The sequence below is a fragment of the Microtus pennsylvanicus genome, chromosome 17, assembly GCF_037038515.1.
Source record: "Microtus pennsylvanicus isolate mMicPen1 chromosome 17, mMicPen1.hap1, whole genome shotgun sequence".
NCBI lineage: Eukaryota > Metazoa > Chordata > Mammalia > Rodentia > Cricetidae > Microtus > Microtus pennsylvanicus.
In genome coordinates, this window is record NC_134595.1 from 43,304,614 (window position 1) to 43,881,329 (window position 576,716).

General features: G+C 38.3%; 1 protein-coding gene across 2 annotated transcripts; it reads left to right on the forward strand.

Moving 5' to 3' along the window:
- Positions 1–83,104: 83,104 nt before the first annotated feature.
- Positions 83,105–324,314, forward strand: Nyap2 (neuronal tyrosine-phosphorylated phosphoinositide-3-kinase adaptor 2). Of its 2 annotated transcripts, none has more exons than XM_075951508.1 (8): positions 83,105–83,321; positions 83,680–84,162; positions 91,783–92,019; positions 185,724–186,025; positions 234,011–235,096; positions 260,094–260,303; positions 287,389–287,492; positions 319,122–324,314. In XM_075951508.1, the coding sequence occupies exons 3-8, from the start codon at positions 91,799–91,801 to the stop codon at positions 319,347–319,349; spliced, it is 2,151 nt and encodes a 716-aa protein (XP_075807623.1). In that variant the 5' UTR covers positions 83,105–83,321; positions 83,680–84,162; positions 91,783–91,798; the 3' UTR covers positions 319,350–324,314. The 2 variants fall into 2 exon arrangements, with proteins under 2 accessions (XP_075807623.1, XP_075807624.1); XM_075951509.1 differs by lacking the exon at positions 83,105–83,321 and adding an exon at positions 83,475–83,579.
- Positions 324,315–576,716: the final 252,402 nt, after the last annotated feature.

Sequence of the window (576,716 nt, forward strand, 5' to 3'; positions counted from 1 at the left end):
GAGTATCATAAAACAACAAAATCAATCTCCTGATTAATCATGGATCATTGAGTAATTTCTGTGACAAATGGAGCACAGCTTCTGGGCCAGACATAAAAAGCCACAGAGAAATAGGAGCTACCTATGATCTGAATATCTCCTCTGGAGAGTCAACAGTCTATATGGCTTGAGTAAATTCTTGTGAATTTAGGACCTAAATATTGTGTGTTGCTACAAGCCACAACATTATAGAGCAATTGCTCAGCCATCTTTTCACGAGCGACTTATCAGAATGCTAGGATCTGGTAAAGGCTAAACTATTTTATCTCTCTGACCTGACCGTCATGATGTTTACTTGTTACTATGACTTCTCACTGGGAAAAACCACCATTCATTTTTTTCCTACTTGTAAGAAAGTTGCCCTTGTTAATAAAGTATTTACATTAAGGTAGCAATTCCATAAACCAATTTACTTCCAAGAATAAAGCATAATTTTCAGCTAGTCAAATATTCTAACTTGTGATAGAAAAACACACATTGTATATCACTTTTGCATTCTGAGTTTCATACATTCTCTGAATATTGGAAGAGTCATTAGCAATCGATTGATACCTTTTACTGCAGCACTTGTCGTGGTAAAGGGATGCTTTAGTGGAATAGCTAACACACATACAGGCATCATTGGTATTGGCTTCTCCTTCCTCTTAATGTGGAATAGCTTAGAGAAGAGCACGGCCAGACGTCTTGTCTCCCACAATTCCTTGCTTCTCTTTCTGTTCTAACCAGATGCGATGATTTCCTTGCAGTTTTATGTTTCTCATTCTACTTGACTATTCTGACCACTCTATTGGATGTTCCTTTTTTATCAGTCTCTATTTTGAAAATAAAATAAATTTCTCCATAAAAGCCAAATTCAATAGAATTCCCGATAGAACATCCCCATTGTCTCAGTGTGTGGGTGCACCCCTCGCGGTCCTGAGTTCCTTGCTCGTGCTCCGTCTCCTTCTGCTCCTGATTTGGACCTTACTGGCTTTGGGGGAACCTAGGCAGTTTGGATGCTCACCTTAGGAGACCTGGATAGAGGTGGGCAGTCCTTGGGCTTCCCACAGGTCAGGGAACCCTGATTGCTCTTCGAGCAGATTAGGGAGGGTGACTTGATCGGGGGAGGGGGAGGGAAATGGGAGGCGGTTGCGGGGAGGAGGAAGAAATCCTTAATAAATAAATAAATAAATAAATAAATAAATAAATAAATAAATAAATAAAAAAAGGAAAAAAAAAAAAAAAAAGCCAAATTCAAACATATTTCTTCTATGCAAGCTGGTATTTTTCATAAATTCTTTTCCTGAAACTTTTAAACACTCATGTTTTTTATTTAATATTTCAAAGTAGTCAAGCTCAGTGTCTCTTCCACCAACTTTGAGCCGATTAGTGGACAGACACATGTATGCATCTCACTATTTCCTGGTAGCAAGCACACTATTGAGATTCCAAGCCACTCCTTAGTAGGTAGCCCAGCTTTCTGAAATGATGTAAAGAACTGAAAGGATAGACCAAATCTTCACAAGACCCAATCTGACAGAAGCAGAAAAGAAGGATAGGATCAAGGCCTTATTAAATCTTTAATTCATACTGACATTGAATTAGGGACTTAATACACAGTGTAAAATAAGGTTTTGAATTATTCACACTAAGAATAACAGCATAGAAATTGCCTCGGTTCAAGCAGAAATAGTGAAGAAGAAGGTGGAAGATCTTTGCACAGATTCTATGACCCAAACCCCAGGGATATCATGGAGAAGAGATGGTCCAGTTTCGGCCTAATTCTCAGCTCATTTGCACCGGGAATGAGAGCTCTTTAGGCTTTTCAGCAGAAATGGTTCTCAACTGTGACTTGGAATTTCTTTTTCTCTCTCTCCTTTTTTTGTTTGTTTGTTTTTGTTTTTCTAGACAGGGTTTCTTTATAGCTTTGGAACCTGTCCTGGAACTAGCTTTCGTAGACCCGGCTTCCTGGAACTCACAGAGTGTAGTAGGAGCTGCGGCGGGGCTGCATTCAGCCACCCAACTCCCGCCACCAGCTAATTTTACCCGAAATAATAACATACAAACTGTATTCATTTAAATACTGCTTGGCCCACTAGCTCTAGCCCTTACTGGCTAATTCTGATATCCCGATCAACCCATCTCTAATAAACTGTGTAGCACCGGTCTTACCGGGAAAGATTCAGCATGTCTGACCTGGCGGCTTGCTTCATCGTGTCTGCCCCAGAGAGGGGAGCGTGGCCTCTGAGCTCACTTCCTCTTCCTCCCAGCAATCTGTTCTCTTTACTCCTCCCACCTATGTTTTAACCTGTGAGGGCCAAGCAGTTTCTTTATTATAATTAACCAATGACCTTCTTCCATCAACAGAGATCTGCCTCCTGAGTGCCGGGATTAATGATGTGTGCCACCTCCGCCTGGTTAATTTCTTATTTTTTATGTTAACTTTTGGATAGGTAATGCCTACTTTGAAAACCTTTGTTGTGATCCCAGAACTGACAGAGAAATCTCTGCTCTCCAGGACGTTGGCTACAAAATCAGGAACGTCTTTAGTACCTATTGTTGGACAGGACTAGACGTGTGGCAAAGCTGTCCTTCTTTGCATGAGACAGCATTTCTTTAAACATTTTTAATAGTGCGATGTGGATGGAGTTATAGTAATTTCTGATGATCAAATATAAATAAATTGAATTTAAACAACTTAAATAACTGGTCCAAGTATTGAGATGATTAAACTAACAGGTTTTTTTTGTGTCATTTTGTGTGTGGAGGGGAGTGGGGAAGGGAGGAGGGCAAGATGGAGAGGACATGGTTAAGTGTGTTTGTGATGCTTACAGCCCATCTTCCAAAGCAGTGCCAGACTGACTCATGGCTGTCTTCGCCACGCTGCACACACATATAAAATGTAGTGCACAGCTGACCTCCATCTGTCTTCTTTATCATTCTCCTTCCCTTATTTCTCCCTCCCTCCTCTCTCTTCCCACTGTCTAGGGTAACAGTTCATTGAAGCCAAGGAGAGCAATGTATTTAGAGCAACACTAATGATTTTGGCCACTAACTGGGAATTTGATCTTCTGGGCTTTTCTTCCAGCTCTCCCGCCATGTTATTTTAAGCTTGATTGAGTTCCTGTTTATCCAACTGTAAAATATAGGTGATATATTCCGGCCTCGTGAGGACTGAGAGAGGACACTGCTAGATACAATGTCGTTTGGCCACATGTGAAGGCATAATTAGGAGCAGCTTCATTATTTTAGAAGTGTTTTAAAACTCATCTTGTCCCTTCTTCACATGACACCTGCACAGTGCTGTAGGAGAAAGTGTGAGATTGTTCCTTCCCAGAATATTTCAAGAAACTTGTAATTCTTTTGGAAAATGGTGAAATGCAGGGTATCACTATGAAGCACTGCCAAGCTGTGAATTCACTATATAAATCAGGGTGGCTTCCAATTCATAGGGGTCTACATTCCTAGGACTCCCAAGATAAACACTACCATACCCAGCTAACACATACATTTAAAATTTTTTAAAAATATATTTATTACTTATTTGAGAATTTCATTTAATGTATTTTGATCATGTTTATTTCTCTCTACCAGATCTACTTCCACCTCCCTGTCAACCTAATATGGAGTTCTCTTTTTCTATACCTCTCTCTCCTCGCACATCTCTCTCAAACCCATGGAGTCTTGTTTGTGTTGGTCAAGTATTCTTGGGTAAGGGGCCTTCCCTGGAGTATGGCAATATATCAGGGTTCATACCATTAAAGAAAACTGGCTCTCCCTCTTTTTCAGCTATCAAATGTCAACAGTTCCTTAGCTAAAGGTGGGACTCTGCTCTCTTCATATTGATATTTTTATCTTGCATGAGCCTGTACATGTCTTGTAACACATGCATTTTTAAAAATTAATTTTTAAGTGTTTAATAATTTTCTACATTTATATAGTTATTTTAACTCCCAATTCTGCTTTCCCTGCCCCCTTCCTCTCTGACTGGAACTCTTATTCTCTTCAGATTTTCCTCCTACTTTGATACTTGTATGTGGCCCAAAGAGTATTATACATGTATTATTAATTTGATTGTCTATATTAAATATGTTAGGTAATTTGCTTTCCCTGGAGAATTGTGTAGTATGTTTTAAAGCATTGTAGTCATAGAAGATGCAAATTCCACATGCTAATCTTTGCCAAACAAGCTACTGATTCTTAAGAAATTCTGGGCTATGTCCCTTAATGTACCCAAATCAAAACTGCATGTTGATTAAGTAAATGTAACTATTTATTTTAGGTGAACTTGAGCCGCCACCCTGTTTTAAAAACAGACTAGAAAAAAAATCAACTGAGAGGCAAATCTGGGCACAATACACATCTAGAGTAAAATGAATGCCGATAACTTTGCCAGCGTGCTGACTTCTGTCATTTTCATGTTCAGTGACAAGGGCCATATGCATGACTTCACCCCATTGATTCTGGAGCATACCAAAATGAACAGATTGTCAGAGCTAACCCTCCCCTGGCATGTGACTGCAACGCACCAGAGTGTCAGCGATCACTAGGAAGAACAGCGTACTTATTTATTCCTGAAAATGTGCTTGCTGGCCAGAATTTCTATTTCAGCTATTTCATAGCCAGTAAATCTGAACATTAGTGTGTGTAATTGTTTTCCTGTTCTATTTTGGTCACAAGAGGCTTGGGTTGTGAAACACGTATTTTTGAAATCTAATTTTTGGTAGAGATTAAAAAAAATAGCAGTGTTTCCATTAAGGGGAAAATTAGGAAATAAATACTATTAAAAATTAGTCTTCAGGCTATTCATATATTTGCATTAACTTATCATCATTTCATAGGGTCAAATCTTGATTGCAAATGCTTGAAGTCTGAGCGTTAACTTTAGGTTGCTATCTCATCACACATAGATTCTAGTGTTTGGTAACAGTTGACTCTGCTTTCAGCATTACTCAGTTCCAGTTCTTCTCCACACCCACAGGGCCATCATGATCCCTGCGACTATGCACCATCTTATTTTGTCTTTGCTCCCTTCTTTGCCCCCATGCTTGTCTTCATAAAACTTTGCCTCTTCCCTAAAGCATTCTAAATTTGCTTCCAAAGAACGGCTGATGGCCTTAGTGCGTCATTGAAATCCTCTTTTAGTCTCATGTCAGTAAACTACTAGACTTGTCTTTACTTTGTGCACATTCCACTGTCACATAACTAAACTAACCTTTGTATCCTCAACAATGCCACATGCTTAGCTGGTCGCTTGCTGAACGCATTGAGTCCTCCACAGGTTGCCAAGAGACTCCAGTCTCAGTATCAGGCTCAGGGATCATAGACTACATGAATAGGAAGCAAAACACTGATCAGGAGACTAGCAAAAGACAGGCCTCGGGAAGTATGGGAGAAAGATAGCATTCAAATTCAAAGACAAGACCTCCTGAGGAAATTGTGAGCATGGGGACCTTGGGAGAGGGTTGAAGGTGGGAGAGGACACACAGGGAGGAGAGCAGAGAAAAATGTAGCACTCAATAAAAATCACTAAAAAAAAATTCAAAGACAACATTTGCCTAGTTTACATTATGTAAGATAGGAGTGTTGGTTGTGTTTAAAAGGCCAATGATCACATGACCTCAAGCAGCCCTTTAATTTGGCAGCTGGCTACTTTCATGAACCATGAACATATTCATATGTATTAGGTTTCAAGGAAAAAACATGTAAAGTCTGTACAGGGCAGAGAACCTTACCAAACTGACAATCAACTTACTAAAGGGATAAATATGCCTTTAATACTGTTCCCTGCACCTTATCAATGCCTGCAAAACAGAATGATTCGCAGAACTTCAGACTTGGGGCGAAAAGCCTTGCCCATGGAGGCATCCTCCAGGCAAGTAAAGAAATAAAAACATTCTGATCAGCACAGCTGCTGAGATGCAATTTGGTGACATTAATTAGGCTTTTTAAATGGATAAAATACAAGAGAACACCAAACAGTAGTGTGCTGCAGTCAGGTCCAATGTTTTAGTCATTGTGACTAAACAGAAACCACAGACCACAAGACAAAGACATATAAATAATGCATTCGTTGAGTTTCTTAAGCTACCCGATACAAAGGAAAATAAATGCCTAGCTTTTAAAACACGGGACAATTTTTGTGAAAATGCTAGTGGGTCTGTCTTTGTGGAAGAGTTAAAATTGAGTTTCTATTGATACTTCTGTATTTGTTTCCCTCCCTCTGACTGAGGGGGCTATGAAACAATTCTTCAAAAGCCGGTGTTTCTAGGTGAGTCAATGTGACATAGATATTCAGAGACTTGTCGTGTCTAACTCTGTTTGTGCTAATAGTCAATGGAATTAAAGAGAAAGCTCAATTTTTGTAATCACTGGCTCAAACTAAAACCCATTTCATTTTATTCTTGCTGAATTCATCTGATTTCAACAAAGACATTGTTTTACACTACACAGTCTTCCCATGATAGTTATGTTCCATTTTTCCACAGAGATAACATTTACAATATCCAGGAACGGATCCTGAAGTGTGCAGCCTTTGACTACGTTAGGCTGGTGTCTTCTGGAAGAGTGTCACAGACTGCTGACTGCTTTGCTTTCCCCATCTGGTCTCTGCATCACTCACAGCAGTACCTCCTGCCTGCCATGGTCTTCCAGGCTGATGTATAGCCTTCCTGGGAAGAGTAAATGAGATGCCTGAGCTAATGCAGTGCAGTCTGAGAGTAAGAGAGCACCAGAAGGAAGAGGAGTGAACTCCTCTGCCTTCACTCTCATCAACAAAGAATTCTGCGTGTAATGTTTTGACCTATTACTAAAAGAGTAGTTATATTTTGTCTCAAAGAGTCAAATATATTTGCTTGATAACTTGAGTCTGGCCTATCTACATGTAGAACATTGCGTTTAATTTTATATAAATAAGGTGGGAGCATATGTTTATCTTTGACTCATAAAAAGACTTAAAACAGAGATGTAATGAATTAAGACATTATTTCTCACATTTTTGTTAATATTAAACATGCTATTTAGTGAAGAGTTCTGCTTTCCTCAAAGAATTAAGAAAGCATTTAGGACCCAGAACAATTATTTAGTATTCCATTGATGTGTTTTCCTTCCAATATCTGTTTCTTTCTAGTTCTTTACTATTCTAAATTAGAAGAAAATTTTAAAATAATTTCATTAGGGGTGGGGCAGCAGGTTAGTGGTAAAGTCATAAGCTCTATCCCAAGATCCCAAATTGCTCCTCCTCTTCCTCCTCCTTTTCTTACTACTAGTAATTTTATTCACACCATTCAAACCCATGATTTTTTAAATTTAATCTATCTTATTCTTTTATTTTATATACCAATCCCAGTTTCCAGTCCCTTCCCCCTCCCATTCCCTCCATATTCTCCCCCACTCCAACCCCCATCCACTCCGCAGAAAGGGTAAGGAACATTGCTTTGGGGAAGGTCTAAGGTCCTCCTTACTATATCTAGGCTGAACAGGGTATCCATTTGAAGAGGATGGATTCTCAAAAAGCCAGTAGAAGCTCTAGGGATAAATCTTGGTGCCACTGCCAGTGGCCCTACAGTCTGCCCCAGGCATATATCAAGTCACCCACATTCAGAGGGTCTACTTTGGTCCTATGCTGGTCCCTTCCCTCCCTGTCCAGACAGAGTTAGTGAGCTCCCATTTGCTCAGGTAAATTGTTTCAGTGTGTGTCTCCATCATGATCTTGGCCTCTTTGCTCATATTCTCACTCCTCCTTCTCTTCAACTGGACTTTAGCAGCTCAGCTCAGTGCTCCACTGCAGGTCTCTTCCTGTTTCCATCAGTTGCTGGATGAAGGTTCTATGGTGACATTTAAGATATTCATCAATCTGACTATAGGACAAGGCCAGTTCGGGCACCTTTCCTCTATTGTTTAGGGTCTTAGCTGGGGTCATCCTAGTGGATTCCTGGGAATTTCTCTAGTGCCAGGTTTCTTGGTAGCCCCCATAATAGCTCCCTCAATCTAGATATTTCTTCCCATGCTCTCATCTATGTCCTTCTTCCATCTTAACTATGCTGTTCCCTCAAATTCTTCTCCCCCTCCCTTTCTTCCCTCTTCTTTTTCTGCCCTCCCTTCTTGCCCAACCCCCATGTTCCCAATTTTGTTAGTCGATCTTGTCTATTTCCTGTTTCCATACGAGCTTGGTATTGGCATAAATACAGACTAGTTGACCAATGAAATTGAATTGAAGATGCAGATATTAATTCACATTTCTATGAACACCTGATTTTTGATAAATAGGCTAAAATTGTAGAAGGGAAAAATAAAGCATCTTCAACAAATGGTGCTGGCATAACTGGATGTCAACATGTAGAAGAATGCAAATAGATCTATATCTTTCACATGCATAAAACTCAAATCCAAACGGATTAAAGACCTCAATATAAATCTGAACACACTGAACCTTATAGAAGAGAAAGTGGGAAGTAGCTTTAAATGCACAGGCACAGGAGACTACTTCCTAAATATAAACCCAGTAGCACAGACATTGAGAGCAATAATCAATAAATGGGACCTCCTGAAACTTAGAAGCTTCTGTAAAGCAAGGGACACAGTCAATAAGACAAAAAGGCAACCAACTGAATAGGAAAAGTTCTTCACAAACTCCCCATCAGACAGAGGACAGATTCTCAAAATATATACAGAACTCAAGAAATTAGACATCAAAATCCTAAATAATCCAATTAAAAAATTAAATCCAATTAAAAATACATATTTAAGTAATAAACCCATAGTTTTTATAGCTTTAAATTCTGATCAGGAGCTTTTTTACAAATTTTCTCTTAAATCTATAATATAATTAAACTGCATGAAACAAATTAACATCCTAGAAGTTTATAGAAAGGGAGAGAATTTAGGGTGAAGTGGTAAGGATCAAATCAGACAGCACAGAAGACATTCTTAACATACTTTTACAGTATCTATCTTAATTGTCTTGTAAATAATAGTTATGATAAAATAAGTTCTATGTAACGAGGATCTAAAATTTTTAATTTTTGTCTTTATTACAAAATACTGTAACAGATGTAAATTCTGAGAGGCTACATGTATATGAAATAATCCTGAAGTTGTGTTTAATTCCTGTGGAAAAATTATATCTCTCAAGAATATCTATTTTCCAATCTCAGAAACCCATGAACATTACCTTTTATTGAAAATGGGGATTTGAATATGTGATAAGTATGTATATAATATATGTTGGGTCTGACCTTGTAATCCTACTCTGAGCAATATAAAAAAGTGGCCTTGCTCATATAATGGAATAACATGAATAGGACACGATGAAAAGAAGCCATGGAGGAGGGATGAGGTGTAAATCACAGATGACCCTTCTTGTTGTCATTTGTGGCTGAGAAACTCAAAGCAGAGTTTATGGTTGAAGCATGTGTGCACACTGAAGCTTGAGTTCAGCATGTGCTGAGAATGAGAAAGATGTTTCTTATGCGAAAAAGGATGTAACAAGTAGCAGCATTTGGATAGTGGCCTCAATATGGGAGAGGTTGCGAACCAGCCTGTACCCAAAGGTATGTGACTGCACAGACTGAAAGTATTTTCTCTGCTAAAGCATTTTTAACTTCATAGAGTAAGCACAAAGGGATGCTAGCACACCTTAATAAAAGATTAAAGTTAAGTCATGTAGGCTGTATTTGAAGTGAAAGAGTAAGAGGAACTCACTGAGAAGTCACTGCAACAAACTTGATAGGGATGAGAAATACTGGTGATTGTAATAGTACCTGGGAAATAAGAAAAGATACCTACAAAAATGCTATGCTCTGTTCCACAGTAGAACAGGGAGGGCTATGGGTCCCAGACGTAACCTGTCCCAGGAACTAGGTTTTTATTAGTTGGCCTATAGCATCTAATACAAGTATTTTTACACCATTGCAGGATAACTTCATTTAAATGCCTTTTTATTTTTTTTGAGATTATTATGTAATTACTACTGTAGAAGCTTCCTGACATATGTACTCATATATATATATATATATATATATATATATATATATATATATATATATATATATATATATTGCTGCTGACAACATGAGTGGAACAGGGACATCACCAATATATATGATAATGTGAAAATGGGAAACCTCACCCAAAGAACTACAGGCAACCAAGGGATACTGAGAGTGGGAGAAATGGTCTGTAGGGAAGAACACACCCCACTTGGTTATCTAATATCAAATAAGTTATTTCTGGGGACACACAAATACAGGTAACATTGCATAGACTGAGTAAATTATACTTACATATTTAGGAATACACACACACACACACACACACACTCACCTATATATAACAACAAGTAAAGAAACAGGCTAGTAATTTAAAATGGAAAAGTGTGAAGGGAGGAAACAACAGGAGGAAACGATGTAATTACATAATAATCTCAAAAAGCCAAAGAAGCATTTAAGTGGAATTACCCTACCTTGGGGCAAAAGTCCTTGTTTTAGATATTACAGGCCAGCAAATAAAAAGCTTAATATCTGGGACAGTTACCTCTTTTGGAATTACTGATCAGTGGGGTTCCCATAGACTTCCATACATTACATGTTACTGCCATTGCTTTTACTTGCCTTCCAGAACTTGGTAGTAAGGTTCTCCTACTGAGGGCATGGCGCACTTGAGGATATTGCACGCCTGAATTATAAAACATGGAAAAATTAAGCTGGTAGTTTCTGGAAGCTTCATCCCTACTGGCTAATTTTCATAGTGGTTGAAGGTTCTTGGTGCACTACTGCAGAAGAAAAGTGATCATCAGCCTTACCTGGCTGTACATCCTGCGGACTACACTAATGAATGGCTCAACAAGATATGCCCACTGGGGTAATAGTGGCACAGATGTCAGTTACTTTCTGATTGTACTAAGGCTTGATTTACCAGTTAGAACCTATATATTGCATTGCGATCAAGTCCAAGAACCTGTGTGTACACTTGAACTCATATATGCTCCCATGTACATGCAAACATGCACACACATGTATGCACAATCCCTCTAGCACACACACACACACACACACACACAATACATTGGTAGAAAAATATTGGTCTTTATTTTAACCCATTTAGAGTCATTTTGTGTGATTTCACAAACTATAAAATAATACATTTCTGTTGGGTTGAGTCACTGTGTCTATGGTAATTTGTTGCACTAGTAATAGAAAATGAATAAAAAGTAACATCAGAATAAACAGGTAAGACCACTTTGCCAAATGAGTATATACTAGAAATGGTACTATATGGATAAAATAACAAAGGGATGATTTTTAAATGTGTATAAAACGAATGTCACACAAATGGCTACCATTAGAGACAGATTGTTAAAGAAAGTAGAAAAGTAAAATAAATTAGAAACAAAAATAGAATAGAAAGAAAAACTCAACTTGTCATAAAAATAAAACAAGGTTAATAGGAAGAAAGACTTTGACCTGTTTCTACATTGAAATCAAAGAATAGAAGTTTAATAATCACACTAGGATAAAATATTTACTTATAAATATATGTATAATGATTAATTAGTTAATTGCCATATGCCCAGCTTTACTCTCTGAAGTGTGTACTGTAATTCAAGAAAGGAGAGAGTTGTGCAAAATTACTGAGGAAAAGTAGAGCAAAGGGCTCATGGCTTGTAAGTTCACTCAGTAGTGTTTTTAATAGTGGGGGAAAGTGTTCATCCTCTAACTGAGGAACAATGTCCATCTGATGGTTTTTGTGGGAGACACAGTTTTCTTGAAAGGTATCGACATTTGTAGGTTGACCACTGTCTGGGGGATGGCCCAACACTCAGGAGTAAATGACCAGGTGTATATAATCAGCACAAGTTAAACTGGATGGATTATTTTTTAAAAATCAAACAAACAGGAAGTTGGGGACAGTAAGGTAAATTTCAGAGGAAGTATGGGGAAGAAAAGGGATGAATATGCTCAAAACACATTCCATGAATTTCTCAAAGAATTACTAAAATATTTTAAAAATAAAAATACAATATCGGATAAATATTAAAACAGTTGAAACAAAAAAAGGTATAGATCCATTGAAAGACACAAAGATGAATTGTTAAAATTTAGAACATGAAAAGAATAAAGGAGAAGTACTTAAGTTAATGATGGGGCCAAACCTCTAAGAAAGGAGGATGGATACATGACACGGACTGGTGGGATTGACAGGCAGAGCACCCGGAAAAATAAATATGTGAAATAACAGAGTTGGGTGGAATGGGTACAGTTTGCAAGAGGTTCTTTCACTGGATGCGGTTCTGATAATTAATATTGACTGTTAAGTTGACAGGAACTGGGATCACCCTGGAAACATTTCTGAGGGATAGTCCAGATCAGATTTATTGATGTGGTGGGAATCTCCGTGACTGCAGAGAGCAGCATTCTATGGTCTGGTGATGTAGAAGGGTCTTTATCTATCTGTTGTTTCACTGGTTAATTAACAGAGAAACTGCTTGGCCTGATAGGTCAGAACATAGGTGGGTGGAGTAGGCAGAACAGAATGCTGGGAAGAATGGAAGTGAGGTCAGACGCGATGAAGTTCCAACCTAAGATGGACGTAGGCTAGAATCTTGCCGGTAAGACACCATCTCGTGTTGCTACACAGATTATTAGAAATGGGTTAAGCAAGGTATGAGAGTTAGCCAAGAAGGGGCTAGATATAATGAGCCAGGCAGTGTTTAAATGAATACAATTTGTGTGTTGTTATTTCAGGGCATAAATTAGCCAGGCGACCGGGAGCCGGGCGGCAGGAACGCGGCCCGCAGCTCCATCTACAATCTGGAATTGTGGATTCAAAAATAAAAAGAAAGTAAGCTAAGAACTAGCATTTATCCCTCTCTACTTCCTTCCTATGGACACAACGTGACTAGCCATCTTACTTTACCCTGAATTCCTTTTCTGGATAGCACAAACAATGAGCCAGAAGAACCCATCCCTTCTCTAAGTGGCTTTTGTTGGTGTTTGGTACCAATGATATAAGTAACAAACTTTTCCGACTCTAAGGTGAGGCAGATACCCTGAAAGCAGTGTCCCCTCTTCCTCACCCCCTCTGTGGTATGATCTTTAATGAAGGATGTCAACACTGGAGGCAATGGCCAGTATCAGGAAAAATCAAGACATAGAGTTCAGCAACAAGGCTCATGGGGAATAAAGAACCAGCAAATTACAGATGTGTAAGATTTTTGACTGCTCTGTAGAAGAGAAGATAAATGGTCAGTTTACACAAGATATATTGTCCCTTGTTTCACCTGTGCTAGCACAGGTCAGAAGTAAACCTTGTCCTCTGATTGACCCACTACTTAGGTGTCAATTTTCACGAAATTTTCTTTAACTTTAGTGATTTTTAACTATTTAAAGTAAATGTTTATATAGAAAAGGGAGAGCTCTTGATATTTTAAATTTAAGTTTTGTTTGACAAGCTTATACTTTTAAAGAATAGTCTAAAACTTCAACACATACCTATAAAAATAATTTGTGCAATAGCATATTATGCTAGCTAGCATAGTCATATTAATTTCAAATGTTTACCATTCCTTTGTGGTGATGAGGACATTAGAAATCGTCTTTTACAATATTGAGAGAATGAGAGATCTTGCAACATTTATTCATAAAGGGGATGTCTTCATTTAGTCCCTCACCTCAGGGTTCAGGAAGCTATGTGAAAGAGGAGGCAGAAAGTTTGTAAGAGCCAGAAAGGGTAGGTGGCACCAAGACAATGGTGCCTTCCAGACACAGCAGGGAAACTCATCTATGATGCACATACAAGTTCAAAGACTGTGGTTGTATGGCCAAGACGTTCACAGGTTTCTCAGTGCTGGGAGGGTAAAGTGAGCACAAGTTTCCATCCCTAACCAAGAAGATATCTCAAATTGGCAAGCATTTGCACAAGAAAAATTGGTTTTCTCCCGTGGAACATCATTAGGTATACAAAACACAGTTAAGGACCAGCCCCATGCTCAATGGCTCTAGTTGAGCATTATTTACCTCATATTGCCTCGTGTGGGCATATTTTTGATCTTATTGGTCTTCTGCTTGTATATTATGATTTCTGATTTTATATTTTAAAGGATTTTGTGTACGTGTGTGTGCACACATATGTGTGTCTTCATGGGTATGTGTTTTTGTGTCTTTTCTTTTTTTTTATTTTAGTACGTTGTTGTTGTTTTTATTTACCAGCTTGTTTTCCAAAGAGAGAGAGAGAAGGTGTGGAGTTGAATGGGTGAGAAAGCGTGGAGAATGTGGGAGGAAACGAGAGCAGGGAAACATTATTTTCAATAAACACTAAAAATCTCCTTCTACCACTGTTTTGAGCTATAAATTTATTGTTGTTAACCACCCTCAATTTTAATCATCTAATTTCAAAACTGAAAATAAAACATTTGTGTGTTGATTACTTCTTGAAAGTATATGCAACATTTTCTACTTCTAAATTATTTTTTACATGATGTAACTATGTAGCTATGAAATTAGAATGATAAATGGGATTAGTTTTCCTATGATAAACAAGGAAGTCATTAGGTATAAAGTCTATCTATTTCATTCCATTCATACAAGTCCACAATACATCTCATTTTTTTTCTATTTGTTATGAACACAATTCTCCCTACTTTGGAAATAAGTATAAACATTTTTTTGTCAACTATCTGGATGCTTATGTACATGTATGGGGCATGTGCACACCAATGCAGTTGCCTGCAAAGGCCATAAGAGAGCACCAGATACTTTGGAGCTAGAACTGAAGGTTGTAAAACATCTGGTATGGATGCTGAGAACTAAACCCAGTCTCTCAAGTGCATGCCATTAAGCACTTGGCTATCTTTCTAGCCTCTCTTCAAAGATCCTCGTGCAGGAAACTTGGATATTTCTGAAGCTGCTGTTGGGTAGAGGTTTGAGAATGTGACATTAGGCCTGTTTACATATCATTCTACTTCTTAGCAATATGAAGCAAATAACCTGTTAGCTTTTAAATGACAGTGTGTGTGTGTGTGTGTGCACGCGCGCATGCATTCTGTGTATGTAAAGGTCCTAAGACAACTCTTTACAATTAGTTCTCTCCTTCTATCATGTGGGTCCCTGGTATTGAATGCATGTCATCACTCCAAGTGAGTAATGCCTTTCCCCACAGAGTCATCTTGCCAGCCCCAAAACCTATTCTTGAGTGATTTCTAGTTTAGTTCTAAATTGAAACTCTTTCTATAGAAAAAGGAATAAAGATGCATGGTACACAAGCTGAGATTGGGCTCATAGAAAAAAGCATTTGTGGCAACAATGAACGAGCTAAGGTTTAAATTAAGGCTAGCATTAAACAAAGGTTCAGAAAAAAATATTTCAGGAGGAAGAAGGACATTCTAACCTGGATTTGAGAAGGGTGGATATGAGGGGAACAACACAAGCCAAAGAGGAACCAAGTACTTTGGCAAATGTTATTTTTATGAATAATTTTTTCTAAAATAATTTTTTCCTGAACCTTTGTTTAATGCTAGTCTTGTAGAGCTCAATAAAAATCAATAAAAAGAAAAAACAAAACAAAACAAAAAACTAAAGGTGCAAAGGAATGGGTGTAAAAAAAGAGGAAACCATCAAAAGCTTTTATGAAGGAAAAGAGGTAAGGGGATCAGTATGGGGGGCTTGAATGCCAATGTATGAGGTTTTCTGTCCCCCAGAAACTGCTAGAGAGCAGCAGAAGGAAGAGGGAGGACTGGACCAAATCCATCAAGTGTGAGTTCACAACGCCCCGCATCTAACACGAGCTCAAAGCAACATCTGAAACGTATAACTTCAGGCTCAAGAAGACTGTCAACTTCTCCCAACTCTATTTCTTCAAAATTCAGCAAATCCACCACCCTTTCTGTTACCTAAATCCCTCTGTTAATAACATCCACAGTCTTTGCTTATAGATCTGCTATAACAATCCCCATCCACACAAAAGCAGAGGGATTTCTCAAATGACGGTTTTTGCTATGCTTGTGTTCTAAAATGCCTTCACATCCCACTCCTAGAAGAGAGGCAGAGCTCTCCTTTTCTCTAAGGCTTTGTGTGTGCAGTTCCATGCTGGTCACGTCTGTTCTGGGCCCTGCTTTCATAGACTCTATGTTGGCAAAGCCTTACTGTCTCCCACCAGGGTCTCCTGCAATATATTGGTCTTTTGATTGCATTGGGGGTGGCGTTATCCTGTTCCTTGCCTAGGTCACTCCCATTTGCTGATTAGCCCTCAGCCGAAACAGGATTTCTCAAAGATAATTTCCTGTTTTAAGGGCTCAGCTCAACCCTACCTACTTTAGCACCTTTCCGAATCTCACTCCCTTTTCTTTAATTATGGGTTTCTCTTGCCTGACACTAATCAAGTTACTAATGGCATTTTTGTATGTAATTCGATTGATTCTGTTCTGCAAGCTTCCTAGTACATCAGCAGGACCCCGTGCTTGTTAGCCAACATAATGACATAAAAATAGGAAAAAAAAACAAACAAGGAAGGGATAGCATGGACAAAAATGAGTGTCATGTTTGGCGGTCGATGATTTCAGGTAAGACTGTAAAAGGTAATACTGGGTTTTTTAAAGCATATTTTTATAACTTCGTAAAATGTTGATTTGCAAACAAAACTCTGTAAAGACAAGTATGCAGTTCTACAAGACTGTGGCTGTTAGTGAAAACATGTGAGCCCACAGACTTAACAGTCATTTTAAGACTGGCCACCCTTTCAGGTATTTATAAGAAAAGCTTAATTTAAACAGCCTTCAGGGAGGGAATGAACTATGAAAGGAGAGCATCTTTCCAGATCCTCATGAGGCCTTGTGGTGGAGAGAGGAAGAAATTGGATGCATATTAACTACAACATTCAGAAAAAAATTCAGAGATTTTCACCCCGGACCTTGATTATAGAAGAATGATGGGCAGCCCTCTGGCCCGCTCTTCACCGCTCCAGATGATGCCTCTACTTGGCTGAGGTGCTAGGATAAAAGACTCTTATCTCAGCCATCTAATCAGGTCTGGGATGGTTATCAAATATAATATTCCAAGGATCTCTAGAGCCATAGAAAATCAGTAGTGACAAGTAATCCCCCGAGATCGCTGCTGAGAAGAGACGGTGAAGGAGGGAGAGGTGATTATGATAGCTACAAATTAAGCCCTACATTTTATTGATGAATAATTTTCTGAGAAATAGGTCAGACGACCTCAGTCACAACTGAGGGTTTTTTTTTTTAAAAAGTAACTTGAAGGGATGGATTCATTTAAAGCAACTAAAATCACTCTACATGGACAATATTTTCAAACCAGCATTAGATAATGAAAATGCAGACTTGAATCTGACAGGCAAATTTACTAAATTATAATTTGCTTATGATTTACAGGAAAAATATATAAAGAGTGGTAATCACTCCTAAGAGGAGAAAAATAGTATTATCCCATTATCATCTCCATGTTCAGGTCATCTGGGGCTTACTCGGTGTTCAGATCATTTATATGTCTCCTGTAAAACGGACCCGCAAAAGCTTTTGGGTTCTGTTTTAGCTCTGTGGTGGAGCGTAGATTTACTGAAGCTGCCAGGTATGTAGGCAAACTTTCCATTTTCACTTATAAGATGCCCACTTCCTAGTTAACTACACACAGGGTGGACTTTGGGCCAGTCTTAATTGTGTTACATTGAGAGTGACAGGGGATGCTCTCAAATCTGCTTCTCCTGATCACATGTCACCACTCTCAGTCATAATTCAAGGTATAGAACCATGGTATCTCAGATTTTATATCTAGTTCCAAAGCTCTACTGAAAAAATAAGTTCATGTTGTTTGAGAGAATTTAATCTTTCCTCAAATGATGGGTATTTCACCATCTTTGTCCTTAGCATTATTTAACTTTTTGCTTGAGAAACAATTAGAGGCAATCATATTTTGAAGTCCAAAATAAGGTCATGACACTTGCTGATACAGGGACTGTATAAAACCCTCTTTGTACCCTTTTGTTTTTAGTTGGCCAGACTGACTTTAAAACACCAGGAAAGGGGTCATCACATCAACAGTTTTGTACTACAGTACACTGAAGATTAACAAACAACATCATCTTTATTACTGAATGGATTTGCTACTCACAAAATGCAAATTAGTCACTTTTCCACAATCTAAGTTTTGATAAACTAAGAAGGTTTTAAATGATCAACTAAGATGGTTAAGGACCTAGCCATGAGAAGTAATCAGAATTCAAACTAGTCTCTCCCGTCAGGTTTATTATCCTGATATGAGTAAGATCTCCATCTGAGAATTAATGTTCACTAAAATGTAATGTTATATATACATATATATTTATAATTGCATATGTCATATGGATAATTATAAAAAGCAAAACTTAACTATTTCAAAGTTGCCCTAGAAATTTTCTGTCTCTTTTATTGCCATTTTATTTGAAAGATGCAAGTTTTAAAGCCGTGCATACATCCACTCACATTTGCATTTAAAATATACTTTTCAATGTTGCTCTCTTGTCCTGTTTCCATCATTATGACTGACAGGAAAACAAACTGAACCCGTGTTTAAGGTGCTACACTGCATCTGAGAATCTGTCCAGAGTCTCCCATCTAATGAATAGTGGATAATGGCTGAAGTCTGCACACCTCCCTGATCTCCAGTTCACTTCTAGATGGGGTTCAATGTCATTGCTCCACCATTAATAAAATTAGGAGGCACTCGACCACTTGTCAAATGCAGATTGCAGTTCGCCCAGTCTGGGGAGTTGCCCAAGATTCTGCTTCCTAATGAGTTCCTAAGGCTGCTGCTGCTGTTTCATGCATCACCCCGAGCCAGAGGGGGCAACCCTGGTTTCCTCCATGTTTTTAACCTTACAAGTCAGGATTAGCTTGGTAATATTTGCAAAATCCCTTTGAGCAATCTCTAAGTAAGTTTTCATTATAGAGGGTATCAGTCTCTGCCACTGTTCTCATCTAAGTCCTTGCTATTTTCTCATTCTGAGCTGGTTTCTGTTTCTTACCTAATCATCGAATCATGAAGAAGTTAGATTAAATCATCATCATCTTCATCTTCATCTTCATCGTCACCACCACCACCACCACCATTGTCATCAGTTTACTGAATATTTATGAGCCATGGATCAGATCTGGTACTTTTCATTGATTTTATCCTCACAGTAATTTCATGCTGTAAATTGAAACACTGTAAAGGTTGAATTCTAGAAATGCCTGTAATTCTAAATGATGCTTCAAAGAACCGTCATGCCTGAAAGAACTAAGCCAAACTTATAATTATAAAATCAAGATGCTTTGGAGATAATTTCCAGGCTGTGGCTATCAGGAAAGTTACAGAAAGGTTAAATCAGGCTCTACAACCTGATTCTCCGTTTGCGTAATTTGGGAAAATAGGAAAGTGTTTGAAGCTTTAGTTAGGGTCTGACGCTGTAGAGAAAGAACAGACATCCATAATGTATGTTTGTAAGACCTATATAAGAAAATCCTCCTAGTACTTGATTAGCAAAAATTCAGTCTTAAATGTTGCAGTTAAGTTAATGATAGAATTAATACATTAAAATTGTGTTCCTGCACAGTTATATTTGATGTTTGAAGGGAATAAGATATTGCCTATGGCTTTTTGTCTGTCTTTTGTTTTTTCCTTCCTCAAAATTTGAACAAAGTATTGCAGCCTTGGCTCTTAGGTTTCTGCATAGAATGTCACTACTGCCGCTTTGGGGTCTGCTTCAGTGGATAAAAGAGTGAGCCACATGTTGTCTCAGTAACAGTTTTGTTACTGTGATAATACATTTCGAGAAAAGCAAATTGAGGGAGAAAGAGGTTGTTTTTCTTCATTTCTTTCTTTCTTTCTTTCTTTCTTTCTTTCTTTCTTTCTTTCTTTCTTTCTTTCTTTCTTTCGGCTAGTAATTTAAAGGTACCATACATCACAAATGGAAGTCAAGGCATGAGGGACATTAAACATCTGGTCACAACACACCCACAATCAGGAAGCAGTGAGTAGTGGCCTCATGTTGGTGGTGGCTCCCATTCTCCATGAATACAGATCAGTATCCTAGCCAGAGGACAGTCCCTTTCACAGTGGTCTGTCTTCCTACCTTAATCCATACAATCATGATACTTCCCAACAGCATATTCAAAGGCGTGTCTTCTGGATTTCTTCTATATTCTACCAAGTTGACAGTACTAAGCATTATGTGCATTCTAAAAATATTAATATCTACAATTACTATTATCTAAATTACACAAACTTTAAGCATGTTTTAAAAAAATGTTTAATGTTTAGATACAGCACAAACACTATATGCAAAAGCAAGATTTAAATGGATTACCTGTAAAAATATCTTTTTAGAAGTAAATTACAGTGCTTACTGGAACAGATATTCTAAGTGAACTAAAATGGCCTATTTGTTTAAAGTATTATAATCAAAAAACACCCACACGTGTTATTGACAGACAGAGGCTTTTGGCTATAGATAATTAAAAATATTCAGTGTCTAACTTGATTTCTGATGAAGTTCAGAGAAAAGATTCTGAAGTTATAATATGGCAGGACATTACCATTTCATTCATAGCTACACACACATTCACTGCACAAGTTCCTAGCTTCCTATACACAGTCAGTTCTCTGCCAAGGGCATGGAAGAGAAAGGCCGACAGGATGTTGTGAAGGGCTTATAGTGTTCTTTTCGGCTGACAGGCAGATTTACAACAGGAGAATTAATGTACGACTTGTAGAAGAGAGGCCACGCTGTGGTGCTAATGCACGATTTGGCAGCACATCAGCATCTATATCTTCTTCATTTTCGTGAAGCATAGGGCGGAAACAGCATGTTGCTTATACCAGCGAATCTCCAAGGTAAGTAAGTTGCCAATCCCTGTGTCCTTCCAAAAGGCATTCTTCTACCGAGCCCTCAGAGATTTGGAGCTTGCCTGCACAGGACTTATGCCGAATAATAGTTCATTCTTCTGTCTGAGAAACTTGGAGAAGATCTGATGTCTGAAGTAAGATTTGAACACCAAAAGGGAGAGCACTTTTAAGAAGAAGATTTCACTGGCTGGCTATAGAGACAGGTAGATGGTTTAGAGCGCTTCCTGCTCTTGCAGATGACCTGAGTTCCTTTCCTAGCACCCAAATTAGGTAAATTACATCTGCCTGTAACTCAAGCTCCTTGGGGATGCCTCTGACCTCCGCAGAAACCTGCCTCATGTGCAGATACCCATACATAAATACATAATTAAAAACAAGATAAACCTCTTAAAAAGTAGAATCTGTTGTAGGGAATTCTGCACTAGAGAAGGATACGTAGGCAATACAAAAGATCATGGTTACATATCAGGATACACAACCTTCTCAGTTTCTCATCCTATACAGCAAACAACGGTGGGAAGATGTGGGCTTCTTGAAAATAAAGCAGATGTTGCAAGTGAGAAAGGATGGCTGAGATGACATCCTGAGATCAGAATTGTACAAAGCCATCTACTTTGGACCAAGAATTTGTTTATTGGCTTATTATACCAAGAAACAATGGAAATATGTTTGTATGTTTACCTTTCCATGTTCATGTGTGCAAATGAGTGTGTATCTGAGTATTTGATTGAAAGTCAGATGTCAGCCATGAGTTGACCTGAAGCTTTCTACTTTGTTTTGGTAGACTTTGTTCACTTGCCTTTTCTTTGTTGTATTTTTCACTGGGGTTGGGGCTCTCTAATTCAACCAGGTTGAACCAGGAAGCTCCAAGGATCTTTTTGTCTCATGTCTCCAGTGCTAAGATTACAAAAATGCACTATCACACTAGTTTTCTTTGTAGTGAGGAGCGGTGGGCTGTGTTCTGCCCAGCTCCCAGCCGCCTGGCTAGCTTATGCTCTGAAATAATTACACGGAAACTGTATTCTTTTAAACACTGCCTGGCCCATTAGTTCCAGCCTCTTAATGGCTAATTCTCACATCTTGCTTTAACCCATATTTAATAATCTGTGTAGCACCTCGAGGGGTGTCTTACCAGGAAAGATCTTAACCTGCGTCTGTGTTGGTTGGGAGAATCATGGTGACTGCCTGACTTGGGTTCTTTCTCCCAGCATTCTGTTCTGTCTACTCCACCTATCTAAGCTTCTGTCCTATCAAAAGGGCTAAGGAAGTTTCTTTATTAACCAATGAAATCAACACAAAAAAGATGACTCTCCTCCATCATTTCTTTTTTCCTCTGATAATTCTAGAGATCTAATTCAGGCTCTCATGCATGTGTGACAAACTATTTACTGACTGAGCTATTCCAAAGCTCTTGTATCCATACATTTTATAGAAGAATAATTAGATGATCAAATGTATAGACTTAGACAAGTCATGTACAAGTCATGCTGGCCCCAGTGTGTATAATCAACAGCATTAGAATCAAGGCTTTAGCAAGAACATCAGAAACCTCTGGTGCAAATCCCTGAGTGCTAGACATTAAGTAAGGTGATCCAAGGGACAGATGGACACTCTCAGTAGATTTGGTGAACTCATGTTTGGTAAATTGGTACCACATTGTCAGGTCTAAAAATGAGACTACCAGGGAGGAAAGAGAAAAGCATGAACTAAATATAAAAATATTACACAAAGAAAGAATTGATAACTACCAAAGCATGATGGTCTTTGAGTTTAAATGGCATTATTATAGGCCATGTTTTCTTTTTCCAAACTTTTTCTCTAAAGAGTAACATTCATGGAAGCAAGTTTGTAAGTAGACTGGGAATATAACAGGCAAAAGGTTATAACTCAAGCTAATGCATCTAAAGAAAAATAATACATTATCTTGGTGATTAAATAACACCAATTGTCATATGCTGATAATGTTGACCATGATAAAAAAGACAGAAGAGGGAGTGGAGGAGGTCGGCTCACTTCATTGTGCCCTATGTAAGAACTATTGCTGGGTGCCTACCATAGACAGTGTGGTAGCTACTGTTTACATTGCCATGGCCACGACACCTGACAACAGGAACTAATGTAGAATTGTCTGAGCAAATGGTAGATCAGAGATTTAAGTCAGTCATACTGCAAAGCATGAGAGTGGGGAAGCCTCATCTACAATGGTGGGAGCGTATCTCAGAGCTCACACCCAGAGATCACACGCCAGCACTGGAAAGGCATGCAACCTTCTAAAGCTGTCCACAAGTGATGCACTCCTGATTGCTAGGGCTCATTTCTGAGAAGCTCTACAATGTTCCAGGACAGGGAAACTATTGAATCTACTGAGAGCTTACACTTGAGCCTATGGGAGACATTTTACATCCAAACCAGAACACTTATTGGGACGAATTGGAGATCTCAACCAACTAGCACATGGAATTAAAAGTCAACAGGCCACAATTTTAAACCTCAGGTAAACTTTAAAGCTGTTTCTCCTTTGAAAGGGTAGGAAAAGGACTGTTTAAGGTGAATACATTGTGTGTTCACAGCATTATTGAATCAAGTATGCATAAGCTTTTAAGCATGAATGTCACCTCCAAGGGTCATTCTTTTAAGTGATAAAGATACAAGTAAAAACAAAAGAACTGTTCATTCTCATTCTGTTTCCTAAAATGTCATTTAGTCACCCTCTTCTGGAGTAGCTGTTTTTACAACTTACAATTCATTAAGGAAGTCACGTTGGTACTGATGATTCTGCATTGATTCCTTTTCCCCAAATGATCTTGTTTACCTGAGTCAACACGGGGATCATGTTTTCTGTGAGGTTGATAAGGGGCTATGGTTGAGGTGTTCTGATTCTCTTATTTGTCATTTGCTTGCTTTTTATAAAAGCTCACACTGTGAAGACAGTAGCCTCACAGTAGAAGCCTGTGTGTCATCTAAAGACCAGTCTTGATGGCTTCCATTTAGATATCAGTGGCATGGGCTTTGGTACAAACTATTCTAATTCAGGTAGTGTGCTTCAGGAAAGAATCCATCCCTTATTCTAGTAGCATGTATTTTGGTTTAAACTACTCCGATTTCAAGTAGTATTCTTCAGATATGAATTCATTTCTGACTCCAACGAGAGGGCTTGGGAAACTGAACTAACTTTAAACTCCAAATATCCCTGTGTATCGTAACTGTCTGAGGGACAACTTCAGGAATACGAGATAAACCAACTAAAATATGTGCCAAAGAATTGATACAACCTTCCTGAAGAGACCCACTCTACTGTTTAACTTGTAGTTAGACTAGTGTTAGCCTGCAACTCAAGGGAGCCTAAATATGGGATCTGAGAACAAAATCAACATCACAGAAGGCAGAGGCACGAGATGGAGGAAGGGAAAAGTCTATGGTCATCATGTGGATGGTGAAATAAAACCACCATTTTCCAGCTCCATGCTTATGTTTTTATTATGTGATCATGTAAATTGGCCATTTTCCTTAATGTAGTCTGTGCTGGAGGAGTCTGCCACACTCTGAAGAAAAATGACAATGACATCCTAGTCAGAAAGTCTTCCCTTCTCTCATTCCCCAGAGTACAAGGTAGAATGTTAAGTGGAGGTAATTAGAAAAAAATGCTAGACTGAACACAAATATCATAACATAGTTTCTGTGTTAAATGCAAGTCACACTGGTCCAGTTTAACTTTCGTCAGAAGACCAGAGATTTGAAAATATCCCATAATTGATTGGGTACTTCTGACAAGAGTCTGATAAGATATTGCACATTCTTCTACGATCGTTCTCAGTCTTGGATACTTATCAGGCACTCCGGGGTAGTTTTGGAAAAGTATTTCTATCTGGGTCCTAAAGCCAGAAATTCTGTTTTAATTACTTGATGTAGGGCATGGGCACTGAATAGAAAATAAAAAAGGCAAAGGCTGCCAGGGTTATTTCAATTGTTAGCTAAGGGTCATAAACAGTACTTCAAAGAAATGACTGTGTAATAAGGCAAAGCTGTAGATAAGAAGCACATAATGATTACCCTTGTCCTGAAAATCAGGCATCCGGGACATTTTATAAATCACCAAAAAGCAATTTATTTGTGTTGCCACCAACCATGCTCCATTGAAACACATGGAAAAAGTGTATCCAGGAGGCAGGATTAGCAGGAAGGGGTAACAACAATCCAAAGGTCAAATTCAATATCCCACAGGAAAAATTGCACAAGCCTGACTGACCTTTCAAAGAAGCAGTTAATGAAACACACTGAAGAGTTTGCTCTGTATTGATGGAGCAAGTTTCTGAAAACCAGTGGAAATCTTTTGTCTGTAACTATCACACAGAAAGATCATTTAGACAGAGTGTCTATCAACACGCTTGCCCTGTGTATAAGGTGGTATATTCCCAAACTAGATCTTGGTCAGTGCTGGAGAAGTGCTCAGATAAACTCATTACGAAGCTGTGAGTTTTAGCAAAAATTTGATTCAATCTAGTTGAGCACCAGACGTTGCCTGTTGGCTCAACCACATCCTATATGCATGGTCTTTTAAATTACATGATGCAGAACAGTCTAGAAGAAGAATATGACACAGATGATTCTAATAGATGTGAAATGAATAATTATTTTTTGTTTGTGTACTCTTGGTACTACACAGTAATGGCAAGAGGAAACCCACTTGTTATTCCTTTGGGAAAAGTACCTCGCTAAGAAGCTATCTTACAAAACAGCATAACATCTAGCTTACTGTACTATATTTCTTTATTAGTTAATGTATTTATATTGGGATGTGTTGTTAATTATGTTGTCAATTATAGGAAAAATGTTGATGTGAATAAGAGTACACATTTCTAGAATTTTGGTATGTTTGTTTAGCTTGCTTACATTAAATAATAACAACCACTACTGTAAACTAAATCAGTGCCGCATACACATGTTACACGAGCTTACATGGGGTTAAGTTTGTTCCACGATTTAGCAAAGGATGTGAAGACTATTACCTTCTATTAAAGTATTCATTTAGTTAGAGATATTCTATCCGAAATAAAAATTTAAAATATTTCTCATGAAAAAAGATAGTAAAGGGAAGGACTCCTACCGTGGCTAGTATAATGCTCTAATCATTAGAATCTAATGAGATGCTATCAGTGGGTTGCAGAGAGTTGTCAATAACCTTAGCTTTGAATGAAAACACTTTCTGATGACATCAGGTCTGAAAACGTCTAGAAACCAGTTTCTTAGAAAGCCTGCCAATTGAATTACCTGATTATTCTCTGGAAGAGCATCATTTCAAGTAACCCAGTCTGTTCTTCCTCATTTCTAGTTTTCTCCATATTATGAGTCTTTCCTGGAATGCTGTTCAGGATCTATTTTTTGTATGTAAAATATGTCTATACACTGTTTAAAATCATGAGAAGATTTATTTCCTTTATTGAACATTTTTGGATTTATGTTATCCTTGGACTTTTCTTTCATTATAGTTAATTTTGGGAATTCCATATTAGACCTGTGTTTACATCTTTTCAATCCCCTCACTCTCTTAGAGACAACTCCTCTGATGTCCCATTCCCCCCATCTCAGCAGTATTCTTCTATAATTATTACATTCATATGCATATATGTGTGTAACCCACTGAGTCCATTTAATGTTGCTTTAATGGACACATTTTAAAGGACTAACTACTTGGGATTGGACAACCTATCAGGGAACTTATGACTGGAGAAGAATAGTTCTCCTTTTCTTTTCAGCCACTGGTAGCCTGCAGCTCTCTGTTCTTGAGTGTAGAGACTTTGCTATTTGTCATAAGGCTTCACTGGTTAGTTACTAATAATGGTATTTGAGCAATCAGAGTCTTAATAGCATAAACAAGGGACTTAAGTGTGGAGGTTTTCAAAACTATTAAATTTGATGTTAATCAATTATAGGAAACTGTAGTTTTTAGTTATTCAATTGTTTCTTCTGTATTCAGTCACTTTTAAAATCATTTAATCATTATAATTTAATCCAAAGGGTTTGCCATTTTGAACTCAATATTTTTCACATAGGTAAAAATGTTGAACATTCACAGGCAATAATGATTCAAAAAACATTTTAGGTATATATCTTCCCCCAAAGTATACTGGTCTGTTGCAAACTGTTTTGAATTTTGTATTAATAATACAGTGTCATCTCGTTAATTATAAATGCACAACCATTTGGTCGTGAAAAGAAAAGAAGGTGTAAGGAACAAATAAAGTGTTCACTGATGAAGCAATGTCTTCGAGAGCAGCCTCTATTTGTCTGGTCTGCTATGTAACTTTAATAACCAGCAGCTTATGGTCTGGAGTGCTGCTAGGCAAGAGTTCTTTCTCTTTTCAATGTTTGCCTTCCTTTTCATTGTTGCATTAAGGGTATCTGCAATCTTTAACATACACACACACACACACACACACACACACACACACTGCCCCCCCCTCCGCCCACTGTAACAAAAGCTCTCTCTTTAGGATACCATATGGTAAGGGCTTTGCACCTGAAACCCAAACAAAGCCAACAGCAATAGATTCAGTGTTTGTCGTTGGCTGTTGCCTGAGAATTTGAGCTGCCATCAATTATGCTTTTGAGCCTGGACTGGATTCAATGAAAGCCTGTAAGCTGGCACTTCAGAAGAATGAATTAAACTATGCCCGTGTTTCCTTATCACTGTGTGTACCAGCCAAACTGTGCATGGGTTTGAAATTTTAATTAGAGGAACTAAGTGGCCTTCTTTCCAAGTTTGTGTAGGCTAGGTAAACATAATGTGTATGATTTTCTACATATATTGCTTGAATAGGTCTAACAGCTTTGACAGAGATCCATGCCATATGATGGTTGATAAGCTAATTTGTAAAGGAACTATTAAAGCTTAGTCATTTAAATTATAAATATTTGTGTTTCTCAGTTTGCCTTACTACATCAAGTGTCCCGTATGATGGAACACACTGAGTACATCTTGCAGATTCAGCAATCGTATGTTATTAGATGCGCATGCACAGCAGCTGATTTAGAATATGTAGTCCATGATTGGGGATTTTAAGGAAAGCTGCGTGCAATCAGGTGGTCCTGGTAGTTTTCTGCAGTATCTGTCAGTCGTAAATCTGCATAAGCAATTGATTAATAATGGTTTAATGATGATGCATGACATGTCCATAAGTCGGAACCCATTGTCCTACAAAATTACAAAATGCCAGTTCCTTATTTTATCATGAGTAATTAAAAACAGACTCAATTCCTATGCTGCAAGGTTTTCCTGTTCTTTGATAAATGAAAATTGTGTTTAGATGTGCATTCTATAAATAGTTTATATGATTAAATGTTTCATGCGTTTTCTCCAACTGTCTCAGTACAAACTAATAAATGCTTATTGCTTGATGACATGATTCATAGTGAAAGAATTCATAGAAAACTGCAAGCTGTTCTGAATGCAGCCCATTCCATATGGAGGCTCAAGGACCAGAGATCTTTGCTTGCTAAGTATTTAAATAAGGTAAGGACAGGTTACTCAGCTCTGTATGTTTCACAGATGCAGAACTTCTCCTGTGACCCCCAGAGTCCTACCTCTTACCACAGAGATCATTTTACCTGACTAAAGTTAGCAGTGTCCCGGGGGGGGGTGTTTTAGACCAATCTGTTGGAAGAGAAGTACCCTGGCTTGACAAGATAGACTGTTAGCATCCCTTTACACATTTGCATTTGACAATATCATGTGGCTTGTCAGAGAAACTCCATAATGAGAACATTTATACCATCAAAACCTATATCCCTGTCACAGAATGATGGCTTTCTTTTTCTAACTGAAATCTTCTCAGGAATAAACACGGATTGTGATTACCCATTCTGAGCCTCTGATCCCACTCTATAATATTGTATGGTTATGTTTTAAGTATCAATACATTAAAAGCAGAAAGAAGGAAACAAAGAGAAACCACTTTTGAGGACCTATCTTACAGAACCAAATATAGAGGTTGCTGAGGATGCCTCCATGAAGATCACCATGACAGCATTGTTTGGACAGCAATTCTAGAAATATTATGAGTTTTCATCTGCAAGGGGTGACTAATCATAGTTTTAAATATTCTTATGTGAAATATCATTTAATTATGTAAAGTAGTGAATTAGATACAGTTCATTGTTTTATACATATAACACCCATGTGTCACAAATTCAACGAGCATAATTCTGGAAAATATGTATTTGACAATAACATCTCTACAAAATAAATGAGCTTAAAGACACAAAAAAGCAGGTTCAAAAAAAATCATTGTGTGTTTAACTGACTAACCAAATTCATCTGCATTCTGTATTCCCTCTATAATATATGTAAGAGGTCCGGTTGCTGCTCGAAGGCTGACTTTCAAGAGGAATTCTACCCAACTAAGTGTCTATCACTATTCACTCCCACATTAAGTTGTTTCGTTGTTAAGTGCCTTTGCAGGGTTTTATTTCTGCAACAGTGACATGTAATAAAAGTAAAAACGTGTGGTAAATAGTTGAGATCAGAAAAGGTGCTATCACTTATATTGAAACCAAAATTTGAAACATTGGAGACACCACGAAGCTGAGGGCCATAAGCATAGATGTGAAGCTTGGATGTGGGCAGAAAAGTTATGACAAGAGCAGATTAGTCAGTCTGAACGAGCACAGAATCGCAACTCTTCACAAACAGTATCATAGTTGGTTCTGCTCTAGGAAAACCAAGCAAAACTGATTTCCAGTTTGATTCCTCCAATCCCATGTCTAAAGTGTGTGGTGTGTTCAGCAATAGGCTCTTACCATCAAGCTCTGGGAAGCAGTCAGGGACAACAATAATCACCTATATTGTTTTGGGAGTCTCTTGAGCTCCCTGGGTCAACAACTCAATGCATGTCATTGGAGTTTTTGTTATATGATCTACAGATCTTAGGGGGTGCAATATCACCCCAAGTACTACAACTTTATTAAACTATCTCTGCATGTATGAACATATACTCATATATATTACATATGCATTTCTAAGTAAACACAAAACGAGGTTTCCTTAAGGGGTTTTAGTATCCTTGGTGTCATTTATCTCTTCACTCTGCTCCGTCTGTAGGGATCTTCCCAAGATTGACCTCAGTTTAAGTCCCACCCCTGTTTGCACATTTCCCCTTCATAGTTCCTGTTCCCCATTATCCCCCTCTCTAGAGCTCACTCCCCTTTGGTCCCTTTCAATTTTCCTGGTTTCCACAGTTACATCTGGTAATATATGTGAAAATGTCATGATAAACCCATTATAATGTGTATGTGCTAATAATTGACTAAATATTGTAACTGTGGTTCTTGCTTAATACCTGTTTTGTTGTATGTACTTTTGACATGCTAAAGTTAAAACCTTCCTTTTCATTTAGATAGAAAGGGGGAAATGATGTGGTATGCTCCTCTGTATGCTGTGAATGTTTTATTATCTTTGGTTAATAAAGTAGGTGCTTTGGCCTTTGGCAGGGCAGAATATAGTAAGACAGGAAATCCAAGCAGAGTTAGAAGAGGAAAGAAGGTGAAGTCAGGAAGACGCCATGCAGCTGCCAAAGGAGAAAGACACCAGAGCCTTTCAGGTGAACCATGAGCCTCGTGGTTAAATATAAAATTGTAGGTAAGGGTTAATTTAACATGTAAGAACTAGTTAATAAGAAGCCTGAGCAAATAGTCCAAAGAGTACACAATAATATCAAGCCTTAGAATGGTTATTTCATAAGCGGCTTCAGGAGCTAGTGAGAGTGACCCTGTGGGTGGAGAGAAACTGGTCCATGGGAACCAGCGGAACGTAAAGTATTTGTAGCTACATAAGCTAGAAAACGTAAAATTATATGACTTACTTCATCTAAGGTTTTGAAGTTTTAAAACAGTTTCTTTTTCATAGTGTTTTTGAGGAAGAATACAACACCACTGATAAGCCACCTAACCTTGTGGATGAGAGAAAAAATGTATAAAATTTCCTAAGGACAGAAATTAAACAGAATGGCTTTTAAAAACGGAGACTTAAAGCAGAATGCACGCTCATTCTGTGCTGTGACATTAATGGGCAAAAAGGAGAAAATGACAGTGTCAAATTGCTGAATTAGAATCACGAGCTAAATAAAATAGTCTGCACGTGGCTTTCATTTTCACATCAAAACTAAATCAAAGGCCTGAGTCATTTAGCCAAAAATTACCTGAACGTTGAAAGGAAATGCTGTGGCTGGGAAATCATGCCTGTGACATTTGTTTCCTTAATTTCTTCCTCAGTAGAATACTAAAATAATTTAAATACAGTTTTAGTCACAGCAGAAACTTATTTTAATGTGATTTTATCACAGCCAAACTTCTGCCAGGTTTAAATTTCAAGTTCGATATTTCCTTCTGTATAGCCTCTTAATTGTTTTTCTGATATTTTTAAAAGACATATTTAGCTCAGTGGTTATGTGCATGCCTTTATCCCCAGCACTTGGGAGTAGAGGCAGGTGGATCTCTGTGAGTTCAAGGTCAGCAAGTTCCAGGACAGGCTCCAAAAGGAATAGGGAAACCCTTTCTATTTAAAATGTTAAACTATGCCAATTTAGGTAAACAAATATAGCTTTGTCCTAGGATCTGGAACATCCCTCTGATTAGGTTTCAACAAGTTCATAGTTCAAAAATGAGTTCTATCCTGTGGAATGGTCACTATAGCTATCAGAGCTATTCATTAACCATGCACCGACAGTGCTACTATTGTACACATTGAACATACCTTATCTAAAGTTGCTCTCATAGTTTATAGGATCAAATATGGGTAATGCCATTTCTGTCTTTTCTCCTTCAGCAGCCTGCATATTACTATCCCAAACATGAATGCTAACTGACAGATAATAAGACTCCACACCAGCTCCAACTTGATTTCTCTGTATCATGCAGTCAAGACGTGTAATGATGTTTTTAGAAATAGGGTTTTAAAATCCAGTTCTGTTGGATAACCAAGAGGATGGCAGAATCCAGTATTGTTTGTGGAGTCACAACGGTTTACCTGACCAACAACTTATAAACAAGTATTCCATTCCTGGTACTTGGGTATTGTTTAACAACCCACAGCTTCCAGTAGAAACTTTTGCCATTCTGGCAAAGGTTTAATGATTTTTATAAATTACACTTTTAATTGGGTTTTAAAATTACAGATTCCCTTCTGTATTTTTAACGTGCCACCAACTGTGTTAACTCTATCCAGCACAGGCTTCTCTCCTCTATCTCCCATCTTCTACTCTGTTTAAATCTTTCTACCCCCAGCATTTCCTACCCTGTATTTATTCATATCGCCTATGTTCTTGCACTCTACATATTTTAAGAAATTCCTTTCATAACGGACCCTTTCTAGTTTCTTGGTTTCTACTTGGTTCAAGTTGAACATACTGAACTAAATATTCAAGGTTTGGGTCCACATTTGAGGGAGACTATGTAGTGGTATCCTCTTTCCCACCCCTGACTGTGTTAGCTCCCTCATATTTTTGGCAGTATCTTCCATGTACCTCTATTTTTCATGTTTATTCTCATGGGGATAGAATTCTTTTTTATTATATGTACCATGCTTCATTATTCACCATTACTCCATGATCATCTAGGATGCTTCCATATTTTAGCTCTTGTTAAGAAATGTAGAGTCTCATGACTGCATAAGGAGCTAAAATAAGTGACTAACGAGGTTAAGACATTTATACCTCCACTGTAAAGATAAGAGGACATTGAAGAAATAGGTATAAAGAATCTAAGACTCCATTTGTAGGGGAAAGGCTATGGAATATCAGGCTTGGGAATAAGACTCAGCCATTGCAATCACAAACTCATAAGAGTTTCAGATTCTTATACTGGGTCTTCCCAAGAACAGGTTTATCAACAGCACACATGGTTGGAGCAGGAACTCAGGAGACCTCACCCGTCACTGATGAATTATTCCTTACTGATAAATTCAGGTAGAGATGGAGTTACACTCATCAATTACATACCCATCATTAACTCAGGCTCTGATGGAAAGTTCCAACCCAGCGGTCACATGCATAGCCCTGATTAAACCATACAGGTCACAAGACAAACCAGAAATCATGAATCTGGCAAAGGGATTGGCAGGGATTGAAGGTGTGACTGGAGGGACAGAGAGATAGGACAGAGTGTGTGAGGGGAGAGTAACCAGTGTATGTTTTATACATGTATAAAATTGTCAAAGAATAAACTAACATATAAACTGGGAAGCAGAGAAAGAAGTGTGCAGTTTTGTTCTTAACCTCTGTAACTCTAAAAGAGCATAGAACAAAATTATTTATTTATAATAAAATTAATATTTTATACCTCCTGTATGATTGCAAACTTACAGAAAGAAAAGGATTCACAAATCACGAAAAAGGGGCAGTAAAATGACTAAGTGGGTAAAAACTTGCTGCCAGTCTTGAGGATGAGTTTGCTTCCTGGGACCCACATGGTATAAGGAGATAAGGACTCAGAAAGTTATCTTCTGACTTTCACATGTGGGCCATGGCAGACAGACAGACAGACACACATAAATAGATAAACATAAAATAACATTTTCAGAAAACAGCTATATAAAGACCTCACATTCTCTATTTTTTTGAGAAAAGGAAAAAAAAATGTTTCCCCCTCCTCCCAGCCTCCCATTTCCCTCCCCCTCCTCCCACCCTTCTCCCACCCTCCCACCCTTCTCCCCCTCCTCCACTCCTCTCCCCCTCCCTCTCCAGTCCAAAGAGCAGTCAGGGTTCCCTGCCCTGTGGAAAGTCCAAGGTCCTCCCCCCCTCCATCCAGGTCTAGGAAGGTGAATATCCAAACTGGCTAGGCTCCCACAAAGCCAGAACATGAAGTAGGATCAAAACCCCGTGCCATTGTCCTTGGCTTCTCATCAGCCCTCATTGTTCACCATGTTCAGAGAGTCCGGTTTTATCCCATGCTTTTTCAGTCATAGTCCAGCTGGCCTTGGTGAGCTCCCAATAGATCAGCCCCACTGTCTCAGTGGGTGAGTGCACCCCTCGTGGTCCTGACTTCCTTGCTCATCTTTTCCCTTCTTCCGCTCCTCATTGGGACCTTGGGAGCTCAGTTCAGTGCTCCAGTGTGGGTCTCTGTCTCTATCTCCATCCATCACCAGATGAAGGTTCTATGGTGATATGCAAGATATTCGTCAGTATTGCTATAGGATAGGGTCGTTTCAGGTTCCCTATCCTCATCTGCCCAAGGAACTAACTGGGGACCTCGGCTTGGGCTCCTGGGAGCCACTCTAGGTTCAAGTCTCTTGCCAGCCCTAAGGTGGCTCCCTTAACTAAGAACTGTGCTTCCGTGCTCCCCTATCCAGCCTTCCTTTATCCCAATCATCCTGTTTCCCCAAGTTCCCCCCATTGGTGGTATAGTGGTGAGCATAGCTGCTTTCCTCACATGCTCTTTAAATAAGTTTAGAAAATTTAAAGATTTAATAGAACTCGTCGACACACTGTTCTTTGTCTATCATCTATTATCTATATGTCAACTATCTACCATCGATATATCATCTATCATCTATCTATTATCTATGTCAACTATCTACCATCGATATATCATCTATCATCTATCTATTATCTATGTCAACTATCTACCATCGATATATCATCTATCATCTATCTATTATCTATGTCAACTATCTACCATCGATATATCCACTATCATCTATCTATTATCTATCTGTCAACTATCTACCACATATATATCATCTATCATCTATCCATTATCTATATGTCAACTATCTACCATCTATAAGTCATCTATCAGCTATTGATATCTATATCTATCATCTGTCATATTTCCACTTACAATATCTCTATGTCTTTCATATGTTTACTACATAATTTATTCTCAAATCATTAGTGATCAAATAGCAGGCTTTTTGTAATATTGCAATCCTTGTACCCTAAGAGCACTCGCTATTACATAACCAAAGAGTTGTATCTTTTCTTTCTTCCAATTGCCTGCAGATCTGGATGTAGAACTCTAAACATCTTCACAGCCATGTCTACCTCCATGCCTCCATACTCCATGCCATGAGATAGACTAAATCTTTGAAATTATAAATAAGACATAATTGAATGCTTCCTTTCGTAAGAGCTGCTTTGGTCATGGGATCTCTACACTGGGACAGAGCACTGACTAAGACAGTCGTCTTTTTAAAAATATTTCTCTTCAGCTCTTGATATGACTTGAGATACTTTGTTGTTTTTTGTTTTCAAGTCCTCTTTTTTCCTCTGAGAATATCATTTTAACATCATGAAAAAAAGAATTAATTACATTTTAAAATTTAAAGAAATAATGATTTCAACAAAATTATAGATAATTCTAGCAGTCAAATAGAAATCTCAAAAATATGAAAATTTTCCAACTGAAAGTGCAAAATGTACTGAATTTGTCTAAAATCATATTGAAGACACCAAAAGAAAGAGTAAATGAGCTATATCTATGGAATATATGATCTAAATCAGAAAATGGAAAATTTCTTGAAAACATAAAGTCAGAAAGATACAAAACTTAGCAGAGCTTCTAATATTTGTTCCACAGTATCAAATAAGCTAATATATCTTTAGCTGGAACTACAGAGGAGATACATGGAAAGCACTTGGTGGGAGGAGATCATCCCTACAATTTCAGGGTTTTCTGGAACCCATGCTTGTAGGTTAGGAAACAAAGCAGCAAATATATAAAGCAATAGTTGGCACATGGCTTTAAAGATATATAAAAGCAATGGTAAGGGAAAAAGTCTTGGCAGCCAGCATTTCAACTATATGAGCAAGAATAATGGCATACATTTTTATTATCTAAAGGAACAAACTAAAAAGGTAACAGATAACCTTTCAAACATAAAAGTAAAAGAAATCTTTAAAGTCACAACCCTATATGCAAAAGATACTCTTTAAAATAAAGTTGGATTGGTCTGCAAATGGAAAGAACAGCCAGGTAGATAAGCAAGGAAATGGTAAAGTTTGAAGGCACTCTAAATTTTAAATCAGACATAAGAATTCACCTTTTCATGTACTCTGGAAAGGACCATATTAAAGTCTGTAGACTAAGTCTGCAGCATTCAACCTAGATATGAAACATGTGGAAATCAACTAAAATGTATGAGACTAGGTTTGGAGGAGGAAAAGTTACTACTGGCCCAAAAGAGTAAAAATTCTTATAATTAAATCTGTGCTAATTATTTCACCGGACTTGGTAACCTAGAACGATAGGCACCCTGGATAGAAACATGCAAATGTCAAAAAAATAAAATCGAGAATATTTTATGTTCTAGTCCCAAAATTTATAAGTAAAGAGGTTGAAATTATTCCCACAAATTAAAGTCCCAGGCCACATGGCTTCATCTCCCATGTGCATCTTTGTGTATATGTATGTCTGTGTGGAGTCTGGAGGTCGGCCTTGTGTATCCTTCCTCCAAAACTGTCCACCTTACTGTTTGAGACAGACTTTCTCATGGAGACTGGGGAGCTCTCTGATTTGACAAGAATGGCCATCCATCAGTCTCCAGAGATCCCACCTCCTCTGCCTTCCTGCACTGGCATCTCCCTGCATTGCCTTCCCTACAATTGCACTCTTTGCCTGGTTCTTTGTTTCCATGGATTTGCTTGGAAAGAAAGCCCTTTCAAACTACAGCCTGTATGTGAAAACAAAAAACACTTTACCAACAGCGATGGAAACCATTGTATTAATAAACATCCTAAGATCAGGAACACTAAAATGTGATTCTCTCCATTTTTGTTGAGTATTGTCCTATTTTATTGAAGGTCCTGGCTTGTGACCATTAAGCAGTAAGGAATAAAAAGCATTTTCAGTTAGGCAACCAAACAATGCATATGACATGATCTTTATAGAGAAAATTCTAAGGCGTATAGGAACATACATACATAAACTCATACAACACACAAATTAGGATGATTGAATGAGTTTATTTCCTGTAGTAAATACAACCAGTAAACCCATATTAGTACTACTCTATATACTCCAGTAAACAATGTGAAAATGAAGTTTAAGACAGAGTTTTGCTGACAAGAGCATGAAGAGATAGGACACATAGGAATAAACTTAATGAATAAAGTAAAAATCCATATACTGAAAATAAAAACATTTATTTGATCATAAGCTTAAAATTTGAATCTAAGTCCATACATTTCTATATGAGTTTGAAGTATTAGTTTTCTTCTCTAAGAAAATCTAAATGTTTATTCACTACACAAAAATTATCAGAGAACAAAATAATTACCTTAAGCATAAATATTAGTTTAAATTAAACTTCTGACAAATCTTTAAATTAATAAGCAGGTACGGCTGAGAGAGAATATTGCAAAACCATGTATCTGCTCAAGGGAGTGAATCCAAAAATACATAATTACTGCAATTAAGAAGACAATAAATCAATTTATAAAACAGACAAAACCTTAAATAATGATTTTCAAAAGATATTTATAACTGTCCAATAAGCACACGGCCAGGTAATTAATACAGTTAACAGGAAGTTGAGAAAAAAAATGAAGTGTCAGCAGTCTTATTAGAGGAATAAAAGTAAAAATACCAAGAGCACCCCAATATTGGGGAGATTTCTCAGCAGTTTAGACTGGCAGGGATGTAAGGCAATATGTGGCTTTGTAAATGGTTAAGCATTTCTGTTGTGTGATGAAGCCATACAGATGCTCACTTGTGAAAGAGAAATTGCAATCCTCAGTCTTTAATCAAGAGGAATGAAATAACATGTCTGCAAAACCTTTATGCGAGATTGTTCACAGCAGCTGTATTCAAGAGAGTCAGAAACTGGAAACGCCCCAAGTATCCATCAATATAAGAATAGATAAACAAATTGCTGTATAACCATTCAAGGGAATAATACCCAGCAACTAGTAGAACTCAAGTTTAGATACAAAAATATCTTCAATGGATCTTTAGATTATTGTGTTGAACAAAATAGGCTAGGCACAAAGTGGTTTGCATCATATTTATATAACATTTCATAACTGACAGAATAATGTGATGAATACATGAGCACAGACACATCCACAAACACATGTGCACACAATTGCTAGCACATGTTGCACACACATATATGTACACAGTTGTGCATATGCATATATACATATATATGTATATATATACCCATACACTTTCTCTCCTCTCTCTCTCTCTCTCTCTCTCTCTCTCTCTCTCTCTCTCTCTCTCTCTCTCTCTCTCTCTCTCCCTCTCTTTATCTCTGTCTATGTCTGTCTCTTCCATTAGAAGTCTCCTCTAGAATTTTTCACTATGGATCTATATTCTGAGAGATTCCATTAGCACACAGTGATGTGCACTGGGGTCCTAGAACTGTGTTATATATTACAGGTGGCTTTGGAGTTATGTACATATGACAGACATTGAACCAAAAGCTAGGAATAACTGTAGTGGTGGAATGTTGGAAAGAACTTTGTTTCTACATTTTTATCAAGCAGTTGATTGGCTCATGTTGTGTTTCTGGTCTCTACACTATAGAAAGAAGGCAAATCCTTGAAACCTTTCAGCGTTTGTCTTTTATAAGGCTATCTGACTCTTTAATCATATTTTTGAGGTTTGGTAATATAACTAAAGTAGTTGAAATATTTTCAGAAGCTCTTTGGAGTGTACCATCTTTAGGTATTTTATCAGAATTTTTCTGAGGTTCTGTTCATCCCACCACTGTGGTTATATTCCCAAAGGAAGCTGCCATCTTGCAAATCTGGATTCTTATACTTTAGTCATGGAACTGAAACCCAGCCAAAGACAGCAAAAGGAATATTCTCTCGAATTTTAAATCTCTTGTTGTATATATCTTTGGAGTGCATAAAAGTGTGTGTGTGTGTGTGTGTGTGTGTGTGTGTCAGTGTGGGCATACACCTGCTGCAGCTTTTGTGGAACTCAGAGGACCTTTTTCAATAATTTGTGCTCTCTTTCCTTAGTGGGTTCTGGGTATTATGCTGAGGTCACTATGCTTGTGTGGCAAATGATTTTACTCACTGTGATATCTTGTCAGCTCAGGTTTATTAACTTATTTTTAATTTTGAAAACCTGAGAGGCCAAGGAAAAATGAGATCTATTATTCCTTCTGCCCTAGTTTCATTTCTGTTACAAAATACCATGAAAAAAGAACTTAAGGGAAAAAGTATTTATTTCAGCTCACAGTTTCTTTTTAGATGACATTGTTCCCCAGTTCTATTGAGTCAACTATGGCTTTGTCTTTCTTTCTTTCTAGAAATGACAAGTTTATCTTCCAATGTTGCTATGTCAAAATTTCGTGAATAAGTTGTCAGTATCATGTTTGAACTATTGTCTATACCACCCATCACTTCATCTCTATTTCTAAAGACTTCATTTCATATATAAGAGGAAATAGAGAATAGAAGACCTTCATAAAATTAATCAATACTCTAGTTTACATAAACTCAAAATTCTTTAGTAATTTAAAAATGGACTTTAGCTGAAGTTTCAGAAGTCAGAAAAGAATATACAGGGAAACAAAATTTCAAATTTTTATGCAAAATTTTAGTGGAAAATTGTTAAAAATCTATAAGGATCAAAACAAAAAAGGAAAATGATGTGAAAAATAACTAGCATTTTTTGTCAGGGAATCATCTAGTACAGAATAAATAACTAGCATTTTTATGTCAGGGAATCATCTAGTACAGAATAGGAATTAAGATAGTAGAAATTTGAGGATGGTGGAAGTATAGAAAATTTAGCTTTAAACATGGTACTATACTACTTCTCTCTTAACTTGATGTGGTTCTAATTCAAATTCGGAGATAACAAGACCATGATCCATTTGGCTTACTGAGCTGATGCTAATGATGCTGTTTTATTTGCTCCTAGTTGAAACAACTTGACTCCAGGGTGAAATCAAAACTCCAAAGTTAATAAAAGGAACAGAGGTGATGAAATAGAAAAGTCTGATCAGTTTTAGCACGAGTCTTGGAATTTCAGTACTGGGAATGGATTAGAGTTGAGTAGTTGGAATTCCCCTAAAAGAGTTGCTTTGTTCCAAAATATAATACAGAAAATGGGAAGCCTACGTAAAGAGCTTTGAAGAAGTTTGGAGAGTGACAAATGAGAGATAAGAAAGAAAAGAGAGCTGAGGATGAACCAGTGGTTGAATTATGAGGGCATGATTGGCAACCGAAGAGATTTCAGTCTTTGAGAATTTCCACTGCTTTTAGTGATCAGACTACTCTTTATGTTAGTCCTACAAGACCTGGAAGGAGGTGGGAGGTCCTTGGACTTCCCACAGGGCAGGGAACCCTGACTGCTCTTTGGGGTGATGAGGGAGGGGGAGTTGGCTGGGGGAGGGGGAGGGAAATGGGAGGCGGTGGCGGGGAGGAGACAGAAATCTTTAATAAATAAATAAATAAATAGATAGATAAATAGATAAATAAATAAATAAATTCTGTGGGGAAAAAAAATTTGGACTACTGTGACCCAAAGTTTATTAGGCCAAGTTGGTCATTGGGGTATTCTTTGATCTACTACCATTTCTTTTATTAATTTTATTAGTTTCTTTGAATTAAACTAAGCATTCAATGTGAAATCAATTTGGATTTGCAAACTAGAGATGAATAGAAATATAATAAATTTAGGAAAAGCAATGCACATACTGTTAACAACATTGAGTTTGGATTAGAACCAAATCAATTTGAGAAGTGTTCTGGGAAAACAAAGGCCAGGCTTAGAAATTCTCTTGCAGTTGTGCAAGCAGAACAGCTCCCATGCACGGGGTAGCTTGTCATTTCACCTCATTTCAGTTTTTATTTTATTTCTACTGCTAGGGTTATTATATAGTTTTGGTTGTTTTAAGTTATCTAAATTTTGTTAGATTTTTGTAATCCTCTCTTAAAAACTAGTCATTTCTTCTTTTTGGTCATTTTGAAAACGATGAAAGCAAGCCAATCATAAAATGCCTACATTTTTCTAACAGTTACTTAAGGGTAGCACAATACATTTAAAGCAGCATTTATGTACTTCTATTTGTACAAGAAGAAAGAGGATTTTTTTTTCTAGTGTTCCTTAGTGAAGTGCTCTGCTTGCCCTCTCTAAGCATATTGTTTGAGTAAGAGCACAGTTTGTTTCAGAGCAATTTGAAGCAAAGATGAAGCAGGAAAGCAAGTACAGAAGAAGCAACATGCACAGACTGGGGGGGGAGGCACTCTGGGGTGGGGCTTCTCTAAGGCAGTGGATGCGAAGAGCAAATACATGTTTTGCCTGCACTTTGGGTAATTGAATGCAGGTGTGTAATTAAAAATGTGTTTCAATAAAGCTTGTGTGCGAGGTACATCTGATGTAGACTCTTAAAGCTCAGCTTGCAAAGCCTTTTTCCCTTTATGTTGTCTAAGAGAAATAAGTAAACTGAATTTTGTAAACAGTCAAATATGATAACTCAAGACAGAACTGTGCCACTCTGGCTGTTATCTGGTGAAATCTCACAGAAACAGAATATTAGAGATTTTATCAACTTCATCTGATACACCTGTCGTATAATATAACTTACCATTTGAAAGGGTATTAACAATGAACTATGTTATGCTCACAGGGTTACATCACTACCAAATTTAGACTATTTTAAACATCTTTTTATAATTTCATTTTGTTGCTGTTACAAACACTGATCTAAAGTGACTAAGTTTTAGCTTACAGGATACAGTAGATCAATGAAGGTTGTCAGGGTAGGAACTCAAGCAGGAAGCTGAAGTAGGAACTATTGAAAAATGTTGCCTGTGGATAACAGACTCATACTTACCTAGCTTTACAAAGGTCTCCTTTGTAAAGTCATCAATTTATCCCAGAGTTGATCACTGTCATTGGCTGCAAGAGACCCTGTTGGTGGAGTTTTTTGAGGCTCTTTAGTACCTTTGTGATAATCTCAAGGGTGCCCAGAGCTGTGACTTGCATGAGTGGATGCCCAATAAAGGTTACTGCCTGACTGTCAGATAGCCCTGGATGCCCATTTTGAGAGACTTGCAAAGTGTTTTATTGTGTAGCTTCTTCAGTAATGAAAACAGAGCGGAAAGGAAAGTGGCTTTTGCTGTTTCCATTGAGGTTAGCCAGCCTTCAGTTGCTGTAATTAGCCAGGGATCACAACAGGAAAAGGAAAGTAGTGAGTTTGTCCATAATGACAAGTGGGGAAGGTCCAGCACCCATACATCACTCGTGACTGTTATATACAGCCAATGCAGGGCTGGCATGGGGCTCAGTTCTCAGGCTTGCAGGTTGGAAGCCCTAACACTGCATAAACATGGAAGGCTAGTGAAAGCTTGTAATTCCCAGGTGGAAGAAATCTGTAGTTCAAGGCCACCTTTGGCCATAATAAGTTTAAGGTCAGGGTGGGCTACCCTGTCTCAAAAATGGAGATGGATGGCTGGAGAGATGGTTCTGTGGTTAAGAGCACTTATTGTTCTTGTAGAGGACATAGATTGGATTTCTAGATCCTTCATGGTAGTTACAACCTTCTGTAACTTCAGTTCTAGGGAATCCAACCCTGTCTTTCGAGCTCTTGGGGCATCATGCAGGCAAGTAGTACATACCACGTTTTCAGTCAAAATACTCGTACATGTAAGATAAATAAAAACAAATAAATCTATTTTTTGTTACAGAAAAAGTGCCAACCACTTTTCCCAATGCAATGGTATAGAGCTGGGATCATAATTAAAACCAGCATTGAGACAAAATTTGTTTCATGGCCAACATGGGGAAATTAAATATCCTGTATAATCATTTTGTCCTCTGTTATATCCCAAGTAACTATAATTAAGCCATTGTTAAGTATCAGAGACATCAAAGGAAAGAGGAATGATAATGTGGCTGGAAAATGACATGAGGCACACGAATCACAAAATGTAGCAGATAAGGATTAATAGTGTCACCTTCATTTAATTTGATTTTTCATAGACAGAAAACGTGCCTCACCCTCCACACACATCATTTCTTCTAGAAGTTAGCAGTTAGGCTCCAAATTCTGATTGATAAAAGAGCTACATGAACTTTACTCCTTGGATCTGTGTTAAAGTAAGGAAACATTATGCTTTTCATTTCCAAACTGGCTTAACTGTCAAAACACTGTAAAATTGGATGCAGAAAAATTAACACAAATCATGCTTAGGAAAATGGAATAGAAGAAATTGTTCAGATAATTTATTATGTTCATCTCTAAAATAGATTGTTTCTGTGTTATTTTAAAAATAAAGTCTTAGTTAAAAGCCCCATGCTATCAATCTAACGTCTCTGCAGTAAATGAAATATTTGCAATCACTTTGATGGCTATTCTCAGCTTCATCTGGATAGCCTTGGCTATCAAACTGATTGACTTTGGGGGAATGAACAAATGAGTGCAAAGGCTCAGCACTAAGCCACCAAAATAAGTAACTGGGGCAAAACTAAACAAACTACAAGTAATTAGGTCTTTATTTAACTCCCTAAATTAACCTCAGGCCTGCACCATTGAATTCACACCAGCTTTACTTTTCTAATTCTCTTACATTTTTAATTGGCTGTTTAATGTCCCCCTCTAAATAGACTATAATTTCAATGAAGACAAAATTCACAGGACTCTCCTTTTGCTTCCTTCTTTTTTGCTATACATCCACATGTGAAGTATGGAGATTGACTCCAGGCACACAATAAAACTAGAAATGATGGTTGACTGAGTCTATAATACTTTTTCCTGAGTGGAGGAGCCTTTATATCTTAGTGTGGTCATTTAATATGAAGTATAGGTGATGTCCGGGCAGCAGGCAGAGCTCTGGAGTAAGGACCCTTAGTGCACAGGTGTGTTCAATGCCTATATTTTTTAAAATTATCAATAAGTATTGAAAACAGTCAACTGTAAGCTCCAGGGAAGTAGCTAACAGCTGTAAGTAAAATACATTTGATCAATTTACATTGCTAGTTGTTTGACTAAGACCCATTTATTCATTGAACAAACCTACAAACACACACACACACACACAAACACACACACGATATAACTTTTTTAACTATGAGTGTAGTAGAAATTCCCTTTAGTCCACCAGCCAGCTCCCAAATAAAGACACGGAGACTTATTATTTCTGAATGTTTGACTTTAGCCTATCCCACTAACTCTTTTAACTTAATGTAAACTGTTTCTATTCATACATGTTTTGCCTCAGGGCATTTTACTTTTCTTTTATTCTGTATGTCCTACTTTCCTGCTTCCTCCTTGTCTGTCTGTCTGTCTGTCTGACCTCTGGTGCCTCCCCACATCTCTTTTTATTTCTTTCCTGAGGCTAAATTCCTCCTCCTACTTGCTCTTCCTGCCCACAGTCCCACCTATTCCTCCTCCCTCACTATTGGCGGTTCAGCTTTTTCTCAGCCCATTAAGGTGCCCCAGGCATGCGAGGTGTAAGAGCAGCACATCTTTACAAGATTAAACAAATGCAACACATCTTTGTATAGTTAAACAAATATTCCACAGCAATGTATGAATAGAACAGACACGTTGTTCTCATGTAGTATGCTAGATGGTTTTAAATGTTTTCATAATATCTTGGTTATTTCAAAAAAAACCCTGCTATTTTAAAAAATTTATATTATATTTTTATTTATTTATTTGTGTGGGAGCTCACACAGATGTGAGAGTTGTGTGTGTATGTGTGTGTGTGTGTGTGTTGTGCACCTTTGGAAGTTAAAGAAAAAAATTTTAGGAGTATAGTTGATAGCAAGTATCTTTATTGGCTGAAGCAACTTACTAGCCACAGAAATTACTTTTATAGTGTTTTCATTTAGGTGTTTATTACAATATAAAAGAGAATTTATATTTAGCTTACCAATCTTACTAAAAATTTTCAAGTGAGCACTATCTATTAATTATTTTAATTAGGTTAGAAAGTATATTGATGTGGTTTTAAAATGTTTTGTTGACAGTAAAGATTAAAACTCAAAGGCATCATTAACTACTGTTTACATTAATGGCAAGTTAGGTAAGTATGCTATATATATATTAAAAATATTTTCAAATATTTTTATAAATATTTGAAAAAATAGCAACACTTAAAAGGAGACTAATTAATTCTAAAATAGGAAAAAGTAAACATGCTCATTAATTCTAAAATAGGAAAAACAAAAAATGATATTCTCCTACTTTGCAGTAAGTAATATCTTTGCTGTGCAGACAAATATTATATATTATTACTTTAAATAAGGCATTATATCTTAGTGTAAGGATTATCAGAGGTCTGGGAGAAGTAAATAGTCAAACTCAAGTGCCCAAGAACTTGTGGGGAGGTTTTCTTATATGTCCACTAATTGAAAGTGCAGAGCATAGCACTATTAAAATTGTTTGATAGACATAAAAATTTGAAATGAATTCAATTATTGATATTATCACACCAATCCAGTTAACAAAACATTGGTATATAATAATCATAGCATTCCCCCAACTTTAAATTTATGCCACAAATCTCCACAGCATTGCATAGTCCAGGACCAAGCTCAAAACTTCTCAAGGCATAGGCTAGCCAAACACATGCTTCTAAGCCTCATCCTGCCACCTCCTCCATTCAACACTATCAAAGTATCCCGTTACAACCATACTAGTACAGCAGCATGCTGAATTCACAAAACTCCAGCATTCTCATGTATCTCTACTAGATGAAGTTTGTCCATTCTTTTTCTTTAAAAACTGGGTTCAGATAATCAAGAGGAGCTCTGGGGGTGAAATGTTTGCCATGCTTACTGTGGAGACCTAAGTTCAGACCCCCGGCACTCATAGGGAAATAAAAGTGCTTGGTTTTGATAAACACACTTGCAATCCCTGTGCTAGGGAGATAGAACAGGTGATCTGGTGTTTCTGAGGATCAGTGGTCACCAAGTCAAACCAGTACCACGAGTTTCAGATTCAGTGTGAGATTCTGAATCTTAAATAAAGGTGAATGAATAAAGTTATTTAGAAAATCATCCTGATGTCATATCACCCTCTGATCTCTACACATGCCTGCAGAGATGAGCACCCACTCTCACATGCACACATTCAAATGCCATACACCTACATACACAAACACACATACGGAAACACAAAACACAGACCTTCGCTTAAGATGTCAATAATATTTCTAGTTCTCTCAAAGTCAATCTGCTCATTCATTGGTCTGCATTCCCTAGTCTATTTGTATTTTCCAGTTGGATTGATTATAATTATACTTCCTTAAAGATGAATGCTCCTTAGAATCAAACATAGTGCCCATCCGATCTTTCTTTGATCCACATTGGTAATTGTCATCATCTGAACCCTCGGGGGTTCAGAACTTGAAGAGTTTGCCTAAATAATATAGTCAGTTTCCTAAGGTTGATCTCAAGCAACCAAAGAAATAATTATTATTTAATTTTATTGCTTCTAATATTCTGACTGGATTCCAGAGTCTCAGTGTGAACTATAATGGCAAATATTCAATTTCTTCTCAACTTGCTACATCTTACTCTCTTAAAAATACTTTTTGTGTGGTTTTATATGTCTATTTGTGTGTTTGGTTTTTAACATGTGTGTGTGTGTGTGTGTGTGTGTGTGTGTGTGTGTGTGTATGTACCCTTGTGTGTTTATGTGCACCAAGTGCATGCAGATGCCCTGATAATAGAGAGGGATGGATCTTCCATTCCAGGAGGTTGTCACATACCTGACATATCTTCTAGGAACTGAATCTGGTTATTCTCCAAGAGGCTAAGTACTTGCACTTAATTTTTGAACTATTTTTCCAGTCCCTGTTATGTGCTTTTCATGGCAATTTCTCACGTTTCTTCTTGTATTGCTATCCTCCCCTACCCACAACAATTATTTTGATTTTGTTTTCATAATAACAACACATAGGGTTTTATATTAAAACTGTTACTAACCATCTTAAAATATATTAATGAAAAAATTCCTAATGATAATATATTGGACATTTCAGACTTGAAAATATGGGTGAAAAGACAATATAGAAAGATCTTCAGAAGTTAAAGATATGATTAGGATGAAAAAGACATATATTGGACCAATAAAAATCAGGTTCTATGGAAGAAATGAAACAGAAGCTCATGTGTTCTATGTGCTAATGTGAAGGGTAATTTTCTACTTATTTGAGTTGGTATATATATAAAGTTATTACTAGCTTTTATCAAAATAATAATGATTTAAATTTGTACAACAATTCTAGGAAGACCCTAGAATATGTAATGAAGATTATTAGCTATCATTGTTCAGGCCAGTAATGGAAAAATAGTATCTGCATTCAGAGGGGGAAACTTTAAATGTAAAGAATTATCCTATTTGTTCAAGGTCACAGGGAGAGCTATCAAATCCTATTCTTAACAGATAATTACTAAGTTTGAGTTTAAATATAGCCCCTAATTATAATGCACATTTGCTGGGTTTACTCCTTCCGTTTACTCCATTCTAATTTGACCCCATCAATGTCTTTTCCTAAGATCTAATTGGAATTTAGCATTCCTATAGCTTAATTTACCTCATATAACTTGTTGCTGGACCCATTTTAACTAGGAACCTATTTCACATAAACTAGAAGATAAGGTCATGAAGAGGATATTAGGTTTGAGGCACTGGGTATAACTTTGTTCTTACTAAGAATATGTGCTCAGTTAACCCCTGTGTTACACATATGCACTGATGTTCTTTGAAACTGGCTTAGAGATTTCACACAGGAAGAACATGTGAGTATAGAAGAAAGTTCATTTAATTAATTCTGCATCATATTGGATGAAAGCCAAATGTGTTAGAAAATATAAAACTCTTACCACCTGTATTAGTCAGTTTTATGTCATAGTGATCACGTACCCAAGTCGGCTTATCTAACATCGAAAGTCATTACTGTGGCTTACAGTTGTAAAGGTTACAGGCCATGGCCATCTTGTTCCAGGCCAGTGATGAGGCAGAAGATTGTGGTAACCTATCTCACGGCAGATAGACGTAGTGAGACTGGTAATAGAGATGAGTTCAGACCAAAACACAAACTTCAAAGTCACACCTTCGGCGTCAAACTTCTTCCAGCCAGAGAGAGAGAGAGAGAGAGAGAGAGAGAGAGAGAGAGAGAGAGAGAGAGAGAGAGGAGAGAAGAGAGAGTCACTGTAGGCAGAGAGAAGCTGTGTAGCTGCCTGCAGGAGACAGACGCTTCCCCGGTGCCCATGGGAACCTTCTGGTAAGCCACAGCCATGTGGTGATGCACAGATTAATAGAAATGGGTTGATTTAAGATACAAGAGTTAGTCAGAAATACACTTAAGCTATTGGTCAAACAGTATTGCATTTAATACAGATTTCTGTGTGATTATTTCGGTTCGGGGCTGATGGGAATGAACAAGCAGACTCCCCTAACAGCCTTTTGAGCTGGATATTCTAAATGGATGCTTCAGCACACATGACAAGTGGAGTAAGATGCAATTGTGGTAGGAGGACAGTGTGTTGAGAGCAGAGTTGTCTTTGGGATGCAGGATGGGGCGCTCAAATAAATGGTATTTCCTAGATATGCTTGGTTTTATATGGCAGCTAGTGTAAAAACTCATAACTCCCTACTTTGACTTTTTTGAGACCGAGGTAGCTGTTTATATGCCTGTTTTATTTAAATATGTTATTTTATCTTTTCAAATTCATTTTACATTCCAGCCACAGTTCCTCCTTGATCCCCTCTTTCCTCTACCCCCCATCTCCCCCAACCCAAGTCCATCCACTCCTCAGAAATGGTAAGGCCTCCCATGGAGAGTTAACAAAGCCTGGCACATTTAGTTGAGACAGGACCAGACCCACCCACTCCCCACAGCCCCAGCATCATTTAGCTCAATAGAGATAAACAGGGTTTCAAGCAGAATGGCTTAAGAAACTATTTATACCCTATATTTTATGCTTTTAATATTTTATGTTTGAATCATCAGCTTTCTTTCAGATTTTCTTCAATTAATGCTTTTCTTTACTTCCTGCTAATGGTGTGATAATATATTTATAATAGGTATTTGCAGAAATGCTATTAACAAGTATTACAATGTAAACTCAAAAGAAATAAAATGTTATTAATAAAATAAGTGATTTTTATGAAACCCATAACACTTTTATATATCTATCCAAGAATTCCTACAATAACTTTGAGACATCCCTGTCTCTCTAGGGATTTAGAAGCACACATCCACATCTTTGAGGTAGATTAGCAATTCAAAAGCAGTGTTATCACATTCTAAGAAAAGGTCCTAGTAATATGCAGATATTAACTTATCTGTGCCCAAGCAATTTTCTTCCAAAGATAGCATTAGAAAAATCCATTCATTTGACTATGTTATAAGAGGGAATTTCACACCCAGAAAACATCTGTCCAGGAATTAGTTCTTCTGAGATCACATTACCCTATCCACCTTGATGCCTACTGCTTTCTTTAAATTAACATGCCATGTTTAATAGCAATACTATGAAGCCCAGTTAATTCCATTGAAGCATAGTTGATGTGGTGGGAGAAAAATCGATGTTAAGCAACCACTCTATCTCTGTCTTCCATGACAGGCTTACACATCAGGAAACAAGGTTTTGAGTTATGGTCTTTTTGGAGTCACTTAGATGGTTAGTGTGAGACTAGACTGCAATTAGCAGGAATGTCTGATTACACAACAATTGTACTATACTCTCAAGGCTCTGGACAGTCTCTAAGTTGGATGCCATTTTCCTGATAGACGGAGTAAGAATTTGCAAAGGATTGCATTTAAAAATTTTTTATCTTATAAAAGGTACTTTGAAAAATTTCATGAACAAAGAATTAAGCACAGTGAATCTGACCTCAGTAACTTGCATGCAACTATGTCACCACGCTCTCGTTTCACAAGGTATTTATTTATATTTAGTTCTTTTCCTTTACAGGAGAAAAATGGATTTTGAATCTTTATAGAAAATCCTGGGTGACATTTTAGTAAGGAAGTTACTTCATTGCATTTGGAGGCAACTTTTATTCTCAACTTCCTGTTAAGTCAGCAAATAGAATAACATTTATTAGAAATTATCTTTGTGTAATAACGTAACTGGATAAACAGTCATCACACATTCCTATGATATTTAATTATATTTATTTTCTTATCAAAATACTAAAACAGGAGAAAATACAGATCTTTAACAGAAAGAAAAAATTTTTTCCTAAACTTAAATATGTTAAATCCAAGATATACTCTCATGCATTCATTGTCTTGACATATATGTGTGTGTGTGTGTAATCATCAACTATTTTCTAAGCCTTAACATTCTATGTTGAAAGACTGTTAAGAGATACTGAGTGTAGTCCTCTTCCCATGAAGCCAATCGAGAAGGAGTTAGAATAATATAAATTGATCTCAGAGTGTTAGGAATAATTTTTGTAGGTATTATAAGAACAATATATAGATAATTATTGTATTTTATTTTTTTTTTTTTTTATTTTTTTTATTTTTTTTTTTTTATTTTTTTTTTTTTATTTATTTTTATTTATTTATTAAGGATTTCTGCCTCCTCCCCGCAACCGCCTCCCCTTTCCCTCCCCCTCCCCCGATCAAGTCACCCTCCCTAATCTGCTCGAAGAGCAATCATATTTAGGTTTTCCAGACAGTATTTTTTGCTCTTCCTTGTGGAAAATTTTAAGTCAGGTTTTAGCAGAAATTTTAGAACGTGGATATTTTATGAAGCCAAAACAAACCATCCCTCAAAGTTCCAAGCAGAATTAATTAAAGATTTTATCATTATTTGGGCAGGACTAAACAGTATTTTATTAAAGACTATTTCATTAGATGAGTATTAAAGAGACAGGGAGAAGGACATAAGCTATTATTCAGACAAGTTGCTGTGGTATAAGTCCAGTGGAAGGATCTGCTTTGTATTAAACTCTCAGTAGGTTATCATTGACCTAAAATTTGACGTTTTACTTTTGAACACAGTCTTCTGGATGTGGGCAGTTTGCTGAGATAACTCATGACAATCAGCTGTTTGATATAACTGGATCTCAAAGGTTTGTATTGATAATTTCTGCATTGGCAATATACTCATTTCTATAACATCAGGATGAGACTTTTTTTTTAGTAGATCTGTCCTTTTTAAAAATAAAGTATACTGATATTAATAGTCTCCAAGTTAGAGTAAACATGTGTTCAGGGATATTGAGTTTTAAATCTGTTCAGTTTTACATATTTTTTTTAGAAGAGGGTTTTCAAAATATCACATCGGCCCTCTTCATTCTTCAGGTCAGAGAACCCCAGTGAATTTAACTGACCTGCCTGTGGTGACATAGATCTGGTGTTAAGTACAGAAACACAACATGCACTATGAGGCTCTATTATTCTTTTCACTTCAAAACACTGCCTCATTTGGAGCCTTTCAAGAGTAATTTTGAGTTATTTACTGATTCATGAATTTCTGGACTCAATCTGACTCTAAAATTACATAGAATAAAAGCCTAGCTAAATCTTCCATAATTAAGCAAGTGAATATTTTGGAATGCCATTCAGTAATGCCAAGTTTCAAAGGGGGGTTTAAGACAATTGCACCCCAAGATATTCTGAAGTGTGAATAGAATCATCCAACAAGCTATAACTTTAAATTTTACAAGCCATAGTTCTATCACTTTCTACTAAGAATGCTATTTTCATTCTACACTAAATATCCAAATTACAATAGAAATGTGTTTTGGGCCTGTTTCTTCAGATATTAGCCTCATTTATAGAAATATTAGGAGTTTATATATTTAGTAGGAATTATATGTATTGCCTCTCTATAGTTCAATTTAATACATAGTCCAGGTTTTATACCATTTCAAAGTAATTTCTAATAAAAAAGAATGGGAAAATTGTCAAAAACTAAAAACCACTAAAGGAAGAATTTGCACAAAAGTTTCTACCACAAAAAATACAAGTAAGAAGACAAACCACAATCTCTTTATATTAAACCTAAGAGATAGCACTGTGGGAATGGAATTGCAGGAGCCATAGTTGTGATTTGTTATATTCCACCTGATAATAAGAGGTCCCCAGTGTTCTTTTGGAATATCATTATTCAGCCCTCAGGCAGTGTTAAGCCTCGTCCTGGCTCTAAGAATCGCACATGACCTAAAAGTGGACAAGTACCATATTACATTCTATGCTCTCCATCCCATTACTCAACGTGGTTTATAATGGTGCCAATATTGGCTCCCTTATATTTCTTCTGCATGGGCAAAGAAAAAGGGAGAGGTCTTCCATGATAACTGCAAGTGGAGTCACGTGTCACTGTGGAACTGCATTGAAAGGACATTCCAAGAACAAATCTAACAGAGAATTGAGTGCAACCCAGAGTTGTGGCTGATGGCAGGGGTGTTCCTGATTCTCTGAGATTGAGCTGTGCACAGACTCTGATACTATATTTGTTTCCAACATCACCAAATATTTCCTTCCTAGGTTTATGACATTTTGAGCTGAATTCCCCAACACACCCTTTGTTGCAACTGTGGTCTGAGTAGCCTAGCAATAGTGACAATTTATAAAGTTGTCTCATCTCCAGCATAGCATGGATTAATGTGTAGAACCTCCACTATTTTCATTTGTATTTCACTTATTCATGGTGTGGTGGTTTGAATGAGCTGTCCCACACAGTCCTGGGAATATGAATATTTGGTCTCTACCTAGTGGCACAGTTTGGGAAACTTAGCTCGTGTAGCTATGTGTTGGGGGAAGTAAGTCCCTGGAGGAGAGTTTTCAGAGTAAAACCCTTCCTGCTGCTAGTTTGCTCACTCTGCTTTTTGCTTGTGGTTTAAGATGTTAATGCTCAGCTTCCTGCTTCTGCCATAATGTCTTCATTCTGACATCATAGACTCCAACCATCTAGAACTGTTAGCCTAAATAAACTCTCTTTTCTATAACTTGTCTCAATTGTAGTGTTTTATCCCAGCAAGAGAAAGTAATTAGTATTTATGGGCTTAAGAGTCATGATTATTAGTTACTAATTAAACTTCCATCAATCTCTTACTCTTTGTTATTCATTTTTTTATTCACCAATTATTTTCAGAGTCTAGTTAAAGACATACTAGTAGTTTTTATTGTTTTAAGTCTTTAGACTTGAAGGTTTGAAGGTTAATATAGCCTAAACATGATTCCCGTTCCTCAGAATTTATTACAACAGAGATACAAATTTGCAGTTGGGTAAACATAGAGAGTGAGCGACATGCCAGGAAAGTATAAAAGGATAGTATTTGTCTGGACAGAAGAAACAGACAAGTACTACTACAAGTGGATATGCTGGTCAGCTGAGAAGAGAATGTGAGCTTCTCTATTGGGACTTTCCAGCTCCTTCTCATGAGAGCATGTATCAGATGCAAAAGCTTGAGGGGCAGAGATAATGAAGGAATTATGGATTAAGGAGCACTTCATACTAAAGCATAGAATGCATAATGATCAGTGGGTAGACATGAAACTAACCAAGCCCACACTTTACTTTCTCATAAATAGCTTTACAAATTCCAACTTTGTGTCTTAAGTCATTCTCTTTCTTTATCTTGCCCATTTTTTCTGCAGATAGACATGTTATAATTTTATTTATAAAAAGACTAATTTTTGATTCTGCTCACAAATCAATAATGCTTCACTCCTTCATATTTTCCTTCATATTTGTGATTGATTTTCAATCATAAGTTCATGAAGATTGCAGGAAGAACCTACTTATGACAAATGGGATTGAGTAGCTGCTATAGTTTTATTCTTTTTTATTTAAACAGAAAAGGGGAGGAGATGTAGGATTTTCCTCTGTATGCTGTGAATACCATTGGTTAGTAAAAGAGCTGTTTTGGACCACTGATAGATAGAGCAGAACTAGGCAGGGAAAACTAAGCTGAATGCTGGGAAAAGGAGGCAGAGTCAAAGAAAGAAGCTATGAAGCTGCCACCAGAGACAGACATGCCAAATCTTTACTGGTATGCCACAGCTATGTGGTGATATACAGATTAATAGAAATGGGTTAAATTAAGATGTAAGAGCTAGCTAAAATTATGCATAAGTTGTTGGCCAAGCAGTGATTCAAATAATATGGTTTCTGTGTGGTATTTTAGGGCTGAGCAGCTGGGAACTAACAAGCAGCTCTTCAAACAACAAATTGGCACCCAAATTACCTAAATGATTGTATATAAAGAAAGGGTTTCTCTGTAGCTTTGGAGCCAATCCTGGAACTAGCTCTTGTAGACCAGGTTGGCTTTCAACTCACAGAAATCCACATGTCTCTGCCTCCCAAGTGCTGGGTTTAAAGGCATGTGTCACCACTGTGGATTTTGGTTTATTGATACAAAGTTAAGGTCAGTTTTGTTATACTGTGTATATGTATTTCAGATGGACAGAAATTCTTCAAACCTTTCTAAGACTATAGAATATGGCATTTGAAATGTTTAAAAACTTAGGACTTTTCATGACAATAAGACACATCTGCTCCTGGCAGCACCAATCTACTTCAAGAGGATGGCAGGCATTGAAGATGCTCCTTATAGAGTTAGTTAGCCATTTGGGAAAGAAACTGCTCTTGCCTGGACTGCTTAATGGTATACTGTGTGAACTAGACATGCAGGACTCATGGAAAAATGACTACAAAAGTTGCCTAAAGAAGGTAAGACAGTCCTTTAAGGGTTCTTGCTTCATGAAAAAGTCTGCTAGACATCTGCAGGACACAGAAGAAAGTTAATGACACACTGCCAATATAGGCAGAATTGTCTTTGAAATTTTCTGCTTTGTGGAAAAGTCTGCTGAACACTATGGGCCTGTATGCTCAAGATGGATGCCCCAATGGTACAGAAGAACTTTGGGTGACTGTTCAGGCAGCAAGATCACTCTGTCATTGGTAGAGTTTTGGAAGTTGCTTACAATACACTTTCTGTTTACTTAAGTAATATTATATCCTTCTGGAGTCTTCGATGGAGTTGAAGAATAGAGAAAAAGTAGATAAAAATATTGTATCTGTAATCTTTGCTTGATACCTGCTTTATTATATGTATTTTTACTATGTTAATGTAAAGCCTTTCTTTTTATTTAAGCAGAAAAAGGGAGGTGATGTGGGATTCTTCTCTGTATGCTGTGAATACCAATAGTTAATAAAGAAACTGGTTTAGCCTGATAAGGCAGAACAGAGATAGGCAGGAAAAACTAAAACTGAATTCTGGGAGAAAAAGGGTGGAGGCCAGAGAAGCCATAAAGCCACCACCAGAAACAGACATGCTGAAACTTTGCCGGGAGGCCACAAGCCTTATGGTAAAACAAAATAATGGAGATGAGTTAATTCTAGATGTAAGAGCATGCTAGCAATACACATAAGTAATTGGCCAAGTAGTGGTTTAATTAATACAGTTTCTATGTGATTATTTCAGGAGTCTGAGAGACTGGGAAATGAACAAGTGGAGGACATCCAGGAACACACAAGCAGCCTCTTATGAAAGCTATTTGTTCAATAGATTTTTTCCTTCTTCTCCTCTTCCGTATGCTCTAGCTCCTCTTGCTTTTGCTTCTCCTCCTTCTGTTTCTCTTCCTTCTCATCTTCATCCTCTTCCTCTTTCCTTCCCTTTCCTAAGTTTCCTTCTTTTCCTCTTTCAGCCTTTTCCCTTCCTCTTCCTTTTTCTTCTTCCTCTCTCTCATCATTATAAGAAATTGGGTCAGGCAATTATGTATTTGAGGAATTTCCAAGAGTTACAGTTAGGAAGCTGGAGATACACAGGAGCAAATGTATCATTTCCAGCAGGTTCTATCCTGAGTGCCAAGGCTCTGAACTTCAGGAATCCCAAAATCCAAGTGGTTAGAGCCACACAAAGAGTTCATGCTTGAGTTTGAATCTGATGACTAAGTCTGATCCTGATGGTGAGAAAAGACCAAAACTTGAGCTTAGATAATCAGAAGAGCTTATTTTTTTTTAAAAAAATGACATTATAAGTACATTTATCTCTTTCCTCTCTCCCCCACAATATACCCCTCTTCCTTCTAGTCCAATTATATGGTCTCCTTTTTCTTTAATTGTTTCCTTACCTAACCTTTTTTTTTGATTCATTTATCCTTGATTAGTTAAGACCTTCTCTCCTAGCCACGACAATTTTGTGTAGCTTACTTATTAAAATAGTAATCTCATCCAGAAGGACTCTCTACTAACATGCAAAATGATACTTGACCAAGTATCTGCATATGGCTTAATCATGTTCACACATAAACCATTACAAAGCACTTGCTCTTCAGACTTACAAAACATGTGAATTCAAAAATGTAGACTAAACCAAGATTTAAAAAAAAATAAAGTTCATTTGTAACTTACTAGTCCTATAAAAGGAAAAATGCAAGGATTCAGTGCAAGGAAACCACTACTATATAATAGTTCATCTAAATCCCTTAACTGCTACATGACCTCCCACACTTTTTTGAGCTGGATAAATGAAATGATCCAGTTGAAAACAAAATATTAGTCTGAGCATGTTTTTCGTCACTATTGTATCATTATTTATTATTTACATTAAACTGCTTTGTCCTTTGTTTCAATGAGTTGCTAATTTAAATATCATCTCTAGAAACCCATAAATTCCAGTCTATAGGAAATAACAGTTAAAGAAACTATATACCAGTATCAAAAATAAAACCAATTCATATTTAGTATTCTAGATACTGAGAGCAAGGAGAGACAGAAATTCATTATTAATTTACCCCATAAGAAAAAACTCACCTTTAAAATATATGCCACAACACTTAATCTGCAGAGAGTGTATTTACTCCTTGTCTTAGTCAATTTTCTGTTGGGGTGATAAATGCCCTGACAAAAGCAATTTAAACAAGGAATGGCTGTACTTCACAGTTAATTTAATCAGAAAATACACATTGAGGCTAGTCTCCATGTCATACTCTATCTTGTCAGGGTCATAATTAACAGTAACTCCACTCTTCACAAGACTGCTCTCTCTATTCTTAAGTGCCAGCCACATAGTTCTCCCAGACTAGCTTACTTCACACTATTCTACCATCTCTCTCTGTTGGCTCACAGGTAATCAGAAATGACTCCTTCCCATGTGGGTCCATGTTCTACTGTTTCCTACTGTTTCCTCTTTTGTTTATGAACAGACTTGTTAGCATGTTCTGGCCAACAGATAGGAATGTCACAGGAAGGCCTCCTAGGTCAATGTCATGGGGAGAAAGTCACACTTATGTGCTTACTCCAGATCCACTGGGTGTCACGTGGAGAGGTCTTCATGCTTTACTCATTGTGGTGGTTTGGATAAGGATGGCTCTAGTAAACTCATATATTTGAATATGTGATTTCCAGTTGCTGGAAATGTTTGGAAAATGTTGTGAGTTGTGTCATAAAAGTTCTAAAAAATTTCAAAGTTCCACAGCATTCCTGGTTACTTCTCTCTCTGCCTTGTGCTTGTTGATGAGGTGCAAGCTATCAGCTATGGCTTCAGCACCTTGCCTCTATCCATGCTGCCCGCTAGTATGGCCATGAATTCTAATGCGCTGGAACTAAGAGTCCCAATTAAATGCTTTCTTTTGTAAGTTGTTCTGGTCATGGCATTTTATCAGAACCAAAGAAAATTAACCAAGACACTCATTAAGAGTAAATTTGAATATTTTTTTTCTTCTCCTGGGAGTGTTGTCACAAACACCTCAGACCAGCTGAACCTGATTTGCATGGTGGCGTTCATATATCGTGTTTTCTTCTCAACTCAGGTCTTAGACTAACATGTGAGAAGAGAATGAACAACAAAGTTGAAAGGAGTCTTAATTTCTTTCATTCAGGCTTTTCTCTGTAATAGTCAGAAATTGGGGGATAAAGAATGAAATGAAAGAATCAGAGGAGATGATGTAACTTTAACATACTTGCTAAAATGAGTACTTGTCTCCATAATGTCTGAATCAATAGAAACTGTGCTTGTCCATGAAGTTGCCTTTTCATACTGGCTTCTGAGATGAACTTTTTATATTCCCCTAGAAAACTAAATGAAGTGTTCAAGAGCCCAATGCCTATGTAAAAGTTAAGTTGCTACAGAGTGAATGACGCTGTAAATCAAAGACAAATGATCATCATGGGAAATACCTTAGATAAGCAACAGCTGTATTTTTCAGCATCGTTCTGTGTTTTCTTGGTTAAGGAGAAAATGATCTTGTGAGTTTTGTCACTGAACATGGGTTATTTACTTTTAATGAATAAAAAACTGCTAAGCATGATGAACATGTTAAAGTTTAATGAATCCCACACTCGGCTTTAATGAAAATAACATGAGGATTTGAATAGCAAATAACTAGACATACATGTGTGATGTTTTATATTTCCCTAGTATGGTGATGAGATTGTATTTGTCTAGATTAAAACAATGATGGAACAAGTAGACTAAACTAATATCCAGACTACCTTCTCAATCTTATAGTTTTTAGATATCTTTAAGTCAAAATCAAATAAATAGAGTGATTCATTTACATGAGCTTACTTAGTTAACCAACACCTTTTTCACTTCTTTTTAAAGTTTATTAAAACTTTATTGTAAAGAAGTTGCAAATATTATCACACGTACCCAAGTTACAGTACTCTAAGTCTGTACATTTCAAGGAAGTGTTAGAATAGCTATTTGGAAGTTGTAGTACCTCACAACATTTTTTACAATTATTATGAAATATATTTTATTCACCTATCCCCAAACAACTTTCCCAAAACTCCAGGACAGCCACTTTTTTTATAAATATATTATTTTAGGACTGGAGAGATGGCTTAATGGTTAAGAGTATTTGATATGATAGCAGAAAACCAGAGTTCTTTTTCTCTGAGCACTGAAGTCTAGTCATCCACACATGCCTGGAACTCCAGCTCCAACAAAGGTCATGCCTTCATCTGGACTCGAAAGACACCTGAACACACATACACAGAGACACAACACTCTGCCCCCACATATAGATACTCACACGTACATACACAAAATCTGAAAATGTATTTTAAAAATTGTCCATTCTTTTACCACTTCATATACATAACTTTGATAACATTCTACCATTATAATTTCTTTTTCTATCTCTCTTCCATTGAATCCCTGCTTCTCCACATGAAGTCTCCTTTGTATTTTCACTATTTTAATGATTGTGTGTGTGTGTGTGTGTGTCATTGTGCTTCCTTCTATACCCCAAAATTTACAGCATTATTCTGGTCCCTGTATTCAATTATGTTGCAAATAAAAAGACATTGGCTCTTTATTTTCCACTGCTAGGAAGCAAATTACCCTTTCTAGTGTCATAGCAGCTGTTCTTCTCTTTCAAGTTCTTGCTGTGATATTAAAGAGTAATGAGTATGTTTGGGTAAATATTGAAAATATGGCAGATATTTAGGCTGAAAATCTCATCAAGGGCCTGTTCCTGCACTAGTGAAGTATAGAGAAAAAGAGAAGTTGAAGACTGTACTACATTTTCCCTTGGTCTTGGAAAAAGACTAGAGATGTGTTTTGAAATGACATCATACTTTGTCATCTTTTCAACAATGCTTATAAAGTTAATCTATCATCAAATGCTATCTTATGTATCAATAGCAGCAGGTCAAGCCTCTGCATTTCAGCTATATTAGACTACTCTGTAGAACACAGTTGAAGCCAATCTAACCTATAGAAATGAATAGTATCAGAGATGTAATAGCCACTGTCAGCATATAGGCATTTACAGCACCCAACATCAGAGACCAGAATCATGGGGCACCCTAAAGTGTGAACAGATAAGGTAAACCAAATGGGACTATACTGAACCATTTCTACCATGAGATGTTGGAACTCACACACACTTGGGCTCCAATTCGTCTTCTGTTGACTGTGTGAGCCATATCACATGTTATGTTCACTCAAATGTTAGATAATAAATTCAAGAGAAAGATTTTAGCCAATAGTGAGGAAACTCTGGTGTCAATTTCATATTGTATAGGAACAGAATATTTTGATATTCATGAATATTTATTACACCAGGCCTTTTTTACTGTGTAGACTGCTGTTTTTCTATCTTAAGTCTTTGATGGAAATTTTATAATATAAAACAGATCCATTAGGTTATTGCCTAAATTTGTAGGAATGCAGGTATCACTAGGTGCTTGAGAAAAGGACAGTGGAAATACTGATAGACCTTTGCTCCAAACGTTTTCCAGAGTCCAGCAGTTTAGAATTAAAATATTTTAAAAATAGCTTTATTATTATATTTTATTTTTATAATTTTTGTATTTTATACTTATCAGTGTTAAAAATTTACAGTGCATATAGGTAAATTAAGAATTATGATAGGTATTCATGTATGTAGAAACATAGCAACCTGGGTATAACATTTTTAATACTATCTCTTTGATACTTTATCTTTTCTGGGTTCCAGGATGGCAAGATATCACTGAAAACGATACATGTTTTAATGTATATGTTTCATCAATGTTGCACTATAATGTAAGATATTAGAGTGTATTCCTGTTGTTCTTGTGACATATTTATATCATGGACATTATTGATCAAGAACACCACTACACTAGAAACATACACACCCACCCACGCACAATTATTTCTTTACTAAGTGACAGATGAAGGCTTAGTTCTAGTTAAGATATTTATATCATGCCTGCTAAGGCTTAGAGAACATTGTAAAATAGGGAAGAAAGAATGGAAAAGTAAAATTGTGGAGAGAAAAGCTTACTATTATCAGCATTCTCTACAAAAATAGACCCGTGATGGTAAACAGGCAAAGAACAAAGTTTCATTCTTCCATGTCCTTCCACCTGGGCTTTGACCAGGTGCCACACACAATAAGGGTGAATTTTCCTACATCTAATAGTCTGATCAAGAACATCCTCCATAGGAGTGCCTAACAACTTGTAATTTAGTTGGTTCCAGATACAATGAAGTTGACGATCAAGATTAGTCACCATAACCATCTTCTGGACAAGATACACAGACATCACAATTAATAGATTCACAGTAGCTTCAAATGCAAGGACTGGGTCTGCACAAGAATAGACCTGATTTCAGTTATGGATGGTGAAGGGGCTTAGGGCTCAGGAGCTCATGGGCTCAGGGGCTCAGTTACTCAATGGCTGATGGGTTCAGGGCCTCAGGGGATCAGGAGCTTTTGGGCTCAGGATTTCAGGATTTCAGGAGCTCAGGAGCTCAGGAGCTCTCACTGTTAAAGTTTTGCTACTTAAAGACCCCAAGAGAGATATCACCATTGCCACAGTTGTACTGACCTGACTAGGCTGCAAAGCAATGATCTGATCCAATGCAGTGTTCCAATCCAATAATCATACACATGGCCCTGGTTAAGTTAAAGAGAGACAAGACAAAATAGAGTAACGAATCCAGAAAAAAGACTGTGGACAGAGAGGAGCTTGACTAGGAAGGAGAGAAGAGGAAGCAGAGTATAATATATAGAGATATGAACTTGTCAAAGGACAAAACTAATTACAACTACTTTCAAAAAGTTGTCAGTGCTTACTTAGGGTCTGAACATGTGAAGTCTCATGGTAAAATACCACAAAGTCACTGAATTAACAGTTTTGGAAATGATTTTTTTTTAATTTTTATTTGTTCTTAATCAAAGTGCTGCTGGCCACCAGTTTTTGCATGTCCTTGTTTGGGTTGCAGTTTTGCTTTTATCCTAGGATAATGACGTGGTGTTTTTTTTTAATTTATTTATTTATTAAGGATTTCTGCCTCCTCCCCGCCACCGCCTCCCATTTCCCTCCCCCTCCCCCTATCAAGTCCCCCTTCCTCATCTGCTCGAAGAGCAATCAGGGTTCCCTGACCTGTGGGAAGCCCAAGGACCGCCCACCTCTATCCAGGTCTAGATTTAAGTTGACTTCCCTGTCTATGGAACTGGGGCTGCACCTATCTGCTTGTCAGAACTGTTAGAGAGCTGAGCAGATCTGTACAACCTCTCATGTGGCTCTCAGCCATTATACATGCTCCCTATAGTATAAGCCTCATTGGTATATATTCCCTGTTAACTTTGTAATAAATCTCTCTCCAAATGCTGGTCCATTAGCTTTGCTACTGTAAGATCAGACACATGGGCTTTTCATGAAAAACCCTTATGAAAATATATCATTAAACATTTTTATGGTGTGTGTGATTGTAAAAGAGCCAATCCTACCTTGCTCTGTCCTTGAAGGAGACTTCGGCATACACGTTTTCCATAGCCCTGCCCTGTCCACTGAGCCCAACAATTTTGACAGACTTTGTAAGTGCAGTCGTATGTGCTTCTATTCAGGACTCCCAATCAGAGCTGCCCAGGCTCAAGTTTGTTGTTAAACCAAAACTTTCTGAAAGCGATGCATAACCCTGGTTTGTATTCGAGGGGATGGAGATATTTGAGTTGAAAGCATACTGTACTTATTATCATGTTCCAACTTACCAGAAAAGGGAGAAAGAAGAATCAAAGTCAGAAAATAAAGAAGAAAAATATAACAATCTGAGGTTGCATACAGAAAAGGCAGCAGCTAGGGTGAGTGAGGATGTGAAACCTCCTGTCGCTTGAGCAGTGGGTCCTAGAAGCCACCATTTCAAGGAATACAAGCTCTCATGGATATGAGGCTTACTGTGGGTCGTAGCTTCCCATTTCTCTTGCACGAGACCTTCACATAGTTTTTTCACACTAACTTTATTTTGACAGTTCTCTAAGAACTACAGGTCTCATTGTTTTACGATGCATTTTTGACTGAAAAAATATTCAAGTATGTCAAAAGCAATCATTTGCCGCAAAATGGATGGAACTGGTATATATCAAGTTAAACTTAATAAGCCAGAAACAGAAAGGCGAATAGAATGTATGTCCTTCACATGTTAAAATAAGAACAAAAGAGAGAAAAAGATGGGGTTTGGCGAGATGGTTCCATGATTAAGAAGAGCTTGCTTGAGCAGTCAGCACGGAGGGAGGGTGAAATGGTACCACAGAACTAGACTGCTCCATGGATGGGAGGAATAGTTATTGTAAATATGTAATTGCCATGAGGCTATCTCTCTGCTGTTAGAGAGAGAACAGTCATAAGCATTTGGGGAGTCCAAAGTTGTCATGGTTTACAGACTCTGATGGTGATGGGTGGAGGGCAGAATAAGGAGCCAAAAAAGCAGAGAAAGCCTTGCCGGTTATAAAGAGCAGAGGTAGTTATGGCAGGGAAGGGGCTTAGGCTGGGACAGCCTGGAAGTTTAAGGTTAGAAGAACTGGCGACTTTGACAGGTATTTGTGGTAGTTGTTAATAGGGACATAATGGCCTGGAGGTTAGTGTGGGGCTTTGATGTGTGTGTGTGTGTGTGTGTGTGTGTGTGTGTGTGTGTGTCTGTGTGTGTGCCCCGTTTGCTGGAAGTAAGGGACAATCAGGGAAGTAACTTTTCTGAGCAGACACACACCGTTTCCTAGGTCTCTGGAGAATGCTAAGAACTATCAGTCACCTCCCTGCCAGCAGTCCTTCTGAGTCCTGGCCTGAGCTGAACCCAGACTGTCGCTTAGGCCATTATCCGTGGCACCGTCATTTCCGGGGTTTGGAACTGAACAAACATGATATCATGGTGACGCTTCCCCATCGGCTGTATACAGCTCTCGTCAAGTTCCAACAAGTCTGTTCAATTTTAAGGCTCCACACAAGCCTTGCCTCTGTTGATGACCCCAGGGCAACATATGCTATGATTGTTCTTATTTGTCCCTGCAACTTTCTAGGGTCACACTCACTCTGAGCTTCCATCCCCAGCGTCAGCAGATTTCTGAGGTCTTGTTCACTCTAGATTCAGTATTAAGCATCAATCCAGTGTTTGTTGGAGATTGTGTGAGTGATCTAAAAAGCTAAAAAAAAAAATGACAGTATCAAGACCAAGTGATATGTGAATGCCTCCTTCCTCCAATTGAAGTCATTAGAGAGAAGTGGATGCAAGGATTCAGAGATTCTGATTCCTGTAAACTGCTTTTCTCTGTTCTGGATGAAACTAATACATTGCCAAACATAAATGAGTGGCTGACTCATTTTGTTTATTTCTCTTAAAATGTGATTAATGTCATTCTCTGCACTCATGGTGCTATGAGCGTCCTGGGGAAACAATGAAGAACGAGGGCAACCAAACTGCACTGTAGTACTCCTGAGTAGCGGACAAACTCATGGGAAGTTTTGTATTGATGTCCACTATCTTCATACAACACTTAATTGCTCAGAATACTTTAGAATAAATAAAACGACTTGTTAATGTTGTGTGTGCTGCATTTTCCAGTGGTCACTAAGTTGATATGCATACCATATGCATATTTGAACATTTGTAGCTGACCGATTAATAAAGGCAATTGTTTGGGATTGCCTTTGCAGTGTGCACACCATTGAACTGTGACTGACATAGGGAGATCTTCATTAGCTGAGAATGTTTAAATATTTTGCCCATCATCATTACTGTTGTGACAATCCAATGATATTAGCTATTTTGTAGAAACAACACAAGATAGCAATTTGATTTTTTTTATACTTTTTCTATTTTTTCACTTATCCTTATTCTTTTTCCAAACATGTTTTCTTTGCGCTTTCAGTTTTATGACTGCAGAGGAGTTTTGCATGGTAGAGAAAAGCTTTATGCAGATGACTTCCCAGGATGTCCCTAAAGGCCCTTGATGGTGCCAGTTTTCTTAGAAAAGAAGCAAGGAGAGAAGCATGCTTCATGGGAACAGATTGAGGGAGGCTCAGTCCTGTCATAGAATCAAGGGGGCACTCAGAGCTCCTTAAGTAGTAAAGGCCTACACAACCCAGCCTTGTTGCTGTGCTGAAGGAACACATATGATGAAAATTCCTCAGAATTTATTAAAGGCGACCTGGCATGTCTTGATATAAACAGAGCCTAAGAACAAGTGGCCTAAAGAGAAGAGACTCTGCATAACTCATATTATCCCTGCCAGGGCTGTGTTGCTGTACGCTAGTACATCCTGCTTACTTCCCATGGAGACCTCTAAATCTTTACTTCTCCTCATGAGGTACTGAGGAGTGAACCTTAGCCCTCATGCATACTAAGGAAGTGCTATCCCACAGAGCTGTGGCCCCACCCCTCACCATTCTCCCTTGTTCCTCTGTTTTAATGATGAGACAGGCCTTGTTAACCTTTCCGGTGTCTGTCTTCTCAAACTTGGATTCCTGCATCTGATTCCCAAGTAGCTGAGACCACAGAGCTGCTCCACCAGGCCTGGCCAAGTTTGTGGGGAATATTCTGGTGGGACAGCTGGAGACTGTTCTCTGGTCTTCAAGGTCCTCCATATCCACATCTTGCGGTGGGGGTTCTTCTGTTGTTTGGGCTATGGCTGACTAGTCTTGGTTGGCTTTGAGGGGTTTTCCACTTCCATGGCTGCCTTTTTGTTCAGGACAAGGCAAATCTGATGCAGGGGTTGTCTGAACTTTTTTCCAAACAGAGTAATTTTGGAAAGTGCCCTGGGTGCTTGCTTCTTGAGGCGGGGCCTCATGGTGTTCAGTTCTTCATTTTCATGAGGCCCTGACCACTTGATGATTTGTTCACTGATTCCTGTTTACTCCCTCTCATTCTTGAACAGCTTCTTTGTTCACCTCTATCGGGGCATGTTTGTTTTTTCCTCTAAGAGCCCAAAAGATTTAATGATAGATTTGCACTTGGTGGGTTGGTGGCCTACATGTTTGTCTCATTGACCTGTATTCCCCTGTTAAGCTTCTCTCTAGAAAGTTTTATCTACTGTTGTGGAACGTTATTCTAAGATGTGTTGCATTTGTTTATGCTGTGGAACATTTGTTTAATGAAGCAAAGATGCATTGCCTTCTTTTATGTTATATTTACTTAACTCTGTGAGACTGTGTTACTTTGCCTATCTAAAACACCTGATTGGTCTAATAAAGGGCTGAACAGCCTATAATAAGGAAGTAGAAAGGAGAGGCGGGGCTGGCAGGCAGAGAGAATAAACAGGAGGAGAAATCTGAGAGGAGAAGATTGAGGAGCGAGAAAAGACAGAGAGGAGGACATCAGTAGCCTGTTTCCAGCCATGGAGTAAGAAGTAAAGGAAGGTATATATAATATATAAGTCTGGGTGGTAGTGGCACCTGTCTTTAATCCTAGCACTCAGGAGGCAGAGGCAGGCAGATCTCTGTGAGTTAGAGGCCAGCCTGGTCTAAAAGAGCTAGTTCCAGGACAGGCTCCAAAAGCTACAGAGAAACCCTGTCTCAAAAAATAAAACAAAAAAAGTATATATAATATATAGGATAGAGAAAGATAAAAACCCAGAGGCAAAAGGCAGATGAGATAATTTAAGTTATGAAAAACTGGCTAGAAATAAACCAAGCTAAGACTGGGCATTCCTAAGTAGAAATAAGACTCAGTGTGATTTATTTGGGCCTGAGTGGTGGGCCTCCAAAGAGAAAAAGTTCCAAAAGAGTGTATATGTATATGTTGTGTGTGTGTGTGTGTGTGTGTGTGTGTGTGTGTGTGTGTGTATAATATTCCAACTACAATCTACAAAAGAAAAGGTAGCCACCATATTCTGGTTAGATTCCACTAAGCCAGAGCAGCAGAGAGGGTCCTCTCTTCCTAAATTTCTGAAAGAATCTAGGAAGGAGTCTCTTTGTCAGTTTGCTTAAGCCTATTGTCGTCTTGGTGTTACTGTGGTAAAAGCATATAAAACTCACTGTGTATCAGTTACTTAGCCTTCCTTCACACAGATTGGACATTGCACTTGAATAAAACTGCTATTAATTTTTGAAAAGAGAGAAACAATGCAGACAAATAAAACATAATAATTGCCCAATATAAAGTGTATGTAAGTTTTACTTTTTTTTAACAAGAATGAATCTCGAGGTGTCAGACAAATGTCACAGATCAGTGGATTGTGTTTCCATTTCCAGAATCATCTTTTGGACATCCCAGTGTTGCTAGCAATCATATGTATGTGTTCTCATTTTCACAGTGAGAAAAAAAAATAGGAGCTGAAACTTGTCAAACCAAGCCCTGGTAACCATCACTCACGAACCTCACAGGAACTAGCTACATCTTCATCTTCAGTCCTATTCATTTACCAGGAGATGTCCTTGTGCCACAGGTGAGTGTTTATCTGCTTGTGTCTAGGTGTTCTTTTTGGCTGGGTCGATTTGAAACACTCACAAGATCTCCGCTGCATGGTAACTAACTCCACAAGGATTCAGTTGCCATGCAACTGCATGGTATTCTCCAGAGTACTGCCGTTCTTATGATTACAGAGTGAGGAGCTTTTAGAGTCGTAATAATACCTTACGCTCATGCCAGGCCTTTTACATAAGAAGATCCCAGTAGACTGAATAGAGCTGTTCTTTATGTAAGTCTTTTCACCAAGCACTAAAAATACCCAGGCTTCCAATTTAGCTACATGGCAGCCATCCTCTCCCAGTTAAAATATACAATAGATATTTTGGTAGGAGGTGAAACCAAGGATTGTTCATCAGATTTAAAATGCAAAGATATTTAGGAGGACATAATAAAAAAAGTCTCTGTTACAATGTATCTTTGGCACCACATTAAGGAGGCATATCTATTGATAAGCATTGTGAGGGTACCTTGGGTACTTTTTGGTCAACAGGACACAAACTAGAATTTTCTGGGAAGAGGGAATCTCAATGGACTGGCCTGTTGGGAATGATGGTTGGGAACATTTTCTTAATTAATGATTGATGTGGAAAAGCCTTGCCCAGTTTGGTTGATGTCAACCCTAGACAGGTCCTTCTGTGGTCTCTGCTTCAATTCCTCCAGGTTCCTATTTGGGCTTCTTCCCTGGCTTCCTTCCATGGCGAAGTGTTAGTTGTAAGCAGAACAAACCCTGTTCTCCCTGAGTTGGTTTTAGTCACTATTTCTTCATAGCAACCGAAAACCTAGTTAGCACCTGGATTATCTTTGCCTTTAGAAACCCAGAAGGAGACTTCTTTCGGCTTTTGTGTGGAATGGGGCAGTGATTGCAAAGAAAAGAAGGTTGGCCATGTCTGAAAGACTCAGGTGTGTAGAAGAAGGCAGTCAACAGAGCTTCATAGACAAAATTTCCTCTCGATATTTGTTCCCGAAACTTTTTCTGTGTCAAATGCCCTGCTTTTCACCCTGTTGAGGATAAGTACACATTCTGTTTTATTGAGTAAGCAGACATTTTGAAAAAAATCGGGTGTTTTAAGAAGTTATTTTATTTCTTTGTTTATTTGTTGGGTTTCTTTGAGTCAGGGTTTCTCTTTGCCTTTCTGGCTGAATTGGAACTCACTCTGCAGACCAAGCTGGGCTTGAACTCAGCGATCTGCCTATCTCTGCCTCCTGAGTGCCTCATCACCACCTCCTGGCTAAGAGGCTATTCTTAAATTTTTAATTATGTATATTTCTGAGGTGAGTTGTGCTTATGGGTATATGAGTAAAGGTCCTCAAAGAGGCCAGAACCCTGAGTTACTCCTGGGGCTGGAGGTACAAGTGAGCCAGAAGACATGGATGTTGGAAGTTCAACCTGGGTCCCCTGTAAGATCTTTAAATGCTATTACCTCCCAACCCTTAACAGCTGACCCATTTTTAGAACTTAAGGTTTTATTTGTTTGCTTGTCTGTTTTTTTAATCAAGAGAACAAAGTTTTCTCTGAATGTAAATAAGCTGATGGTTTCCCTGCAAAGTACACTGCTTAGTCTTTTGAAGTAAAATAAAAAACATTTAAGAGAACAGAACAGAAAAGGGTCTTGGTTATTTTAATTATCCAGCTAATTAAAAAAGATTTGAAAGTAAAAGCATTATCTGTAATAACAAAATTGCTTCTTTTCTTGACAGCATGTCTTCTAATGTTCTCCGTCTTCTTTCGAAACCCACTCAGTTTTGGTCCTTCTGTTTCTACTTTGGTTGCTGCAATCTATCAGCACCAGAATTATCCCTATCATGTCTGTTCTGCAGTAATTGTCTAGCATTCGTGGTTCTTAGAAATTCATATGGCTCTTCAAATGTATGGCTGTCCTGCTTAAGACAACTTTTTAAGCCTTTTGTGCAGCTAAATTTGACCATGAGTCTAAATTCTGACTGGTAAGATTTGGGGAGTGATGATTCATGCAAGCCTCAGGTTGTGATTTCTCCTTTCTTTCTTGAAGTAAAAAAAAGGGGGGGCAGTTCCTTTTAGTAGCAAAGACCATGATCATTTAGAGGTATTGAGTGAAATGTACTTCTATGCCCAGAGACTTCTCATTTAGTCTATACTGAAAGGAATTTAAGCCAAAATGACAGAGAGAGAGAGAGAGAGAGAGAGAGAGAGAGAGAGAGAGAGAGAGAGAGAGAGAGAGAGATTGAGCATTCAAAGCTTTGCTTTCTGCACTTGAGCCTTGTACTTAGTTTTCTATGATGTGCACCCCTCCAGCCCTCTTACTATTGATTGTTCAGACCATCAATGAACGATAAAGGAATTATGAAATGAGCTTCCCAGAAAAAAAAAAGCTGGATCTCTACTAAAGACTTTATAGAACTTATGACCTCGTTAGGAGTTTTGTAAGTGAAGAGAGATGAAATGCTTCAGGTCCAGAGCCAAATTATCTTTGGCTGTCTTAGATATTTTTTGCTAACTTCAGTATCTGAAGGACATCTATCCTTGGAACTATCGGTAAGTCCTTTTGAAACCTGAGTCAGTTATCTTCAGGGTTCTGGCCCTCAGACACGAGCATTCTCCAGTAGACGGTCCCACACTTGCATGCACATGCAGTGATAAAATGAGACAGTGGTTCTATAACAATTTTTTTAATTAATTAATTTATTTATTAAAGAATTCTGCCTCTTCCCCGCCACCGTCTCCCATTTCCCTCCCCCGGTCAAGTCCCCCTCCCTCATCAGCTCAAAGAGCAATCAGGGTTCCCTGACCTGTGGGAAGTCCAAGGACCACCCACCTCCATCCAGGTCTAGTAAGGTGAGCATCCAAACTGCCCAGGCTCCCACAAAGCCAGTACGTGCAGTAGGATAAAAAACCCATTGCCATTGTTCTTGAGTTCTCAGTAGTCCTCATTGTCTGCTATGTTCAGCAAGTCCGGTTTTATCCCATGCTTTTTCAGACCCAGGCCAGCTGGCCTTAGTGGGTTCCCGATAGAACATCCCATTGTCTCAGTGTGTGGGTACACCCCTCGCGGTCCTGAGTTCCTTGCTCGTGCTCTCTCTCCTTCTGCTCCTGATTTGGACCTTGAGATTTCAGTCCGGTGCTCCAAAGTGGGTCTCTGTCTCTGTCTCCTTTCATCGCCTAATGAAGGTTAATATTCAGGAGGATGCCTATATGTTTGTCTTTGGATTCACCTTCCTATTTTGCTTCTCTAGGATCTCGAATTATAGGCTCGATGTCCTTTATTTATGGCTAGAAACCAAATATGAGTGAGTACATCCCATGTTCCTCTTTTTGGGTCTGGCTTATCTTTATAACAATTTAAAAATAAGAATACATGAAATTTGGAGATGATGTGGTAGAAGGGATTGATGGGAACTGGAAGAGAGGGGATGGGGAGTATATTTTTGTTCAAAAACCATTATGAGCATATATAAATATTAAATAAAATATGTTAATGAATGTGCTAACAGATTTCTAGCTGGTAACAACCCAAAGTCTGAGAATGTCATCAGGTATCATTTAATACCTGTATTAGAGATATCTCTACTTTGATTTAACCTACTTGCTTCATATTCACACCAACATAATAAAAGTATCTTGAATTATGGCTTTCTTTATTCTATTCTTGTAAAACCTTCATGAAAGTGTTACCACACTGGAATATAATATTTAGGGTAACCTGAGCTTGTTACTCCAAGCCCCAGTCACTCATATTTGACACCAGAATAAAATCTGTCTTATTCCCTTTGTCACGAGAGCTATGTCTTAGCCTGGATTCAGTCTACAACAGTATTTTTCAATAGCTCAGCTTTATATCTTCAAGTTGACCTAGTTCCGGTTTCTACCATGAAGTTGTCTGATTCATAAATCAAGAAAGACTGTATGACAAGAATGATTGACTTTGGGAACACAGAACTGGCCCCTTATATTATATACATGGGTTTTGGTTTCTACTTATTGTAAGAACCAACCATTTGTATGTTGTCTTTAAAAACATTTAGAAAATTATTATAGATAATGGTTTAAGTATTTTATTTAACAGTCTCCATTTGGAATAAGTATGGTGACATACACAGTTCTAATACATAGGCCCCGTATTTTCAATTCACTAATAAGATTGCTACACTGTGTTCCCCACACAAAATATGATTGTTGAATGAGGAAATGTGATTGCTGCTCAAATCTGATGAACTGAGTTCCCTACTTGGAACCCTTCCGAAGGGAAGAGGAGAAAACTAGACACCAAAGTTGTCTTCTGCCCTCCACAGTCATGCTTTGACACGAACACCCATACAAAGTATGTCTTCTTTCTCCCTTCTCCTCTCCCCTCCCTGCTCAGCTCCTCTCTCTCTCCTCTTACACACACACACACACACACACACACACACACACACACACACACACACAAAGACACAGACATTATCATGTTAAAGACCTGAATACATTTTACCCAAATTCAAGTTGATGAAGTTGACAAACTGGAAAAAAGGAGAATTATGGCGATGCATTGACTATTTCATACACATGTAGGCTTCAGTGTGTATATATTTGTAAATTTACGTATTTCCCAGGTTGCAATTAGGAATTTAATGGAGTTGAATCTTCGTAGTACCCTTTTATATTTTCCTGTTGGTTGTCTTATTTTAACTGCACCATTAGTGAGTTGAAAACAGTTTCAGATGGTAACTCACCAACAGGGATCCATGGGAACTAGAATTCCATGAAACCCATTTTCTCTCAGGCCAGTTCCATACACTTTGCAGCAATGGTTCACTAAGTGATTTTTCCAGAAGAACATACCTAGAAACGCATTCCAGCACAACATACTCTTTCCTAGAGGAAGAGCTCCAAAACTAGCCATATCCCATTTCAACTTGTCCCATGGGTGCCTAGCAGGAGGAAGAACGCCACACAGGATTCCGACAATGGATTCTAACGTCATTATCATTCATATGTCATTTCAATCACACTTTACATGTTCCTTTATTATATACAAAATAGATATTTAAAAATTAATTTTATTTTTGTTTGGGAGTCCAGCCTTTAATGGCTGAGCCATCTCTTTGGCCGGTGTCCCCTCATGGGACCATCCATGGTAACCATGTGTGATGTTGAGCCCACTCTGCCTTTTGCTGATTCTTGGGATAGCTGGCCCTGGCTTATACTGGGTGCTACAGTGAGAGACCTGGCCCTCACTGTCAAGGGAGATCATTCCCCAACCCTCCATACACATACTCAGGAGAGATGGTCCCATTTCTCACCATGGCCTTGGGAGAGTTGACATTGATAGCATGGGCATAGGGGAGTTGGCTCTGCCCCTTGCCTGAGTGGGGCAGATGGCCCTAGTGGCCTGTATTGACCAGTTCAACTACCACTTATACCCACAACCTGAGTCTGGACCATCATAACATCTGCCCCATCCAAGAACTGTTGGAGCTTGTGAAGAACCCTGTAAAAAGACAACGACAAGATCTCCATGGTTGGGGCAACTGCAGGATGTCCCTAGAGGAGTCCCAGTGAGGATCCAGTGATGTTTTGTACCAGAAGTCAGAGACCTTGAATCAGACCAGTGACTCATTGCAATGAACATTTGAAAGTAAAACTGACTGGGCAGAAGGTATACTTTTAAAAACACCCGGTTCCCAATGCCACCGGAATTGGGAAAGATAGTGGAGAGATGGAAAGAGGGAAGAATGAAGAAGTTTGTTGTTCTGTTTTGTTTTTGTTATTTTGGTTTTTTTTTTACTCTTTGTGTTTTTGTTTTTGTTTGATTTTTTCAAAAATTTTTATTTGTGGGGCCTCTGGAAGGAGGAGAGGAAGATAATGTAAGGACTGGAGGTGAGCAGAATTGGGACACTTGACATGAAATTCCCATAGATTCAATTAAGAAATTGTTTAAAAATTAATTTTAAATGCTTTTCTCATGTTGTGCTATCTAATGTAGTATGATGCCTTTATAGCAATGTACCTATTATTTTGATAAGACTGTGGTCTTTTAATACAGTCAGAGTGGGCTATAACTCCTATTTTACTATCCTGGATTACAAATATAAATTTACTGAAATATCTCATTCTAGTATCAATATATTGCTGAAAATTTAGCAGAAGTCTCAAAATGCAACCTGTTTTAGTCCATTTGGTCCATGTAATGGGCTTGAAGATGTCACTTTCTATATTCCATTTACCTCACTCAAAACCTGCACATTATATGTCTGTGTGGGATTCTTCTACCAAAAGTGTTTTCTTAAATATATTCCTTCTTCTGTTATACTGTTTGAGTCATTAAAAACTATGCTTGGTAGCAACAGAAAAAGTATAGAGGAGGAGTGGAGAGAGGAGAATAAGGGAAGAGGAAAAGAGGATAATAGGGAGGAAGGAGGTCTGTTGGTCCCCTTTCAAGCATTTTTCCTTAAGTGACACTTGCCAATGCCTGTCATTCATAGCCCCTTGCTTTCACCCTAGAATTTTATTATAATCGCAGAAACAGACAATAAACACACCATTAAGTGTATTATCAAGTAAATGATATATAATAGAATGCATGAAAGATAATAAACTGGGGTTTATCTGTTTTGGAGATTCTCAATTATTTAATTTTCACAACACTGTCAGGCAGATACTATTACATCTATATGAGTGAGGAAGCTGAGCCACACAGGAGGCAAACAATGGATCAAATTTCTGTAGACAGAGACTACAGTGGAACTATACATCCAGGTGATTGCAGCCCTCAATGCTACCTTTTTAGAGTGAAGGCAATGGCGACTTTAACATGTAGGTGGAAGGTTTGAGGGAGCAAGTGAATTTGAGGACTTGGAAACTCTGTCCATGTATATGTAGCATTCTAACCTAGATTCAGGAGAATATTAAATTACTTCTGTTTATGGTCAAGTTTCGTGAATGCGCTGAGGTTTCCCGTCTTGATTCAATGAGCAACCTTTATAGTCTCCTTTATTTGCCTTGAACTTCCCTCAGATAACTATAATTAGATGAAATGATCTAAGTGGGGTAAAGAAACAAGACTCTCAAGGACTCTGTTGTACACTCGAGCTTTCACTGGTTCTTCTGTCTCTTTAATTACTGATGGATGTTTTCAAATACTTTCTCACTCTGTGTGAAAGCAAGCAATACTACAATGTCCCCATTCTCCTGAGATATTCAGAGCATTTGATGCTGCAGAAGTTGAAAGGGAGGCCAAGAGGCCAGTCTGTATCATGTAAAACTGATATAGAAAACCAACCCTTCAGCAGCTCAGCAGAGACTGAACTGAGTTTTCAATATTTTCCTTAGACAAGTTGTGTTTTCACTTGAAGTAAACTTCTTTATTATTATCTCTATGATTCTATATGATCAGTGTGCCCAGGCTTACTTGGGTTACCTCTTTACTGCAGACAATGTCAGCTTAATTACACAATGTAAGTTTTCCATCCTATAAAACCTCCTATTCCAGCTTTCTCACTGCAGAAATAAAAGAAAATCCAGTTTCCAAAGGGGACAGTTTCAGGGGGACACTGTGGAAGTTAGAATTTTGCATTTTGCTTCAAATTGCCTTGTCAAATTATTTAAAACTAGTGTATACTTGTAAAAAATGAAATATTTCCTAAATCCATTTTTAAGAAATATAAATATACCAAAACCTAGTATTAAAAAATTAGGCCTTACCATTTTTCTGCATTAAACATTTCCCTGTGCATATAATAGTTGTATAACCTCTAGTAAATCAATTTAATTCTCTTTGCCTCGAGATTCCAATTTGTAAAATGAGAGGAATTAGAGCGCCCATCTCATGAGATCAGTATGGTTATGGAATGGGTGAGTTAATGGAAGCACAGCACACAGTGAACATTGCAAATGTGTTTGCTGACAGTGTTGTTATCATGAATGTTATTCTTGTACATAATTACTGTTATTATTATATGCTATGCACTGGTATGTTATTTTTCATAGAAATTAGTTTTTCAATTACTTTGTTTAATGTCTCCTATCCATAGGTATTGAAGTGTGAAAAGGGATGGAAAGGAAGCAAATGCATGCAAATCTCCTGTCTCCATGGGGCTTCCATCTTAGAAAAAAAAATTCAAAAGTAAAAATAACTATAAAACTTACAGTCAAGGTGGTAGCTTGAATATAATCGCCTACATAAGCTCATAGGGTGTGGCACTATTAGGAGGTGTTGGAATAGATACAGCCTTTCTGGAGAAAGTATGTAACTGTGGAGGTGGGCTCTGAGGTTTCATGTATGCTCAAACCATGTCCAGTGATTCAGTTCACTTCCTGTTGCCCTCAGATCAGGACATAGAATTATCATTTTTTTCTCCAGCACCACATCTGCATGCACTCCGCCATGTCCTGCCATGATGATAATGGACTAAACCACTGAAAATGTAAAGTCACCCCAATTTAATGTTTTCCTTCAAAAGATTTGCTGTGGTTATGATGTCTCTTCACAGCAATAAAAACCATAAATAAGACTATATATATACATATATATATATATAAATGGTAAAATGTATTTTTGAAAAATTAGTGTGGTTGGTATGATGAGTGACTGTGTTGGTTTTCTTTTTCAGAATAAAAAAATCAGGAAGAGAAATCAGAATGAGAAAATATAAAGACCGGGAGTGAGATCTGAGGCTTTCCAAATTTTAGAACTCAAAAATTTAAAAAAAGTCAAAAATATCAAAAATAGGAGAGCCCTGAAGAAAACCAAGAATGCTAGGTTATAGAAGATTAGGTAAAGTAATATTTCAAGTGAGATAATAAAAGAAAAATGCTGGTTGAATTTTGTAACATAACCAAATGGTAACTTGTCAAAGACATATTTAATATATTAGCTGTCTTTTTTGTTATGTTTCCTGTTACTGTTATGAAATGTGTTAGACAGGAAGGTGCTGTTTGGAGGGAGGCACGGGAGAAGGTAATGAGATTGAGTACAGCCAACGTGCATCATATACTGGAATGAAATTTTTACTAATCTTTATAATAAACAGGTTTTATACTCTCATCCCTGCCAAGGCAAGGAGAGGCTCCATGTCTTGTGCATTGCCACATGAATACGGATAAGGCAAGCAGTTCAGGCATGTGGCATTTGTAAGGACAGTGCCCGTGCCCCACTCCTCGTAATTCAGGGAAGCTCAAGTATTTCTACAGGTTCTGGCACAATTAAACTTTGCATCTTCTAGGATATATAAGCAGAAAGCTTTCAATTTGTTGCTATTATTAAACACAAAATGCCTTAACCGTAGAGCGCTGCACTTATTTCATACTTAAAGTAGAAGTAATGTTTTACTGCCTGTGCCCATTGCAACACTAAAACGCTATCAGATTGACGTGCATTTTAACCGAGTATGTTCACATAACTGTCCATTCTTCCTCCTCTACATCAGTATGACAGTTATTAAAACCTGACTCATTGCTGATTTAATTTACTTTTTAGTCTTATTAAAATTAATCATCATTTCCTCTACTTATTTCCCATCTTATTTTCTTATTTAATGATTGATGCATTTCTGGTATTTACATTGTCTACTACTTCAAGGATTGCTTGTTGTATATAATGATTTTTAAAAATATTATAGACATGTATAACTGGTAGATCTCATATATATTGTACTACAAATAATTTTACAGGTTTTAGTTAAATTTACCCTGTATTATTTCTTCCTTAATTGTATTGAATATTTATGGATTATTTTTCTTGATTTTCATTCAGGTTTTTTTGTCTTTTATGTTATAATTTGATCGACCATTTCTAGGTTTTCTTTCTTTCCTTCTTTCCCTATTTCCTTTCTCTATTCTCTTTATTTCCCTCTATCTTTTCTTTCTATTATCTATCTATCTTGAATATATCAGCTATAAATGTCTATCAATTATCCTCATCATGAATCTGCACACCATTTATCAACCATGAATCTATTTTATCATCTACCTATCATCTATCTAACATCTATAATACATCTGTTTGTCTGCCTGCCTATCAGCCTGCCTGTCCGTCATCTTTTTGTCTCTTCCTCTCCATAGTCACTTCTTCCCTTACATGAGTCCAATGAAGAGTGCCATCATCTGAGCCTGACATTATTGGCGACCTGATATTTGGCACCTATTCTCTGAAACTTGGAGAAATCACTTTCTGTTGTTTAAGACAGTCAATCTATGGTGTTAATTCTATGGGTTCTATTGATAGCATACCAAACTGTCTAAAGAGTCTGTGAAGTGACCTAGACATCTGTATATTTAACAAGACCCCAAATAATATTCACAGGGAGGTTTTGTATATACTACACTTTGAGTTAAAAGTGTCTAGATTAATTTTTTTTCTACTGTGAGGTTGAATTTTCTTTCTTTTTTTTTATTGAAAAATAAAAAAAAGTTTCTGCCTCCTCCCAGCCTCCCATTTTCCTCCCCCTCCTCCCATCCTTCTCCCCCTCCCCCCACTCCTCTCCCCCTCCCTCTCCAATCTGAAGAGCAGTCAGGGTTCCCTGCCCTGTGGAAAGTCCAAGGTCCTCCCCTCTCCATCTAGGTCTAGGAAGGTGAGCATCCAAACTGGCTAGGCTCCCACAAAGCCAGAACATGAAGTAGGGTCAAACCCCAGTGCCATTGACTTTGGCTTCTCATCAGTCCTCATTGTTCAGAGAGTCCGGTTTTATCCCATGCTTTTTCAGTTCCAGTCCAGCTGGCCTTGGTGAGCTCCCAATAGATCAGCCCCTCTGTCTCAGTGGGTGGGTGCACCCCTCAAGGTCCCGACTTCCTTGCTCATGTTCTCCCTCCTTCTGCTCCTCATTGGAACCTTGGGAGCTTATTCCGGTGCTCCAATGTGGGTCTCTGTCTTTATCTCCATCCACCGCCCGATGAAGATTCTATGGTGTTATGCAAGAAATTCATCAGTGTGGTTATAGGATAGGGCCATTTCAGGTTCCTTATCCTCAGCTGCCCAAGCACTAACTGGGGACATCCCCCTGGGCACCTGGGAGCCCCTTTAGGTTCAGGTCTCTTGCCTACCCTAAGCTGGATCCCTTAACTAAGAATTGTGCTTCCCTGCTCCCATAACCATCCTTCCTTTATCCCAACCATCCCAATTCCCCAAGTTCCCCCCATCCTCCCCTTCTCACATTTCTCTCCCCATCTCCCCTTACCCCTATCCCACCCCTCCCCCAAGATCCCAATTTTTGCTCAGCAAACTTGTCTACTTCCCATATCCAGGAGGATAACTTTATGTTTTTCTTTGGGTTCACCTTCTTATTTAGCTTCTTTAGGATCACAAATTATAGACTCAATGTCGTTTATTTATGGCTAGAAACCAATCATGAGTGAGTACATCCCATTTCATCTTTTAGGGTCTGGGACACCTCACTCAGGATAGTGTTTTCTATTTCCATCCATTTGCAGGCAAAATTCGAGCAGTCATTGTTTTTTACCGCTGAGTAGTACTCTAATGTGTACATATTCCACACTTTCTTCATCCATTCTTCCATTGAAGGTCATCTAGGTTGTTTCCAGGTTCTGGCTATTACAAATAATGCTGCTATTAACATAGTTTAACAAATGCTTTTGTCATATGACAGGGCATCTCTTGGGTATATTCCCAAGAGTGGTATTGCTGGGTCCTGGGGTAGGTTGATCCTGGATTTCCTGAGAAACCACCACACTGATTTCCAAAGTGGTTGGACAAGTTTGCATTCCCACCAGCAATGGATGAGGGTACCCCTTCCTCCACAACTTCTCCAGCAAAGGCTATCATTGGTGTTTTTGATTTTAGCCATTCTGACAGGTGTAAGATGATATCTCAAAGTTGTTTTGATTTGCATTTCCCTGATGGCTAAGGAGGTTGAGCATGACCTTAAGTGTCTTTTGGCCATTTGAACTTCCAGAGATACAAAAAAATATTAGTAACCACCTGTGTCTTATCGATCACCATGGATTAAAGTTAGAATTCAACAACAATGCTACCCCCAGAAAGCCTACAAACTCATGGAAACTGAACAGTCAACTGCTGAACCACACCTGGATCAAGGAAGAAATAAAGAAAGAAATTAAAGCCTTCCTTGAATTTAATGAAAATAAAGAAACAACATACTCAAACCTATGGGACACGATGAAAGCAGTGCTATGAGGAAATTTCATAGCACTAAGTTCCCACTTAAAGAAAACAGAGAAAGCACACGTTGAAGACTTAACAGCCCACCTGAAAGCTCTAGAAAAAAAAGAAGCAGACTCACCTAAGAGGAGTAGAAGACTGGAAATAATCAAACTGAGGGCTGAAATCAACAAAATAGAAACACAGAAAACAATCCAAAGAATCAATGAAACAAAAAGCTGGTTCCTGGAGAAAAATCAACAAAATTGATAAACCCCTATCCAAACTAATCAAACGGCAGAGAGAGAATATGCAAATTAATAAGATCAGAAATGAAAAGGGGGACATAACCACAGACACAGAGGAAATTCAGAGAATCATTAGATCTTACTACAAAAGCCTGTATGTCACAAAACTGGAAAATGTAGCCGGGCAATGGTGGCGCACGCCTTTAATCCCAGCACTCGGGAGGCAGAGGCAGGCGGATCTCTGTGAGTTCGAGACCAGCCTGCTCTACAGAGCTAGTTCCAGGACAGGCTCCAAAAAAGCCACAGAGAAACCCTGTCTCGAAAAACAAAACAAAAAAAAAAAAAAAAGAAAGAAAGAAAAAGAAAAAAAAACTGGAAAATGTAAAAGAAATAGACACTTTTTAAGATAAATACCATATACCAAAGTTAAACCAGGAACAGTTGAACAATCTAAATAGACCTGTTAGTCGCAAAGAATTAGAAGCTGTTATCAAAAACCTCCCTACCAAAAGAAGCCCAGGACTAGATTAATTTTTATAACATGAATTAGGAAGCATCTCTCTCTCTCTCTCTCTCTCTCTCTCTCTCTCTCTATATATATATATATATATATATATATATGTATCCATTTGCATTTCTGTTTAGTTTCATTCTGAAAATGCTTGCTAGTCATGTAATATAACACCTATCATGTTTTTCTTAGACTTTTTAACCCTTTCTATGTCTTACCCTGTACAAGTAAATCAATGTAGTTTTGTAAGGTATTTTAATACTCAGTTAAGGACTTATGTGCCAATAGTTATCAAATTCCCTCATTATCAATTTTATTCAAATTTAAGTCACCTTGACTATAATGAATTTATAAAAGCATAACTGTTTATAAATTGATTCTACCTATTGCAGAAGAGGCATCTCTATCTCCACAATACCTCCATTATACACTGCACCAGAACTCTCCTCTCCTCCAGAGTTTATTGAAGTAATCTATTTAAATCACAAAACACCAAATCCTTTTAGCAGTACAACAAAAAGTGGTGACTTTACCCTGACTTAAGAACTTTTAGAAAATTTTCATTCACAAGACATCCAATATCTAGATTCCTAGAAATACCAGAGACACTTAGCCACTCTGTAAAAATAGGAAAAAAAATCACACAGCTAAACATTGAGATTTGGGTTCTTTATGTATTTTTATCCTTATAAAGATTTTCAAATTTAATTTTTCTTGATGTGTATTTCCCTGACATGAAGCTGTATTTGGTTCTAAGATTATTTGAATACTATCAACAGGTTATTTTTGTTTTACTCATCGTCCATTTGAAGAAATCATTCTAGGAACCAAACCTCAAAGGTGACACAAAATCCTACACACTAATACATCTCCAGATACATAGTTGACCAGTGAATACACATTGGCTAGATGAAGGCCATGTGGGATTGAGCATAAGAGCAATGGTGGAACATATTATGGAAGGACAAGGAAAAAGGGAAATAAATAATCATTGGAAAGAATGGAGAAAGGAAAGAAAAGAGGTGGAAGAAGAAATGGAAGGAAGGGAGGTACGAAGAGAGAAAAGAAGAAAAAATGAAGGAAAGGAGGGAGGGAATAAGGAAGGAGATAGAAAAGAAAAAAGTAAGGTCCTGCCAATATCATACAATTTCCCAACACTGGAAATGTACACTTTTAAGATCTATGTGCTATGTTTATCACTTATCTTCTTTTGATATTAAAACCAACCTTTCCTTTTATGCTTGGCAATCATCAACCACTACACACACACACACACACATCATTGTGTGGGGATTTATTTCTGGCATGGAGTCAAAGTGACAAACTCACTGTACTAGACAGTGACAATAAGAATCAGTGACTTGGTTTCTACTCCTGATTAGCTGGCGGTACTCGTGGCAAGTCATTTCATTTGGCTGAGTACTGTTTATCCATACACGTAGAGGGATTTCACCTTTTTTTTTTTTTTAGCACTCTCTATAGTTCAAAGTATATCCATCTAAACCTTCTTAAATTATCAGTCATGATAAAAATATTTCCACTCCCCAAAAAATCTGTCATATTAAAAAATCTGTCCTTATTAAAAAAAGACAACTTTTCACCTTTGGCTCTGTGATGAAAGACACCTTTTATGAGAGCACTTTACTACCAAAAATAATGACTCTTGATTGCGGAATGGGCGCTGTTGACAGGTTGTAAGTGGTACGTGAGTCTGTTTACTGAGATGTGCTAAGGTTTTAACACAAGAAAGGGGACTGGCTGGGAAAGGGAGGGGAAATATTTGACAAAGACACATCTGATCTGGTCTTTTTTCTTTCCCACCTATACTCCCCTGTCTTTTTTGCATATATCTAGTCTTCCAGGACACCTCATTTCATTTACTGGAATCCTGTTCCATTCAAAAGCTAGATTCGCAGAGACCTTAAAATCCATGGTGAGCCGTAAAATGTATATTAGAGAATGTCAAGTTACATAGAGAAATATATATTAAGGATATACACTGCAATATAATGTGTTGGTTTTATTTCTCTCCAGATACTTGTAAGTTAAAGTCAAAAAGCAAACCATATGAAATCATGGCACAGCCCTACTTGTCGTCTAAGTATGAGGAAGGTGACCTCAAGAATAGTGCTTTTATGGTTTATTGGAACATAAGAATGTTTTATGGAATTGCTTATGAATCGGAATGTTTAATTAGAAGGAGAGCAGCCCGCAAGCAGCAGCCATTTACAACAAAAGTTGCTGGGGGAGAGTGACTTTAAAGAAAATATAGAGAGGTCTGTGCAATAGTGTGGACACATTTTCTCATGCAAAAATCCTTTTAGCCCATATGAAGCATAAACTGATCTCTTATTATTTGTTTTACCAGAGTACTCATTTATTTATCCCTTCCCTCTCATGATCATTTCCTACTTTCTTCCTTCATTCCTTTATCTTTCTTCTTGTCTTGTCAATATGCAGAATAAGACCCAGGAATTGTCATGTTACACCGTACACAAACTTAACATATTTTTAAAATCTATTTTCATCATTTATTCTGGGGAAAAACAAGCTTGAAAATTTGTATTTGTCACATATATATGTATATGTATATATATAGACACACACACGAGTATATAAATATATTGTGCATGTGTGGACACAAGTATATACACATCTGTCAATCATAGCACGTAACATAAATTATACACACAGCTTCAGTGGAGTATTAAGAAAAGAATCCAGAAGCACTTTGGGAAAGGCAAGAAATAGAATGACTTTAAAGCATGTCTGCAGGAGTCTGAAGGAGTGAGGAGTCCATATGCCATAATCACTGTGCATTTTACTTTGGTTAAAACATTGCGGTCCCAGGGAGACCTTTGTTCTGTGTACGTGCGCTGTGCACGTTCTTTCCAAGTGGGCTAGTTTTGTTCTCATGCCATGGGAGCAGGTGGCATCAAGCTGTTTTGATGAGGTTAAAAGGCTCCTCCCCCCTCTCCGAAAGCAGCAGCCTGAAGTACGTCAGCAGTAATTGTGTGCATGGCTCTGCTGTGCAGGGTGGGTGGAGGAAAAAATTGATATCAAATAAGGGCATCAAACTGGGATCCGAGAGTTCCGTTTAAGTTGTTGCTCATTTTTATTAGCCCCACTGGGAGGAAAGCCTCATAACTTAAATATTCTCCATACAAGAACAGTAATTCTGATGGATTTAAAATTTCCTTTCCAAAAGGATGGATTTAGAGCTAAATAGTGTATATAAATGGAAAGGTTTCTTTATCCTCTTTTGATTTTGTTATTGACATATCAGACTTTAGCTCAGTTAGATAAAAGAGACGCGTTCTGTTGCTTGGATGGGAGGCCTTTAATGAGGATGGGAGCCCCCGGGGAGCCGAAATCGGTGCAGCTTTCGGGTTTCTTGCTGTTTCTTCAGTCTTTCTGTCTCCCTTTGCAGAGGGCCTAGGGTGTGGGAACTATCCAAGGTGCTAGTATGCTGGCAGCGTTGCCCTTCAATGCAGGCGGATTGCAGAAGCAGAGGAGAGAGATTACTGCTTATTTCAGAAGGTAGGTTCTTTGTTCCAGAATCCCTGATTAATCAGCAGCAGCAGCATCAACAGACTAAGGCAGCTGGAGAGAAGAGAGAAGCAGGAAGGGAGGGAGTCCGGGGACGGGAGGGAGGGGGGGAGAGAGAGAGAGAGAGAGAGAGAGAGAGAGAGAGAGAGAGAGAGAGAGAGAGAGAGAGAACACATACACCAGAGCCAGAGCAAGCTGGTTGTCATGGGGGAGGGATGATGCTACAAGCTAGGCTTCTCCAAACCTTCTGTATGTATGCAACGGGAAAAAGCATCTTCTTTGGGGCTGGAAGGAGACATTTAGAGAGGATGTGTCTGATTTTTGTTTCCATTTATTTTTGTCTTTGCAGAACATGATCAAATGAGTTACCTTAGCCAGCTTGGTGACTGCTTCGGGTCTGGTAGTCATCTGTGTAGCAAAGTGGGTAAAATCATTCAATTTCTTCCCTGCTGGCCCTGGAAGGAGAGGGGCTGTGCGCTCATCCCCACCCATTAGCTATGCCCTCTTTTCTCCGAATGTCGATTTAAGGCGGCAAGCAGCTGTCTTCTCCACAGCATCTTCCTAGCAAACTTTAAAGGGCATTTTATCCAATAGAAAGAACATCGAAAATGCTCTGGTCTCTAGTGATGAAGAATCTCGGATTCGACAGTTTTCCCATCCAGATATAATGCACTTTAAATGAAGAAAAGCCGAACTGACCTACAAGTCTGTTTCTTATGGTGCTGGATCACTCCTACCGAACTGCCCCGAGACCAGCCTTGAGAGAGGGCTCTGACAGACCCAAGTCACCTCCTGACTATTGCACTTAGCTTTCCCTGGGGACTTAAATTTGGTATGTATCTCATTTTTTTTCAGACTCTATAAGCATGCTAATTGAATCTAGAACTAAATAGAGGAAGCAATTGGTTATGAAATGGGATGGATTTTAGTTAGGGATACTTAATGCTGAAGTTTGCATGTTTTATTAGGTGGAGCAGAAATAAAGATATAGCACGGGCATTCACAGTGTTCGTGAGCCCCCGGCTATTTTTAATCCCTTACCCACTTAGTGATTACCATGGAAATGTTGAATAGATCTTCATTAGTATAATAAGCTGTGTTGAAATACAACAAGAATTTGAAGTATTTCCATGTCACTAATTGCTATTCAAGTTGTGCATGCTGCTATTTGTCTTAATTCCATACCATAAATATTTTACTACAGGCTCAGTTCATTGGTGTCATCAGTGAGAGCCTGCTTTGCGTTTTCAGAAAGAGGAGATATGCTTTACCACAAAATATCCAAATTGATAGACATACTTAGAGGCTGAAGCTGCTTGTTTTGTGGATGACTCCAGATAGACATTTTCCTGAAAAAGGTGTTTTATTATCAGTCACTATTAGGAAGATTTCACTAGTCTTACCGAAATGTACATCTTCTGGAGAACTTTAGGTGGACTGGTTTTACTTGGGACATGTACTTATTTCATTGGAGTGTCTCCATTCTGATTTTCCAAACTACCCAGGAATACTTTCAATACTTGAAATATAGGTATTGCGTGTCTGAGAAAACATTGCGTTAAAAAAATTTTATCTGTCTTGAAAAATACTAAAGTTGTTTTGGTACTAAAGGAGTACATTTTAAAATTTTTATCAACATGGTGAAAAATATAAAGGCATTTAATGGAAGAGGTTAAGTGGTATAATTTTGATAATTTTAATAGCCACAAATGTATAACTAATTAGTATGGAATGATGAATAGAGAGCAAGAACAAAATTAATCTCCCAACATTTCATGTTCTGGACATAAAATTTATTTGATATATTGTTCAGTGTTAACTTCAAAATTAGTGAACAAACAAGAACCAGATATGCACAAATGCTTTGTTTTTGAAAGTAGAACATATTTTGTCCAGCTCAGTGAAGGAGGGACTTCTGTAAAAGGCAGTTAATATTTAGGAAACTGTGAATACAGACCTGTGGAAAATGCTGCAACTTTATAGGGGACAAGCAGAGATATAAAACTTGATTGGTTTGTAAAGTTGTGAGCAAGTGTCAAATCTCAGGGAAAAGAATGGTGGCTATTCTTGAAAATCGATCAATCAGTCATAGACTATCAACTCAATTAGATGGCTTCCATTGTAGCTCCAGTCAGCAATTTATTAAACTGACCCCGTATGCTTTGCAAATACTGCCTTGTAAGCGTCTGGAACCAATTGGCCCAAGGCTCCACAAAGTCCCTTAGCCACTTTTAGAGTGTCAAATTTTAATAACTCAAATTCCAAAACTTTATATAGCATTAAGACAAATGTCCTTTGAAAGCCTCAAAAAATATATAAAGAAAAGAAACGAGGAATCCGGAAACATAAGTATAAAGTAAGGGTCAAGAATCCAGCCTTCATCAAGGCATTTGTTCTCTTCTGTGTATTAGGTTGCTTCAGCAGATCACAAATCACACCATGATAACAGCCTAAAATGAACCTTATCTCATTCTGGTCATATAACTATCTTTCAGTATGCATTGTGGACCGATATTTAGATGTTCTTATGAAACTTTAAATATGCGGAAACAATTCATTCCCAAATTAGATTTGTTTTCCATTCTTGATCACTCAATATAGGTGACAAAATCAAGACTAAAGAAGTTGACACCAATCTGTACCTTTGAAAAGCCAAATCTCAAATAGAAAACAAATTAATTTTAGAAATGTGGGGAAAACCATTTAGGAAGAAAAACAACAGAATACCAGTGCCCAAGAGGCTAGCGGACTGGTTCACTCAAAGGATGTTGGTACATATGAGACTCTTACCTGGGTAAGTGGAATTATAAGATTTATCACAGGGCTCAGTCTTATTGAGGGAGCGTTCATATCCATCAGGTCCACCCTAACAGAGCTAGAGTGGTGAATTAACAATGCAGGAGATTACCCTAACTGAGGAATTAGTTCAGAATTTTAAACAAAGGGGGGACAGATGAGAGATGCTTAGACGTAGATGAGAAAGAGCCAGGCAGCCTAAATATTCATTTGACTCTTTCTGTGTGACTTCTCTCACACAGCAGCCTGTGTCTTTGAGGAACTGAATCTCACCATGAACTGGTGCTATAATAAATACACTCTGTGAACTGACAGTTCACACAGTGGGTGTCTTCATTGGTGGAGGGAAGACTCTACATAAACACATGATCCTGGGGAAATTTGTATGCATTTATTTTTCAAAAATGCTCCTTTATTTTTAAATTTCTCTTTAACACTCAGCATTACAGAATGGCTTCGCACTCAAGTTTCCTTGATTAAAGTATCAGCTCTAAAAAGGAAAAAAAAAGAAAGTAGGAATTTTATAATTTTATGTTTCCATTGATTTTATTTGGACCTACATGACTTTGCTGTGTGTTTGGTAATGGAGAGTTTTATTTCTATGTGAACATTTGTGACAAATTAATATTACTATCAGCTTTTCATTCAGCACTGCTCAGGAACAATGATGCTTGTGTAAAATATACATGGAGAAAACTCAATTCAAAGTTAAATCCTCAGTTTATATTTCTTGTCCATGCTAAGAATTTAATTAGTACATTTTAGTTAAGTCAATTCTCAAATTTAAAAAGTGTCATAATATTGTACAATGAAATCCTTGTGAAGGGTGTGGTCAACAGGTTATAAGTAACAAAAAGTGAAATGTAAAATGAAAAGCTGAAAAATAGTCACTTTAATATTTAATCCAATATCTTTAGCTTTGGTAAGATCAGGCATGATTGTAGGCACAGTAACATAAATACTAAATTAACAGAATCGCTGGAAAATACAAAGCATAGAAGTATCAGAAGTCATAAAATAAAGACCCAAATTTTACTGTGTATTGCATGGGATTCTGATTTTGTCATTTAACCTACTATCCCAGGAGAATTCCTGACATGATTTTCAAATTTAGCCATAAATTCCAATAAACACATACATAGCCCTGCACTGTTTGGATCAGTGCTGGGGCTTCCAAAGAAAGCCTACTATCTACTCTTAGAGTGAAGACACATTGCGCCAAGAGCATAGACAGGCAGCAAAATCTCTTGTTTATTTTAACCAAAAAATTGGTGCACAAAATTGTTGGTGGCCATAAGAAGGCAGAGATTCTCCTTCAGTCTTATGCATTCTATTGCTTCTATATCTAATTAGAAGTCAAGTAAGGGAGGTGGTCGCTTATTGAGAAAACTCTAAAGATGCTATATAGCACATAAGAACCCGGTTGTATCTTAATATTACTTCCTAAGAAACACACTGTGAAATTCTGTGTCTGTTTAAACAGAATTACAATTTAAGAGGCAGGAACTACATCTAAGTCTTAGATGGGCTAAATGGAACATATCTAACTCATTATTTATCTTATATAAGTGCATTCTAAAAACACATTTGTGATGTACTGGATTTTCTTATTACAGTAAATGGTAGCAGTTATAAAAATGTAGATGATTAAAATGTTTCAATTTTCTATAAGGGAACTGTGATGCATTCATCTTTCAGCTTGGAAGGGCAAAGTTGGAAGGTTTAAGATGGAATGAGCACACTGTAGTCTATACATCCCAGTGCTATTGTTTTCTAGATTTAGACCCTGGAAAGTGGCATGCATAAGGGTCTCGATAAATTATTTTGTTAATGAAGGAATATGTTGTCTCCTAACTTTGCCATAATATGAACATCTGTGATGATGGAAGTAATATTGTCTTAAATATTCTATCCGTGTGTTTCAAAGTAAAATTAGTTTATCAGGGAGCCATGTTGTTAAATATAATAATTTCCAGAGTTGTTAACTGGTAGAACCAGCAGGATGGTCCAAAGGTAGAGGCTCTTGTGTGCAGCTTTATGACATGAGTTCCAACATCAGATCCCACAGGTGGTAGGAGAGAATTGAATACTGAGAGTGATTTTTGACTTTTAAATTAATGCTTTGGAAAACATGCCTGAATGCAAACACACATACCTACCTACACACACACACACACACAAATAAACATATATATATATATATATATATATATATATATATAATAAAATAAATTAATAATGATTTTTAAAACAAGTATATTTTAAACACCAATGGGGGTGGGTGACTGATGTTTTATGATAAAGGCAGTTGCCACCAAGCCTGACAACCTGAATTAGACTCCCATGACCCCCCACATGATTGGGCAGATAAGCCAATCACTTCAAACTGTCCTCTGTTCTTTACATAGAAGTTATGGCATCATAGTCCCATCTATTAAAAAATCCACAGCTTAATGTAATAAAATATTTGATTTAAAAGAAGTTTGTGAAAGGCTTTCATAGCAATATTGCTACAGGGCTTACTGAACACATACATTTTAAACCAAATCCTTATGACATGGTCTGTTCCAACTTCCATGTTTTTTTAATGTAAAGAGAAGCTTAAAGATATTAGTTAATGCAAAACCCTGGACATAGAAATAATGCATTTGAGACTTTTAGAGCACATGGAATAACTTGTACCTCTGCCCTATAGGACTTTGTCAAAGTCCCTGTACATTACAAACTAATTCCCGTGAAGACCAGCAGACAAGATACTATGAGCTCAATAAACAGGCTGCTAATCTTATTTTAAAGACTGCGTGTCAATGTTGAGATGCTATACATGTTTATTCTCAAAAATGGTGGCAATAAGAATTCACGGCCAGCTAATGATGTAAACAGTATGAGAGTCAGATGAGATGTAATTATTATTCTAGTCTCCTTCTGCCATATGACATCTAGATGATTATACTTTGCCATTCCTCAGTGCCTTGTTTGTAGCAGGTGCCCAACATATTCTTAAATAGATGGGTGATCATATGACCAACTTACCTTCCTGCAGATGGGTATAGGCACATACATAAACATGTAACCCATTTTCATAATATAGAGTTTTACTTGACGATTCAGTTGATTTTCATCTAAAAAAAATCCATGCAAGTTAAAAAGTACTTTTTCCATGTATAAATATTTTGCAATAATATAATTTCACATTTTCTCAGAAAAACAGCAATTTAAACCCCATGTAACTTGAAACGCCATTGGTAACGATAATTAATGATCAAAAACAGTCAACTATTTTGTTAAAGAGTATAATATGTAAATTGTATAAGAATCACTAAAGTTGGTGGAAAAACTCTACAAAATAAATAAAATATAACCTTTTGAGTAAGCGTGCTTTTTGCATCTGGGAAAAGTAGAGTTTTGCTGGAGGGCAGAGAGGAAGGAATCATTCTAGCCTGAGGTGTTACCTCTAGCACGCTTATAACATGAGTCGACCTGCTTGACTTAGGCAAGATTAACTGCCACAAAGTTAGATGGTCTTTTTTTAGCCTAGAGTTCTTACTGCAGATGTTCTTGATGTAGGTGAATTCCTGATAATATTAATGCTTCAGATAGCTGGATGAGACTTTCCTGAACCTTCCTACCAACATGGAACTTTCTTCTTTTCTAAGTGCCCAGGTGCCTGCCACTAAAGTATGTGTTATTAATACAATTGAATTATATAATTCAATATACTATGAAGTTAGAATGATAAGACTACTCAGTTCTAAGCTATTGGAGTTAAGATATTAAGCAAAAAATAATAAAATTTTAATACAAAGTCAACAAACAACTTCCAGATTCTAAAATATTAGAGACTGAAAAAGACATATTTAAGTTTAACATGATATTTAAATTTGGGTTAACTGATAGCTAAAAGGCTAATTAATTCTAATATGAATTGAGATTTAGAATAACTTTGATGTATACTTAAACAAAGAAACTTCTTGATGTTTTCACTAAATGGATGGATTGATCAACATTTCTATGATTTTTAAAGGAAGAAAAAAAGCTGTAAAATACTTTATAAATTTCTGTGTATTTGGAGAAAGGGTCTCTAAATATGATAGACATGTGCCGTACTTCACTCATTTGTATCACTTTTGTATGCTACAGCAAATAGGAAATTAAAGAAGCCTTAATAATATAGAAGATTAAGTTTTTGTTTTTATGTAATTTTGTTCTTTATTTTTGTTCACGCAGTTTGCCTACCTCTTCTTGAATACTTGGAAATACAGTGATTCCTAAAACTTGCCTGTCTGACCATCCATCGACCTACCCATCCATCATGCATCCATCCACCAACTCACACATTCACTTCACATAGACATTGTTGCCAAGTATCTTCACTAACATTATCATGATATTAGACTGCTTTATTGTGCATACTACATTTGAGTTCTATTCTAAACCCTTCACAGCCATCTCTTCTACAAATCACAGCAGGTAGTGGGAGTTTTGTCATTCCCTTGTAGCTGAGAGCTAAATACACCAGGTCAAAGTACCATGTTTTAAACTATGGCTTGATTTGGGTTTGATTTGTCAAGCCATTGCACCTGGAACGTAAGTTGTTTAAAGTCTGTAGACTTTTAATTAGCAGTACTACAATAATATCAAAGCAAGTATTTCCAAAATGCTGAGGATGTGTGGGCTTGACAATGCACATATCATAGAAAATTATGATATTAAGTGATTATAGAGAACCATTTTGAAAATAACACAGAATCACAAAAGTATACCGATTAGATAGACAATATGTTTTTTTTTTGATTGCTATTACCTTTTGTATGGCCAATGTAGATGTATACATTTTCACTTACATATTTAGGGAAAATGTAATTCATTTTTTTCCAACATAACATAATTTTAATTTATATATGCATGGAAATGTCATTATGATAATGAAAATACAAAATTTGGATTATGGTGTTATAGCAACATATTTTGAGAAACAAAATTATGAGTGTAATGATGCAAACCAGATATTTACCTTCAGAAGCAATGCTTATACATTATCAGGTGGCAGGGCAGAACTGTGGTCCTTTGTCCTGCTGATGCTGATGGTTTGATGGAACATCTGACACTCAAGTAACACAAGTTTCATGTTATTTCAAATACTCATGGAATGTGTAATTTATAATGAGGCATTTTCTTTACTGGAAAACGTGAAATGTATAAATCTGAATTATTTATAGAAAATTCAGCTTCATTTAAGGGAACACGGTGGTCTAATATAATATGAATGGGATATAATCCTTTTTAGTACTATGATTTTCCTTAATGGTATTCTATAACAACTTTATACTAACTCACCATAGCTTAAATACATTTGAAATACATCAATTTATTTACAGTGCGGGAGTACACGTGTGCTATGGTGCATTTGTGAAGATCAGAGGTCAACTTAGCAAGTCAATTATGCTCATCTACGATAGGGATTCTGGAGCTGGAGCTTGGGCCCATAGCCCTGCCAGCAAGCACCTTTACCCATGGAGACATCTCAGTAATCATTAACTTAAGAGTCATAACTCACCAGAGCCGCACATATCCTGAGGGGTCTGATAACTCACTTGAGATTTGGGACAATAAAATCTTAGGAACGAACCTTAACAACCTTGTTGTCCATTTTCAGGAAGTATCCCGTTTCCATGATACCCTCCAAGATGATGAGTGCTAATCCCGAAGAAGACCCTTTGGACAGTTTTCTCCAGTATATTGAGGATATGGGAATGAAAGCATATGATGGGCTGGTTATTCAAAATGCATCTGACATTGCTCGTGAGAACGATCGCTTGAGAAATGAAACAAATCTGGCTTACCTGAAAGAGAAGAATGAGAAACGGCGAAGACAGGAAGAAACAATCAAACGGTAAGAATAGATCACTGCATTGCATGAGGGAGTTTACAATTCCTATTCGTATTGTGTTACCGACACCTGGCCCAGAAGGGGCTGGTCAGAGTCTTGGCAGGGAACATAGTAAAAGGGATACCTGGATGCTACCAAAAGCTCATCCCTCCTGCTGTCAGATCCTGACCTGAGTTAACAACAGTTACTTGCTTGCATTTTGTGCATATGGAGGTACAGATGGGCTGGGGAGAGAATTCAGTTTTCTCTCTTAAAAGCTTGTGTTGAACAACTCCTTGGTAAAAACACCAAGGAGCTCAGACATGTTTTAACAGCCAAAGTTTTATGAGAATGTCCACCTTTAATGGCCAATGTTTATAGTTCTTACCTTAAAATAGAGTTCATCTTCTTCCTAGAATATGACCAAAACCAGTGACTAATTAGACATGTATGTGGCTCTGAAGAACTGGGAATCCTTGATGTATACTCCTGAGCAAATTTTATGGAGATTACATCTCTTGGTTTGATACCAAGGGTTCCAAGTTTGTTCAGACGAAATTGTTTTCAGGATACAGCACCTAGAGGGCCAAAGTAATGAGGCACAGACGGCAACCCTGCAAATAGAGGTTAAGCTCCTCGTGGGTGCACACAAAGGGCACACAACTTCTGCTTTTTACGGTTGTTTTCTGATGTGCTACTCTGTCCAGCTTTGTGGAATTCTGTTTTATTATTGTGGTTCATTTTTTTTTAATTGAAAAATTGAAAATGTAGAAAATGCTCCTCTCAGTTATCTGCATGGTGGACTAGTGATGGAATACTGGGATAGTTCATAAGGGAGTTTCATCTAATATTTTAGTCACATGTTCTCTGGGAAGAGTAGGATATTAAGAAAATGAAAATGATTTATTTCAAGTTCAGTTATTTGGATTGCACAAGGCAATGTTACACAAAATGAATAATGCAAAGAAAACATTTTACATGTAAAAAACGATGGAAAGAGGGAAGAGGAGGGGTAGGGTGAAAGAGTAGCAAGGAGAAATAAAACTAGAAAGAGATGTTTTAGAAGAATATACTATTTTAGTTCTGAACTATTAAAATTTTACCCAGTTTAACTTAAAATTGATTCCTTCCTGTAGTATGCTAGGTATCTTTTAATATTTTTTCTTATCTACCATTTCTGACAGACTTCTACTTATGTATGAGTGTCTTACTTTAATTTTGAATGTTGAGTTTTTAGAAATTCAAAGCAGAGGATCGGTTACATGATTTCTAGAGCATAATAGTACTGCAATTTAAAGTTTTGCAACCTTGCATTTGCAAATCGACAATTAATTGCTTTTTCTAAGTGCACGACTAGACTTATTTATGGTAACATCTGTTGGCTCTTTCTAGCATCACAGCATACACATCCGTCCCACTGGCTTCCAGGTTTTATTATTAACCTTAGTAGGATTCTGCATAACTATCTAAGCACAGAGACAACAGAAGTGGCTAAGTTTCCAGGGCTTTACTGGCACATGTTTAGAGAGGCATGAACAGTGGGGTGGAGATCTGAAGTCTAAGGCACTTGGGAGCAATATCCAGATAGGTAGAGATACATCAAAACCATGCCAATCAATGATGAGGAATGTGACAGTGGTTTGAATATGTGAACTTGTGCTCATTCTGTTGAATTAATCAAACTGCCTTCTACTACTGTGTTACAAAGCACAGAATGTAGCTCAGATCACTTACTGGAAAAAAAAAAAACCTAAAATGCTCTCCATTGACTTCCACCTTGCACATTGGACTTAAGCATATTAATACATTAGACTCTAGCGTAGCTTGAGGATAGAATTAGCACCGAATGTGCGTCGATTCTCCTGTTTTCTTGTAACTTATTAGAACTGATTGTGGTAAAACTGGGTAAAGTGGGTGCATTTTGGAAACCATATGAACTTTTGGATTGATGAGACTTAGGCATTGAGTATGGAGAATGAAAGGCAAGGAGCTTCTTGTGGCCTTCTGGTGTACCCTCTGTGTGCTGCTGTTGTTCGAACTAGCAAAATGGCATTTCTATTTAATGAAATGGCAAAGACCAAAAGTGAAGCAAGTTTAAGGCAAATAACAGGGAATGGGAGCCGATTTTGATATGCAAATGTTAAAAGGCTTTGAGCTGCTCAGGTAGAGATTCTGGATGGAACTTGGATAAAAGACCCAGGACTTCGGGTAGACTTCTATGTGATAAGAGGGAGAAACATCTTAGTCTTCCATGGGCTTTTAAATCATGTACTTACAGGACAACAAAGATAGCTAGGACTTAAAATTTAAAATGATCAAAAACCCAGGACAATTATCCAGGGCACCTCAAACCTCACAAGATAAAGACAGTGGAAGAACTCAATAAGTGCAGTCCGGGAGCCCCAAAAGAAGAATGAACAGCATTGGAGGAGAGCCAGCAGGGAAAGAAAAAGAGCAGACTTACTTACACGCCCTTCTTCTGCCAGAAGCTTCATTGTAGCTGCAGGGGCAGGGCAGGACCAGCAGCCTGGGACAGCTCTCAGTGTAACACATTATACCAGCGAAAATATCAAGGTGCAGGTCTGGCCCACTCTAAGATCAAAAGGGGAAGTCACAAAAGACTTAGAGAAGTAAGCCATCTTAGAGTCCCTCATACCCAGAAGAGAGTCATTGGTAATGTAAAAATGACCAAGCTGGCATTCTAGTAAGAACGATGGGGGATGGGGCCTCCTCTAATCTTAGGTAAAGACGATCATTTTCAAAATAACATTTAACTCTTGCCCAATAACGGTTGAATGTTTTAGGAATGAAAATAAATGGTTTATGCCTTGCTATTTATAACTCAGTTCTTTATTCAACCCTACCCCAAATCCTTTTTCTGGGATTCTAATTTAATGTGTAAATATCTTGGAAGTATAAGGATCCGATGAGAGCCCAAAATTGTTGAAACTTCTCCAAATCACTTTTCTTTTCCAAAAGCAAAACCCATGTGAAGCAAAATGGCTTAGATGCCTTTGAATGTGATTGGGGAGGTGCTTAGAGAGGGAGAAAATATGAACAAAGCCAGACCAGCAATGCCTCTGTTTGAGAAGTCCAAAAGCCTTTTTCACTGCCTTGGGAGAGGACTGGCTGAGGCACCTCCTTGAGCAGTACAGTCTATGTATCATTTTAATGTCTGTATTCAGTTTAATTTTGTTCATGTAAGAAACAGTATCCCAGAGGTTTGGCATTTTCAAATAATGATAATTTCTCCTTGTTGTGTGCTTTTTCTTTTCTTTTCTTATTTATCATATCACTTCAATATTCCCAATGAGAAATGTCTGCTTTTTTGGAAAGTCCATCAACTAGGTTTCTGTTCAAACATACCTTTGTGGGATGCTGCAACCCTGAAAAACACAGAACACCACATTCAAAGTGAACATATATTTCAGGGTTGTTTTTTTTTACCTTGCAATTAATATCAAATAGAAAAAAATCAGTAAGTTTTTAAAAACACCATCTAATTAATTAAAATTACTTCATCTGTCCGCTGAATGCCTTCAAAATATATTCTGTGATTTAATATATGGGACATAAATGCCAGAAATTCTAAAAGGCAGCACATTTGACCTTGAAAAGGCATTGATGGTAATTCTCTGTGAAATGCGCCAGTTGCAATTTCAAAAATGTGCCGACTGCCAAGGCATGCTTAAAACATGGAAATAGGATTTCATGTGCTTGGCTTTCTGGACCACATACTGCTGAAACGCCTTTTGTGTTCAAGCTGGGAAGCTTTAACACAGAGCCCTTAGACAAACAATTTCCCCCCTCACTTCTTCTATGATCTAAGTCACTGAGGTTTTTCTAAGCCCGGTTCCTTATTTTTAAACTAACTTGATCCCTTGTCACTATTAAGTTCCTTGTATCTTCCCTTCTATCTGTCATACGGGCTTTACTGAAAAGACTTTGCTGGTAAAAACGAAATACTAAATAAAGAGAAGAATGACATTCTTAGTGCATCTCGTAGCAGTTTAAAGTCACGTTTGGTAAGAAAAAAAGAAACACATAGAGGAGAAAATTAACAGATAATGAAAACAATCATTTCAGTGGCTCATTGTCTCTGCTATTTTAAATCCCAATGGTTTTGTACTGGCATGAGTAAATGAGACTTATTTTTATCAAGTAGCCCACAAGAAAAACAAGCATGCAAAATTACCTTTCAACGAGATATTTCATTTAAGATGGTTTGGAATGCACTAGTTATTCATAAATATGGAGAAAGGTGAGAAACAATCTTTGGTGGTTAGTGTGTTTGATTGTGGCCAATAAGAAGAAAAGAAGTGATGAATGACAGGTGACCTGAAGGGCAGTATCTGCAAGCAGCTCTGAGAACAGGCTTTCTTGGAGGTCCTGTCTTTATAGGTAACCCCTTGTTAGGTCATCAAATGAGGACAGTCACTGAAGAAGATGAACAATCTGAGGGCCATCTTCTATATCAGAGGTACAACTGGTTTCTGGGATTCCTTTAGAGCAAAATTCACTTTAAATTCTGGAATTAGTCCTCATGTTTGGTTATCCTAAAAACAATGTAAGACATATTGCTAAGTAAAAAGCAACAAGAAAATAAATATTCACATCTTTTCAAGTATAGTCTTCTCTGTAGGAAGCAGTTGGTTGTTTTTCTCCTAATGAAAGAAATGCTGCATTAGTGAAATTTCTCCAAACATTGTGAGTCTGGAAGACAGCTCTTGACTTCAGCAAAGTGCTTCTGACACAAAGGACTACTTAGGCTGATTACCAGTGTCTCTATTCCCCACGGATGCCCTCAGGGGATCTATATGAGGTTATATTTCCTCTTTAAAAGTGACAGTCTGAAATAGAATTAGATTACATATGGCTCCTTTTAAAAAGGCATGCAGTGGTATATTTGTGTATACACTTGAAAACTGTGTGGATTGCAGAGTTTCAGATTTCCTGTTTTGCATAGGGAATCAGAGTACCACTATAGTCTCTCTTGGACTTTTAGGGAGAAAGCTACAATAAGAAATAAGAATTTTAAGTTTATTTTTCATGTACTGATTTACTACTGCCACAAAAGGACATGGACATGATACCAAATTTGTAAATCAGTTTGTTTTGTTGAAATAAAATCATAGTGACACTGAGAATGCTTATCCACAGACATATGGTCATTTATACAAATAATTTAGTAAGTTTGGGCTTTTTGAATTATACTCTCAACATGATGCAAAACATTGTGGTAACAGAGAAAATGCATTGATGTGCATTTTGTGAATGGTAAACCTACTCAGTGTGGCATGAGGATCCACTCTGGTCACATATAGCTCTCCCGAGGCATTTGTTTTCAATATTTGTTCTCCTATATTTGCATTAGAATGGATACTTAAAAACATCATTCCATGAGCAAAGTGAAGACAGCTAAATGAACAAAGGTTCAGAAACACAGTGCCCTACAGCTAGCCGTCCAGTGTCTACTTTATCTACAGGTAGCACAGGGGTAGCCCCTAGCTGGCCATTGCTTCTAGGCTTGGATGAGCATTGGAGTGAAGCCCTTGGCCAGCAGCTTGCCAGTGTCTGGGCTGCCATGAATCTGTTTATCTGATCTGATGTGAGTTTCTGACCTAATTTTACTGTAGGACTTAGTGTGCAGGCCGAGAAAACAAGGTTAATGTGTTGATCTAGGGTGAGATTAAGCAGCAGAATCTCCTAATGACGCTCTCTAATTTTGGCTTCCTCTTGTCCTTGTGATTAATCCAAACCACTTTCCTATTAAGCCTTGCTAAGTACCACAAACTGTTTTGCTTGGTTTGGGTGTTATAAACCATATATCCAGTCTTTTTTTCTGAGTTGAATGAGATAGCCACGCATTAACAGTTACAAAATGCATAAGAATTTCATTTTAATTCATAGAGCCCCAGAATTAGAGGAAAAACTTCAGCAAGCTGCCTTGAACAACCCTTGGTGGTTATTCTTTGCTGAGCCAGAAAGAATGTATACAAGGATGGCTATGCGTACAGCAGCTTACTAAAGGTTTTCCAGGGATGACGACAGAAGTTAAGGTTGTTGAATACTTAAGAACACCCTTGTGGTAGGCAAATGGTGTTGGTGTGCTGTCCCAGTCTTCAGCAAGGGTCACCCCTGTCCTAAAATGATTAATACATATTTTACAAACCATCAACTTGCAATTTACACAATGCTAATACTTGCAATATTATTATGATGGTGACTGTTTTTTTTTAATTCTCTTGGCAGTAGAGATTAGAGCCCACAAGAATGGGGTTTACAATACCCTTGTGAATGTTTTGCCTACAGAATGTTTTCAAAACAACTAGGCTTTCTGCTGCATGGTCCTAGACTGCTTTAAGGCAATCAGTATCTGTTCTGTATCTGAAATAAATAGACAGATGCTAGTAAGAGGAGGGGCTCTTTTGAACAGAGCCACATCCAGACAGGGCAGTTCCCAGGCTGAGTCCTCTGATGCTGGGGAAGCAGCAGACTTCTGGACAACTAACTCAGAGACAACTGGGAAGCTTAAAAGAACCTCTGCAAAAGTGAAGGTACCCTTTCCTGAATACACAGTGCTAAATTGTTTACAGATTCTTAGGGAGACTTTGGTTACCATTTCCTATATACGGTTATTTTAACACACAATTTAAATTATGATAGAATACTTTCAACCTTTTATGTAAATATGGCATTTATAAAAAATGTTGAAGAATAACAAATGCAGAAAAGGATATTGGGGAACTAGAATATAAATCAGTGAATATTTTTATTTTTTTCCTACTAAATGTGAAATAGCTCCTGGAGAATGTGTCTAATGTAATGAAATGGCCAGAGTAGCCCCTGAGCATGCCAATAAAATGGCCTCTGAGGCTTCCGTCCAACTTTGAGCTTGCCTGAAGAAAATGTATGCATTGCAAATGTGTGGGTTACCTTGAAATTAATTATAATCGAAAGTTGATAGAAAGAAAATCAAACCTTTCCCTGTGAATTTCTGCTGGGGACATATGCCCCTAATTGAAAGGTGTTCCCGCTGATTCTCATACCTGAAAATATTCATGCCTCTGATGGAATATGGACATGGTCCGTCTGCTAAGCTGAGGGAGGGGAGGGGAATCTCCTTTGCTTTGTCTTAAAGAACAAGCACCTTCAGCATGATGTACCAGGTAGCTGTTTTAAAAATACAAAAAGTAGACCAATATTTAGAATCCATTATTTTAATTAGTAAATTACATTTTAGTCTTTGATCGTAGGGTAACTAAAGTGCTCAATATATTTTTTGTTAGGCTAAGAAATGAAGTGGCTCAGTGAAATGAAAATGAACATGACAAAGGAAAGGGGATTTTCTATCAGGCTAATGTACTACATAACTTTGATGTCTATATTGCTTTTTTCATTACTCCTTTACTGAGCAGCTTTTATGTCAAGCATTACTCTCCATGCCTAGGTTAAGGAAGTGACAGAGTTGTCCAAAAAGAGGGAAATGAATTTTAGAACATCAAGAGAGGATAGTTTAAACCAAGTTGCTCAGGCTATCTTAGATGGCACATCGCATGTGAACCAAGAGCTGAGAGGGAAGGAGGGAGACATGCTGTCTGGAGCAGGAGACTTATGGGAAGACAGGACACCAGGAAAACAGGTCAGAAGGGCACATTTGTGGAAAAAAAGAAAAGCAAGATCAAGGGTGTGATTAGAACAGGGCTGAGTAGGTGAGGTAGAGAAGGCGAGCCAATCACGCTAAGAGAGGTGGTGAATGGACTTTTAGAGAGCTTGGGGTTACTGATATGACTTGATTTCAGAGAAACTGGCATAAGATGGATAGCTACTGAGGTCTATTGAGGTGAAGAATGAGAAATCTGATTACTATACCTGAAAAAAGGTCTTTTATCTGCTCTCTGGTTCAAAAAGGACGGAGACAGGTCCTCCAGCTGTAGAATGACTCTGAGCTGAGGGTAGACTGTGGCCTGGAGGTAAGGTGTCATAATATGGTTTCAGATGCCTACTGGGCATCCAGTGATTTAATAATATTTGTATTGTTTATGGTTTATTTTCAACAATTTATAGGTATAAAGCTGAAGAGTTTTGTAGACATTCAAATAGTTATACAATGCTAACAGGTGCATGAATACATGCATACATAGTTAAACTCAAAGAAATATTTTATTATTATTATGATGCTGATGATAAAATTATTGGGCATAGAATCTCCTAACATTTTTGTCAATGTATAATACAGTAGTTTCACTCAGCAAATCTGAAACTTATATCATTGGAGAGCAAATGAGGAAAAGCATCTACATTAACTAGAACAAATGGATAATTGCTCAGAGGAATTGATTTTGTGTGTTTATTGGAGTCACTATTCTTGGCTTCTCAGAGCTATGCATTGGGAGACTTTTCATATACGTTAAAACTAACAATCCTAATGCTGTAATATAAGAAGCAAGATGAAACACAAACGGAGGCCTGTATGACACTTGACACTCTCAAGTGGAAGCAATGCCTTTATAAATGAATAGACTCAATCATTATTACTATTGGTAATATTCATGTACAGTCTTTTGACAACTGTGGAGAATGGAATAATTACTCTGCTAATTGATGTGTATAGGACACATTCCCTGTTTTAAGGTCATTTGATAAACCTGTAATTTCTGCCTCATTGTAAGGAGGAAATTTGGAGTCCTGCTGGGTATGAAATCAGAGTGAAGCACAGCCTAACAGTGTTGAAATTTGAGTGTCTAAATACAAGATGAGATTGGAGTCTTTACTTGCTAGATTGAGTAAGAGCCATATGAAGACATTTGACTTCTTTTAAACTTACTTATTTGTTCTTTATCAAGAAAAAATAATTATTTTGCTCAGTGTTTAAATCACAGAATAGGTACATGCACCATGTGGGGCTCACTGGCTTATAGACCAGCTACCATATAACTGCCCATGGCTGGTAGCCTCTGTTACTGCAAGCATTGTTGTTGATGTTGCAATGATTGCTTCTGTGCAGATGGAGATTGCTCATTCATTTCCCAGCCGCCTAGACCTGAATAATCACATAAAAACTATATTAACTACAACACTGTTTGGCCAATAGCTTAGGCGTATTCCTAGCTACCTCTTATAACTTAACCCATATCTTTTCATCTGTGTATCACTATGAGGCTGTGACCTAATGGTAAATTTCTGGAGTCCTTCTCCTTTGGCAGCAACACAGCATCGAATTGACTCCACCTACTTTCTCTCTATATCTCTGTTCTGCTTTTCCCCCTAGCTTCACTCTGCTAAGCCACTGGCTGAAACAGCTTATTTGTTAACCAATAAAAGCAACACATATACAAAAGGACATCCCACATCACCTCTGTACCCACCATTTGCCCTTTTTTACCATATAAGACTGCTCCATTACTCATTGTACATAGTTCCATGTTCAGACTTGTTATACTTCCATCAAGGCTAAAGAACCAATATAGAGCCAGGCGGTGGTGGCACACGCCTTTAATCCCAGCACTCAGGAGGCAGAGGCAAGCGGATCTCTGGGTGTTTGAGGCCAGCCTGGTCTACAAGAGCTAGTTCCGGTCCCCATGCTTTTCTTTGGTGCTGTAATTGTAACTCAGGCATGTCCAGCTTTTTGACAAAGTGTACAAGCTATATATGGGGAGAATTGAGCTTCTTAAAATTTTCCTGGGGAAATGCTTAATTTCCAAGGATGCCTGTTGTCATTTTTTATATATATTTAAAAAATAATGTTGGTGTATACATTAATAGTTGAATATATAAATATCTAAAAATGCTATATTTTATTTGGAGGGTGAACAATATTTTGTGATTTACAAGAAGTGTAATAGAGGCCGGCAATAAAAAAATTAAAAGAATGGAGTAACTGTAATGGCCCAAGAACATGTAGAGAACTCAGGACAAGTCCTTTTCCTTGGACTCCCCTCCCATTCCAGCTATGAAGCAGTGGTCTTTCAGGTGACACTATGTTCTGAGACGATCCATCCTTACATTTTTGGAAAGGTATCAGTATTTTAAAAGGACATATTCAATGAAGATTATTCTTTCTGCCCCATTGCCTCTGGTTGATTAAGCAAACAGAGAAGAGATATGTAGTTGATGCTTCTTGTCTAAATGATTACTCTCTTTTTTTGAAGTCCATAGAGCCTAACATGTCTTAGCACATCAATGAAAAGTATTTTTTATTTATAAAGAATTCTGATGATGTGTTTATAAGCCTTGCTAGTATAAACATTCATTTTGAGAAATTAATTAACCTAGATGTCAAATATTTTTCTTAGACTGGTTCATCATTTTCTTATAATTATACTTTTATAACTTCTTAATCACTCATTGGGGTTTAAATTTATTTTTTAGGTTTCTATTTTATAATCCATTCCAATTTCATATTTCTTTTTAAATTTTGTAATTGTTCTATTCAGTTATTTAAAAAGCTTTGGCACTTCAAACAAAAATCTAGCAGAACACATCTGAAAACATGGTATGTGGTCCAACAGATTAAATGGGATAAAGAGACATGGGGGAGGGGATAAAAGTTACTGCCCAGTAAAAGGCTTTTTAGCAAATCATACTGAATCTCATTAATAAAGAATACATCCACTAAAGCTACACAATCAATCTGCCGTGTGCATTAGTGATGTCTAGCCCAATTCAGGTAGATAAATTGTTCTCTCGGTGTTGGTCAGCTGCCACTCAATCACAATACCCACAATATATGCCTTGCTGAATTTTTTCTGATTCATGACAATGTTTTCTCCCCACAGTGTTAGACTAGACTATACAGGTGTAACAGAAGAGTGTAAAAGACAAAGGATATCTAGCTGGAGGGAAATTTAATAACATAAAGGATGGTGTGTGTAAGCAATCTACCAAAAATAAGCTGCAGGGTATAGTCTGGCTAAACACTATTGTCAAGTGTCTGCTAAAAAGAAATGAGGAAAAGTGAAGTCAACATAGAGCTAGAGGACTCCACCGAGACTATTACCTCAGTGTAGACTTCCACCCACCGCCAGGTACCATTAAGTTACAGAGGACGAGAAAGGAGGAGAAGGAAAACGGAGTAACCATTTGCTTCCTTGAGTTTTCGAATTACATAGTTGTAGCCTGTTTTCTAACTGTGAATGATGCATTTAATGATGAGGCCTGTGACTAATACCTTTTCCAATGAGCGCCTGTCAGGAGCACTCATTGTTATAAACAGATACTTCTTACAAGCCCAATACAATGTGTTTTTGTGAGACTCTGGCTTGAATTGATACCATGGGATTTTTCTAAAGGAGCCAATCAATTTCACATGTGCCCTGAAAACACAAGCACCTGCTTTTGAACCCACAGTCAAAGGGAAATGGTTCTGTCACTTTGCAAAAGATTAAAAGTCTCCAAGGAGATGTTGTGAATGTAAGAAAGTGTTTTGGAATGAGGTGGAAAAACTAAGCTTGCACAGTTATACGATTGTATTAAAGAAGAGGAGTGAAAGCGTAGAGTGGGATTGGGTGTTAGGCAGGAACACTGCTTGGGGATTTGCCCTTAATGCACTGACCTTATCTGCCCAAGCCTTTCCATTTCAGTGTGACTTAGAATTGTAAAAAGAAGTCAGCTTAAAGGTATCAACAGGGCCCCTTGTGTAAGTTCCCTCTAGCAAAGAGCCTCTTTAGCTCAATGCAATTGGCAATCTTGGTTTGAAGCAGACTCTGATTTAGTTAACACGAGAGCTGAATGACCTCTGCCACCTCAGAGCTGAATGAAGAGTTCAATGCAGGTTTGATGGCATGTATGAATTAATGTGTCAGGGTGAACCTGGGAACACAATGCAGAGGCCATTGTGAGCATACAGAGGCAGACAGAGACCCACACACAGTGACACAAGGCTGTCATATACAAGCATGTGAGTGTTCAGTTTGAAATGATAAATGCATGGATGTGATATCAGTACCCATTTGTAATGATCAGGCTCATGAGGATCAACCTCAAGCAATGATTAACCATGTAGCTTTAGTCTCTTGCTTAATGATAGTTGGGATGCGCTGTGCTTGGGCAGGCAACAAGACAACATGTTGTAGATATAATAGTTAGTCTCAACTCCTTGATGGGGTACATTAGTTACTGAAAAAACACATTAGTCATGAATGCATTATCAGATGTAATATATGTTGACTTATAAGACTACGTCAGGTGGATACGTGGAGTCATTTTAATCTGTATGTACCTGATATCACTCTTAAGATTAACACTGAAATTCACTACCAGGAATTTAAGGTCAAATTGAAACTGTTCAATGTTTAAGTTCACCTGCATTCATTTCTAGACTTTGGGTATAAGCCTACCGCCTTCATGCTTTTTAAACTCATTACAAAATGATGAAGTATTTGCACTAAAAATGTTACTCTATGTTAAAAATGTACACAGGACAACAATCATTAAAATTCAGGTTTTATCAAATTATTTTTCTGATCCTGTGCAAGTAATTTGAATTAAATAACTCATTTTTACATATCCTCTAAATATTTTCTAGTCTTAGTTTATATCATTCAAACCCCAACTATTATCTCTGTCAAAAGCACATGACTACATAATAATACAACAGTTATAAGCACAGTGAAGGATTCTCCCACATCTCGTGGTTTGAAAACGAACACAGATATTAAAAATGTTTCTTCTTTACTTTGGAATTCAAGAGTTTGCTATGTACTTACATGTCAAGTCCTTACCATTAAATGTCTGTAATCATTATAGATACCCAAATATACAATGCAATTACTAGCATTCTCCTGTCTAAGCCATAAACAATCTATCTAAACATTTAAGATTATATCAATTTACAATGTAATCTTTTTATGTTAAGCTCATTTTTATTTAATTATCTTCTATCACTCTTACTGCCTTGATTTTCATAAACTTAAAGCAATAGATGGAAATACATCTATTAAAAGAAAACAGAAGTTTTTATAAATAAATTTATTAAAGAGCAGAGAAGTCAAGGAATTTTATTCAGTTTTCTAAAAGGACATGTCCACACCCTTGCTTCAATTTCTGAATATATAGGCTTGCAACATGCTTATAAAGGCATGGTTATGGAAGGCAATTCATGCAACTTTGCAAAATTATAGAATAGCTGTTAGTAACTCCACTTAATATTTAACTGGTATTCCTTATCTTATAGTAGCTATAGTATAGAAGCTAAACCTTTTGCAACTAGAACTATAGAAAATGATTTTTATTTAGTTTTTCATACATTACAGTGATTTTCTTTCCCCTCCCTCCTCCCAGGTGCATTCCACTTCCCTTCTCAGCTAAGACAATGGATTATTTTTTCAGAGAGAGAACTTTTATAAAAAGGAGACGGGAACATATTGGGTTCATGTTTGTTGGGTAGTCATTTTCATCCAACTACTAAGTCAGTAAAGCATATCTACACTCCTGCTAAAAGATCGGCAGCTCACACATTCACACAAAAGGAACAGTCACCAGCCAGACAGATTGACTTCAAACTTAACAGTTTGCTATGTCAAAGTGTATATTTATATTTTAGTTTCTGTGAATGTGATTATGGTGTGTTGTGGGGGTAGAATTAGTGTGCGTATGTGTGTATATATGTGTATGTGTACATTTATGCGTATGCATGTTTATATGTGAGTATGTGTATGTTTATATTTACATATGTATGAATGTATACTGTGTTTGTGTCTTTTGTGTGTATGTATGTGGCATAATGCATAAATGTGTGTTTAGGCATGTGTGCATGTATATGTTTGTATTTGTGCTTGTATATATGCATATTGTGTAAGTGCATGTGTATGTGTGGATATATAAATATATGTAGGTGCTTTTGTTTGTGCATGTGTGTATTTATATATGTATCTTTCTGTGTGTATGTATGTATATTTGTTAGTGAGTGGGCACCTTTATGGGTATGCATATTTAGATTTGTGTCATTGGTTACACGTGTGTAGATTCGTGTGTGTGTTTGATCCATTAGTGTTTTGATGGATTCCACACAGAGCACTTCTCACCAGGAATTCATCCAATGAGTAAGGGCACTTTAGTTATTAAATTGAGGTCCCAAGTTAGAGGCCATTAAGCAAATTATTTAGTGCTTTCTGCTTTAGAAGGCAAGGGCATAAGTGCAGCATTTTATAACTGGTTAATTTCATGCTACAATTAAATTCTTGACACACACTGGAATGAGAAACAATACGAAAGGGGGAAATTAAAGGAGACTTTCTATTGTCAGGTTTGTGAATGAAAATGAATTTTTCTAGGATAATTGTGTAATATATTTAAGACATACATTTTTGCTTTATGCCATAGTAAGCTACCTGTTGTATAAAGAACCATCAAAGGAGAAATACATTTTATTTTTGGATTTTTTTTATTTTATTCAACTAGCAAGAGGTTTTTTAATACCATAGATATTAACTGACACTTTGATGAAGATAACTTCAAAGGCAAATCATTTATAATGTAGTAGCATTACACTAATAACTTAGGTATGCTTAATATATGTCTAATTCCTGTTTGATGACAAGATTATGAGAAAGTATAATCACATCTTTGTGTGTGTGTGTGTTTGTGTGTGTGTGTGTGTGTGTGAAAGAGAGAAAGAGAGAGAGAGAGAGAGAGAGAGAGAGAGAGAGAGAGAGAGAGAGATTGAAGTACTTGTTTTAATTTATTTTAGTTGGATGATTAATATAAAGCAAAAATCAAATAGTTTTCCAGGAATAAGTTAATAATGAAACATAAAATAGTTCTAGCCTCTCCTATGGAATTATCCATACATCACAATTCCATTTCTCATGAATCTCCTTTCCTCTCTATACTTATTTTGCGTCTTCATAGTGTGGTAATGTGGTCTACAGTGTCAGGTTTCCTTTGGAGCCAGAGCTCGACCTGAATTTGGGGCTGTGCTTGTGAACAAGTTACTGGATCTCTGGGTTGCACATTCTTCTTAGTAACGTAAGTCTGGGGCTCATCATAGTGCAGACCAGTGAGAAGGTTGTGAGATAACAATGGCATCCAACAGCGAGAGAATTGAACGCAAGAGCCCAGAGTAACTATTGGCTCTACTGCATCAAACCACGCCCCTTTGCAAAAGCAGGGCCCTGGACCTGTGCTATCCTCCACACCTATAACAGTGAAAATTTAATATTTTTTTTGACAATTTACCAAATGTTCTTATCATGAATTTTACATATGCATGTATTACCTATTAACATGGTAAACAAAAGAAAAGAAAAGAAAAAAGAGGAAATACTTATAATTCTTCCCCATGGGAAGAGCTCCTTTAATTAATATGCCACAAATAACAAAATTACAAAACTATTCATTTGGCTTGAATATTGTCTGTCTCTTTTAAGAGAACCCACAGAAGGAACATCGTATCATAGCCCTGATGATGATAGCCGTTTCTGCCTTACAGCAAATTATTTTATAAAATCTCTTCCTGATAGCAGTTATGTAAGTAAATACATCAATAAGAAAGAGATTATGGCCTGAAATGAATGATACCTATATTTTATACTGTTTTTAATCCAATTTTGATTAATATAGAATGCCAAGAAGCTGGAAAGGCAAACTTTTCTCTGTAGTCATACAGGGAATCCTTATGCTTTAAAACTGAGAGTGGCTGGTTCCCAATATTACCGATTTAAATGAGTCTGATCATTTTAACTTTTGGTTGGGCATAGAAAGCAGGTGATAAATATAAAATGTAAACTTAAGAACTTTCAAAAGACCATAGAACAAAATCTTTCTCTCTTCAGACATCATTTCTTATCTTTTTGTGCTTATGGAACTTCCTGAATAACTTTTTTCATGTCTAATAAAACTTCTTTAGAGTTTCTTTTCCAGACATGAAATCAAAGCTGAACCAAATTATGATCAGACTCTGTCTTAGAAACCCAATCAACTTTTGAGAGACAACAATCTGGCAATTTTTTAAGTGAGTCAGATAAGAGCCAAATAAGTTTTTCACCCAGCAACCCAACACTATGACCCTCCTTCTCACTGAAAACTGTACAACAGATGATTACAGTTCTCTCTCTAGTCTACTCTTTGGTTAGAGGTCTTTTTACACACACACACACACACACACACACACACACACACACACACCTGCTCCAGTTTCCTCTTGGTCATGTGAATTAACATATAACCAGCAGGTTTGTCCAGGCAAATGTGTCAGTGTAAGCTCAGACACTGGGTGATTCTGACTTCCATAGCTCTCTGGTTTCTTCTGATTTGTTTTCTCCTCTCCCCACTCCTCTGTTTTTCCTTCTCTCCATGAATCTTTGTTGCCGATACTTTTACCCTTGTGTAGGATAAGAAACGTGATCATTAAAGGCTTATTCATTAACTTAGGTCTTTTCAAAATAAGGTTTTCTATTGAAATGTCTACAATTGGGAAAAAAGGCATTTTACAATGCTTAAGACTTTATTAATGTCACTGTTGATGTGGAGGATCATGACTCACACGTGGTCTTTGCAAAGTACTGAGAAAAATAACTATCCACAGAATGTGTCAGAGTTTTTGAGATTTCTTTTTTCAATTTTACAAAGAGAGATTATTTTCTTAGTTATTATTTCTTTTCATCGAAGTTATCTATAAAGTGGAAACATATTTTTGCATTTATCGACTGTTCACTCTATTGCTTCCTTAAGAAGCTTTACTTGGGGATGAGCATACATGTATTGATCTATATCACACTGAGAGTAAGCCTGATACCACACAGTGAATTGCACTAAGAACTCATGCACCAAGACACTACAAATTAAATGTGATTATTACTCTGCTCTACAGATAAGGTAAATGAGACCCAGTTTCTCAATAATCAACATGTCAGTGATGGGAACCCAACAGGCAGTGAACCATACATGATACAGAAACACACATAGAAAATAAAGAAGTCAAACATGCTTCAAAGTCTACAGTGCTTTTGTATTCTATCCCTTCACAATGATGGTTGTGTTTTACAAAAGTTATTTCAAATATCTGTCTAGTGTTGTAATCCACTTAGGTTAAGCATACCACAATTTCTTGATGTCCATATGCCACTATTACAGAGAAATCATACTTCATCAACAAATAGTAGACTTTTGGCATTATTTCAGACTTTCTATTTGCATAATTTTTAATTAACAAAATTCAATTTTCTAGTTACTTGCTAGGACTCTGCTTTTCTAGGTCGATTGTAAGGACATAAAGGCAGTAGACTTTACAAACGAGCAACTCCCTAGCTCCTGTGTAGAGTAATTAATGATTTTGTGATTTGTGATAAAGCTTTGAACTTCAAGGGAGTCCTTTTTCAATTTCCAGTGTCAGTCAATCAGACTCCAATGCTTTTCCCCAAGTAATCAAATTTATGTGAAATATTTTTAGTTAACAGCCATTGAATAATTGTCTGTCTCCTAGTTTCTCTTTCTTATCTCTCTGTCTCTGTCTCTGTCTCTCTCTCTCATTAGCTTGTTAGCATGAAATAATTTTGGAAATGGTTCAGAACAAAATGTCATTAGCATGTTCCAGGAACTCATTTGCAAATGCATTTATGCATTAAGAAATTCACTTATAATATACTAAGAATACAGACATGTTGAGGAGTCCAACAGGAAGGATTGAAGGATGGTTCCATCAGTGAGCAAATTCATTGAATTTGCATAAACTTGGGACGATGATAAATATTTATAATGATTGATTTTAAATCTTTTGAGAATTTTAAAGAAAGGCAACAGTCGGTAATATTTCATATATTTTTACATATTATTGTGCAGCTGATAATTTGTTTGATATTAAAGGCAACACAAATAATATCACACACACGCACATATATTTTCCACCTTTTGAAAATCCTCTTATTAGCCAATTTAATGTTGTAATAAAGGGCAAGATAATCTTGAACTTAGAATTCAGAAGCATGATGCTTGTGTAATTTAATATGTAATTTTGAGATCAAAATGTTTTTAAAGTTGCATAAAACAACTTTTTTATTTTACAGATGTTCATGTATTCTGCCAATACCAACTGGTTGTCCCTCCTCCACCTGTGCTATTATTAATAGACCCTAGCACAATGTTTTCTCCACCTTCTAATATTGTAGCCCTTTAATACAGTTCTTTGTGTCATGGTGAGCCATAACCATAAAATTGTTTTGTTGCTATTTTCATAACTATAATTTTGCTACTGTTCTAATTACAAGGTAAATATCTGATATACAGGTTATCTGATGAAACCCTATAGTAGGAGCTGTGGAAAGGCCTTCTGTTCATCCTACCTGGCTCCCACATGGCTAGCTTAGCCCCAGAAGTAATAAAAAAGAAATAGTATTCTTTTAAACACTTACTAGAAACATAGATTTCTAGTAAGAACTCGGTAATTCTGTACAGATGAGTTTATTTACTGTTTTTTTCTGCTCATCAATATTTAATGTCATTTTTAAATTAAATTTTACTGTTGTTTTGGTTCACTTAGAGGCTTATTTTTTTATGTGAACTTGGGGAAAACAGTGATCATTTTGATATCTCGTTTCATCACTAAAATGAATAAGGTCAAAATAAAAAAAAATAAATGGAAAGTACAGATATAAAAAATAAATAAATAAATAAATAAATAAATAAATAAATAAATAAACACTGTCTGGACCATTATCTCTAGCCTCTTACTGGCTAACTTCACATCTTGACTAACCCATTTATAATAATCTGTGTAGCACCATGAGGCGGTGGATTACCGGGAAAGATTCAGCATGTCTGACCTGGCAGCTGGCTCCATGGCTGCTGCCTCACTGCCTTCTACCCAGCATCCTGTTCTGTTTACTCCGCCTACCTAATTTTCTGTCCTATCAAAGGGCCAAGACAGTTTCTTTATTAACCAATGAAAGTAACACATAGACAGATGATCCTCCTCCATCACAAACCCAAAGGGGTCTCAACCCACAGATTGAAAACCCCTGTGTTATAGTGTCTAATATGAATATGGATGTGTATTATCACACTAGTTGATGTTCTTAATAAACATGGATGAAGATGGATGATTATGAATAAGCAGGCTCCTCCTACAAATGGACTTTAAGAATCTTCTCCTTTACACACAGACTGCTAATTCATAATAGAGACAGTGCCATTGTTATAGATGTTGCACATAGAAAATATATATATATATATATATATATATATATATATATATATATATATCTCCAATACATTGATCTACGAAACTGAGATTCTTCAAATACAGCCACACTTGTGTACCTGCATGAGATAGCAATCATGCATAAATTTTTCCTTGGATAAAGCATTGCTGTTTTCTGAAGCTCTTATGGAGCTACCTAAGAGATTCTCTGAGATGATATTGAAGTGTATCCTGGTATACGACAGGACTCTTTGTCTCATGCTTGTTATCTTTGTGTATCTTGATACATGGCTGTGCATGGTGTAGGACTTAATTATCTTTTATGAGTGTGGTCTTTTGCATTGTGTTCTTTTGTTTTATCTTTTCTTTTTCCTGAATTTGCTTGTGGCCGAGGGACTATTGGTCCTCAATAATCTTCCATAATCTAATAAACACTGAAAGTCGATTAACCCAGTCATCACTAAATGAGAGCATTTCTTCATTTTATTTACTATCTAAGACAAGTCTAATGACACTGCTAGTTTTGTGATCACCAATGAGAGTTGGCTGAGATGGAGACCCCTATGGATCAAATAATGTTCTACATCAGTCTCAGACTTCAGAACAAGTAGTGCAAATGACTCTAAATAAGTTTATGTGCTAAATTTCATTTGACTGGTCAAGAATTCAAATTTCAAATGTTATGTCTGTTAGCTACTGCCTGTTTATTGGATTAGTCTTACTTAAACAGAATGAATTTTATATTATTCCAAATTACTCAAATGCTTGTATGTTTTCTGCATCCAAGTCCTTTTAGTTAATTTCCTTGTAAAATATGTATCTCAACTCAATATCTTAAAGGGAGGAAATTGTATCCTAGCAATAAATCTTCCTTGCTTTATTTTTCTCTCTTATTTATATGAACACAAAAGTACAACCATATGTACATTTAATCAAATATATATAATATATACTATAACATATATGGCGTATCATGCATATATCAAGATTGTATATTATATATTGATATTATATATTAAATGTAATATGCAATATACAAATTAATATATAGGACTGTATACACTAGTGAGAAAAAAAGCTCTGGTTTGAACCAGATATCAGTTTAATTTCAAACTGCATTACTTGCCTTCTTTGATGGTCATTTTGGTTATTTGTAAACAGATGTACTGATGCTATCCCCATCAATGAACAGAAACAAATAAAAATAAATAAGAAGTGGGGTGTGGTAGATAGTAGGCACTTCTAATTTTAATATGTAATTGTTTATGTATTACTTTCTAAGCATTAGATGCTGTGGCTTATGTTATATTGTTTACTGTTTCCATTCTCCAGCCTCCGCATCTCACGTTTTGTTCATCTAACACTTGTGGCCAAAGTAAATTTTGTGATTGTATTTCTTCCCTGATAGTGTTTATTTTTTCTGTTTTCCTATAAAATCAAAGCCATGGGAAGTTTTGTATGGCATTCAGAATATATAATATTCTAAGATTAACAAAATAAAGGCCTGAAGACTGGTTGACTTAATAAATGGAGGTGTATTAACACTCGATTTTGGAGATGAAACACAGTAATTTCCTTCTGAGGACTATAGAGACCCATTGTATTAATTGTTCTTAGGTATCTGTGGTTTATCTGGCAATCCCTGGCATTTCCTGGATTTCAGAAGCATCATCCTGACCTTCAACTTCATTTTTGCATAGTGTTATTCTCTGCGGGCTCCTGTCTAAACCTCCCTTTGTATAAAGACATCAGTCATATTCATTTAGGAGTCTATCTTGTTCTACTGTGAAAACTTAAAGTCAGAACTTCCCCATATAAATTTGAGGACAGAATTATTTATTTTACAGTGATGTAATAGCATGACTAAGACAAGTTATGGAAGCAGGGCTTCCTCTTGGCTGATGGTTCCAGAGAGTTGGATACTATGAGGCAGACTGAAGGTAGCAAGTACAGGCATGGAGGCTAGAGCCAAAGCTGAAGACTCACATCTGGAACTGTGAACACCAAGGAGAAAGAGCAAACTGAGAGTTGATTGAGTCCTTAAACTCTCAAAGCCCACCCTCAGTGATGCACTTCCTCCAAAAGGCTACTTCCTAAGCCCCTTCAAGCAGCACAACCAACTGGGAACAAATTATTCAAAGGTCAAAGCATTTATGAAGAGAAGCTCTTATTGAAAACACCACAGGGATACACAATTCAATCCGTAACAGTTTAGAGTCAACTTACTTGAATTCATATGAATGGGGTGTTGGTGGTCGAGACAGGAAATCCACTGTGGAGTCAATAACACAATTGTAAGGCAAAGTTCTTTTCCATACTTGTCTATATAACAGATTCATATTGTTTTCTTTTGTACAGCAAATTGCATGCTTGCCCCTGCACATACTGTGCTTACTTGTTTGTACACTTTTTATAAATATATATGGGATATTACTAGTTCTCAAATCAAAATATACTTGCACTGTGAGTGCTTCCTGTCCCCTTGCACTATTCTTCCCTCTTTCTTCAACTGCTCATAGCATCAAAGCATAATCCCCTGAGCTCCCTCCTCATCAGATCTTCATTTATTCACCCACGGTCTTTTAGCTGGGCTGAGGGAACAGACATAATTGCCAAGACAGCATACGACTTGAGAAGACACAGGAGTTATCTTGAGAGACCTTATAAATGGAGTGAGCCATGCAAAGGAAAATTGAGCTTTGAAATAGACAATGAAATTCAGCTAATGTGACTGCACACAGGAAATATAAAATAGAGTAATCACATCATTTGGTGTTTATCTATAAAGCTAAGTAGCTGTAGCTTTAAGATGAGACGTAGTGGAGTGGAGTGTTTGCCCTTCAATAGCTTTCCCTTCCAATGCCACTTAAAAAGACTATATGAAAAGAACAAACAGGTGTATAATTTATGGAGGACTCAATATGTGATCGTATAAGGGCTTCTGCTTCTTATCTTCAATCATCTACAGAAAACAAGAACCTGTATTTTTAAAATGGTGTATATCAGACTGAGCCAAGAGATTGTCAAAATGTCCTTTCCTACAAAAAAAGTTGCTCACATCTGACTCTCATACCCTGGGTGACCTTCTCTGCTTTGAGAGCACACTGTTAGTGATCACAGTGTTCCATCTCATTTCCCCTGCCTGCTTGCTAATCAAAGTAAAAGCCACACTGTGAAAATTGTTTGTCCTTTTTCAGAAAAATAAACAGGGTACTTTTATACCGTGCTACATGAATTCAATCAATAAAAATTGAGATCTTTTATTTTCTTTAGATATGGGGCTATGTATTCGTGCTTGATGCATGTATAAGATTTAAACAACTTTGCACCCAAGGATGTCAGGGATTGTGCGGGCTAGGTAAGGAATGCCATCAATATACTTGGAAGTTTTTGAAAGCATTCCAAATTAAGCTCTATTAGATTTTAGACTCTCTGGTTCTAAACATTTTGGTTCTGAGTGTATAAGCAAATTAAAATTATGGACAGCAATTTAAATAATTATTGACGACATAATTGTAAGACTTCACTAGCTTCTCTGTAACGGAATCTCCTTCTGTCTCTCTCTGTCTCTCTCTCTCTCTCTCTCTCTCTCTCTCCTCCTTCTGTCCTGCCCCAGCCTTTTCTTTCCTAGTCACTCTGCTTCTTCTTTTTCTCTGATTTACTCTTACCACAGAAAATGTATATATGGTGGAAGTATAACACTGTAGGTTTTGTTATCTTGTTTTTTTCATAACGTTCAAATGAAGATTCATATCTCATTTTCACTCACATCTCCTAGAAACTTTACATTGCCTAATCTAGCATTCAATGTCCTTTTGATAAAATACCTAATGCCTTGGTCTTATTATTTAATGGTATTTGGGATACGTGACTCTCACCCTAAAACCCAAAATATTAAATAAGGCTATAATAACTTTGGATATATTTATAATATTGTTGTCATGGCCTAAAGAGACAAATTTATAAAAAAATGTTCTATTATATAACTTAGTATCATCAAAAGTAGACAGAACCTCTAGTTCTTCACACTACACAGCCTCTGATACAACATTATAGCTACAGCCTCATTTACCAATCAAATGTTGGCAAATATTGCAAGTTCATGAATAGATGTATGTTGTTTTAATATAGGGTTTTTCAATGGCTTCATTTATAAACAAAATAACCAGGACATAAGATAATAGCTTATATTTTTCCATATTTCAGATAAAAGATTTATACTTCAACATGACAATTATATTTAGATCAATCAATATTAAAATAATACCACCCGGGACAAGGGAGGTAGCAGAGTTGGTAAGCTACCTTCCTTTCAAGCATGGCTATCTGACTTCTATCCCATGTACCTATGTAAATAGCTGGATGAGGTAGTGCAAATGTATAATCCTAGAAATGAGATGGCAAAAATAAGAGGGTCTCTGGTGCTTTCTGGGAAGCTAACCTACCTAACCAGCAAGTTTAAAGTGAGTGATCCTGTGTCAAAAACAAGGAAGGACAGCTTCCGAATAGTGTCTCCTGTGGTTATTTCTCCGGTCTCTACAAGCACATGCATATGCAATGTATAAGACATCAAGTAAGTAATAATGCCATCAGAAGAACAGGATGAAGCACACACCATGCAAATGATATATCCATCCCTTTATTGTATTGCAAGTAAAGTTTAATTACTTTTCTGTACCAAGAATTATGATCTAGGAATGTACATGCTATGGAAATATATACCTTACACATCCAAATCTGAAAGTGTTCTGGTGGAAACAAAGTTAGGAACAATCTGACCAATAAAAGTTATTCTTGAGGACCAGAATATTGTAAAACTTATGCAAGGATCCATAAGCATATCATGTTTAGAAACACAAAGAAATTCAACGTAAATGAAGAATGGTATACGAGGAGAGTGAGATTTGCTGAGGGAGAAGGCAGCTGCTAAGTGATGTGGTATGGGCATGAGTGTGAGTATAATAAGTTGACACAGGGAGGTCAAGATCATGATGGAGAAATTTACAGAGACAGCTGAACCAAGCTCGTGAAAACTCAGCAACTTCAGGCTGATGGCTCTGGAGCCTTCATAGGACCAATTAGGCACTCCAAATATGGGAGACAGTGGTGAAACTTGGATTATATGAGGGGCCCCCAACAGCAGGACCAGCATCTATCCCTGGTGCATGAGCTAACTTGGTGGAGCCCATTCCCTATGCTGGGATGCCATGCTCACCCTTAATGCTGGGAGGAGGGACTTGGTCTTGCCCCAACTTAACGTACCATGGGGGCATGGCTGGGGTGGGGAGGTGAGGGAGACCAGGAGAAAGAGGGAGAGGGAGAACTGTGATTGGGATATAAAATGAAATTAAAACAAACAAATAAATAAATATTTTTTTTATAAAAAGTTAGCACAGGTGCTACAGGGAAAGAATACCAGCTGATTGTTTGGGGATTGCAAGGAAGGTTGGCATCCTGGTGTCCAGCACCAAAGGCAGATGTGGGTAAAGATGCAAAGGTGTAGTAGCACCTTGTGCCAAGCACAATAAGAGATCATGAACATAAAATACTAACATATTGTTCCAGTATGGTCTGTTTTCTACCAGTGCATGAGATATCGTGTTAGGCTAGGAAAGGATAGATGCACAATACTCATTTAACTTTTGGAAAAATAGCGGGGAAAGTGATAGAGCCTAGAATCTCAGACAAATTAAGAGAACTAAGTCAGTAAGGGTTTCACAGCTAGGGAGAAAATCAGAGATCCATTCATGTTACAGCACAGATAAAGAGGATAAGCTAGTGGAATGCCTGGGAGAACTAGAAGTCTGGAGTTTATGATCACTGAATAAAATATCTGATGATCTATCAGTGTGGAGTATGCTGGATCACTAAAGGGCTGTAAGTTTTGGTTTTGAAAGTAAGTCACCAGAGTTAAATAGAAGCAGATACCTTTTACAAGGAAGATGGGAAGAGAAACAAGAATCTTGTATGAACCTATTTCCATTGGACATCAAAGACATTCAGGATGATGGCAAGACACAGAGTAGAGTGGAACTCACTGTCCTACAGTCAGTTAATGATGAAGGGAGACTGTCATGATGCTGTGGCACTCCGGAGTCCAGCTGTTATTTTCTTTGATGCTGTCTCACCAAGTCCATGGACATAGCATCATGAAGATGTCAAGGAGCTGATTCCATTTTCAGATCTAGAGATTCCATTGGTCTCTAAAAGCAAATGAAAGAATGAGGAAAGGAAACATGTCTGCAAACATGCTTGTGGGGATAACTGATGGAGAGTCGTGTGCTTTGACTATGGAGTATGATGACTTCGTCACAGCGATTAACATACATGGAAACAAAACATATCACCTTCCTTCATGGCTTGTGGTTCACTTAAGCTAAGATATATTTATTAACACTCCAAAAATATATTTCAATACACATAGGATTATTAATGTAGGACAGGGGTTATGGAGTGCTAGGTAGAATGACTTAGGAGAAAAAGAAATGATGTGAATTTAGAAAAAGAGTTCTCTGGAATAAAGAATGCAGCATAAGGCACAGACCATTGAAGTGACAAAAGTTTGGAAATGGGGAAAAATGGTTTCATTTAGGTGAGGCATTGTTACATCTGAGGCAGTAACTGGGGATACTGAATTATAAAGCATGAGAGGCTGAATTTACCCAACCCAGAGTCTCCCAAAGTATTTGATTTTTCTGATGGATATAGACAAGATCTGTCCAGAATTCTCAGAATTGCTCTCTATGAGTGATTTGACTTTCTGATTGATGGGAGACTCTTTTTAGGAATGTCAATCAAAATCTGGCTGCTTATCATAGAGATGTAAGGGTCTGAGATTTGAAGTGATCTCAGTGGTCAGTGCTACCCTCTATAAATTGATTTCAACATAGTGAGCAGTATATCTATGTTAAATTCCAAATGCAAATCATTTCTAATGCAGCTATATTATTGTTATACTCTATGGCAATAAGAATATCTGGGTCTCGGAAATTGAAATACGAACTCTTGTGCCCCAGGTTGATTGCCTTGTTTTGTAGCGCCATATTCTGAAATAGAAAGTTGTTCACATGAGGGAATCATCCTTCAGGGCTAACAGCAGACAGCTCCTCTACTTTCCCATGCTTGTGCTCACTCTGAATGATCTCCAGTGTTCAACTTGATGAAGTAGATGCTTTTCCTAGAATAAATCGAGTCTAACCAATAATGAGGCCAGGTCTCAGCAGGATGTTGGTTGATCCTTTCATGCAAAGCAGAGGGTACAGTTTCAGTAAGATGATATGTGAGTTTTGGAATCTGATGGTTTTGTTTCAGAGAACTATTAAGCTATTAACCAGATAATAATCTTGGACCATATTCGTAACCTTTCTAAGTCTCAGATGAGTTGACTATACATTGGAAAAGCCATTAATACCTGCCATCAAACTTATATGCACTTTGTTCAGTGTCTAGTTCTCTACATTGTCATCAAGACCAGAAACTAAAAATGTGTAACTAGTTGAATGGCACCTGCAGCATAAGCTTCCAATAGAAAATACAGGAGAAGACTCATGGTCTTGACCTTGGTGAACTCACCAAGCATTGCCATGACATCCTGTCAGAATATATCTGGTTTTCATTGGGTCTTTCTGAATAAAATCCTCTGGACTTCTGTGTGTTCAATAGAAGATTTTTACCCTTGTAGTTTCTATGTTTGAAATATACGTGTGTTCTATTCTATCAGGTCTTTGCTGTGATATTTAGAGTCAAACTATGAACTGTGGCTTGACACAGAATAAGATACTTCCCTCATATGTCCCCTTTGCTCCTGCCCTACTTCTGTCTCTTCAAATTGGCATCCAAACGGCCTGTTCCTGCCAAATGAATTACTTAAAAGACGAACATCCATTTATTTGAGTGGGTTTGAGTGAGCGTTGTTCTGGGAAAGGTGTGAGCACACCACTTTGGGACTGAGCCAAACTGAAAGGCTGTCTTTGCAGGTGAAGGACAGTTTTCACAGAAGAGGCTCCATTTTTCTCTAAGAACAGACCTCTAGTCCTACAACTGCCACAGACAACTTCCATGCTGCTGGATCCTAATAGTGGCATTGGTTAGCAATGACTTTTTTTAAAAAAAGGAATATAAAACTATTTATTGACCACAGTTCACCACTATTTATAATAAAGTAAGTATACAGTTGGATGACATTCTGATACTACAAAGTTACTTTTCTGGCTCATTGAACCAGAACCCAAATACTGAAAAGATTGATCCTACCAGTAAGGAATTAGACAGCGTAAAAAAAAAAAAAACATGCAAGTCATTAGTTTATATTACCAAATTTTGTTTATTTATGTCTGATATTACGAGCGTCATCTCTAACCACGATTCTATTTCTATAACAAACAGATATTCCGCCCACGCATCATAACCTTTTAGTACATTTCAACTGTCTACAAAGGAATGGTTCACCAGAGGAACCTTCCATGCCCATTTAAGACTTTTTGTTTGGTTTCAGTGTCAGGGATTCTCTGTATAGCCCTGGCTGACCTGGAACTCAGTAGACCTGGCTGACCTAGTCTAAAGCAGAGGCCATCTGCCTCCAAAGTGCTGGGATTCAAGGCACATGCCAGCACACCCAGCATAAGTCTTGTTATTATTAAATAATACTGCTACTTTGTCTAATTCCATTTTCTGAAGCAGGGGTTGTAAGGACAAAATTTTTCAAACAAACTACTATATGTGATAATAGAAAAATTCTAGTGTGGTTGCTTTAAAACTATTCAGTAAATTACAGAATCGTCTACTGTATCTGAAAGGTTAGGGTTTCAGGGAAATGTTCACAAGGGCTGAATCTGAACACAGTTAAGTCACTTATGAAAGTATTTTTCATTTTGTCTTGTTTTTAATACTCAAAAACTGTAGCTGAAAACATGTATAGAGTCATGACTTTTTAAAAAACAATTTATGTTTTCTTTTGTGTGCGTTTTTGTTAGTTGTTGCATGCTCACATGTCTGAGCATGCACAGAGGTGACTCAAGGGTATCAAATCCTTCAGAGTCAGGGCCACAGGTATTTTGGGGACACTGGCATATTACATGTGTTCTTGGGTCTGAGCTCTTTTCCTCATAATGGCACAGCAAGTGCTCTTAACCATTGAACAGTCTTTCCAGCTTCGTAATTGACTTTTATCATAAGTGATACTTTTAAAAGTAGCTATAATGGTTTCAATATAGATTACTTTTATAAAGAAAAATCAAAAATTTTAATGAACCATTTACCGTTAGTAGACTGAATAATAATGAACATATCTGAATTAGTGAAAAGTATTAAAAAAGTCACGTGCATAATATTTGCTTAAGCACCATAAAGCATAATGAATTGGTGGCACAAGGCAAGGAGCCAAGGTCCTAAAACTAAGCTAAGGCTAATGTAAAAAGTATAACATGAATGAGGAATGGGCACTTAGCCAGATTTGATCAGAACTCATACTGTATGCCAGATTTTTGGAGCCTAAAGATTTGAGAAAGATCATAAATAACTAAACATAAAGGGCAATACTTGATTAAAGGTAGATAACAATCTAAAAACCATAACTACTGAAGAAGCATTAAAGTTAATGTTGAGAAGACAAGCCAGAGACCAGACATCAATAGAAGCAATCAAAACAAAAAATAAAATGAAATAGGGTTCAGGACCGAGTATCCGAGACACATAAGGTGTTAAATGAAAGGACAGGTTTTATTTTTTTTAATCTTTTTTTTTTATTGAGAAAAAGAGAAAAAGAGAAAAAAAAACAAAAAACAAGTTTCCACCTCCTCCCAGCCTCCCATTTCCCTCCCCCTCCTCCCACCCTTCTCCCCCTCCCCCCACTCCTTTCCCCCTCCCTCTCCAGTCCAAAGAGCAGTCAGGGTTCCCTGCCCTGTGGTAAGTCCTAGGTCCTCCCCCCTCCGTCCATATCTAGGAAGGTGAACATCCAAACTGGCTAGGCTGCCACAAAGCCAGCACATTACATAGGATCAAAACCCCTTGCCATTGTCCTTGGCGTCTCATCAGCTCTCATTGTTCGCCATGTTCAGAGAGTCCGGTTTTATCCCATGCTTTTCCAGTCACAGTCCAGCTGGCCTTGGTGAGCTCCAATAGATCAGCTCCACTGTCTCAGTGGGTGGGTGCACCCCTCGTGGTCCCGACTTCTTTGCTCATGTTCTCCCTCCTTCTGCTCCTCATTGGGACCTTGGGAGCTCAGTCCAGTGCTCCAGTGTGGGTCTCTGTCTCTATCTCCATCCATCACCAGATGAAGGTTCTATGATTATATGCAAGATATTCGTCAGTATTGCTATAGGATAGGGTCATTTCAGGTTCCCTATCCCCAGCTGCCCAAGGAATTAACTGGGGACCTCGGCTTGGGCACCTGGGAGCCACTCTAGGTTCAAGTCTCTTGCCAACCCTAAGGTGGCTCCCTTAACTAAGAATTGTGCTTCCATGCTCCCCTATCCAACCTTCCTTTATCCCCAAGTTCCCCCCTTCCTCCCCTTCTCCCTTTTCTCTCCCCATCTCCTCTTACCCCCATCCCACCCCACCCCCAAGATCTCAATTTTCTCCCCGGCAACTTTGTCTATTTCCCATAGCCAAGAGGATAACTATATGTTTTTCCTTTGGTTCACCTTCTTACTTAGCTTCTTTAGGATCACCAATTGTAGGCTCCGTGTCCCTTATTTATGGCCAGAAACCAATTATGAGTGAGTACATCCCATATTCATCTTTTTGGGTCTGGGTTACCTCACTCAGCATAGTGTTTTCTATTTCCATCCATTTGCATGCAAAATTCGAGAAGTCATTGTTTTTTACCGCAGCGTAGTACTCTAATGTGTAGATATTCCACACTTTCTTCATCTATTCTTCCATTGAAGGGCATCTAGGTTGTTTCCAGGTTCTGGCTATTAGGTTTTAATGAGGTGGAGGGGTTACACGCACCTGTAGGGATTACACAAAGGAGTCAGCTTTGAAAACCTGATGAAGACAAAAGAGAGTATGCAGGAAATAAGAACTCATGAGGGAATCGGATAAGCTTATACTGTAAGGGAAGTACGTATCTACGCAGAGGACTCTAAGCAGGAGATGGAGCAGCAGGTAAAGTTAGTAATTGCCTGGCTCAAATACAGTGTAAATCTAAGATCATTAGTGTGGTATCTAACTCGTAAGGCAATCACCTGTATTTTCACAGGTTTAGTTGCTGTGAGGTTTATCTAGTTTGATTTAACAAAAATAAATAACATTTTCAACAATGTGTCCTGGGGAGTTCTAGTCCTTTGGAGATGGTCTGTGTTTGTAAAAGCTTGCTGACTATTTTACAGTTGGAAAGTGTACCATGTTTGATGCTCAGGTTGTGTGTTTTTATATTTGATACTCGGGGAGGTTGTCCAGCAAATACAGATTTTTGTTCTGTATTTTTAGCATCTCCAAGAAGTAGTCCTTGTTAGCCAACCAGCTTTATAGTGATGTTGCTGTATCTATCCTGTTTTCTATCAGTTACTCTATAAGGCTTGGAATTTTGACTTCACAGATTTGAAATAAACAGGAAATGGCTTCTTGTTTTTGATAAACTGAAACTCTGTTAACATAATAAAATTTTGACAGGTGGTAGTGGCACACACCTTCATTCCGAGCACATGGGAGGCAGAGTCAGGCAAACCTCTGTGAGTCTGAGGCCAGCCTATTCTACAGAGGGAGTTCCAGGACAGCCAGAGCTGCACACAGAGAAATTTTGTCTTGAACAACCAAAAATAAATAAATAGATAAATAAATAGGTGAATAAATAAATAAAATAAAAAATAAAGGCTTTCTCTTAGGGATTTGTATAGAAGATACATATCCTAAAATTAATGAGTTAATTTAGTTTGTACATACACACAGTAATACCAAAATCTAGCAAACAAAAGTTAAAGGAAATTTTCCCTACAGATCACTTCCTGAGAGCTATAATTCTTCGTTTAGCTAGTTCACATATGTGTTCTATGGTGATAAAGGTTGTAGTCAGCTAGTTCAATGGAGTCACAGAGTAGGATTACTAACATGAACTATATCAGAAATGGGAAGAACCCTTATTGTGGTGCCCCAAACGAGAAGTTTTCATTTGAAAGCTTTCAATTCATTATGACATGTAGTTGTGTGTTACTGATGTACACATGTATCATATGTGTCAAAGAAATTGAAATTTCCTTGTTGGGTGTTAAAGAGTCTATGTACAATAGCAGGGTACTTAATAGGGTTACAGTATTAGTATGGTAACTGTCAACTTTGGGTATTAAGGAGACCAAAGAGACAAATGGATTCAGAGGCTTATTACTTACACAGACAATAGTAGCAACCTCAAAGTGATGTTCACTCTCAGTGTCCCTAGTTCAACAAGATAAGTCTACCAAGGAGGCCAAGGGATTGGCAGTGCACTGCTCTTACACTGAGAAGTCCATACCAATCCAAAGGAAAGCTATTTCATAGACCTCCAGTGGATTGTGAATCTATCTCCCAAGGTAGAATGGGGAGGGCAAGATACCTCATGGTTACTCCTTACCAGACTGGTTACCACTCACCACACTCCAGCGGAATTTAGAGGATGTTCTACAAAGAGTCCAGCAAGACAGCAAACTATCCTCATGCACATGGGGGCACCTTGAAAATCATCTGTACAACTGGTATTTTCTGAGCTGTTTGCTGACCCCTATAAACTGGACCCTAGTGTCCTTTGATTCTAATTACAAATACTTCAATTTTATTCAGGTTATTTTCTGTAAATTGTATTTTTGATGTGATTATGTTTTCCTCCATCTATTTAACTATATTAATCACTCAAATTTTGTATCTGATTAATTTATCTTAAAAGACTATGGCATTTCATACTAATGCATAGATATAGAGAGTTCTGCAAAGGCATTATGAATTGCCTATGAGCCAAAGAGTTTGTTACAATCCAGGCAAATCTAATGCAGGACTGAACAGGGAATGTAAAGAAAATAGAAACAAGATGGAGGGGGGAGGACCTTGGACTTTCCACAGGGCAGGGAACCCTGACTGCTCTTTGGACTGGAGAGGGAGGGGGAGAAGGGTGGGAGGAGGGGGAGGGAAATGGGAGGCTGGGAGGAGGCAGAAACTTTTTTTCCCTTTTTTTCAATAAAAAAAAAGAAATAACAAAAAAAGAGTAAGATAATTATATTCCAAAGCTGATGGTTAAATCCTCAATTCTGTTGGCAATTCTTTAAATATGCAAAGAATATATCAAGGAATCTAACAAAATGGGTGGAAAAAAGAGGTTGAAAGATCAAATATATCTCTGTGGTACTCAGCACTGAAGCCCAAGCAACTTAGCAATGACTGGGGAATGGCAAAATCAATGGATTCTACATCCCACTGCATAATTTATGCTTAATTCAATGTAAGCAATATGAACTTATAGCTCCCTGACCGAAAGATTATAGCAGAAGATCCAGACAGCAGTGAGAGCAGTTCCAAGCAGCTGTTCAAACAGACCAAGTCAACGTATGCTCTCGGTGTTCTTGTGCCTGACCTTTAGTGTAAGAAGAGTGCCGGTGTGGATTCCATTCGAAGAGAAATCTCGGAGGATAGAACCTATGATGGGAAAAACAAAGGGACCTGAGAAGATGCCCTGGTTTGTCCCCACACAAAACTGGCCTCTCCAGCTTTGCTGACACAGTTATACTGCACAGCTAGAGCTGGTGCCAGAGATCCAGCATGGTAGGATGCAAAGCAAGAAAATATGTCTACAGCGAGAAGTAGAGAGAGCGGATCGAGTGCAGAGGGCCTGGATTTGCTCAAACAAATTACCATGCCACCTACTGCTTTTGTGGACAGGAGCCATTCAGTGATAGTCACAAATGATCGCAATAAATCAGAGGCATAAAAGGGACTGAGGATAATTAAGGGATTAGAGGAACACAGGGCGATCATTTAAACCTAAAAAAGAGAGTGGGTATGGAAGTTTGCCTGTTTTTTTTTTTTAGCAGATATCTTTAAGGTTTTTGTTGTTGTCATTTGTTCATTTTGTGTGGGTTGTGTTGTCTGCATATGTGTGTACCCACATGCATCCAGTGTCCTTGGAAACCAGAAGAAGGCACTGTACACCTTAGAACTGGAGTTACAGATTGTTGCTAGCTATCAAACGGATGCTGGAATCCAAACCTGAAACCTCTGCAATGGCAATAACTGCTCGAAGTCACTGCACCATCTTCCCATCCCCAGATAGCTTTTTTTTTAATGGAACACTTGAATACTGTATTCATTCTTTGCATTGAAAGTATAAATGAGATATGCAGAGCAAATAGATCTAAAACAAACCTCTTAGAGTGAAGTTATAGATCACAATGCCTCAGAATGATTGACTTGTGTAGCTTAATCAATGGTTACTCGGCCTCCTATGGATGTATATACCCATTCAGGCTTAAAGCCCCTAGCAGTGGTAGAGCCCTTCCTATTCCAAAAAACCCCCCATTTAAGAAGCAGTTTCTACGCTTTCAAATTATCCTCACTACTTAGACGCACTGAGCGGTGACAAAGCATTGTTCCCATCACGCTCCAGAGTCGGCATGAGCCAGTGGGGATTCAGTGATGGAGTTCTAAGTTTAGGCTGTTAATTTTCAAATCAGTTTGCAAACTGTGAGCTTTGTTTCTCCTTCATTACTCCCCTGGTTGGTGTATACTCAAATCTACACCCACTCTGAGAAGTAAAAGGATACAGTTGTGTTTATTGCAAGGAATTTCTGGAGCCAGTGAAGATGTCTTTGCTGTAATACCTCATGGAATCATGTTGAATTCAACATGACAGCTAAAATACATTTTTTAATAATTAAGAAATAAGAAATATAGGTTTCAAACTCATCAAGTATGGATGGTGCTGCCCATACACTCTCGAATATATGACCTTCCATGAGAACATCGTCGTCTTCTGCTCTGAAAGAACAAACCAACTTTCCTTCTTCTCAGTTGGGCTTCCATAAGACATGCCCATATCTCAACTACTGTGAATCTGTATTTGTAACTGCCCTGCTGTGTCTGGAAAATGTTTTCATGTAGTCATTTACCACCTTTGGTTCTTATAATCTTTCCACCCCCACTTCCAGAAAAATCCCTGAGTCCTGGGAGGAAGATGTAATCTAGATGTCCCTTTTAGGATTAAGAAAAAAAGGAGAAGGAGAAAAAGGAGGAGGAGAAGGCAGAAAAATTGAGTGGGTAGGGAAATGGCCATGGACCTGTGGAGAGCTGGAAGAGGACAGTGATTATGACAAGAATATATGACACACAATTCTCAAAGAACTAATAAAGTGAGGAAGGTATATGCAAAAAGTAATAGGTGCAGAAATCAATACTTATTTGTGTACCTATCAAATAACAGAAAATCTCCTGCTCATGAAATAATAAATCAGAAATGGGTAAAGCCCAAGAATAATGTAAAAGAGCTGCATTGAAATATTTGATGTTCACTTACTGGCAGTCAGTTAGCTTGGAATCGAAATTTCCTTATATATACTGTAGACGTTCATTGCACAAGGACATTAGGAGACTTGACTGAAGCCATGTATTCTACACACAGTCCGTCTAATAAGCTGAGTGAATAAGAAGACCTCGTATTATTGGACGGATCACACACCATTTAAGAACTCACGCTTTTCTTTTGAAACAAGGTCTCACAATTAATTGCCCAGGCTGTAAATTGATAATTTTCTCTCCTCAGCATTCTGAATGCTAAAATCATAACTGTGAATCACTCTGTCCAGCTGTAAGGCTCTTTCTTGATATGTCACAAAGCACAATATAAGCACTATTGCAAGATCATTAAATTTATATAATATAAAATAAAAATTCAACATAATAGGCTTTAATTTTGAAGCATGAACCCTTTTTAATGTGATGCCTATACAAAGCACTTAAGCTGCAAACAGGATGTGTGTGTTTGCATATGTGTTTTAATTATTCTTTGAGAATTAAATACAGCATATTTTTTATCATATTTTCCCTTTCCCGGTCTCCTCACCAATCCTTGCTCCCCAACGACCCAAATTCATATTATTGTTCTCTCTTAAAAAAGAAAATAATGCCAATAAAAACAAAAGGAGTCCAATTGTTGTGTGTCAACCATTCCTGAGTATGGGGCTTGACTTGAAGACACAGTCTTCATGTGGCATAATTAATATAAGTTTCTAACATTTCATAAATAAGCATTAGACAGTACTTTTTAGCATGGGGTATGAGAAACAAAAGGAAGACAACACATTTCCTTGATCCCTACCTTAAGAACATGCATAATTTCTGGGAGATGGTGGTGCATGCTTTTAAATCCAGCACTTGGGAGGTAGAGGCAGAAGGATCTCTGTTGAGTTTGTGGCCAGCCTGGTCTACGGAGCTTGTTCTAGGACAGCTAAGGCTGTCACACAGAGAAACCCTGTTTTGAAAAACAAAACACAAAAAAGAACATAAAATTTTAGGAAAAATTAGAAAGGGAATTTAAAATCCATAGGAGGATGATCCATGACACGCCTTGGTGTTGGTAAGTCAGATGTGGATCAGAAAGCAGCCTCGCGCTGGAGTCAGGAACGGTGGCCTTAGGCTGAGAACACAGCATCAGTAGAAAATTAAATTTCTCAGTTAAAATTCTTAGAATTGAATTTAGTGGATGTTTCTAAAGATCTAGAGACTCAAAAGTGCTTTTCTTTCTGAAAATATGGGATAAAGCTTTAGCAAGAATGGGAAACCCAAGTTAAAATTTCTTAGTGGGATGTTTTAGCTCAGTGAAAAGAGACTCATGGAAATATGAGCTGGAAGGATAGCTCAGTGGATTAAAGTGCTTCCTGTGGAAGCCTGACAATGTGAGTCTGGGTCCATGTAAAGTCATACACAATAGCATACATTTGTAATCCCAGCACTTCTCTTTTGAGATGGGAGGACTAAAAAGCTCTTAACATTCGCAGACCATCTACCCTGGGGGTCACAGAGGTGAACAACAGAACCTTAGTCTTAAGCAAGATAAAATCAAGGACTGGCAGCCGAGAGGGTTCTCCAGCCTCTACAGGCAGCATGCACATACTTGCAGACATGAACACACACACACACACACACACACACACACACACACACACACACACACACACACATCATACACACATCATACACATGCCTGTAGATGCATCTTTAAAAAAAAACAACAGCAACAGGAGCATGTTCAGGTTCAAAGGAAGTCATTTAGAGAAACGACACATAATATAAGAAAACAGTGATAGCGATGCCACTTGGCACCCCTTAATAAGACTGCTGAGGCAAATGAGTTAGTGTAATTGTACACATGTACACACATGATGCTCATAAATATGCGAATACCCCGAATGTGGAGACAGTTAACCTTGTGTGTATATGTTTGTGTGTGTGAGAGTGTGTGTGCAGATGTGTGTGTGCAGATGTTCATGCAAGATCATGTGTGTAGGTACATTATATTACATATGAGTTCTGGGGAGTAAACCTGGGTGCTTGCCCTTACAGAGCCAGCCACAAGCACTTTACCAGCTAAACTATTTCCTCAGCCCCCAGTAGCATTAATCTTGCATTTGTTAAACCTCTAAATGCACCTATCTTCTGCCTCTTCACATCTCTCAGGACCTATGGGGTATCTAACATCTCCCAGGTTGAGGGCCAGGAGAAATGAATCTTTTCTTAGTCATGCCTCTTGCTGATTCATTTTGTCAGACGTTTGTTATGGCCAGAAATCTCGCATACGTGACCAAACCTGAAGGCTCTTTATGGGAATATCTACGGGCGTGTGAGATAATAGCACTTAAGACCTGGAAAGGGAAACATTCAAAAAGCAGGACATAGGTACCAGGGCCATGTAAAAGGACGGGAGAGTGGGTAGCAAATAAATAAATAATGTGGTCCCTAATAAGAGTGATTTGAAAAAAAAAATATAATGAATGAAGCTACAACGGAAGCAGGAACTAGCTTATGGTAGCCTCTTGTGAGGCATGGAGGGAATGGGAGGGCAAAATGAGGCAGGCTTGGGGCAGAAGAGTCAATTATACCCACCAGGTGGCCACGGTACGGTAAGAGCTCCGTCTGTCCCTGTCCACAGAGAACGACGAAAGCCTTTATGTACTTGATCTTTCAATATTTGTATTTGTCTTGTATAGTAAACATACAAGGGGGAACATAAACCTAATGCTTTTATATAGAAATATTTTTTGTAGCTAAGGAAGATGATAAGGTTTTTCTTCTACTCTGATGATTTAGACTTGGCAAAGCTCCATCATGACCTGTAAGAGTTATTCAGAGGCTGGGAATTACTGTGCTGCCTTTTAAAAGCACGTGCATTTAATAAGACCTAGCAGATGATGTATTCTTTACGGAAACCATTACTAAGATTGTAATTTAAAGTAACAGGTGGAACACTTTAGAGCAGATTGGAGCCTCTGGCTAACTCTATTTCAAATCGCACGTCACCTCCATTACTCATTTTTACTCAGGTTCTAATTTGGCAGCATTTAAGATATATTAAATAAAAGTAATGGATCAAATATTGTGTTTCTTTGTTTCCAAACTCTTTTATCAAATATGCTCATAAGAATGAAATGCCCACTCATTTGTACATTTATTCATCAATCACATCATAACATTCTCCTAAGCCAAGTTCACTTAACTTACTTTATATTAATTTGTTTAATCCTGTCAATGACTGAAGACTGTAGCCAACCTCTTACCTCCTTTCCTCTGACAAAGACACACATACAACACAACATACTTACATAGAAAATAACCACACATGCACAGCAGCCACAACAGTCTCTCTCTCTACACACATACGCACATAAGTACATATATACATACTTGCACATGAAGCACACACATATACCACACATATTACCAACACAATACACTACACACAGAAACACATCACATACTACAATATACATACACATACACATAGCAGATTCCCATACATCACATCCACACATAACATATACCGCACATAAACATAAGATATAAACATCCTATTCACACACACAATATGCACATATATTGTATGTAATTCCTACTGATAACTATTAAACTTGGAGCAGGTAAATGTTAACTCTCATTTTTATTTTATTTATTTACTTCTAATTTGCTTCATTTTATTTCTTTTTTGTTTTTCAAGACAGTGTTTCTCTGTAGCTTTGGAGCCTGTCCTAGAACCAGCTCTTATAGACTACATTGACTTTGAACTCAGAGATATCTGCCTGCCTCTGCTTCCTGAAAAGCATGCACCACCACTGCCTGGTTTAAATTCTCATTTCTAAAAGCTGTGGAAATATGCCATTTCTCACACATTGCTATGTACCAAATTTGACATCTAGATGAGAGATCAAATTTATTTACAACTCTATAATCTAAAATAGATTAAGGAGTGGTTGTGAATCAGTAAGACAGGGCAAATATTGCCAGTGACATGTGGCATATGCCAGAGGTGTTCAATAACTGCTATCTACATATAGAATGTGCACCCTTCTGCAGTGTGCATCAATGTTGGTCTCTCGACCTATAGTTGGACACCTGAAGGGGGTGAGGTGAGGATGGCATTCTAGCTTCCAGGGTACCTCAATGAATGTTTGGGCATTTTCCTAGAAGACTGGAAATATTCCATAAGATGAATAACTTCTTTCTCTATAATATCATTGCATAGACATCAGGTTTCCCTTTATAGCTCATATTCCTCTTTCCTCTGTTATCCCCTAAATACTCAAAGATAAGTGGAATGTCCCCCTCACTTTGATTTGTTATAAGCTAAGCAGCACAAAAGAACATAATGATTTACTTTGATCAGTCTCTTGTTATTTTTTATTCTGGTTTATTTCTTCTTCAAATCAAGTTCAAAATCAATAAAATTGGGGCATGGAGAGATAACCCAGCTGCTAAGAGCATTTGCTGCACTTCCAGAGGACCTGAGTGTAGTTCCCCTAACCATGTCTGTGTGCTCACACAACCCTATGATTCCAGTTCCAAGGGATTCAGTGCCCTTGCTCTGACTTCCATGGCTATCTGCGTGTAGATGGTTGTCTTTCACACATATACATAAATTAAAAAAAAATCTTTTTAAAAGTCATAAAATCTAAACTGAGAGAAGAGACAGGAAGGCAGGTAGAGAGCCTGGTCATTAGCTTCGGCGTTATTTTTGGCCTTGGAAGGCTGTTACAAAATGACTGTTTCAATATATTGCCTAACTTCACTCATAACTAACCATTATGAATTATTTTAGGAGACTTTCAAATTCAATTAGCACACCCTGCTCAGAGATGAAAGGAGGCATGTAATTCAGCTGTATGCTGTGTCTGAATTTCATTTCCAAATATAGGCAGATTCGAGCTGAAACTCGGAATGCAAAGCTTCTGGTTTTACAGATTAAATTCTACCAGTGATTTGAAACATAAATGTTGATTCATTGTTGATCGTGAAAGCTGTGAATTTCATACCCCAAACACTAATGAGGGCCTTTCAGACAGTGAAACAAACAGGGTAGCATATTGACAGCCGATACAAATGTTTATATTAAGTGAAAGACTAGTGCTTGTGTAAATGCTTCTCAGACTGTAATCTTGCTCCCAAACTGGTATGTGTGTTGCTGGGGGAGGATGACTAGAAGCTCATATTCTGATTCAGTGAGCTTGGCCCTGGGATTCTGTTATGTCTTATCAGTTCTCAGGTAGAGACTATGCTGGAAAATATTAAGTCTGAACTGTGAAAGTGCATAAGCAATATGACTCCTCAAAAATTTAGAATTTAATCCTGTAGCCTCAAAGCTGTTAATTTTAGAGAATGGTTATTATTTTTTATGTCATAATACATAGCTTAAAACTTGACTAATAGGTTTTTTTAGGAATAAATATCAAAGAAAGCGTCATTTTTAATTAAAAAAGTAGATTTATTTTTATCGTGTAGAAAGTCAGTTCTTTTCTTTTTGGAGGAAGGGTCTCAGGTAGCTCAGGTTAGCATCAAAACTGCTATGCAGTGCCCTTGAGCTCTTAATTTTCTGACTTCTACTTTCTCTGTGCCACCTGCCTGGCTTGGGAATTCAAGTCTTAATGATGTTATTGCCTTCTTTGTAGATTGAAGAATAGCTTCTAGGAATGACCGCATCACATTTCTCAGAATGTGCTTGCAGATATATTTTACATTATGAAATAAAAAGAAATTGATACTAACCATAAGGCTGAAGCCTTCTAAATTTCTGACTGCAAACTAAGAGGATTATTTGGAAATTCCAGGGTGGACTTGTTTTAGCTCTAAGTTACTTAACTGGGAAGGACAGCCTTGAGTCAGCCTGGGGGCCTCTGAGAGGACTCACCTTGCCACTGCTGGCTTTGAAGATGGTGGGAGGATTAGGGAACCAACACATAAGCAGGCTTTAGAAGTGGAAATAGCAAATGTCAGATTTTTCCTGAACGTGCCTGAAAGATACGCTGATGTCTTAATTTTAGTCAGCGGTGCCTCATTTCAGACTCTAAAGCTTCCAAACTCTAAGAAATATACTTTGTGTTGATTTAAGCCTCCAAATTTGTGGTCACTTATTACAGTGGCTTTAGAAAACCATGATAGTTGTCATTCACTGAATACCTTTTAATTTGTGGCCATGTCCCATACCCTCAGAATGCACGCTGCTGATCTAGCACCATGTTCATAAACATGTTCTTAGTGATGCATCACCCACTCAGCAGAAAAAACCATTTAATGCCCCCACATGAGAAGGACTGGCTGCAGCCTTTTAATATAACCGATGTTGCCTCACAATTAATCATGACATTTATTTTATTTTATTTCTTTGGGCCAGATTAATAACCATCAATGTCTTAAGACTTTACCCACAGGGAAACTAGAGTATGTATGTGAGAATAACATGCTGTTTTCCGTTTATTATGTTTATATTTTTAAATGGATTTATATAAGGATGATAAAAGAGTAACACAGATCTTAAATAGGACGACAGAAAACACTGGCAGGTCAGGGGATCTTCATACCCACTTCCTTCTACAGAATAATACTCTCACCCTTTTATGGTGATAAGAATACCCATGGAAATGTTTGAGATGCTAAGTGCTGAGTGATTTAAAAGTTTAACCATCACTAAACTTGATTCACTGAACAAGATCTTAGGATGTTAGCACTTGCTAAAAGTGAAACAAAGACCTATCATTAGAAAATAAAATTTAGAGTCATGTGATGCGTCCATTCTCATCCTCAGGAGCCAAATGAGTGGTTTTAGGATTTCAAGAAACACTGTTTCATATATGACAATCAATAAATCCATCCACTGTCAGTCTGGACTCTAGAAGATACACCAATCTTAATTATTGTTTCTGTGGAGAGCTCAAATGAAAGACATTGGCCACATATTACACATCTCCCATTTACCCTGGAATAATTGGAAATGGTTTGCCTTACTCTTTGGGCAATTCTCTGAACCAATGGTCATATCAATATGGCTCATCTTTGCACACACTTGAGTTCATGAGACTGTATCTTCTGATGGATTGCTTGTCATTAATTGTTACTCATGTTGTCTGTTTCACAGACCAAAAGTCTGACCCTTGTCCTGCTGACTGGCACAGGGGTTTTTCTACTCTAAGGCTGAGAAACTGAATTGGACTGCCTTTGTCTTCTATTTGCTTCTTCCTTTTTTATTGACTTATAATGCTTTTACAGGGGCACTATTGTGTTCCAGACCCTGATCCACTACTGTTCCAAAGGGATGTCAGCGCACACACTTTGCTTGACTTATATTACCCCTTTCAAGTTGGATGCTACTCAGATATAGAAGTGGTGTAGGTTAGAATATAATACAGTGACTAACCGTCCTTTCAAACAATAGACATGCTAATGTGCTTTCAGGAAATGCTAGGGGGTGCAGCCCTGCACAGGCAGCTAAAGAGTGCTGAAAGCGGGAGAAATAGTCTACCCCTGGGCAAAGCACACAAACTGGTTAGCCAGTTCCAAATGATCAGCACCAAAACATGCATACAAGTGATGTGATACAGATGGGGCATTTTATCTTTGGAGAAAACATACATGCAATTAATGAAGAAAGAAGTCATGAATTTAAAAAAGAGAAAGAATGGGTATACGGGTATTTAAAGCTTGGATGGAAGAAAAGGAAGGAGATAAGATTTAATTTATTATATTATTAAAAGAAATATTTTAAAAATATTATACTAAAAAATTATTGGTGCTGGAAAGATAGCTCAGTAGTTCCTTATTACTTTTTACAGAGAACCAAAGTATGGTTTCTCAGCATCCATGTCTGGTGGCTTACAACCACATGTAACTCCAGCTCCAGGGCATCAACCTCAGGGGCAAAGATTCTTTTTCTAGAACTGTAGAAAGCACTTCTGCACATCCTGTTTAAAATTCAATGTAATTAAACCCCAAACAAGGAAAAACAGAGACATCTTAACCCAGAGGTCTGCCAAACAAGATGGACTCTTGTCAATTTCCACAAGCATGAGTGTGCTTAGCTAATAATAATTATGACGGAACATATGACTTAATTATGCCATGTGCCATTTCATTGGCCCCAAGAGTGCATTTTTAAATACACAGAGATAAATTCGATCCATTTTCATGTTAATGAAGACCAAAGGTCATGTGCCAGGCAGGTAGAAATAAGATAATGCTTAATGAAACACTTGCTTTCCCGCATTAAAAAGCATAAGGGGAAAACAAGTCTTTCATAACCAGATGCGTCCACTGTGGAGACGCTACTCATATAATTTTTTTGTTTTGTACAAGAAAAGATTTTGGTGACTTCTTTGCTCTTGTTCTCCCTCCTTCTGCTCCTCATTGGGACCTTGGGAGCTCAGTCCAGTGCTCCAGTGTGGGTCTCTGTCTCTATCTCCATCCATCACCAGATGAAGGTTCTATGATGATATGCAAGATATTCGTCAGTATTGCTATAGGATAGGGTCATTTCAGGACAGAGATAATGTGGAATCATTTGTAAGAGAATTTTGACAATTAATTTGACCCTAAAGTCCTTCTTTTTCCTTAGTTACCTGAAAATTAGTACAACAGAGTTAATTTTCACTGATATTAAGGAAAAATGAAAGCAATACACAAATGTCAAAGTAAATTCAGTGATAGGTGTATTTAGAAAGTCTATGTAAATTAAGGATTTTCTGTAGCTTGTTTTCAGAATGCATGTCAGAATCTAGAGTTCAGATTACTCTGTTGTTTTTTATAAAGTCAGTGTGACGAGGCATCTAATGGCTTTTATTTTCAAAAGACTAAAGAATTTTAATTTTAATATAATATAACAAGGCTTAGTTTTGTTTGATTAGGAGTAGAAATAATGGGAACTTTCAAAAACTTTTTATTCATTTTACATTCTGACCACAGTTCCCCCCCCTCTTCCCTCCTCCTGCTCTTCCCACTCCCCCCCTCCACAACCCACCTCAGAAAATGTAAGGCCTCTCCTGGGAATCCTGGGAAGTCAAGAAAGGCTGGCACATTAATTGCAGCAGAACCAAGTCCCTCTCCCCAAGTCAAGGCTGAGCAAGGCATTCCACCATAGGGAATGGGCTCCAATAATGGAACTTCAGTTTAAAAAGTAGATTTCTGAGTGCTGATTCCCACCCCGAAACATTCTAGTAGATTCTGTGTCTTGCTAGAGCATGTATGTTACCTGTTCTATTGAAGTTGTGCTAAGCAGGTGCTCAAAGGAGTGCTTCAATTCACTTTGTTCCACCTTTAGCATCTGCAAATTAAAATTCATGAAATATATTTTAGTTCACTGAAATACAAATGTCTAATTCCTTATTACTATTTTAGTCAAGAATCTTTAACATTTTTATTGGCTCATACTGATCCTTAAATCTATTTCTTTTCCTCAAGACCAGCACACGGAGAGAAAACAGCTGCGCATTTCCCAAATATAAATGCCACACTCTGATTGAGTCCTAATATCAAGTGTTTTGCTGATATTCTTTGCTTCTAGCACACAAGCCTATACTTAGTCTCTTTCAGGTTCTCTCTATATGGCCCAGACATATCCATATTCTCTGGTATTATTCTCCATAAATAGAACAAAAGGAAAGTGTGGAATATTTTGTAGTACCTTCTGCTTTGTCCCATAACCACCAAAATTCAAACAATTATAGCTTACCATTTTAACTTGTTGCTAATACTAGTATCAAAATATGTTCATTTCAAACATCTGTTTCATATTTGAATAGTCAATTGTAGTCTTATTGCTATATAACTGTCTTTATCTTACCTAGCATGCTGCTGTTCTTGGAGTTGGGGTTACAATTGTAGATAGGGTGAATTATCCATCTTTACATTCCCCAATTGCTTGCAGAGAAGATTACTTCTATCAAGTGCTTAGAAAGTACTTTTTAGCATCTGCTGAGAAAAATGAAATGGCTCCTTCTATCAACAGATGAGACATGTCTACAAAATGAGCAAGAAATGGAAAAGTACATATGTACATCCAAAAGTGAAAATAAAAAAAAAACATGCTTTAATCTTATGAGTTTTTCATTCCCTACTAATGCCTTGGGGAATTGTGAATATGGTTTGTAGAAGGTGATTATAATTGCAGAGAGCTAACAGTGCATGTAAGTATAGAGATTTAGGATGGCGCTGTCTCATTCGTGTCCTTTAGGTTGTGAAATAGATCTCAATATATCAAACAACTGAATATGTAGAATACTATCTGCCACTTGCACTAGCTTTCGATACATTCCAAGTGGCTGGGCCATCACCTCTACAAATAATCTTAATTTCATAAAATAGCTTTGATATATTGGTGATCAGAGTGTTCTAGCAGTTTTAGTGGCTTGTGTTTCAACCAATAATTTACTTCAATGACAAAAAGTTCTCAAAGATCAGAAATTGGTCAGCTTTCTAATGTGTAGAATTCTTAGATTTCATTCATTGAAAGGATTACCCCCAAAAAAATCTATATTCAGTTATATGTTGATAGTTTTATAATGTTAAGAAGTAGAAGCAAATTCTTTTATAGCTTTGGTATTTTCCCCATACATACGAAGTTAAGAATGAACATTTTTAGGTTTTCTGGCTGTTGCCCTGGAAGGAACTACATGGATATGTTTATTTCAGCTTGCTTATTTTCTTTCTGGAGTAAGACAGCCAGAGGGAAAAAGTATTTGCCTATGCTGCCCCACCTTTTTGAAATTCAAAGTTGGCCTTTAGAAAATAAAGCATGAACAGGTAGCTTCTGTATTATGAATTCACTGTGCATATGGATGTGACTAAGACCTGTTCTGGTAAATTGAAGAGAGATTACTTTATCCACTAATTAGACAAGTAAACAAAACTTATTTTCTTAAAGGAAAGATCAGTATTCATTTACCGGGAAGTATAGTGGGGGCTGCTCACACATCTACTGAATCCTTTCCACTTATAGATCATTCTGCTTAAAGCTAAATGGTGGCTTTCCCTGAAACAAATGCCATACCAAGTCGCCCATTTGTTTTGCAATGTAGGGCTCTAGATAGCCTGTGGTAGTTTCTGACTCACAAAAGCCTATATTGTAATTTTCTGGTACCATTGAAACATATTGTGATAACTTCCTATAAGAATGTAGCAGCACTGAAATCTTTACCTATTTTATAGTGACTTTAATTCATACAAATACTTCCTTAATTTTCAATCGGTCCTTATAAAGTATCATTTGAACATCGTGCAGAAAACGAGAACCACTGTATAAAGAGAATCAATGGTCAAATATGGTGAGAGGGGAGCAGTGGAGAAAAATCAGTTCTTAGGAATAAATTGTAGAAGACGTCTTAAAGAATAAAGCATGAAATTAGAAAGGGAATGCTCCCCATAGGCTCAGCTATTTGAATACTTGAGTTCCAGTTGGAGAAGCTATTTTGGTAAATTTCGGAGGTATAGCCTTGAGGAAAAAATTATGCCACTGGCAGATGATGATTGAAGTTCTCAAAGCTCTTGCCATAGCAGTGTGCTCTCACCTTGGATTTGAGATTTAAGATGTTCTCCAAGCCTTGCTCCAGCCACTATTCCTGCTGCTTCCCCATGTTGGATTCCCATCTCTTCAGAACCGTGCACCCTTCCTTTCAAACATTGTTTTGGTCATAGTGTTTTATCACAGTGAAAGAACAGTAACTAATACAAAGGCCTGGTGAATAGGTCAGTTGGTCTTTTTCTATATTTGGGAGAAGGAGAGCCTTGTCACCTTTAATTGTTATCATTAGTCCCAGATATCTAGGTCTTGCTTTTTGTCTTGTAGCTTCTATTGTGTTTTTACTTTGAAGAGTACCATGGATAAGTTACAAATCCATGTATTCTTCTACCTACCAAGTATAGGTCCCAAAATTCCAGCCTTTTTTAGTATAGAAGACAGTATATTGATAAAATCAATGAACCATGTGTTTTTTATAAAGAGTTCATGTTATGTATATTTATTGATATTTTAGTAGGCTCGGATTGATCACTTATTCTATACTTAAAACATTTTCTTTTTGTATTGAAAAAAATTTTCATGAAATATATTCTGATCACACTTCTTCCTCCTCCAACTCCTCATTAAAAATTTTCAAGTTTTGTGTTCTGGCTAACTAAGAAGTTAAGAAGAGTCAATTATAAACTTTGTATGTGTGTACTTGCATATGTCTGTGCATTTAGGACCAGAGAATGATTTTATATGCCTGTTCTTTTTTTACTCAGTATTTTATTCTTTTCTACTGAGTCTTTTATTGAACATGGAAATGGGCTGGAGTCTAGCAAGTGCTAGCAATTCTCTTAGCTCTGTGTCCTATAATGTTGGTGTGACAGGTGAACATGCTATTACACTCACCTTTGTATGTGAACGCTTAAGTCCAAACTTAAATCCTCATATTTATATAGCAATCATTCTTACCCACTAGGTCCCTTCCATACGTTTATTACTTACTTTATCTAATTAAAAATATGGGACTTATTTTCTGCCCTGTATTATGGCAAAATGATGTGATTCAATATCAACATTAATTAATTAGAAATACATATTTTCAGCACTGTTAAATCCAATTAGAAGTCTGAATTTATGTCATGGAAATTATAATACCTAGTGAAACTTGTGAATATTAATGTGCGTTATGTACATACTTGATATATATATATACTATGAACTTAGTTTTAAAAATTATTTCCTTTTATTTTCTATTGCACATATGTTTCTATAGATATTTCAGAGTAAATAAACAAGAAAGCAGTTAACAGTAAACTTGGGGAGAAGCTGTTTAAAGATGTAAGTCATGGCAGGTTTAAAATTTAGATTTGAAAAATTAAACACTCTGTCTTCAGGTTTTACTCTTTTGCTGTGCATTCTTTTACAGCCTCCCCCTGGCTTCCAGCATCATCCCGACAACTTATTCCATCTTTCTTTTGTGTCATGATAAGTTTTAGCTATTTCATGATGACATATACCCACCCAGACTTGAAGACTCCAGCCTCTGATTTTAGTGTCTAAATAAATGTTTCTGTAACGAGTGATGTTGTGTGCAGGTCAAAGGAGACGCATGTCTGCCATCCATCTTCCTGATCTCATTAGGTCGTATTTTTCCAGACCATGTCTAAAGAAATGTGATTCCCATAAGCCACTCTGAATTCCCCGATTTTGCAAATATAAATGACCTGAATCAGAGCACGATCAGAATACAAGACAGAAGAAGTATTGTCAGTAATTGTTGAATTCAGTCAGATCAGAATCTCATTTAGTAACTGCTTAAATGGATTCAGCTAGTACATATATTTTTTTAAGAATTATTTTCTGAGTGAGTACATCCCATGTTCCTCTTTTTGGGTCTGGTTTACCTCACTCAGGATAACTCTCCAGCAAAGCCTATCATTGGTGTTTTTATTTTAGCCATTCTGACAGGTGTAAGATGGTGTCTTAATGTTGTCTTGATTTGCATTTCCCTGATCGCTAAGGAAGTTGAGCATGACCTTAAGTGTCTTTTAGCCATTTGAACTTCTGTTGAGAATTCTCTGTTCAGCTCAGGGCCCCATTTTATAAATGGGTTGATTAGCATTTTAAGTCTAGTTTCTTGAGTTCTTTATATATTTTGGAGATCAGACCTTTGTCAGTTGCGGGGTTGGTGAAGATCTTCTCCCATTCAGTAGGTTGCCTTTTTGTCTTAGTGACAGCCATAAATAAAGGACATTGAGCCTATAATTCGTGATCCTAGAGAAGCTAAATAAGAAGGTGAACCCAAAGAAAAACATATAGTCATCCTCCTGAATATTAACCTTCATCAGGCGATGAAAGGAGATACAGACAGAGTCCCACACTGGAGCACCGGACTGAAATCCCAAGGTCCAAATCAGAAGCAGAAGGAGAGAGAACACGAGCAAGGAACTCAGGATCGCGAGGGGTGCAACCACACAGGGAGACAATGGGGATGTTCTATCGGGAACTCACCAAGGCCAGCTGGACTGGGTCTGAAAAAGCATGGGATAAAACCGGACGAGCTGAACATAGCAGACAATGAGGACCACTGAGAACTCAAGAACAATGGCAATGGGTTTTTTATCCTACTGCACGTACTGGCTTTGTGGGAGCCTAGGCAGTTTGGTTGCTCACCTTACTAGACCTGGATGGAGGTGGGTGGTCCTTGGACTTCCCACAGGGCAGGGAACCCTGATTGCTCTTTGGGCTGACGAGGTAGGGGGACTTGACCGGGGGAACTCAAGAAACTAGACCGTAAAAGGAATTTCATTTTTTTTTGGTTTTTCGAGACAGGGTTTCTCCGTAGCTTTTGGTTCCTGTCCTGGTACTAGCTCCTGTAGACCAGGCTGGCCTCGAACTCACAGAGATCTGCCTGCCTCTGCCTCCCGAGTGCTGGGATTAAAGGCGTGCGCCACCACCGCCCCGCCCAGGCCTCATCTTCTATAAATTCATCAGTGAAATGACACACTATACGGTTAGGCCTCTTGATTTAATTACATATCTCAATAGGATTAGCAAATGGGCCCCAAACTTTAACACTCGAGCTTTTGGGAACATTTTGTTTTCTACTGTTCGTGTGTGTGCAAGTGTGTATGTGTGGCATAGGTATGTCTATGTGTGCTCATGTGGATAGAGATATTTGTGCATGAAGAGATAAGAAGTTGATGTTAGGGATCTCTCCGGCACTCTCTATGTTGTTTTATGGGCTAGGATCTCATGCTAAACTTGCAGCATGCTGATTGACTAGACTAGCTAGCCAGGAAAGCATCAGCAATCTGTCTTCCCGACACTGGTATTATGGGAGTATGCTCCTCAGTTTTTCCTTCCGTGTAGCTGCTGGGAATCTGAACTCAAGTCTTTCATATGCGATCTCTAAATAAACCCAGCAGCCTCACGCCTGCAGCTCACATGCTTTGACTTGAATTTAGCTACCGGCACAAGGTGCAAGCTGGTAAAGTCTGCTTTCACTTGTCGGAGTATAAGATAAAACTCCGACTCACTGCCATTGCTGGAATTTGGGATGATTTTTCAGAAGACTATTTAGTGGCACACAAGTTGTAGAAGTAATTCTGTCAAACTGAATAGGTTATCCATCAATCAATCATGTATTTTCACATATTTGTAATGTTGAAATATTGCTGATGGACATTTTAACTATGAATGATTTGGTTTCTTATTCGGAGTTGTTTCTTTAAAAAAAAAAACAACGCCATGTTCAGCTTTGTCTGTATAGCAGTGAACCTGCTCCAGGAAATTCAGAGCTTCCTTGCTGAAATGGCTTAGCTGATTTTATTGTCAACCAATGTTAAACTGTGCTGTTTGGGCAAAGTATACCATAGGGATAAAATCTCTTCAATCAAATTGTTTGGAGGATTTTCTTACACAACATCTCACTTTTTCCTAAAAATCTTCCACCGAGGTCTTTCTCAGGACACCCAGAACACACTCAGATGAAAAAGAACAGGAATCTATAGCTAGTTAAGCAAATGGGTGGTCTGACTATGGATTGTGAGCAGGTCACATTTCAAGAAAGCTGGGGATGCTGTTTGAGGGGAGCAACAACTAGCTCCATCCTAGTGACTCTGAAACTAAGAAGCATGGAGTCCTCAGATCCTGAGCACCAATATATCTGGTATTTAACAAAGATAAAGTCCTTCACTGTCTCGTGTATTTGAATATTTGGTCTGGTGCATAGTTGGCAGAAGTAATCGAGAGGGATTAGGAGGCACAGCTTTCCTGGAGTTGTGTCTCTTGCTGTGGACTTCGAAGTTGACAAATAATTTCCCTATTCTCCAGTTTCTCCTCTCTCTCTCTCTCTCTCTCTCTCTCTCTCTCTCTCTCTCTCTCTCTCTCTCATGTCGCCCTCCCCCATCTCTTCCTCCCTCCAACTTGCATATCAAGATGCAAACTCTCAGCTATTCCTGACCTTCTTCTGCCTTTGCCAGGCGTCATGGACTCTAACCCTCTGAACCCGAAGTTAAATGTTCTCTTTTGTAAGTCACCTTTGTCGTGATGTTCTATCACAGCACCAGATAAATAACCAAGAGAGATACTATAAGTGGCTGATCTGTTTGTATCTGGGACAAGGGGACAGAACACACTGGTTCCTAAAATGTGGTATAAGCAAAGGTACTATTTCATGGATGACTTATTCTCTTTTATTCCTTGAAAATGGGATATCCACATGGGCTCATGTATTTGAACTCTTGGTCCCATCACCAACACATCACTGCTTCCTTTCCACCCCTTCTGCTCATGGAGGTATTCTCTGACCAACATTTCATTTCCCTTCCAAACTTTGCTTTGTGAGTTGATGTCACAACTTACCATCATCCATCTTTGGAGATACGAAGAAAGACTGTAAGAGAACTAGCAGAGAAGAAGGAAAGAATCCTATCATCTGATCTGCTTTCATCATCTGATGAAAAATCATCTGATGTTTGAGGATAGAAATATTTTGAAGGCTGGGAAAGAAAGAGTTAGTAATACAAGAGTCCTGATGACAAGCTGATAAGGAAACAGTACAACTTCAGTTAAGTTGGACAGCAGTGAGTCATCAAGTGCCTTCACCAAAATCCAATTTTGACTGCATTCTTGTTATAAAGGCTTCTGCATCCACTGTTGCTGGTCCTTTTGAATTGAGAACAAGGCAAATATTTATTAATGAAGAGTTTCTAACTCTGGTCAATGAGCAGACTATGAGAAAGAGGACTCTGTGCTAGAGTAAACTGCCTGCTTCTTTTCTTAAGAGATTCTGGCATGTTAGGGGTAGTGTGGAGAGCATATATAGATGTGTCGTGGCGTACAAAGCAAACAGGTGGCCAATGAGAATGCATAAAGAATTGGGGACCTTGACCTCTGTCATGCATGTTACATGCCATGTCTTCTCTTGGCTGATAACTCATCGAAATGCTGTGTACTATTCCTTGAGGTGAGTATTTGTGTGCTTATAAAAGAAATTGGGAGCCTAGCCTGTTTGGATGCTCACCTTCCTAGACCTGTATGGAGGGGGGAGGACCTTGGACTTCCCACAGGACAGGGAACCCTGACTGCTCTTCGGACTGGAGAAGAAGGGAGAGGGGAGTGGGGGTAGAGAGTGGGGGGAGTGGGAGGGAAAAGGGAGGCAGGGAGGAGGTGGAAATTTTTAATAATAATAATAAAAAGAAATTGGCATAGGATGAATTGTTTAAACATTATCGATTTTGCTTTTTATTTTGTGTGTATGCACACATGTGTATGTGCAATGCTGGTAATATTCACATGTGTGTATATATGCTTGCCTGTGTGCAGGTCATAGGATAGCATCTGGCATTTTCCAGCATTACTCTCTGCCGTATTTGTTGAGTTAGGATTTCTTGCAGGACCTAGAGATTTCCATTTCAGCTCTACTAGCTGGTCATCAACAACAGGGAACCTTCTCCCCTGCATTGGAGCTGCAGAAGCTCAGACAGTCCCATCTTTTATGTGGGTGCTGGGGATCTGAACTCAGTTCCTCAAGCTTTCCTGGCAAACTCATTACCCACTCATCCATCCCTTCAATCTCCCTTTTATGACAGTAGCTTACTGTGTAGCTCACACTGGCCTTGAATGACTCTTCACAGTAATCCAGGTAGCACTTTCAAACTTCATTCCCTGGCCTCAGCCTTACTGAATGCAAGAATTTCTCTCTTGTGTAAGACTTGTGAATTAACTGATAATTCCTGTTGTTTTCTGAGTCTAAATATATACTACAATGACTTTCTCTGTCATGGAGTACATAACTCAAAAAAAGGAATCATGTCTGATGTTCCATGAGTGCCTTAGAAAGGACAAATTCTGAACACTTCCCAGTCATGATCAGTGGGTTCGCTCCACTTTTCCACATTCCGACATTCCTGCCTTTTGTTGAGTTCCTATAATGTTCTGTTCTCTAACGTTCACTAGTTCTTTAAGCACAAACAACTACACTCTTGAGAAGCAATCAGCAGGCTTATTAAAACTTATCTACAATGGAAGGAATCAAATTGTCCATTAATCTATATTGCAAATAGAGTCTTGGTGTCCTAAAGTACCTTGTTCTTTGGCTAGCACACAACACTAAACTAAACAAAATGCTCTACATGCAATCCCCAGGTATTCCTCCCAAATATACTGCTTCTTCAAAACATTGTGTCTTTCAACATTTGCAGAAGATTTATGTTTCTTGATAAATACTGTAGTTTTATGTCCTTGTTTTTTTTAACAGGGCTAGGAATAGATTTTTAATTTTGCTCATCGTATGTGTATGCATGTGTGTTGGGGGTAGCTTGAAAACCAGGTGAAAATCACTCCTCCACCTTTTTTTTTTAATTTTTAAGATTAAGAAAATGAGAATTTGGCAACCACATAGGGGATAAAGTGATAACTTGGGTAAAAATGCTACTAGGGAGCAGGAAATGCTTCAGTTCTCTTATTTCCAGCATCCTGTGTTATGCTTCAAACCCTAGGAGTGAGTCCTGCTCTGCTCCCCATTGTGAAACTGATTAGGAGTTATGCCAAGTGAGGATGGAGGCGGCAGGAGTTCCTTTTAGGATTTTCCTGTTTAAAATGGCATTTAGCACTCACATATATATTTAAACATAAAGCAGAGCTAGTGTCTCATTAATTCTAATTCCTTCAGATAGTCTAATCTTTCATATTATGGAAATAGTTTTTGTTTGGTACAAAGCATTGCCCAAACAACTACTTGGCTCATTTGTTATCTCTGTTGCCCCTTTTCTTGTCTGAAATAAACTTCCACTAATTTTTATACCTCGGAAGAGACTGTCAAAGACTCCTTTTTACCCTTCAATCAGATATTTTTTATGGACCAATCAGCTCTCAAGGCATTTATTGGCTTTCCCTTCATGTGTTCATACCATGCTGGGCTCCGTGACTCTGGGATATAAAATAATGTTATTCAAATTTTCTTAGGATAGTAATTAAAGAAAAAAATAACACTATGCTGTTTCACACACACACACACACACACGCACGCACGCACACACACACACACACACACACACAGAAACCCACAGCTAAATTACATGGAAAATGTTCATTTGTTGAAATCATTTGCTCAGGAAATCCATTTTTGCTGAGTTCCTGCTGTATGCTTAGCTGTTACTCTGACCCTAGGGAGACACAAGGATTTAAACAAACTAATGAATTATTCAGAAATTTAGACGTGGATTTGGTCAAATGATTTTGAAATTCGGTATGTTGGGTTGTGTTCAAGCTAGTGAGATGGGAAGAATAAAGGAAGGAATAAACAAAGGGAGAAACAACAGAAAAAGTACACAGGAGAAAAAATGATTATTCAAACCACTTCTTTAATTGAAATGGCTCATTTATTCTAGGAGGGTTTGGGAGTCCACTCAAGGTTGTGGTTGACTGATTAATAAAGAAACTTATACCTAGAGCACAAAAGATCAACGAGAAAATGAAAGGTATGTTAAAAGAAGTATTGTGGGAGATTCAAAAGCAAGAAACTAATTCAGTTATCCTACTAAAATATTGGCGAACATATCTGTTTGGTGAGAGATGAAGAATAAGAAGGATGGGACATGTAAGGACTTGAAGAGGGCAGTCACTCCTAGTGATGACACTCCTTCCATGACATATCACTGTTCTTAACATCTGCTTCAAGTCATTTAGCTTATCTAATCTGGGGAGGACAGTAAACTAGGCACATATTGACATATAAGTGGAACAGTCTTACATGGATGCTTCCTGCAGTCACCTGTTCTGTTGCATTGGCTGAGCAAGCATTTGCAGTGCATTGCTGCTGGCTTCCAGGTCGTGGGAGAAGTGCTTTATGGAGGCATTATGTTATGTGCGCCCACTAGCCCCATGTGAAACTAATTGCCCCATTTCACATACAGAAGTGGCCAAAGGCATATAAATCCAATTGTCCCTAAAACATTCGTTTATTTTCCAACTCCGTTCAGAACTGGCAGTTTTATTACAGTCAAAGCAGTCAAATTGGAAGGGGTGCTAAATTATCAAGATGTGTAAAAGTCTAACTTTCTAATTTTCAAAAGTATTAATATCTAAATAGAAATTACATATTTTAGATTTAAATTCTAAGTCATGAATTGCTTGGTAATCTCTTTGGAAATAAGTAAATGAAACATCTCTATCCTTGATGGTAATAGATAAATATAACATTATTCCTTTTTCCTCCAAAATATCATTTTTGTGACATTTTCTGAATGTACTTGTGTGAGTCTATATAGCTAGAGGCATTTGACATTCTTGGTGTGATTCTTGAATTCCAAGTAGATCAGTAGTCTGTTTTCCAGAAGAGCCCTTTACTGATTTTTTTTTAAAAAGTATTATCTTTGTTCCTGCTTATGGTAGACATTTCAGAAAGAAGATTAAAACTGCACCTAAAGTATGGAAAAAAGAAGATAGAGATAAGTCAATCAAATATAGTAACCATATGCATTTGACGACATTTCCCTTCCCTGAGGACAATAAGCGTGTACAAACTGACAGTTGTGGGGATTTTTTTATAAATAGCCTAGTTCTTCTGAACACCACTCACAGTGCAGTGCCAATGAGGCTCGTTCTCCCTAGGGACACTGGCCCTTCTTTGTTCCACTGTCCCCTCTGTGGGATTTGACATTTGCTGTGTAATGTTAGCTAGTGACAATGCTGCTATTGAAAACATAAACAAAAACAAAGAGAAAATCAAGGCTATTTTATTTTATTAATTTTTTGTGAGTAGAATTTCCAAATCATATAATAAAAGGAACCCACATGCTCTTAAAAGTGAGGTTATTTATGTTGACATCTCCTTGTGTATTGTAATCTCACCAATCTTAGGCTGAGAAACCACTTAAACTCTCAAATGTGAGATCTGATGTTTGAAGTGATATAAGGCACATATCTGACTTTAATGAGCTCTTTCTGATACTGTCCAACTATTTCTCTGTTGACCGACAGAAGTACAGTGAAGCCAGTATTTTGCATAAAATGCTTATGCCATATTACATATTTGGGATTTTTTTTTTCAATTCTGAACTTGTTTCTCTTTGAGAAACCACAAGGCACTTGTCTCTGCATTTAAGGAAGCTATGTGTTTAGAATATTCCTCTGTTGTAATGATTCCAAGTTCTTCATGCTTCAGTCAAACAAACAAGCAAGAGCCGCCAGACCAGAGAAGCTAAGTGACTTTCTAATACTCACGTGGGGCAGAACACACATGCTAGAATGGCTCACGATTTGATGGCACTAGAGAACATCAATATAGTTTTGAAGGAAACTCAGTATAAACTAAGAGTCAATAAAGACCTGCAAAGCAGATTAGCTTCAGTAGATGGATGAAAACCACTCTATACAAAGATTATGGAAGATTTCTATTTGTTGTTTATTGTTCTATTTGAAGTTGCTCTTCCCAGTATTGTCACGACAAACATATAACAGATATTTTAAGATTCTCTCTCTTTCTATCCCTCTCCCTCTCTCTTTCTCCCTAAAACAATGTATGCCATCATGTTTAGAACCTATTTCTCTATCACTTTTCTGAATCCAGACATTCAAAACAATAAAGTGAGCATTGATTTGTGAATGTCTGTAGATTAACGTTGTATAAAAAAAATAATGAAAGTTGATTTCAAAGTATCCACTAGTGGTCACAGAACATAGGGTGGAAAGCAATCTCCAGGCAGTGGTGTCACACACATTTAATCCCAGCACTTGGTAGGACAAAGAAAAAGGAGGAGTTCAAGGCCACCCTGGGGTACAGAAGACTGAATCTGTCCAAAAGAGAAACCCAGCCATTTGGTGGAGTCACACGCCTTTAATCTCAGCAGTAGGAAGGTGGAGACAAAAAGGAATATGGCTATGCAGAGAGAGGAATGTAAGGCTGGAGGAGACAGGAAGGAGCTCAGCTCATTCAGTCTGAGAATTTGTGAAGACAGGATCTTGCCCCCTTCAGTCTGAGAAATCAGTAGAGGTAAATGGTCTCTCTAGTGGCTGACTCCTTTACTTCTCTGATCTTTCAGCATTTACCCCAATGCTGAAATGACTCTGGGGTTTTATTATTAAGAGCAATTATAATTTGTGCTCCAGTCTCTATACCATTACATAGCATTATAACAAGCAAATAAAATTGCCCTAAAATGATGTTGGATTCCCCTCTGTATGCTATGAATGTGTAGCTTTTTTTTTGTTTTGTTTTGTTTTAACCATTGGTTAATAAGAAGTTGCTTTGGCCTATGACAGGGCAGACTAGAGCTAGATTGGAAAACTAAACTGAATGCTGGGTAAAAGAAGGCAGAGTAAGGAAAATGGCATGTGGCTACCAAAGAAGACAGGCCCTGGAACCTTACTGGTAGGCCACAGCCTCGTGGTGATACAAAGATTAATAGAAATCAGTTAATTTAAGATGTAAGAGCTAGCTGAAATATGCCCAAATCATTGGCCAAGCAGTGTTGTAATTAATATGGTTACTGTGTGATTATTCTGATCTGGGTGGTCGGGAAATGAATATGCAGTCTCCTTTTACACATTAAGATGCAATAAATAGTGGGATAACTACAGTAGTCAGAGTACATTATATCATAATTTGTTTTCCCCCAGGAGTCATCAAATTATGAATTGAAGTACTATGTTTAAAAAAGTTAGCTATGTTTAACAAACCCCAGAAATGTACTAAAAATTTAAATATCTTTAGCTTATTTGAACTCTCTGTTGTTTTTTACTGCCTATGATTTGAGAAAAATAAGGAACCATGTAAAGAAATATTACATAATGCATGTAATATATTATATGTAATTCAAATCATACTTTGCAATGTAAGTTGCACATTTTGTATATGTTTGATGTTTCTCAAACTTAAAAATGCAAGTAAATGTCTTGAGCACCTTATTAAGATGAAAAATTTGATTTTGTAAACATAAAAGGTTATATTACTTAGAATTTCTTAAATGTTGTAACATGAGGGCCTGCTTATTGGGGTTTCTGTCCTGCCCAGTTCCCACAGCCAGTAAATCCCAAAGAAAATCACACACAGGCCTACATAAGTTATAAACTGATTGGCCCATTAGTTCAGGCTTTGTATTAGCTCTTATAACTTATATTAACCCATTATTCTTATCTATGTTAGCCGCATGGCTTGGTACCTTTTCCAGCCAGGCAGGTCACATCCTGCTTTTTCAGTGTCTGGACAGGACTGTGGGGAGAGCTTCCTTCTTCCCAGATACTCCTGTTCTCATTGTCCCACCTCTACTTCCTGTCTGGTTGTCCCACCTCTACATTCTGCCTGGCTACTGGCCAGTCAGCGTTTATTTAAAACGTAATTGACAGATTACAGAACTGTCCCACACCAAAATGTCGTTTTATACGCTACACATAGTATGTGAAATGCCTTCACTAATTTCCTTAGAGGCATACTATATACATCTATCTATCTATCTATCTATCTATCTATCTATCTATCTATCTATCTATAATCTATCTATCATCTATCTATATCTATCTATCATCTATTTCTCTATCTATCTATCAATCATCTATCTATCTATCTATCCATCTATCATCTCATTAACAAAAAAAATTGGGGTTGGGAAGACAGGTCAGCTGATAACATGTTGCTGTACAAACTTGAAGACCTAAATTTGAGCCCCAGAACCCATATGAAAAGACTGATGTAGGGACAGTACAATGACTCATTGAGTAATGGTGTTTACTGACAATCTTGTTAACCTGATTTCAATCCCTGAGAACAACATTATGGAAGGAGAGAATCAATTCCTACATATCATCTTTTGACATTTGCACATCTGCACATGTACTATAGCATGTACACTCCCCCCTCCCCCCTCCTCTTTCTCAACAATAAAAAAGAATTTAACTTCAGTTTTAAAATTCAATTGGAATGGCTTATTCATTTCTCTTTATTCCCAGTTGGAGAAATAGAGACAGGTGATCACTCCAGCTTTGCGACCAGGAAGATTAGCCTCATAATCAAATACCAGTACCAGGTCACTGTAAGATACTCTATCTCTAAGAAACAAGACGGATGGGGCTCTCAAGTAGTAATGCTTAACATTCAACTCTGGTCTCCACATCTATGTGTACCTACACATATGGCACAGCCACATGTAAATGAATATATACAAAAGTGTAAATTTTATTAATCCCTTTTTTCCAAGTTGAGGTGACTCCAAGACAAAACTGCTGATGACCCATTTACTAATGTGATAATAAGGTGATCCACTTTATAAGTTTGTAAAGTTAGTGAAAAAAATACACTGTGTGTGTCTTTATGTAAGTGTGTGTTTGTGTGTGTGTGTTTCCGCACAGACATATTTATTAGAAAGAAATCCAAAAAGTTACATGTTGTAGCCTAAAAATAGAATACTTATTTCTAATAAGTCCATTGATCTTGTTGCATTTTATTCCTAGCAGTATACCCTTAACTCTCAAACTTTGGAGAAAATCCAAGTTTTAAAAATGTTGACTGTGTGGTATAGTAAGATCAGTACTTGGGAGTCTGAGGCAGGGAAATTTCAAGTTCAAGGCCAGCTTGAGTTACAGAATGAATTCAGAGCTACCCTAAGCAATTTAGTGAAAACTTGTCTGATGAGAAATATTAAAAAATGACTGGTGATGTGCATTATGGGTAGAGTTGGAGGAAGGAGTAGAAGAAGAGAAGGAGAAAGTGTTGGGGGGGGATGAGGAGGAGAGCTTTTTTCATGAAAAGTATAAGATCTAAAAGCTAGATATGACCTGTGTAATTGGAGTAATTAAAGAAAATTAATCAAAATCCTTTTTGAGGGAAGAAAAAAATGGAGGGGACAAAGGATGGATAGATACAGGCAGATGGCACAGAAGGAGACATACAGAAAGACAGAAAAAGGAAATTTCAAAGTATTTCTTTTCACCTGTTAGTATAGTAATATGGTTAATAAATAGTTGTGATAGAAGATCGTTTTCATGGCCAATTCACAAGAACATTGTACAGTAGAGGAAAAGAGTAAAGAAATGTGGCTTACTGCCAGGCATGGCAGTGTATGGCTATAATCCCAGCAAACAAAATAAGTCTTGGGACTGGAGAATCATTAGTTTAGCGGTATCCTGGACTGTAAAGTAAATTTTATCTCTAGAAAGAAAAAAAATGATATGGATCCAGATATCTATCACTGGGGTGGAATATGTTTTAAAATTTCAATAAGATGTGATTGAAAGTCAAGGGAGATAAATAGATTTATAATTGATTCATAGAATATCCAAGGAAGAAAAGTGTTATGGGGGGGGATTCCAAATGGTAGTATTTCTCTTTACCCTTCAGCCAGAAAATGAACCAGTTAAACAAATTTACTCTCATCAAACCCATCACTTTGAATTTTCTATCATTTGCAGGAGAGTCTCTTATTCATTTTTTTTTTCCGAGACAGGGTTTCTCTGTAGCTTTGGAGCCTGTCCTGGCACTAGCTCTTGTAGACCAGGCTGGCCTCGAACTCACAGAGATCCGCCTGTCTCTGCCTCCCGAGGGCTGGGATTAAAGGTGTGTGCCACCAGGCCCGGCTGAGTCTCTTATTCTTATAAACTCAGGCCAGTTGTTTCCAATTTAACGTACAAGTTTTTCTAAATTAGAACACGTCAATATATCACAGGTCTACCAATATGATCTAGTTATTTAACAAATAACTACATGAAAAAATTTCAGGCAATTTGAACAACCCTAAATGATCCATGGGGAGAGTTAAAAGATAGTTTCGTTATGCATATCAATGGTTCTTAATTAAACAGTGTAGTTTGCCAAAGACTCAACTTTTGGCTGGTACTCATAGTCCAGCCAAAATAATAACTCATAATAGCTTTGCTGAATGTCTTCCAGTACACTGTGGAAATGCCTAGAATTTCAAAATACTATGGCTCTATTTTTTTTTCTGAATTTATTGATAATTACCAAATGTGTTTGCTTGTGCAACCACCTTGAATGTCACATAGTGTAACTACTGTTTCCTTAAGAACATCTTTCACAGTATTTAGAAGTTAAAATGAGCTCTTAAGATATGGAAAGCAAGCAGGGCAGTGGTAGCACATGCTTTTAATCCCAGCACTCAGAAAAAAGAGGTAAGTGTATCTCTGTGAGTTTGAGGCCAGCCTGCTATACAAGAGCTAGTTCCAGAGCTAGCTCAGATAAACCCTGTCTCAAAAAAAAAAAAACAAACAAAAAACCAAAGCAAAGATATGGAAAGCATCTAATTTCTTTTCAGAATGAATAATTTCACCAAAAATTAGCCCATTGTGGTTTCCTTTCCCTCAGCCCTGTTTTTGTATTAAAGAACTTTCCTAATGCAAATACTATTCTATTTCCATTTCCATATTCCTCTCTTCAATTACCAACCACTCCCAAAGGGAAATATATATTGAGAAATTCTAATTCTTTAACTTTCTACTGATGAACCTTGGACTTCAAGCATGTAACCTTGATAAAAGTTAAATCAAGATAGATATTAATTTTTACACATTCTAAACTGTTCTGAAATGGTAAATGCTTATAATAATCTAAGACATATTTAACTTTTAGAGAATAATTTTATAAGATTTACAAATTTGTTAATTTTATGTTTGGATTCAATAGATATTATTTACGGAAGTTAATGGAAAGGGTAGGGTTGGCTAAGCACATACTTTAGAAACCAAGATTTCCTCTGTGATTCATAACTCTTCAAATGAAAAAAAATGAATCTGAAAATAGATGCTATAATAGAACATAGAATATTCCAATAATAACTGAAAGCACAGTGTGGGCATACAGGAGAAGAAGATAGCTACCTTAGTAGGTGGGCATAAGAAATATTTCATGCATGGGGAATTATTTAGAGGAACAATGTAGTTCTTGCAAAGGGAAAACTAAATAATATGATGCATTAAGGCAGAAGGATGCAGGTTTTATAGGAGAGGAGGCGTTTTTGTCTGACACAAAGAAGACTATGCAAAGATAACTGAAGGAGTATCAAGGAGACACCTGAACAGAAGATCAAAAGGACTGGCTAGACAAGCCCACTGAAGATTTTAAGGACCACACAGAATCCCATATATAACTATGTCTGTAAAGGTGACTTAAACCTTGTTTGGCCTGAGTTTCCAGGAGCTTAGTTCAGCTGACTCTGTAGATTCCTCCATCTGATCTTGACTTCCTCGGTCATATGTTTCCTCCTCCCTCTCTTCCACTGGATTCCTGGAACTTGGCCTGGTGCTTAGCTGTGAATCAATGCATCTGGTTCCATCAGTTGCTGGATGAAAGTTCCATGATGGTAATTGAGATATTCACCACTCTGCTTACAGGGGAGACCAGTTCAGGGTCCCTCTTCCCTATTGCTAGGAGTCTTAGCTGGGGTCATTGTTGTGGATTCTTGGGAATTTCCCTAGCAACAGGTTTCTTCCTAATTCCATAGTGGCCCTCTCTATCAAGATGTGTGAGACAATGGTGAAGCTTGGACCATCTCTAAGGCACCTGGCAGTAGGACCAGGATCTATTCCTGGTGCATGAGCTTGCTTATTGAAGCCTAGTCCCAATGATGGAATGTCATGCTCAGCGTTAATGCAGGGGAGGGAGTTTGGTCCTGCCCCAACTTAATGTGCCAGACTTTGTTGACCTCCCATGGGAACCCTTATCCACTGGAAGGAGTGAATGGAGGGTGAACTGGGAGAAGGGGGGGGTATGTGTGTAAGGGACGACTGTAGATGGAATGTAAAATGAAATTAAAAAATAAATTAAAAATTTAAAAAGTCAACACAGTTAAAAAATACTTGTTTGGCATCATTGGGGCAATGTGTGATCAGGTTTTTGTTTTTATGTGTTTCATTTATTACTTTTGAACAGAGATTTTAAATTTTAGTTGGGATAGCATGTAACAAGTGTTACCTGCTTCAGCATTTACTCTCTTAGCTAGCTTTGGGCTGAACACTCCTTCTGGTTCACAATGTCTTTGGTATGTTTAATGAAATGTTGCAAAACAGAACTTTCTCTTTTTCTTCCCATTTCTCCCTGAAGTTGACTCGTCTTTTAAATTTCAGAATCACTCTTAATTTTTATGACATAATGTCTGGGGAATTTTGGTTGAAGGCTACTGATCCTGGTTCCTCTTTCTTTAAAGTGTCTTTTCCTCAGAAATCATTATCAAGTTATATATAACCCATGTTTCAAGAGATAGTCAGGGTATCCTTGTTTCTCTGGTGGCTTTGACTTATCAGTGCTTTCTTCAATGATCAGTTATTTTCACAAAAATGAGGAAGTTATGGTGAGTACTATTTCCTTTCCTCATTAGTTGTCAATTAATTTAATGAACTTTCTACTCATTTTCAAATGCTTTATAATAAAAAAATACTATCCTAAGTTCAGTTAATCAATAACTTCAGTGGATTTATGTTTTTGTTCCAAGGTTTGATGCAAAGTTTGCACAGGTTTTTTGTTATTGTTGTTTAATAAAGAAATGAACAAGTTAGAAAACAACAGTATGAGAAATAGAGCCATGGTGCCAATTACCAGTTAATTACCAGTTAATTACTACTGTAACCTCAGCTGACTGCAGCTGCGATCACTTCGGAGTCACCACTCTTCTTCATTCAATAATATGAAGCAATGTTTCTGAAAATTCAAAAGAAAAAGCTAAATGCGTTATGCTTTTGAAGACTAACACATAAAATAGATAAAGTTTATAACATTCTTGGTCCAAATGGGACTCTGAGAGCCCTATATCTATTCTCTCTCCCTCTGTCTCTTTTTCTTTCTTTCCCTCTTCCTCCCTACCCCTCCTCTCTCTCTTTGACAACCATTTGTCACTAATTCAATAAATTCTTTTAATTTTGAGTTTAGCCAAGCTTTTGCCAAGTGCTAGATTTAAAAATGACAAGTTAAATCCAGAGCCTTTAAACTTCGTGATTTCATGTAGCATGACTAATAAAAACACAGAGATATATATTGTGGTTCAAGCTGAAGATCAGAAAAGCAAAGCAGCCAAGCCAATAGAAAGTTCTTGCCTCTACCAACACTCAGATAAACAAAGGGGTGATCCTGTCCTCAACATGACTATAGACTACAGTGCTCTCCACCAACCCTTAAACTGAAGCTTGAGACTTCACTGAACTCCTGCCTTATATTCCTCTCTAGTGCTAGGATGAAAGGCCTGTAATCCCAAATGCTGCAATCAAAGGTGTGAGCTCTGTTTTTCTTTTAGAAGGATTCAATCTCAGGTAGCCCATGGTGGCCTTGAGTCCTGGAATTAAAGGTGTATGCCACAACTGCCTAGCCTGTATGGCTGACTAGTGTGACTGGCTTTGCTCTCTGATCTTCAGGCAAGCTTCATTTATTAAAACACAAATAAAAATCACTGTATTTTTATCTATAAAAGTAGAGATATTATAATAGCAAACAATGAACACAAATAAACATACTCAAAGACACACACAGAGGCATACATATGCAGATATACACAAAGACACACATACCTACCATGCACACACAGTCACAGATACATACATACAGACACAGATAAACATACAAATACACAAGGACACATTGAACACATGCATGCAGTGTCCAGTGTGATCATTGATGAAATGCAATAATTAGTATTCATATAGAAGATTGTAATGAAAATAAAATTGCAAAGCAGATAGATACAAAAGATCTCTTTCCTATACACAGAAAGCATGGTGAGAATCCTCATTTCATCCCACTCCGTCCCTTTAAAGTGAGATTCTGGCAGTAACTTGCTAAATTGATTTGAAACCCTTTAAGCCTCACTGCCTGCCATTTTACAGTAAAGGATACAGTAAGGATCAAAGCATCCTTCTGTCTGTTTTATTCCCTTATAAAAGTATGAATTGTTTGCTTCACCTCCTTATGCTCTGTATTCATGAATGTCTGTGATGTTTGCTAAAGCAAAGGATTAAATATAGGACACCCCAAACTAGCATGGTGGTGTTTCTTGTTTCAACCTCTTCTGCCTTCTTCTGTAGATTTTCCTAGCTTTACCTTGCTAGCAAATATTAAGCATCACACCAATAAGATACTGTTTAATATCCTTAATATTAAATATTCTTAACATCTGCTTTAGTATGCCAGAGACTATTAAAGAGGAAAGGATCGCCAAACAATGAGTAGGGTAATCATTTCAATTGAAAGACGCTGCTGAGATCCCACGACGGTTTACTGTTTCTTTACTTAGATGTAACACGAAGCCAAGCCTTCCAGAGTGTTATTTTATTTTTTTGCTGCTTAGCTGCCATCTCTTTCTCCACATCTAGGATCATCAAATTCCCTCCTCTATGTCTCCTAGCTGCATTCCCTAGGTGGCTTTTTCCCCAGACAAATCTACCCTGAACAACTGGCTTAGGTAAACAAATGTGCAGTCTTCCTGAAAATGGGGAAACCAAGAGATTAGAAGAAATGGAGAAAATGCTCCATTGCAGAAGGGTGAAGCCGGAGGATCCATTATTTCAGGGATTCTGTGGACTGTTCAGGACCTCCTCGGACAGCTGGTAAATTCTTTACCCTTCTCTAAGGAGAGCTGGGGGGTTGTTTATTGAATGCCTGCGTTGCTATAGTGTACCTGTGTGGTTTTATGCATTAGTACTTTATATGTAGACAATGAAAACTACAAAATTCATCCATGGTACATGTTTAAAAACCAAGGAATAGCACTGTTCTACAGTGAACAGCGCAGTATTGTGTACTTGAAAGCTAACTAAGGACGGTGACTTTATGTTAGATGTCACAAGCACAAGTATAATAAACGATAATTCAGAGGCTTGGGGAGGGGCCATGGATAGCTTTGTGATTCACCTTTTATGGATAGCCCCATTGCTATAGGTGTCCAAATTCATTGAGTTATATATGTGCTCAGCTTTTGTGGTTAAAAACATATTTTAAAATTGTGAGGAAATTGAACTAATCTACCACAATACACAGTCCTTATGTCCCTACCTTAGTTTGAAAGGAGATTATAAGCGTGGAAATGCTAACTTCTTACCCATCCTGGAGCTACTTTGAAATGTCATATGCTCAGCTAAAGCAATGGCTAAGGTGCCTTTGTTTATAATCATTTGTAATGCTTGTATACAAAGTATTATATACCTGTACAGAGGGCATAAAGTTAATTTGTAAATATATATAAACACAATCTAAATGAATAGTGCTAAAGATATACCACAAAGGAAATTTCTACTAAGTCAATTTTTAATGTAGTTCTCAAAATAGTAGCTATTTTTTAGTTTTATGTAGGTAATTGAAATAATTTTGAATATATTTTATTTCCCAGAATAAGAAAACAAGAAAATATTTTGGTGAAATAACTTTTAACCTAGAAAAATGGTTTATCCTGTCACCAAATTTCAGACACAGAAAATTATTCTTTTGAAAAGTGAATTTTTGATTAAATGAAATTAGAACAGGGTAAATATCTCACTTTTTCATAAAGATTAAGAAAAATGATAAATAAGTGCAGCCAACCTGGTTGTAATTTTTATATAATTATTCAATAATTCCATATTTTTTGTATGAAGAACTTACATTTGTCAAGCTGTGTTTTGGAGTTGTGGTTTGCAATGTGCTGTTTTTCTTGACCACTATAGTAATTAATCCCTTAGATATTTATAAAAATTCCTTTTTTAACTTGGTGCTTCATAGGGAATCCACTTGTCTGTGATATGGATATGTTTCTCTTTTTTTATACTTTATTTAATTCATATATACATATGTTCTTGTGGTGTGTGTGTCGCGGAGGAGGGGGATGGAGCCCATATGAAGGTTAGAGGAACGATGGTGGAGTTAGCTCTTTCTTTGTATGTGAGTACCTGGGATGAAATTCACGGTGTCAAGCTTAGTAGCAAGCACCTTTACTCAGCCATCTCAACCACATTTCTGATGATTTTAAAGAGTCAGCAGTAATTACAAAGCTTTTGTCCAACTCAGTCTTTTCTTTTGCTAGCTCTATTCAGAGGCTCCATCCTTTTGAATGCTTAGAATGATAGTTTTTCTCTTCAGCTTATAAATCCCATGAGAAACAGTACTTAGGTAGGAACACAACATTTCATTAGCACTTGGCGACTTGGTACGGACATTTGTGGCTTCCATGTGGTCCAGTTTTACTGATTCAGAAACTAAAGGATCATTGTTTTCTGTTTTAGCAAACCTTCTGCATGAGTTTTGGTTCTCTGGAGCATAGCATAACCACTCTGTTTTTGACCTATACTGACGTTCTAATTCTAAATGGTCAGTGTCACTTCAAACAATCTAGTAATTTCTGTTGCTGTCAGGTTTCTGTTTACCTTGACTAGACAGCCTTTTGTATTGACAAATGATTTAAGAAGGAAGCAGAATAAATGGCCTGGAAGATTGAGTTGTTCTCAGACTTGAAGGGAAAAGTATAATGAGCATATTTGCTCTCACATCCCTCTTTGGGAACAGCACAACCTGACTGTAATGGAAACAAGCAAAGGACTTTAGCGCAGCAGAAGAGAGAGAGACATTATCACCATGCCAGCCTATGCTGGAGGCTTCTCATTAGAAACATGACTAACAGTTGGGGCTTGATAATCCTTTGTGTAGCTATGGTTTTGTATATTTTAGGATGTTTTACACAATCTGTGACCTGTCTTCAGTAAATATAAGTAGCATCCTTTGGTACAAAGTATGACAATCTAAAACACCCCCAGCCATTGCCAAATGTTACCTGGAGGTAAGGACTCCCCATGTTTTAGCTATGAACTACCACTCTGGTTATTCCTTTCCTTGATTCCCCTTTGCATGTCAACTTTTGGGTTAGTTGATGAGGCTGGAGTTGGAGCAATCATTACTGTCTGCACCTTCATTCTCCTGCTAATCTTCTTTCATGACCAGAGCACTGAGAAGATCCCTAGATTCTTGAGAAGCTTTATTGCTTTTCTGGTCTAGAAAGAAGAAGTGAAAGATAGCCAGTGATGTCTGGAGGAGGTTCAGTGCTCTCATTCTGGCAGTAGCTCACTTTGGAAAAATAACCAAGGGTGGGAGTTATGGAAGTAGATGAGCTGAAAAGAAAACTGCCAACTATTAACATGTCTGGAGGTGGTAGATGTGGCAAGCTTTGATGCTGCTGAGAATTCTCTGAAGGTCTGTGTGAGCAAAGGAATGGTAGGTAGTATTTGCTCTTAGTCTGTTAGGCACTTTGAAGGTGGGATCATGGTATCAGGTAAGTATGACCTCTGCTTGCAAATGCCACTGACTCTCTCCATGGAGACATTTGCTTCTCATAAAGGACTTCTAAAATAACCTCTGGGTGTGTTTCTGGGCATCATTTGTCTAAACTCATCATCTGATATCAAAGCATTCATAGTTACTTTAACATAGGAAATTAAAGGACACATTAAAGGAGGCTGAAGAGAAGCTCTAATATGAATTTCTCTTGTTTCTCACTTATGCTCATCCTTTTGAAATTCAGTCTGTCATGTCATTTTCTTTGGATAGAATATCTCAATTTAATGATTATCTATTTCTCTATGTATTCTAACCTTCAATGGTTCCCTAGATACAAAAGAATTCTAACACAAGGAATTTTGCCCTTTAAAAAATGTTAGCCAAATATAGAATAACAACCCTGGAAGAGGGAAAGAATGAATAGCAATTCTGAAATCACTGATAGAGCAAAACCCAAAGAGCTATCTACTCACCAATGCCAGATTCGAACGTCTTCTGCTTCCTGTGGTTTCCATACCCCTGGACTCCCTACATAATGCATGGGCTTTGTATGTCTTGACTTCTTTCTCACTCTGAGAAGAGTGATGTTTTCTCTCTTTGTCCTGGGATAAACTCTGAAAATGCACTGCCCCCCCCACTCCAATTTTGGTCAAAAGTAAAGGGAGTGAACAATACATGCACAAGGGACCCTTCTGAGATGCAGATCCTAGGCTCAGGGTGCTTTTCACAGATCCCCATGACTTGTACTTTAGCCTGCAGTTTCCTTTCTGCTCTCCATACAGAAAAATTCGAACTTAGCAGACCCTATTAAATAATCCCAAACAATGAAGCCCTGTGATCAAGTGGGTAAAACATCCACATTTTTATACTTTAAGTCATATCAAACAGATAATCAACTACTTTTCTCTATGCACAACTGTGCATCTCTTTGTTCTAGTGTTTTATTTGGGGTTTCTATTGCCATCAAGAGACACCTTGACCTGGCAACTCTTTTTAAACAACATTTAACTGGGAATGGCCTACAGTTCAGAAGATTAGGCCATTTCCAGCATGGACGGAAGCATGGTGGTATGTAGGCAATTGTAGTGTGGAGAGGTAGCTGAGAGTTCTACATCTGGATCCACAGGCAGCAGGAAGAAAACTGCCATGTTGGGCTTGGCTTGAGCATCTGAGCCCTCAAAGCCTGTCTCCAGTGACATAGGTATCAATTGTAGTCAGAAAAGCAAGCTTAGACAAGATCTCCTGTGTAAATTGGGAGCATGGGGACCTTGGGGGAGAGCTGGGGGGGAGGGGAGAGGCAGGGAGGGGAGCAGAGAAAATGTAGAGCTCAATAAGAATCAATATAAACAAAACAAAACAACAAAAAGAAAAGAAAAGAAAGCTTAGACTTGGCACTGATAATGTTTTCTCTTTAGTCTCCTTGGAAGTTTCTTCCAACCAACCCATTGGCCATTGTAGTAATTAAATAAAAATTTATTGATTTCCATTTTATAATGCACTGGTGCTTCAAAAAAAAAGAACAACAGAGGAAAATCTTGTTCTCCACAGCTCAAAGGAAAGAGAGAGAGAGAAAAACAATAAAAGCTTGGCAGCATGTGTCTAATGAAGGCATAAATGTCAGGAAATGATGATAATCCTTGGCCTTAAAAAATACAATAAGCAGATTTTGTTTATTTAATTTAGAGGAAAAAGTTAGGTTGCTCACTTTGTAAGTCAATCATAGAAACTTAATGGAATTTTAATTTCATTCCTCTGATAGAATTTTTATTTCTCAAACTTTCTAAGCAGGCAACAGCGTTTTTGTTTCTCTCTAGCGGGGCTGATTTGCGAGGGTCTTTTGAGTCTACAGAACTAAAGGATTTAACTGTCATAGATCAATTCCACCCCTATGGCCCCTAAATATGCTGCTATCAGTAAAAACAAAACTAGGACTTCCTCGCAGGAACATTCTAGCTCAGAACCATACAGTAGACAAGGAAGTGTGCCTCTCAAGCAACAAAATGAATGTTTGCTGGCTCTGCCTTGTTGAGAAACCATGGGGAAGAGCTGTCACACCTATTTCTATACAGTGCATGGTGACTGACAATTTTTTCTCTCAGTAGAAGCTCTTGGCCATGTTTCCTGTCTTGCAAACCCTACCACAAGTCCATATCTTCACAGGACAATTGGGTCTTTGTAGATTATATTCTCATCTCTTATAAGTTGCTTGAATTCTTTCTGGGGTTTTCAAGTCACTAATAGTGCTACATCAAATAAGATAATGTATTCTTATTTGTCCCCTAAAAGGATGACAAATAACCTCTTTACCTTTTAATAAATAAGTACTAGCTTGTGTCTTGCTCAGAAATTCCCATGTTTTTTTTTTTTTTTTTTTTTTTTTTTACCTAGAAACAGAGTCCTCCAGTGAAATCAGATGTTCAGTAAAACAAGGAAGGTGCCATGCTCTTAAAATCACGAGGCTTGGACACACAAGATTAAGTTTTTTAACCCTGGCTGTCCTGAAACAAAGCCCTGAACATTAGTACCTTAGAATCCTGACATAGACCAAATGATAGAACCCTCTGGAAATGTATCTTAAAGGAAATCCTTTTAAAGTCAGCCTGTATTGATACAATGTACAGCCATTGGTAAGAACCACTGAATAGTCTTTTCCCAGAGGATGAATATTCTTCTATGAGATTCCTGCCAAAACACAATAAGAAATACAGAGAACTGTGACAGGCTCTTGGCTATTCACACCGTATTTCTGTACACTGTTAATCCATGTGACTTACAGCCAAGAAACCTGCTGACTTGACCATGAAGCTGCTGTATTTCATGACTCCACCAATACGGGAGTTTCTGCTTGCCAGAATACTTCGGAGAGTCATCAAACCAAATGCTCCAGAGATTCTCGGCAGTGTCTAATTTGGAGACTTCATTTCCATTCCATCCTGTTCTGTTATTTTGCCTTCAGCATGCAGTGATATCCCAAAGGTAGTTTTTTGATTACTTACAACATAAAGGCTCCTGCTCGGCTCCATTAGCAAGGATGCATGAGACTCATAATCATTATCCTTTGAAGAAAAATTCGAGACTTCTCTGTGGATGATGATCAGAATCATTGGTCCAAAACACATACTGCTAATTGAGCAGATAGACCAGCTTTGGAGAAAACTGGATTTTTCTTGTAGCTGTAAATGCATCTGTCTGACTTTTTAAATTCTATTTCACCAGTTGTGCTTACTGTTCTTCAGATATGCCTCCTGGTTGGAAGAAATGGTGAACAGGCTAAAGTCAAGGTGTTACTAGTCCAGAAAAAGTGCCTCACTGATGGATCAGCACCCATCAACTAAAACGGGGTCTGGGCTGGCCTAACTCTGAGCAGAGGTCGAGAGGAATGGGTCCAGTAGATGGAGGTAACTAATGTAAATAACCAGTTAGATGCAGCCTTTTTTTTTTCAAATCTGGAATTTCAAAACGTTGTCCAAAGCATTGACAGTAATTGACACCACCTTGAGTGGGGTTGAGTACCTGCAGGTTGGATGGATGGAGATGTTGTGTCTTCTTGGGTTTTCCCTCCTGGAAGGAGTATAACATTCTTGACAGATATTAGGAAATCATTCATATGATCCATTGCCTACCCAGTAATTTCTGAAAGAGGTTATTTTCCTAGCATAGCATTAGATGTGGAGACAGAGTATAAATCATGATGGATACAATTTAGAGTCTCCTAAATATTATCTAACCTATACAATGTACTTTCTTTTTTTTGTTTTTTTAACAGTAAAATATGTTTATTGGATCAAAATCTTTATCTTTTAAGCAAATAGATATATTTCTGCAAAGTCATAATGAAAGGTTACAACATTAGCTTACTAATCTTCCTTTATAAAATAATAAAGGAATAATTGAGGAATGGAGAGAAAGGGAGAGATAAACTCATACACAGAGGAGGGGAGAATATAAACAAGAAAGAAATAACTAGGCAGTGGTGCACATCTTTAATCCCAGCATACTTTCTTAATGATAGCTAAAGAATTCTTACTATAGAATTTAAAAAAATGAAAAAGAATTATATAAAATTTCTACTGGAAAAAGGGTATTACATATAACAATTTATCTTTAAGTTAATTTTAAAACAATGACTGGCACATTTTGTGAAATATAGGAAGCAGTTTTGAAGAACTTACTCCTTAAAGAGATAATGAAAGACATAACATCTCTTGGAGTGTGCTAACAGAGAAGCCAACAGTGGAAACTAGTTTACTAACAAATTCAGATATCCAAGAAGTGGCTAGACCAACAAGGATGGACTATGAAGACTGGCCATGGTTTGACAAAGTTTCTCAGAAGCATCCAGTAGTTGTCTTCTAGGAAAAGAATTCTTGGGCCCTTGATGATACACCTTTATTGCTATGCATACTTCAGGAAGAACCTATGTATGTTAGGCTATACAGGTATTAATATCATTAGTATGGTAGTATGCTCTGCCTTATATGACAAGGATGGGTGTCTTAGTATGTTTTCAGGGAACAATCCCCATCTGAAAATAATACTAGTGTGTCTAGTTCCCATTGTACTTGGAAAAAGATAATCTCATTTGTACTTTTGCTCTTAGCCTGCCTAGTCCTTTTCTACTTTCTGGGAGATTGACCGTGGGTGTTTGGGGGACAAAGGATTGGGTCCCTACTCTGGTTAGCAGTCATATAGGTTGACTGTATTGAATAAAGTATCCTATAGCTAGTGGATCATCTATCTTCTTTCTGGACTTCTGAGTCTATCATTCTGTGTTATCCACTGTCACATTTTGTGCTGAACTCTGCCCACTCACTCTGGGTTTGCTGACCTTTTTCTTTCATTTTAAATCAGACCATAGGTAGTTATACCTTGACAATCTCTCAAAAATTTGGAAAATTCAGGAAAAGATAATGCATTTATGAAAAATGTTCTTCATAGTTTTAACCTGCAGCAAACTGTATTTGAAAAGAATTAGCTGTCTTCTTCTCAAACTTGCATTCCAGATCTGTCTGCTACAGTTGACTGATAGATATATTGTCCCCATGTTTAGTGCTATTTCAGGCCATGAGAGATGTTTGCCATGAATCTTAGTAGCAAATACTTGTAGGCTGGCTACCAAAGTGACTATTCTTATCCCCTGTAAAATGATTGGTTATAGGATATTTCCTATAAGGAAATGAGCTATTTCCTAAGCTGTGAAGAGTTCATGCTTTGGCCATTTATTATCTTTATTTTTTTGCCATATTCTCTCTCTCTCTCTTTCTCATCCAACAGTACAAGTCTGGAACTTTACTCCCTATATTACTCTGGAACTATTTCATGTTAAGCTGGAATAAAGGAGGTGGAATGGATCAAAGGGGTATGACCTGAGTCTACAACCCAGGTAGAAGAGGTCAAGAGAAAAGGCATATCTCTGAGAAACTTAGTTCAGGAGCACATTCAGTGTCACCGTACACCCAACATGCCATAGTACTGCATCCATGTTAAATAACTGGATGATCTGAACCATGTCTGTCAGAGGTAACATTGTCCTAACAGGTTATCATATTGAACTAGAAACTTTCTGGCATCTAATACTATATTTATATTTTGAGATTCTATCCCCAGAGTATTGTGTTTTTTAAAAATTCTTTTATGTCCAACCATAAAGCTGTTGGTTTAGCAAATGTGATTCAGAAAATACCCAATTGTGAGCTGTGAGATTTTGGGACAGGTGACTGGATCTTTATAATTCATCTCTTCATTTGAGATAAATGGGATAATTATAATTGCTTGCTTGTAGACCTGTGCAGAGTTTGTTCATACATCCAGGTAGTGCTTTAACTATAGAGAATTTTTGTATTTTTATCACTATTATTACTTCTATGAATAATTTAATCTCTACATTATTTTACACAATGAAATCAATTATAGGGGATCATTGTTTCTGAATTCCAAACAGATATATGACAGGAATCTCTCTAAAGACATAGATTATCCAAGAGGTACGGTATCCCAACATTGACACCTTCAATTAACTTATAAACCAGAGCACCTTTTATCCTTTATAAGTGGGTAAAATAATACTATACATGATATTCATAAGGACATTGTAACAAACAAATCACACAAAGAATAAGTGTATTTCATATACATATAAGTTGTTTTCTTTAGGTATTAGTTACATGGTGAATCATGTCAAAGTTTATTTCACAAAGAATAGTTTCAGGAGAAATAAGGACTTGTCTTTAATGCAAATGACTTTAAATACACCCTGCCTACACATCGTTACAGTAAAGAACAACACCTATCCCCACTGTCTCAGTGTCAAGTCTGAGCTGGTGCAGGACCATCATTTTATATCTGAGAAGGGAGATTTACCTACAGCCTGGTTTGTCTTTGTGTGCACAGTGCAAACAGCCTGAACAACAAACTATATAAAACATAAGAATTTTTATACTTTCCTAAAACAGCAGGTGAAAATGTCTACCTCGGTCAAAACTTCCAAAGGAACCCCCTGTTGTCTCTCCCAGTGCTCTCCAGGAATATGTCTTCACTTGTGCTAATTAGCCCTTCAGCCTCCCCATTGCACTCCCTGCCGGTGGTCTCACTGTCTGCTTCCATTATCCATTTGGAAATCAGGTTGCATGATGTTACTGTTTGTTAAAAGCTAGCAAAGCATTTAGCAATGACTTTTATACAGACAGAAGGAAAGACTTGATTAGTGGACTTTGCTGGAGTCTGTGGTATAATTATCTCCACAGCAGCTTTTTTCAAGGTCTCACTGCAGTTGGTTAGGAAGAGGCACCCAGACTTCCTTCCATGTCAGTGCGATCCAGCTCAGGCAAACTTTGGGAAATCTTCCTAATGACCTTTCAAGTCACTCCAACTCAAGTCTTTGCATTCTCATGAATCAAACTCCCATTTTCAGTTCCCTCCAAGCTACTCTCCTTGCTAGCGTCACTTCTGCAACACTTACTTTCTTCTTTGCTATTGGGTGGTTTGATTTGTAAAGGGGTCAAGAATCAGTTGCGACACATCATATAAGATGCTTGACAGCATTCGGCACTCTGAAGGAAAGGATTTTACAAATCCAAGTTGGTGGGAACACTGGCGGTTCCTTCAGTGTGAGAAAATGTGACACGCAGTCAGTCTTCCAATGACTCTCAATTTCTCAATGACTCTGTCTTCCCCACAAAGCCGAATGTGAACCAAAGTTTCTGTCACCTGATGTGCCTCGAACGGCCACTATACTGAAGGGAAATGGGAAGTGCCGCTTCCCTTGACTTTGAAAATGACTTGCAAGGGCAAGAATGAGTCAGTTGCCTTGATGCAATTAATCACATCCAGCCCTCTGAACTGACCCGGATCAGTCATTCAAACAGTACTCCGAAGTGACCACTGGCTCTGCAAGGATCACACTCTTGTCCCAAATACCATTCATTTTAGCTCCATGGCAGATCTCCTGTTTTATTAAGGAAAGATAGCAGGCATCCAGGTATGTTATTCTATTTCTTCCAGAAATTTATTTTTAGAGTTTGAGAAATATTTGGAAAAACTGGCTTGCAAACAGATCTTTCATATGCATTTGCTGTGTCAAGGTAGAATGTAATGGTTTCATATTGTGTTCTGAACTTGGTGGCATCATTTTGGGGAATGTTACTATTAATGATGTTTGGGAGTTGGGGTTAGGTGGGGAGGGGTGGAACAGACTGGTGCTTGCTGGCAAAACTTGTGTGTCCAACTCTGTAGGATTTTCATCTTTATTTTTGGGGATGATCTTATTTTTAATTTCCTTGGTCTTCTCAAAAATGTGATAGGTAAGACAAGAGAAGACACAAGATATTATTTATGTATATTGTCCATTATATTCTTAGTACAAAAGAAATAATACTAAAAACTATAACATTAATTGCATGTACTCTTACTTTATTTAATATAGTCAAAACAATAGGATTGAATATCATGCTAAGTAAAATTAGTAGAGTTTATATAGATTCTTTATTGCAAAAATTTACATATGGGCGTAACTTAGTAATTAGTGACTAAATATTAACAGGTCAGTTAGTGATGCTGTTTCAATCATGTTTCCCATGATCAAGAGCTAAACAATTGTAAGGAAAACAGCCACTGAGTCTTTCCCAGCTTCAATAGTGATTATTTAAATTGGATGTAGGTGGCATTCCAGTAATGGCAAAACTAGGAAATTGAGGCAGAAGATTTTCCTTGAGGCTGGAAGTTAAAGGCCAAGTTTGATAATATCTCAACAACCAAATGAAAACAAAATCAAAAAATTTACTTTGGGATCCAAAAGTTAATATTTTGCAGTGCAATGAAGGACTCAGGGGACAATCTGTTTTCTTTACAGGTCTAAAAGCTAGGGAAGTAGGAAGCATTTATAGAATAGCTATCCTCACATAGGCTGAGCCCCATAGGCAGAAGAATGCATTCTGTGTCCTAAAAAGAAGAGTTAAAAAAACTGGAAAGATACCTATCACCCGAAGAATGTATCATTTATTTATTCCCATCATTCCCCTATCTAGAGGAGAAACTCATGTTTTTTTTTTTCTTGGTACTGTTTCCTTCACTATGGCAACCTTATTCACCTCATTTCTAAGCTTTTGAGATAGTATATCCGGTACACTGCTGCTGAATAGCAATGGCCTAGGATGCTATCTAGCACAGGTAATCCAAATTAAAGTACCTAACCAGGTATTCAGTCATCAGTCACGTATTATCTTTCAAGAGCACCATTAGAGATTGGAAACAAACATATGTAGCATTGTCATGTAATGAAACAGTTTCAATTACAGGGACTGCTTTATTTTAGGGGTATCCAGTATTTCGGCTTCTTTAGGCAATTTTTTACAGAGAAAAAGATTGGCTGATCTTGACCTCTGCAGCTGACATCACTGTGCTCATCCCTTGGCACTGGAGCACACAGAACAGCATACTAAGAGGACATGCCAGGCAGGGACAATAGCAATTGACTGGAAAACATAAGCTGTACCCAGAAAGACATGTGTTGCCGTATTTGAGGAACACAGAGGAGATGGGAATTCCAAATGAGTTGCAAAGATGAGTTGACAAAGGGAGGAAGTGAGTGGGAAAGACAAGCATTGGGAATCAACCCTGCAGATTCTGAAAGCTGAAGTTTTGGGATGGTAACGTTTTGGTAGTCACAAGGGTCACCTTAGGACCACAGTGCTGAGGGCAGCGTAGGAAGCAAATGCTGTCCTCTGTAGAGAGAGTTGTTTTTCAGAAATTGTGTTCCCAGAGATCACAATTACCTTAAACTTATCTCTTTTCTTTTAGGTAAGATACATTACAAAGATAATTTCTTTTGGTCATTCCTTACTAGATTCAGTCCCTATATTTCCAGATTTGTGAATGCTATTTAAGAGAAAATTGAAACGATTATCTACAAATGACAATTATACATGCTAAAGCAAACCAAAAACCCCTTTTCTGGGGACTCAGTTAATTAATTGTACTTCTTCAGTTGAACCATGCTTTAGTCAGTGAGAAATTTCCTTTTCAATTAGGTAGCCATAAATTCATATTTATGATCCTTTTTGATGTCCATAGGAAGGTTTTATTTAATAGGCTAGATCTTAAATTTAGATTTGTTCTTCACTACACTGTAAAGCCTGAGGGGTTTGTACCTAAACAAACAAGAGGCCTCCTACTATTTGTATCTTTCTCTATTGTTTAGCATTGGCTTGTTGTACTGTTGGGTGTAACATATACCAGATGGTAAATATAAAGAGAACGACTAAGGTAGTGCACCCACTGTATTAGGGAATTTTTTCCTGTTATTTTTAGAAGCATCATGGGCATTAAAACTGCGGCTAATATGCTGTGATAATAGCTTTTAATTTGGTATGTATAAAGATGTATGGGGCAAGATAGGTTTAATCAAAGGCAAGTTTTAACACCAGACCCTGGAGCCCCTAGGGGCTACCGCATAAAGCAGATTATCCAAGTGCTTTCATTGACACAAGAGCATTAGATTCAATTATTTTGTCTAAGGAAAACTAATCATGGAGAGTGCAGTGTTCCCGGAAAGCCATTCCAGTAAAGTCGGCCGCCAGACTTCTGGCCCCTGAGTAGGCAGCCTATGACATCTATATTTCAGCCTATTCCATTACTCCATTTGGGAGCATTAAGCAGATGTGAACCTGTTGTGCATAAAGATAGGTCACTGGTCCATTTACAGGAACTAAGCATCCATGAATAAATGTTTGACACTTAAAGCAGTATCTCCTGCCATTCATATTTACATGTCATTGATTGTAAGGGTGAAGGGTAGAGTTTTGTTTTTACAGTTACACGAATAACTTTTTAATCAACTTCAAAAGTGCCAGGAAGTATGGCTTCTCAACCCATGTGTTTACCATGGCAATGTGCACAATAAAAATATTTGCAAAATACTCTTTGTTCTTAAATAGGAAAAATGCTTCATGAATAAAGTCTGACCTTTATTTACATTTTCATTTGAATACCACAAGTATCCTGAAGGATCACTGAGTAAGACGTTACTATCCTTATTTGATAAATGCAATGAATTGGAAATAAATTTACTAATCATCACTCATAGTTCAGGAACAGAATTAGAAACAAAATTTCCTAACTAGGATGGAGAGAAAATGCATGTTATAGAAGGGGTATGGTACCATGAGCTAGTGTGTGTGTGTGTGTGTGTGTGTGTGTGTGTGTGTGCGTGTGTGTGTGTGTGCGTGTGTGTGTGTGTGTGATCAATAGTCTCTTCTCTGCAGACACAGGTCACCAACGATTTACTTGCCATTTCCATTTTGAAGCTTCTTCCTGGAAAGGGAGTGGCTTTACTGTTCTCTCTAAAAGTTGGGGATTTTAGGATGACATACAATTCTCTGTATTTTGGCTTGTTGCTTTCTTCCAAGCTATATTTCCATTTTTACAATATTTTGGCTTGTTATATTTATCCTAATGAAGATACATTTTAGACAGTTGAAACCCTATAATATAACATATGTCTGGAAACTAGTCATAATAATTATAAACTTGTTTTAATGTGGGCCTGAATTTCATTTATATACCTGATCATGTAAAAGTTCTTTTTTACATTAAAGAAGCATTTTGGATATGTAAGAGATAAAGGGTTATATTTGATCTTCTTCCTATAGAATTGTAGAATTTTAAATTTGCATAGGATAGCTATAATAAAAACACAAAGTGACAATAGATAAGACATTCAGACTAAAGAAGAAAGAAATAATTGATAGAAGATTCGGAGGTGGGGTGGAATTCAACCTAGGCTTTGATGAATCAGAGACACTTTTTTTTTCTAAAGTGGAGATGTAGTCTGAAGGAAATAAGACTCCAGGGCAGTGGGATCATTTGTGTTGAGAATAAAATGAAAAAGACGACTGAGTTGGGTCACACCAAGCTTCAGTTGCCTTACAGAAGAACTGCGCAGTCTCAAGTATAAGCCCAAAGGCACTAAAGACGGAGGAAGATTTTATCCTATTTTTTCTTAGGAATATTTTACCATTGCTGGGGAAAACTGAGAGAGTCCACGTGCTTAGCTACAATGGTTAGCATTGTTTGTCAGCCTGACAGAGTCTAGAATGCCTGAAGACACTAGTCCCTGGGCACCTCTGGGCAGGATCATCTAAATCAGATGAGTTGAGACAGGAAGAATTACCCTAATGTGGGAAATATTTACCATTCCTGGGGCTGTGGCCATCAGCTGAATAAAAAGGAAAAGCCGAGTTAAGCTCAAGAATTACTCACTTTCTGTGTCCTGACTGTAGATATGATGTGAAGAGCCGTATCTTACACCTGCAGCCATGCATACCCTGCTATGATGAGCTGTGAACCTTTAAATTATAAGGTAAAATAACGTCTCCTTCCCTTAAGTGGCCACCTGTCCTGAATTCGGTCACAGCAATGATAAAAGTAACCAATACATTCTTCACAGACAGACAAATACAGTGCCTTGGTGACAGTTTGGAGAACAGGCCACATGTGTGAATGCTTGAGAGAAGAGTAAAGAATTATTATATGGTCGTGATGGTTATATAGCTACAGTACGGGCAAAAAATTCTTGGAACTGAACAAAAACATGGAAGTTTTTAGTCTCCATGAATGAGAGCAACGTGGTGATGCAAGACACAGTTACAATAGGAGGAATCGGGGACTGGGATGATGAAAATCACCGGAACACAATACGTTCTCAGTGGCATCAATTTTGAAGTGCTCATGCTTCAAAGGAATGAAACGTAGGGAGTTTTAATATTTCAGTCATCATAAAGTGTGTCCATTTGGGTCTAAAGCAATACCTTAACTGCAAGCGAGGTGATCCTTTAAGAAGACATTGGATTAGTTTTTATGAAAATTGTATTTTTTTTAGCCCTCAACAGTTTTTTTTTTAATACATGTCCATGACTTTCTTAATTTTGAGGTACATTTTTCCCTCCCCAATATAATTTCATCTAAACTTTAAAAATATTTCTGAGCTCTGAGAAATGATTTTTTCAAGAAACGTTTCACCATGCTCAAGTACACTAAATCTTCTGGTACCTTCTATGTAGTCTTTAAGCTTTTCACCCAAGAAATTTAAAGTGTTCATTAAATCGCGAATCTCCATGGGCCTACAAATGTTTGAGGAGGAGAGATATCTTATGTATAAGACAGAGCTGACATTAAATCCAGTCCTGTGATTTTATTTGGCAAATTATACCATTTCTCTGCTAGAAGGTCAATGAATGTCTGGCAGTATAATTGGGAGCTTTACAAATTCCAAGATAACTCATTTTTCTGGCTGTGAAATTTGAAGCCAGAAATAACTTTGGGTCATGCTGATCCTTTTTCGGCCAAGATTATGGAAAATCCAGATTCTGCAAATAGAGTAGACATTTTACTTGTTTTTCTCATAAAGCAATCAGAGAAGAAGAACAACAATAATAATGATGAAAATGTTTGTTTATGTGTGTCAAATGCTGTGTCACAAATGATGATCTAAGCTTGGAAAGTCATGAGATACTTATTGACTGGTGGCGACAGACACTACTTTGGAAAAGTGAATAGCGAAACTGTTGAAGATCATGACATCTGCTACTTTCATATTTTTTTTTCAAATCCACCACATTGCTTTGTATGTTACCACTATTAGCAAACTATATTCTTCCACCAAGGATCTTGTACAAGCTGTGTTGAGGTTTGAGTGCAAATGTAACTCCCTCTCATAAGCATACAATTTCATCTTGAGAGCATAAGTGTGTGGGCATAACAAAGAGCAGACACTTGGCTGCTGTTCTCAGAATGCCATGGCTGTCAATTAATCTACTTTACAAAGTTGAAGGAGAATGAGATCCACTCCAGAGATTGGCTCAGAGATTTGTTTAAAGCTTTCACTGTGTTATCGTAGGTATCTTTATTATCTATAAAAACCATATGACAGTCATATAGTGACAATCTTCATTTCCAGATAAGGAAAGTAACACTGAAAAAAAAAAAAAAAACAAATGGCCCTGAGGACACAGATATAGTTTGTAGCAGAGCTTGAATTTTAGGTGCGTTAAGTTTGCAAATTTGCCACTGGGATATGGGAAGCAGCCTTTGAAGATACAACTTTTGCAGTGATAAAATAATGATTGACTAATCCTGCGTGCCTCACAGAGCAGAGCCATCGCTGCTCCTTTTCAATGACAGTTGGAGAGTGCCAATACCAGTGAATTTTAAACCAGGATGGTTCTGAAAATAGCTAGTATGTTTCTTGGATGACACTAGTCCCCTTTGCCTCTGGAATTGTATCTTCCTGCCTATTTGCTGAAATAATGCTCGCAGAGGGCTTGATGATGAGTGGAGGACACCAGCTAAAGAGGTGATAAAGTGGAGTTGTGTGCTGACATTTAAGACCCAGAGAACTTGAGAAATGAAACAAGGATAGTTGGGTTGTTTCTGTCTCCAAACAGGAGAAGCAGAATCTTCTGGCAGAGCAGGGAGTAGGTACAGAGTTTAGCTTTGATTAAACCCTTCTGAAGATGGAAAGGTTCCTCAAAGAAACTACATTGGGACAAAATCCTACAAATAATTTAGTCAAAAGGAGCATCGGAGCGGGTTTTGCAACTGCTAGCTGAGGTCATAAATGACCTGATCTTTTGTGTTTTAGGCTCAAACTTTGACAACTGGTTGAGCCTGGATGTTCTTTCTGTTAACTGGCTGAAACAGTGGTCGAGTGGGAATACATTATGTTAGAAGATTCTTAGGGGCAAGATGGGGGAAATGATGGGTTCCATCTCTTAAGAGGCCTCAGATATTACAGAAAAGTGTGAGTTTTTATGCCAAAGAAAGAGAAAAGCCCTCCAAGGCTTCTTACTTAGAGTGACATGAACAAATTTACCTTTGGAAGTAGGAATCTGGCATCACTGAGGGGAAGATCAGCTACGTGGCAATGACATTAATTTTGTCCTGGAGTGATGAGTGCTGTAAACCCAAAGCAGGTCAAGAGGGATGAGGAGGAAGGGATTATGCTTATCTCTGCGGTGAAGTCACTGGTCCTAAGAGAAGATGAACAGCAAGTGAGCACTCAAAGATCTTTCTCTCTTCTCTGTCATTAATGGAGAAAGTGACAACTGAGGGACAGGGAGGAATAAAGAATATTGTTAAGTAAAAACAACACATAACTCATTGGTTATGACTCCTATGACTTGTTTTTGACTATTCCAAAATAGGTATCTACTCATTCATCCATTTAGTGTATACTTAATGATTGTCCATTTTAGCCCAGCTCTGTGCTAGCAACAGAACGACAAGGCAGCAAGGTCTCATGAAGTTCTCCTGACTAGCCCTGCCACAGTTTGCGAGCTCCCTTGATTCCAATGCCTGTGTCTGAGAAGTCTCATTCATGTTCTGCATGAGCCGAAAAGCCACTTCCTGTCATGGGATTTCCTGGATTCGCAGTGGCGGTTGAGGCCTCAAGGCTTGCTTTCCTTGTATGTACATGTTCCTTCATCTAAGAGCACGCCTGGCCACATGATGCTGAGTTCATGCTGGCTCTGTAGTCTGTTGTTCCCTGAGGTTATTGACCAATCACCTTTATTTGTTGCCCAGCCAAATGTGATGTGGATTCGTATCTTCCTTTGGTAAATAGTTAACAACTGAAAAAAGTTACCCAATGGAGTTGTCCCATTTGATTAAAAATTATACTCTAGCAAGTCTAACCAATTATTATAGCACTTCAAATATGCCTTAAATTAGCTACTTCTGCAGAGGAAGTTCAAGGCCATTACATTAACATTCTCTTTCTAGTTTCTGCTTCTAGAATGGAAAAGAAAGCTACATATGGCCAGCCAAGCTTATTTCTAGAAAATTGGCAGGCTCTCAAACAATATTTGAAGTTTATGTTGGTTTTTATTACACAAAACAACAATTTTCAGAACTTCCTCATTTTGCTGGTCAAATTGCTGGAAAAGATCTCCCATGGTGTGAACTTTTAAACTGAATACACAAATCATTTTCCATGTATCGTCTCTTCAGCACTTTAAGAAGCATGGAGATCTTATTTGTGTATGGAAATTAGTAATGTTTTAATTTTAGATTCTGAAGTGGCATAGGTGATTACATATGTTAATCTTAAAAGCACTTGTCATGTTTTCAGTAAGTCTTAAAGACGATCAGTGGAATTTTCTCTGCCTTAAATAAGAACCGTATCATAGGCCTGACTCTTCAGAAGTTCTGAATGAGTGAGAGAAATGTTAGAGACTTGTATAACATATGCATAGACTCTCAGTCTTCCTGAGGTACTAAGAAAAGCGAGAAAAGAAGGAGGGAAGGAAGGAAGAAGAGAAAAGAATAAACAGGTTTATTTTGCACAGGACTGAAGGCTGGGAAACCCAGCATCATGTCTCTAGTAGATTCAGTGTTCATAAAGAGCTCCCTGGATCACAGAGGGGGCCTGCATCCTGGTCCACAGAAGTCTTGGTCCACAGAGATCCTGTTTCCTGGTTCACAGAGATCCTGTTTCTTGGTCCACAGAAAGCTTATATATTACTACATGTTCACATGGCAGAAGCATTGAGGGAGAGATATTCGGGTCTCTTTAACTAGAACATTAATCCCACATAAGAGATCTCCATTCTCTGGACCCAGTTATCCACCAGTTTCAAATGCTTCAATCTGGAGGTTAGCATCAGATTATGAGTTTTGGCAGACTGAGATCGGCACAGCATTCATTTGCTAGCCCCTATACCAGATACCTTGGTAGGTAATTCATAATTGTCTTGTGCCATTTAAATGTATCATAACAACCCTGGAAAATATCTAGTCATTATATAAATATTAATAATTGAGAATTGAGAAATACATACCTCTTACCTAAATTTAGATATGTATTAAATAGACAGATGAATGCATATTCTTTATTCTTTCTAAGATACAAAATTTTTGCATGTAGTTGAAATGTTCTAGCAAGGAGAAAGAAATTTCATGCTTGATAATGTTAAATAATACACATGGAACTAATGGTAACAGTTTCCTATCTTCGTGACATTTTTTTCTGTTTTATTTTGTGTTTTTTTCCCTTGATTTATCTTATCTTTTCTGTAATAGTTTATTACGACAGTGAATGAAATGATATATAAAAACCTCATTTTAACACCTGGCTTAAGCTTTCAAGAAGCATCAACAAACAGCCAGACACAGGAAATTGCTGTCTGGAAAAGAACCTAGGAGAGTAAAGATATTAGAAGCAAAAAAAGCAGAAAACAGATATCATAGAGGATATGAACATTTGAGCCTAAGGCAAGAAAGCCACGGAGTATACCTTTGAATGAGCAAGTGGGTCTCAGGGAAGATGTTATGGGTAATGGTGAGTGAATAATTTGGAAGAAAATATGAGCACAACTTAATTTTACAGGAGTCAGGTTTCCACATCAAAGCAGACTGCGTGATTAAAAAACATATACAGGGCAAATGTACCAGGCAGTTAATTATTTTTATGCTTAGTGTTAAAACAGCAAGAATGCTTCTGGACAATGCATTAGTAGCTGTTTTGTTTTTCTGCTTCTTCTCATTCTGGCTCATGTATGATACCAGTTGCCTTTTTTGTTATCAGCCTTTCCTTAGTGACAAGTGTCTGGAAAAAGTCATCTTGGGTCAGTTAGGACTTCCTGGAACACAGACACTAGGAAACTTCAACATGATTGCTTCAACGAAAAAAAAATTAGCAGATGGCATGCCTAAAGAGTCTTAGGTTTGATCTAGCCTCCAGCAGAGCTAGATTCAGGATCCGTAGAATGCTGGAATATGGGATCCCATTAATTTCCTTCCAGATGCAAAACAAAGTTCATGACTTTCAACACAGTGATTGGGGTCCACCATGATTTGCCCAAGATGAAGCATTTGCCAAGCCCTAGTCCGGTTGTGGTGACTAGAAGATCTACTATCAACCTGGCCTGAGGGGAAAATACTAAATAAATGGCATATGTTAACTCTAGAAGCTCTCCATTTGGCTATTTTTTAGGTAAACTTTCTTGCATTGTTTCTTTTCTCTTCATTGAGCAAGGATTTACTAATATGGTGGCTACTTGTTGTGAACTTTTTGTGATCTAAAATAGCCTAGGAATTAGCTTCTGGGTATATCTTTGGCTTTGTCCGGATTCTATTGAGTGTCATGGGAAGACTATCTCACTGTGGGTCTTGCTGTTCTCTATGGGGATCCTGAATATGCATTCATTTTTCACTGTTTCCTAATTACAGACACAAGCTCAAGTTCCTACTCCCTTAGCTCCTCCACAAAAATGGGCCATACTTGGAGTTGTAAGCCAGAATGAACCCTTTTTCCCTGAAGCTGCTTCCCTCACAGTAGCCTATCAGGGCAATGGGAAAAGCAACTAAGACAGCTAGTTACTGCAGCTATGAATGAGAAGGGGTTCTCACAAAGCTGTAGGTGAGTGATTGGGAGCAGCCACCAGGCTTACCAGTCCTGTCTGGGTACACAGACTATGGAGATATGAGTTTACCCAATTATCAGTTGCCAAACATTGAGGCAGAAATGATTAACCATTTCTGTTTTTGTCTGACTTTGGTTTGAGGCATTACCCATCTGTATATGAGGTATTAGCCTCATGGCTCTACCCATGTCCAATTTTCCTAAACACAGACCAGTGCAGCTGTAGATCACACAAGGAGGAGGCCCAGTTCTTGATCAGGTTAGACTGGGCAAGGTAGTGACTCAGAAAAAAAAAAAAACTAGGGTTAGCCTTTAGTCTTGTATATACAGAGAGAAGGCAAGAGGAAGAATGAATCAAATGCAAACTCTCTAGGATCCTTACCTAAATGAAGTCAGAGAATTGGTACCTTAGCATTCATGACTCATTCACAGTGAAATACCTAATGGGAAAGAAGCCCTTTCAAACTAGGGCAGTGAACAACTTACCCACCAGGCAAACTTGTCTTTTATAGAGCTGTTGCTTCTTTCCCTTCAAATGCATTTATTTTCTTTCTGGTCAGAAGGGTGCTAGTGCTGTTACCAGAGACACACATAGAAAACAATGTCCCAGTGGCTCAGGTGTTCACAAAGGTAGAAATACATTAGATTTGGAATCAGTCTCAAAAATGGCCTTCCAAGCCTGGCTCTACAGAATCCTTGCAGAAAGCATCTTCTAAAGTAAGCAAATACCTCACTAGCCCCTCCGCTTGCTTACCGGTTTTCTAGATAGACTAAAAACAATGCATGGATGCATGGGCAAAGAGACTAGGATTCCTTTCTTTCCTTTTTCCCAGTTGTTACTAAATAAGTTTTTATTGCAACATACTGGTAATGTTTGCTTCAAAATTATTATGCACAGAAGCCATACGCTTGTCACTTTTAAAGTTGACTTCTGATCTAAGGAACTCACCTTTCTGAAGACTTTGCTTCTATCTGAAAACCAGCCTTTCTCAAACATAGCAATCATGACAGGCAGGCAGATGAACACCCTGGTGGTCCCGTGTATCAGAACATTTTTAAAGTTCCTGTTTCTCAAGTTCTTTTTTCAATCCTGATCAACAAGTGATTTGGGAAAATGAAGCAAACATTTGGGGATGTTCTGCACAGAAGTGCTCTATTTACCTAGATAGTCTTGCTACTTGCAGTTAAATATAGGACTTTGTTTCAATTTTCTTTTCATGAAGGTTTTTTTTTTTGCATTCTGTGGTACCATATGCTGCACTTTATACATGTGGATTTACCAAGCAAGCGATGACCTTATAAGATAATTCAGTAGGATAGGGCTTAAAAGAAAGTACTTTAAAGCTAAGATTATAGACTATGTACTATACATCAGATTGTTGCTGCTGGTACTTCATAGGTGCAAACAGGCATGGGTGAACAAATACTAGTATTTAATAAATTTTAAAAAGTGGTTTTGTAAAAATTCAGGACCTAAAGATATGCCGTTACTGAGTGAGACATCTTAGGATATATAATGAACACTTACACACATAATGTATATATGTTTATATATGTGCACACACACGTGTGTGTGTTTGTGTATATCTATATATCACTCAGATGTCTAGGTTTGTCCGTCAGTCAATAGCTCCTTCATTGTGTGTGTGTTAGTCACTTATCATATAATTGTAAGAAAATATTCGGTTACTTAAGGAAGTATTGGCTCATAATTCCAGAGTACAGTGCATGATGGGAAGGAAGTCATGGTCATGGTGGCCATAGCATGAGGCAGCTGCTTTTTCTTTATTGGGGAATTCCAACACAAGGAATGGTGTTGCCCACATGAGGGACTTCCCACCTCAATCAGCATAGTCAAGAAACACTCCCCTAAATACATGCCCAGAGATTTGTTTCCACGGTGATTATAAGTCCTGTGAAGCTGACAATTAAAATTAACTGGTACAGGGTAGAAGTTTAAATGCATGTGACCCATTATTTATGGAAAAATCTGCTACATTTTATAAATAAAGTCACATTTTATTCTCCATGTTTTATAGTGGTCATACTGATGAAAGACAACTTGATCCTCTTCCCTCACTTCCACTGTGTGAGAAGAAACAGACTTGTTTAAATTCAAGATTATGAAACTTGTTTTTTATTTTTATAACATGAGATGTGTCAGGCTTAGTCTATCTTGAGTGCTGGTGTCTTACTGCAAATGACTTTTTGCTTCAGCCCACGTTGCTTTCACTTGGAGAAAGAAGTCCTACAGGAGAGCCGGCTCCTCACCCACCCAACATCGTTTATCTGTTCAGTTTGAAACAGGGGAGTGACCTGTTTGCACAAGCATTTCTCCTTTCTGAGCCTCACATTTGTTTGTAGGTTTTCTCTTTGTTCCTCATTTGGCTTCCGAGTTTCACAGGTTGTACTAGCAGTGATAGACATTGGGGTTCAGTAGATCTCTCCGAGGGGCTCCAGGTTCTTGTGTCCCCTAGTTGAGAGACTGAATAATCACTCAGCTGCGTCAGAAGTAGAAAGGTTATTAGGAAAAAGTATGCCTCCAAGAAAGAGGAGGAGCAGCACAAAGAAAGTTTACTGGTTCTAATAGTAACGCTGTAACAAAGTGCCAGTGCTTTTAGGTTGCAGTATGAAGGCTTTAAGGTTCATCTGTCTAGTGTATGCTTTTCTGCCCAAATTCTGTTACTCGTAGTTCTATAGATGACTTTATATGTCATATGTATCAGTAGCATCTTAAATATCCATTCAGGGATGTGCACATTAGTATTATAATGAGTGCTGCACCTTCTACTTATGGGTAGAGTCCCGACTTTGCATAAACAAAGCCTTACAGTTAATCCCTAATATAGCAAAATTGGAATTGATCAAAGTCTTTATTTCTTTTTAATTATTTTATAACGAGCCATAGGTCACTTTCAAACACCCCAGAGTGTCTTTGTGCTTCTGTCATTGGCCTGATTTAGTGGAGGCACAGTTGTTTCCAGTCTTTTAACTTTCCAAACTGTCTTTTTCTTTCCAATACGGTAATTTTGTAAAGTTTTGTGTAAAACCTGAAGATGGTTTGGCTTCACTATGTCATATCAGATCAGAGTCCCCAAGGAAGCCTATATTGAGTTTTAATGAGGAGCCTGTCTGAGAGAGATGGAGATACAGGGGTGGAGAGGCAAGGCTTGGCCTTGGTAGCCTTCTGTTATCTACAAAAGAATAGGAAGGAGAGACAATCGGACAGAAAGAACCTGAGATGGTGCTGTAGCTATGGGAACCCAGGGACACGGATTTCCCCATATGGGGCAGAAGCAAGCTCTCACATCTTACGTGTCACTGTGGTTTGAATATTATAGCCGGATGTTTGGAAGGAGCTGCTCACCTCTAAGAATTCCTATTGAAGCCAATCTGAGCTATACACCTGCAAAGCTGCCTTTTCTTTTCCCCAAGATGCAGCCCAAGTGACCCAACAGAACTTTGCTAGTTCCCATCTGACTCCTCCTGCGGGACAATAAAAAAGGATGCAGTCAGTGTGATAAATTGTGTTCACAGTCACTGCAGCAAGCATGAAGGCTGCAGCTTACATGCAGCCAATCCCTCGTGCATAGTCGTTAATTAACCAGACCCTCGTGAATACATTTTCTGGGCTTGGTGGTCACAAGATTAGTCTCTTTCAGAAGTTGGAACGTCTTGTGACAGCAACCTCTGTGAGCCAAGGTTGCTGCATGTGACATCTCAAAGTCACATGTGAGCAAGGGAGTATCAAGAGACACCCAAAGGGCTGGAAAGATAGCTCAGGTATTAAAGGAAGAGACTCACAACCAAAACTCTAAGGAACACCAAAAACTATCGGTTACCCATGTTCCAAGTATATTTTTCTCTGCTTGGTTGGAAAAGCCATCTTCTTTATTTTCGGTGCTCAAGGTCAATGGCTTTGTCCACTACATGGATGCTTCCTGTATGATTTATTTGTGTGGCATTATGTGTATGTGGACTCACCAAGGCCTGCATCTGTGAAGACTGTAAGTCAATATCTGGGGTCCTCCTCTATCACTGCATCTCTCTCTCTCTCTCTCTCTCTCTCTCTCTCTCTCTCTCTCTCTCTCTGTGTGTGTGTGTGTGTGTGTGTGTGTGTGTGTGTGTGTGTCTTTCTTTTTCCTTTTTTTGGACACAGAGTCTCCCATTAATGCTGGAGTTGACACAGACTGGCTCATGGTTGTAAAGACTGGAAAGTCCAAAATCAAAGGGCTGCATATGGTGAGGGCTTTCTGGTTTCTTTATAACTTTGACTAACGCATCATGAGAAAAACGATCAAAGATCATAAGACGTTAAACTGCAAACCTTCAGCCCTTTTATAATCAGCATAAATCCTTTCATATGAATGAATACATTCTGATGAAATATCTATGACTGGTCTTTACTTACCAACATGGTTAAATTGGAGATTGTATTTCCAACATCTGTGTGTTTTCGAGAACACAGCCAATCAACAGCAAATTGGAAACACACCCCAAACTTCTAGGGACCAGTGGTTATTTCCCCAACACACTTCACCCACCATGGTACGTTTTCTCATCAAGAAGATCTCAACCACACACTACTGTAGCTATCACATGAGGTGCTTAATTTCCTACTTAAGAGAGAGGCATGCATACCACACAATGCAATATCACTTGCAGCATCTTCCTGTTGCAGAATGTATCTCTTGTTGTAATTAGCAGAATGTAAACCAAAGCTTACACACCACATATGAACAACAGTCTTGGCGGGGAGGGGTCTTTATGTTTTAGTCATGGCTGCTTTTTCTATGTCAGAAGAACATCATAACCCAAAGTGACTGATTGTAGAATGAAGACAGAATGTGAGCTGAAGCTACAACTAATGAACCATTTACTACTTCATGATGACCCAAATAGATCTGCCTAAGTCTGCGGCATTTTTGCCTTTCATTTATTTCTTCTGACACTTTGTAACAGCTATTCTATGAGGGATACCTCTTTTTTAGGGTTCTGGATTGACAGCATTAGAAATAAATGAATGAAGTTATAAAGGCCCAAACTCATAGATTGTATTGACAGACACTGATGTAATTCTACTGTTGTGATTCTGTTACCCTTAGGATGGGATATTTTACAATAGGCATGGAAAAAAAATGAGATATGCAGCAGATTCTGAAACTAATTAAAAGCTTCAATGCATGATCTGCAGTGTCCTTTGGACTCAACACCCTGCTAAATCTCTTGCAAGAAGCTGTGTCATTCTGCTTAATGCTTGCCCTTAACCTTGACTTGAACAAAGGCCTATGTACATGTAACTCACGCTCAGCCGTGTTCTCATTAGGTATGCACTGCCAGGTGAAACTAAACTCGCATCTTTATACCTGCTATTGTTTGAAGCACACATTGTATTTCACTTGGAAGAAGTGTTACTGTGCATAACAGGATATTTATGAGCAAAAGCAGCATTACACAAAATTGTTTCATGCCGATAAATAGGTAATCCTGACACTAAGCAGCAGGGCTAATTATCTGTCTGGGAAAAGGTGCAGGCTCTATTTAGGTCAAAGGTAAGAGATAAATTGCTGCTGCAATTATTTCTAGTAACTGTCTCATAAATGCCTGTGTGCATTAACACATGCATAGATCTCCCTAGGTGAGCATGTTCCTGGCAAAGAAGCAGCTGTCTAAATAAATCTTTAAAGCAGCTTTTGTTCAGTGATACAACGGAAATGAGGAAGAGACACGCAGATGAAAATAATTTAAGGCAAAGCTAGAGAAAATCAAATATCTCATCTTCAAAGACATGTCATCACCAAGTGAAATCTTCCCATATGCTCTCCTCTCCCCACCACTAAGCCCATTTTCCCAGAAATTCTTAATGGTTTTTTCCACAAAACACTCTCTGCAAGTGTCTCATTTGTGTCTTGATTGATGGTCCTGAAGCAGACACAAAATTAAAATGCACAGAAACATTAAACCGGTTGTTTCCTGTCTCTATATGAAAATCCACTTAGCTGACATGCTGAAACCTCCTGAGTCTAGCATGTCCATGACCCTGCTTTATCCTTGCTATCCATGTTACTAAGATGCCATATGCACTCTCTAAACATTAAATCCAAGTATTAATCAAGAAATGACAGAGGTAAGAGTTGTGTTTGAGTAGCAAATTATTGTTGTGAGTAAGTGGTAGACTCAAACTGTAAGGATCTTGTTGGGTCTTCTGGCTTTTCCCACAGTGTACATGTATGTCTCAAAAGTCAGGAGTTCAGCAGTTCAGATATTTATATCATGATTCATAACAGTAGCAAAATTACAGCTATGAAGTAGCAATGAGAATAATTTTATGGTTGGGGTCACCATATGAGGAACTGTATTAAGGGGTCACAGCATGAAGAAGGGTAAGGACCACTGCCCTAGCTGAAGATGGAAAACATTTAAGTTCTCAATATTGTTCCTATTGGAATTTGTTTTTCAAAAATTAATTTATTCATTTGTTTACATTATTTATTGGGGTTTGAAGTTGAAGTTCCATGTAAAAGAAGTGCTCTACTGTGGAGATACACTCCCCAGCCTGAAATCTTAAATTTATGATGAATATCATAATGGTATGAAAGACACAATAATAGAATTCAAATCTTACTTTAAGTTGCATCAAAAATCAAGATAAAATCAAAGTTTACTATTTCTAAATAATTCTGTATACTAGAATGGCAGATTCAACAGGCTGAGTTTCTCTTCATAAGTTCACATGTTTCAGTGAAATACAAATACTACATACATGATTTTCTTTTAGCTGTTCCTTTTAGTGGATGAGCTTGGTAGATAGAGAAAGCTCTAGGAAACTCTCTCCTCTAAAAGTCCACATACATATTCATGGTGTTTTCTTCATAAAGAGTCACCATTGTGCACACTATAAATACCCTAAGAAGTATTTCCTTTGTAGTTAACTGAACTTCAAACTACATTTTACTAAATCTTTATATTTTCCCTAGTGAAACCTAAAACATATTAAATTTGAAAAGTCTTTACATCCTCAATACTTAGGATGTAGAGCCACATCAGAATGAAGTCTTTTTATACTTCGTTAAATGCTTCTTCTCTGTGAGGTGGCGCTTGCTGCTTGTTGGTACCACATTTTTAACATCATGTGATGGGGGATGTTTCTAGAAAACAAAGGACAAACAGTTCAGTCCTCAGTTTGGAAGTTGTTTCCTCATCCCTTCTTCTACTGCCCTTGTTCTCCTGTCTTCCTCTATCCAACTGTCTTCCCGTCTCGCTTCTTAGATGTTTCTTTCCTTCTTCCTTCCTCCTTTCCTTTCTTCCTCCTGCGCTCCCTTCCTCTCATCTTGCTCTATCTTCGGGTTTCATTTCTAGTCTTTTCCCTCCTTCCACTCTGCCTTCCTTTGTTCCTCTCTCCACTGTTCTCTCTTCCTTCCTGCAGCATTATTGATCCTCCCTGTCTTTGCCTTTGTTTTTTTTTTTTATTCTCTCTTTCCAGTCCTTAATAACAGAACCTTTCCTGCTCGTGTTTATTCCATTTTTCTCAACATATTAAGCAGACAATTTAGGGATGGTTTTGATGAAAAGAATGGTGACCATTCACTCAACAGGAACTGGTCTAGGGAATATGGTCACCAATTTTTTGTCTACTGTTCATGCCATGAGACAAGGTTCAACTTCAAGTTCTTAAAAAAAAATGAGTGGTTGAAGATAAAATCTGTTATGTAGGATTTTCTCCCACAGGATAGTAAGTCCATCGTGAAGTGAAGGTGTCTGTAGATGCACGCTAAACTTTCTGCTTCTAATCAAACTGCTTTGGCTTTACTTTCAGAATTTGACTTAAAAGTATAGACTGTTTTCATGTCAATTAAGACTGGTTAAGCATCAACCCCTTGCAAAATGGTGTACTTCTTCACCAGTGAGAATGTTCACCTCTGAAAATTCTGGTAAAAAGGCTGGTGGTGTCTGTGCTTTCAAGTATTTCCTGGCTGTTTTTTTCCTCACCAGTGGTCTCTGGTTTTTCTTACAGCATAGGGGGAGAAGTAGGGCGAGGCCAGGACGCCAGCTACGCGGGCAAGCATTTCCGCATGGGGTTCATGACGATGCCTGCTCCACAGGACAGACTCCCGCATCCCTGCTCCAGCGGATTCACTGTGAGATCTCAGTCCCTGCACTCCGTCGGGGGCACCGAGGACGACAGTAGCTGTGGATCCCGGAGACAGCCACCTCCCAAGCCCAAGCGAGACCCCAGCACCAAGCTTAGCACTTCATCTGAGACAGTCAACAGCACTGCAGCCAGTAAAAGTGGGAGACCTCTGGAGAGGCCAGAAGGTAAACTCACCACACCCACTTCCCAGTCATCTCCAAGGGCTTCAGCTTCTGGGAACCTGTTTCCTTCTCCTGAGTCCCAGGAAAGAAACATTAAGGGTTGGAGGCATTATGGTGTAGTGTCAAATGACACCTGATCGTACTTAACATGCTCAACGAGAAACCCAGATAGTTCAGGTGATGCAGTTCAGTAGCGGAGGGCGCGCAGTTGCATGAGTAGGGCACCAAATTCAGTCCTCAGTTAAAAACAAAACAAAAATGGACAAGGTAATGTGTCATCACTATGGCCCCTTTAAGGCTTTCAATCATTCAAAAATTAGTTCTGCCTAGATGTAGATCTACTTTTTATATTTTCTTACTTGTATTAGTTTGCTATTTACATAGTTAAAAGACATGCTGGGTGGTTATTGGAATATTTTATGGTGGAGATTTTAATGTGGGAAATATACGAGGTAAAATTTATGATGATACCTTTTAGAAATAACCAATTTTTACATCATTTCCTTCCTTGTGTATAAGTAGCAGCTAAGTAGTTCACTCTCTGCTTTGTAAATCTTATTTCTTCCTTTATAGTAATTTTTCCCTCAGCTATGAGATACACAAATCAAACATAGCTACTGTGGATATATGAATACAAATTTGGCCTAATATCTCACAAACCCTTTAGTTCTTCTTGAATAAGGAAGCCAGTGGTTTACTTGAGCATTTCCCCAAGGCTTCTTGGTTGAAGTGCCATACAAAGTGAGGTTTGACACAGCTGTCAAACTGCCTTTGGCTGGCTGGTTTACAAAGAGTGGCAATTCATTTCTCCAGCTCTGCTTAAAAGCTCAGGAGCCAATGTGATCTTTTTTTTATTATTATTCTAATTTCTTACTTTTATTGGTTTCACTGTTTTAGTTTTTATGTTTATGTATTTTTTAATATATAGTTTTTTATTATTAATTATTTATTAAAGATTTCTGCTTCCTCCCTGCCACCGCCTCCCATTTCCCTCCCCCTCCCCCGGTCAAGTCCCCTTCCCTAGGTCAAGTCCCCCTACCTCATCAGCCCAAAGAGCAATCAGGGTTCCCTGCCCTGTGGGAAGTCCAAGGACCACCCACCTCCATCCAGGTCTAGTAAGGTGAGCATCCAAACTGCCTAGGCTCCCACAAAGCCAGTACGTGCAGTAGGATCAAAAACCCATTGCCATTGTTCTTGAGTTCTCAGTAGTCCTCATTGTCCGCTATGTTCAGCGAGTCTGGTTTTATCCCATGCTTTTTCAGACCCGGGCCAGCTGGCCTTGGTGAGTTCCCGATAGAACATCCCCATTGTCTCAGTGTGAGGGTGCACCCCTCACGGTCCTGAGTTCCTTGTTCGTGCAAGACCAGGTGAACGATCCAATGTGATCTTGAAATAGAGCTCCCCTCAAGGCTTTGTAATCGTGTCCTTGGATATTCTTGCCTTGTATGACATGGCACTGAGTCTAAGAATATTAAATAATCTTGTCTATGAAAGCTCTGACCTTGGAGCCTTGTTACCTTCCCAAGTCACCATATTACCTCCCCAAAACCATTATACTGAGCTTATGTTTTTAACACATTAATTTTGGGGAACACAACATTGCGCCCCTTGCTTCAAACCATTTGAGAGTTTATGTGTCAGCTGTGAGGAATACTTCAAGGTCTCCAATGCAGCCAATGGTGAGTCAACAGCAGACATCTGCCTAGCCCTGTGGTCTTTCTTCTACCCTGCCCATGCCTGAGTTTGTAGCTTCCCTGAATGGCAGAGTACCACATTTTAGGTCTGTTTACAATGAGAGGAAACAGTGGCATCTTTTTCTCATCTGATAATTCTTTGCCACATGAGACTTCCAGTTCTTCCCAAAGGTTCTGGCATGTCTCTTGGCCCAGGAGCTCACATGCGGTCTGAGAGATAGGATACCTGTGGGTAGCATGTCATCTTTTCCTCCACTCTGTTCAAAGCTTTCTCCTTCTCGCTGCCCAAACATAATCTCAGTGAATTGTTAAATCGTGTAGATCAATGCCTGGAAAAAGAACAAATCCTTTAATTTTAAAAAGACAGTTTCCCTCTTTAATATAATATTCTGTTTGTTCACTCCCAGAGTTTGTATCCCTTTTCTCATGATTCTGAGCAAGAAGTGTGTCCCGCACCTTGTGCACAGCACGTTTATGCTTTTAGAAGCAACAGATATTTAGTTTCTTTATTAATACAAGCTGGGGGATGGGACTTTTGCAAATTTTAAACATTGTTCCTAAGTTTCATCAAATATTTAAACACAGTGTCTTTCATTTCTCTTTATTCTGTGTGATCCTATGTCTACATTCAACTATCCTGTGTTTCTACTTTCAGAACTACATAATCGATTATACTAGGTTGCTTGCCAAAGAAAATTAAAGAGTCAAGACAGGAATCTCTGAGTGACAAGGCCTAAACATAGTCCAGAGATATTCAAAAATTAACTAAAGGTATACATGATGGGGCATGTGCACTCATAGCATTTTGGAGACTTAGATGGGGAGATCACAAGTTCAAGCCAAGCCTTGAAAATAGAAAATTCCAAGACAATTTAGGCTGCAGAGAAGGAAAGGGCTGTGCCACACATTCAACTACAAAAGGACCGCAGTACACATACATTGGAGAAGCCCTGCTAAGAGAAGGGGAAGGTGGCATACACAGAGTAAAACTAGGAGCACAGTCGTGAGCACCTGCTCTTAGAAGCAATACTTGTATGACTGTCAATCACCTTGAAATGGAACACATCCACATCCACTTGTAACGCATTGAGTGACCAGATCCTGAAAACCAACATTCTCTCTCAGGTAGCTTCACTGACTCAGCATCAAGGTTTCCTCGGGGATAGTTATCAAGCAGAGAATAGCCCATTAGTAACTGTTTTTGCTTCTTAAAACAGACATGAGAAAGTGACTCAGTGTCTCTGGTAAGGACTTAAGTTAGAAAGTTAGACATACAAGTTACTTGAGAGTGTCTGTGACTTACAGATCACTAAGCCCAAATTCAATATTTCTCTTCAGAAAGGATCTCTCAGGATGGACTGGAAAACCCTCAGCTGTGTGGGTGATGACGCTTTAAATCCAATAAATGGCAAAACAGCATTTGCTATGCAAATTTACCTTTCTCTTTGGAGCTCATAAGAAAGGAACAATTGCAAAGCCATACGCACCCAATGGTCTTCTATAAGTTACTAGAATAATAAGGGCAGGGTTGAATGAGGGCCAAGTTGAGAGATGGAAGGAAAACTCTTGAGTCCAAGAGCATGTGCACATATATCCATACTCAAATTCCACATTATTTATATACGTAGGCTGATATTTTATGAATCCTCAGTTCTTTATTATCAGGATCTCATTGGGGCTTATTGTAGAGCCCATGTTTTCTTTACCAACTCTGTGTTGTCAACATTCTAACAGAAGAAAATGTGACTTTTATACATCTTAGCCTGTATTTTCTTCTTACCTGAAATGTCAGCAAAATCACAATATTGATTCAGGGGCCTTAGAATGATTTCCATGGTAACCAGCTGCTATTTAAAGAGAGGATTATGACTTCCCCGTGAATAAAAGTAAAAGGAAGTGGACTCGAGCAAAAATAGCTCTTCAGAATTAAGAAAAGGAAAGAAATTTGAACACACACAAATCACAGAATGCAAAGAGTAAGCTTTGGTGTTTAAATGTTGTTCTATCACATTCAAATATACATTAGCCATTTGAGAAGGCTCTTCTACCATCGTAATGCCTCTAGAATTTTTCCACTGGCTACCATAAACTGGCAATTATCCAACGACAAATATTTAGATGGTTGGGGTTTTTGTTTGTTTGCTTGCTTGCTTGCTTGCTTGTTTTTGTCTCTGGGGAGTTTGTTTTTGTCACGGAATAAAAGAAAAAGAGTTCTCTAGGAAGAACAACAGGTCATATGAGCTGCTTCTTGTGAGTCATTCAACCAAAGAAGCAGCGATTCACTTTTCCCCTCTGTCATTATCCTGTCTTTAGAGAACGAACTCCTCTTTAAATACAGTAAGAGAAACACTGCCTGGAAACAGTCAAGAGTTTGCTCACAAAATCAAGGGACAAGTGCCAAACAAGATTTCTTGTTGTAAACTTTGAGATAACATCTATGGTACCAAAATATAAATGGTAACTTTCCTCCCTCATAGCTTTGTGATGACTTGATGTGTCAATGTTTGTGGTGTATATGATGAAAATAAATTGCTAAAGGAATATAAGCTTAATACAATATTAAATGTCATTAATAATTTTTCCATCCTAGATATCCAAAACAAGTATGGAAGGGAAAGACAGGATGCATTCCCTGGAGATGAGGATGGTTGTGAGTGAATTTGTGGGTGCAAGACACTAAACCTGGCTTCTCAGCAAGAGCAGCGCATGCTCTTAAACACTGAGCCATATCTCCAGCCCAGAGTTAATGTTTTCACCATAAAAAGCTATGTTAAGTCATCCAAATTCGTCATTTCAATGTAGCTATCATACAATATATGCATATTAAAAACCTGCACAGTAAAGGTGACAAAGTGGAAATCTTTTTATTCGTTCAATTTTCATTTTATGAGTATAAGTTTTTTTGCCTGCCTGTATGTGTGTATAGCATGTGCGTGCCCAGTGCCATAGAGGTCAGAAGACAGCACTGGAAAACTCGGACCTGGAGCTATTGACACTCATGAGTTGCCATGTGGATGCTGGGAAGAAACCTGGAGCTTTTGCAAGAGCAACCAGTACTCCTAACTACTGATTCATCTCTCCAATCCCAGGCCTAAAATAATTTGAATGTTAAAATAATAATAATAAAAATAATACACACACACACACATATATATATAACATATATATATATATATATATATGATATATATATATATATATATATATATATATGGATGATAATCTATTTGTAATACTACTCAGGTATTAATACACATCCCCCAGGACTATTTTTTACAAAACAATGAGAAACTATTTTTTTGAATTATTATAATCATACTAGTTTCTGATGCCCTCTTTCAGAAATGATTGGTGGAATTTAATTTATTTAATTTTTGTCAATGTCTAATATAACCTGAGCAGGCCTAGAGCTCCCTTTGTAACCACAGCTACATCTGGAATTAAAGGCATGGCCTTCTATACCCAGTGTGGAATTCTTATTTTTTTTTTTTGACCCACACATGGCAATGGGAATACTTTCTGCAATGTTTGCAAGTTATCTCTAATGATCTGGAAGGTATCACTGATTCAGAATCAATGAGTAAGAACTTCTGTGTACATCAGTGTCGTAAAAACCAAAACAAGACGCTTCATTTAGGCTGTCAGAGAAGGAAAACTCGACTCTGTCATAATGTTATTTTTTTTAACACCTTCATGTATTCAGTAAAGACTTTGAGTATGTCTACTATGCTGTATTTGGGATTTCACTAACAAAAGTAATCCTGTTACTTGTAATCAACCTTGTGTATAATTCTTCATCTTAGTCTCTTTGACTTGATTCAGATCACAGAGCAAGCAATGATTTAAGGAAGGATTCTGGATACTAGAAAACCTGCCTTGACAGCCGTAGAAGTTATTTATTTTTCTATGCAGTTAATTGTTTATCTAAGAAAGAAAGTATCTCACATTTTAATCCATGTGTTTGTTTTTCTTTAGCTGCTGGCAATTTCAAGATCCCTGTTTGTGAGCTGGCAGGCTAGCCTTTTGGTTTCTAAATGTCCCCAGGGTTCGGATTTGTAACAGGGTGAGTTAAGAAATAATATTGATTTAAAAAAAAAAAAAAGAACAGACAAATCTGTGACTTGTTAATTAGCCACAGAAAAGCAGGTATCCTGCAAACCTGTTGGCAGAAAGCATGAGGTGGATTCATTCAAGGAGCGCCAGGCTCATGTATAGCACATCTTATGTGCTCCATATCCTTGCGTCTCTGCTTTTCTCAGAATGAGCTTGTTCATACCAAGTCTTCTTGGGCTTTCCCTGTAAATGGAGACAGTGCTTGAGTTTCCCTGTCGACTAGACCCAAACAATCACACAGAAACTATATTAATTACAACACTGTTTGGCAAAAGACTCAGGTATATTACTAGCTATTTCTTATATCTTAAATTAACCCATTTCTATTATTTTATATTTTACCACGAGGCTCATGGTTTGTTACCTCACATCTTGCTCTTTGGGCAGCTGTATGGCGTCTCTCTGAATCCAACTTTTTTTCTCTTTGCTTGAATTTCCTACCTTGTTATATTCTTTCCCACCATAGGCCAAAGGAGCTTCTTTATTAAACAATAGTAATAAAACATATTCCCAGCATACAGAGGGGAATCCCACATCATTTCCCAATGAAGATTTCAGAGGAAATGAGATAGACTCAGAAAATATGGAAGAGTAAGTTTGGATTTACAGGTGTTTTTTTTTCCTCCCAACTTAATATCTTTCCATCCATTTATCTACCTACCTACCTACCTACCTACCTACCTACCTACCTACCTACCTACCTATATATCCTTCATTAGGGAGTGGGCTAGCCAAAACTAAAAATGTGTGTAAAAGCCTATAGAATTCCCAAGGATGTTTGCTCCTGTAAAGGATACAGCTGTGACTTGATAAAGTTCTCGGGATGATTGACACTGACCTTCTTACTGTCTTTTTGCTCATAATGAGAAGCCCCTGTTCTTCGCAGCATGCTTTTAAGAAGGGCACTAAGTCCCACTTAGCCTTTAGTAATAAAACAGAAAGAAACCTGTAGAGAACTCTCCATCCTGTTAGCATAAGAGGGTTCTTCGTGAAAGGTCTCCCTTCCTGGTTTTCTCTTTCCAGGTTGCCAGAATTACATGCTTCTTGGATTCCTGGAGTAAAAGCCATCTGTCAGTCAGGCACTGTTCAGATGGAGATGGGACTGTACAACTACTGTGTGTGATTGCTCTCTAAATGAACCCCAAAGCTCATGAATGAAACCGTTTGTAAGTCAAATCCTTGTGCATTGTGTGTTTCTCTCTGTTCTTGGATGCCTGGGGCTCTAACACAAAACACTAGCTGCCTTATTAATGGTCTACTCCACTATCTTCTACTGAGTATGCCACTGACAACATTTCCCAGTGCCCAGACTCATAGAAGAGTTCTTGATCTGTGCTCTTGACACAAATAGCTTCTTCTTCCATGCGTCAACAAGCTCAAATGATGAGGGTTTATTGTGATGAGGGGATGGATTTTTAAGGATTTTCTATTGCTGGGAACAAATCACCCAAATATCATGGCTTAATAAAGCCCAGTGTTATTACTTTGCATTATACATTAGACAAATCTGCTCAGGGTCCCTCAGTACTGTCATTAAGTATACCAACACGATTAGGGGTTTCATCTTAGGCTTAGGATTCCTGGGGAAGTTTATGTTACAAATTATATTGATGCAATTTTAAAACATGCAGTCACTTGCATGTTCAAGAGAACAGATAAATCCAAACCAGCTGATTCTTTTTTTTCAGGGACACCTGATCTTTTTTGTTTTTAAGTTTATGTATTGTGGTATGTGCATGTATAATGTGCTATGTGTGTGTGTGTTTCTGGTTTTCTCCTTATTTGAGGAAGAATCTCTTCTGTTTCCCAGGTTATCTGACCTATGTCCTTCTAAGATTTCCATGTCTGTCTAACAGCCTCACAAAGGAGTAGGCAGATTACAAACACATGCCACTGCACTGGGTTTTATGCAGACTCTGAGGATCTAAATTTAGGTCATCGCACCTTAATTTCATCCCCAAGACCTGACTCTTTGGAAGATCTCACCTGAAATAGTAGAGGCGCATCTAGATTTATTCAAGGCTGGTTAAATCAGTCCACTTGTTGAAAACCTTTGCTACAAGTGAAAAATCAATTTGTTGATGTGCATATCCTGTAGCTTAATCATAGGCATAAAGTACCATCACAGGCACAGTCCAGCTTCTTCTTAGAGAGGAAATCATACAAGGTGTATGCCCCTGAGGGTGGGAATCTTGAGAGGCAGCAGAGAACCCTGAGAGCTCAGTGATGCAGGGGACAGTAGATGTGTTTTGCAGGGTATATCAGATGTGTATTACGTGGGATATTAGATGTGGGTTACAGGGAATAGTAAATGTGTATTGCTTTCACACATAATGTCCAATTATTGGATACTAAAAGTCAATATTTGGAAAGTAGATTTGAAGACAATAAATAAACCACAAGTCTACAGAATGGCCATAGAAGTTAAAGGGTTGCTGAGAAAATTCCTTCCTTTTATCCACATAATACACAGCATCTCCATCTGGCAAAACAACTGGAACTCCCACTGCTGACATCGCTAATCTGTAAAATCTCTTGAGCAAGTATATTACCTGACGAAATAGTCATTTCCCACTAAAAACTAAACACACCAGATGGTTACAGACCAGGTAAGGCTGACCCAGCATCAACTTTAAATGCAGGAACTGTCTTCCCTACTGCTTTGGTCCATGGGTTACTCCATACTACTGAATTTTGGAACTGCGTCTTGTAAGCAATGCTCTGTGACGTCTGATCTATGTGTGACTGCCAATAGCATCTTGATAATTATGAAAGTTTGTGATCTTGTTATATGACTTTTCAATTGCAATGATTGCACCATTTTTCTTAATTTTTGACAATTACTTACATATGTAGAATGTGCTATGATCATGCTGATCCCCATAACCCACTATTATCTCTCTCCAAATATCAGTTCTCAATCAGGGCTAAATGAAGATCAGACCCATGCAGCATGAAGGGAATGGAGAGGGCTCTAACTCTCCTCATGGTCTCTGTATTTTTCTGTCATTAGACTTGGATAACACTTTACATCTTCTTTGCATTTACATGAAAGCAAATGAGTTGTTAATTAATATCATTTTCATAAGAAAAGTGGAGGGATGATGGTAACTACTTCCTGCCTTCCACTGAGATCCACTTCTTTACACCATCATCTCTGCAAAACCATCACTTTCCCTCTACTCCTTCCGATTTCCGTGTGGTGCCTGAGTCTTAAGAGGAACTGAAACCACTTTTGTAATAGGAGCAGCTACTCTGTAGTAGTGTGGAGTGGCGGGCTGTGTCCCGCCCGGCTCCCAGCCGCACGGAAACTGTATTCTTTTAAACACTGCTTGGCCCATTAGTTTTAGCCTCTTATTGGCTAACTGTCACATCTTGCTTTAACCCATTTTTAATAGTCTGTGTAGCCCCACGAGGTGTGGCTTACCAGGGAAGATCTTAACTTGTGTCTGTGTCGGGTGGGAGAATCATGGTGACTTACTGACTCGGCTTCTTTCTCCCAGCATTCTTTCTGTCTACTCCGCCTACCTAATTTTCTGTCCTATTAAATGGCCAAGGTAGTTTCTTAATTAACCAATGAAATCAACACAAAACAGAAGACTCTTCCCACATCAAACCACCATTGTTAGAAGCTGGCTTTTGAGTCTGCTAGTGCCCTCAATCTTGTGTCTATAGTCTACCGTAATGAGATGGAATCTTTCTAATGGTTGGGAATGCATTTCTCCTCCAACTCATTGGGACTGGGCTGACTTATTAACCAGGAGGTCTCTGCTAACTGTGATGCTATATCTCTTCCTTCTTCCTTGCTCAGATGACTGTGAAAAGACTTTCTGTGTATGCTTACTCCAAGCTCTTACCTGTTACATCACTACATCCAAATTCCTGCTCCACAATATTGCCTTCACTGTGCTTTCTCGGTGGTGATCCTCCATCTGTACCCTTTGCTATTTCCCTTTAGCATTGAAGATTGTAATTCACCATTCACCCAAACACATTTCTCCATGGTACTTCATTCATGGTCTTATACTGGCTTCTTCCTATTGCTGTTGTCTCAGACCATTTTAAAAATATTATCTCTTCTTGAGGTTAAATAGTTAAATCATTTTTCCTTTCTCTTTCCTTACTCCAAACTGTACCATATACCTTTCCTACTCTCTTTCAAATTCATGGTTTCTTTTTTCATTAATTATCATTGTGTGTGTGTGCATGTGTGTGTGTGATAGAGAAAGTGTATGTGTGTTTCTGTTACACTGAGGCTCTTTTGTCCTCTTTGTCCCCCCATTCCTCGTTCTAATTGTGTTGAATGCATAAGCCATGGATTACACTTGCCCTCCAAATGCTTGACTGAATATCCATATGCATCTCTTCAGAGGTACCATCAAGGATTCCTAGTGCCCATGAATACACTGACCCCAAGATTTTTTCCATGTTGTTCATCTTGATGCTCAAATGATAAAGCTTTATTAAATTGTTCTGTTTGCCTCAACCCTGACGTTTGTCTGGCCTCTGTCTGAGTCTCATCATCCCCATTCACTTACATCTCTACTAATCTCTGGTTGACACCATTTTCACAGGGACATTTGTAGGGCAGACTGTCTTCCCACAGTCTGACCCTCTTAAGTGAACCCTCCTTGCTTTTTCCAGGCATTCCTCGCTTGACATGCAATTCCCATGATGTTATTAGATCACGTCACTGTGCTCTTCACCCAGAGGTGAATTTAAAAGCACGGACCTTTGTAATCTGATTCTAGTGTACCTTCAAAACATAATCATGATGCTCACAGCAGATGTAAACTATGGGCTTCTCTAGATAAGCCAATTCTACTCCTACCTTACTTATGAGGAAAATTCCCCCTTCTTAGAGTTTTTTTTTTAAATAAATTACTCTGTATGGGAAATTTTTATTTCTAAAATGTCTAAACCCAACTCCTACTTTCTCTGTAATGATTTATATAGGATTTTTTCTGTGATTAAACTCGATTTTGTGTATTTTTCCATTGGATCTAATATTCAGTTTATTTAAAATATTTGATTACCTTTTATAGTCTATTGAGTGTAAACAGCCTATAGAGCCTGAGTTCCTGTTTCTTTCTCTTTGCATCTTTCATGCCCACCACAGAGTATGGCTTCACAGAGAATTCCGATGGTATTATTTTTTTATTCTTTTCTGTTTCACAAATACCTCTTCCAGGAGACTAACTGTTCTGAAGAAAAAAGCCTTTTCTCAGGCATCTTTACTACAGAAAGAAGGTCAAGCACTTAAGGTACACAGAGAACAGGCATGGTGAGGAAAGGCACAGGAGTCCTGATCTTCTGACAGCTAGTTCGCTGTGCCTCCATCAGTTTCTTGCCCCAGCTTTGTTTATGAAGTACTAACCATTCAGAATGATTTAAAAGAGGAGACTGTTTTGCTCATTCTTAAGAAGACCTTTGTATTTCTTGGGTGTTTTGAATCTCGATTAAACACAAATTCAAGATGGGCAGCAAGAAATGATTCAATTGACAGACTATAACATGTTATTTCGCCCTGTACCTGCTAATTTAACTGAATAATACAAATCAAAAAATTTTAAACTTGTACCATTACAATCTCACAAAAGAAAAGTGTGTTTCTCAATTAACATGCAACACAGAATTGATATTTCTTTCCCTTAGATGCCAATTAGATGCTAATATTAATTTTTGTAACTTATATTTCAGAGTTTTAATGAGTTATTTTAGCTCCATTACAGTATATTTTTTATTCATTTTAATATTTTTTCTTTTATTGAAAATTGATTTTTTTTCTCACATAATATATCCTGATGATTATGGTTCTCCTCCTTCTGTTCCTCCCAGCTCTTCTTTCCCTTCCCTGCCCCATCTGGATCCATTCCCTTTCTCATTCTCATTAGAAAACAAACAGGCTCGTAAGGGGTAATAATAAAATAAAACTAAATATGAGATAAAACTAAAATTAACACATCAAAATAGGACAAAACAAATATAGAAAAGGAAAACTTCAAGGAGACACAAGAAACAGTTATTGTTTCAGAGATCCACTCAATGGCACCCTCAGAAATTCCATAAAAACACTAAATGGAAGCTATAATGTGTACTTAAAAAACTGTAGGGTAAACAGAGATAAAAGTTTATCAATAAAATAAGATAAAAAGAAAAGAAAAAATAAATGAATCATTAATTCCTTATAGGACATGATTTTTAGGCAACAAGAAGCATCTTACCATTGAGTTTATTTTCTCTTGGCCACCTACCTTTCATGCAGCCTACCTTTCAGAGTAGTTTTGTTTCCATAGTGATACTTACTCCCTTAGAGAAAACTAAATTTTCATTTCAAGTGGTTATTAATATGACATAACTTCTGGACAAAGAATGGTGTTGTAAAAAGAGCGGCGGTGCTGTGTCCCCAGCACCTGGCCACCCGCACGGTTAGCTTTACCCGAAATAATTACATGGAAACTGTATTCTTTTAAACACTGCTTGGCCCAGCCTGTTCCAGCCTCTTATTGGCTAGCTCTTACATATTGACCTAACCCATTTCCAATAATCTGTGTAGCCCACGAGCTGGCTTACCAGGAATGATCCTAACCTGCGTCAGCCTGGAGTGGGAGAATCATGGCAACTCCTTGACTCAGCTTCTTTCTTCCAGCATTCTGTTCTGTTTACTCCTCCCACCTATATTTTAACCTTTGAGGCCAAGCAGTTTTCTTTATTACTTAACCAATGAAATTAACACAAAACAGAAGACTCTCCCCCCATCAGAATGGGACCACATGGCCACTTCTTTCAGCTTTGGGACCTCATCAGTTACAGACACATGAAGATCTTTTGCATGTTTCCCAGTCTCTTGAGTTCGTGTGTATGTCCATCCTGTTGTGTCCCCATCCCTCCATGTCCTACACTTTTCTGCCTCCTCTTCCAGAAGGTTCTCTGAGCCCTGAGGGGGGGAGGGGAACTTGATGGAAGCATCCCATTTAGTGCTGAACGTTCCAAGGTTTCTCATTCTCTGTGTTTTGTCTGGCTGAGGATGTCTGTGTTTGTTCTTATCTGTTTCAGGAGGAAGCTTTTCTGATGATGGCTGAGCAACAAACAGATCTATGAATAAAACAGAATGTCATTTGTATTTAATTTATTGCTGTTTTATTTTAATAGAAAAAGTTCTATCTTGTGGAATAGGATATTTACTCCTACACCCTTGTGGCATTCTTGCTCTAGCATATCTGGAAAGTAGGCTACCAATGTAGATCAGAGAGTTTGTAGCTGTATTGTTGTTGATAATATTCCATTAGTAATGGGAAAAATACTTTTGTGTGCTGAACATTCTAGCATGTAGGAGTTAAGGCTCAATGTGGGCACTAGTTTGACTTGTTCATGTTTAATGAGTTCTGTTAGGTGTTGTCTTCAGCAAAAGAGTTTGGCTATTGTTTTGTGGAGAACAACCTATAATAACATTCCTGGTATGGGAAGCTTCATTTTATGACCAGATATGCCCAACTGGGGCTCTCTCTCACCCATTATTTGGCAATTTCTTTTACATTGCTTTCATATAGGTATATATTTTTGGGAGCTTCTAATATATTTGATTTCATACTGCCCCTGAAAGGGCCATTAATTTTAAGTGTATTTATCCAAATTTCCTCCTCTATTCCCATCTTCCCTCCCATTCCCCACTGGATTCTCCTATCCCATCTCATCGCTGTCCATATATAACCAGCTATTCTATTACCCTTTTCCAGGGAAATATATCTTTCCTCCCTTGCCCTTTACACTAAGCCTAACCTCTATGGTTCTAGCTTTTTACCATTGACATAGCAGCTAAAAATCTGCATATAATCAAATACACACCATATTTTAATTTCTGAGTCCAGGGTACCTCACTTGCAATGATTTTTTTCTAGTTTTGTCCATTTACTGTTAATTTCAGGGTTTCATTCTTGTTAATGGGTGAGTATGCTGTATAAATATACCACATTTTCTTTTATCTATTCATCTGTTGAGGAAATTCTAGGTTGTTTCATTTTTTAGCCATTATGAATAGAGCAGCAATGAACACGAATGAGCGAATGTCTTTGTGGTAAGAATAAACATCCTCTGGATATATGCCCAAGAGTGCTGGATCTTGTAGATCGATTCACTTTTCTTGAGGTACTACCACAGTGAATTTGCAGAGTGGATGTACCAGTTTGGAATTCCACCATCGATGGTTGAGTGGTACCCTTACTCCACATCCTTGCCAGCATGAGAAGTCATTTATACTAAATATTTATTTTAGTGATTCTGACAGGTATAAGATGAAAGCTCAAAGTAGTTTTGATTTACATTTTCCTGACAACTAAGGATATTGAATATCTCTTTTAGTATTCCTCAACCAGCTATCTGAGTTTCCTCTTTTGACAATTCTATGATCAGATCTATACCCCATTTTAATTGGGTTATTTGATACATATTTTCTTGAGTTCTTTATGTGATTCAGAGATTAGCCCTTCTATTGGATGTGTAATTGGTACAAACCTCTTCCCATTCTGTAGACCACCATTTTTTTTTTTTTACAAATAACATCATCCTTGAAGTTCCCAATTAGTCATTTAGTTGATCTTAGTGCCTTCGCTAACAGTTCTCCTATATTATGTTTAGTGCGTCTAGTTTTGTGTTGAGGTCTTCCATTCATTTGAGTTTTTTGCGGGGTGATAATTGTGGGTCTATTTGCATTTCTTCTACATGCAGCCATCAGTATGCACAGCACCATTTATTGAAGATACTCTATTTTGTTTCCAGTGTATATTTCTGGATTCTTTACCAAAATTCAGGTGTCCATGGATGTGTGGATTTATATCTGAGTCTTCAATTTGATTCTGTATATCAATGGTGTCTGCTTTTGTGCCAATGGCATGGTTTTTGTTTTATTAATATGTTCTGCAGTACAATATGAAGATGGGGATGGTGATACCTGCAGCAGTTCTTTTCTTATTCATAATTGTTTTAGCTAGCCTGGGTTTTTTCATTTCCATACGAAACTGAAGATTGTCCTTTCAAAACCTATGAAAAATAATATTGGAATTTTGATGGAGATTGCACTGAATCTGTAGACAGCTTTTGGTAGCCTGGCGAGTTTTACTATATTAATCCTATAGATCCATGAGCACCGGAGAGCTTTCCATCTTCTGATAGCATCTAATCTTCTTCAATATCTTAAAGTTTTTGTTATGCAAGTTTTTTACTTGCTTAATTAGAGTTATCCCAAGATATTTATATTATTTGTGAAAGGTATTGTTTTCCTGAATTATTTCTCAGTCATTTGTCATTTGTAAATAAGAAAGTTACTGATTGTACATGTATTTGTGTGTGAATGTTGCATACTGATATTTGGCTGAAAGTACTTATAAGCTGTCAGAGTTAACTCATGGAGTTTTTGGAGTCTTCAACGCATAACATCATATAGCTTGCAAATAAAGACACTTTGACTTCTTCCTTTGAAATTTGTTTCCCTTTGCTTTCCAGTTGTCCTATTGTTCTAGGTAAGACCTCAAGGTCTGTATTAAATAGGTTTGGGAAAAGTAGACATTCTGTCTTGTCCTGATTTCAGTGGAAGGACTTTGAGTTTCTCTGCATTTAAGTTGATGTTGGCTATGGGCTTGCTGTAAACTGACATTATTATGCTGAAGAATGTTCCTTGTATACCTAATCTTTCCAAGAGTTTTTATCATGAATGGGTGTAAGATTTTGATAAAGGCTTCTTCTAAGTCTAATGATTATATTTTTTCTTTCTGGTTGTTTATATAGTTGATTCTATATATTATTTACATATGTTAAGCCATCCCTGCATATCTGGAATGAAACCTACTTGTTCATGGTGAATGATCTCTCTCTCTCTCTCTCTCTCTCTCTCTTTTTTTTTTTGGTGAATGATCTTTTTGATGTGTTTTTGGATTTGGTTTGCTAGTACTATTCAGATTTTTTTGTCTATATTTATGAGGGAAACTGGTTTTAAATTCCCTTTCCTTGATGTTGTGTTTTTATGTAGTTTGAGTATCAGGGTAACTGTGGCTTTATAAAAGAAATTGAGCAATGAATGCTCCCTCTTTTTCTATTTTGACGAGTACTGAGGTTAACCCTTCTTTGAAAGTCTGGTAGATGTCTACACTAAAACCATCTGACCCATGGTTTTTCTCTTTCTTTCTTTCTTTCTTTCTTTCTTTCTTTCTTTCTTTCTTTCTTTCTTTCTTTCTTTTTCTTTTTAGTTAGTAGACTGTAAAGGCTGCTTTTATTTTACTAGGGGTTATAGGCCTGTTTAAATTGCTTGTCTTTTTTTAAATTTGACCTTGGTAAGTTCTACATTTTTTTTTGTTTTATTGAGCTATACATTTTTTCTCTGCTCTCCTCCCTTTCTCCCTCTCTCCTTCTGCTCTCATTCTTAGAGTTTGTAAAACATCTTTCCAGGGCCTTCCAGTTTTTAGAGTCTCCATTTAGAATATTAAGTGTTATTCTAATAGTTTTGCCTTTAATATATCTTGATATTTTTCCCTTGAAGGTTTTAATGTTATTCCTTTGTTCTGCTCATTTAGTGTTTTGATTGCTATTTGCAGATGGAAATTTCCTTTCTGATTCAATCTGTGTGGCATTCTGCAAACTTTGTGTACCTTTCTAGTCATCTACTTCTCTAGGTTAGAGGAATTTTCTTCTGTGATTTTGTTAAAAATATTTTCTATGCCTTTAATCTGGGTTTCTTCTCCTTCCTCTAGTCCTATTGTTCTTCAATTGTGTCTTCTTACAATGTCCCAGGTTTCCAGGATGTTTTGTGCCAGGATAGTCTTAGATTTAACATAGGTATCTATTTCTTCTATCCTGTCTTAAAGGCCTGAGATTCTCTCTTGTACTCTGTTGGTAAAGTTTAAATACTGTCGTTCCTGTTTAAGTTTCTTATTTTTTTTTTATTTCCAGATTTCCTTCGGTTTGGGTTTTCTTTGTTCATTCTATTTCCACTTTCAGGTCTTGAACTCTTTTATTTCTCCCCTTCCACTCTTTGTTTGTATTTCAGTGGTTTTCTTTAAGGAATTCACTAATTTCTTCTTTAAGGACCTCTAGCATATCCATACAGGCTATTTTAAATCCTTTGTCTTGTGCTTCTGCTGTGTTGTGAATCTCAGAGCCTATTGTGGTAGAGTTGCTGGCCTCTAGTAGAGACATATTCTCCTGAATATTCTAATTCTCTTTTAACACTAAGGTCTAGGCATCTGGATTTGGGGGTGATTGTAGTTCTAAATACTGATATCTAGTCTTAACTTTTGGTTGGGTTTTGTTTCTCCTTTCTGCTGCTCTCTCTGCTTGTATGAGTGTGTTGGCTAGCTGTTGCTTGGTAGGAAATTCTGGGATTCTGCTTGATATACCCACTGGAGGTTCTGCATAAATGAAACTTGGAATAGGGATGGACTAGTGAGGTGGAGGTCCTAAAAGGTTCTACAGGAGGGAAGAAAGCAAGATGTTCTAGCAGGACCTGTAAGTTCCCTGGGAATGAGGACAGAGGTAGAGGAGTAGTCACAACAGGCAGTCTGCTGTAGAGCTGGTAACGAGACCAAGGCGTTAGGTTTGGAGAAGAGGGAGAAATGTAAGGAAATGCAGTTCTCAAACCTCCTTAGCTGGCCTACTAGCTTCTCTGGCAGGCTTGGCTGGTGGAGTCCCAGGGAATGTGTGCTGGAGTTTGGGGCTCTGATAACAGGATGAGTAGGGATCTGTGTATTAGTTTGGAGATGATGACTGGGGGAGTGGTGGGCTGGGCTGCAGCAGGTGGTCTGCCACACAGATGGTGGTGAGACAGGGAGATAGTAGTTAGGGAAGAAGTGAGGATCCACAGTCAGGCTACCTGCATTAGGGATGGGAGCATGCGTTCACTTGTTTCAGCTCTAGCACTCCATCTGGTGCAGATCCTTGCAGGCCCTGTGCATGCTGCCTCTATCTCTGTGATTTAAATTTGCTTAGAGGGCCTTGTTTCTTTGGTATCATCCATCCACTCTGGCTCTTACACTTTTTCTGCCTCTTCTTCCAAAGGGTACCTTGAACCCTGAGAATAGGAATCTGATGGATAAATTCCACTTAGGGTTGAGTGTTCCAAGGTCTCTTATTCTCTGCATATTGTCTGGCTGTGGGTCTTTATGTCTGTTCCCATCTACTGCAGGAGGAAGCTTCTCTGATTACTCTTAGAGACAGGATTAATATGTATATTTAAGTATCTTTTCTATTCTATGGGCATCCAGATTTTGAGCAGTTTTAAGTCCTACTTCAGGAGAGTAAAGCCAGTGGCTAAGGCAGAATAACTACATACAGGCACACATCTTCCCTGTAACTGACCTCAATGGAGAAAACACTTAATGTAGAATGAGTGCTTTTACTTTATGACCCCTGGACTGAGAGTTTCTAGACTATGAATTGCTTTCTATAAATTTTTGGAATGTGAGGAAGCTAATTTAATAATAGCTCCTTTTAAGTTTATTCTTTGCTATTAATACATATTAACTTTTCACATGATGAGGAACATGGAAATAGATAATCCTTCACAAATTTCTGCTTTCTGATGACTTCATCTAACTCAGCAGCTAAAAGCTAGTAGTGGGGGAGTTGCTTAGGGAAGTCAGACTTATTCTTGCATTCAAGTGTATTGATTTTAGTTTCTTTATGTGATATTATTTTTCTTAGTAAAAGTTTAGTCTCAAGTCTATAATATTTGCATTGATGTCCTTGGAAGTATTGTTATTCAATAAGCAATAAGGGTCTGATATGTATAAGGCACAACGGTAGGCAGTGAAAAAAAATCCCCTCATCTCAAAGTTATCAGAAGCTATCTAAGCACAAAGATACACTGACAATTAACAGGGTCCAGAGTTCTGGAATGGGAAGAAAGGCATATTCAAAGTACAGATGGAAGACATCCAGCCCTGACTAGGAGAATCAAAACTCAGTTCTTAAAGAAAGTGTTTAAAATATTAAAAATAAAAAGGCAAAATGCTTCAGAAATAGCTTTTAGGAAAATACTTAAGAGGAAAAAACCTAGTGTGACTGCATGGAAGGCTTGTGTTCTAGGACATCTGGCCAGCCTAATTGGGTTATAGCCCTGTTTTTACAAATCGACAAAGTTCTGTTCTCAGCATATGATCTTTACCTGAAGAGTTCAGTTACTTTTTTTATCTCTTGTGTCCTTTCACCTGCAAGAAATGTATGGAGATAGACTATATTGAAAGAAAATTGAACTCACAAACATGAGACACAGAGATGATTCCAAAAAGTAAACATATTCACAAAGTGTAAGTGTTACCAAGAGAAGTGGAAACTAGACTTGTGTGTGTGTGTGTGTGAGTGTGTGTGTGTGTGTGGTGTGTGTGTGTGTGTGGTGTGTGTGTGTGCTAGTATAAGAACATGCACATACATGTGTATTAGCATCTGTGCACCCACACTATTGAAAATGAGAGATCAAATTGAATAATTCTTTGATTTCCCTTCATTTACATTTTGAGATAATTTTTTACCACACTTGGGACTCACTGATTTTAGTAGACTAGCTAGATGGTGAGTTCCATGGTTATGCCTGTCTCCACCCTCCACCCCAGCACTAGGGATACAGTTGTTTTCAGGATCACCTGGGTTTCACATGGTTGCTAAGCACCTGAAGTGAGGTCTTCACACATGAGCAGCAGGCTTTTTACCCATGAGCCATCTTTCAGGCCGTGTGTGTGTGTGTGTGTGTGTGTGTGTGTGTGTGTGTGTGTATGTGTGTGTATTTCAATTAAATATTTCCCCAAATTGTGCCTGGCCATGGAATTCAGCCAAGATAATTTACACACAATATAAAATCTGGAAAAGAAAACATATACCATCTATACTTGCTTTCAAATCAAAGAAGCTAACAGAATACAGATTTGTTTCTTAATTGAGATGCTACCCTATTTCAGTGTTTGTAAAAATCATTGCTTTAACAACATGTGCAAACTAGCTTGACAATGAATACAATTAGATTGCATATAAAATTAATTGCAACATTACCAAAACAACAGAGTACAAAATTACTTATTTTGATGGAATAGTCAACTGAATTTGGAAGTGTCATTTGACAGGAGAGGAAAAGGTTGTGTCTTAAAGGTTTCTTGAATCAGTCTAGGACAAGCAAAAGGGAGTTAGCTTCCTTCTCAGTCACAAGGGTCATAAAAATACCGATGCTCCTAAGAACAAGTCCAAGTTACTTTTGGAACAAAGACGTCATTTATTTGAGAATCAGCTACTACGATCCATGTGATTGTCTTTCCACTAGCTATTTTATTGAGCATATTTTATGAGAGGTGAAACAGTGACTAAATAAAAAAAAAACATTAAACCTATAAATGTGTTTGGATGTTGGAAGGTGATACATGCTCCATATGTAGAAAAGAAGAATCCAGAACAAGAAAAATTGATTCACAAGTAGAGAGGGCAGAATTTGACTAAAGACATTGCATCAGATAAGGCCAAATCAGGAGATGAGAATAAGAAAGTAAGATGAAAATGGGAATTTTTCTGTAGAGAATCTACAACTGAGGATTGAGTAGCAGAATAGGATTAGCATAAAGTCGAACAAAATATAATGAAAGTGGGGAATAAAGACATAAGGAGCATCTATTATTCCATGACTGAAATAGAAGAGCCTCCAGTTCAGGGCTCAGGACCAGATCATCTTGGGAGGGCACAAATATCAATCCTAGATTGTAAAGGCATCTGCCATGGGGGAGCTATGCAGGTATAACTTGTGGGAAATCCATTCTCAGTGTTGGAGAAGACTTTGGAAATCCAGTCTCCCTGCTGGAGAAGGCTGTTACCAGAAGTTTCAAACTAGATACACTCCACTATAAGATGACTTTGGGTCAGTGGGTATCTAAGGCCTTTGTGGTATTTCAGAAATTCAAAGAACTTACAGGTAGACATGGGGAAGCTGCCTGTAAGTCCTTAGGTGCCTAGCCAATGAGATGCTGGGACTGTGAAAAAAAAATAAAGCCTCTTTTTAATAGTTATCTGTGGTGCCCTTTACTGATAAACCATAACATTGGTCCAGTCATCCCAGAAGAAAACAGGCAAAGGTCCTATATCCCTTGTCACAGAGGCCTGCCAAAATGACCCTGATCTCATATCTCTATCTTTAGAACTGAGAGAAATCAGTCTCTGCTGTTTACGATGCACCCAGCCAGCAGTTCTGTATTACAGCAGGTCAAGCTAAAGTATTGTTTCAAAGCAAAGGATTATGCTTATTTAACCATAAAAGCCCGGAGGAAGTTTCAGGCATAGGTATCTCAAGAGAAGGGGACTTCACTGATGCTAATGCTGCCACTGTCCGTCAAGCCTGACGAAACATGTTTGAAGATTGACAGAAGATCCTGGAAAACAGAAGCAGGTGTTTCTGTTGGTAAATAAGAAATACAGCCTAGAGAAATGAGAATCTCCTTTCTCTTAACTATTTGACAACTAGAGACAAGCAGGTGCATAATGTTCAAGGAGCCAACCCAGTCTCAGGGTCCAGTACAGGAAGGAAAGACAGGACCTCAGTAATAAACTTTTAAAAACAAACCTGGTCAAGTCTTTATAACCATTGTATTTTATGTCTCTTTAGTCACATCAAGAGGAACGGAAAAGAAAGGGAAGTCTTGATGACTTTATATGACATATTCCTAGCTATAACACCACTGCCTATGAAAGTCTACACGTTTGTTTATCACTTTTCATATTTATTATTAGAGCCATTGTTTTCAAAGTTCCAATGCCAAAGAGTACGTATGCCTTCCATTTCTGGGTTATGAAGATTTGAAGAAGAAAACCAATGCTTAGCCAAAATTTAGGACCCAAAAAGTACCTCCTAGAATCAAAATTTTTTAAATATTTTTGACATTGTATTAACCCATGATTATTTTATTTCTTGTTTTCATGATTAATTTGTTTTGTGTTCCATATTTTTATTTCAAAGTGACATTACAAATAATAAGCTTAATAATATATTTTAAAGTAGCTCAAGCATTTCTTTCTTGCTTTCAACTATGACATTAATATGAACTATTGGAATTATATAAAAAAAAGTCCCCAATCCAAAGAAAATTCTAAAACTGTCACCAAAAAACATTTACCTTGATAACAGCTAGTGCTCAGATCAGAAGAATTCTGATCTCCATTTGTGAGATAATCAGCTCTCTAAACCCAACATCAAAGCGGAATACAGAAACTGGAGGCATTTTTTTTTCAGTTTTCTTCTCTATCTTTCATCTTGAGCTACTTCCCATAGAAAATAGGCTAATACTTTTGGAATCCACTTAAGCATTTTTACCTTTATAGATTAATTATTATGTTTATTTGTATATCTTTTTGTGAGTGGATGTGTGCATGCCACAGCACAGACGTGCAAGTCAGAGGCAACTCACCATGCCCTCTTTATATCACCTGGGTCCTAGGAATTATACTTCAGTTATCAGGATTGGTGCTAGGTACCCTTACCTCCAAGCCACAGTGCTGGCCTTGAGATCATTTCTGCAGGATAATTTCTGGTTCTAAGTAATCATATTCAAATTGTATCCCCAAAGAACTTGTGTTTTTACCAGACATTTGGAAGGTGATATAAGCAGCCAAAATAAATATAGCATAGGGTGGGAGTAGAAAGACAGACATGTTGTTTCTCATGTTTTAAATATATATTATGCACACCTGAGTTAAATTTGCATCCTTTCCTTTTTTTGAAACTTACGTGTGGAAAAGGTAAAGTCAAATTCAAGCTAATCAATGAACCAAAGAGCCTCTCCTAGATTTGCCCTCACAGGCGTGGATTCCATGCTGTCAAACCTTTGAGTCATGGACTCAGTCACATCCTAATTGTTTAATAGTGATAACTACACTCTCCAGACTTGTGCTCTCTGCTGACTGCTCAGGATGCGTGTTAAACCGGAAAATACGGCCCGTGTGCCAGTGAGCACCGGAAAGGCGTTCCTGAGCATCCAGAACCATGCCCTTCCGAACTTCACCAAGATGCATAAAAATGCTTCTATGTTTGCCATCCTCAGTGCAGAAAACTAAGCTTGAGTAGTATTCCTCCTCTTCTTCTCTCTAGGAGTACAGGCTAAAGCATTTAAAGTCTGTGTGGCAACAGAAATCCTAGAGATAGAATTTCAAAATGAGCTTTCTTGATTGCTGGTAAGAAATATGAATGGAAGGGGTGGGTGAGGATGCTACTCCCTCCTTTTCCTGTAACTATGGGCAAAAGTCAAGTGAGTAATAGCACAAGTGTGTCTCCACCACCCTAGACACCCTTAGGCTTGTTTTTGTGTTTCTGTGCACAGCCATTACTTTAGAATGAGTCACATAATCCACTTTTTAAATCTAATGGCTTATTGTTTAAATCTCTTGTCAGATTCATTTATTTTAGTTTTGCCTGTGTATGTATGTATGTATGTATGTATATGTGAGTCTTGCTGAAATAAAATAAAGATGTCAGCATGGCTGGCTAAGTCTGGAGACAGCAGGGAGAATCCTTATCATGCCTTTGGCTTCTGCCCACCACACATAACCATTGACGTATGGCCTCCATCTTTCTAGCTTGGCAATGTTGGATGACATACCCATGTCAATTCTCTCTGGCCCCACTTCTGTTGTGCCATCTCCTAATGGGTCTATTACCAAGAAATGGATTATCTGTCTTAAATATTCTTGTTGTTAGGCTGGATTCAACTAGGTAATTAAGGCTACTTTCCTTTCTTGAACTACTGAACTCTTTTCACATCTTCCAAGTTCCATTTTTCCATGGAAATCAGTATGTTCACATAGTCTAGGTTATAGGATATGAATATCTCTTTTGTCAGTATTTTACCTACCATAGCTTCTATTAAATATGAGCACAGGTCCCACTGATGCAGAAAGCATCATCAAGGTAAAACCATTTTTCATGAGAGTAAGGATATTATTGAGAATAGCAGAAAGAACAAAAATATTGGAGTGTGACATTATCAGTCAGCTTCCAAGCATGAAATTGGTCAATGTGGGGGTGGGTGCTTCTTGAAAACTCCATCTGAATGGAACCTATGACAGTTCTTGTGGACACTTTAGGATAAACTGGAGAATTTTTTTTCATTATGGGAGGTATAAACCTGATTCAAAATTTCTCTCTCTGTTTCTGTCTCTGTCTCTGTCTCTCTCTGTCTCTCTCTCTTTCTCTCTGTGGGAAGTGTGTTTCAGTATTATGTATTTCTATGCTTTGAATCTATTCAAAATGGTTCCTGGGAGGAAACTCCGGCAATATTCTAATTTCAGCTGCCTTTGCTCCAGGGACTGATCTGGACCTTGTCTTTGATATAGTGCTTCTCAAAGCACCATCCTGACTTTCTGAAGTATGAGAGCCACGGAAGAAAGATGTGCCAAGCCCAGCTCTCATTATCACTGAGCAGGCGCTCTTAAGGAAAGTCTGGAAACATTGTACCAGTGCCAAAAAGGCAAAGACAATGTTATGTCTGGGGACTGGGAACAGCTTCCCATTGTCTGACCTCAATTAGAAAACACCAGAAGTATTTCTAAGGATTGCTTTTGAGGAGGGCTGAAGTAGCTTACTGGATGGTGAAACTAACCCTTCCTTAAACTGAAGTTCTTGCCTCTTGCCATTTGTGGTCCGCTGACCTCCTTTTTCACATATTTTCAGAAACATTTATGCATATAACAAGGCTTGCTTACTCTCTGGATTCTCTGGTTGAAACTGAGCTTGTGCTTACCAGAAATGAGGAAGATAATTGAATGAAAAATAAATGGAAGAAAATTTAGTATTGTAAAAAAAAAAACTTTAAAAATTCCATAAGCATAAGATTAAAATATTTTAACGGAAAATAAAAAGACTCCCCAGAAGTTTGTCATTAATTTTCCCATGGGGAGCCTTTTAAGATCTATTCAATCCAATAACCATCTATGTGTTATATGTATATTTATGTTTGACACATAAAATAATATTTCACTACTCCCTCTAGAACCAATATTGATGTGCAATACTCTTCCTAATTAAGAAAGTATGGCATGAATTCCAGGGCCATGCCTCACCCGCTATCTAGTGTTTTATATTAACATAATCCTACATTTTAAAAATAGAGGGTTCTCATGTTATAAAGATTACAGTATGAATATAAAGAACAACCAATACCCACTGTCTGTTATGGAAACTTGTCAGTATTCCCCAGTACCTCTCTGTCCATCCTTACACACACACACACACACACGTTTATAATTCATGGCCACTTTTCTATGTGAGCTGACATATTATAATGATAGTATTTGTATTGCAAAATACATCATTATCTAGTTATAAATGTTTCATAATTTAAGTGCACAATACTTGTGGTTTTCTAATTTATTTTTGAAAGAATGAAGTTCACTAAGATATAGGGCCTTGGACATCATTTCACACACAGCTGAGTCTCTCCTTGAGACACATGCCTGCAGGTACAATTTGTACGCAAACACAATGTACTTTGTCAGAAATTTGAAATGTGAGGCTGAATGGTACGTTAACATTTGTAGTCTCTTTCAAAAGCCCACTATCATAGTAAAGCATGGCTCTGGGAAACTGAGTAACATCCTCATCCAGATGACTGGCATATTTTTTAGAGGGGGTAATTGTTCAATTGGGAGCAAACATCACTTAGAAAGAGATTTGTCATATGCTCAGAAATTTGCAAGTATAATGACTCAGCAAAAATATAGGGATCATGTGTGTGTGCGTGTGTGTGTGTGTGCGTGTGTGTAGATAAAGAAGTGGAGGATATGGTTTTCATACACATCATTTTTGTTTGTTCCATTCTAATTTCCCTTTTTTGTGCGATTTGTAAGTTGGCCACATATTTCAAGCTAGCTTCTGTACATGAATATCTGTACGTGTCAGAGATACCGGCAACAACATATCTTTCAAAATCATTTTTATGTATTGTTCCTCATGAATTTATCAACAATGTTTTATTGAGCAATTAGTAGGTGACGGCGCTACTGCCAGCCCGGGGGAGATAGTCATGCTTAAAAGCTAGTCCTCACCACTGGGAAATTTATGTTTCAGTGGAGGGGAGCCGGTTAACATAAATAAATAAGAAGGCAATTAGAGATGGATTCTATAAAAGCCAGTGTAGCTGTGAGAAAGCAGCATGGTAAACAGGCAGAGTAGTGGCCAGTTTTTGATAAGATGATCAGGAAAACAAAATCCCTTCAATAATTATGTGACATCTAATCAGAATTTCAAAAGAAGTAAAGGAAGATACTATGTAGATGTCAGGAGTAAGAAACTACAGGCAGAGGGAGTGCTTCCTTCAAGTGTAAAGATTCTGAGGCCAGAACAGGGCTGACAGTTCAAGACTTGGAGAAGCCCAGTGTGGCTGGGACATAGTGAATTTGGAAGAGAAAACTGGACTGATAAATGGGGTTTAATTCATGCCCAGTAACATAAGACTTTGAATCACGAATTATGAGTCACTATACCCATCCATTCAACAGTTTATTAGATCACTGAAATGTCACAGTCCACAGGCTAGACTCTGGGAATAGAAGAAAGAGGAAGTCAGGCAGACTATTCCAGAGGAGACCCCAAAAAGATCAGGGAAGATTACAGTTTATTATACTAGTGCGGTTCTAGAGGAAACAGAGGACTTTAGATGGGGCTCAGGGGGTAAAAATTTATCTCCGTGAGTATAATGGAAAAATCACTCTCTTTTAAGACTAAGATTGTTTTTCTTTCAGCAGCCTGTCAATGGCATCCTGTTGTTGCAAATATGGTGTTATTTTGAAATTAATCAGCCTCTTGCATTAGTGCATTGCTCCTGGAATTCAGTACCACAGCTTCCACCATCCCCAGAAATGCACAACAGTGAACCTTTGTTGAAAACTCCATCACTTGACATAGGTCCGACTTCCTGCCTTCTGTAAAGTTCTGAACTTACTTGTATGTTAGAGGATTAGAACATTAAGAGAAGCTTGTCAGCAATCTTGGGACACAGTAGGTTAGAGGGGGTGGGGGGACTTTTCATACTCATATTGTCAGTTTTGAATTTCACTTGTTGGTGAATCACAAACAATTGTAAGTGTTCCGTTTCTCCTCTAAATGGCAAATTCAGTGTGAGAAAAAGAACAATTGCTGGTATTTGTCTCCTATGGATGTATGACCAATTATACACAAATGAGCAGAATCAAATGTTCCCAGTGGAATCTGTTCACAACAGTGCACAGAAAATTCAGACATCCAGAGGCGGCGGCTTCCTGTCAGGTCCCCATCTGTGCCCAGTGTCTCCATTATCTCTTACCATCAGGATGTCCTGTGACTGTTCCAAGCCACTTGCTGGGCTGTGTCTTTGGAATGCTCTTATTCTCGGCTCCAAATTGTGTGTTCTTTGGGGGGTGATTGTGAAAGAATTTGAAGACAAAGACTTGATTGCCAAGGAAGCCTATCTCCAAGGTAACACTAAATTCTTATTGGCTGAGAACAGTTTGTCTTCCTTCTGTGAGTCTTTCTGGTATTTGGAAAACATGATTGGGGCAAATTTGCTTGAGAACATTCAGAGTCGCCAGAATGGAAGAGGCAGCACAGATGCCAACTACCTCCCGTGTTCGTTTGTTCTGTGGAGCTTGTACCTGCAGAGCAGCCCAAGGCATCACCCATACCCTGTTCCTGCTCAGACAAATTTCCTCTCAAGCAGTACTTTTCCAACACTGCACACCTTTGTTTAGTTTGTGCCTAAGAAGCAGGCTTAGCTTCTATGCACTTTTATTGGATATTTTCTCTTATTTCGGTTGTAACAAAAACTCCTTAGCTTTTTGCACCACAGAGAATCATTGTTTGTATCAGAACCTGATGACTATATAAGATACTCAATCTACTCCTTAAACCATACTGTTGAATTGAAATTTATTTCAGGATGTTCAGAAAGAACGGGTAACATGAAAGTTTCTATCTTGCAATTTGTCGCTTTATAAAATTTCCATTCCTATTTTAAAGCATACATCAAGCAAGATGGTAGGGATCTAGAGATATGGAAGAGATGGTTTATCTAAAGAACAACAAGGCCACTACATAAGCAGTAACACAATGCATGTGTCTCTAAATATGGTGACCAAAAGAAGAAAGGAATCTCGATGAGCATTATTCTTCTATGACCTTTAGGAAGCAATCCTTGGCTAAAAATCAACATGGAATTTGAAGGCTAAGAGAGAAAGGCGGCAGAGGAGCACATGATTTCAGAAGAGCACTTGACAGGAGATCCCTGAATGGGAGGGTTTCTGGGGTCTGACTTCCTGAAATAGAAGCTTCAGTCTGATGAGGGGTTACCATGGAAGCAAGCTCTGGGATGCTTGGCTTAGGAAGGCAGTGGAAACCCTTCTTCATCCTATTATGCAAAGGTGTTCCAGTCAGATGCCATCACCATGACAGAGTACTTGAAAAGGAAGAAATATTTATCACCACCGTCATTTGCAGAGATTTAAGTCTATAATCCTGTGGCAGCAGGGTGGATCAAAGTGGCAGCATGTGGCTGAGAAGATCATTTGATTAGTGCTAGTCAAGAAACAAAAGAGCAAGGGAGAGCAGTGTCCTGATACCTCCTTCAAGGGCATGTTCTGAGTAATCTAACTTCCTTTTTTTTTTGCTTATTTATTTATTTATTTATTTACTTACTTATTTATTTATTTATTTATTTATTTATTTAGGATTTCTGCCTCCTCCCCGCAACTGCCTCCCATTTCCCTCCCCCTCCCCCGATCAAGTCACCCTCCCTCATTTGCTCGAAGAGCAATCAGGGTTCCCTGACCTGTGGGAAACCCAAGGACCGCCCACCTCTATCCAGGTGTAGTAAGGTGAGCATCCAAACTGCCTAGGCTCCCCCAAAGCCAGTACGTGCAGTAGGATCAAAAACCCACTGCGATTGTTCTTGAGTTCTCAGTATTCCTCATTGTCCTCTATGTTCAGCTAGTCCGGATTTACCCCATGCTTTTTCAGACCCAGGCCAGCTGGCCTTGGTGAGTTCCCGATAGAACATCCCCATTGTCTCAGTGTGTGGGTGCACCCCTCGCGGTCCTGAGTTCCATGCTCGTGCTCTCTCTCCTTCTGCTCCTGATTTGGACCTTGAGATTTCTGTCCCGTGCTCCTCTGTCTCTGTCTCCTTTCATCGCCTGATGAAGGTTAATCAATCCAATTATAAAATGGGGCACTGAGCTGAACAGAGAATTCTCAACAGAAGAACTTCAAATGGCCAAAAGACACTTAAGGTCATGCTCAACTTCCCTAGCGATCAGGGAAATGCAAATCAAGACAACTTTAAGATACCATCTTACACCTGTCAGAATGGCTAAAATAAAAAACACCAATGATAGCCTTTGCTGGAGAGGTTGTGGAGAAAGGGGTACACTCACCCATTCCTGGTGGGAATGCAAACTTGTGCAACCACTCTGGAAAGCAGTGTTTCGGTTTCTCAGGAAATTCGGAATCAACCCAACTTCCTTTTTTTATATCTCAGTTCCTAACAGTACTATCCCCTCAAAATGGAGCCATGGTCTATAACTAGACCTTTAACACATAGGTTTTTAGAGGTCCAAAACTGAGCCCAAGATGTTGCCAAGAGTGAAACAGAGAAGTATGTTCCTGACAGAGTCAGAGTTAACTTAATGGGACAATTAAAATCTTATAAAGGTTCTCTATATCTAAATGAAAACAAAGAAAAATGTTTCTGCATATATATGATATAGATATATTCACATATATGACTTAGAAATTATATGTTCAGATTAAGCTTATCTCTATATTTTCACCTTTGATTAAAATGTCTATACGGTGAAGTTTAAGTTTTGTGATAATAGTTAAACCTGACATAGAGTTAGAAGTCCAAGATGTGAACAAGGACTCAGGAAATCCCTGCAAAGAATACATTATTGTAGACTAAGTGTGTGATAGTTTGAATGCATTGGCCCCCATAAGCTCATAGGTGGTGGTACTATTAGGAGTCAGGCTTTGTTTGTTGGAGCAGGTGTGGCCTTGTTGGAAGAAGTGTGTCATTGTGAGGGTGGGCTTTGAGGTCTCATATATGCTCAAGCCATGGCCAATGTTTCAGTCTACTTCCTGTTGCCTGTGAATCAGAAATATAGCAGCTCCTTCTCCAGTACCATGTCTACCTATAAACCACCATGATCACTTCCCTGATGATAACTAAACTTCTAAAACTTCAAGCCTCTACTTCAATTAAATGTTTCCTTTATAAGAGTTGCTGTGGTCATGGTGTCTCTTCACAGCAATAGAAACCCCAACTAACCAAGAAGTATCCTAGTTTTTTTTTATTTATGATTTAGATTCAGTATCCATGTCATCTTCCTGGTCTTTTTATATAAGGTATCCTTTGAAAATTCATGCATATAACCATGTATCTTCATCATATCCACTGCTTACTCCCTCTTCCTTCTCTCCCCAGAAATTGCTCATCACTGTCCCTCCTAACTTCATGTTCTCTTTTTATACTTATTTAAGTTTATTTTTAACACAACGAGCTCAATTAATACTTCTGAAATGTACATGGGAAACTCAATTGGGCACACTCCTAAAGAAAAGAGACTCTCCCTCCTCCATGAACTACCAGAGGTCTTCATCTAGGGAGGGAGTCTCAGGATCCAATCCTCTTCTTTTCCACTGCATGCTGGAACTTTTACATGACTTAATCCTATATGTGATCAATGCATTTACATTCTTTTATTTCCCTCTTCCAAGTTGTTTCATTAGTCATGGTTGGGATGTGTTGATATAGATGTTCTAGTATTGCCGAGCACTCACAGTTGCTTAGTCTCAGCGCTTTGAATAGAAATGCTAATTCTCTGAATTAAATACTATCCACTGCAATTAGAAGCATCAATGAACAAGGTTATGGGAATCACCAATGTATATAAATTTAATAGCATGACCATTAAGAAAACCAACATCAATTGGTTCTTCCCTTTGACCCATGACTATCCTAGCCCTGTATTTTGCCCATGTTTACGGTTTTAGGGACAAATTCTCTACTATGAAGGAAACTTCAAATCTAGTGAGGAGACCAATCGCCTCTTCATAGTCATGTTATTATTGTACCAACAAGCACATCTTGCCTGGCAGACTGTATTGTAATATGCAGGGTTTATTGTAGGATATGATCACCATTGTTTTGTTCTCTGGTAGCTGCTTGCACCGCACCTTAAAGCACTATAAAATCTAGTCAGCAGGGAAAGCTCCCTGGTCAGTTGAACATTGATTTCTTTGTGCGCTGAAAGCAAAATGTGTGGTGTCTTTAGCAATAAGGCCTTAGGATCTTATAATTGTCAACCAAAAGCAATGGCAATAGCCAGTAGTGTTTTGAGTACCTCTGGGACTTCTATGTCCAATAACTATTAGGAAGTATTTTTGCCTAGAACTGATATTTTTATTTAATATGTGTCTCATGTGAATATTATTATTCACTAATATGGGATGTTTATCTTCAAAATTATTTTTATTTTAAATACACTATACTTTAATTAGCTTATAAAGTAATAGGGTTTCATAAGGCTTCTTCATGTATCTTTAGTTTTGATCAATCAAACCTATACTTCTCTTTTCTCCCAACCCCGTCCCCATTTCTTCTTAAACCTTTAGGTCCCACTATTATCCCCCATTTCTTTTATATTACATATGATCTGCTATACCTTCTTACTTGAATTGTGAGATCATAGATTTGAAAGCAGCTTCTTCAGGGACAGTTCGTAGTCACCAAGTTCCCTTGTCCCCACTTTTCACCATCTTTATCCCCTTCCTTAAAACCTGAATTTAAACTCATAACAAATAATAACTTGTTCAACTATCATAACTATTTGAGTAAAGACTACATTACACTGTAGGGATAAGTCCTGCCCCTTAGGGGGCGTGTTCGCCTCGGGCTAATGTCTACCTATAAATTTGGCGAGTGTGCTCCGAGCTGTCTCTTCTACTTTCCTGGTCTCCGAGGGAACGGTGGTTCTGTAAGTCTATTTCTACATTAAAACTATATATTTTTACAAACTGTCTACATTCGTTTACGCCGCTACATTACACATAATTGGGTGACACCACCCAGATTCCATAAGTAGTCCTAATCCAGTGACAACACAGATGCCCCTGGTTAAACTACATTGGTCACAAAACAGAACCAAAGTCATGAATACGGGAAAGGTACTGGCCAGGAAGGAGACTGGGAGATGTTGGGGATTGGGGAAGATAAGAGAGGAAAGAAGTTAGTAGTCAGAATATATTCTATACATATATAAAATTGTCAAAGAATTGTTCTATGTGAATTTTTGTTGCTATATCCTGTTCTATAAATCTTTACCAAGAATCTGTGCTTCAGTGTCTATGAAAATATTTAACTCTAATTTTCATTTTATTAAAAGAACATTAAGATGAAAAAAACTAAGAATCGGAACACTGACATCACTCTGATAGTAAATGGTCTCTAAAGAACATTCCAAACTGACTTCTAAAATATGGATGCTCACAGGATTGAAACCTATTGTATGAAGAAAGTGGAATATTGATCCGCCTGATCAATGAACATAAAATCTATGCTTAGCTAGGTACTCACTCATTTTACAATTTCCTGGAGCTGGTGGGTTTTTTTGATACTGGCACCATTGATTTTATAGCTCCATGTTAAACAAATGTGCAGTGTATGTAAGAGCACATGCTCTCATTATACAGTTATGCAACCAGAATGAGTTTTATAGGGAAAGTGGCGATGGTTGGAAATGGTGCTGCTTCTGTGTTTTCAGTCTTTTCTATATCCCAGACAGTATGACAGACACCTCCGATATAGAATCTTTTAACAGCATCACTTGGTCATGTGAAGAAACATTGCTAGCTCTTTTGACAGTTGAGTTCAATGAGGCTCAATGAATTTATTTTTTTGCTTTTCCTAGGTTCTAAACTGCCAAAATTGATTCTAATTAAGACTAATTGAACTCATGAAAGAGTAATGTTAACTGTGGCTAAAACCTTCCTGCTGTGTGGCTTTTCTTAGGGAGTTGCAGACAAATGTCTGTTAATCACAGATTATAGACCAAAGAAATAGTTTCGTCTTGGTCAACCGGTGAGTATCCTGGGGTAACTTATAGGAACATGAAGGTAAAAAAATTCTTACAGGACACAAACAACTTGGAAGCAGCCACCTCACAGCAAAGCCTAAGGCAGCATGCATGACAACTCACAAAAATGGCATCCTTGATGTGCTCTGCCCAACTTACAGGCTCTTGGAGACTGTCCTTTATCACAGCACTTCTTTACGGTTATTACAACGCTGGAGATGATCCTTCTGAATCTTGGAACTTTTAAGCTTCTCAGATCTTCAAAGTTGCATGAGTTTTATTTCTAAGTATTACGTCTCCATTTATCCTGTAGGAGGGAATGTTTTAATTGGAAAGAAATATCTACATAACAACTCTTAACGCTGCATTTATAAAACTAATATGAAACATCATCCTTATAGGCAAGTTATTATTTGACCATATGACAAGTTGAATTTGACAACCTGGATTTAAAAGTAGATTCTGAACTTGGGCAAGTGAGTCAATTTTTTAGAACTGAATTTTAATTCAGAAAAGAAAATAGTTTGCAGTAGTGTCTGCTGCACCAGGATGGGATGAGGATTACAAGAAATAGCCCCTGAAAGGGCATTGTATGATAGATATGAGGCACCAAATAGATGATGTCTGTAATGATAGCAATATTAATGATATTGCCATAATCTTTGAAGTTATAATTCCTTTACAGATGTTAGCAAACATCAGCACAGATTCAGTGAAGTTGAAAAATGCTTTGCAGCTTTGGAAATTCAAGCTGCTTTCCCTGTGATCTCACATACTTACGGAGATCACAAACATTTCTATCTTTATATCCCAACCAGGATGAACCTACAAAGAGTAATCCGCAGGGGACCCTATCTGTGGAACTTCAGGGACTTGGCTTTTACAGGGTTGGCCACCCCAGGGACAGGAGAAATGTTCTCATCGTTAATCGGGTTTATCTTCCATCTTTCGTTCCCTTAACATAATATCCTCCTGGGTGAAATCCAAATTAACTGAGCGTCTATTGGGTGCTCAGCACCATGCATTTCCCAAGGGCACTTTGATGTTATTCCATTTTCCCCCTCAAAACAGGAAATCAACTTATTTGGTGACTTTCTTTCACTGATGGCAGAGATGCAGCAAATGACAGCTACTGTTGATTTATAGAGATAACTAATACATAGCTTAAAGTATTTGTTCAAAGCAAAAAATATAAATAAATAAATGGATTTAATAACTCAGATGCTCCTAAATTTTCACTGTGTGCTGTTTTGCCTAACTTGAGGTTTCTGGTACTGGGTTGGCTCCTGGACATAGGTGATTAGTATTAAGAGCAAAAACTGTTTACAGCACTCATAGTTGGGAAAGCTGTAGCAATGTGTCTCAATATTTATTTAAATAATATTTCTAAATATATATCATGGTTAAGATTGTTTCCAAAAACTGCTGGAAGATTAAATTTCATTTATAAAACTGAAGATTGAAGAGAAGCAGAAAAAACACATATTTATAACAAAAGGGAATTGAAAACTTTAAATAATACATTTGTGGATTACTGTCTGGTGAACTACTATTGGTTAGTAGTTATTGACCGACTGCCTATTGGGAGCAAGTCTAAGTTAAGTTTAGAGGATTCTTAAAACTGAATTTATTTTGGGAAGCATGGAGCAGGAGAGTAACAAAAGATATATATTGATAGAGGGGGCCATCTTGGGGCTAGGGAAAAAGCTGGTGCCAAAGAAACTCCCAGGAATCTTCCAGGATGACCCCAGCTAAGACTCCTAGCAATAGTGGAGAGGGTGCCTGAACTGACCTTCCCCTGTAATCACATTGGTGACTACCCCAATTGTCATCAGAGAGCCTTCATCTTGTAACTGATGGAAGCAGATGCAGAGATCCACAGCCAAGCACTGTGTGGAGTTTGGGGGGTTCCTGCTGCAGAGGGAGGAGAGATTGTATGAGCCAGGCTTGGGAGTCAAGATCATGATGGGGGAACCCACAGAGACTAACGGGAGCTAATGGGAGCACAAAGACTCTATACCTACAGCTAGAGAGCTTGCATGGAATCCATCTAGGCCCTCTGCATGCTGGTGGCAGTTGTGTAGCTTGGTTTGTTTGCGGGGCTCCTTGCTGTCTTATCAGGACCTGTCCCTGGTATGAGCTTGGTTTTTGGAACCAATTTTCCATGCTGGGTTTCCTTACCACCCATGATGCAGGGGGAGAAGCTTGGTCTTGCCTCCGCTATGTGTCATGCTTTGTGGACTCCCATGGGAGGTCTGCCCCTTTCTGAATGGAGACAGGAGTGGATGGGGAGGTAGATGGGAGGTGGGGGAGGGAATAGAAAGAGAGGAGGTAGGGGAAACTGTCGTTGATATATAAAATAAGTGAAAAAATTAATTTAAAAAGGGAGCTAATTCTGCTCTCAGAAATCTCATAAGGCCTAAGAGAGAGAAGCTGATATTCCAGTATAGGATAGGGAAGGGAAATTTCAAAATAAAGAAGCAGTAATTCTAATAGTAAGTAGTATTAGGAGAAAAGGAAGAGGTTGTGTCCTTTCGATTGTACCTTAGAGAGGGAAAGGGTTTCATCGCAGGAAGACAGTAGAAAAGAAAATGGCTGAGAGGAGCATGGACATAGACAGCTGAGAAACTTGAGAAAGTGGCTGCCTACTTGAGCTCATGTGAGGGACACAAGAAGAATGAAAAATATCAGTGGGAAGGACAAAGATATTAATTCAGCGTAGGGGTGAGTTTGTAGTCTGGCATACTATTGGATAAGTAAAGATCAAGTTGGTTGTCTTATGTTCTGTATTATTCTTCCCACTATACAGAGATCCTAGTAAAATGTCACTGTCACACATGGGATGGTAGCTATAAAAGAATAGATAGTACACTGGTGTCCTTGTTTATAGTAACTTTGATATATTAAATTTTATACCAACAAAGAAAGTTTTCTCCAGGAAATGGTCACTTGAATTCCTGATTCCTGGCCGGGGACAAGGCTTAACAAACCCACAGACACTACAGAATCCAACTTGATCTCCCTTTTACTGTTTCTTCATGCTGCAGACTTTTCCTCAGAGTCTGATGTGATAGAAAAAGGAACATTTTCATTTTGTCAGTCTTCCTTTTCAGCAGATAAAATATTTAATTCCTTTTATTCTGCTACGTGCATAATCTGAGTATTTCTTCACAAGCACCCCCCTAAATTACACCAATCCTTTGCAAATGTTACTGTCCTTCATTGGTCTCAGCATCTCCTTGTTTATAGAATCAAATAATCTCTAAAGAAATGGTAAGCTCTAGGGTCATGAATGGCTTTTCTAAGATCAGTAGAGAATACATGAATTCATTTTTTTTTCTTTCTTTATTTTTTTTTTAGTTGTTGAAAAAAAAAATTCTGCCTCCTCCCCATTTCCCATTTCCCTCCCCCTCCTCCCACACATTGCCCCTCCCCTCACTTCCCTCCCCCTCTCCCTCTCCCCACCACTCCATTCCCCCTTCCTCTCGAGAATGAAGAGCAGTCCAGATTCCCTGCCCTGCAGGAAGTCTAAGGTCCTCCCACTTCTATCCAGGTCCAGGAGGGTGAGCATCCAAACAGGCTAGGCTCCCACAAAGCCAGTTCATGTATTAGGATCGAAACCTAGTGCCATTGTCCTTGGCTTCTCATCAGCCTTCATTGTCCGCCATGTTCAGAAAGTTTGGTTTCATCCCATGCCTATTCAGTCCCAGTCCCGCTGGCCTTGGTGAGCTCCCAATAGATCAGTTCCACTGTCACAGTGGATGGGTAATGTCAAAGGTCTCACACTCACTCAACAGTGAAAAAATATTTACCGCAGACTGCTTGTAATTATTCCAGAATACTTATCTTAATGATTAGACCAGATTAATCTACACACTCACGATCCTATAGAGAGTAGAACTTAGTGTAATGAAGGGAATATTTACACAGTCACCCCTACCTCACTTGAACTAACCACAAAAGCAAAAGAAGGAGCTCACATTGGTAGCTAGTGGGGTGCTCCTGAAGAAGTGACTATAAGCTGAGGTCTGAGTAACACAAAGGAGCCAGTCATGTTCAGATACAATAGTTTCACTTACAGTATTTTGACTTAATGATGGGGGGAAAGTCATACACAGTCAGTGGGAACCATGGTAACCAAGCTCAAAAAAAAAAAGGCTACATGAAGTCAGTATTCAGCTATGCTGGTTTCTAAATCAAAAGCATCTGCATACACTTTAGAAATGCAAATCTCAAGTTAAGGAATAAATGCCCCATAGAATTATGAAGATACCAACTTAAGTCTAAATCAGCATGTTGTGCCCATAGCAGAGATATAGTTGATATATCCAGAGCTGCTGGGAACTTCTGTTGGACCACCAGACTATGCTCTGTGAGTCTTTTGCTTTTCGTTATTTTTTTTTGGTAGTTCTTTTTTATTCTTTTTCTTTTTTTTATTGAGAAAAGGAAGAAAAAATGTTTCCCCCTCCTCCCAGCCTCCCATTTCCCTCCCCCTCCTCCCACCCTTCTCCCCCTCCCTCCACTCCTCTCCCCCTCCCTCTTTGCTTTTCATTATTTATGGAGAACTAGCTCCATTCTCATTTGCTTTTCACTTTTATGTTAATATCCTTACTCTGATTTTAATCTAGGCTTTCGGTCCAGAAAGTTTGTAACCTCTTTTAATATTGCTTCTCTAAATCAACCTGTGGTGATGTGATAATATTCAGGAAGCAATATTACTTCCTTAATTTCTATATTCTGGAAGAATGCTTTCTGCATCCTCAGAGGACAGTATGTACCTTAGTTCTTTGAAAATGGAAATAGCGTTTTTTAGAGATATCTACATGCACACATGATATTAGTTTTAAATTATTTTATTTATCAAAGGCTGTAAGGTGAGCAGACCCAAAATGTCATAGATGATAAGACAATAATGAATTATCTCTCATTATTATGAAATTTGATTTAGCTTATAAGAATGGTTCTTCTGATCTCTGTGGCATTACTTAGGGTCTTTTATTTGGTCACACTTATGTGTCACTGAATATAAGTCGGAAGTATGAAAAGTGCTTGAGGCTGAGACCCCATACGTCACTTTTGCCACGTTCTATTGGAAGTGCAAGTCCAGCCTGATTCAGGAAGAGATAGCCTATACATACCGACAAATGGGCTACATCATGGGAAGGAAGGAATTCAGAATGTCTATCATTGAAGACTGTTTGTTTCCCACAATTTTCTTTCTATATTAAAAAGGGCTACCTGATTAAATATCCTCAAGCCTTTTCTGGGATATTTGTTTTATTATAACATTGACTTGAAATGAGTTTCCTTTGTCATGGCTTCTTTGGGAGAGCTCCTCGGCTATATTTACTACACTGGCGTTTAAGAATTCAGGAACCTACCATGTATACTCTTGAACAAAAACAACAAAGGAAAATGATAAGTCAAGATAGCTAAAATTCAAAGATCCCCAGAATCTCAAAAGTAACCTGTAGCTATCTATTGTCTATACTCTGAAGGCAGACGATATTTGTTGGTTAGGGTCTATTATCTCTATGCTTTTTATTTGCCTCCTGGTTTCTAAAGTTCTTTCCCCAAGTTACCTTCTATTATCCACAAGAGGTGGTCTGGTACCTACAGTGAGGAGTTTTCTGTTGTCTTTATAAATTTTTATTCACAAAGTATTCATTTATTTCAGCTTTCAATTACTTCCAGCAAATATGGGTTGTAAACTACATTTATACTTCTAAAGACCTTTCAATGAATCAAATAAGCCTTCACTTCATTAAATGAAAAGCAAAGTAACAGATTGAGCTATGTCCCTCTCTACATGAAGATAAGATTGAGTTATTGTAGATTACTTAAAGTCTTTATATCCCTGTATTTGTGACCTAATATATTTTAGAGTTTTCAGCACTGGCTTGTATAGCCCTAATTTTGATTTTTAACCCTTCATGGTCAGATTTTTCTGGTATGGCTCTCAATTTGACTTTAGCATCAACCCACTTTTCTTTTAGAATGTTTAGCTGTCTGGAGAAGGATTCCAGACAAATTACAGTACTAGAAACAATTCCTTTCAATTCTGCATAAAGATATAGCAACTCCTTTTTCAATATCTTCAGCACTGTTGTTCTTTATCCTGTGTCACTAAAACAAGCCCATTCACACCTCTGTATCTTTTTGAATCTCTCAGTTTTATGATGTATATTTTGTATTTCTATGTGCTGGCAAACAACAATGATCCTAATTTTTCCCATCCTGCAGCAAATTTCCCAGTTTTTCACCTTCTGTAGCAATTTCCTCAATGATTATATGGCTTTCCAACACACTGTCCCTCAACCCTCTGCAGTTTCTGTGTCCCAAAGCTAGTTTAGGCTGGGCCAGCATCACTTGATATTCATATTTGGAGATGCAAGTTTTTGTACTGCCCAGTCTCACAACTGTTCAGTTCCAACAAAACACACAGAGGATTATTACATATAAATTATTGGATCTATTAGCTCAGAGTTAATAATAACTAGCTCTTACAACTTAAATTAACCCATAATTCTTTTCTATGTTTAGTCACGTGGTTTGGTACCTGACTCAGTGAAGCAATCTTACCTTGATTTCTCTGTGTCTGTCTGGTGACTTCAGACTGAGCCATTCCTCTTCCCAGAATTCTCCTATTCTGGTTGCTCTACCTATACTTCCTGCCTGTCTACTGGCCAACCAGCACTTTATTAATCCAATACAAGTGACAAATCTTTACAGGGTACAAGAGCATTGTATCACAGCACTTACCCTTTTTTTCTTTTCAAAACAGAAACTCCTTTGTTTAGATTTTTTTCCCGATCATTATCCATAACAACCTGTAACCAACACTCTAAACAAAGACAAACATCCATAATTCATTTTTTTTAGGAATGTGAGTGTAGTTTTCTAGGATACTTCCCACAGATTGGGGCACTGATAATTTTATGAGGACTCAATGAAAATTTAGGATTATGCTCAAGTAATGACTGGAGTATTCTGTGAGGTTTGATCATCTCAGCTAGCAGCCTTAAAGCTATTTTGGACACAGAACTCAGAAGAAACTGCAACAGAGGAGATCTGAAACTTTGGATCAACTGGGCCATTCATTCCCAACAGAGATTTTTCAGGGGGTCTTCCTTGATAAAACCTTATTTTTCTTAACCAAGAATGAATCCACAGCCTCTCATTTCCTGTAGAAACAAAAGCAAAACCTCTTCTCCAAAGTAACATATCTTTTGACTTAAATTTTAAGTCAAAGCATTTTCAAAATATGTAAATTGGATTAATCTAGCAACATTTATAATCAAATGTCTTTTAGCAGCTATTCTTCCTCCTCAGAAGTCAAACAATTCAAAGGCAACAAAATAATATATAGTATCCATATTCTCTGTTTGTTTTTTATCTTTGTATAGCTTTAATTTTTTACTCTATTTCTTTAATTTTTATTTTTAATTTTTGTTTTTTTGAGACAGAGTTTCTCTATGTATCTTTGGCTGTCCTGAAACTCTCTCTGTAGACAATGCTGCTCTTGAACTCACAGAGATCCACCTGCCTCTGCCTCCTAACTGCTGGGATTAAAGGCGTATGCCACTATACCCAACTTAACTATTCTATTTATTTCTTTTTTAAGGACTTTCTCTATTCTTTTTCTTTTCTCTCTCAAACCTACACATATTTTTAAATACACTGTAAACCATTTAGAGGTATTTTATCTGAATCTGTCTTTACTGTTTATCTCTATCTTTTTCTGACCACATGAGTGTTTAATTTACTAAGCTATATTATAGCTTTGGTTTTGTCAGCTGGATCCACCCTATTTCTTAACTTTTTGGGAGTTTAGCTTCATGGTGGAGGTACTGGTAGGAGTCACATTAATTGACAAAAGTCTGGGAACTTTCTACATCCGTGCTACCACTAAGAAGTCTGCCACTGGCTCCTCATAAACATCATTTAAGTGTTTGGTGGCAGAGTCTTTTAAAAGAGCTCTGAGGTTTTGGCTGCTAATACTGAGTAAAGAAGCCTCTCTTAAAAGAGCTGTGCCTTTGCTTGCCTATAACACACAGAGCCCACCTGAGACAATGCTGCTACCAAGAAGTCATACTTTACTCTAATCTTTTCTCTCTAGAATCCTTTTTTTTAAGTTTTCTCAGGTTTTATATGGAAATTCTTGCCAAATGTTTGAGTGCCATTATATAAATAAAGAATGTACTTTCATTTCGTGGCCACTGAGACCTGAATAATCTCACAAGAATTATATTAATTCCAACACTGCTTGGCCAATTGCTCAGACCTATTTCTAGTTAGCTCTTATATTTAAATTAACCCATTTCTATTCATCTGTGTATGAGCACATGGCTGTGGCTTACCGGTAAGATTCTGATGATCTTCTCCTTTGGCAGCTACATAGAATCTTCCTGACTTCACCTTCTTTCTCCCAGTATTCAGTTTATTTTTCCTGTCTATCAATATCTTGCCCTGTCATAGGCTAAACAACTTATTTATTAAGAAATGGTACTAAAACATTCACTGCACAGAGAGGGAATCCCACATCACATTTTGACTGTACAATATTGCACAATGAACCATTCTCACCAGTGTATCCAACCTTTTGACATCGTCCCCAAAAGCTTTTGTCATCGACAAAGCTCACAAAACTGCAGAACTGTGCAACTGAGTCAGAATGCTGTAAGCTTATACATTGCTATTGGACTCCATTCATGGCTACCCTCTGATATCTACAGCTCATGGACCACAGGCTGGATATGCCTGATAAAATAATATTATTGTATTATTTTAATAGTAATACAACTATGATCATATTTATTCATGGTTTTTTGGTAAAATTCACCAGGGCACAGTGGAAGCAGTTTTTCCATGGCTGAATGCTTTTTTGTCTTATATTGGATAATTCAGATGTGGAGGGAGAAGAGCAGGCCAATTTTACTGGGCTTATTTAACTGGATTTTTATTATTGGTACTGTTATTTTCTCTTTTCTCTAAGTCAACCTGGGCTTTACTCCAGCATAGTGATCTCAGAGAGGTTAGAGGTCATGTTACATGGTGGGTGGATTTCCCAGGAGAGGGGAGGAAATAGACTTTACTGACTAAGAAACAACAACCTGTGCACACAGAACTAAAGCAAACTCTTACTGGAGGCCTTTAGAATTTATTTCTGACTTAAGATTCTTTAAATATTTCTTACCACAACCTGTAAGAATTATGTGTGATATAGGGAAGGCCTATATACCTCAGAATAAGTATGATTTCAAGAAACAACCTTGACCCTCACCATGTAAAGTGAACACACATCATCGAACCTATTCTAATTTTTTAAAATGAAAACTGTAAGTTTCACTTATAGTTTATTGTCCAACCAATAGATTGAAGCATGAAGCAAAAATTAGCAATTTTTGCAAAAGTAATCATAAACACACGTTTTGAGTAAGTGTGTTGCAGGGAAAGAGAAGGGAAATGTGAGTGTAAGAAAAAACAGTCTTAAAGCTTGCATGCCTGGTGTCATGGATCACAGCTAGGTTACGATTCTGTCTTTAATGTTAAGCAAAAGTTCCCTCAGGCCTCCCTAAGCTGCCAGTCTTTCAAAGTCAGAATGCATTGCTAAGCCGGTAGGCAGCCTCGGTTTCCTTGGATTCACTCGAACATTAGTTTGAGTTCTCGGCTTGCTTTGTCACCTGTCTGGAGCTGTAACACGCATCCTGTAAGTTCAGTCTGATGTGCCCTGTATCTTTATCATGCTTTCTTTTTCCTCCTATAAGTAGACCAAAAACATTGCAGCTTCCATCCCTTAACAAACATCTTTTAAAAATGGTTGATAGTATTTTAGAGCTTGTGACTGTGAGAATAAAAATATCTCTCAAAGCTGTGGCATTGTGAGTTGTGAAAAGAGTTATTGTGAGCACAATTCCCCCCTCAAGTGGGAAATGTGTCTCTCACCTTCAAAAGCAACCTGTTCCAGAATCACACAGTGAGTGGACATTATTTCCCAGGTTGAATTATTGCTTGAATAAATCTGTACAATGAGATTTAAAGTACTTTGGTTCTGCCTGTTCTATGGATGAATACCATTTCAAACGATATATTACAGCACACCAAAGATAAAATGATGAATTATATAGCTTTCCACTATTGATTTGCTTGTCTCAAAAGGTATAGAATGCTTAATTCTACTTGGAATATTCTTTTCTAAAAACATACACGGTAAGCAAAATTCATATTTACTTACCAGTCACATAGAGTTTAACAACTCTGGATATCTCCACCAGATCTACAGAAGACTGACCCCACTGACAATCAGATATGGAAGGTGGAGGGGTTCAGAAGACTCTACCTCTACTATTGAGCTAGTGGTTATTGATAGATTCTTGGAGACAAAGAAAAATTGACTTAGGTTGTATACCCACTGCCAGGCTCTAAAAGATAGTTCAAAACTCATGGTCAAGGGAAGCCCCTGGATCAACTCAGTGGGTCATGTAAAATAATAGACACAAACGTGAGAGGTTAGTGGGGATGAGGTGGTTGAACAGAGAGAGAGTAGAGTAAGAATGGCCACTATGCATTATGTAGACCTGTGAGACTTTCTAAAATCAAACTGTAGAAACATACACACGAACACACACACACATACACATACACACACACACACACACACACACACACAGAGAGAGAGAGAGAGAGAGAGAGAGAGAGAGAGAGAGAGAGAGAGAGAGAGAGAGAATTTAAATGAATTAATGCCTGGAATGAATAGTCTCTAACTGTCCTTCAACCTCTGGAATTCGGTGACCACAGGGTACTTCCATGAGAAGGAATGCCAACCTGTTCTGTGTTACTTTTTTATCTCACAGGTTATGCACCCTGACAGACACTAAAGCATATTTTTATATTACTCTTTTACAAAATGTGTTTCTGAAGGATAAGTTGACAAAGGACATGGTGAATTTCCAAAATTAACTGTGAAAGATAGATCATCTGAAAGCCATGCATAACCTTTGTGTTCAGGTACTTCATTTCAAAAATGCCACTTTCTGCTCGTTCAATGAGACTGTCATTATACTATTTTAAGCCTTAAAATTTGTGTTCTCAAGTTGAACAGGAATTATTGCTTCTATCTTTGGGCTTATTAGAAATAATTTAAAATTCATTTAAAATGATAAAATCACCTTTTCTAAAATGGTTGGTTTCAGTTAAATGTTGAAAATTGCAGTGCAGTTCTTTTTGTTTTTTGTATGTGTGACTTTAATTAGCAACAATTCAACATCTGTATATGGAGCACAGGACTATTTTAAGGGCCTCAGAAAAAATTATACTAAGAAATAATTTTCTTTACTTTTAGATTCACCAGAAATAGATTAAACGTGAAATAAATTGGGGATAATGTTACCTATAATTTAAGACTTTTCCATATATAGAGAAACTTTAAAAATATGACAGTGGAAATATATCATCATTGATCTATCCTGTGATATGTGTGCAAATAAAAAGCTACCTCCCTAGGAAATATGTTTATCTCTGATCTTACTTCCCAAAATGAATTATGAGACTTTGGAAGGTAATGAAATAAAGATATAGGAATCCCCTTCCCCCCAGTCTCGAGGGAATGAATTCATTTATTTGTAATTTATTTAACAATTTACTCTCTACATAATCTTTATTCTCCCAATTCAAACTTTGCACAGTACTAATTCAGAGGGCCAGGGAAAGAACTACTAGAGTTAGATAAACCTGCTAGCCTTGGGCAGTCTCCACCAAACAGGGAAGGGAAGAGAAAGAGGCTTGCCTGCTGGTTTGCAAGGGTTTCCCAGGAAAGATCAGCTAGGAGAACTGCTTCATCTGGCCATGAGCCTAGGATCTAGGTGTTTTGCAACAAGTGTCAATCCAAGCAGCAAACCTCCAGTAAGTGTGTGAGAGTTAGGCAGTCTATGTGTGGTCAGAAAGTAGAGGTTGGAAAATTGTATCACAAGGAACCATGATGACCGTCCTGGTGGTAGAAGCCTGATCCTGGGTGGATATTTGTTCTGAATAGTGTTTTGTGGAACAAAAGCATGCTCTCTTGAAGAAGATGAGATGGTGTGAGGCAGGGGATGAAAAAAATTTTAAACGATACCTTGGGATGTACTGTATTACATTTTAAAATAATAAAAGTACTCATACAATCCTGATACCAGAGGATGGAATTCAAATAGGTACCTATCATTTAACGATAAAGTGTTCTTACATATTTACATAGTGATCAATAAATACATACTTTATCTTAGCTGCCTCAGGGTGACACTGCAAAATGGGGGCATGATTTAAATTACAGAAGTCCCTTTCTCCATAGTCTTTAACATCAGCAGTCTAAGATCAAGACATGGCATATTTAGCTTCTACTGAGGCATTCCTGCCTGCCTTGTAGAAGGATGACTTTCCTCTGCGTTCTGATATGACAGGTAAGGAGAAGGGAAGAGACTCTTTCAATTCTATAAAGGCCGTTTGTTCTCAAGACTTCTGCCAAGCTTACATGTCAACCACAGTTCTGTCTCCCAGTACCATGATACTTGTTGTGGTCTTTAGTAGAATATATGGGTGTCCTAGGGGATCACAGATCAATGGAATCTGCCAGGTTTGATCATCTCACTGATACCAGGAGACTCATGTATCATATTTGGTTTTCCTTGTACAAATTCTCTGTAATTAGTTCAAAATTAAACTGTCTCCATGAACTTCATATCATGAGCTTGTCCATATTTCTTAAGATTAACTATTCTAGTTTAGTTATACTATAATACATTCTTCTGAAATAGGAAATTTCTCCATTAATTTCATGAGTGTAAAAGATCTTTATTTCATTTTTGTGCCTTTTTGCAAATAAAACAGTCATTTGTTCACAATTTGAGGAAAATACAGGCATTGATCCCACTTATTCCAAAGGTTATCTTCTCATCTGTGTGGGAAAGAAGGACATTGTCTCAAGGTTTCTCTGTCCACTCAGGTACTTTGGACAATATACGAATCCTGTTTCCCCAATTATCTGCATAGAATTTAAGAGAGAAGAATGAAAACCTTAATCTGAGTGTGATTGTTCCTATGCAGGGAAGTTACCCACATCACAACACCATCCTAACTGTAGGTTCAGATCAATCAATTCCCCACAGGGCCCCTCACTCTTACACTCTCTTTTTTGAGCCCAACAGCCAAAAGAAATTTATTTCCAGCATGATTAGTTTAGGTAATGCCCTGTGGTTGAAAGTAACAAGAAGAATTTCAAAGAATATTCTGGATAGATTTTCCTACTTTAAGGTTTCCATTCTTTCAAAAATCCTTCCAGCATGAAATCAGCATTGTTCATGGGTAGCTTTGCTAGACCGCCAGTCTTCACTCAGCCTTGTTCATAGATAGCTTTACTTTATCTTAATTTGTAAGTGTTGTATGTACATAAACTGATTTTATTTTTTAATATAATAAAATTCATGCCAAGTTGGGTGATGGAAAGAAGAGCTTGTGGTTCTTTGATTCCTTCTAGAGAGGAATTAGCTAACTAGTTTACACTTAATTATGTCTATAGACTTTTAATGTTTGGAAATAAACGGTTTCACTAAGCTAGTCTTTTGGGAAATGATGCTAGTTTTTAGTAGTAAGGTTTAAAGAAAAAAATCTAGATGCCATACAAAAAAAACTGTTTGATTGCAATGAGTACAGTTATCATCATGGACAAGTGGAAGAGAGTACCTGAAATTATAAACCCAGCCAAATGAAGTGTGTAGTAGAATACTTGATTGTTTTTGTCTTAAAGACACAATAGATGCACAGAGCAGCCACATAGCCAGAACTCAGAAGAATTCCATTCTTTAGTAAATTTTAGAAAGGCTTTTGTGTCATAAGCTATGAGATTTGAAAATAGCAAAGGAGAAAATCAAAGTTTCCTTATTGGTATCTTGACACCCCTCTTAGTCTGCAAATCATAGAGTAGCCTGGCTAGCTTTGTCCAAGTTTGGAGACGGTAAACTCTGATGTCAGCTGACTCGTGTACTGGCATCTACGTAAGCCACTAGGTCTGCCACGCTGTGTCATGAGATAATCCATATAAGTATTAATCAACACAACAAGGTAACAAATCCATAACAAGAATCCAGAATCTTGCTTCATAAAACAAATTTTAGTTGCAGACATTTTTCACCCAGATCTACCTTTCAATATGGTGTCAATAAATTTGTTTTCTATCAAAATTTGTAGAACAGCGATAGGACTTCCAGCCCAGAGGGAGGTGGTTCCTTGTTCTACACATCTGTCACAAGTTCCCAGTTCCCATCAGTTATTCATTACCCTTTTATTATTTTCCTTTAAAACTCTCCAGGGAATTTAGAATCGAGAATAGACCATCACTAATAAATTTACACAAAGGTAGCATTGGGCATGCCTTAAGATATCTGCTGGAAAAAGTAGATGAATGCACCCTAAACCACAGCAGGATCTAGAGATTAACCTGTCTAGACTCATAAGACTTTCATAGCAGTGTCTCTGAAGTCTTGGATCCATCTTCATTGGAACTATTTATTTGTATCGGCACAGAGATTAAACTCAACAAACTGTGATGTTTTTATTTTTATCCCAAAAAGGTGAAAGCATTTGTTACAGCCACACCAGTAAAATATTTCAATTTCTGTTAGTTTTGTGAGCATTTATGTGAACATACATCATATTCTCCCTACCGTCGTCTATTTCAGTCTCACTTTTCCAAATTTATTTTTACGTGTTATTATCCAAGAAACTTCACCCTTAAGTTTTCCATTGATAATCCCAAGGCACAGTAGTAACTACCACCCTGGTCTAATGCCTTTATCAGAGTTGAACGAGTAGCTAGATAATAATTAGTCCGAAATTAAGAGTCGGTATAATTCTACCACCACGATATTCTATGGGACATGTTAGACCATGAGTTTGCGGTTTAATCAAAGACTCAAACTAACTAATAATGAAGTTGACTACTCTTTGCCTCAAAGAATTACAGAAGACCCAAGCACAGGTCAAATATGAAATCTTTCCAATATATTCATGTTTTACTCCTCATTCCCTTTTACTTTTCTTTCAGTGTCTGCCAAGCCAAGACCCCACAGTGACGAATATTCAAAGAAAATCCCTCCACCAAAACCAAAACGGAATCCCAACACTCAGCTTAGCACGTCATTCGATGAAACCTACATCAAAAAACATGTGCCAAGAAGGACCTCGCTTCCACGAGATTCATCTCTGTCCCAGGTCTGCAGCCCTGCAGCGGACCCAGAAGAAGAGGAGCCCGTGTACATCGAGATGGTGGGGAACATTCTGCGAGACTTCAGGAAGGAAGAAGATGACCAGAGTGAGGCTGTGTACGAGGAGATGAAATACCCCATTTTCGACGACCTCGGTCATGATTCCAAATGTGACTTCGACCATCACAGCTGTTCTTCGCAGTGTGCTACTCCCACGGTGCCTGACTTGGACTTCCTCAAGTCTTCAGGACCATGTACTCCTAAGGGTCTGCTCTGTGACATACCCCCACCCTTCCCCAACTTACTTTCTCATAGACCACCCCTGCTGGTGTTCCCACCTGCCCCAGCGCACTGCTCCCCCAATTCTGATGAGTCTCCGCTGACCCCTCTGGAGGTCACAAAGCTTCCTGTATTGGAAAACGTGTCTTACATGAAGCAGCCACCTGGAGCATGTCCATCCTCCCTGCCATCGCACACCTCCAGCCACACTAAAGACCAGGCCGGAGCCCTGGGCCCGGCGCCTGCAGCGTCTGTCCTCTCCTCGTCTCCTCCGCCTCCATCCACTCTGTACAGAACCCAATCTCCTCATGGCTATCCAAAAAGTCATTCTACCTCCCCGTCCCCTGTCAGCATGGGGAGGTCCCTGACGCCCTTGAGTCTCAAGAGGCCTCCCCCCTATGACGCTGTGCATTCCGGCAGCCTCTCAAGAAGTTCTCCCTCAGTGCCTCACTCGACTCCCAGACCCGTGTCGCAAGATGGGGCAAAGATGGTCAATGCCGCAGTGAACACCTACAGCGCTGCCCAGAGCGGTTCCAGGTCCCGGACACCAACCAGTCCTTTGGAGGAGCTCACCAGCCTTTTTACCTCAGGGCGTAGCCTGCTGAGGAAGTCATCCAGCGGCCGAAGGTCCAAAGAGCCTGCAGAGAGTAAGTTGAGCAACCTCATCTGGTACAGGCCTCAAAACCAAAATGAGGCTCCATTGGTGCATGCATGCAAAGCTCAGGGGACTTGCTTCTGAGTCTTTTTGATTCCGATATCAAAATGTAACGACATTTTTAAATTTCTGGCACTCACAAAAAAAAAAATTGCTGCGTTCTGAGTGGGCACTCACCACAAAGATTAAAAATGGCAATCTGCCCAGTTGTAATATATTCTACTCCCCAAAAGATGTGAGTTTCTTAAGGCTATAATTGAAATTATTACAGTTGCCCCAAAAGGTCTAGTGAGGAACACTATGCATTTTTTAGGTAAAGGGTTTGATTTGGAGGAACCTAAACATGTACATCCAGAATAGTTAAAGACAAAATTTATTAAGATTACAACAACTCAGTTGTTGAAGACTTTCTGCAGGAAATCCTGCAGGAAAGACAGCAAATTGGACAAAGTTTGAGGTTTCTTTCCCTTTCATATAAAGAATAGTTCTGTCTACACGCTTCATATGATCACAGGCTCCCCTCCACTGTCAAAGAGAACACTCGATTCTCTGCTACACACCATGGGAGGGGATGGAGAGAGAGCTCAGCAGCTAAAAGCACTTGCACATGGCTTGGTTCACAGCTACTTCTAATTCCCGATGGAGGGACTCTGGCGTCTTCACACATTTTGGAAAACAGGCAGCACACACACACACACACACACACACACACACACACACACACATTCCAATAGCACCACCAGCACCGCCACCATACCACAAACCACACAGACACACATACAGACACACACACACACTTATACATTCCAACACCACCATACCACATACCACACTAACACACATACAGCCACACACACACACACACACACACACATACACACACACATACTTAGACATTCCAACACCACCATACCACGTACCACACAGACACACATACAGCCACACGCAGGCGCACATACATAGACTCACACATACATATAGACATACAGACACACACAGAGATACACATACATACACCACCACCACACCACACACACACACACAATGAATCTTTAATAAAATCTAAATCTTATGTTTAAGTTATTCTTCCTATATATATTATTGTGTATATTATATGAAATATTGAAGGTATAATAATAATAATAATATATTGTTGTGTTTATTATATGAAATAATGAAGGTATAAAAAACTGTTGCCAGGGAGTTTTAAAGACCAGAAATTTCAGTTTCTGAGTGACTAGCTCTTTCGTGAGTCCTACATAGCTCACACCATAAGTCTGTTAAAAGTCCTATGCAGTTCCGGGTCAGTTGGCTACATGTCCAGATAATTAAGTCACACTAATTTTTGTTTGTTTTGATTTAATCGTGATTTAGTCATTTAAACTGATTTAATCATCATATGTCAAATGAGTCCACCATGCAATCTGGTTGTCTACTTATGTAGTTGTACTGTTTAAATGGGGAAGAAAAGAAGTCCCTGTCACTTTTTATGCTGGGGATGACCATGGCATTCTCAAGTAACCCATAATCATTGGTAGCCTTTTCCTTTCTTTACCAGGAAATAATTATAAATGTGCTAGTTGATCAAATAATACTCTCCCACATTTTTATGAGCCTAAGCAGTAGTTTTAATGCCTTCAATATTCTTGAGTTACATCTATCTATCTATCTATCTATCTATCTCTTTAAATTATTTTAAGAATTGAATTTAAAAATTAAGAGGATTCTATATTTCATGTTAGATGCATGAAACAAAACTATATATGTATATAACATCTCAACATCTCAGATCACTCAAGCACACACTCAAAATTCTTAGGAGGAGTCTATCTATAGAACAGTTGTTCCGAATTCAAACAGTTTTTGCCTGCAGGGATGTTTGACAATGTCAGTGTCTAGTAAAATCATTGGTTGGCACTCTGGAATGATACTGTGTTTACAATGCAGAAGTTGGGATTATAGAGAATAATTAAAACTACTCACTAAAAGGCAGGTCCATTGTGAGTAAAATTTTTAGAAAAAAGAGAAAAATGTGAAGGAATTACTTATTCTAAAATATACAATTCCCCCGTGACATTATCAGGCATTTCACTTTGAATTGGTGAAACTCTTGGGCTTCCTCCCTAACTATCAGCTTCCTTGGCGAACCCTTAACACCTTCAGCTGGCAGGTGGACAATTAGCTAGAAAAACTGTATATAAAGGAACAATTAACTAATGAAGTTATTTCAGGGGAAAAAGTCCATCTGCTAGTATCAATCTATGTGACGTATATCAGAGACACAACTCTCTGACATTGAAAGGGCTTTGCATTCTTCAAGATCAAAGCTTGTGCAAGGAAGAGTGACCTGGGACCTTTGCAGGCTTTTGGAACCAAGGACTGGATTCTTTTCCGTCATCTATTGGCTGTGTTACAACACTTCAGAGAAAGTCATGCTGAGTTTCATTAGACCTGACATTTTATTCTACATGAATGAGAGGGAAGAGAAATGAAGAGTAGGAATGAATAATTAAAACTTTAATTGTCCTTGGCTATAGAGAAAAATAGAAACATATTACTTTATGCTAAAAAAATAGAACTCTTAGAAATATTATATGATGCACAGAAACCAAATTGCTAATAAATACAAGTTAGCTACTAAACGTTGCTTCACTACCTTCCATGACATCTTCTTTCCTTTATCCCAGTCAGACAGGGTTGGTAGGCATCTGCTGACATCATAAACACAGAACAAGTGACATGAAGTAGTGAAAGATTCATGACTCGAGTGTCGTTAATGGTTTTTTCTTATATAATATTTCAGGATTATTTTACATCAGGGATATTTGTATCTGTTTTCCCTCCCGCTTTATGCATTTGAAAAGTAAATTCCCTGGTTAGAGGTAAGGCTGTGACTCCTGCCTTCAGTCCAACGAGCTACACTAGAAATTGGGGAGAAACAGTGTTTGCCGGGCTCACTTCCTAGTTCTCGTGCTTACAGGTTCATGCTTAGCTAGCTTTCTTATACACCCAGGAACAATTCCTAAGGACTGGTACCACTCATAGTGAACTGTTCCCTGATGAATCAATTAACGACCAAGAAAATCCCTCATGGGAGCTGGAAAGATGGCTCAGTTCTGCTTCTTTCTTTCACAGAGTACAAGAGTTCAGTTTCCATCATTCATTACAAGCATCCCTAATTCTAGTTCCAGCAGTCCTCTTTTGACCTTCATGAACACCAGGTGGACAGGTGGCACACAATATACGTGCAGGCAAAACACACTCAAAAAAAAAATCTTTAAAAAAATATTCTCTCCAGAGACCTGCTCACAAACTAACCTGATAGCGGTAGTCAAGTTTCCAGTCCTAAGCATGAACCTCAGAAATCTAGAATTCGTATATTTGACTGCAGATATCACGAACACCATTGTGCTGACCTCCTGGTCACCACTATCCAGTAGCGTCAGAGTCCATGACTACCTCTAGGGAAATTAAGACACTGATCCAAAACCCCAGCTATGGATAGGGAAGTGGCTCAGCAGGTATGAGAGCTTGTAACACAAGCATGACATTCTGAATTCAGATCCCAGCGCCCATATAACATGCTGGAAACAGGGGCTCTGTGCCTTTTATACTAATGCTCTAGCAGAAGTGACAGGAGGATCTCCAGAGCCTCCCTCCTGGTTCAGTGATGGACCCTGTCGCAGGGGAATAAAGCAGAGTGCTAAAAGAGGAACCCAGTCTCCTCCTCTGGCCTCTGTGCACACACACACACACACATATGTACCACACATATATCAAACACATGCAAACGATGACAACAAGAAAACGGTTGACGGCAATGACACTCTCACAACAGAAGACCAGGCACTGACACAGGTGACCACAGGAAGAACAACAGACCCTCAGTAAATGCTCTCAGCCCCACCGTCTTTATCCCCTAGACCCATGAGTCTGTCCATGCAGATATTTGCTTTTAAAATGAAAGAAAATATATAGTTCTTTAAGAATGAGCTGGTCTGTTTAATCAGTCTTCTTTTAAAGCTAAACTATCCTGTATTCAGGGTGGTAAGGTTAAGTGAAAAATAACTAACATTCCTTGATTTTGAACATTCATGGGACTCCTAATTAATTGGGATAGCGACTTTGTCTGTTTTCCTTGTTCAGTTTATCCTAGAACTGCAGCTCAGAATCACTGAAGAAAACATAATTTCATAAATAATTGCTCACCTTTCTGGGGGTACGCTGCAGCTGTCTTTGATTGATTGATTCAAGCAGACATGTTTATCCCCAGTGTTTATATTCACTGGCTGCTGAATCTTTAAGTGCAGTTTCCTGTCAGCAATTTAAGCAGCAATTCTGTTTGTTAAAAAGAACCCGTGCTGCTTTAGACTCTAAAATCCAGTCACATTGTCAATTCAGAAACAAACTACAGTGGTCTATTTAAAAAGAGACTCTCTCAGTCATACCTAAGTCACACCAGTGGAATATACAACTGATTTCTTTTGCTCCTCCTCAGTTAGATGAAACAGAATATTTATTATTGGTGTTTTATTTACTTTCATGGATTTTGAAATTTTAAAAAATATAAAATATAAAATAAAATAAAAAATATAAACTCCTATGTTTAAGTAAGAAGGTAAGTTCCTTCTGCCATATTATAGTGCCTGGTGTGTGGCCTCTACTTGACTAAATGATCTAGGGATTTAGAACAAGACTAGATGCCATAAGAAGTACTTTCCATCTTTGACTAACCACAAAGTGTTAGGACTTTGGATAGGCTTTTATGCCATACTTTTCCAACCTACAATAGAAAATACTAGGTGGTAAAACTCAGCTTTCTACTGCTTATGGGTTTTTTGCTTCTATGGACTTATGGATGGCCTGACAAACCCCAGACACACCTCTGAGTCTTTGTGTTAGAAGTCTTCACTTGCTCCAGGGATTCCTATAAATTCCATAAAACAGTGTCAGTTTTACCCTGGAGTCTCTACCCAGAATCTGTCAACTTATAATTTTACATAGATAGCTTTTGTGTGCTTTGCTTGTACTTCTGTAACGATCTGTAACCTAGTCTAATGTCTCATAATTTTAAAAAAAATCATTATTAAGACAAAAGGTAGGTAGGGAAAGAGCTAATCTTACAGGTATTTTAATTCTTGTAACACCTTGGTCTGCTGTGTTTCTCAGAGTCAAAGCAATATATATATATATATATATATATATATATATATATATATATATATATATATTCTCACACACATATGTGTGTGTGTTGAACTTGAGTGAACATGCATTATAACTTGAAAAGACTATTGAACTTGAACTTGAGCAGGAGAAATCATATAAGAAGTATTTGACCATGAAGTTTAAAAAATAATAGACTTCTGTGACCTAGAAAATTTCACATTGAAATCAATATAGTCATTCAACAAGAGAAGTGATGCTGAATACTGAATCCATTGCTTACACTCTTAAGTGGCATGATTTAAAGAACCATTCTATTCCAGGCATATTTAACTGGAATAAAAAAATATAAAGACTATAACCATGAAGCATTTAAATGTAAGCCATTCTGTAGATGTCAAATCACCCTCAGCTCCTGTACCAACGAAAGAGCTGTGAAAATTGATCCCTTTTGGATGCCTAGAATTAAAAAGGTGCATTTATAAAAGTAAGTAAGCCATTTAACACTTTAAAGAAGGAATTCCAATCAGCTCAACATTATGCATTATTGAGCCCAAGCAGAAAGAAGAACGCAAACCTCTTCAAGCAAGCCATTTAATCTCTCTGAAAAGAAGCCATGTGGAAACCCAGGGAACTATTAAGATGCCACTAGCTGGTTGAATGTGTGTGCATTCTCGGAGGAAACTGAGTTCATTTATAAAATATTTTGAAAGCTTTTCATATTTTTTGAAAAACATTATTTCCTCCAGAAGTTTGTAAATGAGTAACAACTTCAAATTTAATAAGGTGTATGGAAGAGTGCATGGTGATTCGTGGTTGAAGCAAGCTCATTATTGTAGCTTGCTGATGGGAGTTAGGTTAATTAAACATTCCACTCCTGGTAGAAAAGCCAATCAGCTGGAGAATCTGGGCCATCGCTATTCCCAAAGGAAAGAAATGAAAGTCCTAACGAGCACTTGAGAGGAGAGGGAGGGGTGTAGATGACATGGATTTTGAATTCATGCATACTATCTAGCTAGGTATACAATTGACCTGGTTGTGGGGGGCAATGTTTCAATTGAGACAGCTAAGCTTTACTTCTGACCATGAATAACAGAGAAAAAACTTAACCTACATTTTCTCCTGATCCAATTTTAGTTGTATTCAGTGAAATGACATTTTTCTATTTTCTATGTGCATCTTCCTGTTTATAAATGGGATTAATATTACTAAGCAGGGCAGAGAAAGAAGAGAGAATCAACAGCCTTAAAGAGCTTCAGGTAGTTAAGCATTGGATAGGAAGGGGGATTGGATAGGAAGGAATTCATATTCCATCATGGTAGCCTCTTCAAGTTCACCTTGCTCAAATAAAAATAACCCTCATTCATGGACATCCAAGTAGCATTTATTATATGTAATGGGACACATATATACTACAATGATTATAAGGGCATTTGTTGGAAAAAAAGAAGGAATTTGGGAGGAGTAAAGATGAGAGAGGATAATATAATCAATGTGCACAACATATATGTGTATGTTAATGTGAAACAATAAATAATAGTAGTTTGAAGCAATTATAGACCAGTTCAGGACAGTCATTTATTACCTAACACAGACATGGTGCTGTGAATGAATACTTCTATCATGTCTTTTTGTTCTCATGACACAACTAAGCTATCCAAATGGCTAGAAGGGTATAGTTGATAGCATCCCCCAAGAGAATGATCAGAACTGAGGTGAAGCGTTGCTTTATTCGAGTATCACATTCTGGATGTCAAATTTGCCTTTAGAGCTGCATACTAATTTTAATGTTTTGACTGATTGGTTATTAGCCATTTATTAGTGATTATCACCCAGAGAGAGCTGTCAGAAGATGAACGCTTGTCAGTGGCACAACGTCCTGAGACATTGAAAACCTAGGAAATTTAAATAAATCACCTCACACTTCTCTCTTTTTAGTTTATTGATTTACTAGTTTATGAATAATCTTCCTTTAATGTTGAAGAATTCATTTTGGTTTAGTATTGACTAGCAAAAGGTCCCATTGATGTTTCAGGAAGAAAACAATAAAAGAAAAGACTCACTACATCTAGGTAATGATCCTCACTTAAGGGCACGTTCTGTATGTGGTATCTACAACTTCCTCTCCCATTCAGGGTTTCTATCTGTAACACCTCTGGCTGTCCTGAAACTAGCTCTTGTAGTCCAAACTGGCCTCGAACTCACAGAGATCCACCTGCCTGTCTCTCAAGTGCTGGGATTAAAGGTGTGCGCCACCACCGTCTGGCTCTCCTATTCTTTTTTTTTTTTTTCATGATTCATTTTTAAGATAGTTTTTCACTATGTAACTCAGCCTAGCCTTGACCCCTGGATCCTCTTGCTTCAACCTCCATAAGTTCCGGGCTGACAGGCATGGACTTTCACCCTCGTTCTTGATGAGTACTTTTGAGTGGCTCTCAGGTTGACAGTTATTTTCTTTCCTCATACAATAAAGGAAGTTCTTTTGTGGCTTCTTTCTCATGATCTAGAACCCTGGTTGACTTCCCAGCTTCTTGGTTTCCCATGGTTTAGTACAATGTGCTCAGCTGTGGTTTTTCTTTTGGTTTATTCTACTCAGAGTCACAGGAAACATCAAGTGACCACAGCCACTCCCTTGATGACACCTTAAAAAGACTGTGAGCCCAATGGGATCAAGCAGTCTATCTGTCAATGAAATCTCTTGCCTTTTGTCCTATTCTATCTTAACCTCAAGCTAAAATCATATAAGCTTTCCTGCTTGTCTGCTTGTTCACTGACTCTAGTTTATTTTCCATCTTGATTCCCTCAAGGCTTGCATTGGTTAGTTTTTCTGAACTTGACACTAACTAGAGTCACTGAGAAAGCAAGAATGTTGAGAAATTGCCTCCATCACATTGGCCTGAAAGTATGTCTGTGGGCATTTTCTTAGCTGTTAATTGATATAAGGGGGCCCTGCTCACTATTGTTAGCATTGTCTCTAGGAAGATGGGTGTGGGCACTATTTTTTAAAGTAGCAGAGCAAGCTGAAGGAAATGAACCAATAAGTAGCCTTCTTTTGTGATCGTTGCTTGTGTTCCTGCCCTGATTTTCATCAGTGATTGACTGTGACACACAGCACTGTGAGCTGAATAAATTCTTTCCTAACTTAAAATGGTTTGGGTCAGTGCAATAGAAAGTAAGTTAATACGCTTCTCGTGACATAGCTGACCTTGTGACATCTTCCTTGTAATGGCTTTTCTGTCACCACTGTACCACAGAGCATCTTCTGTAGGGCTGGATCCTTTGTGAGCTCCTTCCCTCTTCTTTTGTTGGAGCTATCTTCCTTTATGTACTACAAGTTCTTCCGGCCAGGGCTGACGGTGTTGTCACTGTCCTGTGTACATTGTACATGTGTAAAGGCATGATCAGGGCATGTGATGTGAGTGGGTTTTGTTGTAAGAGCTGGTATGCTTACAGGCAGGAGCATCTTTAAAATGCGCATTGGCCCTGATGACTGAGTGAATGACTGGGTATCTCACCTTCTAATTACACGGCAGCTTTGGAGGACAAGAATCATATGCTGTCCTCATTCTGTGTCTATAGTCCTCATGAGTGCATTTTGCTCCATCGGTGGACAACGGTGGAGCTATTGATTTTTTTCAAACCTAAACTTTTTAATAGCCACCTAAAATATCATGATTATGAAGTACTGATAACCTGAGTTACTAGATGAACACTAGTTAAGATAGTTAAGAACCAAATGTTCCAAGGAAAACCCATTGAAGACTCAGGTTTACATATTTAAATATGAAGATATGCATTAGCCAAAAGAAGAATCAGTACAATTACAGATTGAGAGATGAAGACAGTCAATCAACAATAAGAATAAAAACAAATACTTGTTGTCTCTGCACAAATAAGTATTGATATAAGTTCTATGAAAAGAAAATAGCACAGATCTTCACCAGTGAGTTCTGGAAGCAGTCGTTACAGTTGGTGAGTTTAGCTGGGCTGCAGGTGGCTTAATTATGACCTGCTTACAGCTGAGTTTTTAGAAAACTGGAAAAAAAAGGTAAATATGGCTATTTATTTTCACAGTTTGGTTTAAAATGGATTTGTTCAACCAGATTTAAGACTTCCTTAATATACTATAAAATAGTTTGGGGACTCAAACTGTGTATGTGTCTGTATGTATGTGTGTGTCAGTGTGTGTGTGTGTGTGTGTGAAAGATCACTAGTCCAATGTCCTAGGGCAATGGATAAATTTTGTTATTTTAGGGAAGACAAACTTCCACAATGACAAACTTTTATTACGCCCAAATTTACCTTAAAAATTGTTGCAATTTATATATATATATATATATATATATATATATATATATATATACTTGGAAGCATCCTATAAAACATTTATTTTTACATACTATAGAAGTATAGAAGGGTGATCACAAGACCCCAGATATACCCAGAAAGAATGTGCAGTTCATTAGAAAAGATGGAAATGGGAAGGGGTGAAGATGCCAGAGCTCCTTGCTATTGTCTGTGTGTCTTCCTCTTCAGTGAGAGCTGGATGAAGAATCTGACATCTTAAGTGAATAATTCTGGTACCTGACTTCTAGAGCATAAAGAACTGCAGACAACTAAGCCATTCCCTGCCCCTATTGGAACAGTGCAGTTTTCAGGATTCTGAATGAAATCTAAACCTTGAACATGGAGGGAGTAGAAAGAGGTGTAGAAAGTGGAGAGGATGGAGGGAGGTGGAGAGAGTAGAGGGAGTATGGAGAGGTGGAGGGTGGAGGGGGTATAGGGAGGTGGAGATGGTGGAGGGGATATAGGGAGGTAGAGAGGGGGAGGTAGAGAGGGGGAAGGGGGTACAGGGAGGTGGAGAGAGTAGAAGGGGTATAGGGAGGATAGAGAGAGGTGGAAAGAGATGAAGAGAGAAGAAGAACTTGAAGAAACGGGGAAGGAGGTGGGGGAAATGGAGGGCTATCACATAGACAGAACTTCCTTATAAATAGCACCTCCGAGACAATCAGGCTGTCCTCATTATATAAAGGTACAAACCTCATGCTGCCAGGAGTATCACAGTCTCTAAACCCCACCCGTTTATATGTTTTTCAAATATCATGAATATTGTTATTTCCTTTGAATGTGATTATATTAAATCTCCCCTACTCCAATGTTAAGTTTGGAATTTGAAAACAAACAAACAAACAAAAAACCTCTCAGAAAAACTAGCAAACATATTTTGTTTTAAAATATGTGTGCCACCACAAAGGCATAGGGATAACACTAAACTCCAACAGAGAGTCTAACTGGCACAGACAGCTTGGATGCCGACTGGCCTTCCAGAATAATGTTTATTAGGGCATAGCTGCAGATGCAAAAGCAGTTGGGGAAACACTTGTCCATTACTTGTTCTATTAACTATCACGGCTTTCCTTGCTAAGTCTTTATCCAAATGCCAATTAAGCAGAGGCTTGCATTACACATCAATTTTTAATACCCATTCCTCACAGGGAAACGAAACCTGCATCATGCGGCTTCCCCAGTTAAAAGCAGCCCTGACCTAGTTCCCTGTGAAATCAATGATGGGTTTCAAAAGACTGTGAGGAGCTGACATTTAAGGAAGGCAGTTCACACTCTGGGTTGGTGTGAAATATGTTTCTCTGGGCTTCAGTTATCATTTCTTCTCTCCTTCCTATCTTCTTCTTCATTACCCCCTCTTCCTTTTTTATCTCTTCCTTTTCCTCTCCCTCTGTCTTCCCTTCTTTCTTGTTAGTCTAACACCAGAGATCTAGTAGATTTGGAGACAGAGAGGTGAAGCCACACCACAGATCTGGGTACCCAGGAGTCTGTTAGTTCAGCTACATATGAAGTGGTTTCTGGTTAACAAGTGTAGGTCTTCAGAGTAGGAACAAGATCAGTACCAGCTAGATGGAGAAGTCTTGGTTCTTCCTGAACTGAGGAGTATAGAGATCTGCTTCTGAACAGGGGCTCCCCCATGGGGGAGCATGAAGGCACCCCTCAAGAGTTAATGTGCGTCCACATAGAGGGTTAGTGTGAACTCTTGGCCCTAGATCCTGGAAATACAGCCTCCTGCTAAATGTTACAGTCATTAATCTCAACTGAGAGACTGAAGGGGAAAAGAGGATAAATTCAGTCACTAGGCACATTCATCATGAGAGCCCTTAAAAGGCCCAGAAATTTCTATTAAAGGTGAAAGACAAACTTCAATGTCAGAAATCAGCATTCCTACTTCCATTGGTTCATGCCAATCCTACGAACCATATAAATACATGTACAAGTGTTTATTTACTATGGAAAAGTTTGTATAACATTCTACTTAGGATTTTAGTGTTTTAAGTATGTAGTTGGATAATAGTAAACTATACCATGGTATGTAACCATCACCATTGAACATCTTATGAGTTATCTTCTTCTTCTTCTTCTTCTTCTTCTTCTTCTTCTTCTTCTTCTTCTTCTTCTTCTTCTTCTTCTTCTTCTTCCTCCTCCTCCTCCTCCTCCTCCTCCTCCTCCTCCTCTTCTTCTTCTTCTTCTTCTTCTTCTTCTTCTTCTTCTTCTTCTTCTCCGTTCTTTCTTCTTCTTCTTCCCAAACTGAAACTCCCTTCCACAGAACAATAATTCCTAATCTTGTCTTGATGGCATTCCAATTGCTGTTGTGTTTCTTGGACTACTTAGCTAACTCACATAAAAGCAAGCATACAGTAGTTTCCTTCTATGCCTGGAACACTTTGTCCAGTTCAATGCCTTTAAGACTCAACCCTGCAGAGGTTCATTGTTTTAAGGACCATGCATATAGCACTGCTCTCTATGCATTCACCAGTAGTCCTTTGGAATGCTTCCACCTCTTCATTGTGTTACCAATATTATGAGGAACATGGGTATATAATGAGCTGATTGAACCTGGGATTTCTGTTCTTGAGTATGGAAGTAGTTACTGGGTCTGTAGAAATTCTGTGTTTCACTTTTGAGGACCTCCCAGATTTTTCTAAAGTGCCTAATATTTTTTATTCTCACCAGCAATGCACAATAGTTTTGCATCCCCCACACTCCTGCTTACACTCTTTTTATTTTTTTTAAAATAGAAGTCTTAATGGCCCTGAAGTTTTATATTTCGGGTTTGACTTATATTTCCATATGATCAATAATGTTGATCATTTCTAGGCATTTGTTAGTCATCGACATATCATCCTTAGAGGAATACATATCCAAAATATTACCCATAAAATGTTGTATGGTTTGAGCCCTTGAGCTTACTATTGAGTTATGGAGGTTCTATACACAATCCAGGTATACATGCAGAAGGCAGAGCACATAGAGTATTTTTCTTTTCTACTCTCTTCTTTATTCCCTCAAAATAGCATCTTTCATTGAAACAGAACCTCTGTTTTAGCTAAATTGGTTGTCCAGCTTCCAAAGTCCCTTGTCTCTGCTTCACAGCACTGGACTTTTTTTTTCTTTTTTTTGGTTTTTGGAGACAGGGTTTCTCTGTAGCTTTGGTGCCTGTCCCGGAACTAGCTCTTGTAGACCAGGTTGGCCTCGAACTCCCAGAGATCCGCCTACCTCTGCCTCCCGAGTGCTGGGATTAAAGGCGTGCGCCACCACCGCCCGGCCACAGCACTGGACTTATAGACATCTATGGTCATGTAAATTTCTTAGAGGAGTGCTAGAGATTTGAACTCATGTCCTGTAAGTTGCACAGCTCATGTTCTTATTCCCTGAGTCATCTCCCCAGCTCCTAGTATGGTTTTAATACATTCCTAGACACAAGGCCTGTAGCTATTGCCTCCCATTCCGTAGACTGCACAATCACTCTGCTTATTGCACCCATTGATTCCTACGTTTTTCGGTTTCAATCTATTCTAATTTGTTTACTTTTACTTTTGTCGCCTGTGCTTTGTTGTTAAATTCAAAACTCATTTTCTGCTGCCATTTAGAGTTTTCTCTTATGTTTTCTTTGAATGTGACAATTTTAAAAAATGAAATGAAGATTGGAGTTATATTTTTAAGAGAGATGTCACTTTTCTGAGGGAAAACCTGGCAGACAACATTACTGTTATACAAACAGGCAGAGGAAAGGGGACAGGTAGAGTTAAGACTGAACACCTTAGAAAGGAGGCTGATTCTCTTTCTCCCAATGCATCTCTCTGGTTTTAGGGGCACATTTATCAATTTCATTTAAAATATCCTTTTGTGGAGAAACACACAAGCCAGTTCACATACATCCTATTTGAATTTACATGTACATTCCTATCTGTAGATGCTCTGACATATTTTATATTGTCTTGCAATGGTTCCAAAACACCCTGACTCTCTCCAACTGTTTTTTCTAGAAAATCAGTACATTGAAATGAGAAAAACAAAACAAAACAAATGAACAACAACAAAAAACTGTTCTATATACATTCAGTCCTGCACGCATCAGTTGTGTGGTCCTTGGAGGAGTCATTGTTTATTTTTGGTGAAATTTTTCATATGCATGTCACTGCCATCTTCCTCAACTGTGGCCATACATCTGTGATAGTAATTGTGTCCCAGTAACACCCAGTTTTTTCTTGCTTTGACAGATATTAAATGCTCCTCTTACCGGTTATGGTGGGGTGCCATTTTTCTTACCATTTAATGGTTCTTCCAGAAACATTCATGGATGTGTCTTCAGGGTCACATCTTTCAGGAATAATGGAAATGGTATTTTCTTCTCATAAATTAATATTTTTCGTGCTCAAATGTTTCTAATCCTTCTAGGTTGGAGGGTTTTGCCATCTGTCTGTTAAAATGATGTGATTCTTAATTAAATTTGATTGCACCTGTGCTTCCATTCAACTGCCCACACACTTCCCACTTCACAGTGGAAAATCTTTCTTTTCCGTCAAAAATTAAAAGAAATTAAACTATGACCTTTCTTTTTTTAAAAAAAATATACATAGGCATACAAGATCGAAAACATTAAGAAAAGTTAAGTGACATTTTTCATGGCTGTCTTATGTCAGCTAAATATTTTATCTTGTGATGATTGTCATTGTTGTAATGGTGTTGTCTTCCTTTTTTTTGATGAGAGAACATAGATGAAGCAGCCAATGAAATATCAGAAACCATCCTCACAGTCTGTGCCTTTGCATGCTCTTAGATATGTCATCTAATCTTTCCTTATATTAGAATTTGAGGGCTAATCATAACAGAAAGTAAACAAATTATAGAGATTATCTTCAATTTTGAAGTATTCATTTTTTCTTTTCCTATACCATTTTTTCAAAATATTCTTAAAAACCTAAAATATATAAGTCTCTGTGGTTATTTTTTTACTTTTTCCCTTCGCTTGTGAAAAAGAGAATAATTTCATCTAAAAATGGGTAAAACTATAAAAGAAAAGGAATTTAGCCAAGTGAACAATCCAAATTATTTTAAGCAGTGATAAAAAGTTCTATAATATTAAGCAAGGGTACTGAATCTTCATACTAGAAATAATGAAAGTGATTAAAATACACCATACTGAGGACAAAGTCTAGAAATTAAAAAAAAAAACTATCCTCCAAGCCTTCGACACCTGGTTTTGAAGACCCTCGAGTCTAAATGTCTCCTTGACAGATAAGAACATGGGTGTTCAGAAGAGGACAGTGTTGTCCAAGGCCTGAGAATTAATTAAGGACTAATTCTTACCTGGTACTCAAGTGCTTTTAACTCCAAAGACAATTCTGCAACACTGTTACTTTACCATGCTGTGGCTGGGACTCCCCACATCAAAATACCCAAAGGGGTATGAACTCTTGGCATCCTGTTCCCAGATTACAGGTATTAACCCATGCTCTGCATAGTTAATACCAGTTTTATATCTTCTAAGAGTATTTGGGCCTTTTCTACATTATATGGTAACAGTTTCTGGAACAGAAACATTGATTTTGATTTATAAATACTTACTAGCAATTTCCAATACAGAGAAACTCAGTCTGGGTGATATGTAAAATCATTCTCCATTACCAAAGTCCTTTTAGCTTTAAAAATACCCTCTGATAGAGTCCTTCCTTCTTTCCCCTAGTCATTTTCTTTTGTCTCATACTGTTCAAAGGATTCTTCTGCTTTAATCACTTAAAAGTAGACAAAAACAGAGAAGGTAGCTGCGTCAATAGAATTCTACAATTTTCCTTATCAAAAAATATCAGTCTGTTTGAATTCCTTTTAATTATATTTATTGTATTGTTTTCTTGTGACATTATTGAGTATAAATTATTCAAATGAAGATGAATATGTTTTAATTTCTTACTGAAGAGTAAACAAAATTATAACCATTAAAAAAGTCTGTTCATGACTATTTTTCCAGGGTTTTGCTTCATTTCTCCTAGACACTGGGTGTGGGATTTTTTTGGCTTCAGGGAGGAGAGACATTCTGTTTATAAAAGCGCTCATCTTCCATTGATGACAAGATAGTATTTAATTGTTTTAAAACCTCTTTAGAACAGGCTTAGCTTTGTAGTTTGGAAAACAATGGACATTATTAGTAAGAGATATGTTCATAAAACACGACTTCTGTAAAGGACTTAGGTTCCCATGAATCCTCATTCCAAATAGAAATTCTTCTTTTTGCAGAGAGTCACAAGTTCACCTGCATTAAACACAAACACTTTTAAAAGTTGAAAGACCAATAACTATTTCATAGTTCAGCCTCGGCATCAGGACTGCATAACCCTTCGCAAAGGCTGTGTTAGAACTTGGTGGCACACTCATGTCAGTGCGGGGACACCTAGAGTTCTGTGGGTATTTTTTTTTAATTTATTTATTTATTAAGGATTTCTGCCTCCTCCCCGCCACCGCCTCCCATTTCCCTCCCCCTCCCCCGATCAAGTCCCTCCCCCTCATCAGCTTGAAGAGCAATCAGGGTTCCCTGACCTGTGGGAAGTCCAAGGACCGCCCACCTCTATCCAGGTTTAGTAAGGTGAGCATCCAAATTGCCTAGGCTCCCCCAAAGCCAGTACGTGCAGTAGGATCAAAAACCCATTGCCATTGTTCTTGAGTTCTCAGTAGTCCTCATTGTCCGCTATGTTCAGCACGTCCGGTTTTATCCCATGCTTTTTCAGACCCAGTTCTGTGGGTATTTTGAGAGCAGATATAAAGCAGGCATTATCAAGAACCTCTGGCTTGGGTAACTCCACATGTCTTCATTTTGATTGACTTTTGCATCCTGTAGCTTCTTTATATTTCAGTTTAGCTATCCCTCGGTCCCACATGAACCTTATTTGCAGCAAGAAGTGTAAATATTGTGAATCCCGAACCTTTGCACTTCTACCTGGCTGTTGAAAGTCTGGCCTGTGCAGTTTGATGTGGCGGGATAGTTCCCTATTTTGACTTTCCTACTTTCTGTACATCTGAGTATTGATTCTCCTACAGCATTGTCTTTCTAGCACAAAGATAGCCAAAGATCTGGTAGTCCTCTGAGAACTATTCATGCAGGAAGTTATGGGTTCAGGCAAGATCAGGAGTAGCGTAGAAAAGAGCATGGACGTTAGTGTGACGGACAGATTCCTGGCGGGACAGACTTCTCTCTTCGTTATGAAGGTGCACTAGAAAAGGAGTCTCATAAGGCAGCACTGAGGGTGGAAGGGCAAAACTGCCTCAAATTAAGTAATAAAACCAAGGAATAGGAAAGTGGAAATAAGTGTGATAGTACTTGAGATTTGGAAAGTGGTCCAGTGTGGTATGACCCAGCACAGACACAAGTCAAGGAATGCAATCCCAGAAAGAAAAGCTGGTACACCCGAGTTAGCACAACGTTTGCGGTCAACCCCATTGGAGATAATCTAAGCCTGATTGCTCAGCGGTCAGTTTCTTGGAAACATACCAGAGTGGGCTTTGGTGTCCTCATCATTAAAATGAGGATGATGTAGTCACATTGCAGTGACCATCCCTGCTTAGGAGTGTAATCAGAACTTGACTTCTGCCTTACTTCCTATAACTAACTGTTTCTTTCTATCTTAGAAACCCTTTAAGCATAGTGGCCACGGTATCAGTTCATTGTCTTATTACTTAAAATCAGAGTGCCTGGCTTGAAAATGTTCAGACAGATGGAGCAAGGCATGTACATTTTAGAAGTGTATTTTAAAGCAGATTTATGGCAGGAAGCCTTGCCCGTTGTACTTTTCTCGAGAACTGAGATAGAGGTCCAGGCATGTGGTACTTAGAAGGATCATTAGAAACATTTTGCTTCAAGCCTGTCATTTTATTTGGGAAATCTAAAATAAGGTCAGTGTTACTTTCTTAGAGTCCTGGGGGTTACAGAATGGAGCAGAGTATCAACTGATCATCTCAAACCCACACCGGCATTGGGGAAAAACTGGCTTATCAAATTATCTTTAATATGTAACTTACGTCTAAACTATTTTCATGTTGAAATGTTCAGTTTTTCTTTTGAGTATTTTCTAAGAATCTTATATTGACCTTTGATACCACAGAAAAGCCATTTTTAACTTTTTACTGATGTGATTCTTTGTTGTTAGTCTGAATAGAAAACTATAAAAAATTGGGTGTGTGGTAACACTTTTATTCATGTGAATAATATATGTTAAACATATAGGTGATCATTCCAGTATACCCATTGTATATTTTTTATAAATTTTCTACAACCACGGAATTTAAATTATTTCTTAAATATTCACTAAAGATCATCCATTTCATAGAAGAGTTTTACTAGAACTAAAGTAATGAGGAAAACAATGTTGAAAAATTGAGCTTTCTGTTTGTTGGGGGAAGGGCATGTATGAGTGCCTGTGCATATGTGCCGTGTCATGTGTGTAGAGGAAGAGGATACCATTTGGGAGTTAGTTTCCTCCATTACTTTGGGTTTCAGAGCTCTAACCAGCCTTCAGGCTGGTTCTGCCAGTGTCATCTTGCTAGCCAAAACCTTTGAGATTTATTTGGCAACCTACCTAACATCTTTGTTCCTTAATTTTTCTGTCACTATATGTATAAAACCTCTTCTTTCATTATAAATTCAACAATCTTACATTTAGACTGCTTTTTATAGAGGGAGAAAATGTGAACTACTTAATATATTAAAAATCTGTACTTGGATAGTTCAAATGCTGCAAAAATAGCAACCTCCTAATTTATGGTTTAATACAATGCAGCAGGTCCTTAGGTCATGCATGTTTGAGACCAAGATTTTATCACAGAAGAGGAGACAATCAATTAATGGATTGAAAGACGAGCCTCTGTTAATGGGGGGTTTCCATGTGCAGGAGCTGCCAGCTTTTAAGACCTCAACAAATTCCATTATGCAGGAGAAGCGAAAACCTGAATATGCACAGCTGGAAGGAGCAGTCGCCAGTCCCCCACCTAGTGCTGACTAGAGTGTGGTTATAGCATTCTCTCTTACTGCAAGGAGTAATGGAGAGGTGGATTCAGTGGATGGCCATGGAGAGAGGCAAGTGGATTTTGTGAGTAGCCTCTATCCAGAGATCATTTCAGCTATCATGCTGTGACCACAAAGGCAATTGTAACCGGCATTCTTTGAGTAAATTGTCTCTCTGCCGAACACAATTAGACTTTCCTGATGCAAGCTTTCCTATAACAGTTCGATCCTTCCGTGCTACTTGGTGAACTTAGTCTATGGTATTTTGATACAAATAATATGGTGCTGATTGCCCTATATCTGTTACAGGCTTAAATCATCTGCTTGTACAGCTAAGAATTTTTCAGGACAAATGTGGCCCTAAGTAGAAGGATAAGTAAAATTTCCTCGGAAAGTAAACATGGTGGTTAAACGGATTTCATTGTACCCACGAGAAAAGAACAATTGGCTCCTCCATGCGTGACAGAGTTCCAGTGTGCTGAGCTCAGTGGTGCCGCCAGCACCCTGGTTCTCTATGAGAATCTTCCCAGTTTCCATTTGTGAGCTTGGGCAAGTGGCAGAAGGACGTTGAGGTGTTTTTGCTGCTTCAGCCGGTTAGAGCTGGGCTGGGAGTGGAGCTCTGCTGGTGGAGTGCTGCCATAGCACGAAGCTGCAAGTTCTTTCTTTCTCCTGCATCTCCTAAGTCCTGACATTGTGCACACCTGTAAGTCAGCATCTGCGAGGCAGAGGTGAGGCATCGCGAATACCAGGTCTGTGGCTATATGGCAAGTTGGTGAGCAGCTCTGGGATGCATTAGGCCCAATCTTTAAAAACCAATCCATCAGATTTTGGGGCCCACTAAACTCTGCTTCAGTGGTCCTCTTCTTGTATACCGACGTTTTATACTGTGTACCCTCTTAAAACAAACTTGGAGTTTCCAATTTATCTAAAATCATCAGATCCACTTAGGACCGATCTGGTATTCTTCATAAACATATATAAATACATCAAACTTACATTTAGACTGCTTTTTATAGAAGGGGAATTGTGCTCTAATATATTTAAAAAATCTGTGCTTGGATAGTTCAAATGCTGCAAATATATATGTACGTTTGAAGAGAAGGCCTCTCCGGGATGTCAAAACTGACCCCAAATGACAGGGTTCACACAAGAGTGAAGGAACAATGGGAAATAAAAATTTGCCCCTCACTCCACTGCCCCTTGATTGTGGAAACTGGAATGTGGTTGCCTGTCCCTCTAGAGATTCAGGAAATGAACTGACAGATGGTCACAAAAGGACCCCGTGCTTGTCTAGACTTGGAGGTAAACTGTCTCTGTCTGGCAGTGATCAGCTCCACACAGCACTGTTTGGAAAGACACAATAACATGCAATTAGAGTTCAGATTAGGGTCACAGAGAGAACGAGAGTTCATTTGTGTCATAACGAAGACATGACCAAGGTGAGATAGGTGAACTCATTGTGGATTCACCAGGGTGTTTATCTAAATAAACAGAAAGAAGCTGGTTCTGAATGCTTCAGAAACAAGCACACTGCTGTGATTGGCATGTGTCCCCTTCTGAACCCTCTGTCAGTAGGAATGATAGGGAGGTGAGGCACTGAGAACTTCTCCTTCGTGAATAGATTAACGCTCTGTCACAGGAATGGATTAAGTTTCATGTGAGTGTGTTTTCTACAAAAGATGAGTTTGCTTCTCTTTACTTCTCTATTCCTCTTTGTCCTTCGCTCTTCTCTCATTGTGCTCTCTCCCTCCCTCCTTTCACTCCCCCCCACCCTCTTTCTTGCTTTCTCTCTTTCCCTTCAACCTTCTGCGAAGGGAGGGTGACATATTGAAGGCTGTCGCTAGTTGTGTTCTTCCTGTCATGAACTTCCAGGATGTAGAAATATAAGAAATAAGTATCTATTTTTAATCAGTCACACAATCACCATTAGCACGGTCATCCATTGGATGAACTGGGTGTGCAGAACACAGACATTGCTTTTGTACAAATGGGAGCGGCTACACAGGGCACTGAGACACCATAACTCTATAGACGGTGTCCACACAGTGTATAAGAAGAATCTCTCACACACACACTTTTTCTTTTTCTTTTTTTCAAGACAGGGTTTCTTTGTGTAATAGCCCTAACTGTCCTAGAACTAGATTTTGTAGACCAGGTTGGCCTCAAACTCACAGAAATCTTCCTGCCTCTGCCTCCTAAGTGCTAACATTAAAGCTGTGCACTACCACCAACCGGATCTTGTGGATAGTTTATGTTATTAGATTCAAAATTGGTTTCACACAAGTGACTCTTGCACATATACTCAAGTGGCTTTTCAGCTGCAACCTCCTTGGGGTATAGACTATTTACCAAACGTGAATTCTTTTAACATTGTGTGAAGTTATGTAGAAACTGACTGTGAAATGTCAAAGGGAAAAAATAAAAGTCAATTACTTGAAAACAAAACAAAAAACCAAACCAAAAAAAAAAAAAAGCAAATGGTTCCAACTGATTTTAAACAACATCAAAATATTTGAATATGGGTAATTGTATTTGCTTCCTGAATAGATATCTTTGAACCCACAGTATTTCTTAATTGAGTAGTTTTTAATTCAATTGTCTAAATCCAGTTAGTTCTTAGTTCAGTTGTCCACTTACCACATATATCTTGACAGTTATTTTGAAGAGTTCTATCATTATTTTAATGAGAAAAATTACTTGGTTTTGAAAGCAATTATTTTTTACTTTTACATATTTTTAATTGATTTTTATTGAGCTCTACATTTTTCTCTGCTCCCCTCTTAACCTCTCCCCATTCAACCCTCCCCCAATGTTTCCATGCTCAAAATTTACTCAGGAGATCTTGTCTTTTTCTAATTCCCATGTAGATTAGATCCATGTAAGTCTCTCTTAGTGTCCTCATTGTTGTCTAAATTTTCTGGGATTGTGGTTTGTAGGCTGGTTTTCTTTGCTTTATGTTTAAAAACCACCTATGAGTGAGTACATGTGATAATTGTCTGAAAGCAATTCTTAAATATGTACACGGGGAAAAAACATTTTCTAAACAGAAGCTCCAGAATATGCCTATAATTTTCTTTTTCTTTTTTCTTTTTGGTTTTTCAAGACAGGTGTTCTCTGTAGCTTTGGAGCCTTTCCTGGAACTAGCTCTTGTAGACCAGGCTGGCTTCGAACTCACAAAGTTTCTCTTGCCTCTGCCTCCCGAGTGCTGAGATTAAAGGTGTGTGTCACCACCACACTGCTAATTTTTTTTTTACTAATATATTGTCTCTGCTTTCTAATTGAACCTGAATAGTGAAGACTCTTCACTTTTTTGTTGTTGTTGTTGTTCAAGTTTCTCAAAATACACTTGCCAAAATTCACTGAAACTAACCCTTGGAACATACAGGAAACACACAAAGAAGAAAAATACTGTTCCTTCTTGTTCCCAAAGCTGTATTGGGCTTTTAAATAGCTGAGACTTAAGGCCTAAGTAGTGTACCCTGATATTTGTGAGAGAGTAATGTGACTAAGAAGGAAGAAACCGACTTTGGTGGAGATGACTTTCCACAAATCTTCTCCCTCTGTATCTAACATATCTGAGAGAAGCAGTATTGGACGCAGCTTTGTGTTTGAACTCTCTGTCTTTTTATTGATATTCGCGCAAGTTCCAACTCCAGAGGCTCTTTTATATGTGTCGAACTATTAAAAATAAGGTGTCAGAAGGAGACAGGAAGGACAGAAGAGACAGAGGGGAGGTGGGGAGTCTTACTCCATAAGGAGATAACAGCACAGGTACCCAAGCACTTGAATTAGATTGTGGAAGAGAAATTTGGGGGAAACATACAGGCCCCTAGATTTGAGGCAGTGGCATTTAGAAGCCAAGATGCATTTTCTTTGAGACTGTGAGTAAACTGCATGGGAATGGCCTATGTTTATCATGTATGGTCCTGATTTAATTGTCTCAGGACACTCAATAGCAAGTTTTGGTTAAATGTTCTTGTCCTAATAATTATGATTAAGTATGTTATCATTAAAATATTTTGACTCGTCATTTTGAGTTCAGTGTAACTAAATTTATAGCAGGTTTCTTTGGAGGCCTGAACTCTTTCTGATATTGCAGTTGGATTGGACTAGCTTCCTGATTTATTCATTGCATAAAGTGTGATTTTAGTATTTATATAGCTGCAGGGCTTCTTGGAGCTGCAAGGGGCTAGAGCAGTGTGAAAATAAAAGACGACCAGACCAGTGAGAACAGAAAGGCTGTTTATTCAGGGCTTTCATTTGGCAGAGATTCACAGCAGGCAGAGGAATCGGAGAGCAAAACAGCTAAAATGAGAAATTAAATCTGACCCACAGGTGCTTCTCTATAATCTAACTGCATAAACAAACTGCACTCTTACTTAAAAGCATCCCCGTGTAACAAATAGCAGAGTGTTGACCAATCATTGCTGCCAATCATAGGCCCAATAACCAACTGGGCTATTTCTGTCTACCACTTCCCTTTTCTGTCTATAATTACTGCTTGCTAACACTGCCAAGTGGAGCCCTGTGAGGCCCTCAGAACCCTGACCATTGCTGCTCAATACACAGAAGGCTGTTCTTTTTCACATACAGCAAGATAATGAGAAATCAAACATGACATTTGTGTTTAACCCTGTTGAAAGCCGAGAAACAATTGAAGCTAAATTAAAAGACAAGAAAACAAAAATACAGTCTTTTCAATTATTTCTATTTATTTATCAAAAAATCTTTATATGGATTAGACTTCTAATTCGATGAATTTTATATATTATTGTTACCAAATGATCAGATATTTTTTTAAAAAAATTACCAAGCTCATGCCACTTTAGTACATTTATCATCAGTTGGTTCTCTGTTTCCATTACAATTTTTGTATTGCCTATACATAGCAGAGAGATGGTTGAAGAGTTGACAAACAGGCTAAGTAATTAGGTAAAAAAGTAATTAATCAAGATGTTTGCTTATAGAGGAACCAGTCCTAAGAAAAGAAAAACCAAAGCATGTGGCTTTCAAGAATTTGGAGTTTGGCAGGGAAATAAGTATGTGGAAAGCCAATATGCTATGTTCCAGTACAGCTGACCAGGAGGCATGACCCGGGCAGTGGTGACACTTCAGAAGTCACTGACGTCACTGAGCATCAGTTGATTTGCCCAACTAGAGCGAAGACAAGATTTAGAGTAGTCAGAGCAGAGAGCTTGAAGTCGTAGCAGGCAATGTTGTTTTGCTCAGGAGTGGAAGAGGGTGACAGAAGCTATGACCATTTTGGCACTGTTCCTTGGGTACAATGATTAAGAGAGAAAGGGAAGGCTAATAAGGCAGGATCTAATAAGGAACTCAGCTATTGTGTTGTGAACTGGACACTCTTCAAAGTATTCCTGTCAAAAGTACATTATGGTCACATGTGTATTTTAAATGGCTGTTGTGACTCTACCTTGGATATCAAAGTCAAGGAAGCCAGCTGTGACCAATAAAGAGACACAATTCAGTTCAAGAGTCTGAACTAGGGTTGTTGAGGTAGACATGATATCAAATAGAGAAGGGAAGGGAAAAGGCTCAGAAAGACAGTATACACTTTTACCTAATGGATTTGAGTTTGGGCTTTACTAGTAAGCGAGAAGAACAGACAATCTCTTAGCATGGATAAATGAATGGCCAGGAAGAGCCATTTAGTTAAGTGAGAAATGTCTATCCAGTATCTGAAATGTTAAATTTGTGCATTCATTAGATAACGAACGTGAAACTGTGGAGAAAGGTCTTATCTTTTGATGAAAAGTTTGGAAAATCATTAAAGATTAGATGAGATTTTATTGAAATCAGAAGGATAAAAATAATATAAAGAATCTGCTGTGAGTGAGGGCAGTGTATCAGCTATTACCTTAGAGATGACCAGCGTGCAAAGGATGTATTGAAAAAGAAAATTACAGATGGCGTGGGAAAGGGGTTTGATGCAGAGCAAACGCAGGAAAAGGAAGGATCTGTGAAACGGAAAGAATTAAAAACATAAAAATGATGGTAGAAGATTGGCCAGTCACTATAAATTGTGGTAAATATTTCATCTAATGAAACCCACTGTATTTGCTTAGCAAAAGCGGGACTAGAGGATAGATGGTTTGTATTCATGACACAGCACAGTAAAGGAGAGGAGAGGGAGTAGAAAGGAGGAAGAAAGGGAACACACTCCTTAGGAGAGTTCCTTAAAGATGAAACCAAAGGGAGATTCAAAAAGAAGAGTCAAGATTCATTGAGATTTTGTATATCAAAAGAGAAAATGATTTTCATTCTGGTGATGCTAACATACCCACATCTTGGAGAAGAAAATCCCCCAAGGGACCCATTTCCCTGTTATAGTTTAAAACCAAGGTCTACAGTACAACCCTGTTTTCAATAGTATCTTAGAAGCACATTAAAACAACATTCAAGTTTCTAAAAACTATTTCAGGAAGGATTTAATTCTCAAATAACAATTAATTTTGTTAATACACAGAATCCACTGAAGAGCTCAAAGTCCGAAGCCACAGCACGGAGCCATTACCAAAGTTGGACAGCAAAGAGAGAGGTCATTATGGATCAGCTTCTTCCAGAGAGCCAATGAAAGCTCAAGAATGGGATGGAACCCCAGGTCCACCCGTGGTCACCAGCAGAATGGGCAGATGCTCCGTGAGCCCTACATTGTTGGCAGGAAGCCACAGTTCAGGTAAGCAGAACACCAGCCTTCCAGATGACGCTGTGAATGCAGAGGCTGTTCATAAGTAGGTATAGTTAGGCAATCATCACCTCACATCAGTCTGCTTCCATTCAGACTCCAAACACAAACACGTAAATAAAGCATACCACAGGACAGCTACTCACAGGGATGGCAAGGGAAAAAGTGCTACTTGAACCTCTGCCATGTGGCGTTGTACAGCGAGAAAACTCTGCCTGAACTAAAGCCACATCAGTTTGTAGAATTGAGGGAATTCGTGTTTGTGGCACTTTTACTTACAAAGCTATTTTGCAGCAAGTAGTGAGATTTGATCAGAAGTAAGACTCAGGACAGAAATATACCAATAGCTACTTGAAGACACTAGAGGGAGAAGCAGTTTTGAGTTACACAGTCACTTTACACGTGACATGGCATGAAGTTCACAAACCCAAACCAAACGAGAAAACGTTAATGTACGTCTCGATTTCAAGTCTCGAGATTAAAACAGGCAATGCCATTCTGCATGGTTAACAGCCTAAATATTACGAAACATTGATTTTGTAAAGCAGCATATGTTTGCTTTGATCTGAATCATCTACATGTTGGACTCACAGAGAGCTGTCAATTAAAATAAACAGTGAATAATCAAGGAACCTCCCGCAGCTTTCAGTTTCTGTTCCGAAAGAGTGCTGGGTCTCTAAAGAAAAGACCAATTCTTTCATGTTCTTTTCGACTTGGATATTTGTCAAGGAAAGCAATTTACATGAAGTTAACCTATGTGCTCTCTGATATGGGTAAGTTGCAATAGAGGAGGCCAGTGATCTCTGGGCTTGGGGAGGAATGTTTCTTGAAAAAGACCCGGCCATAGCTTCCCAGATTTAGAACTATGTAAAGCTAGATGGTAGAGCCATCCCATGTACAGAGTGAAGAACTCATCTTACAGAACAAATTTAAAACCAAGAGAAGAAAAGTTCTACACATCTACAAAAATTCCGAATGATTCCTATATTAACGTAGGAATATTGGTAGTTATACATGCTGACTAGTCTTACAAGCCAACTGGATAGATTCTAGAATCACAGAGAAAGGATGTCACTGAGATATTGTCTAGATCAGGTTAGTTTGTGGTCATGCCTTCCAGGGATTATACTGACTACATTAATTGATATGGGAAGATTCAACCCACTACAGGTAGAACCATTCCTTGATTTGGGCCCAAGAAGTTCTTGGGTAGATCAAGTGAGATGATTAGTCAGCATGCAAGCATTAAAATTCTCTTAACTGGTTGTCACTGACTGCCTATCGTTCTTGCAAACCAGGTATTCTGAGCTAAAATAAACTTTTTCCCCTTCAAGTGACTTTTGTCAAGGCATTTACAACTAGAAGTAAATTAGGACTCTCTATGCATTCTGTAAAAAGCAAAATATATAAATAAAAATAATAGGCAACAAAACCAAAAGAAAAAAAAAGAACAAGCCAGGCGTTGGTGGCACATGACTTTGATCCCAACACTTGGGAGGTAGAAACAGGTGGATTTCTATGAATTTGAAGCCAGACTGGTTTACAGAGCAAGTTCCAAAGCTACAGAAAAACCCTGACTTAAAAAAACAAATAATAATAATAATAGACAAAATTTACCGGCTAAGATTATACATTCTTTCAAAAACAAAATATATAAATAAACATAGTAGACAATGCTTATCAGCTAGGACTAATAACTAATTTATCGAGATTATCACTATTTTCATAGACTCATCTAAAACTGTACAACTTCTAAATAAAGCATATAAATACTATATTTAGAACCCAGATATATTTAATAAAAACAAAATTGTGATCTAAGTGTCTGTGATGCAACTGCCAACACCCTAGGGCCAGAGATCATAATGGTTAATCAAGTATCTTTATATCTGTTCTTAATAGTCTATTGACAGACAAGTATATCATTGTGCTATAATGTTTATTTTAGTCAACAGTGTTAAAAGGGAAAACATGAATAGATGTGCATGTACTGAAAGAGATTTATTATGAGAGATATCTTCAAATCATCATGTATGTTTTAAAGATCCAGACCTGCACATTGCAAGCTGGTGGTTCAGGAAATCCCATGGCCCAATGCAGTTCAAACACGGTGTCAATGGTATAACACCATCTGAACTGAGAGGATTAAAAACCACAATGCCACAATGTCCAAGCATGGTAGAAGTTGTAAGTTTAGGCTCAAGAAGAGAGAAGGGATCTGTCCTTCTTTTAAGACCCTCACTGGATGACATTATGCTTACTCACGTTGGTGGGGCTCATGTTCTGTTGATTCAACTATTCACACCTTGCAGAAATTCCCTTCCAGAATTCAAAGGAACATTTTACCAATTATCTGCAGATCCCTTAGTTCAGATGATGTATAAAATAAGATGTGAAAGAGAGACAAGTGAATTCTCCTGGGAGACATTGACTTTGGGAAGAAAAACTAGATGCTTTGGTATACAAGACAGTAATTTCTAGAGGCTCACCAGGATGGGGGAAAGAGACTGGCATACATTCTGGTGAAACCTGAAAATCTACCGGACACACACACACACACACACGATGTATTTACTGTGAAGATCTGAGGTCAGTTTACTGGGAATCAACTAATGTAGATGAACATCTATCTAAAAGACCCCCTGTATTAACCGGAAACATTGAACCATAAATCACAAGTTAACCGTTGTCCACGTGGTAGATATTATTGGTGCCTTTGGTGCTGCGTCTGCAGGTGTGTAGCTACAGGTTTTCTACAACTGCTCCTGGATGCCACCCTGTCCTTAGAGCTATCAATCCTGCTCATGACTCTGCTCTGCTTTCTTCAAAGATTATTTTTTTTTCACAGCCATGGACTGAAAACTGAAGGTTGACATTTTCATTTCATTCGGTTGGTCAGAATTGAGATCAGAAGATCACCTCTGAGATCAACTCCTGTCTGAAGTGGAAAGGGCCTTCCCTGGAGGGAGCAAGACCTTTCTTTCCCTTAGTAAAGGAGGGAAATTATACCTACTAGACACAATGGGCAAATAAACTTGCATACCTATAGGCACTTAACTGCCACACCAGGGTTAGATTTTGAACATTATATAGAAAATATTTGCTAGTCTTTATTTTAAGTTACAAATAATGTAGTTTGTCTTATACTATGGAACATTCAATGATGAATTTAAGTTTGAGTGACAGGAGGGCCATTACCTAAAGAAATAGATAGTGTGTGTGAGATATGGAGCAAGGAATAATTGAGAGTTGGGTATTGAAGTCTGACTGTTAATATGAAACATTCTGGGATATCTAAGCAAGGGGCCAGCAGACAGTGTGAATTGCAGTTTTGGAACTAATGAGATTCAGCAGCACTGCAATCCTGGACTGGAGATCTTAGAAATGGTTGCGAGCATAGACTGGATGAGATATCCATGAAGAACAGAGGAGACGTGAGAGAGAGGGAAATTGAGATGAGATCCAGGGAATCTACAATTTAGAACTTTAGAAAACAATTTAGGCTGTTGTGAATGAAGATGATAGAATTGTGTGGTGAATGACTAGACTCTCACTAAAGAGTAAGCTACAGAAATGTAGTGATCTTTCACTTGTATTTTAATAAACAAACCTTGCCTGGGGACCAGAAAAACAAAGTAGCCAGCCACAGGTTCTTATCTCTCCTTCAATCTGAAAATGGAGATCCTGCCTCCAAGAATCTTTGGGATGAGACTGCACCTGAGAGCTGCCTCCTTCCATTTTATATTCCTCTCTAGTGGTGGGATTAAAGGTATGCATCACTACTGCCTGGTTTCTATGGCAAACTAGTGTGGCTACTGGGATTAAAGGTGTGTGTCATTACTGCCTGGTCTGTAAGGCTGACCAGGGAGGCTGCTTTACTCTCTGATCTATGGAGGATTATAAGATAAGAGGAGACAACTCCCAAACTCAGTCTCATTCTGAGGATTCCTGGAAGCAGGAATTACCCTTTTCAGACTGAAGAAGTAAGAGCCAGTGACTGGCTGCTTGCTCTTCTAGTCATCAGGTAAGCTTTATTTATTAAATTATAAATAAAATATCGCTACACCCAGAAATTGGCAATCACATTCCTTATGTTCGTTAGTACTATGGCATGCACTTTCTAACAAGTTCAGAGTTTAATAAAATATGTGTACAAAGCTTCTACATTCCACTCTTCAACCTCAAGCTTCTGCAGCATCTATTTTGGTTTGCAACATTCCAAGCCTCTTCTTCTGACTATAGAGCCACAAACCATCTACTGACCAGAGGGAATAGGAAACTTATTTTTGGTCCCTTATGCCCTTTCTGGGTTCTGAAACAGTTAGACATAGATAGGAGAAAAAAGGGAGGGGTGTCAAAATTTGATTTTGTAGTTTAGAAAACACAAAATGTAGCTGGTGATGGTACAAGATTTTAATCTCAGCATTTGGTGAGACATAAGCAGGTGAGGTCTCTGTTAGTTCAGTGCCAGGTTGGTCTGTGAAACAACTCTGGGCCAAGCAGGGCCACATAGAAAGAGTCTGTCTTAAGAAGAAAAACAAAATGCAAACAACAAAAACCCACAGTGTAGAATCAAACGCAGAGGCATGAATTCAGTGTCAGCTCTCATCCGAGTTTTGTGTCTGAATGTGTGATCCCAAACAGCTGCTGCTATTGCTATTACTCAAGAACTTGGTCTTTCCTTCTACTGGTTTGTTTGCTTTTGGTTGTTCTTGAGAAAGAAATGGAAAAGAGTAAATGGTGTTTCTTATGCTTTAAGCTTTACTTTTATGAACCGTAAGAGTTTCAAATGTGCCAGATATGTTCTAGAAAACACATTTGCATTAGTGAATTCATGCAGAGAAACCAAAGCCCATTCACCTGTGGCATTTTAAACAAATCAGACTACACCTGACACCCATGGACCTACAAGATGGCCTGAGTCTGTAACAGGAAACTGGCTGTGCGAGTTTGGGAGACTTGCTGTTTTGGGAGAGAAGAGAACGAGCCAATCCTACCTGCCTCTCCTTCTGCACACTTCGATATTTTCTTTGGGTTTCTGGGAAGTTGAGCCACTACTACCTTGCTAGAAATGCTGAGGTAGTCGGTCGCAACCTTCTGCCTTGAGTTGCATAGTGATACCATACCTCACAGGGGAGGAAGGATTACACGCTCCTCTCCCACATCAGTTTCCTTCCTCTGGTGTTCTGATGTGCCTGTTACAGGCACACACACACACACACACACACACACACACACACACACCTTGGCAAGTGTGCTTGCACATACACACATTAACATGAACTATTACTTTACCCAAAGTAGTTTAGCTCCTCGGAATGGCTCTTTTTAACAACCCCGCTGAGGAATGGAGGAATTGCTGAAGTAGAGGAAACATGTCAGGAGATCCCCATTCTAATTAACATTGCCACTGGTTGCCACAGTAGTTTATTAAACTACTGTTGTTTAGTCAGTCAGAAAATCCCCAAAGGGTGATTTTTGAAAGCAGTGGAGAACTGGGACTCACATACTCATGAATATAATAGGGGTTGTGGGGGTGAAGTTATACAAGTAAATACCTTATTAACAAAATATCAGACTTCAATCAGTTACAGTTTCTATAGCTTCTGGCTTCTGTCTAATGCTGTTTCTGGGGACACATCCACATATTCATACATATGCACAACAGGCTGTGTGCTATAGTCTCTGTGTTCCAGGATCTTCCTCTGTCTCGTTATGGCACAGAATTGTTGATCATACGTTAATTTTATTGAAATACATTATTTTCATGATTATCTAATGTGGAACGGACACTTAAAAGAAATCTCACACTAGCTCAGAATTGAAAAATAGATGGTTTTTTATTAGGGGTAAACTCACAAATCAGAATCCTCTGCTGAAGCAGAGATCAGAAACTGATATCTGCAACCAGAACAGAGAGAGAGGCAGGAAAAGAGGCTGGAAGCATGCTCTGCATCAGCATATATAGCATAAGAGGCCACGCCCCATTGGGCAGGTAACCACTACCTGTAAGACTTCCTATAGAACCTCCCCTTTTGTTTAAATAAGAGAGTTCTAAGTCTAATACAAAATTATATACAATAATAACAAATATATTCAATAGTTATCCTATCCTAACTAGTTTAAGTCTTGTATAGTAAAAAAAAAAATCTAAGAATGTAAAGAGATGCAGACTTCGCAAATGATGAAGGGCTAAATAGGATTCACATGCACAGAGATCTCGGTTCTTCCCGAGAGCCACTGTCATCAACAGTTGAGTGAAGGACAATGTTGCACGTAAGACAAAGATGAACCAAAGCATGAACTGACGCTTGCAATATTTTTGGCCTCTTGCTGTTGGTCTGACCTGACTTGAGCATTTTTAGAAGTAAAAACAGAAAACTTTGGGTTGGAAGCAAAAATCTCTCTCTCACATACACACACACATACGCGCATACACACACACACACACAGAGTGAGAGAGGGAGAGAGAATTATTAGAATATAACTTATGCCTAAACAAGAATAAAATATCTACAAATGAGAGGAGCAATGGTCTTTTAAAAAACACCCCGGATTCTTTGTCCTCACCTTTCAGAGTTTATAGTCCTAGGGAGTCATGAGGGATAGGTCAGTGACAGAATGTGTCAGTGATTGGCTAAGGGATGGGTCAGATGTGGGCTAAGTCAGGGATGGGATAGGTCAGTGACTGGATGGTCCGTATGGAATGTGTCAGTAGTGTGATAGGTCAGTAACAGGTTGGGTCAGAGATAGCTGGGCTCTGTGATGAGATACGTCAGTGATAGAAGGGGCCAGGGGGTGATAGTAGCTAAGATGTTCTCAGAAAAAAAAAAACAGGCAAATCAGCAATTGTAGCAGGAAAGGCTCCTTCCTTGAAACCAGACGTGATTTTGCTCACATAGGAAGCATGCCAAAAAACATATGTATCACTCTCACAGGCAAAATCATTTTATGATTTTTCTTGCAGTATGAAGCCAATTAGTCTTGAGATATGTATTTCCACATTTCTTAGAAACACAGAAATGGAAGCACACTTCTCGGGGAGAAGGAAAAGTCATTACAAGTTGAGGAATCTCAGGACTCAGATAGGCATGTGGGTGTCTTAGAGATCATGAAAAATGTCCAGAGCACAGAAGCCAAGCTGATTTTGCCAATGAACATCCAAAATTTCCAGATTCAGTTGTGATTCTGTGAAAACTCCCGAGTTTTAACCATAGCATAGTAGTCAGAAGTCTCTGAGTCAGATGGCTCTCTTCCTCCAGTTTTGTAGAATCTGAGTGTTGTCAGTTCAATGAACTTTCTGGTTGACTGCTGGATGGAGTCATGGGTCTGACCATCCAGAAGAGACAGTTCCAAAGAACCAGAAAGGCCAACCGACAGTTCACCTTCTGAGTCTACATTCTTCAGAAGTCACAGAGATTTAGGAGAGCCATCATAGGAAGAATAGGGATGAGAGAGACGTGGCACTAGAGAATGTAATAGAAGACAGCAGGTAAGGATTTATGTGACTAGTGAACACCGACAGTTAAATCTTTCACAGAATCCTGCCGAAGTACCGAGACCTTTGAATAGACAGGGAGAATGGATGGGGGAATTTTTGACTCCAGCTTTCATTAGGACTTTCCTTTACACATTATTGTTCTCCCAGCCTTCCAGACATAGAATTCTGATCTTCAATTTGCTCTTTGTTCTGGCTAACGGACTCTGCTGTGGTAAACAGAGTGAACCAGGAATTAGAGAGGCAATATTGTATATTCTCCTCTGCAGGACAGGTGGTACCATTTTTAAACTCGTTGTCAGGATGTGTGGTCTACCTCCACTAGTGAATCTGCACTCTGTACCCAAAAAGAGTTCACATTTCAGAGAAATGAAACTAGACAGATAACTAATTTTATTTAAAGAAAGATAATGTGTTATTTTTTGTAAGCCACATTTGTATGATGAATTTTGTATGAATTTTAAATACATATGTACTTACAATAGTAGTTGCTCACAGAACTTAGGATTTAAGTCCTCAATCTGTTTTGTATTGGTGATGAAACTGCAGACTTTCATCTTCCTGAAATTTATTTATAAAAGATGTATGATAACTACATAAAACAAATGATTTTGAGAATTAAAGACAATGACTGTAAAGATATCTCAGATGTTAAAGGCTTGGATCACAATCAAATAATCATGATAATGATAATTAATAATAAAATAATAATAAATTTTAAAAAATTAAATTCAAGGGTTGATAGGGTTAATTGAGGCAAATATGTAACACACTGAGTATAGCTCCTGGAACACAATAAATTTTATATAAATACTAAAAATAAAAAGTAAAAAGAAGCCGGGCAATGGTGGCGCATGCCTTTAATCCCAGCACTCGGGAGGCAGAAGCAGGCGGATCTCTGTGAGTTCGAGACCAGCCTGGTCTACAGAGCTAGTTCCAGGACAGGCTCCAAAGCCACAGAGAAACCCTGTCTCGAAAAACCAATAAATAAATAAATAAATAAATAAATAAATAAATACATACATACATACATACATACATAAATAAATACATAAATAAATAAATTTTATATAAATACTACAATTACCCATGTGGATCCTTGGACATAACAGCAGTCCTCCTTCCAAGGCAAAGAAAACCACCAGCCTAGAACAGTGGAGGAAAGTTTTCTGTAAGAAGTCCAATGAGACACGGGACTTAAACTGACCAGAATTTTGATTGGAAGAGAAAGGCAGCAAGAGAAGAGTTGCTAGGCAGGGGCAATGTGCTGTCCTCAGGGAGACAGAGTGCCACAGCAGCAACACTGCATACCAAAGTCATGGCTCAGAGCTGTCTGCAGCTGTCAATTGCATTCCAATCACCTTCTTGGAAATTGGAGAGACTGCCCAGATACTAGATAGAGTTGTTCAAGAAGCTCAGAAAAGTGAGAAGGAGGTCTAGGACAATGGAGTCATGTTCATCTGAGCAATAAGAAACTGGGATTCCACACTAGAATCATAATACCTCCAAGAGAATGACCTTTGGACATGGAATTTGCATCCATCAATTTGTAAGGAAGAGGTGCTTTTTTTCTTGAAAGTGATGATGTGTTTGTCACTGTTGGTGGTACTAGAAGGTTTGTGAAGTCTCTTGATGAATATCCTGATATTGTAACTCAAAGATTGCACTGATTCTCCCCTTTATATACAGAAAGACTCCCAAGTGCACAAGTGGAGACAAGCAGCAAACAGGTCCATATCTTAAAATCCTGGGGCTGAGGACTGTAGCAGTACTTGTGATAATAATTCCTGCTTTCCATTTTCAGTCAAGAAAATAATGTGGGGCAACAATATTAATAAAATATTTTGTTGCTGGTAATGATTTGAAGGAAACATGGACTTCTGCTCTCAACGCTAAGATAAAGGAAATTTCATTGTCTATGTCATTAAGGACTTTAAAAATGCATGGAAATATGTGACGTGAAGCCTGTGTGAAGTTACTCCTAGACCCATGCTGTCTGAGTCCCTTTCAACTTGACTTGAAAGCTCTGTGCATTTTCTCCCTAGCATTAAGACAGATTATTTTCTTTGGAGAGAACAGCACATAGAATTCAAGAGATTTTCTAAACCACATATGTACTCACTGATTACAGGACTCCAAGGTGTGTGTGTGTGTGTGTGTGTGTGTGTGTGTGTGTGTGTGTGTTTGTGTGTGTGTGTGTTTGTGTGTGTGTGTGTGTGTGTATGCTTCAGAAAAAATATAGACCATGTGCATAGCCATTTTTCATTCAACTGAGTTCGCATCAGTAGAAGAGATTCAAAGACATAATCACAGACAAGCAAGCCTTATAGTTTGTTCTTACATTATATATTATACAGAGCTGTCAAAAAGTAATCTTGCACTGTCAGTTTGGCTCAGGAGTTAAAAGAACTTGTATTTGATCTTTAGGTCCAAAAAGCTTTCAGGAGAGAATAGACTGCCAGAATTGTCTTTGACCTCCATACCTATGGCATAGCATGCACATTCCTGCAACCATGCATTACACATGCATACACACACACACACACACACACAGAGAGAGAGAGAGAGAGAGAGAGAGAGAGAGAGAGAGAGAGAGAGAGAGAGAGAGAAAGAGAGATATTCACATACTCACACAAATACTCACATGCTCATACACAAAATAAATTTTTAAAAAGTTAAGAAAAAATAATCTTACTTTATCACACTACTTCTATTCTACATGATAAAATGAAATGGATTTAAAACTATGTTGACAAGAAAATAAGCATAAGAAATTAATAAATACAATACATATATCTTCTTTGATAAATATTTTACTTGATATTTACTCATTCACTTTCTTTCAGATCATATTTTTCTTAAATAAGAAAACAATATTTGGTACTCTGTATCATGTGAGGTCTAGATGCCAGAGAGTAAGAGGCATATCCTCTTACTAAGGAAAGGCAATTCCATGGACTTCTGGAACCTTTGTTATTAAGTTTGGAGCAAAGTAATAAATAGTAGCCATATGACCACGAGGAGCTAGACTGCTTCCTAAGACTCACTTGTAGAAGTGTTGACAAAAACATCTTAGAAGCTAGTATTAACTGTTATATTGTTTTGTCACAATGTCCACACCACATGCCCTTTCTTTTCCCCCATTGCATCTTCATGCTATGCTAGGGCTATGGAAGTTGGTACCCAGTCCTGCATTCAGGCCTTTGGAATCTGCATTAGTAGCTTCTTAGTGAGAAGCAAGGTCCATTTCTCATCCCTTGAATCTGTGTTGACCTTGTGTCTTTGGTGACCAATGTAATGGGGTGGAAGTTACTGGGCAGGACTCTGGAGCCCTAGGCTCAGGGAGCATGAGGACTCCAACCCTGCCAACAGGGCATGAGTAACCCTGTGCTAAAATGCCAACAGGTGAAACCGACAGAGAGAATCAGAAGTTCTTTTCCTTTAGCCAGACAACCCAGACACATGAAAAAATAAATCAGTGCATATGCACACACACACACACACACACACAAACCGCAAACACAACACATACAAATACACACAGAGACACCCCATATACAAACCATAAACAGAGTACACACATAAATACACGCACAGACACCACATATACCACAACATACATAAACTTCAAACACAGCACACACACAAACACACAAATACATAAAAATCAAAACACACAGAAACAAAAAACAACACACACAAATACACACACATCACACAAACCACAACACACGCAAACTAAAAATACAACACAACACACACATACACACGCAAACACAGAATGAGCTGTATGAGCAACAGAATCAAAAGCAGAAGAAAAAAATCAAAGCAAAATAAAATATCCTGCCCACTACAAACACAATGAAGTAGTGAATCACAAAGTTTGAGGGGATAAACATGGATAACTGATCAAGAAATCATCATTTCTTTGAATTTACTTTTTTTCTTCAAATGAATCATTTTAATTTTGCAGTGTGACAAGATGGGAAAATAATGGCAAAGTAGAACACACTAATTAACACATTTGTAAAGAAAACGAAAAACTACGCTTCTGAATTTCTCCTTATCATCTTTCTCTTCAAAGGATGGTATTTGACCAATCTGGGAGTTTATTACATTCACATTTAATCTGCAGCAAGAAGAGCAAAGCTCTCTGGCAGACCTCCCTGTAATGTGGACTTGGCTGTGGGCTGCACACTGGCTTCCTGCCTGCCTCCACTTCTGCCCCACACAGCTGTGAGCCTTGTGTTTACAGCCCTCTAGGCTGCCATTCTGTGCAATGGGCTCCTGCACCGGAAGACACTTTCATCACAGGCTTCTCTACCCAGTTCCCACACTTGGTTATTTCCCTAGGAAGCATCTGTTTGTCCCCGCTGCTTGGTTCTTCACACTCTTGTCTCACTCTGGAATTTAGCCTTTTGAATTCTAGTAGTAAACACATGGCCGTCTTCTCATGTGGCGTCTTTGGGGAGTCATGGAAACTACATCCCCGGTGGTTCCACTGTGGAAAACTGTGACTTATGTCACCAGAATTTGTGTTAATCAGAGAAATCAGATTATTTCTTTTTTTCCTGATGCTGTTCAGACAGCATTGGGAAATAACCAGAAAGGGAGAAACGGGAGCATGTTGAATAGTTTAAGTGGTCAGAGTGTTTCTTAATAGAGTTTGAATGGAAATAAGCAGGGTATAAAACGCAAAAGCTAATTACAAAATAATATAAGATAATTAGGCTCATATCCCAAGATAAAAAGCCAAGCCACAGAAGAACTTGCGAAAGAGATTTACAAAATGAATATTGGTGTCCTTATCTGAACCCTCCTTTGTAGCCTAAGAAGGCAGTTAGAGGCAGAGACAGAGCCTAGTATTAGACAGGATTTTAGATTGACTTTGAGAGGATGGTTGTGTGTCGTTTGTATGGTGCTGTATGTGATTTATATGTATAAAATTTGCGTGGTGGCATAAGTGTGATTAAGATGTGACTTGAGAGTGATTTGTGTGTGTGGTTGTACCCGTGCATGTGTGATTTGTTGTGGTCTGTACATAAATGATTGTGTGTATGTGTGTGTGTGTATGTGTGTGTATGTACATGTGTGTGTGTGTAAGCGAGAGAGAGAGAGAGGGGGGGGGGAAGATCCTGGATAATTAAGTGCATGAGACTTTTGTGTGATTATGTGCAATTATATGGAATTTGTTATGTGGTTGTATACATGTAATTGTCTTGCGATAAGGTATATGTATGACTATATGCATGTGATTGGTGTGTGAGTGTGTAATTATGCATGTGTGGATTTATTGTGATTGTATATCACAATATTGATATGTGTGTGTGTGTGTGTGTGTGAGAGAGATCAATGGTACATATGTGACCATGTGATCGAGTGTGATGGTGTTTGGTTACATGTGTCACAGCGTGTATATATGTTTCTGTGATTCTGTGTGTAGCTATGTGTGATTCTATATGTGTGTGCCTGCCTGTGTATGTGATGTGTATATGTGTTGTGCTATGTGTAGAGGTATGGGGGCTGTGAATATGTTGATTGTGTATGCATGTGACTGTATGTATGTGACAAGGTATATAGTACAGGAATATAAGTATTTGGGGTTCCAGCTGTAATGAAAGGTTGATATTGTTTTTAGTATTTTATTGTGGTATATAGTATTTAGTATATAGTATTGTTTTTAGTATTTTATTGTGGTATATAGTGAGGAAAAAGCCATGCGAGGTTAACTGGCCAGCCTAGAACCACAGAACCAAAGCTCTTTGGGAAGTTATTCTTGGCTACAGACTATGGGCTGTTTAAGGTGTGGCTGTGTGACATTTCTTGGAGAGAAGTGAGCAAACTTCTATCTACCTCAGGTGACAGAACAAAGGAAGGAACCCATCCACTAGACAATTAAATAATTATTAATTGGGATTACCACAGGATCACATGACAGAGGTTAATGACTGGACTGTTAATGATCTCCAAATAGCTCCATCACAATAAAAAAAAAAAATTAGACCTAAACATGGTCTCCCTAAAGCTGTATAGTTGGAGTCCCCTCCTCACAAACTACCCACCTATTATACACTTGAGCACCTCCTAAGGTAGCATGAAACTCTGATAAGATCACACACAGATGCAAGGGGCATGCATGAGGAGACGTGTCTAGAATGAGAAAGTCGTGTCCTGACGCTCAGTTGTGGCTCTAAGGGTCTTCTCCAACCCTCTTTCTAGTCACCAGAGGTAGTTTCAGCTACTTTGATCAAGACTGGGGACAGCATAATATGACTATAGGGCATTTCACGAGTGTGATTCCACAGACCACGTTTGAGCTTTTGAGAGCCATTTAGGTCCTGTCACTAATGGTTCTGCAAAGGTTCAAGTCTTGGCTCAAGACACTAAACAGTGCTGGTTCCACAAGCAAAGACACAGAGCAAAGCCATGAGCTCTCCAGGTGGTAGAAAACCCATTTCCAGGAAACCTGATGGGCCTTGGAAAGCACGCTAAGGAGAGGGATTTTCAAGTTTAAATATGTACTGAAACTTTAGAGAAGAGAAGCCAACTTACACTATGCAGTCAGTATACCCTTTCCGATACCTCTCCTCTACCCTCCTGCTCCTGCCTTGATGGGGTCAGAGATTGCACATCCAGCACTGGACTCCTTTATGCTGGGAAAATTCCCTAACAGCCAAGGAGAAGCATTGTCTTGAAATGATGCTCAAATTCTTGATTAATCAAGCCATTTGAACATTTACGTTACTCGCAAGTACATACAGAAGCTGGGGGGGGGGGGGGGGGCTTCAGGTCCCTGGAACTACAGGTGGTTGTGAGCTGCCTGGTTTAGATTTTGGGGACCAAACTCAAGTCCTCTGGAAGAGCAGCAAGTGCTCTCAACTATGGAGCCATTTCCACAGCCCCAAACTGAACGTTTTTTATCAGAGTGAAAAACAGAAACAACAAACTTCGGCCTAAGAATATATAATAGAAAGACGGAGACAAATGAAACTCAATTTTCTGTGCCGCCTGGTTTTTTGTCATCTTGACACCTTCTAGAGTCGTTTTGGAAAAGGGAACATCAATTGAGAAACGCTCCCACGACTGGCTTGTGGGAAAGCCTGTGGTGTGTTTTCTTGATTGGTAATTGACGTTGCAGGGTCAACCTAACCTGTGTGGGGGCTGCCAGCTCTGGGCTGATCAAGGCCTGAGGAGCAAGCAAATAAGCTGCACTCCTCCATGGCCTGTGCAGCAGTTTCTGCCTCCAGGTTCCTGTCCTTTTGTATTTCTGTCCCGACTTCCCTCAGTTTTGGACTACAGTGGAGAACCATAAGGTGAGAGAAATCCTTTCTTTCACAAGTTGCTTTTGGTCAAAGTCTTTTATCACAACAGTAGAAACTAGAATATCTTATGGTTGTATGTAAGGTTTTATATGTTCAAATAAACGCTTCAATACACTAGTTTAAAGATAGAATCCAAGATAAATAGAAAATGTATTTAAAGGTATTACAAATGGTATTTAACCCACATTACAGAATTGAACCAAATGACTTCTGTAGAATTTTTGTTACATAATTTTATATTACGTCATATCTGCTTCACAAATGCCTACACATGCATGGGCTGATGTTATTAAATGTTTTTTCTAACAAGACAATACTAAGGCTCAAACAACAGTGTGTAATTTTCAGGATCCTTTGGTAAATTTTATTTTCAAACAAGGAATAGACTTCAAGTGTTTGAATTCCAGTGTAGGCCTTACCTAATGACTTATAATAATCAGACAGGATTCCCCTATTTCCACTTCGATGTCCAATTCATTTATTTACATATTTCATTCAGTGCCCCAGTGTTGGGTATGTAGTAGATGCTAATGGTGGTGAAGATGGGGTAATTAATGGTGGAGGTAGAAGTCCAGCTAATATTTCCTTTGGGGCCAATTATCTGGCATTCTGATGATGCAGAGACTAAGGCCTCAAGACTAATTAGGAGGAATTACATTCAAGCAAAGAGGGCCAGGAAGGGCTCTGATTTTAAGATTCTATGTCCCATGTTGGACATCATGGACAATGAGGAGAACAGAGAGGCAGCTCCGAGCCTACATTTGTTATTTGAGTCTTACCTGAAAATGACAGAAAGCCATTTACGGATTTTTAAACCCAAGGTTTATGTGATCAATGGGAGCCTCTAACTTATCATCTTCCTAAAACAAAGGCAACAGAACTATAGAGATAAACATCCTGTCCCAAATGGCATGTAAATGTTCTTTGCTCTTCATCCCGCGCAATTGCTGTTTTTGTAACTAACTGGAAGATGTGTTGTGGCTGATCATGTTACTGCGTTCCCATATTATAATGTTAGGTCTTGAAAGCCTGGGCAACCTGGTCACAAATGTGCTTTGGTTGTTTACGGAACACAAAACAGAAACGTGATAGGTACTTGGGTAGACACTGACTCCTCCCACACATCTGTGAGAAACGCAGGGCCTAAGGTGATGAGAAGAAGCTGTCTGATACCCAGGAACTTGCTCTTGCTTTCCCAAAGATTTGCTGACAGAAACAGTATCGTTGCCCTTGCCGCCTCTCCATTCACTAAAACAGGACACTGGGCTTTGTTTTTCCAATAGTTTTCTGGAATTTTTCTTAAACAATTATATTTTTAACTTAATATGGAGTAAAGATAAGGTGTTAATAAAATTTATGGGAGCAGATGAAGTCAAGAATTCGAGTGTCATTGACGTGTCTGTGAGAGCACCTGCCTCTGAAGCCACGGAGAGTTTAAGCCAGAGTCTTAACTTACCAGGTTTATAATGTAAACCAAACTTGATTCCCATTAAAAATGTACACAGAACATGATGCTGTACACTATAGAGTTACTCAGAACACTACAGGAAAGACATGCAATCTGTTAATAATTTCATTGTTATCGAAGAAACCTTGCATTTCCAGCGACTCTGTAATTACATCTCCTGAGAAGTAACTAGTCATACACAGGTCAGCTGATAGAGAGGGTAGCTTTACTTTACTTGTCTCGGTAAAAGATTAGACCTGCCTGAGCGTTGGAATGGCAATGTGCTGCCTGTGTTTTGATTATAATTCCAGCAACCCAAGTCTTTCACTGCCTGGCACATGACTCTTCCCAGGCCCTCTGGGGATTTCCTCCTATTGGCAGCATTTGGTTATCTTTGGAAAGACTCCATGGTTCCACTGTACCAGCACCACTCACAAAGAACACCCTTGAGCCTTCTTTGAAAATCCATACCAGCAGCCATTACTTTAAGGGAAGGCTTAGTCTGATAAACCTTAGGTGTTGAGACTACATTCAGGAAGTTTAATGCTTTCACTGCCATCTACTGTTCAAGAGAGGAACTACAAACTCCAAATCACTCTTGCCTCCCTTTCTCCCTCTCCCTCTCCCACCCTCCCTGTCTCTCTCCCTCCCTGCTTTGGGTTCTCAAGCTCTTTTGGTCTCTCAGGCTCTCCATATGTTTAGTTTAAAAGTTGCACAGTGTATTTTAGCACTTTTCCCCAAGAATGGGAAACTTTAGAAATGAAGAAAATTCAATTTCATAAATATAAACTCCTTTAAAATATGATTTGAAGTGATTTGTTACATAAATACTGGTTTCTACCAGAGACCAGCCATTATCATGCTATGGTTAAACAGATGAAGGAAATCCATCCATAGACAGACTGATAGTTAACGGGGAAAGAACATTTGTTTGTTTGCTCTCTGTTTTTTATTAATTTTACATATCAACCACAGTTCACCCTTCCTTCCCTTCTCCCCCTCTCCACCTTCCCCCTCAACACACTCCTCGGAAGGTTAAGTCCTTTAACATATCTTGGCACATTCAGTTGAGGCAGGACCAAGCCCCCTTCCCAACCTGCATCAAGGCTTAGAGAAACATTCCCCACTGGGAATGGGCTTCATAATACCAGCTCATGAACCAGGGATAGATCCTGGTCCCACTGACTGGGGTTCCACAACAGACCTGGCTACAAAACTGTCACCTACATACAGAGGGCCTGGTTCTGGTCTCATTCAGGCTCCCCAGCTGTCAGTCCAGAGTCCATGAACTCCCACAAGTCCGGGTCAACTGTTTCATGGTCTTGATTTAAATGAACTTTTGACATAATTGTGTACACTCCTCCTCAGTGTCCTTTTGAAGCTCAAAGAACATCTTAAGAGTTAGTCACTACCTTTTTGCATATCAATAAATTTACCCTACTTTTGCCAAGTTAAAATCCATCATTTTCTCTCAACCTGCAAAGTACAACTTTCACTTACCGTGATTTATAACCTCACGTGCCTAGAAGATATCAGTTCACCAAGACTGTCCTAAGTGCCGTTCTGCCATATGTTGAGAGAACCCATTATAAAATCAATATAAAACATCCATTAGTACCTACACTGATCTCATAAGAAAAGCTTCCAAATGCTGTGTGTTCTCAAGCTCATGGTGATAGGGCTGAGTTTCAAACTTCATTTTTGTCTAATTCTTGAGCTCACTATTGTGAGCAGATACCATCAGCTCTCTTCTTTGAACCAAGAATCTTTGTTCATTCCTTTTTTTTTTTTTTTTTGATTTTTCGAGACAGGGTTTCTCTGTGGCTTTGGAGCCTGTCCTGGAACTAGCTCTTGTAGACCAGGCTGGTCTCGAACTCACAGAGATCCACCTGCCTCTGCCTCCCGAGTGCTGGGATTAAAGGCGTGCGCCACCACCGCCCGGCCGCATTCCTTTTTTTAAATAATTTTATACAGCTTTATTGACATATAATTTACAAATACCAATGTTTGGTATATTTACAAGATTATAAATATGTGAAATAATATCACTTCCTATTAGAAATTTGTTATCAATCAAAACAGGAAAAATAAAAACCCATGTGCTTTGACTTTCCCTTCATTTATTTATTAAAGATTTCTGCCTCCTTCCCGCCACCGCCTCACATTTCCCTCCCTCTCCCCCCACCAAGTCCCCCTCCCTCATCAGCCCAAAGAGCAATCAGGGTTCCCTGTTCTGTGGGAAGTCCAAGGACCACCCACCTCCATCCAGGTCTAGTAAGGTGAGCATCCAAACTGCCTAGGCTCCCACAAAGCCAGTACGTGCAGTAGGATCAAAAACCCATTACCATTGTTCTTGAGTTCTCAGTAGTCCTCATTGTCCGCTATGTTCAGCGAGTCCGGTTTTATCCCATGCTTTTTCAGACCCAGGCCAACTGGAACAGACTGGATCTTTGTTCATTCTTAAGAAAATATTTGTCTCTTCCCAAGCCTGTGGGACGAGAACAGTGTAGCACCAGCACAGTTTGGCACCTTTGCTGTGCTGGCCTTCAGAAACAACAGGTTTGAACACCACATTTGACATTTAGATGCATCCGTCAACACAGTGAATTAAGATTCTTAATATTTTCATTAACAGTGAGTTTGGACTTTATTCTCTGATACCTAAAAGATATTAGGGTCCCTGAAACTTCTGCAACAGAGTAAGCAAGAATACCATTAAAGAAATCAGGTTGAATGAAGCTCCTGCAAATGGATTTTGGTCAGCCAATGTGGACCTTTGTTGATGTCTGTAAGTCATTAAGGAAGCAGCATTGAGACTTGGGCGATTGAAATATAACATGCCATTTCCCTTTATATGTCTCTAATAGAGCATGAAATTTATAACGGTTTGCTCTTTCATGTTTGTCCATTAACCCACTCTAATAAAAACCCTCTCTAATAAAAAAGAAAATGTCATTAGAATTACAGCTAATTTTAATTTTAATATTTCAGAAAATTTTAACATCAGCATGTTAAGTGATATGAAAAATTTAAACCTATTACCCTCTTCTGTTTTGATATTCTGTAGCAGAATATGCTGTTGGAGGTTGTTGGTTGGTTTCCCCGCCACCCTGACTCGAAATAATCACACAGAAACTGTATTATTTAAAACATTGCTTGGCCAATAGCTTAAGCATATGTCTAGCTAATTCTTATATTTTAAACTAACGCATCTCCATTAATCTGTGCATCACCATGAGGTCGTGGCCAATGGCACAGTTTCGGCATTTGTCTCCCCCTGTGGCAGCTACATAGTGTCTCACTGACTCCATCTTCTTTCTCCCAGAATTCAGTTTAGTTTTCCTGTCTAGTTCTATTCTACTAAGCCACTGGCCAAAACAGCTTTATTCATTAACCAATAAAAGTAACATATAAACATAAGAACTTCCCATACCAAGAATATACTCTATTTTCTAAGAATTTTTTTCCCTAAAATCGAGGAGATGAAACGAAAGTGGCTTTTCATTTACTTATATTTTAAATTTCATAACAGAAAAATGAAATTTTTAATTACCTGGCAATATATATTCAATTCTGACTCAACTCATCATATGTGTTTGAGTTTTTTGTCTCAACTGGCAGATTTGCCTTAGACACTATTTTAAAGATGATTAAAGATTGTATTTGTTCAATAGATAACGTATCTTGTTTGGTACATATTTATTTAGAATTTAAGATAAACTGTCTTTTAAGTGAAAGCATGTTTGGCATCCATTAAAAGAGGTGTAAATGCCTAGGGTGTTATCCTTAAAGTGGCTGACATAAGAAAAATTGTTCATGCTACATTCTATTGTGCCTCCCTGTAAGAAGCTACATCACCTTGAGCCTCACCATGCAGGGAAGAGAGAGATTTATATTCACTTTGTAAAATATAAGGGATCTCGGGCCTACTAATCATAAAAAAAAGTGGAATGAATGTTTCCACCAAGATATGTATGTGATTCTCTTTTTCTTACATATAACAGCCCTTATAATTCTCTACAGATCACAAGTCTCCCACTGTGTGGCCATATCAGTATTCTTAGGAATTTAGGTTTTTATCAGGTCTCTCAGACTCCTGACAATTACCATACAGGGCTAGGGAGATGGTTCAGCAGTTAAGAGCACTGCATACGCTTTCAAAGATCCTGAGTTCAATTCTCAGCAACCACATCATGGCTCACAACCTTCTGTAATGAGATCTGGTGCCCTCTTGAGGATTAGCCTTGGTTAGTTGTCCTCATCCACTTAGACCATAAAACCTAATATGGACAAGTTCAACAGAACGGCCATGTACGGGCTGCCCATGCCTGTTTCAGCATTGCCAGGGCATAAATTCCATTTTTTATTTCATTTCAGTAGAGTGACTGTATTACTCACCCCTTCCCAGAACACTGCAACAAGCAGGTTCAGGACACCGGCAGTCATTCAAGACTGCACAGGTCTCTCTTGTACCATTGGAGGAAAATTCCTTTGAAAACTAGGAAGAGATATATCTTCTTTTATGATAGATTTTTACATTTTGATGATTTTTTTCCAGTTGTTAATAGTCACAAAAATGATGATAGCAATTTCAGGTTTGTCCCCCCTTTAGGTCCATAGCCATAACACTCAGGCCTATCACCTGCTCAGCGATCTACAAAAATATCTCTTAATGTGAAGAAAATGCGTACTTAGAAAGTAACTCAGCATCAGGACCTAAGTTTGACCCCCAAAACCCATCCAAAATAAAAGCTGGTGTCGTGGTCTTCACCAATAATCCCAGAACTTGGAGGTAGAGAGAGGATAACCTCTAAGGCTTCCTGGACACCCAGCATGACCTAATGAATGACCTTCAGAGCAGTTAGCAACAATAAATAAATAAATAAATAAATAAATAAATAAATAAATAATAAATAAATAAAGAGTGGAAAGTACCTGAGGTACAAGTGAGGTTATCTTTTGGCTTCCACATTCATACACATATGTGCACATTCACTACATACTCCTGTATACTCATGTGCACATGGATGGATGGATGGATGGATGGATGGATGGATGGATGGATGGATGTGCAGACAGATAGATGAACACACATGCACACATGCACACACAATCCTACTTTGTTAACAATAATAAAAATGTAACAATCAAGCAAAGTGTTTCAAGGGGTGAAGTTGTTATATTTACAAACCAAAGATGTCATTATGCTTGCAAAGTTTTTCTAGACTAGATTGTTCAGTTCTTTCAGCAATTTTGTGTATGATGCTAGGTTTGTTACACACATTTAAAAATCTCAAACGGAGAATGGTGAAATCAGAGACTCATGGGTTTAGGACCAGTCTACTAGCCAATTACATGTCAATAGGATTAGTTGAAACTCAATAATTAAAAAAAATTATTAAAATTTATTAATAAGTGTGTGCACATGCATTCATGTGTGAAAATCAGATTTAGTTCATAGCTTCAGGTCATCTTAATATTTTTGCCTTGACAGGTTACAAAACTTTTAAATGTCTTTGGAATATGTCACAGGTTCCCACTATTATTAAGCTGCCAATTTATCTCAAATGACTTACATAATTATATCTTATACAGAAATACAAGTCTGTAGTAAACACAATTTGATGCACTGGGGGCCAAGATAGCAGAGCTGGCTAGGGAACCAGGACACATCTCTGTTAGGACATGCTCCGTGAAAGGAACATCAAAGCAGAAGGAAGATGGGTGCCCACATTTGACTGTTTTCCTTCTTTGATGCTAGATGAAAGTGAGATCTTTTATTATCTATTTATTCATTTTGGATAAAATGTACTTATCTCTTAAGATGGAGCAGGTAGTCATTGGTCTTCTTGAAAACAAGGACCACCACTCCACAACAGAACAGCTGCCTCCTCTTAGAGCTTCTCCTATGTCAGGGATCAGGGATACAGTCAAGAGCAGAAATCCATTTCCCCTTATAAGAAGAAGATGAGAAATGACTGTTGGATTTTTGTTTGTTTGTTTGAAACATAAAAATTAAAAAGAACTAACAAGTTCTTTAATTCACTGAGAACTTAACTGAAGGGGGAAAATGGGTTACTATTGACCTGGAAACTTCTTGTGGTTATGACCTGTAACCTCCTTCCTTTTCTTCCTCTTGTGAAGTCCCTGCTCTTTTCTTTGTATACTTTTGAAATACCTATATCACTCTTGTTCTTCTCCTCCTCATACCTGCTCTTCACTGACATTTCACAAACAACATCTGCTTCTCTTGTAGAGCATCATTGGTAGACTTTTCAAAGGAAAAGCTCGTTTTTCTTGGTAACGAAAAGACTAGTTGTCCTCTACTCACTATTAACCTCTTGACCAAATGAACGTTCTTGAAGCAGGACAGCATTATGTTATGTTTCTTCTCAGGCATGGTTTATTGTTTTTTGGAGCTTCCAAAGCCCAAATGAGCCCCCAAAACCTAAAACTCAATTTGGAAAGAAAACTTGGGTATATATTGCTTAAGCCTGAGAGAATCTTTTGGTTTTGGCTATTAGAATTTTGAACAATTTTATTTTGATATCATAAGCCTAGAAAATCTCTATGAGGGTAAGTTACAACTGAAATTATCTAGGTTTTTCAGGGTGTATGATTCACTTTTCCTAGAAATCTCAGAAATATAAGCATTTGTGGCATCTGTCTTCTCTCATAAACACCACAACAAACTCCAAGTGCACTGGAGTTGTAGGCCATCAATTGGAGTCAAAATGAGGGATAAAACTCACACCATTAACAAAGCATGAGTGTTGCTTCATATGTGTGTATATGTTGGTGTGTGTAAGAGAGGAATAGTGTGTGTGTGTGTGTGTGTGTGTGTGTGCGTGTGTGTGTGTGCCTGTATACTTGCAGACATAATGATTTATGGGAATAATCTCAGTCTAAATCTGCAGGTAGAGTCATAACCCACATGATGTAAACTTGTATCAAACATTTGCCTGTTGGATGACCCGACTCCAGAGTTGGCCCATAGGCTGTCTTGCAAGCAGTATAAATTGCTATGAGCAATGGGTAGCAGATGGTTTACATGTATAAGTGGGCTAAACACCCCTAGCATAATCTGGATTGACTTCCAGGGGCAAAGCAAGGCTTCCCTGTTCACAATGAATTCTGGCATTTGTTTGGATGGTACTGATATGTGCTCTGCAAATTAGAGAGATCAATGGTTATATTGAGAAGATAGTAATTAAGTCAAGGCTGGATCTTAGGAATGGAAATTAATCCTAGGTTACATTAGACAGTATAAAAGTACAGACAGTTGCATTTTATCAGATAATATCATCAATATAATCTTGAAAGGAACCTTGAAGTAAACAAATAATATGCAAGATCTTATCATAAGAAAAATATATTGAAATTTCTCATCAGATATCCTAAGCCAGTAATGGAAAATAGAGATTCACTGATTTCTTGTAGAGACCTTATTGACCAGGAATCTGATGGAGGCTTTATCTGTGATTTCATGTGATAAAAACAGATATTACCATAGTAGTTCCACAAGGATTTCTGCTTCCTGGCAAATTAGGTTAGAATGTAAGTGACAGTGACATTTTATCTGTGTTCTCATATAATATATACTCACTCAAATGCCCTCAATTCAAATCACACACATATAGCTAAAGTTTTCTGATAAGAGTACTAGAGGGTCATAGCCCCTTGAGTGAGAATTATCACATTAATGTGGGATAGATGTAGACCTCGGATCCAGATCTTACAACATAGTCTGTGTTATTGGTTTTAGAAGATGTGCTGACCTTACATTGATGAGTCTGAGTATCTTCTGTGATAGAAAAATATATAATAATTTTAAATATCTACTTTATGGTCCATTCCAACTAGAAATGCTCAAAAGTTGTAAGCACTGAATACATACTAAGTAAATTTGGAAGATGGGAATGGAAGCAAGATCAAAGGATTTGCAAACAGTGAGACTTGATTTGATGGAAAGTTTATGCATGGGAAGAATGTGAGGGGAAGTAGAGGCAGTTCATGCTGCATCCATGACAGAGAAAGAATTGTCTATGTTCTAGAAAGCAGGGAATAAAGGACTATAGTGTAGATATTACTAAATGGTATCAGATTGCAGAGGATTTCTGAAGTAATTTTTATTTTTGTGACATTAATATGGGATTATTGCAAATATTTAAATAGGGAGGTAAGCTAACAACAATCTAGGAAATTCGGTCTGGCATGAATTCCAAGGTTGTTTTGAGCATATATACTATGGGAGCCAGTAAGAAGATCTCAGAGGTAATAATAAGACAAACAAGAGATTTTGAAAAGTAAAAATTGAAGTTCTAACCAGACTATTCATGTACATAAAGTGGAGTGGGAACAAGGAGCTGAAAATGTCCACAATTTTTCCAGGAGAATGGAAACAGTAATCTTGCTACGCATTGGGAAACCAGGGCTGGAGGGGAACAGGAGGTGAGTGTAAGACTTGAGGGAACTGGGATTTTCTTTCAGAAGCATGAGAATGACCTGCTGTGCAGAGGCACTGAGCCCCAGGACCAAACAAGAGCATGTGGAGAGAACAGACCTTCAGATCTTGTATATGACTGAAGGCGAAAACACCAGAAGGCAAGAAATGCTGCCCTGTGCAGAATAGAAGGACAAAGAGAGAGCAATCAGGACAGGATGGAGAAAGAGGAGGGTGTGTAGGCAGTAGACGGAAAGAAGAGAGAGTAATGTAGTCAGTTTTACTAAACATAGAAGGGAAATAGAGGTAGGGTTCACTGCACACCTATATGCAAGCATGAGTGTATGCAGTACATGTATGGGCATCTGTGAGTTCAAGGATAATAAAAGCCCGTGTCCACCAGGGACACACATTACAGGTGTGATGGTTATTCCTAATTTTCAACATAATGAGATCTGGATTCACCTGGAGACAATCTCTGGGCATATCGGTGGGTAATTCTCTTCCCTGGGATAATTGAGTTGGGAAGATTCATTTGCCGTGGGTAGGACTTGTGCCTGGGATGGCGTACTGGGCTGTCCATGAAGGAGAAAGTGAGTTGAATGCAGGTATTCATCACACTCTACTTCTTGACTCTGAACACCATGTGGTGAACTGCCTTAAGCCTTCTAGACAGTGGCTTCTCCTCCATCTCCGTTTAACTGAGAGCAGAGTAAATTCTATTCCCTCGTAAATTGCTCTCATCTGAGTATTCTATCACAGCAACAGAAACTAAGGTACCAGCATTTTCTATAAACTTTACAAGTAATTGCTGTCCTATATTGTTTTTCTTCCTTGTTAGCTCTACTCTACAGGATCTATATCCTAAGAAATAGCATATTTCACTTATTACTATTTGCGTGGGATGTATAGTAATATAGTAAATGAAAGAAGTGCATCCTAGAAAAATGGAATTTCTGCCTCGCTTCTATAGCTCCCGAGTCCTTCACACACTAGACTGTGCCATCTATTAATACAGCATCCCCAGGTCTTCTCTTTCCCAGGTTCCCAGGAGAAGGCATAAATCCAATGAATGGCAGTGTGCTGTGTCTCCTTTCTAATTCCTTTCCAAACTACCACCAAATGAGTATAGATGCAGCATTTGCCTCCTGTGAAAAAGAATGAAATTCCGGCCGGGCGGTGGTGGCGCACGCCTTTAATCCCAGAACTCGGGAGGCAGAGGCAGGCGGATCTCTGTGAGTTCGAGACCAGCCTGGTCTACAGAGCTAGTTCCAGGACAGGCTCCAAAGCCACAGAGAAACCCTGTCTCAAAAAACCAAAAAAAAAAAAATGAAATTCCTCGGAGTATGGATACTCGATGTCTACACCACACATCCTTCGCACCATTTGGGGGCTGTGCATATAGTAGGCATTCGGGAGACTCATCACAGCTGCTGTCACGAATCAAATGCCTGATTGCTGTGTAGGGTCTGCATTTCTCGAAAGAGAATAGAAACCCTTTCAGGGCAAGAGAAAGATTGTGGTCACTGTGCTCAGTCTGGTTCATTTTACATGGTAGTTATACAATGATTACCCAAATGATTGCAAATGATTCAGACAATAATTATAAAACTCAAAATGAATGGAGGGCCTATAAGATTTCCTAGTGAGAGAGAAAATTGCTGGCAAACGTAGAAACTGATAACTGATTCCTATAAGGTGTCTTCTCTGTCTTCCACTCATGTACATGCCATGTCATGTGTATGTTCCAAACATGTATGCGTGCACACGAGTGCACGTGTGAGCACACACACTAAAATCTATCAGTCAGCCTGTAGAAAGAAAATGGAGAGAAGTTGAAAACAATGTTATATTAAAAGCGTGTTAAACATAGTCATAGAAATAAGAAAGAATGGAAAGGAGGGAGGAAGAGGTGGAGGGGAAAAGAAAAGGGGATCAGAGGAGGGAGGAAGAATCGAAAGAAGGGAGGGAGGAAGAGAGAGAAATAAAAAAGGAGAGGGTAGGTAAGACATTTTGGGGTCATGGATTCCTAGGAACCAAAACTAAAGATGAACTAAAAAAGAGTCACCTGTTTTACCCCTGAATGGGGTGGTTTCCTTCCATGGAAACTAATTGTAGTTAATTGTGCAGGGAAACAAGGCCCGTGCTTGAAGGGATTCTGTCTCTCCTCCGCAGGAACTCGGCTTTGGATAAAGCGCCTTTGAGAACAAGTAGTTATGAAAATCTTTATCCCTGGCATAATTATTAAACAATATCAGGAACATTTTGTTTATGCCCACATGCAGCAAACCAAGAGTGGAGGAAGAGCTCCAACCCACCACCTCAAATGTTTCTCAGCTAATGTTTTGTCTCCTCCTTGTTCACAGAACCTAAAGTAAGCTGCAAGCTAGGCCGGTCGGCATCTACATCAGGAGTTCCTCCTCCTTCAGTGACTCCTCTCAGACAAGCCAGTGACCTACAACAGAGCCAGGTACCATCATCGTTAGCCAATCGTGATTGACTTCCTGTGATGCAACATACCAAATGCCTCCCACCTGTCTGTCCTGTGTTGCTGTAGACAACGTTTGAGTTTGCTTTGATTTCTCTCTGTGTGGATGGGGAGGGGAGGGGCCCGGCATCTGTGTTTTCATCTCCCAAGAGAATGTCTTTCTTCTTTGTGATTGGTGAAACTTTCTTTGCTGTTTGTTACCAAATCGTTTTTGTCTCTGATTTCCATCATTCTGAATTATAAATGTAGTTAATGTGCACTCTATGTATGGGCATAGTGGCTACTTTAAAAAAAAAATTCGTTCTCTTTTCCATGTTCTGTGTACTTTTATACTGTCTTTGAAAATTTATCAATATTTGATAAATTTATCTACTTTTTGTGTAAATTTATTTTAAATGTTTTGTCCACAATATTTGCACAGATGTTGTCAATGAATCTGTACATATATTTTAGCTCTTATCCTACTATACTGTGATATTTGTGGTAATTTACTCAGATTTTTATTTAGCTTCAAGCATGACTGTAAGACCATGTCAATATCGATGTTCTTATAAATATTCATATATCTATTGACTCCTTTGGATTGAATGTGGCAGCTAGTCTTTCTTCATTCTTAGGCCCTAGAAACAAATTAGCTAACTGAATAACTTAGATATTTACCAACAGCTGTAGATTAATAGGACAACTTTTTAAAGAAATGGCATTTCTTTAACCAACGATATCAGAAACTTTCTCAGAAAAGGGAATGTAAGTGTCTATGCATGGCAAATGAGATCTTCATTATCACTTGGAGAAAAGAGATAAGAAATAAAGGCATAAGCTAAAATACCATTTATTCCTTTACAGAATAATATGTCGTTTTGATGTTCCTTTGGGTGAATGGCCGTGAATGTGAGTTCGGAACAAGGACAATCACTACACATAAATATCATTTTGTAACTCAGTCAATAGGAAACCAATCCCTTAACTTAATTGGTGAGGTTTAGTTATTTTTGCCATGAGGTATTGTGGGTATTAAGCAGGACAGTGCCATTTTGGAGTAGATGTTCTGCTTCCCAGCTCTTGTATTTGCATTCGTGGTACTCTGACGAAACGGGACATTATAAACCTAATGATGAGACCCTCTAGGACGCTACCCAGCGCTGATCAGCACATTGCACATTCATCAAATATGTTAAATGTCAGGATCTTTTAAAGTCATACCTAAGCATAATCATTGCTTTTTATAATGAGAAACATTATGCTTCTTAGTATTTTTGTCTGACTAAAGTATGCACAGTGCTTACTTTATGAATACATGAATATCTCCAAACACTTATCTCTCTCAGGTGCATCTCAAGTATCATTTGGGGTTCCTTGTGTCTTAATTTAAACCACTAAAGGCCTTTGTAAGTGGAGTAAGTAAATGGAGCCATCTTAACTACTTTAAGGTTTACAGGATATGTGGGGCATGGTCACTTGCCTCTGAGTCACAGTGTGAGGGAAGGACCTCTTCTCTACTGTCTCTCCAACTTTATAAAACTATTGATGACTGTGATATGCAGATCAGTCCCTTCCAACACACAGCCAGGAAACTCTGTAGCCCAATTGTCTGGTGATGTGTGGCTTATGGTTATTTGTCTGGTTGTGAGCTTATGCTTAAATAATATGGAAACAGAAGAATGAGCCAAAGAGAATAAGTTTCTCAGCAGCCAAAGCTGACTTCCTACCAAACACAGAGCTCCTTCACAGCAGAGATTCCTATGGGCCATGCAGGAGACTTGGCCTACAGTATCTGTCATTCATGTTAGTGTACCTTGAGGTCAGTCCAGTATGTATTTCTAAATATAAAAAAACCTAAATAGGGGACATGGAAAACAGTCACAAACATTACACAAAGTCACCTAGTGTTGGGGAAAAGTTTATCTGTACTAACTTCAAATTGAAAAAGAAATTTTATTAGCAAAGATCATCTTGCAAAAATAATGCTTATTTCCATGAAATTTATTGAATGTGGGAATGTCTAGCACTGGGAAATATGGAATAAATTAATGTTAGTCATAGGACTACTGGTGAATAAACCAAGCTGTAACCGTGCATTATGAGGATGGTGTATTAGCATAATGCAAGTAGGAAAATCCCTATTATCTTATATGTGATCTCAACAGTTCTGTCTGATGATTTAGAAAAAAAAATGTGAGGCTTTGGTTTTCTGTAGAGCTCTCTATAGTATTTAATTAATGTCAGAATTAAATAAAGGAAATATTGCCTTTAAATGGCATTGGATCTTGAAATGTTGGAATTATTTAATTTCTACATCCTTGCAAGGAATTCAGATGACGGGGATTCTGATTACATTTTATGAACCACTGTGTCATTGAATGCTTACAATTTAGATATTGCATGGTCACTAAATTTGAATGCTTTAAGTAAAAGATAGTTAGAGGCTACTTTTTGAGTCCAGCACTCATAAGCAGCATCTTAGGAAATCCATTACTGAACTGAATAAAACAAACAAACTCATGCTGGTCCCAACAGTCTGCTGTCTATCACTTCTGGGTATGAAACACTGTACCATGATTTAGAACTTTATCTAAGAAGACTTAAACCCATCAGGTGGCAATTAAATCCGAGGATGCTGGGAGTGTCTGCTAGCTGGCACTATAGTACTCCAGAACTGAATGTGTCCTCTATACATTTACGGTCAGAAGTCAAATCTGTCAATACAAGTTACCAGGAAAAAATACAAAGGAACTGGAGTATTCTTTACTGTGTGAAAGGCCCAAAAGGTACAGGAGGATCTGGGGTGGAGTTTGCACAGTCACAACCCTGTGCTATTCACTGTCATCTCTGCTTCTGGCACACAGGACTCTCACAGGCATGCGCAAAGCATCCCTGTACTGTGTACTATCAGATGGGTGCCCTTACTATCCTACACAGCAACTGAGCGCTAGTGTGAGGTGGTGAACACAACCCCTCCAGAGGCTTTTGTTTGTATGTTTGGTTTTGTTTGCTTATGGGATCCTAGAGCCTATGCTAGATCTGAAACACTCAAGTGTGTCACACTTTTTTCTGAGCCTGTTTTCTTATCTAAAAAGTACTGGAAGTACTGGAAGTATTAGTTGAGAATCAAAGTGATTTCATATATGTGTGTGTATGTATGTATATGTATAAATATATGCAGTTATATGTGTATATACACATACATATGCACAAACACACATATATGCCTAGGTAGATAATAACTGCTAGAAAATTATTAGTTCTTTGTCTTCTTCCCTTATATCATTTTACCCTCCCACTAATTCAGTTTTCCTACTTGCTGGAAAATTCTAAAAGGAGCCCTACTAACCAGTGGTATTACAAACATGATGGATGCAGAGTGATTGCTTGCTTTATCCCAGTATTACCAGCCTTATATAGAACTGGGAGAGATTATACACTCCAAATTTGCTAGACAATAGTACTTTTTCTTGTCTTGTACTTAAGTGTGCTTTGGATACAAAGTATGTGTAAATTAACCACGAGTGTAATTTCAGTTCACCTGCCATCTAATATTATTTATTGTCCTATTTGAATTAAATGGTAACCGAACGCAGTGGAAATACTACAACTATATAGGTAGGGGAAATGGTGCAGAAATATGGGACATATTTTTGCTAAGGTCAGAATTTGCCTTGAAATTTATCACTTTGTGATTTGAAATACCTTGTTCTGTTCAAAAACATCATGCATTGTAGAAGACACATTTAACAACTGAAATGAATGGGACTTCAACACACCTGCCTGCAAGGCTTGGAGCAAGTTAACAAATTAAGTGGATACATGGCTCCCCCTAGCAACTAAAGTGTATATTACAACCTGCACTTCAAAGCAGGTTTATATTAGGAATTTACTGCCTAATTTTCAAATACACCTTTTGGGCAGGGGAAAAATAATGTCCCTCGAGTGCTATGTATCTTTATGAATAAATAAAGCTGATTTCATCAGGATTTATGACATCTCCCATTCATTCTAATCATCTGAGTCTCAACAAAATAGATATCCTTCTCCCACAGATGGAAATTAAAGTGCAGTTTAAAAAAAAAAAAACTTAACAAATGGATGACTATTTTTTCTGATTTTTTTCTGACACTAATAGCTTTGAAACGAGTAGCCTAAGAGGTTTTCAAAAAAAATAAATAAATAAAAAAGCTCTTTCTATCTTGTGGGTAAGTTTGCCTCTGACTTAGGGGACCAGTGTAGCATGAGGAAATGTTTGTACATTGATGCTAGCTCACAGTTGTACTATGCTTTATTTCACTGTTTTCAACCTTCCTAATGCTGTGACCCCTTAATACAGATCCTCATGGTACGGTGACCCCCAAACATAAAATTATTTCATTGCTGCTTAATAACTGTAATTTTGTCACTGTTATGGATCGTAAGGTAAATATCTGACGTGAGACCCCCAAAAGGGGTCATGACCCACAGGTTGAGAACCACTGATTTTGCTTTATTTGAATAAAAATATACTGTCATACACTGAATGTCTTTCTGAAGAAACACAGAGACCTCTAGTGATCCCCCTTTATTCTGTGCTACAAATGAATATGGACCGTCAGGTTGAAGCAGAAATCCAAATGAAGCAATATTTGTGTTCTTCCTGCAATGGCCACCGTTCTCAGAATTCTATATTAACATATCCTGTTGACTGGGTTTCTGTCCTGCCTGGTTCCTGTAGTCGTTAAGTCCCAAAGAAACCACACAGAGATCTACATTAGTTATAAACTGATTGGCCCATTACCTCAGGTTTCTTATTAACTCTTATAACTTATATTAGCCCATTATTCTTGTCTATGTTAGCCACGTGGCTCGGTACCTTATTTAGTGAGGCAGTCACATCTTGCTTCTTCTGTGGCTGGGTCAGGACTGTGGACCAAGCTTTCTTCTTCCCAGAATTCTCCTGTTGTTGTCAGCCTGCCTCTATTTCCTGCCTAGTTGTTCCACCTATATTTCCTGTCTGGCTAATGGCCAATCAGCATTTATTTAAAATATAATTGAAAGGATACAGACCATTGTCCCACAACAATGCCCATATCATAAAAGCAGACATAGTATTTCTATTAGTAGGGTAGCTAAAGCTAGAGGGTCTCTGTTAGCTCAACTTCTGAGACTAGTCTATGCTGCCAAGGTGCAAGTCCAGGCAATTCTATTCAATTTAGCCCGGCCTCCCACACAGCTGCCTTCTTTACACTTCCTTTCTCAGTTGTTCTTCATACTCTTCTTTGCTCATCTCCTTTTTCTTGGTCTTGCCCTTAGAATTCATCACTTTTAAGTAAAGATTGCTTAGGAGAGAATGAATTCACCAAGACTTTAACCAAGTAGGGTCCTGCCTATGACTTAGAATCCTCAACCGTGAAATGAGGTTGTCAGTGTAACTCTATCTTTGGGTCCTTATTCTTGTGTTACCCTTGAAAGAATTCAGAAAAGAAACGAGAGCAAGTTGTAAAAGACAGACCTTGTTGCAGAAGAAAGGGATGGAAGTGTATGATGTGAATGATGGCCACAGTGACCATTGCTTTCATTTATATTTTAGGCGGGTCTATTAGTTACTCTTCTATTGTAATGATAAATACCATAACCAAGGCAACTTATAGAAGGAAGAACTTATTTGGGCTTATGGTTCTAGAGGGATAGGAGTCTAATTTGGCAAGGAAGCCTGGAAACCAGTAGCTAGTCAGATGAGCTTGCCGAGTGCTTACCTATTGTCCTATAAGCAAGAAAAGAGAATGGACTAGGAAGGACATGCGGTTGACTCCTCGATCCCTGTTCCCAATGTTGCACTTCTGTCAGTAGGGCCATGCCTACTAAGCCTCCCCAAACAGTGCCACCAGCTGGGGACCAAACATTCAAATACCTGAGACTCCGGGTGCCATTTTATTCTAACCACTACAGCTGACTTTAGACAGTCTCTAAAGTCTATAGAGCCTGCAGCATTTTTAGGAGGGCATTTTGCTACCCACGTAGCCAGCTGGTAGACCTTTTTAAACTGACTCTTGTGAAGGGGGATCATGATGGACTTGAAATCAGAAAGCCGTTGGCGAGAGAGCAATTGTGTAAGGTTCTAGGTAGTTACCTGTTAACAAACATTCTAGAAGTTCAAATGCCACACCTCCTTTCCAGGGTCAGAGCTATGATTCAAATCCCATTCTGTAGGTTTAGTCCTTAGTTTTACAAGCTGCTGATCATACGGATGGCATCCACCCCTGTGATCTCCAAGCCTGTTGATGCATGAATTTTCTTGACAGCTACAAGAGAGCCAGGTATTACTTACTGTTTGCCACATTCTCTTGTGGAGGGCAGATCCGTGTTAGGGGGAACTTCTGACCGTGTTGAAAGGATAACTAAGGGCTCAACCAAGTGGGTGTGAGCTTTCAGAGTGTGTGCAGGTTCACACACACATGCATATGTATCTATAAGTATGCATAAATGTACATATGCTGATATGGGTGTGCATAAGTGAACATGCATATGTACATGACTGTGCATGCCTCTGAAGAGTACACCTTGAGCACACCCAATACACTGCACATTCTGAAAACAACGCGCACCCTCTCTTACATCTGGACCTGAGAGTATCAGCTGCAGGAGAGTGAGTACAGATTTAGCCAACAACACACAACAGACATTAATGTATTCACTAAGGGTTGCCTGATTTGTGGATTTCTACAGCAATCCCACAAACAGACACTTTAAAGGGGGAAAAATAGCCATACTGTCAGTTCAAAGCATTTGTTTTTGTGAAGCAAAGGCTGCATTCGAGCTGGTTAATAATCCCTGGTTGTCAGCTATTTTGACAGGGATGGTATTTGGTATTTGAAACGTTGCATTTAATGGCTCTGTTCCTAGAAAAAAACGAGAAAGTCATCTGAAGGACCACAGGGTGTCAAGAGTAATCTTACCTGACACCATCAGCTTTGCATATGAAAGGGAATGCGGCTTTCCAGAGAAGCCCAGGGAGCCAAAGTTACTTATCTTTCAAGTGAACTCTGGGTAGATCCCCAATCTGTGTCATTTACCAAGAGAAGCCTAAATAATGAAACAGGGGACCCTTGGGGAATCCAGACATTCACACTCCATCTTGGCGTTGCCAAATCTGTAGAATCCCCAAGTGTTTGGATTTGTGAATTCTTACACAATAAGATAATGGATTTGAAAACACGTCTTAGCCTTGCATGTTAGAAAGCAGCAATGTTCTTTTGCTGTCATTCATTTGTTCATCATGCGGCTCCCTTGATCATCTTTCTTTTGAGCACAGAAATGAAGAGAATTATCTCTTTTTAGTACAGGCATCAAGAGAATAAGACACTCACTGGACAGGAGGTCAGGAGAGGAACGAACCACACCACTATTGTACTTCGGATTTCTTTCTCTTGAATCCATATGTATTTTGGAGGACAGCTGTGCAGTCTTATAGAAGGATTAGTATGTCTAGTCCTTTTCTTCCACTCCAATCTTGATTCCAGATCTGTTTTTCACTCCTATAAAAGAGTGATTATATGTGATGTATGTTCTCCCCTGTGGGACATTCTGTAGAGTTGCCCGTCAGCTACAGTGCAGAAGATGTACTACACAAAGGATTTCAAGAACTCAATGAGTTGGTCTTGGTCTTGTTCAGCTAAATTTCCCACCACTTATTCATATCCTTCCACTCCTCCTTGTGCCCACTGCACACACTCTACCCGGCAATCTTTTTCAGCTTTTCACACTTCTGGTTGTTTAGAAAGGTTGCACAGCCCTTGCTTCTGGGAACCTTCTCCTAGTGTTGACATGAGAAACCATTCAGCCTCCGGTCAGAGTCAACTGCAATCTGCCATCCTGGAAGCCGTTCCTGCTATCTTAAGTGTGTCTTCCTTCTTTTCTTTATGATCATAAATGACCTTGTAGAAAATATTGGCTGTAAGATGCCACTTTAGATCATAGACCTGTCCATTGAAGAGGCTTGTCACTCTCATAGACCAAATCCTGAAGCCTGAAGAAGAAAGCAGGCCACACTCATCTCTCTCTCTCGCTGTCTGTCTGTCTGTCTGTCTTCATATCTCCTTCCCTCCTTCCTCTCTTTCTTCCTCCTCCCTTTCTCTGTGGACTGCAGTTAAGAAGCCATGATGTACTGTGGAACTTTTTAATTGTTGGCTCCTCCATGCTTTCTGTCAAGTAGGGTATGTTGAATTAAATCAGGTTGCCTCCCCCAAAGGATATGAGTCAGATGTTTTATTTTATTTGAGAGGATTTCTCGGAAGGGTTCTCCTCTGTTCTTTCACCCACCTATATCCATCATCCTGCCCTTGATGGCTGTGGCTCTTTGTCCTACTTGTCCCTGTTAATGAAGCCCCCTTTCCAGGTTTATAAGAGAACTCTCCCCTTTCCCTCTTAGGTCCCATTTCTGTTGTCTCTGATAAAATATACCCTTCATTTTTAATGTTTTCCATCTCAAGGCCTGACCATAGGTCTTATAGTCTTGGAACAGTTCCTTTATTTCTGACAGGTAACTGTGTCAGTAGTGACAAAGACCACTACTACTCCTGACATGTGTGACCTGAGCTCTTGTATGCAAACAAAGAACACAGGAAATTTTTGCTGAATTTCTTTACTCTCAGAATATTAAATTTACAAACATGTGTCAGATATTTCATTGGTGGGGACACCCACACAGAGGGGGGAGAGGCACGAGGGGAAGAGAGATCATATTACTATAGTAGCATTTTCATTTTTCCATAAAGTCATTTTTGAACTCCAGAAATGCAGTAGCCATAAGTATTTGCATTAGACTGCAGGTTCCTTTATTCCTAAGGAATATGTGTTTTCAAGTTATAGCATTCTAGTTGTCTTAGCATTCACTGAAGAAATGATTCATGATAAAGGTATAACAGATAAGTCTGCAACATGCTGTGATAATGATTGATAGAAGCACCGAGACCCCAGACAGCGGCTCTCATCATTCTCACATATCCCTCCATCAGCTAATAAATGGAGGAGTTTATTTGGTTGCTGACGGTGACCAAGAAAAGCCAGGGAGATAATAGAAACGCAATGCCCAACTGAGAGAGGTAACACAATGTTGCAATTCACAGAGGAAAAAAAAAATCTCCATCAAACTCATTCCTGAACATGAAGTTTATTTTTAATCAGCTTTGTCAACAAAAGGAGATAGCATGTTACCGGTGCCATTAGAGAGAGACATTCTATATTTAATGATACAAATATGTATTTGGGGCAGTTCATTAACTCTGATGGAGGGTGAATGAAAATGTACGGAAAACTGTACAGACCCAGAACGGAGTGGGGACTTTCCCTTGAATAATTCAGTGCAAGGTATTATCTTTTAAAACAGATAAGTTTACTGAAGCTGCGATATTTCTTTCTTCCGTCCTCTCCCTCACTCTGACCCAGTCTACCCCCCCTCCGCCTTTAATTTTACTCTGTCCCAGCCTTCTAGGACTGGCTCCAAGGCACATGAACCCTGGCTTCTTGGGTGGGTCTGCACTAGTTACATGCTTGTAGTACTTTTAAGATTACCTCTGCAGTCAAATTTAAAGTCAAGAATCCAAAAAGAGTAAAACTTCAGAGAGGCAGACAATTTTGGGGGTTGATACTCCACTGACTTGATTACAGTCAGGTTCCGTTCTTGCTCTTAGTGACTCACAGAGTGGCCATGCCAACCAACACCCAGAAAAGGGCAGCCTTTGACCCCTACCCCACTCCTCTCTGAGCAAGTATGAACTGCCCAGGTTCCAGCGTGAGTGACAGGTTTCAACACCCCTATCAGAAATGGGATTGTTGAGTGAGACTCACTTTTACTTCTCCTCTCAACTGTGCTCTGGCAGGCCAGGTGGGTGGCTGCAAGCCCCTGGAGGATGTTGCAACCCACATAGCAAAGTCTTGTATGACACAGACAGGAAACCTGCCGCTGGGAACTCTTCAAAAGTGCAGGGGAGAGAAAAGGAATTTGGGGCCATTTTATTTATTTTTGATTCTCATTCTAAACTCCTGTGCGCTAAGAGCATTCATTTTCATGCAAAATTATCTACTGCTTGGGTCCCCTATCTCTTATTTAGCCTAGCTTCCTACATGCCACTGACTAAGCCTTGAAAACTAACACATGTAGATGCAATGACATTTTGCAGTAATCATCAGTAGCATGCTGGACTTTACAAATGGCTTCCATGTATTCTGTCAGCAGATTTTCATTGTTCAGCTGCTGCCACCATATGGTCTTACAGGTACTTTAGCTTGCAAAACAGTTGATTCAGCTCCTTATTTTCAGAGGGATTTCAGCCGAATAAAGAGCCCAGTGGTGATGTGCACATGTGTGTGCACTCACAGTTCGGTATAATTAAGAAGAGCATACACAGAAGACAGAGCGATTAATTGCCACTGTTGGAGATGTCACTGAAAGTGATCAAGTGCAGCATTAGAGAAGGAGGAAGTGGCATTTGATGGACACTTTAACAAGGTCATTACAGCAGACATCGGGTTTGCAAAGAAGTGAAGATCTATAAGCTATGTGATCGGTCAGTGCAGCTAGAAGTAAGCCACTATCATCAGGGGGGTTACAGGCATTGAAGAGGGAAAGACCAGGGGTAATTCATGAAGGGATGAAGAACAAACATCTAAGCTCTGACAACCTAGAAATCATTTGAATAGTCCTTTCTCCATCTAGGTAATGAAGCAACAGGTCTGCTTAAATTTTTCAGTGACTTGCCAAGAGCTGCTTCCTTAGAACCCAAATGCTCATTCCACTGCGCATAATCCTTAAGGATCAGATGATCAGAAGATTATAAAAGAGAGCCTTAAGCTAAACAATTAACATGAGTAAAGGAGAAAACTGTTAGTTCAACAGAGCCCCAAATGGGTGGACATCCTAAGATCATTCATTTGCTTGCTTCACTTTTTATTGTTGTTGTTAACATTGGTAATCTAGGGAAATATGAATGCTAGTAGACACACACATTCTTTTCATTATAATTCATCTCTGGACATTTTAATGTGTCAAGAATATCATTTTCAACCCCTCCACTAACCTAAAAAAAATCAACTAACAGATAAGGATTCAATTCTAAGGTCTGATTGAAGCATATTTGAATCTCAGAAGTCCTTCAAGTATCCAGATTTGAATCCTGGTGTGTGAACTAGTTTTTGTTCCATAGATTCCCTTGCTCTTTTTGCAAAAACAAGCATTCTTTTTTTTCCCCAAAGAACTTTCAAAAGCATGTCTTGCCTGCAAGTGTGTATATGCATCCTGTGTGCACAGTGCTCACTGGGGTCAAAAGCGGGCACTGAACACTTGGAACTGGAGTAGAGATGACTGAAGGAGAATATTGTGAATGCTGGGAACAGGATCCCGGGACCTCTACAAGTCACTTTTCAAAGACCAGGGCCTGCTTCACCCCCCTCCCTTTGGATTTGATTTGCCAGAAAATTCCTTTGCAGTTAGATTTGAATTCACCTTAGTTAGCAGGAAGACCCTGTGGGTGGTTTCCCCAACAATGCCAGGGCTCAGGTTTGCAATGTCAATTACCTCTCTCGTTTTTTTTTTTTTAGACTTTTTCTCTAAATTCTCTCAGCACCAAGGGACAAACATAAAGGTTCTTAAGAACCTGTCCACAAGATCAAATTCATTGACTAAATATATTTATCTCTTGAATTTTATATAGAAAAAGAAGGTAACCTATTTTCTCATGTGTTATCTATATAAATTTGCTAATGAGTGTATTTTCTTATGGCAACCGTGACAGTCCTCCAAATCGAATAAATGTTCTAACAGATGAAGCAATTGAGTTGCAGCAGGTCAAACAAAATCTTGTGTTCACAAATCATGTTAACAGAAGGTTGGGGACTGAACCTCCTCTCTTCTCACTCTTGGTGCAATGTTCTAGGCTGTGTATATGCTTATACAGTCCTTTCCCCCCAGAGTGCTGGAGAAAATGCCTTTTGCAAATTTCCTATGCTGTTCATCACCACTAGAGGGGGAGAGAGTACTGTCCAAGTGAAGATGACTGCCTTTGCTTAAACTAGAGAGCATCTGACAGTCACAGGTTGATTGCAAAACACACGGACAGAAACACAAATAACAACAACTAGAACAACAACGAAGGAAAGAAAAAGCCCCTGTTTCCCATTCGTGTTCCGCGATATTTGCGTGTTAATTGCAGTTCCACATATATCCTGCAATAATGAGCTATAAATACTATGCGACAAGATTAAGGAAGGTGACAGGAAAAACGAGAGGACTAATGTAAAGAATTGCATCTGGCTGGAATGAGTGGGATGAAGGTCCCTTCTAGCCAGTTTCCCCATGGCACTTACAAGGTCTTTTCCCACGGGCTTCAAGAACAGATGGGAGAACCCAGAGGGCGAAAGTTACTGAAACGTGTTGATTGGGTTTAGGGTGACGTGCAGCAAGTAAAACATTTAAAAGAAGACAGGGTAGGGCCTGGCGGTGGTGGCGCACGCCTTTAATCCCAGCACTCGGGAGGCAGAGGCAGGCGGATCTCTGTTAGTTGGAGACCAGCCTGGTCTACAAGAACTAGTTCCAGGACAGGCTGCAAAACCACAGAGAAACCCTGTCTCGAAAAACCAAAAAAAAAAAAAAAAAAAAAAAAAAAAAAAAAAAAAAAAAAGACAGGGTAAATACAGAGCGTTAGACTAATAATGAAGAAAGAGTGATCATAGTGGGAGGGAACCCAAGTGTAGGAGAAGAATTGTGTTTGATTTTATTTTTCTGGTCCTTGTCTCTATACCCAATTTCACATGAGTGAGGATGTATTGGCCTGGAAGCAGCATCTTCACAGAGGAGAGGAGAGTAAAATGCCCACCCCGGTAGTCAGATCTAGTCCTTTCTCTTGGAATATTGCAGCAGTCAAGCTCATCCTGAGGGATGTGAAACTCACCTGAGCTGGTGATGCAGAGATGGATTAATTAATGCAAGAAGACTTCAGTCCAGCTGTTTTAGCTCCGAGGCCCCAAAAACAATGTCTGGAGTGGCAAGAAGATGGATGAGTTGGGTGGTCCATGGTCCAGTAGTCCCCTCTTAGAGGTCACCCAAACTACTTTTAAGGGTTTGGGGGATAGATCTCTTGGCACCTGCTTCAAGGATGACGGGAAGAGCAGAGTAGCAGAGTTCCTCAGAAGCTGGTCCATCCAAGGGACCATGATAAAATTTAACAGTTGGCAAAGATCTGTAGCGTAAGTCAGGAGGTAATAACTGTACAACTTTGTGGAGACACTTCAAGAGACAAAATTATATGTAAACTTTTATGTAAAGATTAGCATGAGTTAAATGCAGTTGTACAACTGACTGAAGCATGTACCAGAGGTCTTTAGAAGGATAAGGTAACTTTATTACCTGTGTGTCTTCATTATACTCCTACATAAAAAACAAGAACCTGGAAGCTTTTCTCCATCCAATCAGGGGCTGCCATGCAAGTATATTGTAAATTTGCCTCACCTTCCTCAAGCATCCAATCTTTCACAGCTCATTTTTTATATACTTGATTTTAAAATCATCTTACATTAAATAATCTTTAACATTACTTTAAACTTGCTTTTAATTACTTACTTTAGGCTTAATTTCGACAACATATGCAGAAACTTACTACATAACGGGAGATAAAAATTATTCTCTCCCTCCAAGCTTGTCTCTGTAAGAGAATTACATTTGTACTAAGCATGACTGACCATAAACTTGTATATTTTAATTACCCTTAACAGTTTAAAATAAGTTGGTATCTTATATAAAATTAAGATTTTACAATTTTATCCTTATCAAGTTTGAGCCTTAAAAATAATAATTCTTGAATTAAAGGTCCTTTAGTATCAAAGTAAACTTTGAACCCTTAATACAATCCATAGAGAGACGGAGTACCTCATTTTCCAGATCCTTTTACAATATTTTTATAAAATACCACAGTTTTTATGTAACTCAGTTTTTTTCCAAACAGCAAAATCTTAATGAAAATAGTAAAGAGAACCTTAAGAATTTACAAACCTTAACTACCACACATCTGTTACAGAGAACTTGTGTATGTGTCTGTCTGTGAAAAAAAAAATGTCATTTTTCATTCTAAAGATAAGTACAAAAGTCCATGCTCATCCGAAATGTCTTGCAGACCTTTCACTGCCTCCTTCATATAAAACACAGCATCTTGGATGCCTACTGCTGCATTCTTAGCATGAAAGAAGGGAATGCAATGATGAGTAGAGGGATTGCATGTGATCACCATAACCAGGACGGCAGTAAAGTCACATAGTATGCTTCCACGCTGATGTCACCTGCAAAGATGGCCAAAAGCCACATGACTGTTAAGTAATCAACCAAGATGAAAACAAAACAAAACAAAAAACTATGGGGTCAGCTCATCAGGTACATACCCTTTTCATGAACAAGAGTGCAATTCCTGTTATATACATGGTATATTATAGTAGATTAAGGTTATCTCTATAGTCCTTTTAAATCATACTCCATGAACTTGCAAATCCTAAAATACAGAAAAGCTTCAGAAAAGCTTGAAAGAGAGTAAACAACCCCCCCCCAAAAAATAGAGTGAGGGGAATTCAGAGAGTTAAACACCTTTCCATTTGTAACTTCTGCAGAAAGTAATTTACTTTTTAATTGTTCTCAAGTGAAAAAATGTATTTTCCTGTGTTGTTCTGTGTTTCTGTCTTTCTCGCAGCTACAGAGTCAGATGATTAGCCTGCCCCAGGACAGAGACTTTGGAGGAAACATTTAAATAAACAGGCTTGGGTCTAGGGCAGGCAGGCCAAATTGTACCTCTAGTGCCAGCCTGCCCTGTAGCTTACAACAGCACGAAACACTGTTTCTATATTATTCACACCCAAAAGACATCTGAATCTCTGTAAGACTGAAAGCAGTGATCTACATAACCATAACCAATTTTTGTTTGTCTGCAATGAGCACAGATGACCTTATATGTTTTTACCCACAGAGGAAAGTAAGATGCTGCCCCTTATACGAACAGAAATGACTTCCATAGTCCACAAGGCAAGCTGGGAAACACAGCCTTTCAGCAGAAAACCACCAGGTTCAGTAAATAAAAGTGCTTGTACAAGCTTGAGGAGTCCACAGGTGTGAATCCCCAGAACCCACTTTAGCCAGACGTGTAGTAGTATCTCTAACCCCAGAACGCCTAGGAAGCAGGAGAATGGAGATTCCCTCAAACTTCTTGAGCCACGTAGCCTGGAGAAAGCAGTGAAGAAACTATGCCTCCTTTCTAATGAGCTCCATTCTGTTAGCTTGTTAGATCAGAGATGTTTGAAACTCTCAGGTTCTTATGGTCATAGACTAGAGCCTTTCTCAAACAAGATGGAAGGTCCAAATTGATACCCGAGTTTTCCCTTTAATCCCTAAACATGGGCCAAAGTATGAGTGATCCCACATTCACATACATGAATATGTACATATAAATATATACACACATATGCAAATGCCATACATGCCATGCCTTAAAATATTTGAAAAACATAAATTAATTGAAAATAGGGATGAAGACATAGCTCATCAGTAAGAACAGATAGTGTTGATGCATTCGACCCAAGAACAGTTCTCGGTACTCACTTCAAGGGGAATCAACTACCTGCAAAAACAGCTTCATGGAGATCTGAAGCCTCTGACTTCTGGAGGCCCCTACACTCACGTGAACATGCACTCACATAGACACAAATCCACACATACACAATTAAAAGTAACAAGAATAAATTTTGAAAGCAAAAACAAAAGAAATTAGAAATAAAGGAAGTCTAAAATGAAATACAATAAGCCACTTTTGTATTAATAATTAAAGATGTGGAATACTTAATAATGTTAGAGTTTAAAGTGACAGAAGTAAAAGACTGAACAGTCTTACTTCACTTCCTTCTACAAGGTGTATGGCTAGCAATGAGGAAAGGACCAAATGCATAGATAAAATTGTTCAAAACCTCTGGCTTCTTGAGACACGCTTGGAGGAAATGGGTTTGTATAGAGCTCACGGCAGCATCATGGAACTGCCTTGGTGAGACAATGACGTGATCTTCAGAGGAAGTCACTGGCTTTACACATTTTGATCGTAGATTGAGTATGCGGCCTTGCTGGTCCTAATTGTGAAGTTTAATGAATACATCACAATCAGCCCCTCGACCCCAGCCACAGTTGCTGTCATTCTGCCTCTCTGGCTTTGACCTTGTCCAAGAGCATCAAGGAACATTGGGATGGATACTGTTTTCCTCCTCAAACAAACACGAAGGTTTGACTAGAAGAAGCATATCTATGTCACTGTAAGTGGCATTTTTCATTAGATTTGAAAGCAAACCCTGAAATGTTTCTGAAAGAGGGGTCATGGAACCATCGCCAGAGGAAAACAGTGATAGATTTTTGGAGCGGCGTGATGGCTTCTGTGGGCTTCTTTCTGCCAAGCAACTGAAAAGGGGGATAGTGGATCTTCAGGGCTTTGCAACATGAGTCTGTATGAGATTCTTATTGCTAAATACCCCTATTTACAAGCAGGCTGTGTAATGTGTATGCACAGTGTGAAGGTTGCAAGAAAGTGTATATTTTATAAAAGTAGATAGGTGATTTTTCTAAGGCAATAAGAGGGATTCAGGGAAGACCAAAGGGTACACGTGCCCACGTGCCATGAAAGTGTTACAAGGGGTCTGCCAGGCTTTGAAGACTCCAAGGGGAGCATGGAGGCTGGGAGAAGAAACTGGAGAGGGAGAGAGATTCAACAGAAACAAATTTTGTTTGAAAAAAACGGCATACTGAGTGGGAATGCTTCACATGATAATAAATGTTGTAAAATGGCTACATCATTTACAAACTCTTATTTAGCCACAAGAGGGCGGTATTGCCTCAGGATTTTCTCCTTCACATACCACCAGCTCAGCTTTTCTCCCCCAAAATTCTGCAGTGGGTTTTGCAGCACTTTCTCAGGAAGAAGCAGCAAGCAGTAATTCATACGGTAATCGTGTATCACGTGTTTCAGAATGACAGAAATTTGGCTAAAGAGAAACACTCCTGAAATTTCTTGGTAAAACCCCCAAGCCCCGTTGATGTTAGAAAAACGAATAGTGCCCTTGGGTCATTATGAGTCAGTGACAAATGCCATTTTTTTCCCAAGTAGTGATAGGAGGTGTTGGCTTCACCACGGCCTTTTGTGAATCAAACCCATGGTCAAGTACTCTCAGTTATAGGATTCTAGGACTAAACGAGTGAGTATTAGACCTTCAGGAGTGTCAGAAAGCTAAGGTTTCTTTGGGAATTAAAAAACTAGATTGGCTCTTCCTTGACTCTTTGGTGGAAAGATGAAAAGGCTAAAGGAATCTTTCACCTTTTCTGCAGTCACTAACAATGGTTCTGTCTCCCTTTTGTGTGGGGTCCAAGGTCAAGCAGGTTTCTGTCCCTAGTCCAATTGGGCTGCATGGTGAAGCTCTGGTGAATTTTCCACATGGTGAGGGGTGTGCACAGAGCCCATTCATAGCAGAAAAGCTGGGTGATGCTAGAAAGCTTAGGGTCTAATTCTCCGGAGTTGGGAATAAGCTGTCTGCTGAGAGCTGCTGGGTAGGGCCAAGGAAGGATAACGCTAAGCCTTCCTTTCTCCTAGGGGGGCTTGATGAGAAGACTGTAGCTAATTCCCACAGTCTGGTGCCATAAATCCATATTAACTTGTGCTCTTTGAATTCAAGGGCTGAACATGTGGGTTTAAAGTGTGTACCCAGACGTCATGTTAAGAAGGGCTGTATTCTGTGTCATTCAACGAAATGACTCGTAAAGCTAACTTAAAGATAGCAGGAGTTTCTTTGCATCTGTCTCAAGTGTTTGTTTCCCTTTATCTGAAGCATCTTTGAGCTGTGGGAAGGGATGTTGCTCAGTGAGTGACTGCCAGGAAGTATCTGTGACTGTCTTTGCTCCCTTGAGACTGTGATTGAGCTCCTTGCAAACGGAACTGGTGTGTTATGGGGTGACACCGATTAGCTGGGAAACTTGAGACCTGTAATGTGCCCTCTATCTCCAAAGACCACAGGTTCTCAAAGCCTTTCCCTTTGGTTAGCTGAGACCAGGAAGACCCTCAGGATTGGCTGTTAGTCAATTAAAACCTGGGACATAAGGTTGACGGTCTGCACTAAATCTAATCTACTTGTAGTTTCTCCTGGGAGCAGTGTGTTGCTAGAGGAGTCGAGGTTATATTTGGTCAGCAAAGAGCATGGGAATTTGTTGATACTCACCAAGCAAGCGAAGGTCATTGAAATTCAGAGAATTAAAAAAAACTGTGTAATTCGGAAAGGGTATAATTTAGTTCCTCATACATGTAAGGCAAATGCTCTATCATGGAGGCACAGCCCAAACCCAGAATAGCTATCACTTGGAAGTCATATTTCTAATAACACACTGATTGTAGAAATCAACAGTATTTTAGCAAAGTGAGGGACACAACCCCAGCTTCATGTGCTGCCATACAAGCAATGAAGTGATTCTTAATTTTGAAAGCTGAATGATAACCCAGGACTACCATGATGAAACTTGAAAAAGACATGCCTCCTCCCACAGTCCCAGCATGGTAGTCAGTGGATCTTCATAACTCATTGTTTCCTAACACCAACAGTGCGTCCATTGCTGCCTAAAATTTAGAGCAAGTTAGTGACCCTGTCTTTGGAGGTTGAGCTCTTTTCTGTTATTTTCTACAGTTTCCTTGGAAAGAGGCGCCCTCTCCTTACACACGTACATAGCATTTTGTTAAAGAGTAGAAAAAGTAAACATAAGTTTCTTTCTTTACTGAACTTGTTCTCTTTGGGAGCTGCATTGTAAGGTGTGAGAGGGGAGCTGGAGAAGCCAGCTGGGAGATGCTAATTTGTGGAAGATGCTCTCATCAGGTTCCGAGGTTAGATATAAACGCGCAGATGTGCAGTCTCGAGTCTTTATCCCGCCTCAATTGTCCCATTGATGAGTTTCAGCGACAAATTATTGAACCTCTGTGACTCAGGTGCCTTGTCTGAAAAATGGTAGTAATTAAGACGGCTGTAATTATAGTCCTAACGAGTGTAGGATAAAGGTAACTTATGATAAAGTGGGTTGACATTATCATTGGTTTTCATATCATTGCTTAATCCTCAAAGGACAACGAATACATTATTTTATGCTGATTCCAGAGTAGAAAAAGATATCGAATATATTGTAGAAGAAATTTGGCAAGTGCTGATCAGGGAATATAGCTCAGCAAGCATGGACACGATTCCAAGTTCTTTCAGAGGCATGTTCTCACTGTTTAGGAATGCTGTAAGAACCGAATTACTCTATGTCAAGGGAAAACGTAGAAATGGAAATATTAATAGCACTAGCAAATTCAAAATCATGACCTAGAAATACTAATGCTGACAAGTAATATGTTTCATATCAATTATTTTATAGAGGAAATGTCTTAAGCTTTTTATTTATTTATGAGTACGTATGTGCTTGTATGTGGGCATCCATGTGCCAAGGTGGAGGTCAGAGGACAATTCCGCGTGTCAGTCCTCAACTCCTAACATTTTGGCAAAGTCCTGGGTTTTGTTTTCGTTGTTGTTTGTCTTTGTTTTTATTTCTTTTGGTTTGTTTTCTTGTCTGTTTTGCTTGCTTGCTTGCTTGCTTGCTTAGTCTACACTAGGCCATGTTGCCCAAGAGTGTTTTGGGATTCTCCAGTTTCTGTCACGCCCCCCTCCACATTCCACAGGACTCTTCAGATTCAAATGTGTACTCCCATGCTGCCATGACCAACTTCATGTGCACTTTGGGATTTGAGGGATTCGGCCTCAGGTCATCATGTAGCATGGCCAACGCTTTACCCAACATTGCCTGCCTTAACTTTTTTTTTTTTAAATATACTGTTCAAGAAATATTTGAAAAATCACGTGACCTTCATATAATTCTACATAGGGGCTGGAGAGATGATTTAGCGGTTTAAGAGCACTGGCTGCTCTTCCAGAGGATCACGGCTCTGTTTCCAATTGTCACACAGGAGCTCACTAACACCTGTAACTCCAGTCCTAACAGATCTACGGCCTTCTGCTGGCTTCCATAGGCACAGCATTCACATGGTACTCAGACATACATGCAGCCAAAATACCCATATACATGAAAATTTTTAAAAAATAGACTCATCAAAACTATTTTAAAGAATATTTAAATATTTCTAAACACACTAATATATTTTATAGTTTCTAATGTCTTAAATTTGTTTTACAAAATCATTTTATTAGTGATTTTTATTGTTATTGATCTCTATCCATTTGTACACCTTGACACATCTGTGTGCCACCCCCATCACACATATCATGCACAAGTATTTTAAGGCATTACCTTCATAATATAATTGATATGAAACACATGACTTATTAGCATTAAGTTTTTCTAAGACCATGATTTTGAAGTACATTGTTTTAGTAATAATATTTTTATGTGTTTGTATGTGGAGTGATGGCAGCTTCTAGAATCAGTCAGCTTTGGCTTAACCCATTTTAAAATTTTTTCTCAGCTCTGGAAATGCAGTTTCTTCACCTATAATAGGGAGATGTTCTTAACTAGGTCTAAGTAGGTAAACAGTAAGTGTCACTGCTAATATTATTGGTAAAGCCAATTATAATTGAATGGAGTCAGTTTATAAATATGCTTCCATGAATATTTTAGACTAAATGCAGTAATCTGGAAAGCATTTGGTATAGCATTTAGCACATTGTGAGACTTATTCCTTCTCTTGGAATTTCCAGTGTGAGTTTCTCCATGGATGGTGGATTCATCTGATCAGCCATTTGCTTGCTTTGATGCTTTTAAGTCCGAATGTCAATTGGCCATTGAAACTCTATTCCTATCAAGTTTGAAAAAGAGATTTCTGGGCGGAGGCAAAGGTGTGCCATGCAAAATTATAAATGTGTCTGAAGTTCTCCGCCCTGCAAGCCCTGCCTTGTAAAAACATTCCAAGTCAGTGTGAAAGCATGTGGGAAGTCAGGGGGTTATTTAGTGCAGCAGGCTGTGATTTATCCGCAGTCAATTGTCTTCTCCAGCTGCTGAGGTGGTGCCTCGCTGCACTCTGTTGCTGACAAGAGTCTGTGGAAGTTTCAGGATGCCAGCTCTCAGCCACTGGGTTCCATGATTGGCGTTGTTCTAGACATGTTCATGGCCAATCTTAAGAAGTTAATTTTTTTAATCAAAGGAATTTTATGGCAATACAGTTTGAGGTGATAGATGTAGTTATGGAACTTTAAGATAGAACTGACATCATTTTAATGAGGCTGTGTGTGACAGGAATGACTAGTCAATAATTGCTGTAGACGTAAATATGAGTATCAGGGTGATCGCAGGGGTGTAAAAAAGGGGGGGACACTCTGAGGGACTTTTTTGTGAAGGAACAGCAGGAAAGCTCTGTGTGCCCTGGAGTTAGGTGGACAATCGCTCTGGGCAGGGGATATTTTGCCCCAAGCCTCACTTCCTTAAACCCTGACAACCTCTGACATAGTAAGAGAGATAGAAAACACACTTCATGATCAGGTACTGACTCCGAGTAATGCCAAGTTGAGATTAAATATTTTTTCTTGACCAATTTATAAAATAATGTATATTTATATTGTTAGCAGAAATTGGTCCTGAGGCAGATAATCTACAAAACAATATGAGTATTAAATACAGACTTTTAAATTCATTTCCTGGATGATTCAAAGACAGCCATGAGAAATTTTGTTCTTTTTTTCTTTTAGCAAGGTATACATTCTCACCACACTGTAATAAATACGTGAATACTTTTGGAGCTATCATTACTCTGGTAAATGTTAGGATATCCATGAAGAAATCAAGAGAACTGAGGAGAAGCTTGTTAAAGTGTAGAGTGCTAGGAGCAGTCGGGCTGACTCAGCTCCTCTGAGCTACAACGGATTACAAAACACCCACTTCCTCTCCACGCCTTTGTCATGAGTTTCACTTTTCCCTACTTGCATTTTCTTTTGGAGTGTTGTGTAGGTCTGAATCCGGAAGGAAGAGGTTTGTCATTACACTGCTTACGAAAGCAGGGTCCTCAGAGCTATATTGGTCACTTTCTTGGAGTTTTGCAAATTGAGCTAAGCAGTTGTCAAAAAGAATCCCTCCTCTTTGTAAAAGAAAGCCGGCACTTTAGGAAGAAGACCTAGAAGTCTCAGCTGAAAGAAACTTTCCTTTGACTGACACATAATTGCTGTGGGTTCCAAGAAGTTTGAGAGAACTCAGATGTGTGTGTGTTTAGGGTGTGTGTGCATGTGAGCGTGAGTGTGTGTCTTTGTGCATCTGTAGTACGCAAAGGCCAGCATCTGATAAAGAGTATCCTGCCATGCCACGCTTTATCTTGAGACATAGTCTCCTCATCAAACCAGGAAGTAGACTGGGAGTTAGCAGTTCCCAGTCCTCAGCAATTCTCCCATCTCTACCCACACAAGTGCTAGAGTTACAGAAATACTCTCAGGCATGCCTGCACTTTTGTTTGGCTGTTGGAGTTTGAACTTCGGTCCTTACATTTGAAAACTCTCTTACATCCTAGGCCACCTCCAAAGCCCGGAGCTCAGATTGTGTGTAAGGGAGAATCTTTGACTTAGTGTAGGCAATGGGATTATGAAGGCAGAAGTTCCCATATTGTCTCCCTAGTAACCTGATTGTGTAATAGTGATATTATTGATCACAGGGTCCTTGGCAGTGCTAGACAGACACCTAGTTTCATGAATAAAACTTGCATGGTTATAGTTTTCCATGTTCTGTTCTTCCTACCATGGCTACAGGCATTAAGACTGTGTTGACACCTCTTTTTGAAACATTCAACTGAAAGGTACTGAGATAAGAAACAGGAAATGCCAAGGTGACTTCTGATTTGGGGAATCAAGATACGGCAGAGTCACAGGGACACCCCTGAAACAATGCCCAACCAAAGCTTACTGTGATGAATTCCATCTTTGATTTCACATCAGGCCATGGTTCTAGAAGAAGACAAGAGCAAAGTTTTGGTTTTTATTTCTAGAGGAGATTGGAATCATGGTTCATAGGGAATCCTTTGAGAGATGGTTCCTGAAAGTGCCTGGAACGCCAGGTACATTTTCACCATAAAAACTTCCATCATTTTCAGGCCCAAACGTCCCTGCTTGTTACAACTACAGAAGCTCTATGTGAGCATTAACTTTGTTTAAGGTGGCCTGGACCCTTCGTGCCAGAAGCAGTAATTGCCATTTAATAAAACATTCCTTTCAGTCATTTGCACTTGAACAAACCACATCAAATCATTCTCAGGAGAGTAGGCTAACAGGAAATAAGAGCCTTCAATTCTGTAAATCAGGTTGAAAGCCTTTCAATTAGGACCAGGGTAAGAGCCCCTGTTTCCTGTCTCTCCCCATCTTACAGACAGCATCAGTCTCAGACAGGGTGGTGTGTGTGTGTGTGTGTGTGTGTGTGTGTGTGTGTGTGTGTGTCTCATTTTAGATGCTCTGACTATGGCCTCTGGGATACTGAGTAAGGAACACAGGAGTAGCTGAGAAGGGAAGAGATGAAGAGGAAGGAAAGGACATTGGCTCCTCTTTAACACAGCTTATGGATTATGAACCGCAATAAGCTGTTTGAAACAACATCTGCCACCGAGGCAATGGGCAGTTGCCACACTCTCATATCGATAAATTCAAAAACAGATATTTTTCTACTATACAAAAAGTTTTGTCACCAAGGAAATGAAAAACCATATCTGGCACCTGGCCCAAGCCCTGAGCTTGCAACACCACTGAGTGGGAAAATCTAGCTCTTCAGGAAGACAGAAAGCATGAGTCCTGAAGACTGTTTTGCTGCTCCTCCAAACACCTTCTTCTCCTCTCTTGAATCTCTATCAAATAATTACTGTTTTTCTGGGTAGGTTCAATATTTTTCAGTATTACATAGTTTATATAAACCAGAAGCCTAATGTGTTCCACAACATAGACTTTCCGCCTCTTTTATCCTGAGGCTCGGATATGTGGATCAAATCACACAGAACCAGTCTAACGGAGAATCTGGCTCCAGAGCGGATCACCGTGAATACGACTGCTTGCCTTTCTTTACATAGCCTATATACGTCTCCCTGTGGTGGACAGCACATCTCAGTGGAGAAAAGCTTACTGTGTCTCCACAGCTCAATTCCAAGTTGTAAGAATAAGCATATCTTACACAGCCCACTTGCTATTCTCAGTGTGCTCCTTCAGGACTAATAAACAGCAGGTCTGCAAAACACCTCCCTCTACATAAAGGACCTGCTTAGCAAGGTTGACTTCTCCCTGCAACTACTGGGCTCCAGCCCACTTCCGTTATCAAAAGCTAGTATGTTATAACGAAATTAAACTTGCAATTCAATTAATGCTAATGTAGGTGATTAAGAGAATACACTTAGTGAAAACATCAATACATTTCCTGTAATTGAACTTTATCTTGTAACACCGCGCTGTCCTTCAGGGAATGTCTTTTTAAAGTTTTCCTCTGATAAATGTCTCACTCGCTGAAAAACATATGAATTAATTCTGGAAATTTCTCAGGGTTTTCCTTATTATAAACAATTAGCTTAATCAATTAATAGCTGGAATTATTTCTGTAGTCATTGAAAGGTTCAATTTTCGAAAATCCTGTTGTGTCTTCTTTACTGGAAAAGTGTATTTTACTTTAAATATAGTCATTTTCCTTTCCAAAGACAAAAATTTAAAATCCATATAATCAAAAAAAAACTGTAAAGCATTTTAAAGTAATAGCATCTGTGGATAAGTACAGCCCGTGGCGCATCATCTATGCCTGGACTAGATGGTTTTCAGAACTTCCTGCAGACTTTAGAGCAGCAAATTGTTAACTAACTTCACATATGAAAATGACATAGCACATTGACTCTCCTGGAATATCATCATTTTATGATAACAGCACAGTGCTCTGCTCTTTACAGTGTAGCTCACTACCTGAATCTGTATCTGTGTTCCGTGCTCCGGTGTAAAGCGCCAAGTGTAGCCCACCCTCGTGGTTGGGTGGATTTGTTCCTTGTACATTTGATCATTTCCTTTCACCAGATAACATGCATTAAAGCTTATACTATCATTTACACTTCTCGGTTTGCACTTCAATTTTTTTTCCATAAGTGATAAAAGTCTATATGCAATAGAACACCAGAGCCATAACAAGCATTTAGCTTTGTTTTTATTTAATAAATAAATTTAATTCATGTGTTTGGGAATTTTGACTTTATGCCTATCCATGCCCCTTGTGGGTCCCTGGTGCCTGCAGAAGCCAACAGAGGCCTGCAGTACCCTGGGGCAGGCATTATAGACCATTCTGAGCAACCATGTGCATTCTGGGAATCAAACCCAGGTACACTGAAAAAGTAGCCAGTGATCTTAGCCATTGAGCCCTCTATCTAGGCACAGAAAATATATTATTTTTTTTAAAGTTATATTTACACTAGTTTTTAAACTAGCAACCAAGCATGCATATTGTACATATTAGCAGTACAGGTATTGTGTGTTGTATCAACATACAAATGCATGCTTTACTACTTAGGTCAACAGAAATAGATCTATCTCCCAAATTATCTACCATTTCCAAATGGCCAAACATCCTTTATTCTTGCAACCATTTCAGACATACTGTGCACAGACACATCCTTAGTCGCCCTACTGTGCAGTGTTAAAGAGTCAAGTCAACTCCTACCTAACCATAACTTAGTACCCATCATCAACTTTTCTCATCACTTCTTCTCAAAGCTCTCTTCAGCCTCAATTTTCCATTGGTAACATATTTGTAAAATGATGACTGAACACAATTAATGTTTTCTACATAGTGACATAAAATGAGTCTCTGGATTTTATCCTTATGAAGCTATTTTGTTGGGCGTTGTCTCTTAATCCATTTCCAAATAGCTAACATGTTTATGAAATTTGGTCAAGACACTGTCATCCCCCAATAATTGTGATTTTTTTCTTGGAGAAGCATAAACATGCATGGGGAATTCCCTTTTATTTTTACTACTGTGAAATTGAGAAAGGAATTGTGATGTGGCTAAGAAAATAAGGAAAGAAATTACTTTCAGCAGGGTTTTCATAAGTATGGTGCCCAATACAGGCAGTGTTTTCAATGCCAACACATCAGCTGTTGGAGGTGGTGCACCGAAGAGCAAAATTCAATAACCTTTGGATACTAAAGTCCATCAACAAACACAATAGGTTTTACAGGACATTCTGATGGAGAGCAGCAAGGGTGGTGAGCTGCAGGAAGAGAGAATGGTCTGAGGAAGGGAAGTTTCTCTGCTAGGATCTGCTACCTCTTCACTGCCAGTGTGGAATCTGCTTCACAGGCTGACAGATGATCTTTAGGAGCTTCTTAACTGGATTTCCTCATCTAGATAATAGTAATCACAGGGACATTGTGAGTATAGAATGAAGAAGGCAAGGTACTGACACAGTAGTATTTGTCCCCATTGGGAAGCCTTGATACTGCAATTTTGTTTAGGACCTTGATCGTGAAAGAATGGATGGAAATATGACAATAATAAGAAACAACACATTTCACCTTCCCCCAGGGTACCTTTAATTATAAAATCTTGTTATTTTTCAGGCTTATGCTTAGCTGATTCCTTTAATTTAGTACACCTCTCCATGCCATTGACTGTAAGGCACAAATACCATCATTTTATTAAAAATGTTTTCAGTGGCTGTATGAAAACAGGTTGGTGTCTACTGTTTCAGAAACTTGGTGTTATATACAAGTCTCTACTAAATGTAGAACTCTATTTGAAAGCTATGATGGCATTTCCTTAACATTGCATCTGTGTCCCGAGTATTTGATAACTATTCCATGCTAGTTAGTGAGGCCATTTAAGTAAAGATAATTTATATCAATTTTATTTCTCATTTATTTGTTGTAAGGAGTGGCGGACTGCATCCCGCCACCCAGCTAGCTTATACCCAAAATAACCACATGGAAATTGTATTAATTAAATCACTGCCTGGTCCATTAGCTCTAGCCTCTTATTAGATGACTCTCACATCTTGATCAACCCATTTCTGTTAAATCTGTGTATCACGTAGTGTTTGTGGCTTACTGGCAAGATTCTAACCTACGTTTATCTCAGGCAGGAAATTCATGGCGGCTGCCTGACTCTGCTCTTCTTCCCAGAATTCTGTTCTGTCTACTCCACCTATCTAAGTTTCTCCCTATCAACTAGGCTAAGGCAGTTTCTTTAATAACCAATGAAAGCAACACAAATACAGAAGGACCTTCTACACCATTTATTTAATGTTGAATTGCTCCAAAATGTTTATTGCAGTGTAATTCTGTTTCAGTTTTCTAGGTTATGCATTTGGGAAAATTTAAAATGTATAATAAGAGAATTACTATTTTACAGTGTTGCTGTTTGCTATTTCACAAAAATATATTTATTTTAAGAAAGTACTTAATTTTACTTTCAGAAAGTACTTAATTTTACTTTCCAAAAACAAAACAAAACACAAAACAACAAAAAACTAGTGTGGTAAAAAGGTGAAATGATTCCTTAGTGAAAGGAAATAATTCTATGTTCCCTACAACCCTGCCAAAAATAATGTAAATGGAACTGACTAATTGTTATTACGTTCTGTATATGCCAAGTACATACATGTTATATGCTGTATTCTTGCATGATTTGGGGAATTACATACTAATTTATAATGCACACAGAAAGTTCAGAGATACATTGCTTCTCAATTTCACAAATAGAAATGTCCTAAGCAAGTAATTTAAATTTTCTTGTTTTACCATATATCATGTGCTCTTGGAGGGGAGGGAGTATAGTTAAAACTAGCGTTAGAAAAGACAATCTTTCCCTTTAAACAAAAGCCTGTAAATTTTAGATGTAAAGAAAACCTGTGAAGCATACTCATTGTCTCCCACATGGTTTGCAACTTGTAGCATTGTAATTTATTTAACTCAACTAATGCATCAGCATTGAGAGATTATAATCAGGGAAAGGCTGCCCTTTGTTCTGTTTTTTTTTAGCATTTTTCTTTCTTTTCTGCTTCCTATTTCTTTCTAAAAAAATGCACAGTAATTATGGTTAGTCAGGGAGTCTCTTCAGCCTTGTGTAGACAGCAGGTGTTTCTAGGGGGACTTTCTTTCTTTTGTATGACCTTGACAGGGTGTCAGGAGTACTGCTGTGGTATTTTGTAAACTGTCTCTCACATGAAGTTTAACTGATGCTTTTCTCAATTGCTTTGAGGGCTTGGAGGAGAGAGATGGAAGGCACGGGTGCCCAGGTTTATCGATGCAATGGTACATGCTAGCAATGGCATTCACAGATATTGAACACCCACAGACCATTGAATTTGCCAGATGCCTCGCCTGTTTTGGCTTCTATAGGAAAAGTATAACAAAATTCCACAAACGCAGTCATTTATACACAAAGTAAAGTATTTCTCACAGCTCTGAGGGTTGGAAGGATCAACACCAGGGTGCATCCATGGAACTTACTAGAAGTTCTCTCTGCTAGCTTGTGTCTGCTCATTTCTCATTGTGTCTAAAGGAGAAAGCTGTCTTGAGCCTCTTTGGTAAGTCCCACTCAGGAACTAACTTCTCCTACTTAAGTCCGTCAAGTTAAAGGTTAGGATTTCTTTTTCTTTTTTGGTTTTTCGAGACAGGGTTTCTCTGTGGCTTTGGAGACTGTCCTGGAACTAGCTCTGTAGACCTGGCTGGTCTCGAACTCACAGAGATCTGCCTGCCTCTGCCTCCAGAGTGCCGGTATTAAAGGCGTGCGCCACCACCGCCCCGCCAGGATTCCTTTTTTTTTTAAATTAATTTATTTATTAAAGATTTCTGTCTCCTCCCCGCCACCGCCTCCCATTTTCCTCCTTCTCCTCCAATCAAGTCCTCCTCCCTCATCAGCCCAAAGAGCAATCAGGGTTCCCTGCCCTGTGGGAAGTCCAAGGACCACTCACCTCCATCCAGGTCTAGTAAGGTGAGCATCCAAACTGCCTAGTCTCCCACAAAGCCAGTACGTGTAGTAGGATCAAAAACCCATTGCCATTGTTCTTGAGTTCTCAGTAGTCCTCATTGTCCGCTATGTTCATAAACAAAGGACATTGAGCCTATAATTAGTGACCCTAGAGAAGCTAAATATGGAGAACCCAAAGAAAAACATATAGGCGTCCTCCTGAATATTAACCTTCATCAGGTGATGAAAGGAGACAGAGACAGAGACCCACATTGGAGCACCGGACAGAAATCTCAAGGTCCAAATCAGGAGCAGAAGGGAAGGTTAGGATTTCAACAGAAGAATTTGGGTAGGGAACTAAGGTCGAGTACGGAGAACCAGATTTCTCCATGAGATGTGACCTCCAGCATCTCTCTCCATTGCACCATGACGCTGTTTCTGTGTGGCTCACACACAGAGGTGATCATTTCCATTTATCTCCATGATGGGAGAATTCACTGATTTCATTCCATGAATTTAATATACAAAGAATATCATTTCTATTGAGTCATGTTAATAAAAATATTGTTGCACCAAAGCTGTATATTTATAATTGAACAATTATAATTGAGCATAATTATAAAACAGCTGCTTTATAATTAGTTCTCTTAGTATGTAATTATCATCATATAATATATATATACTATTTTGTCTGTGTATATAACAAATATATTTGGATTGTATATAATAAACAAGGTCACTTAACTAAACTAGAAGAATGTTTTGGTGGGCTTATCTTAAATTAATTTTAACACTCTATCTCCAAAGCTGTTTCATCCATAGGGAGAAATGGAATGGTATTTTGATGCTGTCTTTTAACAGGATATAGATATTTTATGATTAAAGAAAACAAAATAAAAATTGGTTAATAGCTTTTAGATAGTATTTTTACATAGTTCATGAAAGTGATAAGTATCCAACTTGTGTCTCTAATACAACACAATTTTCCAACATCATTATCTCAGTGTAAAAAATAATGTTTAAAACCACTTGGGGGGAAAGATCTTAATATTTAAATGTCCATAGCAGTAGCACTGGGTTTTAATGTGAGAATTTAAACATGAGACTAAGCATGTCCTATTTAAATTATAAATATGAAAGAGATTTATCTTCCCACATAAACCATACTCTATAATACAGTCATTCATTTCGTCAGGTGATTGATAGCAAATTCCACATAAGAATATCCTATATATTAGGCTAAATATATGTGTAAATGTGTTTTACAAAGCAATCTTTAAAATGGCAAGTTTCCAGTCTTATAGAGTTGTATGATCTCCAACCACCTAGCTCTTTTTCATTGGACAGGAAATATTTTCCCTTGAGACTTCATGTACTGGACCATGGTAATAACTGTGTTTATTTTAAACAGCATTCTTTCAAGAAAGAAGTGGATTAAGTCATTAACCACTACAATGATGACTCAGCTATAAAATTAAAATTAGATAAGGATTTGTTTGAAATATTATCCAAAAGCCATAATGCTATATTTGGTGACTTCATTTGGTTTATTTTAATCTTTCCATCAGAGGGGATATTTGCTTAAACAATTAAATGTAGTCTTCCTTGTTTGGATTAGGGATGGGCTTATCTCATTGCTAACTTTCTGTGGCAAAGTCGGTTCAAAAAAATATCAATAGACACAATACTTACATATATTAGTGTGCATCTGTCTAGCAATATATGTATCATTGTATGTTCAACCTACATACTGATCTTTCTTTCTTAACTAACTTGATGAACTGTCTTCTCTAAGTTTTTTTTAAAAAAAACAATTAAGATTATTATCAGCATGTTTGTAGAGGGCAGTGATCTCATATGTTTGTTGGCATACCAAGAACTACAGTAAAAATAACTCAACAGAAGGATATTTGGGCATCCACCAACGCATAGCATGTACATCCAGAGTCACTTCAGCAGGTGGAATTATTCAACAAACATGTGGTACTCTATTCTGTTTAGAAACAAACCCAAGCATTCAAAACATATTTCAAAAATGAAAATGGTTCTTAGCGACTTTAAAATATATCACTGAAAAATAGTTTTTATATTTTAATGTAGATATATTGGGAACAAAACACAATAGAACCAATCTAAAAATTGGTAAATAGTTGGAAAATTGTTTACAAAATAAAGTTACTTTGTTTCTGTGTTGTGGTCTTTAAAAAAACATTTATTTATTTATTTATATTTATTTATTGTGTGTGAGACACTGTGGGGGAGATGGAGGAGGGGGAGCACAAACCAAAGATTATGGAGATCAGAGGACTGCTGATGGGAACTGGTTCTCTCCTACTGGGTGTGGTCCAGGGAATTAACGCAGGTCATCAGGCTTGAAAATAAACACCTTTCCTTGGCCTGCCGTGAAATTGACCCTACTGGGGTACTTGGGAAGTATTTATTTCCAAACTGTTACTAAATCTTGTCATGACATTTGCCAATTTAAGTGGGATGCTTATTTATAGCAACTGTGCTTTCATTTTTGCTTTGTTTGCCTTTAAACTTTTTCAAAAGTGGGTGTAGAAATAGCTGACAGTTTTCTTATCAGGTATAGCCCAGTGCAAAAGATACACTTTCATTCCATCTTTTTCTTCTGTATTCACTGTTTCTTTTTCGCTAGGTGGCATGCATGCAGTGGTTTCATGGAGACCATACAATGCTTGAGATGATTGAGAAAAAGCGTTGCTTGTGCAAAGAAATAAAGGCTAGACAGAAAACGGAAAAGGGCCTTTGCAAACAGGATAGCATGCCCATCCTGCCCAGCTGGAAGAAGAATGCGGGAACAAAGAAGTACAGCCCTCCACCCTATTCTAAACAGCAAACGGTATTCTGGGATACTGCCATATGAGTGTGTACGGGCATGAGCTCCACATTGCTTACTTAATACAAGGGAGGTTGACTTGGTCGTGTGAAATTAATTGTCACTTATATTCTCTGTTGATGTGGAATACCACAGGAATCTGCGGGTACTGTGGCAAGTCCAAGATAAAAATGTGTTTGTCCTTGCAATTAAGGCACACTCTCTTATGGTGGATTGTTTTGAATCCAGAAAATATTAAACTGTAAATATTTTGCTAGTTTATGGGTGACACCTGAAATATTCCTTATACATATTTAAGTTGGAGAAATAACAGAAAAGTTTACTAGATGATATAATTTGGTATTAACTGGTTTGTTATCTCTTTTATACGTAGCCCCTGGATGCCTTTTCTTATTAATTTTTTTGCATTTAGAATGTCTTTGTCCTCCTGCCCACATTTGGCTTCTGTGGAAGAGCTCACAGGTATATGTCCTATTTAAGCACATCATATGTGATCTGGTGCTAGCAATACAGAAGTTGAATATTACGTTTGTAAAGCTTGTCTGCTGCTTTCTATGTTTGTAGGGGATTGACGGGAAATGAACAAAAGTATGATATTAGTCTGCACATCCATGTTACCCTGGTGTGGACAATCTTTGCTACAGTGACTTCCTAAGGATTTGTTTCATATCCTGGTGTTTGCACTTAGTCAGACTACAGTGGAAGGCTGTAACATATATTGGGACATTCCTGCAGCAAACTTTCTTTCAGAAATTACTTTTAGGGGTGTGTGTCCTTGCAACATTGATCTGATTGGAGGAGACCAGGGTTCACTGTGACAATTGAAGGAACAAAAATAAACAAAACCTTAAGAGCTCAGCTGTTTTCAAGGAAATAGGAGCAGAGGCACGATAGACATGATACTTTTAAGTAACATTTCATGGGCATGATTCTCCCACAAGAAGTTGAAAATGAACATTCAGTATAGCAGTTTCCAAGTTTTAGTATACTCCACGCCAACCTTCCTCAAAATTTAAGTCTATTCATGGAAAAGTATTTCTTGCCAATCATTTTAAGCTAGTTATTACATTTCGGGGTCATAATCTTCTGTTCATAACTATCGCACCCATTCTTACTGATTATGACACCACGACCAAAGAGTTATGACCACTTTTTTATTTTATTTTGTTTTATGGAAGTAAAGAAAATGCAGGGGAGAAAGAATAGGGTGGACTCAACTTTATGCGGTAGTAAACTTTTAGTTAAGAAGTTTAATTTAAGAAAAATAGCATATATCTTTAAAAGTAACTTGTTAGTTGAAAATAAATATTGCCACAAATAAATAAAAAGGAAACTATCACATATATTTTGTATATTTAAATTAATATTTATGCTTCCTAAAATTGACAGTATGTGGTTCTTCATTAACAATCAATTTAGTATTATATTTCTGAGAGGAAAAAGTGTGTTTGAAGTTATTATCATAGCAGTTTTTCTTGTAAGGGTATTGACAGCAATAGCTCCATGCTGCTCAATAAAACCAAATATAACAGAAGTTAAGGAATTTTTGTAATCTATATTGATAAAAAAAAGTTCTAGTAATTCTTTATCAGTAAAAGTTCCTTGAAGAGAGTTTGAAATGTTATAACATAATTTTTTAATGTTTTATAATTAATGTATATTTTGAGGTCCAATTATAATCCTGAAAGAATAAGGAAAATGGTAAGAGGGAGCATGTGTTGTGTGAGTGTGTGTGTATGTGTGTATGTGAACAATCAGTGGGAAAACTGTATATATAAAATGCTTACTGAAATTGTAAGTTATGCTTGTATAAGTAAGAGGTGACAAAGGCAAAGTCACAAATATAGGATACCACAGAGAGATCTTAAATAGCTTAAATGGATGCTGTTGCTGTATTTTACCAGCTACGTAGACCTATAATTCAAGCCCAGCAATCAATACAGCACAGACATACGAGTGATGAAAATGTTTTAAGATAAAATCATAATTGAAATCAAGTGTGTTTTTGGCCCAAATTGTTATCTTGATTTAAGTTATTATGACCTCATATATTCAAGCCAATCAATCAAACACAAGGCACCATTTGTCAGAATCTCTGTGATCTTATCTTTTGGCTATTACAGTAAAGATGAGCCCTCTCTTGGCATTTAAGTGTAGGAAATATAATTCCAAGTGTGTTTTCACTGGCTGATCTTATACCTATCACTCTGAATTAGGTAGAAGGTAATTTTCAATGTTGGTCACTTGTCTGGAAGGAAACAGAGGTACTAAAATGGTTTAGTTGGACTCAACCTTTCATGGGTCTTCTGTTCATGCCAGGGCCACATGTCGCGTACTCCTTTCTCAAATCTGTTATTTTTGGAGGAGTTCGCTGTTTTAAACATTTGAACTTAGCCAATCATTTCCATTTATTTCTCAAAATCTCTTTCTACATGAGAAAGCGTTGGAATATCTGGAAAGATGGCTTCACTTGGATTTGACTACAGATCTGTCATCTGTGCCTATATAATAAATAATTGTCCACTGTGGCAATTAGCTATTCTACAGTCAACTTCATCTTTGTATAGGCTTTCTCTTCGTTGTGAGAAAAGAATCATTAGTAGCTAGAGAAAAGCATGCTGACTCTCTGGTGGCAATAAATCAGACACTTCACCTGGTCAGAAGATAATCTGCAGCCAGCACATGATGTCATGATAAAGCCCATATTTCTAGCAATGCCAAAGAACAAATCATACGAAGGCATGTTATCAGGCAAAGGGAACTCATACTCATGACAAATTGTCTTTTCACAGCAAATGTTGTAGAAACAGAATTTTATTGGCTGTCAGCAAGACAGCTTTATGTGCAAAATACTTCTTAGTAGAGAAGACATGAATTTCCTTAGAAATGATGGAAGGAAAGGGTAAAATACTGTGTTTTCCCCATCACAGAAGCCAGCACTATGTGAGAAATCACACTTTATAGAGACACTGCCAATATCTTCCTCTGCATGCTATTGAAGCAAGCTTGGGGTAAAAAGTGATTGAATTTTCAGCTACATAATAATTGAGAAAGAAAAACAAACACCAAGAGGTAAAGTGTGTTATTTTATAATGCATACACCTTTTGAATACAAAATAATTGTTTGGACATAAGATCGCTTTTCAAAATACTGACAGTTTCGAACCATTGACATGCAACAGGATTTTGTTCAAATGGTTCTAGAAAGCAGACCTATGTTACATATGTGTAGTCTTGTCTACACCCAGAATTAGGTTGGCTTCCTTTGAACAAGTTAAACAGAAAGTCAACACACTGGAACAGCCCCAGCTAGTTACTATTTCAATAAAGTCATCAGAAGAATGCTCCTATAGTTTATATCACTTACATGCTAAACTCAGTCAAGTTCCCATTGGAGATGTTATAAATTAATCATGTTTCCAGTTGAAATTAAGCCAAATATCCCTACAATTTATGGAGTATGTAATTTGTGGGAGTTGTAAGTCTTATTTGGAAAGGAATGTAGAAAGGATAGACCATGAGCTCCTCATGAATTATATCCCAAATTTAAAAGGAAATAAAGGAGAATTGACACATTCAATATATAGGGACACGTACAACACCTTCCTGGTTCGGAATAATAACTAGCTAATTGCATAATTTGAAAAATTCGTTAGTAATGCATCATTTCTTTAAAAGTTCACTGTATCATTTTATTAGACAGTTTCAGAGGCACTTGGAATTGAACATTGAAATAAATGTGGTTTTTGAAATTAGGGAACTCAATTATGCAATCATTAGTATTTTCAAAATAAAAAGCCAACTGGAGTATACATGATTTTACGTGTTTGGCAGCTTTTAAGTGGTTTTATGCAGCATTCTTGTTATTTTCTGGTCAAGTGTACAGTCAAAATAAAAGATTAAAATATACTAAATTTATGTCTAAGTATAGCATATGTGTATGTGTAAGTTTCTACTTGTACATTACAATATGTACTGCTAGCTGTGTAAATCAGTAAAAGATAACACTGTTTTATCATGTTACATGTAGACATTGTGGCTTGGGGTTTGGATGGTTTAAAGCCCTCTCATATTTGGGTCAATTCTATCGGAATAATAATCTGGAAAAATGTCTGGTAACATTTCCTTTTATTATTATGAAGCTTCAGACTTAAGGAAGAACATTTTAAAAACTATCACTGAATTTATCTCCAATAAAAGTATGAATATTCCTTCAAAGTTTTGCTCCCAAATATAACTGGGTTTGCCCACCCTACATGCATTTATATTTAAACATGTACACACTCAGAGACAGAATGCATACTGTATATAATATATATGACAATGTTTAGTATGCACTTCTTTTGTTTGGACTTCTTAACATTTATAGTGTAGCAATTTGTGTAAAGTGCACTGTGATTATAAGAAGAATCAAAGCACAGTACAGTCACACTTTTGTTATCTTGCACTAAAAGCGTGTTTACGTATTTAGCAATTGTATGTTTACTTTCTTGACTTTTCAAACATTTGAAACAAATCGCTATGAAAAATGATATAAACCAATCTGTTTTTTAGTGGATAATTACACTACATTTTTAAAAGACAGGGTTTTTAAAGAAAATCATTTAACATCCATTCCAACATTAAGAAGTTTACCATATCTAAAAATCTGAATGTCATATTGCATTTTTCATAACTCATTAGCAATGTCAGGTATGTGCCTGGATATTTGTGGAAATAAGCATTAGATAACAGATTTCTCTATTCATGTATTCCTAGGCATTTCTATATACATAATAATATAAACACTGATGTTTTAATGTCTCTTAATTTTGTACTTGATTTTTTTAGTAATATGTAATTATATATGTTCTTTGATACTACTGAAGTAACCAGATGTTGTTTGAAAACAAATTGATTTCTCTTTAGTGCATTGACAATATTTTATGATACTTTGTGCTTATTTATTTGTGCTCCCGTGTAATTACAATAAAAGCAATAGTTTAAATTAGATGGCTGTTGTTTCTCATAATTATCCACCAAGAAGCAAGATTAAAAAGGGCAATTGGGTTGTCTATAAGTTTAAAGCATTCTATACATATATTAGACTTTCATGGTGTCATTTAATAATTTACAGAATAAATGTTAATTATCAAAAGACTTAGAGAAAAGCATACCTTTTAACTTCTAGATTTGTTGGTGAGGCTGTATGAATTGTTGGACACTGAAACTGGTAAGTATTAAAGGCCTTAACTCTCTAATCATGTGACCCCTTATGCTGCTCTTACTTATGACTTAGGTTTTGTCTCATGATGATACATTACTTTGACATTTCATTTTATTCCAAACTTGACCTAAAACTAGTCAGATCTAACACTAGAGTATTAAAGAATAGAATCCAGAACCCTAAGCTCATGCTCTCAGATAAGATATTTATTGGGATGGTATTAAGTCATATTTTATTTTTTAGATCATTCTAGTAATAACCTAAATGAAATAATGAGTCCCTGTTTACTGTTGGCAGGATGCCAATAAAAACTACTTCTGAATATCTGAAACATGACTTTGGGGCTCATTGATCATATACAAATACGTAGTATTTTTTAATGCCTTCTTCATAAGCCACTTATCTAATAGCCAAAATTAATGTGAATTTAATTGATTATATTTTCAAAGTTACTCAGTAACAATTTCCACTGTTCATTTTTTTTTAAAAAAAGATTTATTCATTTTATCCATATGGACATTTGGTTTGCATGTATGTATGTGAAATATTTGTTTGCCTGATGCCCTTGGGTTAGAAGAGAACACTGGATCCTGTGGAACTGGAGTTGCTGATGGCTGTGAGAGGGGTCGTTTGCAAGAACAACAAGCACTCTTCAAGGCGGAGGCTTTCTTCACTTGCCCACCATCATTTCTTAAGAGGAACTAACTTATCGCTACTGTTTAGCTCAGCTCCTCCAGGTATTACAAAGCTCATTGCCTCTTGGTTTAACAAGAAATTACTAGTGACACCTTCATCTCATCACCAAAGCTCCAATCTACGTCCAGCTCAGTTGGTGATAAAAAATGAATTTATATTCCATATTTTAAATTAAAGATTGCTTTTATCATCCTAAGTTCTGTTAAATCTCTATTCTCTACTTTGTAAATTTAGACCTCAGAACAACTAAGTTAAGAGTAACAGGTGAGTTCCTATTAAACAAAATGCATTCTCTTATGGTTATTTGTAGTCAAGGCATATTTACTAATATGCAGGTATATTCACATACATGGGCATGTGACAGAACAGGTTAGAATAGGAGAATCTGAGAAAACTCTGTAGCCTCAAATTATATTGTATAGAGATATTATTCTCATACTGCTAGACAGAAAATCAAGACCCCTCTCTTATTTAGGAGTTCTATTACTATGGGGTATCTATATTTTATTACCAAGAGCAACTTAGGGAGAGAAGATTCTACCTCTCAGGTCACAACCCATTACTGAGGGAAGTCAATACAGCAACTCAGGGCAGAAACATAGAGGGATAAACTGAAGAAGAGAATATGGAGGATTGTTACTTACTAGTAACAGTTTTCCTCATGGCTTGCTCTATCTGCTTTCTTTATTTTTCTTTCTTTTTTGAAAATTATAATTTATTTTTTTTAAAAAACTATGTTTTCTCATTTTACATTCCCCAATCCATATCCACTCCCCCCCCTTCCACCTGTCCCCTCCACGTTCCTCCTCCCACTCCCCATCCACTCCTCAGAGAGGGTAAGGTTTCCCACGGGGAGTCAACAAAGTCTAGCACATTGCTTTGAAGCAGGACCAAGGCCCTCCCTCCTATATCTAGGCTAAGCAAGGGTTCAGAGGGAATGGGTACCAAAAAGTCAGAAGAAGCAGTAGGGATAAATGCTGGTCTCAGTGCCAGTGGCCCCACAATCTGTCCCAGTCCTACAAATGTCATCCACATTCAGAGGGCCTAGTTTGGTCTTATGCTGGTTCCCTTGTTGTCAGGCTGGAGTTGGAAGACTTCCATTAGTCCAGGTAAGTTGTGTTAGTGGGTTTTTCTTTCACTGTTTTGACCTCTTTGTTAGTATTCTCACTTCTCCTCTCTTCAGCTGGACTTTAGGAGCTCACCCCAATGCTTTGCTGTGGATCTCTGCATCTGTTTCCATCAGTGGCTGGATGTAGGTTCTATGATGACATTTAAGATAGTCATCAATCTGATTACAAGGCAAGGCCTGTTCAGGTACCCTCTCCACAACTGCTCATTCCTACATAGCTCAAGACTACCTGTCCAGAGGTGGCACCACGTACAATAGACTGAGATACACCAGATCAATCACTAATTGAGAAAATGTAGAGCTCAATAAAAACCAATGAATTAAAAAAAGAAAGAAAATATCAAAAGACAAGTTAACTACTTCTTACTCCAAGGAAGAAGCAGGGTACACACACAACCAAATCAAAGCAAATTCAAAATCCAACAGAGTAATTTCAGTGCCATAGTTCTGAGATCCACTTATAATCCTCAATTGCAAGGCATTTAGACCATTCCACTTTACATTTTGGCTGTCCTTTGTGGTTATATCATGGTTCTGTCATATCCCAAATGTTGGTGTCTTGCTGTAACTGACCTGAACCTTTCTCAGGCCTCATGGATTCTCACAGTGCCAAGCCTCAACCGCTCTGCATAACCACTGCATGCCCAGGTAGCCAGGAGCACCTGGCTGACTCTTAAATATTACCAAGCTCAGCTGCCATCACAAGGTATAGCCTTCACCCTTTGGATCACAGCTTATGTGAGCTGACCCTAGGGAAACACTTCAATGCTACTGCTCTCTCTTTAATCAGTTAATTCTTTAGCCCCAGAAGACCAGAACCACAGATTCTTTGTTAAAAATATTTAATGGCACCAATAGAATCAATAAGGGACTTTAAAAATGCCTCTGAAACTTCAGAAGCCAGGCTTTCATTGTGTGCACTTCTATCAGCATTATCTTCTAAGTTCCTATAATAATAAAAAGACAAGTTCTCCTGAATAAGTTGGGAGTGTGGGGATCATGGGAGAGGGTAGAAGGGGAAAGAGACAAAGGGAGGTGAGTAGACAAAAATATATAGCTCAATAAAAACCATAAAATATTAAAAGATCATTCAACTCTGTACACTCATTGGAATTTCTAGATCTAAGTTGCAAAGTCTTTCCATAATATACCCCTCAAAATGGCCAGGCCTGTCCTACTAATACTCTAATTATGGTAACAATTTCTTAGTTAAGGTTTCTATTTCTTTCATAAAGGCCATGACCAAAAGTTTACAGATCTCAGGTCACACTTAAACCCTGATGGATGTCAGAGTAAGAACTCAGAGTAGAAACCTGAATGCAAGAACCAAAGCCAAAGTCTCAGAGTAAAGCTACTTTCTGGCTTACTCCTCCTGGATTGTTCAGCCTGTTTTCTTATACAACTCATGACCCAGGGATGGAACAACCTACAGTGGTTGGGCCCTCTCATATCAATCAACAATTAAGAAAATGTCCCTAAACAGTTGTCTACAGGTTAATCTTATGGGGCCATTTTTCTGAGTTGTGTTTCCCTCTTAGCTGATAATTGTGAGGGGTGTCAAGTTGATTAAAACACTAACCAAGACAACACTCAAGCTCAAGAAGGCAGGTGCTGAGAATAAGATACCACAGAATTCTCAATCCTCACATCGTATCTCCTCTCTAAAGATCTCAGGGCTGATTGATGAAGAGAAAGTGGCCAGGTCGCAAGAGTAAGAGTAGGTAGGGGTATCTATAAATAACAGTAGTGATTTCAAGACCCAGGTGGGTAGTTGTACATATGAACCCTCAATAGTTGGCAAGGCTATTTGACAACATCCACGCATGTAGTTGACAACATCCAAGCATGGAGAGGGGAGGTGGGCACAAAACCCCACTCCTAGCTGAGGAATGTGAGCTGCTGGGGGGGCCAGATTTTCTTAAGAGTGGACAGCCACACATTTAAGAACATATGGGTAGGACTAATTAGACTTAGGGGTGGCATAAAAGAGACACAAAGTTTGGTGGTTAGGGAAATGCGGCTGGATCTGGGGACAACTGGGGGTGAATATGATCAAAATGCACTTCACAAAATTCTCAAAGAATTTGTAAACCTGATGGGGGAAAGGTTTTAAAGGAAGTATCCTGAGGTAAGTCCATATGCCACTTCAAAATAATTGCCACGGGTGATTCTAATGTGTTTCAGAATATAAGAGCAGAGAGTCTCAGACTCCATTGCACATGCTCATTTCCTTGAGGTCTTCTTAGTGGGGATGTTGGAATTATAAACACTGAGATTTAACACCGTTCTCCAAATTTTAGAACACACCGATGCTTTCATCCAGAGACTACCCATTTGAGCAGTCACAACTGGGCATCTGGCTTCCTTGTCTATGTTTAGGAAGATCTTGGAAATGGTATTCCAGAGAGTCAGTAACCAGATGGAAGCTTGAACACAGACAATGGAGCAGGATCCTAGGGACTGTTATAGATGCAAACCTTGAACTCTGTCCCCAGTGATCTGGAGGTTGAGGAACACTAACCTCTTTTGGGAAGGTATCATGATGTTTTGCACGTGCAGCAAAGTTTGAGAAAGGCTTTCACGGTCTGATAATGCTTTTACTTGGGAAAACATGTTTCATTTACCCTGGCAGATTTGCCTTTCTAGGCCCCACACTCAGAGATTCTGAATTTATCATGGGCTTGGGGTCAGGAGCAGAAGAAATTTTTTCTTCCTTCTCTCTTTGTTTCTTCACCATCAGTCTCCCAAAGAACTATAATATAAAGGTGGTACCGAGAAAGCCAATCACAGAATTACTCTATACCATATATCGTAAATTACAAGGTTTCATCTAGAAATAACACTACAGCTACAAAACCAAGCATAAGAGCTCACCCGTTCATATTTCATGTCATCCATATCACATATGGAACTTCATAGAAAAGAGTACTATCGGAAGAAATATTATTATGAAATTAATTCCTTATTGTTCATCCATTTGCCATTTGAAAACCTGTGTTTCACGAGGACATGTTTACATTTTCAAGTGCCATAAATAGTACTCAGCAATTAGTATCTCACAATAATAACCACTGATACTAGTGTTAGGGTTTGGTCAGGCTTCCCACAATTGGAGCTGACGTGCATTTCACAATAGCTCCCATCACCTCCCAGTATCACACTTGAATATCTTCCCTGATGTTATAAGCCTTAAATGGTTACTTCTTAGGGGTTCGTCTTCCATACGCTATGGTAGGTTCCAGAAATGGCATATAGGATTGTTTGTTTGAACTCTTACATCATCAAAACTCCTAAGTCAATTTCTACACACAAATATATACTACCAACTGCCTATTGACCTAAAGGATTCCCTAAAGGTTTGACTAAAATTCTCCGATCTACTAAACTAATTAGTGTGCTTATAAAATTTACATTCTAGCTGATTTAATATTCCTCAAAGTTGAGATGGCTAGCCCTCCTTTCATTATAAAAAATAAATTCTGAGTCAGACCTTTATGATACTTTGTCATTTATAATCCAATATTAGTGTATGTATATCATGGAAATTGTTTTTCTATACCCTTTCTTATATATTTATAGAATCCTTACATTATTATCAAAATTATTAGAGTAGTTTGATTAATGCATAAATTCAACAAAGATATATTAGAAATCTGTAAGAGCTTGTTAGCAAGAACAAAAACCAAAAAACATAAGATTATACCAACTAGGAATGAGTTTTAGTGCACAAAATGCATTCCCTTAATGACTAATTGTACTTATATTTCATGGAAGGAGTCAGTGATGGGCGTAGGAGCCTTAGCAAGAAATAGACACCCTCCTCCTCCTCTTAGAGTTTACATAATAGGTATGACTCATGTTGGTGTAGAAATTTGTGTTACCAAGTTAATCTATGTGATTCAAATCTTAAGAGTCATAATAAAGTGTGATAAACAAAACACAGATGTGGCAGAGTTAGATAGGGTTCAAATAGCTGTAATAATTTATGGCCTCTTCCACAAGAGGTTTTCTTTGCCAACTGTCCTCATTCCATAGGAACTTGACACTTCTGGGTCAGAGACCATAGGAAGGGTTTTACCACTCATTTGTCCTTGGTAAACACATATGCTTCCTCTTATAAGAGAAAGACTCTGAAGATTATCGTGCAGACCACTGGAAACAATTTGGAAATCCTTAGACATGACTAGCTATAAAATTCTAAATGGTCTTCTTGCCTGGGGAAGCTATGGATTTTTTTTTTCCCCGAGACTTTCCTTCAATTGTTTGTTCCTCTAAATTACCCTTAAATTCTCATAGCCTGTAATACTCTTTCCATTACACAAGTTTGGAAGTGCCCACTTTCTTCATAGAAACCAGTTAACCCAGTATCATTTTCTGGTGACAGGGATTGGAGGTGAAGAGTAGTCCACATTGACCTGGATTTCACAGCACTCCTCCTACCCTAACGTTACTAAAGTACTAGGATTATAGAGATGGGCTATTATGCCAAGCTTAATTCTATTTCCCATATATAAAAGTGCCCCCCCAACAGACGATTTCAGCAGTATTCTCTAACGATCTCGGAACTTGAGTGGTTGCACTGGGTGGAAGAGGGTTCCTATTTTCAAACACTGAATTAGGCAGTATACAAACCAAAGCTAGCACCAATGGCCCATGATAGGTACAAGGTTGGCCTTCAACACGGGACTGTGTGAGGAGGGGCGAGGAATCTCGGTGAAGGGGAGAGGAATCCCAGTAAAGGCAAGCATGCAGGAAAATTATGAAATCAAATGATCAGATTTGGATTATGCATTTTAAGGCAGTTGCCATTCACCTGAGAGACTGCACACTGAACTCTTCAGAACAACCTTTCCTCATTTTTAATTAAATGGGCAGCATCTTTCTAATTAATACTAGGTTTTCACAAAATTAAGAATTGCAGAATTTGGTTAAAGACTTTGCCATGATGAGCATAAATGATGAAAGCCAGCTCTAAGAAAAAGTAAATACATTTTAAAAATACAAAATTTAGCCTTGATATTCTCTAATAATTCCTCATGGCAGTTGCTTTTCCTGCTTTAAAAATACATTGTTACTTAAATGGAAGCAGGTAAAGTGAGGTATGAAAAATAAACTTTCAACTATTCAAAGACCTGGGGGAATTTTCGGGTTCCTATGGGGACTGTAAATGCCCTGGAACATAAAGTACTGAGGAACTATAGCTGGCTGCATATTGTAACAATGATGTAGTGGATGGAGACCTGGCCTAATTGTGTAAGTGTTATGAAAAACATATACTGTTGTCTCTAAAATTCAAAAGTACAGATGGACTTTAAGAATGCATGGATCTAGACTGGAGAGATGGCTCAGGCATTAAGAGCACTGGCTGTTCTTTCAAAATACCCTAATTCAATTCCCAGCATCCACAGGGATGTTCTTCCAAAAATCCCTCGTTCAATTCCCAACATCCACAGGACAGCTCACAACAGCTTCTAACTCCAGTTCCAGGGGATCCAATACCTCTTATGGTCTCTGTGATCACCAGGCATGAACACAGGACAAACTCCCATCCAGATAAAATAATAAAATAGTTTATTTTTTTAAAGGTGCTTGTATTCACTGAATAGGAGATTCTTGGCCCTCACTATTGATCAACATATCTGAAGAGAAAATCCACAACAACTAAATCTGCCACGAAATTAAAATGGAGCAAATTAAACAAAGTGGGAAAGTAAAAAGAAACAAACAGATTTGTGATGGATTTCAGTTAAATAAATCAACCATCAGAATTTGGCATGATACACACTCAGTGATGCTCAATTTCATACTGCATGCATGTGAAACTGTCTAAGATGCTGGAGAGAGTCCTCCATCTCATTGAAAGCTCTCTCTCCCTGTCTCTGTCTCTGTCTCCCTGTCTCTGTCTCTCTCTCTCTGTCTCTGTGTCTCTCTCTCTCTCTCTGTCTCTCTGTCTCTCTCTCTCTCTCTGTGTGTGTGTGCGTGCGTGCGTGCGTGTATGTGTGTGAAATAGCCTGTCTTACCTTCAGTCAGTTTGGACTGATGTCTTTGGCTCTGATTTGCTTTCTAAGCTACTTCACTGTGGTGAGATTGGAGCGGCTGTGAGATCTGAGAAGCAGTCCATAGACTGATGGGGTATTTTCATGTCATTCATACAATTCAAGATTTTTGTGTATGGTTTTTCTTAAAAAATCTTTCCTCAAATTCATATCAGCTTCAGTCCTTACAAAGGTAATTGCTAATGGTTCTCATGAATATTCAATAAGTACATAAGGGGTGCAAACAGGCAGATTCCCTACAGCTGGGAACCTATGAAATCAAATCAAGTTTCCATTTCCAAAACGCCATGGTTCCCATCCCCAAAGCAATAGGAACAACGTTGTTTGACAAGAAGTAAGTGGGTGCCAGACTGAAACTCAGTAGGGAAGATGGCCTTATACCTCAAAGCTAGACAATCACAGCCCACCTCCTTAGCACACAGACTCATAAAATCAGTCCACATGTACACAGGTGTTCTTGTCTTCAAGACTTTGCTAGGCTCCCACCACCTAGTGACATGAGTGTTAGGAAGGAGTCTCTTCCTAACTAAACTACTAACTTCTAAATAAACTACTATCTGTATACGTATCATGACATTAATGTTACACGTGAAACGAATTCCCTTCTGTAATGTTTCTCTCTACATTAGGGACATTCAGTAAGGCCGTAGCCTCTCCCAGTACTTTGCTTTAGGGAAAGAAGAGTAACATGTAGCTTCCAGTTTGGTACAAAATCTTTGCTCAGGTCCCCTTCATGGTTTCAATGAACAAGCCTCTGGATCACAGCTTCTCGGTGCGCTCAGAAAACACTTCCCAGAAGATTTTATCTCAGCGATGCTGGTCTCTTCTTCAGTACTGCTAATTTCTTTGCTCCAGCTGGCCAGCGTCAAACACCCCAGGGAAACAAAATTTGCTTTAGTATCTTTTTAATCATGGCTGATTCTTCAGCCTCAGCTAACCAGAACCACGGAATCTTAATTCAAAATAAAAAAAATGGCCCTGATAGAGTTTTTAAACTTCCTCCTGAAACTTCACTATCTATATTTATAATGGACCAGGAAATATTAGTCCTTTCATCCCAAAACATATTTTGCTGGAGAAGTTGGATTCTTATTTCTTCTCTATGACCTTTCAGTCCTTAAGCCAGAAGAAGTATTTTAGAAGAAAATGCTAATTCTATTCCTTTTGGAAACATACAACATCTTTCATAAAGATGGGTAATGTTGACTGCAAAACAGTGCTCAAGATAAGAATCTGGAGAGAATGACTGAGGTAAATGTAATAGCCTGTGGGAATCAGGATTGTGACCCTAAGAGAAAAGAGAACGTAGATAGGCTTCTGTAAAGCAGAACATCTCTCAAAAGAATGGATTTTATCTACCGAGAAGCAATGCCCAGTATCTTGGTGGGAAGAGTCTCAATAAACAAACATAAAAATTTAGGGAATTTGGAATGTGCCTAACCCTACACTGAGCAAAATATCACCAGGTTAAAAACTATATCCACTCCCAGCTTTCAGGGTGGAAAGCGGGGAAACATCATTCTTTGAAGAAATAAGCCTGTGTGTTTAATCTTAATTGGCCACTAATTGTGAAAATGCCTTACAGTTGGAGCTCATGGAGGCATTTTTGATTTTCTAGCTTGTAGATGTTGGGTCAGATAACTTCTTTTTTTTTTCCATAATCATGTGTGTGTGTGTGTGTGTGTGTGTGCGTGTGTGTCTGTCTGTCTTTGTGTGTGTGTGTGTAAACATATATTTATATTTACACACATGGACTTACGAGCTTCTATTGTCTCTTCTCCTCTGGAGAGTTCTATTGACTCATGTTCATATCTAGGCTTTCAATAGACATGCTGATAGGGATATAAAGCCTTCGTGAGTGGGTTCCTTCCTCAGCCTCTCCTAACTTCAGGTCCTGGTTAAGACTTCTCGTGTGTCACATAGTCCAATACAACAGGCTCCTTAGGCTCCTTCTAGAACTTCTTATCCCAGGCTACCTGACCTGTATTTATCCTCTTTATTTCGTAGCACTTACATGGTTGCTTATAACTGTTGGTGACTCCAGTTCCCATGGATCCAGCATCCTCTTCTGACCTCCCCAGGTGCCAGGCATGCATGTAGTATACATACATTGAGATGAAACAAAGCAAAGCAAAACACTCATACACATAAAATAAATAAACCCAAATATAGTTTGCTTAATTCCTGAAAGATAACATTTTTATAGCCTTGATAAATCTAACAAAAGATAATCGATAAATTCAATCTATTGAGATGATAATTATTTTGTGAGTTTTTGGAGGTTTGATTGCATTACAGTTTGACCCAGATTGGTTCCTAAATATGTATTTGTGAAAGGAGTTAATATAGGAGAACAAGTAGATGAATTAAATAATGTATGTTCATTCCGAGTCCGAAATGTTTATTGATTACACTAAATTAAATAAAACTGCCAGTTGTACTTTGTTTTCCCAATTCAGAACTAACAGTAATAATAATAATAATAATAATAATAATAATAATAATCCCTTTACATTTAAATGTCTAGGCATTCTGAAAATAGGAGATATTTAAATGCAAAATTGAAGTAAAAATTGTACACTCATTGATTTATCTATTGTGCTTTAATATGTAAAAGCTCTTTGTTCTGTTACTCTGTTAAAGACATTCACCCTGAAGCGTGAGTATTCTTTGGTTTTCATTTGTTCTTATCATGACGATGATATACATAATCCTCACTCTCCAGCAGGTGTAAAGGGCCTTAGTTTCCTCATATCTGAGTATGGGGGTTATGCAGGTAGATCTCTCTTAAGTAGAGTGGGCTGGGTTCTGGGCAGACTAAAGCAGACAGGATTAATATGGGATGGTGAATCCCACAACTGCAGGAGGTCATCAGGAGAAGCTCTGTTGGAAGTCTTGACTTCATACAATGCAGATAAGCAAAACAATAAATTGTTTGAATTAAAATCCCAGGATCAGCCTGGAGAGTTGGACTAACATTTGGTTGGTTCAATTGAATATGCGTCTAGGTTTTCTTTATTTGTTCTTGCCCTTTTAATAATATAATCATTTGAGTGGAAATTCACTCAAGATTAGAGTGGTACATATGTTTATTTCAGCTTTAGATGGAGGATATTAAAATTGTATGAAATGGCTTGGATTGATGATAAATAGCTTGGACCGTAGGCAAGCAACTGAGTTCATCTCACTTCAATTACAGGGTTTATCTCTACAATTTACTTATAAGAAGACAGTATAAAATTTAACTGCCCTAAGTCAAAAGACTTTGACCATCTTTGTATTTATTTGCTATAATGTCTTTTAGATTTTAATCCCATGGGCTCATTGTATAATTTTGTAATGAGACAAATGAAGATACTGCTGAAGAGAAAGTGACTAAATTAGTTATAAACAATATATGCAATGAATGAATAAACAGATTCACAAAATCTTAAGAAATTTAACGTGTATTTCTTGTTTCTAAAGGGAGAAACACCTAAAATTAAGAAGAAATTATTTACTCCAGATTTCTTTGAACTTAGGTATCTTCTTTCACCTCTTTCTCCCTCCCTCCCTCCCTCCCTCCCTCCCTCCCTCCCTCCCTTCCTCCCTCCCTCCCTCTCTCTCCCCCTCTCTTTCTTTCTTTCTTTCTTTCTTTCTTTCTTTCTTTCTTTCTAGGACAGATTTAGACTGAAACTACACAGTTGCTTCATCTAGGTCTCCACCCTGAATTCTGAACATCTCAAAGCTTCTCAAATTTTGTCATGTCAATGAATTTCTTGTGGCAAATCTTTCTCTGGGATTTGCTGAATACAGCATGTGTGTTGGTAAGTGTTAGTTGTCAACTAAGCAGAACCCAGAATCACCTTTGAGATGGTATTCTGGGCATGTCTTTGCAGGGATTTTTCTTGGTTCCTAATTGATGTCAGAAGACCAATTTACTATGGGCAAAACAATTTAGTGGGCTATGCATCCTGGACTACATGAGTGGAGGAGGGGAGCTGAAAGAATCATTCGTTGTTCCTTGTTTCACTTATGGACGTGGTGAGTCCAGCTCCATCACTTTCCTGCTCATGTGACTCCCAACAGTAAGGTACTGTAACACAAAAGGTGATCCACAATAAATCCTCTCTCCTTGAAGTTGCTTCTGTCACTGTATTTTATCATCTTGCCATGAAAAGAAATTAAGACATAAGATAAATTAGAACCTCTTCTCTTTGACTTACTAATGTCTTCCTATATTCTATGTGCTTTTAGTCGGGAAGTAAAGGTATAGATCGCTAAGTTACTATGTTATGAACCAATGTACTAATATTTTTATTTCTTCTTCAAACTTATGTCATTTTCTTACTATCCCTTACTTCTAACAACAATTTTAGCTGTAAACTTACAAATACAGAGAATGATAACAATTTGATCAAAATGTCATAAAAATTAGTTTTATTATGCATACATATAAATATAAAATAATGACTACATTTATTATTTTTTAACCACTGCTTTGTGTGCACTTTGGAGATTTGAAAGGTCAGGTTTCTATCTTCTTTATAAGATTTTATAAAATGTTTAACAGATTATATTGACTTGATTTGAATATTGTTTGCTCATATGTAAAAAGCTAAGTGCTATCCAAGGAGAAAGAAAAACTGGAAGAAAGGAAGAGAGAGAGAGAGAGAGAGAGAGAGAGAGAGAGAGAGAGAGAGAGAAAGGAAAGCAAGACAGGAAGAATTTATACACAGTTAAAATATTAAGAATCATATTATTCTGGGACCATAATAAAAAGAAATGCAAAAAATCTATAAATAGACTTCATTTTTTAAGCTACATAGAATAAAGACTTTATGCATATATGCATGCAACAACGTTTATTTAAAAAGATACATGAATTTGAAGCAGAGCAGGCAGTTGGGTTTATGAGAGTATTTACATGGAGTAAGGAAAGAAAAGGAGGACATAATGTAATTATATTGCAATCCAGAAAAGTAAAATAAATCATTAAAAAGTATACCACAAGGATAATTATGATAGAGAATAAAAACAGCAACAGCAAAACCCCACACATATTTCTGGAAACTAACCATAACCAAAGCTGGTAATTTGGGCAAACATGATTATTTGAATTAGTAACAAAGCTAGCCCTAATGCAAAAAATGTTGTTTGATATTCAAATTGTTTTAGAATTTCTCTCAATTTTTAATATTATATGTGTAGTATGTGCATGTGGTGGGGGTACTCATACTACTTTTTAAAACATTATCTATAATGCAGTTTAATCAGATCATACCATTTTTGCCTAAAATTCACTCATGTAACCTTTGACACACAATATATTTGAAAAATAACTTCTTGTTTGTGACCATGAAATTTCAGTGATGTAATCCTATCTGCCATTTATTTCTTCTCAGCTGAATTTGGAATTGTTATTTCCTTTTTTTTTTTTTGGTTGTTTCTGGCCAAGCATTGTTTGCCCATATTCAGATATGAATGTTGCAGCACCTTCACAACCTTTTGTGAGAATCCCATCTCTCGGTCCTTCTCTTCTGCCTCAAGAGTTGCCCTGTACCTCCCTGCATTTCTCTCCACATGCTCATTCATCAGTCAGCGTCCTTTTCATGCTCTCCATGTGAGCAAAGCCATTGCCAGGTTTGTTCACAATTACCATCTCAGAAACTCAAAAAAAAAACATAGAAATTAGGAGTTCTTTAAAGATGACACTTGAGAATCATAGCATAATTAATAATCACATTCATTCTTGTTTATTGTCATAACACCATCACATATTTTATTTACAAATATCCATTTGACTTCCAGTATATCAAATTGACCATCTATTAACTTTGATGGTAATGGAAGAAGTATGAATACAGTTCATTGTATACAAGTATGATATAGTAAAAGTAAAACTAAATGGTAAAAAAATATGAGCATGGATTAGGCTCGCGTCATAGATTCAAAATATCACACAGGAAATCTCTATCTCACAATAAAGCAGTTGAGTGCTAATCATAGGATTAGATTAAGCCACATTACTATAAAAAAATGTTCAACAAAGAATGCCACCGTGAATACAATGCAATGTGTTCTTACTCAATTTAAAATACATAAATACATAAATAGATGCTCAGTAATTAAAGGTAAGCTCACAATAAAAATTAATGAACAATAATCTTTGGTATCAATACTAGGTTGTATAAAACTTGAAAATTCTTCCACAAGGATTGTGTACTGAATTCTATTTTGATTCATTGATTGTCAGAACAAAAGCCCTGACTATAGATACTTGAGAACAAATATCCCTGAAGTCTCTCAATGCACCTTTCACAATTTCATTTACAACTGATTTTTTAATATCAAAAGATATGTCACACTCTAGAAACCAGATAAGGCAGGTGTGGCAAAGATTCTGTTTAGGGTTGTATTTGGCAGATATCCAAGTAGAACAAAAGTATCTCAGGAGGATTTGACGTAGGTCATAATGGGTCTGCAGTAACTGGGAAATCACTGGGTGTGCCTCCTTGCCAAGGCTAGCATTAGAACATCTGCAGCATGGTAGGATTTTAGAATACTGGAAAGTATGTTCTCTTCTATTAGACTCTTCTATTCACATTTTTTTAAGTAAAGGAAAATCTCATTTATTCAATTGGGAAAGACATAAAAGTACATATACATGTAGCATTTCATTTTTTAGCAAATGTGTATTGAATTATTGATTAGATGCTGAAAGGGATAACTCATACCACATATCTTTGAAGTTATAGCATATTGAAATGCATGTTTACACCTGAAGATTAAGTCACACAAATTCTTGTTGTATGAGGTTTCTGTCCCACCTGGTCCTGCAGTTGGTCAGTCCCAAAGAAACACACGAAGGCCTACATTAATTATAAACTGATTGGCCTATTAGCTCAGGCTTATTAACTAATTTTTACATTTTAAATTAGCGCATTATTCTTGTCAGTGTTAGCCAAGTGGCATGGTACCTTTTATCAGCGAGGCATTCTCATCTTGCTTCCTTTGTGTCTGGCTGTCTCTGTGATGACTACAGACTGAGTCTTTCCTCTTCCCAGAATTCTTCTGTTCTCATCGCCCACCCTGCCTCTACTTCCTGGCTGGTGGCCTAGTCTATACTTCCTGACTGGTTACTGACCAATCAGCGTTTTATTAAAACAATGAAGTTTTATACAGTAAAATATGTTTACTGTCATAAAACCATAACATATTTTATTTACAAATTTCCACTTGACTTCCAGTATATGAAATTGACCATTTATTAACGTTGATGGTAATGAAAGAAGTATGAACACAGTTCATCATATAGAAGTATGATATAGTAAAAATAAACATAATTGGTAAAAAAAAATAGGAGTATGGATTAAGCTCTTGTCACAGATTCAAGATATCACCCAGGACAATCTCCATTTCACAATTAAACAGTTGAGTGTTAATTGTAGGATTACATTAAGCCACATTACTCTAAAGACCAATGTGCAACAAAGGATGCCACAATAAATAAAATGCAATGCATTCCTACTCAATTTAAAATACTATAAGTGACAGGATACAAGACCATTGTCCCACAGCAAATTCTGAGATCAAATAAGAAATAATGCGAGCTAAATATCCTTGTTGAAAGTAAACTAACATGGAAAAACTGTAGCAATTGGCATACGGGACAGAGTGGTAAAACATAAGACTCTTTTTTTTTTTTTTTTTTAGAAATTTTTTTTTAAGACTCTTTCAAAGAAATGTAAAAGCAAATCACAGATGATGGCATGGAGTTTGAAAACTCGTGTAGTAGAGTTCTCTAGTGGAATAGAATATGTATTATTATATGAATATACAATAATATACACATATATCTTTATTTATATGTGATAAAATTACACTGACTGGCTTGACAGGCTCTGGGTATTCCAACAACCGCCGTCTCTGAACAGAGAACACAATACTTCTGAGGTCAGGAAGATGGATATCCCGGCATCTCCAAGCTGGTGACCTGGACATTCCTTTGAGAACCACTAGCACTGAATCCTCATTGAAAAGCTAGAGAAGCCAGAGTCTGTTGCCAATGAATGATGGCTGCAGCCGTTGCCATGCTAACTCATAAACAGAAAGAAACTTGCACACATACATGTGCTTCCTTCCTTGCTACTGCACTTCTCCATCTTTCTACTCTGCTCCTTCCCCCGAATTCTCGCTGTCGTCATGATAATCAGCAATGAGTATCAATCATGCCACCGCTTGTTGCTTTAGCTTCTGTAGCCCACTACTTCTAAATTCAGTCTCATTCACTTTTCAAGACATAAGCAGAACACAGCCAGTTTCTCTACCAGAAGGTAACATGAAGGGCCTGCACTCTGGTTCTGAATGCAATCCTTACCCCCAAGTGAATTTTAATGAGTGTGGTTCTTACTGGGCTTATTTCTATCACCATTCTTCACTTCAACTTCCCTATCAGAATCGCCCATAAACCACAACAGGCTTCTAGGGCTTAAAGTCCTGAACTCTTTCACATTCCTTTTTGGACCAATTTCAAGGGCCATTGAACCAATGACAAGGTCAAGTTTATGACAATCACACCCCACTTCTTAGTACCAGTTTCTCCTATTAGTAGCTATTGCTATTGCTGTGACAAAATACTTGACAGCATTAACTTAAAATGAGAACATATTTATTTGGTTCATGGTTTCAGTCCCATAGATTAATTCATCATGGTGGGATAAGTATGGCAGAATAGCTTCATTGCTAAAACATGTCTCCTGTATGTGAGACCAATCAAACAGAGTGAGTCGTATCTTAGCCAGGGATGGTATAACATAAGGTGCCTGCTGCCTGCCACAAGTGAACTACTTTATTCTGTTAAGCCCCTGTATTCATCAGGGTTCTCTAAACATACATAAGTGATTGATGATAGAATATTCACATACATATTTACATCTGTATATGTATATATAATATATACACATATATGTATCACATATATATATATATCCATTCTGTTGAGATGTGTGTGTGTGTGTGTGTGTGTGTGTGTGTGTGTGTTGAATGTATATCCAACCCCAAATACCAATATATATATAGGATGTCTTAGAGTGCCTTACAGGTTATGGTTCAACTATTCCAACAATGGCTCTTTCCCAATGGAAGGTAGAAGAATCCAGTAATTGTTCAGTCCTTAGGGCTGAATGTGTGAGCTAGTCTTTAGTATATGCCAAAATCTCAAAGAAGTAGGTTCACAACAGTGCAGGAAATTAAATTGCCTGTCAGAGTGAGGACAAACAGACAAACAGCAAGAACTTCCTTTTTCCGTGTTTTTTTTTATGTGTTGCTAGCAGAAGATGTGGCCCAGATTAAAGGCAGATCTTCCCACCTTGAACGATTCAGACTTAGGATGGATCTTCCTACTTCAAATAATTCAATTAAGGAAAATTTCTTACAGCCCTCTGCAGCTACAGGAAACACAAAACAATTCCATCTACAAGTCAGGTACTGCTATAATTATACTAGGAAAAAAACAGAGTTAGTTAGATGTAACAGAACCAAAACTACCAAGCCATGTACAACTCAGTGTTTAATCAGATAGTAGCATTGAATTTCTACTTTTGTATTTTAATAGGTATTTGGCAGCCTATGGAAAATGGACTGAAGGAGCAATCCTGAAACTGGAGAAAGCCTGATACAATAATTTATAAGGTGGCCAGAATCTCCCTTTGAGAAAAGGATGAACTGTCAAAATATTCAGGATATTAGCATACCTTTACAGACCACGGCTAATTACTTATTCTTCTCATTAAGCAAATTCTGTATATGTAACAATGGCAGCATCTTTGTTGGCTTGCAGGGATGTACATCATTGGTATTTTGAGGAAATATTGTTATAAAGAACTTCAGAAAGTCCATATTGATGGCTACAGGGCATCCAGCTACAGTTGGCACTGGGATGAAGTTTTGAAATTTGGAGAAAATAAGTTCTTCTCAAATGCGTATGGTTGATACACAATGTTCTTGTGAAATTGCATTGCAAGTTGAATGATGGAATTGGGGGAAGGAGAAACAGAAAGACACTCCCTGTTCAATTTTTTTTTTAATTTTTGAGATTATAATTTAATGACTACATTCTCCCTTCCCTTTCCTCCCTTCCAAAGCTCCCACATGCCACCCCCCACTTAACTTCAAATAATGTCCTTTTTCTTCACTTATTGTTATTACATTCATACAAGTCTATACATACACAATTACTTAAATATAACCTATTCAGTTCATATAATGTTACGTGTAGGTATGATTTCAGGGCTGACTATCAGTGGAGAAACAACTGGTGTGCTCTTCCCTGGGAAGGACCACCTCTCCACTCCCATCTTTCCTCCGGTACCTATAGTTCTTTGTGCAGGTCGGTTTGACATGCTCATTAGTGGCATCTTTGTTTGGTCAGTCTCACTGGTGAGACTTTACAGGTATCTTTCTGATATTTCTAGGATATTAGGCTAGACTTTGTTGCTGGACAGTCTATATATACAAGCTCATTCCTCCAGCAAGACAATTATTGATGATGGATGTAGGTGTTACTTACTGTACAGAATGTGGGTTGGCATAACGTTTTCTGATTTAAGTTCATTCAAACAGTGCTGTGGTATGGCCGTGAGAACATCAAGGTCCATCTATCACATATGTAACAAACATAGAAGTATAAATTAGGCACACATAAATATGGATATGTACTTGTGTGGATATGTATGCCTTGTGTAATTGCATAACTATCTTGGCTGATCTATAAAAAATTTTAAGAAAAAGCTTACTTGTGTATATAATTTAGATTCCTCTTAACTTCTCATAAGTGAACCAATCCCTAGCACTTCAAAAGTTACAGAACAGATGTAGAATAATCTTAATCTTCTGATGAAAAGATAAAATAACCATTAGATTCAAACTTGGCTGTGACAGCACCTGGGAAGGTGTAGGGACTCCCACATACCTTGGCGTAAAGATGCTTTTGTGGCAGATATACTTTATTATTTTGAACATGGAAAGTTTTTCCAGTCAGGTCCTGCATCGTCTCTAAGGAAATTATATTTAAGATGTAATAAAACCTAAGTAGTGCCACAAATCTCAGCCAAATGGGTGTCAAGATCTGACTTATCATTGGCTTAGTCTAGAGTGATCAAACTCCTTTAATTTTTTTCATTTGAGTTAGTCATGATCAGTGCTGGGGCTGCCAGTAATACCTCAAGTACTTGAATATATTAAAGCAGAACAAGAAACCCCTGGGATGTGCTGGTTATAATATAAAGTCATTGGTGCAATTCCAGAAAAAGTCTGTAATTATGAAAGGGAAGGGCTTCATATTGCTCAATAAAATCATGTTAAAGTTAAAATTTAGAGAATGATTAATAAGTTTTCTTCAAGTTCAGACAATGCACCTCACCCAAACACGTCAACCTACTCTATTTTACTTCTCCCAACGCAGTTCTCATGTCTTGCTCTAAATATGTGACTGTAGATAAAACAGATGTTGCCAGTGGACTGAAGAAAATGTTTCTGCACTGTGTCGATTCTTCACCTCAACCTATATGTTGTTCTTCCCCTTTACATCTAGTATCACGTGCAACCCTAGCTGTTTTCCTTGCAGGGAGCTGTTGTCCCACAGAGGGACAGCATGTTTGTATCTTAATAAGAAGAAAAATGGACAACTATCTAATTGGGATTTTAGATGCTGGCTTTGATGGGAGAGGTTTAAGTAGTAATGAGACCTTTACATAGTCAATCAACCTGAGATCTTTGGGTTCCTCTACTTGGTGGAAGATAAAGAAAGACAGCTAGGAATGGTTGCTTCAGCTAGAAGGAAAAGATTGTGGTTATTTTAGTAGCAATGAAAATAAAGGGTACATTTCATTTCATTTCAATACAACTTATATGTGTATTAGGAAGACAAAGGTATGAATGCCAATGGTACATATTTGTCTATCTGTATCCTTCTTTTACCTATGTAGCATCTATATATTTTGTAAAATGAGGCCCAGAAGTGTGGCATTGAGCTAAAATTGCCTGTATATATTATGTGGTCACAGGAAGGACATTGAGAGCTGTTACGTCACTGGTGAAAGGGAATAATAACCTAGGAGGGAAAGAAAGAAAGAAAGAAAGAAAGAAAGAAAGAAAGAAAGAAAGAAAGAAAGAAGAAAGAAAGAGAGGGGAGGGAGGGAGGGAGGGAGGGAGGGAGGGAGGGAGGGAGGAAGGAAGGAAGGAAGGAAGGAAGGAAGGAAGGAAGGAAGGAACTGAGACCACTCAGGTTATCAGAGACTGAGGAAGGAAATAGCTCATAGAGCTTCTCATGGATGAATTTGTACAGTACATTTGTTAAACTAGAGTACGAAGTATTTATTGTTAATCTATTTCTACATTGTAAAGATGCTTAAAAATTTGTTCATTGTCAAACTTTTTTCCAAGTCCTTCATTATAATAATAACATGAAGATGATACTAGATAGAACCCTACTGCCATGAGTTCCCATGGAGTTGGGAAGAAAAGCTGGGTAGAGGGTGGGCATCACCACACCCAGGAAGAGTTAGCCATGTAACAAACCTGGTCGACTGAGTCCTATGGATCTCAGGAGAGTGTGACTTTTCTCCAGACTGTTTCACGTTATCTTGAGTTAGCATATTTTTTTTGTAGTGGGGAAGGGATACTGGAATCCAGTGAGTAGCATTCAGGGATGTTCCTAGACATCCTACAGCATGCAGGTCAGTTCCCATCACAAAGGATGCTCTCTATCCAAGGTTGGTGATGCTGAAATTAACAAACTGAATGTACCAGGCTTTGTTGACTCCCCATGGGAGGCCTTCCTCTTTCTGGGTGCGGATGGGGTGGGGTTGAGGGAAGTGAAAGAGAGGGGGAACTGTGGTTGGTATGTAAGATGAATAAAAAATAAAATAAATCATTTAAAAATAATTATTTAGCAGTTAACACAGCTCTTTAAAAAGCATCCCTTCTTCACAGTGTAAAAATTTAGCATTTTGTCGCCCCCCCATTTTATGCTTCTCCATTGCTTCCCCTCTCATTGTAGACACCCACATACAGTTCAGATGGCAAAGGGAAAAGACATACTGATGTATGCTTAAGACTTCAGTGTAGAGAAAAGGGGTATATTTTATGTTTCAGACCGAAAAATTTTATTAGCACTGAGAAACAATTATTTTGTTTATCAATCTTTTGGCTCTGTCTTAGATTCATGACAGGAATATGACCTCTTTAAATACTAAATGATTTCTTGATCCCAATTCTTTTTTTGTCTTTGCATTTCCTACATGGACCTTGAAGAAGGATTTACAGTCAGCAGTAATCTGTCAGGAGCTGGATGGGCTTTCCTCTGCAACCCTCCCTCTGATGTTTGCCACATTTCTATCATCTTATTTCTCCATCTATACTTGCAACAACATTATTTTGTTCTTTGGAGATTTTAAAAGTTGAGGTTGATACTAAAATTATAAAGCCTGTGTTATGTTCTTGGCCCTTCTAAGGGGTCTGTAAAAGAGCAAACAGTTCTCACGTGTGCATCTGGTCATCTTCAATTACACATACACACAGCCTAATACCTGTCCCTTAACATGCAATGTTCCAACTCAGCAGAAATCCCTCCAAGTGACTCACAGAGCAGGAAAGAACATGAGTCATTCAAGTATAGGCATAAACTTTAATCAAAGAAACTGATAAGATTGCTGTCAAAAAAATTTTTTTAAAGCTTACAGCTGGGCCACCCTCGTAGATTTCATCAACAAATGTGATCAGATATTGCTCGTACTTGCAGAATAGTTTCTGTACTCAAAAACACCAGCTTCTATCATGTTAGTGATTTAAAGAGGGCCTGTTAAGAAGGAAAACACTATTTCAAAGCAAAGAACTGGTGTCTCATTTTCTGATAATATTTACCTGTGTTTACTAGAAATAGGAAAATGATAAATTCAAGCTATTTGGGAATCTAAGTTAAGATTTGTTAAGTCTCTCTCTCTCTTTCCACACGCACACATGCACACACACACACACACACACACACAGAGGCACACACATGTACAAGATTCCTTTAATCCCTTAATTCTTCCCTGAATAAGGTATGTTTCTTTTACCTCCCCATAATCCAGTGGTTCCCAACTTGCTTAATGCTTCTATTTTTTTTAATACAGTTCCTCATGTTGTGGTGACTTTCAAGTATTAAGTTATTTCATTGTAACTTTATAAGTGTGATTTTGCTACAGTTTTGAATCATTAGGTATATATCTGGTATGCAGGAATTTGATAGGCGATCACCGTGAGGTTCAAGAACCACAGGTGAGGAAACACTGCCTTAAGTCATTGTGTGGTACAGAGGGGTTCTTTTAGGGTATGACTGAAGAGTTAAATGTGAGGGAGCAAGGAAATGGGGTGTCCCTCTAAACATCATTCTGAAGCATCCCTTTCTTTCTGATAAAATAGGTGCAAGCATCTTGGGAAAATGAATCATGCTGCCACCGGCACGACAAATATGGACATATCTCTGTTTAAACAAGAATATTAAAAACTAAAGGAAATAGATAAAGAGTGAAGGCAGAGACAGTCTGTTAGGGGTTAACCTTGTTGGCATAACTGGCCATATATCTCACGAAACAACAGATTTGGTAGCACATGCTGGTTAACCTGATGGGCACAGCAGCACACTGGGTTCTGAATTAGCATCCTCTGGGGGCATCCTCTGAATTATTGAGGTTTGCATGTGGTCCAGGACTCGTAATACCCAAGCGGGTGAATGGAAGAAATGAGTATAATACCCTAATTTTCTCTCTGAACATAAACCTTTTCAAAGATGAAGAAAGCAAGATCCTCCCAGCAGATCTTGTACTTTCTCCATAAGTCCAAAAACAGCACTCTGACATGGTAGAGTATGATAGATTCAAGATATAACAGGAAATAAAATATGAAGGCCAAATTTGTGTGTTTTGAACAACATATAAAGTATGTCAAAGGGGCTTTTGAAGGGCTTAAACCATCACATGACCTACTGTCTTGGTATCTCTTAGGGAATTAAAGATTCTTGATTCAACATCTAAGGTCTTCAGTGTCATTTGCTGCCTCCACGGGAAAGACACCCCCTCCTTGGGTAACAGACATCTGCTTCCTGTTTGAGAGTAAAAAGATGTATGGCTAGCTAGTCCTTGCACCTCAGCTGAGGTGGGGAAGTTCTATGAGATTGATCTGCACACTTTTCCTTCCTTTGTTTCCATGGGCACAGGGTCCTAGTGAAGCCCTTTCGTGTTGCGGTTTTCTCCCAACTGAAGCATACTTTCCAGGAGGGAGAAGGGAGGCTCCTGAGACTGAGAAATAAACTTCACATGTGTGAGAAAGCTGAAACAAAAGTCTGGGCGGTCCTCTTCCCAGTGCTATAGAAGCAAAGAATAACTGCTGAGGGGGAGAGTGACCAGATGAACTATGGGGAGGAGATCTCTGGGTACTGTTGAACTGGCTGCAGGTGGTGCAGACAGCTCCAGGGATGCAGCTATCGTAAAATGGAGCAGAACTGGGGATTTTGATAATGTCCAAAATATTTTTTGAGACTTCCTTCACATGTACTCAAGTTAGTGATCTCAATAAAAAATCATTGGTTCACCAAGTTGGACTTGGATGTATTTGATGCATTGCAAATGACATACGTAATACATCTTGAGGCATTCACAGGGAATATATACATACATACATATATATATATATATATATCCAAACAATATACTGTGTGTACATAATATGTATATAATATTATGTACACATAATACATATTATGTACACACAATATACTGTTTGGATTCCTCTACTTCAAAGTTGTTCACATTCTTTTTATATTTATGAAAATATTCTTATATTGTGGTTTTTTAAACTTCTTCAGAAAGTTCTCATCTTCAGTCATGTTTATATGATGACTGATTGTTTATTAACACCATCATTTGTATTTATCATTTCATTCATCTCTTTTATATACAAAGCAATACATAAAAGCAACAAAATAATCATATAAGATTACATAAGTGATTAAACTATAATGCAATGATCAAAACTTCATTGATAGTGCGCCAGAGATTTGCAGTTCATAATATATGAGGAGGTTACTTTATTTTTTATAAGCATGAGTTCAGATTTGTGTCTGATAATGTGCTATTCTCAATTTTAGGGGCAGAGTAGATAAGAAGTAGTTTGGAATGAACTCATGTGGGGGACTTTCCAGAAAAATTAGAAATGTGTGCATTGATCTGCTCACAAGTTCTTTCAAACGGAACTCTACTGAAAGTTAAGGCTGTCATTAGAGATAAAGTCACTTATCTAAGGTTAAGAAACGAAGTTACTGAGATCAGAAGACATGGGAAGGTGATCATGTTTGGCTAGCGTATGACCCCCACTTCGTACTGCAACATCAACCATTCTTCTATCAAAATTCCTATTTGCTAACCATTTGTGTCTGCCTTTGTTTAAGAAGTTCCTTAAAGGTAAGATCTCTGTCTTCTTTATTTTTGTGCCTGTAGAACCTAGCGAAGAATGTCACTTTTGGTGTTCTCTGAAAGTGTGAAGAAACTCAGTAGATAAATGTGGCAATTATATTGTAGATATTGAACACTGTTGACATCTGAAAACTCAGTTTACCCTACAGGAAAATTTTCTAGGATCAAATTACCAGCATTTTTAGTAATTAATACCAGAAAGACTTCATATCTGTGTAATCCAGAGTAAGGGATGAGTTGCACCCTTCCTGCCCAGCATACTTGACAGCTCAGCATAATGTTATCATCCATCTAATCTTTATTCCATATGCTGGGAGAGCTACGCATACTTTATTAGGGAGGAAAAGGGTGGAACAACTCCAAGATTTAGTTAGATTCCTAAACTGTTTTCAATTAGGAAATGACTTCTGTGTTTCTCCCGCTCAGGTGCTTTTGATTAGCAAGAATCACAACTATTCAGTCACAAGGCTGTGCAATCGCATGGTCAGAGCCTACAAAGGCTAAGCCAGGGCTTGGCTAGTTTTTATTTCTATACATTCCGTGACACACACAGATGCTTCTTGAACCTTCTTAGCCTATCCTTGCACACTGCTTCCAGACCCCACAAGGCAAGTGAAAAAACAGCCAGAGTGGTTTTGAGTTTTGCACTTGGGCCGTGGCCCCTGGGATAGGAACATTCTGCTGAACAGCTGTGTGACCTAACAGAGCCTTGGCCTTGCTGTCCTTACAGTCACACTTAGAGGTAGGTGTGGATATTTTCTCCAATGGACAGGCACATGTGGATCATGTCTACATCTTTAGATGAAAAAGCTTAATGTGGTACGTGTATAAAATAATGTGTATGTTGTGTGTGTGTGTGTGTTTGTGGGTGTGTGTGCATCTTTGTGTTTGCACACACACGCTTATATGTGTGGTCTCTATTTGATCCTGATACTGTCTACTACACTTATACTCTAGGGATTGGTGAGAGGCTTTGCGAAAAACAGAGAGATTCCTCTTGTTTTCTTTCCCTAATTTTTGTCCTCTTCTACACAGATATTTTCTGTTAGCTGTCAAGTTTAATTCTCTGTTACAGATCCAAGGCATCTTTGATTTTTTTTTTCATATAAAAACTTGGGATGTTGTCCAGACCTCCCATCTCCTGGCCGCCCATCTTCTTAACAGTATTGCTTTTAGTTTACTCCAATGCGTAAACCCGTTGTTATGTAGAGTTTTTGCTTTCTCTGATGTTCTTGCTTACATTTCTATATCCTACCTGCTTTTTCCACTGTAGACTTCCACCCTATTTTATTATCTCCTCCACAGCATTATTCCCAGATACCACTTTGCACAGAACTCTGTGGCTTGCATAATATATATATCTAGATAATCTCACAGGCCGAAACTACGTCCCCTTTATTCTGCCCCACACATACGCTGTGAATGACAAATAGTTGATGTGTTGACTTCAGTAACTGACCATGAAAACTGACCTCATGACCACTCTCCACCAGTACATATCCCCATCCCTATCCTTCTACTGAGTCACTTTCTTAATGAAAGTTCTTGATGATTAAGCTTTCATGACTCGAGCATGATGAGAGTCATTATTTAGAAGCAATTTGTGAATGTTCTAGATAATCTGTGCCTCAATCATTTCTAACTTACAAACTGACCTAAGATGTGTGTTTGCTTCAGCAAACTCTCACGGGGCATAGCAGATTCTCATAGTTTCGGTTCATTTTCTAATGCAAGGCAGTTGATAAAATGTGTCATGTTCTTTCGGCTTTATTCACTCTCCTAAATAGTATTCCAATAATTACAGCAATAAACCTTAATAGGTGATGTTCCTTAATAGTCCCCATTTCAATTGTTTTACAATTCCCGGGTAATATAATCTTGATTACAACATTCATAGGCAATTTGAAAATAAACAGATCCGGTAGAGGTAAAATCCTAGAAATTTTTAAACAAATATTTTGATTTTGTTTACACATGTGCCACCAGCTGTTTCAAGGAATACACTGGGGAAGGAGGGAAATTACAGAAGAAGAAGCCCATATTGTAAACACCTGGATTTAAACGCTCTACAAAAAGCCAGGAAGTAAACACAACAGTATTAAATTCAATCAAGTGGAAGGAATCTGCTCCCTAGTGAATTTAAGACAGTTTAATTTCACATAAAAGAGACTCCAAACAGGTGGCAGGCCAGGAGAGTGGGAAGATGAGAAGGACAGGCTCGGAAATGTTGGCATGACTGTGCCCCACCAGAATGAACGGCAGCAAATTGCCTGAAAGTCTGGAACAAGCCAGCTATACCAACTTTCTCTTCTGACTGCCGTCTATAAAGAAGTTCGTTTGCCTACACCTTTTTGGTTTTCATTAACAGGAATCAAAATGATGGAGAGCGCTGTGCTAAGGGTCAAAAATAACCCAAGTCCTTTCTTAAAGTATCTACCACTCAGTGAGGGCTCAGTTATCTTTGGCTATTTATACAATATTCTTTCTGTGTCTATAAGAATGTGGTGTGTGTGTGTGTGTGTGTGTGTGTTTGAATATATGTAGTACATGTGCAAGTGTGTGCAAATGGAAGTTACTGGTCAATGCAAGATGTCTTTCTTGGGGCTGGAGAGATGTCTCAGTGGTTAAGAGCATTGCCTGCTCTTCCAAAGGTTCTGAGTTCAATTCCCAACAACCACATGGTGGCTCACAACCATCTGTAATGAGGTCTGGTGCCCTCTTCTGGCCTGCAGACATACACACAGACAGAATATTGTATACATAATAAATAAATAATATTTTTTTTTAAAAAGATGTTTTTCTTGATCACTCTCCACCTTACATACTGAAAAAGCATCCCTCATTTGACTCTGGTAATCACAGATTCACACGGTTTAGCTAGGTAACTTATTGTGGAAATCACCTTCCTCTGGCTTCTGAGTACTTGGATCATACCTGGCAAGCATTGACATGGGTATTGATCATCATACTTGCATAATCGGCACTTTACTGCTTAGCTATTTCCCCAGCTAATTATTTTTGGTTTTGATATGGGATTACTCCAAGGCTATATCCTAGACTGTCCTTCAACCTGCCTCCAACTGAACCTACCTCCACCTCATGGACTGACAGTGTTTGCTACCATGTAAGGTTTGTTTAGGGCTGTGGATGAAACCCAGGACTTTGTGTATACAAGGTAAGCATTCTGACAACTGTATTATACATGCTTTAGCCCTAAGTGTGTAATATCCAATATCCATTCTACAAGAGTTTCTTGGTAGGTCTAGAAGACTCAGAAGAGAAAGTAATGAATTCTTATAAGATTTGGCAAAGCCTTCATAGAAGAAAAAAAAAGGAAGATGTGATTGAGTCTTGGAATATTCATGTTGTCTTAGTTACTATTCTATTGCTGTTAAGAGATACCATGACCAAGGCATCTTACAGAAGAAAACATTTAGCTGGGAGCTTGCTTCAGAGGGTTAGTCCGTCATTATCATCATGTCACGGACTGGGGCAGCATGCAGACAGGCATGGCTGGAGAAGTAGCTGAGAGCTTTGCATCCTGATTCACAGATATCAGGCTTAGTGTGGGCTTTTGAAACTTCAAATGCTGCTCACAACAACATATCTCCAACAACCACACCTTCTCATCCCTCCTAACAAAATTTGAGGCTATGGGGGGCATTCTTATTCAAACCACCACATATACATTTTTATTCAGAGCAGGAACCACAGTAGAGGAAAAGACAGCAGCCCATGACTCCGGCTGTGTCTGGGCAAACAGGTAGGGCTAACTTTTATGTGGCTGTATTTATTTGTTCCAGCAACTTCTGCACCACACCTACAAAAGTACACTAAATCAGCATTTTCTCCTCTCCTCATTTGTGTACTATTTTGTCCTATGGGCCTCCCAAATTCACCTTGAAACATAAATTGTTAAAAAAAAATGAGGCTTTTACATTAGAGCATTTAATCAGTAAGTGAAGGCTTTGCCAGAGCCAGATGCAGGTTACTTTACAGATCTCAGGCTTGTGCATCAGTCTCACACTTACAATTCCCAACACCAAGTAGCATGATAATATGACCAAAAAATAAAGCAATCAAAATACCTACACCCATCCCTAATTTAATAATTAAAATTGAGGCTCAGAGAATTGGACATTGATGAAGTAGAAAGCAGCCTGCAGTAAGATAAAGCTACTGAAACAGATATAACCCATGTCATGCAAAAAGACTAGACATCATTGCCCCGTTAAAGGTGCAGAGGCATCATTGAATAGTTTCAGTTGGGTGAGACTGAGACGCTAGAAAATTCAATCTGGTGTTAATGTGATGGATGAATTTGATACCAGAGAAGCAGAAGGAGGAAATCAAATCGAATCATTACTTGATGGCTGGTGTTTTATCTCTTTCTCTGGCAATAGATATGGTTGGTAACAAGTCCCACCTATTCTGTGCTCTAGTTCTGTGAGACAAAACCCATCTTGAACACTATAATAAAAATTCTTTGGGAGTCGGAGGGGTTAGAGGCGACTTCTAAATGATAGATGCTTCCTGCTCTCTGAAACGCTCTTGGTTGCTGGAGTATTCGTATTTAACTATTAACTACTCTTAATTAAACCAAATTGTTTTATCAAAAAGTTGTGGGTTTTATCTGAGACTGTCGTGAATTACACGGGATAAACTGTGTGTATCCAAGATCCTGAATGAACTTAAATAACACAATGTGATCTTCCCAGAAAGTTTGCATGAACAAACTTACAGTGGGTGATAATGGTATTACATGTCTATCAATGTGTTACTTCGGTTAGGGTAATTTCAATATACTTTAATTTAAACAGAAGAGGTGATATTATATCAACAATATATAATTAAGGGGAAGCTATACTAATTTATACATTTGCAAAATCAGGAAGTATCCAAGCTTCTAAAATTAACAGCATAGAGTTGTGGTTTGTAACATCACCTGGGGAGGACCTAAAGCATTTACTTGCCAGAGTTCCCCAAATAAATTAGAATGTCTGGGGCTACAACTTGAATGTCCGAATTAGCCCAAAATTTCTTGGCTTGCATCTTAAACTAAATCATCTTGGTTTCAGTAGCTCATCAGTTTCCTGAACATTATGTAAATGGAATCAGACATGGGACGTTTTCGCCTGGTTTATTTTACACAGCACGGTATCTTCATATCCTTGGGAGCCACCCTCCTATATCAGCAACGCTTTCCTTTACTCTCCCACGTACAGTGAGCAGTACTCCACAACAGCTATATCACAGGAAATGACAGCAAATGCCAGTCTACCGGTTTCCTTAACATGATTTTCTTGGATATCTGTCAGTTGTCTGAGGCCCAACACAGCATGAGAATGTTGGGGTCATCTTGCCACTCAGAGTCCTCCTGAGCTGGCTGGGAGACTGAGGACTTCATAGACGTTTATGCAAGGGACCTGCTGCTTAAGAGCAAAGGGTTTCTTCTGGCTTAAATAAATTAAAACACCAGTAGAAGAACTGCCTCTGAGTCACTAAAATGTCAACTTTTATTGTTTGAGAGAAATGAAGTGTATGAGAGTACACGGTGAAGAAATGAAAGAAGGTCTCAGCTGTGAGCGGTTTTTACTGATAATTTTAGAAGGGGCGCTCCTCTCCACTGTGGAAACACCACCAAGAGCCTGCCTCTTTAAAACTGATGCTATGGGGGGTTCCCAGGTGTTTAGGGAGATGTCCCCAGCTGGTTCCTTGGGCAGCTGAGGAGAGGGAGCCTGATATGGCTCGATCCTATAGCCATACTGATGAATACCTTGCATACAACCATAGAACCTTCATCTGGCGATGGATGGAGATAGGGACAGAGACCCACATTGGAGCACCAGACTTGGCTCCCAAGGTCCAAATGAGGAACAGAAGAAGCGAGAACATGAGCAAGGAAGTCAGGACCGCGAGGGGTGCACCCACCCACTAAGACAGTGGGGCTGATCTATTGGGAGCTCACGGCCAGCTGGACTGAGACTGAAAAAGCATGGGATAAAACTGGACTCTCTGATCATGGCGGACAATGAGGGCTGATGAGAAGCCAAGGACAATGGCACTGCGTTTTGATTCTAGTGCATGTACTGGATTTGTGGGAGCCTAGCCAGTTTGGATGCTCACCTTCCTAGACCTGGATGGAGCGGGGAGGACCTTGGACTTCCCACAGGTCAGGGAACCCTGACTGCTCTTGGGACTGGAAAGGGAGGGGGAGAAGTGTAGGGGAGGAGGAGGAAAATGGAAATCAGGGAGGAGCAGAAATTTTTAATAAAAAAATTAATAAATAAAATAAAAAAAACTGATGCTATGTGTGTTTATTTCAATCTTGGAAGTCAGGAAATGAAATTGTTCCCTGAAATTTCAAGAGTCTCCTTTTTCTTCCCTGGTGAAAAAGAATCCAACAAAACCTATGGCTTTTAGGTTGTTATGACTCAAGATTGCTTTTTACTCTGTGGAGATGAATGAACACTGCTTATCAGTCTTGAATAGTTGTAAGGGGTTATGAGACTTACTCTTGAGATCCTTGGGGGTCATACCACTCACTCTAGTGCAGTGCTCTTTCTCTGGGTAACAAAAGGATAAAGGAGTGCTAATTTCCCCAAGGATTTTTGTTCTGTTTTCCCAACATGCAACACACACACACACACACACACACACACACACACACACACACGCACACACACTTATTGAAGCAACCTCTAGTGTCTGAGGACCTGCCAAATCTTGCAGAGATAGCAATGCAGTAATTGAAAAAAGAATTACAACTATGTCATCTAATAGAGAGACAGGAAAAAACAAAAATGAATTACCACAGGGGTTAAAGATAGCCGTAGTCAAGTGAAAAAAAATTGAAAGATTGATAACTTATTTTCTTAAAAAGTTCTTCACATTATTTCATGAGAAAGTCTGATTAAAAGTTTTAATTCTTGTATTTCAAGTTGAATAAAGTTCCTCCCAAAATTCAAATTCTTCTACGAACCCCAGAATGTGACTTTATTTGGAAACGAGTTCACCGTAGATATAATTAGTTAAGATGAGGTCATACTCAATGAGGGTGGCCCTTTAATCCACCATGACTGACATATTCTTTAAAACAAGAGAAGGAAAGAAGTCACATAAGCAGATAAGTGAAGAATGAGGTAGAGGCTAATGTCATGTTTCTACAAGCCAGAGATTTATCAGCGCTTATGAAAGGAATGACAAAGACCATCCTCCTGATGTGTAGGAAGGAGAATGGTTGTGCTAAGTACTTTATTATGTACCTCTAGTTCCCAGAACTGTCAGAGAATTTGTTTTACCTTTGTAGTCACCCAGTTTTTGTACTTTGTTATGACATCCCTCGGGAGCTAATCCACATTCCCTAAATTGGTGAACAAAGTGAGGGTTAAAAGCTGGGCATTCTCCATCATAGTCTAAGGAGATATGGGAAAGACATCAAAATCAAAAATAGAAACATCTTTCTTCTGGGTGATCATATAGGTGATTTCCTAATAGTTTCAGTTTTGTTAGAGGTATAACATTGTAGAAAGTGCAAGGAGGAACTGGTCATTATTCCTATGAAAAGGATGGAAGAGACAGACTTGAGAGGCAAAGAGGCTCTCGAATTTCATCTGCAATGTTTTATGCATTTTTTCAGAATAAAATAAGAGTTGATAGTAGAACCCATGCACGTTGAAAGAACCAAGCACAGAGTAGATTACTGATCATTACAGATTTAAATGTGTAAGGGGGCAGGAGACAGGGAAAGTAGGAGGCAGGTGCAAGTTAACCAAAGCTAAGGATGTATGAAAAAGCCTAATGAAAACTCCAATTTCAACAACATGTGCATGCAAACACACAAAAATAATGATAAAGTAAAAAAGGTAATTAACTGGAGAATGGAGAATGAAAGGGAGGACACATGGGAAGGGCTAGAGGGAGGAAAGAAGGTGGTGTAATTCTATTTAAGTTAAAAATATACTTAAGGAAAAGACAATATCTGAGAAGAAAAGAAATGAAATGACCAAAGAGTTTGAATAGATGCATATCCCACACAGGTGAACAATAACATGTTGCTCTCATAACATGAGGTACAAAATAAAATGTAGGTTACCTTGTTACAAGTTACTGGTCAGGTTATCTCCAAAGGTACCCAGACAGAAGCTATTACCATTGTTCTTGGCAGCTATCACAGATAGGTGTTAAGGCTCCATTGCTGAAGACAACACACACCTTGAATTCAGGACATAAAGAAGTCAATCTTGAACTGATTCGGAAATTCTTGTCCTGCTGACAAGTTTTCACGGTTGTTAGAGGGTGCTATACTAACAGCTAGGCGAGAAAGTCATCCATGAATTTGCCCTGCCATGGACATTCTTACAATCCTAACCTTTCAGGCAAGATCAATTCACTGGTACTATAGTGTGATGACTTAGTAATAGGGTTAACCTTCAACTTTCTGATTGTATTTGAGGCCTGCTCAATGGGAGTTAGTTCACATGTTTAATTGGTCCTGTGACCCTGGTCAAAAGTCCATGGCTTGGAATGTCATGGGTCCTAGTGAAGCCCCCACTGTCGTCTTACTAATGATCATATTGTCAAACTTCCCTCTAAATATTTATATTTACATGCATTTACAGTTTCTCTTTTCTGCTACCAACCTCAGTCAGAGAAACTTCTCTTTTCAGTGGATGGTGGGCACTGAGGAAATTCAAAACTAGAGCAAATTTCAGTATAGGTGAGAGTGAGGGCTCAGCTTTAGATGGGACTTCTACATTAACTTCCACCCTCCAAAAAAGGGAACATTTTTTTTAAAGTGTAAAGAGAAAGAAGGTAACGGCAGGAAAAGAAGAGAAGTGCTAGCAATGCTGTCTTCTGAACGAGCCATAGCTGCTGCCCATAGGAGGTCACAGCACTTGTGTTTCCCTGCATAAGACCTAAACAATGTCAAGCCAGTTAAAACTCCAGCAGAGAAGACAGAGAGTTACTCAAGGCCACACACTTAGCTGATGGTGTAATGACAGTTGATGGCGGCTGGAGGAAACAGAGCCACTTTTCTCTAAAGGTTTAGTGGGTTGATTATGTTCCAGTGGGTGACCCCGTATCTAAACACGTATGATAGGAGGCATTAATTGGACCCAGTAGGTTCAAAAAAGAAAAAAAAAAGAAAGGAAGGACCTGATGTTGGGACAGAGTTGTGCTGTATGTATTCAAAAAAGTGTGTGAAAGATAGATATTATAAAATATATCAATGAAAATTTCAAGGAACAAACGTTTAAAAATAATCCATGTTCCTTAGAACCACGACATTTTCTGCTAGTGTGTTTCTATATTCAGGGATGAGTCGCAGAAGAACAATATTGGCAGGATTCCAAAGGCTTTTCTTTATTAAGTAAAAGAGTATATTTTATAACACAAGAGGGAAAGCCTCATAGCTATTCATTACACAGGAATGTCAGCTATGAGAGTTTCAGTTTAATGTCCTGGAGCTTCTTGCTCATAGTATGCTGAGCATAATTTATTCAAAGACATAAACAATGTTGGTACCAGTCCCTTAATATAAAATAAAAATTATCCAGTAATTATAAAATTAAGTGAATAATTAGTTACGGCCACAGGGAAAAATTGAGAGAATTTAATGTATATACATCTGGAATAAGAATAAATAAATGTATATATACATATATATTCTACATATAAACCTGCTGTCAAGTGTTTTTGCCACATTGTGAGTTCCATTTTCATGTTAAGTCATCATTGTATTTACTGTCCTTTTAGTATCTATTAAGATAATCATATAGCTTTATTTCACAGCATTAAGTTGCCAAAATGAGTTTATTAGCTTTTACAGTTCTCAGATAAACATGATTTAATTACAATTTTATGAACAGAGAATGCAATTCAGAGTAATGGGGCATTATATTGAATGTTTTATTTATTTTAATAATGAATTTTTTATTTTATTCAGAAAAAAACTATCTCTTTTCATTTTACATACCAATCCCAGTTCCCACTCCTTCCCTCCCCCCCTCCCCCCACCTTCTCCTCAGAGAGGGTAAGGCACATTGCTTTGGGGAAGGTCCAAGGCCATCCCTATGATATCTAGACTGAGCAAGGTAACCATCCAAAGAGAATAGGTTTCATAAAAGCCAGTACATGCAGTAGGGATAAATGCCAGTGGCCCCACAATCTGCCCCAGCCATACAACTGTCACCCGCATTCAGAGGGCCTGCTTTGGTCCTCTGCTGGTTTCTTCCCTGTTAGAAAGGAATTGGTGAGCTCTCATTAACTCAGGTCAGCTGTTTCAGTGGGTATCCCCATCATGGTCTTGACCTCTTTGTTCATATTACCACTCCTACATCTCTTTAAACTGGACTTTGGGATCTCAGCCCAGTGCTCCACTGTGACTCTCTGCCTCTGCTTCCATCAGTTGCTGCGTGAAGGTTCTATGGTGGCATTTAAGGTAGTTATCAATCTGACTATAGGGCAAGGCCATTCAGGCACCTTCTCCACTATTGCTTTGGGTCTTAGCTGGGTTCATCCTTGTAGATTCCTGGGAATTTCTCAAGTGCCAGGTTTCTTACTAGCCCCCAAACGGCTCCTTCAATCAGGATATCTCTTTCCTTGCATTTCATCTCTGTCCTTCTCCCATCTTGACTACCCCATTCCCTCAAATGTGCTCCCCCCACCCTTCTCCCCTCCTCCTCCCCTTCTGCATTATTTTCTCCCTCCACCCCCATGCTCCCAATTTTCTCAGGGGTCCATATATGTTTCTCTTAGGGTTCTCCTTGTTACTTAGCTTCTCTGGGGTAGTGGACTATGGGCTCATTATCCTTTGCTTTACAACTAGTGTCCACTTATGAGTGAGTACATACCAATTCATCTTTTTGGTTCTGGGTTACCTCACTTAGGACATGACATTTCAAGATGTCATTGTTTTATACGGATGAGTAGTACTCCATTGTGTTAATGGACCACATTTTCTTTCTTTTTCTTTTTTAAGATTTATATATTAATGATGCATACAGTGTTCTTTTCACATGTATCCCTGCAGGCCAGAAGAGTGCACCAGATCTCATTACAGATGGTTGTGAGTCACCATGTGGTTGCTGGGAATTGAACTCAGAACCTCTGAAAGAGCATACAGTGCACTTAACCTCTGAGCCATCTCTACAGCCCTGCACCACATTTTCTTTATCCATTCTTCAGCTGAGGGGCATATAAGTTGCTTCCAGGTTCTGGCAATTATGGATAATGCTGCTATGAACACAGTTGAACAAATGTCCTTGTAGTATGATTGAGCATCCTTTGTGTACGAGTCCAAGAGTGGTATTGCTGGCTCTTGAGGTAGGTTGGTTCCTAATTTTCTGAGAAAAGGCTATACTAATTTCCAGAGTGGTTGTAAAACTTTCCATTACCACCACCCATGGAGGAATGTTCCTCTTACTCTGTATGCTTTACAGAATAAGCTGTTATTGGTGGTTTTTTTTTAATATTAAGCATCCTGACAGGTGCAATATGGTATCTCAGAGTCATTTTGATTTCTATTTCCCTGATGGCTGAGGATGTTGAACACTTCCTTAAGTATCTTTCAGCCATTTAAGATTCTTCTGTTGAGAATTATCTGTTTATATCTGTACTCTATTTTTTAGTTGGATTATTTGGAATTTGATGTCTAATTTCTTGAGTTCTTTGGATATTTTGGAGATCACTCCTCTGTCTGATGTGGGGTTTGTGAAGATCTCTTCCCATTCAGTAGGCTGCCCTTGTGTGTTATTGACTGTGTCCTTCGTTTTACAAGAGGTTCTCATTTACTTATTGTTGCTCTCAGTGTCCATGCTACTAATGTTATATTTAGGGAGTGGTCTACTGTGCCCATGCCTTGAAGGCTACTTCCCACTTTCTCCTCTATCGGGTTCAGTGTGGTCAGATTTATATTGAGGTCTTTGATCCATTTGGACTTGAGTTTTGTGCATGGTGATAGATCTGGATCTATTTGCATTCTTCTTGACATTCAGTTATGCCAGCATCATTTGATGAAGATGCTTTCTTTTATTCCATAGTTTTTTAGCTTTTTGTCAAAAATCATGTGTTCTTAGGTGTGTTGATTAATATCTGGGTCTTTGATTTGATTCCATTGGTAAACCTTTCTGTTTTTACGCTGTTTTCATCACTATAACTCTATAATAGAGCTTAATGTCAGGGGTGGTGATTCCTCCGGAAGTTCCTTTATTGTACAGTTTTGTTTTGGTTATCCTGAGTGTTTTGTTTCTCAATATGAAGTTAAGTATTTTTCTTTCAAGGTCTATGAAGAATTGTGTCGGGATTTTGATGGGGATTGCATTGAATCTATAGATTGCTTTTGGTAGGATTGCAATTTTTATTATGTTTATCCTACCTGAGAGCATGGGAGAGCTTTCCATTTTCTGATATCTTCTGCAATTTCTTTGTTCAAAGTTTTAAAGTTCTTGTCTAATAGGTCTTTAACTTCTTTGGTTAGTGTTATTCTAAGATGTTTTATGTTATTTGTGGCTATTGTGAGGAATGATATTTCTCTGATTTCTTTCTCGGCTTCTTTATCGTTTGTATATAGGAAGACTTGGGATTTTTTTTAGTTAATCTTGTATTCTGCTATATTACTGAAAGTGTTTATGAGTTGTAGAAGTTCCTTGTTAGAATTTTTGGGGTCTCTTATGTAAACTATCATATCATTGGCAAATAATGAAAGTTTCACTTCTTCCTTTCCAGTTTATGTCCCCTTGATCTCCTTTTGTTAGCTATTGCTCTAGCTAGAACTTCAAGAACTTTGTTGAATAGATATGGAGAAAGTGGACAGTTTTGTCTTGTTCCTGATTTTAGTAAAATCGCTTTGAGTTTCTCTACATTTAATTGGATGTTGGCTGTCGGTTTGCTGTATATTGCTTTTTTATGTATAGATACTTTTCTTGTATCTATGATCTTTCCAAGATTTTTATAATAGAGAGTGTTGGACTTTTTTGAATGTCTTTTCTACATCTAATGAGACAAATATGTGGGATTTTTTCTTTCAATTTATATGGTGGATTACTTAATGAATTATAATATGTTGAACCATTCCTGCATCTCTGAGATGAAACCTACTTGATCATGGTGGTTGATCTTTTTGATGTGTTCCTGAACTCTCCCCAATGGACAGGCCAACCAAATAGAAACTTAACAGATAAATAAGAGACCTAGCAGACGTCATGACTCAAATGGACTTAACAAACATCTATAGAACATTTCACCCAAACACAAAAGAATATACCTTCTCAGCACCTCATGGAACCTTCTCTAAAACTGACCACATACTTGGTAACAAAGCAAAAAAAAAATGGATTTTTTTTTTTTTTGGTTTTTCGAGACAGGGTTTCTCTGTAGTTTTGGTACCCTTCCCGGAACTAGCTCTTGTAGACCAGGCTGGCCTAGAACTCCCAGAGATTCCCCTGCCTCTGCCTCCCGAGTGCTGGGATTAAAGGCGTGTGCCACCACTGCCCGGCTAAAAAATGAATTTTTTTCAATAGATATTTCAACAGAATTTTGTATCAACATATTCAAAAAATTGGAGTAACTTCCTGTATCTTATCAGATCACCATGGTTTAAAGTTAGAATTGAACAGCAACATTAATTGCAGAAAGCCTAGAAACTCATGAAAACTGAACAGTTTTCAATTAAATCACCTCTGAGTCAAGGAGGAAATAAAGAAAGAAATTAAAGACTTCCCAGAATTTAACAAAAATGAGGGCACAACATACTCAAACCTATGAGACACTATGAATGCAGTGCTAAGAGGAAAGTTCATTGCTCTAAGTCCAACATAAAGAAGTTGGACTAGCTCTGGAACAAAAAGACGTAGACTCACCCAGGAGTAGATGAAAGTAAATAAATTCAGGGCTGAAATAAATAAAATAGAAACAAAGAAAACAATACAAAGAATCAATGAAACAAAGAGCTGGGTTTTTTTTTTTTTTTGAGAAAATCAACAAGATAGACAAACCCTTATCCAAACTAATCAAAAGGCAGAGATAGAACATCCAAATTAAGAAAATCAGAAATGAAAAGGGGGACATAACAACAGACTCTGAGGAAATCCAGAGAATCAGTAGGTCATATTACAAAAACCTGTACTCCACAAAATTGGAAAATGTAAAAGAAATGGACAGTTTTCTGCATAGGTATCATATACCAAATTTAAATGAAGACTAGATGGACAATGTAAATAGACCTATAAACTGCAGGGAAGTAGAAGTAGTCATCAAAAGTCTTCCAACCAAAAAAAGCCCAGGGTCAGATGGTTTCAGTGTAGAATTCTACCAGAACTTTAAAGAATAGCTAATAACTATATTCCTCAAATTGTTCCACATAATAGAAACAGAAGGAACATTGCCAAACTCTTTTTATGAGACTAGAATGACTAGAGTTACCCTGATACTAAAACCACACAAAGAATAAACCAAGAAAAAGAATTACAGACTAATCTCCCTCATAAACATTGATGCAAAAATAATCAATAAAATACTAGCAAACCAAATATAAGAACACATCAAAAATATCATCCACCATGATCAAGTCAGCTTCATCCCAGAGATGCAGGGATGGTTCAACATATGCTAATCTATCAGTGTAATGCACCTTATAAATATATTGGATGTTTTGAATGATATGTCAAATATAACAATAGTATGAATTATTCTTTTACTAGTGTTGATCAGGTTTACTATTGGAATATATTACCACATATATTGAAATAAATGGAATGTTCCTCTTTATTTTCTTAAAATGATCGCAAGGGTCACAATTTACACATTCTTTCCTGGAATTTCCAATAAATTTCACTTATAAAATCCTACGAAATAATTACATGGAAACTGTATACATTTAAACACTGCCTGGCCCATTATATCTAGCCTCTTCTTGGCTAACTCTCACACCTTAATTAACCCATTTCTAATAATCTGTGTATCACCAAGTGACTCTGGCTTACCGGGATGAGTCTAACCTACATCTGTCTCAGAGAGGAGAGCCATGGTGTCTGCCTGACTCTGCTTTTTTTCTCCCAGCATTCTGTTTGGTCTGCTCCACCTATCTAAGCTGCTGTCCTATCAAAATGCCAAAGCAGTTTCTTTATTTGACCAATGAAAGTAACACATAGACAGAAGGCCCTCCTATTCCAGTCTGGGAAAAATATTTCTTTTCCCCTTAGTATTATTTATCTTTATGGATCATGATCTTCTTGAGATTTTTTTTTTTACTTTCAACAATCTTTTGAGGTACAGTTTATGAACCAAAAGTTCAATGTGCAGTTCAAAAATTTTCAGTAAAATTACAGAATTATAAACTGTAAATTTTTCCTCCAGCATCACTGTTGATTTGTAGACTATTCCCTTCACATTAGAGAATGAGTTTTTTCCCATCACCAGATCTATTTCTTATCTGACATAATTTTAACATTTTTTTCTGTACATGTTGTATTAATAGAATCACAAGAATTGTGGGCTTGTGGCTTCTTTCTCACATATCACAAAGTTACCTGCTCATTGATGAGACAATATGCATTATTATTACATTTACTTTTTGATTTTTTTACTCATGGGTTTATTTTCCAAGTTGTATTTCTTCAGCATAACATCTTGCTTATTTTAAAATTCATTAATGGAGTATTTTGCTGAATTATAAATTTATCTTCCAACAATTTACACATGTTTTCATGGATTCGTAGTGTAGGATTTGTTGTTTAGAATAGCAACAAAAAATTAATACATTTTTAATGTTTTCTAAATAACCACTTCTTTGTTTTGCCAGCTTCACTAATTCATTTTCCTGTTTTTATTCTTCATTTCTTTTCCTTTTCATGTGTTCTGGCTTCTGTTGCTGTGAAAAACACCTTTGCCAAATGCAACTAGGAGAGGAGTGTATTTAGGCTTGCAGATTGCAGTTCTTCATCAGGGGAAGCCAGAGTGTTGCTCAAGGCAGAAACTTGGAGGCAGGAACTGAAGCCTAGACCGTACAGCCATCTGACTGCCTCTATTCACCTGACTTACTTACCTATTGCTCATTAGTCATTTTTACCTGCCTAGGGATAGCACTGCTCACAGTGGGCTGGGCCCTTCTTCATAAATTGGTATTCAAGAAAAAGTCCCAGGGCCATGTCCACAGCAAATCTGATGGAGGTAATTTTTCAATTGACATTTCCTCTTTTCAGGTGGGCCTTGAATTGTGCAAGTTGACAAAAACTGACTAGCACATTATGGGATTCATTTTCTCTTATTTTCGTAATTTCTTTCATGAAGTCATTAATTGGTTGTTAATCTTCTTTAAAGTTTCATTTGAAGCTACCATGGTTATGTAAAACTACTTCAATTCATCCCACAAATTTTAACATGTACCATTATTATGACTGACTTATTAATATTAAATATTTATAAGATATAAACTTCATGAATCTTTTTTCTTCTGAATATCACTATCCAATAAGTATGATACAATTTCTTTTCCATTTATCACCTGATAGTTATTTACACTTTTGGTATATGGGCAGTTCCTACTAAACCTTTAACCACAAGTGTATCAGTGTAACAACAGTTGTTCCCCCAACAAAGTATATTCAAGTTGTTTACATCACGCATCTTTTGTAAGTTGTGATGTGAGCATTTTCGTACTTGTCTATTGTAGTAACTTTTTCTATGGCTGAGGCTATGTATCTGATAGAAGCAACTTGCAGGATGAAGATTTGTCTTGGCTCAGGGTTTAAGAGCAGGGCATGACAGTTCAGGTTCTTTCCATATTAGTAGGAAATTATAATGAAATATACCAAATCTCAACTATTCAGAAAGAGAGAAAACTTGGGTGGGAATCAGAAGCATTTATCAGCTTAATGACATCACCTCTGGGACTCCCTTTCTCCAGGCAAGTCTCACCTTGTACAGGTTCCACGGCCTCTAGGCCAATGCCACCAGGTCAGAAAAAGGAGTGCAAGGATGTGAGCCTATGGAAGAACAACTGATACTTTAGCTATAACAAGTCTCTATGTGATTTAGATAGATGGATTATAGATAAATAGAAATAGATAATAGATAAATGATTGATGGATGGATAGAGAGAGAGATAGAGAGATACATAGATACATGAATAGTTAGTGATCAACTTTCTGGAAAGTAAAACGTTAAATTTATAAATAATCCAGGAAAGAATGGTTGAAACCTTTGTAAATTACCAAATTTATCTGTAAATCAATCACCCTAAATAGGAATTGTCTCTATTAATCTTGTTAGTCTGACACAAGGAAGATTAAGAAAATGGGGGAAACAGCATTGCTGCTGAGCTTTAATGAATACCTCTCTCACTATAAATTTCTTCTCAAGTATCAAAAGCTGGTTTTATTTTCTCCGTGTAATGGACTAAAAATGTTTTTTTTTTTGTTCTGGCATGTCAAAATTATAACATTACAAAAAAGTGAAAAAAATTACAATATTTTGGCCTTGATGTAAGACTTCATACTAAACCTCCAGATCTTTATGATTATTATCTGCTTTTTGTGCCTCTTTGAAATGATTATTAGACCAATACTTATGTGATATATTTACAGTGATTATGGCTACATTTAATAATCTTAATTTTAACCTAGCTTAGTAATTATAAAATTTTGTTTATATATTTTGCATGTTTACTTGTGGACTAATAAGTACATTCTCTTGGACTCCCTGTGTAGATAATTATGTAGATATCACATTTGGATATTGGTCACTGTTTATTTAATTCTGCCACTTTTAAGATTACTGTTTCTCCTTCTGAGGAATTATCCAGTTTAACTGCAGGGTACTAAACGAATGGGTACTAACCCCAACAAAACTAAATATTACTAATATTTTTGTTTCTATATAGTCTTAATTTAAATTGATTTCTGAATTGAAAAATATTGAATTGTCATTAATTACTTACCATGTATCTATCTAAAAAGCTATGAACATTTTAACTTGTTTATTCATTTACTAACATAGTGGTGTCTGGAATGTTAGGAATCTCCATATGTAGTAAATGTTTATCACTTTTCTAAATATTATCCCTGTATTTATATATAACTATTCCTAGTAACTTAATTTACCCCAGTACCTTAATCTTTTTTAATGATACTGATATATGGATAAAAGCAAAGACCTCTAAGGAACAGGATGATGTAGAATAATTTCCAGCCAAGTTATTTAAGCTAAGAATTTTTCTCTTTTGCATCCTTTATATTAATCTAATGACTAAATAGCAATCAGTAATTTAATTAAATCCACATAAATTGTTTTCTTCTCTTCACCTTTTTTGTTCAATAATTTTTAAATTGACCACTCCATTTTTTCATACTCCTGGGGTATTATTTATGTAATCGGAATGGGACTTCTTCCCTGAAGTGTTCTTGTTTATTTAAACAAGCCTTTAACATTAGGGCTTCCTGAGATCTGAAATTGTTTATTCTACTTAAATAAACATTTATTCTTCTTGAATAAACATAGAAAAATAAACACTGATCCCATTTGAATAAACACTCTATTGTATTCTATTTGCTACCTCAGAGAAATGTGAAGGCTATTTCAAAGTAAATTTTTGTTGAATACACACACATACCTAGTAGACATATGCTATGTATAAGTGCATATAAGCACATATGTATCTCTGCATACATACAATTTTATATTTGTAGCATTCTATCTGCCATATAGAATGATATATGTATTGCCAACCTAGTTCTAGGAGCAGAACGAGATTTACCAATAGTTTCCTTCTGTGGATAAATTAAAAGAATAGACTAAAATTAAAAGAATAGACTACAATGAATGAGAAATTCCCTGAGCTCACGGGGATGTTGCAACAAGTTTGATCATAGTGCTTGGGATTCTTAGCAGTTTAATGACTATGGACACTAATCCGAACCTCTTACTCCTCAGTGTTCTGGGTAGTTAAAAGATACACCCATCAAAAAATATTATTAAATATTTTATTATTGTCATTTTGTTTTAAAACATAAAGTTATCTCCTTGCTCTATTTTATGATTCATTTTCTTTTGTATTATTTGAATTTGTGTTGAAGATAATTTTACATGTCCTTAATTTTGGTTTTTTGATTTAAAGTATTTTAAAAATTATATCTCACTTACAATTATTATTAAGGTAATTTACTCTTTCTTTCTTCTTGGTGATGGAATGTATTGACTGTATCACTTCATCTAGATGGAAGTATTTCTCTTTCTTAGTATGACAAATGGTTTTTCATTGAGATATAGATATTTTCTTATTATGAATGAGATTTTAGTTAAGGTGTGGATATTTTCTCATTGTGCTCAAAACCAACATATGTATGCATCTATGGTTTATAACAATCCTCAGCGGTATGTGGCACACATATCTATACCATTTCTTGCAGAAGCCAAGGCCAGAACTTTTGCTTTTAACTATGAATATGTATTCCATATTATTTTAATAAATACTTGAGAAAATTATATAATAACAATGGTGAGAGTAAAAAAAATTGTATTGTCATGAAATATTTTGTCACACAATGCAAATGGTGAATGAACTGATACATCACCCATATCATACGTGCAGTGTCAAATACAGAGGCAAGTGTTCAATTGCTGTAATTTCAGATACTCTATGTGGGAATGTTGTGAGATAGCATCAGGTAGACTATTCATAAAATTAAAGAATCATTCAGCTACCATGTAAAATGACTCTTCATGCCAACTATGCTCTTCTGGAGTGAATGCCAATATGTAGATACGACTACTCCCTACACACAAATCAGATTGCTTTTTGAGATTTTTAAAAGCACGTAAAATCAGTTCTTTCATGATTTATTTCCTTGAACTGTGACAATTTAATACTTGGGTTCTCAGCCTAATTCTGCAATGAATTTATCTTTATTCTCACAGGCCTTGGAAGGAAGTATAACATGAAAACTTCAAAGTTGGATTAAGAAGCCTTTGGGGTGGAGACGGCACAGTCGTTATAATAAAGCTTCAATCTTGCCTAACCTATACTTCTTTTAAAAATAAACTCTAAGCATTATGCTTTGGCTATAATTATAAAAGATCTTCCAAGACAAAAAAAGAACAGATCTATTTTGAGGAACTCAGTAGTGCCAGTAAGACCCACATGATTGAAGGTTGGTCAGTCCATGAAAGCTAAAAAGAGAAGTCCACCCCAACCATGACATTCTTTCAGTACAGCCAAGTAGCATGAGGAGTCAGCCTATGTCAAAAACATTCCATCTGAAATAAGGAACACAAATTTTTTGAAATGGTTTTATTTAAACCCTCATTTTTTTTTTTTTAGAACTGGTGTGTGAAGAGATGACTGTGGTTAACAGCACTAGTTACTTTTGTAGAGGACCCAAGTTTGATTCCCAGCACCCACATGGTGACTTACAATTCTCTCTAATTCCAGTTTCAGGGGCCTGAGGCCCTATTTTAGCCACTGAAGACAAATGATATATATATAGTATACATACATATGTGCGGAGAAAATACACATACACATTAATAAAATAAAAAATCTTTAAATAAGTAAAAAAAAAGGCCTAGTGCCTAAGTTGCGAACACAGGACTAATATCTAGTTCCAAAAATGAGCCTTACTGGAAGATTCAGAATTACTCAAAATGGGCATTTGCTGGGGCAGCATTTAAAGAACCTTTGTTTACAAGAAAAAAATAATGGCCTTGGTGCCGTGTAATTGATACTGGGGTGTCAATACAGAAAGAAGTTGTGTACTTTTCCATTCCCTTAGCCAACTCCCTAAACCTATCCAAATAGATTTGTTTTCTCTGCTGCCTTAATTAAATACAAACAAATTTGAAAACTTCCTACATGGTGAAATGTACCATAATTATGAGTGAGAATATTTTTGCCATTCTGAAACTTTATATGGATATTGGGTCATGTACATGACTGTAGCTCATGTACACAATAGAGTTGACATGAGTGAGGCCCTGGGGCTGATCCTCAGTATCACATACAGACCCATGAACATGTGAACACAGATGTACATATACACTCAGTTGCACAGATGAATACATACAGACACATACCCATTCAGCCAATGCACACACATTCAAATACAAGCATATGTACATACATACAATATTTCCAATTCTTAACATTATATTCTTTGACTAAATAAATATTATGTAGTACATTTGTGTCATTTAAAATGTGGAATTTATTCAAAGTGCACTTCATTTTATTTCAAACATGTTGTAGTCTAATACAACATATTTTTAAGAATAGACACATGTAAACAGCGTATAGCATTTATGTAAAGAGAAGACAATGTTACTGATGCCTAGCCTCCAAAGATTCTCACTTACATCCTTGTCTGTCTCTTCCGGCCACATAATCCCGTACAGAGAGCTCTTTACTTTGCAGTAGGTTGCTGGCATGTTACATGCTGTTTTTCTCTTCACCTTGAATGTTTATTGTAGCCTTTCCGGTCAGAGATTTTGCTGACTCTCTAACATCATGATATCAAGATGAGTATAGCCAGGCTCCTGATATAGTATATGAAGTTGTGAACATGTAACAAAAATATCAGTCTGTTTTTACTCAAAACTGTAGAACAGTGTGCTGCAAGCACACATGAATAGAATAGTTTCAAATCTATCAATAAGAAACATAGCTTCATAGAAGAGGCATCGTTGATGCAGAGCACTTGGAAGGAAAGACACTCTTCAAAATAAGGAGAATTCTTGTAAATATTAATAACACCTGTTAAATCTTCATTCAGAGCAAAATGCTAGTAAAATTTTGATGGCCCCTAGACTCAACAATGAAGTTATTTCGAATGATACACAGTCCTTTCCAGTTTCTCTCAAGAGTATCTTATTCCTGGAAAGCTGTGACCAAGATTAATCCCAGGCAAAGTCAGTGCAAATATTGTGAGAGTATTAGGTTCTACAGATGTATGGGAGACAGAAAATGATTTAGAACAAAGGGTTAGCACAAGACTCTGAGAGGTCCCTTCTTGAAGCATTTATAGTGTGACCTAGCTATGAAGGAGCATCCCGTATGTGGTGGCAAGTGTCAGGAAAGCAAACCTGTTCATGAAAGACAGCGACATGATCCCCTAATGACGGGTGGGGATGACCCTGCTTGAAATCTAAGTATGTGAATCTTCAACTCTGCTTGGGATGTTGTAAGCCCATGTGGTTCAACAACACTTGGTACATGAATGAAAAGAAATCCTTTGGGTATTTACCGGGTTTAGAACCATGGATTAGGGCATGAAAAAAGTATGTTCAATCTTTATTCAGATATATGTGTGAGTCTCTCACCTGCTGAAGTACAAGACAGAACATGCTAATTTCTAACACTGACTAAGGTAACACTCTCCACTAACTAGAATCTGTCAACTGAGGCAGACAGAGGTCAACTCAGAATTTGGCATTTGCTTCTGTCTTTATTTCTACTACTAATTCTCCGAACCTCAGTGTCTTCGTATTGAAATTGAATTTGATAACCACTGAATTCAATATTTTACAGTTTTTATATGATTTCATTGTTTTGTAAATGTGTGCTTGTATGCCTTTACCCTCTGTACAGAGTCCATGGAGGTCAGAAAAGGGTGTCAGATCCCATGATGCTGTGATTACAAGCAATTATGAACAGCCTGATGTGGGTGTGAATGATAGGAACCACATTCTGGATCCTCTGAAAAATCAACAAGGAGTCTTAACTGCTGAGTCATCTCCCCAGCCCCAATGATGAGTAGGGACTCTTTTTTTAGATGTATTTACTGCTAGGAGGGGAAAAGCTGGGGTCCAGATCCTAAAGCTCAGAGAAGGTCAACTGCCAAGAAACTAAGTCACTAAGGAGACTGAGGACAAAGCATGAGACGCTGGATATCCCTTAACTAAGTCTGTTTCATTTTCAGGCAAAAAAAAAAGGTTAAAATTGTAACACTTGACCAGATAATAAAATAGTATGACAAGCCTTGGCCATAGTGCTAGATACTGTAATATTGTCTTATGCCTCTCTAGGAAGGAGAGAAAAAGACTGCTACAGTGAATAACAGTTTTTGACTGGAGACTTCCTTTTGATTTTTTTTTTAAGACAGGGTTTCTCTGTGCAGCCATTGCTGTCCTGAAACTTACTCCGTAGACCAGGCTGGCCTTGAACTCAGAGATCCACCTACCCCTTTCTCTCACATGCTGGAATTAAAGGTATGTGCCACCACATCTGACTGAATAGAGACTTTCAAACTAGAACAATTTGTATCGTTGATCTTGTAATTTAGTTTTAAAATGTATTCTATGACCATTAATCGGATTTGTCAGCTTAACTGGCCCAAGAGACCAGGTTGCTGGTAAAATACCATTTCTACATGTCTGGGTTTTGAGGATGTTAACCTTCCCTTACCAAGGTGGATGGGCACTATCCAAACTTTTAGGGATGCAAATATATTAAAAGCATGAGGAATTTTTTTTTGGGGGGGTGGGTGCATCCATCTTCCCTTACTCTGGAATTCTGGAAGTTTTAGATTTCAAAATTCACCCTGACTTCCCAGTTCACACACCTGCTTCCCCAGTGTTTGAGTTTGGATTATTGGTCATACAGTGGCCTCTTCTTGATCTGAGACCTTTATGCTCAGAGTGAGAGAGTGAGGATTAACAAATAGTTTATGGGTCTCAGGATTATAGAGTGTAAACAATGGATTTCTCAGTTATTGTAATCATATAAATCAAAATAGCTATTTTCTGTATTTCTGTGTAGATAACAGTTGTATTTCTCTGGTAATCTTTGACTACTACAAGACAGTTTCTCATCTCCCGGCCACCTAAGGGACAGCAACCTACTGCATCTATCAGTGTCAACATGAATAATTGTCAGACACAGACTACCAGCAACATAAACTTCACTTTCTCAATCCATCTCCAGAACTCTAAGAAATGCATTTTCATTGGTAAACTCACCTTGCTTATGGTATTTTTTTGTTATAACTCTGTAAATAAATTCAGGTCTTAGGTAACACCTAGTGAATGCATGCATTTTCATCTGAGACTTCTTTATATTTTAACATAGTTTTTATTGATATTTCGGGAATTTCATATAAAGTACCCTAATACTACTCATTTCTCAGTTACTTCATAAGCAAAAACAAATAAAAACCTTTTAGCTCCTCTGTCTTTGCCACCTTCTTCATTTGTCTTGGTTGAATTAGTAGCTGCTGTGTATCATGCAGTAGACCCTTTTGTTTAAGCAGCTTCACCTGCAATCGTTCATTGGGTAATGTGCTGTTGGTCAGGTTTAAGGTCGCTGGCTTCTGGTACATAGTCAGTACTGAATCTTCACCAACACTCCTCTCAGATATCTTGCTGTTGCCTCTAGTCATGGAGATCCTGCAGCTATGGTTCTATAAGACCAATCACTTTACATGCTCGAGCAGGTCATAGATGGGATACATGTTAGAGAGTGCCAGCTTTCCCAAGTGGGGTCATCAAGGGTAAGTGATGGAAAGGGTCAGCTCTCAGGCGAGGAGGAGCAACTATGCTGGGGCCAGTGAGAGACTGGCTCATTCGGTAAGACCCTCTTACTTCAATACATGGTTTAACATATGGTTCACATGGGCTCCTATGATAACATAGGCAATGGACATCAACACAAATCCCTTGTGTGGTAGTACCTTGGACCCAAATGTGGCTATCATCACCTATACCCAGATATCACCATGGCCCTGGGTGGCAGCACAGGCCACTCAGATTTGCATGGCCCTGGTAGCAGCAAAACCCTCGGGCACCAATATGGTCTCAGGTATTGACCCAGACTTCAGGAATATGCACTACCTTTGGTGGTAACCAGAGTTAAAGTCATTAACACAGAACCTGGCTGCAGTAGGGCCACAGACATAGCCCTCAGAAGTAGCAATGAGCAGCAGTTCAGGCCACTCAGGTCAGCATGACCCCAGCAGGGGCATGTCCCTTATCCTTCAACATGACCGCAAGCCAGGCATCCTTGTAGCCTTTGGTGGCAACATGGACCATGGACATTAACAAAGGCTCCAGTTCAGTAGGACCATGGACCTGGACATGGTCTTTGGCAGCATCCTGTGTCTGAATGTCATCAAGTCCCTGGGTAGCAGCACAGGCCACTTAGATCAGCATTGCCCTGGTTGCAAGGTGGCTCCAGGCTGGGGGTCAAACCCTGGTATCCACATGACCTTCGATTGAAACTGGCACCATGGATATCAACACTGACCCCGGCTTCAGTAGGGCCTTGGACCAAGACATGGCTCTTGACTACAGCTCAAGCTTGGATATCTCCATGAGCCTTGGGCACCAACTGGTCACATATGGCAGCCCAGATCCTAGGCATCCTTACAACCTTTGGTGGTAACAGAAGTCATGAACATCAATACAGGCCATGGCTACTGTAGGGCTATGAACCCAGATATAGCTCTTGGCAGCAGCCTAGGACTGGACATCACCATGGTCCCTGGTGGCAAGCAGGCCTCCCACAGTATCCTGTTCCTTACTACAGCATCTCTCCACAGGACATGAACCATTCTGTCTCTCTGTCCCTGCCTCACCTTTCTCACCAATGCCCCATCATCATCTCACCAATAATGGTGCCCAACCTTTCTCCCTCTCTGTGTGTGCTCACCTGAGACTTTCTTACAATCTTTCGAAAACTACAAAGTGGTGTGTGAGCATGGTTGTGTTATTGGTATTTGTGCTAACTTTTACTTCAGAATCTCTACTCTGATATTTCCCCAAACCTCTATATGTGTGTGTGAATAAGAGAGGGGTGGCACTTGAGCTATATGAAACTTCAAAGGCAACCCCCACAGTGATACACTTTCTCCAAGAAGCCCCTAACTACTCCAACAAAGCAACACCTCCTAATAGTCCCACTCCCTATGAACTTATGGGACAAGTACATTCAAACAACCACAGTTCCTCAACTTAATGAGAAATGAACAGAACCACCCTGTGCTGCACACTACGGGTCTCTTTGTCTTAAGTGAAGATAATCAATTGGTGATATTTCATTTTGTTGTAGTCAAGATTTTTGATTTCTCAGAACCTCAAGAACGTACCTTTCCTTGACTATTTTTATTTGAAAGTAAACAGCTTTTCAGAGTAATTTGATTTTTTATTGTTTCTCTTGGATTTACGGATTTGATCAAGAACATATTTGGATACTGAGTCAAGTGTGCTTTTAGTAAACCCCAGCATTAAACACTTGTAGACAATGAACTCAGACACTTATCAGTGTTATGCTTCCTGCTCAGTAATCATTATCTTTGGTCTAAAGTAACATTTGTTTCTCCAGGTTTGCTTTGTGACTGAAAATCAGGTTTCATTAACATTCTGTTTTTACTGAGTAGTTTCATAGTGAAGTTAGATTTTTTTTAAAAAAAAGAACGCACTCTCATTTTCTCTAACACACTCTCAAGATACAAGAAAATGCTCAGGTCCTCATAGTACAGGGCCAAGTTCCTTTGCATGCGGTGATTCTTCCTCATAATAAATAATTTATTTTATTGGATTCTTGTTGCACATTATCTGTTAGTTAGAACCTTTTTATTTGTTTTATTTTTTGATTATAATGCAAAGTAGTAGGTTTCCTTACATCATTTTCATACACAATAATGTTTGACTTAATCCTTTCCCCCTACATTTTCCCCATTCTTTGACCTCTCATTTTTCTCATAAATTTTCCAGGAAAATTGATGAACCTGAAAATTATTATAATAAGTAAAGTAATCCAGAGTTAGAAAGAGAAAATATTCTGTGTTTCCTTTCATATGAGAAAATAGTTTTAATTTATTATTTGTGTTTATGTGTGTACATATGCATATATCATATATATGTGTGTGTATACAAATATGCATCTGTATGTATGTACATGAGTGTGAGTTTGAATACATGTTATGACTACAAAAAGAACCACAAGGGGAGTAAGAGGTTTTGTAAGAGGAAAGAGGAGAATGGTAATGGAATATATGTGACATAAAAATGCTTAGGAAACTCCTGATCATAAAAGCATCTTTGTTATTTGAAATGCCATGTTAAGGAAGGAAATTAAATTTAGTAAACAAAGGCTTTTTAAAGATCTTGTTTGTTGGTTGATTGTGTGTGTGTGTGTGTTGACATAGGTTTCTGTCCTGCCCAGTTCCACAGTTGTTCAGTCCCAAAGAAATACATAGAGGCCTACATTAATTATAAACTGGTTGGCCTATTAGCTCAGGCATCTTATTAACTAACTCTTATATATTATGCTAACTCATAATTCCTGTCTGTGTTAACCACATGGCTTGGTACATTTATCAGTGAGAGATGCTCATCTTGCTTTCTCTGAATATCGGTGACAACTGCAGACTGAGCCTCTCCTCTTTCCAGAATTCTCCTATTCTGGTCGCCCCAATTATTTTTCCTGCCTGGCTACTGCCCAATCAGTGTTTTATGAAACAAATACAAGTGACTTATATTTACAGATTAAAAGACCATTGTCCCACAGTACTAGTAAAAAATATTGTTTGTTTGGTGATTTGGTGTGTGTGTGTGTGTGTGTGTGTGTGTGTGTGTGTGTGTGTGTGTGTGTGGTGTTTTAAAGTGATTGTGTCTGTCTATGCATTTATAGACGGAATACAGAAGAGAATGGTAGGTGAACTCCACTGCTATTCACACTATTCCTTTAAGTTTGTGTCTGTCACTAAATCTAGAACTCACTGTGTTTTGGTCAAACTGGTGGCCAGCAAGCCACAGTGGTAATTTTTCTGTCTGTTTGTCTTCATCCTCAGTTTGGGGTCATAAAAGTATACACCCATGCCTGGATAAAGATCCAAATGCAACCCTCCCCTGAAGAAGAGATTCAGTCATTCAGGCATAGAGTCAGCACTGTGTTATGAAATTGTTTTTAGATGTGTTTAAATCAAATTGAGGAAATGGGTGTGGGAAGAGAGCCGCTTTTGGTTCCCAGCCAATTGGCTAGGTTAGACCCGAAATAATCACACAGAAACTGTATTAATTTAACCCATTTCTATTGATCTGTTTATCACCACATGGTTGTGGCTTACTGGCTAAAGTTCCCAGCATGTCTCCTGTGGCATTGGGGTTAAAAGTGTGTACTACCACACCCAACTACTCTTTTTTTTCTTTTTTAAAAGACTTTAACCTTTAACCTGCATGTATTTTTAATATATAGTAAGCCATTTAGAGGTTTTCTTCATCTTTGATCTATCTTTACTGTATCTCTCTTTTTCTTTGACTACACAAGTCTTTAATATACCAAGCAACATGGGTAGGATTAAAGCTGTGGCTTTGATGGCTGGATCCAGCCCATTCCTTAGCTTTATGCAATTCCAGCTTCCTGGCAGAAGTACCGGCCGGAGCCATGTTTATTGCCATAACTCTATGGCATTTCAAGGTCCTTGCCAGCAAACAAGTTAGTGTTGTTTAACACTCAAAAGCTCCTTAGTCAGGACTGCCTGCTTGAAAGAGTCAGAGTTTGCCCTGGCAGGACAGCCCAGAAAGCTGGCATTTTAAAATGGTGCAGCTTTTTTCCTGCTACGGCTAAAAGCCGAAAAGCATGCAGTTGGTTTTTCATCAACACTATTTAAGTGTTCATGGGAGGACCTCATAAAAGAGCTGCAAGGTTTTACAGCTAAAGCTGAGTCAGGAAGCCTCTCTTAGATGAGAGTGCTTGCTTGCCTCTAGCAAGCAGAGCAGACCTGAGAAACTGCTGCTACCAAGAAAACATGCTTTACTCTATTCTTTCCCAAGCTTTCTTAGGCTTACTGTGGATGTAGTTATCCACGTGTGTGCAATTAACATGAGGGGCCTGCTCTTTGGGGTTTCTGTCCCACCTGGTACCCCATAGCTGACAAACCCCTGAAGAAAATCACACAGAGATCTCCATAAGATTATAAACTGATTGGTCTGTTAGCTCAGGCTTCTTATTACCTCTTGCAATGTATAGTAACCCATTATTCTTATCTGTTAGCCATATGGCTCAGTACCTTTCTCAGCTGGGTAGATTACATCTTGTTTCTTCTGTGGTCTGGGCAGGACTGGAGGAATGGGCTTCCTCCTTCCTAGAATTCTCCTGTTCTCATCACCCCACCTCTACTTCCTGTCTGGTTCATCCGCCTATACTTCCTGCCTGACCAATCAGTGTTTATTTAAAATATGATTGACAGAATACAGACAATTCTCCCATACCAATAAACTAATGTATACTTCTGAGAAAAATATTAAAATATTAAAAGATATTTTAAAGAGCAGTCACTGACTCTTCAGGTTGTATGTAAACAAGGTACAGCAGCTCTTAATCTTTCAAAGGCACCAATAGCCATACCATTAAAATGGTTTACTAACAAATCTTTCTTCATAGAACAATGTCCTTTGACATCAGAAACATTACAGACTCTATGACAATTAGTACAGGATCAGATAAATTCTCAAATATTGAAGAATCTGTTAGTCCTTAGAATTCTCCTATATTTGTCATTAAAAAGAAATCTGGGAAATGGGGAGTGTTAACAGATTTAGGAACCATAAATAAGGTGATTCAGACAATGGGCTCTCTACAATTTAGGCTTGCCTTGCCTTCCCTATTACTTAAAGGATGATCTATTTAAATGATTGATTTGAAAGACTGCTTTTTTACTATACCTTCACAAGAACAGGATAAAAATTTGTTTCCACAGTGCCTACTTATAATAATTCCCAGCCTGTTAAAAGGTATGAACAGAAAATACTTCAACAAGGTTCTAGGTTACCTAAGCACTGTGTTTATCGTCTGGTCTTTCTAGCCATGGTTGTGTTATACTATGTCTGTCTGTTGCTCTGAAATGTTATGCAACATGATAATCCTGGTAGTGGCCAATGTTAGGCCTTCTATCTATCATTTCTATGTATGAGTTCACTTAGGTTACATAGTGGCCTATATAAGTAACCTTGCCATTTAGCTGAGAAGACAATGCTTTATGTATTCCTGTCAGTTTCAGACATTCAAGTACTGCTGAGTGGCCTTTGAATACCTTGTGGGAGCCAAAGACATGAACAGGCATTTGACAATACAAAACATGAGGCAGTAATGTGCCATTTCTTCAGCGACTCCTTCTAGGGTATTGAGAGGGGGATTTTTTTAAACAGGAGACAGTTTTTTTTTAATTTTAAGAATTCACTTTATAATTATAGAAACAGAATTAATATACAAGGAATACTAGCAAATGACTGTAGAGGACAAGAAAAATCCAACTCAGTTAAATTCATTGCTAAAAGCCCTATTAGGACAGTGATAATGAAATGGTTTCTACAGATTGTATCAAGTAGTGGAGAAGAAACAGAGTATCAGAAGAAACTCAGTCATTTCAGCAATAAATACATATAATTCTTGGGTTAAAGACTTTGCTTGGTCTCTGAGAGTTTCTAAATTGCATCACTGTCTCTTAAAAATGTCTCAGTTTAGCTAATACACTGAGTAGTCTATTCTACAATCTCAATCAATGAACTTCACATTAACATATGTATTATGTCTCCAACTTTTGAAATGCCTACTCTTTCTTGGGCTTTTGTTTTAGGCATTTTAAAAAGTTATTTCTTATTATTGTACTCTTTCTGGATGAAAATGGAACACACAGCACACACTATTTGTCTTTAGCCCACAAGACTCCATTGCACACATTTTACACAAGTCAGGTTACTATGAAGGGTGATGGAATGAAGTAAGCTGGTTTCTGTGGTTATGACTTCACTCTGATATTGCCCATGTGATTATATGATAACAGGCAGCTGCCTTTCTACTACTTAGGTTACAAAGTCCATTTATGAGTTTGTAGAAAGCTTTTGTTAATTGTATTTTATTTTATTTTTTTAATTTATTTATTTATTAAGGATTTCTGCCTCCTCCCCGCCACCGCCTCCCATTTCCCTCCCCCTCCCCTGATCAAGTCCCCCCCCCTCGTCAGCCTAAAGAGCAATCAGGGTTCCCTGTTCTGTGGGAAGTCCAAGGACCACCCACCTCCAACCAGGTCTAGTAAGGTGAGCATCCAAACTGCCTAGGCTCCCCCAAAGCCAGTACGTGCAGTAGGATCAAAAAACCCATTGCCATTGTTCTTGAGTTCTCAGTAGTCCTCATTGTCCGCTATGTTCAGCAAGTCCAGTTTTATCCCAGGCTTTTTCAGACCCAGGCCAGCTGGCCTTGGTGAGTTCCCGGTAGAACATCCCCATTGTCTCAGTGTGTGGGTGTACCCCTCCCGGTCCTGAGTTCCTTGTTCGTGCTCCCTCTCCTTCTGCTCCTGATTTGGACCTTGAGATTTCTGTCCAGTGCTCCAATGTGGGTCTCTGTCTCTGTCTCCTTTCATCGCCTGATGAAGGTTAATAATCAGGAGGATGCCTATATGTTTGTCTTTGGATTCACCTTCTTATTTTGCTTCTCTAGGATCGTGAATTATAAGCTCAATGTCCTTTATTTATGGCTAGAAACCAAATATGAGTGAGTACATCCCATGTTAAATGTATTTTAAAATGGTCTTTAAAGGTGCTTCTTTCTTTTTTTTCTTTTAAACACTGCCTCACCCATTAGTTACAGTTTCTTATTGGCTAGCTCTTACATATCGATCTAACCCATTTCTAATAATCTGTGTAGCTCCACGAGCTGGCTTACCAGGAAAGATCTTAACTTTTTAAAGCTGTCTTCTGTGTTGCACAGCCAACCTGTTAAACTTACGGCTGTGAAGTGGTAGAGGTGAAAGGGAGGTAACAGTTAAAGGGGTCACGCCTTATGTAGTGAGTTCAATTCTTCTGTATTCACATCATTTGAAAACTTCTGGGAAAAATCAATAATTTAATTTCCATTTCAGATTCAAGAAGAGAATAAATGGGTAATGATATCAAAGAAAATAGTCCACTTGGAATTCATGTTGCTCAAATTTCAAATATAATGTTCTATATTCCAAGGTTTATGACCTACAAAAGGCTAAAGTAACAGATATATCTGTGTTTTTAAAGTTTCTTCAAAATCTTTAGAAGTGCTGAATTTCTCATACTATTTTTCTTATATAGAATCTTCTGCTAACTTCAAAAATAACTGTATTTCCTAATGCAAGATTCCTGTACATATTAAATATGTATGAGTAAAACCATGTTTTTTTTTCTGAACTGCCTAAACAAAACTATTTGCTGAATTTCATTTTGTTTGACTCCTTTGCTCTTTCCCAGGTCCTTGCACATCTGGTGACCCTGAACTCTCCACGTGGTACCTGGCACTTGTATCGGCATCATGTGCATTCTCAGCTGCAGTCGGGAGAAACAGCCCCACTTTGACCCTTTGGGTTGTAGTCACGGCCAAATTGTACTGTGAAAGTAAAGAAAATAGAAGATTCTGGGCAACTATAGTTGGGAAATGTCAAACTGTTTGGGTTATATGATCTACCACTTGGTGGTTGGTTGATCTTTTTAGTCTTTGTAACAGATTAACTTCCCAAACCATAAGAACGACCACTGCCTGGACTCTGCAACTGGTCTTCTGTGTACTTTTGAGAGGAAATCAGAGAATAAACCTCAAATCTAATATCAATAAATGAACTGTCCAAAATAGTACAAATTTACCACACGTACAGATTTAAATTAATAAAGCTAAAAGTTAATTTCCTTACACTAGCTGCATTCTAATTATTTAATAGTCATATGTTTTTTTTCTGAAATTAAAATCAATCAACTTAAGTACAATTAAAAATTAATTTCCTCAATCACTAGTTCCATCTTAAATTTTCATATGTCTAGTAACTTTCCCCTTTCCTCTCTCCAGCTTCTCCCAGCTACCTTCCCTGAGCCACTCCTATTTTACTCGCACTCTCAAATAGATGGCCTCCTTTTCTTTATTTTATATATGTGTATGTGTGTGCACAAATGTAAATACATAAATAACCTTCTTGGGCCCTTTTTGTAATTGCTGTGTAAGTGACTTCAGGGCTGACAACTCTGGATTCGAGAACCAATAAGGGACCACCCTTCTCCCAGCAGCCATTAGTTGCTGCTGGATAATACTGTTGTATACTTTAAAGATTTGTCACTCTCACTGGTTCAGTAAAACACTGATTAGCCAGACAGGAAGTACAGGTGGGATGATCTATACTAGGAGAACACTTGGAAGAGGAAAAGCAGAGATGGAGTCACTAGCAAGATGCAGGGGAAGCAAGTTGACAATACCTTACCAAGGAAAGGTACCAAGCTATGTGGCTAAACGTAGATAAGAATTATGGGTTATTTTAATTTGAAAGAGATAGTAATAAGCCTGAGCAGTAGGCCAAAGAGTTTGTGTTTATCATGGACTCTAGGGCTGTGGTACCTGGTGGTAGAGAAACTTTCATCTACAACTAGTTGCACAAAATCTTTGTCTAGGGGTGAGACAAAAGACTAGTCTTGTTTATAAAAGTACAAATTGAATTCATAAAATGGCCTAATGCTGTGCATGAACAATTCAACTTCTTTATATAATCTCTTTGAGGGTGTTCAAACTCTGAGGAAACACTTCCCAGAAGATTTTTTTTATTGAGAAAAGGAAAAAAAAAAGTATCCTCCTCCTCCCAGCCTCCCATTTCCCTCCCCCTCCTCCCACCTTTATCCCCCTCCCCTAAATTCCTCTCCCCCTCCCTCTCCAGTCCAAAGAGCAGTCAGGGTTCCTTGCCCTGTGGAAAGTCCAAGGTCCGTCCCCCTCCGTCCATGTCTAGGAAGGTGAACATCCAAACTGGCTAGACTCCCGCAAAGCCAGAACATGAAGTAGGGTCAAAACCCCGTGCCATTGTCCTTGGCTTCTCATCAGTCCTCATTGTTCGCCATGTTCAGAGAGTCTGGTTTTATCCCATGCTTTTTCAGTCATAGTCCAGCTGGCCTTGGTGAGCTCCCAATAGATCAGCTCCACTGTCTCAGTGGGTGGGTGCACCCCTCGCGGTCCTGACTTCCTTGCTCATGTTCTCCCTCCTTCTGCTCCTCATTGGGACCTTGGGAGCTCAGTCCGGTGCTCCAGTGTGGGTCTCTGTCTCTATCTCCATCCATCACCAGATGAAGGTTCTATGGTGATATGCAAGATATTCGTCAGTATTGCTATAGGATAGGGTCATTTCAGTTTCCCTATCCTCAGCTGCCCAAGGGACTAACTGGGGACATCACCATGGGCTCCCGGGAGCCACTCTAGGGTCAAGTCTCTTGCCAACCCCAAGGTGGATCCCTTAACTAAGAATTGTGCTTCCGTGCTCCCCTGTCCAACCTTCCTTTATCCCAATCCTCCTGTTTCCAGAAGATTTTTCCTCAAAGATGTTGGTCTCGTCTTATTCACTGCTAATGTCTCAGCTACAGATAGGCAGATTTGAGCATCCCAGCAAAGAAAAGGTTTCACTTTATAGTTCTTGTATCATGTTAATCATAGCCAATTTTTCATCCCTGATGACCAGAACAATGGATTCTTAACTTAAACATTACAATGGTCCTAATAGAGGCTTTACATAACTCTCAAATTTTCCTCTAGAATATCACAAGTTAGCCCTTCATTATCTGCATTTTGCTCCAGTTCTCTATCTTCTAAACACACACAAAATGACCTACCACTGTTTGAACACATAATAACTATTCTAGTGCAAAGTTCCAAAGTCCTTTCACAATCCTCCCCCAAACAAGGTCATACCCGTGCTTCACTATCCTGGCACTAATTTCTGTCCTGGTTCGGGTTATCAGTGTGGGATTGAAACATGATAACCAAGACAACTTGATGAGGAAAGGGGTTATTCGGCTTGCACTTCAACATAACTACTTGCCATTGAAGAAGTCAGGATGGGAACTCAAACACAGTAGGAACCTGTAGGCAGGAACTGATGCAGAGGAGTAATGCTCACTGGCTTGCTTCCTATGGCTTGCTCAGCCTGCTTTCTTAGAGCACACAGGCTAGTACCCACCCACAGTTGGGCATGCCTACATCAATCACTAGTAAGAAAATGCCCTACAGGCTTTCCTGCATCCTTACCTAATAAAGGCAATTTTTTTTTTCAATTGAGATTCCCTCCTCTCTAGCGGTTCTGACTATGTCAGGTTGACTTAAAACTAGCCAGCCCACAGTCCTTTTCCCCTAGAATTCACAGATCCAGGCCTACCTCCAATGTGATATTATTTGGAGATCAGCCATTTAGTGGGTGGTTAAGACTGGCTCATGCTCTGGTGAGAAATAATCCAAAGAGATTCCTTTGTGTTTCCATTATGTGAAGCTCCACAAGACCACTTCTATAAGCGAAGAAGACTCTTTTGAGTTCTAGAACAAAGTTAAATTTGTATTGTTCATAAGGCATACACTTTATGCTGCTCTGGTATAGCATCCCCCCAACGACCCATACCTTACATACATACCCAAACCTTATAAAAAATAAGACCAAAAATGTATATACATTATATTTGTCTAATAAATGTGTGTGTATTTTCTGATTTATATGCAACATTTTTCAATTTATCTTTTTCTTAGTGGAATTTTCCTTTACTACTCAAATTTGTTTATTTTTATTGTATTCTTTTTTCTTCTTATTAGTTCTTTGGAAATTTGTGCAATAAATTTTGATATTTATCTGTTTACCACACGTCCTTCAAAATCCATCTCCTCTTTGCTCCCTACCAAACTTGGTGTCATTTTTTTTAATCTTTCAGGTACATCTTGTGCCACTCATGTTATCTCAGATATGCAACCTTCTACTAGAGCATGATTGTCCTACCTGGGGTGACACCCTTAATAAATTATCCGAGTCTTTCTCTCCTTTTCCCTTGCCCAGCAGCTGTCATTAATAGTAGGGGTGGGACTTTATGATCATCTCTCCTTTTTTTGTTATTATTTTGTCTGGCTTTTACTTCTGTAGGTCTTATCCATACTGTCAGAACCACTGTGAATCCTATGTGCAACTGCTATGCTGTACCCTTAAAACACTGCTCCTTTGTAGTCGTAAGGTATGCCTAGCTCCAAGAACCTTTCTGCCTCTGTTTCCAAGTTGATCCTTGGGCCTTGGGAGAAATGGGGACAATATAAATGTCTCATTTAGAACTGAACGTATTGTTGCTTTGCATTCTCTGCATCTCGACAAGGTATGGGTCTTTGTGTTAGTAGCAGTGCCATATACTGCAAAAAAAAAAAAAAAAAGAAGTCTTGCTGATGAAGGTTCAGAGAGGCATTAATCTACAGCTTAAGTATAAGTTATCATGAATTAATTTAGTAATTTGCTCACTGAGCAGAGTGTTAGTAGTAGATTCTCCATTAGGGCCTGTGACCAGTATATCCACAGCCCCTGACCCTGATATGATGCCAGGTGTGACCTTTCACCTATAAAAGGTGCCTTCTATCCAATCAGAAAGTGATTGATTCACTCAGTGCCATTGTTGCCACTATTAAGCCAGTGGGCCTGTCTCGTCTGCTGGTAATTATTGTAGCTCACAGTGCTGCTCAAAATTTAATTACCCTGACATAGAGGAATTTTGTTAAAACAATATTAAGACACATATAACAATCTGTACCATATATTTCTACTCTAATGTTTATTTCTAAAGGCGTAGTTACTTAATAATAGGAACACATGTAACAAAGATGAGTCTTATTTACTAAAGCCAACCGAAATTCAAAATCAAGTGGCTAATTTAAATTTAAGTTATGTTTTGTTTTTTATTCGGTAAAACCATTTTACCCTAAGTATCATGTGGATGTGACATACCGAAAGCTTTTCCTACAGTTGAAGCAGAACAATAAACTTCATCCAATTATATACATGGTATTAAAGTTAATAATCCTTTTTTTTTTTTTGGAGACAGGGTCTCTCTAAATAGCCATGATTGTTCTAGAACTCAGTATGTAGGCCAGCTTGACCTCAAGCTTATACAGATCTGCCTGCCTCTGCCCCGAGTGCTGAGATTATGGACATGTATCATCACACCCAGCTTAATAATTTATTTTATATATTTATTTATTAAAAATTTCCACCTCCTCCCATCCTCCCATTTCCCACCCACTCCCCCCAACTCCCCTTCTCCTCCCTCTCCAGTCCTAAGAGAAGTCAGGGTGCCCTGCCCTGTGGGAAGTCCAAGGCCCTTTCCCACTTTATCTGAGTCTAGGAAGGTGTGCATCCAAATAGACTAGGCTCCCAAAAAGCCAGTACATGCAGTAGAATCAAAACCCGGTGTCATTATCATTGGCTTCTCAGTCTTTCCTCATTGTCAGCCACATTCAGAGAGTCCAGTTTGATCACATGCTTGTTCAGTCCCAGTCCAGCTGGCCTTGGTGAGTTCCCATTAGATCAGCCCCACTGACTCCTCGCAGTCCTGACTTCCTTGCTCATGTTCTCCCTCCTTCTGCTCTTCATCTGGGCCTTGGGAGCTCAGTCCAGTTCTCCAATGTGGGTCTCTGTCTCTATCTGCATCCATCGCCAGATGAAGGCTCTATGGTGATATGCATCAGTGTGGCTATAATTTATTTTAACAAGTACCCACTAAGCTTCTGCTATGGGATTAGCAGCATGCATAGTTCGCTCTAAAGACAATACTGAGAGATCTAGGCTATGTCTCTGCTTGTCTAGATCTAGTGCTTACATTCTTCTGATGAAAATAACCACAAGCCTATAAACATTCAGCTTTCGAAAACATCCTGTGTCAAAGATAAGAAAGAAAATAACTGATACAAGATTAACTAAGTATAGTGGAGAGTGTGGAGAGCAAATTTTTCCATGGAGGAAATCAAGAGTAAGACATTCCAAGTTATAACTCTCCATGTGCTGGTAGGATGCATATATGCTTATATGTTTGCAAATGAAATTACATTAATCCTAGGAGAAGGCAGAAGGAAAAATAGATTAAACTTAAAGACAAACTCTGTGTACGTGTATGTTGGGGTGTGTGTGTGCTTATGAGTGTGCAGATTATTTGGTCATATCTGCAAATTATCAGATTCCTTTCTTGCTCTATCCCTTTCTTCTCTATTGCCTTGATTTAGAGTCTCTCACTGACCTGGAAGTTCACCAGCCTCAATTAGGCAACCAACCCTGAGAGTCTGATTATTCCTGCCTTGCAATACTGGGGTTCAAATGTGTTTACCCTGGCTCTTTAATACGAATTTTGGGGATTTGAACTTAGGTACCTACACTTACAAAAGCAAGTGCTCTTCTCCACTGAGCCACCTCACCATTCACCCTAATGTTGTTGTTGTTGCTGTTGTCTTGTTTTTATTTCATTTATTTACTATCTCTTATGGCTCCTTTCTCAAAACACAATGCTGAGCAAGACAACTGTCTTACTTGCCCCTGAGAACAGACTAGATTTTCTGCCCTGCAGGAATGAAGAATGTGGTTTAGTGATAAGTGCCTCCTTTGAAACAAAGCAGTCCTATTTTTAAAGCCAAACAACACAAAAATGACAAAAGTAAGAAAGGAAGTCTTAAAATTACATGATACCCAAAGGCCTTCCTCCTGGGTTAGTAGTTCCAGGTTCGTCACCCGGGGCCAACACGCTCCATGACTGCCAGTGTCGTATTTATAGAAGGAGAAGTAAGAAGTCTCCTCTTTAATTACATAGTTGCAAAAGTTATGAATGGTGAATGAAAAAGGAGATAAGGTACCAAACTGATTTCATTTTTGACCGTTCCCCACCTGCTCCTTAGAGGCCACAATTGGTTTCCCACTAATTGTATCCTCCAGAGTTGGCAAGCGCGTCTGTGAGGGCGACTTTCTCTATTGTGGTCTAGGTCAGGTTCACTCAAGGGGAGAAAGGAAAGATCTGGTTCAGTGACTCAAAGAGGACAAAAAAAAAAAAAGTCATTGAAGTCACTGAGGCAGTTGCCTGTGATCTTGAAGTTTGTTTTGTAAACAAGTTCTCTTTAATCATCGTGGCCAAGCCATTCTGTCACTTCAAAGCTTTTCCACGGGAGTTCTGACTCCCTCTTTTGGGGCATAGGCAAGGACTAAGCTTGGCAAACTGTACCCCGTCGTTAGTACTCAGCATGCTGGCTGGCCGCTAGGATGTCCGGGAAGTTATAGCCGGTTCCTTGGACTGTTGTTAAGGCATCATGCTGGAAGGCTTAGACTCATTAACTCAGTCATTTCAAGCTGCACCTTAAAAACTCTACTAGAAATAGGACCCTACGTTATTAAGAGAGATACAAGATTATAATACAAAATAAAAATCATATGGCATTTCTCTCCACAAAAACTTGTATTTTTTTAAAACAAGTGTGAAAGCAAAAGAAATCAGAAATTGAAAGTGAGAACTCAATATGATATCAAAATAAAATGTTTCTGTACTCATGGGATATTATACCATATAATTCTATGCCTAGTGTGTAAGGTTGGTCTTGTGATATAAAATCACAGTTAGAAAATAGCCACAAGTCCTCCGGGCGCCCGGGCGGGCCGCACTTCCTTTGTTTCTGTGGCCTGCCTGCACCAAGGAGGGTAGGCGCTTTGTTTGCGAGCTGCCCAACCAGCACGGAGGTCTGATCTCTCGGCCCCAGGAGAACCAGCGTTGGGGTGAGTTTCTGGCCGCGGCGCCAGCCAAGGTCAGGGATCTCGGGGGTCCCTTGGCCTCCTGTCTTTCTTGGGCTCTCTGCAGGACCTCTATTCCCTGGGTACTGCCTCTTTCTTCCTGGCCCACCCAGCTTCCGTCCAGAGCCCTCCCCACTTGCCCCCCCCCACCCTCTTTTGGCGCGTGGCATTGGGAGCTGGATCCCAGTCCTCCGGGCGCCCGGGCGGGCCGCACTTCCTTTGTTTCTGTGGCCTGCCTGCACCAAGGAGGGTAGGCGCTTTGTTTGCGAGCTGCCCAACCAGCACGGAGGTCTGATCTCTCGGCCCCAGGAGAACCAGCGTTGGGGTGAGTTTCTGGCCGCGGCGCCAGCCAGGGACAGGGATCTCGGGGGTCCCTTGGCCTCCTGTCTTTCTTGGGCTCTCTGCAGGACCTCTATTCCCTGGGTACTGCCTCTTTCTTTTTGGCCCACCCAGCTTCCGTCCAGAGCCCTCCCCACTTGCCCCCCCCCTGCCCTCTTTTGGCGCGTGGCATTGGGAGCTGGATCCCAGTCCTCCGGGCGCCCGGGCGGGCCGCACTTCCTTTGTTTCTGCGGCCTGCCTGCACCAAGGAGGGTAGGCGCTTTGTTTGCTAGCTGCCCAACCAGCACGGAGGCCTGATCTCTCGGCCCCAGGAGAACCAGCGTTGGGGTGAGTTTCTGGCCGCGGCGCCAGCCAGGGACAGGGATCTCGGGGGTCCCTTGGCCTCCTGTCTTTCTTGGGCTCTCTGCAGGACCTCTATTCCCTGGGTACTGCCTCTCTCTTCCTGGCCCACCCAGCTTCCGTCCAGAGCCCTCCCCACTTGCCCCCCCCCACCCTCTTTTGGCGCGTGGCATTGGGAGCTGGATCCCAGTCCTCCGGGCGCCCGGGCGGGCCGCACTTCCTTTGTTTCTGTGGCCTGCCTGCACCAAGGAGGGTAGGCGCTTTGTTTGCGAGCTGCCCAACCAGCACGGAGGTCTGATCTCTCGGCCCCAGGAGAACCAGCGTTGGGGTGAGTTTCTGGCCGCGGCGCCAGCCAAGGTCAGGGATCTCGGGGGTCCCTTGGCCTCCTGTCTTTCTTGGGCTCTCTGCAGGACCTCTATTCCCTGGGTACTGCCTCTTTCTTCCTGGCCCACCCAGCTTCCGTCCAGAGCCCTCCCCACTTGCCCCCCCCCACCCTCTTTTGGCGCGTGGCATTGGGAGCTGGATCCCAGTCCTCCGGGCGCCCGGGCGGGCCGCACTTCCTTTGTTTCTGTGGCCTGCCTGCACCAAGGAGGGTAGGCGCTTTGTTTGCGAGCTGCCCAACCAGCACGGAGGTCTGATCTCTCGGCCCCAGGAGAACCAGCGTTGGGGTGAGTTTCTGGCCGCGGCGCCAGCCAGGGACAGGGATCTCGGGGGTCCCTTGGCCTCCTGTCTTTCTTGGGCTCTCTGCAGGACCTCTATTCCCTGGGTACTGCCTCTTTCTTTTTGGCCCACCCAGCTTCCGTCCAGAGCCCTCCCCACTTGCCCCCCCCCTGCCCTCTTTTGGCGCGTGGCATTGGGAGCTGGATCCCAGTCCTCCGGGCGCCCGGGCGGGCCGCACTTCCTTTGTTTCTGCGGCCTGCCTGCACCAAGGAGGGTAGGCGCTTTGTTTGCTAGCTGCCCAACCAGCACGGAGGCCTGATCTCTCGGCCCCAGGAGAACCAGCGTTGGGGTGAGTTTCTGGCCGCGGCGCCAGCCAGGGACAGGGATCTCGGGGGTCCCTTGGCCTCCTGTCTTTCTTGGGCTCTCTGCAGGACCTCTATTCCCTGGGTACTGCCTCTTTCTTCCTGGCCCACCCAGCTTCCGTCCAGAGCCCTCCCCACTTGCCCCCCCCCCCTCTTTTGGCGCGTGGCATTGGGAGCTGGATCCCAGTCCTCCGGGCGCCCGGGCGGGCCGCACTTCCTTTGTTTCTGCGGCCTGACTGCACCAAGGAGGGTAGGCGCTTTGTTTGCGAGCTGCCCAACCAGCACGGAGGCCTGATCTCTCGGCCCCAGGAGAACCAGCATTGGGGAGAATCAGCATTGGGACGAGCCAGGGTTGGGCACGGAGACCTGATCCCTTGGTGCCAGGAGAGCCAACATTGGGGAGGCCGCGTTGGGTAGGCAAGGAGACCTGATCTGGTAAAAGAAGATCCATAAGGGAGTATTTGGAAGAAGAGATGGGCAGACGACAAGGCAAGAATTCGCCCAACAAACTGAAAAGCAACATGAAGCCACCAGAAACCAGCGACCTCACAACGGAAGGACATGAACACCTTAATCAAGAAGGAGAAAAGATCGACTTCATGAAAGTTATTGACGCCTTTAAACAGCATGTAAAAAACGCCCTTATAGAAATGGATGAGAAATATGACAGAAAGTTTGAAGAATTGAATAAATCAGTGAATGATACCCTAGAAAACCAAGGAAAAACAATCAAACAGATAATGGAAACAGTTCAAGACTTGAAAACTGAAATAGAGGCAAAGAAGAAAACACAAACAGAGGGCCGGCTGGACATGGAAAATCTAGGTAAACGAATAGAGACTACAGAAACAAGCATAACCAGCAGAATACAAGAGATAGAAGAAAGACTCTCAGATTCTGAAGATACCATAGAGAAAATAAACACTATGATCAAAGAAAACAGCAAGTCCAACAAACTCTCATCACAAAACATTCAGGAAATATGGGACACAATAAAAAGACCAAACCTAAGAATAATAGGAGTAGAAGAAGGAGAAGAAGTGCAGCTCAATGGTCCAGAAAATATATTTAATAAAATTATAGAAGAAAACTTTCCCAACCTAAAGAAAGATATACCTATGAAGGTGCAAGAAGCATACAGAACACCAAATAGGCTGGATCAAAAAAAAACATCCCCTCGACATATAATTATCAAAACACAAAGCATTCAGAATAAGGAAAAAATATTAAGAGCGGCAAAGGAAAAAGGCCAAATTACTTACAAAGGTAAACCTATCAGACTTACACCTGACTTTTCCATGGAAACCATGAAAGCCAGAAGGTCCTGGATAGATGTACTGCAGAAACTGAGAGACCATGGATGCAAGCCCAGATTACTATACCCAGCCAAGCTTTCGTTCACTATAAATGGAGAAAATAAAATCTTCCAGGATAAAAACAAATTCAAACAATATGCAGCCACAAATCCAGCCTTACAGAAAGTAATAGAAGGAAAATCACTAACCAAGGAGTCCAATAATGACCACAATAACTCAAGCATCTAGAGACCCTTCATCAACACAAACCAAAGAAGGGATACACACAAACTCTACGACTAAAAAAAATGACCGGAGTTAACAACCACTGGTCATTAATATCACTTAATGTCAATGGTCTCAACTCACCTATAAAAAGGCACAGGCTAAGAGATTGGATAAGAAAACAGGATCCAACATTCTGCTGTTTACAAGAAACACACCTCAACCACAAAGACAGGCACCTACTCAGAGTAAAGGGTTGGGAAAAGGCCTATCAAGCAAATGGACCTAAGAAACAAGCAGGTGTGGCCATACTAATCTCTAACAAAGTTGACTTCAAACTTAAATCAATCAGAAGAGATGGAGAGGGGCATTTTATATTCATAACAGGAACAGTTCATCAGGATGAAGTCTCAATCCTGAACATCTATGCCCCTAATATAAAAGCACCCACGTACATAAAAGAAACATTGCTAAAATTCAAGGCAGCCATCAAACCGCACACACTAATAGTAGGAGACTTCAACACTCCTCTCTCACCAATGGACAGGTCAATCAGACAGAAACCTAGCAGAGAAATAAGACAATTAATGGAGGTAATGAAACAAATGGACTTAACAGACATCTATAGAACATTCCACCCAAATAGGAAAGAATACACCTTCTTCTCTGCAGCTCATGGAACCTTCTCGAAAATCGACCACATAGTCGGTAACAAAGCAAACATCCACAGTTACAAAAAAGTATTACTAACCACCTGTGTCTTATCAGATCACCATGGATTAAAGTTAGAATTCAACAACAAGGCTACCCCCGGAAAGCCCACAAAGTCATGGAAACTGAACAGCCAACTACTGAACCATACCTGGATTAAGGAAGAAATAAAGAAAGAAATTAAAGTCTTCCTGGAATTCAATGAAAATAAAGAAACAACATACTCAAATTTATGGGACACTATGAAGGCAGTCCTAAGAGGAAAGTTCATAGCACTTAGTGCCCACTTAAAGAAAACAGAGAAAGCTCACATTGGAGACTTAACAGCCCACCTGAAAGCTCTAGAAAAAAAAGAAGCAGACTCACCTAGGAGGAGTAGGAGACTGGAAATAATCAAACTGAGGGCTGAAATCAATAAAATAGAAACACAGAGAACAATCCAAAGAGTCAATGAAACAAAAAGCTGGTTCCTGGAGAAAATCAATAAGATTGACAAACCCCTATCCAAACTAATCAAACGTCAGAGAGAGAATTTGCAAATTAATAAGATCAGAAATGAAAAGGGGGACATAACCACAGACACAGAGGAAATTCAGAGAATCATTAGATCTTACTACAAAAGCCTATATGCCACAAAACTGGAAAATGTAAAGGAAATGGATACTTTCTTAGATAAATATCATTTACCAAAGTTAAATCAGGACCAGGTGAACAATCTAAATAGACCTGTTAGTCGCGAAGAATTAGAAGAGGTTATCAAAAACCTCCCTACCAAAAAAAGCCCAGGACCAGATGGTTTCAACGCGGAATTCTACCAGAACTTCCAAGAAGACCTAATACCTATACTCCTTAATGTATTTCACAATATAGAAACAGAAGGGTCATTACCAAATTCCTTTTATGAAGCTACAGTTACTCTGATACCAAAACCACACAAAGACTCAACCAGGAAAGAGAATTACAGGCCGATCTCACTCATGAATATCGATGCAAAAATCCTCAACAAAATACTGGCAAACCGAATCCAAGAACACATCCGAAAAATTATCCACTATGATCAAGTAGGCTTCATTCCTGAGATGCAGGGCTGGTTCAACATACGAAAATCTATCAATGTAATACAGCATATAAATAAACTGAAAGAAAAAAACCATATGATCATTTCATTAGATGCTGAAAAAGCATTCGACAAAATTCAACATCCATTTATGTTAAAAGTCTTGGAGAGATTAGGGATACAAGGGTCATACCTAAATATAATAAAAGCTATATACAGCAAGCCGACAGCTAACATCAAATTAAACGGAGAGAAACTCAAAGCCATCCCGCTTAACTCAGGAACACGACAAGGCTGTCCACTTTCACCATACCTCTTCAATATAGTGCTGGAAGTTCTAGCAATAGCAATAAGACAACATAATGGGATCAAGGGGATTCGAATTGGAAAGGAAGAAGTTAAACTTTCGTTATTCGCAGATGATATGATAGTGTACATAAGCGACCCCCAAAACTCCACCAAAGAACTTTTACAGCTGATAAACAGCTTTAGTAATGTGGCAGGATACAAGATCAACTCCAAAAAATCAGTCGCCCTCTTATACACAAAGGATATGGAAGCAGAGAGGGAAATCAGAGAAGCTTCTCCATTCACGATAGCCACAAACAGCATAAAATATCTTGGGGTAAACCTAACCAAGGAAGTGAAAGATCTATTTGACAAGAACTTTAAGGCATTGAAGAAAGAAATTGATGAGGATACCAAAAAATGGATGGACATCCCTTGCTCTTGGATTGGGAGGATCAACATAGTAAAAATGGCAATTCTACCTAAGGCAATTTATAGATTCAATGCAATCCCCATCAAGATCCCATCAAAATTCTTTACAGATCTGGAGAGGACAATAATCAACTTTATATGGAAAAACAAAAAACCCAGGATAGCCAAAACAATCCTATACAATAAAGGATCTTCTGGAGGCATTACCATCCCTGACTTCAAACTCTATTACAGAGCTACAGTAATGAAAACAGGGTGGTACTGGCATAAAAACAGAGAAGTCGACCAATGGAATCGTATAGAAGACCCGGATTTTACCCCACAAACCTATGAACACCTCATTTTCGATAAAGGAGCTAAAAGTATACAATGGAAGAAAGAAAGCATCTTCAACAAATGGTGCTGGCACAACTGGATGTCAACCTGTAGAAGAATGAAAATAGACCCATATCTATCACCGTGCACAAAACTCAAGTCCAAATGGATTAAAGACCTCATTATCAGCACGAAAACACTGAACCTGATAGAAGAGAAAGTGGGAAATACCCTACAACAGATGGGCACAGGTGATCGCTTCTTAGGTATAACCCCAGAAGCACAGGCATTAAGGGCAACATTGAATAAATGGGACCTACTAAAACTGAGAAGCTTTTGTAAAGCAAAGGACACTGTCACTAAGACACAAAGGGAACCTACTGACTGGGAGAAGATCTTCACCAACCCCGCAACAGACAAAGGTCTGATCTCCAAAATATATAGAGAACTCAAGAAACTAGACTTTAAAATGCTAATTAACCCAATTAAAAAATGGGGCACTGAACTGAACAGAGAATTCTCAACAGAAGAACTTCAAATGGCCAAAAGATATTTAAGGTCGTGCTCAATTTCCTTAGCAATCAGGGAAATGCAAATCAAAACAACTTTGAGATACCATCTTACACCTGTCAGAATGGCTAAAGTCAACAACAACAAGGATAGCCTTTGCTGGAGAGGCTGTGGAGGAAGGGGTACCCTCATCCATTGCTGGTGGGAATGCAATCTTGTGCAACCACTGTGGAAGTCAGTGTTTCGGTTTCTCAGGAAATTTGGGATCAACCTACCCCTGGACCCAGCAATACCACTCTTGGGAATTTACCCAAGAGATGCTCTATCACATGTCAAAAGCATTTGTTCAACTATGTTCATAGCAGCATTGTTTGTAATAGCCAGAACCTGGAAACAACCTAGATGCCCTTCAATGGAAGAATGGATGAAGAAAGTATGGAATATATACACACTAGAGTACTACGCTGCGGTAAAAAACAATGACTTCTCGAATTTTGCATGCAAATGGATGGAAATAGAAAACACTATCCTGAGTGAGGTATCCCAGACCCAAAAAGAAGAACATGGGATGTACTCACTCATAATTGGTTTCTAGCCATAAATAGGGGTCACAGAATCTACAATTGGCGAACCTAAAGAAGCTAAGTAAGAAGGTGAACACAAGGAAAAACATATCGTTATCCTCTTGGATAAGGGAAGTAGACAAAATTGCCGGGGAGAAAAGTGGGATCTTGGGGGTGGGGTGGGAAGGGGGTAAGGGGAGATGGGGTGAGAAAAGGTAGAAGGGAAGGAGGGGGGACTTGGGGAAATAGGAGGATCGGGATAAAGGAAGGTTGGATAGGGGAGCACGGAACCACAATCCTTAGTTAAGGGACCCACTTTAGGGTGGGCAGGAGAATTGACCCTAGAGGGGCTCCCAGGTGCCCAAGCTGAGGTCCCCAGTTAGTTCCTTGGGCAGCTGAGGATAGGGAACCTGAAATGACCCCATCCTAGCGCAATACTGACGAATATCTTGCATATCATCTTAGAACTTTCATCTGGCGAGGGATGGAGATAGAGACAGAGACCCACACTGGAGCACTGGACTGAGCTCCCAAGGTCCCAATGAGGAGCAGAAGGAGGGAGAACATCAGCAAAGAAGTCGGGACCACGAGGGGTGCACCCACCCACTGAGACAGTGGAGCTGATCTACTGGGAGCTCACCAAGGCCAGCTGGACTATTACCAAAAAAAGCATGGGATAAAACTGAACTCTCTGATCATGTCGAACAATGAGGGCTGATGAGACGCCAAGGACAATGGCACGCAGTTTTGATCCGACGCAATCTGCTGGCTTGGTGGGAGCCTAGCCAGTTTGGATGTTCACCTTCCTAGATATGGACGGAGGGGGGAGGACCTAGGACTTACCACAGGGCAGGGAACCCTGACTGCTCTTTGGACTGGAGAGAGAGGGGGAGAGGAGTGGGGGGAAGGGGAGAGGGGTGGGAGGAGGGGGAGAAGAGTGGGAGGAGAGGGAGAAGAGTGGGAGGAGGGGGAGGGAAAGGGGAGGCTGGGAGGAGGTGGAAATTTGTTTTTTTTCTTTATTCTTCTTTTATCAATAAAAAATGTTAAAAAAAAAAAAAAAAAAGAAAATAGCCACAATGTGAGAAAATTGAGTGTACCCAGTGCGATACTTAGATCTTGATATATTAATGATTTCACTATTAGTTTATTATAATCTGTTGTAGACTACTATTTTAAGGTGTGTTACTTGTTCTTGCTGTGGAACATTTAATGATGTAAAGATGTGTTGCTTTTGTTTGCAGTGCATTAGTTTAGCTCTGTGAAGCTGTGATTATTTGCCTGTCTAGTGTACTTGATTGTCTAATAAAGAGCTCAATGGCCAATAGTAAGGCAGGAGAATGCGTACGTGGGACTGGCAGACAGAGTATATAAATAGAAGGAGAAATCTGGGAAGAAAGGAAGAACTAGAAAAGAAGGAGAGGAAGACATCAGGAACCAGTCAGCCAGTCAGCTAGCCAGCCCTGGAGTAAGAGTGAATTTAATATTAACAGAAATAAAAAAAGGAAAAAGCCCAGAGGCATAAGGTAGATGAGATAATTCAAGTTAAGGAAAACTGGCTAGAAACAAGCCAAGATAAGGCCAGGCATTCATAAGTTAAAAAAAAAAGTGATTAATTGGGGAGTTGGGTGGAGGGTCCCCAAAAGAGTTAAAGAGCCAAGAGTAAAAACCAAGAACAACTATAATCCCATATTCTTGAATGACATACTGAGCCAAATATAGTTAAAGTGAGGTAGACTGTGTTCCACTACCGGTAGGTCACAGAACATATTTAATTGGGTCATTGGATGCTACTCTCTTAATATGTATATGAAAATGCTTTGCATAGAAGAATGTTAAATATACATGCTCATTGTGAGAGGTTAATGTTATACAATATTCTTTATTTATTTTTTATATTAAACTGTATATTTAGCATTGCTATAAAGACTTCCAGTATGTGCTCCCATTGGCAAAACAAATTAACAAGAAGGCAAAGGTCTATATAAGCAAAACTATCCAATAACTGCTTAGAATTCTCCTCATGAACATGGATGAGGAAGTATGGCTATCACATGCAAACTACTGAGGGCCCCTTTAGGTGACCAAACTAACATCAGTGACAGCAAAAATAAAAGCAAATAAAAAAACAAATAAAGCAAACAAAAACCAAAGCCACATTTCTTTTCCAGTGCTCTACTTCATTTGTTGCCATGACGGATACCCTGAACACACACATACACACACAAAGGAGGCAAAAATTTGCTTAGTTTCAAAACCCAGCCTCTGGTTCATCATTCCAAGGTGGTCACAGAGGCAGGTCACTGGATCTGGTGCGTCCACAGTCAAGGGCAAAAAGAAAAGGATACTGCCCTCTTTTTTCTGCCCCCTTCTAGCTATCTTCACTCTTACGCTGTGCAAGACTCTGCCCATAATTCGGTATTGTCTGTATTCTGGTGTGTGTGTGGGAGACTGCCTTTCCACATAAATTAGCAATGAAGGTGCCCCCCCCCATTCTGTAAGGTCAACCTAATCTAGATAATTCCTTACACTGAGACCCTCTTCTCAGGTGATTCTTGAGTGTGGAAAATTGACATTTTAAACTAGTCAGAATATCCAGTGTAGTTAGTGTTCTCTCCTTGGGTGTTTCATGGAGCTCACGCCAGTCAAAACTATATTTCCCAAGCAAAAACAAAACCAACTTAGAACTGCCAGAAATAAAGGCCTTGGTGAAGATAGTTTAGATGTACTTGAGATGGGACATGAAATTCAAAGGCTCTGGGGACAGAGGTTGGGTGAGGGAAAGATTTTGTGGTTGCTGTGACAAATTACTCTTTACAGGTTGCATTTGAACAATAGAAGGCTGATCTTTTATAGTTCTGGTCCAAGGTCGAAACTGAATGTACTGGCAGGGCTAGTCACCTTCCTATAAGAAAAGTCTATTGTCTTCTGATCTCAGTTTCTGGTGGTTGCTGGTACCCCTTCAGTCATGAATATATCTTTAACCTGCCACTGAGGTGCTCCAAGTCTGCCTGTTTCTTCAGTCACAAATATCTCTGTCTTCTTCTCTTATGATTCTTAAAATTCTATTAAGGACAAGTCAGATAATCAAATATATATTCATTTCAACATCACTGACTGACTATTCCTCCACAGATTATTTGACTTTCTAAAGTAAGGCACTATTCATTCACAGACTCAAGGGATTAGGATGTAGACCCATCTTTCAGAGGGCTGCAATTCAACCTACTGTACCAGGTAATGTACTGTCAATATGTACATATATGTAAGAACTGGAACAAGGGCTACCTATCAGGGGCCATATCCCAGAAAAGGAATGATTTTCCTTCTCCCAGAAGCTATCAACTTCCAATAGCTCTTCAGCTATAAGTGGGGCTTTCTGAGCCCCTCCTCTACCCCTGTTGGAATTTTGACTGGCCTGCTTTTTGTGGAGGTGGTATCCTTTCAACTCTAGGCATTGTGAAATAATGTGTGTTGGAGGCCTTGCTTTCCTGATGGTTGGTTGTTCTTGTCTGGTCTAATTGTGAACGCCTACCTAATCTTTATTGATTAAGTTTCATCACGTTATGTTGAGTTTTAAGGTCAAGTAATTTCATAACTATGAGTGCCTTCTGATGATCCTGATAGGTCAAAATTAGTAAGTCTGTATATGTGAACATGGTTCTAAATAAGGATGTTTCAGGAGGCGTTTTGAAATATTCTTGCTATAGAGCTTACTCTGGCTCTGAATTTGGTGTGTCGATCAGGATAACCTCTAGCTTGCAGGCCTTCTGCCTCCACCTCTCAAAATCATATGACACCAAACTAAGCTCAAAGCATTTAATTTTAAAACAACTTCCTGGCATCTAAGATAGATATGAGGTTTTAGTGTTCTTATTTGTCTAATTTAATACTGGCAGGCAAATTCTCCAGCAACCACAAATTCCTACTTATGCATGTTTACCAGTTTCAGATTCTCTCATTTTGAGGGTTTCTGAGTAAATAAAAAATAGCAGGACAAAGTAAACACAGAGAGAGCAAGACCAAATTACAGATATGGGGCCTGGACCTGTCTCAGTTGGTAAAGCATTTGCTTAGCATGCACAAAGTCCTAATCGTAGTCCTCAGCACTGAGTAACACACTGGGTATGATGTCCCATGCTTGCAGTCTTTGCACCTGGGAGGTAGAGGAGGCAGGAAGAAACTTAAGGTCATCCTTGGCTAAAAAGGAAAGTGCCATCAAATCTGCGCTACTTAAGACTCTGCCCAAAAACAACAACAACGAAAAGCAAAAACTGAGCAAATAGAAAAAAAGAGTCAAAACACTGATTTTTATTTCACTTAATGTTTTTGGAAGATCTGATTTTAAACTAGAATTGCATTATGAACAAGGTTTGTTTGATTATATATGTGTAATAAATTCTTGTTTTAGTTTAGCAAATTGATTATGAAGAATGCCTTTCAGCTAGCCATTTGAAAGACATGAACAGCTCTCATCTAAAATAACATTATAATTGTTAGATAAGACCATACATATCAGACATAGAAGCTTGTAATTATTGAATATACAATGGTTAGATTACAGTACTTCCCTTTTTATTCTTATAAGACTACTGTGAATTAGATACTGTTATTATCACATTCTACAAATAAAGCAAGTGAATCTCAGAAAAACTAAATTATCTCCCCAAGGTCTCACAGTTGAGAAGCAGTGAGTTGGGATTCTAACTGAAAATCTAGTATGAGGCCATCCATTGTTAACTTTAATTACATGTGTAGCATCACCATGCTTGAATTTTCTCCTGTCATCTCTACAAGGTCCACCTGTGTTCTTTGAGTTGTCATTCAAGGAGCTGAGAGCTTTCAATATTAAGTCAGGGATTCTCAACCGTCCTAATGCTGCTTGCTGCCTTTTAATACAGTTTCTCCATGTTTTGGTGATCCCCAACCATAAAATCACTTTTGTTGCTACTCAATGACTGCAATTTTGCTCCTGTCATAAACTGTAAGTATTTGATATACAGGATATCTGATATGCGACTCCTGTGAAAAGACTGGTCTACCCCAAAAGGTGTCTCGACCCACAGGTTGAGAACTGCTGCTCTAAGTGACTCCCAGCACACTAAGAATCTCTTCTTACATCTTCTAGTCAACAGTTTCTTATCCATCTCTCTTACATCTCGTGTGTGTGTGTGTGTGTGTGCGTGTGTGAGTGTGTATGTGTGTGTATGTGTGTGTGTGTGTGTGTGTTTGGTGTATGCACATGTGTGTGTGTGTGTGTGTGGTGTATGCACTTGTGTGTGTGTGAGTACCCTTGCCGGTTTGTATGTGCAAGGGTGAGAGGTGCTCAGCAAGAGTCCTGCTCTATCCCTCTCTGCCTTGTTCCCCGGGACAGGATATAACACTGTACCTTGATCTAGGCTGGGAGATAGAAAACCCCACTAATCCTTCTGTCCTTAATCAACACAAAGTGTTGCGGGGCTTCTGGCATGGCCATGACGGGCTAGTTTATAAGGTTCTGGGAAATTCACCTTCACGTCTCCATGTGCATATAGCAAGTGCTCTTACCCACATCTCTCAGGTCCCCCTCATGTTTTCTTTTCATATGATTTTATTTCTTGTAGTTATCATGTTCTTTTCTCAGAAACACATTCTTTTTTTTTCTGTTCAATACAGTTGGTGCATTCACACTAATACGCAAACATGTTCCCATGCGCTGTGGAGCCAAGGTGTGGAAAGGGTAACGTATTATTAGGACAGGAGGGGTGGGATACCAGGAGGCTCATAGTTTCTTTCATAAAGAGGGTCATTTGTACTTGTGTCAGTTCTTGGACGCTTCTTTCTAGTGAGCTGAAAACACACATACTGTGAGTTATAGAGGTGGATTGTCATAAAGGTCACTATTACTAAGAGAGTAGGAATAGGAATTGGCCTTACCACAAAAGTATTGTCTCTGTCTTAAGTCCTCTGTGCCAATAACATGATGAACACAAACAGCTTTGGAATAATGTAAATGAAGATGCTGAATGTACTTACAATGCTGTAAAGGAGTACCTGCAATTTCTCTTTACGTTCTTAGTACCAATTTGTCTTAATACACTTTATCTCTGATAATTTGTTTCTATAACATAGTCTTCTTTACACACTGTCTTTGGGCAAAGCAGATCAGGGCTATGGGAGCAATGCACTACCATGTCCTATAGACTGTATCAACCAGCAAGAGGAAGCTTTTACTTAGCTGTACACTAGGCATGCTTTTATTAACGACTTGGTTCTTCCATGTGCGCCAAAGATCTTACAGAGATCCCCATATCTCCCATGTAGTTTAACTCTTGACTTGCAGGAGAGACATACATTATTTTGCCTATTGAAAGTGGGCAATTAACTTAAATTCCTGAAATTCTTCTTTTGTTTTTGTTAATTAGTTTTGTGCTTGATATACCTCCTTTTTTATTTTAAATACATTTGAAGTAGGCAATATATACTTTTAGAGGTAAGGAAGCAGAATTTTTTCCATGAAAATCACCTTTGGGTATTATTTTGCAGAAGACTGAGATTATTAATCTTAGAATTAAAAGAAAAACCTTTCTTATTAGTTGCCTGCCAAGATGAAAAGACAGTGTGAAATATACTATGTTAGGTTGCCATCAGTTTGACTAAATAATTTAATGAATATCTTTATTATGTTTTTACCTTCGGGATCTTTAAAGTTAAAGGAATATTGTAGAAAAACAGTTTTGATATCTAATTACCTGCTGTGGGCAAGAGAGGAGGGTTATAAAAGTCACCTGTGCTTGCTAGTTTTCTGCCAACTTGACACATGCTGGAGTCATCTGAAAGGAGAGACCCTCAATTGGGGAAACTGTCCCCATATGATCAGATGTAGGACATTTTCTTAATTATTGATTGATGGGAAAAGCCAAGCCCAATCTGGTTAGTACCATCCCTGGGCTGATGATCCATGGCCTCTATATCGGCTTTTGCCTCTAGGTTCCAGGTCTGCTTCGGTTCCTGTCCTGTCTTTGTTTAGTGATAGACTATGATGTGGAAGAGAAGGTGGAGAAACCTTTTCCTCCCTGTCTTGTTTTTGGTCACAGGATTTTATCACAGTAGTAACTATGACATCACCTTTACTAAGAGAGTAGGAACCATCCTAGTTGAGCATAAGGCATGGTGCTAAGTCATCTGAAATTCCCTAGAAACATTAAGCCTACTCCCCTAAAATAACAAAGGCTCTCTTGCTTCTGAGTGTCCAGGAGTTTTGCTTTCAGAAGATTCACCATCTCACTCATAAAGAACACCCATCTCCTCCCTTACTCTTCCCTCCCACCCACTTTTCCTCTTCCCTCCATTCTTCTATCCCTCCTTTCTTCCATTACCTCCATTTTCCCTCATTCACTTCTCTCATTTCCCCTTCTCTTCCTCCTTAATTTCAGTAAAGAACTTGTGGTCCATACGAAAATCATTATGCAGCATCCGTACTTTGTTTAGCATAACCAATCTTTATATTCATAATAATTCCAAACTATACTACAATAGTCTATACACCCAGAGAAGATTTGGATTTACATTGAAATTAAAATTCAAACCCCATCTATAGTGAAGTCATGGTCTGCCTCCCCATCTATGCCTCATTCTTGGCTCAACTTGGTTCTTGTGTAGGTAACTCCAGCTGCTGTATTTTCCTGACAGGAATGGCCATGGCACATCCTGAAAAGAGAATTGGAAGCATTCCTCCCCACCCTCAAAGTTCATATTTTCTTTCTGCCTCCTCTTCTTTTCCATTCTCTAAGCCTTGGAGCAGAAGTTGATAAAGGTGCCTCATTTGGGGATGACGATTAATTTTTAAGATTTTTATACATATTCAAGAGAGCTATTCATAATTGCCTCTAGGGTTCCTTTCTGTGAAATCATTGGATTTCGTTTCAGAGGATGTCAATTTTTGCCTTAGTAACAGCATACATATTAGTCTTCATTTGTAGGGGTATATAATTCTATGGTTGCCTGTATCTCATTTGTCTGTTAGCACAACTGCTTCATTTTCTTTAGACCTGATATTCTCTCCATCTCCATATTTATTAACCTTTTAAGAGTCTTTATAGTTAAAATCAATTTGTTAGTTATGTCGTATAGTTTTGTCTTTAGTAATATATTTCTGAGACTTTATATTCTTAAAAAAATAGCAACATTTAAACTAGGGGATTTCAATGTTATAAAACACTGCTCAAATGGAAAAGAGTTGTTGCCTAATGTAAGGTAAGAAATATTTTAGTTATCAGACTATATGTGCAAATGCTGAAGATGCCTTTGATCTCTTGAATTTCACGTTTACTTTGATGCTCTTTTTAATGCCTCTCATGGTACTTGCCTTTTTTATAATTAGTTTTTAATATTCTTCCAAGGATATTTAGGATGAAATCAAAATTGTAATTGCTGCTAGTTCACATCAAATTAAAAGAATTTATTGGAATAATTTCCTTTGAGGTTGTGTTAGGAAAGCGTCTGGAACCAGAGAGCATAATTTCATTAATTATGCCCTATTGTGGATACCCCATCAGATGTCTCTAAAGCCCATCAGACAGTGGTAAATTTTAACGGATACTAGCAACAGGTTTGTAAGGTAAAAGTCACTTAGCCTATATGACGATAGCCCCTACACTTAAACATTGATAAAAATATGAGTCCTCAGAAGCATCAGCTGTGTACTGAGAGGGCTATATCTCTTTGACCATGGTTTTCCACTCCACTTCTCTTTATTATACAGCTTTTACTTTCATTTACATACATATCTATGTTTTCCAGCAAAGAGTGATGAGGGGGCAGATTAATTGGACCTGAGTACAAAGGGACAAGAGAATTTTGGAAGCGATAATATTTCAATACCCTGACTGTGGGAATGACATCAAATCCATGTAGACTGGCAGAGATTCATCAAGTGGAAGACTTAAAAGCAATTATATATATATATGTATATATATACATAAAATATAAAAATACTATACATATATTTTATATTATAATATGTGTACATAATTAAAGTGAATTTGCTTTGTATGCCTTATAAATTTTGTGCATATATACATAAATAAGCTCATATATATTGCATTATGTTTAATGCATTATATACATACCTCATTACTAGAGATCAAACCCTGGACTTACTAGACAAGTGCTTCTCTCTTGATCTATAATGTACCTTAGTGTGAGATTCTGTAAAATACACAAATAAGAATATTATATGATTCTTAAGAAGTTGGATATCTTTTTTATTTTTATTTATTTTTTATTTATTAAAAATTTCCACCCTGTCTCGAAAAAGAAAAAAAAAAAGAAAAGAAAAAATTTCCACCTCCTCCCCTCCTCCCATTTCCCTCACACTCCCCTCCCTTCCCTCTCTCCCTCCCTCTCCAGTTCTAAGAGCAGTCAGGGTTCCCTGCCCTGTGGGAAGTCCAAGGTCCTCCCACCTCCCTCCAGATCTAGAAAGGCGAGCATCCAAACAGACTATTCTCCCACAAGGCCAGTCCATGCATTAGAATCAAAACTCAGTGCCATTGTCCTTGGCTTCTCAGTCAGTCCTCATTGTCAGCCACATTCAGAGAGTCCAGTTTGATCACATGCTCCATCAGTCCCAGTCTAGCTGGCCTTGGTGAGCTCCCATTAGATCAGTCCCATTGTCTCAGTGGGTGGACGCACCCCTCGCGGTCCTGACTTCCTTGCTCATGTTCTCCGTTCTTCTGCTCCTCATTTGGACCTTGGGAGCTCATTCCAAAAAAAAGTGAAATCAAAAAAGAGAGAGAGAGAGAGAGAGAGAGAGAGAGAGAGAGAGAGAAAGAGAGAGAGAAAGAAAGAAAGAAAGAAAGAAAGAAAGAAAGAAAGAAAGAAAGAAAGAAAGAAAGAAAGAAAGCTAACCGAGGCCTACAGCTGAGCTTTCTGCATTGCGCTGGAACCTGCCTCTCTAACGTTTCTGCCAATATATTTAAAGCATCTTGATTATCACTTATATCCTGTTACTATAAAAGCTTAATAAAATTGTGCCCATGGAAACACAGAAAAAAAAAGAAGTTGGATATTTCAAAAAAGTCAAATTTGAAATGAAGGAAGTAAAGATTAATATAATAAACATTTGAACCAAAAAATAAGTTTGAATGCTGAAGCACAGTAGTGGCAGACACCTTTAATCCCAGTAGTCAGGAGGCAGAGACTGAAAACATCATCCCATCCTCGCTAAAAAGAAAGAGATTGAGTTTCTAATTTTATTTTACGTTTCTTTTTATCCAGTTTTTACTAGGTTTTTTTTTTTTTGACAATTTCATGCAATGTATTTTGGTCATATTCATCCCACCGTTTTTTAATTAAATAAAATTTTCATTTATTTTTACATACCTACTACAGTTTCCCTTCTTTCCTCGCCTGTTTCCTGCTCCACCCCACCCCCGCACCTACGATATACCTCCCTTCCCATCATCTTGCCATTTTAAAAAATAGACTTTTAAGCTACAAAGCTACAAAGAAACGCTGACTTGGGGGAAAAAAATAGACTTCAAAGCCAGAGAGATGACTCAGCTGGTCTGGCTGCTTGGTGCCAACTCAGATCATCCCGGAACCCAGGAATGAAGGAAAGCACTGATTCCTGCAAGTTGTCCTCTATACATGGTCATGTGTAGCACAGCACACGAATACATACACAGAGATACAATAATAATTAGTAGTAATATTAAGTAGATTGGTTTAATAAATGATATCCATGAATAAATAACCTTAAGTATAGTCTTCTATATTTTGATAGTAGCTAATGGAAGATCTCTCCCAAGAGTTTGGTCGAGGTGCAGTTTGAAGCCATTTGCCTGTTTGAATAGTCTAACTGGAAGTAACCTCTCCATATTATCCAAAGCAAAAGATTTACTTTGTCAAGGGCCATTTGAGGTTTCCTAAGAAACTAGAATAACTTTTCAGAGATTTCCATAATTATCAGTTTCTGTTCCAATGCCAGCATGTTGGCTTAAATCTGTGGTGGGTTAATAGTGTATATTAGCATCACTAATATATAGGTGTCAGATTATTTTAAAGCCAGTTTGAGATAATCTTTGAGAGACAACAAGAAAACATTTTGAGACCTGAAACCAATGTTTATAAATGTCATGTGCATGCTAAACTTTCAAGCCTGCTCATAAACAAGCATTGCTTACTGGTGGAATTATTCATTGACATGTCTGTTAGCTGTTTGTTGCTTATCATAAAATTATTAACAACGAAAAACTTGAGTTTAATCAATAATGCAATCAAAGCCAGAAAACACAGGCTAATATTGCAAGTGACTGGGCTCTCTCTATAGTAATTTAAGATCCTGTAATTCACTTAAAGTAGAATAAATAGTTAGAAGTGCCCCCCTGGGTGTCCATTAGAGCTTTATGGCAGATTTAAGGACTTGGAAGGGCCTCACTGCAGACTCAGGAGACTTGAGTGTCTCTTTGATCAATTATTATGCTTCCATTAAAATATATTTACTTCACTGTAGGGGTACCTCAATCACTCTGCATATTGGTAAAGCTGTCAGATCATCAAAGTCTTTTGCTTTTAGGTTATTACTTCTTAGGGCTGATGTGTCTTATGTTTAAGAATTGAACACACAGTAGATATGCCTTTCCCGCTGGATGGAATTGACTTCTTGATGTAGTAAAAGATGTTCAACATAAAATATCCTGTGAAATCTATGCACCGTCTCTCAATAGTTGGGCTGGCATAATGACACACACATTAGCTTTGGTGACTGTGCTCTGCCACTAGCTTTATAAGAAGACTAATTGGTCTAGATATCTGCTGTATCTGTCTGTAAGATATAGTGGTGTCTTTTTGCATTCTAAGTTGACCTAAAGGGTATTATTGGCAAATGCTCAGTCACTACCACAACCATCCTCCCTGTTTACCTGCGAATGGTAAATCTATTCTTTCAGAATTTGTTGGATCAGTTACTAAGTGGTAACAATGTGTAATGCATACTCATTCCAAAAGATCAGAGGGAAAATATGAAAACTGTTTTAAAATATGGAAAATATTTTTATGTCTTAATCTGTAATACATATAGTAATATATTTAATAACTGTTAAAAGTGTTTCTTATTACTACTTTATGTATTCAAGTTTATTACTTACTTATTTTATAATTGTAGAAAGATTTATACACACCTCCATATACAAACTGTATAGTCAAGTATTTTAAAGAGCAGACTATTGTCATATTTATATAAAGGCTTTGAGTGCTGATATCTTTAACTTTTGAAATAATTTTAATCCATATCCATTTATATTTGTTTCAATTCAGAATGCAATCTAGTGTAGTACCCTTTAGCATATAATGAAAGCCATGCTAGGAACTGGAAATGTAACTCAATAGGTGAATTTTTTTCTCTTAAGCACAAGGTTTTAGTTTTCAGTTCTCATACTGGAAACAAAGAAGAAAAAGCGATAAATTCAGACAAACATGTTGGCATTATAGGCAAACATCAATGTTTGAAAGTAAAATTCACATACTTGTTTGTATTTAAGTTACTTATTTTTAAATAATTATAGTTATACATGTTCATCTAAGATTACTTGTTTTGCGTTTATAAATTCTGTTTGAATTTCAGAATTTTGCTGTAGTCTCCATTTGTTCTTTCCTTGAATGCTTTCTGTTGTTTATGTAGAAAAACATGGAAGCTATATTGGCTTTCTTTGGGGTAGGGTTTAACACAAAACATGTGTGTTCTTCCTGTTCTGGAGGCAGAAAACCCTATTTCATGCTTGTCCGATGCTTTCTTCTCAGCTTCCAGGATTGTTGGGAATCACTTCTGTAGGAGACAACCCCCCCCCCAGCCTCTGCCACCACCCTAAAATAGTGTTCCCTGCTGTGTGGATCTTACACTCCTGGAGTAAGGTGCCTGCCGCACCAGGTCTCTAATTCAGACAACTTCTTCTTAACTTCATAAATTTGCAATGACCCAGTTCCAAACAAGTCACATTTATACACTTCAGGAATTGGACTTGAACATGTATTTCTGGAAAAATCAAGGAAATACATTTACAGAATATGTGTTCCATGCATATTTATACTGCATCATACTTGCTGAACAGATTTCTCATTCAAGTTTTTAAAAGGCTAAAACTACAGCTTTATCATCAATATAGCATTTCAGGCGTAAGTACTTGGTAACTTATTCACCTTGTCACCAAAGAGCATCAACTGCTTGTTTTACAGGCTCCACCATTGCAAATACATACGTGGGTTTCTCAACTTGTTCTTGTTTATATGCAATAGAATCCTAGGTATGAATTAAAAAGGAGCACAAACCATACAATTTCTACTTGCTACCAGACTTATTTTCAAAACTTGCAACACTATCTCTTTTCCTAGTAGCAACTGAGTATATTTTTCCCAGGTGTTTGAAAGAATAAGTATAAAACATTTATTTAATTTTTAATATAATGAGAGTTTAGCAATATTTTATTCCTTAAATTTGCATTTTAACTAGCATGTTTGATCATATATGTCCATACAATATTAATCATTTGTGATTGTTTAATGTTTTCTTTTCTTGACCCCAATTTCTTATGTACTTGTTCAGGAGTAAATGCCTGTTCTTAATTTTATTAGTACTAGAATTATATAAATTCTCTTCTTTGCATATTATTTAATGGTTCATCTACATTAAAATTTTCCTATTTCATGTTATAAAATACTAGTCACCTTTTTCATTAAAATGGTCTTTTTATTCTTTGATAATTTCATACACAATACAATAAATTATAAACAAATTTACCCCATTTCTTCTCTCTACCCCCCCCACATTCGTTTGCATATTCCTTTCCCAACTTCATGTCCTCTTTCTGAGTGACAAACCACAAAGTTCTATTAGTTCTAAACTGCCAGTTTTGACTGTGAAACTTTCCTTATGAGGATCTGATCCCTCCAGACTCTAACAGTCGTAGATGCTGGTATTGTAATTCTCCCACTCTTTCTCTTTTTCATGGTAATCAACTCCTTGGGTGCTCAGGCAACCATGTATTGACAAACTTTCTCATTCCTGGTAGGTGTCAATCATCTCTCACATGCCACAAAAACAGAACAAAATCACATCTTTTCAAAGGAGTGTGCTCCTTGTTTGCCTCCCAGAGGTGGAAAGAAATTGCTGAAGATACCATGTGCTTTGGCCACAGAACCCAGAGGACCTGAGTTGGTTCTGATCTGAAAGCTTCCTTCCTGAGAACTAGCTTTCTTAGTACCAGAAGTCTCTGTGAAAGCTTCCAAGCAAGGAAAGAAACCAACAGTCCTACCCAGCTATGACACCTATGGAAAACATCAACAACCAACACGGCCCGATAACACTAAGTATGCAGCAGTCACACCCATTCTTTAGCAGTAACCAAAAACTCTCTAATTGAACTTAGGACCTGCACACAAAAAAGTGCTTAAAACCTAGCAAACTGCCTGGGAATAGTAGTCATGGATTATGGAGCAGAACCTATGACCACTGCTTTCCTAAGCCAGCATAACCTCTACCTACGTTCTAAATATTTCTCCTTATACCCAAAGATAAGTGTAGATATCACCTCGCATCAGAGAAAACTTTCTTTGTACAGAGGTCATTACGGAAAACCACAAATGATCAAAATGCAGAGAACAAGAGATTGTGCTGGTAGCCAGGCATGACAGAAACATCTACAACACATGTAGCAAGGTGATGTGGGAGTCTCCTCTGTGTGCTGTGATTCTCATTAATGAATAAAGAAACTGCCTTGGCCTATTTGATAGGGCAGAACTTAGATAGGTAGAGAAGACAGAACTGAATGTTGGGAGAAAGAAGAGCAGAGCCAGAGAGACACTATGGAGCCACCACTGGAGATAGACATGCTGAGAATTTGCTGGTAGGCCATGACCTTGTAGTGATATACAGATTAATAGAAATGGGTTAAATTAATATGTAAGAGTTAGCCAGTAAAAAACTATAGCTAAGGGGCTAAGCAGTGATTTAATTAATACAGTTTCTGTGTAGTCATTTTGGGGCTGATCTAGCCAGGCAACCGGGAACCATCAGCAGGCCTCCTCACTACAGATTGGTACCCTATGTTGGGTGCCAAATGAAAAAGGACACTTAAAAGAAATCCCACACTAGCTTAGAATTGAGAAATAGATGGTTATTTATTTAGGGGTGGACTCGCAAATCAGAATCCTCTACTTGAACGGAGATCAGACACTGAAACCCACAACAGGAACCCGAGAGGCCAGAAAAGAGAGCGGACACAGGCTCTACATTGGCATATATAGTATAAGAGACTACACCCCAGTGGGGGGGTAACCACTGGCTGTAAGACTTCCTCCAACAACCAGGCATGACAGAGACATCTACAACATTTCTTCATATAAGCCTCAGGGGTCACAGGGGAAGAGAGGGCAGATAGATTGTAGGAAGCAGAGGAATAGGAAGTTTGCTGTGAGATTGAGTCTTCCAGAAATATCCAAGAGGCTACATCCAGGAAACATAATCAACATGGCAGCATAAATAAAACCTGAATAAGTACACCAACTGACATGTTAATATGGAAAGGGAAAAGCTTATGGAAACTTGACCCTAGACAAGATACTATGGGCAATAGGAAAATGCTGAAAGCAGAAGAAATAGTCTTCCTCAGAAACGAGCCCTCAAGTTGGTTATCCAGTACTAAGTGGGAGTCAGTCATGAGATTACATTCTTACAGGTGTCATTGTACAGATTAAGGAGGTTGTATTTATGCATTTTGCATTTGTGTGTGTGTGTATGTAAACACATATTTTAAAAAAGGTGATCATGAATTTGAAAGAAAAAAAGAAAGAAAGAAAGAAGTAGAGTGCAGGGGAGGGGTTTTAAAGGGGAAAAGGAAGGATGAAATGATGTAATTACATTATAATTTCAAAGCAAAAATATTATATAAAAATAAAACAAGGACATGGTTCTCCTCATGCTTCCTCAAATATCAATGAGTTTCTTTGAATCTTGGGGTTTTGGCTATGCTTAGTGGCTTCTAGGTAATTAGATCATAAGATACCATTCTCTTCATCACATAATGACCACATAAGCCACAGAATCATAGAAGGATAATTTCTGGGAGAGAAACAAATTGTGTTGCTTATATCAGTGTTATTAGGGGAGTAACTTACAATAACCATACACTTTCCCTAAACAATACAGACACCAAAGAATCTGACGTGTGTCACATTCTAAAAACGTGATAACCACATGTCAAAGGCTCTTTGAACTAAGTGGGATTACTGGAAGCTTCACTAACATTAAAATTTTGATTTTCTCATATAACTTAGTCTGTTTAAGCAAATAAGATATTTGTACCAGCATTTGCTAGAAGAGTATTTTCCAGAATACTCTTCAATAATTCATTAATTTCATGGTGTTTATTCAGGCTCATAGTAATTATTTTTGCAAAGCATTGCTAACAGAAACCCAAAGAAGTTCAAATAGTATCTTTGCAAATATGAATTCTAAGCTCCAAATTGAGGTTGACATTTTCCATAGTGAGTGTGAAAATTCTTGAGTCAGCAGATATACCTATGAAGATGGACTCTAAAAAGAAATCCCACAGTAGCTCAGAACTAAGTATAATAAAGGGTTATTTATTTAAGGGTAGACTCACAGACCACAGTCCTCTGCACGAATGGGGAACAGGAACTGAATCCAGCAGCTGGAAGAGAGAAGGAGCGTGCACTTTACATCGGCAATTATAGTATAAGTGACCACACCCAAGTGGGCAGGTAACTTAAAGGCTACTGGCTGTAGGATTTCCTACAGCACACCTAGATGCTAACACCCGTTTTCTGTGTTTAATAACTGCATGTACTGTGCCAAGCAAAAGACTCAACTCTTGTTCTAAAACTCTCAGTGAATGTTTGTTCACATGTTCTAAGAGTATTGTTTGGTTTAGCAAGGTCTTATTATCTATAATGATGATTATTATAATGATAATTCTCTTTGGTACTGAAGTAATCTTATAAAAGTTTGATGAGCAGATTACATTGGCAGTCACTCTTCATTTTTTTGTGCTTGTCTTTCTTTTATTAAACCTTCAATGTGAGTGGTTTTTTTCTGTTTTTATTTTTCTTTAGCCATCTTCTCATCATTTCAGGTAACTGCACTGTCACTTTTTTTTCTAATATCCAGATATGAACCTATTTCTCCACTATATGTGAAGAATGTTCTCTCATTTCTTTTGTGATGCCAGTCAGTCTATACCGTACAAAAATAATATCACTATTTCAGTTTTCTCATGACCCCTGAAGGAAGAACTGGATCAATGTCTGTCACTTTCTCTGAGGCTGCCTCCTTCATATCAGACTGTAAGGGTTATTTGCTCTTGACCCTCATGCCTGTGAATTAAGGTTGAAAATCTCCATTTCAAAGGTAAGTAGAGAGGCTAGGTCCTCAGCATCCTTCACTTTCTTGGAGCTAGGTTTCTCACCAAAGAAATTTAGTTCTTGTGGTAGAGACATATGCAGATGTTGATGTTTAGACATCAGAAGGTAGAAGAAAGCCCATTTTAACATCACACCAAAGGTACATTTGTATGATCCGTTGTCTTCCTGGGTAGTATGTCACAAAATTTATGTCTAGGACTTTTTGGAATGAAAGCTTATTTGGAAATATGCATGCTTTGGAAATGTATTTAGAGATCTTGAGATGAAATTATCCTGGATAATTTCAAGATGTCATATTTTTTTCTGCTAGTACTTCATTGTGTAAATGTATCACATTTTCAATATCCATCCTTTGGACAAGGGGAATTTAAGTTGTTTCCAGGTTCTGGCTATGACAGACCATACTACTATGAACATAATTGAGAACATGTCCTTGTGGTGTGATTGAGCATCCTTTCTTTGGGTATATGCCCCAAAGTGGTATTGCAGGGCCTTGAGAATGGTTGCTTCCTAATTTTCTGAGTAATTGCCGTACTGAAATCCAAAAGGGCTGTACCAGTTTGTCCTCCCACCAGCAATGCAGTTTTGTTCCCTTTACCTCACGTCCTTTCCAGCATAATTTGTCATTAGTGTTTTTGATCTTGGCCATTCACTTTGACCTAAGGAAAAATTAAAGATTAAGGAAGTCGCCAGTAGCTTGAAAGGGAGCATGGGCCAGATAATCCCTTCCAATACAAGCCAGTCTTCATCTTGATGTGGAAGGATAATTTAGAATAGCCTCAGCAAGGATGATATATATATATATATATATATAAAATCTTCATTTGTTCTCTCATCATCTAGCAAGACAGCTCAAGCTTCTTTACAAGTCAAGAGTCAGTGAAAGAGTAAACAAAATTGTGGATCTTCATGCCTCAGTATGAAGCCCCGTGTTCTAACCATAAAACAAATAAGCTGGCCAGGATAAGACTAATCATGGAAAAGCATTACTGCAGGGCAGAATTTGGGGGAGGTGTGAAAACTTAGCCTTAGTGAACTCAATTTACAAAGAGAAAGCTAACATTCTGATGTCTGCACTTGTGTATACATTTGATATCTGTTTCCATTTGTTTTATTTGGTATGCAAGAAAAAGTTAAGTCAATCTCTCTACAATCCATTCATTGTTTAATGGGAATGTACTCCGAGAAAAGAAAGAAGGCAAATTATCCTATCTAATTGCCTCATCAGTGTGATAGCTAGGACTTCAGATAAATGGACTAATAACATATCTTAGGGAGAGTCTATATCTATGGAACGTTCTTAATGGGCTGTCTCTGTGTATTGTTTATAACTAATTAACACACAATCTATACATTTATAAAGTTTGGATTCCTGGAAAATGCCATGCATAAAATGGATGTGTTTCATAAACTAAATAGTATTCATAGTAGCCTGTATGACCCACCAGAGACTCTGGGCTACTTGGCTACACAGTTTGTGTCTAATGGAGAAAGAATGAAGGATAGAAGTTCCCTGTGTCCCAGCTCCCAATTTCTACCCAACTCCTGCAAACTACTCCAGTATTTGTAGATGTTATTGCAAGATACTCATGTTTGCCAGTATTATCTAGCAGATAAACTCTGCTAGAGATCCCTGATTTGAGCAGACTGTAGTTGGAAATCTCAGTGTTTTGTTTTATTAGCACAGTTTATGTGGTTAAATAGTATGTTAGTCACATTTTTAAAATGCGGTGGAATATCATCTCCTGTATTCCACCGCTTTCAATCAGCATAAAATCAGTGATTTCATTCCTCTGGGGTGAAAGTTCTGCATTTGAATGACAACTGCTGTTGAACATTACAATTTACCCCAAAGAAGAAATATACCATATGGTTGCTCAGGACTGGAAATCCCACAACTTGGGAGACTGAGGCAGGAGGACTGCCACTAGTTTGAAGCCATATTCAGTTGAAGAGTGAGCTCCCTGCCAACCTGCCCCACAGAATTAGACACTGTCCCAAAAAGATCAAATCAGACAAATCACACACACACACACACACACACACACGCACACACACGCTTTAAATAAAAGAAGTAGTATTAGCAGATAAATTGTACTCCACTGATAAAATTGAATCTTAAAAATATTAAAGCAACAAAAATATGTCACGTAATTGCTGGGTGGTTACAGTGCTATTTGAAAGATGCTGGAGACCCAGATAAGGAAAAAGGCCAATCTGGTTTTTGAAAATGTCTTCACTATTTTATCTGTTTGCACTTGCACTTTTCTTGTTTAAGTACGATTTATGAAGAGTCTTCTATGAGCCAGTGCAAGTGTAAGATAATATAAAGTCTAAGTTAGATAGCTTAGTACAGGACAGGAAAAGCTAAAACAACCAAGACACATTGGCTTAGAAGAAAACAGAAATGTTCAATGTGCAATAAATAAATTGATAAAAGAAGTGTTGATTCCCAGAAGTGTTAAAGGGAATAAAATGGGAAGAAATTATTAGGTCAGTTGAGATTGTTAGCAGGGCTGCAAAAATAGTTGTGAGAAAAAGCCTTTTAAAAGATTTGCTGCAGAAGCTACTTTTTTTTAGGTGACTTGCTAGGCCAAATTGTGGCAGGAATTTGAAGCAACCAGTCCTATCTTAATCTGAATGGTGGATTATATGTGGTTACACAGAATAGTTTTGATGAGACTGAGGAAGGCTTGGAGAAGAATGTCCCAGACTAAGAGATTAGCTATTTGCAGGCTCTGTCTGGAAAACTTTATATATAAGGTAGAGATTATATCTGAGATTGAAGAGTTGAGATGGGAAGGCATCAATCAAACCATGTTGCAGGACCATGAGAAATATGTAAGATAAATGGGAGAGAAAAAAAATGAAAGAAGAAATGATAAAGGGAAGAGGGAGAAGAAGAAAGAGGAAACAAAAGTAATGAATGAAAACATTAACCTAGGGGCACTGAGGCTCTTAAAGATGAAGTTATAAAATCATACTACGGATGAAACATTAAGATCAGAAAATAAAAATGTGTCAGGGAAAAGACTATTTCGAATCTTTTCTGAATGCATGCTTGGTTTTCCTAAGAACTGTCTGTCATATGGGACACTGAACTGTTACTTCACTGTGATAATCTAAGCTCTTCCAGTGTCTGTTGTAAGCATAATTCAGGAAATACCCATGTAGAAAAGATCACAATCTCCTGCACAATATTTTATTTATACTGAGTTACCCAAGGAGACATTTCTAGCATGTTCTTGTGTAGATTTTATTTCAAACATGTCTTTAAAATAAAGCTGATTTAGTTACACAGCTTGGCAGGCATAATCAAGTTTGCTCTACCACCCTGTCTGTAAGCCTGCCATTTTTTTTGTCTTTCTGCTTGATATCTTCAATGTTGAGAACTAATCATTTAATTGTGCAAAAATCCCTGTGTTGTCTTAAAATGAGTTGCAATAAGTTATAAAATTTGAGATGACATGCATGTAATTTAACGTACAAGAACATTAGATTTCCTGGATTCATTTCGTTCTCCATTTGGAGTAGAGACAGGAACAAGACTAGGACTTAGTTTCCAATTTTAAATCTGTCAACCTTTGTTCTCACAATATATTTTTCTTCTTCATTTTTGAAGGTATTTGTGGATAAACATTAGTAAAAATATATGTTTCCTGAAGTCTAGGTTGTTATCTCCTTGTTATGTTTCCTATTTGAATCAGTGCCCCTGCCTTGGGGTCCTTACCCAGCCAGCTTGCCTATGCCAACAAGTCTTTCCAATACTAAATGGGTACATTGTTTAAAGAGAAGTATGTAGCCTAAATCAAGTGTCTATAGTTAGAAATGTAGTGAGCTGGTGACTGGACTCCATGTGTGTAATTTGAGTGAAAGAACAGCTGCTGTTTATCATTATTACTGACTTGATTTTTTAATTAAGGTCAATAGTTATGATGTGGACTCTTCCCCCTGTTTTGCGGTGGTCATGTCAGTGTGGAGATAGTGATAGGAAATGTCTTTTGTTTTACTCTATTACAGGGAACATCTGTTGTAGGATTGTGCTGAATAAACAGTTTTGCCAAAACTGCTCTAACAATGAAATGCAAAAACAACTGCACATGATATTTAGTCATGTGATAAGCTATATTCTAATAAAATTTTATCTATAGCCACCACCATTTTACTTGTGTGTAATTTTCAGTATCAATATTCTTATTGTAAATGTAAAAAAGTTCATATAAAAAAGTTGGTACATGAGGGTAAAACTTGCATTTTGCCTATGAATTACAGATTGCTAGCTCCTGAGATCATGTACATTGCCATTGGACCCATTGATGAAACTGAGAGCATTCTGGGGTGATCAAATTGTGAGGCATGTGTGAACAAGCAGTATTTAAGAAGCAAATGTTTGATGATTCTTTTCTTCCCTTTTAAGTTTATGTCGCACCACAGATGACAATCAAGAGATCACACCTGCCCTTTAGCAACAGCTGCCCTTGTTCATCTGGGGTGCATCCTGTAGCAGGCTCAGGACCTACAAGAAGACAGCTGACTTGTAGGTAGTTGGCACAAACTTGAACAGGTGCTTAGAAGTCTGACTGCTTCTTATATATAAGATAGGCTCCCACCGACAAGTAATTTAAAACACATACATTTATCTTTTTATTGTTTCCTTGGGCCCATTTTATACAATAATTTCAATTTCTCTACAGTTTTATATATCCTTCTCATTAGATACAAATGAATAAATTTACAATTCTCCACATTAAGGAAAAATTAAAAACCTGGCTTTTCCCCATAAAATCTCTACCAGAAAAATCCATAAAGTTTAATTTTGATTTGCACATGAACTAAGATTGTAAAAAAAGAAGTCACAAGAAAATCCAAAGATCTTTATGTTGACTTTCCCATATGGAATCCATCTGTGATCATTTTATGATTTTTTTTTGTCTTTGAAATGATAGTATAATTAAATAGTTTCCCCTCTCCAACCCCACATATGTAGTTCCTTATTGTCTCTTAAATTCATGGTGTTTTTTCTTAACTATTTCATTGTATATATATATATATATATATATATATATATATATATATATATATATATATGAATAAAGATATATATATATAGATATTCCTAAATATAAAATTATAATCTGCTTCATTTAATGTTACTTGCATGTATATGCTTCCAGGTGATGTGGGATGTCCGTCTGTATATGTGTTGCTTTTATTGGTTGATGAGTAAAGCTCTTTTGACCAATGGCTTTGAAGAATATAGCCAGACTTGAAGTGATATAGAGAGAGAGTAGATGGAGTCAGGAGACACAATGTAATTGCCAAAGGAGAAAGACACTACTGTATCCTTTCCAGTTAGCCACAGCCTTGTAGTGATACACAGATGATTAAACCCAGGGTAGTCTTTGCTCACTTCTGAAATTTCACATGTCAGACCTTTGTCTTCTGCACTGCTGTTGACATTCTTATTGCCAAGATACTAAAGAACACCTAACTGAATTCTTAACACTCAATGACTTTTGTAGTCCAAAGTGAAAAAGTCCACCATCAATACTCTCCAAATAATATGGGCAATTTTAGTCATAGTAATACCCCACTCCTGGTACCAACTCATCTTATTTAGCATTTCTATTGCTGTAATGAAACCGTGTGACTTAAAAAATGCAAGTTGGGGAAGAAGGGGTTTACTGGACTTATTCTTCCACCATTATATTTCATCACTGCAGGAAGCCAGGACAGAAACTCAAAAAGGACAAGAACCTGTAGGCATGAAGTGATGCAGAGGCCATGGAGGGGTGTTGCTTACTGGATTGCTCATCATGCTTTGCTCAGCTCATTTTCTTATAGAACCATAGACCACCAGTAAAAGCAGCACTTACAGTGGGTTGAGTCCTCCTACATCAATAACTAATTTAAATGTCCTATAGCAGGATTTAACGGAGGCATTATCTCAGTTGAGGTTGTCTCCTCACAGATGACTCCAGTTTGTATCTAATTGACATAAAACTAAGCACGACAGTTACTATAAGAATTATATTGATTCATTCATTCATTTATGCCCCGGCCATGCTTAAGCATGGATGGGCAGTCTGCTTATGGCAGTTTTCCAGTTGTTCCTATCCTGGGCTGTGTTATTGTCATACCCAAGGTTCCAGTGCCTTCCTTTATGCTGTCTATCCAGCATTTTTGTGCCTTCTGCTTTGCCTTATCCCATGAACTCCTCCAAGCAGCGCTATATTCAGGTATCTGCTGTCATTTATTCTCATAACATGACCAAAGTATTTTAAGTGCTGTTCCTGTACCCTTCTTTAAATGGAGGTGTTTCTTAGTGTCATTATTGTGCAGTCTATCTCTTTGTGTAACACATAGAATCCTCCTGAGACATGGTATCTCAAACATGTTCAGTCCCTGTTCTGAGGAGTGCTTTATTATCCCGGTTTCTGGGTTGTAAAGAAGGCAACTCAAGACAGGTGTCTCATATACTTGCAACTTTGTTGTTGTCATTATGTTTCTTGTTGTCCAAACCTTTCCTAGTGCCTGAAATGCAGCCCTAGCTTTCTCTATCTGCCTCTTGACATATGAAATAGTTCTTTCCTTTGAACTGAGGTTTCCCCCCAGGAGACAAAGTTGACTGTTTGATGTTCTGATTCCTTATTACAATGTTGAAATCCTCATATGCCCTTCCCATGTGTTGTATCTCAGTCTTTTCGCTGTTTTTTCGAGGTTGATCGTCTCTGCAGAAAGCCATTCTACGAGTGTTACTCTTTTTGCATAACAAACCATTTTCTTTGAAGCCTTCTGTTTAGATCTTTGATTTTCTCCCATTTGCTTTCTATATTTGTAAAGGATTGTTTAATGATTTTCCTCATCTTGTTTTCAGCGGTTCTGTTACACTTTCTTTGTACACCTGGGTTCGTCAATTGTTTACAATTGATCTTCCAATTCATCTTGCCTGGCATGCCTCTCCTAAATTTCAGCTGAATGTTGGCCATAACAACAAGTTGATGATCTGACCCTAAGTGAGCACCAGGAAATGGTAGGTTGTTTTGGATGCTAGATAAGAGTTTCCTGCTGAGCAGAATGTGGCCAATTTGGCTGTATGTGCATTTGTTAGGAGATTCACACATTCAGCATCTTGGTGGTTTGGCCTGCTTGAATTTTGTGTTGGATCTGTACAAATCATCTGCATAGCAGAGGTCAAGCAGTCATTGCCCTCTGTCATTTCTTTGTCCAAATCCATATGTTCTCATGATGTTCTAGTCTATTCTTTCTCTAGCTCTCACTCTTGTATTGAAGGCACCCATAACTATTAGTATCCCATTCTTTTTTTCTTGTCTTTTCTTATGTTTTTATTGAGCTATACAATTTCCCTACTCGCCTCACTTCCTCCCCTCTCCCCTTCTGCCCTCTTGTATGCACCCTGTTGACTTCATTCCATAGGTCTGCATAGAAACTGTTGATTACATCCTCTTCTGCTTCCACTATTGGCACATATACCTGTATGTTAGTTACCAGATATGCCGTTGTCTGAAATTTGGCTGATATAATTCAACCATTTACAGGTCTGTATCCAAGCATGAATTTTTGGGCCAAACTAAATAGTACTAAAGCTACACCTGCTGTGCGTTTTCCCTCTCCATCTGAGTTTATGCTCTTGTATCCACTTACTTCAAGTTCTTATGTTCCTGTCCAATGTGTTTCTGCTAATCCAATGACACCACACCCGAAGTGACTGAGCTCATGGATAAACAAGCCGGTTCCCCTGACTTAGTGTTCTCGTGTTCCAGGTCCCTGTTGTGGTGACTCTTTTTGGAAGTGCCTTTCCTGTCTGTTTCTATTAGCTCCCCTCCTTTTTTTTTAATTTATTTATTTATTAAGGATTTCTGCCTCCTTCCCGCCACCGCCTCCCATTTCCCTCCCCCTCCCCCGGTCAAGTCCCCCTCCCTCATCTGCTCAAAGAGCAATCAGGGTTCCCTGACCTGTGGGAAGCCCAAGGACCGCCCACCTCTATCCAGGTCTCCTAAGGTGAGCATCCAAACTGCCTAGGCTCCCCCAAAGCCAGTACGTGCAGTAGGATCAAAAATCCACTGCGATTGTTCTTGAGTTCTCAGTATTCCTCATTGTCCGCTATGTTCAGCTAGTCCGTATTTATCCCATGCTTTTTCAGACCCAGGCCAGCTGGCTTTGGTGAGTTCCCGATAGAACATCCCCTCCTTTCAACCTTAAGAGAAAAGCATCTTTTGTCCTATGCTTAGGATGTTTAGGTACTGGAGCACTGTCAAATTCTGGGACTTTAAGCCAGGTGTTTCTGTTGAACTAGTCCATATTGGATTTTATAGTCTGAGTTGAGGAAGACACCTCATCAGTCATCCTCATCGTAAAACCATGACAACCAATATGGACAAGTTTATTATATTCATTAACACCAGTCAAATCCTTGTGACAGTGCCTAACATCATGTAAGTGTTTTCTAAGTCAAGTAAAATTTTAATTGACAATTGGACACATCTAACCATGGAATTTGCTATCTCTTTCCTGCAGTTACATGTATTAGGATTACCTTTTTCATTTTCCCTTCCAGCAGCCTTACCTTCCAAGATCTGAAGAAGACAATCATAAGTGGCATAAAAATGAGAAATCATGAATCCTTTTTAATATTGTGACTTTCATGTTTACTTTTTCCTGAGTAAACAGCATTGAGTTTGCTTCCAGGGCAAATCAGACAAAGATATTGTTTATCGAAAACCTTAATGGAATGCAAAATACTACCCCCAAAATATCAGTAAACACCCTTTTCTCAGTTAATGCATGACATTTCTTTTAGAGGGATGACATTTTTTAAGCTTCTTGATTTTTTAAATAAAACAGTTGAGTTCATATAAATCCTAAGCCTCCTACCCAGAGGATATATAACCACAACATTACTTTAGGGTAGAAGCTGAACTTTCAGCATCTTTTAGTCAGGAACTGAATGGCCTTGTGGTTACTGATTTCTTTTCATACACATTTAAACTAATAGAAAATTCCTGACCACAGGCACCATAGTTACCATTATAATGGTGGTTTTGAATATATCTGGATACCTAATCTTATAGGTATAATTTTAAACCTGGAACTCAAATATATTTGTCTGTTTGCAAAAATTCTAGGTGGAATATAGATTTTTATTCATTGAACATATGAACTGTCGAACATTCTGATGTGATTAGTTGTCTATAGTCTCTAATAAGAAGAACAGATAACCAGTATATCCTTAAAATCGGAGATTTAATGTGATTCTGTGTGTGTCAAAGAGAATTCTATACCTGAAAAAGTTTTCATCTCACATTCCACACTCAAAAAACAAAAAACCTGTAAGAATCATTATGAGTAAAGAAACAAATACCTTAGAAATACCTTACATTAAGTCATCTAACTAGGCACAAAGTAGAGATAAGAAAATTGTATTTCTTCCTTTCCTGCACACACACACACACACACAGCAACATAGACTATCTTTTGATTTCTAAACAGTATTTCAAAAGGAGAGTATTCAGAGTTTTAAATGTCAATACATACCAGTAATACATCCAAAATAGTTAACTGATGTATGCATTCAGCAAATATTATTCAACAAACTTCCCTGTAACAAGGGTATAGAAAATTCATTCTCAGCTTCAACTTTATGAAGAAGTTAAGGTGCTTGAAGAGGGGCCCTGAGTCTAGTAATACTCTCTCCTGGACGGAGATAGGGACTAAGGAATTCTACACGACAGCTTTGGCATTTGTTCACAGATTATTATAGTGTGAATATAAGACAGTATTTGGTGTCATCAAGAAATAAATAAACGCTTAATATAATCTGCCACATATCTCAAAGCCATCACAGATAACATTTCAGTTAGCATCCTCACTAGTTGCCTATATTTCTCTAACTTATGAATCTCATTCAGATTTCTTTCATTTACTTAAAGTTAAAAGTATCTTGTTATTAAAATAAAGAAGCAAAGTTAATAGAAGTATATGCCTGCGAGTAAAATAGTATCAAAAACTTGCAGCTAAGTAATACCAAGTGACATTGTTCTGAATTTCCCAAAATGACTTAGTCAACTGGGGTAGAATTTTCTGGAAGGAGGGCTTTAGTTGGTCTTGACAAACAAGACTTGAACATTTAGAGACACACAACGGGGTTTGTACAAATTGTGAGTTCAAAACACACAGATACAAATAGTGCACAGTGACCAGCATGAACTGCTTCACGACTGCACAATGGAAGAGATCTAAAATCTAAGAGATTTTCTCCCATACTGGAGTAATGGATTAGAGTAGTCTGGTCAACTTACATATTAAATAAATCATTTTAAAAGCAAGTATATATACTTATATTTTTATTTTCACAGAATCCATGTTGACAGTAAAAAGAATACTCTAATAGTATTAGGGAAATTAACTAATAGTCTAGTAGGAAAACTAAAACTTGATCTATACACATATTGTTACAAAATCATAATGAATTCAACATGGGCTCATCAGAGAAGGAAAGTTTTAAATATCAGTGTGGGGTTGGTAATGTGGCCCAGTGATACAGCATTTGACTAGCAGAGAATATCCATGAATTATAATTGCCAGAACCGCAAAAAATATAAATTAAATAACCATGTAGTGAACATTAGTATCTATTGGGCCTAACTAGAGAAGGAAAGTTTTAAATATCAGTGTGGGGTTGGTAATGTGGCCCAGTGATACAGCATTTGACTAGCAGAGAATATCCATGAATTATAATTGCCAGAACCGCAAAAAATATAAATTAAATAACCATGTAGTGAACATTAGTATCTATTGGGCCTGTCTATCAGACTGTTAAGTACAATGGAAAAAGAATGAACATAACAGACCTTTTATGTGGCTTTTTGCTTGTCTATTTATCCTTGTATACTGATGCTAATAACATTGAGAGGCAATATACCAATAAGAAACTGATTCTATTCAGGTCCCATCATGTGTTACAGAATGCTTAATTTTCTTATATATCTTATAAAGTTTTACCCATGTTTAATTTTTGTAGAAAGGCTCAATTATTAAATAAGAATACATGTTAGTCTATATTTTCATTAACTCTACTGCATGTATAATGTGGCTCCCATTTTCCTCATTATAATTCTAAGAACTAGATAATTCTTTTTAATTTAAAGTTTCATAATTTACTATCAGATTGCAGAACACTGAGGTTGTTTCTAGTTAGTACTGGTATAGTTAATGTTGTAATTAATAATTTTATGGATCCAATTGTATTCCTCTTTTGAATAAATTTCCTTAGGATAAATTCACAGGAGAGATATTACTGGGTCAGAAGGAATAAAAGTTTTATAGCCTTTCAGACAAGTTTTCAAATTGCTTTCTGAAAGGATTTTACTATGTCAATTTATAACACCCTCGGTAGCTCTTCTGACTATAAGCCTTCCCATCCCTTACTGTCCATCACAGAATCTTCCACAAATATCTCTGTTCTGCATTATAGACTACTTTTAATATGCACTGCCCCAGCGTCATCATCCTTTCTTTCATTTCTTTAATATTATTAAGACACTCCTATTCCACCCACAACACCCTGTAGGATCATTAATATCTAGCATTTGGCTGGCAGCAAGAAGTTCATAATGAGTGAGTATTGCCACATGAAGAGAAATTCATAGAAATAGTTCACAATAAGGAAAAAAATCACAGATTAAAGTGTTTTTTAATGGAACTGAGTGTTTTCTGAGTAAATAAGCTTTGTGGCCTCCTGATGACATTAGAATACTCTAATACTTTGCCTTTCCTTGGAATTGGTGACAGGTCTACAGTTACATGTGACCCTGCTACTTTCTCCTATTTTGTGTTGCAACATTTTTTTTCTAGGCTTCTTAGACAATGTAAGAAGAATTTCTGTTTGGAGCAAAGTGGCCTCAGATTCTGGCATCAGAACTTAAAAACATGAAGACTGTGGAAAGGAAATCGACATCTCTGAGCCTCAAATTATTCCTTCGTTAAATAAGAATGATAGAACCCATCTTAATCTTATTATGAAGGTGACATGAGATTGACACATGTAGAGCTGATGGACGATGGAATACCTTCAACACATGCAGCCAGTGGAGGTCTGCAGAGTTCCTTTCTCTAAGCCAGTACCATCCACTATGAAATGACAATGGAACACTCTAGCATTCAAATACACTGAGCATTTGTGAAATATTTTTGAGTGGTATGCCTATCTCAATGAACATTTTTGAAAGTTATCTATTTTTTTTCTCTAGAAAAATCTTTCATCCTCACCTCCCAGACTCTATAAATCACACAGCCACTGATCTTAGGCTGAAGCCCTTGCTGTCTACAATAGAACATTGTTTTAATTAAGAAGAAACGAGATATCTGTAGTGTTTACTTGGCTCTATGATGCAACCAAAGATCTTTTAAAAAGCATTCCCCCTTTTATTAAACATAGATTCTTTTCTCATATAATATAAGATAGATACAGTTCCCCCTCTCTCTACTCCTCCCAGTTCCTCCCCACCTTCTCTCCCATCTGAATCAACTCCCTTTCCAAAGTCACTCATTAGAAGAGACATCTAGAAGATAACAACAAAACGCAACAAGATAAAATTAAAATCATCATATCAATTTTAGACAAAACAAACCATCAGAAAAATAAAAGAGCTCAAGAGAAGGCAGAAGAAGGCAAGAGGGCAACAGAGACCCCACTCATACACATTCTGGAATCTTATAAATGTACTAAAATGAAAGATATAATATATATGCAGAGAGCCTGGTACAGACAACTGTAGGCTTATGCATGCTGCTTCAGTCTCCGTGAGTTCTTATGAGTTTGGCTCAGTTGTTTTAGGGGGCCTTGCTCTCTTTGGGTACTCTCCATTCTGTTTTCCCCCAACTCCTTCTGCCTCTTCTCATGGATTGTTTCTCTGATCACTGAAGGGAGAAATTTGATGGAAAGATCTCTTTTGTAGTTGTGTGTTTCAAGTCCCTGTGCAGAATGTCTTGCCATGGTTCTGTGATTTGTTCCCATCACTGCTGGAGGAGGCCTCTCTTAAGCTGACTGAAAAGGGCTCCAACTTATGAGTATAGCAGAACAACACCATGAGTCATTTTATAACTATCTTTTCTTTTTAGATCAGTAGTATTTTGTTTTATCCTAACATTATGGGCTATCTAGACTAGTTTTTGGTCATTCAAGCAGTGCCAGGTATGGGTTCCATTTAATGGAGCGGACTTTAAGTCAAATAAATTATGGGTTGGTTACTCACATAAGGTTTGTGACACCACTGTCCTAGAATATTCTGTAGCTAGTGATATAATTTTAAAAATTCATGGTATAAGAAAAAAAGACACCATGCAAAAGAAATGATATGAAGGGATTTTTTCAATAGAGGAAAGGCAACATAAAAAGAGGGAAGGGGAGCAGGAGAGTGGTCTCTGGGAATGGGAACAGCAGAAGACAAGAGAGAGGCAGAAGTGGGGGAGAGACAGAGAAACAAGCAGAGAAATGGGGCTCAGACAGAAAGATAAATAAGCTGAGAAGGAGAGAGAGAGAGAGAGAGAGAGAGAGAGAGAGGAGAGAGAGAGAGAAGAGAGAAAGAAGAGAGAGAGAGAAAGAAAGAGAAATAGAGAGAAATAGAGAGAGAGAGAAATAGAGAGAGAGAAAAAATAGAGAGCAGAATAGACAGACAAAGAGAGAAAGAGAGCTGGGAGGAGAGCAGAGAATGTAGTGAACATGCACAGGAGGCGCTCTTAGTGGCTACAGGTGAGGTTGTATCTTGTTAGGATCCCAAGGGAGGCCAGTGAAGATGCCTGGATACTAACAGGCAGGAGAGATTATAGATCAAAGGTATTGCAACAAAACATCTTAAGAAAGTAACTTGAGGAAACCTGAGGAGACATTTCCAGGATAGACTCCATCATGCTTAGGAAATCATAGTGGCAGGAACTTGAGATAGCTAGTCATATTGTAACCACTATCAGAAAACAAAGACTGACGAATGAGTGTGTTCGTCAATCTTTCTCCTATTCATCCAGAATCCAACGCATGGAATGATTGGAATCACATATACAATTACCCTAATTTAGATAACCCTTCACAAACATGCCCAAAGTTTTTTTTTCCATGAAGATCCTAAATTCTATTAATTTGACTCTTAAAATTGACCATCATTACCTCCAAAATTTACATAACATTGAATAATTAAGAAAGGTATAGTGACCAAAGAAATTATTCATGTTAGCTTAAAATAAGTGGTCAAAAATTTCCAATTGGAGTCAATGTACTTAATTACCTTTATTTTAAGATAAGTATTTGTATTGAAACAACAAAATTTAAAATAAAAAACCCATCTTACAAAAAAAATCCAAGAAGTAATTTGACCATTTTGATTATTTTACTGACAATTCTGAAGGCCATACCTCTTTGATATTAACTACGTAGTTCATTTTACTGAAATCTGTCCCTAATTTACATTTTATGGAGCATCACTCTTGTTCATCTGGTATCAAGACTGAGAAGTCCACAATCAGCCACGTGGTTTAGTCTCCAGCAACATTATCTCCTAGGCAAGTCACAACCGATAATACATTAAGCAGGGTTTATTTCTTCAAATCTTAGATTCGTTGTATATTTGGATACATTCCATGCTATCAAAACCAAAGATATAGAGACCCATACAATCAGTATTTCCTTAACGGGTGCAAGGAGCATAGCTGAAAGAAGATATATTATCTGAACTTATAAACAAGCTTTTTCCTGAGGAAAAAGAGTTAGTAAACCTCAGATGAAGATGGAAACCCTCATCTTTTGACAAAATAATAGGCAATGCAGAAAAGAAGATATCAAAAGAAAAATAATTAAATGCTAATCATGAGAAATATTCAAACATGCTGGTATACACTTATAATGCTAACATTAATAGGCAGGTCAGGGTAATCCCCTGATTGAGATAAGCTTGCACTACAAAATAAGTTCTAGGTCCACTTAGATGAAATAACAAGACATTGTCCTAAACAAAGAAAAATAAAAAAAGGAGAAAACTGGAATAAAATGAGCAGTAGTGAATATAAAAGAAACACGTGTAAACTTGTGTTAGAAACAAGAGTGCAAAACAAGAGTGACTTACTTTAAAATAGTGACAAGCCCTTTGTGGAAGAAAAGAGACTCAAAGCCATCTACATGGAAGAGAGAAGATTTCTTTCTACACCAGAGGAACTAATATTGGAACCTTTTAACTTTAGCAGATTCTTGTGAATTAGAATTTTGAAGAGTCTAGTACCCATGGATTAATTTTCCTTATGAATTTTCCACAATAAATAGGGACCAATAAACTAAAATTAAAGGTGTGGTGGTTTTAAAAAAAATGGTCCCCAAAGGGAGTAGCACTATTAGATGTGACTTTGTTAAAGTGGGTGTGGCCATGTTGGAGGAAGTGTGTCACTGTGGAGGCAGGCTTTGAGATTTCATATATGCTTAAAGCACACCAAGTTGTTTTGTTAGGAGTATCACCCCATTCCCTGGCACCCCTTTATCCAAAAAGTCTGGGATGTATGGTTGGAAGTGTCATCCCAACCCCTGACATCCAGTTTGGAATGTAGGGTGGAAAGTTTCATTTCAAGACCCTTCCCTGGAAGTTACCTCAGTCCAAACACCACCTCTGAGAAAGCCCACCAAAAGATGACCCCTCCCCAGAGATGGTCAAGACCACTCCTATAGGCTATTTAAACTGCCCCAAAGAATGAGCACATTTTTTTTTCGGTTTTCCTTCCCCCTCTCCGTGTTTTCCCCAAATGCAACCCAGGAGCACTGGCAAGCATTAAAACTGACCCTTTTTTAAAATCTGGTTTGATTTTGTCTGAAATGGATTATTGCATCGGTGGAGAGTCTTATCAGGTATCTCAGACCACTCTCTGTAGCCTGTGAGTCAAGATGTAAGAACTCTCATCTCCTTCTCTAGCACCACATCTGCCTACATGCTGCCTTGCTTCTCATAATGACGATAACAAACAAAATCTCTGAATTGTAAGCCAAGCACCTCAGTTAAATATTTTCCTTTATTACAGTTGTCATGGTCATGATTTCTCTTCAAAGCATTAGAAACCCTAGGATAGGAGGTAAGGCAAAATAAATACAATAGTCCTCCTAAGTTAGTGTATTGAGCATCTCCTAAGTGCTGGATGATAATTTACTGTATGTGAACGGAAAGATATAGCCAAAACCCCAGAGGAATCCAACTGAAACACTCAAGCCCCTCTACTACCTGTAAATAGTAGAAAGACCAGGGAAAGAAAGTTCATAGGATGAAACTTGACACGCTCAGGCTTTTAACTACCAAGGTCAGGAACTGGAAAAAGAGGATCAGAAAAAAACCTAAAAAATTCTGAACATTCTTGAATTGCAGTGTGTGTGTGCTCGCGCACGCGTGGAAGAATTTAAGCCAAATATTAGCATAAGAAGGAAGAGGAGAGAGAATTCCCTTGGTACTAAAAAATGGAGCTGGCTTTTGTAAGGCATATAATGTTATCAGAGAAAGAATCTGACCCTGTTCGTAGGCAATATACTGACTGATGAACACTAAGACTAATGAGCTACATCCAAGTAAAGAGTTAAATTCTTCACCAATATCACTTAGTAGTCCTCTTCATTTAACTGAAAAAGAGTGGGACTCTCTCTGGAGTCAAACGTGTAAATTTCATAACAGCATGCAATATGAATCTCAATAAGGAAATAAAAGAGTCAAGTAAAGTGGACCTTGAAATTATGCAGAGATTGGGATTCTAAGAGAGGGTCTCTAAAATAGGAGTCCAGATATATAGTAAACGACATAGTAGAAGGGCAGCCAATGTTCATGGAAAGAGTAGAGAACCAAATGGAAATGATAGAAATGGAAAACACAAAATCAAATGTATAATGCATTTGTTTAACAGGAGATTCTCTAGAGTATAATAATGGGTCAACGACCTTGAAAACTAGTCAGTAGATACTAGGTAACTAAAACCTAAGTAAATGGGTGAACAAAGAAATGGATAACTTAAAATACACTCACATTTTTTTTTTAATGTTACTTTTCCATCAAGGAAAAACTTTGTAGTTTCCTTGGTAAATACAGTGTAGTTAATGGGATAAATTCAAGACTTCTCTGTCCAGGTTAGCCAAGGTTATCTCACTTTCTTCTCCCCAGATCACCTACCTTTGAAATTACACCACTATGCTATGAAGAAGCTCAAGTCTGAGTACAAAGGATTTGCATGTGTTCTGGCTGATAACCTGTGTCAACTAGCAGCATATGAACAAAAAGGGTTTTTTTTTTTTAAGTAATTCCAACTAAAGTCATTGCCTAAGTAGTGTGGTATGTAGTGGGACCCAACTAGCTAACTCTAGTCAATGCAAAATCCATGAAAATTAGGTGGAACAAATAATTTGGTTGTGTTTTTACTCTGCTAGATTTTAGATTGTTGTTACACAGATTAAGTCTCAACAGCAAAATAAGAGGAACCAAATGTGTCAAGCAGCACAAAATTATTAAATGTATGTTTTAGAGAGTTTCAGAAGACCAGAAATATGTATGGCATATTTTGCCAAAACTTTACAAAACTGATAAGACACTCCAATCTGGATATGGACCAATTGAAGGATACCCAAAGCTAAACTTTTATATAGAGCAAACATTGCAATAAAAAAGAATAAGTAGGGTGTAGGAAAAAAATACAGAAGGCCCTGGGCAGTGCATAATGATAGAGGATTCATCTTGCCTGTGTGAGATTCCATTTTTAATACTTGAACTAATATTTAAAATATTTTAAAGGGCATCACACCAATAAAGAGATGAATGAGGGTTCACAGCAACCTCATATGCATTGTCTACTGCTGCACAATTTCTAATTGGTCTTAATCAAAACCTGGAGTTAGATATGGGGATAAATGCTGAAAGATCAGAGAAGTAAAGGAGCCAGCCACTAGAGAAACCTTTTACCTCTACTGAATCCTCAGATCAAAGTGAGCAAGATCCTGTCTCCACGAATCATCAGACTGAATGCCTTAAGCTGTTTCCTTCCACCTTGTATTCCTCTCTCTGCCTAGCCTTATCACTCTTGTCTCCACCTCCCTAGTGCTGGGATTAAATGCATATAACCCCAAGTGTTAGAATCAAAGGGGTGAGCTCTGTTTCTTTAAGACTGATTCAATCTCATGTAGTCTAGTCTGGCCTTGAACTCACAGACATCCTTCTGCCTCTGTCTCCCGAGTGCTAGGATTAAAAGTGTGTGCTACCTCTGCCTGAGCTCTATGGCTAACCAGTGTGGCTAGATCCACACTGTGATCCTCAGGCAAGCTTTATTTGTTAAAGCACAAACAAAATGTCATCACAGTCTACAACTGGAAATAAACCAGTGTGTACCCACAAAGGCTCACTAGCATGAAACTGAATATCCTTGAGGAATACTAATGAGCAAACTGTGGGCTTACCAGCCAAAAGAAAGAGGACACAAAGAGCACATCCAGGGTTATTTCAATTAAATGACCTCTCCAGCCATGTAAACTAAGCCATGAGAAGGAAATCATAATAGGAGCTTTGGGTGCCAACTGTAGGTTGGATAGGAAAGGAGCACATAGGAATTTTCTGAGCAGCTTTGAAACCATATTGCTCTGAGTGTGTTACAAAACTGTTCAAACATATTAATATTATCTGTGTTATTGTGGATATTTGTGACATCTCAGTAACGTTCTAAAAATTATACAGTGTCCAGGAGAACCCAAACCACAGAATCAACTAAGCAGGGCCCATAGGGCTCATAAAGACTGAAGTGGCCCTCACAGAGCTTGCATGGGTCTATGTTAGGTCCTCTGCATATGTACTGTGGTTGTTTAGCTTGGGATTTTTGTGGTACTCCTAACAGTGGGAGTGTGGTACTCTTTTTTTTTTTTGCCTACTCTTGGTACCCTTTTCCTCTTGCTGGGTTGCCTTGTCCAGCCTTGATACGAGGGTTTGCGCTTAGTCTTATTTCATCTTGTTATGCCATGTCCAGTTGACGTCATGGGGGGTTTCTGCATTTTTTCTGAAGAGAAGCAGAAGAACAGTGGATCTGGAAGAAAGGGGAGGGAGTACTGGGAAGAATGAGGGAAGACTGTGGTTGGAATGTATTTTATGAGAGAAGAATAAATAAAAAGAAAAAAGAAAAAAAATGGTATGATGTCAAAATTTGTATTTCATTTTCTCTGTGAAGCAGTTCAATTTTCTATAAAAGTTTCTATTTAAACCATTGTTTCCAAACTCTAGTTTTCTTCCATCTTAAACCATTTAACACATGCACCATCTGTATTTATTGCAATATAAACTGCCTGTCTCTCTTCCCAGCTTCTGTTTTGGTCCTCCACTACAAGACCAACAGATTATAATTACCTCCACATTCCAAGGAGATGGCTTGAGCCTCCATAACCAGGCTAATTACATATCTAAAACTTGGGAACTGGACAGAAACCAGATCCTAAGTGATATGTAGAGCTGCATTAGCAATCTCAGAATACCCCCTCCTTTACACACTATTTGAAATAATCGTTTCCACTTATTTAAATAGTCCCAGTTGTCTTTGTGTTACAGACAGCTAAATTCTTTCAATTATTTCCCAACCACTTTAGTAGAAAAATGAAGATTTTTTTTTTCCAGACAGGGTTTTACTGTTTGTCTCTGGCTGTCTTGGAACATACTTTGTAGACCAGTCTTGTCTCGAACTCACAGAGATCTGCCTGCCTCTGCCTCCCGAGTGCTGGGATTAAATGTGTGCGCCACCACTGCCTAGTGAAAAATGAAGATATTTTTATCAACTCTTTGGAGAATAGTTAAGTCTTAATTCTTACAGTCATCTTCTTCGTGCTCCATCTTGTTCATCCCTTAGTAGATAAACTGCCTAAGACACTCAGTAGTGGAATGTAGCCATGGAATCTGAAGTGGAGTCGAAAGACCCCTTAAATTTGCCTAAAGTGCAGATCCATGCTGTTTTCCTGGAGATGGATGCCTGGTGTGCCCATAGACGTTTATTTTTAAAACATTTGGTCTCTACAGGCACCATCAGAAGTCTGGGTTAAGAGTAGTCTGAACAGCTGAGTAGTGGTAAGGCAGGCCTTTAATCCCAGCACTCCATGGGCAGAGACAGATAAAACTCTGTGAGTTCAAGGCAAGCCTGGTCTACAGAATAAGTTCAAGTATAGCCAAGGCTACTCAGAGAAACCCTGTCTTAAAAAAAAAAAGAAAAGAAAAAGAAAGAGTGGTCTGCACATTCAACAACAGAAAATATCTTCCACGAATCAAGCTGACACTGTAGAAGGTACAGAGTCATTTTCAGAAGATCCTGTTCTGGAAGGTTACCCATTACAATTAACTGAGATCTGTAATATTGAGTTGGAAGCTTCACCCCAGCCCTTCCCGCTGTGAGTTATCTTGGCCCAGACTCCACCGGGTCAGAACTACTCCCATTGGCTATTTAGGCTCAATCCAGTAAAGGGAACAAGTGGTCGGGGTTTTGCGTGTGCTCTCCCTCTCTATCCCCCATTCATGCTCCTGGCCACCTGAGAGCGATGCATTCATTAACTGTGGGCACCTTTGATTTGGTCTAATCTGGTCTAATTGGAGTTATTTTGTGTTGGCGGAGAGGCTCTTCTTAGGATTTTTCCTAACAGATGGAGGTTTTCCACAGAAAGGGTTCGTTTTTTTTTTCCTGTGGGCCCAGGACCGCATGCTGGAAAATGCCTGGGTTTTGGCTCAAGGTTTTTCCCAGTGGACACACGGTGACAGACTTGAGTTTCACAGGCTTGTGCTTCTTCTAATGGTTTTCTTTCTTGCAATTCCAAGCTGATTCCTAAAATGTCATTGGGCGGCCATTTACAAAAATCCTTTTTTTTTTTTATTTTTTTTTTTTTTACAAAAATCCTTTTAAATTGGGACTTTCTCACATCTTAAGTAAACAAGGCTCCAAAAGCCCATGGTTTCTGCCACATGCTCCTGCCCCTTCTCCTCCCTGTCTTCCCCCTCCCCATCTAGCTCTCTCACTCTACTAAACTACACCAGGATTTTAAGTTTGTCAGCTGACACACATTTCTAAGTGTTTTGTTTGTAAGGATAATGTGGCCACAGTATGTCTGTGTAAGTGTGTAAATGTGTTTTCGGGATGTGCTCAATTTAAGTTTTTGTATACATTTGTGCTTATGATAAGATCAGTAAAACTTATAACTCCAGACTATCATAGCTGCAGACAAATAAAAACATGTGGGTAGCCAACATTTTGACCTCAGTCCCATCTTGGTGTAAGAGAACCCATGTGTACTAACATTCTTTGACTTATTAAAATATTCCTTTTAATCTTCTTACACTTAATAGCATTGGTAAACTGTAACTTACTGGATAAAATACATGCCTAAATTTAGCTTATATGCCCAGTTTAAAATAACAGGAAATGGTACCTAATTCTCAAGAGCCTTTACAGATCTGAGATTATGGCATTTAACAAAAAAGCTTCTAACACAGACATGCCAGCTTCCATAGCACCCTTTAGCTCCTCCAAGAAGGCACATGGTTTCTTCTGCCTCTAACTTTGCCTTTGGGTTTGGCAGAGCCACACACAGAGCAAAAAAGTGGCCTTCCACCTCTTCAGCTTCCTGGATGCTTCACTCAGGGAATCCATCTTCTTATCCTGCCAAGACAGGTAGACTAAATCTTCCCCCAACAGGAAAAATCTTTGGACCTCTTGTACTCATTAGCTAATGGCAAGCACTGCTTCTAAAACTGGTGTTCTTCAAGGACCAAGGAGAGGATCTGGGACTGCCTGCATTGCTATAAAAAAAAAGCTGTCTCATTTTTTTGCTCATTTATCCTTCCCAGATCTGTCTAATGGCATTTGAAGGTACCAGTAGCTTGTTACTTTATTTGTGAAGTTTCCTGCTAAAATACAGACAGATGTACCTTTTTAACAGACTTCATAGTTCAAACAGGTTCCAGGTATTAAAGAAAACAGTCTCTAGAGCCTTTTGCTATGACAATAAGACGTAAATCTGTTCCAGTTCTCTTACAGGTTCCAGAAAAAGTCCTGCTATGCTAACCCCATCCAGTTTCAAGCATATTTTACAGGTCACTCCTGCTGTCTGGGCCAAGACCAACTTATAAAGTGCTCTTCAGACAACGCCAACATCTGCACCAGCTCCTGGGACTTTCACCATTGATACCAACTCTTCTAGATCAAGGATACCTGCCAACTAAATTCTGGTTTTATCTGCTATTGTGTCCCATCCCATGGCTAGCCCCATTTCATAGAGCCAATAATAAGGATATATTTTTCTACCTGCCTTCTTCTCATCTCCCTCAAAAAGGAGCTGCCTGAGGACTGCAGGATGACAGGAAACTGCATGCCTCTTCATCCACACCTCTCGCTGAGCATGAGTGCACCAACTCCCAGTTCTCCCCTCTCCCATGGTGCTCCATGCCCACAGGAAGTAGCCAGACTTAAGCTGATGCCCCTATAGCCACGGATTCTGGGGTGTTTGGTCAAAAGTGAGACCACAGCACTCTAACACTCCTATATCCAAAGAGTCTGGAATGTAATATTGAGTTGGAAGCTTCACCCAAGCACCTCCCCATCTACTCAGTGTTATTACAGTGTTATTCTTGAATCTAATCCTGTAATCCCAGTTAAGTCATTTATACAAGCATCAGAAACAGGAGGTCAAAGTTGGTGCTCGCAGTGGGTCTGGGACTAATGACAACACAGGAGCACATTGATGCGGAGACTGACAAACTGAGTTCAGTCACCGGAGTCTCAGCTTACTGAACTTTAGGACGACATGTGTGTGTGTGGACACACAAGGCTGGTGGGGGGACTTCTCTTTACGAACCTTAATGCTGTCTTGTTTTGCACAGAATTTTGATGGTTTTGCACTTCCACATTTGCCTCCAGCTTCTGAGTTCGGCCTGCCATCTCCATATTATCAAAAGTTATCTCATTGCTTCAAAACTATCAGGCACACATTAGCAATTTTTCCATGTAAAAATAATATCTGCTTATTAAGCCTTTCAATCCTTTCAGGTCTTTTCTAAAAAAAGTTTTGCCCTGTCACATGCTGAATATCTACGGAATTAATAAATGAATGGTAAAAGGTAGAATATGGTTCCACTGAGCATGTCTTCATGTTGCTCCAAACTAGCCAAGTTAACTCCTTTAAGGAAGGTGTTTAGTCACATCCACACTCAATCCACATATCCACTCCTTGTCTGGCTTTCTCCTAAGAGTTGAATGTGCCATTACCAATAGCTTGCCACTTCCCATCAGTCTCCACAGGATGCTTTCTTCTCTTTGAATCTGTGAATAATGAGTTGTATGAGTTTCTATGTTCTGTTGTGTTCCCTCATCTGTGTCTCTTCTCAGATTTAAACTTCATGGCATCCGAGTTCTGTTTCAGTAGCAATCTTAGTAGGGATAAACAGAACCCAGATTATCAAAGAGCCACAAGGGCATCTACTAATATAAACACTTTTGCAGGGATAAGGACACTTGGTCACGAGTTAGATATAATCATTAGGCTGTCTGCCAGGACAAAGAAGTATCTAGTGAAAAGCACACTGCAAACACCCACAACCAAATCCTGTAGTTCCCTGTGAAGACAGTGCTAAAGTTGATAGCTATTTTTATAAAAGGGACCTCAAAAGCAAACTAGAGAAAATTCAACAGAAATCTTCAGATATGCATGTCTTGAAGTACATAGCTGCTACAAGCAAAGAATTTGCACTATATAGTCACATTGTGTCTGGAGTAGTCAGAGGGACAGGGAATGAAAAAAGTGCACTTGTATGAAGGCAATGGAGGGGCCTGTTGTCTGTGGAAAGTTCATCCAAGTAGCAAACACTGGGTACTAATACAATCTGTAGCTGGAATTTCTGCACAATCCTGTTGGCCACATCTTCCCACCAGGCTAGAGCCCTGTTGCCTTTTACTCTGATCTTGCCACTCACTGCAATTCAGGTAACATTGATATTTCAATTATGTTCTATTCACCAAAGAAGGAAAAATCCAAAATATGACCATCACGCTTGTTATTTTTATTAAAATTTATGATCAGAGTCCCATATCTCTATGAATATTTATTACACACAGTATACTCAGGTGTGATTAAAATGATTATTTGATAAGAATAAAATGGACAGAAGGCCACTTTAATATTTTTATTTTTTAATATTTTTATTTATTTTTATGTGCATTTGTGTTTTGCCTGCATGTGTGTCAGTGGACGGGTAGCAGATTCCCTAGAACTGTAATTACAGACAGTTTTGAGCTGGCATGAGGGTGCTGGGAATTGAACCCAAGTTCTCAGGAAGAGCAGCCAGTGCTCTTAACCCTTAAGCCTCCAAAAGGCTATTTTCTATGTTGTACGCAGCAGCACAAAGGACAAAAGAGAAAGTGGTAGGATAAAGGAGAAGGAAAAGTGGGAGGTAGTTGTTTAAAATGATATTCCGTTATATACAAATGCATTGTTGACCACAACTTCATATTTACACACATAACATTATTTGAGCATTTTCATAAACACCATAAACATAACATTGAGAAATTAGGAGCCAAATTCAGAATTTCCTAGGATGGGGATTTAGTCTGACATCTGTGAAAGGAAGGGCAAAATGCCAGACTTGCAGAATAGCTGAGAAAGTAACAACCTTGCCCTGAAATCTAGCTTTGGACTACTAGAAAACTCGTGGCATTGGTGAAATTACAACTTAGAAAACGCAGCATCTCAAGGTGAATGCATTGGTAGCTGTCCATCACTCAAGTGCAAATTAGTGTTCAGTGTAGACTAACTTTTAAAATACGGTTTTCTTTAGAATGCACACAATTAAGTAGAAACGACAGAGAGTTTCGATAACTTTAACCCCATCATTTCTTTACTGGGTTTGTTTATTTGCTTAATTACTTAGAAAATTGTGACATGTGATTTAATTTTTTAAATGCATGCTCTACAAACACAAAGTCTTATCTTATGGAGAAAGCAAAGCTGAGGAAGGATTTGGGGAAAGGCTTTGTACCTGAAATAAAAAGGAAGTATTTTAATCGTTTCTAATCAGAAACATATTTTGTTTTGAATTCCAATGTCACATCCACGTTGAAGAATCTGCGTGGAGACAGCAAAGATTTCTCTATTAGTCATGTAGGCTGCCTTTGTTCATGTCACTGTGACCTTACAAAGAACACAGTGTCCTGAAGAACTAAAATGTTGTTCCACATGATCTCATAAAGTACATTAGCTTATGATTCTATCCCATGTGAGAGACGAGGCATAAGAAAAGAACAAAAAAGGTCCGATTGTGTTCTCCTTTAATGAAGTGGATGAAGGTTCATGAGAAGGCTTAGGAGCACAAGGGCGGTACCAGCCATTTGATTTTTAGTGTCGCCAACTGTGACAAATACATGGCAGTATGCCAACAACTTTCAATGATCCTCTTAATTTCAGATATAAAGACAGTAAAGAAAACCAGAGTATTTGCAAAGGAATCTTTTCCTTTCCAGTGTTAACTTGTTACTAGGTAATACTGGATTCTTTCTAACAAATAAAGATCACGTTTCATGGAGAGCCCCACATTCTGCAATCAACAGTTTCTGTGAAACACTTCATTGTCTTTCTCTCTTTCAAGAAATAAACATTGTGTTAGAAAACATTTTGGCCTTGGTTTAGGACATTGCTGGTAATCCAGTAACAAAATACAAGCCTGTTGTCTAGATGTTCTCAACTATATAGTTTAGGATATGAGAAACACCCTAAATAAGTGTGCAGGGAATTGTACATGTATAGAAAATTATAAGCAACATAACTTTGATTAATTTATTTATACGCTCTATATAATATCCTTCAGGATTTAACTAGTTTTTTTTTCATCTGGATATACATTCATATATACCTGAGTATAGGAACTCTCATGTGAAGAATTATTTCCATCATATTCGCCTGTGGTATATCTGTAGGATTTTTTATCATTGTTAATTGATGTAGGAAGGCCCAGCCCATTATGTGTCATGCCATTCTTAGGTAGTGCACCTGGGCTGTGTAAGAAAGGAAGCTGAGCAAGCCAGGGGAAACAAGCCAATAAGCAGAGGTTCTTCGTGGTCTCTTCATCAGTCGGTGACTCCAGATTCCTGCTTTGAATCACCGCCTTGAGAGATGTTTGGTGGTGGACTATACTTATGAGGTAAAATAAAGCCTTTATTAACAAGTTGGTGTTGGTCAGTGTTCATCAAAGCATCAAAGAGGTGAGCTAGGACAAGGGCTGTGGGTGTGGACTGAGCTAATGAATGCAGTTACAAGGGTGACCCACACGGTAAACCTACAGAATGAGGCAGAACACAGCTGTTCTCTTCTTCTGACATCAACACTTTAAATTATTGAGTTATATCAACTTTCATATTTCTTTTATGGAAATTAAACTTGTAATTCTCAGACATGTAAGTTTGATTAGAAATTGAAATCTATTCACTTTCAGATACTGTAAGTCACTTGAGAACCAATTTTCATAGGCATTCAAGTAAAATGGATTGTTCAACTAAAGCCAACATTCTGAGTAAGAATATACATCTACGCCTTAGGCAACTTTCACATTTTGTTTGAGACAGGGTCTCTCATTGTCTTGGAACTTTACCATGTAAGCTAGGCAAGCTGACCAGCAAGTTCCAGGAATATATCTGCTTACGTCTCCCATCTTACCCACAACCACTATGCCAAGATCTTTACATAAGTTTTGGGCATAGAATTCAAGTTCTCATGATGACAAGACAAGAACTTTACTGACTGAGCTATCCTTCCAGACCACTTCCCTTCCCAGTGACTGATATTACATAATGCAAGGTAAAGGCAGGGAAAGCGTTATTCACATTGTGGGCCATTTGGAACTCTTGGTGACTAATAAGGAATTTGGGCTTACAGATTTTCTCAGTGAGTGTGTGTGTGTGTGTGTGTGTGTGTGTGTGTGTGTGTGTGTTGGTGATATAAAGAGTATTTGTATTGTGCCTTTTAGAACGGCACTCATGTCATGAACATAAACAAATGACCAGGATGACTTTCTACAATCGATTTGCACTGCCACTTCCATTCAAAAATGGGTTATCCATCCCTCCCTGGATCTATTATTTGATTGCAGAGAGAAAAAAAGAAAGCAAGGTACAAACTGCTCTTGGAAACACTGATGTTATAGATGAACATTAATGCTTGTTCATATTTGCCACAAAAAGGAGAGCTTCTGCCTAGTTTGATAATATGACTTTTAAAACTACATACTATTCATAAAATCAAACATTGACCTAAAATGGAAAACACTTTTCAAAAGTTAAAATGAAGTTGTAATAATCTGGGACACAAATTGGTCTGATTTGTGTTCATCTTTTGACATCGAGTGCAGCTTACTCCGTTGTGGCAATTCATGTTTCTTTCGGGTCTTACTCTGTGCGGCAACTTTATTGTACTTTTTGTATATACTATTTCATTTGTCCTTTATGATAACCTTGTGTCTAGACATTCATGTTTATTAAAAACAACCGCTATAATAAAGAATCACATTATTTTAATACCTTAAAAGCAGCATTTTTTCATTCACATGAAATATTTTTTCCCACAGTGGAGTTTTTTATTATTACACTAAATAAAAACCCTTCATCATTATAAAAAAAATCAACATCAAAATGAACCAGACCCAAGTACGAACTCAATAATTGCAGAGCGATCATTCAATGGAAGCCGTGGAACTCATGTTGGATCTGATTCTAACAAATATGCTGCTATGCACTCATCAATCACCCCAAACAAGAAGTCCACAACAGACTTAGAACCAGAGAAACAATGCCTTTTAAAGAAATAGCCTTTCTTAGCCTCTTTTGTAATTTGTGCACATTCCTTGCATCCGTTCTTCAATATTTAGCCCTTCTTGTTCTGTTTTCTGCACGCTGTACTGTATTCACATGTGCATTTGTTTGTGTTAGAGTTCACATAGGAGTTTATCACTTAATGTTATATTATATATTATATAAATTATATATTCTAAGGCCACTCATTTTTCTACAAATTTTGTGATCACATTTTTCCTTTAGAGCGGAATAGTATTCTATGTTTTATATTTTATTTTATTACTTAAAAAATATCAATCCAAATTTCCCACTCCCTCCCTCCTCCCACTCTCTCCCACCTCACCCCCTTCCAATCCTAGGAGAGGACAAGGCACCCTGCCCTGTGGAATGTCCAAGGCCTTCCGCACTACATCTAGGCTGAGCAAGGTATACATCCAAAGAGAATAGGATCCCAAAAATCCATTACATGCAGTAGAGACAAATCGCAATGCCACTTCACAGTGGTCGCTTGGAGCAAAAGAAGCCATTACTCCATTCAGTCATTCAGGGATTGAAGGAGCTGTGTGCATGGTTAGAGTACAGAGCTTCCTATGATCTTAGGTCACACAGTCTGCCCACATATGAAGGCAGAGCTAGACGGGGATCCTGTGAGGTATAAGCTATGTTTTAAGTGGCACAAGAACCTATTCACAGAGTCATGGCAATGTGCAGGGTTCTGTGTGAGAAGTGTTGCCTAGATCTTTGCCCAGGAGGAGTGGGGGAATAGACAGGTTTAGGGAATAGCTATCCAGTATCTATTTTGTTACAGGTATATGCTATACCTGAAAAAGCTAATACATGAAGGAGTTTCAACATCACCATGTAATATACTACAGGACACATCTGTTGAGTTCATTACACGATTATATCATCTGAACCAAAATATCTAAGCTTCTGAATATAATATTTAGTTTGCATGTAACAGATGTCAAAAAATGGTTTGGATAAGTTTTTCAAATAAGCCTTAGTTTTATTTGGCAATAGGTTAAATCCTTGTAGGTTTTCCTGGTAGGCCAGACTCTTGAGACATCTAAGTGTGTGGTAAGACTAAACAGTCTTGTGATTTTGTTGAATAATGGGGTCTATTTAGTAAGTCTAAATGGACTGAGACATGGGTCTGGTGAAAGATGAATCCGAACGCAATGGAAAGCTACTGATGTGACATAAATAAGTCTAAAGTACGTGCCAAGGTGCACATAATCTTTTTCCTTCACTGAGGAGTGCTGAGAAGTGGCCTGGAGTCCAGCAAACCCAAGGAACGGGAATGTCTGCCTTCACCGCACTCTTTCCTGACTACATCCCAACCTCACTCAACCACCCAGGGATGGACTTCTCTCAAAATCTAAGTCTTTTCAAGAATATCCTTTAAATTTAACTACTTGGACCTGCAACAAGGGATCAATTTCATGTTCCCCCTGAGGACATATTGAATTTTATTTTTTTTCTTTTTATTCTGAGAAATGTTTCATATTTTTCTTGTAATGTTCACATTGGTTTAAGTTATCTTTGGCTTGTCTTACTTTCAGTCAGTTAATAGTAGCCTGTCTCCTATGAATTCATATTGTTTCTGTGTAGTGTGGATTAAAGTTAATATTGAAATCAATTTGGCTACTCAAAAATTAGAGCAAAAGAGGTTATGAATTAGGAATAAAGAAAAAATAGGTATATTGGGGAAAGTTTGGGGGAGGAAAGAGAAGAGGGAAATGACATAATTATATTATAATCTCAGAAAATAAAATTATTTATAAGAAATGAATAAATTTGTCATCCATTCATCCTATTTTGCATAATACATTTTCCCTCAAATAAGGCCTATTGTTTCTACATTTCCAGGAAATTTTCTCAGCAGTGATTCACACCTGATGTATTCAAGTGCAGTTCGGATTTTCCTGATGATGTTAGATAGATTTGGTCCACAACTTCCATCCTTTCATCCCATTACTTTGCCACATTTTCCCTGAGCAGCTTGTATTCCTGATATATCATGTTTAGATATATCTGCTCAGTTTACATATCTCCACCTAGAATTAACTTTCCATGGGAATGGAAAGTAGGCTTTACTCACTGGAAAGTCTCCCTCTTCAGAATAACAGTGGAAAATGGTATTTACTGGTTAATAATAAAACTTAAGGAAATAATGGAAAGAAGTGGAACAACTTCCCTATAAAACTTTAATTTTAAAATCATTTTAGATATGCAAAAGTTGCAAAGAGAGAGGTGTCTAAAGTACTTGAGACCAGAGAATAGTTGTTTTTCTTGCATAAAAAGTTAAATATATAACTAACTATATTATAATTAAATGTACGTATAACTATATATACAAATGTATATGTGTAACTGTATATAATTAAATGTGTGTATAATTTTGATCAGGGTTAACTCATATGTGGGAAGTCAAGGCAACAGCATTATAACTTTATGGTCTAATTCCTTAGAGATGGTAACATAATCATATGAAAAATGACAGACGACCTCCAAGTGAGGGATGTACACCAAAAAAATAACTAAAGTTACTCCTCACAATGCCATCAAGAACAAGGAAAGTCCAAACAATACATTATAAAGGAAGCCTAAAGAGCGTGACAACTGGATCCCATAGGCCCCGCGGATACGATGTTGCCCTAAGGTAAAAGCTGGATAGAATTGAGTACAACATGAATTTCTGCTTATAGTAATAGATGAATGAGTTAGTTACCTATAAATGGATTGTATTTATTCACAATGTTAATAACATGGAAACTAGCTGCAGGAATCTGTGGGAAATAATTGTTCTCAAGTTTTATGCAATTCTAAAACTAATCTTCAAATTTTGTTATTACAAATTTTCTTTAAACTCTTAAATGTAAGGGCCTCAAAAAGAGCTGGTATAGCCTATAAACCCCAGGAATATTATGGGCAACTTGTGTCTTTGCACTGTAATTAAGACTGTGCTCTGTGGTCTTGTTTGTTTGTTTTCCCTCAGATGTGACTTAGGACGCCTTGTTCTTTCAGCTGACTGACTTGCTTACATAAACTTTGCCATCACTTTTCAGCCTGTGGTTATTACCAACAGAAAACACACCAAAGCTTTTGTGCCAAGGGTTTCTAAGGAGGAAGGGAAGAAAAAACAGAAAGAGAAAAATCTCTAAGTGTTAACGTGTTCTGTGTGCTAATTCTAGGTGGCATATACTAAAAGCCCAACCTGAAGCAATAAAGTTTATCACTTAATATTGTAAATATTTCAAGGTGCCTGGGTAGATGCACAGTTAAAACATTAGTGATACCAACATGTTGGATAAGTATACCAAAAACTACCTACAGCTTCATCTTCAGAATCCCTGTTATGAGACTGCCATATGTTTAAAATGCCATTTAATCAGAGAGAGTAGTATTTGATAATTTATTAAAATGAAACAAAACTTAAAAAAAAGTGTCAGTAAATGATGGAAGTAGATGCAGAGATCCACATCCAAGCACCAGGCTGAGCTACAGGTTTCCAGTTGAAGAGAGGGGGTCAAGTGAGCAAGTGAGGGGGTCAAGATCATGATGCAGAAACCCACAGAGACAGTTGACTGGAACTTGTGGGAGCTCATGGGCTCTAGACGACAGCCGAGGTGCCTGCACGAACCGAACTAGGCCTTTTGCTTGTGGAGGACAGTTTTGTGGCCTGGTCTGTTTATGGGACCCCTGGCAGTGATGTGGGACCCCTGGCAGTGGGATCAGGATCTATCCCCAGTGAATGAGCTTGCTTTTTGAAGTCCATTCCAAATGGTGGGAAGCCTGCTCAGCATTGATGGGTGGAGGTTGGGGCGAAACTTGGTCCTGCCTCAACGAAATACCAGGCCTTGTTGACTTGCCATGAGAGGCCTTACCCTTTCTGAGAAATGGATGGAGGTGAATTGGGAGGAGTTGTGGGGAGCGGAAAGAGGGGAGGGAAGGTGAACTGTGCTTGGTATGCAAAATGAAAAAAAAACACTGTATTATGTGGGCACCCATCTATGTCTACATCACTGCACAAAACTACATTGTGTCTCATGGTTAGATATAATATTAAACCCCTATAATACTTTCACAGATACAAGAAAGTATCTGCTAGAATTCTCTAAAGAGACTCATTATATTATACTTAGTCAGGTTACTCTAGTATTACTAATGCTTCTGAAGCCATGGGCCCAGGTTCAAAGAAAGCATGACTTTCTATTTAAAATTAGTAGAAATAGATAGTAAATGGTGCCGTTCACCATCTACAAGAAGAATCCCCATGCCTTATGATGTATACGTCTGTCGCTAACTGGTTGGAAAGCAAGAGAAACAAGTCTTCATGATGAAAGGATGTTTCCCATAGTAAAATGAACGAAAGGAAACTTCAACTTAACTGTCCCGGCATGATTTAGCATCAGGAGAAACGCATTGCTATGGACCATGTGTCTTTAATGAATCGAGATTACTTTTGACCAAAGATAATGGTGATTTTATTGGTATGGCTTAATTGATTCAATCTGTCAGTGGGGTGAAGTACAAAGAGCAGCATTTCCTAATTTTCTCAAGGAAGTGAAATTTTTCTTTTTTTTTTTTGCTGAGTATAACATTTATTCCACTAATATGCCTGGGTGGAAAAAGAATACAAATTAGAAAACCATAGAAAATATTGGAGCTACTCTTCCAGAAAGCTCCATATGCTTTCTAACTTGGTACTCAGAGGTAATATTTGAATATGCCACTTTACTCCTTACTGAAATCTGTCCATCAAAAATTCCCCTGGAAGTTGATCAGTTCTGGATTTCAATGTTTACATTAATCTAACATTAAATATACTTGCTTAGCATTCTTGGTCATGAAATATTTTCTTAAGAGCTTGGTCACATGGGCCAGAGCCTCTTAAAGAAATCATTATGTATATTTGATTAGCTATTCCTGTGTTAAAGTAATGTTACTCAATTTACATAAATATTATTGGCATTTTAAACCTATTGGTCCATGGGAAGCAAAAAATTTCTACAATTCATTCAATTGATATCTGAAGTAGTTTGGGAATCAAGAAAAGAAGATGCCATCCAAATATTGGTTTAAAAGAGAATACCCTAGGAAGCACGGGGCTTTGCTAGGCATTAACCAAAGGTTCAACATGTAGAAAGTTACAGTGGAATTGGCGAATGGGAAAATGTCACAAAGTTTTTAAATAACAACATAATAAACGATGCACTTGAGTAGTTTGGTCTAGGGATGTCTTTAAGACTTACAGAGAAAGGATAGAAAGGAGGATTTTAGAAAGAGAACCAAGTGTCTCAAATACCTTGCTCATTACTGTTCTATATATTATGGTCTGCCACATGTTTTGGCATCCAGGCAACATCTATGAACAACATTGCCTTACCAGTGGTATCACTCATTGAGGAAAGAGATTTTCCTAAAAAAAAAGTAATGCATGGGAATGGAAAAAATAATAAACCTTTACTTGAAGAGTTTGTGTGTCTTATCAAAGCCTAATAAAATCTAGCAGAAGCAACTATTATCCCTTCTAAAAACTGCGTCTATAGATAACTGGAGGAATTTTTTAATGTCTAGGTAAAATATTGGGTGTTTTAAGTCATGTGCTTAGATTAGAAACCTCAGTTATATTAAAATAATAAAAGTCAGTAAGTCCTTTCATGGTCAAATATATGATTTACTAGCCAAAAGATGGGGCTATTGAGGAGGAGAGCAAGAATAATCTTTAGCAGGAATCTTGAATATTCTCTAAGTCCTTCTTTAAAAACATTTTATATCATACTTTATGTCTCCTGTGGGACCTTAACGTCTGAACGGAAAGGCCTACAGGCCATAGAGGCCCTGGTATCCTTAGACCCCAGCGTGGCAACAGATGGGGATAATCAAATACAGACAGGGCACTTAGAGGGAGGAAGCAAGACTGGTACCTGGCATTTCCTTAAAAAAGTCAGAGTTCTCAGAGTGCAGCAACAAATAGCTCACTGTTTCTTGGTTTGGTTCTGTGTTGATGCTGTACTGTAGCCCAAGTATAGAGAGGAGAGGGTATAGAGAAACTTCTATTTTATGCCATTTAAGCAACAGTGTGTTTCTTCAGCTTCCAGATATCAGCCTTCCTCTTTGCCTTTTTGGGCACATTCACTGTTCTGTGGGTTTAACAAATCACATCTTGATTAAGATATTCTAGTCTGGATTTTCACCAAGCCACATGATGCAAGCTTTCTCATTTGCACACTTGGAGTTTTCACCATTTCAAGTCAGTTTTATCTCGAAAAGAATCTCGTTTTCTAGCGGCTTCCCCCTCTCTTTGAGTCAACTATTTTGTTTCTTAGCTGATTAGTGGTTCTATATTCATTGAGTAGTCTTATTTAATACTTTAAATTGGCAGTGTCATTGGCTTATATCTTAAAGGGCACAGGTATTTTGTATTCATGTATTTTAACCCTTTTGTACATACATAAATGCATGTGTGGTAAGTGTATATATGTTGTATGTAGGCCCACACATGAACATGGGTTTGCATGCCTATGTGCACATGTGGAATTGAGAGGAGGACATTAAACAGCTCTTTTACCATTCTAACTTATTAACTTTGAGACAATGTCTCTCAGTGTGCCCAGAGCACCGCTAGCGACCAATTAGGCCCAATGATTCTGCTGTCTCTGCCCACCCACAGCACTGGGCTTGCATGCATACATGGTAAAGCCTGGCTTTTGACATCAATGAGCACAGGTCCACGGACTTGCACAGTAAGTATTCCTGCCCAATGAGCCTCTTCTCCAACCTTCACATGTATATATTTTATCTCCTTGTATGTATCGATGTACATTCATATACATGGTGTAGATGCAATATTTGTATGACTATATAATATAGTCTATATTTGTTTCTTGTTTTGCACAAAACTTTTACTCCCTTTAAAAAAAGCATAAATTATAAAAGTTTATAATTCTGCACTGTTCAGCATCTTATGTGTTTCTGATATTGAGAACAGATTCTGAAGAATGATTAAAATGCATATGCATCTACCCATATAGTACCTTATGTGACCTTTAGAAGGTCTAAGGTCATCACAAATTGTAAGCGTTTATATTACTCTGAATTCCCCAGATAAATATAATGGTCATATGATCACATAGGCTGATGATCCTATTAAGACCTTTGTCAGCCAACTGAAAACTCTTGAGAATAGTATTGTCCCACCTCCATGCTATCAGGCCAGTGACAGAGCAGGAAACCCTGGGTCTAGCTTGAGCATTTATAACCCCAAAGCCCACCCTCAGTGACGTGTTTCCTCTCCCAAGACCACACCTACTCAGGCAAGGCCACATCTCACAATCCTTGTCAGGTAGCTCCACTCCCTAATAACCAAGCATTCAAATTTATGAGCCTATGGGGGCCTTTCCTAAATAAACCATCACACCCTGACAAATCTCTGTAGCCTTCACCTAGGTTTGACACACTCACCCATCTTGTCTAGATGGTGCCTTCTTTTCATGACTTTGTTAGAAATCATACGTTTGTATGTTTCTGCAATTGCATCATATATATGTATCTGTGCAATTACCACCTCCCAAAGGACTTTTGATTTTTCTTTTTTCTAAGATGATAGATATCCGATCACCCTAACAAGCTAGTTATTAATAGGAGATTGGAAATTTGACTGCTAACCCAGAGAGGAATAAAAATAGACAAAACAGTAGAATTTCAGAAAGTATAGTCGTAGCATAGAGAGCAAGCACAATTCCCATATTGACCATCTGGCACCTGGCACATTCCCTCTCAGGAGTCACTAAGGTACAAACTGTATTGTTCTTTGGCTGGCACGTGCCCAAGCTTTCAATGACGTACAATTTCTTTGTCGTCATTTGTTTATGAGCACATTGAACCTTGTAGCAGATACAATCAATAAGCAGAAAAAAATGGTGCTAGACTAGCCAAGAAGCACTCCTCGTTTGCTGCCTTATTCTTCCAATGTTGCTGTCATGGACTAACGTCAGGCAGATCTGCATTTTTTAATTCGTTTTGTTTATGTGTAGACATTTGTTTTTGTGTGAGTAGATGCTGGCAAAAGCTAGAAGGAGAGGGTGTCAGATCCCCGGGAGCTGGAGTTACTGCTGCTTATGAGCCACATTACATGGGTGCTAAGATCAGAACTCTGGTCTTTTGAGAAAGCAATGCATGCTCTCATAATCCCCGAACCCCCTCTTCAGCATCAGGGGCTGAGTTTGAAATGGTATTCTGGTGTTCATGAGCGTGCCACGCGGTAGCATTCAACCCCTTAGATTATTGAGCTCTGACACTGATTGGTTTGGTTCAATAACCATTCAAAAGAATAAAAAAATATTCGAAAGTGACCAATGTATTAACTGGTCTGTAGAAATCGTTGGTATTCATTTGTCTCTTTTGTTCTACCATCTTGCATTGGCTTTTTCTTCATCATTCAGATCTACTCCAAGCATGCGTTAACTCAGGAAATAAGGTAGCCTCTCTCACTTGCTTGTCAGATACAGAACTGCGGGCTTGTCTCCTGCTGTTTTCAGTAAGAATTTAACTTTCTTTGTGTGTGTTTATTCAACCAACATTTGTCTCCTGCATCAGGAGGAAACTGGCCCATTGTCCAGATTCATCATAAAGTATGTTTCTGAAAATAATGACAAACAAAACCAAAATGAAAACTCAAATTAAGAGAATGGGAAGGCTGTTGTTCCAGTATTCAGGAGGCCGAGGCATGCCATAGATTCTGAGTTAAGGGCTATCCAAGGCTATAAAGCAAGGATGTGGAGACAGACAGACACACAGAGACAGATAGACACACACACACACACACACACAGAGAGAGAGAGAGAGAGAGAGAGAGAGAGAGAGAGAGAGAGAGAGATTTTGAACAAAAGTTATATCCCTTTTTATATGAACATCTCTGAAATTTTTAGCAGAAAGGATACTAACAAAAATATCAATTCTGTGTGATAAAATTGACACAGACTTTTTTGCTAGCAAAGAATTCAAGAATAGAAATTAGCTACAATTAAGAACACTTTATAAGGCAAAACCATTTGGACTGTATAGGCTAAAATAAGCAGTAGCTGGCCAATGAAGACATGGATTTCCAGATAAGAAAGCTAGAAACACACTTTGATCTTTTTGAGGTTGTAGATTTCAAATGGTTCTCTTAGGTACATCTTATTAACAAGTACATTTGTGGCTAAGTGAATGTAATTGAACATGATTAAAACACACCTCTTTGTATAAATCCCCCCCCACTTGGCTATGGGCAACCTCTGTCATTTACTTCTAGCTATTAGAATTTAGCAAAGGTGAAATGATTTGCACAGTTGGACTATTACTCTTATTCAGTTGATGCTCATGTGGTCCAAAGAAAGATTACATGCATCTGTAAGAGCCGATCAGGCTTTCTCTGAGGTACTGCGGGGTAGACATGGGTGCACACTCAGCTTGTCTGGCTGTGCAAACCGTGTGATACATCTCAGCCTTACAGCCACAAAATGGTATGCCAATCATCATGAAAAATCCACTCTTGAAAAAAAATCTGTGAAACTGCAACTGCTTTTTTTTTTTGTCAAATTGGTCAAACATCTCTAAGTCCACAAGGCTTGATCTGCATAGAAAGTGAATTCCATAGAAAACGTAGCCATAGGCAGTGTGTGTTAGTACATTGTTGCCATCTGCAATGTTTCTCATGCAGTGCCTCTGAAATGCATATGTCTAGACACAACTCATCTGGGATCTCCGCTCAGGACTAAGTTTTACAAAGTACATAGAGCCAGTGAAATAGTTCAGTAAGTTAAGGTACTTGCAAGCCAAGAGAACTGAGTTCAATCTCTAGGACCTACATGGCAGAAAGAAAGACCATTCTCCCACAAGTTGTCCTCCGTACATGCCTTCCCATGAACTAAACAGATAAATCTACTGTGAAAATAGATAGCGATAACAACACATTTATTATCCTCTGAGAGATGTTCTAATACACAAATCTCAAAAATTTAGCTTTACATGACCTCTTGTGTGGTTACAAAAACATGCAAATTAACCGCATTTTATTGAAAATAAATTGAAAAACCGACCTGATGGCTATTTGTGAGATACCATGGGCTTCACTAGCCCTTTCCACAGAGCCAATGTGCTTTTATAACAAACTCACATTCATGAATTCCAATCCAAAGTGTGTGTGTGAATAAGGGAGGATATAAGAAAACATAGTTAGGCATCTGGCAGGAAAATACCAATAATTATGGTGTTTCAAGTCAATTTGTTTCTTTCTGAGATTTTCTTTGAAAGCATACATGAACCTCATAAAAAGGGAACTGATTGCTTCCGAAGGGTAAACAGATCTCAATGATAGAAGTAATTTACTTTTGATTTCTTTTTAGGTGAGTATTCAGAAAGACACTCAAATGTGAAACAAATTTAATTGTCGTAAAAAAGGTGCAAAAAATATTATGGAAAATGTCAATCATTAGTTTTATGTGGAAGCTGGAAATTTTCTCTTGTTAAGAGGGTAGGGGTGTTGAAAAAATCTTTCACCATCTTTCCTTTCTTCTTTCCTTCCTTCCCTCCCTCATTCCTTTCTTTTTCCTTCCTTCCTTTCTTCCTTCCTTCCATAATCAATAATTACTGAATCTCTACTGTGTTCCAGGGGACTTCAGATATAGTAGACAAAGCTGTAAGCCTGTAGCTTTTAGTCAACTGGGGAGGACAATTAAAACAGTAAATATATGACATTTGAACTATACAATAAAAAAAGAGCAGCTCGTTGTGGTGGGGTGAGGCTTCTAGTTTATCCACTAAAAATATGTTCATTGGAGCATGTTGGCGATGTAATGAAGGGCACAGGAAAGGCAAGGTCACTCTTTATTTGTACTGGGGATGCTGACTCGTCCTCTACCACTGCACTGCCCTACCTTCTCAGGCTCTCCTTTGCTCATTCTGACTATAGTAAAACCTACACTGGCAGAAGACCAAAAGTGATGCATGATCAGGAGTTATCAAGGTCTTAAGAGTTTCTGAGACTAAGCGCATTGCCATAGAGAAGGCCTTTGGACATGTCTTCCTGGGGCAGGGTGAAAGACAGGATGTATTGCCTGTTTTGAGAGGTACACCTTATCATAGCTGTTTAAAGAGCCTCCTGAGGAAGTGCTGTAGGAACTTATCTGGGCATCAGGAACCAGGAAAAGGAATCATCCATAAGTGATTATCGAATCATCAGTAATCATTATAATCCCAGTGCTTCTCCGGGAAGTGGAGACAGCAGAATCTGCATATGTTTTGTGTCAGCTAACATAGTGTAAGCAACACTTAACAAGGTGGAAAGAGGGGACAGATGGTTGAGGTTTTCTTTTCTCTCATATACACATGTGCATGCACACACATGTACACACTCTCTCACACACACATATCACATTTACACACACATACACACACATTCTCTCTCTCTCTCTCTCTCTCTCTCTCTCTCTCTCTCTCTCTCTCTCTCTCTCTCTCTTCCTCTCCCAAACACCACATTAACACAGAGAGAACTTTATCTTTAATATTTTTCATACAATAAATATGGTCATCTTGTCTTCCCTCCCAGCCTCTCCCAGGTCTTTCCCTTCTCCTCCCTACCTACCCAACTTCACATTTTTCTAATTCTTTCAACCGATAGGCAAACATCAAAAAGAAAACATTAAAACCAGAACAAACAAAGGTTAAGGGGAAAAAACAGAAAGCCTACAAAAATCAAAGAAAGAAAGAAAGAAAGAAAGAAAGAAAGAAAGAAAGAAAGAAAGCAAGCAAGCAAGCATGGGGTCTGTTTTGTGTTGACCTTTGACTTTTACAATCTATTCACCTCTTCTTCCTCATAGATTTCTTGTCCTTGGGAGGAGGGATTTGAACTTTAAAAGCATAAAAAGGAAGCCAACCCAATAGGTTGAGATATTTAGGTTTTCAAATATAAAATATAAGCTTAATTCTTTTTCAGCAAAATGTGCTGAGACTTTTATTGAGATTTCATGTAACCTATAAGATAATTTAAAGATAATGGCTGACTTAACAATGCAGAGTTTCCAAATCCATCAATGTGGTTTTTATTCATATTCTTTCCTTTTGAAAAATGTTTTCCCAATATAATATTTTTATTGAGTATTTGAGAATTTCACATTGTGTACCCAATCATACTCACTTCTCAGCCTTCCAGGTCTAATTTCCACCCTTGTCACCCCTCTTAAAAAAAGAAGAAAAAGGAGGAGGAAGAGGAGGAAAAAGAGAAAGAGGGAGGAGAAGAAGGAGAAGGTGGAGGAGGAGGGGGAGGAGGAGGAGGAGGAAGAAGAAGAAGAAGAAGAAGAAGAAGAAGAAGAAGAAGAAGAAGAAGAAGAAGAAGAAGAAGAAGAAGAAGAAAATGACAACAACAAACAAAAAAACACATGTCTAATTTGTGTTGTCCATACATATACTGCATCATGGTCAAACTCCCAGTAGTCAGCACTCTTGTGGACCAGCCTCAACATAAAACACTTCTTGCTAGGGTAGGGGTGTGGGAATTTTGAAATATAAATGAAGAATATGGAGACATGTGAAAATAGTAAAACTGAAACCATAGAAAGTACAGAGAGGGCATTTTAGTGAATACTGAAATCACCCATGTATATTTTTCCATATGCTTTTATACCCAAATACAAATGGGGGGGGGGAGAGTGTTACATAAGACTTTATTAACATGATACAAAAAACAACTCAAACATTTAATTGCTTTAACACTTTGAGACATATATATTCGGTTGTTTAGGCTTTGAAGCTGCTCTACACCACATATCCTGAAGGTAGTCACTCTCCAGGTGACCTCATAGTTACAACAGAAGGAGCAGAGGCACATTTGCATATCTTGACCACCTGTCAGGATTGAATGGAGCTACTTTTACGAGCTATCTTAAAGCCAAAAGAATCAAGTAATCACATCCTGAGTCTGGACTTGCAACTATTTTTGTCAGTCACTTTGAGCAACCGCCAACTCTCTGACCATCAGACAAATTAGAAATAGGCTAACATTTTTGGACCTCCATACAGCCCCTTAAAGAAAATTGAGTCTTTCCCCCCTGAACTCCTGCAAGAAGCCCTTACTTGTGGAGAGTTTCAGTTCATCATCCTTATCATAATTTTTAAGTGTTCTTTTCAGTGATTTTCCTGTCTGGCCTGTTATTTTGGGGGGGGGGGTGGAGGTAGGGTTTGTCACAGAGGTCTTCTGTGTCCCTCTTTCTCAACTGTGAGTCTGTGTCATTGATAGCACTGCAAAAGTAGCTTCCTTGACCTTTAGAGTCAGTGGGCACAGAAATCATGGACTTTTACACGGTTTCTAGGGACAGCACCATGAGCATCCACATGGTCTCTGGCATCAGCACTAGCCACCGACCTTAGCAGGGTTAAGAGTATTAAACTTTTTGACCCATAAGGATGAGTTTTTATTTTTTTATTTTTAGTGAAGATATTGGATGTGGCTATACTTAAAGAAAATGAATATGATATGTTTCCATCAAATCTGTGTCTTTTCCCATAGCTCTTTACGTGTGCTCTTGCAATACACAAATACACTATTTTCTTAATTTACTAAAATTCTTCATTATCCTTGAGTGTGTTATATGGCATATCCATTGCCTTTTATTTTCTTATCATTTGCCATATTGTTTAAGTGGTTTCTAAAACATGTTTTTTACCCCCTACATATGTTGCTCAAAACTGTATTTTTAGTATTAATGATCTTTTGGTTATCACTAAGTGACAATAAGAGACAAGCATTAAAGAAATAGTGAGTTAGATACAGGTTATTGTGTGTGTGCTCTTTGCTACGTGACAGCCCAATGTTACAGAGATAGTTTTTTGATGTTAAAAAATGTGCCCATTTAAAGCTAGGATTGTGTTCATCATTGGTGTCATGGCTGGCAGTGGAGTGTGATGGGCGGCTGTTAACTCTGGCAACTTGTCATGTACCAGCTGTTTTGTAGCAACTAAAAGAGCCCAGAGGCAAATTCAGAGCTGAAATAATTAAATGATAAAGAAAAAGCCTCATAAAAAATAACACCTCAATATCAGGAAGCTTCAAGTTTCAGTGATCAATAAATATGTCTTCTTCTTGTGGGGAAGTGGTTTTCAGAGAGTGGTGAGTCATCTGTCTTCAACATTGTCAAAGAAAAAATAAGGTAAACATTGTAGTTATACATGACAGCCTGTAGATTTAATTTTGACTAAATCCTTTGACTGATAAACACATTTATTTTTACATATTTAATAATAAAAATCTCTAGGCAAACTATGAGGAGATTTATTTCTAGGATATTGCTCAAAATAAAATTTCCCAAGAAAAACACCCAACTTGCTGTAGTCAGAACACAGGAATCTCTAACTCTAAAAATTGCAGGATTGATACAGACAACACCTGACAAAAATTCAAGATGTATTCTTTAACTTTGCACTTCCAATGAATTAACTTTCATGACCTTAAGAACATAGAGTTGTTTTTCTTAAATCTTCTCCTTAATCCTGCAAAGCCAATTGAACCAAGTCCATTTGTTAAAACACTCAATCTCGAGCCCCAAATTCCTCTAACTTAGAGCAGAAACCATGCTTGGCAGCTGTTAAGAGAATCAGAAAACATTGATAAGTTTGCTACCACTACTTGAAGAAAGTTCCCAACTGATACAGGAATTCTAGAAGCTCATGAGATCATTCTGTTGACTGAGTAATTGGATTTTTGTAAGATGTCTGTCTTTTGGCGTATCTTCTAGATTCAGTAGATTATGCACATTAGCATAACCTTATTAAGAGTGCTAGACTCAAGACTTACGCCATGACTAGTCACACCAGGCTCCTTTCTTTACAGGATATAGTTGTAGGTCACATAGAGAAGGAAGAAGGAACATTCATTAGACAAAGGTATGAAACCAAAATGCAGGTGCATATATTCAAACTCTTGAGGTAAGTAAGCCTGGATTCAAATAAGACCCTGCCACCGCAACTTCAGCTTTGTGACTTCAGGATTGCAAGCTAGACTGCAGATGTGTTGTCCACAGAATAAGGACACTGCCTCTTGATGTCAAGTGAAAGAGCTTGACCTGCTTAGGGTTACCAATAGTATTAGACAGAAAGATCATAATAAACACTCCTTATGATTTTTAGTTTCTGAGTTTTGCTGTCACCAGCTATCATCAGTGTTATGCTTATTCTTATCTCCTTAAACTTCATAAACATTTCCTTCAGGAAGTACATTAACTTATAAGCCTCCTCCAACAATCAAAAGCACCCCTGTATATGTGTGTGTTTGCTTTGCTTTGTAAAACAATGCCAAGCAACTGAATATAAAGATTGGATTTTATCTACAGAAACCCATCCTATTCAAATTGTCATCTTATGTATCAATTACTCTATACCATAACTCAGTATTGTTCATCATATATAATAATGCTATGAGTTTTAGCTCTAACATGTCTCTGTACCTAATGTTTCCTCACAACTATGCACAATTGTTATTTATAATTTCAAGTTTTTTATTATATATTTAAAGCATTTCTTGTGGTCCGTATTGCTAATCTATGACTTAGCTGATTTTTTTTTAAATTGACCAGTTCTTCCTACTGGGTGATCTCAGAATATTGAAAATGACTTTTCCCATAGAAAAGTGAAAATTTCATGTTTCCAATAAGCCTTGTTCATTATGAAATTGAAAATAAGTTTGTAATAAAAATATGCTTTGCAAAGACATTACAAATCACCTTTGAGTTACTCTGTGAGTGTAAACAAAACAAAACTTTCACTGGGAGGACCACTGACAAGTCAGAAACCTATTGGGAGTGTAAAACAATAAACACATTAAACACTCTGCTTTTTTTTATTTCTTTGCCTGTGATAAATGTATTTTCAAGCATTTGGGAGATTTGATGTGAGTTCATAAAGGATAAAGATACTCCAAAATTGAATCATTCGTTTTGGCAGCTGTCTGAGCTAATTTCAATCCCTAATTTTAAGTACCATTGGTAAGAAAAACCATCTTAGGACCTTACACATGTCCTCAGGTTTTTATGATTTAGGTCAATATGAAAAATATACGTAATGCTGAAAGGACAGAAGTATACCTCCCTCCGGAACCTAGAGCACCAGTACTTATTGGAAATACCAAGAAGGGCTTAGACACGTGCTGGTGGTAAGTAATGTTGACCTTTCTCATGTACTTGACAGCATTTGCATATCTTCTCGAGAAAAGGCTGCTCAGATAAATTTTTCACCTTTAAACGTGGCCACTTTCCTGATAAGTACATGAATCATATATCTAGTCTAGATAAGATTTAGTTCCAGGTAAAGAGAGTGTAAGTATTTTCTCTCATTCTCTCCATTGTTTACTCTTCTTTGTTGTGTGTGAGTTTTAAGGAGAGATAAATACATTTCTCCTACTTTTCATTTGGTGTTTACAACATTGAAGACTTCGCCAAAACATCATGTATACCGCTACCCTGAAGGTTTTCCTTATATGTTTTCCTCTATTCATTTCAAAGTTTTGGCTGTTACATTTAAGTCATTGAGATATTGTGATTCGATTTTCTAAATACTTGGTTCTAGTTATATGGACAGGACTTTTAGTGCTACACTGAGCCGTAGTGGGGGAGAGTGGACACTCATGCCGTACCCCAGATATTAGGAGAAGATCTTTCAACATTTACCTTTTCCACACAATATCACATTTCTTCTACACCTGTTTATATCACTGTGAAAGATGGAGTCTGGATCCAGACCTCATGGATCAATAGGAAGAAATTCCCAAACAATAAAGGAGTGAGTTATTACTGGGATAAACTCTATGCAAGCTGAGGGGGTAAGGAACCATTAAGACTTAACTCAGATAGATTGTGAGAAGCTCATTTTTCTCTCACTAACATGACATCTACGTGTATACCACTCTCATGTGTGGTACTTTTTCTTACAACAGGATATATCAGATGAATTACAGACTTACCTTGTAACCATATGATATATGTAATGATTTTTTTAAATTTATTTATTTATTAAAGATTTCTGTCTCTTCCCCGCCACCACCTTCCATTTCCCTCCCCCTCCCCCAGTCAAGGCTTTTTATTTTTCAAATATATATATATATATATATATATATGAGTATATACACATAAATAGGGGTGCCCCATAAAGGCCAACAATGTCAGGTTCCTAGTACCAGAGTTACAGGCAGTTATAAGCATTCTGAAATGGGTGCTGGAAACCAGTTTCAGATTCTCTGGAAGAGCAATGCATATTCTTAACCATCTGGGCTATCTTTCTAGATTTAACTAGATGTGGAGACTCATTTCTAACTCAATGGCCTGTGGTGAAATAAGAGGTGGAGATAAAAGTATATGGGCTAGTCAGCCTGGGAGTCTCGGTGAGACTGATCCTGCCTCAAACAATGTATAAGGCAAGGGACAGCACTTGAGAGTACACTCTGACATACATATCACTATATCACATACACTTGCCTATATTCTCATAAGTACACACATACATACACTAACACATAGAGGGGAATTTTTTTTCATATTTATGAAAACAAGGATCATCTTTCCATTTTTCACATTATAAGACACAACTAGAAGAATACATTATGCACTACAGGATGACTAATGTTTAATTTGAACAAAACAATATCTCGATATTAAACTCTGAATGTGGACAGACTGTGACTGCACAGAGTGGAGCAAGAGGTGAATGACCAGCCCTCAGCTGGACAACCCAGTCTCTAGGACCTGGATCCCAGGGCAAAACCCTGGAGCCCTCCCATCGCTGCCTCATTTGCACTAGCTGGTCAGCAAGCAAACCTATTGAAGGCAGGCTGCCCTAACCCCCTCCTCATCAGATGCTCTGATCTACAAGTCTAACTCCAGCTCCAAACCCATCCATCATTGGAGACCTCAGTGCCTCCCTGAGACACAGATAGCAACTGCATGGGGCAGACCAAGATTGGCTCCCTGTAACACAGACAGCAGCTACAATAATTATTCTAAGAGAGAATCCCTGAGACACAGACACCTAATGCAGGGCTCAGACCAAGAGGCAAAGATACTGTCTGCACCAATCGGAGGAAGAAATGGGTAGGTGCCAAAGCAAGAATACATTAAAAGAAACCTGAAAAACCAACACAGAAACACTAGAATCTAGTGGTCCTCCAACAGGAAGACCTGAAGATTTTAACCTAGAAGAAGTAGAAGAAAATGACCTTAAAAATAACTTTATGTAGATGATAGAGACATGTAAAGAGGAAATGAAAAATTCCCTGAAAGAAAAGGAGGAAAAGACACAAACACTTGGAACAAATCAATACATCTTTTAATAATCTAAGAAAACAAAACAAAACAAGAAGGTCCTGGACAGATATGCTGTAGACACTAAGACCACAGATGTAAGCTCAGACTACCATACCCAGTGAAACATTCAATCACCATAGATTTCCACAAGATATTTCATGACAAAACCAGATTTAAACAATACCTACCCACAAATCCAGCCTTACAGAAAGTAATGGAAGGAAAACTCCAACCCAAAGAAGTTAGTAGCACCCACAAAAAAAAACCATGCAACAGATAACCTTACACCAGAAAACCCCAAAGAAGGGAAACACAAACTACCACCAAAAATAATAGTAATCAACAATCACTGGTCATTAATATCTCTTAATGTCAATGGACTCAATTTTCCTATAAAAAGACATAGGCTAACAGAATAGATCTATCATTTTGCTGCATACAAGTAACACACCTCAACCTCAAAGACAGACATCACCTCAGAGTAAAGGGTTTGGAAAAGACTTTCCAATCAAATGCACCTAAGAAACAAGTGGGTGTAACTATATTAATATCTAATAAAATAAATTTCAACTAAAATAAGTCAGAGAAGATGGAGAAGGACACTTCATACTCATCACAGGAAAAATCTATCAAGATGAAGTCTCAAGTCTGAACATCTATGCTCCAAATACAAGAACACCCACCTATATAAAAGAAAGATTACTAAAGTTTAAATTGCACATCAAATCTCACATGTTAACAGAAGGAGACTTCAATACTCCACTTTTACCAATGGACAGGTTTGAACTAACAGATGTCATAACTCAAATGGATTTAGCAGACATATATAGAGCATGTATATAGAGAATGTATGTTGAGTGAGTTTTCTGTCCTGCCCAGTTTCCACAGTCATTAAGTCCCAAAGAAATCACATAGAGGTCTACATTAGTTATAAATCGATTGGCCCAGTATTTCAGGCTTCTTATTACCTCTTACAACTTATATTAGCCCATTATTCTTATCTATGTTAGCCACATGACTCAGTAACTTTTTCAGCGAGGCAGTCACATCTTGCTTCTTCTGTGGCAGGCTTTTTTTTTAAAAAAAATATTTATTTATTATGTATACAATATTCTGTCTGTGTGTATGCCTACAGGCCAGAAGAGGGCACCAGACCCCATTACAGATGGTTGTGAGCCACCATGTAGTTGCTGGGAATTGAACTTAGGACCTTTGAAAGAGCAGGCAATGCTCTTAACCTCTGAGCCATCTCTCCAGCCCCTGTGGCAGGCTTACAACTGCAGAATAAGCTTCCCTTTTCCCAGAATTTTCCTGTTCTCATTGACCCACCTCTACATCCTGTCTGGTTGTCCCCCCTATACTTCCTGCCTGGCTACTGGCCAATCAGCATTTATTTAAAATATAATTGACAAAATACAGACAATTGTCCCACACCAAATATACCTTCTTCTAAGTATCTCATGGAATCTCCTCTAAAACTGACCACATACTTGATAACAAAGCAAATCTCAACAGATACAAAAAATTTGGAATAACCCCTTGTATCTTATCAGATCACCATGGCTTAAAGTTAGAGCTTAACAACGCTAATTGCAAAAAAGCCTACAAACTCATGGAAATTGAACAGTGCTCAATGGAATCACTGCTGGGTCAAGGAAGAAATAAAGAAAGAAATCAAAACTTCCTAGAATACAATGAAAATGAATACACAACATATCCTAACCAATGGGACACTATGGAAGCAGAGATAAGAGGAAAGTTCATAGCACTAAGTACCTACCTAAAGAAAGTGGAGAAAGCTCACACTAGCAACTTAACAGCACACCTGAAAACTCTAGAACAAAAAGAAGCAGACTCATGAAGGAGGAATAGATGACAGGAAATAATCAAATTGAGGGATGAAATCAATAAAATATAAACAAAAATAACAATTCAAAGAATCAGTGGAACAAAGAACTGGTTCTTTGAGAAAACCAACAAGATAGACAAAGCCTTATCAAAACTAACCAAAACACAGAAGGAGAATATCCAAATTAACAAAATCAGAAATGAAAAGGAGACATAACAACAGACACCATGGACAGATAATCATTAGGCCATAGAACAAAAACCTGTACTGAAAAAAATGATAAAATGTAAAAGAAATGGACAATTTTCTGGATAGGTACCACATACTGAAATCAAATAAAGATCAGTGGACAACTTAAACAGACCTATAACTCTTAAGGAAATAAAAGCAGTCACCAAAAGTCTCCCCTCAAAAAAGGCCATGGCTGGATTGTTTCAGTGCAGAATTCTACCAGAACTTCACAGAAGAATTAATACCTATACTCATATTGTTTTACACATTAGAAACAGAAGAAACATAGCTATACTCTTTTTCATGGCTATAGTTACCCTGATACCCAAACCACACAAAGATTCAAATAAGAAGGAGAAATACAGAGCAATCTCCCTCTTGAACATTGGTGCAAAAATGTTCAATAAAATACTTGCAAACTGAATTCAAGAACACATCAAAAAAAATCATCCACTGTGATCAAGTTGGCTTCATCCCAGAGATGCAGGGATGTTTAATATAAGAAAATCTGTCAATGTAATCCACCATATAAATAAACTTAAAAAAAAACTTTATGATAGTCTCATTAGATGCTGAAAAAGCATTTGACAAAATACAACACCCCTTCATGATAAATAAGGACATCTCTTGGAGATCTTCATGATCTCTTGTAAAGGTCAGTGATATAAAGAACATAGATAAATATAATAAAAGCAATATACAGCAAGTTGACAGCCAACATTAAATTAAATGGAGAGAAAAAGCAATTCCACTAAAATCAGGAACAAGACAAGGCTGTCTGCTCTCTCCATATCTATTCGATATAGTACTCAAAGTTCTAGATAGAGCAATAAGACAATAAAAGGAGATCAAGGGGATACAAATTAGAAAGAAAGAAGTCAAACTTTTGCTATTTGCAGATGATTTGATAGTATGCATAAATGACCCCAAAAAATACACGAGGGAACTCCTATACCTTCAGTAATGTGGCAGCATACAAGATCAACTCAAAAGAAAGTCAGTAGTCCTCTATATACAAATGATAAAAGAGCTGAGAAAGAAATCAGGGAAGCATCACCCTTTATAACAGCCAGAAATAACATAAAATATCTTGGGGTAATGCTAAATAAAATAGTGAAAGACCTATATGATAAGAACTTTAAGTCTTTGAAGAAGATATAAGGAAATGAAAAGATGTCCCATGATCTTGGCTAGGTAGGATCAACATAATAAAAACTTGCAGTCTTTCCAAAAACAATTTACAGATTCAATGCAATTTCCATCAAAATTCCAGCACAACTTTTCACAGAATTTGAAAGAACAATACTCACCTTCATATGGGAAAAAAAAAACAGAATAACCAAAACATCCTGAATAAATAAACTTCCAGAGGCATCACCATCTCTGACATCAGCCTCTATTATAAAACTACAGTAATGAAAACAACTTGATATTTGCATAACAACAGACAGGTAGGCAAATGGAATAGAATCAAACATCCTGATATTAATCCATACATCATGAACACCTGATTTTTGACAAAGAAGCTAAAATTATACAATGGAAAAAAGAAAGCATCTTCAAAAAAATTGTGCTGGCATAACTGCGTGTCAACATGTGAAAGAATGCAAATAGATCCATATCTAGCTCCATGCACAAAACTCAAGTTTAAATGAATTAAAGACCTCAACATAAATCCATGTACACTGAACCTCATAGAAGAGAAAGTTGGAAGCAGCCCTGAATGTATTGGCGCAGGAGACAACCTCCTAAACATAACACCAGTAACATAGTCACTGAGAGCAACAATAAATAAATGGGACATCCTAAAACTGAGAAGCTTCTGTAAGACAAAAGACACAGTCAATAAGATGAAATGGCAGCCAACTGAATGGGAAAAAGATCTTCACCAACCCAGTATCAGACAAAGGACTGATCTTTAAAATATAAAAAGAACTCAAGAAACTAGGCATCAAAATACCAAATAATTCAGTTTTAAAAAATGGAATACATATCTAAACAGAATTCTCAACAGAAGAATCTCAAACAGCTGAAAGACACTTAGGAAATTACTCAATATCCTTATCCATCAGGGAAATGCAAGTCAAAATGACTCTGAGATCCTGTTTACACAGGTCAGATTGGCTAAGATCAAAAATGCCAAAGCTAGCTTATGATGGAGAGGATGTGGAGTAAGGGGAACACTCCTCCATTGCTGGAGATAGTACAAACTTTGGAAATCAGTATGATGATTTCTCAGAAAATTAAGAATCAATCTACCTCAAGACACAGCAATACCAATCTTGGTCATATACCCAAAAGATGCACACTGATACCACTAGGACATTTTCTCATCTGTGTTCATAGCGGCATTATTCATAATAGCCAAAACCTGGAAACAACCTAGATGCCCCTTAACCGAAGAATGGATAAACAAAATTTGATACATTTACACAATGGAGTGCTACTCAGCAGAAAAAAAATAAAATAAAAAGAAAGAAATAATGGCATCTTAAAACTTGCAGACAAATAGATGGAACTAGAATAAACCATCCTGAGTGAGGTAACACATACCCAGAAAGACAAGCACCCTATGTATTCACTCATAAATAGATATTAGACATAAAGCAAAGGATAACTAACCTATAGTCCATGACCCCATAGAAGCTAGGTAATAAGAAGCATCTTAAGAAATTCATACATTGATCCCCCTGGAAAGAGGAAGAAGAGACGATCTCTGAGAAATTTGGGAGTGTTGGGGGGGAAGAAGGGAGAGCAGAAGGGGAGGGAAGGGAAAAGGGAAGTGGTGAAGAGAGGATGAGGGAACAGGGTGACTGAGATGGGGGAAAGGCAGAGAGGGAGAGCAAAGAAAGAGATACTTTGATTGAGGGAACCGTTATGAGGCTAACGAGAAATTTCCAGCAATTCACAAGGATAGACCCAGCTAAGACCCTAAACGATAGGAGAGGGGGTACCTTTACTGGCCTTCTGCTGCAATCAGATTGATGACTGATTTAATTGCCCTTATAGAAACTTCATCCAGCAACTGAATGAAGCAGATGCAGAGATCCACAGTGAAGCAGCAGGCCAAACTCCCAGAGTCCAGTCAAAGAGAGGGAGGAGTGATAACATGAGCAAATGGGTAAAGACCATGATGGGGATACCCACAGGAGCAGCTGTCCTGAGCTAGTGGGTGCTCACTGACTCCAGACTGATAGCAAGGGTACCTGCGTAGGACCTATCTAGGCCCTCTGAATGCTGGTGACTATTGTGTGGCTAGGGCAGACTGTGGCACCACTGGCAGTGGGACCAAGATTTATTTCTACTGCTTGAACTAGTTTTTTCGGAGCCCATTCCCTTTGGAGGGCTGTTTGCTCAACCTAGATACAGAGGGGAGGGTCTTGGCCCTGCCTCAAATGATGTGCCAGCCTTTATTGACTTCCCATGGGAAGCCTTACCATCTCTAAAGAATCAGTGGGGAGGGGATGGGTGAAAGGTGGGGGGAGCAGGAGGAATAGAGGGAGAGGAAACTGGGATAGGTATGTAAAATAAGAAAAGATTGTTCTAAAATAAATAAAAATATAAAAAAATCTCTGTGTGCTTTTTTCTTGCATTTGTCTTGTTCCAGATGTCAAAATATATGTTCAATCACATAGTCTTTCCTATAAGAACATTTTTTGATGCTTTAAGCATAAAATCTCTAGAGAACATTCTAGTAATTTATTATAAATCTAAAAATTATATTAAGCTCTCATGCCTGACAAGTTGGAAATAGAACCCCCACCGGTAATAGAATTTTTGAACAGTTCTGTCTTCTGCCTCTAGATGTCTCACCGAGATTCTCATTGCAGAAAACGACCTGATGATTTGGACCTTGGGATTTCAGTCCTGTGCTCTAATGTGGGTCTCTGTCTCTGTCCCTTTCATTGCCTGGTGAAGGTTAATATCCAGGAGGATTTATATATGTTTTTCTTTGGGTTCATCTTCTTATTTAGCTTCTCTAGGATCACGAATTATAGGTTCAATGTCCTTTGTTTATGGGTAGAAACCAAATATGAGTGAGTACATCCCATGTTCCTCTTTTTGGGTCTGGCTGGAGAGAGAGCATGAGCGAGAAAATCAGGACCGTGAGGGGTGCACCCACACACTGAGACAATGGGGATCTTCTATCGGGAACTCACCAAGGCCAGCTGGCCTGGGTCTGAAAAAGCATGGGATAAAACCAGACTCGCTGAACATAGTGGGCAATGAGGACTACTGAGAACTCAAGAACAATGGCACTGTTTTGTTTTTGTTTTTGGTTTTTTTGGTTTTTTGCTTTTTTTTTGGTTTTTCGAGACAGGGTTTCTCTGTAGCTTTGGTGCCCGTCCCGGAACTAGCTCTTGTAGACCAGGCTGGCCTGGGTTTTGATCCTACTGCATGTACTGGCTTTGTGGGAGCCTAGGCAGTTTGGATGCTCACCTTACTAGACCTGGATGGAGGTGGGTGGTCCTTGGACTTCCCACAGGGCAGGGAACCCTGATTGCTCTTAGGGCTGATGAGGGCGGGAGACTTGATTGGGGCAGGGGGAGGGAAATGGGAGGCGGTGGCGGGAAGGAGGCAGAAATCTTTAATAAATAAATAAATTAAAAAAAAAGAAAACGACCTGATGCAATACACCAACTATAGGCTTGGCTGAAATGTCATCTTGGGACCAAGGAATAAATCATTTGAATTTAACTACACTTGGATTAAAATATTCCATCAGTATTTTTTAACTTTCTTGAAAAATGAAAATAGCAGATGGTTGGGAGAATAGCAGATTTATGAGAAAAATAACTTTGTATTAGTCATTCTGATGAGCCACATCCCAAGAAGCCCTGCCTCTTCTGTGATGATGAACAGTTTCCAGGTATAACCCTTGATATGAGAGAAGGGATATTTAAGATAATGTTCATTGGATCTTTTTAACATTTTTCACTTGGAAAATATTCTCATCACTTACATCCAAGCTGATGAAGTATGAGATTCAAAATCTTAATATATGTGGTTGTGATATGCTTTTCAAATATAATAGGGATTTAACCCAGGGGAAATGACTCTATAAAATAAGGTAGTAACCAAAAAAACAATTTTATTTCTTAGGAGAATTTGAAATGCTTTTTGATGGGCCAAAATAAGAATTTGTGAATAGTTTCGTATTAGTAAAATATTTCTAAATGTACTATAGTATAGAAATAAGAACTTACTCTGTATTCAGATACTGTATTAATATTGAATATATGTAGAAAATCTGACAATACATTAATTTGGTGGTTTAGAAATAATATACCGATTCAGGTGTTGCTGTGACTACTTCAATGAGCATGATAATTTCCATGTTGGGATGTGTTGTGCTTGTAGCCCAAAGTCTGATTTCTCCATAGTAAAGGCAGTAGGATACCTTTTGATTCTCTGAAGTTGTCTTGCAGAATGCAGCAAATGTAAGTGCACTCACAACAAGGTACAAATGAAAGTAAATGGAATCTCTTTATCCTCCAGTCTACTTACAAAAACATTTTCTTCCTTTGCAGATGTTTTGTGCTAGGCTAGCCTCTTTGTCTTTTAATATCTTTGCTTCATGACTTTTGCCATTCATTCTGACTGACTTCAAATCAGAAACAGATAGAGTTAGTAAAAATTGGTTCTCAATATATGTTTGGTAGGATCCTAAATAACTTTTTTTGAAAGCATCATGCATTGCTTGTGTTTCTCAGTTTGATTTTGAGAAAGTAAGTTTTTCTTTATTTGATTAGGTGAATTTGGATTATACATTGTGCACATGCATGTGTGCTCACATATATACAGAGAGAGTGAGAAAGAAAGAAAATATTTTTAATAAAATATTTCACTATTTCATTGAATTTTTTAAAGTGACATCACTAGCTACTTACTAAGTTTTGAACCTTTAAGTTAGATTTTATAATTCTCCATAGGGTAGTTCCTGCTCTTTACCAAGTGTGTTCTGCCTCTAGCAACTGTAAATATAATTCTTAAACCCAATCCTATTAATATCTATTGTCAACAACTCACTGTTCAATTGAAAAATGGCCTACTTGTTTCATTGCTTCACTGAGGTAGACATGATCTAATTAATTCCTACATGAAGACCAACCACGCCTCTGTCTAAATTTGCACATCACCAAGGCTAGTAAATATGACTTATTTTAAGCATACTACCTTGATTCAACACGATTTCAAGGAAATGAATGGCACTTGACAGCCTGCCTGTTAAAGGAGCAAATACAGCCTGTGCTGTCCTAGGAAAAGAAGATGGTCCAGTTCTGAAAAGATGCTAATGAGAAGACACCAGTGAGAAGAGAGAATGTGAAGCACTGAGAAGTTAGAGAAAGAAAAGGCAACGGTATCAGTGAGCTACAGAGGCAAAGGAGAAGGGAAGAAGAAGGGAGAGAATGAGAGAATAAACAAGAAGAATAACGGACGTTCCTTTGTGTCTGAGGGTGCTCTACCTGAGATTTTCGGTCTCATCCCCACATTGTCTTGACATCCAGTGCTCAGTTCCTGCGGTTCACTGAGAGACACCTACAATTAACGTCTGTTTTTCCAGCCGGAGATCTACCAAGGCTGAGTGAGTGATGTAGAATGTAAGAAACATGGAGGGGAAATCAACACCACTGTCCTGGAACCCTACCTTTACTCCATATGATACTCTAGCGGCTTCCATGACCCCTTTGACCTGAGTCATAGATGGCTTGTAGAGTGTGTCCTGAGAGCCTGGATACTAAAGTAGCTGGAATTACCCAAGAAACCATGCTAAAAAAATCAAGGTGCTGTCTTTGCCTGTGACTGAAAAATGTATTAGTTTTGAACATTGTGGTTTGGATGGTTCATCTACATTCTCTTGGTCTCTGACAATTTTGAGATTTTACACTGGACTTCAGGCATCACTCTTTAAGGTGTGATGTTTTAATAACCAACTTTGGAAATCAATGTGAATACATTAAATTTAATCCTCTAGTCATAATGAATACACACAACTTTTGTTAATATGGATGGATAGATTTATATTACAAAATGAGCTAATGTTAAAAAGAAACATTTTTACTAATATGTTAATATGTAAACATTTATTTACTTGTTTTTTACATAGAATCTTATTATGTTGTCCAGTCCTCGATAATACATTAGTTTCTATTTTTTCAAAAATCAATTTCCTAACTTTAGATTGTAAATTTAGATATTCTGGTTTCTAGAGCAATGGAAAAATCTGGAGTTTTCTTATCAAACCATGTTTGGACATCACAAAGAGGACACTGTTTATCAAAAATTAGTTAGTTTACCTTATGATTACTTAATGCCAAGTTTCTCAGATTTTACATCGCTGAATGTAAAGTTTAGTAAGCATGTCAAATGTGTTGAGAGAAAAGCAAGGAGGGAAAAAAGAAGCTTGTGTGTCATCTCCATCACCAACTAGTTTTCTCTGGTCTATTTTAGGTCACAGGACAAGCAGATTCTTTGATTTTCATAACACCAGAGGTTCGTGCACACAGACCAAAGCACCATCGAAGTGACTGCAATAAAACTAGCATGTAGTTAATATTAGAAAATGCCATGGTCAGCATTGCTTCGTGGCCACGTATGACTATGATCATACCATTTCCTCTTACTTCTCTTTGTCTCGTTCTTATCCCCAGACTGTAAAGGAGCAAGATTCCAAGTGCTAGGAAATTTATTTTTTTATAAACTTTATTATTGAAATTTTAAAAACTAAAACAGTTGAAGAACAAAATTGGGGAAAATAACTAAATGTAAACCAACCAGAAACTGTTATGTTTTATTTTGTGTCTATTTTAAACCTAAAGCTAAAATGAAAATAAGATAAGACTTTCCAGTTTATTAGCTTTTAAATATCACATCCATACATATACACACACTGTTCCACATCTCTCCTCTGACTAGAGGAAGCTGCCTGCTCAGCCAAGGGTAATGCATGCAGCAAAAGTAATTCCTTACAGTTCAACATGACATTTATTAAATACATGTCAAATATTTGGTACAATTTAGCCAATTCAGCACAAGTGGCAAACCCTTCATGAGAACGGCCACAGTATTAGGTTGGCAGAAAAATAGAATCTGGGTGGAGAAACAGGAAGATAAAAAAATAAAAGTTCTCTTAAGGTCAAGGGCAACAGCTGAGCAGCTCTGGGGCTACCTGCTTCAAAGGATACAGCGTCTTGTGTTTATAGATAAAATGTCGGTTTCTATGGGGGAAGCGTGGTCACGGGAACAAATATCCCTGACACCCAAACAAAATAATCCCAAATAAAGTGGGTGATGTAGTCAATAGTAAAAAGGGAGATAGCTATTCATGGGGAAAATGTATGACCTCACCCTGTGAGAATACACAGCCGTTCATCAGCGTGTTCCAGCTTTCCTTGATTACTTGCCTTGAATTTCATGGCTCAGGCCCTTTCTCTTTCCACCCAGGGTTAGCTCGTTTGATTGCAGACACTAAGGGTTGCTCTGGAAGGAGCAGGTTTGAAGAAAATTCTTAGTGTGTAAGAATGTTTTCCTGTAGACACGTTAAAGACCCTCGTCCTGAGTGACACACGACTCCTAACTCTGTTTTTAGACTTTTGTCCATTTTGTCATGATATCATGGCCTTTGGTCTCAGGAAAGCTTCATGCTAGCATCGCTGGAAGAGAAGTCTCTGTCATCAGGAGAAATATATTATAGTAATAATATAGGGACATGTGTTTACAAGTGGAGGAACAAGCTAAAAATATCCTTGTAAGCCGGCTAGGTTATAATTTTCACTTGTGGTTCTTGCTTAAATCTTTAAGGGCTATTAGCCCATCTCTTGATTCTCCAAAAGCCCCTTAATTTAACCAAGTTGCTACACACAACTGGCCTAAAACTTCAACCAAACTGTTTGTGCAGTGTTGTGTATCTAAGGAAACAAATGCAGACATCTAAGATTACATTATTAGTTTCTTCAGGGCCATGTGCACTTCAAAGATTTTTCAGAATCTAGCAATGCTATGTCGTCCAGGAGCCAACTGCTCCCACTGTGAAAGTTCCAGGCCCCTGGCTGCCTCTCCAGCTCTCAGCTCCTGTGTTCTAGTTCCAGGTATTTGGGGGGAGCTAATGGCTACTGCATTTGTAACATTCACAACATAAAATAGCCAATAAAATTCCAGAAATAAGACGATCTTGATCAATCTGGTGCTTCCTATTATTTCACATCCATCATTACCAGTGTAAACAGCGTCCTCATGGCTGATGAAGGGTATTTCCTAGGCCCCCTCTCTTGAGAATCAACAGGGCTAGTTCAGAGATATCTTTTTGATATTGAATATCTGTAGGGCCCTGGTCTCCCTTATTCCTGTGGTGCATTTGTGGGGACAGTTTATGATCAACTAAGCTTCCTGTGTGTTTCTGTGCTTTGCCTGCCCCGCCTGGTGGTTAGCTGCAGGGAATTCACTCCATTGTTAACATGGTAAGTTCCCACCTGCCTGGGCGGAAATCCTTGTGCTGCAGTTAGGTAGATAACGACTTCCCAAAGGCTGAATAAAGTGGCATTCGGCTGATCTCCTTTCGAATGACCCTGGTCTTTCTGTGTGTTCTTTTCAACCTCCAGGCCTTTGCCCGACTCGCGTTCGGTACAGTGGCGCACGAACTGTACCGAGGGTGTAACACCAAATCGGGTGTTACAAATATCCTAGGGCCCTGAGACTGTGCTCTGGGGAAGACAGTTCCTATCTCTGTTCTGCCAAAGTCTGGTCACTATAAACCAGACCAGGCCGCCATGGCTTTACTGGATCTAACTGAACAGTTTCTAGAGGAACCACACGGGACAGAGTAGCTCAGGGTCTGACGCACCAACTCGGACCAGCAGGAGATGAGATGCTAGTTCTTCAACGCTTCAGGAACGTCTCCAAGAAGCCTGCTAGCAAGAAGGGTCTGAGGACCATGGCTCTCGATGACTTGAAAAGTTCTTTTTAGCATCTCGTCATGTGTCTCTCCTGATCACTACAGTGGAGAAAGAATCTGGTCACTAGCATCTCAAATACCAACCCCTGCATCCGGGCCAGGGGCAGATCTGTCATGCTCCACCCATACAGAGTCCAAGCCACCACAAGTGAGATAGATGGGTGGAGTTTTGCGCAAGTCACTGCATTATTACCATGGTGTCTGTGCATGCCTGCATGGACTGGGGAGCCAGAAGATATGTGTCCACCCATATTTCTTTGCCTCAGTCTTGGCATTGGTCCTGTTGGCTTTCCATATGAACATTTTGAGTTCACCCTGAGAGAATTCCCTCTGCTTGTAGGCACATCTGTCATTCTCTTAATAGAACTGAAATTGATGGTAAACCCCATTGGATTCACATAGCATATACTTCATACTTTTCATACTATCGTCATTTACGCAAAGCTGAATATATGTCTTTTTGCTTGCAGTTGTATGTGACAGAGTATGTGGAGTGTGATCGGTGTATATACACCTGTGTGTGCAGATGCCTGTGCCTTGTGTACACTTGTGGAGGTCAGAAGAAGACAATGGGTGTCCTGCTGTGTCCTTCTCTGCCTTGTTTTCTCCAGACAGCTCTTTCACTGAGCCTGGACCTGAGCTGGCAGCCAACAGGTGCCAGGGACCCTCCTGTCTCTGCTGCCCAGTGTGCTTTGGTCATGACTTACAGTTTTAGTCAAGTTTAAATGTTCAAACTCATGTTTTCATACTTGTACAGCAAGTACTCTGACCCACTAAGTTGCCTTTCCATCCCCTAAGTATAAATATCTCTAGACATTTTTCTACAATGACTTGTCCAACCAAACTGCACATTACTTACTAATATTTTTTAAGTAATTCAAACTCGGAGTTCTCACAAGAGCAGATAAATATAAATAGTTCCATATGTAGTTGGCTAATAACTAATATTGTGAAATCAATATTATTTCCAGTATAATATCCACACATTGAAATTCCCATATCAAAGTCATTGGTCGATGATATATCAGAACTGTTTGTTTTGTACTGAAACTGAGCATAGTGCACCATGGTTTCCCTCATGGCTCCTCACTGTAACCAAGGTAACCTTCTGGCGGAGATACTGATCCAGAAGGAAACTATGCATCTGTAGACACAGGAAGCACAGTGATAACTTTCTAAATGTTTCTTAGTTTTGTAAAATATATAGATTTATTGGATGTTGCAAAACTAAAATATACAATGTCCTTTACCAGCTTTTACTGGATAGTTAATTCTTATGCAATTATGATACAGTATAGAAATTAAAAGTGACATTACTGTGAGTACCACTGTAGACTCCATTTAGAGCTCTCCTAAAATCAAGATATTCCCCCCAGAATACCTCACTCACACTAGATCTTTCCTACATAGTTTTAGCCTCTGATACCCAGTAATCTGTTGCTTGAATGTATATGGCTTTTCACTGCAAGGAGGTTTTAGAAGTGGAATCACGCATTTTACCAGACAAGTGGCCTTCATCACTCAGCATAATGGAGAATCAAATTTGGCTTCGTTCTTTATTTACTGCAGAATAATATTTCAATTTACGTTTACTTTGTATTGAATTTAATCTATAAGTGACTCCTTTTATCAAATCATGTACCAAGGGGGCTAATAAACATGAATGATGAATTAGGAATATTGAAAACAGAAAGGCATCGTGTGCTAACCTTAGCGACTGGTTAGCCGCGTCACTATGGTTACATTTCACAGTTGTCTCTGAATCCCCTGGCATGCAGAAGGAAGAGACAACATGATAAATGGCACAGCTCTCATTAGAGAGAAGGAAGCCTGCCAGTGCCTCAATGCAGAGAACTTTCTTGCTGGTGTTAAATGTAGAAAAGATAACTCACGGGAAGTTTTCCACCGAGCATATTGATGTGATGGATAGCATTCTCCACAATGTTTCTACAGTGAGTGCAAACAGGGATGCTGCGTTGCAGGCTTCTTCTCTTTATGAGGGTCATCACTCAAAGGCAGAAAGCAAACAATTCATAAAGAGCGGCTTTATGAAGCCCCAAAGCCCAGCACCTTGGTGCTATGTGAAGGAGTCCGTATGAGGGGCCCCTAAGGTCACTACTGTGAGATGCAACGCAGATCCTCTTGCTTCTTCTTTCTATCCTCTTTGTAGGTAAATAAGACCATGTGGATAGAGAGAATGGGTTAAGCATACCACAGCTTGTATTTTCCAACAGAATGCTTAGTCTACCATCATATATGTGTGTGTTTCTGCTGCATATATCTCTAGGAGAGGAACCACTGGGTCAGGGAGTGTGTCTAGCAGATACAGACCAGAGAGGTCAGCCAGTTTTCATCCTACCAGAATCAGGAAAACAAAGGTGAATGAATTGGAGAAAGGGGATCAGTAAGAGCTGAAGAAGTGGTTCACAGTTAAGACCACATATCCCTCATGTAGAGGATTTGAGTTCAGTCTCCAGCATCACAACTACATGTAAATCTAGCTCCAGAGGATCTGGATTCCAGCGGGAGCACCTGTTCTCGGATACACATAACCCCACACACACACACACACAAACACACACATACACAAATAATTTAAGAGTAAAAGACAAGGTTAAATGGTAGAGAGAATAAAACCCATAGTGATACGTTTGTATGAAAACCTCACAATAACTCATTGCTTCATATTTTAAATTTTTTAATTAAAATATATTACTACTATTCTGTATCTCGGTGATTTTTTTTTATCTTTTCTGAGGAAGCCATAATTAAGCAATTTTCTGATTGGCTATAGTTCATAGCTAAGACTTCGCAAACTGGGGCAGCTGTGATGTTGGTTCTAGGTAGCACTACCTTGTATGAGCATCATCAAATCAAACTGGGGCAGCTGTGATGTTGGGTCTAGGTAGCACTACCTTGTATTCTTTTTTTTTAATTTATTTATTTATTAAAGATTTCTGTCTCTTCCCCGCCACTGCCTCCCATTTCCCTCCCCCTCCCCCATCTTCCTCTCGAAGTAGATTGGTGCTGCCAGGAGCAGAGTATCTCATTGTCATGAAAAGCCCTAAGTTATTAAAACATTTAAAATGCCATATTCTATAATCTTTGAAAAATATGAAGAATACCTATCTAAAATATATCTATATACATCTAGAAAATCTTAACTAACATGACTACAAGCTTGACTATTATTGATTATCCATTAATGACCTATATACATTATATTTTTACATGAACTACACAATCATAGAACCTTAATCAAGATCAGATATACATATAACAAAATTGACCTTAAATTTAAATCACTAAGGCAAAATCCATATCAATGTAAATTATTCATACCTATATCATATCCGCCTTTAAATGTAAAAGAATATTTATAAACCATATTTGGGAACATGGGCACAGTTGTTTTTCTCCAAACTGCTTCCTGCTGAATGGGGGCGTTGTTAATTAGGTCTTTCATGGTATAACCTGTGTGCTAGTTTCATCTTGCCAGGTTAAAAATCATGACTTTTTTCCATCTCTCTTTCATTTTTTTCCTTACTAGGTAGCTGCTGATACTGACACCTCGCTTGCCTGTTTTGTTTTACAGCCTAAGAAAATTGTCCTTGAACTTCAGTCTGAGCTCATTCTTAAGTTCTTTGATTAACTAGACTAGGTACTCCCAGCAGAGATGTGGGTTTCCCCTGCGCTCATAATAGCATATGCCTCTTTCTTTTCTTTTTTTTTACCCTATGTAACTAAGAAAGAAAATGAGGTTCCTCCAGAAGTTTGGCAGTAACTTTGGGATAATAATTGGCTGATCTTTTCAAATTGGTTTGATAAAAATAAAAATTATTATCAAAATGATAATTTTGTAATTATTCCACGCAGATAATTGTAATTGGATGACTGAACAATGAACTGTTTTTCCTAAGATACTTTTTTTCAAATGGCACAATGACCAAAACTACAACATAATTGGTATTTTAGGAACTTATGAAGTACTTTAAGATTAACAGAAAAATATTTCCTATTAGTATTGATATTTATTTTATTTATATACTAATAGAGTCTTTTTTTAATATTTATTTATTTTGTATACAATATTCTGTCTGTGTGTATGCCTGAAGGCCAGAAGAGGGTACCAGACCCCATTACAGATGGTTGTGAGCCACCATGTGGTTGCTGGGAATTGAACTCAGGACCTTTGGAAGAGCAGGCAATGCTCTTAACCTCTGAGACATCTCTCCAGCCCCCTAATAGAGTCTTAATTGCACTCTATTCCCTTAAAATGCTTCAAGAATAGAAACATATATCATCAGAATATTGTTAGGGAAGATACTCAAATGTTAAAAAGAAAACTGATGTTTAAGACAGAGTATTCCAGAACCAAGCTGTTTAATTGTCTTTGAAATGAGAAACCGCTGAAGACACTGACAGAATCTGTAAGGATACAAACTTTCCCCTGTTTTATTAGAAAGGAAATGAGGCATACCAGGCCAGATAGGATGGGATATAATAAGTAGAACAAAGAGTTATTATACACACAAAATATCTCCCATATATTTAATTTTTTATTTATCCTTCATCATCAGTTAATTTATCCCCAAGTATTTATTGAATATCTGCAAATGTGTCACGGACTCCTCTAGTAGCTTGGATTATAAAGACTATTAAAGGTGAGCCTCTGCCTAAATGAATTCATGGTGTGTATGTACCCTGTCATTTAATATTGTGCTGAGTGCTTCACGGGATGAATTATAATGAGGAATAGTGTCAGACTGAAGGGTTTCTCCAAATACCAGCACCATTGATTGACCTTGAAAGATTTAGGATAGAAATATGTAACTCTGCCAGGGGTATCCAACCCCAATTTCGGGAGGGCATTTTTGCTTATTGATGGTGGTATATACCATGAAAATTAAATACAGAGTGTTTGTGCTGTTGATGTTCATCTGTAGTCCTTTCTGATGATGTGTTTTAAGCTTTGGTCCAAAGTGACTCCTTCTTTAATGTGTTCTAGGGAACCCAAAGGTTGGCCACTCCTGCAAAAGAAGTGGCAGATAGTCTAACTCTAGGTGGAAGACTAACTCAGTCTTGTGTAGGTGCTAGTGTTAGCAGTCTCCAAACACTACACGTTTCAGCAATTCCACCTTGTTCTCTCACTTCAGGGTAGTAAAAGCATCCCCGTTTGACTGCAGGCTTTCTATGGAGATCTGCCTGTGGCGACAGTGCTGACCATATCAACCAAATATCCCAGTGCTCTTGGCATTATGTATCTCTTTGGAAATTTGCATGCTTGTGCATCGTTCTGGGATGGACACTTGATTACTGTTACTGTATCAGTCTCTTCCTCTGTTGCTCCTTAGAGACACATGCCCTCTTATCTGCCAAATTCATCATACTATGGAGATGAAAACAGAATCCCAACACCAAGCCTTGGAGAACACATCAAAGCAAATGTCACCTTGTTTTTCCCTGATGACAACTCTGAACGAATCACGCAGCATGGCTCCCTTTTTCTCACATCTAAAGCTACACGTGTTTGTCATGAATATTTTACACAGTTCTTTTACACTCTCAATTTGAGGTCGTGATTCAAGTGAGCTGACTCTAAACTTGTCTGCTTAAAAATCAAGGACGTTCGCTAATCCCAGTGCAGTTAGCTCCTCAGTCTCCTCCGTACCCCAAAGCTGGTGCCAATTTCTGTCTTCTTCACCCACACGATGGGGCGCTACTTTAAAGCAATATAGATTGTCTTATAAAATGTGTGAAAACTAGAGAAGAATTATAAGGAAAATTGCTATTCATTGTGTCATTATTTTTAGGCTCTTCAAAATTCCTCCATAAGGGTTTGTTGTAGCACCAAGCTCCTGACCTCTGGAATCCAGAACTTCCCCTTGAATCTTTCAGCAGATCCCACAGCCAAGGAAAGATGAGATCATTCATACTGACTCTTTTCCTTACAGATAGCTTCTCCATACCAAACCCCTGATAAGAAATAAACAAGTCTGAGCCTCATTCATGCATCATGTCTGTCACCTTGGTTTTGCATGTATGAATAGATATCTTCAATCTGTAGCATGTACCTAACTTTTACTAAAAGAAGTATTTTTTGATTATCCTTAAGTTCAGCAACATAAAATAACATATTCATTACAATTCTCCTCCACGAGGTATGAGATCTAGGGATACTGTACCTAAAATCTCTGCTCAGGACCTCACTAAGAATGTAGATTTTATTTCCTCATCAGTAGGGTCATCTGAGTGTGGAGTCTTACCCCAAAGTCATTGACAACAGAAATCGTTTCACTAATGTTTGGGGAGAAAAGGCAGCACCCCATACTCCTTTTTCTTCTGATGTTGACCAGCCACAGCTGCCAGCAAACTGTAGAATACTGCAGTTCCTTGTCAAGTTTACTCTATAGAAACATTTGCTTCTCTGAATAACCAGTTCAAAACTGCCTGACTTCTCCTCTGTGCTTTTAAAGGTCTCTGCTTTTAAAAAGCCCTTGCAATCATTTAAGGTCTACCCAGGAACCTTTCCGTCTCAAGAGTCACTGACTTATAACCTTCATTATATTTGTCATATCTCTTCATAGGAGAACATTGATTGTATACTAATTACTTAAAGAGAGTATAGACCAGTGACTTAAAATATTGAGAAAACCATTTGAGAAGTATACGTGCCAGAATCAAATTTACTGTAAAATGAACAGAAAGCTTCAAAACCGTTTGTAGCAATTTTCCTTCACACTAGAAAAGACTCTGTATATGTGTTCATGTGTGCACATGTTCACATAATTTTTGCAAAACTAGTACAGTTTATTTATCTTTCAAAGAGCTGCCACTCTCCCTTGAAGTTTCCTCTACTTTATTTGACCATGCTGTTTGTTCAGTTATCTAAAAAGAAGTAAAGACAAGTATTTTAAGGGTCCTGATCACTTCTGTGCAGCAGTGGGAATGAATTCTCAAGAATTCTTCAGTCTTATGAGCCCATTCTCCTGCTAAGGTCACACAAACCAGGACCCCCATGGCATTAAGAATGAGATGCCTGGAAACCCACTATGGGGTCTTATGGAAATAAAAGGAAGAAAACATTCTTAAAATGTATATTGACAGACGAGTCAAAAAATTCTTTACCAAGGGAGAAGTGTAAAGTTATAAGTAGAACACATATTTCTCTACATTGCCTCATCAAAGACAAAGGATTTTTATAGTCTTAGGAATGATTTTAGCAAAACCTTAGATTCCATTCAAATACATAATGAATTTTAATACAAATAGAATATTTAATAAAGTTTAAACATATCATTTGATGTCTTATTTGAAAAGGAGTTGAAGAGAGCTCACAGAAACTGGCTTGGATGTGTGCGATAGACCTTTTTTGGGCCAAAATTAAATTCACTTATTAAGGAGTTGAATGAAAATTCTGATAAAAGTAAATGATTTTGAAAGAGAAATTATAATAAAGACCAGCAATGAGAAAAAGTTAAGAGTTATTTTCATGTTCCAAATAAAAATGTAGGCAAAATACAATTACATTATACCAAAAGTAATAATTCTTTGAGCAAAATGGATACAAGTTTTAAAAAATAGCTATTAGTTTCTTGGATCTCTTTGTTGATCGAATTATTAAATAGAAATGGATAATACACAAAAATATTCATGATTTTATACAAATTGCTCCATGGTGACATAGCAAACACAATATGGCTAATTACTCTTCCATGCAAGACAAACCTTAAAAAGTGGAGTCATGAACTCTCTGGAGTCATGAACACTCATAAAAGATACTTAGGAAAGGTCCAAGTTTTCAAATGTGACATTGCGTTTTACATGTGTGATGGTTTGAAAAAGAATGTCCCCCATAGACTCAGATGTTTGAATAATTGGGCCCTAGTTAGTAGCTCTGTTTAGGGTGTAATAAGGGGTGAGGTACTGCTAGAGGTAGTGTGTCACTGGGTACGGCTTTGTGGCTTCAAAGCCCAGCCACAATTTCCAGTTCACTCTCTCTTGACTTCCTGTACCTGTCACCATGCCTGATGCTTGCTGTCACGATTCTATGACATTATATATTTTTTATATCTTTGGAATCACAAACCCAAATAAATCCTTCCTTCTGTAAATTGTTTTGGTCATGATGTTTACCACAGCAATAGAAAATAAAGTAAAGCAATATGCCATAAAAGATTAAAAGTAAAAACCAAAAAGTGACTTCAAATACTAACAAACTCTTTAAAATAACAAAACTTTTTTTTCCAATTTTATTTTTTTCTGACGAGATGATCAGGGAGAATATAAATCTTGTAAAAAAAAAAACCCTCATTATTTTAGTATAGTGTTACATTTTGTGAATTTATCATTTTAAACTTTTTTTTGGTTATTTTTTATTGTTGTTGTTTTTCGAGACAGGGTTTCTCTGTAGCTTTGGAGCCTGCCCTGGCACTAGCTCTTGTAGACCAGGCTGGCCTCGAACTCCCAGAGATCCGCCTGCCTCTACCTCCCTAGTGCTGGGATTAAAGGCATGTGCCACCACCGCCAGGCTATCATTTTAAGCTTTATAATTTTCTGATTTAGGTGTTTTCATTGGTTCCTAACTTTGTCTTCACAAAATAGCATTTAATTAAAAAAAAAACACTCTCACAGTATGAAAACCTCAGACATCATAAAACTTGTATAGTCATCCCAACCCATGCTCCTTATCGTGTCTCAAGCTCCTTGTGGGAAATCATGTGCAGGACATGTGTCCATGTAGACACAAAGATATTATATCATCTTCTCCTTGTGAGGAGCACAAGTGCTCTTGAGTACTCCTTGCCCCTACCAACCCGATGGCTTTTTTTTTTTTTTTTTTTTTGGAGGGAATGGGACAGGGACAGTGCTGGCAAGGGTCACTCAGAGGGTTAAGGTTCATATCTAACAGCTTAAGCATTTGAATTTGAATGTGACCTGAAACCCACACTGATTTCTTTCTGGGTGAAATATTCATAATATTCAATTGATCATATTAAAGTACACAATCCGTTGCCATAGAGTATATTTATGATATTTTTTAATTCCATTTAATTCTAAAACATCTTTATAAACTTCCCTTTCTAAGGGATAAAGCCTTCACAGAGATTTCTGTTCTTGATTCAGGCTCCTTTCCACATTTACAGACTTGAATTTGGGGGAAGGCAAGGCAAACTTCTATTCATGAATACAGATCCTAGTTCCATGCCCAAACTAACAGACTTATTGCGCTGTTTACTGAGGTGGCTTTCTTGCTAGCCATGGTAAATGTCCCCTTCTGAAAACAGGCTTCTGAGACCCCGGGTGAATTACTAAGACTCTAGTGTAATCCCCATGTAGAAGGATTTCTGTTTCTCTTAAAATTTTGTGGTTTATCACAAATTACCAAATGAACAGCCCACAGTGCTATTTATCAGCTCTAAGTGATTTCAAGTGTTCCCCCTGTTAAAACTTTGAATGTTCTGTGCTGCCCCTTATGTTAATACTGTATTTATTGCTAGTTTTCTGCTCACATGAAACAAAGCATATTCATAAAACCTGGATTTCGCACAAAGGTCCCTTTTCTTCAACACTGCACTTAAACTGATTCATTCTTTAATTTCTCTGTATCCCCGAAAATCTGATAGGGAGGACTACATGGATCCATAACTGAAAGAAATTTAACTGAGGAAAGGGAATTTAGCTGAGCTTTAGTAAAAATGAATTTAAATGTGTTTGGTTTTTGTAAAGCATGCAATCCGTTGGGTTTGATCTTGTCTTTGGAGGTGGGGCTAGAAGTAGCTCATGCACAAACAGACTGAATGAATACGTGTTTATGCAAGTAAATAAATGATCCTTTTCTACTCCACAGTCTACTGAACCCTCCTCCAGTTCCAAGATAGTCCACAAATGCTGGGTGGAGTTCACCTACAGGAAAAGGCACAAGTCTGTTGCATGTAATTCTGAAACAGTTTTTCACTGTGCGATTTTCACAGAAAACATGCCGTTTTCTTCTATACCAGGGTTCATCGTGTAGGATGAATTTATGCTCATATATATTTGAGTATATGATTCAGGAAAATTTGAAGACAGAATACAAATATATTGTTAAGAATTTTAAGCATATGATATATAAAAGCTACATAATAAATCATGAAAGTCATGCTAAGCACAGTCTAAAATATAAACATGAGCCTGTTTTTATATATTCATCTCATAACTTGAAAAAATTCCCAAGATTAAGGCTAAACCATTTGCTACAGAAGTCTGTTCATAACACTGGGGAAGATTTGATGTATAATAATGGAAAAATGTAATACAGCCAAAGAGAATAAGACGAGAAGGCAGAATGTCTAGAAGTGGAAATAATTATCTTCTCCTGAAGAGGATGCATGGCCTCCTCTGAGACAGGGAGAAGGAAATGGAGGCAGGAAAATGTTACATGGATGCTGGTGCTTATTTCCTTAGTTGCTTTCTCTGGTTGACCCTCAGTATATTTTTTGCTAAGGTCGTGTGTTATTGTGAGAGGCTGCTTGTTCATTCCTGGCTGCCAGACTCACAGAAAACTTATTATTTGCCATACTGTTTGGCCAATAGTTAAGTATATTTCTAACTTGCTCTTATATCTTAAATTAACCTACTTTTATTATTTTATATTTTACCACAAGTCTTGTAGCCTGCAGGCAAGGTTCCAGCGTGTCTGTCTCTGGTGGGACTATATGGGTTTCTCCTTGACTCTGCCTACTCTTTCCATCTATCTATCTATCTATCTATCTATCTATCTATCTATCTATCTATCTATCTATCTATCTATCTATCTATCTATCTGTTTTAGCCTGGCTATATTCTGTTAAGCCATTGACCCATATATCTTGTCATATATCAAGACAATGAACTGCAATCCGAGTACTTTATTCCTTCTCATCTAAAGAATTGTCTATGTATTTTAAATGTGGACTTAAAACAAAACATAATAAATGAGCTTCAAATACATACAATTTCACATATGGTTGTGCTGAATTTATGAAAGTTGTATGGCAATCAGGAACATGGAATTATCCTGAATAATTTTCAAGGCTCTTTTATTATTTCTGATACTAGTTTCATACTATGGTTGTACAAGTTGACCTTTAATTAATAGAGACTCCATTTCATTTCCTTTATTGCCTGAAATCATAAATCCTTTCAGCAATTTTTTTGAGAATTTTAAATGAAATTATTTTACTGATATCATCCCTACCAAAAACAAAGAGAAGGAAAATGAAAACACATTTTGGCTATAAATAACAAAAATACTATGCTCAGCATTTACAGAAAACCACGACTAAAGATTTTAAAAATCACATCTAATTCTGCTTATTTAATTATTTACTTTTTAATTTTATCTTTTGGACCATGGTACTTCTATATTATGTGATTTGTAATTTTGAAAGTTTAGCTTAACAGAATAGCACAAGAAAATGACTATTTACTGTAGAGTAAACTTACTTAGTTATGTATCTACACTTGCTGTTCATGTGTAAAACCGCTTGGAAACTCATATTTTGGGAAGGTGTCCAGAATCTACAGCATGCTTTTTTAAGGAATCTGGATGGTGGAAAGGGGGAACAGTTGGCTGTTTTGTTGAGACAAACAACACACTGGTTTGGTAAACTAAAAATGAAATCTGTTGGTCCCCACATGGCAAGAGAATATTAGGGTTCATGGTGCATCTGTTTCTCCCAATAGAATTCAAGCCTCTAAAAAAAGTGCCACGTTTTGTTCAGTTCAGCAGTACTTGCACTATTCTGAATACATAGATATAGCATAAGTGATTATTGAATTTAGTGTCTTTAATTTGAATCACTATCAGTGCTCCCAATGGTTTTAATCAATGCCAAATGATTCTTTGGCCATTTGCAATAAGCACAAGATGCTTTTCTTATTCCATACATGTGGGTCTTTCTGCACATCTTCTCTGTACATGATATGCCATGAATTTGCAGAATCTTAGTTTCTGGTGCTACATTACAGTGTAGCAGTCATGTGGGGATTATTCATGATTGGTAGCTGAGCTCATTTCTTTGACTAGATACCTGGATACAAATGAATGTTTTAATATTTCAACCCCTTCAAATGTAATGGGAAAACCTGTCATGGATAATAAGGTGCAATGGAGGGTCTGAGCTCTTAAAGTGACAGGCTTTCTGTGATTTCAAATTCCAGCTCTCTTGGATTTGAGATAGATAATTAAGTTAAGGATGATGCCTCTGAATAAAAATGCCATCACCATAGTCTCTACAATAATCAATGCCCTAAACTAAAAGTATCATTTTGGTTTATGTCAAAATAGGAAAATTATTATTTACATATAAAAAACATGAAGAGCCATCTGAAGAGTCCCTGTTAGCTGATTCCCAATGCCTTTGTAAAATTTCTTTGTGTTATTTATTCTTACTGCAGATTTTTCTCTACTCTCTTTTGTATATTATCATTAAGTAACAAAATATTATGAAGCATCCTGGTTTGACATGGCAGACTAATTGTGCACGCTTGTATAATCAAGAGAAGTTGGTTGTTGAATCTGAAAGGGTAAAGCATTTGTTTACAAGGTTGAGATGCCTTCCTTGAGTATGGCCATTAATGTGCAAACTTGGAGAAGTAGAAGAGTTTCCTAGAAGTCTCCCAGAACCCATGGTTCTGTTTGCTGATAAATGTGATTTTCCCACTCCAGGAACGCTCCTTTTGTTCTCATCTGTGTTTTATGTGGCTGTTTGTTACTGAGACAAACCAAATGGCTAAATCAATACAAACGGCCCTGGAGGGCTAAAGAGACCACAAGAAAGTGTAGCATCATTAAACTAAATTACAGACAAGCACTTACGAAGACAAATAAGTATTTTGTTACCATAAGTCTTTGTTTTTTTTATGGTGAGGATGATTGAGAATGTTTACAGAACTTGCACAGTTCCTGGGAGAAGGCATGCAGGGCAGTGTCCTAACAGGTGGGTCTTCCTCATTGTCATGAGCATTGATATCTGACAGGATGTGGAAAATTGTTAGTGTTTTTCCCAGCCCAACATGTATCTACTGTTAGGAAATACACAGGACTGTAGAGAGGTGATAACTAGGTAAATGCACATAAGCCAAGTTATTCTGGTTTCAGAGCCACATACGTGGCCTGGGGAAGATGGGCTCTGTCGGGGATGAGAGTGAGACACCCCAAGAGGTTGGGCATGATGAAATGGTACAATGCGCTATTTGTGGGTGTTGTCTTTCCTGTTCTCTGCAAAGGGTCTGTGGACCTCAGCTTTATTTTCTCAGTGCTCCACAGAACATGAAGATAAAGGCAGAGGCATTAATTTCAGGACTCTACAAATGTACTTCAGGCCAGAAGGTGGTCTTATGTTATTGAAAATAGTTGTCGAGAAAGTGCATTTCAGAAATGAGAAAAATAATTCACTAGAAGCAGGTTGTTAGAAGTAGAGAGAATGTAAGAGATGTTTGGTCCTAAGAAACACTACATATGTGATCTGTCCATGTACCCAACAGCTCACAATAGAAGCCACTGTAGAGCAGATTTGACTTCTCAGATGAAATATGTGAACTTAATATTGGGATAATTTGTTTGTACTAGAAAAATCAGCAGTAATATTTACATGCTCCCTCCCTTAAGTATTTTTTGCTTGTACAAATAAGTTCACTACATATAAAAGGTACACAAGAAAAAATTATTTATTAATCTCATGTTACACATCCAAATGTTAATATTTCTCATGAAACCTATCAGAAAAGTTCCAATGAACTATTGCCTTCATAAAAGACAACATTTAGGAAAGTGTTATTCTTCATTGCTTGAAATAGTAGTAGAACCACGAATTTGGAGGAATCATTGTGGGTTTATGAATACATATGACAGTGTACATATGAATGTGTGTGTCATTTGTTTCAAATGATGGTTATTTTTACAGACTAAATGGGAATTAAGTAGATAATTTAATAAACCAAAAAAGATTTTTTTACTATAAATTACATTGAGATACTATTCTACAAAGCACATAGAAAGGGTTTATGCCTTTTCTAAAAAGGAAAATTGATTCAATTGACTTACTAAAAGACTGGCTTCAACATAGAAATTTTTATTGCATGTGAAAAGAGATAAAAATTGAAGTAACTTTTGATACATATGTAGGTTAGCTGTGCTTGAACTCTGATGGGTATGGTAAAGCTGTATTGCGCCCAACATGTATTTATTCCTTTCCCTTTCTCAGGTTCCCAGAATGATTTGGTTTCTCACTCTTGTACTAGTCATTGCCGAGCAATGGGAAGATTAAGATCCTGAGACCACCCATGTGGTGGTGGCACATGATTTTAATCCTAGCACTCATGAGGCAGAACAAGTGAATCTCTAAATTTGAGGTGTTTACAGAGCAAGTTCCAGGAAAGCTACTCAGAGAAGGCATGTTTTGAAAAACAAAACAAAACCGAAAGCAAAAACGAAAAGAAGAACTTGAGGCCAAAGGAAACACATGCCACCTATAACACACGTTCCTTTTTCTTTTTACATTAATGATAAACTGATTGACCCATAGCTCAGGCTTCTTATTAACTTTTATAACTTATATTAGCCCGTTATTCTTATCTATGGTAGCCACATGGCTCGGTACCTTTTTTGGTGAGGCAGTCACATCTTGTTCACACTGTGTCTGGATCACAACTGCAGACTGCAGAATCCTTTTCCCAGAATTCTCCTGTTCTCATTGCTCTACCTCTACTTCCTGCCTGGCTACTGGGCAATCAGCATTTTATTAAACAAGTACAAGAAACAAATGTTTACCCGGTAAAACCATTGTCCCACAGCAATTACCCCTCCCTTCTTTTTTTTTTTAAAAAAAAAAGAACAAGAACTCTGAACCTAATATCCTTTGTTTAGTTTTCTCCTGACCATTATCCATAACAGCTTGTAATCAACATTCTAGACAAAGGAAAACATCCATAGTCCATTTTGAGGGAATATGGTCGTAGTTTTCCAGGCTACTGCCTGCTGAATTGAGGCACTGATGATCTTATGGGGACTTAAAGAAAATTTAGAATTATGATCAAGTCATGACTGGAGTATCCTGTGAGGCTTGATCATCTCAGCAGGCAGTCTTGTGGCTATTTTGGATGTAGAACTTAGACATCTGGGCCATCTGCTCCTATCAAAGATTGTGGTGGCACATACCTTTAATCCCAGCACTTGGAAGGCAGAGGCAGGCAGATCTCTGTGGGTTCAGGACAACCTGGTCTACAGAATGAATTCAAGGATAGCCAAACATACACAGAGAAACCCTGTCTCAAAAAGCCAAAAAGTAAAAGTAAAAATAAAAGAAATAGAATTTAAACTAAAGCCACGTAAAGATGGAAAATACACAGAGTCTGGATACTGTATATTCTTATGTTGTCTTTGAAATGCTTGACAGCTGAGGAAGAAGCAAAAGCTGCTAAAAGACATTTAGATATACATGCTGCTGGATTAATAAAACATAAATATTTTGTAAATGCCTTGACTTCAAAATTGAAATCAAAAGAGATATATTACTTTGGAGAACAGGTTTTGCTTTTGTATCCACAAGAAATGAGAGGCTATGGATTTATTCTGGGCTAAGAAAACACACTTCTTAATTGTGAATAAAAGCCCTCACCCCCCCCCCCCCATCCACCATCTCCATCTTCACATCCCTTCCTGCCTCTAATGGTAATGAGTGAAGCCTCATATTCTAGTGGTAGAACTATTGTTGGAAGGATTATTAATTACCATGTCATTACATAGAGGAAAATCTCCCCATGACTAAGAAATAAGCCTTTGTGTGGTTTTAGCCCATTGAGATATTTTATCATCGTTCTCTGATATTTCTTTGCCACTCTAACTGAGTTGGTCAATATGGTATTCATGATACTTCCAAGTAAAGACTAACACAGAACTCTCTAGGCTTTTACATGATCTTACACTTATATCTTTGAAATAAAGTTTATTAGAAGCAGAGGCAAAAACTAAGAATCAAAAAATATGAAATCATGAGACCGAGGTTCAAGAAGTTGTTTCAAACACAGAAGCGTTCATTTTTATGAGGTTTGTAATATGCACAAGAGGTGCAAGAATTAGTACTTCAAATGATTCAAACACTCTTTTAAACCATGTAAATAGACATTTGTTAAGTCATGCCCTATACTGTGTCTATATTCTATAGTGTATATATATCATATATATAGTATAGCATCTATAGTAGGACTAGTTGATTTAATGACAGAGTAGCGCAGTAAACTGGAGAATGTGAGTAGAAACTGAGGAGGTAGAGTTTGAATACCTCATTTTTGGGGGAAGGGGTCGGGACAAATTCAGACTAAAGGAATTCACTCCATGCCAGCAGTCCTTAGAGCTTTCAATAGAACCCATGCTTTCATATTAACATTATGTCCATTTAAAAATTTATCTAAAAGTAACAAGTTTTTAGAATCAAAATGACCTCTCCTGAGAAGACTATGTTTTAATAGGCCTACTATTTTCTAAGATTTTTTTTTTTCACTTAGAAGTCTTTCCACTTGGAAGAGCTATCAACAGAGGACAGGAGAGGTGGGAATTTGTGTGTCACTTGATACTATTTTGTCTTGAATTTCTTGTCGCACATGTCCAGAGAAAGGTCTGACGTGACAATAGAAGCAGAGCGTGTTAAGAACTCATGTGGATACTCTCATTGTCTTCCCTCTTGGTCCCTTTTAGGTAGGAATACTGACATTTTTAAATTGACTAGAAGTATGGGAAGCATTTTTAAAACCATTTTTCCTTAAATTTACTGTGGGCATGTTTGCCTGTGTTTCTGGGTGGAAAGAAAATGTACATGCTCCAACTCAGCTTTTAGAATAATACTCCGTCCCCCTTCCGAAGAAGAAAAAAAAATGGTACTCACAACTTGAGCTTATATATTTCATTAAACACTAACGAGGGCATAGGAGAGTCAGTTTAACAGTGCTATGATGTGAAAATGGTTCAATTTGATGTTGATGTCTGTAGACATAGACCAAAAAAAGCTATGAGCCCAGGAATTCAGATGCCCTTTAGAAGGTAGGAATGGATTCCCTCTATGGCTCTGAAAAGGAATGTCGCCCTCATGATACCAGGACTTTGTGCTACAGATACTCATGGCAAATTTTTAGCTTTCAAGAACAAGATATAGTAAGTTTATCTCTTAATACCCATGCCTGTTTACTAACATTTTAACAGTATGTAGGAATAAAGCAATGGAGTAATATTCCATCAGTGTTTGAGAGGTGTTACAAAAATTATAGCCACTTCTTTCATTTCTCCTATCAACTAAATATTAATAGTAACAGTAAGGTAAGGGGCTCTGAATGGGAATTTTATTAGACATGAGCTTCATGCTCCAGACCACAGTGTTTTGGGAAACAGAATCAAATTGCTGTGAGAACAGGCTGGGTATTTCCTGAGCTCTGTTTTGCTAAGAAACAACACTGTCTGGAACAACATAAAGAAAGATGGTCTCTTTTGAATCCTTCTGTGCTTACAAGTCTCCTACTGAAAAAGAATAAATCATAACCAGCAAGAATTGCTAAATGTCAAACCATAAAGTTCACCCCTTAGATGGGTCAGGTCCTGAGCAGAGAATGTTATTTAATACTGAGGCAGATGATAAATTTGTCAACCCAATCAGGCTGGACTCTGAAGCTGGGTTTCTTGCTTTGTAAGCTCTAGCTGATGACAGATTGTTATTTACACATATACTTTATTTCTTTCTACTTTATAAAATTATCGGTCTTGTAACTTGTGCCTCGTCCTTTAGGTGATGCATAAATGCAAACCAGTGAGAAAGCTTCCACCATCTCTTCGTTCCAGTTTTGGCTCCGTTATTATATAATGTTTCATGTTTACAACATTCTCACTGTGTGTTAAGCAAAACAACATCAGTCACCAAAGCTTCTGGAGCCTTCTACATTTCCCAGCATGACGGCCATGAGAAATGCAAGTGCTGAAACCAACCATTCTGAAGTACGCTTTGTGAAGTCATAACATTCAGCTACCTGTGAATGGGAATGATTTATTCAGAGCAAAACTCTTTGTAGGAAATCCAAATGCTTACAAAGGGCACCGGAGACGGATCATTTTCAGGTCACCTAAAACTCTTATGGTGGGGAGAGACAAGCACAGCAAACTAAAGTGAGAGACGGCTGAAGAAGTTCAGTGGGTCTCTTAAAAGGATGTGGGCACTAAGTGATGATCATTAAGATTTTCTGTGGAATTTTAATCAGTTCATCCTTTGACATTGAGGCCATGCAAGACTTGCTAATTGGAATTGGAAGAGGTCATTAAGCACTTACTTCTGCTTTTCTTTAATCTGTTACATTAGGATTTAGAAATATCTCAATACAAGGCCAGGGGAATGGCTCAGTAGGTAAGAACACTGCTGCTACTGAGCTTGATGACCTGAGTTCAATCCCAGGATGCCTCATGATGGAGGGAGAGAACCAACCAGCATTCTCTCTTTCTCTGTGTGTGTCTGTTTCTGTTTCTCTCTCTCACACACACACACTAAGTAAATAAATAAATGCTATTTTAAAAAGATATGTCAGGGTATATATGTGGGATAATATACACAGTGGTGATTAAATGAGCTCACAATTTATATTTATTTATCACACCTGAAGGAGTATTTTGTAGTTAAAGCAGTTTCTTTCTTTTTTTTTTTTTTTTTGCCTAAGTGGAAAGGAGTACCTGAGAAAGAAGCCACTGAACCGAGAATCAGATCAGGAGTGGAAATATTATCCAACATTGTTACTAGAAAGGGTTAGACTTCGGTACTTATTCTACTTCTAGAACTCAGTCTCTGTGAGTTCAAAATTTAACCCTAAATTAGCTCTTCCAGCCACTAAAAATGGTAGAACCTGCTGTAGCTTTTTGTGTGGTCAGCTGGGATGCGAGTAAAGGAGCAAATACACAGAATTTATACTCTAATTTTCCTCCTGCATAAATGACACATGTCAGCTATAAATCATTGCAATATGTGAAGGCAGTTTAATACCAGCAATGACGTTCTCTGTACCTATATATAGGTTATCTAATATTTTAAAATTAAATTTAGTATGATGAAAAGCCTCCAGGAAATTAATTTTAAAAGATCAAATACTCCATCCATGGCTATGTATACAGTTTAAATTTTACAAAGAAATTTTAATATAAAAATCCAAAATATTCAGCGAGTCCGGTTTTATCCCATGATTTTTCAGACCCGGGCCAGCCGGCCTTGGTGAGTTCCCGATAGAACATCCCCATTGTCTCAGTGTGTGGGTGCACCCCTCGCGGTCCTGAGTTCCTTGCTCGTGCTCTCTCACCATCTGCTCCTGATTTGGACCTTGAGATTTCAGTCTGGTGCTCCAATGTGGGTCTCTGTCTCTGTCTCCTTTCACGGCCTAATGAAGGTTAATATCCAGGAGGATGCCTATATGTTTTTATTTGGGTTCACCTTCTTATTTAGCTTCTCTAGGATCACGAATTATAGGCTCAATGTCCTTTACTTATGGTTAGAAACCAAATATGAGTGAGTACATCCCATGTTCCTCTTTTTGGGTCTGGCTTACCTCACTCAGGATACTCAGCAAATTGTAGTGTTGTGCTTTTACATTTTTTTCTTCATCTGTGAGCTTCTGTCACTGGAGGCTTTTGTTCATCTTGCCCAGTCCAGGAGACACTTATAAAATAGTCACTCAGAGGCTTATTATTAACTATCATTGCTTAGCAGATGACTCAGGCTTATTATTAGATAGCTCTTACATATAAACTAACCTATTTCTATTAATCTTTGTATCGTCACATGGCCCATGACTTACTGGTACTATCTGGCATCTGGAGTCTTACTCCTTCAGTAACTGTTGATGTCTCTCTTGATCCTGCCTTCTTTCTCTCTGCATTTAATTTGACTTTTCTGCCTAGATATATACTGTCCTGTCATAGATCAAAGCATATTTATTCATCAACCAATAAAAGCAACACATATTCACAGCATACAGAAGGACATGCCACATTGGTTTCTGAGCATGAAAGACTGAGTCACTTAATGCCACATTTCAGAACCCAGGACAGTGCCTGGCCTATTGTCCTTACATAATAAACTACTGTTAATCTACAGAAACCAATGAACCAAATTCGTGGGAACTCATGAACTCTAGACTGGTAACTGTGGAGCCTTCATGGGACCAAACTAGGCACTCTGAATATGGGAGATAGCTGTGTAGCTTGGTCAATCTGAGGGGCCCCTGGCAGTGAGACCAAGATCTATCCCTGGTGCATGAGCTAGCTTTCTGGAGCCCATTCCAAAATGGGATGCTGTGCTCAGACTTGTTGCAGTGGGGAGGGGCTTGGTCTTGTCTTAACTTAATGTGCCAGAGTTTTTTTTTCTCCCCATGGGAGGACTTACTCCTTGGAAAGAGCTAAAGGGGGGTGAGCTGGGGAAGGAGGTGAGGGGTAACAGGAAGATGGGTGGGAGGGAAAACTATAGTTAGAATGCAAAATAAATAAAAAAATAAGTAAACAAAAAATAGTAAAGAATGAACAAAGAAATAGAAACAAGGCAGTCGTGTGACTCAAACTTTGTCTACCACAGAGCTACATCCTCTAGCACAGTGACTCTTCCAGTTTGGCCCTGAGACAATACTATTATGATGCTGGTCAGACAAAGTGTGATGATTCTTGGTGAAGATATGGATGGTGATAACTTTAGTGATAAAAAACTGTGAGTATGCTTTTGGTTTTTTTTTAAAAAAAATCTAGTTGGTATTTGTTTCTAGTATCTAAAATTGCAACTGTCCAGAAAGCCTTTTTTTTAAACTGAAAAATACTAAGTGCACTACAATATGTAGCTGGTGCACATATCAATTTTTTAATTTTTTGAAGAGGTTTGTTAAGACTTGTATTATTTTATTTTGATTTTGTCAATTAAGAAAATATTATCATGTTAATTGTAACTATTTTTGCCTAATGTGTTTTTGTTATTGACTCATGTGTGCACTGAATAATCATATTGAGAACCGATATTATATTGCTGTCATCAATTAATCAATTATTCTGTAGTCAGCACATTTCTCCATATCTTAATAGATCCAGAGAACCTCAGAACTGAAGGAATCTAACAGTCAGGTCATAGCCACTTATTTTATAATTTAGGGTACTAATACGCAATAGAAAGTCATGTGTGGTTCAGCTTACGTAAGCTTTGTCCTTTGCCTGTTAAATTTTAGTATTTACATATTCGCAAATAGATGTGCTGTGCAGCTGTGAACCTGAGACCAAATTAGCAGTCAGTGGTGACTAAAGATTCCATAGCAGGTGCAGCCCTTAAATTATCTTGTCTCACATTCCACATGATGCAACAAGGGTAATATCCCGGGTCACATTCTGTCACCAGAGTCTGACACAAGTGAAGGCTCTCATCCAGCATAAAAGGTCACCATCAGTGCCAGGAAATTAGTGGCTTAACCACTAGCAAGACACTTTGACCCATGTGACAACAACAACTTTTGATCACTATAGAGATAATGTTGATGTAATAATTTCTTTGGTTACTTTGGCTCTGTGTTTAAAATGTGAACAACATCTCTTTTCACCAGCAGGCTTATATCTATCTCTGTCCCAAAACAGTACTTGGAATTGTATATCAGAAACTGCTAACCTAGCATATGCATGTTTGGAGCATAACATGTCATCTTAGTCATTGTATCTTCAATAATTGATGCAGAAAAATTATGAAAAATCATGAAAGATAGTGCAGTGAATTTTAAGAATAATTGCAGCTTCTTTTTAAAGTCTGAGGTCTTATATATGGAAGTCACAATGTGAGTTATTGTTTATATAATTTGAACACCTTAATGTCCATTACTTAATCCTCATATCACCTTTTAGAAACAATACAATACTATAATTGCTTCTATCATACAAATATGGGCAGAGAGATACAGAAAAGCATAGAAATACATTCAAGGTTGGTATTCATTAAACTCCACAAATAATCATGAGCCAAATTATTTAATAAGCTCAGAATTTTCCATGTTGCAGTTGGCAACACTACCATCCTTTCATTAAACCTGTTAAGTTTCTGCTAAATGTGTTAGTGCTAACCTGGTGGGGAAGGTCCTTCTTTCTATATGCTGCTTTCATTGGTTAATGAATAAAGAAACTGCCCTGGCCTGTTGATACGGCAAAACTTAGGTAGGCAGGGAAGATGAACTGAATTCTGGAAGGAAGAAGACAGAGTCAGAGAGACACCATGTATCCGCCACCAGAGATAGACATGCTGCAACTTTGCTGGTAGACTACAACCTCATGGTGATGCACAGGTTAATGGAAATGGGTTAAATTAAGATGTAAGAGTTAGCCAATAAGAAGTTAGAGCTAATGGACCAAGCAATGATTTAATGAATATAGATTCTGTGTGACGATTTGGGGGCTAAGAAGCCGGGAACAAACCTTTGATTAAGCACACAAGAGAAAAAAGAGCGCCCTTCCTGTTACACTAACCTAGAGTTGGTAAAGACCTATAATAAGGTCCTTCTTATTATCAAGGTTGGGTGAAGAGTTTTCCCTCTTGAAGACTGAAATAGTGACATATTTGTTGAGTGGTTAGCAGAGACACTTCTGGTAAGATGTTGGGAAGTCCCTCTCAGATGAAGAAGTGTTTTCCATGGCATGTCTATGTTGGCAAGTAGCCAGGCATACGGCAACAGGAAGACCATTTGAGGTGTATTAAATAGTAAGTGAATTTTTCTCTTGTGTGCTTAATCAAAGGAAGGTAAAAGTTAGTAAGTTTGGATTAGACCAAACAGAGGATGCAGTTAGATAATCAGACAAGAGATTAAGACTCAGAGGGAATCTTCAGGTAAGGATTGCTGTCTGCCCTGGGCAAGCACTGGAGACATTTCATCGCAGTGTGGCAGTCACATAACTTCTTTTGCTTCTAAAAAGATGATGTGGGTTGTTACATAAGATAAAATTTCTCTATTGCCTTTTATCCATCACTCAAACTGCTATACACCTGGAAATCTATGGCTACTAAAGGCAGCTAAAAGTCTGATGCCAGGAACAGTGTTTGCAGGGTTATAATCTTAAACTCTTTTACAAATTAAAATTTATATGTAGCCATAGGAACGTAAATGAAAAGATATATGGCAGAGATGTATAATACAAATAACAAAATAATAAGAATGGTTTAGTCAGATTAAAATTTAATAGAATGTTGTTTTATATTTGTAAACTCTGGTAACATATGGACACATAAATTAAATATTTCAGATTTCTTCCTAGGATAAGACTTTTGTCTATTTCATTTGGTAATATATTTCCTTGCATTATTAATATGTCTGGTTTATTATCTGCTGTTATTATGGTTTGGGAATTAGAAAAAAATCCCAGCCTTAAAAACTGATATTTAAATATAGCAAAAATTACTTGAACAAGTGTCTTCACTATGGCAACAAAACAGAAACAGCTTATTCTGAACAAAACACATTTCAGAGGAGATATTCCTAAGAAAAACTGAGTTGGAAGGCATCTGATATCTATGGCAACATGAGAGGTGAAAGAAATCTTGGGTTGTTTAAGACTGTGCTATAATATTTTTCAAGACAAATTTCATATTAACACAATACATTGTACATAAAAAATGTGAGTAGAGCCATGTAAAAGTCAGTGAATTTTTGTAATGACTTCACTGTGCAACCATTGTTTAGACTGAATAAGGATTTAGAGAATTGAAAGTCCCAGGGTACTCTAAGCTCTATAGTGAGTTCCAGGCCAGCCTTAGCTTCACTCTAAGACCCTGGCTCAAAATTTAAAACATGAAGTACTCATGGATTTAAGAAAACGATGTTGAGCCGGGCGGTGGTGGCGCACGCCTTTAATCCAAACACTTGGGAGGCAGAGGCAGGCGGATCTCTGTGAGTTTGAGACTAGCCTGGTCTACAAGAGCTAGTTCCAGGACATGCTCCAAAACCACAGAGAAACCCTGTCTCAAAAAAGGGAAAAGAAAAAAAGAAAGAAAGTACAATGTCGAGGAGAGCCTTCACTGGGGTGAGTTTCTGACCAACAGCAGCATCCTGGGACATGGAACTCAGGTGTTTCTCATCCCCCCCTATACTTCCTGGTCTTCCTGCAGGGCTATACTCTCCGGATACTGCCTCTCTCTTCCTATCCCACCCAGCTTGCATCCAGAACGCCCCCCTTCTGCCTCCCTCCCCTCTGCAGGCACATAACATCACCCAGCTCAACCTGTTTGGGCACTGGGACCAAGTCCTTAGGGCAACTGGGTGGTCAATAGTTCCTTTGTCTCAATAGCCTGCCTGCAGCAAGCAAGGTAGGCCCCTTGTTGACAAGCTACCCAACCAGCAGGGAGATCTGATTAAGGCACCAGGAGAGCCATCACTGGGGAGTGCCATCACTGGGAAGGTACATCAGTGGGCAAGGAGACCTGATCCTGTAAAAGAAGATCCATAGGGGAGCATTCGGAGGAAGAGATGGACAGGTGCCAATGCAAGAATTCACCCAACAATCTGAAAAACAACATGAAACCACCAGAACCCAGCAACCTCACAACAGGAGGACATGAACACCTTAATCAAAAAGAAGTAGAGATGATAGATAGACAGACAGACAGATATACAGCCTCTATTATTAGTCTACACTCTCTTGTCTTCTGCATTATGGTTACTAAGGAAAGTAAACAGTGTCCTTCAAATGTATAACATCTAAAGAGGCTGCCATAGGCTCCAGTGTCCATCTAATAGCCTGCATTTAGGAAAAGCTAAGCCCAGGATGAGCTGTATCCATGCTCATGCAGTGAGACACCCTGAGTTCATTTTCTCTGGTTTTCTGTTCTATTTAGATCTGTAATGGATCAGATGCTGCCCCATTCCTTTGGGAAAAGTCATCAGATTTTTTTTAAGTATAAAGACATTAATAATTTCTTCTGGATATAACCTTAAAAACATATTTAGAAACATCATTCAACCAACTATCTGGAAATCACCTTCCCTATATAAAATTAACCACTGTCCACTTAGATTATTTAAATTAATGTAAAATCTTCTTTTGACTTTATTCTTCAAATGATGACTCTTAGAAAATACAAAATGAAATTTCTCAGTGGTATGAGTAAGCTGACCGGCAATGGGAGTAGGGAAAGGGAATTATGAAAAAATGTTTAATGAAATATTTATGAAAATGAATTCTTGGGAGGTCCAAACATGGTAGAGAAAGTGATTTCAGACAGAGGAAATGAACAGAAGCAGTCCTTGAGAACAGATGTTCCAAATAGTTTGCCTGAAGTATCTAGCAGTGTGGAAAGAGAGTAATGGAAAGGGATAATGGTCACCAGGGATACCAGATTTTAGCATCATAGCCAGAGATGGTGCTTTTCTTTAAGGAAGGAGGATCTCAAATCATGCCTTAAGTGAAGTCTTTAGGCTAAGTAAATTGCTCAGTGAACTCTGAGGTTTAAAATTGAGGATAAAGAAAACATGGAAGTCAATGAAAATACAAAGGGAGATCTCTGACTTCACTTCACGATTGTGGTAATCCTATTTTCTAGATCTTTGCTTTCCTTATTCTGGTGGGTAAAATCATGTTCTTGAACAATTGTTGAGAATTCAGTGGTTTATTGCACTTAGAATAACCTATCAAGTTTTCTTACTCTTATCATTTACTACCAAGAGTGTCTGTTTTGTTTCTGATATCCTTATAGAACAGATTATTCTCTCCTTTGTGGCTTCAGAATAGTAAGTTTTCATGTTGGACTAAATGGAAAAATAATAAACTTCTCTTGAACATCCAAGTTATAGAGGCAGAAAAGAGAGAAGGGGAGCCAGAAGAGAAATTTTTGAAAGAATGCTCCTTCTTATGGTGTGGTAGTTTGAGAAAAAATGGACCCAAAGGGTGTGGCACCTTTAGGAGTCATGGCCTTGTTGGAGAAAGTATTTCGCTGTTGGGGCGGGCACTGAGTTCTCTTGTGCATGCTCCCCTCGGTGTGACTTTTAGTCGACTTTCTTTTGCTTCTGAGCCAAGGTATTGCATTCTCAGCTATTGCACGATGTCTGTCTACAGCCCACCATGCTCCCCACCTTAGTAATAATGGACTGAACCTTTGAAATTGAAAGGGGCCCTCCCCAATTAAATGTTTGTATCATGAATAATAAAATAAAATAACAAAATAAATAGATATTGGTGTTCAATCTGAAAACCAGAAAAGCAAAGCAACCAAGCCACAGAGTTTTACCTCTACCAAGGCTGAGTGACCACAGACTAAGCAGACTAACCTTTTTTCTCCTCCCATTTTATATTTCCTCTAGATTTTGGATTAAAGACATGTCTCCCTAATATTTGGATTAATATATGAGCCACCACAACCTGGATTTGTTTCTGCATTGATCTTGTATAGCCCAGGTTAGCCTTCAGCTCACAGAGATCCATCTGCTTCTGTATTCCAAATCCTTGTATTAAAGGTGTGTGCCACCACTGCTTGACTGCTAGTAGGTTAGCTTTGTCATCCTGGCCTTTATGCAAGTTTTATTTCTTAAAACATAAATAAGATATCACTATATTTCCTCTTTTATCTAAAATAAATAGAAGGCTATAACTAATATAAGAAAAAACTATATACAGTAGGTACATTAAATTATGTAATATATATATAAGCAATAAGTACATCAATAATGTCTAGTCCATTTGCATTTGACAAATTCAGAGAAAAAACTCCATATCTATCCTGTCTTGGTGAGCCCATAGTCTTTTATGTAATTTATTTTCTATTACAACTTGCTTTCCGCATCTGGAAAACAAGAAAATCTATAACTATATAGCCTTTAACTCCTTCAGAGACCCAAGAAGGAGACATTTTTAACTGAGTAAGCAAGAAGTGCAAGGAAGTGACTTCCACAAAAATATGAGTAATGACAGAAACAGCTGGTTGCCTGGACAATCACCCAAAGTTCCTCTGCAACATTGTGGCATCCATCTTTGGCCTACAGGCTTAGAATATCCAACAGGTTTTTCTGTAAAGCAGGTAGTCTGAAGGGCTGCCCCTCCTTGTCTTGATAATGTGTGGCAGTCACTTTCTTTTTTGTCCTGATTGTCCAATTAGGACAGCATACTGTCAGCAGTCAAGGCAAAGGTATTTTTTTGCCCAGTGGCTTATTTTTGTCACAAAGAAAGTAAACTCCATGTGGAGTTTCTTTGATGCCCTTTATCTTCTCTGAACTAGATTGGTCCTGCTGGAAGCAGACATATCTCATTGTGATAAAAAGAAGAATGTAGGTTATTAAAACATCTTAAATGCCATATTCTGTAGATCTCTGAAGTGTTCAAAGATAATATATCTAAAATACATCTTTACTTGACCTTGAAAACATACCTAATAAAACTACAAGTTTGCTTAACCACTAACCTGCATTTCCTTATTATCCTAATAATTGCATTGTTGTATTATATTACATTGTTGTATTATATTACATTGTTATATATGTACAATATCTTGGACAAGAATAAAAATGTATGTTCAGTATATTCCAACAAAATTAATCTCAATATACAAAATTTGTATACAATATACAAAAGTACAATCCAATGTAAAATATTTAAAACTAGTAATTTGCTTTTTAAAAATAGCTTCAACAATCCACCCTTTTATCCTATTATGTATATATCCCTCTTTGTTGTTTTCAAAACAAAAATGCTGTGGGATAATGCTCTTATACACTATAAAGATTTGTTACTCATATTAGCTAAGTGATGTGGCTAGGATTACAGCTGCACCTTTGATGGCTGGCTCTACCCCATTCCTTAGCTTTTTGATAGTATAACTTCATGGTGGAGGTACTAATGGGAGCCAGATTTATTTCAAAAGCTCTGTGGCTAAACAGAGACAAGAATTATGGGTTAATTTAAGTTGTAAGAGCTAGTTAATAATAAGCCTGAGCTAATAGGCCAAACAGTTTATAATTAATATAAGCCTTTGTGTGTTTCTTTGGAACTGAATGGCTACAGAACTAGGTGGTACAGAAACTTCTATCTACAAATGTTTTCATTTATAATAGTTGCCATGGTCATGGTGTCTCTTCACAGCAATAGTAAACCCAAACTAAGACAGAAGTTGGTACCAGATGTTGTGTTATTGTTATGATAGGCCTGACCATGATTATGTTTGGAGTAATATGGACTTTGGTACTTAGAATTGGGAAAACACTGGAGGGCTTTAAGCACTTCTTAATGGGGCATACTAGTAGAAGCAAGTTAGACAATGGTGCTGATAATTATTTGAAATGTCAGGAGCTGGGTCAAGAGGTTTCAGAGAAGAATTTTAGTATGCTGCCTATAAATAATTCTTAAGATATTTTGGTGAAGAAAGTGACTGCTTTTTGTCCTTGTCCAAAAAGTTTGCCTGAGGCTAAAGTGAAGAGTTTGGAATTAATTCCATTGACAAAGGAAATCCTCAAACAGCCTAGCATAGCCTCTGTAGTGTGGATATTATTGTAACTCTAAATAAGATTTATAAGGAAAAGGAGTGAACTGAGCAAGGAAAATGTTTTTAGGAGGAAAAGAGCACTGGAAAGCAGAATGGAGCTAAATTCTTTCTTCTTGGAGATAAACAGATTAAGAAATGACATACAAAAAGTGGTGATCTCAGAGCAAGATTCCACCCAGCCAAGTTTCCAACTTGGGAAAAGGAAATAAATAAAAGTTTAGTGGCGGTACACACCTTTAATCCCATCTTTAGGAAGGCAGATGATGGTTGATCTCTGAGATTGAGGCCAGCCTGATCTAAAGAGCAAGTTTAAGGACAGCCAAGCTTAGGCAGTGAAGGAAAAGAGAAGCTGATGAAGATGTAGTTAAACAAGTGGGCCCTGTTTCAGCCCCAGTAAGCAACACAAGTTGGCAGTTTGGCCACATGGTTCTGGCTTTAGAGTTAGGGATAAAAGAAAGGGTTATGGAATTTACCTCCATGCCTAAAAAAGGTGCTAAGGCTAGGCATGTATCAGTGATGTTCCTGAATGGAGACCTAGTAGAGAGGCCATTGTGAAGTTGTGAAGTTGAAGCCTGGACTACCTTGGAAAACCGAAGATGTTAGAGATGTCAGAGTCATGGGATACCTGCCAAGGAGAGCTGCTTACAGTGAGTGAAACCAGGTCAAGAGAAACAAGTGTGTTGTAGTCAACAAATCTGAAAGGATCTGGAGATGTGGAGAGTGTTTAGATATCAAACATAAAGATGCAGAATTTGGAGCTTACTCAGCTGGTTTTCAGCCTTGTTTTATTCCCATATTTCCTAACTATGATTCATTCCCTGAATTCTGGAATGATAATATGTATCCTATAGCATTATATGTTGGAAATATGTAATCTTACCTCTTAAAACCTGTAAGTGAGCCTCCCCAGTGAAATGTTTTCATTTCTAACAGTTTCTGTCGTCTTAGTTTCTCTTCACAGCAGTAAAAACCCAAACATGGATTTTTATTTTTCTCATGTCTTCCACTTCTTGGATAGCTTCCTCCTGTTTACTTTAACTTAAGACTCTCTAATCTTGGTCTGTTTTAGGTATGGCCTCACATCATTTGGTGACCTCATCCATCTATTTGACTTCAACAACCTTGTTGGGCAAATAACACTAAAAAAATCATGTGAGCCTAGACATCTGTATAGTGATTATCCCTGCCTCGGAATATGAAGGTCACCTAATAGCTTCAATTAGTCTTGCTACAATTTCTCTTCTTGCATTTTCGATCATCATGCTTTCATTTCCAAGGTAGAAATCTTGGCGTAATGGAAACTGAATCTCCTTCTTCACACATTTCATTAGCACCAACAAATAACATGGTCCTTTAGTTGTTTACAAACTGTTACCTTGATGAAAAGACCTCATGATTATATATCAAACTATGGTAGAACACATACTATAATTCAATATTTTACAAATTCCAGTCTTGTAGAGCTATGGAAGAGGCTGGAAAACACTCTTAATGTTTTTATTTATATTTTATTTGATTACTTATTGCTTAGTTCTTTTCTATAGCTATAAATCACAAAGTTTATAAATTTGATGTATGCTGTGAACACACACGTTCTTTCTTTTCTGGCAGGTCAGCATTTAGTGACCTGCACCACTCGCTCCCTCTTCCCTTCCCACATAAGTAAAAGGATAATTATCACGGTGTTCCTTTGTAGCCTTCTGCTCCTGAGGAATGAGCTCCTTCCCCTTCTTGCTTCATTGCACTTCTTTTTAAATACATTTTGTAATAGAGGACAGTGAATTATCTGTGTATGATTGGAGACCAGGAAGCTTGGAGAGCAAGGCAACCTCAGAGTATGATGGCAGACAGATCTGGAGGATATGGGGTGTGTGTGTGCGTATGTGTATATGTGTTTGTGTGTTCCTGTTTGTGTGACTTTGTGTTTGTGTGTGTGTTTGCATAGGAGTTGATGTCAGAGGTATAATTATGGGGTCACTGAATGAAACAAGAGAATTAGTGAAGTGAGCCAAAGAGAACAACACATTGTGAACACGTTTTGTCTTGACTATGCAGCATCTTTTCTGAGTATAGCGTTTGGGATATCAGACCTATTTGGGTCTATGTCAACCACTTTAGAATAGTTCCAACAAACTTCTAATATTTACATGTAAATTAATTAAGTACCTTAATTGTGCTTACTAAATCCCATGTTTTTCTTAATCTCCCCTGTGTATTGTTAAAGTACCCTTACTGCTCTGGCAAACTGCTTCATTTTCCATTCTGCCTGTGTTACCATCCTGCTGGACGACCTCATGCAGTCCTTAATATCTTTGTATCATTCCAGTAGTAAGGCAGGTGCCCCTTCTTATATAACCCTTGCATGTTTACTCTATCTCCATTACTCCAGTAATCCATATGCATTTTCCATGTAAATGCCTCAATTAAATATCATACTCTTTAATGATATCCACTGCAAAAAATAATACCTTTAGCTGGAAGAACTAATACAAAAGTTTTATTCAGTAAAAGAAAGCTGGTAAAAATTGCAACAACCACTTATTGAGTATTGCCCTACAGACTACAGATGCATCCATTTAACACTGAAAACATCTTGTAAGGCAACAAATAAGAAAAAAGGAGGGCGATGGAGCTGGACCACAAAGCCAATCAATCAGGTGCCAGATTTGAAACTTACGTCTTCACTGTAAAGTAATGGTTGAGAGATTAAGAATTTCTTCCTTTGTCTCCGAAACTTTAATTTACCATTGTTTATCTTTTACTTTACTGGCCTTTTTCTCTATCTAAATTTATAAATGATGGACTAACACAGGCTTTACGAATAAGATTTTTATTTTAATCTTTGTATGCATAAACCCTGTATTTGTGTGTGTGTGTGTGTGATGTCTCTGTGTGTGTGAGTACAGGAGTGTGTGACATGGCACACATGTAAACATTAGAAAGCAACCTTGACACTCATCTTAAACCTTGGTTGAGGCAGTATCTCTTGGTTGATTGCCCCTGTCTACACCAAGATAACTGGCTCACAAGCTTCCCGGCATTCTTTAATCCAGTCTCACCACAAAGGTGCTGGAATTATAATTCATTACACCTTACAATACCTGTCTATATGTAGGTCTGGAGATCCCACCTCAGGCTCTCATTCTCATGAAACAAGTGAGCCATCATCTCGCCAGCCCCTTCAATAAGATATTTCTCAGAACTGCCTTGAAATCTCAGCCTGTCTATGCATGTCATGACTTTCTAATGTAATCTGTCCCTAAACATCAGACATCTACGTTGACATGTTCAACCTTCCCTTTCCATTCCAGTCTCAGTGTGATTCACAATGGACAACTTTCTTACTTCTGCCTGCCTGGAATTCCTCCTCTAGGACATAAATCTTTCTCCTACTGTTTTCTTCAAGCCCCAAACCCTGGAGCCAGTTTTTACATACCTGTTCCTTTAACTGTGTTAACAGATCTCTTTCTATACACAAAGAAGCTTGCAACAATACACTTCACTCCAAGTCCACTGTCCTTTCTACTCTGAACAGTCATCCATTTAACACTGGGGGAGCTGCCTAAACCTTCTGGCTAGTCTTCATCTTTGTCAGTACTGCACCCTTTTCTAATATCTGCTCACACTACAGCCAGAAGGAGCCCTCAAAATTGAGTATGTTGTGGGTATTATTGTTCAGAATCTTCCATGTCAATTCCTTGTATTTCGAATATTGTGGATAACTGCACACACAGAAACACACATGCATGCATGTAAATGTAATAAAGACAACTTTTTTTTAAAAAGTAAAGTAATACGAAAGAGTTCACAGACACCGGTATACTCATCAGCAATCAGAAGCTGTCATCTATTCTGTTCATAGAGAAGGAGTGGTAACATCAGCCCAGGACACTGAATGCCAAGTTCTCAGACCAAGATCTAAGCACAAGGGAGGTTTGTTAACCTCAAAAGGACAAAGGGCAGGGATAAGGAACAAAGACAGGAGATAGAGGAAGAGGGAGAAGGGAAAAAGAACAAAGGAGAGGATAGAAAGAGGGCCGAGCAAAGAGGGAAGGGAAGTGGTATATGTCCCAGAGGACAAAGGATAGAGAGGAAACTGCTAGTTTATAAAGGTACAAAGGAAACCCTGTTGGGATGAGGTGCTCATCTTAATTGGGCATGGTCATTATGTGAGCTAAAAGGGGCTTTTGATTGCTAGATTTCAGTGTGTTGATAGTCGGTAGTCAGCCTCAGAAGGAGGGATTGACCAAATAAAGGAATGAACCTTGGGAATAGCTTCTGGAATGTAATCTAACTTATGTTATTGTTGCTATTTTTGTTTGTTTGTTTGTTTGTTTGTTTTTGGAAAGGCAGAGGAAAGGGGGAAAGGGAAGGCCTGTCAAAGCCACATGCTCAAGTGTACTAGTGTTCCTTCAAGTGGTATTTTCTACTCTGCTGTGACTCAAGTTCTGGAGCATTTCAGACACTGGCATAAACTTGGTCAGAGCAGAAGGGTAAAACATCCAAATTACATGCAAATTTCTACAGTGTATCCAAGTAGCTGGACCCAGTGAAAATGCAACCTGTTTTGTCTTTCATAAAACAGTAGGAGTTTAGTGGGAATGGGGTAGTAAGGACTTTTAAAATCTCACTCTTCCATAAAACTGTTTAATCAATCAAATAATGCACCTGACAAAGTTACTACAAATTGATTTGTTTGTTTGCTTAAGATTCTGGGAATTAACTAAAATCTTACTGTACTTAGCCAGGGTATTTGTTAGTAAAAGCAAACAAAATATAATCCCCACAAAAATGAATACAAAAAGCAAAACAAACAAACAAACACACAGAATGTGTTTCTGCCCCTGCACATTTGGTTTTCTATACAGTTTTCCAACTTGAAAGTAGCTATGGATAACCTTTGACAGAGCAGTTTCTGGCACTTCAAGGATGACAGACAGATCTCACTCCCAGACAATCATCTTTATTTGGCCTGCTCTATGGTTTTTTGAAAAATCCCACTCAAAAAGTTTGTCTTTAGTCAACTCACTAGGATTCACAGCGCTGCTCCAGATCTCAGAGGAGAGGGTCTTTATGATGCTTTAAATCACAGATGCCTGAGGCCATGGATGAAAGTCGAGGAAAATGATAGGCTTGACAAAAGCTTAAAAGAAAGGAGTACTGTGAATGAGAGGCCCCAGAGGCTTTGCTGAGCTCTGACATGCTCCTGGAGACCTGCAAGGTTATGAGCAGGCTGTGTGCTGTGTACACGGTCAGAAAGATGGGAGAGGTCCCTAAGCATCCTTGGCTGACCTTGGAATTCAAATGAACTGACTGAGATATAATGCCGACCACATAGAAAAACAAGGAGCATGCACAGCTACTAAACGGGGACAGGTATAAAAGACAGGATGTGGTTTTTAAATCTTATATTACATTTGTTCATTTTGTGTGTGAGTATGTGTGAGAGGTGTTGGAAGCATGTGTCAGTACAAGAGTGTGGAGGTCAGAGGACAGTTTGTGGGAGCTGCTTCTGAGTATCGCACTCACAGCACCAGGCTTAGAGGGAAGCGAGCCATCTTGCTGGCCCGTAAACCCTGTGTTTAACTCTCTTATTTTTCTCTCTTCTGATTTAATGCAACCACAAAATATGGTAATAGTCTAGGATAACAAGTACACAATGTGTAAAATAACAATTTGTAGTAAAAATCACATAAAATGAGAAGACAGAGCCCAAATCACTAAAGTCACATATGTTATTGAAATTAATTTATTAACCCAAAGGTATTTCTGAAGCCAATCAGGAATTGATAACTCAAAATTATTACATAAAAGGAAAGAAATAACTGAGGTGAGTTGCTAGAAAATGAGACAAAAGACAGCAGTAGTACATGGACTGTGAATCTAACATCAGCAAAAACCATGTACAACAAACAGCAAAATGTGCCACGTATATCGTACCTTATCAATAATCAAATGTAAATGAATTAATTTTCCAATCAAAAAGAGGCTGGCAGAAGAGACTTAAAAATTAATAGACCCGGAAACACTGAGACACTCCAGGCTGAGATGAGCTCTCTGCTGGCAGTCAAAACCAGAAGCAAGCAAACATGTGGGGGAGGAGAGATGAAAGAGAAAGAGAGGCAGGGCTGTTTGTGCACTAGGAAGCTAGATGGAACTCCAGAGTCAGCAGCAGTGAGGAACAGGCCAATGTGAGAGGCCTGCACTGCCACCTGAGGCCATTGTGATGTCTGGGCCAAGCTACTGTTAAGTAGCATATCTGGACCATGGTCCTAAGGCAGCCAGGGTCTGCGCTGACGTCTACTAGGGCAATGGCCAGGGTCTGCGCTGATGTCTACTAGGGCAATGGCCATGGTCTGGACTGCCGCCTAAGGCCATGTTGATGCCCAAGGTCTGTGCTGAGCTGTTTGGGCAGCACAATTTCCAATGCCACGATGACAACAGCCGTGTGATGGAGAGGCAGGAAAGAAGGAAGAAGAGAATGGTACATTCCCCGAAGGCTGTGGCTGAATGAGGACCACCTCATTGCCCAGAAGGACTAGCAAGGTAGTTTTTTGCTTACTCGGTTTTTGATTTTTTTCCTCTTTTTTCTGTTCCTTTCTTCTTTTTTTAATTTTTTTTATTTTCATTTTCTTTCGGGGAAGGTTACAAGGGTAAAGGGGGAATATATGAAGGATTGGGAAATGAATGGGGTTGAGGTTCATGCTATGAAATTCCCAAAGAATCAATTAATAAACTCCCAGGCATTGACAAACCAGTTGGGAAGCTCTGCTCTGGGAAGACCACTTCTATAGGCAGGATAATATGGACTGAGCAGGTTGTATAAGTCAAATGTACAAAGGAGTTGAAAGAATGAAAAGATACTGCCAGGTCATTACAAGTTCACTCCAGCTCCCTAACCATGCTCCTGTGTGCTGGTGAGTTGTGTAAAACATTTAAAGGAAGATTGACACGACTTCTTTACTGGCTCTCCCAAAGAGTATAAGAGACTATAAAGAATATAAGAGATTATAAATCTCCCTGACTGTATTCTGCTTTGTCCACAAAGATCTAGAAAGGACAAAAATGAATAATTTAACAACTCATACCTAAGATTATACTAGAGGTTCTGAACACTTGCATCGGGTATAAAATAGAAATTAAAAAACATACAGATTGGGCAGGGAGAACTTAAAAAGACAAGATTGCTGTATCTCATTCCACACTGGAATCAATTACAGATGGACCAAACAAAGGCTTTAACATAAAACTTGAACCTATGAAACAGAGAAAAGCACTTGAAGTAAACATTTTCTGGATAAAAGTGTTTGCTGTCCAGCCTGAACCTGAGTCCCAGGCCTGGTGCTCACCAGGTAAAAGAAGAGAGGCAACTTCCATGCATTTTAACTAGTACAAATATCTAGAAGAAAATTGAAGTGTAAAGTTTTATGAGAAAGATAGGCACCTAATTTTTAAACCAACTGAACAAATAGTAACCAGGAAAAAAAAAGCACATAAAATTGACATTAGCAAAATGAAATCTCTCTGTGCTTGTAACTGAAGCAATAGCTAAGAGCTTGAAGGGGTATATTTGCACAGCACATGTCTAACAACAGTCTACTATAAAGAATGCACAAAGATTACTTCAAGAGCGGCAATACAGGCCTTTCGCCCAAGAATACTTGTGCAGTACTTACTTTTCTTGTTGCTGAGATAGAATGCCTAATAAGAAGTTACTTAAGGGAGAAAGGCTTATTTTGGGTCAATTCTATCATGGAAGGGAATTCCTGAGGCAGCTGCTCACATTATATTAGCAGTTAGAATGTAGAACATGAAGAATGAGGCCATCAATCCCCCTTTTCCCTTTAATTTAGTCTCATACCCCAGGCCATGCAGTATGCCTGCTCCTGTCAATAGTAGTATGGAGCTGCGTCCCACCACCTGGCTAGCCTAACCCCCAAAATAATCACACAGAAATTGTATTAATTAAATTACTGCATGGCCCATAAGCTCTAGCCTCTTATTGGCTAACTCTCACATCTTGATTTAACCCATTTCTAATAATCTTTATTTGACCCCGAGGTTGTGGCTTACCAGGAAAGATTTAGCATGTCTGACCTGGCAGCTGGGTCCATGGCGGCTATCTCTGATCCTGCTTTCTCTCTCCCAGAATTCAGTTCTATCTACCCCACCTACATATGTTCTGCCCTATCAAGCCATGCAGTGTTTTTAATTAATTAACCAATGAAAGCAACACATAAATAGAAGAACCTCCTACACCACCTACCTCTGTTCACCCAATCTAGATAATCTCTTTTTAGACTTACCCAAATGTTCCTTCCCTTGGTGACTCCGCATCCCAATAAGCTAAACTCAAAATTAGTCATCACACTGTCCAACTTGCAAATATGTGGCCGCAGAAATAACTATCACTGTTAGAGAATTGCAGTCTCAAATCATAATGAAATACCATGCCACCCACAATATTAGGGCTGGAATAATAGTTAAATAAATACATGTGAAGTGTTGGTGAAGATACAGAGAAAATAAAACCCTAATGTACTTCTGGTAAGAATGTAAAATTATGCAAAGAAGTTGCCTTTCTATTCAGTTGGGCCTTAAGAAAAGCCCAGAGAAAGGGCTTTGATGGGAGGATTAGAAAGAGCTAAAACTATTAAGTGAGATCAAAGAGATTTATATGTCAATCAAGCAAAAAATTCATATTTTAATCTGGAAGCAATGGGGAGCCATTGATTTACATTTTAAAGCCATCTAACAAAAGAGTGGTGTGGCAAAGTGGGGTCTTCCGTAGTCTCCATGAGAATGCTGAACCGTAAAGACATTGGTTACACATAAAGAGAGGGCAGTTACAAATGAACTATCAGGATAGTATGTCTAATTGGATAGAAAGACTATGGAGATTTGGGAGAAAAGCAGAGCTCTAGAATACCAGCTCAGATGGCAATCTCATGACATTGAACAGAAATCCAGGACCTAACGGGCAGAGTGACAACAGAGAAAAGTTTCGGGTGGTAAAGCTGAAATTTAGAGATAATCCTTCTCCTGAGATTTCTATCTACAAAGTTTTGTTTGTTTTTTTCCTCTATGAACTTTATAGAAATACAGAATTGTGGTCCCTAGTCTATACCTAATAAAGAACCTCTGAAGGTGAGGTTCAGCAACACAGATTTTCACAAGCCTCCCAGGTCAAATCCTATAAGAGTAAAGCTTTAGCTCTGTTGAATACAGTGTCTGGGGAAAGAACCAGAAAGTGAACCTTTAAGTGAGCTGTTGGGGGAGCACGTAAGAAATGGAAGGTGGAAATATTTTACTAATACTAAAGAGGTTAAGATATGAAAAAGGCTTACAGAGGACAAACAGTACTTGTCTTTCAAGTGCTAGGGAGAAGTCTCTGGAAAGGATATTCCAACAGCACTGGGAGACAGAAGCCACAGAAGAAATGATTTAGCAGGAAGAATGGGATTATCGGAGGCATCTGTAAGAGATACAAAAGCCAATGAGGGCAGATGTGAGACTATAGCAGAAGAAGGCAGTGGCTGGGGGGCAGTTTACTTCTGACATGGAGGACCTAGTTTGGGGGCTACCTGAATATCCGGTAAGGCACAAAAGAGAAAATGAGAAGTGTTGAGGAAGAAAAAGTTTCCAACATCAAAAGAAAATCTAGCCTTGGACTGGCACCAGTGTGTGTCTTCCTGGAAGAAATAAACATGGTGGTGAGTGCTACACTTACTCAACACTTCAATTTAAATGAGATGTTTGATTATTTGAATCATCATCATCATCATCATCGTCATCATTGTCGTCGTCATCATCATCATCATCATCATCATCATCACCATCACCATCATTTACGGCCCAGCAATGCTTAAGCATGCACGGGCAGTCCGTTTATGGTGGTTCTCCAATTGTTCCTCTCCTGGGCAGTCCTAGATGCTTGTGTTATTGTCATACCCAAGCTGCCACAGTCTTCCTTTATGGTGTCTATTCAATGTTTTTTGGGTCTTCCTCTTCATCTTATCCCGTGCATTCCTCCAAGCAGTGCTATCTTCAGGTCCCTGTTGTCATTCATTCTCATAATGTGACCAACATATCTCAAGTGTTGTTGCTGTATCCTCTAGTTTGCTTCCTTCTATAGATAGAGGTGCCTCTTAATGCCATTGTGAAGCCTTTATGAGACACCTAGAATCATCCTCTTGAGACATACCATCTCAAACACATTCAGTCTCTATTCTGAGGAGCATTTCATTGTCCAGGTTTCAGAGTTGTAAAGAAGGCAGCTCAAGACAGGAATCTTATATACTTGTAATTTCATTGTTGTCGTTATGTATTTTGCTGAACAAACCTTTCCTAGTGCCTGGAATGCAGCTCTCATTATCCCTATCTGCCTCTTGATGTCTGAAACAGTTCTCTCCTTCGAACTGAGGCTTCCTCCCAAATAGACAAAATTGACTGTTTGCTTGAGGTTCTGATTCTTTATTACAATGTTAAAATCCTTGTGCGTCTTTCTCATGTGTTATATCTCAGTCTTGTTGATGTTTACTTTCACATCAAGGTTTTCACAGACTACCACAACTCTATTTACCATGGCCTGCAGCTCATTTGGACTTTCAGCAAGTAGTGCTGTATTGTCGGCAAAACACAAGTTATTGATTCGCACATCACCTATCTGCACGCCTATTTCCTCATCCACCAGAACTGTTGCTATTATTAATTTCAGGAATATATTAAAGATCAGCAGCGAGAGGACGTATCCCTGCAACAATCCTACGATTGTCTTAAACATGATCAATTCAGACCATCAAAACCAATATGAACAAGGTCAGTTTTAATTTGAAGCATTCTGGAATCCACGGCCTTGAGCATTCTAGGCAGTTGAGTTACATTCCCCATTACTGAGACAAAATACCCAAGAGAAAAAAAAAACTTGTGGGACAAAGAACATATTTTGGCTCATGATTTGAAAAAGGATAATCATGCTGTGGGCTTGTGATTGAAAAAGGATACTGTGCTGCATGGTTAGGAAGCCATGTGGCAGAAGTACAAGGAAAAAAAGCAGCTGAATTCAGTCCCTGAGTCAGGCTGCACAGAGATGAGTGCTGCCACTCAGATGGCTTTCTCCAGTCCAAGGCCTCAGCCCACATGGGGTGGTGCCTTCAAGTTCAGTAAGCACCTCCCCTCCTCAACTAACCATCTCTGGAAATTCCCTTACAAATGTACAAAGTAGCTGACTCCAGACCTAGTCCAGTAGACTTGCACACCCACCATCACAAAAAGCAAGGGCCCCACCTCTCAGCTCTATCCCTCTCTAACTGTTCACTGATACTTAATGATAATGGCTTTATTCCTAGCTGTCATCATTGGGTTCTTGGATGCTGTCCCTTTCTGTAAAACAAAACAAAAAGGCAACACCAATTTCAAAGAGCCTAAGAGTTAAATCCCTTCTTAAGTAATCAAAAAGGAGAAATTAAATCGTGGAACAATGGGCAGAATGAGTGACTTTGGAGAACTCAGACCTAAGTGGGATGTCTTTTCCAAGCCACTCCCCTGAAAGTTTAGGAATCTATGTGGAAAATGAGGCAGAAAGATTCTTGCATCCAGAGATGGTCAGTGACTCCAAGGAAACAGTGATGCTCATACTCAACAGGGCAGATCACATGTGAACTGACAGAACCTTTGACAACATGCACAAGACCAGCACAGATTCAAACCAGACAAAGTCTTAACACAGAAAAAGGAAAATGGACACAAAGTCCCATCCCTAACCAAAAAGCTATGTGCAATTAATGCTATTCTTTCAGTCCCTGCCCTAGCCACGCCCACTCCATTTTTACCTCTGACCTCCGCCTGCCATCCCTCTCTCTCTTTTGTTCTCTCCCGGTGTACACACGGCTTTGCCTCTCTCCTCCTCCTCCTCCTCCTCCTCCTCCTCCTCCTCCTCCTCCTCCCCCTCCTCCTCTTCCTCCTCCTCCTTCTTCTTCTTCTTCTTCTTCTTCTCTCTCTCTCTCTCTCTCTCTCTCTCTCTCTCTCTCTCTCTCTCTTCTGTTTTCTCCCGGTGTACACATGGGGCTTTGCCTCTCTCCTCCTCCTTCTCTCTCTCTCTCTCCTTTAATAAATACTTATGCCTATTTTTGTGTCTATGTGTCTGTTACCTGCCGCCACCGCCTGCGCTGGTGGGAAACCTTAGCTGCTTGTTGCATGTTGGGCTCCACCAGCCCGCCCCGAGGATCTTACAACTGTCACTTCGGGGCTAGCAGCTGCGCCGCAAACATCTTAGAAATATTTTAGGAATAAGAATTGATAACTGCTGGGAAAAGGAAAATCAGTTTTCTCCAAGAAAGTGTCAAAGTGTCCCTGGGTTTATCATCCACACTTGAGAGAGCAGGCCCCATAACCAGGAGTAGTAGCCCAACACAAAACGGACTTCAGTGTGTGTGTATTTGTGTGTGTGTGTGCATACACTTACATTTATTTTGTATTTTAGCGTTCTGGGATTTTTCATCATGTTGGTTTTCTGCTTTTTTTTTTTTTACCTATGCTTTTGTTTAATGGTGACCTTGTTGAAAGAAAGAAACTCACAGCTGAGTGAGTTTGGAGCTGTGGAGGATCTGGGAGGCGCTGGAGAGGAAAAATAATCTGATTAAAATATATTCTACGTAAAAAAAAAAAATTTAAGTAAAAAAAAAAACCTGAAGAATAAAAAATCCCAAAACAACAGCAAAGTGAATGAAATATCGGGGTGAGAATCTTCAGCGGCTGGGGGTGGAAACGAGGCGGATCTCAAGCACATGTGACAGTTGTGATTCATAGTCGGAATCTCGGTCAGAGTGTGCATCTGGGGAAGCACCAGGACAAGATTGCCTTTATTAGGAAAACATGTACTTAATTACAGCTCAGAGCTGGAGTAGGGGGTGAATTGCGCAGCTGGAAGGGGAAAGCAAATTAATTTGTTGATTTTTAAAGCCCCCTTACTGCGAAATATGCCCCCTCCTGCTTTAGCAGAGGCTTATACCAATGACTTTTCAGAGTGGCCTCAAAGCAAGCATGGGCAGGCTGCAATTTAACAGTAAGTTACTTATGGAAGGTGTTTGCTCAGCGTATGAACCATGAGAGTTCTGGGCTGTTGTTTCTTTTCATAAAGTAAGCAAAGATTGGCCAGAGGTCAGGGTTGTCTTCCTGAGCAGACAGTATCACTTCCAGAAATGATGTGACCCTTAGCAAACAATGACCTTTGTATTACAACACACTGTGAATATTGACGACTGGACCTCCTACAGAGACACCCAATTTACACAGCTGGCCCTCGACTATCAAGCAAGTGAAAAGGGTAAAATACAGAATGCCGAAGTGTTCAAGTGGAGGAAGCCAGGCTGGAGTTTCTAATTTTGGCATGTTTTTAAGTAGCTCTAATAACATAAATATCTTCACAAATTTCGCAATAACTAGGTTGGGTCTTTTCTGATCGCACATTGGGCAATGAAATGAGGTGGAAAATCAGCCTCCTGCCATCCATGTCAGCCACTGGGTCAAGCTACGAAGGCGCAAAGCATTAACAAATGGTTAATGTCGAAGTCATCGCCATGAGCACGTCACAGAAACTAGACTGCGATAAGCATTGTTAATGGACCAGTATTCGAATAGTCAGGAATTAAGGACCGGTAGACATAAACAAGACACAGTTGAAAGCAAGAAAAAACAGTGGCGGCACTAAACATGCCTATACTTGTTGTTGTTGTTGTTGTTGTTATTATTATAGTAAAGCTGAGATTTCCTGTCTCTTACTGAAACTTATGAATCAGAATACTATTTCACTTTTGGCCTCCGTATCATTCCCCACCCTGTCTCTCTTTCACACACAGATACTCTCTCTCTCTCTCTCTCTCTCTCTCTCTCTCTCTCACACACACACACACACACACACACAGAGAGAGAGACAGAGAGAGACAGAGGCGGAGACAGAGAGAGACTGTCCTAGTTTGCTTTATATTGCTATGATAAACACCACAACAAAAAGTAACTTAGGGAAGAAATAATTTATTGGGTTTACATGTCTGGATCACAGTGGATCACTAAAGGAAGTCAAGATCCACCAAGGGTTAACACTGCCCACAGTGGGATAAACCCTCCTGCATCAACTACTAATCAAGAAAATACTTCCACAAGTTTGCCAAGTGGTCAGTTTGGTGGGGCCAGTTTCTCCTCAGTTGAATTTTCCCTTTTCCAGATGTTAGTATCAAATTGACAAAACTAAGTAGCACACACATATACACACAAATCACCACCACTGGATCTATCTGAAGATTCAGAAAATATGTAATGAGTATACTTAACTATATATGTGTGTTCTCTATAACACACTTTGAATAACTTTACAAAATGAAACAATTACAAAAACTCATGTTAACCTTATGAAAAATGTGGATTTAATTTTTACTGAATTGTCTTACTATTCTGTTAGAGTTTATTTGATGCTAGAATACCAATACAATGCTCAAATTTGAATTATCTTTTTCATAAACATTATTGAGACCTTGGGATTGAAATGTCATAATTAGATGTCACCACTGGATTTAAATAGAATTTGAATTTGAATATTGAATTTCAATATTGCCTAATGCTTAATTCTCATATCATTTGTCTCTTAAGCTCTTAATAAATTTTAATTATTTCAGATTGTTAACAAATTGTGTGACACTGTGTTTCTTTTTGACATCAAACATAGAATTAGCGGCAATCTGACAGTATTGTTCGTCTGACTACAATGAATTTTCAAAGGAATTTTCAGAAATACCTTAGCCTGTAGGCCTCTCCAATTCACAAATGGGTGAGTAGGCTATATTGTATTTTTGTGTCTCTAAATAGCATGGAATTTATAGATTTTATGATTTATATGTGATATAATTCTGGTTAAATATAGTAAGCCTTTGCATTAAGGATCAAGCACTTACTGAAGTCCCCGCAGCTTGTACAGCAGCTGTTCCAGCAAATAGAACATCAGATTCTGATTTCTAAATGTCAACAATGGCAGATGGAGCTTCCACAGTATCACCAGGTAGCCCTAGCATCCCTTGCTACCAGGATCCTAGTTCAGTTTCTACAAATGAATAAAACAAGCAACAAATGCACCAGAAACTCTAACTTGCCTCCACATAATTATCATTTTCCTGAGTGTATCCACACAGCTTAACTGAGGGTTACAAACATGATACCCTCTATATACCAGAGTAAATCGGTTAAATTGGGTGTCCATATCTTTAGCTTTTCTAGAGTGAGAAAAAAATAACCAAATAATTATCAACTGTATCCAGGATGCAAAAGTAATTTTGAAATCCAATGTTTGGGTTTCATCAAGACATGTCTTTATAATTCTTATGACAAGGGCTAGTTTCAAAGAACCACAGGTCTTAAAAGCAAAATCAGTAGCTTTTACAGAGCCAGTGGCCATTAGATCTAGAGTGACATTAAGCATAACTTCTCTTCCAGGACCTATTCTAAGCTCTTTGTACATATTAACTCATTTAATCACTCACTCTTTACAACAAAGCTTTGAGGAAGGTTTATCATTATTATTATTATTATTGTAAATTTCAGATGATAAAGTAACAGAGGGGTTAAGCAATTTGGTTTTGACACAGAGCTAAGAAGTCAAATGAAAAGAGCCAAACTTCAGAGCTTCAGAACCCAGACGCTTAATCACAAACTATGTTGTCTATTCATAGCTATTAGAAAGGAAGGAAGCAGTTACAAAAACAAAACAATACAAAACCCAGAAAACAATTCAGCAGGCAGCTTGAGGGTGTATTGCTGGAATTTGTAATTCCAGCTCTAAAAGGCTTCCATTTCACGATGGTGGCATGATTTCTGAGCAGACTTGAGTCCTGGGTGTGCTGGCCTGCTCCATTAAAAAGAAGAGGAGAAGGAGGAAGAGGAAAAGAAGGAGGAGGAGGAAGAGAAAGGAGAAGGGGAAGGAGGAGGAGGGGAAGAGGAAGGAGGAGGAATAGGGGAAGGGGAAGAAGGAGAAGGAGAAGGAGAAGGAGAAGGAGAAGGAGAAGGAGAAGAAGAAGAAGAAGAAGAAGAAGAAGAAGAAGAAGAAGAAGAAGAAGAAGAAGAAGAAGAAGAAGAAGAAGAAGAAGAAGAAGAAATAAATGTTAACAAGATAAAAGTTTGTCCCACACATGAGACAGAACTGAAGAGAAAAGGCTAATCAAAAGGCACAGAGGAAAGAAAGAAAGAAGTGTCTTCATTATTGTTCTTGAGAAGGTCCTGTCCAATACTTAAATCCAAACACTATATGGAAATACTTATTTTATGCATAGATCATAGTACATTAAAATGTTGTTAGAAATAAAACAACTCCTTTTAGCTGGCTGCTCAGATCTGTCTCTGTCATGGAAGATTGTCCCAACACAAGTGAGATACAGTGAACAGAGTCTACCTATGAGCATAGGTACCCTGCAGGAAGAGGTACAAAGGGAAAGAGTCAACTAAAAATGATGGTGATCTTCATAATTCTACAGAGTAGCCTTTCTAAATAACAAAGATGATATTTTAATAATGAAGTGATTATAAAATGCAGGCTATATTTAAATTTCTGGCTGGAGGGTAAAAACTAAGTTATTTTATTTCTTTTTACTGATCCCTAAGGAAAAATGAAATTTCCTCTTGCAAGCAAGAGCAAAAGCATTGCTGTGTTTTTCTCCTCTCCTTTCAGCAAAATATATTTTGGATATCTTATGAAACATTACAAAGAACATCATGGATTTTCTTGGCAGCATTGCTGCCATAATTTCTGGGATTTATAATGCCCAGGAATTGTAGGCTCCAGGGATGCCTAATGAACTGTTTTAGAAATCTGTTCTTCTCTGCTTTCTGCTTCCTGATTCCTTCTGCTGTGTCATTACTCCAAGCAGTTTGTTTTCCAGAAACCAGATGCATGAAGTCTGTGAGAACAAAGCCCCCAAAGCTGAAGAAACTGTTGTCTTTTGTACTGACATCTTGCTCAGTGCCTAGTTTTCTGGGGTCATATTTTTTTTATTTCCCAAATGTGTTTCTATATGTGTGCGTATTAGGGAAAACGGGAGCTCAAATGTTGTCTGTAAAAGTAGCCATTAAGAGAAAGTTGCTTTCTATGTTTCAAGTGTAGCTTTTCTGATTAGAAAGGCATGTGGCTTTGACTAGAAATGCAAGAGAAATGATCTCTCTTCTATATAAATGTACAGCAAGACTTCAAACACCTGTGAAGCAGAGGGTGAGATCCCGCCAATCCCTTTCCTTGTTGATGGCATCTTGATTTTGGACTTCCTAGCCTCCAGAGTTAAGAGAGAAAAAAAAAATAAGTGATTGCTGCTAAGCTATCCAGACTTTATTGTTTCCAAATTGTCTTGTAACAGTAACGATATGTATATGTAATTGGTCAGAACTCTGGAGAATAAAGGCTAACATACCTAAATAAAGATGTTGAGTACAGTCTGGAGAGATGATACCCATGGTGAGAAGGATCCTTGGTTCGGCATGCCTTAAACCAATCTCTTTTGAAAGACTTGCAATTCTGAATATCAAAGTGATATAAAATGTGCCCTCTCTGACATTCCTTCCCATTTGTTAAGGGAAAAGGGTTTTAAAATGAAAGAATGAAAAATACTTGCAGAAAAGGAAAAGAGAAAGAAAATTAAACCCTTGTGCGAGGTCTCTAAACAGACTTTGATGTTTTTGACCTGTAGTGGTGATCTCTCAGATCACCTGTGTGCCATCTAAATTTCCCATATGCGTAGAACACTCCCTGACTTCAAGAGCCAATTATGTCCTTCCATCCACTTCTAAGAAAGGCAAAGCACACTCAGAGGGGTCAGGATCATTCCGGCTCCAAATTGAGGAATGTCTGCATCAAAGAAACCTTCAAGTGACCATGCTCATGCTCTGATTACTAACTAGACCTGATGACATATATCATTTTCAACAGGAAACTTCAAAGAACCTGAGGTTTGGGGAGCCTGTGATGGACAATAAATGATGAAGTCCCCACTCTGTTGATAATTATTTGTCGTGAAGTTACTGGAGCACATTATGCAATGTTTTGAAGGGGACTTCTGAGGAAGAGACCATCCAGTAATAGAAAGGTGTCTCTGGAGGGGGCAGGCTGTTATAAACTCACCCCAGACTCTAAGCATTGTGAGTCTGCAAGGGATTTTGCCTGCTCTATTTATTCCCCCCGTAGAAAACAGTAAGGGCAGCACAGAAACATCTAGGGGAAAAAATGGACATATCTGAATAAAACATTTCAAAGCTATTCATGGTTACATCTGCAACCTCAGTGCTGGGGATGGGGATTTGTTGGTCAATCTGTCTATCTGTACTGAGCTCTTGGTACACTGAAGAGACTGCGAGCAAATATAACGTGGACAGCAGACCTTGGTCCTCCACTTGTGTATAAGTGAAAAGTACAACCACACACACACGTGTACACACACACATATATATACCACATATATCAGTTTCACACCTGAACAACTAATGAGCAGATGTGAAACTAGATGCAAAACCATTTATTGTACTTAGTGTCATGAGAGACTAACCAAGCAAAATACTGAATCAGATACAAAGCACATACTAGATGACATAATGCTTCCATTTAGCTGTGTATGCGTGTTGGTTCATGTGTAAGGATATTTGATCATATATATTTTATTAACATAGTGTTATCCTCTTTCCTATCAAAATCTTTTCTTGTAAGCCACAAATCTTTATTCCATTTGGTTTATGTATGACTTTAGCTTTGATAATTTTTCCAGGTGCATTATCTGATCGTTTCCCTGGGCAGAATTTTAAACAGCTATTTTTCATTGATGGCTTTAGAGCTCCCACCTAAAGGAGCAAATGTTTTCTCAGGTATGTGTAGCCAGACTCGGACCTTGACAAATGCTGCCAACTTCTGCTCCCTTTGCTTCTGCACACTAATGGTGGCAATGGCTTTCTCTTTATGGATCAGAGCAGTCAGGTAAGGCATATTCCTCAGTGATGACATTTCCTTGACCTGAAAAAATCTCCAGCATCAGCAACTAGAGTGATATTGTATCAGCCACACATACCTATCTCTCTTTGATAAGCATCAATGGCTGTCTTCATATTGCTTTCAATTTTATATTAACAACATTGCTCAAATAGTGCTTAAAATAGTACTAACCACAGAAAATGTTTATATTTTTCTAAAGGAAAAAGTTTTTGAGTTTCAGGAGACAGAAACTGCATTTACTAAAGCCTCAAATTGAGGATACAGTTATTAAGAAAGGAGTAACTGCTCTAAAACAAATGTTTTGATGGTACATTTTCTAAAGAAGAGATGGGAACCTTACTTATATTGTTGAAAAGGAAGTAATAGCAGTAATCACACAACTACCTAGATTCGGTGTAAGTCTTAAGTCAGATGTTACCCCCAAATTAGTTCTTAACTTTTATACTAATAAAAGGAAATGAGAAAGAACGGAGAAATGTCATGGATGAATGATTCAGGCTGGAACTTATTGGTCACTTATCCATAAAGCCTCAGAAATTAATGCTGGCTTTAGAATCACATAAAATTATATAAAATATTAGCTAAAATGGATATGAATGTGTAAAATGTATCAAATATGAAAACAAAGAAAAGTTGATCCACAGCAATAAGAAAACCTCACTGTTAGACATTGCCACAAGTCAGGAACTGCTTGTGCATAAAGGATTTCGTCTACATAGGCTGAGTTTGTATTTACACTAAATTATCCTTTTATTTTGTCCACTGATGAACTTCAAGTTGAAATGTAACATTGTTGCATTTGCATTCTCATAAACCTTTATCACAGAATCTTGTTGGGCTTCATGTCTCATGAGGGGCTGTGGCGTTAGTCCTCAGTGGCTATTTCAGTGAAGAGCAGAGGGCAGAGGACATGAGTGTGTAGCTGGAGTCACTTAGATCCTTCTGAGAGATGGGATTTCATGGCCATGAATGTGGATGTGGTGAGCGAAGAGAAGCTGCTGGGCTAATTCCTCGGTGTCCCTAATACTGGTAAGAGAAACAGCTTATTTACTGAAACAGAACATGCAAGAGAAGGGGATCAGTGAGAAGGAAATATGATGATTCCTTTTTTCTTTTTGTTTTAATCCCATTATGAGACATTTAAAAGAAAAGGAAATTGCTAAATGGTGGTGCAGTCTTTTGGAATTAGCAGTGTAAGACCAAATTATAGGAATTCATAACTATAATCATTCTAAATCTATTTGATTTTAATATGTTTCAAATATTTTACTGTATAATTCATGAGAAAATTGTTCTATATTAAAATGCTTATTTTCTCTAATTGCATATTACCAAATCAGGATAGACTAGAAACAACAATGTTTTTGGATAAATGTGCAGGACAGTATTAAGTAGAATTGCTGATGTGACTTATTGTCATTTGCCTGGCTAGAATGGCATAAGACAGACTAGAAAGTTTCATTGATAATTAATTTTATAGGGAGAAACCCAATGAATTTATATTATCTAATAATGGTCTCTCCTTTTCTCTCCCCCTTCCCCTCAACATTTTTCTGCTGTGGGATAATGGCTTTACCTTGTAAAAATTTGTTTCTTGAACTTGTTTAAGTTCTTATTGGTTAATCAGTTAAGTACTGATTGGTCAGTAGCCAGGTAGGAAGTATAGGTGGGGGACCAGGCAGGAACAGGAAAATTTGGGGAAGAGGAAAGCTTCAGTCTACAGTCGTCATCCAGACACAGAAAAAGCAAGATGTGATTGCCTTGCTGAAAAAGGTATTAAGACACGTATCTAACACTGACAAGAATTATGGAGTAATATAAGTTATAAGAATTAATAAGAAGCCTGAGCTAATAGGCCAATCAGTTTATAATTAATGTAGGCCTCTGTGTGTTTATTTGGGACTAAACCGATGTGGGACCTGGTGGGACAGAAACCTCAGTCAACAGAATGGTGCCAACATTCACAGCTAAATCCACTTAAAACCTGAGAGAGTTTGGGAAATATTTTTAGAAAAAAAAAGAACAGAGTTAAGCATGGCTTCTTGGTAGCATTTTCTCAGGTAGGCTCTGTTTGCTAGAGGTAAGTGCACCTCATTTAAGAGAGGCTTCCTGACTCAGTTTTAGAAGCAAAAACCTTGCAGCTCTTTTAAGATCCCCCATGACCAAACATTTAAATGGTGTTTATGAGTAGCCAATAGCATGCTTCTTGGTGGTGGCAGGGACCTTGAAACTCCATAGCAATATGGCAATAAACATGGCTCTGGCCAGTACCTCTGCCATAAGGCTAGACTCTTGGAAAGCTAAAAAACAGGGTGGATCCAGCTGTCAAATCCATGGTTTTAATCCTAGCCTTATTGCTTAACAAATTTTAGACTCATGTGGTCAGAAAAAGAGAGATATACAATAAAGATAAATTCAGATGAAGAAAATTTCTAAATGTTTTACAGTGTGTTTAAAATATATATGTAGGCTTGGAAGAGAAAAGAAAAAGGATAAAGTCCTTAAAATAAAAAAGAAAGTAGTTGGGTGTGGTGGTACACACCTTTAATCCCAACACTTGGGAGAAAGATGCAGGCAGATCTTTGTGAGTTCAAGGTGTGGTGGCACACACCTTTAATCCCAGCACTTGGTAGACAGAGTCAGGAAGATATCTGTGAGTTCAAGGACAACCCGGTCTGCAGAGTTAGTTCCAGAACAGCTAAAGATACACAGAGAAATCTTGTCTCAAAAAAAGCAAAAATTAAAAATAAAACTAAAAGAAGAGAGTTTAAAATAAAGCCTCGCAAAGATGAAAACTACACAGAGAATCAGGATAGTGTATGTTATTGTGTTGTTTTTAAATGGTTTGATGACTGAGGAAGGAACAAACAGCTATCAAAAGACATTTGATTATAAATGCTGCTGGATTAATCAAACATATATATTTTGAAAATGCCTTGACTTCAAATTTTAAATCAATAGGTATGTTACTTTGGAGAAGAGATTTTACTTTTGTTTCCACAGGAAATAAAATGCTGTGGATTCATTCATGGCTAAGAAAAATCAGGTTTGATCAAGGAAGAAGCCCTGAAAAATCTCCAAGAGGAGAAGATGGTACAGATGATCCAATATTTCAGAGGGCCTCTGTTGGAGTTTCCTCTGAATTCTACATCCAGAACAGTTTCAAGACTGCTAGCTGAGATGATCAAGCAATTTTTCAGTCAGTACTTGACCATAATAATAAATTTTCTTTAAGTCCCTGTAAGATTATTAGTGCCCCTAATCAGCAGGAAGTATCATGGAAAACTGTGCCTACATTCCCAAAATTGAATTATGGATGTTTTTCTTTGATTAAATTGTTGGTTACCACTTGTGTGATAATGGTCAGGAAGAAAGCTAAACAAGGGATATTTGATTTAGAGTTCTTGTTTTGAAAAAAACAAAAGCAGGGGTGCTGTGGGACAATGGTTTTACCCTGTAAAGATTTATTTCTTGTACTTGTTTAATAAAATGTTGATTGGTCAGTAGCCAGGCAGGAAGTAAAGGCAGGGCAATGAGAACAAGAGAATTCTGGGAAGAGGAAAGCTCAGTCTGCAGTCATCACCCAGACACAGAAGAAGCAAAATGTTTTTGTCTTGCTGAAAATGGTACCAAGCCAGCCATGTGGCTAACACAGACAAGAATTATGGGCTAATATAAGTTATAAAAGTTAATAAGAAGCATGAGCTAATAGGCCAATCAGTTTATAATTAATGTAGGCCTCTGTGTGTTTATTTGGGACTAAATGGATATGGAATCTGGTAGGACAAAAACCTCAGTCAACATCACTCTTTCACTGAAAGACTAATTATGATCTCTTCATAGACTTAAATTCATTAAAACAACATCTTTACCTTTTGAGAAAGATAATTGCAGTTGGGAAGCAGAAAATATAATAGCTTTACAAAGGAAAATTTCCTTGACTATAGAGAGAAAATGCTCTTAAAAATAAGATTAGTCCTTTGCTAAAATATTCCAATGTATATAATATGTATATAATAAGGGTATATACATATCAACATTGACCATAAATCCCACTGACCAAAATGAACACGTAAGATTGGTAAAATTTCAGGAAGCTTTCAAACATTATTTCTCACAAAAAAGAGAATTCAGACACTTCTTTGTAGAAACATGAACACATCCACATTTCAATCATAAATAGCTAAATAAATAACAAGAAAAATCACTCAGAAACGTTTCGTGTGTGTAGGAATAAGAACATAGCAGGTGGCAAAAATGTCCAATAAATAGACACATTGCTGGTGAAACTCATGTTTAGAAATTTGTCTGGATAGATATAAAAATAGAAAAAAAATCAGTAAATGTTAGTTGCAGAAAGTATATAGAAACAGATTGAAAGGAGTTGAATGTACAGTTCCAACACTATGCTGCTATCGCAAGGATATATTTTATTTCTATTAAACATATCCAGGAAAATCTGGGAACGTGTAAGTAGAAGAAAGATTACTGGGCCATTACACAATGGTACTGCAGATAATTGAGAAATATATTATACTCCCAGTCAATGGAACAGAATTATTGCTATTGTACCAGTTTAGCGTTCAAATTCTAATTCTGGAATTATGCAATGCAGCTAGGAAATTTACCTTCCATAGATGTAGTTGATGATACAGAAGGTGATAAAAATTAACATTAGAACTAATTTCTTTTTTTTCTCTTTCCTGCCTTCATTTTCTTTTTCTATTTTATTTTGCTTTAGCTGTGAGTTGAAGTGGTTTAGTCCTTTCCATCTGATACAAATCAGAGTCCTTATGGTTACAGGTGAGGTAACCAAAGGAAGAGAAAGACTTCCATGTGTTACCACTAAACAGCACTAATGGGTACTCCAAAGCCTATGAATGATTCTATGAAGATGAAAATTGGTAGTATAACATCATAGGATGCCGGTGGACATTGACCTAGCTTAATTTTCTAACTTGTTCCTGAACAGCTCATAGACTGGATTCAAGGCAAAGACTAGAAGGTGACACCGACTGTTTCTCTCCTTTTAGAAGACACACAGCTGAGTGCATAGAATCAGAAGCCATCTATTACGGGAAGCAGCCACAGAGCCTATTAACACTCTTTCAGGAACATAAGTACCCAAAAATAAAGGGAAGCAGTGCTGGCCACTGTGGCGGTAACTACCTTGGTTTCAATTACTCTGGCTTTTGGTGGAATGAAACAGGCTTCTAACTCGGGGAATTAACGAACCTGTCCACAGGTGATGTGCAAATGTTCCGAGTACAGACCCCATTAGTGCAGAAAACGTCCATGCCTAGCAATGGCAGATCTGCGTAGTAAACCCAATTACGCAGTGTACAGGAGAACTCGAATCCCTTTATTTACCCACAAGAATATTACAGTGGAAGGTGGAAGAGGGGAAAGGAATACCACATACATTATTGGATAACAATCTGGAGCCAATGCCTTTTGTGAACTAGTTCATTTTCAGAGGAACAAAGGGGCCGTCCTGCTGGGTGCGTTTTCAGCGGCAAAGCCTGACTGGTTTGTTTTGATCTGCACTGTGATGTGGTTTCAGTTAGCAGTGCCACCTACGAGACGGGTGGCAGTCATTGTACCAGAAAATAAGAGCCTAAAAGGTTTGAAAACACCTTCGATAAGTTAGCGGTGTGTGACTAAGAGCTCTGCACTTGAACTTTGTCGCACAGCTAACCATCCACCCGTCCTTAGCAAGGGCTTCAGGTTTTGAAGTGGGTGTCTTATCACGTTTAACAGGACTCTTACCGTAAAGACCATCTGGTTAAACATTGTCTGGTGTGTTTCTTCTGCTGAGTCACTGTCGCTTGCACTCACACAGCTGTAGGCTCGCCCACCCTAAAGCAGCACACGTCTTCAGAGAAGCACTCCTTCTAAGGTCCCTGGTCCCAGCAGAGAAAGTAGAGCTGAGAACCAAAGCTGAGAGATAACCAGAATGTGGCCTCACATCACAGGCATTTGCAAGACAAAACTAAGAACAGGATTATCGCTTGGATACTGATTTCGGGCAATGGACACCAGAATGTAAAGTCAGGAAACTAAGCCTTGTAGGTGTAACTCTTTGCTCTCCTGTCAGCTGTTAGTTGATTTACGAATGTGGTATCATAATCTATAACCTCATCTATCATGTGTATTATATTGATAGCAATGACTGCATGAGTTTATCTGTCCGCTTTCGTGCTCCCATGATAAAATGGCAGAGAAAAACAACTTAAGGAAACAAAAGTTCTGTTCCCCTTCGTGGCTTGAAGGAATTACTCTCTCGTGGAGGGGAGGCCGCAGGTAGCAGTTGCAGGGTGCAAGGTGTGTAGTCAAGAGCCAAGGAAAGATAAATGTTCATTTTTAGCTAGCTTCCTCCTTTCTTTTAGGTCCAGGGCCCTTGACCATGGAATGGTGCTGCCCGCAGTAAAGGTGGGACTTCTCAGCTTGGTGAAGTTGATCTGGATCACAGGTACAGCAATGCCTAGAGGCTTTTCGCTTCTGTGCTTCTAGGTCTTATCAGCTTGACCATCACAGTTGGGATTTTATGTTTTACGTGTACCTGTGATAGTATTTGAAATATGATCAGCAAGTCATATATGTATATTATTATCAATTGTGATTCTGTAGCACTATTTTGCATCCTTATTTGAGTCTCTGAAATGTGCATAGCCTTCCTTCTGTTTTACCTGCAAGGAAAATCTCTGTGGTGTCTAAAGTCACTTATTCTCACGATCAATACTCTAATGAGGAGCTTTGTCCACTTCTTCCTAAAGGACTAGCTGGTCACAAATCCCTGTCTATCTTTACACACTCACCCAGGCAGTATTTCTGAAATTCTGCCTCCGCTATGATGCTCTTCTGCTCTCGAGCCTTTGGTGGTATCCTATGTAGCATCCGAGTAGGACTTAACTCCTCAGCCTAATTTTCAAACTGTCCGTACTGGAAATCGTTTTATTATTGTGACACTGGGGCTCGTACGAATGACCCTATCTGGAGCCCTGCCTCTTCATGAATCGTGAGGGCTATGTGGCACAGTGAGAAATGTATGTTGTCACTGGGGTCAGGGTGGGAGCAATGGAGTCCCAAATTCTCCAGGTGAGGAAGTCTGGAAGAGATTACAGCAGTAGACAGGTACTTGAGCTCGTATTACTGGTTCCTCCCATGTAAATGATGAGGCTTAATGATAGAATAGAACATATTGGGATTCCGTAAGATTAAGCAAAGTAGCATCAAGCCAGGGACTGAACTAAAGTAAACACAGTGAATATCAGCCTCTGGGAATCTCTGCTTTCTTCACTCCTTTAGACAGTGCCTATTCAACTTTTAAGACCTATCTCTTGTGTCCTCTTTCTCCGGAAGTTCCACCCCATTGCCACCGTATTCCTTCATGCTCCCTATTCTATTCCGTTGCTCTGATTATCAGTCCTTTGAGAACACTTAGTTTATTTTAGGCTCTAATAGGATACGTGGTGCCTGGTGAAGGCTCTGTGAGGATCGCAGTTTCTGACAACATTGCTCCATCATGAAGCATCCTGAGGGGCTCTAAGGCCAGGAATGGAATATGCAGTTCATCATACCTCTCTGGCGCATGTTACTTCCACCGTTTACCCACACGTGTGGACTTTGGCCAGGAAACTATATAGTGTGAGGCCTGGAGTTGCAGGGAAGATAGGGACAGAAAGTCCATTAGCATCCTCTATGCAGAGTGTGGTCGAGTTTTTACCTTTACAATTTCCGAAAAAGAAACAATAAATAAAGAATGCATCTACTGTGTCTGGATTAGATTGCCGTTCTCCAAATAACATGCATAGATTTCGTGAGAAAGTCTTTTCAAATAATAGTAATGTCTTTTCAGAAGGTTCTTTCAAATAATAATGTATTTTCAGAAGGTTAATGTTAGGAATATTCCTAAAACAAGCCTCTCTGCCAACGCAAATAATTCCAATCAGACCAAATCAAACCAAATTAAAAGATATCCAGGTTTAATTGGATGTATGTGCTCTCAGGTGGCCCGAGGAGGAACGGAAAACCGATAGGACTGCCGAAGGGAGAGAGGGAAGCCCATGTGTTTATTTTCTGGGGAGCAGTTTAAATAGCCTATGGGAGTGGTCTTGACCTTTCCTGGGGAGGGGTCGAATTTTGGCAGGCTCCCTTGACCCTTGCAGGGGAGGGGTCAAGGTTTGATGGGTTCAGGGAAGGGGACTGGGATTACGGTTAAACAACAACAACAACAACAAAACCTTGACCCCCAAATCTATCTGTTCCACATTAAAAACACCAAAAGTGCACTTTGTAGAAAGCTAAAAGTAGCTCTTCAGGCCTTGAGCACGTTTGTTGCAGGAATAAGGTTATAACTTACTGATACCCTGATTAAAAACCTATGATAGATGAACTAAGATTGACATTCAATGAAGTTGTATTTTAAAGAAGACTTTGTATTGTGGAAAAGAACACACTGAAAGACCACTCCCTTGCCTTCTAAATATTCATGAGTGGCGCACGATTTTAGGAACGATGATATCAGCAAGCATTCAGATTTGTTTAAACAAGCTTGTACTGTGTATAAATTTATTGTAACAAAGTAATCTACACAGCTCTGGGTAGAGACCTAATTTAAAGATAGATTAAAACAATATGTTATAAAATATATATGAAAAATTTTAGTCCGTGACATGTATAACATGTATATATAATCATACACACATATATGTGTGTACATATATGTGCATGTGTAAGGTGTGCATATAGTATTTTACATTAAATGTGTGTTTATGTATGATGTCATTTAAAATGTATGGAATAAAATGTAAAAGTACCTGTTTAAATTAATTAACTTTCCAAAAATACATGCAGTGAAAATTTTATCAAAATACATGTGTATTTTTATCTTAGATTTATATATTATTTTACACTCTTAATTTTAGACATTTTGTCTTTTACGATCCACCTGGATGGGACCTATTCTGTATCAGAATACCCTTGTACAATATGAGAAGCAAAAGCTTAAAGATATCAGTAGCAATCATTGACCCTCCTCAGTAGAGGAAAGAAATCCCAATTCAGAAGGTCCTTGGGAAAGGTAAGATTGTCATAATGCTCTCCACCCTGATACGTATACACATTCCAATTGATCACTGAGCCACTTGCTCAGGTAGTCTGTCTTGGATCAAGTGGTTCTCACCAGCCGAGGGAAATTGCCAGAAAAATGTTCAACTGAGAAAAGTCAGCCCCCAGAACACAAGCAGCTGAGGGAGGTATACGGCTGGGAGGCACACCACCTAACATTCTACTGTGTGAAATGGGGCAAATACGTGACCAGGGAAGTCATAGAAAAACTATTTGCCAAGAAGTAAGATTTGTTTAACTCAGTATTAATCAGAAAAAAATGGAAGAAATCTGAGACTTTTTATCAGAAAAATAAATGGCAGTGCATTTTCAATCATCTTGAGATTTGTTTGTTTTGTGTCATGTGCTGTCTCTGCAGGTATGTCTGTATACCATGTACATGCAGTGCACACAGAAGCCAGAAGGGGGTGCCAGACCCCCTGGACATGAGTTAAAAGCTGGTTGGTCATCCTGTGAGTACTAGGAACTGAACCTGGGTCCTCTGGAAAAGCAGTCACTACTCTTAACCACTGACCTACCTTTCCAGTCCTGGAAGTGCATTTGTAAACTGAGATGTTGTTTGAGAGTGTATGAAATAATCTAGTTATATGCAAGTTGTATCTTGGTCCTTCTGAAGAGTAATCAGGTGGTATCTATAAATTAAAAATGTTATAATGTGCCTTTAGCTTGCCTATTCTAATGCATTTAGTCTTTATATAGTACCAATATGTAAGGTAAAAATAGCTAAAATATCAGTTTCAATATTACTTGTAACATCAATGAAAACTAGAAATAACCTAGTTCTGCATCAATAATCATCATAATAAATAATAAAATTTTATGTAGCAATGCAACGAATTAAATTTATAGCTCATGATATAAAAGGTGTTTGTCTCATAAACACATAAATATCAATTCACAAATGTATATGTATATATATATATATATATATATATATATAAAACTGTATATTGCTGTGGTTGGAATTATGAAGTTTAAATGTTACATGGTTGCATATATACATACATACATACATGCAAAAATCTCTTACAAGGCACAGATGATCATAGCATAAGCATCACTCCTTATGAGGAAAGGAATAATTTGAAATAAATGAGATCTTGTTGGAAGATGTGTGTCCTTGTTCTAAACTGAGTGTGGGTAAAAGCTGGTTTGTTTGATATGCCGAATTGTTTTGTCTTGCAACGTTTTAGTTGGAAAAGACAGACAATGCGGTGTGCATCCACGTATGTATGTGTCACTGATTTGCAGCCAAATAAAATCATTGCATACAAAAGTGGTGTCCATAACATGCAAGACTTCCTATACGGCCACACTGTGTTTCTAGATGTTAAGATCACACGGCCTTCGCTGGAGAAACTGCACCTAATGCCTTGGCAGACTCCCGTCTGCTTTCCCGTGCCTTTATCGGGAGAATGGCTACCATCCTGGTGCTTGTGAGACTCATAGAGATCTGCCCATATGTTACATGGGAAACACATACATGCCAGGCCTTCTGGACAGACATCTCCTGAAAATTATGGAAGAGCATTTTTTTTTTAATACCTTGCCCTGTTGTCCAGGAAGAGTCAAATGCTTCCTAAATCCAAGGAGTGTGTGCTTGTGAACTTGATGCTTAAGGTCAACTCCATTCAAGAAAGTTAGCTAGTGCTCCCTTGGGAACTCTTTCTGGATAAGAATGTTTTGGTCCCGGACCATCCATCCTGGATGCAATACTAAGACTGTCCAAGCCCACCCAGTAAGGGGATAATAGGCATGGTAACATTTGGAAAGAAAAGGTGGAATTTCCTCTATAGGCATAAGGCTAGCACACAGTTGGTGCTGGGAGGAAGGGGTGGTATGTATGCTACACGTGGGAAGGAACAACTTGTACTGAAAGCCGTTCTTCAAACCCAAGTACATTTAAATATCCATATATTAAAATATACGTACCCGTTTCCCTCTCCTACGTAAAGGAGTCAGACCCAAGCCGGTCTCTTTCTATTTGATCTTAATCCCTCTCCCCTTCAGCAAGGCCAGCCAAAAGCGCCCCTCTCTTTGTAATAAATAGCAGGCAGAGCTAGACATTCATTCTGTCCCCTTTGATCACCTCAGAGCTGTCAGCCCCTGCTGCCGTTTGCCTCCCCGCTCTTGTTCCTGCCTAAAAGTGGAAGTAATACCCCCTGAAAGAAATACCCTAGCTGTCCCGCAAGGCTGCAATCTATTTCTTCCTTTGTTGCACAAGCCCCCTGGGGCCCGCCCTCCCAGCTTGAACAAACCCTTCCTCTTCTTTCCTCCTCAACATCTTCAGAATTCTAGTTCCTGCTGGAGACACTCGCCTGTGCTCCTGTGACCCCCCCCCCCCCGGACCAGACTGTCTGAGAAGCTACCACTGGGCCAGAAGGGGGAGGCTCCGCCTGGCTCCTCCTCCTTCTGCCTGTCGCGGGCTCCGCAGAGATGCGCACTGCAGACATTTGTGTCCTGAGTCCTACAGTTGGCACCGGAGAAAGCGAGCATCATTTCCCCCATAACTTATCCCGCGTCTGATCTCCCCTAAAATGCCTCCGTCTCCCTTTATTCACTAGGGACTTGGGATTGCTCCGAGGTCTCCCTGGGCAGGCTTTTGGGCCCCCAGCTCTGCAGTTAGCATTTGAGAGGTGGGGAGTGGCGATGAGCTGGGACTCAGCCCGCTGATGCTGATGCTAGCAGACAGGGCAGGGGACACATTTGCAATCTCTGTTCCGGGTTTACAGCGGAAATTATGAACAATCTATCTCCCCTCTTATCGTCGTGTCAGGCTGTGTTGTATGGCTTGTAAATATTGTTCAAAGGACATAATTCGCAAAGGTAAACAACTGGAAGAAAAGTATATGGACCGTGAGGTTTGTCTTTAATGTGTTTACAGGACAAGAAAGGGACCGGGGATGGGAAAATTGTGGGGTAGAACGGGAATTCGAGCGGGGGAGAGGGGAGGGGTAACGACCAGGGGTAACACAGAATGCTGATGATTTTATGATGGTGACATAATTAAACGTAATGTCGCTTAAAAGCTTTTGGCTGTCCCTGACATTGTTTGGAAGGATGCATTATTTTAAAAGGAGAGCTAGGATGTTGGAGGGGGTTGGGGGGGGGCTTTAAAAATGACTGAATACCACTCATTGTGCTGGATCAAAAATACGACAACCTGCAGTGGAAATAAATACAGCATTGCCGGCTGCTGGTGTGCTGAGGCCACGGCCGGGGAAGCATGGACTGCAAAGTGGAAAATTCCTGCAGAGGACGTGTTTCTGTTTCCAGTGGGAAGAAAGAGAGTGTTGTTGGAAGCTGCTAGTTCTTTAGCAAATACAGAGAGAACCATGATGATGACAGAGCGGCCTACCTGAAGTGGGAGAAATTAAGCAAACAAATCGCTTTAGCCGATGTCCTGTATTCTTAGAGGCTGCGGGCTCCCAAGAAGAGACTGGAATCTAGGCTTTCTCTCTTTGGCCCCCGGGTCTAGGCAGGAAAGGAATGCAGAGGCTGCAGGAACTGGGAGCCTCTGGTAGCGGGTAAGCAGAAATTTGTGGGTGTCTTTACTCCTAAAATAGGCACATATTCAGGGCCAGGGTCCTTGAGTCCTCAATATCAAATGACATACCTGTCTCCCAGAGGATGTCAGCTAAAGTAATGTAGAGCACCTTCACAGATTGGACGCTTAGGGAGACTCCAGAGAGACGTCACTGGGGTTTCTTCCAGGGTAGTTCAGATTATCCCAAGGATGCAGAGAAGGGAGAGCCGAAAGCTGGTCATCCAACCACTGTGGAAACTCATTGCATGCTTGGAGAGAATGTCAGCATCCCCACGAATGCATCCCGGTACAGAAAAGTGAAAGTCAGTAAGAAGCATGTTTCTATTTTTTTTGTCTTGTTTTTGCTTTTTTTTTTGTTTGTTTGTTTTTCTGCAAGGCCTCCATTAGGAAGCAACAGTGGAGAGTCCACAAAGCCTGTACAGCCAACACTCTGCATCAGAGAGTCTTCATTTGCTCAGAACTGCCCTTTATCTGATGCACAGCATTCTCACAAAATACAAAAAAAAAAAATCCATTTTGCTCTTAGGGATCTGGTGTGTGTGAGTAGTGGGGGGTGCATCTGATGGCCCTTTACATATAAGCCCATACTAATATGAGAATTAAGTAATTTTGATTACCATTGTAAGCAGCCTAAGGGAAGTAATTTCCACTGTATTATAATTAAAAACTACAACTGACATGGAATTTATGTGGTCAAATTCTCATGAATGACAGCACACAGAAGGGGCATCTCACCTCATTCCAATAGCTCCAAAATGCAAGATTTCTTGGGTCCATTATTCAAGGCGATGATGGACCTTAGGTTTAAAAAGTCTGTATTTCCAAACAACATTCACTTTGACAAGAATGAGGCTGAGTCTAATTGTCAAAGAAAAGGAAATAGGTGATTGAGGAAACAATGTAAGGGCAATTAGTCATTGTATGTTAAACATATCAATGTGCTTGTCTACTCTTACAAATGACACACATAGATTTAAAAACCATTGCGACATGATTCATATATCATTAAATAACAAAAATTAAATTTTGTAGTTCAAGTCTGTGATTCTAAATTATTTGCAGAGTTGCCATATGGATGCTGTTTTAAAACTTCCTTCTCCCTCATCATTTATAATTACCATCCTTTCTTTCCCCCAAGTCCTAAGCAAATACTAATTTAAATTTTATCACTATATTTACTTGTGAGCTTTGTACTTTTACTATAAATAGAACCATATAATGAGTGAGAGTTCGAGTTCTTTCTCTGAGCACTGATTTCAGATCTGACCATTTTGCTCTTCTTCATTGGTAAAGAGTGTTGTGGAATATTCATTTAGCTATGCAAAGATGTGTTGCATTTGTTTAGGTTACAGAATATTTGTTTAACTTTGTAAAAATGTATTTCATTTCTTTATTTATGCAAAGATGAGTTGTTGTTTTACCTTGCCTGCCTAAGTCACCTGATTGGGGAGGTATAGGCAGGACTTCCAGGAAGGGAGTGTAAGTAGGAGGAGAAATTTAGGCTCAGGACAGAAAGAAAATGAGATAACAGAGAGATGATGGGGAGTGTCATATATCAATCTGTTGATTTCATTGGTTAAGCAATAAAGAAACTGCTTGGCCCTCATAGGTTAGAACATAGGTGGGTGGAGTAAACAGAACAGAATGCTGGGAGAAAGAAGCTGAGTCAAGGAGTCGCCATGATTCTCCCACTCCAGGCAGACACAGGTTAAGATCATTCCTGGTAAGCCAGCTCTTGGGCTACATAGATTATTAGAAATGGGCTAGTCCAGGTGCAAAAGCTAGCCAATAAGAGGCTGGAACTAATGGGTCAAGCAGTGTTTAAAAGAATACAGTTTCCCTGTAATTATTTCGGGTAAAGCTATCCATGTGGGCGGCCAGATGCCTAGGACACAGCCCCGCCGCTCCTAATACAACAGAGAGATGCCAGGGGCCAGCCAGACAGGCATGGAGGAAATAGGAAAACAGGACACACAGAATAAAAGAAAGGTTAAAAAGTCCTGAGACAAAATGTAGATGAGAAGAAATAGGTCAAATTAAGTTAAAAGAGTGAGTGACACAATTCTAAGCTAAGACCAAGCACTCATAATTAATAATACGTCTCCATGTCTTTATTTGGAGGCTGGTTAGCCCTCCAAAGAAAATGCCACCTACAAAATCATCTTCTAATATAGGAACGTACCACAATTTTGTTTAGCAGCTGGCAAACCTTCGAGTCCCTTCTTTGAAACAACACAACCGAAGCTGCTCTGAAAATTCACGTACAACTGACTACGTGAACACAAGTTTTCATTTCTTCTTGGTGAAGACCTGAAAGTGAAGCTGCTGTTGCTTACAGAACACAAAACTCTTCAAGAACTGACAAACTGTATTCTAAAGAGGCTGCATTGTTTTCCGTTTTCACTCACAATGAATGTGCAAGGTCTCATTGTTCCAATTTTTTATTACCATTTGCAATTGTCTTATTACGATCATTCTAGTCAGCAAAAAAATGGTAACTCATTTAGGGTTTGGTTTGTAGTTTCTACTGACCAACACTGCTATGTATCTTTACAATTGTTTGTTTTCTGCTAGTGAATCTTTTAAATCAAAATACTAATTTAAAATTCGCATTCATTCTTTCAGCTGTGCTACTTTTTTCTTATAAACTGATACTGGTTTTGTTGTTGTTGTTGTTGTTTTTTAAATAATCTGGCACAAATATTTAATTCATTACATGACTTGAGCGGGTATTTGCCAATTCTTTGGTTTATTTGGTGATGTGGAGCAAATGTTTCCTCAAAGACTAAAAACAAACTGTAAAAGGATCAAATACAACAAAAGCAAAGGCCTAGAGAAGATGTCACATAAAAATTTAAAACCCTTATAATAGGAGCTGGGGGTATGGGTTTATTCCATTGTTTTTGTGTCTAATGTGAGATCATAACCTGCCTATGCTGAGGTCAAGTTTGTGTTAAAGAGCACAGCAAAAGCACTGAACCTGACTATTCTATGTGTAGAGAGAATTTATCGTCAGACAATCTGCCAGGTAACCAAAGAGGGTAGAGAAGTTGTCTGTTTTATCAGGGCAGGTAGCAGTGGGAGGTGGTGTATGGGCCAGAACAGCTGGTGCAGGCTGTTTGAGTTCGTCGGGAAGGAGATGCTTTTGTGAGGTAGAGCAGAGCATGTAGAGGACCACCTCAACAAAAATCCTTCTTGCCAGGGAAGGGGCATGGGAATTGAAGAAATATACATAAAGAATATGGATGCATAGAATAACAACACAGAAAGCATAGAATAATTCCGGGAGGGTATTTCAGTGATTACTGAAATCCTGAAATTCACCCACATTTATTTTTCCACCGCTTTTATACCAAACATAAACAGGGAAGAAGGTAACAAAAGACTGTATTAACTGATATGAAGAATAACTCACACAGTCAATGGCCTTATTATTCTGAGAAGACAAATCATTAGCATTCTGTTGTCTAGGTAGCAAAGATGCACTAGGTCATGTATTCTGAAGACCGCCCCTCCCTAGGTGACCTCATAGTTACTAAAGAAGGAGCAGAAGTATATTTGCGTATCTTGATCACCTGTCAGAATGGCATGGACTCACTAAAATGAACTATCTTAATTTCCAAAAAAGCAAGCAATCGCCTCCTGAGTTAGAACTTGCAACTCTGCTTGTCAATACTCCAAACATTCTCACTGCCAGACAAGGTGGAAATGGGCCTATAGTTTTGACCTCCACAAGAGAAGTAGTAACTTTCTTGCAAACAAGAATCCAACCCTTGAGCTTTTTGGGGTATTCTGAGTTTAGGTTTCTAATTATTTGTTAAGAGTTTTCTTACATACTTGATAAGAATTTGGCCTGGGTTAGGCCTGATCATCATCTTAGGACATTGTCAGCGACATTACCACGTCTGGGGGCCCAGTTTGTCACCTATCAACTTGGGTTTTTTTTTATTGTTATGTTTTCATGTCAGACAGGTGGAGTGAAGAGATCTGTCCTTCCGATGTCCAGTGTTGATTATTGACTTGGAAGATTAGGTAACTCTACTTCACTGGTGACTGGTGTGACATGGGGACATTAAGGGTTGTGAGATTAGGTAAAGTTCAAGAACCTCAAGTGATAGGGTTCCCAGCTGGGCCTGGGTGTGAAAAGGCACCTTAGGGCAAGGATCCAGGCTAACAATAATAGTTAAAGAAGAGGTCTTAATCTTTAGAGAGCAGAGGGGACAAGGGAGGAGTTGGTTTGGGGAAAGGGAAGATAAAAATAAATTAAATAGAGAACTCATATATGAAGATATCAAAAAAGAACTTTATTATTTTCCCCCAAACCTCTTGAAGAATACTTATTCCATACCACAAGGGTTTGTATTTTAAGGGAAGAAGAGTATCCTGAAACAAACAAACTAACATGTGTTTTGGATTCATTTCCTGGAGTTTGGTCTCCAGTGCTGTGGTAATGGATGTGGGTAGCGCTCCAAGGGGCAGAGTAAGGAAAAAGGTCCTTAGGTCTGTTCCAAACTCCTGAAAGACTCTGGGACAATAGCATCATATGTGATGGTATAGCTCTCCAAATTTAGACCCAGTATGTAGGAATCAGAGGAGAGAAGGATTAGAAAGGCTGCATTATAAATGAACAACCCTAGACACAAAAATCGAGTTAGATAATGATTAAGAGCCTTGTTGTCAAATCGTAAGGTTATTTCTTATTTCATAAATAAAAGAAATTTTCCTTTTAATACATTTGCAATGGATTCTACATGTTAAACTGTACCGATTTAAAATTAGTGCTCAGAGATCTTGGGGACACATAAAAGGTGCATTTAATGGACTGGTCTTGCTCTGCACCATGGTAAACAAAATTCAATCAACCTCTAGAAGCGAACATAAAAGTGGAAGAAGAGAACTGGATCAACAAAGATGTTCTTTGACATCCGCACATGAACCCTGCTATGTATGACTACCTCCTCACTGCATCACACACATATCATGTGCACACACACATACATACATACGTAAACATACACACATAAAAAAAGAATATTTTTTTTAAAATTCATGTAACTGTAGATCTCTGTACTATTTATCTATTAGCAAAATGAGAATTTTAATAATGCATAAGAAGTCAAGAGAGGATTTGGGTCTAAACCTCAAGCATATTCTAAATTTATGTATCTGGTTCTCTGAAAGCTTTTTTAGATATTTGAAGTATCTGGAACGATCTTAATCCTCAACTCATCAAATTTATGCCAAACTGGCAAAGTGATGATAATCAGGGAAATTATTTAGGTTTCTGCCAACCTCGTTGACTAAGAAGCTTCGTAGTTCAAAATTAACAAGAGTTGGAAGCATGCCATTAAAATATAAATGGAAACTTCGAGGAATAGATTTTGTAAAGTCAATTGTATTCTATATTAAAAATAGAAGACAACAGTCATAGTCATGATTCAATGATTATTTCATTGTACACGAATAGAGATGAAATGAAATCACCTTAGGGAGTTTTGGAGTTCAGAAATGAGGTGTTCCCATCAGCCTATGCTAGAGGAACCGTTGACCTTATCTGTGAAGGAAGCCATCGCGCCGGAAAAGCTTCCAGTCTCCTAGCATCCTGGGAGCCCCCACATTCCTGCTCTCTCTTCACAAGTCACCCGAGACCATGTGTTTCCATTAGCGGGATCCAGGCTCCATAGCAGAGAACTTCTTGGGCAGCAACTCCTGGTAAAATCCTGCAGCTGATGTGGCTTAGCTTGCCCAACCCAAAGACACAGCCCCTGTCCCACGCAGGGGCTGGCAGCTCAGATTTGCCCTTGCGCTGACAGAATCTCAGAGCATTCTGTTTCTTCCTCCTAGGAGCCTCCTGAAAGCTTCTGGAGCCCGCTGCCTCACTGCGGTCCTGCAGTCTGAGGACTGGAGGTGTGGAGCAGAGGAGCAGAGAAGAGTGTCTGAGGTGATCTGGCTTCCACCAAGGAAGAGTGAGAGGCTCTCAATAGATCTCATCATGCTTCCTGTTGTGGGCATTCTCACCCTGCATAAGAAGGTGCTACATCCACTAAGTGTTAAATAATAAAAGAAGTGGTTATGGCTAGAAACCAAATATGAGCGAGTACATCCCATGTCCCTCTTTTTGGGTTTGGCTTACCTCACTCAGGATAGTGTTTTCTATTTCCATCCATTTGTATGCAAAATTCAAGAAGTCCTTGTTTTTTACTGCTGAGTAGTACTCTAATATGTATATATTCCATACTTTCTTCATCCATTCTTCCATTGAAGGGCATTCTAGCCATAAATAAAGGACATTGAGCCTATAATTCGTGATCCTAGAGAAGCTAAATAAGAAGGAGAACCCAAAGAAAAACATATAGGCATCCTCCTGAATATTAACCTTCATCAGGCGATGAAAGGAGACAGAGACAGAGACCCACATTGGAGCACCGGACAGAAATCTCAAGGTCCAAATCAGGAGCAGGAGAAAGAGGAGGAGCAAGGAACTCAGGACTGCGAGGGGTGCACACACACACTGAGACAATGGGGATGTTCTATCGGGAACTCACCAAGGCCAGCTGGCCTGGGTCTGAAAAAGCCTGGGATAAAACCAGACTAGCTGAACATAGTGGACAATGAGGACTGCTGAGAACTCAAGAACAATGGCAATGGGTTTTTGATCCTACTGCACGTACTGGCTTTGTGGGAGCCTAGGCAGTTTGGATGCTCACCTTACTAGACCTGGATGGAGGTGGGTGGTCCTTGGACTTCCCACAGGGCAGAGAACCCTGATTGCTCTTTGAGCTGACGAGGGAGGGGACTTGATTGGGGGAGGGGGAGGGAAATGGGAGGCGATGGCGGGGAAGAGACAGAAATCTTTAATAAATAAATAAATTAATTAAAAAATAACCCCCCCAAAATAAATAAATAAATAAAGGCAGTTTTGCTGGATCATTTAAATATGCTCTAATTATTCGGTGACAATTATTGGAGGATAAAAGCAAATTAGAGGTAATTTATTATATTTTCTAATTAAAAATAATAGAATATAAGTTGTTATCTCATAAATTTACATGTATATTTATTTTCAGGAGCTACATGTGTTATGATTTTTGTCTCTTTAAGAAACAAGCCACACCCACTCCCTCCCCCATCTGCTGAGCCAGGCTGATCTTCAGCTTTGCTTCTGCCTCTCTCCCCACTTCTCTGCTCCCCCTTTCTCTCTCTCTCTCTCTCTCTCTCTCTCTCTCTCTCTCTCTCTCTCTCTCCTCTCTGTTTCTCTCTCTCTCTCTCTCTCTCTCTCTCTCTCTCTCTCTCTCTCTCTGTGCCTATGAAAGGGATAGAGAAATAGAATTTGTGAGAGATTGTTTTTCCTGTATAAATAAGCTGAACAGAAATTTTCAGTTGCCTGTCCTTTTGATAAACTTTTTCTTTAAAAAAATGAATTAGTAATTATCTTATAGCATCTACTGATCAAAATGTTTAATTCAAACGTAAATAAATTATTACTTTGAGATACTGTTATGATCTGCTGGCCTGGGTACCCTGTCCCTTTAAGAGATAAGCCCCACCTACTCCACCCTTCCTCTGAGGCAAGCTTATCTTCCTCCTTTTCCAGCCTATGCTCTCTTCCCATCCCTTTTCTAAAGAGGTGGCTGCTGCCTCTCCCTCTCTCCCCCAACCTTTTCCCTCTCTTCTCCCCCCTTTTCCCCCTTTTCCCTTCCCCTTCCCTTTAATAACTTACTAAATAAACTCTATACCCAAACTCTGTCTGCATGGTGTGTCTGTCTGTCTCTCTCCAGCCTGGGACCCACTATGGCCCCTGGTGGGACACATACCCCCCTGCTGCCATATCTTTAAACAGAATAACAGATACCAGATTAGGATTCTTCATTATTTCCTTTTTATTTGGATATATATATATATATATATATATATATATATATATATATATATATATATATTCCAAATAAGATGCCATCAAACACTGTTTCTAACTACTGGGAGGCAGCAGAACTCTGTCTGATAAGTACATCCTATCCCCCTCGGCCCTTAAAACACCTCTACACTCTATCACAGTCCTACTGTACTCCAGACCATGTGCACGCAATCCTTTCATAATGTTGTTACATAAAATCATTTATTTATTGTGGATGAAATATTCAGAGAGTCTGCTATGATGCGTGTCTGGATAAAATAATCAATAGTCAACATTTAGGGGTGGTGAAACCTTAGAGATTTTTTTTTCTTCTGTTTTCTCACCTACTTCTCTCCCCTCTCCTTCTAACATGTCCCCTCTTCCCTTCCCCTCCTCTTCCCTCCTCTCTTCTCCTCTCCTCTCTTCTCTCTTTTTTTTCTTCTTTATTTGTAATAAAATAAAATTTCCCTTAGCCTGTTTCTGGAGAAAGATGCAAAATCAACCCTGCCAGAGCTTCTTGAATCTATGGGCCTCGATGTTGGCTTCCAGGGAGTTCTGGCTCAGCCAGAAACTTTTCCATGAAGCAACTCTGGCAAGAATCAAGAGGACATCAAAACCTCAAACAAGCTACAACCCTGTGGATTTAGAGAGAAACAAGATACTCCAACATTCCTCTCTGGTTTCCTTGGCAACATCAGCAACAACTCTATACTACTATAGCTCTCTGTTTTGTTTGTTTTTGTTTTTTTCCCCTTCAGGAGATCAAGTGAATGGAAACCTCCTGGAGGAAATACTGCAGCCTACTAGGTGGGCTGACATACATTAAAATGAGAGACCCAAGCATTCTGACCTTTCCCACAGCTCAAGGGAGGGCCTTGGGGAACTGGAGAACGACCTTGGGGCAAGGAAACAATGTACAAATTCCACCTTGACAGCAATGAGGAATCCTTCTAAGAGGCTCACCACTGGTATGAATTACATGGAAAAATAACAAACAACCCAAGCAAGTAGAAAGTTAAATTTCCCTCCCCAGAGCTCTTCAAATACATTAAAGAAAAGGAAAAAAAGCCCAAACTCAGATTGTATAAAATCGCATAATTGAAAATGGCAGAAACCAGCTAACTGTCCTTAAATCATGTGTAACCAACTAGAAGAAGGGGTTAAGAATATTTTATTAGAAATTTTGTCTAACTTCTAGTGCAAAGATAATCACTCAAACAAATTTCACATTCAAACATTGAGAAAGTATGCGTGCAGCATTGGTTAAGGTCCTAGTCATAAGTATGGCTACATGTTCAAATCTAAAATAAGAGGGAAAAGTCAGACTATATAATTTAGAGGGGCAAGGTCCTAACCTTAAGCTAATCCTGTCCTTCCACAAACAAGAAAGCCAGCACGAATCCCAGCTGTCCCAAGAAGGCAGCATTTACTTGTACCTGTGACAATGTGTGATCGTCATTTTTTTTTATTCTTGCATTTCTTCCCTTTTATCTCCCATATACCTGAGTATATAACCCTGAATATTCCATTTCCTTTCTCTTCAAGATCTGCCCGATTACTGACAGAATGCTGTTTTAGGACTTGTCAGCTGCTCCCACTCCTGGTTAGGAATGATACTAGCTTTTCCTGACACAGCGGACAGTAAGCACAAACTCATGCATCTGTGTGTCTAGTCTCTGCTCTAAAGTTCCTCTGACTCTTGAAGATCTAGACAAAGACCAAGAGGCCCTGCTCTTGACCAGCTCCTCTAGAAGTCTGAAGCAGAGGGAAATGAAAAGTCCTAGGAGAAACACATGATGCAAGATGGGCTGACCTCAGCAGTGGCCAATAGGGTACAAAGGTAGTGGTCAATGAATAAGGATATCGTCATTGAGAGAAAGAAGATACAGATCAAGAATATCAAACCTAAGACACAGAAACAAGGATAAAGAAGGAAGTGCCAGCACAAATAGATGAGAAAGAGAATTAAAAAAAGCAAGCAAAAAGGAAAGGCTGGAGAGAGAGCAAAGTGGGGAGAAATCTAAGCCTGGAAGATGTTTAATCAGAGGGAGAGGGCTGTATAGTCTGGATGGCTTTTATTGGTGTATAGCTCTCTGACTGACAGAGTTCCCCACTGATATCTCATTCTGAAAAATGTAGTCAAGGGAATGATAAGATAACGTGTTTTTACTGAATACAACTCTTCTGTCCTAGCCACCCACCATTCTCACACACCCCTGCCCCACCGTCTGAAGCAGATCTCACTTCACTGACTGCTATTAACATAAATGCAATCATTTATGGAGGTCAGAAGTCTCTGATATCAGGATGAACTTTTTATGGCATTTTTTTCCTTTCTGATTCTGATTTCTACACTTTTTATGCTGTCTGTGTTGGACTGCCAATGATACTCTCACATATACACTCCTCTAAGTCCCTGAGGCCTAGCAGCTTTGGCTGTCCTGCTTCCTATTTTGTTTGAGATATAATTCATGGGAAATTTCACATGCCAACTCTGCCATAAAGAAAGGGTAAATAATTCCAGGTTCACATGATCTCTACATCAGTTCAGTATGATACACATTTTCTCCCTTCCTACTGTGTATTAGTAGAAGGTTATACTGACAACACTCATCTCTGAAAGGATAAGGTAATTCACCAAAGATATGTTTTACTACTACTATAGGTCAGAGATCAGACACCAAGATATGTAAAGACATTCATTGATCACATGTTTTCTGACAGCTGGAGGAAGAGGCACACTCCACCAATCACACTAGTCGGAAGACTGATTCAAGAGACTCATGATTTTGAAGTCATTCTGGCCTACAAAGGAAAACCCTGTCACAACAAAGAAATAAATAGAATGCTACTTGCTCTAATGTTTGAGAAACCTAGGTTTGAAGCCAAGTTCTCTTAATTTTCTAGCTATGTATGACCTTCAATAAGTTATTAATCTTTGCCAACTTGGATTGTTTAATCAGCTAAAAAGTAGGGAATGATGAAAATATAAAAAAGAAAAGAAAGAAATGAAAAATAAACAGGATGAAAATTAACAAAAATATAGCTCTTGTAATATAAAATATGTCTAATTAACATTATCCAATGGCAACATTATCAATTAACATTAATAAAATCCTAAGAGATAAACTCTTTTCATATTTGGTTATAGTCAGAAGTTTCTCTCCCACCCACAAGTTCTCAAATACAGCACCTGTTTCCCAAAAAATTGATCCAGAAGCTTAATATAAATTATAAATGCTTTTTTTGGTTGGGAGGTTTTTGATGACAGCTTTTATCTCCTCACAGCTTATAGGTCTATTTAAATTGCTCACATGGTCTTAATTTAATTTTGGTATATGGTATCTATCTAAAAAATTGTCCATTTCTTTTACATTTTCCAATTTTGTGGAGTACAGGTTTTTGTATTAGGACCTAATGATTCTCTGAATTTCCTCGGTGTTCATTGTTATGTCCCCCTTTTCATTTTCTTCTGATTTTGTTAATTTGGATGTTCTCTCTCTTTGCCTTTTGATTAGTTTGGATAAGGGTTTGTCAATCTTGTTGATTTCCTCAAAGAACCAACTCTTTGTTTCATTGATTCTTTTTATGGTTTTGTGTGTTCCTATTTTGTTTATTTCAGCCCTCAACTTGATTATTTCCAATCTTCTATTCCTCCTGGGTGAGTATGCTTCCTTTGTTTTCTAGAGCTTTCAGGAGTACTGTTAGGTCACTGATGTGAGCTTTCTCCCTTTTCTTTATGTGGGTACTTAGTGCTATAAACTTTTTCCTCTTAGCACTGCTTCCATGGTGACCCATATGTTTGGATATGTTGTGCCTTTATTCTCATTGAATTCAAGGAAGGTTTTAATTTCTTTCTTTATTTCTTCCTTGACCCAGGGGTGGCCCAGTAGTTGACTGTTCAGTTTCCATGAGTTTGTAGGCTTTCTGGGAATAGTATTGTTGCTGAATTCTAACTTTACTCCATGGTGATCTGATAAGATGCAGTGAATTACTCCAATTTTTTGTATCTGTAGATGTTTGCTTTGTTACCAAGAGTGTGATCAATTTTAGAGAAGGTTCCATGAGGGGCTGAGAAGGTATTTTCTTTTTTTTTTGTTTGGGTGGAATGTTCTATAGATGTTTGTTAAGTCCATTTGATTCATTACATCTGTTAGTTCTCTTATTTCTAATTTTTGACCAATAGCTCAGGCTTGTTACTATCTCAGTCTTAAACTTAAATTAATCCATATATGTATTTATGCTCTACCATGTGGCAGCCCCTTTATTAACATGATCCATTCATCTCCTGCTCCCCCTGCATCTAGCTGGCAACTTCTCTGACTGTCCTTTCTTTTCCCAGGATTCTCCTAGATTGGTCGCCCACCTCTACTTCCTGCCTGGCTACTGGCTGACCATCATTTTAGTAAACCAATCTGAGTCACAAATCTTTACAGTATACAAGAGGATTATTCCACAGCATTTGGTTTCGAACAGTCTAAAATGCATTTTTTAAAAACATTCATTCCTTTTTGGTTATGTGAAAATATGCTTGTTTATGTTTCTTGCAATAAACAAGTTTATGGATATTAATATATATCAGAAACAGAAACTGAAAATGCAAAGAACTTTTTTTAAACAGGTATGCTTAAGGAATTGGCAGAGTGCATTTAAAGGTTTCTAAATAAAAGCGAACAACACTGGAACAATAAGAACAAACATTTATAAAATAGGAAATGATGGATTTTCCCAGGCATTTGTAATATTTGGTCACAAAGAACCTCAGTGACCCATGGACCTCTTAAAATTGTAAGCAGGGTTTGTAACTGAGAAAGAAGCATTGGCTCTCATCAGATTTTCAAAAGGCTTCATGGCTTGGAAAAATTAACACATGCCTTTTAGTGGCAGGCACAGAAATCAATTAGAGTTCACAGAGAGTAAAACAATACGTTCGCTTGGTGTAAGGATGTAATGTGGAATGTTTAATGTGTTTGGAACATGAAAGAAAACATGAAGCTGCTGAGCAGAAAACAAAGGGAGATGTGGTCTCTGGGATGAAAAACATCTGCCCTTTGCCTTCCTTGTGGGAGACAGGCATTGTTAAGTCCTACACAGTTCTCAAAACTAACCAAAAATATGTGGCTCCCTGGAATCAGAGAAAAATGATAAACAACAAAAACAAAAACTTATTATATATGAAGGTAACTTGCAAATAGATAAAATAGGGGAAAAGACAATAAACTTAAAAGTAGACACTGGAAAAGTTATACAGTACAATACGCAGAAAAGCAAATAAAATACTTCATTGGAATCGAAGAAAATTCTTGTTCCCTAAAAATTATCCAGAATATATGTCTTCAAACCATTAGTTTAATTCTTTTACATATTGGCATGGAGTGAGACTTGATAGAAAAGACATGTGAAAATAGGCGGCTTCTCAAATAGCTGACAAGATTTCAACATACCCTCCCATTAGCCACTATCCACTGAAACAATTAATGACAACAAAAGTCTTTCGTGGGAACTAACCTGTATCAATCCCTTGAATATGTTAGAATATTGGTCCATCAAAGCCACTGTGGACCCGCACAATATTAGAGCCATTGATTTACACTGTGTGTTTTCCAAAGAACAAATCTATCTTACTCAGCAATCATTTGAAAGAAAATAGAACAGTGCAATTTATCTCAATATGTAACAATCATATGTTAGCCTTCTCTCTGTGATAGCACAATATTTATTTTAGCACTTCAGTTAATTTTTAACCTCTCAGAGTTTCTCATTTAAATTCCAAGTTCAATATCAGTTTACTCAATATAGAGTCTTAAAAGGAAAGGGACTCAATGAAAAATTTTCCCTTTATTTTTATCTTCTTGGATGCACTGGTTAAGCTGCTTTATGTTAAATTAGAATGACAATTAATTATGACTCTGATCCACAGAGGAAAGAAGATAAACATGGTCTATGTAAATTAAGAGAGTCTGTTTATAAAATAAAAGGATTGCTTCCATGTAGAAATCAGTTATAAGTAATAGGAAACTGTATAACCATCTTTTATTGCAAAAGATAATGTCAATTATAAAACAGCAATATAAATTCAAAACCCCAGGGAATTGTTTCTAATAAAATATTAGAATTCCGGAATAAATAAAGACAATCTTTGAGACAAATTCCCAAGAAGACAAGTCCCAAAGGTTCTACTTATCACGTAAGGGGTTACAACATCAACTACATGGGAGGCAGGCAGAGAGCTCAGGCTGGAGATAGAATTCTCAGGGCTAAGTGTGAAATGCGACATTTGAACCCCTTGTTCAAATATTACCAACGTTAGCATTAAACTAAGCCTTGTGGAAGGCCCCGTTTGACTTGACAGCTTGAACATCTACAAAACAGTTTCTGCAAGGAGCTCTTGAAGCTTTGGTAGCGCTCTCTAGAATCAGAGGTTAAAGTCCTTTCAGTGGTGTCTTGGAGGTCAATGGAGAACTTAAAATTTCATCACAAGAGATTAGCATAAATAAAATATCAAATAGAGCTGGGCTTTCTTTCTTTCTTCTTTCTTTCTTTCTTTCTTTCTTTCTTTCTTTCTTTCTTTCTTTCTCTTTTTTCAGAAGAATGAAGTAAGACTCAGGCAGACCAAATGGTCAACAAGAAGCTCTGGACCTTTCAAGTGTCTTTACCCACGATCCCTGACATCTTCCCTCATCGCCGTTCTCAGTAACACACTACACTCGTTTACTGAGATGGCCGCTCAGCCCCAAACACAGCACTTATTAATTGGAAACTCTGGGTGAACAAACCTTCAAGAACCTTTGACCACAAGTTAACAAAAATCAAAAACCTGACATTTCCCTAGTGAAATTCTGAAATCTGACACTAGACAAAGATTCGTGGAAAATTTATAATAATCAGACTGTGAAAAAAAAAGAAGAGGGCATGCACAAGACATTGACTGAGCGCTAGCAGGGATTAATAGCATGTAGTCCATCTTGCTAAATTTCAATAGGAATTTCTTTTATTTCAAATTAGGAATTTATAGGCACCCAATTTTGGGTAAGGTGGCTTTCATGCATTTAATTAGGACAGTCACTGACTGTGACCCTTTACTTCGGCTGAAAGAGAAGACTTTCCCATTATAAATTCTTGGTATATCACATATGTAATTATAAAAAGATAAACCCAACATGAATCAGGATGATCTCAAGTAAATAATACCACTTTTAAAAAAATTAAGATGCATGCCTCCTTACAGTCAAATAATCCACTTTTGCTCCATAGAACTATATGAAAAGAATGTGACACTCATGACACTCAAGAACCATATTAAGATATCTTTACACTTGTTATCTTTTTCACTTTACAATGCTTCCAGTGTGGTGCTTTTACAGACAGTGTAGACAGATGATAGAGCCTTCTTTACAGACAGCATAGACAGATAGATCATGGAGACTTCTTTACACACAGCATAGACAATGATGCAGCCTTCTTTACAGACAGCATAGACAAATGATAGAGCCTTCTCAAGCAATGTCTCACATAGATCATAGCAGATCTAAAAGTACGTAAATGAGAGTTTTCAGTCTTCTGCGCAACTAGAATTCTTAAATCAGTTGTTGGCCAAGAGAACCACGACTCTCTTGGTTTGTAATGTGACTTGGTTGTTCCAAGATTAGTAACAAGTTGGTACACTCAGCTATAAGAAAGACAGAGCAGAGAGCCAATGACTGGTTCTGTTTCCTCTAAGGAAGTGTACCCAGAAACTCCAGCCAACAAACACCACTTGGGTTACACTGACCATCTCCATATTCAAATAATTTGAAGAAATGCAGACAACATTTCAGTTTCTACCCACTAACCACCACTAGGCTTGCTGCTGCCCTCATATGAATCAATTTCATCTCAGAATTCAAATAAGAAATGGGCATTGGGATGGGTGCTGAAAGGGAAACCACAGGATTATTGGCTTCTTTGTACATTTTCATACTCAGGAGCAAGCTTCAACTCAGAAGCAGGGCGGTGGCAGTTTCTACGTTGCTTTTACTCTTCTCTTTGGGATAAGAAGAACAGAAAACTATTCTTCCACTTTGTATGTCATTGCTTCTAGGCTCTGTACCTCTGTTCCTGATTTTGCTGCCCACAAACGGAGCAAGCTACACAGAAGTGACTATTGCATAGAACATTTTCATAGCAACGAAAGGGGTGAGCTAGGAGTTCTTATAAGTAATTCTAATGCGTGACTAAGAATCAGCAAAAATAGCAACTGTTTAAGGAACTCCACAGCAAATTCAGACAATCCTGGACCTACTGTATGACAGCTTTTAATTAATAAATATGCAAATTTATGAAGTTAAATTGATAGGCATTCAGCAAAATCTTTGCTTTGAATTTTGAATTAGTATCTTTCCTGAGGTTAGATGAAAGCAGTGATACTCAAGATGCTAGCCAATAATTCAGAAACATTTCTCTCAGTTCTTCGTTTTGTTTAGATAAAATGTTTCTTTATAATTGCATTATATATATACACATATACAAATATACTCAGTAAATTAGCAGCAAATGGTATTTTGAATGTTCAATCAAGTTTCTTTATAATATAGACCTGTTATGAGACAGACAGCAATCTTCGTGTAAGATGGCAGAAGTTAGGATGATTGAGACAGAGAGCATCTGCATGTAAGATGGCAGAAGTTAAGATGATTAGAAGGAACCCTTTGCTTCCTGTATAGAGTATTGGGTAACTCCTAGAGCAATCCTTTCTCTCAGCATTCTCTACTTCAGCACACATTAACTGCAACAGAGTCACTCAGAACTTGGGATGAGTTCTAGAAGACTGGGATTTGGGATGGGTGATCAGTGGCGATGAGCCCGAGGGGGAAAAAATAGACCCCTATGGGCAATAATTTATAAGCATTAATTATAAGCAGAAGGACAAAAACAGTGATACTTGCTGTTAGAGATAAGAATTCTACAATAACACTTTAGGATTTTCATGATTCACAAGTAGAGCGCACATGTGTTAGTTACTTCCTTTGTTTCTGTGACAAAATGATTAATACAATAACTTACATAAAGGTTGATTTAATTTGTCTCCTGGTTGTCAGTTGTTTCATCCATGAAAACCATCATGATTGCAGGCATATGTGGCAGTGACTGTTCTACTTGGTCAAAAGAAAGGAAGGAGAGAGGAGACAAGAATCGGGGGCCAGGATAACCCCCAAACATCTAATCACAATGATCTATTTCCTTAAGATAGGTCCTACCTCCTAAAGTTCCCAGAAGTACCCAAAGCAACACCACTATCTAGGGACCCAACACTCATACCTCAGAGGAAATTTCCATATTTAAGCCATTATATTTTCTTCCACTTCAAAGGGCTCATGCCCATTTCATAATGTAGGATGTACTTATCCTATCTTTAAGAAACCTTAAGGTCTAAAATTGCTAAGACTTCAAAAGTCAAAGTTCAAACTGTTCTATGAAACTCTAGGCAGACCCTTAGCTGTAAGAACCCCTGTAAAGTGAAAGAGTAAATTATATACTTCCCACATGTCATGTAAATATTTTCTTTCAAAGGGGGAAAACGGGGTTAAAAGGAGGAAAGGTGAGACTAGCCAAGACTGAAAATCAGCAGGACAAACTTTAAGTCCTACAGATCCATGTTTGCTATACGGGGAATGTGAGCTCCAAAGGTCCTGATTATCACACTTCTACTATGAGGCTAGCCAGGGCTTGTATGGCTTTCCTCTTGATCTCATTTCAGATATCACTGTTTAGGTGTTACCCGATTGCTCCTGGCAGGACCAGTCTATTCCTGAGAGAATGTTGAGCACTGAAGACACTCCACTTGGAGCTTGTTTTTTTTTTCTTGGCATAACTGGCCTTTGGGCAAGGTACTGCCCATGCCTCATCCACTGACAAAGTAGACAATTTCTGGACTGGACAAGAAGGATACAAGAAAAAAGACTGCCAAACTTTGCCAAGACAGGGTAAGATGGTTTTCAAAATTTTTCCTGCCTCTGAAAAAGGTCTATCAGTTACTCTAGGCCTTAGCCAAACTTGATTGCTTCAACACTGCAAATGAGACTTTGGGTGATTGCCTAGGTAGCCAGTTGTCTTTGTTATCTATTGCACAATTTGGAAGCTGCTTAGTTGCACTTCATGCCTACTCAAGTAATATTATCTCCCTTCTTAGGTTTTCCATGGGGTTGAAGATTAGATAGTCATTGTTACCTTCCTCTTATGATCTAGTCAAGCCACTTCTAATACAAGACTTAGACTCCTGAGGATAAAATGATTATTAAAACATTTAGCATATGCTCCTTGCTTAGTATTATGTATGCTGGTTGTAATTATAATTATTTATTTATGTATGTATTTATTTATTATGTATGTATGTAATATTCCGTCTGTGTGTATGCCTGAAGGCCAGAAGAGGGCACCAGACCCCCTTACAGATGGTTGCCAGCCACCATGTGGTTGCTTGGACCTTTTGGCAGAGCAAGACAATGCTTTTAACCTCTGAGCCATCTCTCCAGCCCCTTGTAATTATAATTTTTATACTTGATATCTGTTCTTAGTGTATATAGTTTTGTATTGGTTTTGGAACTCTCTTATTTAGACAAAAGAACTAGGTGATGGGGAACCTCCTTTAGCAAATCCTACCTATGTGTGCCACCACAATTGGTTTTTGGGAGCCTGGACCAGGATGGGGTGTGACTTTTGGGCACTGAGAGAAAGCCACCAGCCTGCCCAGCTCAGCATCTTCTTCCCTCACTTTACACCTTGAAGTTGGATCCCTGCTTTTGTTCCATGAGTTTTTCTCTTTCAATAAAGAATAACCTTAGAATACTATATTCTGAGTAAGCTTGGGATTATTTGACTCGCCTTTTCCCCCATTGGATCACCTCCCAATTATCCCTGTTAGACTTTCCAAATTCCAAGTATCTCCAACATTGTGACTTGGGCCTCACCCTCATTGCCTCATACCTTATTTTCTTAGAGATTCCTTGCATAGAATTCCCCTGATACACATTGCTTTACCACCTGTCACACCTTTAACATTATAAGGGAATAGTCCAGGGTTCTGTAACGCTCACTTCCTGTTTCTCTGTAAAACTAGAACCACAGGGATTGTGCCAAGGTCTTCCTGTCTGGGGCATGTCTTCAGTGAGGCCATGTCTACAGTGATCTTAGAGTATTTAAACAGTTAAAATTAGGATCACACTCCCCTAGGCAGTCTTGTATGACCACCGTAGCTGTCAACTTCTCAGAAATTTTTCAAATAATTTTGCAACTTGTAGTTGGAAGTCTGCTATATATGTGTCCTGGCTCACTCCTGAGATGGCCTCAAGATGTCTTCTCTACTGTACTGGTACAAAGTGCTTGGATTCTGTTTGGTGATGCAAGTCTCTAGCAACAATACTGTCCTTATTTACTGCTTCCAACTCCTCCACTTTACGGTCAGATTGAGTGTATTTCACATCATTTTACTTCGCATCTTTTTCCTACTTCTTACAGCAAACTTGGCTTAAAGTAACCAGCATTAATCATGCCATACCCTGAATGTTATGTTCTCTTTTAAATTCTTCTACCACATTTATGAAGTCATTATTTTTAAACTCAGTCCCACTCAAACTATGTTGGAGACCAGCCCCAACAAAACCATTTCTTACTAGCGTAGGGGCATGGGAAAATTAAAGACACAATTCCTAGGACAGAATTGGGAGGGAGTTTTAGGTATTATTCAGGTCCTGAAACCACCCGCGTTTATTTTTCAAACAGCTTTTATATCAACATAAACTGGGGGAGAAGGTAACAAAAAGCTTCATTAACATTCTGTTTCCTAGGTAGTGGAAATGACTCAAGTCACGGTTTATTTAAGTCCACTTGGTCAAGTGGACAGTAGGATGAAAACACCCCTTCCCCAAGTGACCTCATAGTTACAATGTGAAGAAGCAGAATTACATTAGCATATCCTGGCACCGCGGGATGGCGCCGAATTTACTTTACTTCAAAAGAGCCAGGCAACCAACTCTTGTGTGCAATATGCAAATTGTGCCTGCAAGTTGTTCAGATTCTCTGACCGCCAGACAATGTGGAAGATGAGCCTGTATTTTTCAATCCCTATAAAACTATAAAAGGAATGGCTTTATATTCAATTCAACAATTCCATCTGAAGCTTCATGAGCAAAGGCTCTACTGACTGCATTTTTTTTCTTTTTCTTTTTTTGCATTCAGATCTTCTGGCACCTATCAGAATCACCCATTAAGCTTTGCTTGCAGGACTCCATGTCTTCTTATCCTGTATCTCCAGTCTCTTCTGCGTCTCCCACAATTAACTTTTAAATGCCTAAGAATCACATGGTCAGATTTAGCTTCAGCAACAAGCTCCTCTCCATGACCTCAGGTTTCTCTGTTGGTTATGTTTAGCATTGTTGTAACAAAATCCCTTACATAAATAACTTTCTGGAGCATGATGGTCATTCCAAGTAGACTAAGAAACACCTAGGCCAGGGCTACAGAGATGGCTCGGAGGTGAAGAGGGCTTGCTTGCTGCTCTTCCAGAGGACCTGAATTCTCTTCCCAGTGCTTATGTTGAGCAGGTTAATGTCCTCTGAGAGCACTGGAACTCATGTGTATATACACCACCACACGCACATACAGTTAAAATTAAGTCTTAAAAGAAAGACCACTGACAATGAGGGCAAAGATCTGCCTTGGATGTGGCAGTGCCATCTCATATGCTAGACTGCTAGACTGAGCAAAAGGTAACACGAACCATCCAGTTTCCCCTTTCCCTGCTTCCTGGTCTTCCCACAGTCAGCAATCCCCACAGTGCTCTTTCCTCTACAGCCTGAAGCTGTTTTTCCTTCAGCAGAGGGGAAGCCATGGTGGATTATGCCATCACAGCTAGAGCCAACAGAAACTTCCTTCCTTAAGCCCATAATTGCCTTTTTGTTGAGGGTTTCATAATAGCAGTGAGAAATGTGATTAATATGGGCTGAGAATATTCTTTAAAATGTTCCTGTGGGTTCTGTTCGTGAATACTTGGTTCACTGTGCTTAAGCAGATCACGGCAGAGGTGGGAACATTTTTGATTTCTTGGTGGACAGGAAGGGATAGGAAGGAGAGGGGAAATGGAAGGAAGGAGAAAGAAAGAGAGAGACTAGAACCACGGGTCAGGCATAACCTTCAAAGACCCATGCAAAGTGTTCTATTTCTTTCTGCAAAGTTCAGCTTCCCAGCTTTTATATAACCTCTCAACACAGTGCCACAAGCTGAAGATGGCCCAGGTATCCAAGCCTAGGAGACTTTGCTGGACACTTCATATTCAAACCACATCCCAGCAGAAACAGAGCTACCAACGACTCCCTGAAAAGAGTATCTAGAAAAACATTAAGACTGAGCGACAATGGATATGAAATTATGAGAGTTGGGGTGGATAGACCTTCAGAAAGGAAGACACAGCTCTACACCTGCAAATGTAGGTGAGTGCTTGAGGAAGGATGTCAAAAATCTCAGAGAAGCGCCCAGGCCTAGATATGGATTTGAAAGCCTGCAAAAGCACAGATCAGGAAGCTATATGGGTAAGAACTTCTCTGACCTCTATCTCACCCTTTCTTCACCCTCCAGAACTAAGTAAGCCTGGAATCTTCCAAAGTCGTAGCTAGGGTGGTGGTGGGGAGGCAGTGATTAAAGAGAAAAGGAACATGACTTACTAAAAAGGCCAACAATCTGCCAACCTGAACTAAAGAAAATGAAGTCTTCCGCTTAAATAAATATAGCAATATAAAGTAACACATTCAATGAATAATTGTAACAGCTAAATTGCAATTGTGCTTGGTAATTAAAGGGCCCATTGAACCTTCTGTTACCTAAGAGAAGTATGAAATATAAGTCCTGGGATGAGTTCCCATCCTGGGCAAAGGGAGAACGATCTGGCATGAGGAAATACAGAGGAAGCTACAAGAAACAGGTGAGAATTGTGTGGCATTGCCTCCCACGAGCTCCTCTGGTTCTCTCAGCTAATGTCACCAATTCTTGTCTCTCTCTGCTAAAATCGCTATCTTTTGGTCCTGGCCAGCTCCTTCTTCTTTTCTAAGTCCTTTGAATTCTCTGTCCAAGGCTGTGATAGCAAATTCCTTAGCCTCAGCAGAGAGGAAGGAACGGGAAATGTTTATCTTCAACCCAGGCTCAAGCTGCATAATTGCCTAGTTACTCCCTGAGGCATGGTAATATAGCCCTTCATTAAATCCTTTACCATAAATAAAATAGCAATGCTGGGTTTCACTAGCTCATATCATTGCTTCTATACGGTAGAAATGTGACCCTTAAAGGTATTGAACCTCATAAATCTAAACTCTGACTTCAGTTAAGCGTTTGTTTGCTGAAGACCAAACACCTGACCTTGTCCCCACGTGCTCTTTCCCCAGAGGAGAGAGAGGAATGAAGACTCCATATTCCAGTCTACATGAGAAGTTCCAGAGCAGATCACATGACAAGAATTTACCTGAAAACTGATCATCTGTCTACAATTAGTTGTGATTCCAACAGCCTCTAAAGACCTCCAAGATTCTGAGGGAAAATGGTCAAGAATTCTTCAGGAGCAAAAGAAAACAAGCTAGCCGCACACAGTGGCTTATGCCTGTAACTCCAGAATTTGAGATACTGAGACAGAAGGAAGCATGCCTGTGAGTTTGAAGCAAGCCTGGGCCACCTAGGGAGTTCCAGGCCAGTCAGGGCTAGGGTGCATGCAATATTTCAAAATAAAAAAATAAAGAAGAGAGAGATGAAGGAATGGAAGGGAAGGGAAGGGAAAGGAAGGGAAGGGAAGAAAAGGGAAGGGAAGGGAAAGGAAGGGAAAAGAAGGGAAGGAAAAAAAGGCAAATAAAAAACTATGGGTCAATTATGGGTATGTGTACGTGTTACTTCTAAACATAGATGCATATTTGATTTTGTTCTCTTGGACTAGATATGTCAGATATAAAAGAAGGAGCCTGGCCAAGAAAAAGAAAGCTTTACAAAGCATGCTGAGGATTATGACTCTTTTGTATATTTCCTAGAATAGCTACTTAGTGATACACAAACCTCTGTATTATCACATTGCCCAAGTATCGATAACTTTTTCTTAGTTAAAACTTTATAGAACACTAAACATCCCAGAGATGTTTCTGTCTACCATATTTATGATGCAAACTGAGCACACCTAAAAGCAGTCCTATCTGTCATCTTTATCATCTAATTTGACTACTTTTCTATTTGATATCTTTATAACACAACTAAGCACGGGCCAAAGTTTCCTTTCTGCCATTTTAACTTTGAGAATATGTGTGCTTGAGCTAAACACAACAGTCATCTTGCCTTCTAGGCTTATTGTCTCAATTGAGAAAACTCAGGAATGTGCTAGTCCCCATGAAATGCATTCCTATGTTAATATGTATAGCTGCTTAGTAAAATCACCATGCTTCCCTGGTAAGGAGGTCACTACTTTGGAAATAACTGCCATGCTTCCTTAACCATTAAAAACAAGAAATCTCCTTTACTATTTCCTGCTGTGACTCATTTCTTTTTATTCTCATCATCATTATGAAAATCACAGTGTCAATAATCAAGATGACCTAACAAAGTACCTTTAGACATGTCTCTTTCCTTATCTCACAAGAAATATCAGTAAACATCATTGGAAAGTTTTAGACCACATACTTAGGAGAAACATTGCCTGGCCATAGTGAAAAGAAATTAGTTCAGAACAGAATGAATAAGACAAGGGTACCCAAGTTCAAATTATGAGATCTTCCTGGCAAACTAATCGATAAGCGACAGTGTAGTTCCATTTTTAGGAAAAAAGTGATGACACAGGTAAGCCAGACCCACACACTCCAAACATGTACACTCTCTCCTCTGCATAGGACAACCCCTGTCTGTTTGTACCATTCATAATATCAGAAGTCTTCAGAAAGGAAACTAGAATAAAAGTGGTTAAAAACAAGACTTGGGTGACCGTGTTTGGAGTCAAATCCCAACTTTTCCAGCTCCTTGCAGCTTTGTTTTAAGAACACCGTTTCTTCTTTAACATGGGAAAAATCAAATCTAACACATAGGTGATTACAAAGCCTACATAGTTTTGAAATACAAAGAATATCCCCTTGATGATATCTGAACATCTAATAAATTAGCTATTTTAGTTCAACGCTAACCCATAATTTCTGTGTGAGTTTTAACCTTGTACCACTTTTAAAAACTTATAATGTGGGCAAGCCTTCTTCTTTTCCTGTTTCTTTTTTTTTTTTCAAGACACCATTTTTCTGTAACTTTGGAGCCTGTCCTGGTCCTCTCTCTGTAGACCAGGCTGGCTTCAAATACACATAGATCCACCTGTCTCTGCCTCCTAAGTGCTGGGATTATAGGCCTGAGCCACCACTACCCAGTCATCTTATTTTCACTACTTTAGATTATTTAACACATCATCCTCTTGATTCCTTCATTTTACACTCAGTGAAGCATAACGAAGACAGTAAAATTTGTAGGTATGCTATGCTACATTTCATGGGTACAAAATTTCAAGTTTTTAAAAACTTGATTTTTAAAAAAAAAAATCCAGGTAAATTTTTTCACCTAGATTTAAATTGCAAATTTTGGAACAACTGATGAATTAAAAAAAACATAATTAGTTTGGACCTTAATGCTATACTATATATAAATTTGATTGATCTTCATTGTGTAGTTTTGGAGGAGAGCTCTATATTCCAATTTGTAAGAAACTTTCTTTCCAGATTCCAGGTATCTGTGGTCCTTTGAGGCAAGTTTATCAGATAGTTTGAACAAGTATTGGGTGAACTTAGTTGACTATAAGTACTAATGTCCTAAGACAGTGTTCAGGTTCTTATATCTGACTTCAAGCTAGGAAAGGGTAGGTAGCCATTAGTACTCTTAATCTGTTGTTTATTAGATTTTTTATGTATACTGAAAGCAGTTTTCCAAGTGCTTATCAATGTCATCATCACAGACATGCATTCACAACATGTTCATAACACACACACACACATTTAGAAACAATTAACTCATTACTAAAATAAATAGGAAACATAGAGACTTCATATATATATATATATATATATATATATATATATATATAATGTATGTATCAGAAGTCAAATCAAAACCTTTTTACAAGTTAAATTTGAAGCACTTGGAGACTGTGTACCAACAATATCAAGGACAGCCATAAAATCAAGGCTTCACTGTGTAGTACTAAGGATGGGAAATCATTAAACATGATGTCTGGGTTCTGTTATTTCTGTCTGGTGGGGCCTATGTGAAACTTCCTTAGCTTCTCTGTGTGACAGTCTACCCATTTGTGGAAGAATAAATTAATGGTGCCTTCATCGAGACCTGGAGGCTGGAGGCTGCATGTCTGAGAAATGGGATGGTAGTATTTACAGTTGCCTGCTAACGATCTAGAGTCAATGGACAAAGCACGTTAGGAAACTGGAATATGGTGAGCAATGCATGGCATTTCCTTATTTTATAATCATCAAAGAATCAGCAATGAAATTAGCACAGCTGCCCTCTATGTACACACATGGCAAGGGTAGGTGATTCAGTAACGAGGGCCTGGTGCAGAGAAACGCAGGAGACTTTAACTCACCTTTATGGATGGTTGAATGTGTGGTATGTGTGTGGGCCAGGGCAAGAGAAGGAGCCATTAGCAAGGTAGACAGAATACATTGTTCCCCTAAGAGTCTAAAACACAGCTCCTGGGGAGATGTGGTCTGCACTTTTGCCATTGCTGTACCAACTGGCTAAAAGTAGCATTGTCAAAAGCCATTGACAGAGTCTGTCTTAATATAAAGATGCATTTGTTCATACTGAGAATGGAGAGTGCATTGAATATGAACCCTTTCAACTGCCACAGAGCAAAGTGATCTTGAGCTACAGTTACATTCAGCAGTCACAAGGATTGTGATGCCACTTCATTACAAAGTGAAACTTTTCCTTTTAACTATCCCATAAATCTTGATAGTAGACATGTATACACACACACACACACACACACACACACACACTCTGAGAGCCTCACTTTACCTACAGTATAGTCATAGATGTTTGTTACTCCTCTCTAAAAGCAATTTTCTTTCCCTCTTCTCTATCTGTATATATGTACACATGCACACACACATATATATGATATATTGAAGTATATACATACATATAGAAATAATAGAGAGATGTGTACATATATATTATATAGGGGAGGAAATGTGTTTGTGTATATACACACACACACACACACACATACACACACACACACACACACAGAGGGAGAGAGAGATCTGCCCATTAATGATGTAGAGTCAAAATGCAAAACACACTTAGGAAATTAGAATAAGGTGAGTAAACATAGTGTTTACTTATTCTACAACCATCTAAAAACCATTAATAAGATATAGAGATTATATATAGATAGATATAGAGTAATTATATATGAACCTGTAGATGTAGAGATAGATATAGGTCATATATAGATGTAGATATAAATGTAGGTGTAGATGAAAATATTTATATGAATGTAGATTAGATAGAGAAGGAGAGATGGAGATCTCTATCTAACCATACCAGGATGTGTTGTTTCCAATGAGTCATACATGGGAAGGTGTAATATTTTGCTCTGGCCATGTGACACTTTTATTTCTACAAGTCAGTGCAGTTATTTGACATAATCAGCTCTTGGATAATTTATTCCATCCATCAATAAATGTAAATTCCATTTCTAAAAGAGTGTCACCAGCTCGTCAAGCAGAATTTTGTAACAATTCAGTCCACCTCAGAAATAAATTTGAAGTATCTCTATAGTGTCTTCACCTCTATTGTCATGTATGTCAGTTTTCAAATCCAACAATGATTGCTTCAACAAGATAAATGTGTATATTTACAAACATTCTGAAAAACATCAAGTTCATCATTTTGATAATAAGCATTGTAGCACATCAAATGATTTGAAGTTATTAGTTTCATAAATTGGGGATAATAAACTGAAGAATCCCTATTTTTCTTTCTTTTTAAGCCTTCACTTAATAATTTGTGCCAAGTGCTAATTATTCTTTTTTTTATAAATCTTGTATGTGTTTCTGTGTGTGTGTCTATGTGTGTGTGTTTGTGTGCGTGCATATTCATTAGACATGGAATGCCCTAAGAAATCAGAAGACAAACTCCAGTCTCAGTCCTTGCCTTCTGAAGTGTTCAAGGCAGCCTGTTGATCCTGTTCTCCTCAGGATACACTAGGCTAGCTGGTCCATGAGAAACTAGGGGCTCTCCTGTCCTTCCCTCTCAACTCTCTGTAAGAGCACAGTTACTACAGGAGTACAGTATATTGCCCTGCTTTACAGGACTCTGGGATCTGAACTCAGTTCCTCGTGATTTCAAGACAAGTTTCTACTCAGCACTGTAGCTGTTTCCTTTAAAAACACAAACCAAGAGAGGGAGCATCGGAGCTCTTGATATTATATTTCCGATCTTCACTAAGGAAATCAGTGAGTAAGTGAGAAACTGTGAAATTCTAGAAGAGAGAAATGAGCTACTTATGGAGGAAGTGCTGATGCACACACTAGAACTGACAAAAATATGGTTGTTGAAGCTTTAGAATAGTTTACAACCAACAAACGAGGAAGATAATTATGTCATCATCTACACGGTTCACAAGCAATCTCAATGGGTCCAAATTAAGTGTAAATGTTTTGAAATACAACTCAACTTAGGAGGCACCACAATCCAAGTGATCAGTCATAGAAACACAGAAATGGTAGCTGAACAAGAAATTAATACATTTATACTCTTATTTACACTGGGTTGTGGGTATGATTTTTACATAAACTCACAAATTTTACCTAATTTAGTCTCATTGTTGGTTTTAGAGTGATTTTATGTGTGTTTTGAGAGAATTTATATCCCTGAGTGGATTTGTAGCTCCAATGTATTTAATGAAGAACTAAAAATATAAAACTATATTCAGAAAATACATATTATCTTGAGATACTCTGAGGATTTGATCTTATTAAACATTAGGCAGTGTTAATTGTTAAGAAAAATGTATGGCAGTGATGAGAGGTATCTTTTTATGATCATAGATCAAAATACTAAAATCATATATTTTAATAAAATAGATTATATATTTTGCCATATACAAATGAAAAGTCTTTTATAAGCAAAGTATATAGATATATATGTAACTCAATTTAAAATAGGATATACTTTATGTGTATCAAAATATCACAGTACCTTATAAATAATTTTAATATAAATTTTATCCTATTCATATGCACAAATTGCATGAATTAAATAAGATACTGCTTAGTTCTCAAAATCACATAAGGAGTTACAGATATAACATGAGTCAGTATGATGCAGTTTGTTTTTAATTCTTATATATCACAAAAATAATTTTAATATTTTAAACACATTTTTAAATGTTTATCTCACAGTAATTGAGAAACAAAATAACTTTTGACAAGAAAATAACACATTTTAGAAGGCTTTGTGAGAGAATTGAAATAGAAGATATGACTGAGAGACTTTTTGTTTGTTTATTTGTTTTTTGTTTTTTGAGACAGGGTTTCCTTGTGTAACAGCCCCCACTGTACTGGAACTCACTCTGATAGACCATGTTGGCCTTGAACTCACAGAGATCCATCTGTCTCTGCCTCTGGAGTACTGGGATTAAAGGCTTGCACCACCACTATGCAGCTGGGAGACTATTAATGACATCCCCTGGGAAGCAACTGGGTTGGTAAAATAAGCATTTCAGCTTCCAGTTTCCAGTCTGTCATGCTAGATCATTTTTAGCCACACAAGAGAAAAATGGGTTGAACGTGGTGATAACCCAAGGTTCTCCTTAGACCTGCCAGGGAACTGAGGTCAGATCAAGCAGATGCTCTGCGCACTGGAGAGAAGGTTGGAACATTCATGGAATCCCAACTGAACAGACACTCAAGGTCATAGGGATGGGCAAGAGTCAAAACAGGAGAGAACAACCAAAACAGAAATTGGCAAAATGCTGAATAATGCCACCTGTGGATAAGACTGTAAACAAAGACTGTACTTTTGTTTCCCAGCTGTCCCAAACTTGAATAATCACATACAAACTATATTAATTACAAGCCTGTTTGGCCAATGGCGCAGGCATATTTTTAACTAGTTCTTACATCTTAAATTAACCCATTTCTATTAGTCTATGTATTGCCATGAAGCTGTGGTTTACTAGTAATATTCTGGCATTTATCTCCTTTGGCAACTATATGGAGTCTACCTGATCCCATCTTCTTTCTCTCTGTATCTCACCTAGCTATATTCTGCCTTGCCATAGGCAAAAGCAGATTCTTTATTAACCAATGATAATAAAACATATTCATAGCATATAGAGGGGGAATTTCACATCATAAGACTGAAGATTAACATGCGTGGAATGAGGCAGCTGGCTGGGATCACACTCACAGTGATCCCATCCTCTCCTGATTTACCTCCAGATGTTCTATTGTGTTTCTACTACATGTGAAAGATCTGACAAAAATTCACTCACGATTCGTGTGGGTTCAGAGAAGTACAGACCTGTGACTTCTGAAGCTCTGTCCCTTAGGATGGGATACATGTGAGTAAACCATGGCAAGTTGAAAATATCCTAAGTCCCAAATGCTTTTTTTTAACACCCAAAACTCCAAAATCGATGATCAGTGAAAGGGTGCAACACAGCACCTTTGTTCTTCTCTAATTCCATAGTTGTCTGTGAGCTATACTATACCATATGCTTCTCCATCCTGGGAGAAGAGGCCCAATTTTAATATGTGTGTGTGTGTGTGTGTGTGTGTGTGTGTGTGTGTGTGTGTGTACATGTGTGGAGGTGGGGGTGGCAATGGGGGAGGTGTGTGAATGTTCATGCCGTGAAACTTGTGCTCAGGTCAGAGAAAATGCAAGAGCTTGTTTGCTCCTTCTACCATATGGGTTCTGGGAGTGAAACTTAGCTCATCATTCTGATTCACTGAGCCATCTTGCTAGCTCCCAAATTAAAACTTGAAGTCCATTTTGCTGAATGCATACCATGTTAACCCCACCATGGAGTTCTAATGTCTCCTTAGGTCATTGACTATCTTTATATGCAGAACATTCTCTTTTTCATAATGAGGCCTACCCTCAGGAAAAACTTGTATAAGGTGCATGCTTACATGTGAGTGCATGCATGTGTGTGTGTGTGTGTGTGTGTGTGTATGTGTGTGTGTATGCATGTGAAGGCAGAAAGACAACCTCTGTTGACTGAGTTTTTTGTCCTGCCCGATTCCTGCAGTTGTTAAGTCCCAAAGAAATCACACAGAGGTCTACATTAACTATAAACTGACTGGCCCATTAGCTCAGGCTTCTTATTAACTCTTATAACTTATATTAACCCATTATTCTTGTCTATGCTAGCCATATCTGTATCATATTCATTGAGGCAATCACATCTTGCTTCTTCTGTGGCTGGTTTCAGGACTGCCAAAAAGGACTTCCTTCTTCCCAGAATTTTTCTGTTCTCATTGACCTGTTTCTACTTCCTGTCTGGTTATCAAGCCTATATTTCATGCCTGGCTAGTGACCAATCAGCATTTTCTTTAAAATATAATTGACAGAACACAAACCATTGTCGCACAGCACTTCACCTTTTTTTTTTACAAACAAGAACTCTGAATCTAATATCCTTTTTTTAGCTTTTCTCCTGACCATTATCTATAACAACTTGTAACCAACATTCTAAAAAAAGGAAAATATCCATAGTCCATTTTTGGGGAATGTGGACTTAGTTTTCCAGGCTGCTTCCTGCTGATTGGGGGCACTGATAATGTTATAGGGACCTAAAAAAAAGTTAGAATTATTATCAAGTACTAACTGGAGTATCCTGTGAGTCTTGATCATCTCAGCCAGCAGAATTTAATCTGTTCTGGATGTAGAACTAAAAAATCTAAGCCATCTGTTCCTACCTGAGATTTCTCAGGTGGTCTTCCTTGATAAAACCTGATTTTTCTTAATTCATAATGAATCCATAGCCTCTCATTTTCTGTGGAAACAAAAGCAAAACCTCTTCTCCAAAGTAACATATCTTTTGACTTCAATATTGAAGTTAATGCATTTACAAAATATTTATGTTTTATTAATCCAGCACCATTTATACTTAAATGTGTTTTAGCAGCTATTGCTCCTTCCTCAGCTGTCAAGAAATTCAAAGAGAACATAATAATATACAGTATCCAGAGTCTTTGTGTATTTTTTTATCTTTAAGTGGCTCTACCTTAACCTCTATTTCTTTTATTTTTAATTTTTGGCTTTTTGAGACAGGGTTTCTCTATGTATCTTTGTCCTGGAACTCACTCTGTAGACCAGGCTGTCCTTGAATTCATAGAGATCTGACTGCCTCTGTCTCCCAAGTGCCAGGATTAAAGGTATGTGCCACCTCTCCTTGAACTTACAGAGGTCTGTCTGCCTCTGCCTCTCAAGTGTTGGGATTAAAGGTATGTACCACCATACCCAACTACTCTCTCTCTCTTTTTTAAAGACTTTAACCTTTTTCTTTTTTCTCTCAAGTGTGCATATATTTTTAATACACTATAAAAACATTTAGAGGTTTTTTTTTTGTCTTTGAATCTCTCTCTACTGTATATGTTTCTTTTTCTGACCACATGAGTCTTTAATTTGCCAAGCAATATGGAGATGATTAAAGCAGTGGCTTTGATGGCTGAATTCAGGCCATTCCTTAGCTTTCTGAGAGTCCAACCTCATGGCAGAGGTACCAGCTGTATCCATATTTATTGCCACAACTCTATGGCATTTCAAGGTCCCTGCCAGTAAGCAAGCTGCAGCAGTCTGTTCACAAACCATACTCAAATGCTCTGTAGCCAGACCTCCTGCCTGAAAGAGTCAGAGTTTCTGCTGGCAGGACAGCCCAGAAAGCTGTTATTTTAAAACGGCATGGCTTTTTTCTTGTTACAGCTGAAAACCTAAAAGCATGTGGTCAGCTTTTCATCAAGACCATTTAAGTGTTTCATGTCAGGGCCTCTTAAAAGACCTGCCAAGTTTTATAGCTAAAGCTGAGTCAGGAAGCCTCTCTTAATGAGATGTATTTGCCTCTAGCAAACAGAGCCCACCTGAGAAAATGCTGCTATCAATAAGCTGTGCTTAACTCTATTCTTTCTTGTCTAGAATTATTTCCCAAGTCTCTCGGGCTTTATGTGGATGCAGTTGTCCACTTGGGCACCATTTCTGTCCTGCCTGGTTCCCATAGTTGTTAAGTCCCAAAGAAATCACACAGAGGTCTACATTAACTACAAACTGATTGGCCCATTAGCTCAGGCTTCTTATTAACTCTTATAACTTATATTAGCCCATTATTCTTGTCCATGCTAGCCACGTGGCTCAGTAACATATTCATTGAGACAGTCACATCTTGCTTCTTCTGTGGCTGGGTCAGGACTGCCAAAAAAGACTTCCCTTTTCTCAGAATTTTCCTGTTCTCATGGACCCACCTCTATTTCCTGTCTGGTTGTTCCATCTATACTTCCTGCCTGGCTACTGGCCCATCAGCATTTATTAAAATATAATTGACAGGACACAGACCATTGTCCCACAGCAAACCTCAGTTGCCATACTCTGAGATACCCTCCATCCTTTCTGAGATAGAGCCTCTCAATGGCGTATGGCTCAACAGTTAGGTTAGAGGAGCTGATGAAAGAAGCCTATAAATCCTCCTGTCTCCCACTGCCAGCACTAGACTTACACACACATATCATTGTGTCTGGATTTTTCATGTGAGTTCTGTCTCTTGAACCTAGATACTCATGTTTAGCAGTAAGCACTTGGACAACTGAGCTATTTTAAATAGAGCTACCCTACTGAGTTTTATCAAATCCTATATGACTTGAGGAAAGGAGATAGACAACTCTGACCCCTGAAGCAATCTTGTTTCTCCAAAATGCTGTGAATTCCTAGACCACAGGTCTATGGAGACAGACCAACGTGAGGGTCACATGAAAGACTACATACCACACTGGCCAGAAGACAAAACAATCCAATTAAAAAAATAGGCATAATTTCTAAACAAGCACTATATCAAGGAAGATTCATATAGCAATAAGAAAAGGTATGTACTATCATATAAATTGTCTTCATTTGCTTAAAATCAACAAAGCAAATGGAAATTAATTTCAAATCAGAACAAAAGTGATGTACCCTACATTCATTTTAAAAAGGCTCAAATCCCAATGCTTGCAGTGTTCATGGGGGAGTAACAACAAGGTAAAATTTTGCACTCATTTTTTTTTTTACAAAAACCTAAGAGGACTAATGAAAGATGAAGTCGGAATATCTAAGAAATAAATGAATGGAACCAAATGCTAGAGATCAGGGAAACAGAAAAGGTGAGACTGCCCTAAAAAGAAAAACACGCAGGCACATAGAAAGAAGATACATTAGATACTAGATAGATTAAGTGATAGATAGGTAGATAGATAGATAGATAGATAGATAGATAGATAGATAATACATACATAGATATATAGATGCATAGATAGATGGTACATAGATAGAAGATATAGATAGACAGATGATAGATAGATACTAGCTAAATAGCTAGCTATAGGATGGATAAGTTTTAACTTGAGCATTTAAAAACATTTTTCCAATAAATAATTCTAGACTTCCTGACTGTCCTTCTTTAAATTATGTTCTTTTGCAGAGTCTTTAAAATGCACTTATTAGTGTCTTCCAATCACATTTGCTACTACACACAATGGCGGTTCATTCCTCACTTATTTTTAAACACTGGGACTACGCTCTAGACTCAGTCAGCTTTATGTGCTTCATCTCTGTTTGTTTATAAAATCCACTACTATAATTACTATACTATAGTGTGCCTGGACTCTAACTTTTTATGTCTAAAATAATAAAATCATTTGTGGGTCAGGTTCTTCCCATTGGCTACAGCAGAGGGAAATGCAGTAAAACGCCTTGTGGTGTGGAAGGGGATAATTAAGCCACACGTGATCGCTGCTTAGGACTGAGGCTCATGAGTCACTGGGAATACCAGTGCTGGGGAATGTGTGCCAACTCTTCTGTCCTGGAACCATCCTGTTGGAGGCAGCATCTCACCTGTCTGGAATTTCTGAGGTGTGGTTCTGCCCGAGGCCAAGGGATGGACGGATGGATCAATGGGAGCTTCTTGTCTGCAAAGAGACTTTGGCTGTTACAATCTGCAACTAAAATACCTAGACAATAACAGCTCTACCTAGGATTTCTTCTCTTCATCCCTTCTTAAGGGACACCAGGATGGTTTCGCACTTCCCCCGCCTCTTTCAAGTTGATGCCTGTCAAGGTCCCTGATCCTCATTTAGTGCCTTTTTAACAACCGGTCAAGAGTAGATTCAGCAGGGTGGAAGAGGTGAAAGTATGGCCACAAACTGAAACATGCTGAAGAATTTTAAATTCCATACAGTAAATCCTGAAATTATTATTAACCAACTACAAAAGAAATAAGATGAAGAAAACTTGCAATTAGGACACATTTTAAAACAACATAAAGTCTGTTCTATGTGTATGTTACACATACATACATGTATATTATAATGCAGTGTGTATACACATATAAATAAATACCTTTCCGACAGTATTCAGACAGATGCATGCAAGTCTGAGAGTTCAAGGTCATTTACAACATATTATGAATGACAGCAGTAACTCAGGGGTCACAGTTGGAGGAAACCACATTACAAAGTGCTGTTGTCTCAGGAAGCCAGGCACCATTGATGCAGGATTGTACATAATACAAAATGCCATTAGGCTGAAGACAAATCCCTTGCTTGTAACTTTCTCCACATGGTCTTGCCGACTACTTGTTTTTCAATACCGAATGGCAGCTCTTCATATGTACACGCAAAATTGAACGGCTTCTCAGGCACTTCCTTACTCTCTTTATTATTGTTAACAATAGCAGTTTCTACATATCATTACTTATGTGTCACACTATATAGTTCCATATGTAATATGTGTATAATGTATTTTATACGGTCTGCCAGATAATTTTATACAGTGTTGTACAAACATACACAAATGGCATTGCCCATGTCAGGTTCATCCTGTGACCTATGAGCCACCCTTACATGCAAAAGTCAGCTTTGTACATTTTCTGCTTCCAAATTAAATCAGAGCAGGAGATGGAGAAATGAAGTTGCTCTGTGCACATTTGTTTCATTTGGTACCTGGTGTTCTTTCAGAGACCAACAGCATCTGAAATATATTACATCCCGATCCTATCACACCATTCCTGTATTTGCGTTGTGTCTCGTGATAAAAATCACAGTGCCTTATTATAGTTGTTTCTTTGTCCTCTCGCCGAAAGACGTGAGGTACAATGTTGGATTCTTGACCAACAGAAGCAATTGACTTTTGGGCTTTAAGAAACAAAAGACACAAAGTACTAATGCCAGTCTTTCATAATCGCAGTCTAGTTCAAAATTATAGTAAGAGTTTCACATTATGAGATCAATTTTATCTGATTCATTCTTTGAGATAATGTCTGATAGATCCTGGATTGACATCACTGTATAGCCCACACAGGCCTTAAAATCCTGATTTTTCAGCCTATATATCCCAGGTGCTGAGGACTACAGAGTTGTTTCACCAATGCACATGCATTTATGTGGCACTGGAGATGAAATCCAAAGTTTTGTGATGGTAGACAAGCTTCTACTTCATGAGTTATTTATCAATTTTATAGTTTAAAATATGGTATTGCTTTCTAAGCACATAAAAGGTGCATATTCAAAAGAAGACAAAGAAAGTAAAGTATTTTTAAAACAAAAAACTGTTTCCAATTTATGAATTATTATATTTAGAAAAAAATAAGAGCTCTATGAAGGAATATGACTTCCCTTGACATATTTGACCATGCTTAGAGTACCAGACATGAATTCTATGGCTCAACAAACATCTTGGATGGGGGACAGAAAGTCTGTAAGAGCCAGAATGTAGAGAGAAGTACTATTAAATGATGGTCCTTGGACAAGACATGCTTGTTACACACATAAACTGTGAAGTCAAGCCAGGCAAAAATTGCAACATGGATCATGAAAGAACTTTCAAAGCCTTACCCCTGTTGTAGAATATTTGATCATACTCTGAAGACCAATATTTCATTGTTTACTGGAAATACCTGTCTCTAGTTGTGGTAGGGCTCAGCCGTAGCACACACCTTTAATCCGAAAACTTTCTGCTTGAATATTGTGAACAGGATGAAATAAAGTCAGTCATTAATGAAGAAGTGGAGTGAACAACCACTTGACAGCAAGTGAACATGGGACAAAACCACAGAGAGTAAGAGGGGTCAGGAACATGGATAGAGAGACACATAGAAAGTAGAAGAGAAGGACACTGAGTTTGGGTTTTTGTTTAAGATGAAGTAGGAAAAGAGGTCTTTTTAAGGACGACAGCAGAATAGGAAGGTAAACTAACCAGTTCTCTGCCTCTCTGAGCTAGCAGGCTTTCACCCACAGCATCTGGCTTTTGAGTCCTTATTAGTAAAACCAAACAACTGAGATTTTGTTAAAAACAGTACATCCCTAGCTGAAAAGCTTTGGCACTTGATGGCTTTGGGTGGAGGGAGAGTCACTTTTCTTTGGAGATGGGATGGTCATTGGTAGATTGACCATTTCTGAGTGGATGACTTCCCATTCATCCATATACAAATAAAATTAATTGAACTCAGTGGGTTATGATGAAAAGGAAAAGGGCATGATTGGGAGGGATAAGTTTTGTGGGAGAGAACTGAGGGAGTTGGACATACAGAGTAAGTGGTGATATATGACAGTGATACATTTATGAATGCTTGAAAGAATAAAAACTAAAAAAATACACAAATGAAAATAAGAAAATCTGGATCCAATGGATAATGTCAAGATGACTCAAAAACAAACTGTAATCAAAACTAGAATCTGGAAGCCCATGAAAAACTACCTGGATTTATCACTTCTCAGAAAGTCTCTTCTCATTCTTTCTTCTTTTTGGCATTTATCATTTGGCATCTATCATTCTGCCTTTGATAAGCATAGATCTTCATAACAAAAAACATAGTATTTGATCCAACAATACTCTGCTTAGATAGCCAAAATAAATACTGCAGTTTGGGCGGTTTAACACTAAAAGTTTTTAAACTCTGTTCTGGGGACTCAAAAATCCATGAACAAGATATTGTTAGATTTTTGTTCCTCACTAAATGAGCTCTTCATGACTTGGAGACATCTGCCTTCTTACCATGTCCTCACAGATGGAGCAAAAGAAAAAGAAAGCCAGTTTGGGTGTACATAATCTTGCAAAACCATTATCCACAGAGCGCTGGTTACCTTCCTTCGTCACTTTCATGATGTCTCTTAAGCCTAATTACTTCCCCGAAGCTCCTTTTTCACATGTGGTCATATTTTAGATGAGATTCCCACATATGAATTCTTAGTAGAAACAATTCAGTTGGCAGCAGTCTCGTGCTTACTCAAGCCACACACCCTCCCATAGATGAAATTGTCTAGTGAACGTTTACAATGACACACACAGTGTCAGCTCTTGCCTGTGATCACTAAGTCCTTTGAACACACACTGATACTCACGGCGAGCTCAAGGCAGTTACTATAATAAACCTTACTTTTCAGAGAGGGGAAAATTAAGAGGGAAGTTTGGGAGTTTCATTTAGCATCAAGAGTTAGCAATTGAGAAAGACAACCTTCAAATTGAACTAAAGCATCTTTCAAATCAGATAAATTTAAAACTGCCAACTTAGGGCAAGTGCCCTCTTATATTGTCTTCCCTTAATCTCAAGTGTTACTACTTCCCAGTTGCTAGTTGGTCATCATACCCGAAATCTGTCTGGAAATCTTATCTTATGAAATCACTTTCTTTGCTTCCTTTTTTGCTGATCTCTGCATTTTCTTCTCTACCACTTCTCATTTTCTTTTTCTTTTTTGTTTTTTTTTTGTTATTTTGTTTTTTTTGTTTGTTTGTTTTCTTTTTCAAGACAGTGTTTCTCTGTGGCTTTGGAGCCTGTCCTGGAACTAGCTCTGTAGATCAGGCTGGTCTCGAACTCACAGAGATCCGCCCGCCTCTGCCTCCCGAGTGCTGGGATTAAAGGCGTGCGCCACCACCACCCGGCTCCACTTCTCATTTTCTCTCTCTTGTTTTCATTCTCTTCTCGTTCCTTCATAACTTTCCCTTCCCATCGAATGTGCCCTCATTTTCAAAGACTCCTATGAGTCCTAAATCTTCTCTTCCTTGAATGTATTTTTTTTCTTTTGCTAGAACTTCAAAAACCAACTCATCCTTTTAGTGTTTGAATAACTGGATTTTCTCACCTGTCTCAAAACCTCCTATGACTCCAGGTCAGATCTCAGCTATGAATAAATGAACTTGCATTTAGGTGACTGACCTTGTGAGTCTTATGTCAAAAATTTTCTGACTCTTGACATCTACTCATTCATGAACCTCAGCTTTGTTGTATATATCCTATTATCTACCCAAAACTACATGATTCCCTCAAAAAGAACATCAAGTAACATAGTACATAAAGGCTGATATATATATATATATAATATATATTATATATATAATGTTCTATATATATTATTATGATATATATAATGTTCTATGAAAAAGTAATCAGAATGCCTAAAGTAAAATTCATTCGTAAGTATTATAATTTGTCTTCCACTATTTTTTATTGTCTACCCCAAAACAAAGTTTACTACCACTCTTCACAATGTTTTCATTCATACATGAATCCATTTGCTCAATTATTTAGCCAATAAGCACATGTTTATCCAGCACCTACCATATCCGATTCTGTAAATATTATGATGCGTACGATGATCAGAGAATATGACTATAAAATATCCTGACTTGACACTCCAAAAATGCAGACAAACAAACAAAAACAACAGCAAAAAAAGAAAAAAAAAAACAATATAATATTGGAATGGAATTTGGCAGATAAATGCACAGAAAATTCCATTAGGCAATAACAAAATATCAATCTTAAAAACATTCAAGGCTCTGGGTTAAGGGCCCATGTAACTCTCCTCCCATGCACAACTTTCCTCTATAAACAATAGTCTTCTGCTTTGAAGAAAATTAAGAAAGTTCCCTCACACAGAGACTAACTTGCTCGAGAAGCTACGGTAATATTCTGGTACTCATTTATTCATGATGATTGAGGATTTTCTCATTGTGGCTGAGAAGCTTGGGCTTGAAGGCAACAAAAATTTATGTCCTTGACCTTCATTGGTAGCATGGTAGGATTTAGGTACCAAGCTCTTGATGGAAAATAACTGAAGTTTTTCATCAGAGATGGGATGTTGGTGTTTTTTAGAGGCATTACATGTTCAAGGATGCATCCTACAGTGCACATAGCTGTTTAGACATATTCCAAGGGAGGCAGTGACAGCTACTTTGCCTGAAGCAAGTCAGTATTTTTATTTTAAAGGCTTATCCTTATTTTTAATTATGTGTATGTGTGTATGTGTCAGAGGTTTGTGCAGAGACCTACAACCATGTATTAGGCTTAGCTTGGGGAATCCTGCTGAGGAGAGGGAGGAAGGTTTGCAGGAGCCAGGGGGGGTCAAGGACATCACCAGAAAACCCACAAAATCAACTAACCTGGCCTCATAGAGGCTCACAGAGACTGAGCCAACAACTAGGGAGCCTGCATAGGACTGACCTAGGCCCTCTGCATATATGGGTCAATTGTGTAGCTTGTCTTTTTGTGGGGCTCCTAGCAGTGGGTACAGGGGTCATCTCTGACTCATTTACTGGCTTTTGGGACCCTGTTCCTCATACATAGTTTTACTGCAGCTTGATATGCCATGTATTTTTGATATCCATGAGAAGCCCACCTTCTTCTGAAGCAAAGGAAGAGTAGAATGGGGGAAGAGGATGAACTGGGAGGCTAGAAGGGAGGGGAAACTCCAGTCCAGACATAAAATAAACAATAAATATAAAAAAACAGAGATAATGGAAACTGCCTGTCAACAGAAGTTTTATTTTCCATTGCATGTATTGAAAAATTAATTCACACAAATTCTTTTTCTGCTGTGTATTTTTAAATGTGACAGGAGCAAATGATTGGCTTTAATAAAACTCTAGTAAATGGAAAGAAAGAAAAAGAAAAATCTTTATGTACAAAACTTAAAGAAATGGGTTCAAAAAGATCAGAGTGTCAATGAGAACTAAAAAGAGCCAATTAGAAAGATGAGTGATCTCTGGTTACAACTCGTATTGATATCACTAACTTGTTTGGTAGCTTGTTTTCTTTCTCAGATAAATAATATGCCATTACTATAACGCACACACACACACATACACAAACATTCAAACACACACACACAAACAGATGCAGACACACACAGGTACACACACACTCACATACACAGAGACACACGAACACACACACATGCAAGGACACATATATGCACAGAGACATACCTAGATACATGCACAGTCACATAGACACATCCACACAGAAAGGCACACGTGGATACATATGGATACACACACACACACACAAACACACGCATACACACCAGCCAGTCCTCCCCACATGCACGAGCATTGTCCAAGATCAAGATCCATGGGCCTTTCTGCTCTTGAGTTCTTTATTTCCCATCTTCTCTTTGTCCACTCTTCCATCTTCTCCCAGTATCCTTTGCTCTGTCATTCAAGTATCCATAGATCTCTTGAGATCTGATCTGAAGGCTTTCTCTTTTTCTTCATATTCTTTCCACTGTTGATCTTATCTGATCTCACTGCAGGTATCATAGCTAGTGATTCCCACACCCATAAATGCAGTGGAGCCCTGCCATTCCTGCTTCTGACTCTTCTCATGTCCTGAGCTGAATTTGTTCTGCTCCAGGTACAGTAGTCTCTGTATTTCTGATGCTTAAGGAAATGTCCCACTGTCCAGTGGCCCAGCACAGAAATCCACTCTCTACATGTGGATGCAGCTGAACTTACCTCCACAATAAATCAATCACCCTGCATGACTTTGCAAATACTAAGATGTGCTTGCTCTCTAACATTTATTTTATGTTGCTTGGGCAGATTTTGAACTCCTTGTCTTAAATGGTCTATTTAGCCTTTTAAGTAGTCAGGACCAAGGGGATGTTCCACTATATTCAGATAAAGTGAAATTCCTTTTAAATATTACTAGACGCTGGCTAGTTTTATGCCACAAATTAGAGCCATCCAAGAGGAGGGAACCTCAACTGAGATACAGCCTTCATAAGATCAGGCTGTAGGCAAGCCTAAAGGGCACGTTCTTAATTAGTGACTGATGTGGGAGGGCTAAGCCTATTGCGATGGTGCATCTTGCTGGTGATCATCGGTGCTATGGTAAAGCAAGCTGAGAAGGTCCTCAGGAGCAAGCCAGTAAGCGCATCCATCATGTTTTTCATGACTTCTACATCCCCTTCTTTCTCCAGGTTCCTACCCTGTTTGAGTTCTTATCCTAACTGTATTAGATAATGAACAAACATATGCACGTGTGAGTGAAATAAACCTCCCTTTTTCCCAGGTTGGTTTAGGTCACAGTGTTTCATCACAATAGTAGAAACCCCAACTAAGGCAGGATGTCTATGTGTGTGACAGAGGACAGGTGGGGACGATGGAGCTAGCGTATGGCTCAGAGGTCAACATTTGATGACTTGCCTCCCCCTCCCCCCCTTATTTGTCTCGGCCTCTGTGTAAATTAAGACAGCTGGCTTTTGAGCTGCTGAAGAATCTCCTGTCTCTACTTCCCATCTCCTAGCAGGGATACATTGGAATTATATAGATGCTTTCTCTCAGCAGGGAGACACTGGGATTATATAGTGCTTGAGATCTGGCTTCGTGCATGGTTCCTGGTGATCAGAACTTAGTTTGTCTCACTTTCTCAGCAAGCACTTTCACCCACTGGATCATCTCTCCAGTCTCCATACATCGTTTACGCAACAGTTTCTGAATTGACTCCTTGTAGTACTGGGAATTAAAGACCATTCTTCTGAGAACTACACATTGACTTATTCTCAGAACCTACCAGCATGTTAAATTGCACAGCCAAATACATTTTGCAGACATGTTCAGGGAAGGATCTTGAATGATGAGAATGTTCTGGATTCTTCAGGTGAGCCTAGTTCTTCCTGCATCTTTGAAAACGGAGAACAGTTTCTGCGACTGCCAATAAGTAAGCAAAAGTCACAAGCATTCCCATCATGGACAGGACCAGGGAAGCAGAAGGGAGTCTAAACTTCTAATGGGATCAAATCTGTTATTTGTTTCTAATCACTATTTCACACAATTTTTATGTAACCCAGACTCAGGGACTTCCCATGGCTTTTCTTTTCTCCTGATTTAGAATCCTTTTTTCCCTGGCTTTTTATCACTATTCCAATTGCTTCCTAGCATCCATATACATTACTTCTCTGGCTCTTTACTTCATTCATATAGACTATATGTCTTTTATTGTTAATATTCTCTTAAAGTCTCTTAAGAGGTGGAGAGAAGGGGATAGCATGTTCAGTCTGCTCTCTCTAAACACAATCCTAACATGCTCAATTTTCTTCTTTTCTAGGTCCTTTAAGAATACCAGCTGGCTCCCCACCACTCTTTTCTTTCCTGTACATCCTCTTAATTCAAGGCCCTGTGAAATCAGAGAAGTGAATGTAATTTTATAGTCTAACATTTAAATCACATACTGATGACTTGTATAAAGCACAATACCAAAAATAATATCTTTGGGGAAACAAAAAGAATCCAAAACATCTGCTCCTCCAAAGAAGCTGAAAAATCAAAGCAACATTTAACGGAACACAATTTCAATTTAGAAGAACGAAGCCCTCCTGCTTTCTCATTTGTAAAGAGGCCCAAGGAATTCAGTTTTGAGCTGGAAATTTAAAGTCCAAGGTCAAAATTCTAAATCTGACTGCAGTTTATCATCACCATTTCTTTATCATCATAATGTACAGTGTGTGTGTGTGTGTGTGTGTGTGTGTGTGTGTGTGTGTGTGTGTGTGTGTGTGTATGTGTGTGATCATCCCTCATTCTTTGGAAAGGATCCAGACTTAAAATATGTGTGTTAAAAGCACTTGCGTTCTTGTCTAAAACGCAAACTCTGGTTTCTTTTTCAACATCTGCAGTATTATTTAATACTTTTCCTTTCCTCCTTTTTTTGTCCTCCTGGGGAGACGTGGAGAGAATTAGGATACAAAAACAAAGCCTGAGCAGGGAGAGCAGAGAGGGAGGAAGAGAGGATCCTTTTTTAAAGTCTAACCCAAATCTTCTTGAACCCTTCCCAAGGGTTGGTTCTATAACTTTTTAGGATAATCTCAAATTTTATTCAAGTATTTCTTTTGGCTCCAGTCATGAGTGTTTTTGAGGTAACACTCTTGGCTCTAAGGGAGAAATGTGTTCAATATAAGCATTTAGTCATAAATTATAAATTTAAAAAAAATGTAAAACCAATTCTAAATTACTTCTAAGGTCACTCTGCTGTGTGAGCCAATAGTCCTTGGATGAAATACCAATATGGTTATTGTCACAAGAAACACTTTTTTCAATGTGAAATTCCCACAGCAAAACCATCTTTCTCCAAGGAACAGTCAACAGTTTGATGAGACACAATATAGATATACACATGTGGGTACATCTACCTACATATTTATGTATGAAATAATAGGGAAAATCTGGTTGTTTTAAAACACAGATTTAAAATATTGTCAATATCATTCTATCAACAAGAACCAAAGTTTATAAACAATTATTTTTAAATTTAAAATGTTACAAATCTTGAGTGAAAAATATTCTTGGAGTTTAGTTTGAGAATAAAGAAGAAATAAACAAGCATTACAACAATTTTTAAGTTATTTGTGGGCAATTACGAATGGCATTTACCGGAATCTCAGGCTTCAACAAAAGCCCTGTTTTGTGTATAATATTGCATAAAACATTAATCTGACATTTCTGCAAAATTAAAAGAGTCAGATACGATTAGTTTGACAAAGTGAAAATGAAAATATTTTGACCCATTTATAGCTTGTCCAAAAGACATTGATTAGAAGGACACATCAAGACACACTCTAATTCAAGGGCACAACTAATACCCTGCCGTTCATTTTAGCCTAGGCTCAGTAAAGTTTTGGCAGAAGGAATAGCAAATTGAACTTTGTGCTATCAAGAAGGCAGGTTACCTTATGCAGTAATACAAATATCAAAGGAGCTTTATAAGTTGGCTCAGATAGAAGAGTATTAATCAGAATTCTTCACAAAAATATAACAACAGGTATGCGTGTGTGGTGACATATATATGTGCGTGTACAGTATCATATATATGTATATGATATATATATATACACAGTATATGTATATAGATAGATGTTATGCATATATTATATGTGTATATGTAAATATCCATGACACACATATAATTAGTTAGAGTTTTGGGGTTTTTTTTGTAGTTAGAGTTTTTATTAATATCATGAGACATCATGACCATAAGCACTTAGAGAAAGTATTGTCATTATCCTTCACTGAGGGAAGTCAGGACAGCAACTCAAGCAAGGCAGGAACCTGGAATCAAGATTGATGCAGAGGCCATGGAGGGGTGCTGATTACTGGTTTATTCTCCTTGGCTTGCTCAGTCTGCTTTCATAACATCCAAGACCATCTATCAGTCCAGAGGTAACACCACCCACAATGGGCTGGACCCTACCCCATCAATTGCCAATTAAAAAAAAATGCTCTACAGGTTTGTCTTGATTTATTTATTATTATTACAAATTTCCACTTCCTCCCCTCCTCCCATTTCCCTCCCCCTCCCTCTCCAGTCCCAAGAGCAGTCAGGGTTCCCTGCCCTGTGGAAAGTCCAAGGTGCTCCCCGCTCCATCCAGGTCTAGGAAGGTGAACATCCAAACAGACTAGGTTCCCACAAAGCCAGTACATAGAATAGAATTAAAACCCAGTGCCATTGTCCTTGGCTTCTCAGTCAGCCCTCCTTGTCAGCCACGCTCAGAGAGTCTGGTTTGATCACATGCTCCATCAGTCCCAGTCCAGCTGGCCTTAGATCAGCCCCCCCCCCCCCCCCCCGTCACAGTGAGTGGGCACGCGCACCACCACCCCCCTTCCCCGCGGCCCTTACTTCCTTGCTGGGATTCTGCTCCTCATTTGGACCTTGGGATCTCAGTTCAGTACTCCAATGTAGGTCTCTTTCTCTATCTCCATCCATCACCAGATGAAGGTTCTATGGGAATAGGAAGGTGAACCCAAAAACTTGTCTTGATCTTTTAAAAGCATTTTCTTGATTGAAGTTCTCTCCTTGCAGAAGACTCTAGATCAGCGTTGTAACCGCTGTGCATTGTAACCGCTGGAAAAACACATATTTCCAATGGTCTTAGGAACTGAGATACAGCTCAG

Excerpts from the sequence above, each read along its gene's own strand:
- Nyap2 (XM_075951508.1), top strand. The coding sequence starts at position 91,799 with ATGATACCCTCCAAGATGATGAGTGCTAATCCCGAAGAAGACCCTTTG. Across the intron at positions 92,020-185,723 it reads CAGGAAGAAACAATCAAACG|CATAGGGGGAGAAGTAGGGC; the intron begins GTAAGAATAGAT and ends TTTTTCTTACAG. Across the intron at positions 260,304-287,388 it reads GGCAGGAAGCCACAGTTCAG|AACCTAAAGTAAGCTGCAAG; the intron begins GTAAGCAGAACA and ends CCTTGTTCACAG.